Here is a 576716-nt window from a genome sequence, read left to right on the forward strand (position 1 = left end):
TTACGGGTCCCTTCACTGCGTAAGGTCTCTTTTAATTCCTTTTCACAAGTTGGAAGCTCAGCTGGCTGGGGCATTTTGCTGACATCACTGCTCCCGTTGTTAGCATCAGGCCTTTCTTTAAACTTTTTATCTCCTTGAGCACTGGACTCGGCTTCAACACTTCATTTCCTGGTGTTCCTTTTCTCCTCAACCTGGACATTTTTTATTTCTCCTTGCCTCATTTGCTTCTTTTCATTGGTGGTCTGCATAAGAGTGACTCCTAATAACCACACAACATGGTCAATACTACGCAGTCTTGAAATCTCTCTGTCAAAGCTGTTAACTCAAATCTCTTCCATTTAGCCTTAGGCAGGATTTTAGGACAAGGACAGAAAGGAGCCAGTCTTTGTCAAAATATCAAAAGAATGGTCTCTAGGTCACACAGTAATATTCTTCTCTCCTGAAACCTCTTGAGCTGGGCCACATCACCCTCAGCACCACTGTCCTTCATGTTCCTGCGAGGAAGGCCCAGTAAGCTCCTTTTAAAGCGTGCAACTGCTTTTCTAATCCAAAGTCTCAAACTTTTTCATAGTCTTTCAAACAACAGCATGGCCAGGCCTATCAAAACAGACATCCAGTGTCTTAGTTAGGGTTTCTATTGTTGGGAAAAGATGCCACGAGCACAGCAACTCTTATCAAATAAACCATTTCATTGGGGTGGCTCCCTGACAGTTTCAGGGGTTCAGTCCATTATCATCAGGGTGGGGAACATGGTGGCATGCAGGCAGACATGGTGCTGGAGCTGAGAGTGCTACATCTTGCAGGCAACAGGAAGTCAACTGACTTGCTGGGCAGTATCCTGAGCATAGGAAACCTCAGAGGCCACCCCAATAGTGACATATTTCCTCTAACAAGGCCATATCCACTCCAACAAAGTCATACCTCCTAACAGTGCCACTCCTTATGAGATTACATGGGCTAATTACATCCAAACTACCACACCTAGTGAAGTTGAACATTTTCCTGTAGTTATTGTTCATGTATATTTTGTCTTTAAAAAAAAAAAAGATTTATTTATTATGTATACAATGTTCTGCCAGCATGTATGCCTGTATGACAGAAGAGGGTGCCAGATCTCATCGTAGATGGTTGTGAGTCACCTTGTTGTTGCTGGGAATTGAACTTAGGACCTCTGGAAGAGCAGCCAGTGCTCTTAATCTCTGAGCCATCTCTCCAGGCCTCTGTATTTCATCTTTTGAGGACTCTATTAATTTCATTAGCCTATTTATTGATTTGGATGTTTGGTTTTTGCTTGTTTGTTTTTTTTTGTTTTTGGAGACAGGGTTTCTCTGTGTATCCCTGGCTGTCTTGGCACTTGCTCTGTAGATCAGTCTGGCCTTGAATTCAGAGATGCACCTGCCTCTGCCACCCAAGTGCTGGGATTAAGGGAGTGTGCCACCACCTCAGTGGCAGCTGTTTGAGTCTTGTTTTGTTTTAATTTCAAAAGTACATTTAGCCAGGCAGTGGTGGCATAGACCTTTAATCTCAGCACACTGGAGGCAGAGGCAGGTGGATCTCTGAGTTAGAGGCCAGCCTGGTCTACAAAGTGAGTTCCAGGACAGCTTCAACTACATGGAGAAACTCTGTCTCAAAAAACCAAACCAAGAAAAACAAAAACAAACAAACAAACAAAAAAAGCTGTCTTTTCTCCAATACATATGTTTGGCATCTTTTTTTTTTTCTCTCCAGCAGTAAATACTACTTAAATTTACTCTCAGAAAAGCCAACCTGCAAAGAAGGCTCTAAGACCAGACCAGCTGCCTGGGAGAAGCAGAAACCAGCCATGCTGCCTGGAAGAGATTTAACACCAGAGTTACTTGGAAAGGGCACAGTCCAACACACTGAGCTGCCTCTGGCTGTGCAGTGGACTCCCGGTTTCTCAGCTTCTGAGAGCTGTTGTCCATGCTGGGATGGTCCTTGATGATGCAGCTACTTTTCAGTTATTTCTACCTGTAAGTTACCCCTCCCCCATGTTCCTGTAAGTAACCCCAATAAGACTCATTGGTTCACCAAGTTGGACTTTGCTGGTATCAGCACTCTGGTCTGTCATGGGTTCTCTATCTGGGGTGAATGTGTGTATGTGTGGCTTCTCCTCAGGAAAAGTTTTGTCACACAATAGTTCCCCCAGAACTGGATTACAGACAGTTATGAGCAGACATGTGGATGTAAGAAACTGAACTTAGGTCCTCTGCCAAAACATCAAGGGCTCTTGATCTCACCAGCCCTAAGTTATGGACTAGTGGCACAAAATGCATGAAACCTAATGATGAATAGGGACCTATAGATGCCAGAATTAATTCAAAGCCCTTTCAAAACAACCAATAAGAAACAAAATAACAAATAACAGTATGCAGACTGAATCATCAATCTCCGAGTCCAGGCACACAGATCTGGTCTCACCAGTCTTGGATGGGGTCTTCTAATTCATGCACAATGTTGATCTGACCAGTGTTGATAGGGTCTGTTTACTCCTTAGTTTGTGGTTTCTGGTTAGTAGGATTTTCCAGTAATTAAAGGATGACTAAATCTCTTTAGTTGGAAAAATAATTCTAAGCATCAACATCCTAGAATTTTCTAGAGTATATATTAATGTTTAAAGTAACTGGCATGGGTCTTTTCTGTGACAGTTATAGACCATTTATTTTGGAAATCTCTTCTTTGATATGAGAAACATCAGAACATTATCAGAATAGAAGACAATATAATTTTCTTTTTTTAAATTTATTTTTAGATTTATTTACTTTACTTGAATGAGTGTTTTGTCTGCATGCACCATGTGTGTGCATACATGCACCATTTGTGTGCCTGGTGCCATCCTCTGAAACTATAGTAACATTACAGATGGTTGTAAGCACCACGTGGATGCTGGGAAACAAACTCGGGTTCTCTGCAAGAACAACAAGTGCTCTTAACCACTGAGCCATCTCTCTAGCCCTGGAATTTTCTTGAAGTTAAAAATAAATAGGTGTGAAGCCAGGTGGTGGTGGTGCACTCCTTTAATCCCAGCACTCACTCCTGAATCAGAGACAGGTGGATCTCTATGAGTTTGAGGCCAGCCTGGTTTACAGAGTGAATTCCAAGACAGCCAGAGCTGTTACACAGAGAAATCATGTCTCAAAAACAAACAAACAAACAAACAAGCAAGCAAGCAAACACACAGAACAAACAAACAAACCAAAAAAAAACCCACCAAAACCAAAACAAAAAAAGCAAAAAAAATTGGTATGTAAGTTTATACTCAGTAATTATTCTGGGAGTGCATATGAACAGAGAGAAGCCTCTGAGACTTTAATGATTGTACTAGGTGTATTACAATGGTGCTGTGGGATGTTCTGTATGTCAAATGTGTTGCTCTGATTGGTTAAAATAAATAAAGTGCTGATTGGCCAGTAGCCAGGCAGGAAGGAAGTATAGGCGGGACAAACAGAAAAGAGAATTTGGGGAACAGGAAGGCTGAGGCGGAGAGACTGCCGGCCACCGCCATGACAAGAGAGATGCAAGGTACCTGTAAGCTACGAGCCAAATGGCAAAGTATAGATTAATAGAAATGGGTTAATTTAAGATAGAAGAAGTAGATAACAAGAAGCCTCCCATGGCCATACAGTTTATAAGTAATATAAGTGTGCTTACTTGGTTGGGTCTGAGTGACTGTGGGACTGGCAGGTGAGAGAGATTTGTCCTGACTGTGGGCCAGGCAGGAAAACTGTAGCAACACAATGGTCCTTGATTGACAAAGACATGGCAACTTAACCTAGAAATAGAATCCTTTTAAAGAAAGCTTTGTACTCAGTTGTTTGTATGTAAACAAAAGTATAGTTCTACACCATGTCATTGAGAGATCACTCAGGGGGAAAAAGAATCTTTATTTTAATTTATTCTTTTTTTTTTTCCAGACAAGGTCTCACTATGCTGTTCAGGATAACTTTCAACTAACTCCTAGACTCAAGCAAATCCCTTGCCTAAGCTTCCAGAAGCAGCTAGGCCTATATGAAGAGCACTGGGCCTGTATATATCTCCCTCCCTCACCTTTTTTGAGACAGGTTCTCACTATGTAGCTCTGGTTGGCCAAGAACTTATTACATAGACTAGGCTGGCCTCAAACTCACAAGAGATCCACTACCTCTTTCTCGCTCAAGTGCAGGGATTAAAGGTGTACACACTATCACAGGCATACATTCATTTTAAAATAGAGAAAATTGAATATGAAGGATTATTAATTAAGTAGGAGGTAGATAAATACTTATAGAGGTAAATGGGGATCCTGAATGATGCAAAAGTAGCAGGTGTGGAAGTATAATTTCTTCCTCTAGGGTCAGAACGATACTTCCGAGGGAATTCAGGAAGAAGAATGAGCTGCTAACCCCCCATAACTGAGCCTGAGAGTCCTGGAAAGGGAACATGTCTACTACATACACAGCCACACACCTGACAAGTGGTGAAGAAATGTGATAGAGGTGACTGTAGAAGTGGGCCACCACTGCTGGAGAGAAAGAACAAGCGACATTAATCTGTAGAAATGGCCATCCAATGTGGATAGACTGGATCTGGCAGAAAGCAGCCTCAAAGAGAGGGAGGTTAGCTGGAAGGCACACTTGGGCTCCCCAGGCAGTCTCCTGCGCTGAAGAACTGAAGTAGAGCTAGGAGTAGTGGTGCAGGCCTTTAAACCCATACTTGAGAGCCACAGGGAGGCAGATCTCTGTGAGTTCAAGACCAGCTTGGTCTACATGGTGAGTTCCAGGACAGCCAGAGCTACATAGTGAGACCCTGTTTTGGGAGGAAAAAAAAATAGAGGAATGTGGCTGGAGAGATAGCTCAGGAGTTGAGAACACACATTACTCTTCCATAAGGTGCCTTACGACTGCCTATAACTCCAGCTCTAGGGGTTCTGATCCCTTTGGTCTCCATGGGTACCTGTACATCCATCCATCTCTCTCTCCCTCTCTCTCTCTCTCTCTCACACACACACACACACACACACTTAACAATAAAATAAATCTTTGAGCTGGAGCCCAAACTGTCCTCTTGCTGTTTGTTGTATCATGAAGTGTCACTCCAGTGCCCTCTGCTGATGAGCACTAACATTTCATGGTGGATGTGGGGGTGGGGTGTCCTAAAGGCCAGCTCTAGGCTTGCAAACCAAGGCAAAAGGATAGATTTACAACAATAATATTAAATTAATTATTTGCACAGAAATTCACAATTACCCAAAGATAGCTGTAATTTTATTTTTCCCCTAAAATTACTAGTTCCCACCACAGTTTTTAAAAAATAATTTATTTTTATTTTATGTGCATTGGCGTTTTGTGCATGTATGTCTGTGTGAGGGTGTCAGATGCCCTGCAACCAGAGTTACAGACAGTGTGAGCTGCCAGGTGGGTGCTGGGACTTTAGAGCAGCCACGGCTCTTAATTGCTGAGCCATCTCTCCAGCCATGCCTGCCCTACCCACCCAAGTTTTAAGTTAATGAAAAACTGGAGAGTGTTAGAAAGGCCTCATCAAGTCTGGCTGACCTTGTGGCTATCCCAGTAAATTCAAAGAAAGTTTTGATTTGTAAGAAATAGTAACCTAATGTGGTTATTAGTTTGGGACAGATAATTGAGAAGAGTTGTCTGTAGGCTATTTTGTTCAAAGGCAAGAGATACTTATCAAAGAGTCTGGGGTATATCCCAGATAGAATATGGGCTTAGCATGTGTGGCTTAATCTCCAGTTCTCAAACAAACATTAATAATTATAAATAGTAAGTATCAACTATAACAGTTAATGGTAACAATTGTTAGTATCTCAACTCTTTAAAAAAAAATCTTGCCAAATGATTTAAAAATATGCCAAAAGTCTAGAGAGAGTTACTCATTTGTTTGCAGGAAAAGTTCTCATTTTTAAAATAGCAAATTAGGGGCGTTAGAGGTGACACAGTGGTTAGAAACATTGGCTACTGTTCCAGAGGACCTGGATTCAATTTCCAGCGCCCACATGGGAGGCTCACAAACATTTCTAACTCCAGTCCCAGGGATTCCTTCTTCTGGCCTCTGTGGGCACTGCATGAACATGGTGCACAGACATACACATAGGTAAAATACCTTTACAGATAAAATGAAAACAAGGGGGGAAAAAGTAAATTATGTATAAGCCTTTAAATTTTGTTTTTACTTTTTTTGAATTTACACCACTCTATATATGCATTGAGGTAGCCACAAATACGAAACTATGGCAACATATGATTAAACTAAGGCTTTAAAATATATTTAACTTTATTAGTTTCTGAAATTGGACAGAATATGTGTGTCTATATAAATATACATATATATTGTAGGCAGAGATTTTTGTCAGGACCACTGGCCTCCAAATAACCACACAGAGACTTATTAATTATAAATGCTCAGCCAATAGCTTAGACTTGTTTTTAACTAGCTCTTATAACTTAAATTAGCCCACATTTTTATTAATCTATGTCCTATCTTATGGCTTTTAACCTTTATCCCATTTTGTGTGTCCGACTTGTCCTGTATGTGGCTGGCTTCTCCTGCCAACTCCACCCTTCTTCTTTACAGCATTCCCTCTGCCCTGAAAACCCTGCCTAAACATCGGCCAGTCAGTTCTTTATTAATGAATGAGAGTAATACATATTTACAGGGAACAGGAGGATTATTTCATAGCATATATGGCCATTTAATTTAATATCTTTATAAACCTCAACAATAACCTTACAAGGCAAACAGATATACCATATTTATTTAATTGTGTTTCATCTTATTTCTTTTCTTTTTTGTTGGGAGGCTTGAGACAGGGTTTTTCTATGTTGCCCTGGTTGTCCTAGAACTTGCTGTGTAGACCAGGGTGGCCTCTGCCTCCCTAGTGCTGGGATTAAAGTTGGTGTCGCCCAGCATCCTATTTCTATTTAATAAGCCTTATTAATATAAACTTTGGCCAAAGTGATTGATTTTGAGAAATTGAAAGGTAGATAATCAAGAACTATTTTGCTAAATTTTTGATTAGGCATATATATGTATCACCTTAATTATGTTTTAAGGTACTTGAATGATAAATATGAACATATAGACTCAGGTTCATTTTCATATATAATCATTACATTGTTTGGTTTATTTATTTATTTATTTATTGATTGATTGATTGATTGATTGATTGGAGCTGAGGACCAAATCCAGGGCCTTGTGCTTGCTAGGCAAGCGCTGTACCACTGAGCTAAATCCTCAACCCCTGCATATTTTCTTGCTCTACATTTTGCTATAGTTATTCATTATATAAAAATGAAGCCCAAGAGTAACTTTAAACTATGTTTAGTAATTAATGCTTATTTAGGTTTGGTTTTTGTGCTGGTAACTGAATCTTTTAGCCTTGCACATGCTAGACAAGTGCTCTACCACTGAGGCATATCCACAGCCCCATTTTTCTTCCAATTTTTATTTGAGTAACCACAGTAAACCTGTTAATTAACTCACTTTAATATTACTTTAAAGTCTTAAAGTTGACTGAACATAAGGAGCTTACAATTTAAATCAGTGCATTGAGTCTTTCTTATTTGTAGGATTATAGCACTCCATGATACTAAATTATTTTAAAAAGTGTTTCTGCATATGGGTGTATGCACAGGTAGGTGTATGCCGTGTTACATACGTGACGATCAGAGGAATACTGGGAGTTGGTTTTCTTCGTCCATCATATATGTTGGGGATTGAACTCAGGTTACCAGGCTTGGAGGCCAGAATCTTTTCTTACTGAGCCATTTCATGGGCTGGGAACCTTTCAAGGCACTGTCATTCATGCCAGCATCTCTGAGGATAGCTCTTGCTTATGATTTTTTTAATCTTTGTGTGTTCATATGTATGAACATGAGTATAAGCTACACATGTGTGGAGGTCCTCACCTTCTGCCTTGTGACAGTCTCTTGTCCACTGCTGCAAGCACCCGGCTCTCTATCTCACATGCTTCCAGAGATTCTCCTCTTTCTGGCTCCCACCTGGCTCCTACTGCTATTACATATGCTCACTAAGGCATCTGACTTAACGTGGGGCCTGGGGATCTGAACTTTGGTCCTTATCCTTGTTGAGTAAATACTTTACCCATTGGCTTAGTCACTATTCAATAGCTGTGAAGAGACACCATGACAAAGGCAACTCTATGAAAGAAAGCATTTAACTGGGGTTGGCTTATAGTTTCAGAGGTTGAGTCCATTATCATCATGGTGGAGAACATGGCAACATGCAGGTAAGTGCTGGAGCAGTAGCTGAGAGCTACATCCTGATCAACAGGCAGAGTCGGAGAGGTGAGAGAGAGAGAGAGAGACAGAGACAGAGACAGAGACACAGAGACAGAGACAGAGAGATAAGAGAAATACAGAGAGAGAGAGCAAGACAGAGTCATAGAGAGAGACAGAAAGATAGTTGGACAAACAGACAGAGACAGAGACAGAGACAGACTGAACCTGGCATGGGCTTTTGAAACCTCAAAGCCCACCCCCAGTGACACACCTTCTCCAACAAGGCCACACCTACTCTTAAAGGCTGTACTTCCTAATCCTTGTAATCCTTTTAAAGAGTTTCACTCGGAAGCATTCAAACATATGCACCTCTGGGGACCATCCTTATTGAAACCACCACACCCACGGAGCCATCTCCTCAGCACAGCTTTCCTTCTTCTTAACAAAGCTACTATCTAAACTCACTTCAATTAGCGTCTCACAATGAGTAGGCTAGGGAAAGGGCTCTCATGGGGTGATCTTTAAGATAAGTTCTGTTAGCAAGGGATTTGTGAGGACAGTTGATTGTTGGGTACAATCTAAGTTGCCTTGTGTTTGAGACAAGGTCTCACTATATAGCTCTGGCATTCCTGGAACTCACTATGTAGACTAGACTAGCCTCAAACTCACTGAGATCCACTTGCCTCTGCCTCTTGAGTGTTAGGATTAAAGTTGTGGCTTCAAGGCAAGTCGTTTTTTTGTGGTTGTTGATTTTGAGACAGGTTTTCTCTGTGTAGCCTTAGCTGTCCTGTAGCTCAATCTGTAGACCAGGCTGGCCTTGAACTCAGAGATTTTCCTGCCTCTGCTTCCTGAGTGATGAGATTAAAGGGGTGTGAAACAACTTCTCAAGGCCAGTCTTAAAGACTGTTAGGGTTAGGGATGCAGCTGAATTGGTAGAGTGTTTACCTAACGCTGCATAAATAGGTCATGATAGCATGCCTGTAACCATAGCTCTGGTCATCTCAGCTACACAGAACATTCAAGGTCAGCCTTGGCCACACGAGACACTGTCTCAAAGAAAAAAAAATTAAAAGGTGTTATTGCTTAATAAATGAGTCGCTTAGTCAGTTTACAGTCTCACCTCCAACAGATATTTCCTGGAGCAAATAGACTATCTGATTTTGGTTGGTATCAATATCTTTTAGCATAAGGATAAGAAAGCATGGTTGGGGCTGTAGAGATGGCTCAGTGGTTAAGAGCACTGACTGCTCTTCCAGGGGACCAGAGTTCAATTCCAAGCACCCACATGGTGGCTCACAACTGTCTGTAACTCCAGTTCCAGGGGACCCCACAATCATTGTAAAACACCAATGCATATTAAAAAAATAAATAAAATAAAGCATGGTTGGTCTCAGAACTGAGTAATGCAGGATAGGGGATGTGTTGGTTTCAGTTCTTACCCAAGTCCCTTCACTAAAATGCATGCTCCATGAAAGCAAGGTTGTGTGTATTGTTTTTTTCTATATTTTCTTTTTATATTTTTCACTTCTAAAATCTAGCAAGTAATAGGTGTTCAGTAAACTTTTTTTAAAATCTTTTTTTCTCAAGACAGGGTCTTACTATGTAGACCAGACTGGCCTCGAACTCACAGAGATAACCTTCCTTTGCCTCCCAAGTGCTAGGATTAAAGTCATGAGCAAGAACATCCTGATCAGTAAATACTTTATGAATGAATCTGAATAAATATCAGAGACAAGAAAAGTTTGAAGTGAGGAGACATTAGCAGTAAAGAATACTATATTCTATATAATAATAATACTATATTCACTCTATGAAAGTGCTCTTAACCATTGAGCCATCTTTGCAGCCCCTACAGTGTGTGTGTGTGTGTGTGTGTGTGTGTGTGTGTGTGTGTATACACTGTGTATGTGTACACATGAGTGCATGTGCCTGAGGTCAACATCAGCATTAATTTCTCAGGAGTCTTCCAAGTTGTTTTCTTGAGGCAAGGTCTCTGTGATCTGTGGCTTGCCAACTAGATTAGTCAGGGATTTTGACTCTGCTTCCCCAGGGCTGAGACTGCACATGTGCCACCTACTACACCTAGATGTTAGACATTGAATCAGGTCCTCACGTTTATATGGCATGGCATGCACTTTATTGACTGAGCATCTTCCAAGCTTCCTCCTCAACATTTACTTTTTATTTTTGCTGTCAATTTGTGCTTTCTATAGGACCACAAAGAATAATAATAATAAATAGGTTTAACAATTAACAATATGTTTACTTAAAGGACATTTCCTTACCAAGATAGGATTGGCTAGGAGAGCACTGTATTATAATTATTCTTTCTTTCTTGGTTTTTTTTTTTTTTTTTTTTGAGGCAGTATCTCTTTATATAGTCCTGGCTGGCTGTCCTGGAACTCACTATGTAGACCAGGGTGGCCACTTATAAAGATCCACTTACCTCTGCCTCCCAAGTTCTAAGATTAAAGGCATGTACACGATGCCTGGCTATAATTATTTTTAAGGTTAGAAATTAAGTTCTCAGGCACAGTAAGGTTTCTAATTTTTCCTAGTAATAGTGATGACTCATACTTCCAGTTATATAAATGTGACATTTTTAGATGCATTCAGCTCCATTAATTGTCACATAAATGTAAATTAAAAGAAAATTATAAAATGATATATATCACTTTCTGTCTCTCAAATTGTAATTTTTAATACCATAAAACATCTAGTGCTGGCTAAAGTGACAGGAAATAGACACTCTCAAACGATTCCATACCAGTGCCCTCCTCCTGGAAGGCAATCTGGTGTGGGTACGTAATTACAATATGCCGTTAAAGACTTCTCAGAATCTCATCGCAGAAATGGTTGATCAAGCACATTTAAGTGTCTTATTTTTGCTGCAATAACAAAGCCTATCAACTTCACTGTCTCAAAATGGAGAATTAGAGTCATGGATTCCTACAGTTTTAGAGCTAGAAGGTGAGTAATACTAGGGAAGGCCCTAAGAGTCAGAGAAATACCTGGGACTAGGCTCCGAGCAGGAAATACCAGCAGCGGATTTGTAATCACAGTAAGGCAGTTTCCTGTAGGGTAAGTTTCTTCCATATCTCTTTCTCTCTTTCTTTGAAATATGCTCTTAGCATGTAGCCAAGGCTAGATCGAAACTCATTTTGTAGCCCAGGCTGACCTTCAACTTGCCATCTCTCTACTGCAACCTCTGGAGTGCTGGGGGGACAGGCCCACACCTTGCTCTTCCCTTTCTTTTTATTTGAATACCATCAGTACATCTAGCCATTCACCTAGTGAACAGTATATTACTTGCTTCCAAGTTTTAGCAATTTTGAAGGAAGCTGCTAGAAACATTCGTGTACTGGAGTCTGTGTGAATATGTTTTCCAAAGCACATGATTGCTGGATTATATAATAAGTGTATGTTTAGTTTTAAAAACAAACAAAATAAAATAAAATGGATAAACTGTCTTTCAAAGTGGCTGGACCATCCTGTTTCCTACCAGGAGTGACACTTTATTTCTTTCTGTTCTTTTTTTTTTTTTTTTTTTTTTTTTTGAGACAGGGTCTTACTATGTATCCTTGGCTGTCTTGGAATTTGCTATGTAGACCAGGCTGGCCTCGAACTCATAGAGATCCACTTGCCTGTCCCTCCCAAGCACTGGGTTGGTAGTGCTCTGGACTTTTGTCATCCTGACAGGTGTGTGGTGATTTCTTTCTCATCTGACACATGATGTATAATATCTTTTTATATAATTATTTCTGTATATCTTAAGTGAGGTCCCATTAAAACCTTTGTTACAAAACATATTTTTATATATTTGTCACACTTTTAGATATTTATATCACATGTCTGTGGAGGCCAGAAGAGGGTGTCACATTCTTTGGATCTGGAGTTGCAGATGTTTTTGAGCCATCATTTGAAAGCTAGAAACTGAATCCCAGGTCCTCTGCGAGAGCACTGTGATCTTATCCACTGAGCACTATCTCTGGCCCACTTTGCTCCATTTTAAAATCTTTTTCTTCAGACTTTCTTATTATTGAGTTTTAAGATTTCTTTGTATATTTGGGGATATTAGAGAGATTTGGTTTTCTGTAATTATTCCCATTTTAAAAACCACTAGCTATTATCAAAGCAAATAATAAAGATATTTGCACTTGTAGCTACTTCTCCATTGCTGTGATAAAATACATGACTAAAGGAAACTTATGGAAGGAGTTTGGTGTATGTTTCCAGAGGGATGAAAGTCCATCATGGGTTGGGAAGCATGGTAACAAGTGGTAGGCATGGTGGAAGGAGCCGGAAGCTGAGAGTTCATGACCTTAACTGTAAGCACAAAGCAGAGAGCAGACTGGGAGCAATTGAGGTTGGAGTACTTCCTTCAAGGCCTCACTATTGTTGGTTGTTTTTGCTCTTTTGGGGGCCTCCCAAATAAATCATACTCTGAGTCTTATTATTACTTATAAATGCCTGACCTTAGCTTGGCTTGTTTCTTGTCAGCTTTTCTTAAGTTAAGCTATCCTGTCTACCTTTTGCTTCTGGGCTTTTTCCTTTTGTGTATCTTACTTTCATTCTTGCTCCATGGCTGGCTGTGTGGCTAGGTGGCTGTCCCCTAACATCCTTCTCTCTTTGTTCTCTTGTTCTTCCTTCTTCCCCCAGATTTCTCCTTCTGTTTATTCTCTCTGCCTGCCAACCCTGCCTATCCTTTCTTCTGCCTTGCTATTGGCCAGTTCTTTATTAGACCACCAGGTGTTTTAGACAGGCACAGTAACACACAGCTTCACAGAGTTAAACAAATGCAACATAAAAGAATGCAACACATCCTTGCATCATTAAACAAATGTTCCACAGCATAAACAAATGTAACAGTTCTTAAAAATAATATTCTACAACACCTCACCTCCTAAGAATCCCTAAACAGTGCCATCGACTGGGAACCAGGTGTTCAAATATGGAAGCCTATAGGGGACATTTCTCATTTAAGCCACCACAGTGCTGTTGAAAAATTGGAATATGCTGGGCATGGTGACACAATTCTTTAACATAATACTCAGGAGGCAAAGGCAGGTGGTGGATCTCTGTAAGTTCCAGGAGAGCCAGAGCTATGTAGACAGATCTTGTCTTTAAAATAAAAAAGAAGAAAGAAAGAAAGAAAGAAAGAAAGAAAGAAAGAAAGAAAGAAAGAAAGGAAATTGGAATAAAAGTGAAGCTACTTAGAATAGAACTTGGCACCTAATATATGCTTTATAATGTTACCTGCATTTAAAACTTGTAATAAACCATGTAGTTTAAGACTTCTTATAAGCTTATGCATACATTTTTTTCACAGTTATTGCCAGTTGTATGTTTTCTGTTCCAGTAAGAACGAGAAAGATTTGTTGTGTTCCAGAGGAAGCAGTCCTGGAGAGGCAGCAGGAAGCTGCTCAATGTCTTTTGACTGATACCAGAGAAGTTTGAGTTTTATCCTGTAAGCAATGTGGTGACACCGGAATTAATCAAGAAGACAACACAGTCAGAGCCGTGTATGCTTCAGAAAGGGTTCTGTTACAGCATATGGAGGGAACAAAGGGCCAGAGCCACTGAGAGCAACAATTAACCAAGGCTTTTCAGTTCTACGACTTGATACCAAACACCGCAATAATGAAGCACCTGGTGCTTGAGCCTTGGGAGCGGGAGAGGTTATGGAGGGGTCAAGGGGAGGCAAACCAGCCATAGCTCACCCCGGGGCTCACACAGGTACAGCCTGCTGTAATGCTCCCCTGTGCCACACAAACACACATGTGCCTCTAGGCTTCCTTTTGATTGTTCTTTGATCCTTTCCTCTTATAGCTGTCAATTTAAAAATGCCTTCCATGTTAATTGCTAAGTACACAGGAGAAGGGAATGGGTAACTGTTTACAAGGGTCTGGGTGGGAAGACACAGGGACCAGACACAAGTAAGTGTTCAGTAGCAGGCACAGGAAGAAAGAGAAGGCAGAGAGAGAAGGCAGAATTCTTGGGTGTAGGAATTGAGATCTTGAAGGCAAAGGAAAAAAAAAAAAAACCCAAAACAAGATATATATGCTTTTTGCCTGAGAATTTAAACTTTATGAACAGGCAGAAGAATAGTTTGGGCCACTCCTGATAAACCAGGAAAGTTAAATTTTAGATATTTTGATGTCAATGCTGTCAACCAAGACTGGTATCATGGCACAAGTTAGTAATTACAACAGTTGGGAGACTAAGATGGGATGTCATTCGGCCATCATGGGCTGTGCAGTGAGGCCCTGCCTACAAAAGAAACAAACCTAAGGACCACCTAAACTGGACAATAAGCAGAACTGCTGAACAGGAATTAAAAATTCAAACTCAGATATAAATAATCAAACTCCAGCACCTAGGGGTCACTTCTGCAGGGCTGAATATGCTTACCAGGTACAAGTGAAGGCCGAGGGCAGACTTTATCAGCAGTAAAATGGTGAGAGATGAGAGATGAGTATATATATCTTCACATAAGGTGGAGAGAAATCTGAGGAAGCTTAGTAAAGCCAAGGGGTCTGGGATTTGGTAATGAGGTCATTACTGAGGTGGTAAGCTGCTCAAGAGAGTCCTGGGAGTGACTCTAATTGTCTCTCAAAAGGGTTGGCAGAGAAGAGAAGGGGATGCAGTGTCAGGCGGAGACAGCAGGGAAGTGGGTTGGAGAGCATCTCATTATAGACAGCCTTTAACCAAACAAGCGACCACAGAAAACGGACCTGTAACTCCCAGAGAAAAACAGGAACTCTCTAAGGAATCTGAGGTGATCAGATTCATTATGTAATTACTATAATTTTCATTAGCTTGTTACTAATATGACCCAAAAGGCTCTCTAAGATCTGAATTGAGGATATTTCTCTAGCAGATCTTTTGTTCTTTCTCCCCTGCACACAAAGCATCTACCTTTTCAAATGCCTCCTGCTTTTTCTCTGTTCAGATTTGCTGTTGCTTTGGTCAACTTTTTAACCTTCCTACCCTAGACTTTAAATTCTCCATAAATTGCTCCCACGTGCTCAAGGTTGATTTTCACAGTCCCTTCTCTGATTCCCATTGCTCTTGTACGTTATACCACGTGTTTCTGTCACCTAGCTCTGTGTTGGGTACATGCCCTCTATTCTATAAATGCTAAAAACCAAGTAAATTAAGTTTGTAAGGCTTCATGCCACCCAATTTTTCTTAAAAAAGTGTACCGTGTAACACATTTAACATTTATTCTTGCAATGTAATACTCCCTTCTGTGATGTTACTAAGACACGACGAACTGATGTATGGCCCACACTTTGTAACCCCAGTGCTCTGGAGGATGAGGCAGGGGATCCAGAATTTGGGGCCTGATTGGGCTACATAGGGAATTCAAACACCTCAAACCAAACCAAGAAGACAGGACAGTACAAAAAAACAAAAAACAAACAAACAAAAAACCACCTCCCCCAACAAAAACCGTTCAAAGAATAACACTAAATCACTCTAATATTATTTATCAGAATTCTTCATTTGACTACTAAGTAGACTGGGCTACTTTTGTTTGTTTCCTTCAGCTCTTTTTTGAAGTAGTTATTTCTTCTGGCTAAAGTATTAAGAAGCAAGGAAGACTTTCTAAAAACTAAATGATTGACCTCAAACCAATTAAAGTTTCTCAGCAGCGCAGAGAATCATTTAATCTATTAGCTCTTCGGACGGTTGGCTTTTCAGAGAGCAGGCCAGGACGACCCCAACACCTGGTTCAGGCTGATTACAACCAACCCCGGACAAGTTTAGCATAAAAGGTTCATTTTGTATGAACACTTGTGGAAGAAGGTAGTGGTGGTAAGGATAAAAACCTTTCATCAAAATCCCGCCAATTTGCATTGTTCTTTGGGGAATAGGCTTTCAAAAAGCCAAGGAACAAAAGAGGATTTGCTTTTCCAATCCCCTGAAGCGGCTACAGAGAGAACCAAAGCTCTTTATAAATTGTGGGAGAGGAGGGGGAGGGGCTGATATCTAGCAGAGATGGAGCCGAGGCTCCAAGGCCTTACTTGCCAATGAACCCGGCTCTGTAGTATTTATAATCAAAGACGCTCAACAGCATCAGACCTACATTCTTCCCACTCAAGCCGAGGTCAAAGAGGATGGGAGGGAAAGACAGATTTCGTGCAAGCCGAGGGCACTGGGGAGGGCCCGCCCCCTGTGCTGAAGCCTGGGCAGACTCTCCCTGAGAACCCTGGCATCCCTCGCGGTCCCAGGGGGTCCCCAGGCCCTGAAAGCCAGCTCGGTAGCCATTTTACAGAGCAGGATCGAGTTGTTACCCTTTGGTAGGCAGGGAAAAGGGGGTTAGAAGCTGGAAATTTGCACGTTTGCAGGTTCTGGGAGTTTTGAGACACGGAGAAGGAACAGAACACTCGGGGCAGGAGCGCGCACTGGGCGAAACGCGCACCCGAGCCACTTGTGTGGTCTGCGCACGCGTACCCCACCCCTGGCGCATGCGCAGCCTCGTCCGGCAAGCGCGGGAGCGCGCGCGCGCGCGCGACTTCGCGGGCCGGGCCCCTCCTGCGCGAGCCCGCGTTCTCTTGAGCGCGTATCCTGGAGCCGCCGCTCGGGCGGCGGGACGCTGGGGGACGCGGAGACGAGGGGCGGGCCTGCCGGGGCGGGGCCTGGGAGGCGGGGAAAGTCGCGGCCGCCCGCAGCCCAGTCGCGTGTTCCCAGCCCCCGGAAGTGGCCGTTGTAAACTTCACCTCGCCGACTTTCTCCATCCTGGTCCTAGAGTCCATCGGCTTTCCTCAGTTGTCACTCCTCCTCCCGAGGGCTGCCTGGCCTTCCACCCTAGACCTGAAGCTGCCCCCGGGGTCGTGGGTGTGCAGGCTGGACCACTCGAGCCCGAGGTAACCGCGGGCTGTGGGTGCATGGAGAGGAGCGCCCGGGGGCCGGGAGGTGCCGGAGGAGACGGGGCTTGCAGTGAGGACCTGGCTTGGGGCTGCTCGCCGGTGCGGACACGCCTCCAGTGCCGTGGCCGACGCTCTCCGCCCACCTCCCGAGGCAGATGGGCGTCCTCCGCGCTCCCTGGAGGACCGATGGGGGCCAGAGTCCTCGGAGCTCCTTGGGATCAGTACCTGAGGATCACAACTTTTTTTGTGTTTTACCTCCATTTCATTTACATGCTAGCCACACTTTGAGTCACTCTACAAACTTTTGATAAGCAATACAATGAGTTGGGTCAGATTGCTTTCTGCAACTTCTGCCTACCCACCGGGACGCTAAGAAAAGTCAGCTGTGAGTTTTTAAAGTTGAAGTTTGTGTAGCAGTGCCTGTTTTGAATGTTTAATCCTTTACGATAGTCATCTCAGGCAAATACATAACTTATGAGAGTCGATATCAAACACTCGCTAAGGCTTTACACATCGATGTTTATACTTCTAAAATAGTGGAAAAGAGAAGTTACCGTTTTGTTATCTGCATTGAACAGTGCTTAGTAACGACCAAACAGTGGTAGAGCCGGGAATGAACATGCTCTCCATTGAAAGGCAGAAGAATGAAGCCAGTGCAGCCTGATACTAGGAAAAGTGGAGACTGGAGCTTTCTGTATTAATCCTGGCTCAGCCGTTTGTTCACTGTGTTAAATCCCCTAACCTCTTGCACCTTAGGTTCTTTATGTCGGATAAGCAGAAGGGCTTAGTCTCGAAGGTTCGATTACATTTTTGTTTCAGTCCTTTTGTCTTGGTCTTGTTTTATGGAAAGACTCACATATCTCCTTTAGTTCTCTACTTTTTACAGGTGTGGGGTGGAAGGTGCTTGAGACTGAACAAGAATTATAGGCATGAAATGTTCTGATACTGAGCTGCACTCCACTGGTCTGTTTCACCTTGCTTCTAATAATGTTAGGACCTCCTGCACCACCAACAGACAGTGTGCACACTCTGGAGTATTTTCTGTACTCTGTGCCCAATATTATTGCCACTGCACTCGGTGGCACCAGCTTTGGCCACTATAGCATAATTTTTATTTCAGATTTCCTCAAAGCTGGGGGGTTAGCAAGGATGATTAATTTCCCTTTGCACTGTCATTGTCCATCCACTTGTTCCCTAGCATGTTACTTTCCACTTTTCTTTCTTTTTTTTTGAGACAGGGTTTCTCTCTGTAGCCTTGGCTGTCCTGGAACTGACTTTCTAGATTAGGTTGATCTCGAACTCACAGAGATTTGCCTGTCTCTGACTTCTGAGTGTTGGAATTAAAGGTGTGCACCACCATGCCTGGTGCTTTCCACTCTTCATAACAACTTGGAGTCTAGACTTGATGGATTCCAGAGACTTTTTTTTTTAATCTTCATTGAAGCACCATCTTCCTGCCTTAGTTTCGGGCCAGTTCCCAACCAAGAGCAGCCACCAAGATGGCTGGGTGTGTGTGGGGTGGGGTGGGGGGGTGGGGTGTGTGTGTGGGGGGTGTGTGTGTGTGGGGGGGGGGGAAGGCTGGGTTGATAGTCCCCCCCCCACAGGGTTTCTCCGTGTAACAGACTGCATTGATATTATTAAGTACCACTGTGCTTTTGCAAAATGTAGAATTTTTTTCTTTCTCTTTCCAGTTTTATTGAGACAGGGTTTCTCTGTATGACAATAGTCTTGGCTGTCTCAGAACTCACTTTGTAGACCACGCTGGCCTGGAACTCACAGAGGTCCACCTGACTCTGCCTCCTGAGTTCTGGGATTAAAGACATGTGCCACCACGCCTGGCTAAGTTTTTTATTCTTTAAGGAAAGTTTTCTTAAAGTACAGTTCCTTTTGTTGTTACCTTGTCTTTCTTTTTTTGTGGTACTGGTAATTGAATTTAGATTTTGTTGTTGCTGGATTTGCGTTATTCCCAGATGATTGATCTATCTATCTACCTGCCTACCTACCTGCCTACCTTTTTTTTCCCCTCTGTAACCCTGGTTGTCTTGGAACTCACACTGTAGATCAGGCTGGCCTCAAACTTGGAGTTCCACCTGCCTCTACCTCCTGACTGCTGGGGTTAAAGGCATGTGCCACCACTGCCCAGTCCCTGTCTGTCTGTCTGTCTATGATCTCTCTCTCTGTTTCTTTCCTTCTTTCATGTTACTCCTAACTGACCTTCCTCCCTTCCTTCTTTCGTTTCAGATTTATTTTTATTCTGTGTATATGGGTATTTTGCCTGCATGTATGTCCTACACTATGTGCATGCAATGCAGTACCCTCAGAGGACAGAAGAGGGCTTTGATTTTCTGTACTGGATAGTTGTAAACTGCCTTGTGGGTGCTAGGAATTGAACTGTGTTCTCTGGAAGTAGCCAGTACTTCTTAATGGCTGAACCATCTCTCTAGCCTCCTCTTTAAAAATTATAACTTCATTTTTTAGTATTATTGTGTGTTAGTGTATATATATATATATACACACACACACACACATTTTAAAATTTAACACTTTTTCTCAAGATATACATTTATTATTTTAAATAATGTGATGCATGTGTATTTGTGTATGAGTACATGTATGTGAGTGCATGTTCCTTCAAGGGTAGGTCAGAGGCGTTGGAGCTGGAGTGACAGGTAGTTGTGAGCTGCCTACCTGCGTCCTCTGCACGAGCAATGTGTGCTCTAACCACTGAGCCATCTCTCCCGGCACTGTTGCTCCTGGTTTTCTTTCTCTTTCGGGGCTTTTTTGTCCTATTAGCTTTCTGTTCCCTCCAGTTTAATCTTCATGACTTAAGTGAGTTTTTCTTTTATTTCTAATTCTTTCTGATTTTTAAAAAAGATTTATTTACTTATTATGTATACAGTGCTCTGTCTGCATGTGTCCCTGCAGGCCAGAAGAGGGCGCCAGATCTCATTACAGATGGTTGTGAACCAAGTGTGGTTGCTGCGAAATGAACTCAGGACCTCTGGAAGAGCAGTCCGTGCTCTTAAGCTCTGAGCCATCTCTCCAGCCCCTCTTTCTGATTCTTGTCACTGCACCATTTATATGTAGCCCTGTGTGGCCTAAAACTTACTCTGTAGACCAGGTTGTCCTAAAATTCATAGAGATCCACTTGTCTCTACCTTTCAGGTGCTGGGCGTAAGCAGATGCCACCATGCTCAGCCTTACCTCGTTTTTGAGTGAGTCTTTATTTCTATCCCTCCCCTCCCCTCCCCCCGTCCCTTCTTTCTTCCCTTCTTTCATTCTTTCCTTTTTTGTCTTTCTTGACAGGGTCTCACTGTGTATCCCTGCCTAGCCAGGAACTTGCTGGATAGAGTGGGATGGCCTAGAACTCACGGAGATCCCCAGAAACCCACCTGTCTCTGTCTCCACATCTGGCACTTTTGAGAGTTTCTCTCTCTCTGTCTCCCACTCCTCTCCCAAGACAAGATTTCTCTGTGTATCCTAGCTGTCCTGGATGCTCTCTGAAGACTGTCCTCAGAGATCCGCTTGCTTCTGCCTGCCTGTCTCCTGAGTGCTGGGATTAAAGGTGTGCTCTGCCACATTCCTGCCTCTTTCTTGGCTGTCTTTCCTGATGTTTTTGAGTTATTTTGGAGTAGTTATATTTTCACTAGTCTTGGTATATCTTTCATACTTTTCATTTATATAGGTATTGTTTTTTTCTTCACTCAGTGACCACATCCCCTTTCTTTTGCTTACAACTTGAGAGTGAGGCAAGGCTCAGGTAAGCTCTAACTTCATGAAGTTGTCTCTCTGTATATTAATGCTATGGGGGCTTGCTTTTGGAGATCTTGCTGCCTTTGTTTCCTCTTCCAGTTTTGTTGGGCTATGTGTCATCCCCTGCCCCTTCTCTCTCTTAGATTCCACCCATAGAAGTTTCTCGTCGGTCCAGGAAGGACCATCACAGGACCGATGGGAGAGTTCCTCAGCTGAAGCAGCTCATTCATGACTGTTTTACCACGTGTGTTTCTAAGTGCCCACTGCTAGAGTGGGCAGAGCTCCTCTTCTTCGTTCTGCTCTTCTCCAGTTGACCTGTAATAAGTGTCCGCTTTCTCCCCAGGGTTCTGCCCGATGTTTTCCCTCTGTGTTCATTAAAGACTCCCACTGCTTCTCTGTGGGTTTCTTGGCTGATGGTGTCTTGCTAAGTGTTGTCCATGATTGATTCGATTCTCTAGCTAGTTGCTTTTATTTTAGACTCCCTTATTAAATTAATAGGGAAATTATGCTATAGAAAAACGAAGAAGCCATGCATGATGACTCACACCTGTAGCCCTAGCACTTGGGAGGTGGAGGCAGGAAGATCAGGAGTTGAAGGCCAGTCTCCACTGTCTAGCAAACTCAAGGCCAACCTGAGCTTAATGAGACTTTGTCTCAAAACAAACAAACAAGCAAGCAACAACAAAGAAAACTCAACCAACCAGCCAGGAGTGGTGGTTTTTCTTAATCCTGATACTCGGGAGGCAGATTTCTGAATTTGAGGCCAGCATGGTCTACAAACTGAGTTCTAGACCAGCTAGGGCTACACAGTGAGATCCTGTCTCAAAAAACAAAATCAATCAACCACCTAAACTGAATACAAAAACAACAAACCCAATGAAAAACAAACCAAGAGCCTTAATTCAAGATGCTTGTAGCCGGGTGGTTTGAGAATCCACTTTTCTGTTATACTCTTGTCTTTTGCTGTTCAGCTTTAAAACTTTTACTTTTCTATGAGCATTTTCAAACTACCAATATTAGTTTTATATTGTTGTATAACAAGTTACTACAAAGTCAATGTTTTAAAACTATGCACACTTTGAACATTGCTTTATTAATTTCTTGGCTTCTTTTGAGACCACATTTTGTTAGGTAGCTCATGCTGGCCTAGAATTTGAGAACATCCTACCTTAGCCTGCAAGTGAGGATTACAGGTGTCTCCCACCACAGCTGGCCAGCAGCACTCCTTGTTATCACAGTCTGTATGGTATACTAGTCCTGGTGCAGTGGAGCTGGGCCCTCTGCTTGGGGACTACAAGGTGCTTACTGGGCTGTATTTTTACCTCTAGGCAGACTGGGTGGAACCTGCCCCCTTACTCAGGTACCCGACAATTTATTTTCTTGTGAACCGTATGCTGGAGGGATCTAGTTGTGTACTAGCTGTTGAGTGGAGGCTATGAGGCTGCTTGCACTTTCCTGTGGCCCTGCCTTTAGGTAGTTCATAGCATGGCAATTTGCTTTTCTAAAGGTGGTAAGCTTGCAGGGCTGGAGAGATGGCTCAGCAGTTAAGAGTACTGGCTGGTCTTCCAGAGGTCTTGGGTTCAATTCCCAGCACCCAGATGGCAGCTCATAGCTGTCTGTAACTCCAGTTCCAAAGCATGTGACACCATCCCACCAGTGCACATGAAATAAAATAAAGAGGTGGTAAGCTTTTTTTTTTTTTTTTTTTTTTCTGGAGTGCTGGGATTTGAAGGAGGGTTCTGCTGTTCTGTGCCAGTGCTGTACCAGTGAGCTCTGCTGCCACCCTAGCAATCTTACAGCAGTGTCATCCTGCCACCTTTGCCACAGAAGCAGGTCCTAGGCTGTTCCCTGTCAGGTGCAGGATATTCCATAAGAAAGTAGCATTGGAGTTGAAGATGCAGGGACCGTATGTTTACCACATCATCTGTCTGAATCATCTGATCTGCGATTGAAGGAACTCTGTGGGGGCTCTTTACAAGCCCAGGTCTAGAAGACTTTAGATTTGAAGATGTTAGGTGCCTAAATACACAAATAAAAATGATTTTTTCTATTTGTTTTTACTGAAACAAACTCAACAAATTTGATCAATTATTTCTTTTCCATTTTTCTTCCCAAGACTAAGAAAAATAAAACAAAACTAAACATTTTTTTATAGTTGTTACTATCTAAAACCTTTCTGGGGGCTGGAGAGATGGCTCAGAGGTTAAAAGCATTTGATGCTCTTCTGGAGGACCTGAGTCCAATTCCTAACACCCAAATGGTGGCTCACAGCCACATTAAACTCTGGTTCCAGGGGATTTGATTCCCTCTACTGGCCTCTGAGGAGACTAGGCACACATATGGTACACAGACATACAATGCAAGCAAAACATTCATACACATAAAAGTGAAAAAATAAAAGTTTAAAAATTAAAGTTTGTGTGTGTGTGTTGGTGAGGATCAAATTCATGATCCCTCTGCTTGTTAAGCTGGTGCCCTACCACTGTCTTGCATCTCTAGTCCATCTAAAATTCTTTCCCCAAGGGGTAAAGTAGAGATATTTTCATGCTTTTGGACTATATATGTATACATGCATGTGTGTGGAGATTGTGTATGGATGTATTGACCCCCCAGCCCCACCCCTGAAATGAAAACCTTTGCTGGATTGGAGAGGTGGCGTAGTCGTTAAGAGCACTTGTTGCTCTTGCAGAGAACCCAGGTTCGAGTCCCAGCATCCACTTGATGCTCACAACTGTCTGTAACTCCAGTCCCAAGGAATCTCATACCCTCTTCTGACCTCCACTTGCACCAGCCAGGCATGTGGGGCACACACCATACACTCAGGCAAAAATGCTCATATGCATAAAATAATAAAATTAAAACAAAAGAAAACAAAATCCTTGGTTATGTGTGTCAGTGATCTCTGGGCACTACTTGGAGTACAGAGTAGTCTGTTTCTGCTAGACTCCAACTCTTCCAAATGTTCTGAAAGGAGGCTTGTTTGGAGCCTAATCTTTGGGAACGTCTTGGTAGTATGAAAAAAATTTGGGACCCACACTCCAAAAACAAACAACAATACACACAAGAAGATGTGGCGGAGTGCAATGTCATCTTCCCACGTCCCCGTAGTGGGTGACTGATTGGTCTTGCGCAAGTCATTTAGCTTCTCTGTCCCAGTGAACTTTCTATAATGGAAACAAGAGTAAGGAAGCAGGATAAGATCATAAACAGCCCCACATTCTGAGTCATTGGTGACCTTGCAGGAAGAACTTAGGCCTTGGGATCTTAGTTACGATTGGGGATTTGGCCCTTTAACTCTGTTACTTTCTTCAAGATGTTTCTACCCTGTCTTCTTTTTGTCCTTTGAAAAACTGGACAGTCTTTTCACTGAAGTGTTGTGGGAAGTAGAGTTCTAGACATTCAGACTGTAGTTCTGGAATCTTCGGTGGGTGCCCAACAGGCGAGTGATAGTAGTGTTTGCTACCACCCTTCTTAAGTTTAGTTATTTAGGCCACTGGAGAAATCAGATTTTTCTTTTCTGGACTTGGCTAAAGTTCCATCCTGTTTTCCCTGGACCAAATGATTCTCTCAGCCGTGTGAGTCACTGTCTGTCCGAATCATTATTTCTCATCACCTCTTCTAGTTGAATAGCTAGCTTTCATGGTTTCTTCTGGGGGTTGGTTAATGGGGCAGAGGCAGAACATTTCGACACTTTCTCTCCTCTTGTTTTCGTCTCTTGGGTACCTTTGTACAGTCACAGTATCATTAAATAATTATTTTATTACATATTTTTCCCCAGACCAAATTACTCAGCTATTCCCTTTTATTGGGAATCATTAAGCTTTTCCAAGTTCTGTGACCCAGCAATAAAAACTGATAGCGCCTGGGTCCTGGGTGTGCTGTGTGTAGGATTTAGAAGGAAGGAGCTTGCCATGGCTAACTCTCTTTTGGGCAGAGGGAAGATGTTCACAAACTCTTAAGTGTCTTGCCTAAGGCCATGTACTTGTGCTGGTTGGCTCCTGCTTCAGGTCTCTGAAGGTTAAAGTTTAGTCTTTCTGAGGACATTGGATTTTAGGGACTGTAGAGGCATCTGTGGGATACTGCTATTTGCATTAGCGTTATCTCTGTTTGGAGTGTTTGCCCAGTTACCTTAGCACTCTGGTAAAGTGACTTGATTTACACGCTGGCTCTGTGTAATTTGGAATATCTCCTGTAGAAGAGGGTTCCAGGAGGTCAGCAGGATGAGCAACAAACCCTTTCTTTTTTCCTGCTTCCTCTTTGGAGGAAATGGTAAATTATGACGCTAATTTATGAAGGAAGACTGCCCGTACAGATGGGTAAGAAATGTTTTCACAGTGATGTGATATGGTTTGATCAGCAGGATTAGTCTTCTGTTTTGCGTACTAGTGCCACAGACTTGCTAATAGTAACTTATTTCTCTGGTTGAAGACAGTGGTGTAGTTTTCTTTCCTAGAGCTATTTTTGTTTGTTTTTCAGGTTGGGTTTCTCTGTGTAGCCCTGGTTGTCCTGGAACTTGATGTGTAGACAGGCTGGCCTTGAACTCAGAGATCCGCCTGCTTCTGTCTCCTGAGTGCTGGGATTACAGGTGTGCACCACCACTACCTACATCTTCCTAGGACTTATTAAAACACCACAAGACATTTCTGAATTGTATGTTTGATTGGATTATTAGCTATTGCATTTTATTTCTTTTGAATCTTTGAATATGAAGTATGAAATTAAGCAGATTATTATGAGATCTTTTGTTTGGGAGTATTTTGCCATCTCCATTGACAACATTGTGTTAAAATATCCCATTTGTTTAAACTGAATTCTGTGTCCCAAAGGTTGGTACTACATATATTTCTTTCCAAGTGCAAGAATAATTTGTCACTCTTATTTTATTTAAGAAATTAAAGCAGATTAAAAATTAACATTACTGTGTTCTTAAAACACTTTTTTTTTTTTAACGTTTTTTTAGTTTTTTTGAGACAGAGTTTCTTTGTGTAGCTTTGTGCCTTTCCTGGAACTCACTTGGTAGCCCAGGCTGTCCTGGAACTCACAAAGATCCGCCTGCATCTGCCTCCCGAGTGCTGGGATTAAAGGCATGTGCCACCACCGACGGCTGCCTTTTTCTTTCTTTCTTTTCTTTTTTTACTTCTAATGTTTTTCAAACAAAAAGCCCTATAGCATTATTATCATTGTTTTCTTTTGAGACTGAGTGTCATTTATCCCAGGCTAGCCTCCATCTTATTAAGATAAAGATGACATTGAGTTGATCCCCCTGCCTCCATCAGGTGCTGGGTTTACAGTTGTGTGTACCACACCCAGCTGAACAATATAGGTTTCCAGAATTACCTGTGTTAAACTCTATACAATAATTTAGAAATAAAAAAATAGGCTATAGATAAAAATAAAGCTCACCTCAGGATTCAAATATAAAATTGCTATTTTATTTATTATGTTAACAGACTTTAGTCCATCTAAACCTGTAAGTCACAGACATCACAATAAAGAAGTATATCATTAAGAAACAGTGGGCTATTGTGAAAAATTGGAAGACTTACCATGAGTTTAAACACTTCAAGTAATGCCACTACTGGGGATACCCAAAGGTAAGCCTCTGGTCTATTTCTTTAGTTGGAAAATGCTTTTGATTGCAAGAACCAGGGAGAATTCAGTGGGCGATGAAGCTAATTGCAAAGATTCTTCTGGGATGGTGAAGGAAGTAGGTTTCTCGGGACTAAAGAGCAGCAGCACCTTCTTAGTATTGGCCCTCAGGTCCCTGTGTTCCTTTGTTAACTTGGATCATAAAGGTCTATGTGCCTGAACTATCTCCTCTTACTAGAGATCTGCTTATTCTCCATAACTGCAGTTTTCTCCCCATGTTTCTGTCTGCTTACGTTCATCTGGCCATTACCTGCTTGCCGTGCCTCCGTGGCTTACATTCATCTGGCTATTACCTGCTTGCTGTGCCTCCGTGGCTCTGCCCCGCCTCCTTGCTGCGTCTCTGACCCGGCTGCCTGAGTGCTCCATTAGTTTAGCGCCCCCCCCCCCCCCACCTTGCTGACTGCTTTTCCTCCGTGTCTTTGAGTGCATCCAACAAGATGTGTCTCACTGATGTTCCGCCTTTTTTGTGCCATGTCTTCCTTTCTGTCCTTAGTAAGATGCTTAATTTATTTCATTGCCTTTGAGGGATGGGGTCTACAATAAAAAATGGACAATTTTAGGGTGTGATTTTTTTTTTTCCTAAGTGCATTTTTCAAGAAAATAAGTTCAAGCTGGGCGGTGGTAGCACACACCTTTAATCCCAGCACTCAGAAAGGCAGAGCCAGGCAGATCTCTGTGAGTTCTAGGCCAGCCTGGTCTACAGAGCGAGGATCCAGGACAGGCACCAAAACTACACAGAGAAACACTGTCTCAAAAAACCAAAGGGAAAAAGAAAAGAAAAGAATTTCATTAATCAAAATTATCCTGGCCTGATGTGTGTGTTGCCTTTATTCTTAGCACTCAGGACACAGAGGTAGGTAGGTTTTTGTGAGTTCAGGCAGTCTAGTATATAGAGCAATTTTCAGATTTCCAGGACCGCATGGTGGGACCCTGTCTCAAATAAAAATCAAAATTTAGAACTTTTATAGTCAAGGAACAGAGTCTCTACAGAATCTAAAAATAGAACATTTGGAGCTGTAGTCTGTCAGTTTCCTGAAGTAACCGATTTTGTAACAGCATCAAAAAGGTTAGCTGTGGGTAGTTATTCTTCCTTTGTGTCTCAAGACAGCGCTTCTCTGTGTGGCTCTGCCCGTCCTGGAGCTCACTCTGTAGTAGCCCAGGCTGGCCTCAAACTCAGAGATCCCCCTGCCTCTGCCTCTCAAGTACTGGGATTAAAGGTGTGCGCCACCACTGCACAGCTAAAGCTGTGGATAATTCTTTATACTGAATTTGAGAAGGATTGATAGAGACTATGTATATATGCATATGTAATCTTACCTCTTAGAGTTGACCATGGACAATTCAGTAAATATTTGCCTAGAACTTTTCTTATGAAGTAGCAATATATTATATAAATACATATTGTGGTGGTATTGTATTCCCCAAAATATTGTGCACCCTAATAAACTTATCTGGGGTCAGAAAACAGAACAGTCACAATATTAAACATAGAGGTTAGACAGTGGTAGCAGACATCTTTAATCCTATCACTTGGGAGGCAGAGATCCATCCGGATCTCTGTGAGTTTTAAACCACACTGGAAACAGCCAAGCATGGTGACTCATGCCTTTAATCCCTGAAAGTGAGCCTTTAATCCCAGGGAGTGATGGCAGAAAGCAGAAGTATATAAGGCATGAGGACCAGAAACTAGAAGCTTTTGGCTGGTTAAGCTTTTAGGCTTTGAGCAACAGTTCAGCTGAGACCCATTCAGATGAGGGACACAGAGGCTTCCAGTCTGAGGAAAACAGGATCAGGCGAGGTGAGGAAGCTGTGGCTTGTTCTGTTTCTCTGATCTTCCAGCATTCACCCCAATAACTGGCACCAGGTTTGATTTTATTAATAAGACTCTTTAAGATTCAGGCTACAACATATTTTAGAATTATAATAATATTTTACATTATTTATCATTCTTTTTCAATTTAGGAAGGAAACATCAGTAGCTATCCATAATACATATGTTTTAAAATTTTATCGTGTGTGTGTGTGTGTGTGTGTGTGTGTGTGTGTGTGTGTGGTGTGTGTGTGTGGTGTGTGTGTGTGTGTATATGTGTGTGTGTGGTGTGTGTGTGTGTATGTGTGTGTATGTGTGTGTGTGTGTTTGTATGTGTGTGTCTTTGTGTGTGTGTGTGTGTGTGTGGTGTGTGTGTGTGTGTGTGTGTGTGTGTGTGTGAGTGTTTGTGTGTGTGTGTGTGTGTGTGTGTGTGTGTGTGAGTGAACGTGCATGTGAGAGTGACTAGGGAGGCTGGAGGAGATTGTCACCCCATTTGGGTTGGTCATGTAGACCTTTGTATGGATTTACTACCTTTAGTTACCGTTCACCAGACGGTAGGTAGGAGTTAAGGTTGTTTCTCCTTTAGGCTGTTCCGAGAAATGCTGCTGTAAACATTGCATGTATGCATTTGTGCTGACATACACTTCTGTTTATCTTTTTGAGCAGGTTCACAGGAGCAGCATTGCTGCAAATTTATGCTAAATTTTTTAAGAAACCACCAAATTCAGTGATTGGATAATTTTACATTCATGACAGCAGTATTTGAAGGCTTTAATTTCTTTATATCCTTGTCAGCACTTGAAAAATTACTCAATTTTTTTTCAAGACAGGGTTCAGGGTTTCTAGATATAACAGTTCAGGCTGTCCTGGAACTTGCTTTGTAGACCAGGCTTGCCTTGAACTCATAGAGATCCACCTGTCTCTGCCTCCCTAGTGCTGGGCTTAAAGGCATGTGCCGCCACTGCTCAGATGTCTTTTCTTCTCTTTACCCATTTAAAATTATTTTTTTATTATTGAACTTTAAGAATTCTTTTTATATGTTGAATCCAAGTCCTTTATCAAATGAAATAAGCATTTTATCCTGTTAAATGCTTGACTTTTCATTTTGCTTGCTGGTTTCTTCTATGATGTGAGGGTGCTGGTTATGCTGGGAATGAATCCAGGGCCTTGCCTGTGCTAGGCTAGTGCACTGCTCCTGAGGCATGCCCCCCCTCATTCTCTTTGAGTGTACTGTGACGTGCAAATATTCTTAACCTCTAAGTTCTTTTTTTTTTTTTTTGAGCTGAGGATCTAACCCAGAGACTTGCACTTGCTAAATCCCCAACCCTAATTTTCTTTTTTAAACAGGTGTCTGTTCCTAATTAAATACTACCTCATCTTGATTATTGAAATGTGTCAATTTCTTATTGCTGACAAATATTCGAGAGAGAAGTTTAAGAAAGAGAAGGTTTATTTGGACTTGGTGGTTTGGGGAGTGGAAGTCCCTGGTTAGCTGCCTCCACTTAGCATCACCACGGCAAGAGTGTGTGCTGCAGGGCTGCTCACCTTGTGGAGGCTGGAATCTGAAAGGGGAAGAGAGCAGGGACAGGGAGTAAGCAGGGACAGTGTGTTCTTCAAAGACATTCCCCAGGTGCCCCACCTCCTCTGGTGGGCCCCACCATGTAAGGCTCCTGCCACTTCCCCATAGAGTGCCACCCGTTGAGCATCAAGCTTTTATTCCACACAGTGGGCTATGGGAGACCTTTCCATTCAGTCCATAATACATGCCTTTGTAGTAAGTTTGGAAAACAGGGAGTGAGGTTCTCTCTTGTTCATCAACACCGTGTTGTCTGTTTTGAATCCTTTGCCTTTCCACATGCATTTTAGGATCACTGTGTCAATTTTTACAGAAGGGTCTTCTGGGATTTGTTAAAAGATTGTGTTGCATCTGTAGATAGAATTACCATTTTAATAATATTGAGATTTCTAAATATAAATATGATTGTGGGATTCTTTTCATTGATTTATGTCTTTAACTTCAGTAACTTAAAAAAATTTTTTTTTATTTTTATTATTATTTTTTAAGATGTATTTATTTATTATGTATACAGTGTTCTGTCTGCATGTATCCCTGCAGGCCAGAAGAAGGTGCCAGATCTCATTATAGGTGGTTGTGAGCCACCATGTGGTTGCTGGGAATTGAACTCAGGACCTCTGGAAGAGCAGTTGGTGCTCTTAACCACTGAGCCATCTCTCCAGCCCCTTATTTTTTCATTTTTTAGGGTAAAGATGTGGGGCACCTGGGGAATGTCTTTGAAGACATACTGCCCCTGCTCAAAATAAAAAGTGAAAAGAAGGCTTGGCTATAGCTTAGTGGTACAGTGCTTGCCTACCAAGCGCAAGGCCCTGGGTTTGATCCTCAGCTCCCCCCAAAAAAAGAAAAAAAAAAGAAAGAAGTTCAAGTTGTATATACATATGTTGAATCCATGTGCCCCTCTTCCCCCAGGACTGCTGCTATTGGAGAAACGGTGCTGATTTCTTTCTTTCTTTCTTTTTTTTTTTGAGACAGGGTTTCTCTATAGCTTTGGAGCCTATCCTGGATTAGCTCTGTAGACCAGGCTGGTCTTGAACTCACAGAGATCCGCCTGCCCCTGCCTCCCGAGTGCTGGGATTACAGCCGTGCGCCACCACCGCCTGGCTATGGTGCTGATTTCTTTGAGACAGATCTCTTTCTTGATTCCTAGAGATCATCATATTTAGTTCTTTGAGATAGTTTTCTTTTTCATCGGAAGGATTTGACATTTTTTTATGCTACTATTTGATTTTTCAGTTTTAATCTTTGTCTGTTGACTTCCCACCACAGATAATCATAATTCAGTTTCCAGTCATGTCAGCTCCTTTCCTCTTTCTCCACATGTGCTAATATAGTCTTGGTTAAATGTGTTATTCATGTTTATATTGGTAGAATCATGACAGCTTTCAGGTGAGTTAGCAATATGGGGTATAATCTACCGTGAGGCCAAGCAGCAGCAGTGACCTGCAGTTCATGCTCTCTACCAAGTTGAACATGAAGAGTGTCTTAGTTACTTTTCTATTGCAGTGATGAAACACCATGATCAAGGCATCTTTGGGTGGAAGGGTGTAGTTTAGCTTACAGTTCTCAAGCCCCACTCCATCATCATACAGTGAGGGTATGAACGGAAGGCAGCATCTTGAGGCAGGAACTGAAGCAGAAGCCATGGAGGACTGGCACTCACTGGCTTACTCCTCCCGGCTTGCCCAACCTGCTTTCTTAGACAATTCAGGACCACCTGCCTAGGGGTGGCACTACCCACAGTGGGCTGGACCCTCCCACAGCAATCATGAGTCAAGAAAATGTCCTCCAGATTTGCTTACAGGCCTGATGGAGACATTTTCCTTAGCTGGGTTCCCCAAAGGGTCCCAGAGAACTCTGACTTGTCAGGTTGCTAAGAAGTCACCAAGCACAAAGTGAACAGCAGTACCCTGTAGAGCCCTGTGCTTTAAGCCGTGATGTTTGGCATGTTATTGCTTTGCTCACTGCTTGCTCTGAGTTGTTAAGTAAGTCAGTTCTCTACCTGCTTGTCTGTTGCGGGACTTCCTTTCTTCTGTGCTCTCCACCTGGGGCTCTTTCCTGTGGTTGTAATTATCACTGTTGTTTTTCAGGAGAGTATAGTTTGCCATTTTAAAACGTGAATGTGTATTCTGTTATTTATACTTTTTCTTTTTAAAGATTTATTTATTATGTATACAGTGCTCTGCCCCCATGTGTCCCAGCAGGCCAGAAGAGGGCACCAGATCTCATTACAGGTAGTTGTGAGCCACCATGTGGTTGCTGGGAATTGAACTCAGGACCTCTGGAAGAGCAGTCGGTGCTCTTAACTGCTGAGCCATCTCTCCAGCCCTCTATACTTTTTCTTTTTCTAATGTGTGTTACGTTTACAGTGATTGAAATATATTAAAAAAGAAAGAGGTCTCTCTCTTCCCAAAGTAAGCATTGGATGTGATGGGCTGGTTTAGATACAAAGCTTGACAAACGTAGTGTATGTTCAGTAGACAGTAGTTTGTTATTAGTAAATACCACTTTGCAGTTTTACCCAAGTGTTGTTGTGGACACATTTTACTAGGTTGTGAATTTATATCCTAGGATCTTATCATATGCTGTTATTGTAATATTCTGTTTTTAAAATAAGCTATGAGAAATGCTGTTAGAATATTTTTATTGCATGAAAATTATATTTTATTATGACCTTGTTTTGTAGGTTGAAAAATGTCTCATTGGATGTAAAGCAAATGCTTAAAAATGAAACAGAGTCAGATATCACTGCCGATCTCAGAAAGAAGCTCCATCGGGCTAAGAAGGAGAAACTGGAAATGACGACTAAGCACAATGCAGAGGTACAGTTTCTTTTCCTTCCGAGTCGTGTTAAAAGTGGAATTTCAGCCAGGTGTGGTGGCATATGCCTTTAGGCCCAGCATTTGGGAGGCAGAGGCAGGTGAATTTCTGAGTTCGAGGCTACCCTGGTCTACAGAGCAAGATCCAGAACAGCCAGGGCTACACAGAGCAACCCTGTCATGAACCCTCCTGCAATGCCTCCCCTCAAAGTTGGGTTTCAGTTATTGGTTTCATTTCTTATTAGAAGCTGCATTTAACCTTTCTTACTATGTCATTCTAGGGCTTCAAAGGAAATTGCACTAAAGAAAATACTTTGATACAGCAGAATTGTATAGAGATAGTCAGGTTATGTCAGCTTGACACAAGCTAGAGTTACCTGAAAGTGAGAAAATGCCTTCATAAGATGATGCAACTGTAGGGTATTTTCTTAATTGGTGATTGATGTGGGGAGGGGAGAAGAGGGAGGGCCCAGCCCAGTGTGGGTGGTGCTATCCCTGGCCTGGAGGTCCAGGGTTCTGTAAGAAAGCAGGCTGAACAAAGGAGCAAGCCAGTAAGCAGCACCCCTCCATGGCCTCTGCATCAGCTCCTGCCTCCAGGTTCCTGCCCTGTTTGAGTTCCTGTCCTGACTTCTTCAGTGATGACCTGTGATGTGGCATGGTGTTTCATCACAGCAATAGTAACCCTAATTAGAGACATCTGTGGTACCAGGGACTATATTGAGGTGACTCAGGTCTGGCAGCAGGCACCTTGACCGGTTGAGCCATCCTGTTAGTGGCCAGGCTTTACATGGCCAAATGTGTAATTTGATGATGTGATTGATGACTGCAGAGTTTATAAAGTAGAAAGACTGTTTTCAGAGAGCTCTTGTTCTGTAACAGAGCTTCCTCAGAATCAGTCTCCTGCCGCAGCTGCCCAAAGGCTGCGATCTGTGTGTGTATTAGTGTGCAAGGCTAAAGCCATACACATTCTTGAAATCATAATGTAGATTCCTATATGGTATGAATCATGGAACGGTCTTCTTCCTTTCCTTTTTTAAAAAAGATTTATTTATTTATTATGTATACAGTGTTCTGTCTGCATGTATGCCTGCACACCAGAAGAGGGCACCAGATCTCATTACAGATGGTTGTGAGCCACCATGTGGTTGCTGGGAATTGAACTCAGGACCTCTGGAGGAGCAGCCAGTGCTCTTAACCTCTGAGCCATCTCTCCAGCCCCAGTCTGCTTTCTTAAATAAGGACATTGTGTATAGAATTTTAATACTATAATTCAGGAATCATATTTATTTTATTATGACATCTTTTTAGTGTATATTTCATAGGTACATATATTTATTTAGAGTAGTTTCCTTTCCCTTATAAGAGAATTCATAAATTATATGTATGTGTGTATGCCTTTTCTAGTTTTACTCTTCTTCATTGCTGTATTAAATCTTGTTCTCTTTTTGTGTGTGTATGTGGTATGGGAATGCATCCTAGCTAATGCTAGGCAATTGCTCTGCTAGTGAGCTACATTGTCAGTTTTTTAAAAAATTTTTATTTTTTTTTAAAGCACAGACCTTTACTTAGTTTTTGGGATGAGATATTTAGCATTTTATTAGTTTTTTAATAGAAAGTTTTTTATACAATATATTCTGATCACTTTCCCCTCCCTGAACTCCTCCAGACCTTTCTTGCCTCCCTCTTCACCTAACCCCACTCCTTCTTTTTTTCTCTCTTTAAAAACCAAATACATATTACTTTTACTTTCCTTCAAACTATCATAAAACTTTGTTTTTATTTACTTTACAAAATTTAGCTGGGTGGTGGGGGTGCAACCTTCAGTACAGCACTTGGGAAGCAGAGGCAGATGGATCTCTGAGTTTGAGGCCAGCCTGGTCCAGTAAGTTCCAGGAGAGCCAGTGCTGTACAGAGAAACCCTTTTAAACAAACAAACAAAACCCCCCCCCCCCCCCCCCCCCATCCCCAGACCCAAGTTTAGTCTCTCTGCTTTTCTGCAGCACTTAGGCCCTTGAACTTAGGGCTCTATGACGTTTGCTCTTTTTTATTTTTATTTTGCTCACCACATAGCAACTATTAAATGTTATTTAATACATAATTATTTACAAATGATGAGTTATATAACCATTGACTATATCACAATTTTAGAGTGAGACAGGACTTTATGGATCGTCACAGTCTACCTTTCTGAGCCACTTCTGTCACAGTATTTAATGGAATGTCACAATGAGATAGCCCTTTGTTAGAATCTCCGTAATATTGCTCTTTTTTTTTATTTTATGCTGCCACTGGTATTTTAACTAAGGAAAATAACACAGTGTTCCCACATTGTACTTTGTTGCCATTTGCTTCTTCTAGCCCCCCCCCCTTTTCTGTTTTGTATGTGTGTATGGGTGTCTGTCATGTGTGTGGGGTACCCGCACAGGCTAGAAGAGAGGTGGGTTCCTGGAACTGGAGTCACAGGTGGTGGTGAGCTGCCCCTGGTGATGCTACAACACTGATGAGCCCCCTCCCGGGCCCATTTTCTTCTGGGGCACATTGAGGAGAAAAAGTAGAGGACTACATGAATGTTTAAGTGTTCATTATGCGCCATGCTTTTTTTTTTTTTTCTAGGCGTGGCTTTGTGATTGAAATGTGCTTTTTTGTTGTTGTTTCTTAAAAAAGGCTTTTTCTCTAAAGGAGTCTATAAGGCAGTTAGGATTGTTTTCCGGTAAGGCAGCGATTCCTTCCTAGTGTTTGAGAAAATGCCAGTTATGAATGCTGGTAAACACGAGCGAGGTTTTGTTAAGGAATGTGAATGCTTGAGTTTGCAGTCTCATCGTCTTGGAGACATGTTTTCATACTAGTTCATGAGCTCAGGAATCTGTTTCAGCTGTCAAGCTACGAGAGCCAGATTGCCAGGCTGCGATCCGAGGTGGAGAACCGAGAAGCCCTGCGGCAGCGTCTGGAGTATGACCTGGCTGTGGCCAGGAAGGAGGCGGGTCTGGGAAGACGGGCAGCTGAGGAGAGACTGGCCGAGGCACAGAGGGCTCAGGACAAGCTCTGCGGTAAGGCCTCCCCTTCCAGTTAGGGCTAAGCTTTGCTCTGCGTCCCGCTTGCGGTTGCATATCCATAGTGGATCTCGTGGGGGTTGTCACTCGGGGGACTAGTCTGTGTGTTTGTAAAATGTTTCAATTCTTCTGTTTCCACATTGGGGATTTAACCCAGGGCTCCCTCCGTGCATAGCAGGCAAACACTCAGCCACTGAACTCGGTCCTACTTTAATTGTTTTGAGGCATTTTTTGGGGTGGGGAAGGGTGTCATGTCAAGGATGGCTCAAACTTGCTGTGTGGCTGAAGATGACCTTGACCTGGGTTCCTTCTTTCTTCACCACCTAAGTGCTGAGGCTTCAGACATGTTCCACTGCTCCTGATTTATGCAGTGCTAGGGACTGACTGGACACACGGCTCTGTGTGTCCTGCTCATGTACTCTACCAGATAAACTATTTAATCAGTTAATGTTTTTATGTTGATGCATGTATGAAAATCAAGAGTACAGAATTCTGCTAATCAGGGTTTTAGAGTACTTGTTCTTCAGGCAACATGCAAAATCACAAAGGAGGTGTGTGTGTTCTATAAACACTCTAGGCCCCTCCATAACATATAATTTGAGCCAGAATTTCTGACTGTATGTTCCAGACACACTGCAGGTGATTTGTTGATGACTTACTTAGGTTAATGTGTCCCTGCATTAGATTATGTGCCTCAAAAAGAAAAAGGCACTGAATTTAACACCCCAAATCCTCTGTTGTGCATGATTGAGTTATAAAGTATTATTTAAGTATAAATAAATGTATATAAATTCACTTAGATTACCATGTAAGTCAAAGCAAGCATCCAGATCATGTAATAGAAAAGTACCGAAAGTCCTTTCTTTTATCTTGTTAATTACTATCCTACTTTTTGATAGTGTGAATTATGTTTTCCTTCTTTTAAAAGTTAAAATATTTTTATATGTTTGGGGATTTTGCTTGTGTATATGTCTGAGTAGCACATGTGCCTAGTGCTTGTGGAGGCCAGAAGAGGGAGGGCATCAGATCCCCTGGAACTGGAGTTGTGAGCTGCCCTTTGGGTGATGGGAATCAAACCCACCAGGTCCTTTGTAAGAGCAGCCTCCAGTGCTCTTAACAGCTGGCCATCTCTCCACCCAGTTTTCCTCTTTCCTCTCCCTTTCTTTCTTCCTTTCTTGGTTAAGTAGGTAACCAAGAATCATCAGATATTTGAGAAAGACCTTTAAATGGAGAGAGAAAAAAATCAACTTGGAAGAGATATATTTCTGTAGGGAAGTGAAAATTTACAACAGTGTTGTTGTCCTTAGAGTAGAAAGAGAATATATTTCATAAAGGAGCTACAAAAAAAGGGAAAAAGATAAGAAATTAAAAAAAGTAAAAATGAAAAATATTAATAGAATTATTATATATGAAAATGAAAGAACTTTCCAGCAGTTAATGTGCAGAAGACAGAGTGGAAAAAAGAGAAGAGCTGAGAAAATTTGAGGACAATCCAAATAATAGATCATAGAGCTGGTGGAGGAAGAGAAAGCAGGTTGATGTTTCTGAAGGTCACACCTGCTGACTAAGGAACATGAACTGAATACAGCGGTGAATTCCACCGAGGAAAGCCCAGGAAGTCGGGTAAAGTTTCAAAAAGATAAGGAGATTCTAAAGCTTTCTTTTTTTAAAGATGTAAGAGCAGAGTAGGCTGACTGCAGAGGGCCAGCATCAAACTCTTTGCCTAGAACATTGCCACATCCAGGGAGGCTGTCAGGGAATGCGTCTAGGTAACTTATTTTACAGTTTTGAATTTTGCATCTTTTGTATGATCCATGCAAAACAGAAAGAAATAGAAATTTAAAATTAGTGCTACTGATATAATCAACATTTTGTTTAACACGTATGTTTATGTGTACTTCATTTGTGTCTCCACTAAAACTTAACGAAGAGGTGTTTTCATTCCTACTGTGGTCAGGGAATCAGAGCGATTTGATCAGGAGTTAGTTGGTAAAGCCAGACCTGGAAACCATTCCCTGCTTTCCTAGATGCTTAAACAGCAGTGGTAATATGAGGTGTTGCTCACTGCTAACATAATAGTTGGGCCTGAGGTGAGTAGTGCCTCTGTGGTGGGGGCGGGGTTAGTATGGCTCTGAGGCTGCAGCATTATTACAGCCTCAGTTTCCTGACTTTGTTATTGCTAAGGTGTGTTCAAATTAGCATATTTTTCTGATAATGAAACATCAAAAACTATAATCTTGAGTCTTAAAAAAAGTAGCTCCAGGGGGCTGAAGAGATGGCTCGGGGTTCAGAGCACTTGTTGCTCTTATAGAGGACCCAGATTTGGTTGCCAGGCATATGTAAATCCAGTTAGAGGGAATCTGACACCCTCTTCTAATCTCTGAGAGTTTCAGACACACGTGTTGTATGTAGCTGGAGAGCTTTTCTCTAGGTCCCCCTAAGCCCCAGCAGTCCGGTAGCCCACTTATAAAATGAACACACAGACGCTTATATTATTTAAACTGCTTGGCCATTAGCTCAGGCCTACCATTGTCTAGCTCTTACTCTTATATTCAGCCCATTTCTATTAATCTAAACTTCGCCATGTGGCTCCTGGCTTACCGGTACCTTACATCTCGCTTGTCATGGTGGTGGCTGGCAGCATCTCTCCGCCTCAGCCTTCCTGTTCCCAGAATTCTCATCTCTGCTTGTCCTGCCTATACTTCCTGCCTGGCTACTGGCCAATCAGCATTTTATTTACACAGAGCGATCCACAGAGTTGTACATATGTACATGCTGGCAAAAGACACATAAATAAAAAAACTTAGAAAAAAATAAAGTAGCCATAGGTGTTATGGTTTAAAAGATAAATGGAGTGATGGCTCAGTAAGAGCGTTTTCTCCTAACTGTGAGGAGTTCAAATACCCAGCACTGACATAAAAAGCCAGCCATGGCCACACATACACATGTAACTCCAAATATTTTGTCCTGAGGATCATGCTGTAAATACAGTCAGCTCCAGTGCAGTTGGGGACAGAGATAGGAGGGCCATCTGGGTTTACTGGCTGCCAGCCTAGCTCGAGGTTGTGAGACCCTGTTTCAGAGAAATATGGTAGAGAGCGACAGAGCAGGACCACTGACAACTTGCTGTGGCTTTTACACATACGTTCCATACACCACACACTCACATGTTGTAGAATATTAAGGTGTGTTATTTTGTTGAACTCTGTGAAGCTGTGTTACTGTGCCTGTGTAAAACACCTGATGGTCTACTAAAGAGCTGAAGGACCAATAGCAAGGCAGGAGAGAGGAACAGTCGGGGCTGGCAGGCAGAGTATCTATAGAAGGAGAAATCTGGAAAAAGAGAAAGAAAAAGTTAGCCAGAAAAGGAGGAGGACTCCAGGGACCAGCCACCCAGCTACACAGCCAGCCATGGAGTAAGAGTAAAATTTACAGAAGTAAGAGAATAAAAACTCTGAGAGGCAAAATGTAGACAGGTTAAGTTAAGGAAAGCTGGCAAGCAACAAGCCAACATAAGGCCTGGCTTTCATAAGTAAGTATAAGCCTCTGTGTGTGATTTATTTGGGAGCTGGGTGGTGGGCCCCCTAAAAGAATAAAAGAGAAAAAACAAACAACATTTGTACACAAGCACACACATATACAGAACAGAAAATAATCCTAGTTAAGACTGTATTCAAAAGGAGAGAAAAACACACATTTAGTTTGTTTTCTTAAAAAAAAAAAAACCATTATTATATAGATGTGTGTGTATGTATATGTGTGTATATCTATATCTATCTATCTATCTATCTATATCTGTCTGTCTTGTTTTCAATTTTTTCTTTCTTTCTTTTTCTCTTTCTTTCTTTCTTTCTTTCTTTCTTTCTTTCTTTTTTTTTTTTTGAGGCAGGGTCTCTTTACATAGCCCTGACTGTCCTGGGACTCACTCTGTAGACCAGGCTGGCCTCCAACTGAAGAGATCTGCCTTCCTCTGCCTCCAGAGTGCTAGGATTAAAGTCGTGCACAATGACACCCAGCCAGATTTGTTTTCTTGAAAAAGAGGAAAAGTTAGCACTAGGTGCAGCTCGTGCTAGAGCTGTGTCTGACATGGGCATGCCTTCAAGAATATGCCATTTTGGCCCATAGCAAAATCACCCCGTCTGAGGGAAGAAAGAGTGAAGAATCAGTGGAGTACAGGGATGGCGGGTTTTCTAGAGTTTGCTGAAGGGAGACAGTTAAATATTTTGTCCCAAAAATCATGTAGTAAACAAAGTCAGCTCCATTGGTTAGGTTCTTAGACTCTTAATTAATTAATTTGTGGTTATAAATATATTCTATCATATTTTTAATAGCTCAGAATTCAGAACTTCAAGAAAAGGCAAATGAAATTGAGAAAACATTTCAGACTTCCCAAGAGAAATGGAAAGAAGAATGCAGGAGATTTGAGCATGATTTGGAGGAAAGAGATAATATAATTCAAAATTGCAATCAAGAATATGAGTTACTTATGCAGGAAAAAAGCAGGCTACAAAAAACTCTACAGGTAAAATACTTAACCTAAGTGAAAGTTTCTACCCTCAGGTTCCCTCCCCGCTCCCTCCCTCCTCCCTCCCTCCTCCCTCCCTCCTCCCTGCCTCCCTCTTAGAGGCATTTTCACATATCTCCTGTGTTGTGCTTCTGCATTGGATTAAGATGTATACTGTTTATTTTGTGGAAAGCATTTGAGATCTCTGATCTCAGTGGTAAGTCCTTGCCTCAACTGCCTGAGGCCTTGGGTTTGATCCACATCACCACAAATAAATAGAAGAAATATAACAAAAAAACGAAACAAACAAAAGGTAAAAAGGATAACCAAAAGGAAAGCAACAACTACTTTTTTGGAATACTGTAAAAGTGAAGACACATATCCCTTTTCTTCTAGTAACATTAAAATGTGGATTTTAAAAATGTGTGTTCTGGTTGGGCAGTGGTGGCACATGCCTTTAATCCCAGCACTTGGGAGGCAGAGGCAGGTGATCTCTGTGAGTTTGAGGCCAGCCTGGACTATAGAGAGAGTTCCAGGACAGCCTGGGCTACACAGAAACCCTGTCTCCAGAAACCAAAAAAAAAAAAAAAAGAAGTATGTGGGTTCTGGATTTCAGTTTGAATATGAAATAAGTACAGGAAATTATGTGTTTTATAATACCTTATGTAGAGCACATTCTACAATAAATGTAAAATCATTGATTTTTACTAAGGCTGTTATGAGGTGTATATTTCCATAGTTTGGGTCCTTTTTTACTCCCTACAATACAATTGGGGCTAGGGTTGAAGCTGACAAGCAACTTAGACAGTATATATTGAATTGAGTGTATATGACATGATTTTGAAGTAACTGTTTAATTTTTTCTTCTTCTCCAAGATAGGGCTGTCCTGGAACTCACTCTATAGCAGGTTGGTCTCAAACTCATAGAGATCCGCTTTCTTCTGCCTCCCGAATGCTGGGATTAAAGGCATGCACTGCCACTGCCTACTATAATAGTTTAAACTTTTTAAAAAAGAAAAGAAAAATGTAAAAATGCTCCATATTTACCTTAAGTATGCATGATTTTTATGCATTGCTGCATCCTTGCATGGTCTCAGGTACTTGACCTGACTGGAGAGTAAGAGAATGAAGAAAAGACAGACAGAGGGACACAGAAAAGCTGGTATTGGGTGTTCTGGGTGCTCTGATGGAGAAACCCCAGCTTCCTGGAAGCTCAGCGTGTTTATTATTACAGCTGAACAGGAGGTGAGGTTGCTGCGGGCAGATAAACAAGGAGGCAGGCTTAGCTCGTTTTCCCAGGAGGAGCAGTCTTCAGGTGGTAAACATCTGGGGAGAACGCTATGGTGGAGGTTTTCTGTACACACCATCAACATTTGCACTTGGACCCCAGGAAGCTTTGCTGTCCTTCAGAGCCTCACCTGGAATAGGCTTTGCCGCAGCCATGGGGCGGAGACAGTGGTCCTTGACATGACTGTGCCCGAATGTCAAACAGCACACACCACTCAGGACTTTCCTTGTTCCCGATATTGCACTTTCACCAAAAAATTATTTCACCACATTTAGTAGATGTAAAAGTTCCATCACTGGTATCCCCAGACAGGGTCAGCTGATCTATTTTTATTTTCTCCCTGCCAGTAATCCTGGCTTGTCTCTTGGTTACTGCATCGCTCTACCCTGGTGTCTGAATGGTGGATGTGTAGGTGTGTAAGCCCTTGGGTGGACACGTGTTACTTAGGCTGAGTAAAGTGTGACACGAGGAAGAAAGAAGGGTGAAGGTGGCAGCATTCCTTCATCAATTAGCTTGCAGCCTAAGGTCTGAAATCTTGATGTGTTCTTTTCAACTACTTAGAATTTATCTGCTTTGCATTTAGATATTATCTTTGAGCTCCCCTCACTGAGATGCATAGAGGAGTTTGGGGTGAACAGGAGTCACTTTCTGGTCCTGAGGGTGGGGGAAGCCCCAGACTCTTGAGGATTTCTGCTAGAGAAAGTTAAGAAGGTAACATTTATAAACAGATCCATGTGGGCAGATCCCTTTTTTGCTCACATAAACCATAGACCTTTTCTCCTCATGTTGATGAAGACTTAGTTTTAAACCTGTAGGCTAGAAAATTGATTTTCACAGGAAACCCGTATTTTATATTAAGAATTTGGACCTAATTAGATCGCATAAATGTGGTATACTTAGGAAAATTTAAAAGGAAAAGCCTTTGAAACTATCTGTAGAACTAGAAATTAGTTATAGTCTGAACTGAGTATTTGTATTTTCAAAGTTTTAACATTTAAGAATATTCTTTTCTTTTCTTCCTTCTTTCCTTTCTTCCTTCCTTCCTTCCTTCCTTCCTTCCTTCCTTCATTCCTTTCGTTCTTTCTTTCTTTCTTTTTCTTTTTTTGTTTTGAGACAAGGTTTTTCTGTTAAGTATTTTGGTTGTCCTGGATCTCACTCTGTAGACCAGGCTGGCCTTGAACTCTTAAGAGATTCACCTGCCTCTGCCTCTCGAGTGGTGAGATTTAAGGTATGCAGCAGCACCACCAGTTGGCATCATTTAGGAGTATTCTTATTCTGACTTGTTGAACAACTCTCTTTTTCCTCTTTTAGAAATACCCTTGGGGCTGGAGAGATGGCTCAGTGGTTAAGAGCACTGGATACTCTTCCAGAGGTTCTGAGTTCAATTCCCAGCACCCACATGGTGGCTCACAACCACCCATTATGAGATCTGGTGCCCTCTTCTGGGGGGCAGGCAGACATACAGGCAGAATGCGGTATACATAATAAATCCTTAAAAGAATATAAATACCCTTTTTCTTTACCAGGTTTGCATATAAATTTTAGGGATAATACAGTTTATTCACAGGTAAAGATGTTTATACTAACATTTTTGTTAGTATTTTTGTTTCTTTTATTTTGTCCCAACCTTTGATGTTGAATTTATTTTGATAAAATGATAGTTTTATTAAGATTTTAAACATGAATTATTAATTTTTTTGAGACAGAGTCTCATGTGTCCTTGGCTGGCCTTGAACTCTCAGTATAGACAAGGATTACCATGAACTTCTGATTCTTCTGCCTCTACCTCCCAGATCCTGAGATGTAGGTATATACCACCATGCCTGGTGTTCTGAACAGCTGGGGATTGAATCCAGGGCTTGAAGCATGCTAAGCAACTACTAGTAGCTGCCATCCCCAGCCCCAAGATTTTAACATGGATTAAGAGTTTTTAACAGTCTATTGGAAGGGAGTGCCCCTTTGTACATTTAAACTAGGTTGAAAAGCTAAAAGATAATCTTTATTGATGTCATAGTAAAGCCAGATTTTGTTCATGTAAAGGAAGCACTGGAGAAGCATCAGCAAGAGAAGAATGAGATGGAGTCTCACGTCAGGGAGACTGCATTGGAGGAGTTTAGATTACAAGCAGAGCAATGGGAAGCAGAGCGAGGAGAGTTACAGCTCATAGTACAGGTATTTCAAAATAACTTGGGTTCTAGAATATGTTCTTAATGCTTATGGTATGAAATTTTGTTAGTAGGATAATTTACTAGCTCACTCAGGTGGAAATCAATTCCAAATCCTTGATTTCTGGAAGGCCATCTCTGACTTGTAGTGATGAGACAGTAGGGAAGCTGTTACAGATAGATACCATGAAGATTATGGCTGGACGGCTTCATTGCATAATATGAATGAGACAGGTTCTCACGTAGACGAGGCTGGACTTACATTTGCTGCATATCTCTTGCTCTTCCTAAACTCCTCCTAATTCTCCTGCTTCCACCTCCTGAGTGCTGAGATTTTCAGCATGAGCTACCATGCTTACCTAAAATAGGTGATTTTTTAAAAAAACTTTTATTAGGGTATATTAATTATACAAATAATTTTGGGGGGGGTTCAAGACAGAGTTTCTCATGGTCTACCAGTTCTTTCCCTCTTCATGTTCCAGGAACCTTGGAGTGGGTGATATGTCCCACCGAGTGCTGAGCAGTTGACAGTCACTTCTTCTTTTGAAGGATTTATTTATTTATTTATTTATTTATTTATTTATTTATTTATATGTGTATGAGTATTTTGCCTGCTTATATGTATATGGACTGTGGAGGCCAGAAGAGGGTGCTGGATCCCAGGAACTGGAGTTACTAACAGTTGTAAGCCACTAGCTGGATGCTAGGAACTGAACCTGGGTTCTCTGGAAGAGTAGCCAGTGCTCTTAATCTGGGCCCATCCCTCTAGCCCTTACAGTCACTTATTTGTAATACTTTGGAGTTATGATCTAGCAGGGTGACACTGCTCAACACCACCTGCGAACAAATAAAAGCCCAGGGCCAGATGGAGTTGTGGGCCGGTGATGCTCCGTGAGCCCTCATAGACCCTCGAACATTACTGGCAATTGCTGTTGCTGTTGTTTACCCTCCAGAACTTGACAGACCGTGTTGCTGAAGACAGCGCATATTTGAGCCATAGGACATGGAGAAGTCAGGCTGGTACTTACATGGAAACTTCATCCCTCCTGGCTTACTTTCATAGTGCTGGAAGGTACTGTGCATGCTACCAGAGAAAAACCATCATCAGTCCTACCCAGCTGGGGACCCTGTGAGCCACATTATCCCAGCATCAGGGGGTAGAGGCTGGTGGATCTCTGTGAGTTCGATGTTAGCTTGGCCTACATAGCTAGTTCCAGGACAGCCAGAGCTACACAAAGAAACGCTGTCTCAAGAAACCAAGAGAGAGAGAGACAGAAAAAAAAAGGGACTTGGCCAGGCAAGACATGCCCCTTGGTATTAGTAGTGGCTGCAGACACTGTGAGAGGAACCAACCCCTTCGATTGAATTTAAGTCTCGATATACAAAATGAAACCCAGACCTTTTCTAAGAGAACTTACACTTTTATGTTGCTAAATAGACATAGTATTAACTGAGTCCCAATGATTTATTGTTTTACCTATAGATTAATACACCCACTAACCCTCATCATAGAAACATTTGTATGTAGTAGATGGTGGTTAACATAGAGACCCACAGCTGGTCTAGGTGTAGAGAAAAAGACTTGAGATGATCATCTTTAAATAGTGTATGGATTTATGCTAGTTATGATACAATGTACGGTTTATTTATCAATTTGTTGATTTATTTTTCTTTAATTTTTTTTCTGTCCAAATGACCCCTTATGACTGTACGATTATGAATCTTACTTTTTAAATATATTTTTAGTTATGGGGGGAGGGCAGGCATCTGCAGACGCCAGAGGGGTGAGATTCTCTGGAGCTGGAGTTACAGGTGGTTGTGAGCCTCCTGATGTGGGTGCTGGGAATCTGACTGGGATCTGGAAGAGCAAAACGTGCTCTTCATGGCTGAGCCATTTCTTCAGTCTCCACAGTGACAGTTTCCAATACAGGAGCAAACTGGTTTTTGTTCTGGCCCTTTCAGGAGAAGCCTCAAACCAGATTAGTGTTATACATAGCCACACCGATGTGTCCCTAAGCTAGAAAGAGCACGCTTGCTCTGATTCTTTTCTAAATATACTTCTCCCAGTGTAATTAAAATTCCTCAGGATTGGAGCTATAGTTTGGATTCTGAGAAGTGTTGTTTACATGAGTACATATAAAGAATCATAGTTTTTGATATGTGTTTGTAGAAGATGTGGAAAGAAAACAAGTTTATTTTCTCACAGCACAGTGTGGTTTCCTGTGATGTTAAATGTCAGTTCAAAAACAAGCCATTTTAAAAAACATTTGAAGTTCAACATTTCCCTCTAGTGGACAGACGAAAGAACACCCCAAATCTCTCAAGTCTGAGTTACTGTTCCATCCCACAGTAGTTTTCTATTGCAAGAACTGAGGTCTCTTTTTGTTGATTAGAAGATAAATTCTGAGACAAGAATTAAAATTAAATATGTTTTGATGGAGGCAAATTAGTCTGTATCTTATGCTACATACCAGACTTGAATTATGTTAATAAAGCCATACATTTAAATGTTCTAACACTTAAAAGCTAATACCTAATATAAGCTGTATAAGTAACTAGCACCTATCATATACTTCATCTTAGTGTTTGCTATTCTCAATTTAGATGTAGAAACAAAATAGAGTTTTGTATCATTGGAGACCATTTTGAATGCTTCTCCAACTCATCACTGTCCCATACCACTGCAGACCCCCATTGTGAACTTGACATTGGATATTGTCTATATACTTTGATATGCTTTTACTCAGTTTTGTGTAGAATTTTTTGTCTTTTACATATATAAGATATCATGTGATATGTATATTTGTCCAGTTCATCTTTTTGTTGTTTGCTTTTTGAGATTTAGATAAGCTAATGTAACAGCTCTAATTTACCCAGTTTGACTGCCGTATAGTTTTCTTTTCCAAATTTAAATTATTACAGGGATTCCACGTATGAAACATTGAGGGCATGTGTCTAGCATATACAAAATTGTTGATGTTTTTGTGTAACTGTTTCCTCTGAATGAGGAAGGAATGGGGTCTAAAGCTCAGGAAGCACAGGAGATGCTGGGGCTCACAAGGACCCTCCTAGGGTCTCAGGGATGGGGCAGTTGCTGAGGAGGAGAAACTGCCTTTGGAGCAGCTGCCTGCAAGCTGGGCAGGGAGTTCGAGATGCTCCTGAGAGCTGTTTCCTGTGCTGCTGCCCGGAAATCCCCCAGGCTGGTAAGTAGCCCTGGTACTTGGTTTGTCAAGCTGTGTGGAATCGCCTCTTTGGTCTATTCCGTGTGCCCTGTTGACATAGTTACATCTCTGGGAGTATCCCACAGCAGACGTGGGAAGTGATTATAGGTTCAGTGAAGTATGTAGATGGAGCCTGGTGGAGTTAGTTAGTGCTGTGTGGCTGTAATCCCAGTGTACCTCCTCTTCATGGAGGGCCAGGAATTCAAGGCCCTGTCTCAAAAACCAAACTAAACCAAATAAAGAACAGTCATGACAATCTTCACAGAACTTAAAACGACAACAACAAAAGACCCTTAACATTTTATGGAACCACTATAAAATCCTTTGTAGTCAAAGCAATCTCATAGCAAAGCAGGAAGGAGCATTGTGTTACTTGACTTTAAAATTAGCTATTAAGTTGTACTTGTCAAGCCAGGATGAACTTGCTTAAAAACAGACAGACCAATGGAAGAGAGTGCTTAAAAGTAAACCCTGCATCTACACCCTGCTCATTTTGACAGAGGTGCCAGGACATGTTTGGAAAAATGACAGGTTTTTTTTGTTGTTGTTATTTTGAGGCAGGGTTTCTCTGTGTAGCCCTGGCTGTCTTAGAGCTTGCTTTATAGACCAGGCTGGCCTCGAACTCAGAGATCTGCCTGCCTCTGCCTCCTGAGTGCAGGGATTAAAGGTGTGTGCTTCCACACCATCAATAGATGGGATATTGGATACCCTCCTCTTGCAGAGGAGTGAGATCAGAGCATTTTATACCAGCTATATCTCAAAATGGAATGAAGACTTAGAGTTGTCAGACTACTAGAACAGGGGAAATGCTTAAGGATGATAAAACAAGCAAAGATATTTTTTAAAAACATCATGCCCTAAAAGCATATGAAAACAAAGATAATCAAGTGGTATTGCATTTGTTTAGAAATTTCTGTGAGAAGTGTTTGTCTATTACTTAGAAAAGCCATGTTAATATAGAGATGACATTGTGGTGGTTTGAAAGAAAATGGCCCCCAAAGGGAGTGGCACTGTTAGGAGGTGTGGCTTTGTTGGAGTATGTGTGGCATTGTTGGAGGAGGTGTGTCACTATGGAGGTGGACTTTGAGGTCTCTTATGCTCAAGCTACTCCCAGTGAGACAGACCATTTCCTATTTGCCTGTAAGATGTAGGACTCATTCTCCAGGACCATGCCTGCCTGCACACCACCTTGTTGCACCATGATGATACTGGGCTAAATCTCTGAAAATGTAAGCCACCTCAGCTAAATGCTTTTTCCTCTGTGAGAGCTGCTGTGCTCATGGTCTTTCTTCACAGCAGTAGAAACCCTAAGACAGAAAAGTTGGTACCAGGGACTGGGGTATTGTTGTAGAATATAATTTTTTGGTGTGTTACTTTTGTTTATGTTGCATTTGTTTAACTCTGTGAAGCTGTGTTACTGTGCCTGTCTAAAACACCTGATGGTTTAATTAAAAAGCTGAATGGCCAATAGTGGGGCAGGAGGAAGGATAGGTGGGGCTGGCAGGCAGAGAGAATATAAATAGGAGAAATCTGGAGGAAGAAGGAAAAGGAGCGAGAGAGGAAGGAGGAGGACATCAGGGGCCAGCCTTATAGCTAACAGCCAGCCACAGAGTAAGAATAAGATATACAGAAGTAAGAGTACAGGAAAAGCCCAGAGGCAAAGGGTAGACGGGATAAGTTAAGGAAAGCTGACAAGAAACAAGCCAAGCTAAGGTTAAGCATTCATTCATAAGTGAGAAAAAGCCTCTGTGTATTTATTTGGGAGCTAGGTGGTAGGCCCTCAAAAGAGCAAAAATAAACAACAATTGTGATAGGCCTAACCATGGTTTTGTTTGGAGGAATTTGGACCTCGGTACTTTGGGTTAGGAAAGCAGTGGAATGCTTTAAGTGTTGCTGCTTAATGGGCCAAACGAGTAGGAGCATGGAAGACAGTGGTGTTGAATGTGATTTGAACTGTGAAGGGCTGGTTCAAGATGTTTCAGAGCAGAAGAATTTTAGTATGCTGCCTAGAAATAGTTCTTGTGATTTTTTTGGTGAAGAGTGTGGCTGCTTTTTGCCTTTGTCCAAAGAGTCTGCCTGAGGTTAAAGTGAAGAGTTTTGGGTTAATTCCATTTGCAGAGGAAATCTCAAAACAGCCCAGTCTAGACTCTGTCCAGCAGTTATTAGTGGTAACTCTAAGGAAGATTTATAATGAAAAGGAGCAAGCTGAGCAAATAAAAATACAAAAAGTACAGATTTAATTCCACTTGGTAGAGATAATGGTCTCCCAAGGAAGCTTTAGTGAAGCCAACTTGCAGCTTTAGGCATAGGCCACGTGGAGATGGTACTTTTGCAAAGGGAAATGGATATTTGAGAAACTCAATTCCTAAATGGCTGGTGGGAACCAAGCCCATTTTAAGGTGGATGGAGCTTACCTAGGCACCATTGTGTTGATGCAGATGGCGGATGGTCTGTCTATAGTTCTCTATATGAATGCAGTGAGTGTCATAAGATTCGAAAGACACATAGTTCTTCCTTTCCCATTCTCCTAGGATTCTCTCCTATGTTGGATTTTCTTTTAATTTTTTCTGTGTCTTTCTCTTAGTTTGGTGGACTTTATCTTCTGGTAGTTTCATAGTAAGTTGTAAAGTAAATTATATCCATCCATGAACAACTACTAAGCCTTTATCAGTTCTCATACCTCATTGAAGTTTTTTTTTCTAGTTATGTGCTATGGTTTGTCTCCCTTGTCTTAGATAAGTTTCTATTGCTGTGATACAACACTGTGACCAAGGCAACTCACAGAAGGAAGTGTTTATTGTGAGCTTATGGTTCCAGAGGAGTAAGTTCATGAACATCGTGGCTCAGAAGTATGGCAGCAGGCAGGCATAGCAGCAGGACAGCTGAACGCTCACATCTTAAACTATAAGCAGGAGACAGAGAAACCACCTTGGAAACAGCACATGCTGTGGTAGTCTGAATGAGAATGCCCCCATAGGCCCATGTTTGCATACTCGGTCCCCAGTTGGAACTGTTTGAGAAGGATTAGGAGGTGTGGTCTTGTGGGATGAGGTACGTCACTAGAGGTATGTTTCGAGCTTTTGAAAGACACGTGCCGTTTCCAGTCTCTTTTCTACCTCCTACTTGAGGATCTGGATGTAAGCCCTCAGCTCTTCTGCCTTTGCTCTGCCATCCTGGACGCTAACCTCCGAAACTGTAAGCCCAACTAAATGCTTTTCTTTATAAGTTGCCCTAGCTGTGGTGTTTTGTCACAGCGATAGAAGAGTAACTAATACACATAACTTTTGAAACCTCAAAATCACCTTCCAGTGCCATACTTCCTCCTCCAAGCCCATACTTCCTAAATCTACTCAGTGTCACCAGCTGGGGACCAAGTGTTCTGATGCTTGAGAATATGGGGAACATCTCATTCAAACCACCACATTCTGTTCCCTGCTCCCATTTGAGCTTGCCTTTGTGGTCCACGTTGCTGTCAGTGCTGCCTTGTAAGCCCCTGCTAGACAGCCCATTAAGTCTTCCTTACACTGTTTCACTGCTTTCTAGTCCACAGTCCCGAAGTTTTCCACATCCTTCCACCACGTGGTCAGGTTCTTTATGGTAGCACTGCACTCCTGGTACCAACCGCTGTCTTAATTTGGTTTCTGTTGCTGTGATAAAACACCATGACCAAGGCTACTAGCTTACAGAAGGAAGAATTTATTTTGAGCTGTGGTTCTAGAGAGACAGGAGTTCATCTTTGTGGCTGGGAAGTGAGGTAGTAGGAAGCAGGGTAGCAGGAATATTTGAGAGCTCACGTCTTGAACTGCTAGCAGGATGCAGGGAGAACACAATGAAACAGCATGTAGCTTTTGAAACCTCAGCGACAAAATTCCTCTAGTGAGGCCATCTTCCTACCCAAACAGTACCACCAATGGGGACCAGGTGTTCAAACACCTGAGCCTGTGAGGGACATTCTTCTTCAAACTATCACCCCTCCTGAAAACGGAATCCCAGGCATGTTTGTGGTATAACACGTGTATAGAGGTCAGATGACAACTGTCAGGAGTTGTCCTTTCCTCCACCTTGATTAGGATCTCTGTTCTATCTGCTGTGCTTTGTACTCCAGCCGACCTGGCTCATAAGCTTCTGATGATTGTCTGGCCTCCCTCCTCACCTTAGGAGTGGGGATTACAGATGTGCACCAACATCCAGCTTTTTTCTTGTTTTAAACCTGTGTTCCCAGGGATGGTGCCTACGTCGTCAAGTTTTCAGAGGGTTATGACATGTTGACTCATCTCACTGGCCCCACCTTTAGCTGTAGAAGTCTTTAAACTTGTCATTTATCCTGTTTATGTCCCAGCTTCTTTGTTTTCTGTCCTGATCAAAGAAGCAAGGAGAGTACCTAATTGCTTTTTCCTGCATTTTAGTACCTGGCTTACATATTGTTTTGTTCCTGCTATCAGTTTTCTTTGAAGTGAAAATTAGTGAGTGAGGATTATAAGTTAAAGAGAAGACCATGACCTAAAAAGATGCCCATAAAACAAAACAAAAGCCACGAGGAAAAATTCCATCCCAACTGATGGGAAAAAACAAAACCAAAAAACCCATAATGTAGAACGCACACATGCATGCACTCACGCACACACATGTGCACAAACACACAGATACTTGTGGGCATGCCAAGCCATATGACCCCTCTGAAGCTCATGATTCCTCGGTAACAGAAAAACAAACAAAACCCAACTGAAAACCATAACGAAATTGTTGAGGTACTGAAGAAAGAACTCAAATCCCGCTTTAACAAATGCTCGTCTCTGGGCTGTTCATGGCGCTGTACTCTTTCAGTCCCGACACCTGAGAGGCAGAGGCAGGTGGCTCTCTGAAATCAAAGCCAGAGTGAATTCCAGAGCAGCCAGAGCTGCATCGGGAAACCTTGTCTTAAAAAGCAAAAGACAAAAAACAAACAAAAGTGACTTCAATGAGGATTCAAGAAGCAGAAGACTGTGGTAAGAAAGTCAGTTTGGGACCTTGATAAGAAAGCAACATGGATGAGAAGTTTTGACACCATGGGAGAGGAATTTAGGGGAAAAAAAAGATGAAAGACTGAATAAATCAAGTAACAACATGCTTAAAGGATTATTTTTATTATTCATTAAAGTCTTCAATTTCTAATATTTCTGCTTTTTTTCCCTCTCTAAAATCTTATTTTTTCAGATAAAGGTAAAGTTCATTTGGTACAGTGCTTATCATGCATGCACAAAGCCCTAGGTTTGACACCCCATCCCCAGCATCACATAGAAGGGAGCGTGGTGATGAAGTTCCATAATCCCAGCGCTCAAGATTAGATTAGATTAAGTAAAAGATAAACTATCAGGGGCTGAACACAAATTCTAGGGGATCCAACTCCCTTTTCTGGCCTCCACAGGTACTGCACGCAGGTGATGCATAGGCGTACTTGCAGACGAAACACCTACACACATATGATACAAATAAAGGTTAGAAGGTTAAGAAAAATACATGTCTATTGTATGGAACTATAAAGGGGTCTTATCTGGGAGTGGGAGAGAGAACCACTGGGAGGAGAATGGAGGACAGGAGAGGTAGTGGAGGTTGAATATGGTCAAAGTCCATGATCTACTTGCAAGAAACTGTGACAATGAAACTCATCATTTGGCACAACAAATATATGCTAATGAAAAGCGCACACGTGACTTTGAGTTAATGTTCGTGTCAGTAACTGCTTGAAGGAGAGGGACTGATACAGAGTCTTACACTTGTATAGTGCTTAATGTTCTTAAAACTGTTTTTACATGTGAAATGTACTTTCCAAATAGGTTTTGGTAGCAAATTATGTACCCGGATTCCGATAATGTTTTTTGAGTGGTCAGGAACTCTTGGAAGTGTGTGTATATTTATATGGAAAGTGAAGTTACTGGGAGTAGCTTTGGAGGCCGTTGCATGGATCCCTTCCCTTATGGTCACCTCAGTTTGTTTCCCTGGTAACCCTAGAAAGGCAAACATCAGCTCCGATTTCCAGGATTTAAATAAGAAGGTGGAGCTAGCACCTTTGTTGAGGCTTTTTAAGGGAAAATAATTCCTCCTGTTCAAAAGAACAGATCCTACTTTTGGCCCTGGATGAGCACATGCTGTTTTGATCTGTTCTAAAGATCAGAACATTAGACACCATTTCCTGCTTCCTTAAGAGGTGATATAGGCGGTCCTCCTCCTCATCTGACTGGAGACCTCCCCACAGAACAGAGGATTCTCCTGAAGACACACTGATGGGATGGGAAGAAGAATTTGAGTTCTAACTTACAAAAGCATAGGTTTTCCTTCTTTCCATCTCCCTTTCTTTGGGATAATGGCCAAAAGCCTAAGCATGCTTCCTCATCCTCTGGGTTCTCTCACTGTTTCTTTGAAGCTCCTCTTCCCTTCCACCATGCACCCACATGCCAATCTGCATTGCTGGAAATGCTGGCTTGCTGGACCCTCACTCAAAAAGGAATAGCTTTCTTTCTTCTATGTCTCTGTTTTCCCAGTGGCTGCTGAGATTTATAGCCTCCCCCCCCCCCCCCCCCCCCCCCCCCGCTGTTGTTTCCCCAAACTCTAATAAAATGTCCTTGAGCTTCTGAGTCTCTTTTTAAATGCTTTTATTAAGAAGAATTAAAAAAAAAAACCCAAAAAAAGGAATCTGGATTTGCCTGGTAACTGTGGTCCTTAGAAACAACAGTCTTTGATAGAGAATTGTAATTGAAAGTTATGTACCTAGATTCTGTTTCAAGTGCCTAGGGAGTCTTGGAAGCCCCTCTGCTCTGTGTTTGTATCCATGCATGTTGGTAGAGGAAAGATGGAGCTTTTAAAGCAGTGGTTCTCAATCTCCCTAATGCTGTGACCCTTTAATACAATTCCCTATGGTGACTTCAACCATGAAGTTATTTCATTGCTACGTCATAACTGTAATTTTGCTTCTGTTCTGAATTGTAATATAAATATCTCTGTTTTTTGATAGTATGAGGTGACTCCTGAGAAAGGGTTGCTTCTTCCAAATGGGTTGTGACCCACAGGTTGAGAATCACTGCCTTAAAGGCTTGAGGTGAGAATAAGAATCCTAGATTATTTTAGATTGGTTATTTTGGAAAATTCCTATGGTATACATGTATCTAGCCATGATTTTTGAGTTTAATTGGAAAAAGACAGCTACTTAAATAGAGAACTTTTAGTTATTTTCTTTGAGAACATTTTGAAAATTGAAGAGGAAATGAAACACAGCCATCTAGTGGTTATGATGTTAAGAGCACTAAGCAATAGTTAAGTACTATGAGCTCACATTAATGTCTCTCAAGGGTCATTATTAAGTGTTTAAGCTAATCAGCACTTATCACACAAAGGGACATACCCATTTGTCTTCCTAAATACTTTATACATATTAATGACAGGAGAAAGTCTATATGACAGTTGAGCTACAACATTGTTGCAGATACCCCAGAGGTCATTTGAACTAGTATAACATTCTAATGCTCTCTATATAATTTTAGCTGTACTATTTATTAATCACACATATTTTAAAAGTCACACGTACACTCTGAAACACTGTGAAAGAGATCGAAGTGTCTCCCGCCCATACAGGTTAACCTGCTGCCATAACTGAAACAGTTTCCTCAGAGCTGTCTATACAGTAACGTTTAGTTATGACTGGCTTACAGACTGTTGAATTAAAGGGAGTTATTTTCCAGGAGCAAGACAGTGCTGTGAAGAATATGCAGGAAAAAGTGGAACGGTTGGAAGCTGAGCACATGGACTGCTCTGACCTTCTGCGTCGACAAACTAGTGAACTTGAGTATAGCACTCAGAGGGAAGAACGCCTGAGAAAAGAATTTGAGGTATGGCTTATCAGTTTTCACAATAGCTATATGGTCTTCATGCGGTGACTTCAGGGTTAGAGGGCTTTGTAAGTCAGGAGAAATGGGGACCACTTCTATTGTATATTTGGCTTCTTTGAAAATTTTTATATCCTAATAAAATATATTTTACTTCATCCTAATTAAAAGAATCTAGTCTTTAAATTTTTGTTTATTTGTTTACTTATTATTATTTTTGTGTGTGTGTGATTGTGTGCATGCCATGACACTTGGCTGGCAGTCAGAGGACAACTTGTAGGGAGTTAGCTCTCTTCTCCTTCCATCATCTGGGCTCTGGGGGATTGGACTCAGTTGTCAGGGTTGGCAGCAAGAATGCTGGCCCAAACCTGCTCATTGTTAGCAATAAGTCTCATCAACTATTGGAAAGTTTACAAGTGACTTTTTTACATTTTGAGGTTCAGGAAGCAACTGGAGAAGGTTTGGTATGTACAGGTCTTAAGTGATCAAAGCAACATACACTTTGAATTTTATGATTATGTTTTACTTTATTGTATTCATTTTTGCAATACTGAGGATCAAACATAGGGTCTGGTACATGCTAGGCAAGTGCTTTTTCACCGAGCTATTTCCTCAGTTCCATTTTAGATTAAGTTGTAGAGGAAATGGTTATGTTTGAGAGAATCAGCTGGATTTGTTGACTTACTGGGTTGTGAGAGATAATGTCGAAGGTATTTTTTAATGTTAATCACTAGTAGTTTATAATTAATAATGTGTGTGTGTGTGTATGTGTGTGTGTGTGTGTGTGTGTGTGTGTGTTTACACATGTGCGCATGACTTCCACAGCATGTTTGGGCAAAGACCAGCTTGCAGGAATTGTTTTTTCTGCTGTGTGGGTCTTCAAACTCAGGTCATCAGTCTTGGCAGCAAGCACCTTTACCTACTCAACTCTCTCACACCTGTTTTGTTTGTTTGTTTACTTTATATTTTAGATATAGGATTTCATACTCCAAATCAGGCTGGCTTAGAACTTACTGTGTAGCCAGGCTGGTCTTGAACTCATGACGGTCCTCTTACCTCAGTCACCTGTTTTTGACATTACAAGTGTGTGCAATAGACCCTGTCATCAATGCTAAATAAAGATAGGTGACTGGCATTTCCATTTACTGAATGGGAGAGGTTAAGCTTGACATGCCTGTTAAATATCTTGTGGAGATATCAGGCAGACAATTGACTAGGAGGCCTGGGGCTTTTGGAAGCTTTACTGTATGGGGTATTTGGAGATTTTCAAATGTTGCAATCCAGGACTTTGCATTTCTATAATGTCTCCTAAGAACCATCTCTTAATTTCTAGATTGGTTGTTATAAAATGCAAGAAGAAATACAGCATGGTGTCATACTTTATGCAGTCTTGCCTCTGACTTGTCTGCATTTTTTTTCTCCTTTTTTCCTGTGTATTTCTTTGTCTAGCCTCTGGTTGAGGTTTCTTCTCCAGCATGTGTGTGATAGTTAGGAAGGAGCAGTTGTTTGTGGTAGTGGTAGGTAAAGCTCTAACTTTTCATATTGTAGATTAAAAATATGAGATTTAAAAAAAAAGAAAGGGAAAAAAATTAGGGGTTGGGGACTTAGCTCAGTGGTAGAGCACTTGCCTGGCAAGTACAAGGCTCCGGGTTTGAACCTCAGCTCCAAAAAAAAAAAAGAAAGGAAAAAAAATTTGAGATTTAATTTGCATATGATAAATTTACCCATTTGAAGTGTATACAAATTATTGGTCTCTGGTGTATTCACAACATTGTACAATTATCACAATCAATTGTGTAATGTTTTCACCACCCTGGTGAGGAACTTCATCTTCGTTAGACACCTTTGCCTATTTCTCCATCCCTTGGGGCCAGAAGCAACCATTAATCTGCTTCCTTTTCTTATAGACTTATCTTCTCTGATATTTCATACATGTGCAGTTACAATATTTGGTCTTTTGTGGTTGACTTTTTTTAGTTAGCATAATATGTGCAGTGTTTAGACATACTATAGCATGTATCATTTTTCTGTTCCTTCTTATCACTGATATTTTTTCATACATTTCATCTTATAAATGCATATATTAGTTGATGGACATTTGTGTTATCTCCGTATTTTGGCTAATAGTGACAATATTGTAATAAACATTTATGTCCAAGTTTATGAGGGTATATTGTCAATGGTCTTGGATGTATACCTAAGGATAGAGTTACTGGGCATGATAGTTGGCTTTAGCTATTGATTTGACTGGCTTAAGGGATACCTAGGACTGTGACTTGCACCTGTGTGTTTGTGGGAGCATTTCGAGGGAGGATTGGCACTGGGTAGGGACTGGGGAAAGGACTTGCTTTGAATTGGGTGGCACCTTAAAAATGGCAGGCTGCTTAGATGAGGAAGGCACATCAGAGAAACAGCACCTGAGGCTTCAGGCCCCCTTTCTGAGTGTCTGTGTCTGTGGCACACTGACCTCACACTCCACTTTCTTTGCCCTTTAAACAGGATTCAAAAAGGCCTCTAGGGAGCTGGTTGGCTTCCAGCACCGGACTGGGAGTGCTGAGGCGCCTTTTCTTGGCCTTCCTAGTTTGTAGATGGCCATTATAACCCAGCTCCTATTGTTTAAACCAACCAATAAATCTTTTTATGATATACATGTATTCTGTTGGTTCTGTTCCTCTGGAGAGTCCTGGCGAATGCACCAGATCACATGATAATTTCCTGGCTTTGAGGAGCTGTCAGATGCTGTGCACTATTTCATATTCCCAACAACAGTGCATTGGCTGTTCGGCTTTCTCCATGTTCACCAGCCTAATTAGTGCCAGTCTTTAAAATGACAGATACCACAGCTGTAAAGTACTGTTACATTTATCAAGAGGCTAAGTGTCATGCCATGTACTTATTGGTCATTTGTGTATCTTTTTTGGAGAAATAGCTGTGCAGTCCCATTTTTCAGTTCTAGAGTGGGTTATTTATACTACAATAATAAAAGGTTTGTACAGTGATCAGTCAGTGGTGGGCATGCCTTTAATCCCAGCACTTGGGAGGCAGAGGCAGGTGTAGCTGGAGTTTTCTCTCAGGGTCCTGCCAAGCCCTGGCGACATCCCACTTATAAAATAAACACACAGACACTTATATTATTTATAAGCTGTATGGCCGTGGCAGACTTCTTGCTAACTGTTCTTATATCTTAAATCAACCCATTTTTATTAATCTATAAGTTGCCACATAGCTTGTGGCTTAACAGTATCTTAACATCTTTTCATGGTGGTGGCTGGCAGCATCTCTCTGCCTCAGCCTTCCACTTCCTAGAATTCTCCTCTCTCCTTGTCCCACCTATACTTCCTGCCTGGCTATTGGCCAATCAGTGTTTTATTTATTAACCAATCAGAGCAATACATTTAACATACAGAACATCCCACAGCAGGCAGGTGGATCTCTGTGAGTTCGAGGCCAGGCTGGTCTACAGAGTGAGTTCCAGGACAGCCAGAGCTACACAGAGAAACCCTGTCTCAAAAAACAAAACAAAAAACAAAACAAAACAAAAAATGTGTACAGTGAGGGAGCTGGGTGTATAATGTGTAGGAATTTTCTTTGGTAATATGAAATATGAACTTTGCAAAGATACAGTTACATGCTCACTAGAAATAAAGTGATTTTATATGGTTAAAATCAGATTATAGTCTAAGTAACACTTTGAATTTATTTTTCACGTGTGGTGAATATCTTTTCTGGCTAATAAAGGCTGTATGACGATTTTTTAAAAGTTTTTCGAGACAAAGTTTCTCTGTGTAACCCTGGCTGCCCTACAACACTCTCTGTAGACCAGGCTGGCCTTGAACTTACAAAGATCTGCCTGCCTCTGCCTCCTGAGTGCTGGGGTTAAAGGCGTGAGCCACCTGGTGATATTTCATATAATTTAAAAATACTATGTATTTTTATATGGCTTGTTAAAAAGGTTGGTGTGATATTAGAATAAAACAATGTAGATGCCAATTAGGAGTCTATCAAACCCTGTGCTCACTTTTAAAAACATTTTGATTACTTTATAGTTGTAAAACAGCATTAGGTAGTAGTGGGTTTCTTTTTGTTGCTCATTTAATCAATCAATTTAATACTTAAAATTATTTTTATTTTATGTGTATGACTGTTGTGTACATGTATGCACACCACATGCATGTTTGGTCCTCTTGGAGGTCAAAAGTGGGCACTGGAACCCTTGGATCTAGAATGATTGATGTTTGTGAGCCACACATGGGTGCTGGTTACTAAACCAGGGTCTTCTGCAGGTGCTTTAACTATGGAGCTGTCTCTCCAGCCCTACACTGTTTGTTTTCCTTAATTGTATGTATGTATGTATGTATGTATGTATGTATGTATGTATGTATGTAGTGTATATATGTATGTGTGGTTGTGGGTGTGCATGTGCCATAGCACATGTATAGAGGTCAGATGCCAAGTTGTAGGAGTTGGTTCTCTCTTTCTTCCATGTGTATCCTGGGGCTATGCACAGGTTATTATTCTTGGCAGCAAGAACCTTTTTACCTGCTGAGCTCTCTTACCAGTCCTGCTGCTAATTTTAAGTAAGCCAGTTTTGACTTATTGGAGAAAGAGTTTAATGTCTAAACTTTAACATGTGTCTGTGGGTAATTCTATATTGATTCCCCCCTCCATGTAAAGTATTTAATTGTTGTGATATTGATTGACTTCTGCTAGAGCTAAAGTTATTTTAGGTTAATTTTGATTTTTTAATTTGTTCAAAATTTAAATTAATTTTATGTATGTCTGTATGTATTTCATATATGTATGTGTGTTTTGCTCTCATGGGTGTCCATGTACCACATGTGTGCCTGATACCTGGAGAAACCACAAGAGGGCCTTGGGTTCCCTGGAACTAAAGTTACCAGACTGTTGTGAGCTGCCACATAGATATTAGGAACTGAACCCAGATCCTGTAGAGGAACAGCCAGTGCTCTTAACCAGTCCTAACCAGCTAATTTTAGACTGATACATGGCCGTTCTTAGTTATGTGGTATAGATTTTTGTTCCTATAGGAAATACATGAAGGAAGCAACTCTAAGGAGGAGGTACATATTTGGGCTTAGCGTTTGCCTATGTAGTTCATCACGGCAGGGGAGCACCGGAGCAGTTCCTAGCTGACCTGGAGTCTGAGATAGCTTGTTGCATATCAGCAGTCAGGAAGGAGAGGGGACTTGGCAGAAAGGGCTGTGTTATGCTGCACAAAGCTTCCCCAGAAACCCACTTCCATTAGCAAGATCTTGCCTCTTATAGCTCCCACAGAGCAGTGTGTGCAGCCAGGAACAATGGTTTTCTTTCTTTCCTTCTTCCTTTAAAATAAATAACATTTATACACTTCTGTGGTGTGTGTATGTGTGTACCTGCACCTGCCACTATGTGCATGTGGGGGGCGTGTCAGAGAGCAACTTATAAGAGTCAGTTCTTTCTTCCAGCTTGTGGGTTCCAGGGATTGAACTCAGGCTGTATGATTGGTAGTGAGCACTTTTGCCTTGGAGCCATCTCACTTGCTCTGCAGTTTTTATTTTTAGTCTATTTATAAAACCTGGACCCAGTGTCATTTACTCATCTGTTAGTTTTGTATTTAGATGCCTTTAAATTTTGCTTTACTTTGAAATGAATATATTTAGCTGTTTGCCTCAATGGCAACATAAAGAACAAGAAGTTAAATTTCTAGATATAATTTTTACTAGTGTTATATTCAGTTTCATAGACCATTATTCTAGTTATTTAAATAATTATAAGTGGTATTTTAAAAGAATTACAGAAAAATCTATAATGATAAAGAAGAACATTTCTAATAATTTAATAAAAACATTTTAAATATCAGTAATATCAAGCTAAAGTGACTAATATAGTGGATAGCCTAGTACATGGTTTACATTTTGGTGAATCTTTTAAGTTAAATTAACTAATTAATTATTTTTTGGTAAAAATTTTCTAACAGTTACGTTGTATGAGGTAGTTTCTTATGTGCCTGGGCAAAAAAGTGTTTATGTAGACATCTGTATACATAACATAATATACTTATAAAATGTGATACCATTACATGGCTTTGCCATTATAACATGGATCAATGGTTTCTTAGATTAAAAAAACAAACTCCCTGTCCAATTTTACAAATGCAGTGCTAGATACTGTGGGACTAGGGAAAAAGTGAACTGGAAAAAGGAATATCTGTGGCTTTTGTAAAACTCTTTTTAATAAGGAGAGTTTATTATCATGGGAAATAAGTCTTAACACAATAAAAAAGAGACAAGAGAAGATGCAAACCTAATTCTGAGAGAACGGAAGAGTCTGTTGAAGGTTGCAGTGGAGAGTGACTGTCTAGAAATAAATATGCATTGCTTCTGTCAGCCCTGGTTAGCAGCAGAGGCAGGGGAAGCAAGCAGCCCTGGGCACTAAAGGCCTGCTCCTCTTGAGGGAAAAGGGAAGGGCGATGCACATCAGTTTCCTAAGGCCCATGGAGCAGCCTCTAAGCCCACCTTTTTAAAGCCTCATGCATTTATAGGGCATTTCTATATAGTTGTGCCAATTGCCAACTATAAAGTAGGTAAATGACAAAGTATTGGGATTGTTTGGTCATACTTACAAGTATTAAACATTTAAATACAATATGTTATGTTCCTAATGGATTTTGAACTTGGAAATACATAAAATTTGTAAAATACTGGTGTTTTTTTTTTGTTTGTTTGTTTTTTTTGTTTGTTTTTTGTTTTTGTTTTTTGTTTTTTTTGAGACAGGGTTTCTCTGTGTAACAGCACTGGCTGTCCTGGAACTCGCTTTGTAGACCAGGCTGGCTTTGAACTCACAGAGATTCACTTGTCTCTGCCTCCCAAGTGCTGGGATTAAAGGCGTGCGCCACCACTCACTGCCTGGCAATACTGTTTGTTTTTGAAGAAAAGGTAAAGACAATTAAAGATTTTCGTTGCATTTATTTACTTGTTCATTATTTATTTATGTGTGTGTCCTCACATGTGCATGTGCCATGATACACGTGTGGGGCAGAGGACAGCTGACAGGAATTTATTCTCTCCTTGTGCATTAGGGTCCCAGGATCAAACTTAGCTTCTCAGACTTGGCAGCAAGTGTAAAGGCAGTTTTAAAAGAAGTTAATTTAGTAGTACCACACTGAGCAGAAGTTGTGATCCATGAATTTTATTCTAATATTTCCATTTTTGTTATCTGATTTTTTATTATCAATACCGAAAAGTACCAGAGGACTTTTTTAAAGAGTTGGTTCTTGGGCTGGAGAGATGGCTCAGTGGTTAGAGCACCGACTGCTTTTCCAGAGGTCCTGAGTTCAATTCCCAGCAACCACATGGTGGCTCACAACCACTTGAAATGAGATCTGGTGCCCTCTTCTGGCCCGCAGGCAGAGTACTGTATACATAATTAAATAAATCTTAAAAAAAAAAAAAAAAGAGTTGGTTCTTTCCTTCTACCACATGGGTTCAAATTTAGGTTATCAGGCTTAGAGGCAAGTCCCTTTACCTGCTAACCATCTCCCCAGAGACACAGCAAAGTGAGTGCTGACAGCCCCAGTGGTTGGGGATGTAGTCTGAGGACCTGAGTTTGATCCCCGGGCCTATGGGAGCATGTACTTGTACCCTTAGCACTAGAGAAGTAGAAAGAGAGCCAGATACCTTGGCTCAGTGTCTATGGGGTCTCTGCAAACAGCAGGGCTGGCAGAATAACAATCTATGTGAGGCCAGAAGGAAGTCCCTTTCAGTAGGACTCAGTAGCTGGTGTTGGCTCAAACTTCTAGAGTGTGACAACAGGCAGTTTATTTTAGTCATATTTAAACACAGTACAACTTTGGAAAAAAAGTTTCCTGGTGACAGTTACCACAATAAAGTTCAAGGTGTGGCTATATTGAAACTCCTTTGCAAAATATGTCTGACCTCCTCCTTATTAAGAATGGGTTCTATTAGCCGAAGGGTCTAGGGGAGGATCCAGTGTGCTCTGGGTCATCATAGAGGTCACCACGCTATAACATACATGTGGCATCTCCACCAAGGATGGGTTGGTCCTAATGACTGAGAAACAATGCTCAAGATGAAGGTCTAGGGAGGAAGAGTTTGGGATAAGCATAACAGTCTGGGGATTCAGGCTGTTAGCTATCCACTCCCAGTTTTCTGAGTGAAAACAGGCATACATCTCGTCCCTGCATGCTTAACAGTCCTGGTTTCCCTTGTGCTTATCTGTGAGCACAAGGACTTCATGCCTTTACTGTCCAGACAGCCTAGCCTAATTGTCAGCTTACAGGCCAGTAAGAGATCCTATTTTAAAAAAGAAAGGGACAGATGTAGCTGGAAGTTTTCCCATGTTCCACCTGGTCCTGCAGCCACTCAGACCCAAATAAACACACAGAGTCTTATATTATTTTCAAACTATATGACCTAATGGCTCAGGCTTCTCTCTAGCTAGCTCTTAAATCTTAAATTAACCAATTTTGGTGTTGGGGATTTAGCTCAGTGGTAGAGTGCTTGCCTAACAAGCACAAAGCCCTGGGTTCGGTCCTCAGCTCAAAAAAAAAAAAAAAAAAACCAAACAAAACCAAAAAACACAACAAACAAACAAACAACCCCCCCACACACACACACAAAAAAAAACATTTCTGTAAATCTATACTTTGCCACATGGCTCGTGGCTTACCGGTACTTTTACATCTTGCTTCTTCTGGTGGTGGTTAGCAGCATCTCCTCAGCTCTGTCTTTCTCCTTCCTCTCTCTCTGTAGTTGGAATGTTCTGCCTAACCTTATTCTGCCTCACCATTGGCCAAATAGCTTTACTCATCAACCAATCAGAGCAACATATATTCACAATATACAGAATGACATCCTACAGCAGATAGACCTGAAGAATGATGGTCAGAGTTGACCTGGCCTCCACATGCATGCCTATACACATATATGTGGACATGTACATGCATGTATATATATCTCCCATGAACACACACACACACCCCTACCTCTAAGTGCTAAAGAGATATAGTTCAGTCCATGAAATACTTGTTGTGCAAACATGAGAAACTTAGTTTCAGTCCCAGAACCCACATAAAAAAGCCAGGTGTGACTGGTTGCATACTTGTTATCCAAGAATTGGGGAAATGGAGACAGGAGATCTTGAGACTTGTTGGCCATCCAGCCTAATTAAATTGGAAAGCCACAGGTCCCAGTGAGAGATTCTGTTTGAAAAGACAAGGTGGAGGCTCCCATGGAATAGCACCAAAGATTATCCTCTGGCCTCTACATACATGTTCATACACCTGCACACACATGCACGTGTACCCTCACATACCCCCACATATGCACTCTCCTACACAAATATGCATGTACATGTACATACATGCACATAAACATGTATATAAAAGAGTCCACATTAATGGTCAGAATAATTCAATGATACTACCTTGAAGATAATTGACAGTAAAGTAATTGAACAAGGATAATAAGTAGTAAAGGACTCAGATTATTCTTAGTTGTGACCCCTCAATATATGACTCTGGTTAAATGGTGTGATACGGTGCTTCTATTTTTTAAATAACTGGAAATGTTGACTCTTGGGAGGTTTTTTTTTTTGATAGTAAAATAACTTGGAGGTCTTTGGTTGTTTGCTTTTATAAGCTCTTGCATTTATAAGTAATTTTTGTGTGTGCAAGTGTGTGTGTGTACTGTAGCACACATAGGGAGGTCAGAGAACAACTTTGGAGTCAGTTCTCTGCTTCCATCATGTGGTTGGAAACCTTCAGTTCAGAGACTCCATGTTTGGCTGGCTGTGGTATTGCATGATTCTAATTCCAGCACCCAGGAGGCAGAGGCAGAGGGAGAGGCAGAGGCAGAGGCAGAGGAGAGGCAGAGGAGAGGCAGAGGCAGAGGAGAGGCAGAGGAGAGGCAGAGGCAGAGGAGAGGCAGAGGCAGAGGCAGAGGAGAGGCAGAGGAGAGGCAGAGGCAGAGGCAGAGGAGAGGCAGAGGAGAGGCAGAGGCAGAGGCAGAGGAGAGGCAGAGGCAGAGGCAGAGGAGAGGCAGAGGCAGAGGCAGAGGAGAGGCAGAGGAGAGGCAGAGGCAGAGGAGAGGCAGAGGCAGAGGCAGAGGAGAGGCAGAGGAGAGGCAGAGGCAGAGGAGAGGCAGAGGAGAGGCAGAGGAGAGGCAGAGGAGAGGCAGAGGAGAGGCAGAGGAGAGGCAGAGAGGCAGAGGAGAGGCAGAGAGAGAGGCAGAGAGGCAGAGGCAGAGGCAGAGGCAGGCAGATAGATCTGTGTTAGTTCAAGGGTAGCCTGGTGTACATAGTGAGTTGAAGGGCAATCAGGGATACACAGGGAGACCTTGTCTCCAACACAAAACAAAAGCTCGAAGTTTAGTGACTGATTTTTCTCCTCCAGGCAGTTGAGGAATAATATTGTGATTAAATGTTAACAAATGTATAATAAATTATTCTTAGCCTTTAAAAATATAACAAAATAAAATGGATTATTGAAGAGTCATTATAGAATTAATCAGTTTGTGATAATTCAGTTCCTCAGAATCACCTTTAGAAGATGGATTATTACCATATTGGTTATAAAGTTGTCCAAGAATAGGAGTTACTAGATGATAAAATCTGGAAAAATAATTATCACTTTCCACTTATGTGAGTTGTTGATATTTTGCAGCAAATTGCAAATGTCTAGGATACAGTCCTATATAGACCACTTGGGAGCAGTGGCTAAGTACTAGGTACTTGGGTGAGATTTCCTCTGTTTTCTTGCTGTTTATTTTGTGATGTTTATGTTTATATTAGTGCACAGAAAGTTTTACTTCACTAATTCTTTTTAGTCCATATACAGCCTCCTAAGCTAAATACATTGTTTTTGAGGAGAAAAGAGCATAATAGTCTTCATTGTCTTGTTCATGCTTTGGGCCCATTCACTGACACATATTTTCATAACTATCATGAAACTTCAGGCCCATGCAAGCTGTAGAGCAGATGTGGTATAGAGAACATCTGGGTATGTTTGCTTAGTTCTGCTGCTGAATTGAATTGGCAGCTCATGCCTGGTTTGTGATAAGTAATGTGCTCCCAAGCCTGGGTAGACAGCAGCCTTCTAAACATTGTTTTATTTGAAGATTGAAAACTCACTTTCTTAAGGGTAATAGATTATCTGAATGTGTTTAATAAGACTTAGTGAGATACAAAACAGATAAAAAGAGCTATATTTATCCATAGTACTTACTAAACAAAATCTCTCAGCAAGATTATTGTCATAAAGGACATGCCAATCATCAAATAAATAGCAGGATATGTATTATATAAGAACTGCATGCTTGGGTTGGCAAGATGGCTCAGCAAGTAAAGGCAATACTACTAAGCCTGGGTCCCAGAGTCCACATGGTGGGAGGAAAGAACCAGTTCCTGCTGGTTGTCTTCTGTCCTCTGCATGTGCATGCACCCTGATAAATAACTGTAAAAAAATTGAAAAAGAATATGTTTAGTTCAGTGTGCTATCTAGAAGCCTGTTGCTCTCAGTGTTGGTAAACATAAGTGTATTATAATATTTTATTACTGGCCAAGTTATATATTGATAACTAACTTGTATATAGTTCAGTTTAAGTATTTGGATTGAATTTTAACTTTAATCACAATTATGTTATACATTCTGCCAGGTATTTTGTGATTATGTTAGAATAAAATGTCAGTGACACATTTCATGACTTGTTCTAGCATTCTTTGGGTATTACAGGATATGTGTGTGTGTGTGTGTGAATGAAGTGTGTGTGAATGAAGTGTGTGTGTGTGTGTGTAAATGTGTGAGAGAATTGCAGGTTGATGTTACTGTAGCACCCTCTGCTGGATTTAAGAGTTAATTCACCAGAGCGGAAGATTTAAAAAGAAGTTATGAGGGAGGACATTTATTTTATTATGCCTATCAAAAAATCCCATTCTTGGGATTTGTTTGTTTAAAGACTTGATGATTTTTATTGCCTTGCTGATTTGTTGATAGCTGTAGCAATAATAAACAGCGTGTTAATTTTTTTTTTTTTGAATTTCATTCCAAAAAGGAAGGTGTGAAAACAAAGGTGTATCTCCAGCTTATTACTTTAACCCATGTCATTTGTTCTGCCCTAGGGACTTGAACTTCGTCCTGATGCTTTGAGCAGGAAAAGGTCATTAATTAGTTACTAAATTATACATATAAGAAATAAAAATATTTTGTTGATTCTTTTATCAGAATTATGGAATATTCTGTATTTTAATAAAATACAAGACTGAGGAAATGGCTCAGTTGGTTAAAGTACTTACCTTGCACTTGATCCCAGCCCTGGGAAGAACAGTCAGGTCCCTGGTGCTCCCTGGATACCCAGGTTAGCTTTCTTGGTGAGTTCCAGGCTCACAGAAAGCCCTGTCTCCAACCTCCCTCCAAAAACCCAAGCCCAAATCAAACCAAAAAAACATGGAATGTGCTTGAGAATTAGCACCCATGGTTGTTTTGTTCTCCTCACACATGTGTATACATATATTTATGCAAGCACTGCTCTCTTGGGAAAAAAAAAACAAGACCAACATTTAGATAAATAAACTTACTTATATGCATTTTGACAATTGAGAAAAATACTTAGACACTGTTAGACTGATTTAATTTATTTGTCCTTTATTGGTTTTTAAAATCTTCTTCTCAGTGCCCATGGACTGTTTCTTTGTGACTGGCTGGCTTTCTGATCCACATAATCTAAAATGAACATACTATGTACTGACAGTCAACTTTGTCTTGTAGAGTTTACATAATTTTGAAGATTTATTTATGTATTTTATGTGTATGGATGTTTTGTCTGCATGTCATTTGTAAGTCAGAAGAGGACATCAGATCACATGGGACTACTGATATATACTGATATGAACTGCCATGAGGGTGCTGGGCATTGAACTCAGGACCTCTAAAAAAGCAGCCAGTGCTCTTAACTGCTGAGCCTCTACATCAATTTATTAGTATAGATCTTCCTAGGTTATTGTTTATTATGGTCTGTGCTATGCATAAGAATTTCTGTGCTATACTATGCACCGTGACTTACACCCATAACTTCTGGAGTCCGTTGTTCTGAGACCGTAAAGTCAAAAGTTAAAAGGAACTGTTTTTTAGCACTGGGAAACAGAAGTTGGGTCATTGTTGTCTTTTCATTATTTTAGTTCTATTTAGGTGTGCGTGCGTGTGTGTGTGTGTGTGTGTGTGTGTGTGTGTATGTGCGCGCGCGTGCATGTGCGTGCGTGTGCCTCTGTGTGTGTGTGTGTGTATGTGCGCGCGCGTGCGTGTGCGTGCGTGTGCCTCTGTGTGTGTGTGTGTGTGTATGTGCGCGCGCGTGCATGTGCGTGCGTGTGCCTCTGTGTGTGTGTGTGTGTGTGTGTGTGTATGTGCGCGCGCGTGCGTGTGTGTGTGTGTATGTGCGCACGCATGTGTGTGTGTGTGTGTGTGTGTGTGTGTGTGTGCTCACGCACGTGCGTGTGTATGTGTTTGATAAAGAATGGCTCCAACAGGCTCATATATTTGTCATATATTTGAATGTTTGGTTCCCAGTTGGTAGGCTGTTTAGGAAAGATTAGGAGGATTAGGAGGTAAGGCCTTATTGGAGAAGGCGCATCACTGCGGGTGGGCTTTGAGGTTTCAAAAGTGCATGCCAGGCCCAGTCTCTCTCTGCCTTGTGGATCAGAAGTAAGTTCTTAGCTACTGTTCCAGTGCCATGCCTGTCTGCCTGCTGCCATGATCCCTGCCATGATGATCATGGACTAATGCTCTGAATCTGGAAGCAAGCCCCCAACTAAATGCTTCCAGAGTACCTGGGTTCAATTCCCAGCATTAACATGGTGGTTCACAACTGTCTGTAACTCCAGTTCCAGGGGATCCCATACCCTTTTCTTGACCTTCTCAGGCACACAAATGGTACACATATTTATGGGAAGGCAAAACAGTTGTACACATAAAATAAAAATATCTGGCTAGATATGGTAGCAAATGCTTTTAATCCTAGCACTTGGGAGACAGACGTAGGTGGATCTCTGAGTTTGAGGCCAATCTGGTTTACATGGTGAGCTCCAGGACAGCCAGGGCTACATAGAGAGACCCTGTCTCAAAATAAAACAAAAACCACGATAACAATATCAAGAAACAATACAAAGCCCTGAAAATTAATAATTAACTGTCATCATGGGACTGGAGAGTTAACTCAGCAGTTAAGAGCACTTGTTCTTGCCGAGGACCAGCCACCTATAACTCCATTTCCAGGGGATCTGGTGCCCTCTTTTGACCTCTGTGGGCACCAGGCACACATGCATGCAAAACACTCAGACACATAAAAATAAAGTCCAAAAATCTATATAAAGTACTAAATGGAAAATTTTAGGCATACACGAAAGCAGAGAGAATACTGTAATGACCACCCCTGTGTGCCTGTCTCTTTTCATTAGTTACCAGCAATAGTCAATATTCATGGCAGCTTGAATATATTTAAATCCAATCCAAATATAATTTCATTCATGAATACTCTAGCTTACATTAAAAAAGATAGAAGGTTTAAACTATCACTATTAACTATATTTGTAAAAGTAATAAGAAGGGCTGGGGAGATGGCACTGTTGCTCTTGAACAGGAGCTAGGTTCAATTCCTAGGACCCACACAGTGGCTCATAACGATCCATAACTCCAGTTCCAAGGGACCCAATGCCCTCTTCTGACATCTGAGGGCACCAGGCAATACTTGGTGCACTTACAGACATGCAGGCAAAACATTCATACATAGAAGATAAATCTTAAAAATATAATTATTCTTTAGTATTATCAAGTATTCAAATTTCATCACTCCCAATTTTTAGAGTTTTGTTTGAATCTTCACATTAGACTATTAAAATTTGCTAGTTTCATTTTTGAGTGGAATACTTGTTTTTCAAAATAATATAGTAGTAGAGGATATAAATGTCAAAATTTTATCTTTAAGAAGACCATGTTAGCTGGGTGGTGGTGGCACACGACTTTAATCCCAGCACTTGAGAGGCAGAGTTGAGAGTGCTACATCTTGATCCACAGGCAGCAGGAAGAGACTGAGACACACTGGCCAGGCTTGTGCATCTGAGACCTCAAAGCCCACCCTCAGTGACATACTTCCTCCACACTTAACTCCAACAAGGTCACACCTCCCAATATTGACACTGCCTGTGAGCCTATGAGGCCAGTTTCATTCAAACTACCACAGTTATACAAAGTATTATTTTGTCCTTTTGAATTTCAATCACCTTAAGTTTTCAAATTTGGAATTACTGCTGTCAGCTCCTGGGAACTATTTCCTAATGTAATAAATTGTTAAGAAATATTGATGGGGGTTAGAGAGGTGGCTCAGCAGTTAAGAACATTTACTGCCCTTGTAGAAGACCTGAGTTTGATTCCCTGCACCAATGTCGGTGACTCACAATTGCCTAAAACTCAAGCTCTAAGGGGATCCAGGACCTTTGTCCACCACAGGCACTGCATTCACATGCACCTAGGTCCCCTCCTACACATAATTTAAAGTAATAAAAATAGATCTTAAATAAATATTGAAAGGACTGGGCATGCTAGACATGCATTTAATCTCAGCACATGGGAGGCTGGGACAGACACATAGCTGTGAGTTCCAGTCCAGCTGTGGATACACTATGAGACTGTGTCAAGAAAAAAAATACTGATAAGGTTGTAAAATCTAAATAAGTGCACAGTGTACAAAAGTGCCTTGTGAGTTGTGTGCTTGTGAAACGCAGAATGATGAAATCCCTAAGCGGAGTGACTTCTTGGTATGAAGGCAGCGAGAGTGTGTCTAGGAAGGACCATGGGACGTAGGGGACATGTAAGTCTGTGCTCTGTACTGTTATAACAGCTGCCATGGACATGTGCGCCACAAGTCTGTTACTTCCTAATTAATTACATGTAAACTGTACCTCAATACGATTGAAAAAGAAAACCAAGTCTTTGGAACATTCTTTTTTGGGTATTGTTTTCACAGTCCCCACCTGCAAAGTATGAGAATGGGGCTAGACAGGTATGGTGGGATACCCCTGTAATAGGGCTTGGGATGCTGAGGCAGGAGGATCATGGGTTCTAGGCCATCCTGGCTACATCTAAAGTCACAATTCCATGATTAGTGTTTTCTATGTACTTCTAATGCCAATGTTCATGTGTTTAAACTTGACTTGTTTTTAGGCAACTACTCTAAGAGTGAGGAAGTTAGAAGAGAACATTGAAGCAGAAAGAGCAGCACATTTGGAATCAAAATTTAATTCTGAAATTATTCAGGTAAGGTGCAAACGTATTTTTTGACATGAGTTTTCTCAGGTTGTGACTGCTAGGAAACTAAGGTGCGTGTTGAGAATGATGACACAGTGCTAGGACACTCATTGTATTTAGAGGGTAAGGGTACAATTCCAGATGCCCTATCAGGGGAGATGTTGGCACTCTGTGGCCTCAGACCAGAATATCACCACTGTCTGCTCTTAAGTCTTGTCTCATCTGTGGGTACATTTGTAGTGTTTGTGACAGAGACCCAATGGCTTGTGTCACTGTTAGTTGGCTTTCTGTGACTATAATGGAATAATAAGACAACCTAACCTAAGAACCTTAACTCTAAAGAGATAAGGTTTTATTTGGCTCATGCTTCTTAAGTCCATGATTGAGTGGCCCCATTTCTTTGGTTGTCTGGTGAAGCACCTCATCATAGTGGGAGTACTCTCCTCTCACTTCATGAGCCAGGAAGGAAAGCAAGAGAGAGGATGGAGCAGGGTCCCACAGTCTACTTTGAGGCCACATTCTTGTCCATGCAAGGGCCTACCACATGGTCCCACCTCCTGAGGGTCTGTTGTATTACCTGATAGTGCTGTTCTGGGCACTAGGCTTTTGACGCTTGGATTCAAGAGCCAAATTGCAGCATCTTGAAAAAGATGAAGTATTAACATTTGACACTTTGCAGAGTATTTTGTCCCCCTTGTCTGCTTATTCTCGCTCTTTTCACTGTTTTTTCAGGTTCAGCATCCTGTACAGACTGGTCTAGACTTTGCTTTCTTCAGGATGTATGAGCAATACATATTCTGTAACATCCCACAGAGAATGTTACAGGCTCTCTTTGAAGTGGTATATAGCTATTGAAGAGCTATATATCATTGTTTTGAAAGAATGCACTTTGTGTGTTTATTCTCTTGTTGGTAGACACAAGGCATCTAATTTGAAGATGTTGATTATGCAAAATTTCAAATATACTCAGAAGTTGACAGATTATTAAAATCCACTCCCTGTACACCCGTTACCCAGCTTTAAACCTACCTCAAGCCAGTTGTGTTTTGTAGTTATTTCCCACACTGTCCCACTTCCAGATTATACTAAGGAAATCCAAGCTATCAAGTCATCACCATGAATATTTCAGTCAGATAGTGTTGTTTGATGATAAAGATTCTTCTACAGTAAAAAAAAAAAAAATCTCCAGGGTGTATTCCTGTGTATAACCTATTGAGTCCAAATAATGGTTCTTTCTTTCTCTTCTTTTTTTTTTTTTTTTTTTTGGTTTTCGAGACAGGGTTTCTCTATGTAGCTTTGCGCCTTTCCTGGAACTCGCTTTGGAGACCAGGCTGGCCTCAAACTCACAGAGCTCTGTCTACCTCTTCCTCCCGAGTGCTGGGATTAAAGACATGTGCCACCACTGCCTGGACAAATGATCTTTCTTGTATGTATGTTGGTACAAGCTGATAGGATTTGCTGAATGAGGCAGAGGCAGGAGGATCTGGGGTTTGAGGCCAGCTTGTTTATTTTCTTTTTAAACCAAAACAGAAAGAAAGAAATATTTAGACAAATGCTAATCTGTTGCTGATAAAACAATTTATTCAATTTAAGATGGATACACATTTCTTAGCTTTTTAAAATTACTTCTCTGTCATCTGGTAGTTACGGATTCGAGACCTTGAAGGAGCTTTACAAGTAGAGAAAGCCAGCCAAGCAGAGGCTGTTGCTGATCTGGAAATGATTAAGAATGAATTTAAAGAAGTTGAAAGTGCATATGAACGAGAAAAACATAATGCACAAGAAAGTGTAACAAAACTGAATTTGTAAGTATCTTAATGTAAAATTGTAAATTTGTGTGAAGGTTTTATGATTGCTGAGTTTGAATATGTGGTACTTTATATACTAATATAAAGCTGCTATTAATGTCTGTGGCAGACAGGAGAAAAAAGGTCTTCATAAGACATATGCAGATGCCCTTGTAGGCAAATATGGGATGCTCTCTTGCTATGAAGTGTTCTAAGCAGTTCCAGAAACATATTTATACACTAGAAAATAGACATATCAATGCTCCTGTCTTTTTAAAATTAATATAGTTATGTCTTGAACACCTTAATTTATAAGCTACATGGGGAGATAATGCTTAGGATTTCTTTGAACTGCAGAAATAATAGTAGTATTAGTAATTACAACTAGTGGGAAATGTGCATTTTGGTTCACCATGTACAAGGCTACCAAATAATTTAATTTAACTAATCTAACACCCTATGAGGTAGCTACCTTTTATTTATCCTGTTTTTTTCCTATGTGTGTGATAATGAGTATGCATATGTTTGTGTGTGTGCACCTGTGCATGTGCATTTGGAAGCTGGAGGCTGATGTGGAGTGTCTTCCTCAGGTGCTCTCCATATTATTATCACTATTATTACTGTTTGAGGCCGAGTCTCCCATTGAACCTGGAGCTCTCCAATTCAGCTAGACTGCTTGGTCAGTGAGTTCCAGAGATCCACCTGTCTCTATTCCCTAAGAGCTGGAGTTACAGATCTCAACTCAAGCCTTCATGTTTATATGGCATGTACATTATTGACTGAACTTTATTCTTGTCTTAGTTAGGGTTTCTGTTGCTGTGGAAAGACACCATGATCAAGGCAATTCTTATAAAGGAAACATTTAATTGGGGTTGGCTTACATTTTCAGAGCTTTAGTCCATTATGGTGAGAAGCATGGCAGCATGCAGGCAGACATGGTGCTGGAGAAGGAGCTGAGAGTTCCACATCTTGATCTGCAGGCAGCAGGAGAAGCTGTCACATTGTGCCTAGCATGTGAGACCTCAAAGCCCAGCCCCACAGTGACACACTTCCTCCAACACGGCCACACCTACTCCAACAAGTCCATACCTACTAATAGTGCCACTCCCTATGGTCCAAGTATTCAAACACATGAGTCTATGGGGCCATTCCTGTTGAAACCACCACACTCCCCAACCTTATTTTTTTTGGGAGAGATGCTATTTGAGACTGGGTTTCTCTGTGTATACCTGTCTGTCCTGGAACTCACTTTTTGTAGACCAGTCTGGCCTCGAACTCAGAAATCTGCCTGTCTCTGCCTTCCAAGTACAGAGATTAAAGGCATGTGCTACCACTGCCTGGCTTTCCTCTAACTTTTAATACCAGTTTTTCAGATATGAAAAGAGAGTCTTAATGAGGTAAGGACTCATAGTTCACAAGAGGCATCAGCATCTGACTCCTGCTGATTTCAACCTTTCCTAGTTCAAAAGCCTTTAATTTTGAAGAGTCTATGAAATACTGTAAAAAAATGGAAGATTTTAGTGTTTTAAAAAATTCCTCAGTGGTAGATATTTCAAACCATTGTCTCCAAAGTAAGAGTCAAACTATCATTAGTAGCTTTATTCTTTGTGTGCGTGTTTGTGTGTTTGTGTCTGTGTGTTTATTTATTTTGGTAGGGTATATCTTATGTATCCTTGGCTGGCTTAGAATTACTATATAGACCAGGCTGGCCTCGAATTTACAGAAATCTGCCTGTCTATGCCTCCCACTTGCTAGGACTAAAGGTTTGTGCTATCACACCTAACTCCCTATTCTATTTTTGTATTGAGATAGAGTCCAGAGGCAGGCAGATCTCTGAGTTCGAGGCCAGCCTGGTCTACAAAACGAGATAGAATTCCACATAGTTGCCCAGGCTGGTCATGAACTTTTTATGTAGTCTAGTTAGCCCTCAAACTTGGGATGCTTCTGCTTCAGCCTTCCTAGTCAGCTGAAATTACAGCCATGTTCCATTATGTTTTGATATGGAAATATAGGAAATAGAAATGATAGAATAGAGGGTAGATTATTGAATCTACTCTGAAAAGTAAAGAGAGGATATAGGTATGATATAGATAAAAAGGTAGATTATTGAATCTACTTTTAATCACATTTCAGCACAAATAAAATATCGCCATAATGTTTAGCTTAAGAAGTACTTCTTAAACAAGATTTCTTTTTTTTTTGTTTTTTTGTTTTTTCGAGACAGGGTTTCTCTGTAGCTTTGGAGACCAGGCTGGCCTCAAACTCACAGAGATCCACCTGCCTCTGCCTCCTGAGTGCTGGGATTACAGGCATGCACCACCACTGCCTGTTTTTTTTTTTTTTTTTTTTTTTCCTTTTAAAAAAGCCCATTCATTACTATTTGTGGGAACATGTTTGCAGAGGTCAAAAGAAAACTTTGGGGAGTCAGTATTCTCTCACCTCTATGTGGCTTCAGGGTTTCAAACTCAGGTCACTGGCTTTGTGTGGCAAGTACTTTACTTGTTGAACTGTCTTGTTGAATAGTCTCACTGGCTCTTAACTGAATTTCTTGCCTTCTCTAGGATCACACTCTGTGTATGTTAGTCTCAGGATAGAATTTTCACTTATTTTCCTTTAATCATTGCTTGAGGCTGCACATTTACTATGTTTGAATCCTTTCAACTATTCAAATGTGTGTTCAAATATTAAGCAGCATAGAGATATATATGAAGAGCTCCTATGAAAAGTCTGGTGTGTTTCTTTAGGGTTGCTTTGATGTAAGAAGTAAACCTGCAAGAAGGCAGATTGGACTCTCAGTGGTTAAACGATTGTGAACACTGAGATCATAAGCATGTTTGGTGAACTAGTAAGTTCTCTGCCCTGGCAAAATCAAAGCAGAAGGTAGATGCCTCTCTTTCATGTATCTGGAGTCCCTCCAGAGGTGGACTGGGGGGCTTTTAGATACCTGCTGTAGGAATCTCTCATCTGTGTAAGTTTGTAGTTGTACTCCCAAGGAAATTCTTTCCTGAAGTTTTGTTTTGCTGTTATTTCTGTTTTGGAGCTTGAAAGTTTTGCTCAAAAATTTGTAATTCTAGTAAGTACCAGCTGATCATTCTAAGTACTCATGACCTATCCCCGGTCCTTTACTTCTTTTCTATAATGACTCTGTTATGGTGTGGGTAGGAAATACTTCCAAAAGGGCTAATGTGCTGAAGGCTTAGTCCCTGACTGGTTCACGAGGGCTCTGACCTGATCAAAGGGTTATTAGAGGTGGCGGAGGTAGGTGGCTAAGGGTGTGCCTTTGAAGGGTGTCAGGTGTCTCCAGTACTTCTCTGTTCACTCTGCTTCCTGGCTGCCATGATGTTTGTGGCTTTGTTCCACTACATCCTCTTTGCCGTGACATTCCACCTTACTCTGGGCCCTTCAGCAAAGAAGCCAGCATACTATGGTCTGAAACTTACAAAAACCATGGACTAGCTGGGCAGTGGTGGCACACACCTTTAATCCCAGCACTTGGGAGGCAGAGGCAGGAGGATCTCTGTGAGTTTGAGGCCAGCCTGGTCTACAGAATGAGATCCAGGAAAGGCGCAAAGCTACACAGAGAAACCCTGTCTTGAAAAACCAAAAAGAAAGAAAACAAAACAAAACCATGGACTATACATCTTTTTAGCATTTTTATTTAGTGAATGCATATGAATGTGTGTGTGTATGTGTGGATTCATGTGCATGCACATGCACATGCCATGGCACGCTTGTGGAGGTCATAAAACAACATATAGGAGTTGGTTTTCTCTTCCATGTGGATCCCAGGAATTGAACTCAGACTTGGAAGCAGGTGGTTTTACCTGCTGAGTCATCTTGTTGACTCCTTTTCTGCCTTTTTTTTTTTTTTTTTTTTTAAAGTTTTATTTACTTATTATTGTATACAGTGTTCTGCCTGTATGCCAGAAGAGGGCGCCAGATCTCATTACAGATGGTTGTGAGCCACCATGTGGTTGCAGGGAATTGAACTCAGGACCTTTAGAAAAGCTGCCTGTGCTCTTAACCTCTGAGCCATCTCTCCAACCTCCTTTTCTGCTTTTAAAATTATTTCATCATCTTTTTGTTACAGTGGAAACAAGTGACCAATACAGCCCCTTAGCTATTTTTTATTTTCCATGTGACTGTATTATAACAATACAAGTTAATAACAGTAGTACTGATAACAAATAAAGCCCTTGTATTCATTGATAATTCCTGCAGATCTTTTCTCCTATCCCCTTGTTTCTCTCCTTGTGTGTAATGTGAAAGCTGTTTCTCTTTATGTGTGGTATGAGAATGATGTTACTTGAGGGATGAGAGTGTTTGAGTTAATAAGTACTGACTGTATACCTGACAAAAACATCTTAAGTGGGGGGACAGATTTTTATTATTATTATTATTATTATTATTGCTATTATATTTTTGGTTTCCATTTTTAAGACAGGGTCTTTCTAAAGTGCCCTGGCTGTCCCAGAACTCACTTTGCATACGAGGCTGTCCTTAAACCCACAGAGAATCACCTGCTTCTGCCTCCTGAGTACTGGGATTGAAGTTGTGTACTACCACACCAGGCAAGCATGGATTTATTCTAGCTCACAGCTCAGGCTGGAAAAGGTGGCAGGAGTCTGAGGTTGCTTGGTCACATCTTAGTGAACATTGGAGTACTCAGTTTGGAAATGGGGCTGGGCTATACCCTTCAAAGCTCACCTCTCAGTGACCTACTTCCCTCAGATGGGTCTTGGCTCTCAAAGTTTCTACAGCCTTTGAGAACAGTGCCATCAACTGGGGACCCAGTGTTCAAAAGCATGAATCTTTGGAGAGCATTTCATATTGAAAGCATAACAATAAGTTACTTCATTTTCTACTTGTGGCTCTTTTTCAGAATCTTTCAAAATTAATTTTAATTTTAGTTAGGCTACAAAACATTGATTCTTTTGTTTTTACATTGGAATAATATTTACTTTTTGCTAGGCAAAAATGATGAGCTACATTTTATGAAGTTTATTCATACACATATGCAATGTATGTTGGTAATATTATACCTTCACCTTTCTCTTCTGCTCTCCATAGGCTCTCCCTCCCAACTTCTTGTTGTCCCTTTGTAGTTATTTACTTATTTTTTAAACCAAGGAGTCCAGTAGGTACTGCTCTTATGTGTATGGTTGTGCAGTCATCTACTAGGGCATGGACCACCTTCTAGTGGCCACACTCCTAAAGAAAAGTGATTCTCCCTTCCTGAGTAACCATCACCTGCCATAGCTCCTCAGGTAGGGTGGGGCCTGGGCCCTGCATCTCCATGCTGGAAGTGTTTACTGGCTTGATCCTGTGGAGGTGGGGTCATGTGTGCAACAGCCATGCCATGTCTAGAAGACAAGAGTTTGCGACATTCCTCTCTATCCTCCAGCTATTACATTCTTTCTGCCTCCTCTTCCTTAGTGCATTGAACTAAATATTCACAATTACTTATTCTTAGCACTGTAAACAGTAATGTGTACATGTATTAACTACTACTCACTGCAATAAGAAGCCTTTCTGGGGCTGGAGAGATGGCTCAGTAATTAAGAGCACTTGCTGATTTTGCAGAAGACCTGGGTTCAGTTCCCAGAACATACATGTCAGCTCACAACCATCTTCAATCCCAGTTCTTCTGGCTTCAAGGACACTGCACATACACAGTGTACAAACATACATGGAAGAACTTACTCATAAAATATAAATAAATAAATCTTAGAAAATGAAGCTTTTCTGACCAAGGTTGGAAGCATCACAGATCTATAGATATAAGCATAAATATTTAGAAGGCAGTTTGACACCGTGACCATTTAGAAAAACATAAATAGTTTTTTTCCCCTAGGGCCAATGGCTTCTGCAGCCATGAGTTTCGACCACGTTTACAGCACCAGGCATGAATTTCCTCTTGTGGGGCAGGCCTAAGTTCCAATCAAGAGACTGGATTATTATGTTATGATACTTCCATAAATGGCACTGCCACTATCGTACCAGCTGGCACACCTTGAGTGGCAGGTCAATATTGTAGCCTACAGGGACCAGGACTGAGTAAAACCACTGATGTCTTTTCTCCCCCAGCAGCCTCTCTTGTGCCTTCTCGCACTAGGAAATCTAGCCATCAAGGAGAGTTACCCGGTCATTTCAATGTGGATTTCTCTGTGTTCTGCAACCAGAGAGTGTGATATCTTCACATCTAGTTCTATTTGGAGCTGTAGCAATGACACTAGCTGGGTGCCTCTGGAGCTTCTTGGACTAGTAATTTGTTGGGTGGTTTCTTATTTGCTTTCTATTGTTGTGATAAACATTGAAAACAGCTGGGAAAGGAAGAGTTTATTTGGTTTATATGCCCAGATCACAGTCCAGGACTGAGGGAAGCCAAGGCAGGAACTCAAGCTGAGTGGGAACCTCGAGGCAGGAACTGAAGTAGAAAGTATAGAGGAATGCTGCTGGCTGGCTTGCTCTCCATTGCTATCTCTCACGTCAATCATTAATCAAGAAAATGCCTCACAGATTTTTGCCTATAGGCCAGTCTAACAGAAGCATTTTCTCAATTCTGAGGTTCTTCTTTGACCCCAGTTTGTGAAGGTGACAAAAAACTAACCAGTGTAGTATCTGTGTCCAGCACTGGAATTTTTGTTTAATAACTCTTGTCTTCTGGAAGTAGCATTGCTCATTATGTGGGAGTACCCTTGGTCATCAAACTTCCTTTTAAGAAATGTTTTTAAAATTAGTTTATAAACCAGTGGGGTCTCATAAGGATTCTTTGTGTATTCTTAGCTCTGGCTAGTCTACTCCATATCCTTTTCTCCATTCCTGTCCTCATCACTGTTTGGAGCTTTACCTTCTATATTCTCCTCTGTTCTTTCATATAACATATGTTCTATCATCCACCTTCTGTTACATAATATATTTTTATTTGGATTGCAAGATCACAGGGTCCCCAGTAGATTCTTCATGTACACTTTATTTTAGTTAAGTCTTCTTTGGCCCCTCATTCCCTGGCCCTGGCATCCCATTATCTGCTTGAACTCTTGTTGCTAGTACCCCTCACTACTTTAATGTCCATACATTTTACTGCATCCCCATGCTGCCCCCCCCCCCAACCCAGTGGCTCATTTCTAGTTTCCTAGTTTCTGTATATGCTTCCTGTTAAACAAACAAAGCAGAAAATTTGGCCAGGTAGTAGTGGTGCATGCCTTTAATCCCAGCATTTGGGAAGTAGAAGGAGGCGGATCTATGTGAGTTCAAGGCCAGCCTGGTCTACAGAGTGAGTTCCAGGACAGCCAGGGCTACAGAGAGAAACCCTGTTTCAACCAAAAATTTTTTTGAAGCTAGTACTCTCATATGAGAGAGGGTATACAGAGCCTAGGAGACCTCACTCTGTATTGTTTTTTTCTGGTTCCATTCATTTACCTGCAAATTTCATGATCTAAATTTTCTTTACAGCTGTCTTAGTTAGGGTTTCTATTGCTGTGAAGAGACACCATGACCATGGCAACTCTTTTTTTTTGTTTGTTTTTTTTGTTTTTTTTTTTGAGACAGGGTTTCTCTGTGTAGCTTTGCGTCTTTCCTGGAACTCTCTTGGTAGCCTAGGCTGGCCTCGAACTCACAGAGATCCACCTGCCTCTGCCTCCCAAGTGCTGGGATTAAAGGCGTGTGCCATCACTGCCCAGTAATGACAACTCTTATAAAAGAAAATATGTAATTGAGGTGGCAGCTTACAGTTTCAGAGGTTTTTCTATTATTATCATGGTGGAGAGTATTGTGATGTATAGGGAGCATGGTGATGTGCAGGCAGACATGTTGCTGGCTACATCTTGATCAGAAGGCAACAGGAAGTAGTGTGTCTCACTGGGTGGTATTGAACATATATGAGACCTGAAAGCCCACCCCAACAGTGACATACTTCCTCCAACATGGTCATACCTACTCCAACAAAGCCATATCTCCTAATAGTACCACTCCCTATGAGTTTATGGGGGGCCAATTATATTCAAAGTACCACATTCCACTCACTGGCCACCATAAGCTTGTGGCAATATCATAATGAAAAATGCTTTTAGTCCAACTTCAAAAGTCCCCATAGTCTATCACAATCTCAACAATGTTGACAAGTCCAAAGTTCAAAGTCTCTTCTGAGATTCATGCAATCTCTTAACTGTAATTTCATATAAAATCAAAATAAAAAAATCAGATCACAGGATAATGGCACAGGATATATATTACCATTCCAAAACCTAGGGAAGGGATCAAAGTGAGGAAATACTGGACCAAAGCAAGATGAAAACCAGCTGGGCAAACTCCAAACTCTGCATCTCCATGTCTGATGTCAAAGTGCTCTTCAAATCTTCAATTCCTTCCAGCTTTGTTAACTGCAACACACTTCTTTCTCTTGGACTGGTTCCACTCCCTGTTAGCAGCTTTTCTTGGCAAGTATCCCACAGCTCTGGCATCTCTAACATTTGGGGTCTCCAAGGCAATCCAGGCTTCAACTTCACAGCTTTGCACAATGGCCTCTACTGGGCCTCCATTCAGGGACAACCCTGAATGACACATGCCTGACCTTGGTGACTTTCCTTAGGTGTGGAGGCAAATTCCATAACCCGTTTTTCTATCCTGAACTTAGAGTTGGCCAGAACTATGTGGCCAAAGCTGCCAAGTTCTGCTGCTTGCTGGGATTGGAACATGGTCCCCTCATTTTTTAATTCCATCTTTACCAGCTTTCTGTTTTTGCTTGTTACCATCACTGCCAAAGCTTGGCTGTCCTTGAACTTGCTCTGTAGACCAGGCTGGCCTCAAACTCAGACATCTGCCGGCCTCCACCTTCCCTGTGTTGGGATTACAGTCGTGTACCACCACACAGTTTTTCTTTAATTCCTTTTCACAAGTTGGAGACTTACCTGGGTGAGATCTGCCTGCCTCTGCCTCCCACGCGCTGAGATTAAAAGCACACCCCACCACACCTGGCTTTCAGCTTTTCTCCAATTCTTTTCAGAAGTTGTAAATTTAGCTGAATGGGATCTTGCCCTGAACTCACCACTCCTTTTATTCCATTTTTCTTAGTCTGTTTATCTTCTTGAACATAGGACTTAGCTCTATTCTTTTTGGTGTTCCTTTTCTCCTTAAATTTTACATTTTGTAATTTACCCTGCTCAGCTTGCTCTTTTTCATGATAAATCTTCATTAGAGTTACCACTAATAACCACACAACAGAGTCTATGTGCTGTTTTGAGATTTCCTTTGCTGATGGAATTAATCCACAACTCTTCACTTTAGCTTCAGGCAGACTCTTTGGACAAGGGCTAAAAGCAGCCACATTCATCACCAAAATATCACAAGAATTATCTCTAGGCCATGTATTAATATTGTTCTTCTCTGAAGCCTCTTGATCCAGGCACCCACAGTTCAACAAATCACATTCAGTACTACTGTCTTCCATGCTTCTACTAGTACGGCCCATTAAGCAGTGCTTAAAGCATTCCACTACTTTCCTAATCCAAAGTACCAAGGAACAAATTCCTCCAAACAAAAACATGATCAGGCCTATCACAGTAATACCCCAGCCCCTGGTACCAACTTCTGTCTTAGCTAGAGTTTCTATTGCTATGAAGAGACACCATGACCACAGCAACTCTTGTAAAGGAAAACATGTAATTGAGATGGTGGCTTACAGTTTCAGAGGTTTAGTCCATTATCATCATGATGGAGAGCATGGTGGTGTGCAGGCAGACATGTTGCTGGCTACATCTTGATTAGAAGGCAACAGGAAGTTGTATGACTCACTGGGCAATATCTTGAGCATATATGAGACCTCAAAGCCCACCCTCACAGCAACATATTTCTTCCAACATGCCCATACCTACTCCAACAAAGCCACACCTCCTAATAGTACTACTCCTTATGAACTTACAGGGGCCAGTTGCACTCAAACTACCACAACAGCTAAGGAATGTTCCGTTGTGCAGATGTATCATTATTTCGTTATCCATGTGGCAGTTGATGGTCATTTAGGTTGAATCCTTCCCAGCTGTGGTGAATAGGGCAGCAATGAACATGGATTTGTAAGTATCTCTGTAGTAACAGATAAGGTCTTTTGGGCATATTCCCAGGAGTAGTTTAGCTGGATTGTATGGTCAATAGGGTAGAAGTTCAAGAAAATGTTTGGTTGAGAAACTACAAAGGAAAACTAGTAAAATTCTGATTGCTAGAACAAACAAACCACAACAAAGCTATCAGAAATGAAAACAGCCCCCACTTTGGATCTCTGCACAGAGATTCCTACTAATTCCTAAACCATGGGCAGACTCTGCTGTTCCCACTAATGCAGGAAAGTCTTCCATAGCTGGAAAAATAAAGATGGAAAGAACAAACAAGGACACTGAAGGTGGAAGCTGGTACAAATCTGCATTTTGGGAGAGAGTTGCCATTAGGTTCAGAGCCTAGCATAGTTCCATGGGGCTCTGAGGACTAAGAGCCTCCTGACAAAAAGATTTTCATCCAGTGTAGACCAATTGTAGCAGTGGATGTGAAAAGCATTAGGTAAAACAAACACTTGTGTCTGATTTTCCCTGGCTAATCTGGGGTTGGACCCCAACAGTCTGAGAGCCTTTCTTCCAGAAATCGCTGAGCTCTGATACAGAGTAGCAGGAATCCCTGTTCTGTGCCTACAGTGATGATGTGTTTGTAGAAGCTCACTGACTTGACTGCAGTGCCTCATTCCTGGAACAGACAGACTTGATGTTGTCTGACAGCTGCCATGTATTGAAAGGAGACATGAGCTTGAGAAGCCACTATTTACCCTGACCATTTACTACCATGGGCCAGACACACATTGTTATGGCAGTGATAGACAGGAGCTTAGATTTTTTTAGCCTTCCAGAGATCTAAGTGTCCATTCAGAGGTACTGTTACCAAGTCCTTTTTCTTGTTGTTAAAGGCCAGAGCCAGAGTTTGCAGTTGTCAAGGTTTGTGGCTTCCTGGGGAATGCCCTTTTAAGTCCTTATGAGAGATGTGAACATATACACATTTCACATCCATGTGAAATGTGCTGTCTGTCACTTTTGGTCAACTTACCATATTTCACTTCCTAGAGTCCCAGTGAAATACCCATGATCCAGAATTTGCCATAGTATCACTGATCCTTGATCTTTGCAATAGGGAAGAGTCTTGTGGCCATTATTGACCACACCCCCAGGATTAGAAATAGAAACTTTTAGGGTTGTCGTCTCCAGTGCCTGGGAGTGTTCTAGAGGAACTTAGCTTGACTGTATGACTATCCCAGTTTTTCTAGGCCACACCTCTGATCTTTGAGAATGTGACCTGGATTTGGATATTGTCTACAAAAAGCATCCCACATTTTGTGCTACATGTCACTTGCTAAATCTAGTCATTGACAAGCAACACCTTAATAAGTGTCCATAGGTGAAATTATCTTCATAAGGAAATGGGAAATTTGTTCTTAATAACTGTTCTATTGCCTGACTTCCTGTTTCTTTAGGTAGTACACTAAGAATTAAGAATCACTGTCTAGAAGGTGGGAATGAGGTAGTATAAAAGTGGGGTTGGGGTTGGGGATTTAGCTCAATGGTAGAGTGCTTGCCTAGCAAGCGCAAGGCCTTGGGTTTGGTCCTCAGCTCCATAAATAAATAAATAAATAAATAAATAAATAAATAAATAAATAAATAAATGGGGGGTGTTTTCTTCAATTTGGGACCTAAATGATCCCAGACAAACTAAGTGTGAGCCTCACTTTCAACTCCTGGCAAGATAGCTGCTTTCCTCTTTGGTTAAATGCTTTTTTGTCCACAGTAGGCTATGCCAGCAGGGCCCCACAGTCACATGAGACAGGGAAGTGGAGGGTTGTAGGCCACTCAGTCATTTACTGGGCCTTGGGATTGCATGCTTTAGTAGTACTGCCCTAAAAATTAGCCTGGACCCTGGGTTGCAGTAAGAAATTGTTATGTTGTTAGTCTCAGAGCCCTGGCACTCCTAACAAGCTAGGTCTAGTCACTCATTCACAGAGGTCCATTTAAAGAGACAAGTAATGATAATAAAGGTCAGAGAATGGAGTTATTTAATATGGCGTCACTGGGCAGGGGAGGGTCCATTAATCCCTAGCCCATCTTTGGGGTCCTGAGAGTTAGGTTTAAATAGAGGGAGTATTTATAACTAAGTAGTCCTGGTCAACACGTGGTCCTGCCTATCACCATTGCCGTGACTCCAGTCTTTCCTGTCAGATAGTCTGACAAGTTGTCAACGCTATATGAAATTGTTTTCTAAGAGATTGGTTTCTGCTTTGGCTAGCATCAGGCTTCAGCCTTTTCCTTCTAGGATTAGAGTCTTGGAGAAATTCTGATTCCTTGAGGTTTATTGTCTCAATAGTCTGTAGTCAAAGGAAGGATCATAACTGAACTATGTCTTTAAACAATTTTTAAGGTTTATTTATTCTATTTTATATTGTATGAGTATTTTGCATATGTATGTACAACCCATGAAATCCTGGTATCCACAGAAGTCAGAAGAGGACATTGGATTTCCAGGAACTAAAGTTACTGGTGCTGAGGACTGAACCTGGTCCTGTGCAAGAGCAATGAGTGATCTTAACTACTGAGCTGTGGACAGATTTTTCTTTGGGCTGCCAGCTCACAAAAAAATGATACCGAAACTTATTAATTATGTAAGCTTGGCTTATAGCTTAGGCTTGTGCCACTAGCTCGTATAACTTAAATTAACACATTTCTATTTACGTGTTACCACATGACTTGTGGTTTTTATGTCTCCTTCTGCATGTCTTGCTTCCTCTGCATCTAGCTGGCAACTCCTCCTTCCTTCTTCCCAGAGCTCTCTGTCCCCAGAAGTCCCACCTAACCTCATCCTGCCTAGTTAATGGCCATTCAGCTTTTTATTAAACCAATCACACTGACACATCTTTACACAGTGTAGAGGAGTATTCCACAACATTTCCTCTTTTTTTGTCTAAATAAAAAGGGAAGGTTTTAACTCTAACATAATAAAACTATAAACAATAAGGATAATTATCAGGTAAGAATTACATTTACAATGTCCAGTCCATTTATATTTGGCGTATTTGGAGAAGATACTCTATTTTCTATCTTATCTTGATGAATTCAAAGTTTTATATCTAAATACTTTTTCATTATAACTTGTATTACCATCCTAAAACTATCTTTTTAAATCTCAAAACATTTTCTTAAACAATTTAAACTTTTATGTCTCCCAACCTTATACATTTTATACTTTTTTTTTGCGAGTTTCTTTTTTGAGTTTGGTAACAAAGAAAACTATAACTATCTCATCTTCAACTCCATCAGAGACCACAGAAGGATATAATATTACCTGAGTAAACAGGAAGAGCAGAATAAGTAACTTCCAAAACTAAGAAATGACAGAGGCATTTAGCTGCCTTGATCAAGGTTCCTCTGTAACATTAGGGCATCCATCTTTGGCCTATGGGCCCAGAATATCTGGCAGATGTTTTTGTAAAGCAGGAATTTTTGAAGAGCTGGCCTACCTTGTCTTGGCAAAGTTCAGCAATCTCTTTCTTTTATGTCCTGATTGTCCAGTTTGGACAGCAAACTGTTAGCGGTTGAGGCAAGGGCAGTTTCTTGTCCAAACGGCTAGCTTTGCTACATTGAAAGCAAACTTCATATGGAGGTCCTTCAAGTCCATCATCCTTTTTTGAGGTAAATTGGTACTGTCTGGAGCAGACGTGTCTTACTGTCAATGAAAAGCCTTATGTTATTAAAAAATTTTAAATGTTATATTCTGTAGGTCTTCGAAGTGTTTGAAGATCACCTGTCTATCTAAAATGTATCTGTTTGACCTTGAAAACATACCTAACATGACTCTAAGTTTGATTGTTATAGATGACTATTAACCTATATTTCTTTATTATCCTAAATAGCTTTCAAGGTCTAAAATTTTACATTATATTTTTAAATGAGCTGCATAGGTACAATACCTTAAACAAGAGTAGAAACATATATACAGTATAACAAAAATAACCTTAAATTTGTAACAATGTACAAAAAATCCATACTAATATAAAATATTTGAGACTAGTGGTTGTTCAAAAGTAGACTCAACAATCCACCCTTTTATCCCAACATTTCTATACTGTAGCCCCCTTTTTCCCTCCAGAAAGAGATCCCAGAGTCTAGCCTGCTTTGTTTAGCTTTCTCCATAACTTTTACCAGTAACAATTTGTAACCAACCCCCTAAATGATGACAAACATTCATAACCCATAGAACAACCAAAAACCATCCAATCCACTTCTTTTGTAAATATTTTTACAGGTATTTAAATTTTGTATTTATTATTAGAACTTTCTCACAAGGCAGTTTATAATAATTCTTTTGTTGCCGTGAATGGCTAAGCTAGTATTTTAATCTAATCCTGTTATCTGCTTTCCTTTTCATGTGTATGTGATAGGAAGTTTATGATCATGAGTTGTTTCTACAAGATTTCTTTCTTTTTTTAATTTTTTTTTTTTTGTTTCACATACCAACCTCAGTTCCCCTTTCCTCCCCTTCTCCTGCTCCTGCCTCCCCCTCACTCCCATACCATTTGTTGTTCTGTCTGTGCAATGGGAAAGCACAAGACTTATTTGTGGTCCTAGGTAGGACAGTCTATGAGGCTGCACCATCTCAGCCAACAGCCTTGAAGTTGTTCTGCTTGTAGAACTCTGAAGAATCTTCAACAGAGGCACCCTGAGAGGCTGTATCACCTGGGCCACCTGTTTTATTGGTGTCTGGTCCCCTCGTTCTGAAAACACACAAATTTTCAAAGGTAACATACATATCTGTATTAATACAACTATGGAATTTTCAGTGTGCACAAGTCAGTTAAAGATGATTTTTTTTGTTCTGTTTGAGCAGGTAAAAGGCATCTGTCAATTTTGTAAGTCCATTTGGACTGCATAACCAAACTGTAATGTAAATCTCTCTCCATGTCATAATGGCATGTAATAATAAGTCATGAGGACTCTGTAGCCAACAAGATTTATCATATCTCATCTTGTCTCCAAGCTGTTCCCATGTAGATAGATTAGATTACGTGTCACCTGTCCTATAGTCTTTGTTGGCTTTTTCTCCCTTGTCTGTAACCAAAATCCTCAGAAGGCCTCCCCTGGTCAAGTGTGATCTCCATTAACCTAGAAGGAAACAAAAGCACAGCCTCTTCTCCAAGGCAACACATTTTCCATTCTGAAGCTAAGACATCTCCAAAGTATATAGGCTGCTTTAATTCAGTAGTCCCTTTCATAATCCAGTGTCTCTTAGCAGGTGTTGTCTGTTCATAGCATTCAAAAACCACAAAATTAACAAAGCACCATATAAGGTCCAAACTCCCTGTGTTACAGTATTTCCCATCCTCATATGGCTTTTTTAAAAAAATTACTCCTCTCTTTAAAGATTTTATTATTTTAAACTATTTATTGTTATGATTGTCTGTATCCTTTTTTTCATAAGCCTATGCATATTGTTAAACATGTTTAATATGTTTAGAGGTTTTTTTTCCCCCTCAGAACCTGCTTTACCATGTCACGTATCTGTAACCTTTTTTTTTTTTTTTTCATGAGCAAAACCTTCAGTAGCCACAAAGCTTAGCTCATGATGTGCTGACTACTCACATCTGCAGGCAGTGGCCAGGAATCTGTACCGAGGCCCGCAGGAGGGACTGAAGGACTAGGTAGCTAAGTTTGTGTATGTTTTTGTGTGTTTTGAACCTTTTAAAAAGCTTTTTCAGGTCTTATATGGAAATACATGCCCCCACGTAGGACACCATGTGTAGACAGATTTTTCTTTGGGCCACTAGCTCACAAAAAATGACACAGAGACTTATTAATTATGAAAACTCAGCCTATAGCTTAGGCTTGTTCCTCTAGCTTTTATAGATTAACCCATTTCTATTTATCTTCATGTTGCCACATGACTCATGGCTTTTACATCTCCTCCTGCATGTCTTCTCCCTCTGCACCTGACTGGCAACCCCCTCCTTCCTTCTTCCCATTCAGCTCTTTATTAAACCAACCGTAGTGACACATCTTCACTCAGTGTAATATTGGAATAGTGGAATAGTCCACAACACTGAGCCATCTTCCCAGCCTCTGAACTGTGTACTGAGAATATCTTATTTCTGCCGAGAGGTAATACAGAGCAGGAGAGAGTAGGATTTGATAAAGGGGGTGGGAAAACAAAGGGGGAGGAACAAGAAACTTTCTGATGGACCCAGAATAGTGAGTTCTTTTGATGATGTTTCCATGCATGTGTATCATTGTACTTTCCTCATATCGATCTCCTTCTATAACTCTCCTCTGTCTTCTTTCATAATGGCCCCTTCCTCCTCTTGATAGTTTCTTGTTTTCATGTTGTGTGGGTATTCAAGTGTGTGTATGTATGTACCACACATGTGTATTTATGTATATATTTAAATCTCTGTCCCACAGGTAAGTATAAATGTGGTACTTGACTTTCTTGTTCCTACTATTCTTTCTTGTGAATGAAATATTTTATGAGTGTTTTTGCCTGCATATTTGTATATACCTGCCTGGTGTTCTCAGAGGCTGGAAGAGGGTATGGACTGGAGCATTTTCAAATATAGTTTGATCTTAACTAGTTATATAATTGATTGTTTGGCAGTAGTAGGGAAAAGATTGTGGTAAGCCTCAAATCCAGTCTACATTGAAATATAATTTAAAATGGCTTTAAAGATAGGACATTGAATGGACTAACAGGTTAAATTTTATTTCTGGTGTTGCTGAATAATTAGGAGCTTTTTTATTTTTCTAAATATATGTCTGAAAAAAACAGTGTTATGATTTAGTGGCACCATTATTTACATTCTTGCTAAAATATAGCTGGAAGAGATATTACTTGTTTTCAAAAACACATGCTATGCTATTGACAAACTGTTAGCTGAACTTCAAACAATCAGACTCCAGTAAGGAAGCATCCTGGCTCTAAGCTTCCTGCTCTTCTCTCCTTTCCCAGCTGTCTGCTCTGTAAGTCTTGCCTCTCTGAGCATCAACCCAGGAGCTCCCTGACCTGTCTTTTCTTACACATTCCTCTTGCTTGTGGCCATTAGAGGTGCAGGAGCCAGCTGCTTTATATCACATTGCTAACAGTAGGGCATCGCTCCTTGTGTAAGTGATCTTAGGCTTTTCAATTTTTAAAAGGTTACTTTTATTTTATGTGTGCGGGTGTTTTGCCTGCATGTATATCTCTGCACCATGTGTACATAGTGTCTATGGAGGCTAGAAGAGACGTCAGGCCTTCTGGAACTAGAGTTATAGGTGGTTTACAGCTAGTGTGGGGCTGGCAACTGAACCTGGGTCCTCTACAAGAGCAGCAGTGCTCTTCACTGTGGAGCCGTCTCTCCAGCACCAACCGTAGGTTCTGAATTTTTAAAATGACACAAATAACACATACATTTAATTTGTATTATTGGATAATAGTTATTTTTGACTAAAATACTGATTTTTATCAAGTTAACACCTATACATAGTTTAATGAGTAAAACAGTGCTGCCAAGATCATGAGGAACAGCCATTGATGCCTTTGCCTTTGCCTCCCAGCGGCCTTTTATGGATGGCAAATGCTTAATTTTACTGCTATTGCTTTGATGTTAATTTATGTTTTAGGTTTAAAAAGATTGTATTTTATTGTAAAAAGGTTATATTTTTAAGTGTGTGTGTGTATGAGAGAGAGAGAGAGAGAGAGAAAACAGGTGAGGAATGTGGATGGAGGCCAGAAGTTGATGTTGGATCCCAGGGAGCTGCACTTCTGGGCAGTTCGGAGTCACCCAGTGTGGGTGCTGGGAAGGGAACTTGTTTTCTTGCAAGTACTCTTCACTCTGAGCCATCTCTCCAGGCCTCAGCCTCAGATTATGAAATCACATGCATGTTCTGCCATGCTCTTGCCCCTACCTTTAGTATTATGAAGTAGCCTCTACTGACTGATCTCTGCTGTCTGCTTCCCCCACACAGTGACTCCTTGTTCCTTCCTGCTGCTTTTGCCCCCACAGTGATACTCTGAGTTCAGCATCCTTTTTTCCCTACTCCACTTGTTGATCGCATGTCCTTATTTTTCTTTATAGCAATCTTACTGTATGTTTAGTTTTTTGTTGGTGCCATATGCTTTGCCCATGTTCTCTCCAGATGCCTAGAATAATATTTGCGTTATAAAGCAGCACTAGAGAGCTGCTGAGTCGACAAAGGAGAAAGCAGCTCCTTCTTACCTCTCCAGTGGGATTAGCTTGTGATGGATCAGCTCTTTCTTTTTTTTCCTTTTGAGACAGGATTTCTTGGTCCTGGAACTCAATCTGTAGACCAGACTGGCCTTGAACTCAGAGACCTGCCTGCCTCTGACTCCTAAGTGCTGGGATTAAAGGTGTGTGCTACCACGCCTGGCTGCCTGGCTATTTTTAATTTAACTTAATTTTTGTAGTTTTTATTGGTGTGAGTCTGGGTCTGTGTGAGTGGATACCATGTGTATGTGGATGCCTGTGGAGGCCAGAAGAGGGTGTCAGAGAGGTACAGATGGTTATGAGCCTCCTGATGTCAGGACCTCTGGGACCAGACTGAAGAGCAGTAAGCGCTCTCCACATTGAGCCATCTCTCCAACCTTTAGGTATTCTTAAAAGTCTAGTAGACTTGAAATTCTGTTGTATTGTGTTTTTTTTTTTTTTCCCCTAAGATATCCCACTGGGGCCTTTCTGTTTCCATCTGGCTTTTTAGATTTCCTGTGAGTACTTATGTTAGGACCTGTCTTTAACAGCCTGCTTGAAATTCCTCTGACTTCTTCCATTGTGAGCCCCTTGACTTCGTGTCTCTTGCCCCTTGTCATTTCGTTTGCTGCATCAAAAAGTAGCTTCTTGGAGAACTTACAGACCAGGGAGAATTTGCAGGCACATTCTGAAAATGACTTTTGGTCTTCACCTCTTCTCATAGGTCAGCTGGCTATTCAGTCAGTGCAAGTGTTGGGCAGATGTGAAGTCATTTGATTCTTCTGTTTGTGGTCTATGGTTTCCTCTGGAAACTCAGTGTTTACATCTGAAATCAGAGGCAAATGGTCTTTTACTTTATGGGTTTATAGAGACTCACTTTGTAATACATGATGAAATAATAATGAGGATGACTTTTGTACTCTGTGGACACTTCTCTTGATCCAGCATTCAGAACTTTCAAGTTGTGAGTTGTTTCAGCCTGGAACTTTAACCATTTATATGTTGGGACTCTTGGATTGACTTTCTGATTTACATACCTTTTTTTTTTTTTTAACTTTGATCCTCTTTCATCGTTTTGTTCTACTTTCCAAGAGATTTACATGGTATAAATGTAGTATCTAATTCTTCTATACATCTTTATTAGTTTTAAATAATTTATTTTGGAATATCTTTGGTTCAAAAGACAATGTATGAGACTTGTTTGTGTTGCACCCTGAGGAGGAAAATGTCTATTCAGAGTATGGGCAAGTGTCATTAGAAAATTAGCTTCCTATTTTTCTTTTAGCCTGAGTGCTGTGCTGCCCTGTCACAGAGTCACTCTAGTCCCCTGTGTTAAAGCTGAAGACAGAAGAAATGGGGCTGCTGCAGCTGCTAGGAAGTTCTCACACCAAAATAGTGACATTAACTGAATTGCTTTCATTCATATGCATGGGAATTTTTTAGGTACAGTACTTATGAGCTGCCTTTCATCACATGTCCACATGAGAATATACACAGCTATGTGTGATGGCTCTTTCACATAATCTCAGCACTGGGGAGGCTAACGAGGAGGACCACTGAGTTTAAGCCAGCATAGTAGATTACAAAAGGAGTTCCAGGCCAATATGAGCTACATGGTGAAACTCTATCCAAAAATCAAAACCAAACCAAACCAAAACCAATGTAAACACAGTTTAATACCAGCCCAAACTACATTGAAATAATAAAGCACATTTTTTTTTGTTTTGTTTTTTTGTTTTTTTGTAAAGAAATTTATGTGTCCTTATTGGAACACAGTCCAAGAATGGAATCATGTGATAATTCTGAGTGTTTGTGAGAAAACTCCAAGGAAACAAGACAAGAGTCTTGTGACCTCTGTTTCTTCAAAACACAGAATTGTTCTCAGATTGTGTTTGTGTGCTCCACCGAGGTGTGGGGTAGGAGTGAGTTTCCTTCAGCTGTTGTTATGCATGTGCCTCTATGGAAACCTGTTTTTGTCATGTGCAGCTTGTCCTGGTGTTGTATACTTTATTTGGGTGATTCTTCTTAACTCTCAGAACATAAACTGCTTGATGCTCTGAATAAAGTTGGCTATTGCACGAGACTTTTGCCTGCCTCATTTTTAGGCCCTACTCTCCCAGGTTCACAGCTCCAACTAGAGCAGTAAACATGTCTTCTGTAGTTGGAGTTTTCCTGCCTGGCCCACAGTCAGGACAAATCTCTCTCACCTGCTAGGCCCATAGACGCTCAGAACCAACCAAGTAAACACACAGAAACTTACATTGTTTAGAAACTGTATGGCTGTGGCAGGCTTCTTGTTATCTACTTTTTCTATCTTAAATTAATCCATTTCTATTTATCTAATTTTGCCACATGGCTCGTGGCTTACCAGTACCTTACATCTTGTCATGGCGGTGGCTGGCGGTGTCTTTCTCCACCCAGCCTTCCACCTCCCAGAATTCTCTTCTCTCTTGTCCCACCTATACTTCCTGCCTGGCCACTGGCCAATCAGAACTTTATTTACACAGAGCAATATCCACAGCAGTCTTCAAAATAAAAGAACATTGAGTTTTTTCCTTTTAGAATTTCCCATATGCCAAATCAGTTCTACTTGTAGGGATAAAAACATTTGTTTCATTTTTGTTGTATGTTAATAACCTTATCACTAACTTTAAAATAATTTTCTTGGGGGCTAAGGACATGGCTAAGTCAGTAAGATCACATGCTCAGTAATTATGAGAGGTTAAGTTTGAGTCCTCATCACCCATGTGGGAAGGCAGGCATGGCCAGCCAGCCAAAAACAGTGAGCTTTGGTCAGTAAGGAGTCCACTTGATATCCTGCTGTTGCCTCTGTGGTTGTGTGTGTGTGTGTGTGTGTGTGTGTGTGTGTGTGTGTGTGTGCATGCATAGGTGTGTTCACTTGCACACTCACGAGCATGCAACATGCATACTTACTCACAGCCCCCCAGACTTTTATCAGTCTTGAGGCAGTTTCTGAACTGACTGAATTAGACGGGTAGATTTTATTCATCAAAAATAATGGTGAGACCTCAATCAATACTATTCCAGTCTTTTTGTGTATTAACTTGGACACACTACAGATACCTACTGTCAAAGGAGAAGTGTTATTCCCTTAAAATCTTTCATTCAAGAATGTACCATAACCTTTTAATTTAAAAAAAGGAAAAATGGACATTAAAAAGGCTGTTGGCATGTAAACATGATATATAGAACATCACCTACTTGTGAGAAGGAGAAGTACATTTGAAAAACCTGCTCTGACATTTTCAACTTTTCAGATTAGAAAGAGAGTATTTCTCCAAAAACAAGAAACTAAATGAAGAGATCGACGAACAGAAGAAAGTAATTATAGATCTTTCAAAGAGACTCCAATATAATGAAAAAAGTTACAGTGAGTTACAAGAGGAACTTGTAATGGTAAGGATAAAGATAAAAACCCTATGGCAATGACTTTATTGGGCCATATTTGATGTGTAGCAAGTTTTCCCCTACCATGTATCATGAGATAATAGTATGAAAGTAATTTTAGTGACATTGTTAAAAGTTTCAAACTGGAAGTACCAATTACATGAAATATATACATAACTCTCTAACTTGGAACAGTTGGGAAAACCCAAATGAATTAATGATTCTCAATTATAGAATATTTTAAAATGTATTTAAGGCTTATTATGTTTCTTTTTTTACTTTAAGTACATAGAATGATTTTACCTAGGTGGAAGATAATCAGGAATTATAAGCAATAGATCTAATAATTTTAGTGACATCATTTTCTAGTCATTTTATTTTATTTTTAAGAATTTTTTAAATTTTTTAATTTTTTTGGCTGGAGCTAAGGACCGAACCCACGGCCTTGCGCTATGCTAGGCAAGCGCTCTACCACTGAGCTAAATCCCCAACCCCTCTAGTCATTTTATACATAAACATTAATTACATGAATATCTAACCAAATTGACTATTGTGAGTAACCTAGCTATCACACAATTTTTCCTAAAATATTGATACGTTCTTATGAACCACCCTTTGTTTGAAAAGTACCAGCATCTCCCTGTTGCATTAGAATACGCCCAGCTTCTTGTCATGTAATCTAGGACTCTTCATTTTGAGTTTGTGTTAACTGTTCTGGCTGCCCTTCCCTTCATCTGTCAGAATTCTGGCTCTTTAACACATCTTTTCATAATTTTTACTTTTATGATTATGTTTTTATGCTCATGGTGACTAAAATGCTCTTTGTTCTTGCTGTATGCCTATCCATCCTGTAAGTTCTGTGGGAACCACATCAGGGAGGAATACATGGTTTGTAGTAACACCGTACTTCCTCAAGCCTTGTGTCATCATGCACACTTCCTCAGAGACGTGCCTGCTTCCCTTTCAGTTATGTCCCAGAGCTCTTAGAGATTTCATCCTGAGGAGAAGGAATATTTTTCTTTCCCAAAAAGGTAATACAAGGGTTATATTAAGAATCAGTGGCCAGCTGGGTGGTGGTGGTGCACGTCTTTAATTCCAGCATTCAGGAGGCAGAGCCAGGTGGATCTCTGTGAGTTCAGGCCAGCCTGGGCTACGGAGTAAGTTCCAGGACAGGCTCCAAAGCTACACAGAGAAACCCTGTATCGAAAAACAAAAACAAAACAAAACAAAAACCAACAAAACAAAACAAAAAAAGAACCAGTGGCCAAATCAGTGCTTCCAAGAAGAAAGGTAATTATAGAATTAAATTTAAACTCTTCAGTATTTAAAATTTTATTTTGAGATTTAAAAAAACTTACTTGCGTGTATGAGTTTTGGTCTGAATGTATGCTTTTGTACCACATGCATGTAGTGTCTAAGGAGGACAGAAGAGGGTGTTGGGTCCTCTGGAACTGAACTACACACAGTTGTAAGCCATCACATGGGTACTGGGAATTGAACCCAGGATCTCTAGAAGAGCAGTCAGTGCTCTCAACTGCTGACCCATTTTTCTAGGTCCTCTTCAGTATTTTCATATGTTACTGCATTATATCTAGTCCCTATTCTTCATAAGATGGTCAGTGTGCTCCGATTCAGGGGCCAGTCCTGTTTGCTGTGTGGATCATTTGTCGTCTGAATGTGCATTTGCAAAGTAAAGACCTTCCTACTTAGTATACTTCCTTAGTACATTCACTGATATGTGTAACACAGATGCCATAGACTGGTCTAAGTTTCTCCCACAGTTTATATTGAAACTTCTGCATTCTAGGCAAGCACTCAAACACTGAGCAGTGTTGTGCGTGTCCTGCTTCTTAACTCTTAGTTCAAAGGGATGAATCGGTGGAGAAAAATACCCCAGGGTACTGAGCTGATTGCTGGATTTGGTCTGCTTGCTTACTAAACATTGTTCTCAGTAGTTTGGAAAGTGGGTCAGAGTGTGAGAGTGCAGAGTTCAGACGTTATCACTGCTGTAAGTTGCACAGTTTCTCTTAGTCCTAGCCTAGAGCTCTAATAAGTAGATTAAAAAGCAAGACTAACTTAATTCACCACAGAGTTTATGGGTGTTTTGTGATCAGAAGCCTTACTTGGTTGCAATAGATTTTTTTTTTTTTTTATTTTGACTTTTACATGTCGATGGATAGTCTAAACTAAGGCAAGTTGCAGTTCACCAGAAACTTTTGTTTGTTTGACATTCTTTCTATTGAACATGATTGTTTTGGTAAGGGTGCTAAAAATTGTCAACTAATTATTTCTTTAAAGCTTGATAGGTCACCAAAAGCAGTTTTAGAACTAATCAGATGTTTAAAAAATTATTGGGTTGCAACCTAAGTGATCTGCAGTTTATATGTCAAACTAATAGTGTTTTCTATTTCTTTTATCTCTCAAATTCCTTGTATCTTATATTTTAAGATTCAAGGAGATTGTTATTTAAGCTAGCACAGTGACAGAGTTCCTAAGTTATGTTTTATGTTGCTGTAATGAAATACTCTAACAGATGTGACTTCAGGGAGAAAGGGTTTATTTTGACTCACAGTGGAAGGCTAAAGTCCTTGATGATGAGGGAATTGTGGCAGAGGGTCAGGAGGGAGTTGGTCACATTTCATCTGTAGTCCAGAAGCAGAGTGATGATTATCTGGGCAAGCTCGCTTCCTCTGTTTTACGCAGTGTAGGATCCCAGCCCAGGGAATGGAGTACCATAGTGGGTGGGTTGTTGGCTGACTCTAATCTCTGGTAGTTGTGTCCAGAGGCTCTTTTTATCAAGGTGATAATTGAGATTACCACCATCATTTCATTTTAACATTTTTATACACATATATCATTTTGTCTTTCACTTCTCTGTTTTTTTTCCTTTCCTATTACCTTTCTTTTTCACTTTTTTTTTTTTTTTCCTGAGACAGGGTTTCTCTGTGTAGCTTTGTGCCTTTTTCCTGGAACTCACTTGGTAGCCCAGGCTGGCCTCGAACTCACAGAGATCTGCCTTGCTCTGCCTCCCGAGTGCTGGGATTAAAGGTGTGCACCACCACCACCTGGCTTCTTTTTCACTTTTGTTTCAAGTCCTGAGGCTTGAAACCTGAGTCTCTTGCATGGTAGGAAAGAGCTGTATCACTGAGTTTATATCCCAGCCCCAAGGCCTTTTCTGTTTTCTGTTTTTTTGTTTTTGTTTTTTAAGTTTCTTTTTATTTATTATTATTGTTATGTGTGCAGGATGTGTATGTGGGTGTGTGTGGAGGTCAGAGGCCAGCTTTTGGAAGTTGGTTCTCTCTTCTGGGGAACTGCAGCAGCGGGGCTGTTACCTGCTGAGTCATTGTGCTGACCCTGTTTGAAATTACTGTTATTTCCTTACCTGACTGTATTAGGAAATTTAAATATCATTTAGTGAAAAAGTATTGAAAGAAAATAGTATTGCTAGTGAAATATACTTTTCTTTCTATAAAGTTATTAACTTATTGCTTTTCCTAAATTTTATTGTCATATTTCTTTGATTTTTCTTATATCTCTCTCATTACCTTTAGTAAATCTTGATACTTTGATAATAAGGAAAAAGACAGGAGGCTGAAAACTAATGGGTTAATGAATTTTCTTTATATCATTTATTTTATTTTTAAAGATTTATTTATTACGTATACAGTGTTCTGCCTGCATGTATGACTGCACACCAGAAGAGGGCACCAGATCTCATTATAGATAGTTGTGAACCACCATGTGGTTGCTGGGAATTGAACTCAGGACCTTTGGGAGAGCAGCCTGTGCACTTATCCTCTGAGCCGTCTCTCCAGCCCCCTTATTTGTTTTTCTTAATACAATTTATTTTCACAGTTTAATGCACACAAATATGTATACAGTAATTCCGATTGCTCTCCCTCCCACACTTGCATGTTTTCCTCCTATTGTCATCGACCCCATTCTCCCCCAAAAAGTCCTTTCCGAAGTCCTTTCCATGTCTCTTGTTTAGTTGTGTGACCCACTCAGCTTAGCCGGGGCTGTCCACATGAGTGTGAGTGTGGACCATCCTTTGGAATAGTGGGCTCAGCAGTGACTACACATGAGCATGAGTGTGGACCCATCCTTTGGAACAGTGGGCTCAGCAGTGACTACACACGAGCATGAGTGTGGACCATCCTTTGGAACAGTGGGCTCAGCAGTGACTACACATGAGCATGAGTGTGGACCCATCCTTTGGAACAGTGGGCTCAGCAGTGACTACACACGAGCATGAGTGTGGACCATCCTTTGGAACAGTGGGCTCAGCAGTGACTACACACGAGCATGAGTGTGGACCATCCTTTGGAACAGTGGGCTCAGCAGTGACTACACATGAGCATGAGTGTGGACCATCCTTTGGAACAGTGGGCTCAGCAGTGACTATACATGAGCATGAGTGTGGACCCATCCTTTGGAACAGTGGGCTCAGCAGTGACTACACATGAGCATGAGTGTGGACCATCCTTTGGAACAGTGGGCTCAGCAGTGACTAAACATGAGCATGAGTGTGGACCATCCTTTGGAACAGTGGGCTCAGCAGTGACTACACAACTTGAAAGGCAGTTACTCTCTCAGTTGCAGCATTTCTAAGTAGCCAGTAGTTCCTTGGGGGAGGAATAGGGCTCCAGGAACCCCTCCTCCATCTGTGTGACTGATGGTTGACAGCTCTAGCAGTCCATGTGCAGGTAACTGCACTTGCTCTGCATCCATGATTGGAAGGGCCATGGCATGCCTACCAGATAGCATTTCATAGCTCTTCTGTCCACCATCCAACTGTCCGCCACCCAGCTCTCATTTCCTTCTGCTCCCTTTTCTCTACCATTCTCTGAGCCATAGAGTGGGTGAGGTGAATGTCCTGTTGAGAGTTGGACACTCAGCAGTCCCTTGATCTTAGCATTTTGACCAGACTTTGTGTTTACTTACATCCATTGCAATAGGAGACTCCCTGACCACAGCCAAGAACAAAGCACAGGTATTTAGAAGATTGTTTGACACCCTATCAACTTACTAAAAGCAGTAAGTTTTCCTAAGGAACTAGGCTTTCCCAGAAATGAATTTTTGACCAGGTTTATGGAAGCAGGCATGAATTCTCTCCTCTGAATTGGACCTCAAACCCAATCAGAAGACAGTTGGTCACCTCTTATCCCAGTAAATCTTAACTATCAGCTTGACACAATCTAGATGTCCACAAGAAGGGAGTGTATCAGTAGAAGGATTGCCCTGATTAGACTGACCTGTGGGCCTATCTGTGGGGTTGTCTTGGTTGTTAATTGATGTAGGAAGTCCCAGTTTGTTGTGGACTACACTGTTCCCTGGGAAGGAGTTCTTGGGCTGTATAAGAAAGATACCTTGGGATGAGTAAGCTACCAGCAAGCAGCACCCCTCCTGGTTTCTGCTTAAGTTACTGTCCCAACTTCCCTCAATGATGGACAGTAACCAGTAATCTGAAGTAAACCCTTTCCTCTTCTATATTGCTTTGGCTCAGAGTATTTCATGACAGCTCTAGAAATGAATCTAGAACACTCCCACAAGCCAAGCACTATTGTACCAGTGGGCACATCTTCCCTGACAGGCTGATACTGTAGCACTCAAGATCCGTAGCTGGGTAAAACTGCTGACGAGCAGTCTCCTCTATAGCCTGCATTGCACCTTCTGGAACTATGTCTAAAAGCCAGCAGGGAGGGGGCTTCCAGTGTAGTTCTGTATTGATTTTTCTGTGTACTGCAACCAATGCATGTGGTGTCTTCAGCATTAGGGTATTCCCGTCTAGTTCTGTGGATAAACCAGAGCAATTGCAATAGCCTGTACTGTTTTGGGGGCCTCTGGGGCCTTCCTGACCAACAACTAATAGGGAGGGATCCCACACCTGCCACTGGGATTTTCATTTCATCACTCATGGCTTGTGGGATTGCATTGTCCATCCATGTAGGGCACATATGTTTTTGTTTTCTCTGTTTCTTGTTATGTTAAAATATATGAATATAAAATTTACCATTTTAGCCTTTTGTAATGCAAAGTTAACTAAATAGTTTTACATACTCATTTATTGATTTTGTTCTCAACAAACCAAGGCAAGGTGTTTAGTAACACAGGCCATATTGGCAAATTCTGACATCAGCCTCAGGCCTCTACATGTCCAGGGGCCCACACCTACACAGGTGTGCACATACACATGTAGAAATGCACACACATGCAAAGCACCCCCAAATAGGAAAAGAAAAAAGAAATAAAAATATCAAAGTAAAAGTTTAAAGCCACAACATAGAAATTTTGTAGTGTTATGTCTTAAAACTCTGGTTTATGCTTTGAATTAATATTTTTTCATATGAAGAGAATTTGACTCATGAAGAAACTTTTACCTCTTCCTTTTCTGGTTTATTCATTTTGGGAACAAAATTGTTTTTATGGTCCTATGGAACCATTATTTCTTACATTTGTTTTAAGCATAGGCATTTTGGTATTTGAGAGGAGACAGAGGGGCAACATAGAGCACTCATGGCTAGTTCTCTCTACATGCTAACAGCACGTTTCTAGTTTAGGTCCTGTTCAGGACCTTTATTCAAGCCCTGGTCTTAATTTTCTCTGCTGCATTGGAAGAGAAAGATTAAAGCCACTTTCCTCGTTAGTTTTCTTTTCTTTTCTTTTCTTTTTTTTTGGTTTTTTGAGACAGGGTTTCTCTATAGCTTTGGAGCCTGTCCTGGACTAGCTCTGCAGACCAGGCTGGCTTCGAACTCACAGAGATCCACCTGCCTCTGCCTCCGGAGTGCTGGAATTATAGGCGTGCGTCACCACCGCCCGGCTCCTCGTTAGTTTTCTAGTGAAGCCATGATGATATTAATAAGACACCAGGGCTTCATGCAGTCTTGAGACAGAAGTAACACTGTGTAACCCGGCACAGTGTACACTAAGGCTCAGGTCTAAAAGAGAATTAAGATGACCTAGTATAGGATATACAAAGTGCTAACAAACACCCGCAAAATGATTACTCCTGTCTTTCAAGACATATAATATAAATATAGAACATCATTTTGGAAAAGTCCATCTGGGTAAATGCCTTTTTTTTTGAGTCAGGGCCTCACTATGTAGTTCTGGCTGGCCTGGAGTCACTATATAGACAAGGATGGCCTCAAAGTTGCAGAGATCCACTTGCCTCTCAAGTGCTGGGGTTAATGGTGTGCACCCCTTGTCTAGCCTTTTTTTTTTTTTTTTTGAGTTTTTAAAACTTTATTTAACAGATATAAACCCAGGTGAGTTTAATTACAGTGAAATTCTTTTTTTTTAAGTTTAATTTTTTTCTTTCTTCCTTTTTTTTTTTTAAATTTAAAAGTTCTTTTTTGTTTTACATACCAACCACAGTTCCCTCTCTCTCCCATCCTCCTGCCCCCTACCTCTTCCTTCACTCCATTCCTCCTATGGGGAGTCAGCAAAGCCTGGCATAACAAGTTGAGGCAGGGCCAAGCCCCTCCCCCTGCATCAAGGCTGAGCAAGGCATCCCACTATAGGGAATGGACTCCACAAAGCCAACTGCTGCACTAGGGATAAACCCTGGTCCCTTTGCTAGGGGCCCACGAACTGCCCAAGCCACAGTGAAATTCTTATTCATTGTCTGCTTAGTAAATCATTAGCATATGGTGATTTTTAATATCATAGACTTGAGTTTCAACATAAGACTTAAAAGTGAAGAAAATTAGTTTCATGTTCACGTGAACATAGGACATGATTCTTGAAAGAATTTGCCTAGAAAATCTTCTGGTTAAGACCTCCATTGGGTGGCTCTCAACCCCCTGTTACTCCAGTTCCAGGGGTTCCTACACCCTCTCCTGGACTCATATGTGCATCATACCTGCTTTTCACATATGCATACTAAACGAACAACCAAACAACCAAACAAACTTAGATTTTTAAATGAAAAATTATAGCTTTCAATTTTAAAACCTTCAAATCGAACAATGATCTAATCAGCTACTGAATAAAACTGTGTTTCTAGTATAAGCTGCGTAGTAATTATGCTTATTAAACCAGCCTGAAGTTCAGTAGCTGCAGCAGCCTGCCAGGCAAAGCTGAGTTTTGATATTCTCTTCTTTCGAAACAGGGGAGCCTTCACTTTCAAATTGCTATTATTATGACTTGCCTGGTGCCTTCTTCAATGAAATTTCCTTAGGTCCATCATTTCCTGAGATTTGTTTTCCTGCCACTCAGTAATATTTAGCTAGGGCTCTAGGAGAGCCCATATATTGAAAAGGGAATTCTAGTTCTCATGAGGTATTGCGGAAAAGAATGTTTTATTCTCTGAAGAACTTATGATTGAAAAGTCATGTGAACATCTTCTATGCTTTGGAGACTTAACTTATTGCATAATAATAATGACTGTTCTCATTAGATGGAATTTTGGAGGTGTTCTTTGATTGTTATGTTTTGTGGTAAAGTTAATGTTCTTTGATATTTTTACTTCAAATGTCCTGTTGGATTTTGTAGAGAGCATTCTCCTGATTTTGTTGAACATGTTCAAAACTTATGGATTAGTGGATATTTTATTCTAAAAAATCTAATAAAAATGTTGTTTGCTATTTTTCACAAAGGAAAATAGTGTTACTACCATGAGCACTGTTTTAGCTCATGTAAATATCACTGTCTCTCTTAGTGACCTCAATATTTAACATTGTTAAGTAGTGTCTACCGTGTGTCTTTGTATATTTAGGCAATATTATATGGATCTGGATTGATTCCTAAATTTATAAGTCAGTTAAATTTGAAAATATTACTCTTAGTTTTAGACTTGGAAAAATAAAATAATAATAATATGTAGGGAAGGGGGGGGAGAAAGAGAGAGAGAGAGAGAGAGAGAGAGAGAGAGAGAGAGAGAGAGAAAGGGAGAGGGACAGAGACAGAGAGACTGATTGATTTTGATTTATATGAAGGCTCTGTAATGAATTGTAGGTGAAGTATCCCTTAAAAGCCTTGAAATATTAAACTATTGGTCCCCAGGTAGTGGATCCAATCATTGGGAGGTAATAGAACCCTGAGAGCTCTGACTTAATTAGCAGACCAATCTGTTGATAGACTTATAATTTGATGGCATTATTGGGAACTGGTAGAAACTTTTGAAGTGAAGCCCTGTTAGAGGAAGTACGTCACTAGGGTATGTCCTTTGGGGGGCAGGATTGTGTCCTGTCCTAGACCCCTCTCTATATTCTGTGCTCGTCTATGGTGAAGAGGTGAGCATTCTCCTCTGACATGTGCTGGAGACCAAGTGTTCAAATACATGAGTCTGTGGAGTCGTTCTCATTCCAACCTCCACATCACATGGGAGGACATGCGGTGTGTGTGTGTGTGTGTGTGTGTGTGTGTGTGTGTGTGTGTGTGTTCATAGAGGCAACAGATCCCTGTGGAACTGTGGAACTGGAAGTATAGGCAGTTGTGAGCAGAGTGTGCACAGAGCCTGAACTCAGGACCTCTGGAAGAATAGTATGTGCTCTAAACCATTGTGCCATCTCCCCAACCTCCTAATTTCATTTTTCTCCACAGCTGAGCGAAGTCCCTTTGTGTATGTATCTTGTTTTCAGTAACCATTCACCTGCAGGTGGAGATCTAGGCTGCTCCTATTTCTTTGCTGTTGTGAAGAGTGCAGCACTAAACATGGCTGTGCAAATCTCTCTGTGGTAGGTTGTAGTCCTTTGGGTGTGTGCATAGGAGAGATAGGATGGGATCATTTGATATTTCTAGCTCTGTCTTTTCCAGGAACCTTCATACTTACTTTGGTAATGCAGCTCACAGCAATCAGCAGTAGATAAGGTTTCCTTCTGTGGTAGAGTTTTTGTCAGCCTTGCCAGTTTTCTTGATGATAGTCATTCTGACAGGGTGAGATGGAACCTCAAAATAGTTTCAAAAAAATTATTTAAAGGGTTGGGGATTTAGCTCAGTGGTAGAGTGCTTGCCTAGCAAGCACAAGGCCCTGGGTTCCATCTTCAGCCCCCCCCCAAAATTATTTATTCATTGACCCTGCGACCTTTGGTGGGCGAGGCAGCTGAATCTCCCCTCACCAACTGCAGCACTCAGCAAAGTGAGCCTTGCACCTGGCCTTGGCAGCACAGCAGAGCTGACCTATTGACAGGGTATGGGTGAACTGTTCCCTGAACATGAGTGTGGGAGGTCTGCCCCTTCCATCTGCCTCATGGTGGGTGGTATTGGGGGGCAGATTCACCACCCTTCCCCTTGTTGCTTGTGGTGGGTGGGGGAACTGACCCTGATGAAATAGATGTGGGAGAATTGACCCAAAGGATGTGAAAGCAGGAGAACTGGCTTTTGCTGCAAGGGGTGAACTAGCCAGGGAAATGCGGGAGAGCTCACCCTGATGGTGAGGATGGGGAGAGCTGGTGGGCTGACCAACCCTGCAACTACCAGGGTTATGAATTGGCCCATCCCTGTATCCACCCCATCTGTGCTCTGCTGGAGCATGTAAAGGGGCCAGTCCTACAGACCTAAAGCTGCACGATCTCCATGACACAGGGCAATAACAGGATAACCAAGAGGAGTCCCAGTGAGGGCCCAGAATTGATAGTGTAGCAGAAACAGGGGCCTCGAACCAGACCAATGACTTTTTGCAATGAATACTTGTAAGTAAAGATATGTGGACAAAAAGATTTACTGTGTGACTCACTGTGTCACAATACAGCTTCCATGACAAGATTTTTTTCTTTTTTTCCTTTGTCTTAAAGTTTATTTCATTTTGAGGGGGGGCATCGCAAGGGTAGAGGGGGATACAAAGGGACAGGAAATGAATGGGATTGAGATGCATGATGTGAATGACATAAAGAATAAATAAAAAGAAAGTTAAAAAATATTTATTTACCTTTTTTTTTTTTGAGCTGAGGATTGAACCCAGGGCCTTGTGCTTGCTAGGCGAGCGCTCTACCACTGAGATAAATCCCCAGCCCTATTTACCTATTTTTATAAGTTTTGTCTGCATGTATGTCTGTGTAACACTTAATTACATGCCTGGTGCCCATGGAGGCCAGAAGAGGGCATCTAATCCCCTGGGACTGGAGTCTGCAGGTGTTAAACATTTGTGTTTCTTCTTTTGAGAACTGTCTGTTCATGAGCCCATTTATTTTGAACTCACAGAGATCCACCTGCCACTATCTCCAGAGTGCTGGGATTAAAGGCTTGCTCCACTTGTTATTTAATTTTTTGTGCAGGAAAGAACATATTTTGGAGATAGATTGAACTAAGTTTTAATGCCATCTCCATGTCAAAGCAGCTGTGTGACCTATAGTGATTATTCCTGTGATCTGTTTGCTCATTTGTAAAATAGCACTAACAGTTTTTTTTAATCACACAGAGGTTTTGATGAGTATTAAATGCAATATATGTATTGATATAATGGAGGATAAAAATACAGTGCACACAACAATCATGTGGGGCCAGAGTGATACCAACCAAAATAGACTTCGGAATAAAAATGTTGCTATAGGTAAACAGGCATATCTTACAATGATAGAGTCAAGGTATCATGGAAAGCTAACACACACATACACACAGAATGACATGGGCACACACACACACACACACACACACACACACACACACACACACACACACACACACACACAGAGCTCCAAAATATGTGGAGCAAAGTCTGACCTGATTATATGTGGAAACAGCCTTGTACTTTCAGTCCCCAGTACACTACTTTCAGTAGTGAGTAGCCCAAGTAGGAATAATACCAACAAACAAAAGATTCAACAATACTGTAAAAAAACTTGACCTTATAAAAATCTGTGTAACCACATCCACCAGTGGTACAGCACACTCTTCAAGTACAAATGAAACTTTTGTGCACAGGCTGTAGTCTAGGCTATGTGAAAAGTCAATACATTTAAAAGGATTAAAATTATATAGAGTGGTCTGAGGTTATAGGTAGTGATAGAAAGCTTACCTAGCATGTACAAGTCCTAGGTTCAATTCCTAATACAACATAAAGAAAAAAATAAAGGAAAAATTATATTAAGCCTCTGAGTATAATAGAATTAAAATAGAAATCAATAATAGAAGATAGTATGGAGAAAATTAGCAAATATGAGAATATTGGTGAACACACTCCAAGTAGCGAGTAGGTTAAAAAGAAATCACAAAGGAATTAGAAAATACTTTGAAAACATACCAAACTTTATAGGATGGTAGTGTGCTTAAGAGGGATGTTCAAGAAGAAATACTCTCAAATCAGGAACCTAACATCCATCCTACTCTAGAGACTTGAACCAAACCTCAGTCCAGTAGAGAAAAAAACAAAACAAAAAAAACCCCAAACAACAACAACAACAACAACAAAAAACAAAGAGAAAAGGAAAGAAAAGAAAGGGATTAAAAGTAGAGGAAATCCATGCCTTTAATCCAGCACTTGAGAAGCAGAGGCAGGCAGACCTCTTAGTTCAAGGCCGGCCTGGTCCACAGAGTGAGTTCCAGGACAGCCAGGGCTACACTGAGCACTGAGAAATATTGTCTCAAAAGACCCCCCCCCCCAAAAAAAAAAGAAAAAAAAGAAAAAGAGGAACTCAACCAAAAGTTGGTTATTTGAAAATAAAGCTAAATTAACAATGGTTGGATAGAGTCATCAAGGAAATAAAGAGATCAAATTATTAAACCACAGAGAAAATATAAATAAATAAAAATAATTATAAGATAATACCCCGAGCATCTGTTTGCTAATGATTTAGACAATTTGGTTAAAATAGGCAATTTTCTGGGAAGATAGAAATTACCAAAATAACTTTAAAAAGTGGTAGGAAATCAAGTAAGTTGTTTAAACTTTTAAGTAGGAAAAAATCCTAAAAGGAAAAACACAGGCTAGATTGCTTTATTGGTAAATCCTAACCATTTAAGAAGAATTCATACAAATTTGTTAAGAAAGCATGGAGAAAACACTTTACACATTTCATCCTGTGGTCAGTGATACCTGTCTGTAACAAAGCCAGCACAGATTCAGGAAAACTGCATACAGTGTCCTTGTGTATATAGCTGGCAAAATTCTCAGCATAATACTAGCAAATAGAAGTTTTAGCAGGACAAATTTTTTTTTTTTTTTTTACTATATCCAGTGGATTTATCCTTGAAATATAAGTCTAACAAAACAGTGTAACTTAGGGTTCTTCTTGTGCCATGCAAAAGAAAGCAATTAATTGATCACATCATTTATTTATTTTAGATACTAGGTACCATCTTGGTGCTAAGTATATACTGGTGAGGACAAAAAATAATACTCTCTTAATGAGGCTTTTTTTGCGCTATTCACATTGAAAATAGAACCACTCAAATGAAAACAGAGTGTTATTGTGATAGGTGCTGTGAAGACTGTGGTCAAGGAAGTTGACATAGTCAGGGATTTGAAGACCACTTTTTTGAAGTGGTCATTGAGAAAATCCCTGAATATGGAATCATTACTTGTCATATACAATAGCCTCTGACCCAGTTATTATGATGTTGTGGATTGAACCCAGGACCTTGAGCACACTAGGCAAACACTATACATCCCTAACCCTCAGTAGTTCCCTATTAGCTATGGTTAGTGGTTTTAGTTATCTGAGACTGACTATAAAATGGGAAATTCTAGAAATGAAGAATTCCCAAGTTTGAATAAAGTCATCTGAATGGTGTGATGATTTCTCACACTGTCCTATCCAGGGCACAACAGGACAACCATGCTACCTATACTAGCTGCCTGTTAATCATTAGTAGCATTCCCAGTGACTAGGTGACTCATCCTAATATCACACTCTTGTGCTCAAGTAACCCTTAGTTCATGTAATAGTTTCCCAAAGCACAAGAGTAGTGATACTGACAATTCAGAGAGGCTACAAAAAGCTCAAACTACTACAACCCTTTAAGTAAAAAATGAAGGCAGAGTGAGATATTTGAGAGAAAGAGGGCCCTATTGGTATGATTTTTGTAACAGTACTTATTATTATAACTGTTCTATTTTAGTTATTATTATAAACCTCTTGCTGTGCCTGATTTACAAGTAAACCATCTCATGGGTGTGCATGTGCAGAAAAATACAGTACACATTTGGTCAGTGCCGTCAGCTCTCAGGCAGCCCTAGAGCCTTGGAACAGTTCCTTGTGGAGCAGAGGCTTTCTGTGTTGTGAGGCTGTGATTCTGTCTGTCCCTCTATCCTGCTTGCTCCGCATTCGGAAGCATTCTTTCTCTAGTAGTGATCTCATGAGCTTTTAAATAAGAACCCCAACTCCTCTTTGATCCCTCTCCTTTCCAACTGTTTTCCTTTTTCTCTCCCTCTCTTCTTACCACGAAAGGGATTTCCCAAGTTTCTGTTTCCATTTAGTCATCTTAGACTTGACCAGGAAAAAGAAATCCAGCTTGCCCCTTCTGCAGCCTGTTTCAGTCTGGTTACAGCTGTACTGGAGCTAAAGATGTTTCTTTAAAGTTGGTAATGACCTCCGTGCCCAGTGGACACTGCTTAGTCCTCATTTTGCTTGGCCTTTTTGTGGCACTGAACATAATTGACAGTTCTCCTTGAAACATTCTTTTCATGATGTTGTGCTCTTCAGTTTCCCCTTTTCTCTTGTTCTTTTTAGTTGGTGGAGAGGCTGGAGCTCCTGAAGGCTGTTTTGGGCACGTTTCCTTTTCCATCGAACACTCTAACGGCGAATTTCAGACAGTGCCTGTAAATGATTCCCAGACTTAGCCTGGCTTGGTAGTAGTGTGTTGGGCTGCCTCTCCCATTTGCCTCCATTACTTCTCTCTGCTCATTTTCACGTATTCATGTAAGGCCTGTTACTTTCCAGGCACCATGCTGGTGTTAGGGATGACTCCTGTCTCCCTTGTGGAATTTGAACAAGTGGTGAATTCCTCACTCTCTCTGCTAACAGTGAGCACATATGCAAGCAAACAAGCAAGACAGTCATAGAACAGCAGCAGTCTAAATGGCCTTGACCTCCATTATTCCCACCGAGCACTGAAATCCACCCAGTTCTGTTAGTTTGAATCCTTAGGCTTAATCTTGACTCCTCCTTTTATTGGAGGAGTCTAGTGAGTACCGTGTAACTGTGTGTCCTAAGGCCTGGCTGTTCTACTTACTAAGGATCTTTCCTACATTGTATGTAGCATTCCCCTTTAATGCCATCCCTTGACTTCTGCGTTAGGTTTATTGGTCTTGACTGCATTTACTCTTGACTTTTCTGACAGTTTGCCATGTGACTGCAAGCAGGGTTAAAAAATACTCTTTTAATTTCCTGCCTCAGTTTAAAAATAGTATTTATTTATTCATTTTCTCTGTGTGGGGTATGTGTATGTGTGCGCGCACATGCACGTGTGTACACACTCACCCATGCTCATGCAGGTGGAGGTCAAAGGTCAACATTGGGTGAAATCCTTTATTGCTCTCCATCTTATCTTTCGAGATGGTCTCTTACTAGACCCAAAGCTTGCGGGTTTGTCTAGACTAGCCGACTGTGAGTTCCTAGGATCTCCCTGTCTCTGCTTCTCCAGTGCTGAGGTCACAGGTGTATGCCGTCATACCTGGCTTTTGTGGGGGTTCTAGGGATTTTAGTCAGGCTCTCATGCTTGTGTGGTGATGCTTTCCCCGGGAAACCATCTTTATAGCCTGTTGCTTCAGTTTTATTGTCATGAAATTCTCATCTTTTGCCATAGCATTATTTTAAGGATCAAAAGGCTTGTTCTATACAAAGTATTTAGAGTTTTTCTTTTTCTTCCTGAGATAGCATTTCTCTGTGTTAACAGCCTTGGATATTCTGGAACTTGGTTTGTTGTCCAAGTTGGCCTCAAACTCACAGAGATTCACCTGCCTCTGCCTCTGGAGTGCTGTGATTAAAGGTGTGTGCCACCACAGCCCAGCTTACAAAGTACTTAAGAAGTGTGAGGCACTAAGTCTTCAGTGAATTACTATTCTAGACTTTGTACAGTTGCACATTTGGCGGAGAAGAAATATGAAAAGACAGAGTTTATTAGTAATGGATTTGAACTGGGCAATTAATACCTTGTTGAGACTTAATGACGCTATATAAATTTACAATAAAATCTGCAGCTACTACACGATGTAACCTTATTATGTATGCTTTTCCCCTTCATTAAAAGGCTAAGAAGCACCAGGCCTTCCTAGTAGAGACATGTGAAAATAACGTGAAAGAATTGGAATCGGTCTTGGACAGCTTTACTGTGTCAGCCCAGTGGCCATCAGGTTAGTTGAAGGTATAAGATGACAGATGCATCTGTCAATGTTCCAAAGTCACTGCAGTTTGGGAATTCTGCAGATGCCTCTTCTGGTCCCTCATCTCAACATGCTTTGATTGGATGACATGACAAGAGCGGTTCTCACAGCAGTCAGTTGGCCTAGCTGGCTGGGAGAGGGTGACGGAGTGTGGGCCTGCTGTTGTCCTCTCAGAGCTTGATTTACAAGTGTTGAAGTCTGTGTGGTTGGACAGACAAGGGCTCACGTGCTGTGTTCTGAATCCAACTGAGAGAAGAGTCCTTACAGTTTACCTGCAAGGGGAACAGATGTTTCCATCAAACTGAGCCAAGTTCTGAGCAACCTTCAGCAACTTAAAGGTCATGCATTCAAAAGGTTATGTAGGACACAGGCTGTAGCAGTGTGTGCTCTATACTGTTGATTTCTGAGCCAGTTCTCACATGTACATATATGTGCTTTGGAGAGAACAGTGCTCAGCTAAAATATTCTTGGTTTAGTATTAATCCACTTTAACATAATTAAGAACTAATAATATTAGGTAGAAATACTTTTGGAACTAGCTAATACACTCTGCTTACAATGTCTACTTTCTTAATTTTTTGTGGTTTTGCATCATGAGTGCTTACAGTAGCTTTAACTTGAAACGTTTACTCCCTTCCCTGCCTGTTTTCTTTTGTCTCAGTTTATCTAGTTATTTTTATGATGTGATTATGTTCTTTAAAAGAGGACATAACATTAAGCTCCCATACATACGTATGTTTAAGGCAATCAGAAGTGATTTGGGAAGGGAGTTCTTTAGGAAATGGGATTTTAGGGAAGTCTGTTGTCCTTGGCCTGTGCTTTAACTTGTGACCTGTGGGCCCCTCAGCTGGTGAACTATTAGACATTTAGTATGTGCTGTTGCTACTTTTTCAGTCTGCTTTTATATTTCATGCTTTTAGCTGTGATTTTATTAAGTTCACATATAACTTTTCATTCTTATATTTTTAGTAGTTTTTTTTTTTTTTTTTTTTTTTTTTTTGAGACAGGGTTTCTCTGTGTAGCTTTGCACCTTTCCTGGAACTCATTCTGTAGCCCAGGCTAGCCTCGAACTCACAGAGATCCGCCTGCCTCTGCCTCCCATGGTCTGGGATTAAAGGTGTGCGCCACCACTGCCTGGCAACAATTTATTTTTATTTTTGTGTATTGGCGTTTTGCCTGTCTTTATGTCTATGTGAGGGTCTTGGATCTTGGAGTTACAGACAATTGTGAGATGTCACGTGGGTGCTGGGAATTGAACCCGGGTCCTGGAAGAGCAGCCAGTGCTCTTAACCCCTGAGCCATTTCTCCAGCCCTTAGTAGTGATTTAAAATAAAACAATTATGGGGGTTAGAGAGTTGGCCCAGAGACTAAGAGCCCTGGCTACTTTTCCAGAGGACCTAGATTCGTTTCCCAGCACCCACAGGGTGACTATCAACTGTCCATAACTCCACTTCCACAGAAATACATTTACACAAATAAAGTAAATCAATCCTAGAAGAATTAAAGTTGGTATACATTGTATGGGTGCAGCATATGCACACACACCACAGTGTGTCAGTGCAAGTCGAGGACAACTTGGGAGATTTTACTTCTCTCTCTGCCATGTGGATCCTGGGATAGAACTCAGACCCTTAGGTTTGGTGGCAGGTGCTTTTACTTGCTTAGCTATCTTGCTGGTCCCAGTAACTACGTTCTTAAACTTGAAATTTCTATGTACATGAATACACTACATGTTTAGTAGATGTGCTGCCAGAAGAGGACTGTGCACTCGATTGATGAGCTGGTATAGAGGCATTGCTGTTTGGATAGGTTGTGGTGATGAGTTGCTCTTTTGTCTTTGTGGATCCATTCTCCTCTGGTGCATGTTTTGCCTTGTGCTGTGTGAGGCTGACTTCCATCATTTGGGCACCTTTGCTGTCTGGCTTCTTACGAAGTTTGGACAGTAGGTACATTAGGGAATTTAAGAGGGTGGCGGAAGAAGTCAGGGTAGTAGTTCTTCTCACCTTCTGCTCTGGAGCACCCAGGAAGTAGCGGCTCCTTTCAGTGGCTGTACTTGTACCAGACAGCCCCTGTGTCATAGGTGGGGCTCTTGATAGGCAGTGGTGACAGTACACCTCCCACTTGACCCTTTAGGCTTAGATGTAGTGTTGGTTTTTAAGGTCTGTCATGGTAAATGTCATGCTTGCCTCCATTTCTATTAATAATCTCTTTGATAGATTACCTTATGGTGAACTGTTGTGAGGGTGTATTTCCCACTGACACACATACCTATTTGGAATTTGTTTCATCCCTGTATCATTATTGTTATTATTATTATTATTATTATTATGGATTCTGTTTCTGCTTATACTAGCCCAGGTTGGATTGCTGTTATTTGTTTTTTAGTTAGTCTGCTTTTTTTGTTTGTTTTCTCTGTGTAGTCTTGGCTGTCCTGGATCTCTCTCTGTAGACCAGACTGGCCTCAAATTCACAGAGATCCACCTACTTTTGTCTCCCAAGTGCTGGGATTAAAGGTGTGTGCCACCACTGCCTGGCAGTTTTTTAAATTTAAATGTCTAACATTAAAATGAAGTAGTTGTTTATTAGATATTGAGCTGTTCTCAATATTGCTTTCAAATATTAAGTAATTCTATTGTTTAATGTTTTACAGAGAATATGACCCATTAAATATATCCTGTACTATTTAGAGGACATATATGTTACATCCCTAAAAACTGTATATATATCTATATATCTATATCTTTATCTATATATCTATCTATGTATATGAATCTTTGAGAGAAAGTCTATTCAAATCAAAGCATATTCTCTTACCTTGTGATGGTGGCACATTCTTAGAGTGTATAACAGATTGTAACCAGTTAGCCTGGGAAGAGTTTCCAGAGTCCCCTGGTTGTTACTGTAATTAGGCATTGGCTCTGCCTACTTTCTCACCTCTAGGTACCTTTAAACTCAATACATGCCCTGCTTCTACCTGGATTTCAGGAAAAGTAATCCATAGTTGGATGTAGAGGTGAGGTTACATGATTTGTTTAAAACTTGCTCTTTCAAGTGAAATGATTGGGTTGGTGAGATGGCTCAGCAGGTGAGAAATGCTTGCTTCAGAAGCCTGAGACCTGAGTTCAGTCCCTGAAATCCACACTGGAGGAAGATGCTCCCAGCCACCCTGTGACCTCCACACATTTGCTGTGGCCTGTGCTTGTCCCCCCACAAGAATAACAAATAAGAAAATGAAAATGAAGCGATTGAAAAGTATTTTCATGACTTGATCTCAGTGGAGAACTGACAGCAGTTGCCCTGTGTTTCTGATTTGTGGTTGTAAATATTAGGGAATGTTCTGAAGTGAGTGTAACCCTGAGTTTGTCTTCAGGTAGCAAACGATCATGGTTGAGCTAGTCCAGGGATGCTCAGGAGTTTCTGTACACAAAGGATGACCTTTATCTTCTCATCACTGTGGCGTTCCAGCTCACCCCAAGGTCTCTAACACCTCTCTGACCAGGCACTAATCCTCGTGCTTCCATCTGTCCTTTCCAATCTGCTTTTTTGACTGACAGGGAGATGAGTGAGAGACCCAAGCCCTAAACTTTCCCTTAAATGACCAGACCATTTGGGGCTCTTAATCTAAAGCATCATAAGTCTGGTCAGTAATAACCCATTGTATGTTTGAAATTTGTGAAGAGATTCAATCTTGTGTCCTCACTGCCCTCCCCTGTCCACAAAATAGTCATTATATGTAGTGATGGGTGTGTTAATTAACTTGATTGTGAGAGTCACTTGACAGCGAGAACACACAACCAATCATTGTATAACCTGAACTCACAGTCGATTATTCCTCAGTAAGGCCAGAACATAACAGCAAAAACTTGTTAGAGCATGGATTTCCTTTGCTCTAAACTGCCCAGGCTTTTCAATTCACACAGAAGTACTAGCAATGATCAGCTCAATCCTTCTTACCCACTGACCTCTCTTGCTACTAATTTGTCTGCCTGGGTTCGGGTCATCCAGCTTCGCACTAGCTCGTGAACACCCCAAGCATTCTCTTGCCTTAGCAGTCTTTATGGTGGAGATTCCTTTAGATGGAGAGTTTTGTTATTACTTTTGTTTTGGTGGCGTGTATCTTCATAGCTCCTTCCTACTGTTCTTAAGCCCATGTTCAAGTTAAGCTCCCCCTCTGCATAGTCCCGTGTTCTGCCTCACCACCACTCCGCCTTTACTGCTGACCTTTTTTGTGCCAGAGCTCCTATTATTGCCACACATCTCTGACACACTATTTAGTGCATTTCTCACTATATCTAAGTTGTCTCTTATTCACTAACGTATAGGGCAGTGTGTGACACAAAGTAGTCACTCAAAAACTAATGACTATGAGTAAAAACCTAAATGATTAAGAGGATGTTGAAGTCTGTTTTACTTTTGTTGTTGTTTTGAGGCAAGGTCTCACTGTGTAGCCCTGGATGGCTTGGAACTTGCTATGTAGACCAGGCTGGCCTTGAATCTCCCAGAGACCTGCCTGCCTTCCAAGTGCTGGCTGGCTCTGATTATCACTTTCATTCCTGTAGTTATCAGTGTAGTTATGAAGTCTTTCTAAATGATCGTCTCTAGGAGCCTTTGGCAAATAGTCTCTGGGAAGATTTCCTCTTGAATGGAGTTGCACAGTTCTTGAGGCATCATAGAAATTTCTTCATGATTGCTTACTTTGTTAGACAAGGAAGCCTCCCTCTGCTTAATCAGGGACATTTGTTCTACTTCCTAGCTGCTATTGATACTGAAGTAGTACTGCTTAAATCTTGCTTGTTTCCCCTGGTGAGGATGAAGGGTTGGGGGAGGGCCATTTCTGCCTTGAGCCCAGGCAGTCTTCTGCCTCAAATACAATGTTTCTTCTAATACAGTGTGTGCTGTGCTCTAAAGCTGGCAGACGTTGGGATGTGACTGTTTCTTCCCTAGAGTTTCCTTGTGGTTCAGCCTTCAATCCTCAGTGTGGTAGACTTTTCCTGAAGGCTTTCTTTAAGATTTTCCTTCCTTGAGGAAATACTTTGTAATACTGTAGAAATGCTACTTTTTCTTCTACTTGGAGAGACTAAAGAACCCATGAAAATAATAGACATGGGTGGGAGGAACTGGAGACATGGCTTTATAGTTAAGAGCATTGGCTGCTCTTCCAGAAGACTTGGGTTTGATTCCTACACCCACATGACAGTGTACAGCAGTTTGGAGAGCCAGGTCTGGGGGATCTGATGCCCTCTTGTGGCCTCTGCTGGCACTGCAGCCATGTGATACACACAGACACACAAACCACATTCAAATAAATAGCCACAGAGTTGGATGCTTTTAGGCATATGAATGCCACCTAGGAATTGATTGGGCAGTCTGAGGGAGTGCTTTTAGGAAAATCAAGAAAACAAACTGGACTTTTAATTTCTTTTTTCTTCCTTGACTTCTTTCATATAACAATATTTCCCAGACTTAGTGTCATTTTAGAATTTTGGTTATTTTGTAAACACTGTTAGATGTGCTGTAGCCAGAAATTCTTGGGTTGCAGAGACTGAGGGTGGCTACAGGAGCAGCACTCTGGTTCCCATTCATGCTGTTCGCTGGTGATTTCTCTCTTGCATTCTCCCACTTTCCTTGAGGATTACAAATTCTCAGTCATTCATAGTCTCATAGATTTAATTCATGAAGTCCTATGGAATGACTTTCCTAAGAGTACTCAACATTCTGTAATATATCAAATCTGCATAAATACATGAATTGCATTATAGAAATATATGACAACATATGTTATTAACTTTTCCAAATGTGAAGAATGCCTATAAATGTCAGAATATTTTGTTTCAGACACTTGTACCTTGGTTAAAGGTCAAATATAGAAGCCATTATTCTGGCCCCATCTCTTCACAGTATGTTAGAGGTAGTGACTGGTCACAGTAAAATAAGTGTAGGGTATTGGACTCTAATAATTGCTCTTTGTTCCCAGCAGTCTCCTACACTCTTGTCTTCTTCTCTTTGGATTTCGGTGACTTCTTTTTTATTTACCACTTCTCACCATTTGTACTTCACAGTTGTAGTGATTTTAATAGAAATGTCCCCAGAGGCTCATGCATTTCAGAACTTGGTGGTTCTGTTTGGAGAGGTCACGTTACCTGTAGGTGGTAGAGCTTTGCTGGAGGAAGTGCATCATCAGGCAGGCTTTGAGGCTTTAAAGTCTAGCCCCACTTCTTGTTCTCTGTTTCCTGGTTGGGTGAAAACATGATCAGCCAGCTTCCTGCTTACACTCCATACTGTCATACTGCCATGCTTTCCTAGACAACTGCCGTTCCTTCTCAGGTGCGATGCTGCCTCTACCTTCAGCCAGAGTAAACCCTTTCTTCCTTACACTGCTTTGGTGACAACAGAGGACTAAGTAGTACAGCACTTATACCTAGGCTTCATAGGCTTTCACAGAAATGAATCTTGATTCTTGTTCATTGTAGTTTTAAAATATACTAATGTTCTCCTTTTTGTTCCTTTTCTGTAGATGTAGATTATATTCAGTTACAGTGAGTCATTTTTTTATTCCATCTTGATTTTTGTTAAATTTGGTTCTTTTAATTTTTAAATTATAGAGCTTATAGTACTGAGAGTATGTATAATTATAGTATATATACTTATATATACTAATAGAATATACTTATGTACTATATACTTATAATATATAAAAATTCCATAAAGGAATTATTTCCATAATTAAAAATTCTAAATATTAAGCATGACTCTGCTTATTTATGTTTTCTAAAACAATCATGTGGTTCTTTATGATTTTTAAAGCAGTAGTATTTAAAGTAACACTTGTCAATAAATGACCCTAGTTTTTTCCCCTTTTTTATTATTAAGAAATTTTCGATTCACTTTACATACCAACCACAGATGCCCCCCTCTTCCCTCTTCCCACCCCCATCCTTTCCCCCCAACCCACCCCCTATTCCCACATTTCCCAAGTCAAGGTCTGGGGAGTCAGCAGAGCCTGGCACACTCAGCTTCACCCTGTGTGACACACAGTCCACTTTCTTTGCCTTCTGATCATGATATGGCCAGTATCATGTCTGCTTATACACCATGCTCCCTGCCACATTGTTAATGGATGAAACCTCTGAAACTGTAAGCTGCCACCTCAATTAAATGTTTTCCTTTATAAGAGTTGCCATGGTCATGGTGTCTCTTCATAGCAATTAAAATCCTGATTAAAACAGAAGTTGGTACCAGGGACTGGGGTATTGCTGTGATAGGCCTGACCATGTATTTGTTTGGAGGAATGTGGACTTTGGTACTGAGTTAGGAAAGCAGTGGGATGTGATTTAAGCACTGCTTAATGGGCCATAGTAACAGGAGCATAGACAATAGTACTGAGTTATTTGAACTGTGGAGAGCTTACTCAAGATGTTTCTGTTAATATTCTGACTCACCCCTTGAAATCCTGCCCCTTGGCACCACCCGCATTCTGATGGAAAAGCCTCATTTTAAGGAAACTCCTCCCTCCCTCTCCCGCTCTTTCCCTCCCTCCCTTCCCACTTTCCCCACCAGGGGCTGTGTGCACCTCTGCTTTTTTTCTCTTCTCTTTTCTTCCTCTCTCTCCTTTCCCTCCCTCCCTCCCTCCCTCCCTCCCTCCCTTCCTTCCTCCCTCTCCCCCCCCCTCTCTATCTTTATAATTAATCTAATTTTACATATCAGCCATGGATTCCGCTGTCCTTCCTCTTCTCCCCGCCCCCACCCTCCCCCTAACCCATCCCCCATTCCCATCTCCTCCAGGGCAAGGATTCCCCTGGGGATTCAGTCGAGGCAGGTCCAGTCCCCTCCTCCCTTCACCCAGGCTGAGCAAAGTGTCCCTGCATAGGCCCCAGGCTCCAAACAGCCAGCTCATGCACTAAGGACAGGTACAGGTCCCACTGCCTGGGTGCCTCCCGAACAGTTCAAGCTATTCAATTGTCTCACTTATCCAGAGGGCCTGATCCAGTTGGGGGCTCCTCAGCTATTGGTTCATAGATCATGTGTTTCCACTAGTTTGGCTATTTGTCCCTGTGCTTTTTCCAATCTTGGATTCAACAATTCATGCCCTTACAGTCCCTCCTCTTTCTTGACAATTGGACACCTGGAGCTCTACCTGGGGCCTGGCCATGGATCTCTGCATCTGCTTTCATCAGTCATTGGATGAGAGTTCCAGCTCGACAGTTAGGGTGTTTGGCCATCTGATCACCAGAGTAGGTCAGTTCAGGCTTTTTCTTGACCATTGCCAGTAGTCTATTATGGATGTATCTTTGTGGATTTCTGGGGACCTCTCTAGCACTTTGCTTCTTCCTATTCCCATGGGGTCTTCATTTATCATGGTCTCTTTTTCCTTGTTCTCTCTCTCTCTGTTCTTGATCCAGCTGGGATCTCCCACTCCCTTAAGCTCTCTTTCCCTGGACCCTTGCCCTTCATTACCCTCACTCACATCCAGTTTGCTCATGTAGAGCTCATCCATTTCTTTGTCATTGGGTGATCCCTGTGTCTTTCTTAGGGTCTTCTTTACTAGGTAGCCTCCCTGGAGTTGTGAGTAGCAGTCTAGTCATCCTTTGTTTTACATCTAGTATCCACTTATGAGTGAGTACATACCATGTTTGTCCTTCTGAGTCTGGGTTACCTCACTCATCTGTCCATTTGCCTGCAAACCTCATGATGTCATTGTTTTTCTCTGCTGAGTAGTATTCCATTGTGTATATGTACCACATTTTATTTATTCATTCTTCAGTTGAAGGACATCTAGGTTGTTTCCAGGTTCTGGCTATTACAAATAATGCTGATATGAACATAGCTGAGCAAGTGCCCTTGTGGTATGATTGAGCATTCCTTGGGTATATGCCCAAGAGTGGTATAACTGGGTCTTGAGGGAGATGGATTCCCAATTTTCTAAGAAAGCACCATATTGATTTCCAAAGTGGCTGTACAAGCTTGCATTCCCACCAACAGTGGAGGAGAATTCCCCTTGCTCAGTTGTAATATTTTCTCCACTTTTTCTTACTCTAGTCCCATCTACTGTATCTTATTTTCCTCCCCCATTGATCAACTCTTTGTTTGTGTTTTGAGCTTTAGTCTCAATGTTTGGTTCTGGCTGGCCTGAGACTCATTGTAGACCAATTTGGCCTTCTACTAACAGAGATCTGCTTACTTCTCCCAAGTGATGGAATTAAAGGCATGTGCTACCAAGCCTGGCTGCATTACCATTTATAACACATGAATGTAGTAGTAGGTTTTCTGTGTATTAGATATACTCCTTCTTACTACTGATTTCCCCTTGATAAGAAATACCAGCTTCCCTGGTACAGAAAGAAATCTCTGTTCTTTGTTTTTCTAGACTTCATGGAGACTAGGTGGCAGTATGATTAGCAATGTTATTGGAACCATTGCTGTATTTCATTCTGTAAGCATTCTTTCTTGAGAATTAAGAATTAAAGCAGCCAAGCCTGCAGTCTGGGAAGGGACACAGATTTTTCACTCTTGTTTTTTTGTTTTGTTTTGTTTTGTTTTTTTTCTAGACAGGTTTTCTGTGTAGCCCTGGCTGTCCTGGAACTTGATCTGTAGACCAGGCTGGCCTCAGAGATCTGCCTGCCTCTGCCTCCTGAGTGCTGGTATTAAAGGCGTGTGTCACTACTACACAGTTGGATCCCTCACTCTTGATTATGAAGGGTAATAGTGAGGTGAGCCGCTGTCGTTTCTAATGTTTGATCTCAGGACCCATGGATCCTGACAGGAGGAGAAGCAACACCATATACTGATTGCTGGTTCTGAGTGTACTGCTTCCTGGAAGATATTAACACCATACAGAAACTGCTGCCATCTACCTACCACCATGAATTTTCAAAACACCTTTTGACTGATTTGTGTGTGTGTGCCAGAGACTTCAGAGTTATAGCAAACACTGAGAACAGTGAATTCCACGAAAACCAACCATTTCTCCATTTCTTACATAATAAAGTGAGTTCTCTGGTTTTGAAGTAATGCTGTTTGGAATACATTGTAGTGAATAAGGTGTTTTGTAATTTATATCTATCTATCTATCTATCTATCTATCTATCTATCTATCTATCTATCTTACATACTAACCACAGGTTCCTCTCCCTCCTCTCTCCCATTCCCTCCCCCTCTACCTCCTTTCTACCCCCCCATTCACATTTTGTAAATTTATATATAGTGATTGTAGTGGTTTGGAAGAAAATAGCCCCCAAAGGAATGGCACTAATGAGAGGTGTGGCCTTGTTGGAGGAAGTGTGTCACTGTGGAGGCAGTCTTTGAGGTCTCTTATTTTCAAGCTACACTCAGTAAGACAGACCATTTTTTGTTGCCTGCATAAGATGTAGGGCTCTCAGCTATCTCCAGCACCATATCTGCCTGCATGTCCTACAATGATGATAATGGACTGAACCTCTAAACTATAAGCTGCCCCCATTAAATGTTTTTCTTTATATGAGTTGCCATGGTCATAGTGTCTCTTCATAGCAATAGAAACCCTAAAACAGAAACATTGTAGTCAGGGAAGGAAAAATCATCATATGTGTCTTAGTAAGAAGAAAGCACTGTCAATTTCATGGTGGAAATACTTGAACATGATTATGTTGCCACCTGGTAGTTGGGTGATTTACCCAATGAATGATGTCCTGTATAGACCCACTGTCTGTCTTTGCTGTTGACACCTTGGCACTCAGTAGGGGTTGTAATCCAGTGAGCCTAGGTGAATTGAAGTACATATTGCTGAGGTAGGTGATGACCTCCATTCTTGCTGCCATGACTTCTTTGTTCAATTGAATATGGACATGGGTGTCAGGGGAAAGATGAAAGCTTATATCCCTAGAATGCTTCATTTTTTTTCTTTGTGATTATTCAAGATTATTTGCTACTGAAGTTGAACTGGTACATGGCCTATTTGGAGAAGGCTGTCCACATTCTCTTTCTTTGCAACCCTATTAATTTTTATTTATGTTCTTTTCTAGTCTCTGACTATTCAGATAAATTTTTAGATACTAATCATAAATGGACATGTTTTTTATATCTCTGGCCTCTTACTATAGGAAAAACAATAGTCAAGCCTTTAGCAGACGCTCTCCCCATAGTGAAGACTTCTTTCATTATTATCTTTCAGAGCCATTCTTGAGTGGGGTTCTAGTGCCCTTGTAGCTGTCTATTTTTGAGTGGTGTCAGCATAACATACCAAAAACACATTTGAAGTTCATTTTACCACCATTAGCCATCTGGAAAGGGGTATGGTTATGTTTAGGAAAGAGTAGAAATAATAACAACAACAACAACAACAATAATAATAAATAATACAATATATAGGGTTTGTATACTTGCTCATGAAACTATCTTAAGCTTTCAGGATGCTTTCAGCCAAGTCTTGTATGTACCACTTTCACTTGATGACCAAGTGAAATTTATAGGTTGATGAAGCAGTCACCAATTGTTTCAGTATGGTCCATGCCAGCTCACATGGCACTTTGATGACCATGCCTTTTTTATCTGCCCCCACAGTGACACACTTCCTCCAACAAGGCCACACCTCCTAATTGGGCCACTCCCATTGGGGGCCACTTTCTTCCAAATCACCACACTCTGACTCTAACACTAAAACCAGTCACTTGTGTTTGTGCTCATACCAGTTCAGATATGCCAGTTGAATGCTGCTGTGTCACAAGCCGCTCCTTTATTTTCCAGGTTTTCTGTAGGCACTGATGTTGACTTTACCCCCACCCTCGAAACATAGCATCATTTTTCATTTATATTTTAGTAGGTAAAAGTTCTAGTAACTCCCACCTGACTTTTTCCACTTGGCTGTCATCTATTAAAACCATCTGAAGTCCAGGATGGACATTACCCTGTTGCTCCATTTGTCTTCTCCAGCTCTGTATTCCAAAGGAAGGAGATAACTATGAGGTGGGTTCAGGTACTACAGATCCTAGAAACCTTATCCAAAGCTGGACTCAGTTGACTTCTGTATGCTCCTGCTCTGTTGACTAACAAACTGGTGTCCACTTCTTCTAGATAATGAAATGTCCCAAAGTGGCTCCATCTTCCTTGTTTCAGTTAACTCCATCTGATGCTTCATCAGGCTGCTCCCCAGCCCCCAAGCACATCTTAGTGAGCAGCACATTCTCATGTAGCCACATCCACAACTTAGGGACATTCACCAGTTTACACCATAGAACAGAACACAAAAGCCTAGGTTAGCTTCTGTGTGCAGAGACATGCACTGGGAAAGGCAGGGAGAAAGCCAGGTTACTTTGAATTGAAATAGAAAGTATTACTGATGTAGCCATTTATTTGTTTATTTTTTTAAGTGCATGTTTGTTGTTTGTTACTATAAAATCTGGTATTAAGTTATTCACAGTGATCTTAAACTCATTTTTCTTATTTACAAAACTAATCATGAATATCAAGTCAGTATGGACAAATAACTTATTTGTAAGAAGTACTTAATTTTTCTTTGTTTATATGTATGTATAAAATTTACTCAGTAATTTTACTTGATGAAGCTATTTTTTTATTTTGAATTTAACTTCTGAAAAAGCCAATTATTGGTTGGGGATTTAGCTTAGTGGTAGAGTGCTTGCCTAGCAAGCTCAAGGCCCTGGGTTCGGTCCTCAGCTCCGGGGGGGGGGGGGGGGGGGGGGGGAGAGAAAAAGCCAATTATTACCACTGTTTTAATTTTTTTTTTAATTGCTCCTTGTGGGTTTTTTTTAACCTCTGATTGAACAGTTTTACTTGTATATTAAGTTTTGGGCCATGGTGCAGTGATTAGAATACTTGGTTAGATCAATTCAGTCAGTAAGAACCTTGTTCCTGGGGACCTCCCTGATCCTCCCTGTGGTGATATATTGTGTCCCCCAATATATTGTGCATCCTAATAAACTTATCTAGGGTCAGAGGACAGAACAGCCACTAGATAGACATAGAGGCCAGAAAATGGTGGCACACATGCCTTTAATAATATCACTTGGGAGGCAGAGATCCATCCAGATCTCTGAGTTCAAAGCCACACTGGAAATAGCTAGGCATGGTGACTCATGTCTTTAATCCCAGGAAGTAATGGCAGAAAGCAGAAAGGTATATAAGGTGTGAATACCAGGAACTAGAGCTGGTTAAGCTTTTCGGCTTTTGAGCAGTGGTTCAGCTGAGACCCATTCGGGTGAGGACACAGAGGCTTCTAGTTTGAAGAAACAGAATCAGCTGAGGAATCAGCGAGGTGAGGAAGCTGTGGCTTGTTCTGCTTCTCTGATCTTCCACCATTCACCCCAATACCTGGCTCCAGGTTTGTTTTTATTAATAAGACCTTTTAAGATTTGTGTTACATCTCCCTCCCATCCCTTCCTCTTCCCACCCCTCCCCTCCTCTCTTCTCCTCCACCTTCCATTCCACTTCATCTTCCTTTCTTATAAGTGTTTTGTCATGTTAAGGCTAGTCATTTGCTTTGTAATAGATATTGGTAGGAAAATAGAATAATTTATACTTCAAGGAAACTTTATTGTATGAATTTTTTTTAGGAAAGAAAATTGAATTTTATGTAATATATTAATGTGGGCATAAGTCAGTAAGGAAAGGGCATATTGACCTGTAAATGTTCATATTCTGATGATTTATTCTTCTGAATTTCTGAGAGTAAATTCTCTCACTAAAAACTAGCAGATTTTCTGGCTGGTTTTGAATGACTTATTTACAGCTTTCATTGTACAGTGGCAAAATCATGCAATTTTTAATCTTGTTTAAGAGGGCAGTTTTAAAAAGTATATATTCAGTAAGATGGTCAGTTAGGGCTGCTGCTGGAGGCCATGTATGAAGATGTCCATGATCCTTGCTGCCGCCAGAGGCCATATTTGTGTCTGTGGTCCATGTTGCTGCTAGCTGCTACGATCAGGGAGACATCTTTTAGAGTGGCTTGCATGACTGCAGACTCCTAACTGAGAACGAGAGATACTGAAGGCTGCTGGGACAATCTCTTCCCCACTCTGTGAAAAAAAGAGAAGTCCCGATGTAAAGCTATTGCAGAGAGTCTTAAAGACTGTGATAAAGCTCTTCACAGTTGAGGGCTTCTGGCAGGGGCCGTGTGGGAAGGACTCAGCTTTCTTCAACAGGCTGGCCACTAGGAGTTAGACCATGCTCCAGGGAGTATATGGACAACTCACATTGGACCTGGTGTATTTTTCTTTTTCTTTTTTTGGGGGTGGTGGTGGTATGCAAGGGTGGGAGGGTAGACCTGGGAGGAGTGGGAATCGAGTGTGATTGGAGTGCATTGTACGAAATTCCCAAATAATTAACAAAAAGTATGATGTTGGGGAAATTGTAATGAATCATCTTTCCAACTCAGAGTGGTTCCTAGCGGAGTCATTTCCTCTATTATTGGGGTTCAGAGCTTGTGTTTTTTCTGTTTAAAATAAGAATTGCTTTCATACTGCTTTTGGATTTTGGTTGAATGTTTTAGTTTTACTTAAGAAAATCTAACTTGTGTCTATATTTAAGATAGTATTTAAATATACTTTGATAAATGTCTTAACTTTCTCAATATTTTCTCTCAATTAAGCCATAAATATCAGCAGTATTCTGAGATGAATGAAGTTGACTTACTATTGATTGAGAACTTTCTCCTCGTCTTCCTTTTACTCCTGTCTCTGTCCTGTCCCCTGAGTCCCAGCCTTTGAATACTTGAAGAATGCATGAATAAGTCATATAGTGTTTATTCACTACCTCTTCCTTACTACACTGCACATAGTGTATGAGCAGACGCTATACTGACCTCACCCCTTCATGTCTAGTGCTCAAAATTTATACACAGTGGTCATTCAGTTAGTTGGTTGTGTGAACTAATGAACCATAAAACATCCATTTCAAATGCTTATTTATTTTTGGTTTTTAGAGACAAGGCTTCACTATTTAGTACTGGCTAGCCTAGAACTTACTTTGTAGACTGGGCTGGCCTCCAACTCACAGAAATCTGTCTACCTGTCTCCTGAGTGCTGGGATTAAAGGCATGTGCTACCATGCCCAGCTCACAAATGCTTCTTTAAAAATTTTTCTTTATTGAAAATGTTTTTTATATAGTAAAGTGTTTGGATTATAAAATATAATGGAGAGAAATTATAAGAGGACATGAAAAATACTTTTTGCATACATATTTTCAAACTAAATTTGATATTTGTTTTTTAAAATTAAAGAAAATAAAAATCACCTTAATATGCAGTATTTGAAACTCAACTTTTCATTCTTTTGGCATAGTATTTGGAATTACACTTGACCATGTAACCCTCATTAGCCCCATTAATTTGACTTATGTCACAACTGCATTAAAGTAGTTTGATGGAATATTATGGAAATATTCATATTTTTATAATGAATATCAGCCATCAGGATTTTATTCAAAATATGATGTGGGCTATGTGGCCAGTAGCATTTTTATTGTTTATTTCAAATTTCAATTTGAAAATTGTAGGTACTAAAGAGTATTTGTAAGCATAATATAAAATGATATATTCTTGGTTCAGAAGTTACTGTTTAAGCAAAATATCTTATTATAAAATGCCTGACTGATCAGAAACACAGAAAGTAAGTATATATAATTCTTCTAAACAATACTAGGATAGAAGGTTTAATTGTTGGGTAGTAGGTACATATAAACCCTGATGTTGCTTAGGAGATATGGGAGAAGATAAGTGTCTTTATAAGGTAGAAATAAATTTGAACTTAATATATTGTGAGCTTTAATTTGGCCATTTATTCAGAAACAGTATCAGTACTTGGCTGTATAGCCATGCACGTGGAGAATAAATTTCTGTTTAATGTTTCATGTCTTTTCGGCTTTCTTACTAATTGTAACATCTCTGTTACTGTTTGCTTAGCTTTTGTGCCTATGTGACTTTAAGGGTGTGTTTTCATCCCATGTTTTTCTCCAGGCATCCACAAGGACAAAGATAAGCCTCCCAGCTTCTCTGTTGTCCTTGAGACTTTGAGGCGGACCTTGACAGATTACCAGAACAAGCTGGAAGATGCTTCTAATGAGGTAACACGTGGACTGTTTGGCTCCGCACACGGCCTTCGGGCAGTACCAGTATGCAGCCTTTGCTTGTTACAAAGGTCAGAAAGATTGGGGATGTTGAATCAACAGCTTCCCAGATACAGAAATAATAAACCACTTGTCACTGTTCTCTCTTCAAGTGTGGCCTAAAGTGGTATCTCACTCCCATTTTGTAATTCCTCAGACACACAGTGAAAGGGCCCTGTCACTTCTTGGCCTGTGTAACATGTCTGTGCAAATAATTTAAGTGAAATGTGTTCTATTTCAATGTCAATGTGGTTCAGATCTGTGTGTAGCTAGTAGAAATTTAGGTTTCATCAAGAGTTTAAGAGTTTGTAAACCATGGAAATCTTAATAAAGAAGGGAAATTAATCTCTGTGCTCTAAAGGGAGTTAAGTGCTGTTAGAAGTTTTCAAAAACAAGTGTCTGTTTGATGTAGACTGGAATCTTTTAATTTGCAGATTAAAAAGGCCCATGCTTATGTTTGTCATCTCATTTGTATTGTTTAATATGTGAGTTAATCATTTTCTTGGGTATTAAGATATTTTATGAATTCATGCTTTAAAAATTGAAGAGTTTGTCTAGTCATATCTTGTCAAATTAGCATATGTAGTAATTACATTAGTTAGCAAAGCAACAGATTTTTGTACAGCCATAGATAAGTCACATGGCTGAGAGTTTATCTCTTTGTTTTATATAATTCAAAGCCTGAAAATTCACTTTGTGTACTATATTGGTAGAGGCTTATTTTAGGTATGCAGGGTAGACAAAGAAGGATAAGTCTGTTCCTTAAACACTTTCAGAAGGAAAAGTGACATTAAAAATAATTAAATTCTTTGAAGAACAGACATTGCTAAATCTTTCCTAGAGGGACAAGACAACCTGGATTGTTAGTAGTTTTGAAGTTCTTCTGAGGCCTAGGCCTGGAAGCTGCCGAGTAACTAGGAACATATTACCCACAGCGAATTGTTATTTGGGAGGATGGATGTCACATGATCCTCAGCACAGTTGAAAAGTCGACTCAGCAGGCTTTGGCTTAGTAATGTGCTTTGTTGTGAACCAGTGCCAGAGACAGCAGTGGGGAGACCAAGGGGGTGGCTGCAAAGAAAGCAAGAAGAGCAGCCTGACAGAAAGAAGAATGAACTGTCAAAGACAATAAATCACAGGCAGTGCAGGACCAACTGATGACCTGCCACCGCCTTCCCAGTAGGACTGTGTGACGGCCCGAAGCTGTCATACGGAGTGAGTGACCAGCGAATGCCCTCTCGATGCAAAGCAAACCAGTCTCCTGCTTGCTCCCCCTTCTTTCCACTGCTCCTGGCATTCGGTCCAGCGGGGTTTGGAGAATAAAGTTATGTTTACAGTAAGAACGAAATGCTTTCTCTAGATTGCGAGCACAATAAGACCATCCCTGGCGTTCTCAGGCTGAGTGCTTTCTTTTCAGCCAGGTGAGCTGGGGACAGAAACTGCCTAGCCTTTGGCCAAAGTAAGTGTTGCACCTGAGACTCAATCACTGTTGAAATATTTATGCCTAAGTAATTGCAGAGCAAGATTTGAAAGTTAGCTCTTGTCACCCCTTCTTGAAGAATCTCAGAAAGCTCTTTTTCTTTTGTCAGCTGAGCAGCGTAAATGATGCCAAGGAAAAGACGTCCAGTGAACTCGAGTCTACCAAACAGAAGATCGAGTCTCACACTAAAAATATAAAGGTATTGCAACTTAAGTTACCTTTTCCCTTTGTTAAGAGACAGATAGTGGACAAAGGGATTATTTTAGAGATACCTGAAAATAAAGCTTCAGTTTTTAAAGTAGTTTTGAATGCACATTACAATTTTTGTTGATCCTACTGTTTTGGTTAGAGGAACAACTCATTTCTCTGATATAATTCTAGTGTTACAGACTGAAGTGCTCTGAGACTTACTGTCCCGCTTTGGCTAAGCAGCAAACACATTCGGCATAAGCATGTCTGTCTGGAGTCAGTTCTGTCTTTCTGGGTGGAGCCATTGCTTCCAGTCCATCATGTCTGGCTAGACCACAGTTGGTTAAGGTTCAAGCAAATAGCTGATTTCATTTTCTGCATTAGTTTTAGCTACAATGCTGCAAAATGTGAGTGTCTCAGTATTCATTGGGATTTTATAGTGTTGCTGAAGCTGAATTTGTAATGGAGACTGTTCCATAGCATAGTTTAGTAGACTTTTACATCTCCTTCTTGAGAATTCTATTAGTATTTGGAATGTCATTGGAGAGTAAATGTCCTTCTATTAAATGTAAAGAGATTAATGGTTTCCCATGTTACTTAAGTGTTATGAAAGTTGTTTTTTAAATTACCTTTTAAAAATAATGTGTTAGAAGGAAAACTCCTTTTAAATAACTTTTTGGAATAAACAGTTTTAATAAAATATATGTGCTTGAACATTACAAATTTTCTAATTTTTGAATGAAAACATTCTACTTAGAAAATACATTCAGTAAAATATGCTGTTTAGCATCATAAGCAAATGGTGATTGTTTTATACTGACGTTTTGAAGGTTTTCATCATGTATTTGCCGTTTGTGCGCTGCTCCTCAGCTCTCCATTCCTAGAGTCTCTTTACTTGGTGTTTCTGACAGGACCTTCAGGACAAACTGACCGAGGGCCATAAGGAGCTGAGTCATCTCCGCACTAAGTGTGCAGACCGCGAGGCCCTCATAAGCACGCTGAAGGTGGAGCTGCAGAATGTCCTGCATTGCTGGGAGAAGGAGAAGGCGCGGGCAGCCCAGTGTGAGAGCGAGCTGCAGAAAGTGTCCCAGGCCTTTCAGAAGGACACTGAGGTATCACCCCAGATGCACAGGGACAGGAAAGGCCTTCCATTGACCTCAGCTGTGTGTATTACATGCACCAGTGACCGGGGTTCCTCATATTTGATTTAATTTAAAGAGTGTTCTGAGTGTCACACTTTGACATGCTCCTCACAGCTGCAAACTCACCTCCTTTGTCCTGCCTCCTTGTCCTAATTTGTGAAAGGTAACCTTGTCTGACCCCTATGCCACTTGGGCCATCGACTTCTTCCCCTGCTTGGATCTATCATACCTCACTCTGCCATGGTCCTTACTGTCTTGTCAAGGTTGGCCTATTTGCCAGTATAAACATCATTTTTTATTAGAGTAATTCTACAGCGTGGCTTGACGGGAAGAATGTTTTTTTGTAACTAGATAGGTTTGGACTTGGCTCCTATTTTTCTTTTTATACAGAGCCTGTCCGTGGACAAGCCATGTAGGTGTGTCACCCCACATCTTAATCTCCTTCATTACAAACAGGAATATCAACTCCAGGCAGTCGCTTCCTTCTTTATAATTATAATATACTAATGAAAACCGAGAAAAAGAAAAGTTTCACAAAATGAAAACTGCAAGTTGGATACTCTGGAGAGTTGTCTACCCATTTGTATTTATTAGTAACATATTAAAATTATTTTGAGATTTATTTGTTTTTATTTTATGCCTATGGATGCCTTGCCTGCATGTATGTCTGTCTACCACAGGGATGCCTGGTAACCATAGAGATCAGAACTGGAGCTACAGACAGTTGTGAGCCACCATGTGCATGCCGGGACTTGGACACTGGTCCTCTGCAAGAGCAGTCAGTGCTCTTAACTGCTGAATGGTCTCTCAAGTCCTATTAATGATTAGTTCTTAAAATATCATGACGAAAATTTCATATTCTGTATGAGCCTGTTTGGTCCCTAATTTTCTTTTACTTCTGGCGTATAGAGCTCCTGCAGTTGATGGATTTGTTTATCTAAATTCCTGCATATTGGATTCATTATTTCAACAAATATAAACTCCAATGCCAAGAGAGTAGAAAAGAACATTCTTTCCAGTCTTGGAGTCTGGGATTTCAATTGTGTCCACATGAAGGGGTTGGAATTGTTCTGCACAGCAGACAAAGGTTGAAGTGAAGGAACCAGAAGCCTGACTGCATTGTGAAGTCAGTGTTTAGAGTGCTGTGGCGGGGTTGACGTGTGTGAACTGGTTTTGGATCTAGTGATAATCTTTTCACACCAATGGGTGACTTCCATCTCTGGTTTGTCACGGCCTGAGCAAAAAGGACGCCATGGCGACAGCTTCTTCCGCAGAGCTGTGATCTCAGTGAAGATGCAGAGGATGATGGTTTTAGTGCCTGAATTTACACTTGTATGGTGGTGGACTTAATCAGAGTTTTGTACATATCACAGCACTTGATGGTGTAGAAGTCATTCTGAACTTCTTTTAAAGGAACAATGCACAGTATATGTGTAGCAGCAGTTTTTACCTTTTCTTTTCTTTTTTCTTTTCTCTTTCTTCCTCCCTCCCCCTTCTCCTCCTTCCTTCCTTCCTTCCTTCCTTCCTTCCTTCCTTCCTTCCTTCCTTCCTTTTTTTTTTTTTGAGACAGATTCTCTCTCTCTACAGAGCCCTGGCTGTCCTGGAATTCACTCTGTAGACCAGGCTGGCCGCAAAGTCACAGAGATCCTCCTGCCTCTGCCTCCCAAGTGCTGGGATAAAAGGTGTATACCACCCCACCCAGCAGTTTTTTATTTCTTGATCCAATTTTTTTGGGTGTAACTATATTTACTTATTTGCTTAACTTTATTTTTAAATTACTGTATTTGAAAAAGTGAGACAGTATACAGGTGAATTACTGTCATTTATTTTGAAATGTTCAGGAAAACAGTTGCTACAATTTACAATAGCAAAACAAAGTCTTTAATATATTTAATTTTTTTAAAAAAATCTATAATTTCCATTTTTTCTCCCAATTTTTCTTCTTTCAAGTTTTTTCCCTCCTCCTGATATATTAAGACATTTTGAGGGAACTGATTTTATCCACATAAAATGTTCATTTTGTAGCTTCACAATTACTTCGTCTTTTGAGTTTCATGTTTTGAGATGAAATATCTATAAAGAGGGCAATTTGTCATTTTAGGAACTAAGTCCTCCAAGTGTGCTCAAGATGAGTCTATGTCACACTAGATTCTAGAGCAGAGTAAATATCCTTAGGCCATTCAGCAGGGGATAGCTAATGATTGTAATGACAATATGCTTTTAAAGGGCTTTTCAGACGAGTTTCTAATTGGACAGTTTTGAAAATGTGTCTTGGGCAGCCTGTCCACTTTAAATTGTTCTGCTACTTTGTGATACTTAACCCCCAGATGCCCGGTGTGCCAAATACAATATGAACCTCTAAGTGGGGAGAACAAATGAGCCCTACCCCATATCTTTCATGTCACTGTGTGCTTCGCCTAGGGGTCGGGGTAGATTTCCTATAAGTGGTGAGTAGAGGCGGATGTCCGGGGGAAGAGGAACACTGTGTGATTGTGGACGTGTAAAGTACAGACACTGAGACAGTGTGCCTTTCATTAGAGTGGAGGAACACTCTTATCTTAATGCCATTTTATGACTTAGCATCTGTTTTTTAAAATACAAGTAGGAAATTATAGATTTACTATCTTGACTTTAGATGAAAGGTTCTTACAGGAAATTAAACCCAAATACCTTGTGTTATAGATTTTAAAAGTTAACCTAAACAGGTGCTCACATCCCAGCAGTAGCAAGCTGGATCACAGACCCTGTCTTCTGGATCTAATTGCAGTTGTGTTTTGAGTACCGGTCTAAGGAGTCTAAGCAATTTAAAGTGGACATTAGTATTTTATCGAATGCTCAGTTCTGAATGTGAGAAAAAGGCCATCAAAATGATAAAAGCTGAAACTTGAGTGTTTTCCCTCTGGAGTAAAGAAAATGCTTCCCTTCCTACTTATCCTGTGTATTTCCCTTCCTACGGTGTTTGCTTTCAGGAGTTAATGGGTCCTTTTTTCTTGCAGGAGAAGCTAACCTTCCTTCACACCTTGTATCAGCACTTGGTAGCAGGCTGTGTGCTCATAAAACAACCAGAAGGCATGCTGGATAAATTCTCTTGGTCTGAGCTTTGTGCAGTCTTGCAGGAGAATGTTGATGCCCTCATTGCAGACCTCAACAGGGCTAATGAGAAGGTAACTGTCCTCAGGCACCAGATACCTCTATTAAATTCAGTGACATTTGTCCACATCACAGTATCATTAAGAGAGGCTGACATTCATCTTATTTCAAAAAGAATTTGGATGTTAATAATTCAGTACCATTAATTATGGCTTGTCTACAACTCAGTTTGATGCCATTGCTGTGGGCATGTAAATGTGACTGAAGTCTGTATGAAGTCTCTAAGCTCCACTTTCTGTGCAGGACATGCTAATACTACTAGCCAGTATTAGCCACAGGGACCTAATTAAGAGAAAATAAATTAATCTTACTGATGAAGCAATTCAAAGAACTTAGTCATTTACATTAATAAACCAACTCTTTATGTTAGTATAAAATAGAAACAGGGTGTAGTTATTCAAAAACATAATCTTAAAAGTCTTTGCTTAGGAAATATGAAGTATTGTTTTAAAAGTACTTAGAAAAATTTAAATGACATTTTTGACTTGTTTCTTCAAATGGCACAAACTATGAGAAAACACAACCCATATTTTAGATTGGGAAATGTATATTTTATAATTAAAATAGTATACTTTATGGTCACTTTACTATTCCATTAAACCTAGGCATTCAGTCTTTTCCAGACAGAGAAAGAGCCCTGCTCTTGCTATAGAAAGTTCAGAGGTGAGCAGGTCACGTATGCTATCAGTTAAGGCACCATTACTTACCCTGGGCCTGTTGAACTTATCAGGAATGTATTTGTGACAAATAAACTGTGGTATAATGTCTAGATCTAAGTTACAGTGACATTATAGGACCAGAAGAGAAAAACAGTTCTGTGAGTTTAAAAAGATATATGTTGTATTAACAAAATGGCCCAATTTCAGGGTGAGCTCTTGTATTATTGAGCATTTTATCTTTAGTGTAGTAATGGTGCAACCAAAGACATTGTGAAGCAGGGCTAAGAACTGTGGGAATAAACTGAGAAGCAGATGCTCTCTGTGACTGTGAGTTAGTACCATGGGTAAAACAGACTGATAATTAAATATGTGCATTGCCTCCCTGAGATGATGTTTTTAATATCTGTTCATAGCTTCAGAATATTAATCAACATGCATGTTAGAAGATACGTGTTTTCTTTTTAGTGTTTGTTAAAATGAAACCTGGGTGTAATTTTTCTGTGTTATTATATGTTTAATGTTTGCTCATTTGTAAATCTTATTTAAGTATTTCCTTTCTCACTGAGACACCTCAAATAGCCTGAGCTTCGGTTCTAGAAATAAGAATAATTTCCCAGATTATCTCTGTAAAATTGATGATAGAAAAGCCTACTTTATTAGAAAGAGGAAAAATAAAAATTCATTGTTTAAGTATGAAAATGATACCATTTTTTTGCTAAACTAACTTACTCCCCTCCCCATAATTTATGGTTCTTACTTTATTTACATTTTAACTTAAGATATTTATATGATCTTAGGGATAAAATGTAGTGGAGAATATAGGGGTTTTATTGAGCCACAGATGTGATGTCATGTCTCAATCTGGACTTCATTTCCATTTATAGATAAGTCACCTGGAGTATATCTGTAAAAACAAGTCTGATACAATGAGAGAGCTTCAGCAGACCCAGGAAGACACCTTCAGCAAAGTGGCAGAACAGATCAAGGCCCAAGAGAGCTGTTGGCACAAGCAAAAGAAGGAGCTGGAATTCCAGTATTCTGAGCTTCTCCTGGAGGTGCAGAGGAGGGCACAGGTATGCTGCTCTGCAGAGAACTGGCCATAGCTGGGGGGAGCCAGGGGGATCTGAGCGAAACACTTCACCATTTGCAAAGGATTAATAAAAGTATTTTGAAAAATAACTGCTTTGTTTAACTATTTTCCCCCTCTTTTTGGGCAGAACCTCATTATGTAGCCCTGGCTAGCCTGCAGAGAATCACTTACCTCTGCCTCCATAGTGCTGGGATTTTTTTTTTTTTTTTGTATTAACTCTAAGTCAGTTTAAACCTTTTTGAAGACCTCATAGAACTTGTTTATGTTATGATCATGCAAATACACAGTAATCAGATAGTTAACAATATATAAATGGCAATAATTTATATAGAGAAAATATGTTTAACTACCTAAATCTTCTGTTCCCAATCAAAACTAGCATAGAAGATAAAATACATCTCACAGTCATTTTACAATAGGACCTGCAATTTTAATTCTAGTTTTGTGTAACGTTAGAAGATACATTACCTATTTCATTGATGTGACAAAATACCTGTGTCTATTTCTGTGTGTGTCTGTTTTAAGGACTGTCTTTTACTTGAGTTTGAAGATAATTTTGTTGTTGTTGTTAAAACCCTAATCTTTTTGGCTAAATGATGAAAATTTTTATTTGTTTTTACAATAAAGCATTAGGATATGTGGTAAAATATTGACAGTGTAAATATCCTTTTATGCAGCTTATTCCATTTTGGGGGCTTCAGTTGAACTATCACTTAAGCTCCTTTATGGTTAAAATGTGTTATACTGACTTAGGGGTTGAATATGAAATTTTTTTCATGAGCTCATGAGTTGGGAGTTTACTTGCTAGTTGACAGGCTTTGAGGGAGATGATGGAGCCCCTTGCATCCCGACCTAACAGATTAAACCTGTGTTAGATATGATGGCATTATTGGGAGGTGGCAAAAAGTAGGAGGTGGAGCCTGGCTGTAGGAAATAGCTTACTGGGAGTATCAATAGAAAGATATGTCCTGGCCCCGCACCTCCTCCCTTCCTGCTTCCTATCTACCATGAGGTGAACTGCTTAGCTTTCCCATCTTTCTGCCGTACGTCATTGTGTTGTTCATTAGTGACAGAGCCTAAGGACAGAGTACATCCTTTGTGCATTACTTCCTCAGAGATTTTTGTCATAATGATGAAAATTTCATATATCAACTAATATGAGAGGTAAGAGTTATAATTGTAAAAATAATTCTGAGGTGTAAGCTTTATTAACAATAGAAATTATAGGCCCTATGTGAACTTAGGCATTTCTATGTGGATTTGAATTAATCAGTAAACATATTTCCTGAAAATAGCCATTTGTTCATTGTATTCAGGTACAAATATGATGTACTTTATATTTTCAAACTAAGTAAAAGACCCAGTGTAACATGAATTCCTAAATGGTCTTATAATAAAAAATCCAGTACCAGATATTGGGGTAAATGCTGAGAGATCAGAGAAACAAAAGAACAAGGCACCTCTTACTTCTAGGACTCCTCAGCCTGAAAAGCTTTTCTCAGCTGAAAATCTGTCTCCTCATGCCTTATATACCTTTCTCTTCCCACCCATATCATTTCCTGTCTCAATTTTCCTAGTGCTGGGATTAAAAGCATGTGACTTCCAATTATTGGGGTTAAAGGTGTGTGCCACCACTACCTGGCTCTGTTTCTCTCCTAGACTGAGTCAGTCTCATGTAGTCCAGGGTGGCTTTGAACTCACAGAGATCCAGACTGATTTCTACCTCCCAAGTGCTAAGATTAAAGGTGTGTGCCACCACTGCCTGGCTTCTATGTTTAATTTAGTGGCTTGTTCTGTCCTCTGATCTTCAGGCAAATTTATTGGGGTATACAATATATCACCACATTTCCACTTTTTTTTGTCTAAAATAATAAAATAAGGTTATAACTAATATAAGAAAAAGTATATAAAATAAATACAATAAATATATACAATAAATACAGTCAAGAATTAAATTAACAATGTCCAGTCCATAAACATTTGACACATTCAGAGAAAATATTCCATTATTTATCCTATTTCGGTTAGTCCAAAATGTTGTAACTAATTCACTTTCTATTTAACTTGTATTACTGACTACTATCTTTTGATGTCTTTCAAACTTATACACTTTACACCTCTTCAGTGAGTTTCTTTTCTGAATTTGGTAACAAGGAAAACTATAGCTGGGTGGTGGTGACGCATGCCTTTAATCCCAGCACTCGGGAGGCAGAGCCAGGTGGATCTCTGTGAGTTCGAGGCCAGACTGAGCTACCAAGTGAGTTCCAGGAAAGGCGCAAAGCTACACAGAGAAACCCTGTCTCGAACCCCCCCCCCAAAAAAAAAAAAAAAAAAAAAACAAGGAAAACTATAACTATAACTATCTAGTCTTCAATTCCCTCAGATACCCAAGAAGGAAATAATATTAACTAAGTAAGCAGGAAGTACAGGCAAGCAACTTCCAAAAATGTGAGAAATGACAGAAATAGCTGGCTGCCTGGATAGTCACTCAAGGTTCCTCTGCAACATTGGGGCATCCATCTTTGGCCTATAGGCTTAACATATCTGAAAGACTCATCTGTGGAGCAGGATTTTCTGCAGGGCTGTCCTACTTTTTCTTGGCAAGGTTCAGCAGTCCTTTCTTTTGTGTCCTGCTTGTCCATGTGGACAGCATACTGTCAGTAGTCGAGCCAAGGGTACTTTCTTGCCCAGTGGCTACTTTTGCCACAAAGAAAGTAAATTATGTTAGTTATTTATGGCACTCTTACCCGCGAGGAACATGTCCTGAACACGACAAATCCACAGAAGAGCTGTTTATTAATATAGGATAGGAAGAGACGTGATAGGCCTGTGTGAAGCACACAGGTGAGTGAGGAGAGGAGAGAGGAGGAGAGGAGAGAGGAGAGGAGAGAGGAGAGAGAGAGAGAGAAGAGGAGAGAAGAGAAGAGAGGAGAGAGACCTGTGCAAAATGGCACCGGCTTTTTAAAGAGTGGGCCGCGCATGCGTACATGACTGCATGTGGCTACTCCACACATGCGCATAGATTACATGGCCACGCGCTTTACGCAACCATGTAAAGCCACGGAGTCCTAGTCACGCGAGATGTTCTGACCTGGAAATGGCTATTTTGAACCGGAAATAACTAAGCGGTCCGCCGGGAAAGCCCAACTGTGTGGACGTGTTGTGATTTCCTATCAAATTCCATATGAGTTTCTTTGATGCCCATCCTCTCTGAAGTAGACTGGTGCTGCCAGGAGCAGACGTGTTTCATTGTCATTAAAAAAAAAAAAAAGAACTTTGTTATTAAAATATCTTAAATGCCATATTTTGTAGATCTCTGAAGTGTTTGAAGACCACTTGTCTATCTGTCTGGATCTCTGCCTCCCAAGTGCTAGTATTAAAGGTGTGTGCCACAACTGCCTGGCTTCTATGTTTAATCTAGGGGCTTGTTCTGTTCTCTGATCTTCAGGCAAATTTATTAGGGTGTACTATCTATCATCACAATCTAGTTCAGAGGAAGGAGCTCAGAAGTGTACAGTTTTGATTTTTTTCCCCCTGGAGACAGAATGTCTTTATGTATCACAGATTCACAATCCTCCTGCATCAGCCTTTCTAGTGCTGGTATTATAAGGGTGTGCCTCCAAGCATGGCCAATTTGGTGTTTTGGCTAATGTAAGCACTCATAATCTTACTCTGTCAAGGCTTCACACATTTCCGTTGTCAGAACGTTGTGTGGCCTCTACAGTCATTTTTCACCTCACGGGCAGCTGTCATTCTCCTGTTCCTCATTACTGATCAATTGCACAAGTTCTGGATTTTGTACAAATGGAATCATTCAGTATTTGTTCATTGGGAGTTGGCTTATTTCACTTGATGTTGATGTCGAACATAATATTACTTACATTGTTATGTGTCAGTAGTTTATCATTTTTTATGATTTAATAGTATTCCATTTCATAGTCACATCACAATTTGATTGAAAATGGGTGGGTGTATATTTAGTTTATTTCCAGTTTGGGACAATTATAAATAGACTTTATGCAAACACTGTTGGACAAGTGTTTTGTCAACATGGTTTCACTTTTCTTGGCTGCCTCCAAAGAGTGCAGTTGCCAGTTTGTCCTTAGTTATGTGTTGTAAGAAACCGCAGGAAGGATTTTCTGAAATGGTAATACCACTTTATGTTCTCACAGAAATCAAACTTTTTTTCTGTTTTGGTGTTTTATTTTTGTTATAATGATCTTTCATTACCCCAAGGCAGTGAAGATAATAAGCCCTTATTATTATTTTCTAGATGTTTTGTGGTTTTAGTTTTCATGGTCAGTCATAATTAAAACCTGTGTGATGCCCAGTAGGGGCTCAGGTTCATTTTCTTCCTACATTTGTTGTTCCCATGTAATTTGCTTCACTGTTCCCTTGCTTCACTGTGTAGCCTTGGGAGTTGGTCATACTTAGGACACACAGGAGGCACAGATGTGGTGGCCATCTGTGTAGTCACGCCCTTGCTGTAGTGCCATGCAGCAGTGAAGTGTGCAGCCATCCATCCAGCTCAAACCTTTCACTTAGAAAGACACATCTCTGTCTTCCATCTTTTATGCACATCAACAGTTAATTGCTTTTCATTCTGGGGTACCGTTCCATTTTGTGACTATATCATTGTTTTCTTATTTCTGGACACTTGTTAATGGGCCTTTGGGTTCCTTATTTTGTAGCAGTTGTGGTTAAATATTTATGGAAATATTTTTATGTGATCATAAGGTTTCATTTCTCTTGTATAAATACCTGGGAGTCTGATGTCTGGGTTATATGCTAAGTGTATATTTAAGAAAACATTAAATTGTTTTCCAAAGCAACTTTATAATCTCTTTTTAAATTCTTCTTAGCAATTTAACAGGGTTGTATTTGATCTGCCTCTGTACATGGCCTTTCATTCTTGTTTCTTTCAAACTTTAGTCATCCTAATTGGTATGTAGTTATATGACATTTAGTTATAAATTAAAATTAAATCAAGTTTAGTGTTCCCTAGTGAGTAATAAAGCTGAGTACTTCTTTAAGTGCTCATTTGTCATTCATATATTTTCTTTGGTGAAATGTCTGTTCATATTTTTTGTCATTGTTTGTTCATGTGGTACAGGTCTTGCTGTGTAGCTGGGGCTGGCTTTGAACTCATGGCAGTTTTCTCAGGATTGCAGGCAGGTGCTGCCACACTAGGCTGATAGAACAGTGAAACTGCTCAAATAAGAACAAACAATTCCACCTGAATCCCTCTCCTCCCTCCCCTCTCTCTTTTCTCCTCCTCTTCCTAACCCTTTGCATCCCCTCCCCCTTTTCCTTCACTCCCTACTTCCCTCTTTGGTTCTGTCTGTCTGTCTGTCTATCTCTGTCTCTGTTTCTCTTCTCCTGTGTGTGTGTGTGTGTGTGTGTGTGTGTGTTTTACTGAATCCAGGAACTTGTACATGGTAGGAAGCACTTTTACTACTAAGCTGTATCCCCAGCTTTGTTCACATCCCTATCCCTGTGACATCCCCAGTCCTGTGACATCTCCAGCCCTGTGACATCCCCATTCCTATTTACATCTCCAGCCCTGTTCACATCCCCATCCCTGTTTACATCTCCAGCCCTGTTCACATCCCCATTCCTATTTACATCTCCATCCCTGTGACATCACCATCCCTGTGCACATCTTTTGTCTAGTATGTATGTATGTATTTACACAGGTCTCATTATGTAACTCTGGCTATCCTGGAACTCATTCTGTAGACCAGACTGTCCTCCAACTCACAGAGATCCTCTGCTGCTGCCTCCCAAGTGCTAAGATGTTGAGTCATACTTGACTTGGGTTCTTTTCTTAGTCTTAGTCTGGATTTTCGAGACTTTGCACACATTTTAAATTTGTCATTTGTTAGCTACACTGTTTACAGATGTTTTCTCCTGTCCCCTTAGCAGCACCTAATTTACAGAAGAAGCATTTTAGTTTTTCTCATAGTGTTAGGTCTGGAACGCAGGTCTTACACATTCCAGCCAGTCTAGTCTACCATTTGAGCTGTACCCTAGAAACATTTGTATTTGATAAAGTTCCTGTTTTCAGTTTTTGTCTCATAGATTGTTTTTGGTGTTATGAATAAAAATTCTTGAAGTGCATAATCAGGAGTTTCTCTTAGGTTTTCCTTTCAGTCATTTTACCTTCTAAGTTTTGTAAGTAGATCTATGTAAAATTTGAGCTAATTTTTGTAGAAATGTGAGGTATGGTTTGAGGTTAGCTTTTTTGCAACAATACTTCCTTTTTCTTCCTCTATCTCTCTCCCTCCCCCTCCCCCTCCTCCTCTTGACAGTTCTCCCACTGAGCCACTGGAATTCTCTGTGAAGACCAGGCTGGCTCAAACTCGCAGAAATCCTCTTGCCCCTGCCTCTCAAGCCAGGCTACCTTATGTGGCCAATAAAGAATGCACTTTCTGTATGGAATTGCTTTTGTACTTTTGCAAGGTCCAGATTACTATATTCATATATTCTGTACTTTATTTCACTCACTTCCAGTTTTCAATGCTACACTAATGTAATTCCAATAGCTAGCAGTTTCTTAAACACACTTATTTTATTCCGTATGTGTAGGATGTCATAGAAAATCACAAACATTTATTTATTTGATGTGTGTGTGTGTGTGTGTGTGTGTGTGTGTGTGTGTGTGTTCCACAATGCAAACATTGAAGTCAGAGGACAAATTGCAAGAGTTGGTTCTCCCTTTCCACTGTGTGAGTCCCAGGGGTTACACTTGAGGTGTCAGGCTTGGTGACAGGAGCCCCCACACATTGGGCCATCTCACAGGCTTGCAGTTTACTTTTGGAAGTGAGGGCTTATGTCATCATAAATGCTGATAGCCAACAATTTTTAGGAGAAGTCTTGAATACTTTTTTCTAAAGAGTTGGTTACACTTAGGTTTAGTGCATGTGTATGCAAATTAAAAAGTAATTTAATTTAATATTTATATATTGCATGTAGCCTGTATTAAGTTTATGTTTGCATCTTCATCAAGTATCAAGTATAATTGAGTATGCATGGATAATTCATTTTGTCTTCATATTGAGTTCAGAACTCAGAACTCAGAATATACATTACCTAATCTGTGAATTTTATTTTAGAAAATTTTGCTAGAATCAATTCTATGAAGTTGGTTATCATAAAAGCTAAATGCAAATAAGATATTTTTATTTGATATTACTTAATGAGTTTTCCAAGATTATGCTCATAAGAACATGGATAGGGCATAGTCATTGCCTAGGATTGTGGGTGGTAGGCAATTGGTGATGTCAGATGGAAATGATCATAGAGGGGATTTGTAGGAATCAAAATACTTAGTATGGACTTGTTGAGTGTTTGCTTTTTATAACTGAGTGGTTAGTAAATAAACAATATTGTAATTTCGATTGCTTTTATTTGAAAGAAATGATAGTGATGGATAAATACTGTTAGACAAATGAAGCCTGTAGAGCTGGTCTCAAAAATAAAACGAGTTTTGATATCCCAGCATAGCTTTAGTTTTAGGTGATTTATGCTAGCTGAGTGGTAGGCAACTTCTCGAGTTGAAATACATTTAAAGCATCCCACAGTATATCTTAAGTGTCTATTCAGCTAAGCAATCTGGGTAAAGTGCATGCTCTATTCCATGGATTAATTTTACTTTGTAATCTTAGTTTTTATGGTCTTTTTTCCTTTTTATCTGAAACTAATTAAATTAGTGGGCCAAGAATGTCCATTCTGGAAGTAAAGATTTTTCATTCTCAGTTGAGTCCAGGTAACACTCGATGCAATGTTTATGTCAGAGCTGAGCTCTGACATTTCTGTACACTCATGTGGCTTTAAAGAGGAGAAGGAAGTCAGGTGGGTGAGATGGCTCAGTGGGTAAAAATGCAGGTCTGCTGCCAAGCCCAAAAACTGGAGTTGGATCCACATCTCCCTCTCTCCCTCCCTCCCTCCCTCCCTCCCTCCCTCTCTCTCCCTCCCTCTCTCTCTCCCTCCCTCCCTCCCTCCCTCTCCCCCTCCCTCCCTCCCTCTCTCTCTCTCCCTCCCTCCCTCCCTCTCTCTCTCTCTCCCTCTCTCTCTCTCTCTCTCCCTCTCTCTCTCTCCCTCCCTCCCTCTCTCTCTCTCTCTCTCTCCCTCCCTCCCTCCCTCCCTCCCTCTCCCTCTCTCTCTCTCTCTGTCTCTCTGGCATGTGTGCACTCCACCCCCACCCAAATATGCAAAATAAATAAATAAAATGTTAAAAATAAAATGGAGTAAATAATGAAAGAAATTGGGGATTGTGATTCTACATTGCATTTTAAATTTATGTATATATTTATGTATGTTTTTTATGTGTGAGCACTGTGTGTGTATGCCTTATGCCAGAAGAAGGCATCAGATCCCATTATAGATGATTGTGAGCTGCTGTGTGGTAGCTGGGAATTGAACTCAGGATCTCAGGAAGAGCAGCCAGTACTCTTAACCTCTGAGTCACCTCTCCAGCTCCTCTACATTGCATTTACCCCCCCTCTTTTGCTAATGAATTCATTTGAGAAACTTAGAATAAAAGGATTGTTAGATATTAAAACATTTTTTTCTATAATTCTAAAAAATATTTAGAGATGAAGTGAACTTGCTGGTATTGTTGGAGGTATGATCCTGAAGGTATATGTGATTGATGGCATGATGCACTGTGTTCATGCTTGTCTAGGGACTGAGTCATGAGTGGGTACCTCTGATGGATGCTTGAAAGTCTTTTCAACATAATCATTTTCTTTAATGATAATGCTGTTGAATTGATATAACACTTGCTAGACTTGTTTTCAATACTTTTGCATGCCTTCGCAAGCTTCCTCCCTCAGAGAACCCCAACCTTATGAGACAGGTAGGCCATGTAAGCATCATTTCTGTCTCACAAATGAGGAAAATAGTTTGGACAGCTGTTAGTGCTTCATTGGTGTAGGAAGGAGGTTCTGGGAGCGGGATCCAATTGGAGGTGACCAGTGTAAATCACTGAGGACACTGACATTTATAAGTGAGGTATAAGGTGAAGCATCCAGACTGGCTTAATGTGTTGTCGTTGTCCTTAGCGTCCAGTCCTTTTTACAGTGTGCTGTAACGCTGGTCCTTTTAGAAATACATGCGATTTTTATATGTAAAACAATGTCTGAAAAAAATCTCTCCACATGATTTTTGGTAACTAATAAGCATGATAATATATGAAGAAGCTAAAATAACCCACATATCTCTACATGATTTTTGGTAACTAATAATCAATCATGATAAGATATGAAGAAACTAAAATACTCCACATTGTTACCTACCCACACAAGTGGTAGTTCTCCTAATTCATATTTCTCTTAGTTTGTTTACCCGAGAAATAGAAGATTTTTTTTGTGACCCCAAAAGTAGATTTTATTCACTTTTTCATAATCCCATCTTTTAGGATGTTTATTTAGCATGGCTGACCATGAATGTCACTGGAAAGCAGAGTATGCAGCTCACACAAGCACACTGTCACAGGGCATGAGGTACTGTTCTCCAGGAGTGCCACAAATAAGTACTTCTTGGTGTATACACCAATACATGGTTTGTTTCTCTTCTCAGAGACAGGAGCCATCTTGAGGCCATACACACAGTCCTTTTGCATATCCCACTCCCACCTCTCATCAGGTCAACCAGAAGTCAAAACTAAAGTATTTGAAGCCAGGCACATAGAAAACGCAGATATGAAGTGAAGAGGCGGAGGCAGTGACCATGGCCTTACTGTCTCCATGGTTCTGGAGCTTCACTGTCCAGTTCTCTCTTTCCAAACATTAGCCCCACCAGAGACCTGAGGCGCGTCCATTCATTAGCCGCTTTGTCTGCCCCCACTGCCCGAGATCGAAATAGAAGATTTAGTATAATACACTATATTTTAAAATTACTGTTGTAGGTAAAAAAATCAAGATAATTTTATATAATTTAATTAAAATTATTAAAAACACTTTCTGCACTGTATGCTGTATGTATGTGACACTGTGTTTGCTGTGGAGTCACTAAACAGAAAGGTGTAATGCATAGCTCATTTTTTAACCAATAGAACATTTATTTGGAGAGCCACATGAACAATTGTACAGTATAAGGTTTGTTACAAGGTAATATACATTTATTAATTACCCAAGGAATGCTGTAAATTTGTAAGAGGAGGCCAGAGTTTGAGAAGGAGAGGAGCCTCCTCTTCACAGAGGAGAGAGAACCCGACCATTCCTGTCTTCAGTCTGAAAGTGGAGGAATGGAACAGGTTAGAACTGGGAGTGGGGCGGGAGATACTGCTAACTTTATGAGCACTGTTTATCTTTGAACAAAACGTCAACAAACCAAACATCTTTTTTATCAATACCTTTACTCTCTCTAATGAAAAGCAGTATGTCTGTCACACACACCCCATCTCCCCCACCCCAGGAGGATCTGGTTAAGCCAAAGGGACTTTTACGATTTGCATTTCATTAGAAATAAAAGCCTAAACTTAAGCATATTTCATTTTTTGGCACATGTATTTGACGCGCTAAATTTATGTGATAATATTTTAAGTAATTAATCCTTACAGAGTTTGAGGGTTCGTGTATGTACATGCACACATACAGTATGTATCTGACACAGATAATTCAATTGCTAGATCAAACAGTGACTCTGCTTAGCTTGTTGAATAACGACCGAACTGTCATTGAAAGTGACTACCATTTTATCCCCATCATTGTTGTATGAGAGATCAGTCTACACAAAATACACTTTGTTTTAAAAGAGATATATTTCTATTGTATGTTTGTGTTTGTCATTTTTCTTTCAATATTGTCATTGCGTGAAAGGCAAGGTAAGTAACTTACACAAGATGTTCTGACTGAAGTCCTTAGTGTCTGAGACTCGTTTGTGGTTTACACTATCATAAGGAGCAGCATAACGTGATTAAGACCAGTCTGCTTCCAGGGCTTCTGGGCCAGCATTTCAAAGCTTGCCAGGTTCCTCAAGCTGAGCAGGCAGCCCCCAAAGCCCATGCCTGAGGAAGCACATTCCCACAGGGAAGAAGGTGTCCTTTTCCCTGATTTTGGACAGACTTGAATTATCAGTGAGAAAAGGAAAAGTATTCCAGTTACATAATAGTTTTGTTATGCTAAAGATGTTTGGGTAAAGATATGCATCCTGTATTTTGAATTATTAGAAGTTCAAGATAAGAATGATTTTCTGGAAGAATTTGAGATTATTATTGTTATTATTATTTTTTTAGACTAAGCACCCTAAGGTAGGGCAGGTTATTTCAGTATGAGGAATGCTTTTGCCCCATATGAAATTGATGTGTGTTATGTTTGTTTTTAAAGCATTGGCCTTTAATATCCTTGGGTGGAGAACAGTGGATTTTTTTAGGGCAGATTTGCTATACAGCTGATTCTAGCCTTATGACCATCAAACAGCCTTTGTTCTTCAAGAGAACTTCATAGTAAATAATGTATATCTCTGAGAGTCCCCGTGGAAAGTCAGAATCGATTTAAAACAGAATTTCAACTTGTAACTTCTAAAATATATGTGGAAATTACCTTGTTTTTACTAGATTTTCCTTCCCTGTTCTTTACATTTAAAGCTTTTTTTCATCAATTAGGCGTTTATTCAGTTGCTGTTCTGGACAAAACTCTGTGCTAAGCCCAGGGATGTTTTTTATAAAGAGTTGCTTAATTCACTCACTCAGTATTTGTTAGATAGCTGCAGGGTATAGCGCACTGTGACAGACTGCATGGTAAGTAATTCGTGTCCTCTAGGAACAGTCAGTCCCAAGTAGTCAGGACTAGGAGATATGAACACATGGAATTGGTAGGTAAGAGTGTGGCGATTGAATGCCTCAGTGCTCTGTAAGTTCAGAGAAAGTCTGGATCACTGTGAATGGGAATGATAGTAACACATGTCAGGACAGACAGTTGCAGCGGGCTGTGAAGATGTTCTGATGGCGTGAGGGGAGATGGAAGGGAGTTAGAGAACATTTGAAACTGTGGCAAGACGCAGTCAGGTTAATGTAAAGGAACAGACCAAGCTCCCCATTTTCATCAGCTGGAGGACAGCTTCACAGGGCAAGCCTTGTGACTTGAGGGGAGTCTAGGAATACTTCAGATGGGAAGCGTATATAGTAAGATAGGTGAACCCAGTCAAAGGGCTGTAGTTTCATTATTTATGAAATGAACCTATCTCATATGTGCAGTTTTATGCTATGCAGGAGTTTGGGATTTGTCCTGTGCTAAGAGGAACTTTTTTTTTTTTTTTTTTTTTTTTTTTTTTACTTTTTAGCTATTTTGTTGGCATACAAAGTTTCATAATGGCCCTTTCTTTCTCTCTTTCTTCCTTTCCTTCCTTTTTTTCTTTTCTTTTCTTTTTTTTAAAGACATGGTTTCTCAGTGTAGTCCTAGCTGTCCTAGAACTCACTCTGTAGACCAGGCTGGCCTTGAACTCAAGAGATCCACCTGCCTCTTCCTCCTGAGTGTTGGGATTAAGGCGTGTGTCACCACTAATGTAGCATTTTCATATACATATATACATATACATATATGTATGTGTGTATATATGTCATTATATTTTGTTCTTGTTCATTCCCTGAATCTTTCTTTTTTTTAATGAGTCTGCCTGACTTTTAGCTCTTCAACAATCCAGTTGATTTATGCCAGCGGCAATGTTTTATATATTTGAAATAAATAATAAAATTAGTAAATGATGTCTTTTCTCAGATTTTCTTTTTCATTGGAGATGCATTAAAAACCTGAGATACAGGGCTCACTTGGCTTCTCCTTGTGTGGCTGTTGCTGGGTAGCCTCTTTATCCTCATACACAGTCTCAGTGTTTTCCTCCTTTTGCTTTGCCTTGAACAGGTGGGCCTTACTGGTGGTGAGGGTCTAGAGTTAGCCTTCAGGACTTGCTTTTCTGACCACGTGCCATTCCATCCTACTGTGACTTAGCAGCTTTTGCCAATGTTTCTCATTCTCATGTTCGTTTACGCGGTGGAGTGATATTCTGGGATTTTATGTCCTCTTGCAGCTTTCCTGGTGGAGTTAGATTCCTAAACTCACCACACAAGTCTCTCACCCTGTTCTCTAACTGCTCGGATCCCACCATTTCCTTTTTTCTAGGTATTTTGAATTATTCATGCTCTCATAGAGCCTGGTGTCTTATTTTTCCGAATACTTACTTTTCTGATTCATCTAGCTGTCCTCAGAGTGCCACTCTCTCTTCTTAGAGGTTGTGTCCCATATGAAGATATGTACCCGGAAGCAGTCCCTGTGGGCATTGCTGCTCAGATGTTCTTGTATGTTTTAAGTAGTCACCCCTCCTGGGGCACTACCTACCTTGCTAATGGTTTTGTGTGGAGCCTTGAGGCATAGTTCTGTTACACTGGTAGAATAATGCTGCCACAGATTGACCCTCAGTGGAGATGAAGGTGGGGGCAGGACGCAACATCTTTATTTCCTCATCCCTTCATTGCTTACCATTTCTACCACAGGCATGACTGGACCAGGCCTTAGCAAAGGAAGATTGGAATAAATAAAAATAGTTGGCATGTGCTACAGGAGAGAAAACTGTTTCTTCCCTCACTTCTAGTGCTAGTACATGTTTATGTGCTTATTTCTTTATTTTATTATTTGACAATTTCATACTTTCTCCAACATGTTTGGTCATTTCTCTCTCCCCATTGCCCTATTCCATTTCCCTCCCTCTCTCGCTAAACTGCCTGCCTCTCTCTATCCTCCCTCCCTCCCTCCCTCCCTCCCTCCCTTCCATCCCTCTTTCCCTCCTTCTTCCTTTCTTTTTTTCTTGTGACTTAATCACTGTAAATGGAGGCTGCTTGTTATTTACTGGGGCAACAATACTAGAGGGAAACAACTCCCCTCCACTAGCACCCATTAACTGCCAATAGCTTCTCAGGTGGCAGTGGGGCCTCCTGAGTGACTCCCCTACTGCTGATGGAATTTTAATCTTGTGTAGTTCTTGTGCTGGTAACCAAAGCTCCTGGGAGTCCATGAGTGCAGTAGCCATGCCATGTTAAGAAGATTGTGTTTCATACTGTTCTTCCACATCCTCTGGCTCTTCTATTTTTTTCTGCTCCCCTTTCTGTAATATTCCTCGAGCTTTGGAGGGGGGCATTATAGAAACAATGTCTTGTTTAATGATAAACACTCAATAGTCAATCTCAGCACTTTTATCAGTTATGAGTCTGTGCATTAATTAACTGTTGTCCACAGCAAACAGAATATTCCTAACTAAGACTGACAGTAGGAATCCATGTCCACTTAGCAAAGCAGCAAGTATAGCTGCTCCCTACCCCCCAAGGGCCCATGGCCTCCCAGCCATGGGCTTTTGACCATATTTGCAGTATTGGGCATGAATTCCCTTCAACAGACTGAGGTATCAAATCTAAGAAAGCGGTTGGTTGGTCACCCCTACAACAGTCTTGTAACTATTGCACCTGGAGCTATATCTTGCCTGGCAGTTCACTCTTACAGCTTGCAAGGTTCACTGCTGGGTGCTGTGGGATGTTCTGCATGTCAAATGTGTTGCTCTGATTGGTTAAAATAAATGAAGTGCTGATTGGCCAGTAGCCAGGCAGAAAGGATAGGGTAGGCGGGACAAGGAGGAGGAGGAGGAGGCTGGAAACAGGAAGGCTGGGGGAGACACTGCCAGCTGCCGCCATGAGAAGCAACATGTAAAGACACTGGTAAGCCACAAGCCATGTGGCAAAGTATAGACTAACAGAAATGGGTTAATTTAAGATAGAAAAGGTAGATAACAAGCAGCCTGCCACGGCCATACAGTTTGTAAGCAATATAAGTCTCTGTGTGCTTTCTTGGTTGGGTCTGAGCGACTGTGGGACTGGCGTGTAAGAGAGATTTGTCCTGACTATGGGCCAGGCAAAAAAACTCCAACTACAGCTGGGTGTTACTATTGATGTCTTTTCTCTCCCAGCAGCCTGCATAGCACCTTCTGATACCATGAAAGCTAGTCAGTAGGGGGAACCTTCCATTTCAGTTCCAGAAGACACCACAGTCTTCAATGATAGGGTCACTACTTGTGGTAGGCAATGAAGAACAAAGGTAATAGCTTGTGTTCCTGTAGACACCCTTGGAGTCTCCTTCACTAACAACTCATCAGGAAGCAGCCCACATCTGGCACCATGAGCTCTGGAAGCAGCATTGTCCATCTGTACAGGGTGCTTCCTTTTAAACTTTTTAGACTTTAGCTTGTAACGTTTTCACATGGCCTTTTCATGCATCCTTAGTTTTTTGCTAACGATCCCTCTATACCCTCTGCTCTCCTGTCCCTTAAACCCTATCCCTGCTCAAATTATTCTGCCTCCAATATTGCCTACCTCTCCTGTCCTACCACATGCTTTCTACTGTCTCCTTCCACTTCTTTCTGCTCCCTGGCCTCTACTGTCACTCCCAACATTCAAATCTAAAAATCCTAGAGTAAGATCTGCCTATGAGAGAGACTACATGGTATTGGTCTTCCTGGGCTTCGGTTACCTCACTTGATAGACAATTTCCAGTTCCATTCAATAGAAAATCCATTTCTAAAATTTGATTTTTCCTTTCCTGAAGGGAAGGCACACGATAAATCAAATCCTTCAACCAGTGACTTCTTTTATGCCTTCCTTTCCCTTTCACTCGCTTGCCTGTGCCTCTGAGTGTCTCCTTCTACTCCCTGTCTTTGGGAAATGATCTCCTAGGATTTATTTTCCTCGGTTGTCATGTCTGCTAGCTTGAAATTATTTTTCTGTTGCCTACCAGCACTGCCCGTGATAGCCTTTGACACCACATCTTGCACTGTGGCCGAGCGTTTGCATGACTTGCCTTAGATGTTGATGTCTTTTGAGGCTCTCCTGCCAACGTGAATTTTACAAGTGCCCTTTGTTCTTCTGGGTGTTCACTGGGCAACTCTTGAATAAGACATCATATACCTCTCCCAAAGATCAACTTTAAATTTTTCACATAGTACAGTTTAAACCAGTAGTACAAAGAGAAATAGTTCCTTTAATGTCCCGAAGGAGTCTCATTATGAAGACAGAACTTGACTTTGCCATGCTGATGCTGAGGATAATATTTCTCTGTTTCTAAATGACATTGTACTAGAATTGAACTCCCTTAGTTTTCTATTTGAGAGAAAGAGGTTCATGGCTATGTCATGATGGTTCACTTTGAAAATAAAATCTAACTGCAGCTGTTAAATCATTTTGTTGTTTGCAAGGTTAGATTAAATTAAAGGGTTGCTATTGTCTAGCCAACTTATTAATGGTGTAGGTTTAATTTTTTTCTTTTGCATAACTCATTCCCCCATTTCCTTTAATTGTCGTATCCCCCCCCTTAAAGCTTGTCAACATCATTTCATCAAGTGCCCTTTGGTGCTTTGACAACCTGGCATGTATCTACTATAGCACTGTACCATAGATTGACCTCCCTGATTTCTTAGCATATTGAAATCTGTGAATAGTTTATAATATTTACTGAAAGATAAGTGAATAGTGAAGCAGAATCTATCAGTTGAAAACCATTTCTCATTTACCTCCACAAACCATAATGACTGCATATAAGATCTCGTAGATAGACGTTTATTTCTAGTTACTAAAATGTGGTTATTCCAGCTTATGTTCAGTTTTGGTTTCAAGTTGAAATTTGAATTCTAAGAATGTTAATTAGGGGAAGAGGATTAGAGAGCTGCTGAAGACCAGCTCACTACCTTCCTCTCCTCCTGCTCTGGAGCTGCTGTGTGCTGCTCTGCTTGGGAAGATGGGAGCTGAAACAAGAGGTTGTAGTCGGCATCGGTCTCTTGGAGGCAGACACGGTGGACTGCTGATGACTGCTGCTTCTCCCATCACTAACTGAACTCTTCGCCTGTTCTGGCAACAGTAGAATCTTTTACTATTACCCCCCACCCCCCAAGTTTCCAGTGTAGTTTCTATTTAAGAGGAAATAATAATTATTGAGGAATGGGAAGGAGAAATTAGGCTTAGAAAGCATATTTCCCTTTCTACATATGTGTATTCATATGCAAGTACACAGGAATTCATGAAATACTAGCAAATTTATGTGTAAGAGATTTTCAGAGTCAATGTGCACATTCAGATCTAAGCTGTCTGGCCCACTGCTGCCCATTTGGATATTTTATAACAGATTTTTTGAAGGGAACTAGTAGTTTTAACCAAAGTATATTTCTTTGTATTAACAAAAATTAGTAAAATGCTTCTTTGTTCCAAGATTATATTATTTGACTTCTTTTATAGAAATTTCAAGAAATTGCTGAGAAAAACATGGAAAAATTGAACCGTATTGAGAACTCACATGAACAACTGGTTCTTGAGAATTCACATTTCAAAAATGCATTGGCCAGGACTCAGAGGGAGCAGACGTGCTTGCTGGCGGCATGCGCATTGATGGCTGGAGCTTTGTATCCCCTCTATAGCAGGTCATGTGCCTTATCCACACAGAGAGACTTTCTCCAGGAGCAAGTCAACAGCTTGGAATTGTTCAAACTGGAAATTAGAACTCTAGCTCAGGCATTGGCAGCAGTAGATGAAAAGAAACAAGAAGAAGCCAAACCAAAGAAAAAATCGTTCAAAGGACTGATTCGTGTGTTCCGGAAAGGTGCAATTGCCATTTTGGCAGCAAACAGGCTCAAGATCTTGGGCCAATCCTGTGCCTCTCTTTTTACCTGGATGGAAAGCTGTAAAGAAGGCATAGGCGTGCTAGTGTATACGGGAGAGCCCAAAGACAAGCGCAAATTTCCAAGTAAGATAAATTGTGCTTTAAAAAAATCTTAAGTTATATGTAAGTGAAGTACAGTGTGTGTATGGTTGGCTATTATACCAAACCTTCAAAGAATTATGTAATATGTCAAATCATGTAACAAAGTCCAGTTTATCTTCAGATATATATGTGTATAAATGCTTATTTTATAAAAATTAACCTTGATTTTTTTGTAAATTGATATTAAGAAGCAAATATATATAATTTCAGTATTGTGTAGCTTTATTATGTTTGAATCATCTTTTTTAACAGTATAGTGGAGAGTTTATACATCAGTTTTTCAAATTGTGACAATCCACAGCAGACACTCCAAACTATCAGAATAAGTTATCCATGCTTTCAGTATAAAGTCAGAATAAAATGACGAGAGTTAAAACTACCTTGAAGAGTTGTTTAAAAATGAGGCAAATATAAATTTCCATCTGACATTTCTTTTGTATGTTTTACTATTTTTGAGGAAATGGTAGATTTAGATGTTAACTTTTTAAAATTCGTGCCTGGGGATCAAGCCTAAGGCTAACTTGCAGGAAACACGCGCTCTGCCATTGTGCTCTCAACCCTGATGCAACTGCTAAGAATCAGGCTGTTGTCAGACAACCAAAACGAAAGCATCCTTTCTGATGCTTGTTAGTTAGTGTTAGGTCAGTCAGACGCAACTGGATTCTCTGTACAAGGGAGCCGTAGGCATGCAGTCTGATTTCCTTAAGCACCGGAACACTGCTAGGAAATTTCAATGTGGATTTTAATAACTGACAGCAGCATTTCATAATGGGTACTTACGTTTCTGCAGAGCATCAAAGGGAGCAGTTGCGTTGTTTACAAGCACTCACTTGGTTCACCAGTTCTGACCTTCTTGCTGGGATTGTCAGCTCTATGGTCGAGCTACAAGACGTCATTAGTAAAACAGGTATGATCCCTTTTTATATCTGTGCAAAGTACACTTAAAAACAAATGCCTAGAAATTCCTTATGGCACAAATTTTAATCAGTTGTCTTGGAGGAAAATACATCTGTTTTTTATTTAGCCCTAGAGAGATTGTTAAATTTGTATTTAATGACACAGTAAATGAAAGTAAATTTTGATGACAAACTTTGTCTTTATTTATAAAGGAAATTTTTGGCAAAAGTATCTACTCCATTCTTCCCCCTTTGTGATTTGTTTTTCCTATGAAAAGCAAACCATTAGTTTTCCATTTATTTATTTATTTACTTACTTATAATTTTAAATTTCTAAATGTGTATGGTGTGTGGATGTTTTGCCTCCGTGTATATATCTATGCACCATGTGTGTTCCTGGTGCCAGGAGAGCCCAGAACCGGGTGTTGGATCCTCTGGAGTACAGTTGTGAGCTACCTACCATGTGAATGCTGGGAATCGATCCAGGGACCTTGGAAAGAGCAGCCAGTGCTCTTAGTCATCTTGTCAGCCCAGAGTTTCCTCTTTTTTTTTTTTTTTTTGAGGATCGAACCCAGGGCCTTGTGCTTGCCAGTCAAGCGCTCTACCACTGAGCTAAATCCCCAACCCTGAGTTTGCTCTTTTTAATGTCATGGAGATGCTGTTACTTGGTTTTGGTTTTCTGGCCATAAGTTTCAGGAGCTTGAGCAATAATCGCTGAGCCTGTGGGAGATGCCACATCTCATTTGGTAATATACGCATTTTTAAAATTTCTTTGTTTTCCCTGACTCAGGTTGTGTCTATTTATGTGCATGTGTGTGTTAGGAAGGTGTAATGATGAGTGCTTTTTTTCTGAGCCTTAAGAAATGTTGCCATGCTCTGGGTGAGCTGTACGTAGACCAGTCATAGTCATTATGATGCATTAGTAGTAACATTAGTGTGACCTGACCTAGTAACACTTCCCTGCTTAGGGAAGTATAAGCACAGAGGGATGATAATATGAGATATAATTTAAAATTTAAAGGTAAGTCATTTCATTAAATGAGAATCATATCATTAAAATTTCAGATATCTAAACCTAGGCTCCTCTCTCAGGAAGCTTATGATTCTCAGATTATTCTTAAGTGTGGCCACTGATGTTGGTAGTCCATGATCATATTTAATATATTAGCAGAACATTAAGATGCTAGGTTTGAAGTAGAAATAAAATTAAAATTTTAATTATTTAAAAAGATTAAGACATAAATATCACACACATATATAATTTTAGATAAATATAAAATAATATGATTCCTTCAGGCTGTTTCAAACAAAATTAAATTAAGTATTTTGGTTTTATAGATTCAAAGCCAAAACATAGGTTTTTGAAAGAACATAATAATAGTGCTTGGATTTAGTGTAATAAATAGATGTGATAGCCATATTATTTTAAAATTAATTTTTAAAAGTTATTCATTGAGTTTCACTATGGCAAATTCATGCATATATAGAGTTATACTTTGTTATTATTCCCCTCTCTCACTGTCTTTCCTAGCCTTTCCCACACCCTGCTTTGTTGGCCCCCCTCCTCTCAGATATATAAGAGAAAAACATTTGTCCATTTCCTCTAACTATCGTGATTTCATTTTTTTTGCAGTTAAAAATAATTCCATTTTGTGTGTGTTCCACATTTTCTTTTTCTAGTCATCTGTCGATGGCTATCCAAGCTTGTTTAAATTCTTATCTATAGTGAACAGTAGCAGGGACATGGATGTGTAAGTACCTCTGTGGTATAGCTCTGCCACTCAGAAGTCCTATTTTTAGTTTGCTGAGAACCTCCACACCGAATTCCATAGTGACTGAATCAATTTCTAGTCCCAACAACATGTGAGGCTCCTCTTTCCCCATGTCCTTTCTAGGATTTGTGCTCATTGCTTTCTTAAAGAGAGCCCCTATGCTCTGGCTGAGATGAACTCTCAAATTGGTTTTAATTCACATTCCCTTGATGACTAAAGACAATGAATACATTTTCTAGTACTTACATTTGTATTTCTACGTCAGAGAACTGTCTATTCAGATCATCAGTGCATTTATTGACTAGATACTTTTTTTGGTGGTGAATGTTACAGTTCTTCATAATTCTAGATATTAACTCACTGTCTCTTTATAATTGACAAACACAATTCTATGAGCTGTCTACTCTGCTGATTGTTTCCTTTGCTGAACAGTAGCTTTTTATTTGTAAGTAATCCAATCATTCAATTCTTAAAATGATTTCTTTTGCCACTGGAACACTTTTCAGAAAACCCTTCCTTTTGTTTAGATCTTGGAGTGTTTTTGCCAATATTTCCCTCTACTAGTTTCTAAGCTTCAGGTCTTACATTAAAATTTTTGATACATATTTTTGTGCAAGGTAAAAGATGTGAATCTAGCTTTATTTTTCCACATGTAGAAATTTACTTTCTCCAGCACCATTTATTAAAGAGGCTGTGTTCTCTCCAATATATGTTTTTGAAATATTGTAAAAAGTCAGGGGGCTAGGCCTATGTGGGTTTATATCTGGGTCTTCTGTTCCCTTGATCTATATGTCTGTTTTTTTGTCTGTAGACAAATCTTAAAAGGTCTTATTAATAAAAAACCCTGCTGGGTGGTGGTGGCGCATGCCTTTAATCCCAGCACTCGGGAGGCAGAGGCAGGCGGATCTTTGTGAGTTCGAGGCCAGCCTGGGCTACAGAGTGAGATCCAGGAAAGGCAAAAAGCTACACAGAGATACCTTGTCTCAACTCCCCCCCCCAAAAAAAAAAAAAAACCAAAAATAAAACAAAAACAACCCCAGAGCCAGATATCAGGGTTAAAATCTGAGAGATCAGAGGAATAGAAAAAGCCACAGCTAACCTTATGTCACCAATTCCACAGCTTCCAAAGAGACCTACTTCCTGTATTCCCATGCTTATATGCCTTCTGTTCTGCCAACTCATTTCCTCTCTTCACCCAGCTACATCACTTCCTCTTCCATCCCTGCGCTGTCACTTCCTGTCTGTCTGTACAGACCTCCAGACCTTTATGGTTAACTAGTGTTGGAATTTAAGACATGTGCTACCATGCCTGGCTCTGTTCCCAGGGTGGCTTTGAACTCAGAGAGATCCAGATGGATCTGTGCCTCACCGAGTGATAGGATTAAAGGTGTATGCTACCACTGCCTGACCTCTATGTTTACTATAGTGGCTGACTTTTCCCTCTGATCCTCAGATAAACTTTACTGGGGGACACAGATAAAATAGCACCATACTGTATCAGCACCATGCTGCTTTGTTACTGGATCTCTGTAGTGTAGGAAGGATTAGGTATTATGTTGTCTCCAGTATTGTTGCCTTTTCTGTTTTGGTTATTCTTGGTCTTCTGTGTTTCCATATAAAATTTAAAATTGTGGGAGTTGGGGATTTAGCTCAGTGGTAGAAAAAAAAATTAAAATTGTGTATTATAGTTTAGTAAAGACTATAATTGGACATTTGGTGCAGTTGCTTCCTGGCTTGCATGGCATAAACTACTTTGCTCCACCAGGCCCTCCTTGCTTCTGAAATGGAGAGAAGCAAACTTTTCTTCACTCTAGTTGTTTATGTCCTGTGCTTTTGTTGTAGAGTCAGGAAAACTAGTGCAGGATCATAGAGGGATTTCTCCAAACATAATGAGGGATCAATACATTTTTTTATGCATTTTCAAGTGTGTTAAAATAGAAACATCAGATATTTCACTAGAAAAAAGGAAACATTTTTCAGACAGCTAAAGGTAAATGGTTTTCATGGAATAATGAGTGTAATAAGTGCAATTAAAGTGTTGAAAGCTAATATAGCCATGTTTATAATGAAATGCATATATTTAAGTTTTTTCAGTTTCATTTTATTTTATGTGTATGGGTATCTGCCTGTGTGTATGTGTATCATGTGTGTGCAGTGCCTGTGAAAGCCATAAGAGGGCGCTGGACCCCCTAAGTCTGGAGTTACAGACAGTTGTGATCCCATTAAGGACTTTGGGAATCAAACTTGGGACGTCTGGAAGAGCAGCCAGTGTTTAGTTCTCAGCATCCATGTTGGGCAGCTCATAGCTCCAGTTCTGGGGGATCCAATGCTGGCTATTTCTGGTCTCTATAGGCACCCACACTCATTTGCATACACTCACATGCAGAAATACTTAGTTAAAAAGAAAATAAATAAATCTTTTTTTAGGGGGGAGGGTTCGAGACAGGATTTCTCTGTGTAGTTTTGGTGCCTGTCCTGGATCTTGCTCTGTAGACCAGGCTGGCCTTGAACTCACAGAGATCCTCCTGGCTCTGCCTCACGAGTGCTGGGATTAAAGGCGTGTGCCACCACCACCCGGCAAAAATAAATAAATCTTAAACAAAGAATTTACTGAGATAATACCATGGAACATCTTATTTAACACTCACCCTATAAGTGAGATTAGATTGTGGTTTCCCTTACTACCACCTTTACCATGAAAATAGTATAAGCATTAATAAAAATATACTCGCATATCTTTATACACTTAAGGTACAGATTATCAATTTTATAGTCTAAAATTGGTGGAGTTTACTGTAACAGAGGGAGTGTTTTAGATGTAAGTAAGACTTCTGATACCAGCCAAATGGTGCGGAGAAATTATTTAAAGTTCTGTGCTGTGTGCCTGGTGCTGCAGGCCTATATTCTCAGTTTCAGAGGAGGTTAAAACAGGATGATCACAAATTCAAAGCTAGTCTTGACTACAGAGTGAGTTCGAGGCCATCCTGGTCTACTTAGTGAGACTTTGAAAATTAAAAAGTTAAAAAATTCTGTATTTATACTCAGTGGCTTCTACCATACATGGGGCCTTAGGTTCAATCCCCAGTATGACAAAAGACACACCCAGAAAAGAAAAGGAAATTGTGTCAGCTTCTTTATGTGTAAAGTAGGGATGGTTGTATCACCTTGCTCATAGAATACTTTAGCAGACTAAGGACATTTCTGAAGTACTTGAAATAGTCTTTATCTTCTTCTTTTGGCTTTGCTTAGGAAAATATTTTATTCATTATTATTAGTGCATTAATAAATAATTGAGAAATGTATAACAACTTATAGTAAGAATTTATTGGTTTAAAACTTCAAGGCAATTTGCAGGTTACATAGAGTTTTAACTCTAATTTTTAAAGATTTATTTATTTTATTTTATGTTATAAATGTTTTGTCCACATGTATGTAGGTATAACACATGTATGCTGGTGCCTCAGAAGTTAGAGGAGGGCTTCTTGGTTCCCTGGAGTTTGAGTTATTGTGAGCCACAGAGTGTGCTAGGAACAGAACCCAGGTCCTCTGCAGGAGCATCAAGTACTGTTCACTGCTGAGTCATCTCTGCAGTTTTAGCACTTTCAAAGGTAGTTTTGGGGCTGGGGAGAGAGAGGTCCAGTGGGTAAAGCACTTGCCCATGCAAACATAGGGACTGGCGTTTGGATCCCCAACACCCATGGAAGGCCTGCAGCACCAGTGCCTCTCAAGGAAACTTTGCTAGCTAGAGTAGCCAAGCCCGACATCAGCCTCTGACTGCAGCCTGTGTGCATGCAGATACATGCTTATCAATATGCAACCGTGTACACATGCCATGTATGTGCGCACACGCAAGTAGAAAGGAGAGGTGGTTTTATTTTATTTACTATCAAGAGGAAATTTCTTTTTCTAATAAACAAACTATATATTTGGGGCTGCCACCGTTCTGCTTTCTGTGTAGTTTATGGAAGACCCACTTAAAGCATTGTGATCAAATTGGTTATTTTCTCTCTTCTAAGTAGTAGGAAGTCTAGAGATCTATAAAAATTCAGTGCGTTTCTGCTCTGCCATCCTTATCATCTTCACATTGGTGCTTGCCTGCTCAACAGGACTGTGTTTGCTCAGGAAGGGAGAAGAGAAAGGTAACAATATATGAAATATATGAAAGCAGTCATATATTGTTGGAAGGAATAACAATGATGAACTGCTTTGGAACAGAGTTTTGTGGTTTTTTAAAAGGTTAGCATTGAGCTATATTATCAGCTAGTAATTCCATTTCTATTTATATATTTAAGAGAAATGAAGACATGTATCCACATAAAAAGGTGAGCATAAGTGCTCACAGCACTAATAATAGTGAAAAAAATGTGAACACACACTGAACTATCCCCAGCCCACGAGTGGATGGACACACACATTAGGCCACAAGAAAGGACGCACTTGTATGTGCTGCGACAGGAAGAACCCTGACACCATAGTCGAGAAGCCATCACTGTAAGTCACACGTCGTATCATCTGTTCATCTGAAGTGTGCAGAGTAGCAAAGTTGAAAGACAGAAATGAGATTACTAAAAGCACTCAGGAATATTTATTTTAATGCTTATATATTTTCTTATGTGTTCTTCCAGACTCTCCATACTCTCTCTCTCTTCTTTCTCCTCCTTTTTTTTTCAGTGCTGGGATCAAACCCAGGGTCTTGTGCATGTGAGGTAAGCACTCCCCCACTGAGCTACTTCCCCAGCTGCTCCTCCCCTTTCAAGACCTTGCTGGAAATTTAAACTCCTGTAAACATCAGGGTTGTGTATTGACAGCATCACTGTGACCTCTTCCTGTGCAGACTCAGGAAGTCTGGTCATGTATGCCGGCATCAAGCAGTACTTCTTAGCACTTTATAAATAACTGTACTGCTTATGTTTATTCTTAGGTTAAAGACAGTTCAATTAGTGATTCTTTTTAAAAGTTAGGCATTTAGAGTGAATTCTGAATTATATATAAGCTATCTTCTAGGAGAGAGAATGTGCTCTTGACCGTGTTTAAACATTGACTAAGAATTTAGCATCTGAGTGTGTGCTATTGTGCGCTTTTTGTGTGACTCTGCCCCTTTTCAGCCTTACATTCTCATGTGTAAATTCTGGCTGTGCTGGATAGTTTTACGTGAACTTGACACAAGCTAAAGTCATATGAGAGGAGAGAGACTCAATTAAGAAAGTATCTCTTTAAGATCAGGCTACAGGCAAGCCTGTAGGTAGGGCATTTTCTTAATTAGTGATTGATGGTGGAGGGCCCAGCCCATTGTAGGTGGTACCACTCCTGGCCTGGTGTTCCTGGGTTCTATAGAAAGCAGGCTGAGCAAGCCATGTGAGCAAGCCAGTAAGCAGCACCACTCCATGGCCTCTGCATCAGCTCCTGCTTCCAGGGTCCTGCCCTATGTGAGCTCCAGTCCTCACTGTTTTTGATGATAGACTGTTCTATGGAACTGTGAGTGAAATAAATCCTTTCCTCCCCAAGTTGCTTTTGGTCATGGTGTTCATTACAGCAGTAGATAGATACCCTAACTAAGGCATTGGCTAATAGGGGCTCCTAGCTAATATGTTTGTTAGAGAAAAAAGTAACTTGCTTAGACATATCTTCTGAATATGTAAATGTCCTCTAAATGTCCATTGCTTTATCTCTTTCTTGTATACTGATGTCTTAATGGAGCTAACATTACTTTTTATTTTTTCACAAAACTGGAAGTTTAATAATGAGAATGTGAAGTCACATTTTAGAAAGTACTTACAGTGTTTGACTGCGACTTTCATAAACTTTGATGATGTATTCATAAGGCAGTGGGCAGAGACCCCACTTTTCATGTTGCCTCAATAAATACTGGACAGGTGGCAACCTTTTTGCTTTTGTGATAGTGTTTGCCCACTTGAGATAAATTACCTCTTCTAGCTATCCAAATGGCATGCCTGCAAGAGATCATTTACCTCAAACAGGGGAGGATGCTACTTTCATTGAAGGGCTGAAATATCAACCATTATGGGAATAGAATGTAGCTGAATGTTTTGGTATGACTGGTCTAAAATAAAAATTTAAAAATGTATTTGATTTGATTTCTGAATATATCTCTGAATATATCCAAGGGTAAATGGACACCAGTAGAATGTCAATATATTTTATTATACATCTTCTCTGTAATTAAAATTTAGTTGTTTTGAAGATAGATGACTCAAAAACACCCTTGCTAGTAAGCTGCTACTGAACTTACTTCCTGTTGCATGCTGCATAGGAGACTTTGTAGAAGTCATAGCTAAAGGCCCAGCTCAGAAGTCTAATTATGTTCATGTCAAGACCCAATTTTCATATTTGGACAGTCAAAACATTGAGAAATTTATTTCTGTTAATAAGAAGTTACTGCTGTATATTAAGAAACTGAGACTTTAGCCAGGCCTAGTTGTACATGAATGACTGTGGTACCAGCAAATGTGAAGCAAAAGGAAGAGGATGATTCCAGGGCAAGCCTCGCCTACATAGTGAGTTCTAGTTCAGCCTGGGCTACATTGTGAGACCTTATTTAGGAGAAATGTTAAGTTAGCAGTGTTACTGGCATTACTCATAGTTGATGCTTTTGTGTACTTTATTATTAATCCATTCTTACTTTTGCTTAAAGGTTTCACATGCTTTCTGAGCAGAAAAGCTCCATTTTAATTAGAAAACACAGTGTAGACTTCTAGTTTTCTTATAGAGTGCTTGTATTTTTGGTAGCAATAGATGTCAGTAATACTTTCTAAAGACTTCTAGTTTTGTTACACGCAGCATCATGGACATGTCATTCATGCCTGTATTTTGTTATGACAAATAAAGGTCAAGCTGCTGCATTTGCTGCAGCTAAAGGACAGGAATCCTGCAGGAGCCCCTGCCCCTCCGGAGTCCTGCAACCTTCAGGGTTAGAATTGCTAGGCCAATTGGCTGGTTAGGAATTTGTTTTGAAGATTTGTTTGTGGATGTGAAAGTGTGCCTGTTTTATTGGGGAAAGTAATTGTGTAACCTGTGATCTGTTTCTTATAAAGGTCACATTCTTTAAGTTGGGAAAATGACTAGCAAATTCTTTTAACATAAAGAAAATCTATTTTTAACAGGTATAAATTTTGAAGTAGTTGAGATAAGTAAACAGGAGGATTTATAGTGACTTTTGTTCTCTGTCGTGCAAATAAATATGTAATTCTGGCGCTACAGTATCTTTTCCTTCTTTATTATAAAATTGTATTCTGTATGATAAAATGTTGCTTCTTAGAGCATCAATTATTTAGTGTTCTGACTGTAATTCATGATGGTCAGCACTCAGGGACTTGGAATGTGTCTTTTTCTAACTTCTTAAAAATTCAGAAGAATGCCTTGTGGAATTGTATTGTCATCTAATTTTCTCTTTCCTGGGGTTGGTGTCTACCAAATACATTTCAGTGATACAGTAAAAACAAACAAACAAACCACTATGTATTATAATTTAAATGTAGTTGGATTTTTATTTTAAAGCTCTTTTTATTGAAAGTGTCATTACTTTTGTATTACTTAAAAATTTAAGATCAGATTTTATATTTGCTTAAAAAGTAATTTTTGATTAACATGAAAATTAATATTAGTTTTTCTTGGTATTTTTGGATGCATTGTTGAGTTCAGTATTGTTGCAGCTGCTATGGAAGTAAAATGGAATGTGATTAATCCAACAAATATATGAAAATATCCATATGTGCTGGCATGGCGTAGTGAAGATGGGGCAGTTGGAAATGAAAATACAGTGCAACTGCAGACACAGAGAATATGTATATTTGATGATGAAATGATGTATTATATTGAATATTAGGAGAAAATTAATTTTCCTGTTCATTCATTGTGCAGTGAATTATTTAATATATTTTCTTTTTAGTTATTTACTTAACTGTTCTACTTTATGTGTTGAATGCCATCTAATTGTGCTAATAAATTTTTTGTCATTCAGTACTTACTAAATGACTCATTATTAACAAAAGAATTATGTATTTTAATTAAACTTTCTGTGACTTTGTCCATGACATTCTTTGAGAGTATGTATAATAAGTATCATATAGAATGAAAGTATATAATATTATATTATCAAAAGTCAATGCACTAACAATTGATAGAATAACATTTACGTGCACAATAATATACACAATAATTTATGTATGGCTCTGAAGCAGTGTGATTTTCAAATTTTGACTGTTATGTGGCATATAAAATTTGTCCTTCCATTTATACATTGAGGAATAGAAGAAATAGAATGCAGTTCAAGTTTTAGAGTACAGAGTATCTGTAAGGTAGAATGCAGAGTATTGGTGAGGCAGTCCTTTTTTATTTTTTTTTTTGGTTTTTTGAGACAGGGTTTCTTGGTGTAGTTTTGCGCCTTTTCTGGAACTCACTTTGTAGCCCAGGCTGGCCTTGAACTCTCTGCCTCCCGTGTGCTGGCATTAAAGGCGTGTGCTAATACCGCCCAGCTGGGTGAGGCATTTCTTAATGCTGTAGGAAACCTTGATTGCCCTTGGTCATTGTTGCTCTTTCATTTTGAACTGTATATAACCCCACAATTAACACAATACAATCTGATTTGGTAACATTGCCCTTCTGATAGAAAGGCAAAATTTAAATTAACTCCAGTGTAGAGACTCTTGAAATGTAGACTGTACATGGTTTGGATTTGAAGACTCTGTCAGTGCTGGTCGTTTCACATGGATAGCATCATAAGATAAGTAAGGACAGATTAAGCCCTGGTTAGAATAGGGAAAATGAAGTTACATACCCTTCATGAAGGCATAAAGAGGCCTATTAACCATATCTGGACTATCAGTTAGTAGGAAGAGTAGTGACAGTTTTGTTTATCAACATTAAGCAGAGTTATTAATTACAGACCTAATGATCTGGTAGTATAGGTTGTGTAGCATATACAAGGACCCTCAAGTCCATTAGACACAGGATGGTTAATGAAATCCCATGGGGGGAAATAAGTAATTATAGTTGTAGAATTTTAACTCTTCTGAACAAAGAAAATTGTGTTTTCTATTCTGAGAATTTAAGTATTATGGCCCCACTTGATAAGTGGTCATAATTATGACTAGAAACCAAATTTATGTGCAGTTTTAGAGAAGGAAAGGGAAGGTGACTTTCTGAGGGATGTTCCATGTGAAGGTCAGATTGTAAGTTGAGGAGGTTTTCTGTAGAAGTACTGTTCAATAGTGAGTCAAGCTTGTGTTCAGCTTTTTATAGGAAAGCTTGATGGGGATGGGACTGTAAAGGCATGAGGACTATATAACTGAAAAATTCTGTTGTGATCAGTAACATTATAAAATTAACACGAGGCAACTCATATCTTGTGCTTTTTTTTTCCTTTGAAGATCCAAATTCCAGAATTTGTGGACATTTACTCATAGGTGCAGCCAAGAGTTCTTTTGCAAAACTAATGGATAAAATTAGTTTGGCAATGGAAAGCATACCTCTGCGTAGCAGCCGGAGCATAACATATGTAGAAAAAGATTCCCTGGTTCAGAGGCTGGCCCGTGGACTTCACAAAGTGAACACACTGGCCCTGAAATATGGTTTGCGCAGCCATATGCCCATTATGGTATGTGCTATTTCATTTAGTAGTGACTTTAGGATTTGTGGGTTAGAATGTATATCAGACTTATTTATAGTTAAAATCAATTGTATATGAATCATTTAGTTTCACATAAACTTTTAATAAAGTAATTAAAACTCCTTAAATAAGTTTACTTGGTTTAGAATTAGCTAGTATTATTGTTTTGTGTAATGTTTGAGTTAAATTTAATTTAGTAAAATGCTCATTGCTGCTGATTTATTAGTAAATCTGTAGCTGATGCTTGGAAATGTACTCTCTTTAACAACAGAAAAGTACTGCATCATTACAAAAGCAGATATTTGGATTTACACAAAGGCTGCACTCAGCTGAGGTAGAGCGCCGCTCACTGCGTCTGGAGGTCACAGAGTACAAACGGTCCCTGAATGAAATGAAGAAGGAGCTGGACAAATCACAGAACCTGCAGATGCAATTAAATGAGTTTAAGCACTCTGTAAGTAGATCTGGCTTAGTAAACTGTATCTTTTTCTTAACTGTAAGTGTTTGGTCAATAGAAATAATTCAAAGTCCCTTCAATAGGATTGTTTTGTTTAAAAATTTTCTGGTATTTATTTTTTCTAATTTTATTTTTTATTGAAAATAGGTTTTTTCATGCAATATATGCTGTTTAGTTTCCCTCCCCACAGCTCCACTTAGATCCTTCCTGTCTCCCCTTCCACCCAATTCTACCCCCTTCTTTCTCTCTTTCATTAGAAAACAGGCCATCTAAAAATTAACAGTAAAAACCAACAAACCAGGATAGGACAAAACAAACAAACATGCAGAAAAATACCAGCCAAAGAAAAAGTACAAGAAACACATATAGACCCAGAGAGACACATGTTTGCACACACAGGAATCCTATAAAACACAACACCAGAAACTATAATATACATGCAAAGGACCTGTAAGGTTAAAAACAAAACAAAAAAACTCCCAAAATGCCATTGAGTTTGTTTTGTTTTGGCCATTTACTGCCGGCCATGGAGTCTGCCCTTAAGAGTGGATTATATACCCCGAATTTTTTTTCATTTTATGTATGTATGTATGTATGTATGTATGTATGTATGTATGTATGTATGATCGATCACTGTGGGTGTATATGGATGTGTGTGTGTGTGTGTGTGTGTGTGTGTGCTTGTACCCCAGCATGAGTGTGGAAGTTAGAGGAAAGCTTTTAGAAGTTGGTTCTCTCTTCTGCCACGGGTCCTTGGAAGCAGTCTCACATGGTCAGGCTTGCATGGCAACCGCCACTTTTACCTGCCAACCTGTCTTGCTTTTCCCAGATTGCCGTTTTAAAGCATGTATTTTTATTTTAATTAAAACTTCTTTTTGTCCAACTGATACAGGCATGTGATTAACAAACCTAACAGTCCTAAAAGGTGTATGAGGAAATGTGGTAGTTAAGTAGACTTGCTTTTGCCTCAGAAAACATCTCTCTTAAAAAATGCCTTCTATTGAGAAGCCTGCTGTTTGTGGAGGAGAGAAAAATCTGCTCTCATATTTTGAATAATTTTTATTATTATGCTTTATACACTATTATAATTTGAATACTAGTATTAGATTATTTAGTAATATTTAGTATTAGATATGCTCATGCTATAAATTTATTCTCAAATTTAATTCAAGCAAAGCATTCTCTTTCTGTGAGTTGTATAATTTCTAGGCCCTGGAAAAACTATTTTTGTGTTGTCAGAAAATTGATTAAATTTTAAAAAATTTAAAAATTGATTAAAGAGCTTCATTAAAATGGCAAAATAGTCTATGATTTCTAGATAATACAGTGAAGTAAGAGTTTAGTCTACCATTCCTAGATTTTTTTTAAAGAATTCAAATCAGGTTGCATTATGTTTGTGGTGAATTACATGAGTCTACTTCAAATCCTCCTTCACAGTGGGGCTCTGACTCTTAAGTAACTGCATGTAGAGCTAGAATGATCAAGAGATCTGTATGTCTCCCAGTCTCCATGTGTCCTTCATGGAATGTACCTTTTGTGAATCATCTTTCTCTTTGCACTTCAGGACGACAATGTCAGGTTTCTTGTAACTGTGTCTTACTCACTCAAATGCCTTGAAGAAGGGATAGTCACATGGTTTGACCTAGATCCCACATGCCTTTAAGGCATGGTGGCTGTGTAGAGCTCTTTCTTATTGTTTTCCAGAGCAGTGTTCTGCCCTCTAAGCAGTCACAGTATTGGAAGTCATCTTTTATATCACAGTGTAGAGTTTCATTAGCGGGTGTTCTCGTAGGAATATCTTGAATTCTTCTCTGTGTTGGGTGAGAAAGCTAAATAAGTCCTCAGTTCAGTGCTGCTGTCTCCACGCAATGTGTGTGTAGGTAAGAAAATAAGTAAGGCAAATTTTGGTACTACGATGGCTGTGGGAAAATGAAATAAGACAGCATGAGAGTGTGAGCCTGGGTAGGAACTGCTAGAGAGAGGACATGAGGCCAGAGAGAGCTGAGTAACGGCACAGTGAACACAGACTCAGGCAATCATTTCAGTCCTTAAGGTTGTTTGAATATTTTTTCAGAATCATAATCTTTACAAAAATTTTTTTATTTGGAAGCCGGGCATGGTAACACACGCCTTTAATCCCAGCACTAGGGAGGCAGAGGCAGGCAGATCTCTGTGAGTTCAAGGCCAGCCTGGTCTACAGAGCAAGTTCTTGGACAGCCAGGGCTACACAGGGAGATCCTGGCCTGAAAAACCAAACCAAACCAAACCAAAAAGATAATTTTGAAAGTATGATTATTTTACTTTAAAAACAAAAGTAATAGTTTATTTTGACTTTTATTTTGAGTAAAACAAATTTTATGTTTTGTTTTATAATAATTTCTTAGAAATGTTTGCCATTATATTATTTTGCAATATTCTCTTTATGTATAGGTATCTGTGTGAGTGTATGACATGTGTGTCCAGGTATCTGTGGAGGCCACAGGAGGGCATCAGGTCCCCTGGAGCTGGAGTCCTAAGTGGTTGTGAGCCGTCCCTCTTGTGGGTGCTTGGAACTGAACTCTGATCTAGAGCACTCAGTGCTGTTAAGCACAGAGCCATCTCTCCAGCCTCTTGCTGCGATCTTTATGTTACCAAATACAGCTCTGATGAATAAATAGCACGGCAATACAATTGGCTCGCAACCGAGATTTTTTTTTCTTCTTCTTAAAGAAACTGATCACCCACGAGAAGTTTGAAAGTGCATGTGAAGAACTAAATAATGCATTACTTCGGGAACAGCAGGCACAAATGCTGTTGAATGAACAGGCCCAGCAACTACAGGAGCTGAATTACAGACTTGAGTTGCACTCCAGCGAGGAAGCTGACAAAAACCAGACTCTTGGAGAAGCTGTTAAGGTAGAGCATCTTTTGTATAATGAGTTATTTGTTGCTTGTGTGGATCCTGGTGTGCTTGTGTATGTCATGCATAGCTCCTGAACAGGGCATAGAGCCAAAGGTGTGAAGTCTTTCTCTGTAAATGATTTGTAAGGATGGTGTGAGCTGTCATTCTGTCCTCACTTACAAGCCTTCATAGATACATCGAGAAAATGTAAAAGTGGGCTTTATCAACAGGTTGAAAACAAAGCACAGATTTTATTTTATTTATTTTATTTTTTAAGTAATTTATTTTTATTTTATGTGCATTGATGTTCTGCCTACATGTATGTCTGTGTGAGGGTATCAGATCTTGGAGTTATCGACCTTTGTTGGCTGTCATGTGGGTGTTGGGAATTGAACCTGGGTCCTCTGGAAGAGCAGTCTGTGCTCTTAACTGCTCAGCCATCTCTCTAGCCTACAAAGTAGGTATTTTAACAGTAATAATTTTTTAAAATATACTTTTATTGAAAATAACTTTTTCATATAATATATTCTAATCATTGTTTTCCTTCTGCCAACTCCTCCCTAATCCTTCCCATCTGTCTACCTCTCTCTCTCTCTCTCTCTCTCTCTAGTTAGGGCTTTGATTCCACCATTATTTGGTGACATCATTTAGGTTTCTTTTATAGATGTGTATAATTTGAGAAGTTTCTACAGTAGTGGGTTTTCATATGACCCCTCAAATGGCCTTCCCCATGCTCCATCTCTTACCCTTCTCTCCCTCTCCCCATTTAATTCTCCCTCTCCTGTCTCCCCACTCTCTCCATAACTACAGATTCTATTTCTCCTTCCCGGGGAGGTCCCCCTAGTCCTTTACTCTATACCTAACCTCCGTGGTCCATATGGATTGTAGCATGCCTATCAAAAGCTTAAGAGCTAACATCCACATATAAGAGAATACATAACATATTTGTCTTTTTGGGTCTAGGTTACCTCACTCAGGATGACTATTTCCTTTGATTTGGGATTCTTTCATCTATTTCTGTTTTCTTAGATTTGGTCTTTTCATAATGTCCCAGATTTCATGGATATTTTGTACCTGGATTATTTTATATTTAACATTTTCTTTGACTAAGGTATTCATTTCTTCTACCTTGTCTTCAATCCTGAGATTCTCCCATGTTTTGTAATCTGTTGGTGAGGCTTACCTCTGAAGTATTTGTTTGACTTTCTAAGTTTTTCATTCCCAGTTTTATTTTTGTTTGGGTTTCTTTAGTGACTCTTATTTCTTTGTTACATTCTTCTTTCATGTCATTAATTGGTTTTACTATTTTATTCTACTGTTTGTGTTTTCACACACTTCATTAAGGGATTTATTCTATCTTCTTCAAGGTCTTTTTCTTTCCCACCAACCAGTTCCCAAATAACTGATACAGGAACTTAATTATAAATGCTTGGCTGATAGCTTAGGCTTGTTACTAACTAGCGCTTACAACCTAAATTAACCCATATTTCTCATCTAAGTTCTACCACATGGCTAATGGCTTGTTACCTGATTTTATACACTTCCTGTTACCTCTCTTCTGACTGGCGACTCCCGAGATTCTGCCCCTTTTCTTTCCTGGTCTCACTCTCCCTCCCAATCTCTTCCTGCCCAGCTATAGGACAGTCATCTTTGTTAACAATGAGAGCAATACATATTTATAGTGTACAAAGATTGTTCCACAGCAATCCTCAAGGTTGTTTTGAAGTCCTCATTTCGTGCTTCAGCTGTTATTACACTTCTCAGGACCTACTACTATATTAGTAGGGTTACTGGTTTCTGGTGGAGGCATATTGTCTTGGCTGTTAATTTTTGTGTATTTTGAGCTGCTGTCTGTCTAGTCATCTGGAGTTAGGATGACTAAGGTGATTCTAGGAGTTGATGTCTGGTCTTGTCTTTGGTGAGTGGGTATTATGTTCCTTAGTTTCTGTTGCCCTCCACGGATCTTAGGAAAATGTGGTAGTTGTGAGTTGCCTGGTAGAGAATGCTTCTTCAGGTTGGTGAATGGCAGAGAGGGATAGAGATGGGCTAGGAAAAAAGGCTGAGAGGGCCTTCAGGAAAGCACTTTGGGGATCCTGTCTACACCAAGAGCTGGAGTCCTCAGGGGATTCTAGGTCTGTACCAAGAGTAAGAGTTGGGAGTCTCCAGTGAATGTAGTTGAGGTGGGAGAAGGGGTCTGTAAGTGGGTTGATACAGGGTTGAGAGAGAATGGAGATACTGTAATGGAGGACAGGAAGGAGAGTGTGATTCACCTACCTGAGTCCCAGCCTGTTGTGGCCACTGGGGGTCCAGGTAGATAGTGTTTCTAGGCATCAGGGGTGGCACAGAGAAATAGGAATGGCCTAGAAGGGAGGGCTGAGAGCGTCCACAGGAAGGAGGGAAGCTGTGTCCACACCAAGGTTTGGAGGAGTCTCCGGGGTATGGAGGTAGGGTGGGAGGAGCGGTTCCTGGAAGTAGGCTGCTGCAGGGTTGCTGGTGAGACTGCAGATGTAACGGTGGACAAGAAGGAGAGTGAAAATTACCCACCTGAGTCTCAGCTTGCTGTAGCCTCTTGGGGGTCTCAAGTAGAGGTTGTCTCTAGCTATTAACAGCTGACACAGCGGAATGGGAAAGGGCTCTCAGGGAGGGCTGAGAGGGTCCACAGGAAGGAGCAAAACTGGTCCACACCAACGCCTGGCAGAGTCCCCAGTGATGGCTTTCTGAATTGGATTCCTTTGGATATATGTAACATTTCCCTTTTCTCCTTCCTGATTGTCAACATTTATATATTTAGGGTTGGAAAGGTTGGGTTATGTGGCAAAACTTTCCCTAGGAGGATGCAACACAGAGGTCTACTCACCCCAGATATAGAAGCCTTGATAGACCAAAGTATGTATACTACCTACCGTCCAACTTGGTAAGCCAGTGAGTTTTTTAAGGGTTATTTTCAGTAATATGGGTAGGGGTTACTTAAATAGGAGCAGAAACAAGTCAAAGACAGCTGCATCACCAAGGCCCTCCTTCAGAGTCCATGTAAATTCTGGTAGCATCTGTTCTTAACATTACATACAATAGCTAGGGTAGCTTTTCTAAGATTCAATTATGCTAAGTAATTTTCAGGTAATATCTCATTTAATCCTCTGTGATTTCTTTTTTATGTGTGATTTCTTAATTAGGATTAAATCCTTGATGAGGAATTACTTGGTCAAAAGCCACAAACTATTTTATTTTTGAGATAGAGTCTTGCCATATAGTCCAAACTGACCTTGGAGTCATAATCCCCGTGTGTTAGTGTGACAGCCTTCCAAGTGCTGAGATCACAGGCAATGCCACCACACCCAGCTTCCCATAGACATTTTAAAGTGCGCATATCAGTTGGCTCACAGCAAGTTCTTTGTTTTTTGTTTGATTTTTTTTTTGAGACAGGGTTTCTCTGTGTAGTTTTGGTGCCTGTCCTGGATCTCGCTTTGTAGACCAGGCTGGCCTCGAACTCACAGAGATCTGCCTGGCTCTGCCTCCTGAGTGCTGGGATTATAGGCGTGTGCCACCACTGCCTGGCTCACAGCAAATTCTTAAGGAATTTATTAGCTCCTAGATGTTTGAGAACTGTATGTTTGCCCAACCTGGCAGTTTCTATTTACAGAATTTTTGCTAATGTAATACATGTTTGTTATTTTAATTTGTATTTCTTTGATTATTAATCAAGAGCAGCATTTTTACAAATATACTGATTACTAAATATGTTTGTGCTTCATGTCCTATAAATAGGTAATATAGTTAGCAGAGTCATATGGGAGTATTTCTGCAAATGCTGGTACTTGTGTTTAGATACCATATCTTCCAGATGATAGAGTTGCTTGTGTTAGTTTCTTTAAAATATGAGTAGCTTAAATATTGTTGTCAGGAGAGGAAAATTGTTTAATTACTCTCTCTTAATTAGAACTAGCAGGTGGTAATGTAAAAATGTTCTCTTGTGGGAGGTAGCATGGTTCAGTGGAAAAAAAAGCTGGCCTTGGCACAAGGCTTCTCTATTCAAATCCCAGTTCTGTCGCTTGAGCAAACGACTTAACCTTCTCAGCCTTACTTCCTGTGCAGAGATAGGGCTAATGAAACCCACGGCTCAGGGTTTTCATGAGACTAAATGAAGACACTATTCGAAAGCAATTATATACTTGATAAATATTCTTCTGTGGCTTTCATAAGACTTTAAAACAATAAGATTTATAGGTTCGTGTTTATAAAATAAAACACATTCATGAATAGAAGATACAGAAAATAGAGAAGAGTAAAAATGTTACCCATGATTTTTTATCTGAAACAGCCACACTTAGTGATTTCTTTACATTTACTTATTTATTGATTGTGTGTGTGTGTGTATGTGTGTGTGTGTGTGTGTGTGTGTGTGTGTGTGTGTGTGTGTCTGTCTGTCTGTCTGTCACATGGCAGAAGGAAAGAATGACTCCAACAAGTTGTCCTATATCCTGCACATTCATGATGTGGCATGTGTGTACCTTCACACATATATGTATGCACACACACAATAAATAAATGTAAAAGAAGAAGGAAATTTGCCTTTCATTTTTAGTTTATAATCTTTATCAAGTTAAGGGAGTTTTAGTCCTAGATTACACTTATTTAAGAAAAATAAATTGATATTGGATATTGAAAAATGCATTCTAAATACCCATTGAGATAATTATATTGTTTTCTTTCCTACTATATTAGGCTATGTTAGATTATATCAGGTATTGGCAAACTTTGTTAACAAGCTAAGGATTTTTTGATATATATGACAAATTGCAAACAAGTAAACATAAAACAAATGAAAAAGTAATGACGCCTGTACATGGCACAGTCACACATGGAGTGGTATCTCAGTCTTTTTCTTTGGCTGCTGTAACAGAACCACAGACTTGGTAATTCATACAAACAGAAATTTATTTCTCCCTGTTCTGGAGGGTGCAAGAATACCATCAAGGTCCTGGCATCTACTGAAGGCCTTTCTGCATCATCCTGCTGCAGACAGCTGAGTGCAAGACAATGTGGGTGCCTGAGAAAGGGAAGGTAGCTAAACTTATCCTTTTATAAGGAGCCCACTTCTGTAACAACTAACCTGTTCCCTCAATAATGACATTAATCCATCCGTGAGGGTTGTGTCTTCATGACCCCATACCTTTGAAGAGTTTCAGTGTTTCAACATGGGTACATTGGAAATCAATTTTCTAACATACTTAAATCATGATAACTGGAAGCTATATACTATATAACATGTGAACTTTGTGGTAAACAACCAAGCTTACAGAGAGCAGATATTTCAGTACTAGAAATAAAGATGAAGGAATGGAAGTCTAAGTAGCTCATTGTAGACCAGTTGGAGGCTAGAGTTGATAATCAGAACAGGAAAATTTGGGCCTTGTAGCTCATAACCTCGAGAGCATCTGCTTGCTTGAAGCTGGGAGTCAGGCAGGGCTACTGTGAAATGGATACTAGAGAATACGTCTACTAGACACATGGCAACATGGGAGCTGTTCTGGAGAGTAGATAGGAAAATGTTACTAAAAACAGAAACCTCAAGCTCACACATGAATATAGAATCTTAGTGTATACTCCTGTTATGATTCAGTTTAGCTGAGAAATTATCTTGAAAATGGTCTAGTTTTTGTAGAACCAGTATTCTTATAGAAGATCTTACAAATCATTCAGCAAGGATGTTACTGTAGGGTAGAGGACACATGGAAGGCTTTGGGGGAGTTCAGCATTACAGTTCATATGATTGCACATCAACTAAGAAAATTTATACCTTAGGTGGTACAAATATAAAATGTGCTGAAGTCAAGTCTTTAAATGTTTAAAATGTAACAATAATCTTCTTACGTTAATTAATTATCAGGTATTGAAAAACCTAGGAAAATAAAGACCATTGACTTCTGCCAATACTTTTGGTTTCTGTGCCTGGTGCCATTCTTGGACTTGGTTCATCTGGATATCCATTTCCCTGTCCCCAAATGAGTTGATTTTCCTGTGTTACTTTGTTATAATTTTATAGTATACTTCTTTGGTTTAGTATATATATATATATATATATATATATATGATGTTGTATAATATGTTAAAAATAAATGGACTATAAATAATATGCTGATAGGATTGGGAAATAAGAGTAAATGAGGCTATAAAGGGCAACTCATGAAATGGCAATAATTTTAGCAGAAGTGGGAACAGTGCAGAAGACTGAGCATCATCATAGCATTTTCCTGAAATGGCACTGTTTATATGAAATGCAGGTTTCCATTTTTCTCTCTAATAAGTTTGAGGTTAAGAATGACTGGATAATCTGAATATAGTGGCACATGCCTATCATCTTAGCATTCAGGAAGCAGAAGAATAAGTTTTTTTTTTTTTATAAAAGGATTTATTTATTTATTTATTATGTATACAGTGTTCCAACATGTATGCCTCCATGCCAGAAGAGGGCATCAAATCTCATCCTAGATGGTTGTGAGCCACCATGTGGTTGCTGGGAATTGAACTCAGGACCTCTGGAATAGTAGCTGGTGCTCTTAACCTCTGAGCCATCTCTCTAGTCCCCAAAGCATCATTCTGAGTTTTTTGGTTTTTTGTTTTTGTTTGTTTGTTTTTTGAGACAGGGTTTCTCTGTGTAGCTTTGCGCCTTTCCTGGATCTTGCTCTGTAGACCAGGCTGGCTTTGAACTCACAGAGATCCTTCTGCCTCTGTCTCCCAAGTGCTGGGGCACCACCACCGCCTGAATAAGGTTTTAAAGATAGCCTGAGTTACACAGTGAAGCCCTGTTCCCACCACCCTTCTCCCTAAGACTGGATAATTTAGGTTTAGAATAGCTGTATTTGTATAGATTTATTTCTTCCTGAAAATTTAGGTATTTATTAAATTCTTACAATTTTCAATTGTATCTGTAACATAGTAAATGCTTATTATTTATGGAAGATATAAAATACTTTGTATTCATAGGATCACCTAAAAAGAGTCTTCCAATTTATCTTCTTCAAAAATAAGAGCTGACCATCTAATTTATCAATACATGTATTGTTGGAATCTTCAATGTTGGGAAAGTACAGTACTTATCTTTGTGGAGAATATATACTGAATTTAGTTATAAGAATACTAATGACTGTTGAGAATTTAGTAATGGCAGCTGAAATTATATTATGAAACCTTATATTCTCTATCATGGTTTTATAATTTTGTTAATGAAAAATCCTGAAATGGTGAGATAGAATGGTTTGGGGCAAGGTTAACAATAGAGATTTATTCATAGTAAGTGATTCTATACATAAGAGACCCCAGGTGCTTCTCTTCCCAGCAACCATACATCCCTTTAGGACTTGGCCTCTTGGTGTGGACTCAGGGTACCCCTAGTTCTTTTCAGTATCCCTTTTAGCCTTTCTAGCCTGTCACCATCCTTTGGGACTCCCTATCAACTGACAGAACCTCTCTTTACCAGGGACCCACAGCCATCGCACTAAGCTGACATTCAGGTACACTACCTTTATCCTTCCTCTCTTCCTTTCTAGTCTCTTTAGACTTATCTTAGACCTGCTGCAGCTTGGCTGCTGAGTACCCCATCTCAGTCCACTTCTATCCCTTTGAAATTCAGCCTCTTGGTGTGGACCAAAGGTCTTCCCTGATACTCCTTTCAGCTTTTCCTTATAGCCTGTCTGTGGTCTTTTATGACTCCCCTAGGACCTTCAGAACCTTCAGATTTCTACTGAGCTTTCTACTATCCATACTTGACTAGGATTTCAGGACCCATAGCTGCCACACTTGGGTAGGACCCATACTGGGGAAACAGCAACCAAAGAATGGAACACCCACCCATTAAAGGTGAGAACACATATTTGTATCAAGAAACACCTCAAATATTGTAACTCCAGATGCCTAGATCTTAGTGCAAAAATACAAATGTGGGCAATCAATTCAATATGCTTCCAGAAACCAGCAACTGTATAATAATAAGCCTAGAAAAACAATTTAGCTGAAGTACAATACAAGGACTTCAAAATAGCAATTATGAATATGTTCAAGGACCTTAAAGAGGACATGGATAAATGATAATGAAAACATATGCAGTTGAAATAAATAATGAAAACAATTTACAACATGAGAATAGAATTTAACAAAGAAAGGGAATCACTAAAGGAATTGAAAGTGAAATAAAACTAAATGAAAAGTTGAGGAAGTCCAACAAACCTCAGAGATAAGCCTCACCAACAGAGGACAGGACATAGAAGAGTGGATTTTGAAGACAAGATACAAAGAAAAGGTTAAATCTAAAAAAAAAAAAAAAAATCCAGGCACATCCATTAGATCTGGGACACTATGAAAAGACCAAATATACAAGTAATAGGAATAGAAAAAAGGAGTAGAAAACATAGATCTAAGACATAGAAAATATTTTCAACAGATCATACAAGAAAATTTCCCTAATCTAACCAAAGAGTTGCCTATCAAGGAACAGCCTTTCTTTATTTTGTACATTTAGTGTTATGATTATTATGTGTCATGGGGTTTCTTTTCTAGTTCTATTTGGCATTCAATTAAATAGAAACAAAACAAACAATAAAAAATAGTACAAAGAATCAATGAAACAGAGCTGGCTCTTTGAGAAAATCAGCAAGATTGGCAAATCTTTAGCAAGTAAACCAAAAGACACAATAAAACTGGGGGTGAAAAGGGAAACTTTAAAACAGATATTGGTGAAATCCAAAGAATCACAAGGACAAACTTTAAAAATCTGTACTCTATCAAGTTGCTAACCCTAAAAGAAATGGACAATGAAGAAATATGACCTACCACGTCTGAATCAAGATGGAACAAACAGTTTAAACTTAGACCCAATTTAGACCCATAACTCTATTGAAATAGAGCTGTAATTGAAAATCTCCCCTCCCACCCAAAAAGTTCAGGGTCAGATAGAGTCAGTGTAGGATTCTATCAGACCTTCAAAGAATCAATGCCAACACTCCTCAGATTATCCTAAAAAATAGAAACAGAAGGAACATTGCCCAGTTTATTTTATGAGATCATGGTTACCCTGATACCTAACTCACATAAAAACCCAACAAAGAAAGAGAATTACAGACTAATTTCCCTTGTGAATGTAGATGAAAGAATTCTCAATAAAATACTTGCAAACTGAATCCAAGAACACATAAAAAAGAAAGTCCACCCTGATCAAGTAGCCCTTCTCCCAGAGATGTAGGGATGGTTCAGGATACGTAAATTGATAAATGTATTCCACCATATAAACAAACCGCATGATCATCTCATTAGGTTCAGAAAAGACGTTTGAAAAAAATCTAACATCCCTTCATGATACAAGTTCTGTGGATACTAGGGATATAAGTGACATACCTCAAATAATAAAAATTTACAGCTCACAGCCAGCATCAACTTAAACAGAAACTTGAGAAACTCAAAAAATGTCTTCAAAAGTTAGGCCTGAGGCAAGGTTGTCCATTCTCTCCTTATCTGTTCCGTATAGTACTTACAATCTTAGAAGAAGCAACAAGACAATTGAAGGGGATGCACACAGGAAAGGAAGAAGTCAAAGTACCTTTATTTGCAGATGATATGATCGTATACACAAATGACACTACAAGTTCCACCAGGATACTTCCAAAGCTGATAAATATTTTCAGCCAAGTAGCACGATACAAAATTAACTCAGATCAGTAGCCTTCCCATATACAAATGACAAATGGACTGAGAAAGAAATCAGGAAAACAGTGCCTTTCACAATAGCCTCAAATAATATCTTAGGACTATCCTACCTAATGAGGTGAAAAACCAACACATGACGTATGGGCAACACTAGCTGGACTCAGTATGTGTTATGTACACACATTTGTATATATACATGTAACAATAATAACTATAGAAGAAGAAGACAAATTCAGAGTAGGTGGTGGGTGGGATATGGGAAAGAGTTGGAGAAAGGAGAGGGAAAGGTAGAAATGATGTTAATATAGTGTATCATATATTAAATTCTCAAACAATTAAGAAAACATGGTACGTATCTACATTGAAGTTTATATCAGCTATAAAGAACAAAGTTATGTTGTTTGCAGGGCAATGGATGCACCTCAAGATAATCATTAAGTGAATTAAGTCAGTCTCACAAAACAAATATCACATATTTTTCCTACTTGTGGTTCCTAGATTTCATACATACATAAGACACACACACACACACACACACACACACACACACACACACACACACACACACACACACACACACACGAAATTAGAAATGAAACTGCATGTAGAAACAAAGGGGAAATAGTAGGGAGGAGAAAAAAGAAGGTAAGAGAGTAGTGATTTATATACTTCTGTGAAAATATCCTATGTAACCCAGTACTGTGTACTATGAATATATGCTAGACAAGAAAAGAAATGAAGCAATTTCAGCATTTTTGAATGGACACACCCCAGTATAATAAAAATAACATGTCATATAATTCATTTTCTTAGAGTAGGATTAGTAACACCATTACTTAATTTGAAAGTTTTACCATTTTTACTTTAATCCAATATGTTTTTATCTTCCTAATGGGTTACACTATTGAGACCTCCAGGGTAGTCAATTATATATGAAGGTCAAGGAAAAGAATAAAAAAGCAACAGTGTTCATATCCCGTTATAAATAATAGCTTAGCAGAAAATTCAATTTAGAAGCTAAAAGATTAATAAACCGTCATTCTCATTTTTCTTGGCCTGAGCAATGGAGAAGCACACACTAAACTATAATACCTACCTTTTAGTTTAAGCTTCGGACATGTGTTGTTTCCAAAGTGCACATTTTCATAGGTAAATAAAGTCTTTTTATGCTTAAGCTTGTTCTCAGTCAGTTGTTATTTGAAGTTAAAACTTCTTTCTTTTTTTCTTTATTTTTGTTTTTCAAGAAAGGGTTTCTCTATGTATTCCTGACTATCATGGAACTCACTCTGTAGACCAGACTGGCCTTGAACTCAGAGATCTGCTTACCTCTGCCTCCAGATTCCTGGGATTAAAGGCAGGTGCCACTAGGCTAAACTATCACTTCTTAATTGAGAACTTTGATTAGATTACATTTTAAAAGTTATTTAATGTATTTGATATTTTGTATTTCAATTTATTTTGCATAATTATTTTATAGGCATCTAAAATTGTCTTTTGTAACCAAGCGTGCTTATTATAAACTTAAGAAACAAAACTTTTATGCAATCCCATTAATGTTTTGTGTATAACCATTATTAAAAATTTCACAAAACTACCTAGAAGTATGCTATATTTTGTATTCTGCTGTTTTAGGTAGAGGAAGTATTGTTTTCAGTTTGCACTGTCAAAGCCTTATTCCAGTACACATTAGAATATCGAAAGGAAGTATGCAAGAGCAGAAACAGAAGGAAATTGGCTTCCAGTAGAATCCTGATGGAATATTGCTTAGACCAGAATAGTAGGAGTAAGGATGCTGAGGTTTTGGTTTGTATTTGGAAGTTAAAACTTAGAGATTTTTCATAATGTAGACATGAGGGAGATAAGTTAAGGCTTATTATTTTGCAGCTGGATTTATGGGTTTGCCAGTTAGGAAAAGTTATTAGGATTACTTAAAACATTTTTTTTTAGAACAAATAAAAACATAAGTATAATCTGCTCAGTCCATATAGTGTTACTTGTATGTATGTTTGTATGTATCTTTTTAGGGCTGACCATTTGATATTGGATACTCAAAAAGTGTACTCTTATGTTTTGATAGTAAAAAAAAGCTACAACTTGAATGTTCACCAACAGGAAAATGATTAAATATATTGTAGCACATTTATGAGACAAAATATTGCATGAATGTATTTTTGAAGGGACCTTTTTTTTTGGCCCAGTCTATTGGTGTTCTGTAAGCTTCTTGTACTTTCATTGGCATGTCCTTTAGGTTTGGAAAGTTTTCTTCTATGATTTTGTTGAATATATTTTCTATGCCTTGGAGCTGGAATTCTCCTTTTTCTATCCCTATTATTCTTAGGTTTGGTCTTTTCATGGTGTTCTAGATTTCCTGGATGTTTTGTGTTTAAAATGTGCTGGATTTAACATTTCTTTGATGGATGAATCTATTTCCTGTTTCCTATCCTCAACGCCCGAGGTTCTTTCTTCCATCTCTTGTATTCTGTTGGTTATTCTTGCCACTGTAGTTCCTGTTTGTTTACTTAGATTTTCTTTTTTCAGAATTCCTTTGGTTTGTGTTTTCTTTATTGCCTGTATTTCAATTTTCAAGTCTGGAACTGTTTCCTTCACCTGTTTGATTTCCCCCCCCCCTTGGCTTTCTTTAAGGGATTTATTGATTTCTTCCAATTTTTTGTTTGTCTTTTTCTCCACTTCTTTAAGGGAATTTTTCTTTTCCTCTTTAAGGGCCTTTATCATCTTCATAAAGTTATTTTTAAGGTCATTTTCTTCTGCTTCTTTTACATTGGAGAGTTCGGGTCTTGCTGTTGTAGAACTACTAGTTTCTGGCGGTGCCATATTGATCTTTATGTTGTTGAATGTATTCTTACACTGTCTACCCATCTCTTCCTCCAGGTGCAGGTGGACTTGTGGCTTAGGGGGTACTTCTTTCTCCAGGTGCAGGTGGGGCCTGTGCCTTGGGGGGGGGGTCCTTCTTCCTCCAGGTGCAGTTGGGGCCTCTGTGGCTCCCGTGATTGGTGATCACTGATTCATTGGGGAATGTTTGGGGGTGTGGGGAGGCTGCTGCTAGGTGGGTGGTAGTGAAGCAAAGGATGTGCCCTTGGAGACTAGGGTCTAGAGGGCAGGGCTGTCCAGTTGGGAGCCCAGTCCCTCATGCCCTCCTCCTTACTCATATATTTTTATGTAGTTTGTTATTTTCGTTTTTTTTTTTTAAGAAAAGCAAACTAATGCCATTGAGCATGTATACTCATATCAATACAATACAAAGAGTTTTCATTATTTTAGTTGGCAGTCACAACACAGATGAGTATTATAGCTGCATAAGTGAAAAAAAAATTTCAGAGAATAGGATGGTGTACATGATGAAGTTGCCCTATACAGAAGTTAAAACACTTTGGCTGTGTTGCTTGACAAGCTTGATTCTCTTTTAGCTCTCTATATCTTTAAGGATTTTTATGCTGAAAATTATAATTCTGATTTATTATTTCAAGAGACCTTCATATTTTATATTTGAAAATAATACTTTACAATTATTTAAAAGGAAACTTGATAAACATAATATATTAATTTTAAAGTTCTTTTAATTAACTTTTTTTCATTATTTTACATATGTACCACAGTTTCCCCTCCCATTTCCCCACTCCCACCCACAACTCCCACCAACCCCCCTTCCCATCCACTCCTCCTCTGGCTTCATTCAGAAAGGGGCAGGCCTCCCATGGGCTTGAACAAAGCATGGCACATCAAGTAGAGGTAGGACCAAGTTCCTCCTCCTGCATCAAGGCTGAATGAGGTAATCCAGCATGGGGTACAGGTTCCCGAAAGCCAGCTATGTGCCAGGGATATGTCCTGATCTCACTGCTAGGAACCTTACAAACAGACCAATATGCACAACTGTCACACATATGCAGAGGGCCTAGGTTGGTTCCATGCAGGCTACCTAGCTGTTGGTCCAGAGTCCATGTGCTCCCATGTGCTTCCAGGAGCTCAGGTCAGCTGTCTCTATGGGTTCCTCTGTCATGACCTTGACGCCCCTGGCTAGTACAGTTCCTCCTCCTTTCTTCAGGAGGCCTCCTGGAGTTTGGCCCAGTGCTTGGAGCTCTGCATCTGCCTCCATCAGTTACTGGAGAGAGTATCTCTGATGACAGGGTAGTCACCAATCTGATTACAGTAGAGGTCTAGTTCAGGCACCCTCTCCACTATTGCTAGGAGTATTAGATGGGGTCATCCTTGTGGATTTCTGGTGGTTTCCCTGGCACCAGGTTTCTCCCTAACCCTGAAATGCCTCTCCCGCAATCACATAATGTATTCTTGCATGTCACAGGGATAATTGCTTGACAGAATAAAGAAAATATCTGTAACTGGAGTTACGGATGATGGTGAGCCACCATGTGGATTCCGTGAACTGAACTCGGGTGTGCTCAAGAGCACAAAGTGCTTTTAACTTGAACTTGTTTCTCCAGCTTGTTTGTCCGGTTTTCTATTGGTCACTCCTATCCGTTAGTGGTGTGCTGCCCCCAGGGGGTGGCAGGTATTTTTGTTTTTTAAATTCTTCTCTCATATATTACATCCTGACCCAGTTTCCCCTCCCTCCTCTCCTCCCAGACCCTCTCCACCACATTCCTTCTCCCCTAATCTGCTCCTTGTTTCCCTTCAGAAAAGAGCAGGCCTCCCAGGGATATCAGCAAACATGGTGTATCAAGTTACAATAAGATTAAGCACATACCCTCATATTAAGGCTGGATAAGGCAACCCACTAGGAGGAAAAGGGTCCCAAAAGCAGGCAAAAGAGCCCCCATTCCCACTGTTAGGAGTACCACAAGAAGACCAAGCTACACAACCATAACATATATGCAGAGGACCTAGGTCAGTCCCATGCAGGCTCCCTGGTTGTTGGTTCAGTGTCTGTGAGCCCCTATGAGCCCAGGTTACTTGATTCTGTGGGCTGTTTTCTTGTGGTCTCCTTGACCCTTCTGGTTCTTGCAAACCTTCTTTCTCCTCTTCCCAGGGAGTCCCTGAGCTCTGCCTGATGTTTGACTGTGGGATTCTGCCTCTGCTACCCTTAGTTGCTGGATGAAGGCTCTCTGATGGTGGTTATGCTAGACTCTGGTCTACAAGTGTAGCAGAATATCATTAGGAATCATTTCATTGACTTTTTTTTTTTTTGCCAATCATGTTTGGTTCTCTTTTAGGTCTGTGGGCTGTCCAGCCTCTGGGTCCTGACCCTCCAGGCAGTGTCAGGTGTGGGCTCCCTCTCTTGGCATGGGTTTCAAGTTGGACCAGTCTTTGGCCACTCCAAGTTCATGGCCTCACCTGGATTTTCAGAGCCTGTTTAGTTGAGGTTTAGATAAAAATTGTGACTATTACAGAATTTTTCTTTCTCTGTAATTAAGATATATCTTTTATTACACAACAAAGCAAATTTTATGCATGAAACGGATTGATTTCTTATAACAGTCCTACAAAAACAACTTGACAGTGTATATGTGTAGCTTGGTACTTTTTATGAGTCATTTATTGTTCTCTGTAGTAGACTAATCTTAGTATTTTAATTAGAGTAATTATTTCTATAGTCTTCCTGCTCTCCCTCTTCCATGATGTTCACTGAGCCATTGGTGGAGGAGTTCTGTTGTAGATGTATCTGTTGGTGTTGATCTCCACACAACCCATTGAGTTATGCATTATGACCTACTATGGTTTTCTGTAGTAGTTTCTATTTACTGTAAAGAGATACTTCTTTGATGAGAAGTATCAATGCATTCATTTCTGGATATAAGGATGCTTTTAGAATGTAGCTAGGAATTATGCTGGTCTTGTGAAATGATTGTGGTAGATTATCTTCTGAGATCCATGACCTCACTCACCCTGGGTAGTTGGCTATGTTTCTAGTACCAGAGATGATTTGCCTCCTACTGAGTGTGTCAATAAGATAGGTATCTGTTGATTATCACAAGGATGTGAGTACCACTGCTGCACCTTTAGGGAGACTTTGCCGTGCTGGTCATTGTAGTAATTCATTGGCAGCATAGCTTGTTAGGACTATTGGTTGCTTCCCTTCCTTAAAACTTACTTAGTACTTTCTGGAACTCTGAAAGCTATACTGTAGGAAGGAGGCTTTCAGGTTAGATCCAGCTTGAATGTTCAGAGTCCTGTGTCCAAAGTGTGTGGTGTTTTCAGCAATAGGGGATGACCTTCAACCTCTGAAAGGCAAGCAAGGGCAACAACAAAATTCTGTACTGTTTTTGGAGTCATCTGGACTAAACAACTCGGGTTGAGGTTTCCCCTGTTGGGTACCAGGGGAGGTGAGGAGCGTTTCAGCTCAAGTGGAATAATTTCATTAAAAATATATATATACACACATATATTATGTGTAATTTACAAAATAATAAAATAACACGATCCCTTGGGGCTTTATTAAATGTCCTTGGAATTATTTCTCTCCCTTTGCCCGTTTCCTTCGGTATTGACCTTCTCCTTCCTCTGCAGTTAGAGCCCCTTCTGTTTTGTCTCACTTCACGCATTTTCTCACTGGATCCCACTACTCCTCTCTTTAGTATCCCCTCAGAGTCACTTTTTACTTTCCTGTTTTCCTTTCTGACCAGCACAGGACAGGTTTGAAGAAGGTCAGGGACATGAGAGGTGCTGGAGGAGGACAGTGAAGGGGGAATTGATGTAATTATGTTTTAATTAAAAAATTCAATAAAAGAACAATTCCTTTTAATGTACTTTTTCTCTGATGTTATTTCCTCTGAGTGGTCAAATCGTTGCTAGGATTCCAGCATGGCTCGGAATACTGTTCAGAGAGCAGCATCATTATGTACGTGGCTTTGAGACTTCAGGCTAGCTGGATGTTAAATTTTTTCTAGGATACTCAGACTTGAATGATAGTGATCTGTTTATTATTATTAGAGAAGTAATATTAGGAGCTGAGGATTTAGCTCCATGGTAGAGCGCTTGCTAGCAAGCGCAAGGCCCTGGGTTTGGTCCTCAGCTCTGGAAAAAAAAAAAAGAGAAGTAATATTAATTGAATAAATTGAATACATTTGATTTTTTTCTCTGTTCCACTTAACTCTCTCAAAATTACTCTTTTGGTATGAATTAAATTGAGTGTTTCTTCCCCTTCTATGCCTGAATTTCAGAGAATACTTTTCTAGCTTATGATGTTAGAAATACGACTTCCAGTGTGCCATGTTAGAATTCAGATTGCTAAAGCTTTTTCCCTTAAAAATACCAATGATATGATTGACAGCTTAAAAACACAGAGTGTAGAGATCTGGCAGTAGGCCGGTCAGTCAACCTACCATGAATTCAGAGACTATTTGATGATGCACAGGTAAGGTGGCCGTCATCCCTGTGGATAATTACCTCACATGTAATAAATATAAATATAAATAGTATCGTGGTATGAGTATGAAATATTCCCTAAAGGCGCACATGTTTGAAAACTTGGTCTTCTGTGGGTCTTTGTGCCTGATGTTTTCATATTCAGTTCTTTTGTTTCAGATCTGTAAAATCTGAGTTTCTCTTTATAATCTCTACTGAGATGTTTCATTGCCATCTTTTACCTTTTTGTTGCTTTATAAAACATTTAAAAAATGATTGGTTTCTCTTCAGTTGTAGTCTGCCACTCTGTGTGTCAAACAACAGACAAATCCATTCTCCTCAGTTCCCTGAACACTCTTCTTTTTTGAGATCCCTTTATCTACGTCATCTTTCCCATTTGTTTCTGTTGATCTTTTTCTTTCATGTTGGATGGTATAGAGATTATATTCCAAAAAACCAACCATAGCAGTATTTGTGGTCCCACAAGAGCTTCCAGAACTTTGCAACTTCCTTTCATTATTTCCCTTTCTTTGAATTTTTGTGTGTTTTAATAAAATAACCCATGACTTTTGAGAATTTATCGAAAAAGCTTAATTCATATTCTCACTATTTGACCCCCTTCCCCTTTTCCATTTCTCTCCTTCCATCTTTCTCTTCTCTGTTGGGATACAGCTATAATTCTCAGAGAGTGCCTGGGTCACACACACAGTGCACTATGAATGCATGTGTTCCGCTAATAGCTGAGCTAAGGTCTAGTGCAACAAACTACCAACAACATCCAGATGTGTGAGTACACCTTCAGATGACTGTGCACTCTGGCCTTCAGCCAAGCTGCAAGTACCAGGGAGCAGAGTATAGCAGTCTCTGTATGCTGTGCCCTGTGTTCTGATGGATAGAATGTACATGACCCCAACAAACACTAGTTTGGCACCATTATATTTTGGAATAATTTGTTACAAACAAAGGTTTTCATCAAATTTATTGAAAGTTTTGTTTGGGCCTTCATACCTAAGAATGAAGGGAAAGGAAAACTAATTAAGGTCCTTTGTATGGAGGCAAGTCTTGGTGACTGGTTTGCTTTAGAGTGAATGGGCTGGCTGGGAGTTTGCTTGTAAGCTGGGAGTGACCCCTAATGAGTGTGCAAGACTCCCCCTTTGCACTAGCATTCAGCGCTAGTTACTTTTTTTTAATCCCTGGGAGAATTCTTCCTTCTTTTTCTTGGTTCTGGTTTGTTTTGTGGTATAAAGCCACCCTCAACCCCCACAAGTTCATGTGTTTGCAGGGAGTTCTCAGTGATTGGTGAAATGACAAATAGGAGGCTAACTATTCTTTCAATTCATCTTTGTTTCCCGTACCTTCATTTACTCCTGTCTTATGCTGCATCCTTGTTTTCAAACTCAGACAGAAAGTTTTCTCTTTCTGTATAAATCTTCAGCATATACTCCAGTTTGAAGATAATTTCCCTGCTTCTGACATAGAGTTTCGTACAAAGAGGCAGTGTCCATTGCCCACTTGAACTGGACTTTAGATCTTCTTAAATTAGTTTCTGAATTACAAATGTTTGTTTATTTAAAATTTTATTATTATTTATGTGTGTGTGTGTGTGTGTGTGTGTGTGTGTGTGTATGTATGTATGTATGTATGTATGTATGTATGTATGTATGCCATGTTATGTGTGTCCACGGAAGCCAGAAGAGGGCATCAGATCTGAGTGAAAGATTATGATTTGAGTTTTCATTTGAATTTGGGGTGATCATAAATTTGAATTTGAGATATATGGTTGGTGATTGTAGTAAAATGTGAAAAAGGTAATAAATGTCCTGAGGGCATGAAGGAAGGATCAGATATATTTGGGAAGCCTGAGGATGAGGAAGAAGTGAAGAAAACAGAACTGAGGGAAATCTTATAGATGCTAAGAATTCATGGAGACTGCTCAGGAATGTCTCATAACCAGAGATTGTAAATAACAGATTTGAATTTATTGGAATGTTGTTAAAATGTTTCTGTTTATTATATAGTCTTATGTTATGTGTAGAAACTCTAAAAGAATATTAGTTTTCAAAAGAAAGACTTTAAGAACAGGGCTGTTCCTGAATTGGGAGAAACAAGCATTTGCATATGTAAGTAGGATGCAGAAGAAAGGTCTTAGGAGTGAGGAGAGCTGCAGAAGCCCAAATAATATTTGTAAAACACTATAGGTTGCTGCTGGTTAAATTTTAATACACAGTTTCTTTTAAAATCACTAAGCAGGTAAGAGAATTAGTCTCTTTGGCTACACATGGATCCTTAGTTTAAGGTGGACTTTCTTCTCTCGATTGGCATGCAGAAGAAACTGGGAACTGCAGCTGTTCAGAGCATTGGCTCTACAAGGAGAGTCATGGGACTAAAGGTCAGATTCCATGTGACAAATAAGGGGAAGCATTTTTGTTTCCATGTCCGCTTTCTGATGGATGGATACCTCCAATATATTATTGTCTACAGTATTCACAGGAACAGACCGTTCAGGTAGAAGCATTTTATTTTCTAGGCTAGGAAGATAAGTGAGGCAGGGATTTTAGTAATTTGACCAAGATCTTTCTGCTCGTAAATATTAGAATAGGGACATGTATTCAGATGTGTGCACTTTAAGTTGCCTACTCTGTGTATTACATTCATTTAACCATTCATGTGTGAATGGAAAGGGAAAGTAGTAGATTTGCATTTTTTCTCTTGAGAAATTAGCCAGAAAAAGGATTCATGATCACCTGAAGGAGCACCATGGTCAAGTGCAGTTTGAGAGATGACAAGAAACGGTCGATGATTTGGGCTTGGATGTGGGGATATGAAAGTTACCTAATATATATAGTAAGGTCTAAAACATTGAAATATAAGGTGCTATAAGTCTGTCTATAATATGTTTTTTTTTCTGGTGAATATCTAAGCATTCACTTCAAAACTCTCTATAAAAGAGATTTGTGTGATGCATGCCAAAATGGAGCTCTGTGTCATGATAACAGCAAATATGAAAAAGGAGCAGCATACCCCATGAGTGAGACTGCAGTCCCGAGATCACTAAGGGTCGCGCTTGCAGCCTGCTTTCCTGGGCTGAGGCTGCTACCCTGGTACCCTCCACACTTTATCACACCAGTGCCTCTCAAGCAGCGTCACGACACCCACCCTCCCCCACAGTGAGACCGCCTCTCTGGAAGGCTGGTAGACAGTTGGTGCATTTTGTAAGTTACCAAGACATCAGGAGAAGGTCTAGTTTAAGCTAAAATTCTTACAAGAAAGTGTCTTTGTTGCTTTAAGGGGCAAGACATGAAAGACTCAGTAGCTCTAGGGTTACCTGTTGAGATTTACCTTAGCCTTAAACATGCCAGATATGCAGTAACTAACAAAGATTTGTGAACAGTCTCAGCAGTATTTTATTATTATTATTATTATTATTATTATTATTATTATTATTTTTAGGTTTTTAAGACAGGGTTTCTCTGTGTAGTTTTGGTGCCTGTCCTGGATCTCACTCTGTAGACCAGGCTGGCCTCGAACTCACAGTTCTGCCTCCTGAGTGCTGGGATTAAAGGCATGTGCTACCACTGAGCATCTCAACAGTATTATAACTGTTATTTCAGTGAGAAAAGTGAACAGGTGTCTTTTTTCTGAGTTCTCTGTTACTGTTTACTGCTTATTAAAAGAAAAGCATACTGAAAAATAGACTTTCCCCAAACAAACAAAAACGGCACACAGCTGTCTGGACCAGGCCATTTGGTTCTGGTGGTTGTAAAGATCTCACTGAAATTAAGTTCAGGTGCCAGGAGTTAGACATTCTCATCCAATGTCATTATCTTTCTCAGGGACACAGTACACCCAGGCTTTGACCACAGTTGTAGTTTTTTCTTTGAAGTTTGGATTCTCTTTTCATTTCTCGGGATTAACACATGAAGCTAATGTGGACGGGAAGCCAGTCAAGCCTGTTGCTGTTGTAAATGTTTACAGTTTGTACAAGGCAGATGTCAAACACTGTTTAAGAATCGTATGGAATCTTGAGTACTTAGAAATTGAACAGAGATCCTGTTGAGGAAATCCTTTAACATTTAGGATTCATTATAGTCTAAGTGAGTTCTTTCCCATTGTTTTACAGTTCGTTGTTTTCTACCTCTGCCTTAGGCTGTTTCTTAATATTTTTAATTTAAAATCATTTAAAATATACTTTATGTATAGCAATACAGTTTACGTATTAAATGATACTATAATGGAGTCATTTAGTATAGTTTTACACAGAAGGAAAAAGGGAAATACCGTATTTTTTTTAGATTACAAACTGTATTTGGTAAGTATTTTTAGCAACATTGAAGAGTAAATGTAAACAAAATTGGAAAATCCTGTAGAAGGAGAGAGCCCCTCTAGGACTTCTGTAGTGTCTGAGAATTAAATGCTACTTGGCATTTTCCTTAATCTTCTATTCTATTAACTTAGGAAAGCTGGAACTGGAGGCTTAATGGTATTATTTCTACATTGTAATTATACTAATAAACATCTTTGGCCATGACCTTGGAATCTATAGTTCAGAAGAAAAGATTTATTGACTTATGTTTTGGAAGAAAAATGGGACTCTTGTATAAATAGTTGCACGTTACACACACATACCTGAGTACAGTGTATTCCAGTTAGGTTTCAACCTTATCTTCTGATTTTCTCTCAGAAATTGAGAAGGTTCTTATAAAATCATGATTCCTGAGAGATCTTTGTTATATTATTGAGTCAACTACAAAGTAACCACTTTACCTTGAAACGTGCAAAAGCAATCAATAGGCCTACAAAACTGCCTTTAAAGATGTTCGAAATCATATTTTCCTGGTAGTCTGAATATCAGTGTATAGGACTTCTCTGACTAGCTTGTCTATGCTTCCTCCCTCCCTCCTTCCTCCTTGGTTATTTTTTTCACTATAAAAGTCCTTTAGAGTTAGAGGTGTTAGAGTATTTGGGCTTTGATTTCTTCTTTGTCCCTGGCCTGGGCCTCTCATGTTTGCCCTGCTTTCTGTAAAGAAGTTCCATGTTCCTTAGGAAATCTCTAGTCAGCTTTCCCTGGGATCTAGAAGTATTTTCATTTTTAAACTTTTGATTGTGAAATGTAGTAAGCCCAATGGGTCTATGCTGGGCTTCCATGTGTTTTTGGCAACTTCTCAGTTCCTTTCTTCAATTTGACTGACTTAGCTATGGCTGGCATTTGACCTCTGAGTGCCAGCCATCTTTTAATGAAGTTATATTCTAATTGGAATTATACATTTCTGTCTGAACATCAGAGTTTTCAAGTTTCAGCAAATGTTATGGTTTTACCTTATCGTCACAAATAATCTATAAGATTGAATTTCATTTTTTAATTTTTATTTTCTTTAAATAATTTTTTGTGACTAATAGAATTAATGGTATGCTAAAATGTTTTATTTTATTATGAGTATGTATTTTTTTTTCGAGACAGGGTTTCTCTGTGTAGTTTTGGTTCCTGTCCTGGATCTCACTCTGTGGACCAGGCTGGCCTTCAACTGACAGAGATCTGCCTGGCTCTGCTTCCTGAGTGCTGGGATTAAAGGCGTGTGCCACCACCACCTGCCATGAATATTCAATAATAACTTCCATTATCTTACATTTGCTTAGTGGTTTGTTTTATCTTCAACCATAGTAGAGTCTCTTTGTAAACTTAAAACTTTGAGGTCAAAGCTTCAGAGACCATGTAAATTCTGTTAGCATCTGTTCTTAACATTCCATACAATAACTAAGATAGATTTTCTAAGATTTAATTATGCTAAGTAATTTTCAGGTAATATCTCATTTAATCCTTAAAATAATTTTGGGACAAATAGTATCACTTGTAGTTTTAGGTTGAAAAACCAAAACACACACTATGCAACCTCAGGTTGCAGAGCTAGGAACTGACCAAAGAGATGTTTATTGAGGAAGATAGCATTTTTCTTAGTTATAAAATTATTTCTTTCAAACAAACTGAGAAGTGACTCAAATAATATGGTTTAATTTAAATAGTCCACTGTTTATTATGAAGGTGTTTTCATGTTTTAAAATTTTATTTACTTATTTTATATGTGTAGGTATTTTGTTTTCATGCATGTCTGTGTACCACATGTGTTCTGGTACCCAGAGGCCAGAAGAGGGTGTTGGAGCCCCTGGGACTAGAGTTACAGACATTTGGCTGTGAGCCACCATGTGCATGCTGGGACTCAAACCTGGGTTCTCTGTAGGAGTAGTGTTCTTAATCCCTGAACCATCTTTCCAGCCCCTAATTTTAAATTAGACACCACTACATTGCAAGTTAATGGGTTAATGAAAGTTTAGTCACTATCTAAATATAATTGTCTTAGTTCTCATTAATTAATTAATTAATTAAGAAAGACTCAGCAATTATTGTTTTATCTATTTATTTATTTAGTTTTGAGATAGTCTCACTCTGAAGACCACACTGGTCTGGAATTTGCTGTATAGTGAGTGCTGGCCTTGAATTTGAGGGGATTTTGTCCTAGCCTCTTGAGTGCTAGAATTACAAATCTTAACCACCAATGCCCAGCCTCAGTGATAGTTTTGTCTCAGAAATACTTCATTTAATTGTAGTCCATTATTGTAACTTTAGAACATTGCATTTCTAAATGGAATGGGTATAAATTTAAGTATCTCAGACTCTTGGGTAATTATCCTATTATATGTTCATAATTCTAACATGATTAAATGACAATGTTTAATTCATCTTAGAGGTAATTTTACCCCTATGTGGAGCTACATATTCTAAGTAATTATACTTCTCTGTTTCTAGGAAAAACTTAATTAACATCCTCATGTTTTGTTTGGAAGTTTAGGCACACTGCACCATGGTCTCACTCCTTGAGGAGCTACTGACTAATCTTAGCAAACGGAGATTGCAACATTTTAAACATTAAGTAGTTATACAGTGAATATGACTTCAATACTTTGAGCCTTGAACACTGGAAAGAATTATTATCTCTTTTATTTCCAGAAAATACCATGCAAATATAGAGAATTTTCCCAAAATACTTATACTAAAAAATACAGGATAGGGGCTGTAATAAAAGCTATGTAATTATTTACTAAACTTCTGTGTGGTTGAAGACTTTAAAAAATTATTTATTTTATGTATATGAGTGACCTGTCTTCATGTACACCGAAGAGGGAATCAGATCCCATAACAGATGGTTGTGAGCCACAATGTGGATGCTGGGAATTGAACTCAGGACCTCTGGAAGAGCAGCCAATGCTCTTAACCACTGAGCCATTTTTCAAGCCCCTAGTTGAAGACTCTTAAATGAGTTTTCATTACCATTATTATGATGTCCTATATAGGAATGTAAAATTTTGTGATAAAAGTTGAGGTTGGCAAAATTGTGTTTAATATACTTTCAGTTACACAAAGTTTACACATGCTGTATTGAAATTACTAGGAATAAATGTGTGCCTCTATGATGATTTTGGTATATACATCTAATTTTAAGTGCATGCATTTAATGTACATAGTGCAATGTGTGTATCATCCATGTGTTTAAAATACAGTTATGCTTTATACTCATGCTATAATTTTAAGAAGGCAAAGAAAAACTTCCTATATATGCTTTCTATTTATATCTTTATGGATAAACATTACTTGAAAATATTGGCCGGGTGGTGATGGCACACACCTTTAATCCTAGCACTTGGGAAGCAGAGCCAGGCAGATCTGTGTGAGTTTGAAGCCAGCCTGGTCAATAGAGCGAGATCTAGGACAGGCACCAAAGCTACACAGTGAAACCCCATCTCGAAAAACCAAAAAAATTATTGCATGTATTAAATATAAGTTAAGAGAGATTTGGAAAGCATGCTCTTTATGCATTATAGCTGGACACATAAATTTATTTTGACTATTAGTGTACATAGTCAATGTTTTTGTATAAAATAGCAGTAAGATCATATATATGTCTTTATACTACCTTGTCTCAAGTGAGTTACAATTTTTTGTTTGTTTTTCAAGACAGGGTTTCTCTGTGTAGTCCTGGCTGTCTTGGAACTCACTCTGTAGACCAGGCTGGCCTCAGACTCAGAGATCTGCCTGCCTCTGCCTCATGAATGCTGAGATTAAAGGTGTGCCCTACAACCACACAGCAGACTTACTACAATTTTTAATATTTAATTAAAACTCATTTCTTTCCTTGATGATCCATTATTAAATCAGCCTAGAAACTGATTTTCTAAATTATCTAGATTTTTTTTTGGAGACATGTAAGCTTCAGAATTGCCAAGTGTGGACATTTGTCAGGGTATTTGTATTCTGTTGAGGTTACTGATCACTTGGAAGTTTCAGTGGTCTTACAGTGATGACCGTTCCTTTGCACACCATAGTCAGCTGCGTTCTCCACTCTCTAGGCTGATAAGGCATTCTGTAACTGGGGCAAGTTGGTTTTGTGGTAGACATTTCTGGGTAGTCACATTGCTGTTTTGTGTCTTCTTGGAATCGACATTTTCCTTATAAACAAAGTGAGTACCACACACACTTCTGATTTTAGCAGGACAAGCAATATACAGGTTTTTTTTTTTTTTTTCAGGCAAGGCATTGCCATCTTAAGTAGGTTAAGCTTGAAATCAGTAGGACAAAAGGGTGTATATTCCTCTCAGGGGCTGAGCAAATAATTTGACTAACTACATAGTCTATTGAAATAACCATTTTATTCTTTGTAATGCATACAAAAATGAACATATTTTCTGTTCAGCCATACTGACCAAATTTTCATATCTGGGTTCTCTACTTTTTGTATAGGGTTGCAAGCAGTTATATTAGGAATCCATATGTCTAGTGATAGTTTTCTATAAAGTCTCTTAGTGTTAAAAATGATTCGATGTTGTGTTATTTACAAGTAAATTTGAGTATGTGTGCTCAAGGTTAGACACATCTCATTATGCATCTTCTGGATTCCAGAAGCCATGTTGTTGACATTTCAAGAAACCACCGCTAGGTGGTGACCTCGCTTATTTAGAAGGCTAGAACTGTGTTTTCTTCAGGTGAATGGGTTGATTGCAGAGGGATCAGAAATATAAAACATGCTAATTTTATTGTGAGTTTTTTATGATTCAAATGATACTGTTTACTGAGTATGTAAATACACATGTATGCAAACACACAAATCCAATCTGAAGCAATCCTGTATATTTTGTTATACTATTGCAGTCCTTCCTTAGAATAAATGAAACACACAGGCATATACACACACACCTGCACACCTGCACACACATGCACATATGCTCCTACTCATGTACACATGAACACACATGCATACACTCATATGCACACACATGTACATACGTATCCACACTCCCACACGGACTTGCACAAATGTACACACCAAGTGTACATTCGTATGTGTGCGTGCACGCGCGCGCATACACACACACACACACACACACACACACACACTTTATTTTTCAAGTATTACTCTCTGAACAAATGCAGGGGTGTTTTCCCAAGCACTGTTTCTACAGATACTGCAACAAGACTTAGATCTCTCTCTAGTACGTTGCTTTCTTGGGGCGGTGTGTGAATTTGCTCAGTGTTGTTGAAACAAGGATGGTTGTAGGTGTGAACCTTTGCTCTCTCTCCATCCCTCCCTTCTTTGTTTTGGTGCTGAGGGTTGAACCAGGGGCTTAACACATGCTAGGCACGCACTGTCCTACTGATTGTTCCTCCAGCTCTTTCTCTAATTAGTGGCAGTAAAGAGGGAAAGTGAAATTCTGCATTTCACTCAGGACTGTTCAAACAACTTTAATGATTTCCTTCACACAGTAGGAAACAGTATAGAGCCATCCAGGTAGTTCCTCTCAGAAGATAGAGTTAGTGTCTGCCTGCAGTTTGGGTTTCTAAAGTAATATATTCTTCTCATTGTGTATTTGTGCTTTGACTTAGGTCTTAAGGCCTCCATATAATTTAAATAATCTTCAGGATTTTGCATTATTAGTAGAAACAAAATATATAGCTGTTATGCTACATTTGTGCAAAGTGAATATTAAGCACAGTCCGTGTGGATCATAAAAGTAAGTTTTGATGAAATACTCTTTAGCTTATTAAAGAAATTGTTTATTTCAAAATATGGATTTAAAAGAATCCTTCAAAATTTATTACATCTATGAATCTTTTCCCCAAAGGAGAAGTCATATTAAATGTTGCTTAGAGTTCTAGCAGATAGTCAAAGACCTGCTGTAGTGGGTCCAGCGTGGTCTCCAGTGCTTGCTGTCACTGGCAGTTAGAGTTTGCATGAGTGTGCCTAAGACTGCGCTGGAATTCTGCTTCACAGCCTGGAGTCCTCCTGCAACAACAGTTGGCCCACGTGGACGTTGACCAGACTCTCACACAAAGCTCACAAAAAATGTTAAAACAATCTGACCGAAAGGACAAGGGGTAGGAGCCTACGACGTCAGCATCCCCATCAAAGCACCCTGCCCAGTCTCCGTATGCAGTCCCTCAAAGTGCTGTGTACAAATCATGTGCAAGGAAACATCCCGTTTCCCATCACGTCTCATCTTTGTACCGATTCCACCCATTCTTCTGACATTCTTAGCAGTGCCCCGTCTTCCCCTTGGCTTTCACTGGATGTGCCACTTGTATCTGCTGAGGACTTACCTCAGCACTTCACATCCCTGAGCACTTACCTCTAATGCCACCTGCTTTTTAAACCTCTTCATTTTTTCCTGATAGTCATTTCTACTTAGAATTTATTATTAGTAAATTTTCATTTATACAATAGATGGCCTGGTTTCAGACTCTGTACTATGCAGTCATTTGAACTCAGTGGCTTAGTTTCCCCCTTTGTAAAGTGAGATAGTAGTAGTCTTCTCATGGAGTTACTGTGAGAACTAACTCCACTAATGTCTGGAACAAAATAGGAATTCAGGAAACAGTTCTGGTATTATTGTTCTCTATGACTTTGTCAGGTAGAGAAATACCACATATATGTTAGATGAATAAAACTATATTATAATAATATTCAGCATTTAAGTTAGGTTTTCAGATAAGTATATAGAATAAAACCCACACAGGCAAAATTATCTTTGATAATCGCTTATGGAAATTTTATAGAGAGTAACATGAGGCTGTTAATGGAAAAATGATAAAGTTATTTCATTTTGGGGAATATCCCTTTCAGTATACCCAAGTCAGCAAACTGTTTATATTGCTTTTAATCTTCTTAAAATGTCTCCTGTTTAGAGGCTTAAAACTAAAATGTAAAACATCCACAATTTCTTCAGTGTTGCATATGTGGACATCTCTGTCCTTCAGTGTTATAGTATGTGGACATCTTTAGCTGGACATCAAGTGAAGAGGTTAGTTTATGTTCAGTGGTCATGTTGATAATGTATGTTTTCTGTATGGGAGAACCACAGTCTCTTTGACTTCCTTTTCAGAGTGTGTGCAGCATCAGAATTATACGATACATGGGCAGTCAGATAAAACAGTAGGTCATCTTGTTGCTCTTCGCCTATGTCACCTCATTTAGCCCTGCTGCAGGGGAATGTTTATGGCATGGAACGAACACCCTAGAGTTTCTTATTCAATTGTTGATCTCACATTCCCTTCCCTTCCCCCATTTTCTCTTCTTTATCTGTGTAGGGGCAAGGATAATGACATCCTTTTAAATCTAATACAATTCTGTTCTTATATAGTGATGAATACATTTTGGTATGAATTCCTTTATTGTTCCTGTTACTGTAACTTTGCAAGCTAGTCTAGGTGACATAAGTTACTTGAAGGTGACATTTTGAATTAATTTAGGCAACGAGTGTCTTTCAATAGCAGCTAAGATTTCCTTTCCAGGGAGAGGGAGCTACAGGTACTGAGTTACACAAATTGATGTATTTATTTATTGTTTCTAGTACCCTAGAAACAGGCATGGTTTCCCTCTTGATGAGTGGATTGTAAGTCCAATTAGAAACCTGTTGGTTACCACTAAGGAATGTATGCCACTAATCATTGTTGGAGTTCAGTCAGAGCTAGGTAGGATTATTGGTTGCTTCCCTCCTTTGGAAGTTTCCATGGTATCTTCTGGTACCATGAAAGCCAGCCCTCAGGTAGGAGGCATTCAGGTCAGTTCTAGCTCAGGGCCCTCTGTGCCCTGTGCTTGAAGTGCACATGTCTGCAGTAATTGGAACTTTCCTTCTACCTCTGAGGAGCAGGGCATGGGGTGCAATAGCAGTACCCTATAATGTTTAAGAAGTCTCTTGGACAGGAAGTTTGCTGTGAAATTCTTGTAGGAATGTTGAAGCTCCACCCATAAAATCTCACCAACATGACTGCCTAAACTTAAATTGAATGAGGAGAACACCAATAGACATGCTGTTGTGTATGGGGGAGAGCTCATAAGACTTTAGTCCCACATGAGGAGCTACAGGCAACTAAAGAGTTCTGAGAGCAGGAGAAAGTCTTCCTCAGGGACCTGTGCACCAAATTGTTATCCAGTACCAAATGGTCAGCCCTGAACCCATGTATACAAGGAACATTCTACAGCTGAGCAGGTTGTATTTATGTATTTAGGAGAACACACACACACACACACACACACACACACACACACACACACACACACAAAGGAGGGCTGTATGGAAGGCTTTATAGGGAGGAAAAGGAAAGGGGAAATGATGTAATTATATTATAATCTCAAAAATAAGTGAATTAAAAATGTATGCCACAATAGAGTGCTGTATTAACCAGTTTTCTGTTACCATGACAAAACACTTGAGCTTAGAGGAGGAAAGCTAATTCAAATAGATTCCAAAACTTCTGTCTATGGTCCTGGCCCTGTTGCTTGGGTCTGTGGCAGCATAGTACACCATGACAGGAACTTGTAGCAAAGGAACCCTTTTCCCCTGATGGTGGCTGAGAAGTAAAGAATGAAAAGCAGGAACTGGGTGGGCTTTCTGGTGTCCCCTTGGATGCATTCCTCCAGGAATCTTACTGGTCTATTATGTCTTATTTCCTAATGGTTCCCCCAACTACCACTTGTGCCACAACCTAGTAACCAAGGCTTTTAGCACATGGGCCTCTCAGGAGCACTGATCCACATTATAGGCAGAGTTAGATTTATTTGTTTTGTTGTATTTGTTTTTTATTTGCAAATATTTATTTTTTATCCTTAGGTTTTTTTTTTTTTTTTTTTTTTTTTTTTTTTTTTACTATATAATGATAGTGATTTTTTTTTCACACAGAAATCTGTTGTTCAATTTTAGAGAGTTCATTATAAATTTATGTGTAGGAGCGTAACAGAAAAGAGAGCTATGCCGTTTGACTGAGACAGAGCGATCAGCCATATGGTGAACAAGCAGTCACGTGATGGGGAAGAGCTTTAGGAAAGAGTGAAAGAGCCCGAAGTTGTCAACTTGACACAAGCCAGAATCATTTAGGAAGAGGAACCTTAACTGAGACAACGCCTTCATCAGATTGCCTGTAGGCAACTCTGTAGGACATCTTCTTAAGGACTAATGTGAGAGGGCCCAGACCATTGCAGGGGGTGCCAATACTGGATAGGTGGTCCTAGGGTGTATAAGAAAGCAGGCTGAGCCAGCCGTGAGGAGCAAGCCAGTAGAAAACGTTCATCCATGGCTTCTGCTTCAGTTCCTGCCTCAGGTTTCTGCTTTGAGTTTCTGTCTTAACTTCTTTCAGTGGACTGTGACTTGGGATAAGTAAGTCAGACAAACTCTTTTCTCCCCAGGTTGCTTTTGGCCATGTTCTTTATCACAGCTACAGAAACTGAACTAAGATAGCACCTGTAAAAGCATTTGAAGTCCCTGCCCAACATCTAGGGGAAAAGGGGAAGAAAAAGATGAGTTATACCTTTTCCTTTAGCATGGCTTAAAGTGAACCTGCCTCCTGGGGGTGTTCCCTTGGCCAAGTGACTGGCCATCCTGATTGGATTAATTCTTAAGGGTCACAGAGGATTCTTAGGTTATGTATTCTTTGACTTTTGATGTCGAAAGGATATAATTAAATCACGTTGGACCTCTTACTAGACTTCTTTTCAACATGATAGAAAGTAGCCTTCTAGGTGCTGGAGAGATAGATGGCTTTGTGGTTAAGAACACTGGCTGCTCTTCCAGAGGATCTGGCTTCAATTCCCAGCACCCACGTGATAGCTCACCACAGTCTGGAGTTCCAACATCTTCACACAGATACATATGCAGGCAAAACACCAATGTACATGAAATAAAATTAAGTTAAAAAAAGAAAGTAGCCTTCTAAACAGATTGAAAGGCTTTACTGATTTTGTGGAATTTGATAAAAAAAGCAAAATACTGGTTTTTCATTAAAATTTTTCCCATTTTATTATATTTTATTTTTAAAAAAATATATATTTTATTTATATTTTATGGAAAGTGTGGAGATGGTTACTAATATCATTGTGGTACCGGAGGAAAAGAGGTTTAGTTGGAAAGGGCTCACATTTGACATAAAACTATATGACTAAGTTGAGTATTTGACTTCTTTGATTCTTAGATTCCCCTGGTTTAAAGTAGAAATGAGTATGTTTTCTACTTTTTACTAGTTTTTGCTTTACTAGTTTGTGAGTAATCAAATGAATTGATGTCATCAGAGTATCTGGATGATGACGACGACGATGTTTGTGACTTTTTTTTCTCATTGAAGCCATGTTTTCTCCCAGGAGTGTGTGTGTGTGTGTGTGTGTGTGTGTGTGGTATTAACAGTAATCATAATGGCAAGAATTTATTGAACCCTTGTTTCCAGCATTCTGTAAGAGCAGACCTAATAGCTTCATGTCAAAGCAGAGTGCTCAGTGTAGTGAGAGCAGATTCCTAAACTAAGGGGTTGTCTAAAATTAAGAAATCAACAGTTAATACACTGAAATTTATTCTCAGATTTTTAAAGTAATGAACATTACTCAACTATTACTTATTTTATTTAATGAACCAGTTGGAATTTATTAAAACATACTCGAATCAGATTGGTTTAAGCATGAAGGCTGAAATAGAGAGGAATTTAGGAAAGAAAGTAAGACATACTTGAGTTTGGCTTCTCCAAAGACACTTGCTTATAATGATTTTCTTTCCCCCTCCTCCCCCTTCTCCTCCTCCTCCTCCTCCTCCTTTTAAAGAAAGGTCTTTCTCTGTGACTTGGGGTGACATAAGTTGATGTCCAAGTGCTGTTAGTATAGTCATGACCATTATGCCTTTGATTTACTTTTATTAAAATTACCTATTATACAGCATATTTGAATTAAATTATAATCATTTAAATTCTACACTGTAATGAAAATATGAATGTAAGGATATTTAAATGATTAAAGGCATATTTACTGTATTTAGTTATATCACCAACAATTCTTGAAATTGATTCTTTCAACAATAATTTCTTTTAATTTAAGTGTTTAGAACTCAACTACATGAGACCTTTAAAAATTACTCATATTTTAAAAATTCTTGGACTGGAGAGATGGTTCAGTGGCTATAGTGTGTCTTGCAGAAGAAGGTGATGAGATTCCCAGCCACATTTAACTCCAGCTCCATGGGTTCCAGTGCCCTCTTCTTATTCTAGGAGCACCTCACACACATGTCCAAAACCTGTTCTCCCACTTTATGTAATTATGTGAACACATAAATAAAAGTAAAGTCTTTAAAGATTACTCTTAGACTGTTATTTTAGCTAATTCTCAATTTTAAATCAGCGCTTACATTCTGAATGACAGTCTCTTTCAGCTTAATTCACAGCTGACCCGTTCACAGTATCACAGTACACAAGGAATTGAGTATTTCTGCATGTCTTGACTCCCTCCCCAGTTTGCTTTTTGAGGCAGGGTCTCTCTGTGGCCCACACTGGCCTTGAGTTTGTGATCCTGCAGCTTTCCCCTTCCCAAATGTGGGGAGCAGGTGTAAGTGCTAGCCAGGCTCTACTGTCTTCAGTTGTGTAAACAGCCTGCTGGAAGTCTGGAGTTGCTAAAGTCCAACAGAAGAACTATGTATATTTTATCCCCTTGCATTTCTTAGGAGTTAAAAACAAGCAGAGGTCGTATAAGAGCTGATTTTGGTGTAGCAACAGTGTGATGGTTGTCACATGCAGGTAGTTTCCAAGTGTGATTTGAAATAACATGTATTGGAGATGGGAAGACATGCCATGTGGCATGGTAGATGTAGTTAGCTACCTTTTATCTGTTTTGTTCCTTTTTGAGTGAATTTTCCAGTTGAGAGGGCTTATGAGTCTCTTTAATATACTCCTTTTTTTGACATATAAACTATGTTTTAACCACTTCCCTCCCAGCTTTCACTATTATCCACCTCTTCAGCCGGTCACAAAGGGTTCTGAGGTTTGCATGTGAAGCCCAGGACAGACAGCAGCCAGTGCATTTGAACTCTCTTGTGAGGCTTTTCATTTTACTGTCAGCAACTTTCATGTTTACTGTGAATGATTGGTTTTTTTCTTTATATAGGAACAGAATTGAAAAGGTGATTTTCAAAGAATGATACGAGAATATAGCAATCACCATAAGATATCTTACAACAGAATCTTAGAGCATACTTTGAAATGTGAAGGGGGAATTTTCATTGCTCATTTGTTCTGTTTTCTGTTGTTCATCTAACACATGGACTATTTATAAGAATGCTTCTATAAGGCATTGTTTTCAATACTTTTCAACTGTGTTAATAAAGTAGCTATTTTAAAAATTAAGTCTTGAGGGGGACTCGAGAGATGGTTGGTGGTTAAGAGTACTGGCTGCTCTTGCAGAGGACCTGAATTTAGTTCCTAGCACCCACATTTGGGATGCTTACAACTGCCTGACTCCAGCTCCAGGGGGATCTCGTACCCTCTTCTGGCCTCTGTGGGCACTGCACTTATGCGTAAGCCCACATACAGACGTGTGTGTGTGTATATATATGCACATTATTTGAGTTTATATATATCTGAATATACTTATGTAAATAATGAAGTAGAAATAACCTAGAAACTGAGTTGTTGCATGCAGATTTAGATTGATTTATTTTTAAAAAATTATTTATTTTTTATTTTAAATTTAATTAACATTTTTTTCATTTATTTTACACACTTTCCCCTCCCTCCTCTCCTCTCCTCCCATTCCATACCCCCTACTCCTATCAACCCCACTCCCCATCCATGCCTCCTCCATCTCCATTCAGAAAGGGGCAGGGCTCCCATGGACTTGAACACAGCATGGCACATCAAGTTGAGGCAGGACTTAGCTCCTCCCCCTGTATAAAGGCTGGGCGAGGTAATCCATCATGGGGAACAGATTCCCAAAAGTCAGCTCAAGCTCCAGGGACAGGTCCTGATCTCACTGCTAGGAGCATTACAAACAGACCAAGCTATACAACTGTCACATAAGTGCAGAAGGCTTAGGTTGGTTTCATGCAGGCTCCCTAAATGTTGGTCCAGAGTCCATGAGTTCCCATGAGCTCTGGTCAGCTGTCTCTGTGGGTTCCTCTGCCATGACCTGTAGTGGATAGCCAACCCAGCATTGGCCTGGAAGTTCCAACCCCCATTGAGGCTTCAGTAATGATCACGCCCACAAGGCGGGGCAGAGGAGGGAGCCGAAGACCTAGGAGCAGGAGGAGGTCGCTCTCTCTTGGTTCGGGGGCTCTGGACGCTGGAGGTAGACCAAGCAGAGTTCTCCAGAGAACACCGCCAGACTGCGCTATACCTTTGCCAGACCCTGCAACCTACCCCTTCATTTGTAAGTTAGCCCACAAAATAAACCTCCCTTTTAACTACGTGGAGTGGCCTTAATAATTTCACCAATAATGACCTTGACCCACCTTCCTCATATAATCCCTCCTCTCTTCCTTCAGGAGGACTCCCAGAGCTTGGCCCAGTGCTTGGCTGTGGATTTCTGCATCTGCTTCCATCAGTTACTGGATGAAGGCTCTCTGATGACAGTTAGGGTAGTCGCCAATCTGATTACAGTAGATCATCAGTTCAGGCACCCTCTTCACTATATATAATGGTTTATCTGGTCTTGACTTAACTTTAGGTATGTGGTACCTATCCAGAAAATTATCCATTTCTTTTAGATTTTTCAGTTTTGTGGAGTAGAGGGATTTTTTTCTCCTTTTTAAAAATTTATTATATTTGTGTTTTAATTTTACACATCAGCCATGGGTTTCCCTGTCCTCTCCCCTCCCGCACCCACCCCCATCTTCCTCCCAGCCCATCCCCTCCATTCCCATCTCCTCCAGGTCCAAGACTCCCCTGGGGATTCATTTAAACCTGGTAGATTCAGTACAGGCAGGTCTAGTCCCCTCCTTCCAGGCTGAGCAAAGTGTCCCTGTGTAAGCCCAAGGTTCCAAACAGCCAGCTCATGCACTAAGGACAGGTCCGGGTCCCACTACCTGGTGCCTCCCAAACAGTTCAAGCTATTCAGTTGTCTCACTTATCCAGAGGGCCTGATCCAGCTGGGAGCTCCACAGCTTTTGGTTCATAATTCATGTACTTCCATTCGTTTGGCTATTTATCCCTTTGCTTTTCCAATCTTGGTCTCAACAATTCACACTCTTACAGTCCCTCCTCTTTCTCTACAATTGGACACCTGGAGCTCCACATCGGGCCTGGCTGAGGATCTCTGCATCCACTTCCATCAGTTATTGGATGAGAGTTCCAGCACGACCTTAGGGTGTTTGGCCATCTGATCACCAGACTAGGTCAGATCAGGCTTTCTCTCGACCATTGCCAGCAGTCTACAGAGGATGTATCATTGTGGATTTCTGGGGACCTCTCCAGCACTTTGCCTCTTCCTGTTCTTATGTGGTCATAGTAGGATACTAGATGTAAAACAAAGATGATTAGACTGCTACACAACTCCAGGGAGGCTACTATTGGTGAAATTATTTAGGCTACTCCACGTAGTTAAAAGGGAGGTTTATTTTGTGGAGTAACTTACAAATGAAGGGATAGGTTGTAGGGTCTGACAAAGGTATGGCGCAGTCTGGCAGTGTTCTCTGGAGAACTCTGCTCAGTCTACCTCCAGCGTCCAGGGTCCCAGAACCAAGAGAGACCTCTCCTCTTGATCCTGGGTCTTCAGCTTCCTCCCTCAGCTCTGCCTTGTGGGCATGACCATTACCAAAGCCTCAATGGGGGTTGGAACTTCCAGGCCAAGGCTTTGATGGCTACCCACTACAGGCTACCTAGAAAATGGGACCCTAGGAAAGACACAGGGATCGCCCAATGACAGAGAAATGGATGAGATCTACATGAACAACCTGGACGACAGTGGGAGTAATGAAAGGCAAGGTTTGAGGGAAAGAAAGCTTAGGTGAGCAGGAGATCCCAGCTGGATCAAGAACAGAAAGGGAGAACAAGGAATAACAGACCATGATAAATGAGTCGAGGTTTTTGAAGTATGACCTGATGATTTTCTGGATTTCCTCATTGTCTGTTGTTAATGTCCCCCTTTTCATTTCTGATTTTGTTAATTTGGATGTTCTCTCTCTGTCTTTTGGTTAGTTTGGATAAGGGCTTGTCTATCTTGTTGATTTTCTCAAAGAACCAACTCTTTGTTTCATTAATTTTTTGTATTGTTCTCTTTGTTTCTATTTTATTGATTTCAGCTCTCAATTTGATAATTTCCTGGCATCTATTCTTCCTGGGAGACTTTGCTTCTTCTTGTTCTAGAGCTTTCATGTGTGTTGTTAAGTTACTAGTGTGAGATTTCTCCAACTTCTTTATATGAGCATTTAGTGCTATGAATTTCCCTATTAGCACTGCTTTCATAGTGTCCCATAAGTTTGGGTATGTGGTGTATTCATTTTCATTGATCTCTAGGAAGTCTTTAATTTCTTTCTTTATTTCTTCCTTAACCCATTGGTGATTCAGTTGAGCATTATTCAGTTTCCATGAGATTGTAGGTTTTCTGTAGTTTTTGTTGTTGTTGAAATCTAACTTTAAACCATGTTGGTCTGATAGAACACAGGAGGTTATTCAATTGTTTTGCATCTGTTGAGATTTTCTTTGTGGCCAAGTATGTGGTCAATTTTAGAGAAGGTTCCATGGGATGCTGAGAAGAAGGTATATTCTTTTTTATTTGGGTGGAATGTTCTGTAGATATCGATTAAGTCCATTTGAGTCATAACATCAGTTAAGTCCTTTATTTCTCTGTTAAGTTTCAATTTGGCAGATCTGTCCAGAGGTGAAAGTGGGGTGTTGAAGTCTCCCACTATTAATGTGTGGGGTTTTATATGTGATTTAAGCTTTAGTAATGTTTCTTTTACATATGTGGGTGCCCTTGTGTTTGGGGCATAAATGCTCAGAATTGAAACTTCATCTTGGTGCATCTTTCCTGCAATGAGTATGTAATGTCCTTCATGATCTCTTTTGATTGATTTTAGTTTGAAGTCTATTTTGCTGGATATTAGGATGGCTACACCAGCTTGCTTCTTAAGACCATTTGATTGGAAAGTCTTTTCCCAGCCTTTTATTCCTAGGTAGCGTCTATCTTTGAATTTGAGGTGTGTTTCTTGTATGCGGCAGAAAGATGGGTCCTGCTTTCATATCCATTCTGTTGGTCTGTGTCTTTTTATAGGTGAATTAAGTCCATTGATATTAAGGGATATTAATGACCAGTGATTGTTCATTCCTGTCATTATTATTGTTATTATTATTATTATTATTATTATTATTATTATTATTATTATTTTGGTGGTAGTGTGTGTGTACTTCTCTTCTTTGGGGTTTACTGCTATGGTGTTATCTACTGCCTGTGTTTTCAAGGGTGTATCTGACTTCCTTAGGTTGGAATTTTCCTTCTAGTGCTTTTCTGTAGGGCTGGGTTTGTGGATAAGTATTGTTTAAGTCTGGTTTTGTCTTGGAATGTCTTGTTCACTCCATCTATGATGATTGAAAATTTTGCTGGGTATATTAGTCTAGGCTGGCATCCATGGTCTCTTAGTGTCCTCATTATATCTGTCCAGGTCCTTCTGGCTTTCAAAGACTCCACTGAGAAATCGGGTGTTATTCTGATGGGTTTGCCTTTATAAGTCACTTGGCCTTTTTCCTTTGCTGCTCTTAATATTCTTTCTTTATTCTGTACGTTTAGTTGTTTAATTATTATGTGGCGAGGGGACTTTTTTTTAGGGGTCTAGTCTGTTTGGTGTTCTATAGGCTTCTTGTATCTTCATAGGCATTTGGTTCTTTAAGTTGGGAAAGTTTTCTTCTATGATCTTGTTAAATATATTTTCTGTGCCTTTGAGTTGGTATTCTTCTCCTTCCTCTATCCCTATTATTCGTAGGTTTGGTCTTTTCATGGTGTCCCATATTTCTTGGACATTTTGGGTCATGACTTTGTTGGCTTTAGTGTTTTCTTTGACTGATGAATCTATTTCTTCTACCGTATCTTCAACACCAGAGATCCTCTCTTCCATCTCTTGCATTCTGTTGGTTATACTTGCCTCTGAAGTTCCTGTTTGTTTACTCAGATTTTCTATTTCCAGCATTCCTTCTGCTAGTTCTTCATTTTTTCTATTTCCCTCTTCAGGTCTTGGACTGTTTCCCTCATCTGTTTCATTGCTTTTTCATGATTTTCTTTCAGAGACTTATTGTTTTCTTCTGCTTTATTAGTCCGTTCCTCTAGTTTTTTTTTTTTTTTTGTAGTGTTCTTCCCATTTTTTGTTTGTCTGTTCCTCTGCTTCATTTTTGATTTCTTCTATATAAGGCTCTAACCTCTTCATGATGTTATTTATTAGGTTGCTTTCTTCTGCTTCTTCCATTCTGTGATGTTCAGGTCTAGCTGTTGGAGGAGGGCTAAGTTCTGGTGATGCTGTGTTGCTCTTTATTTTGTTGTATGTACTTCTGCCTTGATGTCTGTCCATCTCCTTGAGGGTTTGTTCTTGATCTTATCAGCGCACTTGGTCCAGACAGAGCTGACAGATTTAGGGAGCCTCTCTCTGGTCCAGATGGAAGCTCTGGGCTGGATAGGAGTTCTGTTCCAGATGGGAGTGCTGGCCGGATGGGAGCTGGGGGCTGGTCTCTGAGTCTCAGGAAGTCACTGGGGTCTCAGGCAGTTGGGTGTGGGGGCATGGTGTGGAGTTTGCAGGGTCTTCCTGCAGTTTTAGAAAAGGGGAACCTTCCCGCAGGGCCTACCAAATGGCCAGAAACTGGGGACAAGTTGGGAAGGTCTTCCCAGGATGATTGGTGCCCAGGGGTGGGACCTAGAGGTGAGGCCTCTCTAGCTATGACCCCAGGCACTCACCTCTGGTCCAGATGGGAGTTTGGGGGGCAGGATAGAAGCTGGGGGCTGGTTTCTAAGTCTCAGGAAGTGGCTGGGGTCTCCTGCCAATGGGGGTGGGGGCAGGGCATGGAGATTGTAGGGTCTGCCAGGGGTCTTGGAGAAGGGGAACCTTCTTGGTGGGGTTGGGGGGGTCCTGCCCTATGGCCAGAACCTGGGGCCATGTTGGGCAGATCTTCCCTGGAATGGCTGGTGCCCAGGGCTGGGACCTAGGTGCGGGCCTTGCTGGGTGTAACCCCAGCCACTCACCTCTGGTCCAGATGGGAGTTCCGGGTCCATGTGTCTGTTTTTTATACCAATACCAAGCTGTGTTTATTACTATAGCTCTGTATTAGAGCTTGAAGTCAGGGATGGTGATACCTCCAGAAGCTCCTTTATTGTACAGGCTTGTTTTAGCTATCCTGGAATTTTGTTTTTCCATATGAAGTTGAGTATTGTTCTTTTGAGGTCTGAATAATTGTATTGGTACTTTGATGGGGATTGCATTGAATCTATAGATTGCTTTTGGTAAGATTGCCATTTTTGCTATGCTAGTCATACCTATCCATGAGCATAGGAGATCTTTCCATTTTCTGTTATCTTCTTCAGTTTCTTTCTTCAAAGACTTAAAGTTTTTGTCATACAGGTCCTTCACTTGTTTGGTTAGAGTTACCCCAGGATATTTTATATTATTTGTATCTATTGTAAAGGGTGATGTTTCTCTGATTTCTTTCTCAGCCTGTTTATCATTTGTAGATTTGCTGATTTTTTTGAGTTAATCTTGTATCCCACCACATCACTGAAGGTGTTTATCAGCTCTAAGAGTTCCCTGGTAGGATGTTTTTGGTCATATCATCTGCAAATAGTCAAAGTTTGACTTCTTCCTTTCCAATTTGTATCCCATTGATTTCCATTTGTTGTCTTATTGCTCTAGCTAGAACTTCAAGTACTATATTGAATCAATATGGGGAGAGTGGGCAGCATTATCTTGTTCCTGATTTTAGTGGAATCACTTTGAGTTTCTCTCCATTTAATTTGATGTTGGCTGTTGGCTTGCTGTATATTGCTTTTACTATGTTTAGGTATGTTCTTTGTATCCCTGATCTCTCTAAGACTTTTATCATGAAGGAGTGTTAGATTTTTGTAGATGTAATACTAAACGGTCTTATTAAATGAGAAACACAGAGCTAAATGCAGAGTTAAAAGCCCAGAGGTCGAGCAACACCAAGAGCTAAGACCACCTTCTTACCCCTCACTGTTGCTGTCATCCTTCCCCTGAGAAAGAGACCTTCTTCCTGTGTCCCTGCCTTTTTTTTATTGCCTTTCTGTTCTGCCTTCTCATTGGCTGTAAACCCAACCACATGGCTTCCTCATCACTGCCTGTCTATACAGACCTCTAGGTCTCTATGGTTGGTAGTAAGATTAAAGGCATGTGTCACCAAGCTGGCTGTGTCCTTGAACACACAGACTCTGCCTGCCATGTGATCAAAATAAAGGCATTTGCTACCATTGCCAGACTTCTGGTTAATGCCTTGCTCTTAGTTCTGATCCCCAGGAAACTTTATTAACATACAAATGAAATCACATTTCAGCACAAATAAAAAATCACCATAGATTTTGTCAATGGCTTTTTTTAGCATCTAATGAGATGATCATGTGGTTTTCTTTCTTTTAATTTGTTTATATGGTGGATTACAATGACAGATTTTCATATGTTGAACCATCCCTGCATCTCTGGGATGAAGCTTACTTGTTGATGGTGGATGATTTTTTTTTTTATTTGTTCTTGTATTTGGTTTGCCAGTATTGTATTGAATATTTTTGCATAAATGTTCATGAAGGAGACTGGTCTGTAATTCTTTTCTTTGTTGCATCTTTGTGTGGTATGGGTGTTACGGTGACTGTAGCCTCATAAAAAGCATTTGGCAATATTCCTTCTGTTTCCATTTTGTGGATCAAGTTGAGGAGTATTGGTATTAACTCATCTTTGAAATTATGGTAGAATTCTGTGCTGAAACCACGTGTCCCTGGGCTTTTTTTGGTTAGAAGACTTTTCATGACTCCTTCTATTTCCTTAGGGGTTATAGGTCTATTTAAATTGTTTTCTGTAACATAAGCTATCTTCATTGTTTCTGATCTTAGCCATTCTGACAGGTGTAAGGTAGTATCTCAGAGTTGTTTTGATTTGCATTTCCATGATAACTAAGGATGTTGAGCAGTTCCTTAAATGTCTTTCAGCCCTTTGAGCTTCTTCTGTTGAAAATTCTCTGTTTAGTTCTATAGCCCATTTTTAAATCAGACTGTTGGGTATTTTGATGTCTAATTTCTTGAGTTCTTTATATGTTCTGGATATCAGACCTCTGTCAGATGTGGGGTTGGTGAAGATCTTTTCCCATTCTGTAGGCTGTTGTTTTTGTCTTGTTGACCATGTCTTTTGCTCTACAAAAGCTTCTCAGTTTCAATAGGTCCCATTTATTAATTGTTTCTCTCAGTGTCTGTGCTACTGGTGTTGTATTTAGAAAGTGATCTCTGGTGCGAATGCATTCAAGACTACTGCCACTTTGGAAATCAATATGGCACTTTCTTAGAAAATTGGAAATCAACCTCCCTCAAGACTGAGCTGTACCACTCTTGGGCATATACCCAAGGAAAGCTCAATCATACCACAAGGACACATGCTCAACTATGTTCATAGCAGCCATATTTGTAATAGCCAGAACCTGGAAACAACCTATATGCCCTTCAACTGGAGAATGGATAAATAAAATATGATGCATATACACAATGGAGTATTACTCAGCAGGGAAAAATCAGTGACATCATGAGGTTTGCAGGCAAATGAATGGAACTAGAAAAAATCATCCTGAGTGAGGTAACCCAGACTCATAAAGACAAACATGATATGTACTCACTCATAAGTGGATACTAGATGTAAAGCAAAGGATAACCAGACTGCAACTCATAATTCCAGGGAGGCTACCTAGTAAAGAGGACCCTAAGAAAGACACAAGGATCACCCAGTGACAAAGAAATGGATGAGATCTACATGAGCAAACTGGGGGTGGGGGTGGGGTAATGGAGGCCAAGGGTCTGGAGGAAAGAGAGCTTAGGGGAGCGGGAGGTCCCAGCTGGATCAGGAGTGGAGTGGGAGAATGAAGAGGGAGATACCATATGAGTGAAGACCCCAGGGAAATAGGAAGAAGCAGAGTGCTAGAGAGGGCCCAGAAATCCACAAAGATACCTCCATTGTAGACTACTGGCAATGGTTGAGAGAGTGCCTGAGCTGACCTGCTCTGGTGATCAGATGGCCGAACACACTGGCTGTCATGATAGAACTCTCATCCAGTGACTGATGGAAGTAAATGCAGAGATCCATGGCTGAGCCCCAGGTGGAGCTCCGGGAGTCCAATTGTCAAGAGAGAGGAGGGATTGTATGAGCAAGAGATATTGAGACCATGATTGGAAAAGGCACAGGGACAAATAGCCAAACTAGTGGAAATGCATGAACTGTGAACCAATGGCTGAGGAACCCCCATGGAACTGGACCAGGCCATCTGGATAAGTGAGACAGTTGATTAGCTTGAACTGTTTGTGAGGCCCTCAGGCAGTGGAGCCAGGACCTGTCCTTGGTGCATGGGCTGGCTTTTTGGAGCCTGGGGCCTATGTTGGAACACTTTGCTCAGCTGTGGTGTAGAGAGGAGAAGACTGGACCTGCCTTGGCTGAATCTCCCAGGCTGGACTGACTCCCTAGGGGAGACCTTGCTTTGGAGGAGGTGGGAATGGGGGGATAGGGAGGAGGGCTGGAGGCTGGGAGATGGGAGGATGGGGGAATCTGTGGCTGATATGTGAAATTAAGTTAATTATAAAATAAAAATATTAAATTTTTTTTATCTGGTTTTAATTTAATTTTGGTATGTGGTACCTATCATGAAAATTGTTGATTTCTTTTAGATTTTCCAATTTTGTGGAGTACAGGCTTTTGAAGCATGACCTAATGATTGTCTGGATTTCCATGGTGTCTGTTATGTCCCCCCTTTCATTTCTGATTTTGCTAATTTGGATGCTCTCTCTCTGCCTTTTTGGTTAGTTTGGATAAGGGCTTGTTTATTTTGTTGATTTTCTCAAAGAACCAACTCTTTGTTTCATTGATTCTTTGTATTGTTCTCTTTGTTTCTATTTTGTTGATTTCAGACCTGAGATTGATTATTTCCTGCTGTCTACTCCTCCTGGGTGAGTTTGCTCTTTTTGTTCTAGAGATTTCAGATGTGCTGATAAGTTGCTAGTGTGAGGTTTCTCCAAATTCTTTATGTAGGCAGTTAGTGCCATGAACATTCCTCTTAGCACTGCTATTGTAGTGTCTCATAAGTTTGGGTATGTTGTTCATTCATTTTCATTGAAACCTAGGAGGTCTTTAATTTCTTTCTTATTTCTTTCTTGATCCAGTGGTAATTCAGTTGAGAGTTGTTCAGTTTCCATGAGTTTGTAGGCTTTCTGTAGTTTGTGTTGTTGTTCAATTCTAATTTTAACCCATGGTTACCTGATAAGATACAGGGAGCTATTCCAATTTTTGTGTATCTGTTGAGGTTTGCTTTGTGACCCAGTATGTGGTCAGTTTTAGAGAAGGTTCCATGAGGTGCTGAGAAGGTATATTCTTTTGTGTTTGGGTGAAATGTTCTGCAGATGTCTGTTAAGTCCATTCGAGTCATAACATTTGTTAATTCCCTTATATCTCTGTTAAGTTTCTGTCTGGTAGACCTGTCCATTGGTGAAAGTAGGGTGTTGAAGTCTTCCATGTGTGGTGTTTGATGTGTGATTTAAGCTTTAGTAATGCTTCTTTTACAGATGTGAGTACTCTTGTATTTGGGGCATAGATGTTCAGAATTGAGACTTTATCTTGATGGATTTTTTTTTCTGTGATAAATATGAAAAGCCCTTCTCCATCTCTTTTGATTCATTTTAATTTGAATTCTATTTTGTTAGATATTAGAATAGCTACGCCAGCTTGCTTTTTAGGACCATTTGATTGGAAAATATTTCCCTAACCCTTTGCTCTGAGGTAATTCATGTCTTTGAAAATGATGTGTGAAACAAACAAACAAACAAACAAACAAACAAACAAACTCTAGACCTATAGGCTGAAGATGGATGCCCTAACATTGCAGAGGAACTTTGGGTGACTGTCCAGGCAGACAGCTGTCTCTGTCATTCTAGATTTTTGGAAGTTGCTTTACAATGCACTTCCTATGTACTTAGGTAATATTATAACCTTCTGTGGTCTTTGATGTAGTTGAAAACTAGATAGTTATAATTTTCCTTGATTATGATAAAATATAAATTATATATGAAACTTTAGACTCACAAATATAGGATAGATGGTAGACTATTTTCTTTATTTTTGAAAAATACAAATAGACTAGATATTGTAACTGTAATTCTTGCTTGATAACTGTTCTATTATATGTAATTTTACTTTGTGAAAGTTAAAAACCTTCCTTTTTGACCTGAAAGAAAAAGGGGAATTGCTGTGGGAAGTTTCTCTTTATGCTGTGAATATGTGTTGCTCTGATTCGTTGATAAAGTTGCATTGGCCTATGGCAAAGCAGCTTAGAGACAGGAGGAAATTCAAGCAGATAGACAGGAAGAAGAAGGCAGAGGCAGAGGAGATGCCAGCCTGCCGCCCAATAGGCCAGCGGACTGATAAGCCACAGAACAAAAGGCAAAACATAGCAAGAAGCCTTCCATATGCCATGCAACTGGTAATTAAAAAAAAAAGTGATGTGTGTTTTTTGTATGCAGCAGAAGGATTGATCCTGTTTTCATATCCATTCTGTTAGCCTGTGTCTTTTGAGTCCATTGATACTAAGGGATATTAATGACCAGTGATGGTTAATTCCTGTTATTTTTTTATTTTGTTGTTATTGTTGATAGTGTGTTTCTCTTTTTTGGGTTTTGCTGATATGAGCGATTATCTATTGCCTGTGTTTTTGTGGATGCAGCTAACTTCCTTGGGTTGGAGTTTTCCTTCTAGTACTTTCTGTAGGGCTGGATTTGTAGATAGATATTACTTACATTTGGTTTTGTCATGGAATATCTTGTTTTCTCCATCTATGGTGTTTGAAAGTTTTGCTGGGTATAGTAATCTGGACTGGCATCCATGGTCTCCTAGTGTCTGCAAAACGTCTGTCCAGGACCTTCTGGCTTTCAGAATCTCCATTGAGAAGTTAGGTGTAATTCTGATAGGTCTTCCTTTATATGTTTCTTGGCCTTTCCCCTTTGCAGCTCTTAATATTCTTTCTTTATTCTGTATGTTTAATGTTTTGATCATTATGTGGTGAGGGGACTTTTTTTGTTATACAGTCTATTTGGTGTTCTGTAAGTTTCTTGTACATTAATAGCTATGTTCTTCTTAAGGTTCGGAAAGTTTTCTTCTATGATTTTGTTGAATATATTTTCTGTGCCTTTGAGCTGGAATTCTTCTCCATCTTCTATTCCTATTATTCTTAGGCTTGATCTTTTCACAGTGTTCCAGATTTCCTGGATGTTTTGTGTTAAAAACCTTTTGGATTTAACATTTTATTTGACTGCTGAATCTGTTTCCTCTATCGTATCTTCAACACCTGAGATTATCTCTTCCATCTCTTGTATTCTACTTGAGATGCTTGCATCTGTAGTTCCTGCTCTCTTACCCAGATTTTCCATTTCCAGAATTCCCTTAGTTTGTGTTTTCTTGATTGCCTCTATATCAATTTTCAAGTCTTGAACTGTTTCCTTCACCTGTTTGATTGTTTTTATTTCTTGGTTTTCTTTAAGGGATTTGTTGATTTCTTCCAATTTTTCCTCAATTTCTTTAAGGGAATTTTTCATTTCTTCTTTAAGGACATCTGTCATCTTTTTAAAGTCATTTTTAAGATTGTTTTCTTCTGTTTCATCTGCGTTGGATGTTCAGGTCTTGCTGTTGTAGGACCACTGGGTTTTGGTGGTGCCATATTGCTCTTTATGTTATTGAATGTATTCTTCCAACTGGTATAGGTGGTACTTATGCCTATAGGGAAGGTCTGCTAATATTCCTGGAGAGGGCTGTCCATGGGGAGGATGCTAGGGTAGGTGTGGTTGGGTGGCAGAGTGGGTTTGTTTTCCCAGCCAGTGTAGGCGGTGCTTGTGCCTATAGGGGTTGCTGCTGGCTGGCTGCTGGAACCTGTTCTTCCACTGGCATGGTGGTGCTGGTGCCTATGGGGTCTGATGATATTGCGTGAGAGGGCTGTCCACAGAGAAGATGCTGGGGTAGGTGAGTCTTGTGGGAACAGACTCCAATGGTTGGCAGCTGTGGTGGTGCACAGGTCTCCCATCTGCTGGCCAGCTGCTGAGGTCTGCTTAGATTTATTTAAAGAAGACTATAATGACATAAGACCTAGAAACATAATTATTTTAAGATATATTTAGTCCTCAGGTTATAGGATACTTTCACATCTGTTGTCTTACTGGACACATGAGTTCTAATAGGCATTCCCATCCACTCAACACTGAAAATGGAGAAGTTGTTCATTTCATAAGTGTGTTGTCTACCTTCCATGTGAAGATAATAGTAGAAAATGATAAAAGATAATATAAAGCAGTAAATTCACAGAGTCTGCTTAAAGGGCAAGACATTTATTAGGGATAAAACTCACTTTAACATGGGAGATTTATCATAGGCTCCTGGAAAGCCAAGCTATGATCCATGCTGTTCTTCCTTCCACCTGGTCTGTCTCAGCATCCAAAAACCACCAGTGAAGAGAGAGTACCCGTGTACGTGCATCTCAGTTCTTAAGGGTCCGCACAAGGCCACGCCCCGGGGGATGTACATCAAGGTTATAGGCAGGTAGAGCAGTTACCTGCTTCCTCTCTAGGGGCGATGCTTCAAGGTCAAAGCGAGAACAATAGTGCCCTCTGGAAAGCTGCCTTAAAATTGCATAACATGTTAATTCTATAAAATAAAGATATAAAGAAGGAAAAGCATATAAATTAATGTACCACATAGTGCCATCTCTTTCCATTGTGTATTTGTTATAAGTTACCTAATTGCTCAGCTCACAGACCGTTGACTTAATTGTAGACTATACTGAGTGTTAGCTTTACTCCTGTTTGCCCAGCAGTGAACTTGATGGTTACATCATGTACACATGGACCCTTCTGTGAGCTTGCAGTAGCCACTCAAATTAATTCTTGATTAATACAATTTTTTAGTTGTTATGTTCTAAATGGCTGAAGATGGCATTATTTCCCTTTCTGGTTTTGAAAGGTTTTTGCCTAGTTTGCTGCTAGCCAGGGGTGTTTGTTCAGAAGTCACAGTTGGTAGCAGGAAGTGTATTATTGTAATTGCTCTTACCATTACTGTTTGCATTGCTGGGGATCCAACCATAACCCTGTGCAGGAAGGGCTACTGAGCCGAGTCTCAGTATTGCAAACTTAATTTTAAAAATTGTTACATTTCCTCGTGACCTCAGAAACATAGTTTAAAGGGTTTTTTCTTGTTTTTACTTTGAATGACTAACTTTTTCTACCATATTGAATAGCCATTAGCTTTTAGTCTGGAGGAATGTGGATCCAAAGATAGTCCCCATTAGATGAAAGAAAATCTATAAGAGCTGTATCTCCTGGGGCTTAGTTTTCCTAGTGGCCTAATGATCTAAAGCACAGGACTGTACCCCCATGAGAAAAAACTGTAGGCGTTGCATGCAGAAATATTATTTAGAGAAATGTGTACACCATACAGATAACTTAAACTTTTGTTCTGTACAACTATTAATCAAATACTCTGATTCAGGGAATTAATTTTATGAAATCTTTTGTTGTTGTTGTTTTGAGACAAGGTTTCTTTGTGTAATCCTGGCTGTCCTGGAACTCACTCTGTAGACCAGGCTGGCCTTGAAAAAGATCTTGTCTGCCTGTGCCTCCTGAGTGCTGGGATTAAAGGCGTGTGCCATCACTGCCCTACTGAATTTTTAAGTTTTAAAATCACTTACCAAAATTATAAACCTTATATATTTTGTGTGTCTTTAAATAAGAGTTTGCTGAAAAATCAGACATACTATATTTAAAGCACTGTTTTAAAAAGATTTTCTTCAAAGAAAGAGTATAAAAATGACTTACATTGGTGATGGCTGCAAGACTCTGAACATACCAAACCCTCATAAATGACACAAAAATTAATTGAGTGACATATGAATTATATCTCAATATATCTGTTTTCACTACACAAATTGTGTTATTAGGGCAAAACTATATAATTTCAATTTTGTAGTAATAATTAGAGAAATTATTAGCATTAATAAACATTTAAAGATTTAGAAATACAAAATTATGAATGACTTAAAATAATTTGTGTTCTTATTCAGTAGTAATATGTTTATTACAGAAACTTCAGAAACCATAAGTAAAATGATTTAAAAATACGTGAGGTGTTTAATATCCCAGCCATGTATTTATCCCCAAGTCTTCTGTAGTATCGGGTTTCTTTGTGTCCATCCTGTGCTTTGCTAGCTCTTATTACTAATAGATAATTTTTCGTGACCAATTTAGGGAACTAGTCAGGTGTAAATACCTTTTTGCAATATTAGTTTACTGGAAGCATTTGCTCCCGTCCTGAATCCTGAGAGGTGTACATGAAGGTGAGTGGTAACTGAAAAGAAACACCATAAAGATAGTGGTAGATGGGATATAATTTTAAAAATTTGCTTTCAAGCATTTTTGGATTTAAAATGAAAAGTAAAATCTTTGAAAGTATTGACACATGAGTTCTCAGGTCAGCGGAATATTTTTACCTTTTAAAAGACTCTTATTATAATATGTAGCATTAACTTTCTAACAGCTCAAATTGTTCACAACACCATTTAAAGATAAGTTCAGTATCAGGCTTTGAGTTTTCTTTTCTTTCTTTCCTTCTCTTTTTTTGTAAATATTAAGACCTGAGTACAAAATGAGGGCTGTATCGTGGATTAAGTGAAGTATCTCAAGGCTGTGCGGTTCTGATAACTGAACCCGGAGTGACCTTTCTCAGACACAATTACAGAGCTGTATGTTTTTCCTTTAATTTCATCAGGGGTTTAATTAGTATACAAATAAAACTTCCCTTATCTTCCTTTCTACCTAATTGGCTTGTCTTCGCTTATATATGAAGTATGTGAAAGTGGGCTGTAATTAGGGTGACCGTGTTAACCTTTTTTTCCTCCAGTGCACTGTTGCCTAAAGGCCTCAAGGCCTGAAAACAGCGCTTTGGATTATTGCTTTGCAATCACTCTGGCTGTCCCATAGGTTTTCTCATGAGCAGAAGGGCTTTGGGTGCTGCAGGTTCCCACTGCTTAACAGGATCTTCATTCTTTTCCCCACTAAATGTTTATTGATTATCTTGCTGTTCCAGGCTCAGCCTCCAACAACTTAATATCAGGTGACAGTCAGGAGAGTTCTCCAAGTAATTAGAGTTGAGCATTGGGGGAACAATTAGGAGCAGAGTTATTAAACTTGATTTATCCTATTCTCTCCTGAACAGTTTCTTGGATATCAGAACATCACACTTTCACAATCTACCCTGGTTGAGAAATTAGTGGCTAACCTGCTGCTTATCACTGTTGCCTTGCTGCCCAGAGGCACACCCTCTTGGTTTCAGTCATTCAGCTGGAAATATTAGAGTCCATAAAATTTATTGTGGGTTTTAATTAGGAAATCTGAACAAGAGAAAAGCACAACTTAAAAATTCACAAGTAGGGTGTCTATTTTACATGTGAGATAGATTTATATGCAAGTATGTGGTATATATAAAATTAGTTTTCTTTAACTGAATCTCAGATTTTTTTAAAAGGACCACAATTTTTGATCAGAAAGGTTAATGTTAAGAAGACATATTTTTGATCCACTTTTTATAATTTTGTGTTTTACACACATTTGCATGAACTTTAGGGCCCATTGATATTTATAGATTCCTTGGTTAGGTCCCCCAGCTCTTCAAAACAAGAATTCTATGCCTAAAAGTAAAACAAGTGTTCTATTAAAAATAATTTTGTGTTTTTATTTTCACATTCAAGGATCTATGTAACCCCTGTGATGGTATAAGCTTTAGAGGGGTCTGATGGCCTATCATAGCTCTTAAGAGATGAACTGGAAAGCACAGCCAGGAGACAGTTGGTGAATGAAAGCACTGATGCTGGGTTCTGTCTTCTGTCACTGTATAACATAGATTGCTAAACAGACCATTGTGTTTGAAAATGAAGCAAACGGATGAGCTCAGATTGGATAAGCCACGCTGGAAACAGTATGGTAAAGCCTGGACAGCCCCTTCACAAGTGGGCACTCCAGTCTTAAGACTTACTGAGCAAGGCAGATTAGCACACATTTATCATTTCCTTTGGAAGAAGAGTTAAAGCTTTATGTTAACTGGCAGTAGAAAAGTGGCCTTTTTTTATTGCTTGGGATAGATCAGAAATACTAAGTTTAAACCAAATGGCTTTTGTTTTTTAAACAAAGAATATCTTGATAGTTCAATGCCTTTAAGTATCTTAACAAAATTACTAGAATTGGAATGGTTTTTAAAAAATCTGTTTTTTGTTGTCTTTAAACATTGTTTGAATATTTCCTTGGCAAAATATTCTTTTTCAAATTTTTAAGATAAATTAATTTTTAACATCAAAAATAAAGACACAGCTTCTATAGTAATATATAATGTTTCAATACATATATACATTATGTAATGCTTAAATCATAAATCAAATGCATCTGTCTTCCATGTACTTATCATTTCTTTGTAGGGAAAAATATTCACCTCATTTTTTAGCTTTTAAAAATGTATGTTATGTTGCTTTTACTGTGGTCACCTTCCTGCACAATAGCCCACTGGGACTTCTGTGTGACTATCATGCAGTTCCCATTGGTCAACTTTGGCGTGTTCTTAAAGGTCCATTAATATGAAAGTTTGAAAATAAATTTAAGTATCTAATACGTAACCATTGTTGCTTTTTACTTAAGTTTCCATGCTTGTTGTATGTGTAGTTATTAATTGACTGAAAGTGAATTACTGAATTTAAAGCTTGCAGCATTTTTAAACACCTGATTTGACTGGATTGTTTTAAATTTCTTGCCATTTGGGGTGAATTGCTTTAGCTCACATAAGTGACTTAGATTTATAATATCTTTGTGAGTACTTTAAGAAGAGAGTTTCAGACATGACACTGAATGTATCGCTTCTTCATGGGGGTTGTGAAACACAGTTGTGGATATTCATGTGTGGCTAAACTAGCAAAAGGAATAAAGCAGGAGTGTGTGCACTCAGTTGTTTGGCTGACTGGTCAACAAATTTAATTGTAAAATCTGTTCAATAAGCTTATTTTAGAAAATTTACCCACGGAATTTGAACATATTAGGGAAAGTGGCTGGCTTTTTAACTCAGGATAAGCTTCATCTATATTATTGCAGAAAACAATAGCTCATTCAATGTACAGAGTTATGTTATATGGATAAAACATCATTTTTTTCCACATTGATTTGCAGGGTTTCCAGGTGTTAGAAATGAGTGTTGTACTCTATGCTCATTCACATACAGCTCTTTATGAACATATACCTTCCCTGCTTCTGTATTAAATATGTAGGAATGGAAGGAGCACTTCAATTTTTTCTTAAGAGACCCTAACAGTCAACATTTCCATTGTTAATCACTAAATGACATTCCTTTCTACCATCCATACCTACAGAATACTTGTAACTTAAACACAAAGTTTAAAACTACTTTTTTAAAATAATTTTTTTGTTTGTTTTCTCGAAACAGGGTTTCTTTTTTTTTTTAAACTTTATTTTTATTTTATGTGCATTGGTGTTTTGTCCACATTTATGTTTGCATGAGGATGTGGGATCCCCTAGAACCATAGCTAGAAGGAAGTTATGAGCTGCCATGTGGGTGCTGGGAATTGAACTCAGGGCCTCTGGAGGAGCAGTCAGTGTTTTTAACTGCTGAGCCATTTCTCCAGCCCCTAAAACTACTTTTAAAATTGGCATCCTTAGTCAATTTCCAAAGGACCAGAAAGATAGTTTCAGTTTTGTGCCGTCTTTATTTTATATAGTTGTAGCATGAATCTTAATGGTACTTATTAATAAAATCAAACCTGAGGCCAGTTATTGGGGTGAATGCTGGAAGATCAGAGACACAGAACAAGCTGGTTTCCTCACCTCACCAGTTCCTCAGCTGATCCTGTTTCCTCAGGCTGGAAGCTTCTGAGTCCTCCTCCACATGAATCTCAGCTGAACTGTGCTGTTCCAAAGCCTGAATGCTAAACCAGCCAAATGCTTTAACTAACTAAATGCTTAACTAACTCTGGTGCCTAGTTTTCATGTCTTATATATCTTTCTACTTTCTGCATCACTCCCTGCGATTAAACGCTGGGTTTCTGGGATTAAAGGCGTGGGTCACCATGTTTAGCTGTTTCTAAAGTGGCCTTGAACACAGAGAGATCCACCTGGCTCTGCCTCCCAAGTGCTGGGATTAAAGGCGTGCACAACCACCGCCCAACTTCTGCTATGGCTTACTCTTCCCATTTTCTAGCCACCATTTGTGGCTCTGTCTCTAGTGGCTGTCTGTTCTCTGACCCCAGATAAGTTTATTTCGGGGAATATACAATATTTTGGGGGAACACAATACCATATTTCCCCTTTTTTGTCTAAAATTAAAAAAGGTTATAATGAATACAAGAAAAACCATATCCAATAAGTACATACAATATATACAGTCAAGATTACATTAATGATGTCTAGTCCATTAACATTTAACAGATTCAGGCGAAAAACTCCATTAATATATAACAATGTCCAGTCCAGTAACATTTGCTAAACTCAGGCAAAAAAATTTTCAGTACTTATCCTATTTAAAACAAGTAGTTCCTTTTTTAAAAAGTAGATTCCATAATCTCCCTTTTTATCTTATCATATCCATATTCTCTCTTTTCTTTTCATAATAACTTCAGTAATCTACCTTTTGTCATTTTTATATTTTTCCCTTTTTCTTTTTAGTGTAGATTCAATGATCTACCCATTTATCCTATTATTTCTTTATCTTTTTTTCTCAGAGTAGATTAAGTGATCTACCTCCTATCTATATTCTCCTTTTTCTTTTTTAAACAAAAACTCTATTTTTGGGTTAATTGTCAAGTCTTGTATCATTTGTCCAGCCGCTGCATAATGGGAAAATGCAGGGCTTGTTTCAAGTCCTTGTTCAAGTAGTCTGTTAGGCTGGATCATCTCAGCTAGCCATCTCAAATTGTCCTGAGTAGTTTGTAGTCCAAAGCCAATCTTTCCGTGGTGTTAATCAGCTTAACGGCTTTATCATAGTCCATGTGGAATCATCATTGTGGGAACCCATCACCTTTTTGAAGATTTCAAAGTCACTGTTAGGCGTGGTCATGGTTCTCTGTAGACTTTTTTTTTTTTTTTTTTTTTGTGCCTCCTCTGATAAATGTCTGTCTCTCGGGGACCATGAATGTTTTTCCCTTAGAAGAGAAAATCTTCCCAGCAATTTCTCCCCACCATTTGTCTTGCCAAACATTTCCAAACTGACCTTTGCCGATGTTTCTTGTAATACAATGGTCTTGGCAATTCTTCTCCGAACAAGCAACGGTAAACCCTTTGTCCCTGGTAGCAGCATAGAGTCTGTGAAACAGATTAGTGTTTCATCTCTAAAAATGTGGTTGAACAGATATTTAATTACATCATGAGATACAGATTTCTAAACTAGTATTGTCTATTAATTTTAATAAAATAACATTGATATATTTAAAAAAAGAAATTTTAGAAGGCAAAGGATGAACAGATTTTTGGTGATCAGGGGATCATTTGATTCCTATAACCATTTTACAACCTAGAATTTTAAATGTGGTCTAGAAAATACTCCTTAAAATTGTTTCTGATTCTAATACTTTCTCCCTCAACCCTTTAAAAAGCTGTGCAATAGCTGGAATTCCTGTGCTAAATTGATGTTTAAAGAACCGCGAAGCCACAGTTTGTAATTTCTGGAAACATTTGTAAACCCTACATCATTATGAACACCACTATTAAGTGTCTCGTTAGTTAGACCATGCTGATCATACTTACGTAGTTGTCCTTGATGTGTAAGTTATTTTTTAGGAAGCAAATAAAAATTACTTCTGAGTCCCATTTGTCTACTGAAATGTATAGAACAATCTGTCACAGACAGAATTATAAAAACACGAGCCCACCTTTTATAAAAAAAATGAACCCACCATTTCCTCTGGTTCCATTCCTTCACCCATACACTCCTGAGGGGCATCTGAAAGCTCTTAGTTAAGTCAAGAATTAAATAGAATCTCACCATCATATGCTTTGTCCCATCAATTCTTTATTTTTCATCATTAAAAGCAAGCATTTATGGCTTCAGGTTTCTGTAATATGAAAATTTTAGTAATAATATGGTTTGTTTGTTTTACTTTGCACAATGAAATAGAGTTGCATTTTGTAGCCAAATATTTCTCAAAACGGTGTAGTTCTCATTTCTAATTAGCAGGTATGTAAAAATTTTGCAGAAAATTTGTTAAACCTTGCTGTGTAATGACCCAGCTCTCCTTCTCAGTCAGGCAGTGTTCTTCTCTGTCTAATAGCCTATGGCATAAATTGAAGTTAATTATCAGGACTGACAAGTAGTTCTGTTTTCTGTCTGCTCGCAGAGTCTCTCCGAGGCAAAGATGGAGCTGAGAAGGAAAGATCAATCTCTACGTCAGCTCAATAGACATCTTACCCAGCTGGAGCAGGACAAGCGTCGACTAGAGGAGAACATCCATGATGCCGAGAGTGCCCTCCGCATGGCAGCCAAGTGAGCGTCTGGACCGTGGGGAGATCACTTAAAACAGACAAAAGATCAATTCTTACTTTCATGCTCTGGGTTTTAGCCCTGGATAATACAGTGCTAGAAAACAAAAGTGCAGCTGTCTGTCTTTGAAATTCTCTGATATACCCTCAAAAAGAAAACTCTTAACACACTAAGTGTATATTTTATAGGGAAGCCTCAGAAAGCATAAACTTCTGTTATATAGCCTCAAATTATGCATATCTGGTGCTTAGTGCTGGTATTACATGTTTGAAACCACATTTCCATTAACGTGGAATATAAGATGGTTTATTTAAAAGTTTCACATAGTTATGTTATTTCTATTATTTATTCTTTATCACCTTCTGCTCCACTGACTCCACCCCTGATATTATTTTGTAGAGTCTACTGATACTACAAGTAATATTTCCACGAGGAGATGTTGATATACAATCAACACATGTATTGTAGCCTTAAAATGCAGCTAAAACAGGTTGATCATGGGAATCCATTTAAGCTTATATATGTATATGCTATAGTATATTTAATAGAAAAATACCATTTCAATATGGACAGCTGTGTAAATGTAGAGAATGTTTTATCCCATTACCATGTAACAAGTGGACATACATACACTTTGAAGTTCAACAGTTCTCTTAAGCTTTTCATTGTTCCCTATAACAAGGTTTATGGACTAATTTAAGACAGGCTATTGTTCACAGCGTAATGAAAAGAATTAAAGAAACATGCAATTGTAGTTGATTCACTGTTGTGTTTGAAGTTTTTAATTCATGAAAATGCAAAAACATTAATTAAAAGTTTTTGAGACAGACTTCTGTTAGATACAAGCTGTGAATTGTGACTTTATAAATTGCAGGGATCAGCCTGTAAATCATGGAGTCGGCATCTGCAGTCTTAGAAGAGCAGTCACTATTGCTCTGGGTTGATGACATCATTTATGCAAGATGAGACAATGAATTCCAAAGTACAAATATTGGCTTGCTTGAATAACCCCCAATAGTTTTTTTTAATTGTGCAGTTATATAACATTGCAGCTCCATATGAAATGCACATAACCTTTATTTCTAAAAATATGCTTGACAACTCAGATTTTTTGCCATCTTCTCAATGCCTCGCATTGAGTGAAGAAAGACTAGGCAGTTAACCCTGAGTCTCACAGTTCACTGCGGTTCTTAGGTGTGTGCAAACAGGGTTGTAAAACCTCTGGATTTCTGCTGTGTTTTTACAGTGCTGCGCTTAACTCAGGATTCAGGTGTCCATGGCTTGTTTCCATGGGCTCGGGATCTTGTACAACTAAAGGAGACTGATTAAAAACTGGGATGTCACTATATCATTTACATTTCCCATTCATACATTTCTATTAAAATCTAGTCTTTAGCATTTTCACACAGAGTTTTGACTTCATGCTGAAAGCTGAATTAAATGCACAGGCTAAGAAGTGAACTTGTGATTGCACAAGTGTTGTTGTGTCATAGAGGGTTGAATTTCATTGTGGCTGCAAGAAGGGACTGGGAAGATAGGCGATATCATCATTATTATTACTGTTTTTTTGAGACAGGGTTTCTCTGTGTTGTCCTGGATCTCGCTCTATAGACCAGGCTAGTCTTGAACTCATAGAGATCCGCCTGGCTCTGCCTCCCGAGTGCTGGGATTAGAGGTGTGTGCCACTGCCGCCCGGCTAGGCGGTAGTATTTTACAGCATCACCACTTACAGTATTTTGCTACCTATATTTTTTAAAGAATGTCTTATTTTTTCAGATAATTTTAAATTGTGAATAATGAATAATGTAATCATGGTTTCTTTATCCTTTCCATTCTTTATGGTTTCTCTCCCCCAGTTTAGGACAATTGACCATAAGAATTAAGTGTAAATGTATTAGTGGCTATGGTTATTTTATACACTTTTTTCACATGTGTTTGGTGTGTGTGTGTGTGTGTGTGTGTGTGTGTTGCATATGATAGCCATAAGTTGACATTGAATCTCTTTTGTGATTTGTCTTGACTCTATTTGTTGAAACAAGGTCTCTTATAGAGCTTGGAGCTCACCGGTTTCCTCTAGTCATGCTAGCCAGTTTGCTCTGGGAGACTGTGTCTGCCTTCTGAAGACTGGGATTATAGCCTGGCTGCCATGGCTTCCCATTGTGTGCTGGGGATCTGGACCCTGTCACGTTTGCCAGCTAGCACTTCATTCACCAGGCCACCTGCCGAGCATCAAGTGTTACGCTTTCAAAGGGAGATCAAAGACAGCTAGGAATAGTGACTAAAATGGAAACAACTGTAAGAAGACTGGGTTATACTCACACTTCATATTTTCTTTCTTTTTCCCAGAGACAAAGAATGTGTTGCTAATCACATGAGAACAGTAGAAAACATGCTTCATAAGGTATTACAAATTTTTAAAATCATTCAATTTCTGCTCTGATTATTCTGGTCATTATTTTATTAAGTGCAAAGTAGTTTAATTATTTTTGACCGTCTTTTAAAATAAATTAGCAAAAACATATTTTGGAAATGACTATGCACTATATTGTCATTTGTTTTCTAGAACTCATTTTAGGTACTTGGTAAAACTATGAAAATTAGGTTTTCTCCAAACTGGTCTAAGTGCACTGCAGTTATTTGTGGTCTTCATTAAGTGGTCCATAGGCCACCACCATTCTCACCTGACAAAATAGTGGACTGCTGTCAAACAACTGTCCATGTGTGTGCAACACATGGAGAGAGAGGATATATTGTCAATAGTTGTGTACCTTGGCTAGGTAATAAGTTATTCAAATGGAAATTTCTTACTTATATGAATGTATTCTTAAAATGAAAAATCCATTTAACAACCTATTATTATTTTCAAAACGGATTGCTTTTATATTATAAACTATGACTTAATATGTAGTAATTAGCAGCACAAATGTGTTACATTAGTAAAAAGTTGTTAGCTATTCATTGTGTAAGCACTTTGAGTAAAAGATATGTTCATTATTTCACGAAGAATTGTTTACACTTATTTGTTTATTCATGTACTGTGTGTGTGTGTGTGCGTGTGCGTGCGTGTGCGTGCGTGCGTGCGTGTGTGTGTGTGTGTGTGTAAGTTATTTCTTTCTTTCCACTATGTGGGTTCTGAGGATTAAACTTGGATCATCAGGCTTGGTGACAAGTGCTTTTGTCCACCAAGTCGTCTTGGCAGCCCCTCATTATTTAAAAGTAATATTATTTACATATTTGTGTTATTGTTTAAATGACAATATTTTGGCAGTGCAGATATCTAATACTTTTAAGATATATGGAAATAATGAATGACTAACAAGAATTTTAAAACCCTAAAATTAATACTTTTTAAAAATTCTTCTCTCATATATTACCTCCCAACCTCCTTCTATTTCCCTTAAAAACCACCACCACCAAAACAACAAAACAAGGAAGGCCTTCCAGGGATATCCAAACATAGCCTAACAAGATACAGTAGGATTAGGCACAAACCCTCAGATCATGGCTGGACATGGCAACCTACTAGGAGGAAAAGGTTCCCAAGAGTAGGCAAAAGAGTCAGAGATACTCCCCATTCCCATTGTTGGGAGTCCCACAAGAACACCAAGCTACTCAGCCATAACATATGCAGCAGGCATAGCTCAGACCCATACAGGCTCCGTATTTGTCCCTTCATATAACTAATACTTTTAAAGAAATGAAATCATAGCGAACCAGCCAGGGGTGGTGATGCACGCCTTTAATTCTAGCACTCAAGAGGTAGAGGCAGGTTGATTTCTGTAAGTTTCAGGCCAGCCTGGTCTACAAGCGAGAGTTCTAGGACAGCCAGGGCTACACAGAGAAACCCTGCCTCAAAAAACAAGGTCAATGACAAAAAACGAAAACAACAACAAAAAAAAGGAAAACATAATGAGCTAATATTTTAATACATTTTAACACTTAAAAAACACTAATCCACTGTATTCTTTGAATACATTTGAAAATGACATTTTTAAATCACTAAAAGTATTCTGGAAAAATCTAGTAGTCTGAGTTCTATTTTCATGTAGGATTCTTTAAACCATGGTCTCTTTCCTTCCCCAGAGAGTTTAGCCAGTAGTATAGTTTAATACTCACACCAAGTAGGTGTGTGCTTCAGATCTGAAATTTAGATTTTCAGCAAAGTGTGTCTTAGATGTTATTTGTATCTTCTGTGTCTTAGGATGGAAATGTCATATGTATATCATGCCCCTTATGTAGTTAGCATTGACTTTGAAATCCAATTGTTCGGCTCTCCAGATGGAAGAGAAATGTTAGGTAGAGGCTAACTTGTCCAATTGATGTGGATTCCAGGGAAAGCCATTGTCAATGTAAAGTGCAAATATTAAACCCTGTCCTTATGAAAATGGAAAGCATCTATTTGAATATAACAAGACCAAAGGAAACAGGACAACTATAGTCACACAGTTCTTCAGTTTTGTTTTTTCTTTTCATCACACAAAAGAATAATGTCTGCAGCATGGTCTGATGCCTCCTACTTCAGATGCCATAGATAACTATTTTGATTTATGGCTTTGGCAATTAATGCAGTGGTGTTTAACTTGTCAGCTACTTTTCAAGCTTGAAGTAAAAATTTATGAAAGGCTGTTGATAACTAGTGATAGTTATCTTTTTTGTGAAGTTCTGGATGAGAATAATTGGGTGGCAAGAGGGTCTTGAAGCTCTCAGAGAGGTAACCATACTTGTCCTTAGGCCACAGTGTGCCACACAGGTATTTTTCTTGTGTTTTTGGAGATTGTGTGGTATAGCTTTATTTACTGCCTTTAACACACGGCTTAAGAGTATCAGTTATTATACAGTAAAACTAACTGTAAGTTGATGAAATGAATTTAAATATTACTTCAAATATAGTAAATAATTTGTTTCCATGAACATATTTCTGCATTTTAAAATATTTTAATGATATTTGCTAATTCCTAAACTTGACACACTCTATTAAACTTTTCAGAATCTAAAACCATATTGTATAAAGCAATTGTCTATCTACTATTTTTTAATCCCACTTGGGACTAATGCTGGTATTAAATAAGAAAAATAATCACTTTCATTTAAAAGCACATGCAGGGCCAACGAGTTGGCACTTGCTGCTCAAGCCTGATGACCTGAGCTTATCTCCAAAACTTGGATGGAAGGAGAGAACTGAGTCCCAGAAGTTGTCCTCTGACCATCACTACTGCTCCTCTCACCAGGCAAACACACACGTGTGTACATGTGCACATGCACTAATAACAATTTTTAATTTAAAAGAAAAGAGAGAGAAGCATGTACACAGTTGGTTCTTGATACTTAGCAGTTTTGCACCTGTAGTTTTTTTGTTTTTTGTTTTTTTTTTGAGACAGTTTCTCTGTGCAGCTTTGCGCCTTTCCTGGAACTCGCTTTGGAGACCAGGCTGGCCTTGAACTCACAAAGATCCACCTGCCTCTGCCTCCCAAGTACTGGGATTAAAGGCGTGCGCCACCAATGTCCGGTTTTGCACCCATAGTTTTAACTACGTACAGATATTCTCTCTCTCTCTCTCTCTCTCTCTCTCTCTCTCTCTCTCTCTCACTCTCACTCACTCTCTCTGTACATGTGTCATGTGGACATGTGTGTATGCATGTTTGTGGAGGCTAGAGGTTGGTGTCAGGTGTCTTCCTCAGTCTCTGTCCACCTTATTCTTTGAAACAGGGTCTCTCACTCAGCCTGGAGCCCATTGATTCAGCCAGCCTGCCTGGCCAGTGAACTCCAGGGAACTGGCTGACCTATCATCCCCATTGTTATTTTGTATGTCAACCACCAATCCTAGCTTGTATGTGTGGCTGGTGATCTGGAATCAGGCCCTTGTACTTGTAGAACAGACACTTTACTAATCGCACATTTCCCTAGCTACCCCTTCTCAGATCTTGGAAAAGAAATATGCCTGTGCTAATTAAACATATGGAGACTCGCTTTCTTCTCAACCAGCACATATAATAACTATAGTGCAATTCTATAGCATTTTCGTTGCTTTAGGTAGATATAATCTAGAGATGATTAAAAAAAAGTGGGAGGAAGTGAGATGGCCACTCTTTGGTAGACTGTGCAATTAGCATGCATGAAGATTGAGTTCAGTACCTAGCAGCAACAAGAGAAATAATATAAAACACATGGGAAGGTAATCTAAGTTCTATACAAACACTGCATCACTCTGATAGGGAATTGGTATCCTTGAAGTTTATGTCTTGAGTAGGCCAGTGTCTCATCCTGGAGCCAGTCTTTGACAGGAACAACTATTTTTTTTTCCAAAGAATAATTTTGATTATTTTAAAACATATATTTATTGGGTTGGAGAGATGGCTCAGCCATTAACAGTGCTCTTCCAGAAAACCTGAGTTTGATTCCCAGCACCTATATCAGGTGGTTCACAACTGCCTTTACCTCCAGCTCCAGGAGTCTCTGATGCCTCTGGCCCCTGCAAGCATGCACACTCATGTACACATACCCACAAGCAAACATATAATTAAAAATGATAAAATTTAAAACCATGTATTTATTGAGGCCTCTTTTTTGAAATAGGGTCTTGATTTGTAGTATAGATTAGACTCAAGTTCACCATCCTCCTGCCTCAATCTCCCAATTGCTGAGATTGTAGACCTGTGTTCCTATGCTGGGTGATGTGAATTTATGATGGAGGTCAGAAGTTAATTTTTTATTGATATTCTTAAGGGATCAATTTCAGGGTTGGTGTTAAGAAAAAGAAAAACAAGAAGGAGTCATTACAATGTTTCATGATGTACATTTTAAGATACATTCATTTCTCTATTGAGTTGAATTCCTAGCTGGTTTTATATTTTGGAAAATCTATATCTACTGAGCTTTTTCTTCTGCAAAAAAGTTAATCATTTTAACTATTTAAAATGCATAATGTATAATTCAGGTGCTAGAGAGATGGCTCAGTGTTTAAGATCCCTTGCTGCTCTTGCAGAAAGGCCATGAGCTTACAACCACCCATAACTTCAGCTCTATGGAATCCAACACAGACACACAGTCATAATACATAAACCTTACAGTGTAGTCTGTTGATTTGAATACATTAACACTATTGTACAGTGCTAATATTAGCTAATTGTATGACATTTAAATCACTTTCAAATAAATGCCTTGTTCACGAAGCAATTATTTCTTGCATATCATTCATCTACTTTGACAAACGTTCGTCTATTTTCTGTCTCTTTGATGTTTCTATTCTGTATAGTTGAAATAAATACAACCATACAATATATGACCCTTGTTTGGCTTTTTTAATTTGGCATATTTTTGTCAAATTTCAGCTATTTGGAGAGTGTATTAATGGTTCATTTCTTTTTGTGGGAGAACATTATTCCATTGTATTGGTATATCACATTTCAATAGTGTCTGGACTAACTTACATTCTTACCAACAATGTAAATGGTTCCTCCCTTTCACTCCCCCGTTCTTTTTGGTGTGTAATATTTGTCTTGATAATAGGCATTCTAACTGGCATCAATTTAATTTTTATTTCTGTTTCCTTTACTGCCAAAGATATTGAACATTTTTTCCATGTATTTATTGGCCTTTTGTATTTCTGGTGAGAATTATAAGTTCAACTCACTTGCCTGTTTACTGATTAGATTATTTGTTCTTTTGCTATTTAATTTTCTGAGTTGAGTTCCTTGTATATTCTGCATATTAAACTGTTGCCAGATGTATAGCTGGCAGAGATTTTATCCCATTCTGTCGTCTATCTTTTCACTCAGTTATTTCTGTTGCTGTGCATAAGGTTTAGCAATTTTTTTAAGTTTTAAAAATTTCATACAATATATTTTGATCATATTCTCTTCCCTCTTTTAACTCCTCCCCGATATTCCCCATGTCTACCATCCAACTTCATGTTGTTTTCCTCTCTCAAACAACAATAACTACAAGCAAAAAGAAATAAACTCCAAACCAAATCAAATCCAACCAACCAACCAATCACACAAAAAAGCATGTAAAAAAACATGGAGCCAAGTTTGTGTAGGTCAACTACTCCTGAGGCTGAAGACTGCCTTGCAGTGTACCTGTGTTACTCCATTGGTGAAAACTGATTTTTCCCTCTTTTAGGGATATAAACTGCAGATAGCATCTTGGCTATGGGTGGAACTTTGTGCCCACTTTATTTCTTCATGCTGGGATTTTGTATGGCTTAATATTGTGCAGGTCCTGGGCATGCTGTCATAGTCTCTGTGAGTTCATGTGTGCATCTGTAGCAGGCTTTCTTTTACTGTCAGCTCCCAAATCATGACATGGAGACATGCTCAGCCTTAGCTTAGGCTTGTTTCTAGCTAGCTTTTTTTTAAAACTTAAATAACTCATTTCTATTAATCTATGTGCTGCCCTGAGGCTTGTTTATCTCATCTACATATTGTCCATCCTGCTTTCCTGCTTCTTCTGTGTCTGTCTGTCTGGCTCCCCTTTTTTCTCTGCCCACCAGTCCAACCAACCCTTCTCTCCTTAGCTATTGGCTGTTCAGCTTTTCTTAGACCAATCAGGTGCTTTAGGCATGCAAGGTGAAACAGCAGCACATCTTTACATAGTTTAACAAATATTCTGTTCCACAACATGCATCAGCCCTGTTGTATTTGGAAAAAACAGTGTCTTTGGAGTCATCCACTACTTCTGGCTCTTACGATCTTTCTGCCTCCTCTTCTGCATAGATCCTGAGACTTGATGGGGGAGAGGTTTGATAAAGGCAGCCCATTTAGAGCCTAACATTCTGGTGTTTCTTACTCTCTGGTCTCTGTGTTAATTACCATCTACTACAAGAAAAAGCCTCTCTAATGAAGGCTGAACAATGCACATGGGTGTAGGAATAGTTCATTAGGATTTATTTTATTGCAATGTTCCTTTATCAGAGTAATAGTAGTAGGTTTTCCCCTATGGACAATGGTCTATCTAGTTGAAGGTCTTGGCCTCATTAATATGTCAGGTATGGGTTCTATCTCATGGAATGTGCCTTATATCCAATTAAAAAGTGATTGTTTATTACCATAACTTTTGTGCTACTGTTGCAATACTCTGTCTTGCAGGAACCTTACCTGCATTCTCATATCTCATAGGGTTTGTGGCTGTGTGAGATTGATGATGTCTTATCTGGTAATGTATGTAGTAACATCACTATGAATGTTAGTTAGTAGGAGTAAAGCTTTTTGTTGGATATCACTCGATTTCTCCGATTACATAAGTATGTGGTCTCTTCAGCAATAGAATTGTGCCATCAGATTTTGGTAACCAGTAGCATTGGCATATAATGTTCTGGGGTGGCAGCTCTGGAAACCCTTTGACCAATAACTAAAGAATATGTAACCCATCCTAGTACTGGAGGCTTTACTTAGTGTATGATGCCTAGTTGGGACATTGTCTTCCTCATTATATTGTAACTCCACTTAGATTCCATATATATGGAAGCTTCATAAGTTTTCATGTGACTTTTCAAAAGGCCTACGTTTGTTAGTTGTCCCTTCTCATAGCCCCCCTTACCCAGCCCTTCCTTGCCCCTCATTTAATACTCCTGTTAAAGCTTCCACACTATCTCTTTCTAACATTCTGTCCCCCCTTTTTCAAAAATCCCCTCCTTTCCGCTAGTCTTTCACCACATACCTAGCCTGTGTAGATGTTCTAAATGAAGCACATGTATCGAAAGCTTACATGTGTAAGAGAAAACATGCAGTGTTTTGTTTTTCTGGGTTTGGGTTAACTTACACAGGATGATTGTTTCTAGCTTCATTCATGTACCTGAAAATTTCATTTTTCTTAACAGCTCTATTGTGTAAATGTACTATGTTTCCATTATCCATTCATCAGCTGATGGATGTCTAGGCTGGTTTCAATTTCTGGCTATTATGAATAGAGCAGCAGTGAACATGGACGAGCAAGTGTCTCTATAGTAAGACAGAGAATCTTTTACCCAGGAGCGATATAGCTGGATCTTGTAGTAGACCTGTTTTTACCTTTTTGAGAACCTCTATATTAGTTTTCTATAGAGGCTGTATGAGTTTATACTCCCACCAGCAGTGAGTAAGTGTTCTCCTTTCTTTGTATCTTTGCTAGCATATGCTGCCATTTGTTTATTAATCTTAGTCATTCTGAGTGTGGGAAAGATGAAATATCCAGGTAGTTGTTTTCTTTTTCTTTTTAATTTTTTAATTTTTCTTTATTAAGAAATTTTCTACTCATTCTACATGCTATCCACAGATCCCCCTTCCTCCCATCTCCCACCCTCCCCAGCCCTTTTTCCCAAGCTATCCCCACATCCCCCAAATTGAGGTCTCCCATGGGGAGTCAGCAGAGCCCAGCACATTGAGCCTAGGCAGGTCCAAGCCCCTTCCCACTGCACCAAGGCTGTGCAAGGTGTCACACCACAGGCACCAGATTCCAGAAACCTGCCCATAGACCAGGGACAGATCCCGATCCCCCTGCCAGGGTGCCTCCCAAACAGTTCGAGCCAAACAACCGTCTTCCATATCCAGAGGGCCTAGTCCAGTCCCATGGGGGCTCCACAGCCACCAGTCCACAGTTCATGGGCTTCCACTAGTGTGGCCGGTCATCTCTGTATGTCCTCCCATCATGATCTCGACGTCCTCACCTGCAGTATCTCTCCTCTCTCTCGTCAATTGGATTCCCAGAGCTCAGCCTGGTGCCTGGCCATGGATATCTGTATCTGCCTCCATGTGCCACTGGACAAAGGCTCAATGATGACAGGTTATTTGCTAGGCTGGTCACCAGAGTAGACCAGCTCAGGCACCCCCTGGACCACTGCCAGCAGAACCAAAGTCTCCAGGTAGTTTTAATTTGCATTTTCTTGATGGCTGAGGATGTTGAACAGTTTTTAAAAGTTTTTCTTGGCCATTTGTGGTTTGCCTCTTGAGAACTCTGTGTTTACTTATATACCCCATTTTTTTTGAATTGGGTTATTTGTTTTCTTGATGTTCAGTATAATAATATATATATATATATATATATATATATATATATATAAAATTTTTTTTCAAGATAGGGTTTCTCTGTATATCCCTGGCTGTCCTAGAACTTGCTCTGTAGACCAAGCTACCTTGAACTCAAGAGATCTGCCTGCTTTTGCCTCCTGAGTGCTGGGATTAGAGGCATGCACCACTACTGCCTGGCTTCAGTTAAGTTCTTTGATACTCTTTTTTATTTTTTTTTTTTTTTTGATTTTTCAAGACAGGGTTTCTCTGTGTAGCTTTGTGCCTTTCCTGGAACTCACTTTGTAGATCCGGCTGGCCTCGAACTCACAGAGATCCACCTGCCTCTGCCTCCCGAGTGCTGGGATTAAAGGCGTGCGCCACCAACGCCCAGCTCTTTGATACTCTTGGTACTAATTCTCTGTTATATATAATTGGTAAATATTTCCCCTCATTTTTAGGCTGCTGCTTTGCTCAAATGAAGTCCTTTGATGTACAGAAGCTTTTCAGCTTCATGAGGTCCCATTTATTAATTGTTGGTCTTAGTGCCTGTGCTATTGGTGTCCTGTTCTGAAAGACCTTTCCTGTGCAAATGAGTTCAATACTGTTTCCTACTTTCTCTTCCATCAGATTCAGGGTGTCTGGTTTTATGCTGAGGGTCTTGATCCATTTGCAGTTGAGTTTTGTGTGGAGTGATCGCTGCAGATCTACTTTTGTTCTTCTAAATGCACGCAAGCTTTTAACTGTCATGACGTCGTCTTTACCAGCCCTTGCTCTTGTTTTCCAAGCTGTGGTGTGGTTTTTATTGTCTATGCCTACATCTTGAAGTATTTTCTGGATGTTTTTCTCTACTAGTTTTAGATCTTAAGTTTTTGGCTGACTTTGAATTAATTTTGTACAAGGCGAGAGACAGGGATTAGTTTCTTCTTTTCCACGTAGTTTTTTCTAGCACCAATTTTTAAAAGACTCTTTTGTGAAAGTATGTTTTGGCATGATTGTTGAGAATCAGATGGTTGTAATTGTATGAGTTATTTCAGTTCTTCTATTCGATCCCATTGATCTATGGGTCTCTGTTTGTCCCAATAACACGCTGTTTTTGTTACTGTGGCCCTGTGGTATATTTAGAAATTAGTTTCATGATGCCTCAATGTTTAGCCTTTGGGCTTCAGATTGTGTTGACTGTTGTAGGTCATTTTTTGTTTCAATATTAATTTTAGACTTGTTTTTTTATGTATCTATAAATGTTGTCCTTGTAATTTTGGTGGAGATGATGTTGAATCTGTGGATCTCTTTTGATAATAGGGCAGTGTTCACACTATTAGTTCTTCTCCATGAGTGTGGGGTATTGGGCTGGTAGTCTTAGGTCAACTTGACATAGGATAAAGTCACCAGAGAGGAGGAAACCTCAATTATGAAAATGTAGAGCACTTTCTATATTAGTGATTGATGGAGGAGGGCCCAGCCTGTTGTGGGTGGTGCTATCCTTGGGTTGGTGGTCCTGTGTTCTATAAGGAAGCAGGCTGAGCAATTCATGTGGAACAAGCCAGTAAGCAGCACCCTCCATAGTGTCTTCTTCAGCTCCTGCCTTCAGGTTCCTACCATGTTTGAGTTCCTGTGCTAACTTCCTTCGATGATAAACAGCAATATGGAAGTGTGAGCCAAAGAAACCTTTTTCTCCCCAACTTGCTTTTGGTCAGGTTATCTTTCTTCTTCTCCTCCTCCTCCTCCTCCTCCTCCTCCTCCTCCTCCTTCTTCTTCTTCTTCTTCTTTGTTTGTTTTTTGAGACAGGGTTTCTTTGTGTAGTTTTGGTGCCTGACCTGGATCTAACTCTGTAGACCAGGCTGGTTTTGAACTCACAAAGATCTGCCTGGCTCTGCCTCCCGAGTGCTGGGATTAAAGGTGTGCACCACCACTGCCTGGCTTGGTCAGGTTTTCATCACAGTAATAGCAACCCTAACCAAGACAGATGTCTTCTTCAGTTTTTTCCTTATAGGGTTTTAAAGTTGTCATTGAAGAATTATTTCACCATCTTGGTTAGGTTCATTTCCAGTAACCCTTTTGAACACTCCTTGCAAGGCCACTGTGAATGGAGCCATTTTTTTTTTGTTGTTTGTTTATAGAAAAACCACTTTAAAAAACTGCTGAGTTTATTCTAGTTTGCTGAATGTGTTTATCAAGTCTAAGTTTTCTGGTGTAGTCTTTAGGGTCTTTTAAGTATAGGATCATATTGTCAGCAAATAGGCTTCCTATTCTCATATCCTTTTCTTTCTTCTCTTGCCTAGCTGCTCTCACTAAGACTTCAAACAGTATCACACTAGAGTAAAACTTCCAGGGGATGACTCACTCAGCCAGTGGAAGGAGAGAGGCCCTGAGAAACTAAAAGGCAGGTCTTTCGCTCTCCTTAGGTATGAGGTGAGGTTTGGTTGTAAAAATTCCTAAGCTAGTTTCTCACCACTGCTCAGTGAGTAGCTGTGAAGTGCAGCAGTCCTTTCTCTGGCATCCCTCCAGCATACATATCCCCATCTTAAGCTTCAGGTTTTCATAGTCCTAGCTGGTGCACCTGTGGGTCTTCCTAGGACTTTGTTTTTCATGGGGAAAAGCCAGTAAGCAATGTTCCTCCATGGCCTCTGCTTCAGTTCCTACCTTCAGGTTCCTCCTTTGAGTTCCTGCCCTGACTTCCTTCATAACAGACTGACCAAATGTGTAAGCCACACCCTGTTCCCCCTCAAATTGTTGTTGGTCAGTTGTGTTTTATTAAGGCAGTAGAAACCTAACTTTGAAAGATGGGTAGTGAGGAAAAGAAGGAAAGGAAAATAGTAGACAGCAGATAGAAGCCTGGTAAAACCCAGAAACTGAATTTTAGAGTAATAAAAGAAACAACACAGCATAATACAGAGCCATAAATAAATAGCTGGCCCATAAGAAAAAGGAAAACAAAGCTTTCTGGAGCTAGACTTTTGGAAGTTTGTTTTACTCATTCATTCCCCTCTAAGATCTATTTAAAATTTGTGGTTTTTTTTGTGAATTCATTTTGATAATCTATTTTATTCAAGTTGTCTACGTTGTCAACATGTAAATATTCTTTTAGAGTTGCTTTTACTTCTGTAACACTGGTAGTAATGTTTCCATCTTTGTTTCTGACTTTAGTAATTGAACAGTATTTTTTTCTTGGTCAGTTTGTGACTACTGACTTTCTTCTGGGAGCCAGCTTCTGCTTTTTTACTTTTCTATGTTGTCTTCATGTTCTCCTTTTCATCTGTCTTTGCTCCAAGCCCATGTTTCTGTTGTTGTTTCCTTTCTTTTTCTACTTCTTTAGCATGGAAAGTTAGAGTCCTCATTTAAAAATTTTCTTCTTCAGAGGAAAAAAAGTTGTGGATTGGGGTGGATAGGATGGTGGCAAGAATCTGGGGCAGAGGGTTGGGAGATCAAAATATACTGTATGAAAACATCTATCTTAATTAAAAACATAACTTTTAAAAATGTAGTTGATGACAGCCATAAATTCTAATAAATAGTGCATAAGTTTTGATTGTTTTGTGTACGCATTTATGTCAAAATATTTTAAATGTTGCTATCATTTAGTCTTTAAGCTATTTGTATTTTTCCAACTTGACACAAAACTGGAGTCCTCTGAGAAGGAGGAAATAAGAAACTCTTTTGAGAAAATGGCCTCCATTTCCTATAGGTAAGGCAATGTAGCTTCTTCTTGGTTAATGACCTAATAGCTAATATCCACATGTAAGTGATAACATACCATGTTTGTCTTCCTGGATCTGGGTCACATCACTCAGGATGAGCTTTTCTAGTTCCAACTATTTACCTGTGAATTTCTTTCTTTCTTTTTTAAATTTTAATTTATTTTTTTTTTAGTTTTTATTCTTATACTTTTCTCTCCCTCCACTCCCCCCAGTTCTTCCCTACCTCCCCTCCCTATCCAATTACTTTCTGTCTTTCATTAGAAAAGGCTTCTAAGAGATTACAACCAAGCATGACAAAATAAAATGTAATATGATAACAAAAACCATCACATTGAGTCTGGACAAGGCAAGCCGAAAGAGGAAAAAGAGCCCTAAGATCAGGCACAAGAATCAAAAGAACCCACTCATTCACATGCTCAGGGGTTCCATACAAATACTAAGCCGAATGCTATAATATATACACAGAGGACCTGGTGCAGACCCATGTAGGCTCTGTGTTTGCTGCTCCAGTCTCTGTGAGCTCATATGTGGCCTATTTAATTGATTCAGGGGGCCATGTTCTCTTTGTGTCCCCTCTCCCCTCTCTTTCCTCTTCTTCGGGGCTGCCTGAGCTCTGAGGGGAGAAATTTGATGGAGACATCCCTCTCCACCTAATGTCTGTCTGCCTGTGGGTCTCTTTATCTGTTCTCATCTGCTGCTGAAGAAGCTTCTCTGCTGATGACTGAATAAGGTACTGATCTTTGAGTATAGCAGAATACCATTAGGAGTCATTTTATTGATACTTTTTATTTTTTTTAGACCAGTAGTATTTGGTTTTATCCTAGATTTCCAGGATATCTAGTCTCTGGTTCTTGATTACCTAGACAGTGTTGGGCATGGTTTTCATCTCATGGAGTGGACCTTAAGTCAAATCAGACATTGGTTGGCTACTCCCACAAGTTCTGTGCCACCATTGCCCTATCATATCTCGCAGGCAGGACAGATTGTGGGAAAAAGGTTTTGTGGCTGGGTTGGTATTAAAGTTTCTCCTTGGTAGCCTGCACAGTACCTTCCCACACTAAAGACACTAGACTATATGGGCAAAGACTCAGTGTAGGCTCTAGCTTGACCTCTCAGTGTTCAATGAGCCCCCCCAACTCGTGTCAGTTTGTGGAGAGCAATCCATTGTCTTAAGCAACAGCCTGGGTTGTTTGGGGATTTTCATGGAACCCCTATAGCCAACAACTTAATTGAATGCAAGTCACTCACACCACTGGAATCCTTGTTTGGTGACATAAGATGACCAGTTGAGACTCTACCCCCATTATTAGGAGACTTCATTAGGATCATGTTCATGTATTTTAAGAAGTTTCCACTACACCAGGTTTATGTATCATCCCTCAAATGGTCCTCAATTCCAACTGTCTCTCCTTGCATTCTCTCCCTTAACCCTGCCCCCCTTCCCCCATCCACCTGATCCTCCTTTTCCTGTCCCACCTATAAAATCTATTCTACTTCTGTCTCACAGAGTGATCCATGTGTCCCTGCTAGACCATCCATCTATATCTAACCTCTCTGGGTCTACGGTTTGTAGTGGTTACCATTTACTTGATGTCCACATATAAGCAGATACATACCATATTGATTTTTCTGGGCATGGGTTACCTCATTCAGGATGATTTTTTTCTAGTTCCAGCCATTTGCCTGAATGTTTAATGATGTTGTTTTTTTTTAACAGCTGAGTAATACTCCATTGTATAAATATACCACATTTTCTTTATCCATTCTTAGGTGTTTCCAGTTTCTGGATATTGTGAATAGAGCAGTAATGAACATGGTTGAGCAAGTGTCATTATAGTAGGATGGAGTGTCCTTTGGGTGTATACACAAGAGTGCCATAGCTAGATTTTGAGGTAGATTGATTCTCAACTTTCTGAGGAACTGCCTTATTGCCTTCCATATGGCCGTACAAGTTTGTATTTCTACCAGCAATGGATGAGTGTCCCCTTATCCCACATCTTTGCCAGCATGACCTGTCACTTGTATTAATGATTTTAGTGACTCTGACAGGTGGCTGAGTACTATTCCATTGTGTAAATGTACCACATTTTGTTTATCCATTTTGTTGAGGGACGTTTTGGTTGTTTCCAATTTCTGGCTATTATGAATAGAGCAGCAATTGACATAGTTAAGCAAGTGTTTCTGTGGTGGGATGGTGTCCTTTGGGTCTAAGCACAAGAGCAGTATAGCTGGATCTTGAAGTAGATCAATTCCCAGCTTCCTGAGGAACTGTCACACTGATTTCCATAGTGGCTGTACAAATTTGCAATCCCACCGGCAATGGATAAGTGTTCCTCTTACTTCACATCCTTACCAGCATAACTGTCTTTTGTTTTATTGACCTTAGCCGTTCTGATAGGTGTAAGATTAAATCTCAAAGTAGCTTTTATTTGTGTTTTCCTGATGGCTAAAGATGAAGAACATTTCTTTAACTGTTTCTCAGTCATTTGAGTTTCCTCTTTTGAGAATTTTCTGTTTAGATCTGTACCCCATTTTTTAATTGAGTTATTTGTTTTCTTGATATTTAGTTTTTTCATTTCTTTACATATTTTGGATACTAGTCTTCTATTGAATGGGCAGTTGGTAAAATCTTTTCCCATTCTGGAGGCAGCTGCTTTGTCCAAATGACAATGTCCTTTGCCTTACAGAAGCTTTTTAGTTTCATGAGGTCCCATTTATTAATTGTTGATCTTAGTGCCTGTGCCTCAGTGTTCTATTTAGACAGTCTTTTCCTTTGCCATTGAGGTCAGGACTGTTCTACACTTTCTCTTTTATCAAGTGTAGTGTATCTAGTTTTATGTTGAGGTCTTTGATCCACTTGGACTTGAGTTTTGTGTAGAGTGATAAATATGGATCTGTTTGTATTCTTCTACATTCAACCATCCAATTTGACCAGTACCATTTGTTGAAGATGCTGCCTTTTTATCCAGTGTGTATTTCAGGGCTCTTTATCAAAAAATCAGGTGTCCGTAGGTGTGTGGATTTATGCCTGGGTCTTCAGTTTGATTATTGGTCATGTCTTCTTTGTGCCAACACCACACTGTTTTTATTATTATAGTTCTGTAATACAGTTCAAGGCTGGAGATGGTGATACCTCCAGCAGTTCTTTTATTATTCAGGATTATTTCAGCTATCCTAGGGTTTTTGTGTTTCTGTATAAAGCTGAGAGTTGTCCCTTCAAGATCTGTGAAGAATTGTGTTAGAATTTTGAGGGGGATTGTATTGAATCTGTATATTGGTTTTGGTAGGATAGCCATTTTTACTATATTAATCCTATTGATCCATGAGCATGGGGGGAATCTTCCCATCTTCTAATACCATCTTCAATTTCTTTATTCAAAGATTTGAAGTTTTTATCATAGAAGTCTTTCACTTCCTTGGTTAAAGTTACCCCAAGATGTTATATATTTTTGAGGCTATTATAAAAGATGTTGTTTCCCTGATTTATTTCTCAGTCTACTTGTCATTTGTAAATAGGAAGGTTACTGATTTTTGTGTGTTAATTTGTATCCTGCTACTTTGCTAAAAGTGTTTATTAGCTGTAGGAGTTTCCTGGTGCAGTTTTTGGGGTTGTTTATGTATACTATACTATCATATGCAAATAATGATACCTTGATTTCTTCCTTTCCAATTTGTATCCCCCGATCTCCTTCAGCTGTCTTATTGCCCTAGCTAGAACTTCATTGCCTTTATTATCTTTAGGTATGTCCCTTTTATCCCTAATCTCTCTAAGACTTTTATCATGAAGGGGTGTTGGATTTTGTCAAAGCTTTTCCAGTATCTAATGAGATGATAATTTTTTTTCTTTCAGTTTTTGGTAGAATTCTCTGCTAAAAAACATCATTAGGCTCTGGGCTTCTTTTGTTTGGGAGACTTAATTAGTGTTTCTGTTTCACTAGGGTTATTGGTCTGTTTAAATTGCTTATTTTATCTTAATTTTGGTAGGTGGCATCTATTGAGAAAACTCTCCACGTCTGTTATGTCTCTCCTTTTTATCTCTAGTTTTGTTACTTTGGATCTTTTCTCTCCACCTTTTAGTTAACTTGGATAACAGTTTGTCAGTCTTACTAATTTTCTCAAAGAACCAACTCTTTTTCATTAATTCTTTGTATTTGTTTGTTTCTATTTTATTGATTTCAGCCTTGAGTTTATTTCTTGTTGTCTACCCCTTTTGGGTGTTATTTTTTCTTTTTGTTATGGAACTTTCAGGTGTGCTGTTATGTTACCATTATGAGATCACTCCATATTTTTTATATATAGGTGCTTAGTGCTATGAAATTGCCTCTTAGAACTGCCTTCACTGTGTTCCATAAGTTTGAGTACATTGTGTTTTTATTTTCATTCAGCCATGCAAAGTCTTTTATTTATTTATTTTGTATTCTGTGGATTTTCCTTACTGTTCAGAGTCCTTTCATCTGAGCTGGGAAGATTGCCTTGTCATTGTTGACTGTACAGATCTAGTGGCAATATACTCTCAACTTGTTTTTCTTGGAATTTAAAAGATTATCCATCATTAAAATAATTACATTTTGTTGTGATAAGAATGCTAACTAGCTGGTTGTTAGGGAACATGCCTTTGATCCCAGCACTCAGGAGGCAGAGGCAGGTGGATCTCTGTGAGTTCGAGGCCAGCCTGGTCTACAGAGCAAGCTCCAGGACAGTCATGGCTACATAGAAAAAAACTCTGTCTTGCCCCCACGAAGGAATGCTAAAATCTCAACTCTCCAGATGGATATAATGTACAGTACTATTTTGTTAATTATAGGAACAATGAACAAAAGACTTCCCGACTTCAGATGCATCTTAATAAACTGATGCCTGGTCCCATTGAATAGCAGCTCCCCATTTCTCACTCCTTCAGCTATGTCTTAATTAGGGTTTATATTGCCTTGATAAATATCATGACCAAAAGCAGTGTGGGGAGGAGAGGCCTCATATTAGGTTATACATCTTGATCACAGTTCATCATAAAAGGAAGTCAGGGCAGGAACTGGAGGCAGGAACTGAAACAGAATCCATGGAGGAGTGTTGTTTACTGGCTGGCTCCTCATTCCTTTCTCAGTTTGCTTTTTCAGGATAACTCAGGACCACCTGCTCTGGGTTGGGACTGCTCACATCAATCGTTAGTCAAGGAAAAGCCCCACAGGCTTGCACACAGCCCAACCCAATGGAACTTTCTTAATTGACGCTCATGATCCTCTGGGCTTCAGTGGGCTCATTGCTCCAACTCTGCTGTTGGCAGCACACCACTGCTACCTCAGTCTCAGGCTGGCTCCACTATACAGCTGCTCTTGTCCTTGGTGGCCATCACATTGTTATCTCCAGAATTCTGGGCTCTCAGCTGCATCTAGCCTGTATCCTCACCAGTAACTTCTCCTGGGCTCTCAGCTGCATCTAGCCTGTATCCTCACCAGTAACTTCTCCTGGGCTCTCTCAGGGATTCTGGTCCTACTATTTGGTGCCAAGCCTCAGCTTCTCCCCATGACCACTTCAATCCTGGGGCTTCTACTGCAGCCAAGGCTATACCTTTTCTAAAGGCCTCTTATGCCCTCTCACATTCCAAACCTTGGCTGCTCTCTATGACCCCTTCATGCCTTCAAAACCAGCCACCTGTGACACTATTACACATTACAAAATTCAGCTGCCAGGACATGGTACAACCTTGGCCCCTTCTGAACCCTTCTGTGTGCTGACCCTCAGGGAAGGAGCACAGCCTCTGGGTGCTGACCCTTGTGTGCTGACCCTCAGAGAGCACACCTAGATTTCACCTCAGAGTTAGTGGTCTCATGTTAACCACCACTAATATCTCCAGTTACTTAGCATTGATTGTCCCAGCAAAGCAATGATTTTACTTCAGTGGCTCTTGTAGGGAGAAGTTTCTCAGGTCCTGCACAGCCCTGTGATCTGGACGAATCTCTCCCACCCATGGTCCCACAGCCATTTATAAAATAATTACTCAGAGGCTTAATATTAATTACACATTGTATGGCCTAATGTGTAATTAGGCTTCTTGCTAGCTAGCTCTTACAATTAAACTCGACCCATTCCTATTAATAAATGTATGGCCATGTGTTGTATTCCATCTTGCTTCCCTGGGGCAGTTCGCAGTGTCTTCTCCCGACTCTGCCCTTCTCTCTGAATCTTTGACTGGATTTCCTGCCTGCCTCTAAGCTGCCTTGCCATCGGCCAAAGTAGCTTATTTATTAGTCAGTGAGAGCAACCTATACTCGCAGCATACAGAAAGACATCCACAGCACTTCCCCTTTTCTGTCTAATCAAAAAGGAAGGTTTCAACTTTAACATAGTGAAATTATATATAACAAAATAGTTATCAGGCAAGAATTACAGTTATAATTACAGTTATAATATCTAGTCTATTTGTGTTTGGCAAAATTAAGGAAAATACCATCTGTCTTATTTTTGTGAGTCTAAAGTTTCATATCTAATTTACCTTTTATCATAACCAAGGGAAACTATAATTATGACTATATAGTCTTCAACTCCATCAAAGACCACAGAAGGATATTATATTACCTAAGTAAACAGGAAGTGCACTGTAAACAACTTCCAAAACTCTAGAAATGACCAGAGACATCTGATTGTCTGGACAGTCACCCAAGGTTCCCCCGCAATGTTGGGGCATCCATCTTCAACCTATAGTTCTAGAATCTCTCAGTTGCTTCTCCCTGTGCCTTGTAGAATGTTTGGCAGTCACCTCTGCGAAGCAGGAACCTGAAGGACCATCTTGCCTTGCAGAGTTCAGTGGTCACCTTCCTATCGGTCCCGCATGTCCTGTTTATATATCATCCTGTCAAGCAGTCGGAGCAATGACATTTTTGCTAACTTTTGCCACAAAGAAAGCAAACTCCATAATGAGTTTCTTCAGTGCCTGTCATCTTCTTTGAAGTAATTGGTGCTTCCAGGAGCAGATATGTCTCATTGTCCAGAAAAGTTTAAATTCTTAAAACATTTTAAATACCATATTATGTAGGTCTTTGAAGTGTTTAAAGATTATCTACCTAATTGAAATCTATTTATACTTAGAAAATCTAACTAACATGATTATAAGTTTGATTATCATAGGTGACTAATTATTCTGTATTTTTAATTATATATTACAATTTTAAATGAGTTGCATAAACATAAAACCTTAAACAGAGTATAAGTATATATACAGTATAACAAAATTAACATTAAATTTGTATCAATAAACCAAAATACATATTAATGTAAAATATGTAAGATTAATAGTTGTTTTTGGACTAAAATAGATTCAAAAGTCTACCCTTTTATCCTATCATTTCTATATCATACATTTCTATATTATATATTCCTTTCTTCTTATAGAAAGAGATTGACTATAACCAATAACAATTTGTAATCAACCCTCTACAAAACATCAATAATCCATTTTTTGGAATGTGGGCATAGTGTTTTAGGCCACTTCCTGCTGATTTGGGACACTGTTAATCTTATGGGGACCCTGAGAAAATTTAGGACTATGGTCAAGTCCTGACTGGAGTAGTCTGTGAGGCTGGATCATCTCAGCCAGCAGCCTTGAAGCCTTTCTGGATGTAGAACTCAAAGGAAACTACAAGAGAGTCGTTCTGAAACATTGGATCATCTGGACCTTCTCTTTTCATTGGTGTCTGGTCCCCTCATCCTGAAAATACATACATTTTTAAAGGTAACATATATCTGCATTAATACAAGTACAGATTGTGCATTGTGCTCAAGTCAGCCAAAGATAATTTCTTGTTATGTGTTTGAGCAGGTAAAATATACATCACATGTCTTGAAGTTCTGGGTTTATGTTTTTATGTCTGAAGTCAGGATTTCAAGGAGGCTTGCTCAAGCAAATCTGATCATCTTTAATTTTGAATGAATCCATAGCCTTGCATTTTTTGTGGAAACAAAAACATAACCTCTCCCCCAAAGTGGCATACCTTTTGACCTAAGTTTTAGAGTCAAGATATTTTTAAAATATGTAGGTTGGTTTAATCCAGCAGCTTTTATAATCCAATGTCTCATAGCAGTCAAAAAATTTAAAGACAACATAATAATATACATGATCCAGACTTTCTGTGCATTTTCCATCCCCACATGGCTCATTTTCTTTATATTACTTCACTCCCCTTTCTAAGGACTTTATTTTACTATTTTAAAACTATATATTTCTTTTTTATGACTGTCTATACCTTCTCTTTACTCTCCCAAACCTCTGTATATTTTTACACTTATTGCAAACCATTTAGAGCTTTTTTTTCCATCTGAATCTGTCCTATTATGTATCTGTAATCATTTTTTGACCAGGAGAGATTTTTAAACTGCTAAGCTGTATGGCTAAGACAAAAGCAGCAGCCTCAGCTGCTGGCTCTGCTTCTCTTGGCTTTGTAATGTGGTGGAGGTATGCTTACCGTCATGAAAGCTGTGTGGTGTATGTCATCGTGGGGTAGCTTACTGCAGTGACTGGAATGCCTTCAAAGCATATCTCCATCACTGCATACTGCATGGTAAGCTTCTTTTTAAAGCCTGGATGATATTCTGTTGTGCGTATATGACATTTTCTCTTTCATTAATCTGTTGATAGAATTTTTGGTTGCTTGCACAGCTTGACTATTGTAAATTGTGCTGAAATGAACATGGGAGTGTAAATATTCTCACTCCCATTGTTTTGATAAACTCTCTGAAGTAGGATTGTTGAATCATGTTGTAGTTCTGTTTTTAATTTTTGAGAAAAATTGTTGCTGTTTTTCTGCAGTGGCATGCAGAGATATGGTCTATCGCTGTATCCTTGAAAGATTTCCCTCGTCAGTGATACTGAGCACCTCTTCAGAAGCCTGTTGGTCATGTTTGTGCCTATTCAAATTGTTGGCTTACTTTTAAATTAGGTTATTAAGTTAGATTTTTTCCTCTGTAATCAAATTGTTTGTATTTAAGAAATTAACTCCTTGCCAGATTTCAAGTTTGTAAGTATTTCCCACAAGCCATAGATTGCTTTTTTATCTTGTTGCTCATTCCTTTAGTTTTGTGCAGGTTTGTACTTGATGCAATCCAACTTCTCTGTTTTCTTGCCTTTGTTCCTTCCTTCCTCTTTCTTTTCTTTCTTCTTTCTGGGGGCAGTTTACTGAGGCAGGGTTTTTCTGTGTAGTCCTGGAACTCGCTCTGTAGCCCAGGCTGGCCTCAAACTCACAGAGACCCTCCTGCCTCTGCCTCCCGAGTGCTGGGATGAAAGGCGTGCCCACCACTGCCATCGCTACCACTACCCGGCTCTGTTTTCCTCTTTAATCCCTGTCTTCTGGTATTAGCTCAACGAAGTTATGGCTAACATTGAGGCCATTCAGCTCTCTGAGGTTTCTTCTAAGAGAAAACCTTTGGTGTGATTTAATATTCTCAAATTTCTTAATGTTGGTTTGTGACTTGATGTGATATAGTTTAAAAATTATATATTATATGTGATTATATATGTGATTCTATAAATTATATATATATATATATATATGAGAAAAATGTGTATCTGTTGCTGTTTGGGAATGTTCTCCTTGTGTCTGTCGGGTGAGTTTGTTTATGCTGCTGCTCTTATTTGCTGTTACTTTGTTAACCGTCTGTCTGTCTGTAAGTGAGATGTTGATTGCAGTCTCATATTGTATTGGTATTTTCCCTTTAGCTTTGTCAATGTTTGTTTTATAAGTACTTTCATACTAAAGATATATATGTGTGTGTGTGTGTGTGTGTGTGTGTATAAGGTATATATATGAGATACATATGTAATGTATATATATATATCTTGGATGACTAGACTCATATTATGTGCTGTGTTATTTCTTTTGAACATTTGAGTTAGTCTATTTTATACAGTGTAGTTATTCATATTATTTTGTTTCCCATTTGTATAGTTTTTCCTATTTCTCCCCATTCAGCCTGTGTATGAGCGTAAATCTAAAGTGAGTATCTTGTAAATAGTGTATGTTGTATAATTTAGGAGCTTTGATTGGCAAGTTAAATTTATTTGCACTTTAAGTAATTACTGATGAGAAAGGATTTCTTATTATATTGTTAATTCTTGTTTCTTGTGCCATTCATTTCTGTTTTGCTCTCTTCCTTTGCCTTTGTTGTTCATTTTTATATGTTTTGATTATTTTTATCTTCTCATGGGTAATTTGTGGGTATTGCATTAGCTGCTTTCCTATTGCTGTGATAAAACCCCATGACCCCCACAGCTTATAAGAGAATGTGTTGAATTGGGCTTATGGTTCTGGAGTTTTGGGTCCATGATGGCGGAGCAAAGGCATGGTGGCAGGAACATCTGAGAGCTCACACCTTTTTTTTGGCTTTTCCAAGACAGGGTTTCTCTGTGTTGCTTTGAAGCCTGTCTTGGAATTTGCTTTGTAGACCAGGCTGGCCTTGAACTCACCAAGATCTGCCTCCCAAGTGCTGGAATAAAGGCATGCACCACCAACGCCTGGCCGAGAGCTCACATCTTGAACCACAAGCAGGAGGCAGAGATGGCTGATTCAAATGACTCAATTCTTTTGAAACCTCAAAGCCCATCCTCAGAGACACACCTCCTCCAATGAGGCCACACCTCCTAACCCTGCCCAAACTGTTCCACCAACTGGGGATCAAATATTCAGACACAATCTACGAGGGCCATTCTCAACCAAACCAACACAGTTTGTGATTCCTATTGAACTTATATATAACTGTAAGCCAATGATAACTTTATTTGTATATAAAAATTCTACACATCTTTTTCTCTCTCCATTTTATATTATTACTGTTACAATTAACTCCTATTTATAGGAGTTAAGTAACATTTCTTTGTTATAGTTATTTTAAAGAATTTTTCTTTAATCTTTTACATTCAATTTAAAAATTATTTAATAACACTAGAATGAAGTATGGTGCTTTCTATTTGATTTTATATTTTCCTTTGCCTATGACTTATATTTTCCTTAGCTATTATAATGTTCTTAAAAAAATAACTAAAATTTTTTTTTAGATTTACTTATTTTATGTGCACGAATATTTTGCCTGCATGTATGTATGTGTACCATGTGCATGCCTACTAATATTTGTGAGCCACCATGTGAGTGCTGGGAACCAAATCCACATTCTCTGTAGAAGCAGCAAGTGATTTTAACTGCTGAGCCATCTTTCTAGCCTGTATCCTCTTGTTTCTATTGAAGAACTTTAAAAAGCACTTGTTGTAAAGGAAGTCTAGTGGTGATGAACTTCCTGAGTTTTTGTTTATCAGAGGGGTCTTTGTGTATTTATGATTTTCAAAGGACATTTTTGCCAAGGCTAATATTCTGGGTTAGCATTGTGAAGATATTATTCTGCTCCCTCATGGCCTGCAAGATTCTGAAGGAAAGATGTGTTGCTAGTTTAATAGATATTACCTTGTCTATGATAAGTCATTTTTCTCTTGATGCTTTTGACATGCTCTCTGATTATGGATGGTTAGTTATAGTGTGCTTTGTTGTGGATTTATTTTTGTCAGGTGTTTGCCTCCCTTAGTTAGGATGTCTTTTTCCTCCTCCAGACTTGCAAAGTTGTCTACCTTTAAAATATTTCTCCTTTGTTTTTGATAATTTTATACTGGTATACAGTGAAATGTGACCATCACTACCCCCAACTATTATATCTTTGAGTGGAATTTCAAACTTTTCTGGCACCTTTTCTCCCCAGTCTTTTTGTTGACCCCACATCTCCCTCAGTTTCTTTTTGTCTGTCTGTCTTTGCCTCTGTCTCTGTTTCTGTCTCTCAAACACACACACACACACACACACACACACACACACACACACACACACGATAGTGCTTTGTAAGTACTGTATATTATCTTCATTCTTTTTCATATTATTTTCTTCTGAGCTTCTCTTGAGTCCATCTACTGGATTTAATTCAGCCATATATAAATCATAGCCTCTCCCTCAACAATGAATCACAGATAATTCCAACATCCATTGATAAATACACATCCACAAGATGTGGTCTTGCATATCCATATAGTAATTCTAATGTGGGGCATACTTAGAAAACCCAGGGGTTACTTGAAGGTTTGTTAGGAGATTAATATGTGAGTTGGCTGCTGGGTCCTTGAGGTATGAAGAATATGAAAAAGACACACTAACGTTAGTAAGTTCATAGAAGCACAAACCGCCAGATATTTTCAGTGCAATATCATATGCAAGGACAGTGTAAGAGATGGGCCTTAATGGAGTTGTTCTAAGAGCTGTGCCTCTGTGAAGAGAGTCCTATTAGAAGGCTGTACCATTAGGCTAGAAAGTGCTGTAAAGACATGGATCAGGCTATTGACGGTAGGTGGTGTCAGAGCAAAAGATATAAAACTTAGCAAAGTGGCACATTGGAATGAAAAAGTCTTAGAATGATGGTCTGTGTGATGGGAGGTGCCATTTAATGAAAGTGTCCACATTTATGGGGGAAAATGAGTTTCACTTTGGAAGTACCTAGTTTAAGGTAATGTGGAATAACCAGCAGGATATGTGTTTTTTATCCTTAGGGGAAAGCAGTGCTAGATAAAGGTTTAGGATTGATTAGCATAATATTCTGGCAGAGAAGGAAGGTGGGAGAGCAGCTGACAGGGGAACACACCATTGTGGATAAATGAGAGGCTAGAAAACACACTCTGAGAGATTAATTATGCCACTGGAGCTGGAAGTCATTGAGGGATGGAATTCTGTCTCCTGGTTTCTGTATCCTCAGCATCCATCACTATCCTGGCACTTAACAGATGCTTGCTGAATGAGTCAAACTTTACCATCCTCTAGTCTCTAAATAGAACAAAAGCTATTTCCACATTCCACTGTAAGTCCTGATGGTACTGCTATCTATTTTGTTTATTTGATTGCTAAAACAGCATCTGCATTTACTTTGCCTAATCAATAGTTAATGGAGAAAGTCAGTGTACCTCTAGGAGAGAGGTGTGCTAACATACAAGTGATGACCAGTTTGACTCTGCTGAAGTAGAAAGACACTCATTTCTATTTAGAGTATACTGGAGATAAAAGGGAGCCAGTCCAGACAGACTGAAGAAGCCATCACATAGCTAGACCTTTAAATGTGACAGCATAATCTTCCCATTCAAGTGTTGACCTGGGATATGTTATGATGCATGCTTATCTTTTAGATGTGTCTACCAATGAATTAAAAGGAGTGAAAGACCATGAGATCATTAGTTCCTTATGGAACAGATTGTATTTTAAATTTGCCTCTAAAAAGCCAGTAGTGGCTCAACAATGATTGTCTGCATGTTACTTGTGATCTTTGAACTCTGTAGCCTCATTTTTTATCCTGTTTCCTGAAGATCAGCTGTGAAAGACATGTAGGTGTAACGCAGCCAGCTTGACATTGGCAGCCCTGTCCATATAGTCTTCTTGTGTGTTGTCACTCATGTGGTTCAGTGTCATTCTAGCCGAACTGGAAATGGTCCACCAGCACAGGAGGGACTTAGAACCTCGACTGCTAGGGCTAAGACAGCACAGAGTGTCATGCACATGTGCTTAGTGGCTTTCAGATGATAGAAAGCTAATTGCATGAATCTCATCGAAACAATTTATTTTAACAAAGAAAGTATTTTGCCGGGCAGATTTTTTTTCCTCTTCCTCCTCCTCCTCCTCTTCCTCCTCCTCCTCCTCCTCCTCCTCCTCCTCCTCCTCCTCCTCCTCCTCTTCTTCTTCTTCTTTTTGTTTATTTAAGACAGGGTTTCTCTGTGTAGGTTTTGGTGGCCTGTCCTGGATCTCACACTGTAGACCAGGCTGGCCTCAAACTCAAGAGATCTGCCTATCTCTGCCTCTCTAGTGCTGGGATTAAAGGCATGAAACACCACACCCCCCAACCCCCCCCCCCCCCACCCTGGCGAAAGAAAGTATTTTAAGAAAGGACTTTAACACTTTGTAAACATATTTGTCTGTTCTCAAGTTTGGGTTTTCATGTTTGTTTAAATTGTTCAAGGCCATGGTAATCTGTTTGTGAGAGCATTGTGTGGCATCCTAAAGATTTTCTTGCTGTCTAGTACCCATATAAAATATAAATGATTAAATCTCCTGACTTTCCATCTTGATCATTTGATCTGAATGTTCAGTTTTTCAAATCTTTAATTGGGATGTAGCCAGCTAGCTGGTTTGATTCAAGAGATCAGTTGTTGCTATGTGTAGCTGGGACATAGCTGTACAGTGTGGTGGTTGAGCTGGGATGTAGCTGTAAAGTGTGGTGATTGTACTGGGATGTAGCTGTACAGTATGGTGGTTGATCTGGGATGTAGCTGTACAGTGTGGTGGTTGATCTGGGATGTAGCTGTACAGTGTGGTGGTTGATCTGGGATGTAGCTGTACAGTGTGGTGGTTGGGCTGGGATGTAGTTATACAGTGTGATGGTTGTGCTGGGAAGTAGCTGTACAGTGTGGTGGTTGAGCTGGGATGTAGCTGTTCTGTAGGATGGTTGAGCTGGGATGTAGCTGTATAGTGTGGTGGTTGATCTGGGATGTAAAGTGTGATGGTTGTGCTGGGATGTAGCTGTACTGTAGGATGGTTGAGCTGGGATGTAGCTTTACAGTGTGGTGGTTGATCTGGGATGTAGCTGTACAATGTGATGGTTGATCTGGGATGAGGCTGTACAGTGTGGTGGTTGATCTGGGATGAGGCAGTACAGTGTGCTGGTTGATCTGGGATGTAGCTGTACAGTATGGTGGTTGTACTGGGATGTAGCTGTACAGTGTGGTGGTTGTGCTGGAATGTAGCTGCTGTACAGTGTGGTGGTTGATCTGGGATGTAGCTGTACAGTGTGGTGGTTGTACTGGGATGTAGCTGTACAGTATGTTGGTTTATCTGGGATGTAACTGTACAGTATGGTGGTTGTACTGGGATGTAGCTGTACAGTGTGGTGGTTGTGCTGGGAAGTAGCTGTACAGTGTGGTGGTTGATCTGGGATGTAGCTGTACAGTGTGGTGGTTGATCTGGGATGTAGCTGTACAGTGTGCTGGTTGATCTGGGATGTAGCTGTACAGTGTGGTGGTTGATCTGGGATGTAGCTATACAGTGTGCTGGTTGATCTGGGATGTAGCTGTACAGTGTGGTGGTTGATCTGGGATGTAGCTGTACAGTATGGTGGTTGAGCTGGGATGTAGCTGTACAGTGTGGTGGTTGAGCTGGGATGTAGCTGTACAGTGTGGTGGTTGAGCTGGGATGTAGCTGTACTGTAGGATGGTTGAGCTGGGATGTAGCTGTATAGTGTGGTTGTTGATCTGGGATGTAAAGTGTGATGGTTGTGCTGGGATGTAGCTGTACTGTAGGATGGTTGAGCTGGGATGTAGCTGTACAGTGTGGTGGTTGATCTGGGATGTAGCTGTACAGTGTGCTGGTTGATCTGGGATGTAGCTGTACAGTGTGGTGGTTGATCTGGGATGTAGCTGTACAGTGTGGTGGTTGAGCTGGGATGTAGCTGTACAGTGTGGTGGTTGAGCTGGGAAGTAGCTGTTCTGTAGGATGGTTGAGCTGGGATGTAGCTGTATAGTGTGGTTGTTGATCTGGGATGTAAAGTGTGATGGTTGTGCTGGGATGTAGCTGTACTGTAGGATGGTTGAGCTGGGATGTAGCTTTACAGTGTGGTGGTTGATCTGGGATGTAGCTGTACAATGTGATGGTTGAGCTAGGATGTAGCTGTACAGTGTGGTGGTTGATCTGGGATGAGGCTGTACAGTATGGTGGTTGTACTTTAGGATGGTTGAGCTGGGATGTAGCTGTACAGTATGATGGTTGATCTGGGATGAGGCTGTACAGTGTGGTGGTTGTACTTTAGGATGGTTGAGCTGGGATGTAGCTGTACAATGTGATGGTTGAGCTGGGATGTAGCTGTACAGTGTGGTGGTTGTGGTGCTGAATTTGCCTCTTTTTGGTGACAGCAGCTGGCTTTGGAAATTGCAGGTCAAGACTAGTTTCTCACCCCCTATGCTGCCAGTTATGAAAGCCTGTGCCTGGTAGAGTGCCAACAGAGTGCCTACCTTTGCTGAGAGACTTCCAGGGTCTCTTAAATAAATGTGGGTCAGGGGACTGTTTACTTTCTGGGACATCATAGTTTGGGGATTATGCAAAGGTTCTCAAATAGATACCTTTTCTTTCAGAATAATTACTGTGTGTGTCTGTGCACACACACAGCCACCAGGGAGAATGGAGAACAAAAGAGGATGAATGAGAAAGAGTGTGGGCCACTGAGAACACAAGGATTCTCCATTTCTGTTTCTTATCACCAAACTAGTTTTAAAAATTAATGTAGTTTTTATTTAAAATTTTTATACAGTATATTTAGTTCATATTATTTCTCCTTCCCAACTCTTCCCAGACCATCCTACCTCCCTCCCTATCTATCAAACTTCATGTTCTTTCTAATCTTTATGAAAAAGAAGCCCTCACAAAACAAGCAAAAAACCAAATTTGAAAATAAATACAAATAAACTAAAAAATCCAAGAAGACAAAACAAAACAAAATAAAAAGCATGCAAAAGCCCATGGGATCCACTTGGTGTTGGCCAGCTACTCCATGGGGCCTGCCCTTCAGGGCAGCTGATGGACCCGGTGACACCACATTGGAAAAAGTGATTTCCCTTTCCCAGCAAGCATCAGCTTTTTATAATAGCTTCTTGGTAATGGGAGGGGTTTGTATCCATATCTCCTTCTCCATACTGGGATTTTGTCTGGTTTGAGCTTTTACAGGTCCTGTGTATGCTTTCAGTCTCTGTGAGTTCATGTGTGCGTCAGTCCTATTGTATCTGGAGGACATGTTTTCCTTGGAGACATCCACCCTCTCTGGCTCTTATAATCTTCTGCCTCCTCTTCCATATAGATGCCTGAACTCTGATTGGAGGAGTTTGATAAAATGTGTATTACAGACTGAGTGCCCCAAAGTCTGTTACTCTCTACACACTGTTCAGTTGTGGGTCTCTGTGTTAGTTCCATATACTGTAAGAAGAAGCTTCTCTGATGAGGATTGAGCAATACTCTGATTTAAGGATATAACAATATGTCATTTGAAGTCATTTTGTCCCTATTTTTCTTTAGCAGAATAATAGCAGTCCGTTTTCCCTTAGGTCCATGACCTATCTAGTCTCTGGTCCTTGGCCACTTTAGCAGTATCAGGTATGGAGTCCATCTCATAGAGTGGGTCTTATTTTTATGACACACAAGAATTATGTTTTATGAAACATAAACAAGAGAAGTGCTGAAAATCTAAGCAAGAGTATCAGCTGTCTATGTGTAGCAAAAAGAGACTTTTTGGAGGAAACGAAAGCACTGGCGTCATTCTTTTCCTATTATGGCCATAAGACACACAGTCAGTAAGGAAGGGCACTTTAAAAGTATAAAGTACTTCTACAAGTTCCAAATAGGTATTGTCATAAATAGATATAATACTGCAATATTATATATGATATAATTGCTGAAACTCACTTCCATTATATTGACATACTTTGGTTCTTCCTTCTGTTAGTGATCAGGTATCAGAACCTCCAAACAATCTAAATATCTTTAATCTTTTCCTCTTTTACATTGTAGAATACATGGATTTAGATTGATGGTCTTGTCACATATTATGCAGAACCTCTGGTTTTGTAGTGCATTTCTTGCTATTCATGTTACTGGCAAGTAAATAGCAAACTCTGGCTGACTCCCTCCCTTTATGCATGAAAAACTCTCCATGATACCTGTTTACCTTGTTTTAACCACATTTTCTGTTGTTTAGATACTAGAACGTATGGTCAGTGGTTGTCCCAGAAAACTAAGACCCAGTCAAAGATGTGGTAGACCTTGGGAAGCTTGAAAACAATTAGCAATAGTACACTTGTTTTATACAATTCATTATTCAAAAGGAACCCTAAAATATTTTTGAGATGGCACTCTGTGTTGGTGACATAAGGCTGACTCAATAGATATCATTTGTAGATCTCTGGTAAAATAATTTTGAAAGATTTTATAGCTATAGGAGGTAATGATAGTCCATGGTGAGGTTGTGCTCCGATAAAACCTTGTGTACAGTAAAGGATGCATTTGGTACCTGGGCTAGGACATGCTCAGATGTACTGCTCTCTAGCATTAGTTGTAAAAGTAGTATGTAAAGCACTGCTGTTTGTAAGATGACAAGTGAAGAGAGAAAACTGTGCGTCAGCAGAAGTGGAAGGATGTTCAAGGAAGGAAGAGGATAAAGGGAGGCTGGAGGACAGAGTGCATCATGGTCATGGGATGCTAAGATTAACGCATCTCTATTGGAATGCCTGTAGTAAGAGGTTTATTTTAAAACAATGTTGACCATAATATATTGGAATAAGTAAAGTTTTAGGCAGATTTTAAGTGTGATTTAAAGTCCTAATATTAGTTGCTTTTACCAGGCATTCAGGGTGCAGGGTGTCTGTATACATCTTTTTATATGTGGACTTAAGTCAATTTAAGTTCTTATTTATAATTTCTGTTTTTCTGTCTTGTTTTGACTTTCTATGACTGTGATAAGACATGAACAAAAGCAACTTGGGGAGGAAAGGGTTTGTTTGACTTACATAACTAGGTCACAGTCCATAAGGAAACCCAAGTCAGGAACTGAAGCAGAGGCCATGGAGGAACACTCCTTACTGGCTTGCTCCTTCCGACTTGCTCAGTTTGTTTTCTTACATACCCCAGGAGCACCTGCCTTGGGACTAGCACCACCCACAATTGACTGGGTCCTCCCACATCAACCACTGATCAAGAAAATATCCCACAGGCTTGCCTATAGTTTGATTTTACGAAGGCATTTTTTTTCATTTGAGGTACCTTCCTCTCATGACTCCAGCCTGAGTCAAGTTGACATAAAACTAGCCAGCATGAGTCCAGAAGGATTTATAATTGTGCATGATAAATAATGAGTTAAGTAATTTTCTAGAAATGACCAACCTTATACTTGATAATACCTGGCAGAAATGACTTTTTTTTTGTAGTAAGGCAGAAGTGAAGGAAGTTAGAAAACACATTGGCAGTTTGCATTTAACATTTAATCAGAGAAGTGGAAATGGATTAGATGAATCCCATGAGGCTTCTAATCTCACAAACAGAAGCAAATTATTACAATAGTTTAAAAGACATAGTTACATATAGTCAGTTTTTCATGGCGATCTTGAGTTTTAGAATACTGTTTCTTTCTCTCTAGCTCTTGTGCCTTATGACTAATCTATTGGAAATACTTGCTTTTTAAGATCAACAGTAAGAGAGAAAGTAAATTTTTCTTACTAAAAATTAAAATTCCAGAGCAGAAGTAATGCAGCTACTTTATTCTTTTTTGACATTCTGAGAAACTTGGGCCTGGAGAGATGGCTCAGCAGGTGAGAGCTTGTACAGCTCTTGCAGAGGACCTTGTGGGACACCTTCTTACGGACTCTGTGGTACCTATACTCACACTTGCCCAGACACACAAAATACATATAATTAAAAAGAAAAGAAAACCAATCTTCAAAAAAATTAGGTATTGCACCATTTAAAAAGTGTTATGGAATATATAAAATACAAAAATTCACTCAGCATTAAACATGAATCATTAAGCAGTTTGAAGTAGAAAACATCTTATATGCTTTTATCACTGATATCTGTAAAAGTGAAAAGGATATAGTTGTGATCATAGCACAATCAATAAGGTAAACAGATGCAAGATTGACTTGAAATTTTGTGTATCTATCTATCTATCTATCTATCTACCTATCTATCTATCTATCTACCTATCCATCCATCCATCCATCCATCCATCCATCCATGCATCCATCCATGCATCCATGCATGCATCCATGCATGCATCCATCCATGCATCCACGCATCCATCCATCCACCCTCCCACCCACCCACCCACCCATCCATCCATCCATCCATCCATCCATCCATCCATCCATCCATCCATCCATCCATCTACCTACCTATCTGGTTTTTCAAGACAGCGTTTCTCTGAGTAGCCCTGGCTGTCCTGGAACTCTCTCTGTAGACCAGACTGGCCTTGAACTCACTGCCTCTGCCTCCCAAGTGCTGAGATTAAAGGCATGTGCCACTACTGCCTGGCTTGAAATTAGAATTTAATATGTGGACACGTGACTGATTTTTAAATCTCCATTTATGTTAAAATAGAAACTTTAAAAAGTGAAATCCTTTTAGAAAAATAGGTTTATTTTTCTAATTTTCTTTAAAAAATTTTAGTAGTTAGGAATTTGCTTTAGACTCTCTTTCTGGAAAAGAGGAATTTTGTGTCCAGTGGGCAGTGTTCCTAAGGAAATGCCACATTCTTTCCTTTGAAAACATCTCTTGTTACTTGGTGCTAAGCCTTTTGTTGGCTCAGGAGCAGATCCTGTGGCAGGTGAGAGTCCTCTCGTGCTGTTCTGTGAATCAGTTCCTGGGTATCCAGAAGTTCACATGGCCTCTGCACTTTTCTCCACAGTCTCCTTCACACCCCTGTGTCTTCTCTCCCTTTCTGGCCTCCCGGCAGCTCCTTTTCAGCAGTTCTTTTGCCTGTCCGTGTTCAGTTATTCATACCCTCTCAGCTTGATGGTTTTACTCTCTTTATCCATTAAGATAAAAGAAATTCTACACGATCTTTTCCCAAGATTTTTCTAAAAACTTTTCTTACAGCTATTTGAAGAACATTTTTAGACACCTTTCAAAGTTTCAGTATAATTTAAAAGTGGGGGAAAATCTTTCAGAATTCTACTTGTGATAAGGTATCTATGATTTGTCCTAGGTTACTGTCTCTCATTGGCACTGCCAACTTTCAACCGAGTATTGTTTTAACTGATTAGAAGTATTTCACATGAAAATTAGGCCAGGCATGATAGCACAGTGGTTGTGGGCCCTCAGGATTGGTGAAGTCTAAGCATTAAAGACCAAACTAGGGAACAGAAATTATCCACATTATAAATGCCAAGAGCATCAGCTTCTGCTCATAGGCTTTATTAGTGAATGTAGGATATGACTGTCTACTCATTGTAGCCAAACCTCCATAGGTGCAGGCTGGTGTCCGATGCCACCCAGGTTAAAGACACCCCCATTTTTGCTCTGTAGTGAGTTGTACCTGCATTGCATGGTTCCCCCTCCTTGCCCATATTAGCAATCTGCTTTTGTACTTTGACATCTAGGAATTCCCTAGTGAATTTTGTCACAGAAAAAAGAGAATCATCAATATCGCAGTTAAACTTGACTTTCAAAGCTAATAGTATCTCATTTGGGGGCTTAAATTTAATAAATTTTCTTTGATTCTGGGTGAGTTTTTAAACATCAAACAATGAATTGGCCAGGGTGCAGTAAAATATTTAGATCTATTGACTATGGTTCAGAAGGGTAGAAGGCAAAACACTAGTGGTTTGATGTTGATAAATTCTCAGTACCTTAATCCACATTAATGTTTTCTTTTATCTGAGTGATCACTGGTGACAAAAAAGGAAAAGAGAAAGTGTACATACCAAAGAAGTGTACAACCTGAAGCAATTATATCTGTAAAATATAGTTTATTTTGTCATGCTAAGTAAGTTCAGTAGCCTTTTCATCCTGACACATTGTGAATTAGAACTCCAGGGAGCAGGTAATACCCACACTTTTGTGAGATGTACCCCGCCATGTTTGCAGCATACCCTCTGACATTCTCTTATTTATAGAAAATCTTGGGACTATCTTGGGATTCTTAGTTTTACCTATATATTAGCATGGACAATTAAAAATGTCTTTGAGGGGCTGGAGAGATGGCTCAGAGGTTAAGAGCACCAACTGCTCTTCCAGAGGTCCTGAGTTCAATTCCCAGCAACCACATGGTGGCTCACAACCATCTGTAATGAGATCTGGCACCCTCTTCTTTATACATAATCAATCAATCAATAAATAAATCTTTTAAAAAATGTCTTTGCCTATTTATGGGTGTTTTCTGGTTTAAGAAAAAAACCTATAGAATATGGCAATTTGGGAGATGTTTATATTTCTCATCTAACTGATTTATATGATAATAAATCATTCTAACAGTTTTACAAGTTGCCCAAGTAGAATAGAAAAATGGAGAGTTTATTTCATTTATTTATTTATTTATTTATTGATTGATTGATTGATTGATTGAATCAGGGTATCTTTGTACAGTTCAGGCTGACCTTCACCGTGATATGTAGCCCAGGCTGGCTTGGAACTTGTGATTCTTTTGCCTCAGCCTCCGTGTGCTGAGATTACAGGCATGAACTACAATGTTATAGCCAACGTTGTTCAAATACAATAAGATATATAAATGTATTCATTTTGGCAGATAATCTATTTTTTTTTTTACTTAACACCATTCTTGATGTCTGCTGTTTCATAAAAAACTTTGCCATATGGCTGTTAGATTGTGTGTGTGTGTGCGTGCGTGTGTGTGTGTGTGTGTGTGTGTGTGTGTGTGTGTGAGAGAGAGAGAGAGAGAGAGAGAGAGAGAGATCTTTGTGTGTTTGTGTGTGCACATGTATGTGCAGATGATCACATGTATGCACAGGTGCCTGGAAGACAGAGACTGACATCAATGTCTTCCTCTGTTACTTTTCCACATTTTGGGGGACAGGATCTCTCACTGAATCTGGAGCTCTGGATTGTTTGAACTAGATGGTCAGAGAACCCCAGAACCCCCCCCCCCCCCGTCCCTACGTCCACCATATACCTTGTTTTTCCATGGACACTGGAGATCCAAACTCAAGTCCTTATGCTTGTGTGATAAGCTGTTTAACCACTGAGCCATAGAAGGTGGTTTTATAGTATTTAAGTATATGATAGCAAATAAAAACAAAGCATTTAAAGACCTACCCAAGTGTACGGAAAGTTAGAAAATATGTCTGTATAGTGAAAACTCGTCTTATTCAACTGACTGACTAAAAGTGAGAACTTTATCGTAAATGCAAACTGGATTGTAGGATTCATAAGGCTAAATCCTGGGGTCTCTTTGTAGTTGTTGTGTGTGTGCTGATTTGTCCAGAAGGTGGCAGTGTGATACCAACTGCCTTCAGTGTCTCTGCATCAGAGCTGCATCTGGATGTGCTTGTGTCCTTACCTTTCAGAGCACTTAAAACTACAGCACAAACACTGCTGATTGTATTTCCGTTATCTTATTTAGAGTTTTGTGACCAAGCAGTTTCTATGTATTTATTGTTAAGACACAAGTCTAAATTCTACAATTTTAGAAGTATAAGAGGGCTAAACAAACTCTTACTTGTATATTTTTAAGTTTCCTTTTGTGTTGAGTGTATTTGTTCTTATTCCAGAGTCTGTATAGTGAAGTTTTCCTTTTAAAACCCAGTACCTGGTAACTGTTGTGTACAGCACACATGATCTAATATCAGTTAAACACACTTTTAAGAAAGTGATAATAGAGGATTGCTGCTTGCTTTTGATTTTGTTATCTACCCCCTTTCTTTTCTGAGTGGGATGGAGGAAGAATAATTCAAAGCGGCTTGATCAGAAGGCTCCTGCGCCTCCTCTCCCTCTTCATTTCAAGCAGAAGGATGCTTTTTCTTCTTAACATTCTCCCCCAGCACTCTGAATTAGAGATTTATTTGCAACGAAAAATCAATTAGTCCTAAATTTATTCATGGATTTCAGGTCCAGCGATCAATGCAAGTCCACTCAGTGGGCTCAAGGGGACCCAGTTCATCCCAGTTAATGTGTCTGAAGGGGAATTACCATTGATGCTGTTTTTTTCCCTCTAGGTCAGAGATCAGATCTCGCTGTCACGGACTGCAGCAAGTAGGAATGACTTCACCCTGCAGCTACCCAAACTGCACCTGGAGACCTTTGCAGTGGAGGGGCTCAAGGGTGGGCCAGAGGTTGTAGCATGCCAGGTTAGCATCTAAATAACATTGTTTGCTACTGAAATGTATAGAAAACTAAATTGTACTAACTAGAAGAGAATGCAAACCTCCAAGTATTGTGAATAATTTAGATGAGATGCAAATAAATGTTTTCTAGCATGTAGCATAAAACATGTTTCTTTCAAGCCAGAAATAGCCTATTAAAATCATGCAGAAAAGCATTTCACAAAGAAAAGTATGTGTTTATGTCAAAGTGCAATATTAAAAGAATCACTTTCCTATCAGTGGGAGATGGTAAGACATTAGGCTGTTATCTTTCCAAGCTATTCTCTATTTGTCACTTTTGTTGTTAAAACAACTTCTTTCACAACAAATTTTCAGGAGAGATATCTGAAAAATTTCCATGTTAATTCTAAAATATATCCACATTTTAATTTCGGAAAAACTTAGAACCTAGCTGCATTTTGCATTAAAGAGTCCTTTACTTCTTAATAGTTGGTTTTATTAAGCATTGCACTACAGTGTGCAAACTGGGCCATTTCATTTTAAAGCTCAAAATACCAAGGCATGAAACCTTGGATAGCTTTAAACTTAATTCAGGAACTTATTTCAGAATCATTCATTCTCAAATGTTGTAGCTAGCCTGTTCTAGCATGATTGTGTTTTTGTGATCATTTTCCTTAAAGTTCAGGTTACATTGTAAGTTGGAAAAGATAAAATTCAGCACATGCTTTGTTTTTCCTTTAGTGCCTTCATTTGAAAATATTCATCAGTATTATGTAAATTATAGGAAGCATGATATTACAAAGGAGATTGTCCTTACTTAACAGTTCTCTATGTTGCCCAATATATTTAAAAGCAAAATGTCTTTTTTTAAAACTCACTATTAACATTTAGAAGTTTAATTTTAATTTTGGACAAATGTTAGTTCATATAATCTGTATTAACTTTTGCATGCTCTACACAGTAATATAACCTGTTATTAGAGCCTGGATCATCCTCTGCAAACAAAATATTCATTGCTTCTTTATCTAAAAATATAATTATATAACTAGACATAAAACATTTTTACTTTTTTATAGGCTTTACCATTATTTAGGACAAGATTAAATGTGTGTTTTAAATTTGATTATCAATATTTATAAATTTATTATAGACCTGAATACAATATGATTTGAGATTTTTTTTTCTTTTTTAAGTAAGTGTAAAGTAATCCTGTATTTGGCTATCTTGGTTCGCTCTCACAAGGCTTAGTTTTTGTCAAAATTCACAAATAAAGATCTTTTTCCCTGAGCTAGATCTTATTGATTTAAAGGAAACTTATTCTAGGAATGCTGTTTTGGGGGTAAAAGCATTAATTTTCAATGGTTCTGATATATTGAAATAGCAAGAAAGAAATGCAAGGGATTTATACTTTAATTCTTCTAATGGTTGTACATGTTACCACATACCTAAATGCTCAGGTAAGTTTTCTGATGCTATGCACAGGACACATTGTAGTTTAGTAATATATGGGTAGTTAGAAAGTTGGGGAGACAGTAAAATTGATGGTGCTGATGCCGGTGTGGTGAGGATGATGGCAGCTCCCGTTTCAGTGAACTTTCCATGTCCCAAACCTTGTCAACCCATTCAGTTCTCCAATGTGACTGCCAGACAAGTGGCAATCTCTCCATTTTAAAATTGGAAAACAACCACCACAGCAGGTAATTCTCCTGAGATCGAAGTCTGGTAAAAGGTGGAACAAATTTAAGTCTCCAGTAGCTGACTGTGAAGCTGAAGGCCTCAGTGTGATGCTGAGGAGTTAAACACCCTGTGAAATGATGGCAGGAAAGCCTTGGAGACTTGTCTATTCCAGTTAGTGGAAGACATTAATCAATTTATATATATATATATATATATATATATATATACACACACACATACATATATATATATATATATATATATATATATATATATATACACACATATATATATATACACACACACACACATGCGCGCGCCATAGTTATGGTATAATGTAGACAAATTTACAGATACATTTTCCATTCAATAGCCAAATGAAATAAAAAATATGCTTTTCAATTTTTTACAGGATAGTGTGTGTGTTCACTCTAACTACATCATTTTAGGAATTCAGTATTTTAAAACTTTTTAATTGGCACATAGTAATTGTGAGTACAGTATTTTCATGCATATATGCAATATGTAGCAGTAGGAAACAATCAAATAAAGATAATTAGGGTCATGTCATCACCTCAGACATTACTGTTTGTGTTGGGAACGTTCAGAATCCTTTCTTCTAGTAATTTGGAAACAACAAACTGCATGAAACTACATCTACCACACTGTGCTGCAGAATTCTGGCACCCACCCCTCTTAACTTCTCAGGTTCAGCAATCAGTATTCTCTCTCCACAGAAAGCATCTCATTTAACTTCCACACATGAATGAGAACATGGAGCTTTGGTTGTCTGTGCCCAACTTACTTCACTGAACGCAATGTCCTTCAAGTTCATCCATGTTGTCAGGACGTTAATCCTTTCCATTTATGGATATTATTATTGACAAGATATTACTTCTTACTGATTAATAATATTCCAACATGTGTATGTGCTACACTGTTAATCCATTTATATGTTATAGAACCCTGGGTTGATTCCATATCTTTACTTTTGTGAGCAGTGCTAGAAAAAATGAAAATACAAGTATGTTTTTAATGTACTAATGTAGAAATGCTAGCTTTTTGTCTCAGTGTCTCTTTACGGAGTGCGTTGTACCAGTTTTCCAGGCTTGTGATAGCAGTGAATGGGCAGTGAATATAGAGTGGTCAGAGGTCCCAGGCAGGGCCTGGTGACTCATCCCGTTCCCCTGAAGCCTCCTGAGGGTGAGGAATGACAGGGCCCATTTCCCTACTGAAAGGTGTTTGTCCGTTCTGTTTCAAGGGATGGTTATTTATGATCCTTTCTTCATAGATTCTTCAAAAGCTGAAGTCCTTTTTCAAGTGCAGCCTACCTTAATTTCCTGTTTACTTTTTATGCCAGGTGATTTTCCAGGGAGGCCATGCCCTCTGTGAAACCTCTCGTTTGTCTAAGTGCTTACGGCAAATTAAAAACTGCATTTTTACATTCCAATTAATAGTCTTGCAAGCTTTCACTGTAATGCCAAGAAAAATTAAACCACCCAGACCAAAGCTTTAACTAAAATGGCCAGTGTGAATGTAGAGGGCTTTGTAATAAAAACATTGTGTTCGTACTATGTAAAGATAATACCTGTTTTTTATCTTATCATCCAAAGTATGTTTTTAAAGTAATTTTAACCTGTAATTGCTGTTAATATCTAGCAGATATTGACAAGTAACCAATAAATATTTGTTTTCCTTACCGTTCAGTGATAAGAAGCAGCTGGACAGTAAGCACTCCAGGAGCTCCTGTGTGGTGTGTATCTGTCTGTGCAGCACAACTTCTTTGGAGTCTGTGACTGGCCACTACTCTGATTCTGCTCCCAGTTCACTGCTCCCTGACCTAGCCTGATGCCCAGGAGCAATTGGTTCTGTTTTACAAAGGACTAAACTGGAGGTCACTGAGATGACGTAAGATATTAGCAGGCCAGACACCTAATGATAGAGTGGTAACCAGGCCATTCTGCTCTTACTCATGCCCATTACTTTCTGCAAAGCATGGTTTACTGGCTTGTGTTTATATTTTAAGATCACAAAGAGAGAAAAATAATGAGAATAGGATTTTTCTATAAAGTACAATTTTGTTTGTGTAGAATCTATGGGAAAATAGAAAACCAGAAGAGGGCTAAGTAAGTAAGTTTCATAATTTGTCTATTTTAGTCTCTTCATTTCTAAAAAGAGTAGAAGCTTCCCGCTCAGCACTGGTGTGAGGATTCATGGAATGGACTCATCCACTCCAACTAGTGTGGAGTAACAGATACATTGTAAATACTGAATTTTTGTCAGTGCTCCCCAAGCATGTAAGCTTCAAGAATCAGGAACTCAGCCTTGTTGATGGCTGCAGCCTCAGAGCTCTGAGCAGAAGAGGCTCATAGTACACACGGGTGTGTACTATGACTTTCATATGCTTGGCAAGGTCACCCAGGACTAGGTTTTTGTCACAGTTGTGCGTGCTCCTAAGGGACTCAGTGCATAATAACTATACCTCTGGAAATGTGGTATATTTCATAAATATGTATTCATAAGAAAGTCTTCATTTGCAACCACTTATTTATAAAGATTTTTAAACAACACAGCCTTCCCTGTGAATGCAGTAATCCCTTGATCACGCCTAAACCATAATGTCGTAGCAGGCCTTGCTCACATGGGTTTTGTTCTAAACGCTACTCATGACTTTCAGGGTGCCATCATTTTTACATTTCTGTTTGTTACTAGGTCTATCAATTTCTTTGAGCTATTTTTGTATTGCTATTGATGAGTCATAAAGAACGTTCTGAAGGAAATATTTTAATGTTTTATTTGAAGAAGGATGAGATAAATACTGAGAATAAAAATACCAGCCATCAGCTACAGTAGGTTTTTCCATGCATTGTCTTGGTATTCTCAGTGTGGCAACCGTCTAATTGCTCTGCAAGAAACTTCTTCATTCTTGGCATTTTTAGAAATGAAGAGCTGTTAGACAATTTCATTTATAAGACTGTATCATCTTGATATTTTCCTCTTATGTCATCCCATCTGCATACATGAATTTTCAGAGAACTATTACCTTTTTAAACATAAAAATGAGCCACTTTGAGTGAAAATCTTGTTAAACATTTTTAAAAATAAAAAACCATATCTGATTAAAAATGTTATTACTCTGGTTCATTAGTTTTATAACATATATTATAATATTATGACAGTATCATATACCTTGGTGTACAGTGACATTTGTTTCAAATAATGTTACTTGCCATAAAACTTGCTAACATTTAAAATTGGATTTTTTAAAAAATTATGAAATGTGTACATGAAAGACAAAAAAAAAATCATACCCCCAGTGAGTCTAAAAGAAAATTAAGATCTCCTAAAATTTGGCATCCAGACAGCCAGAGCTAACTTTTATATATCTTTCTTGTTCTTTTTAGCCATAAGTACAAGCTAATAAGAAAGTATCATTTATTTATAATGTATTTACATATGTGAATAGTAACCAGACCACACATACTATTCTGCAAGTATTCTTTGTAACCCAGTAACACATGGTTATCTTTTTGTTTGGGTATGTCAGTTTTACAAGACAACATGCTGCCCTTCCTCCATTAGTTTCTGTGTTTTATTTCAAATGATTTGTCATGAGAAGGTGTTTGTCTTTAACTCAGTTGATGAGATGAAGTCTTGGACACTGCTAGCCAGAAATTGTCTGGTGAAAGCTGCTAAGTTTGTGCTTTAAGAACTATTTCATGCATGTGATAGTTCACATCTCACTGTATGTGTTGTTCTGGTCAGAAGTTTGAGCCCTTCCCCCCATTGGGACTTTTCGTGTCTCCTTGCCTTTGAAAGGAAAAGAAAATGAGACGTGAGGGCAAATAATGGAATCACAGAAGCTTCTGCTGCAGTTCTGCAGACTTCATAGTCCCATGCTTGCCACACATGCACATGCTGAACTGTATCATCTGTGGGGACAGTCTGGTACCAGTGACCTAAACTAACACTATGTAAAATCTGCTAGGAATGCTTTAAAATGGGTATAACTTATGAAATAATCTTTCTAATTTTGTAATTTCATTTTTTTAAGGAAAACATACTCTAGGAGAAAGCTTACTTACCTTAGCAGAGTCCGTGTTACAGGAGATTTGAAGAGGCTGTGTGCCTCTGATGTGGAGTTTACTCAAGCCTTCCTTCTGAGCACAGGTTGCATGTAGCAGGGATTTTCTTGACCTTGTACAACACTGTCCTTCTCATGGGATATGCCTTTATCCTTATTTGGGAAGAAGAAATGTGGAGTATCATTCTCTGGGTGCCAATGGTGCAGCTGGGCTTTGGTCCCACAGTCACCGTTTCCCAGAGCTCTTAGCGCTTCCTTCTTCCAGCACATCAGTTTTTTCTTCCGTGAAATGGATCCCCTTCTGGGGCACTTTGGGGTGACTGTGAGGAACATATGGCATGTCTGAAATGGTTTTCATGTTCCTGGGTCAGAGATAAGATGCTTTGGTGTCCAGCCACGGTTCAGGTGCTCTCTCAGACAGAAGCACACAAACCAGACACTTGCAGGTGTTGGAAATTTTGAGAGTTCGGGTTTCTGTTTGTCACCAAATGTGCTAAAACAACATGTGGATTAGGATGGTAGCTTCTCAACAGATGACATTTGGAAAGGATGAAGTCATTCCATTTTCTAAGGAGCAAGGCATCATGGTATTAGAAAGAATGCATGGAGAGTCAGAACAATCATGACTGAAGTCCTAGCTTTAACTTCACCACCTTGGCAACTCCATCAGCATCACTAAGCTTCCACTCCCACCTCTGGAAGGGTGAGGATGCCTGTCTTGCTTTGGCTCACAGGACTGTGGGAAGATCAATGAGACGATGTGTGTGTGTGAAGGTGCTTTCCACATCAGGAAGTGCTGTATGAACAAAGGCTTTGTTGGACTGGGCTGTGAGAGGTCTGGGGTCAGGAACAGTGACCTACGTACATTGAGGAATAGTTTAGTGATTTGACTCGGCAGTTTTTGATTGAGGATGTGTTCACATGTGCTTTCAAAAGAATAAACGATTAACAACTGCAGTGTTCCATTCCAGCGTAGTCTAAAGTCATTGCCAAGATGTGGGTGGGGGATACCCACCATACACTTCTAGCTAAATGATGAGTTTTTCAGCCATAATTATTCTTTTTGTACTTTCCTTTAAACCCCTTTTGTTGCTGTTATGTACATTATTTACATTTTTTTGTTTGGACTTCACATTCCAACTTGGTGGAATGGTGGCAATATTTGCCTCTGTGTAAAATATTTGATATGCACTTAGCAAAAAAGAAAAATGACAAAACAAAAAGCCCAGAGTTTTTTTAAATGTTACACTTTTCAGTTGTAGGTGGCCTTAATAGAAAAAAGTGATGTATGATGCAATTATTGCCATTAATGTAAAAAGGTAAAAACTAAATCCTAAACTTGATCTTTTCTATTTTTTTCTCATCTTTGAAGCCAATTTTAAGCACAAGTGTAACCTTGCTAGCTAACACCTTTTGTGGCTTATTATTAAGAGACTAGAGTCTGTGAGCACTTGAAAGTTCAAGTGCTACAACCAGAATTGCTATTCATTTTATCTTCCTGTTTGATGGACTGCCTAGGTGAAGACCTGGAACGGGAAGGGTTATCTGCAAATTGAGTGAGTTTATTATGGCTTAGTGATTTGCTGATTGATTTCATTTGCTGTCAGTTAAGGCTCTCTTAATGTCAGTTTTCTTTGCATAATGCCTTGAAATAAAGACTGATGAAGTTCTTCAGATTGATGGCGCTTATATAAACTGACCCTGATTTGCCCTATTCTCCATGACAATTTAAGTGACAGCAGTTAGAGGAAAATACAGCAATGAATATGCAACTTAAGGATTAAGGGATGTGCAGTAAATCAGTCTAAAACTCCATACAAAAGTCATTTCTTTCCGTGGTCCCACAGATGCCTTAAGTTTTCTGAAGTAGGTTATCATTCTTCAATATATGTTATCATATATCTATATCTATATCTATATCTATGTATATATATATATGTATTTGAATTGAAGAAGAAAACTAAATGTGATCCTGAATCTTCTCACAGTGGTAAACCTTCTTCTCTTCACTTGTTAAATTTTGAGTTACCAGAATCATAGCTTAAATATTTATTTTGAATACATACATGCAAGAAAATAAAGTTGGAGCTGAGAGCTCAGTCAAGAAAGTGCTTGCAAGAGGACCCCAAGTTTGATCATCATCACACACATAAAATAGCTGGCCTAGGGGATATATACTTTTTTTTATTAATTATTTTTTTCATTTATTTTACATACGACCATAGTTTTGCTTCCCCTTCCCTCCCCCTCCCTACTATGTCCCTCCCCATCCACTCCTCCTCTGTCTCCATTCAGAAAGGGGCAGACCTCCCATGGGTATCAACAAAGCATGGCACATCAAGTTGAGGCAGGACCAAGCTCCTCCCCCTGCACCAAGGCTGAGCAAAGGCAATCCAGCAACTTGTAATTGTAGCACTGAGGAGACAGAAGCAAATGGATCCCCGAACCTCCACATGCTTAAGCACCCACAAATGCACACACATAAAAAGAACAAAGAATAAAAGGGACCTTTATCTTATGCTGCAAACAAAACCAACTCAAAACTGTTTTAGACATTAAACTTTAAAACCCCAAGAAGAAAAGTTTTAGAAAAAAAACGAGAAAATCTCCTTGACGTTAGTCCAGCTAGTTATGGTTTGAGAATGTACCAAACTCAGAGACAACAACAGTAAAAATGAATCTGTGGGACTTGATTGGAGAACAAGGCTTCCTAGGGCCTGGAGAGATGCTCAATGGTTAAGAGCATTTACTGCTCTTAAAGAGGACCCGGGTTCAGTTCCCAGCTCCAACATGGCAGCTCATAGCTGCCTGTAATCCAGTTAGAGGGGATCTGATTCCTTTTTTTGACCTTCAAAGGCACACACCTGGTACACATACATACATACATGTATACATATGTGCATCTAAGCACACACACACACACACACACACACACACACACACACAATACAACTTTTAAAGAATTTACTCTTTGACAGTTTTATACAAATACATGATGTATTTTAATCGTATCTACCCTCATTTTTTCTTCCCTCCACCCTCTCTGCACATTCTTGTTATAAAACTAACAGCTGACTCCTGAGACCATAGTTTCTTCTACAACCTTCTTGGGTCGATCTCTTTGCTGTGATGAACACTTGATACGATTTGAAATGAGAACAGATGTGTTTTGGGTAGCTGTTGGTAGACTGCTTGGCTAGCAAGTACTTCAAGTTCTCTATCTAGTACCATATAAACCAGGTGTGGTAGCACAGGGACCCAGGAGTTGGACACAGGAGAATTAGCAGTTGGAGGCCATCTTTGGCTACTTATTGTGTTGAAGACCAGCTAGAGATACATGAGACCATTTCTCAAAAATTTTGTTTTTGAGTATTGGTATTTATGAAGAAATACTTTGCATGGTGATGCCACGTACTTCCTGTCATGTCACTTCAGAAGGTACACTGTCTGCATGTCTCTCTTTTAGTGTTCAGATTCTTCATTATGTCTAGGTATTGTAACCCTGATTCATCCATCCTAAAGCATCCCATGAGGTATTTTACCTAAATGTGTTTAGAAGCCATAGGCCATAGTTATTTTGAACTGGCTTTCACTAGAGGTTGTAACATTCTGACTGTAAAATTCTAGCATTTCCTGTATTTATTAGCTAGACTTCTAGAGAGGACTGTGTCTTCTCACCTTTCTTGTTACCCTGAGATGACACAGATGTTGAATTATAAAATAAAGAAATCTTTAACAAATTTCTGTAAGGAAAGCCAATCAGCAAAATGAAAAGTCAACCTATGCAATGGGATATAAAAGTTATCAAACAAACCTGCATACAATAAGACATTAATGTTCAAAATATACAAGAACTTCAGAACTGTGTAGCACCCAAACCTGGTAACCCAATTTTAAAATGTCCAAAAACCCAAATGGACATTTTCCCAGAGAACACATACTGTGGCTAGTAGATGTGTGAAAAATTGTTTGGTATCCCTAATCACCAGGGGAATAAACATCAAACCACAGTGCCCCATTCCTCACAACTTTCAAGATGACTTATCAAAAAGTCGAAAGTTGATTAGGAATAGAAGGAACACAACTCAAAGGAATAAAGGCTCAGGAGCCATCATTAAGCAAAATGGGGGAAAAAGACCTCAAAGTATTTCCATTAAATCAGGAATAAGACAAAGATGTCTAGTTTTTCCATTAATACTCAGTGTTCTCTGGAAGTCTGAGATATAGCGATAGGACAGAGACAGAAACAGGGATGCAGATAGGAAAGGAAGAAATCAAAGTATCTTTATATGTAGATGAAAAGATTCCGGATCACAAGAGACCCTAAAGGCTTCACCAGAAAACACTTCTCACTGATAAACAATTTCAGCAAAGTGACACAATAAAAAGTTAACATAAAAAAATCAAATAACAACAAAAAAATTAAATAACCTTCCTGAATAAACACTAACATGCATGCCAAGGAAGAAATTAGGGAAAAATCTTGTTCACAATTGCCTCAGCAATTCCTTGGAATAAATTTAACCAAGGCAGTGAAAGAGCTCACAAGGAGAGATCTAGAATGCTGAAGAGCTGAAGGCCTGAGAAGATGGAAAGGCCTCCATGTTCATGGACCTGAAGCATTGTGGGAATGTTTGCCTTACAAAGGCAATCTCCACAGTCAGTGCAGTCTCCATTAAAATTCCAGTGTCCTGGGTGTGGTGGTTTGGGAGGCAGAGGCAGGTGGATCTCTGTGATTTCAAGGGTGATCTGGTTTACATAGTGAGTTCTAGGCTGGCAAGGGGCTACATAGTGAGTCCCTGTGTCAAAAAGAAAAAAAAAAGTTAAGAAAAAATGCTGGAGCGATTAATCAGTGGTTAAGAGCCCCTGCTGCTTGACCAAAGGACCTGATTCAGTTCCCCAAGTACCCATGTTGGGTGACTTATCACCATCTGTAATTCTAACTCCAGGGGATTTGAGATCTCTGGCTTCATGTACTCACACCCATGTGTACACACGTGTGTGCGCACACACATACTTCCATAGAGTTAAAAATAATAAAAATAAGTCTTAAAAATGTCAATGTTTTCTTTTTAAAGAAATAGGAAAAAAGCCTTTAAAATTCATATGGAAGCACAAGAGACCCTGGATAGCCAAAGCAATCCTAAGGAAAAAAGAGTCATGCTGGATATCTGACTTCAAGTTATACTACAGAACAAGACATAAGAACAAAACCAGCATGATATTGCCACAAAAATAGTCATGTATGTCATTGAATTGAGTAAAGGAACTGCCTCTAAGTCCGTACAACTATAGCCACCAGATTTTTAACCAAGGTGCCCAACCCACACATTGGAGAAAAGATAGCCTCTTCAATAAATGGCTCTGGGAAAACTGGATATCCATGTGCAAATGAATGACAGTACATCCTTATCTGTCACTCTCTACAAAAACCAGCTCCAAAGGATCAACAATGTGATATGAGTGCTTGAGCTGTGAGCAAAAATCCTTATTAAGACATTCTGCATAATACTATGATTGCTCAGGAAATAATGACTGACAAATGGAACCTCATGAAATTAAAAAGCTTCTACACAGCAAAGGAAAGAGTTAACTGAAGGAAGAGATACCCTGCATAATGAAAGAAAATATTTTCTAGTTGCATACCAACCAGAAGATTAACATCTAGAAAATACAAAGAACTCAGAAAACTAAACAAAAACTCCCCAAACAACTCAATACACTGACCAACGAAGTAGACAGTGCTCAAAGAGATGAAATATGAGTGGCCAATGAATGTTTGTTCTACTTCATTAGCAATCAGAAAAATGCAAATTAAAACCGAGGTGAGATTTCACCTTACAAGAGTCAGCGTTGCAGTCATGAGGAAAACAGCTAACAGTCTGGGGAGATGAGTTGTGAAATGTAAGCAGAGTTTATGGTCCGAGCCAGGCATGGTGGCACATCCTTGTAATCCCAGTGGTAGAGAGAAAAGAGCATCCCTGGGCCTAATTGGTCAGCAGGCCTAGCCAGTTGCTGAGCTCTAGGCCAATAGAGCTGCTGTCTCAAAACTGCCCCTTTGAAGTGGCACCCAAGGCTGGCCTCTGGCTTCCACATGCATGTGGACACAAATGAGCATATCCACAGGCACACACATAATTCATTTAATTAAAAAATAAACATAAAAATATTTTTAATAAATTATTTTCTTAATAACCTCCTTAAAAAAAAGCAACACTTAACACACACACACACAAACTTGAACTCAACAATGCAAGACAGTGAATCCTTTCAGTTTTAGAAAACAGGAATTGGATATGGACAAATCTGGGCTGTAGTTGAGACGACTCGGTGCCCTTGGCCTGTTTTCCACCTTTCCTAGTCCCTGGTCCCACTCCCAGGGTCTGAGCTGGAGTACAGGTCAGGATAACACACTGCTCAGCTCCAAAGTGAGATAGATGAGGTGACCATGGATCCTCTAGAATGTGCTCCTTGCTGCACCTCGTGCCTTTCTGGGGACTCACTTGAACTTGCCCCTTCTTATCACAGAGGAAAGAAAGGCCCTTGTGTGGCAAGCAGGTGCTGTGTGGCTCAGGCTGTTCCTTAACTAGTGATCATTCTGTCTTAGTCTCCAAAATTCTGGGATTTCAGGCATGCACCCCAGGCTATTTTAAAGAGTACTCCTTCACTTAACTTGTTTGGTTGTATTAATTAGCACATTAATTGGCAGTTAGGCATATTTCTTTATATATATTTGCTGTGTACTTTGAGTACCATTAAAATAGTTTTTTGAATTTTCTTCAGTTTAATACAATGTATCTTGATTATACTCCTTCCCTTTGCAAGCCCTCCCACATCCTCCCTCATCTCCCTACCACCCAACATCATTCTCATTCTCTCTCTCTTTGTCACTCTCATTTTTTGTTAGAAAAACAAAACAAAAACATAACATATCAAGTCCAGTTTGTGTTGGCCAACTACTACTGGGCACTAAGTCTGCCCTGGAGTATGGTTGATATACCAGGGGTCATTCTACTGACTTTCCCACTCCCATCAGCTATCAAATATCAACAGTTCCTCAGCTAGGGGTGGGGCTTTATGTCATGCTTCTCTCCTCTCTTCCATGTAGGGATTTTGTCTGGCTTGAGCTTGGCCTTGTGCATGCTGTCACGGCCACTACATGCATCTACCCTGTTGTGCCTGGAAGGCACTGTTCCCTTGAAGTCATCCACTACCTCTGGCTCTAAACAACCTTTCTGCCCCCTCTTCCATTTAGATCCCCAAACCTTGAGGGGAGAGATGTCTATTTATGACTGAGTATTCTGATATTTCTTATTTTGGGCATAATGACCAATGTGAGATTCTGTGTTAATTACAATCTATGGCAAGAAGAGGCTTCTTCTGATGAGGACTGAGTGATAACCCTAATCTATAGGTGTAGCAACATGCCATTAAGAGTCATTATTGTGTCCATTTAACAGAATAACAGTAGTAAGTTTTCCCCTTAGGGCCTTTCTTTGACTTATCTAGCCAACAGGCCCTTGGGCATATTGAAGGTGTTAGGTTTCATCTCATACAGCAGGCCTTAAATCCAGTTAAACAAGTGATTGGTCACACCCACATATTCATGCCACTAATGCACTAGTGGCTGTATCTTGCCAGGCAGAATTCATAGCTGAGTGAGACTGATGATTGCTTTTCTCCTTTGGTAGTGTTCACAACACCTTCTAGGACAATAAAAGCTAGTCAATAGAGATGAAACTTCCAGTTCAGTACATGCTAGATTTATCCATGTTCTGTAACTCACATGTAAGTAGAGGAGAGTTCATAGAAAGGGATAAGTAACACTAAGGCTTTATGGAAACTACTGTAGAAGGTGTGTGTGTGTGTGTGTGTGTGTGTGTGTAGTTTCAGTGGACTTACCCTTTACAGAGGAGGGGCAATACCACAACCAGATGCCTTATGCTACCAGAAAACCCTCAGTACCAGAAATGGGTTATCTTTTTTGAGTTGTTGACCAATGGGGTTCCACAGACCTCCCAAACATTATAAGCTTTTGGCAGTATTATTGGTTAACAACCAGAACTTGATGCTAACACTATATTTGTTGATATATAGCACATTTAAAACTAGATAAAGAACATGCTAGATATTTAATCATGAATTGTGAAATGATTTATTACAATCCTTTAATAATAATAATAATATGTGGATTTGCATATACTCCACTGAAACACACTCCTGTATAATGATTATGTATATCAAGTCCAAATGATGCATTTTGTTTTAAGAATTATTTCATCACTCAGGCCTATAACCTCACATCAAAAATTGTAAATGTCAGACACTCTCAAAACTATATAGATGAAATATCTGAATAATTACACTACATAAAATGTAATGATAAAGATCCTTGGATTAGTCATTTTCAGATTTTCCATCAAAACTAATCCTGGCCAGGTTTCCCAGTTTTTATTGAGAATGCTGCCCTATCTCCTAATGATGATGTTATTCACTATGCGGTGTATTCTCATGTTCCCAAACTCTGAGCAGTCTTGAATGACTGAGTATACTGACTGTAAGCACTTTGGGTAAGGCATCATAAGAAGGGAACTTGGTTACAAAACAGACTCCACACAGTGACACATATTACTGTTTCACCATCCACTGAGCTGCAGTGTTCTTGTTCTTCTGCTCAAACCCGTCCACCCCATGCATCACGACACAGCCAGCATGGCGACACACGCCTTTAATCTCAATACCAACCATAGAAGACCTGGAGGTCTGTACAGACAGGCAGTGACGAGGAGGTCATGTGGCTGGGTTTACAACCAATGAGAAGGCAGAACAGAAAGTCGATATAAAAGACAGGACACAGGAAGTAAGCCTCTTGTGGAGAGGAAAGACAGAGCAGCAGTGAAGGTTTTCAGCTCTCAGCTATTGCTCTGACCTCTTGGCTTTTAACTCTGCAATTGGCTGTGTTTCTTATTTAACAAGATGGTTCTGTCTACACCTGACTGCCAGTCCTTGCCTTCTACTGTAGTGAGGCAGGCACGAGTTTACATGGGATTTCATAGCAGTCTTACTATGTTTTTCTTTCATAGTGTACAGAAAGTAAATGTGTTGCTTTAGTTGGAGATCAGCGATACCCTAGAACCACTAACTCTTATACCAAAATGGTCATGCATTAAATTTATTTCTAAATAGCTAGAAGAAAGAATTTTGAAGTTTATAGAATCCAGGTAAGGGGTTTCTTTCAGATGACTCAAAGGTAGCTGCACAGTGAAAAGCCCACTCCAACATGAATGGCAAATCACACAAGCTGCATCCTTGGAGGCAACTTTATTGTTTGGAGAGTCCTCCATCCCCAGCAACTGTCTCTGCTTAAATAACCATGAGGACAGGCCTTGTAAGCCTTGTAAGTTTCGGGAACATCGTGAGCATTATAAGTTTCATTTACTTCTTGACTCTTTGCAGTCTCCCTTCTTGAGCTAAAGGAATAGTGTCTATGCTTGCTGATTTCTTTATTTTGTATGTCTGCCTTCACCCCAAATCTTCCGTTAATGTCTTGTTTCATGATTAATTTAAGAAACCTTCTCTCATTACTGAGTGAAACAACCTTACTTTTTCTTTTACAATGTGTTGTCAGACAGCCTTCCTTCTCTTTTTACATTGTGTTGCTCTTACCCTGATTTACTTTCTACAGAGCAATGATCTATTTGCTTATTAGTTCAGCAGGGCTTTGGCTGAGTTAAAGCACTGTATTAGCACCTAGAACATAATGGGTACTCAGGGTTGTGTACAGATAGAGATTATACATGCTGTCACAAAACAGGCTATGATCGGGCTTGTATGTACTTTATTTAATGTACTCAGGGAATGTACTTGTGAGTGAGTAGTGTAATTCATCACACACAGGTGTATGTTACTTACTAAAAGTTGGAGAACAAAGTATATGATCTCCAAGGAGTGGACTTTTAGTTGTCAAAAGTTTGTGTTGCATTTCCATCATATCACCACAGTGTGTTATGATTTTGACATTTGAACAAGATTTAATTACTTGAATTCCAGATCACACCATTACAATGGAATAAAACTTAAATACTTTTACACAGTGTGTCTTATCCACATGTCAGTGGAATCCCACACAACTTTAATAATCTCCATTGTAAAATGTCTAATGCTGTCAAAGTGTGGTGGGTGCTTAAAAATGGTGACTATGATCATTTGAGAGCTAAAGTGATAAAGTTAGGTTTCTTCATTACCATCACAATTCTGTGTCATCTGCTAGGTGCACCATTCTCAGCTTATCACGTTCTATTTGCAACATACTAGTAAGCCCACTGGCAACCAATACCTTACCTAGATAATAAGCATTTTGTAGATACCTAAAGTTTGAGTTTCCCAAAGCAAGGTAATTTATTATGACTGTTGTGTTGCAGCTGAGGCTGCTATTGATCTGGCAGTATCTTTCGAGCAGCACACTACTCTGAATTTTTCCACAATTATTGATGCTTTTCATGGTTTCTTGTCTCTGTGCAATGGTGTCCAATAGGAACTTTCCCCCAGCCCTCAATTATTTTTCAGTCCCTCTTCTGTACTCATGTAGGAATCCAACGTGTGATTTCTTCTCTATATGTCATTATCCCTTTAGTACTCCGTTATGTTAACCTCCAATACAGTAAGAGCAGTAATCACCATCAACCTAGCATCTTCACTTAGCCTTAAAATTGGCTTTGATTCAATTCTGATTGAAAATAACATATTTGAAAAAGAGTTGGTTTTATTTTTGGCACATTTAAGTTGTATATGCCACGGTTGAGTGGAAGCCAAAAAAAAGTTTAGAGTCTGAACAAGATAAAAAGAAAACATCGTTCTAAAAAAGTCTGCTGCAAAAGTATTCTGCAACTCTGCTGAACGTGGTTTCCCACGAGGCCCTTCTCATACCTGAAAAGCTACTATATTTACATCCTTCAAAGAGAGTGCCAGGAAAAAATCTTGAGTGATGAGCTAAGTCAAGTCTGGGGCCATTTCAAATGCCAAAAGAGGAAAATGAATTTGGATTCACTATTCACTTTCGTGTGTGTGTGTGTGTGTGTGTGTGTGTGTGTGTGTGTGTGTAGAAATTAACCAAAACACAGCTGAAATGATACAAGTTCTGTGACTTGTTTGCATGGAGAAGCAATATATTAATTGTTACAAATGTTTGTTGAATGCCTTTCACAGAATAAATGGCATTATCAGGAAAACACCATCTTAAGTTATTTTTTTAAAATGAAAACTTTATTGTAAAGAACTTGAAAATAAACACCACAAAATGAAATTAACCAGACCCAAAGTCTATGTCTCTCAGTGAACTTTCATATGGCTACAATAGCCAGTCTGAAGCTGTGACTCTTCATATTGAATTTATGCTTCTTATGCGCTTAGTTTACCACCCAAAACAGAAAACCCATACGGTCAATTATCTTTATTAATATTAGAATATTGTAGATTGCTTTTTAGTTTTGAGATAATTATGGATTCACAGGAAGTTGCCACGGTAGTAATAGACATTCCCGTGTCCCCTCTATCCATTTCTTCAGTGATGTATCTCATGAAGCTTTAGGACAATCATCAAATGAGAAAACTGACATGTGTGGGATAGTTTGTATGTATATTTCTCAACCACATTATCAGATGACTGTGTATGTGTTAGGGATATGACTTTTTGATACTGGCTTGTTTTAAATCAGTTTAATGCTCTTAAAATCCATCCACAATTTGACATGTCTTAGTAGATTGCTTGTCCACCATTACTCCATTGAAGGATATTTTTGTTGTGTCCAGTTCGTGACTACCACATATAAACCTGCTATGAACACTTGTGCACTGATTGTGTGGTCCTAGGTTTTTCTCTGTGGTAAATGCTCAGGAATGTGGTTGTTGGGCCATATGTAAGAGTATGACTATTTTTCCAGAATGAGGGTACTGCTTTTCATTCTCACCATCAATGTGTGAGAATTGTTGTTTTGTTTCCTCATCAGCTTTGAGGTCATAACCGTATTTCTTTCTAGCTACACTCATAGATGTCAGTTTCTAAATATATGTAGATATATAGATACCTTATTGTGTGAGTCTGCTTTGCATGTCTCTAATGGTTAATGATTTTGATAAGTATGGGATCTTATCTGGGTCCTCAATTATATTCTGTTGAATATAATTGTTTTTATGTGTCTGTTTTTATGCCAGTATTGTGCAATTTTTATTACTGTAGCTGTTATATAACTTAAAATAGACATGGTATAATCCTGGCCATTCTTTTATTTTTCAGGATTGTTTTGGAAATCCTGGTTTTCTTGTGTTTATCTGTGAAATTTAAAGTTATTTTCTCAATTTCTGTGAATAATTGCATTGGAATTTTTATGGACATTGCATTGAATCTATAGATTGCTTTTTGTAGGATGGCCATTTTTACAATATTAGTCATACCAATCATGAGCATGGGAAGTACTTCCACCTTCTAGTATCAGCCTTAATTTCTTTTTAATCTTGTATCTAGCTACTTCACTGAAGGTTTTATCAGCTGTAGGAGTTCCCTGGTAGAATTTTTGGGGTTGCTTATATATACTATTATATCATATGCAAAGAAAGAAAGTTTGACATCTTCCTTTCCGATTTATATCCCCTTGATCTCTTTTACTTGTCTTATAGCTCTGGCTAGAACTTCAAGTACTATATTGAATAGATATGGAGAGAGTGGACATCCTTGTCTTGTTCCTGATTTTAGTGGAATCACTTTGTGTTTCCATTTAATTTGACATGAGCTGTAACTTTCTGTATGGTGCTTTTATTATGTTTAGGTATCTTCCTTGTCTCCCTGATCTCTATAAGACTTTTATCATGAAGAGGTGTTGGATTTTGTCAAAGGCTTTTTTTATAAATTTTTTTTATTTTTTTAGCATCTAATGAGATGAGCAAGTGGTTTTTCTCTTTCAGTATGTTTTATATTGTGGATTACATTGACAGATTTTTGTATGTTGAACCATCCCTGCATCTCTGGGATGGAGTCTACCTACTTGATCATGGTGGACGATGCTTTTGATATGTTCTTGGATTCGATTTGTATTTTATTGAGTATTTTTGCATCAATGCCCATTGGTCTGTAATTCTCTTTCTTTGTTGAATCTTTGTGTGATTTGGGTTGTCAGAATGACTGTAGCCTCATAAAATGAACTTGGCAATATTTCTTCTATTTCTGTTTTTTGGAACAATGTGAGGAGTATTGGTATTAACTATTCCTCAAAAGTCTGGTAGAATTCTCAGCTAAAACCATCTGGTTCTGGCTGATTTTGGTTGGGAGACTTTCTTCTTTTTTTACTTTGTCTTTATTTATTCTTTGTGTCTTTTACATCATGCATCTCAATCCCATTCATTTCCCCTTTCCTTTGTATACACCCTCTGCCATTGCACCTTCTCCCTAAATAAAATAAAATTTAAGAAAAAAAAAAAAAGAAAAAATCAGTCTCATCATGGAAGCTGTAGTTTGACACAGTGAATCAGTCCCGCAGTAAACCATTTTGTTCATATGTCTACTTGCACGTGTTCATTACAAAGAGTCATTGGTCTGGTTCAGGCCTCTGGTTTCTGCTACACTATTGATGCTGGGCCCTCACTGGGATTCCTCTTGGATATCTTGTTGTTGCCCTGTGTCATGAAGATCCTGCCGCTTTGGACCCGTAGGATGGGTCCCTTCTCATGTTCCAGCAGATCGTGAATGGGACGGACCAATTCATAACCCTGGTTCTTGGCCTGGGTAGTTGCAGGGTTGGTCAGCTCACCAGCTCTCCCTTGTTCTCACCACCAGGGTGAGCTCTCCAGCATTACCCTGGCTAGTTTACCCCTTGTAGCAATGAGCAAGGAGCATGGTCAGGTCTGTTGCTTTTATGCCACAGTGTGGGCTCTGCTACAACTACACCATCAGGGCTAGCTCTACTATATGGCCCAGGCGAGGTGCATGGGCCACCCTCCCTGAGTGCTGTAGGAAATTAACTGTCTACCACCTTGAGTGTAACTTGAGCAAAAGAGACCCAAAGCCCACTCCAACAGTGACACACTTCCCCCTTCAAGGCCGCACCTATTCCAATAGTGTCACTCCCTTTGGGGGACATTTTCTTTCAAACCACACAGGCCAACTAACATCTTCATAAAGTTGGTTTTAATGTCATTTTCTTATGCTTCAGCTGTGTTGGAATATTCACGGCTTGATGTATTGGGATGGCTGGGCTCTGGTGATGATATATGGCTGTTGCTGATTGTGTTCTTACACTGACATTTAGGTATCTGGATTTCGAGTGATTATATGTCTAAGTGACCATTTCTGGGTTTGTCTTTGTTGGATGAGTGTTTCCTTCCTTGGTCTGTTTCCTCTCTGGTCTTCTGGCTGGAGTGGCCTTGAGTTCAGGATGCTGGCCTGGCCTCTGGTAAGGTAGGAGGCTTCTACCAGAGGTGTTCTTAATTTCTCGCTTTTTTTCTTTTCCCAGTCTCTTAAAGTTTTTATTATACACATCTTTCTCTTTAGACTTGTTACTTTTTTGAGGCATTGTGAATGGGATTGCTTCCCTGATTTCTTTCTCAGTATGTTTGTTCTTTGTATATAGGAAAGCTACTGATTTTTGTATGCTAATTTTGTATCCTGCTATTTGCTGAATGTGTTTATAAAGGGTAGGGCTTTCTGATAGACTCTTTAGAACCTTTCAGGTATAGAATCTGATCACCTGCTAATGAGGATCCCTTGGCTTCTTTCTTTTCTATTTTAAGTCATTTCATCCCTTCACTTGCCTTATTGCTCTAGCTAAATCTTCAAGTACTATATTGGATAAGAATGGAAAGATTGGACATCCTTGTCTCATTCCTGATTGTAGTGGAAATGCTTTGAGATTTTTCTCTATTTAGCATGATTTTGGCTGTGGCTTATTGTTTATTGCTTTTTATTCTGTTGAGTTATATGCCTCATATCCCTGGATACCCCAGGACTGTTATCATGAAAGAATATTGTATTTTGTCAAAGGCCTTTCTGCATCGAATGAGATAATCATGTGGTTTCTGTCCCAGATCTATTTATGTGGTGGATTATATTTATTTTATATTTATTGGTTTACATTTGTGGAACCATCCATGCATCTCTGGGATGAAGCCAACCTTATCATGGTGGGTAATTTTCTGATGTTTCTTGATTTCAATTTGAAAATGTTTTATTGAAAAATTTTACATCTATGTTTATTAGAGAGACTGGCATATAATTGCTTCATTTTGTTGGATGATTGTCTTGCTTCACAGAAGAATTTGCAGTTATTACTTGGCAAATGAATTTGAGGAGTATTGGTGTTAGGGTCTCTTGGAATCCTGTGCTGTATTGATCCATTCACCTACCACTTCCCCTTTTAAGCTGGGAGATTTTAAATTACTGATTATATATCTCATTGGTGGTTATGGTCTACTTAAAGTATTTTCATCTTGATTTAATTTTGGTCGATCATTGTTCTGGCTAGGTTTATGTCAACTTGACACAAGCTAGAGTCGTTGGAAAGGAGGGAGCCTCAATTGAGAAATGCTTCTATAAGATCGAGCTGCAGGCAATTTTCTTAATTAGTGGTTGATGGGGAAAGGCCTAGCTTATTGTGGGTGGTGTCTCCGGTTTCTGTAAGAAAGCAGTTTGAGCCGGGCGGTGGTGGCGCATGCCTTTAATCCCAGGACTTGGGAGGCAGAGACAGGCAGATCTTTGTGAGTTTGAGGCCAGCCTGGTCTACAGAGCGAGATCCAGGAAAGGCGCAAAGCAACACACAGAGAAACCCTGTCTCGAAAAACAAAAAAAAAACAAAAAACAAAAAACAAAACAAAAAAAAAAAAAGGAAGAAAGAAAGCAGTTTGAGCAAAGCATGGGGAGCAGATCAGTAAGCAGCAACCCTCCATGACCTCTGTGTCAGCTCCTGCCTGTAGGTTCCTGCTCTGTTTGAGTTCCTGTCCTGACTTCCTTTAATGATGAATAGTGATGTGGAAGCATAAGCCACATAACCAACCTATCCTCCCCAGTGCTTTGGTAGTGTTTCAGCACAGCAATGGTATCCCTAAAATAGCCCTGTACATTTAGAAATTCATCCATTGCTTTTAGACTTTCCAGTTTATAAAGTATGTTCTTATGAGTCTCCGAGTTTCCTCAGTATCTGTTGTAATGTTCCCCTTCTCACTCCTGATTTTATTAATTTGGGTCTTCTCTCTTACTTTTGTTTAGTTTGGCTAAAGGTTTGTCAATCTTACTAATCTTTTCAGTGTAGCAACCCTTCATTTCATTGAGTCTTTATATTGTTGTTTTCATTTGTATTTCTATTTTTGGATTCATTCCAGGTGTCAACAAATTTGATATGAAAAGTTGTAAGTTACCATTGTAAGAATGTCTTCCTTACGTATGGCATCACAAGTACTATCTTATTGTCAGTGAGAAGTCTTGTAGCAAATAACTACTGATTGACTTTAGATGTTTCTGTAGAAAGGACCTATTTTACTATCTATAAAAAATATATTTAAAATATTTTACCTTATGTCTAATACTAACACTTCTCAGAAATATTTAATCTTTCATGATTTACTACACTAATTTTCCTAATTTGATATAGTTATTATCATAGATAACATTTACTTGAGTGTCTTGTATGCATGGTATAGTTAAGATCTTTTAATGTATTAAAAGTCATTTAATTTACGTGAATTCTTAAAACATAAGCATTATTTTTGTGGAAATTAATTATATTTAATACATTTAGTATTTTTGGTGTGTTAGTTTTACCTGGTGTCTTTTAGAACATAGAAATGAAAAATATTTATAAATTTAGGTGAGGTGTCAGAAGTTTTTGTTTTTACTCAGTGTGACGAAAGGGGCACTCTTTTAGTGTTCAGACTTTAGGATATTTTTCACTAATTTCTTCTCTTAGGTCAGGACTCTAGTGATTGCATTTTCTCTGATGTTGGTTTGGAAGTCTGACTGCTACATAATCTGGAGTATGGAAGTAGTAGAGGAAACACTTTTATCCTCAAATGACATTCACCTCTTGTATTACAGAATATTTTGTGTTCTGAAGTACACATATTTTTCCCTTATAATGAATAGATGATGTCCTCTCTAGCTTTTTGTCAAGTTGATCCAAGTTTGAGTTATCTGGGAAAAGAAAAGTTTCTTGATTAATGATTGATGTGCGAGGGCCCTGCCCACTGCTGTGGTACCATCCCTAGGCAAGGGGACCTGGATGGTATAAGAAAGCAGGCTGAGCAAGCCATAAGAAGGAAGACAGTGAGCAGTGAGGAGCCTTCTTCCATGGCTTCCACTTAGTTTCTGCTTCCAAGTTCCTGCCTTCATCCTCTGTCCTGACATACCTCAGTTATAGGTTATGACCTGAGAATCCTGATATAAACTAAGTCCTTTCCTCCCTAAGTTGCTTTTGGTCATGTTGCTTTATCACAGCAGGAGAAAAGTAATGGAGAAGAGGGACATTTGACATGTCTGGCTGCTCTCACCTTGCTAATGTCAGTTGTTAACACTACATTTTATTTATATAACAATTTTTACCGTTTTTTTTTTTTTTTTGGTCCAGAAACTTGCCCCCTGTTTCTTAATACCTATGTGAACCCCTCTGAGGTACAGACTTCATTTCAGCATATAGGCTAAGTCTCATGCTGTTTTTCTGTCTTGTCCTCGTGGAAACTGGATATGGGAATAGGGTGTGTAGTGAGAATGTCGGCTTCAGAGGACTGGTCAGGGGTCATGAGACACTTGTTCCCTGTTCCTCCACCCTTAGTTATTTCAGATCACCTTTTTATATCTTATGCCAACGGGGCACCTTTCTCCTTGTCAAGGAACTGGCTTTTCACTGGCATCCTGTACTTCATTATTTGGTTCATTTTGAGGTATTGGGTCAAACCCAGAACCTTATGCAAGCTGGGAGGGCTGTTTTCTAAGTTCTTAATGTTTTATGTTTTTAAAATGAGTTTTGAAGGATCTCATGTTATCTATTCCTTTTACACCCAAGAATTCAGGAAATACTTTCTACAAATTTAGGAAGCAGGATTGCTTTTAAAATATTGAACTGTTTCACCTCAAAATATTAAAGGATGTGACTTTTGTGACTTAACATTGAAATGATTAAGAACATTTTACTGATTGAAGAATAATTCCCATTTTCATTCCATAAGCAGTTATGAATGTTTGCAGTCATTTGTACATTTTTAGATCCTTATATAGCAAGAATATAATCATATGTACTTGTGTTTACACATGTGTACGCACATGTGTGGATTGCCTATCAGAGCTTACGTCATTAGGATTTCACTGTAGACGTTAAAATAGAACAATAGTATTACAGTGAGATTCAGGAGTTTATCACTTTAGAGGCCTTTCTTGTAAGAGGTACAGTACAATCAGAGGGTTAGGAGAAAAGCTGTACTTCCCATACTCTTTGGTTTGAATCTCACTGCCACATTGCTAGCTTGGTAATGTCCTTCTGCTTTACGCTGTCTGCCCTATGTGATTACTGTAAAGAGATGAAGTAGAGCCTCTACTACAGTCCCTGGCTGTAGGAGACAACTAACAAACATGTTTTAGCTGTATGAGTCTCACAGCAGTTTGGAAGTAGACAAGAAAGATACTTTTTTTTTTTTTTTTGAGCTGAGGATCGAACCCAGGGCCTTGTGCTGGCTAGGCAAACGCTCTACCACTGAGCTAAATCCCCAACCCAAGAAAGATACTTTTATTCCTATTTTATGTAGCAAGAGAGGAGATGAAGGCCCTGGAGATTGTGTAGTATTTCCTGAGAACACAGTGCTGTGTATGTAACAGAGCAAGAACTGGGGGGATGAACTTAGAACAACGAAGAGAGATTGGACATAGGAAGAAGCAGATGCAGTCGCATGCTTTTGCTACCTCAGGGATAAATACACTCGACCACTGAAGTACATCTTCAGCCTCACTTGTGTTTGAGTTTTACATACTTTTGACATCCCAGGAAATACCTTGTTAGTATTAGATATAAACTTATTTTAAAATGACTAAAGGTGGGGTAGGCTAGGACATTGGTTATCTACCCACACCATAGGTTGTATTATGATTTACTGTTGGGCAGAGAATTTACATTTAGGTGTTCTCTTTTATACATATAACTATGCTTTCCCCTGCTCCAACTTGAAAAAAATGTGATTAATAATTTATCCATTAGATTGGATGTTAAGATGGTATTTCCCAAGTATCTTTATTCTTTTTATAAGGTAATTTATACCACTAGGTAGATTGCAGTTTTTCATCTCTTCTAATTTTTAATTAATACATTCTTCCAAAGTTGTTACTTCACTCATTTCCTCAAATACCCACTGTGGACTACTCTCTCAGGGATACAGACATGTGTAGACATAGAGCCTGGCCTCACAGACTGCTTGTCTGGTAAGGAAGAAAAACATGTAACATAATAAATATCTCCAATGAATGCGACAATCAAAGCCAGTGTGAGTGGCCCACAGGGAGCGAGGACAGAAGCTAACTACCATTTGGGGCTTTGTAGATGGTTCTTGAAAGAGCTGCTGTCTCAGAAAGATGTTTGAGGGCGAATAGGAATTTCTTAAGGGAGACCTGAATTTTCTAGTAACTAGCCTGCTTCTGCTTCTCAGACACTTAACACTATTTCTTACTTGTTCACTAAATTATTTTCCACATGCATTTAGAATTGCTAAAATAAATACCTGGTCTCCCAAGGCTGTTTCAGTTCAGACCATCAGACTGAATGTAATTTGCACATTCTTAGACTCTGTCTCTCATTGCATGGCATGTCTATAGTAGGAACATTTCCTTCATAAATACTGTAATACTGTTTTTGGACCTATCTTTGAAATGTTTGATTTAATGTTGATGTACTTGAAGCATTTTGCAAGATTAATTGAAGAGGATATAATAGAATCCCTTTGGGTTAAAGTTCACTGAAGTTTTTTTTTTAAGGAAAAGTCTATAGAATATGGTTCAGCCATGTTACAGAGCTCAGCACACCCTCCCACCCCGGTCTGTACTATTTAGGGAAGATGGTAAGTTAGCCAGCACCTGCTTCTACTATTACTACTATGCAGATTGTGTCTGAGGACACCTCTGTGTTATATGGTGGACATAATGACTCTTTTCTCTCAGTATGGGAATCAGCAGTTAGTCACAGGATTATTTGAGCTCTTTTGTTTCAAAACATTTGTTAGGTAGATTGCAAGTTTTACTAACTCAGCTCATTATGAAATATTAATATGTTATTCATATACCCATGTGTTGTCTCTTACAAGATTGAAATTTAGGTCAAATTACAACCTGAATTTAATTTTAGTACAGAAAATAAGTGTGTCATATTTAAAACCTGTGTTCTAAATTTTAAGCACAATAGATCAAAGTACATCTCATTTAAATAAATCCTCTGGAATAAAGACTCAATTATTTTTTTCCCAAACCTGTTTATCTTTCTTCACATGTGTGTATCCCTGTGTGCAAGTATGTATGCACATGTGGGGGGATATGTGTACATGTACACATGTGGTGGTCAATATTGTTCCTTAGGGGCCATTCATCTTGTCTTTTTGAGACAGAGTATTAAGGTGGCCAGGCTATTAAGGTGGCCAATGATCCTCATGAATCCTCCTGTTTCTCCCACAAACTGGGGTTATACATGTGCACCACTATGTCTAACTTTTTATGTGGGTGCTGGGATTGAACTTGGCCCGTTACACAGCAAGTGCCTTCTCCCAGTGAGCTATCGCCCCATCCCACCCCAGAGCTTTCTCAGTGACTGTTTGTAGTATAGAATGTGAGGTTTATCTTTATTTTCTAGAAACTATAAAAATTGTTTATTTTTTATTTTCATGATTTTGCTTTCAAATTACAGAAATTCTGCTTTGGGGACAGCTTTATTTGAATTGTAAGTGACATTAATTTTATTTCTTAAGGCCATGATTAAAAGTTTCTTGGATGTCTACCAGCTTGCAAGTGCTAGAATCTCTACATTGGAGAAGGAGATGACATCGCACCGAAATCACATTGCAACTCTGAAATCTGAGCTCCACACAGCTTGTCTAAGAGAGAATGAAAGTTTACAGTCAGTAAGTTCAGACCAAAATGTTTCTGTCTTCCTTGGGTCTTGGGTCACATGTGTATTTATGTTTTTATTGCTTGCAGGATCATTTGGCTGTATCTGTGTGTGAGTGTGTGTTTATGTAATTTAGGATAAGTGATCAATCAAATAACATAAAATTAGTATGGAGGAACATTAGAGAGGAAGAAAGCAATTAATTTTTCCACTGTATCATGTATAGAGGTATGCATATTGTTATCACGTTCCTACACTATGTCAGGACTCCTTTGTGTGGCAGTACACTGACATTTGGGTTTGGCAGTATGCATAGTTAAAGCTTATAACTGTCTGAAGATTCAGTGTGTCCCATTAAGACAGAATATTATTAATTATGCGTATAACCAAAATGGTAATTAGAACATGTGATTATTCTCTGTAGAAAACTAGACTTATTCATAATACATGCCTAGCTAAAGATGCATGTTGTGATTCATCTATATGATTAAAATTCTGTTTCAGTACTCATTTTATGTCTTAAAATTTTAGCCATGATGAAATTTGGGCTAATTTAAAACTAAAACTAAAAATATTCTACATTTGGGATATGCATTTGGGGAATTTTATAAAATGAATGTATTTGTGATGTAGTGGAATGTAACAGACATTCAGAGGGCTCTTAGTAATTGGAGTGTATGTTTTCCTTTTTTGAATTGGTTGTGATGCATGGGGGTGACTTCTGAGTGAAAACTACAGTTTCTAGATTCAGCTGTGGACCTGTTTCAGACGAGGACGCTTAGTGGCGCAGGAGCTAACCTGGCCGACCCTAGGTGGGTGACAGCTGTGGGTTGGCTCTGCTTTTTCCTTCCGGTTTCAGCTCCTCTGCCGGCATTTCAGTGACACCTCTGGGACTGTGGTGTTTGGAACAGCAGCCAACCCCTCCCCCGTCCCACTCGTCTCTGCCTCTCGTGCCCTCATTTCTGCCTTTCTTGCTTTCCTACTGTTGCCATAGCTCCTGCCATCCACTGACCCATGAGGTATTTTAAGGGTGTCCATTGTCTGTTTGCTCCCTGCGCTCAGTTGAACCCCAAATACACTCTACATATACAAGCACTTTTGAAGTGTTCTTCACGGCCATAAAGACACCCTGGGCCAAGAGCAGTCTGGCCACAGTCGTTACCTAATATTTAGGAAGATGAATATTAGGAATTTGCCTAATAAATATCAAAAGCCAGTTACTGGGCACCTAGGGTGTCCGTTCAATTGTATATCCTTTACTAGAGTTTTTAATGAGAGCGTAGTGATGCTTTGACCACTAGTAAGAGAGCTTAAATTAAAGAGGGAACATTGCAATTTGAACATTTGAAATTATATATTCACCTTTCCTCATGTTTATTCTCTGTTAGAATTGCATTATACTGTTTAGCTTATGTTAACTGAATTGGGTTGTGCCAATCCTTATTGTTTGGTACCATTAGTCACGGAAAACTAATTGCTTGTATTTTAAGAAAGGCAAAACTTGATGAACAGAAATCGTTTCTCTAATTGTTATTTTTTAACCAATTACTTTTTTTTTTGATGAAATTGTACTTACTGTTATACCCAAACCACCTTTCTGGTGTAAACATACTTGGTCATCACCTCACACGTGAGATGTGTTCATTCTTGCCATGTTCTCATGAAGGGAACACATGCACTGTGGACTCACTGTGTGACGTGATCTATCATCCTGGGGTGCTCATGTGTGTGTGCTTCTTTGTTGATTTCTTTCGTTGAGCATCACTGTGTCTAAAATAGTAACAAATCTTCATGATGATTTTGTTTGTCAAGGCATTTGCATGTGCTCTTTCTAATTTAAACCTCTTAAGAACTTGGAGGGAGGGAGGCAAGCAAGCCTTAGACTTCGTCTGGTATGGACATGAGGCAATAGTGTTTGGTGGGTGAAGAGCACGAGCTTTGAGTGTGTATCCATTTGGACTTCTATGAAGTATACATTACAAAAATTAACATGACTTTTTATAACAGAAAATTATAGTTATAAATTTGTAACCACATAGTAAGTACATTTCTGTTACTTTTAAAAACACAATGTTTTTATTTCATGGGTTCTTATTACAGTAAGAAATCTAGATGTAGGTGGTTATTTTTGCTAGTTTAGTGGTTCATTTTATAAATGCAATTCCTAAACTGCTTCCTTGTTGTCCCTGAATGTAGTAATCAGCTTTAGGATTTTAAGTCACATCTAAGGTAGAAGGACAGGTTGCCTTAGCATCTGGTACATTGATTCTATTTCTGTCCATTGCTAACGGTGGGGTTGGGTCTCCGAATTTTCAACAGCGAAGAGAATGATGATACTACTTCCTAACGCAGATGCTGGGAAGTTGGCTGAGAAATGTTCAGCTGCTTTGGACTTTGCCATGTGCTTAATGAGTAGAGAGGTGGTGTGTGTGTGTGTGTGTGTGTGTGTGTGTGTGTGTGTGTGTGTGTGTGTATGTGTTATGAGTTTAATAACCTTTATTCAGATAGCAAATTGAGTGCATCACCTCAGGAAGGTTATCTGCTAGCCCCACACTTTCATTGACATCATTTTGTTCTGCTTTGTACTGTAGCTTGTGTGTTCTTTTCTGTCTATGGCAGCATCAGTGTACTCCAAAGACTGAGCTCACTGCTCTTTCTGAGGCCCGTCTTCTTCTTTTTCATTGACTAAATTCTTAAAATTCAGTCTAAAAATGCCTGAGGATAAATCTTGGAAAATTCAACTTATCATTCTTGAGTTATAAAGGTCATAAAGGAGGCTGTGAAAGAAAAACAAAACATACACCATGGGGACAAAGTATTGCAAGAAGAATCTGTAGTCAGTAGTGTCAGGGGCTTTGGAAGTACAGTAGAGCAGAGGTTGAAAATGTCCTTTAGACTTGACCTGTGGAGGCCACTGGTTACCATAACAAAACCTCTTCTGGCAAGGTGTTGGTGGGTATGCAGGAAGGAACTGACCCTTTCCAGATCATGGTGATTTTACATTTCCTCAGATAATTAGCAGCTGGATGTGAGACAGAGGCAGTATGTTCTGAGGGTCCAGAGAATTCTCAGATAGGAGTGATTTCTGTGATCTATTGTCTTGAGACTCCCACATATAGGCCCCCAAAGTTATCCAGTACACTCTACTTTTACTATTTTAGTTCACAGCATGTCTTTTTCAATCCTTTTCTTTTAACTTCCTATGCTTTGTATTTACTGTGAGTTTCTTCTAGAAAGGAACGGTTTGGTTTTCCTTTATACATTTTCACAGTCTCTGATTTTTAATTAAGTAATTAGGCCATTTGTAGTATGAATCTTAAAATGTCTTACTAATTAAATCAAACTCAGAGCCAGGTTTTGGGGTGAATGCTGGAAGATCAGAGAAGCAGAACAAGCCACAGCTTCCCCACCTTGCCATTTCCTCAGTCTGGAAGCCTCTGAGTCCTTATCCAGAATGAATCTCAGCTGAACTGTGCTACTCAAAGCCTAAAAGCTTAACCAGCCAAATGCTTCTAGTTTCTGGTCTTCATGCCTTATATACCTTTCTGCTTTCTGCCATCACTCCCTGGGATTAAAGGCTCACTTCTTGGGATTAAAGGCGTGTATCACATGTGTGGCTGTTTCCAGTGTGGCCTTGAACTCACAGAGATCCAGAGGGATTTCTGTCTCTGGAATGCTAGGATTAAAGGTGTGAGTGCCACCATTTTCTAGCCTCTGTATCTAGTGGCTGTCTGTTCTCTGACCCCAGATAAATTTATTAGGGTGCACAATATTTTGAGGAACACAATACCACCACATTTACCCTTTTTGTTCAAAATTTAAAAAAGCTTATAACTAATACAAGAAAAACTATCCAATAAGTATATACAATATATACAGTCAAGAATTATATTAACAAAGTCTAGTCCATTAACATTTGACAAATTCAGATAAAAATTCCATTATTTATTTTTTGACAATGTCCAGTCCAGTAACATTTGATAAACTCAGACAAAAAATTTTCATTACTTATCCTATTTAAAACAAGTAGTTCCTTTTTAAATGTAGATTCAATAATTGACCTTTTTATCTTATCATATCTATATTCTATCTTTTTTCTTTTCATAATCGATTCAGTAGTCTACCTTTTGTCATTTTTACATCTCCCCTTTTTCTTTTTACAGTTGATTCAGTGATCGACCCATTTATCCTATTATTCTTTATCTTTTTTTCTCAGAGTAGATTCATATCTACCTCATATCTATTCTCTTTTTACTTTTTCTTTTTTTTTTTAAACAAAACCTCTGAATATACTCTCCTTGTTCAGCTTTTTTCCTGACCATTAACAATTAACAACTTGTAACCAACCATCATAAACAATAACAATTATCCATAAGCCATTGAACGATCAAAACACACCCACCCCACCTCTTGGGAATATGGGCGTTGTTTTCTTAAAATTACTTCCTGCTTTCTGGGGGTGAAGACATCTTTAAGGGAATCCTGAAAAGAAAGTTTTTTGGGTTAATTGTCAAGTCCTTAGTGAGTTAGCTGTATCATTTGTTCAGTCTCTGCATAATGGGAAAATGCAGGGCTTGTTTCAAGTCCTTGTTCAAGTAGTCTGTCAGGCTGGATCATCTCAGCTAGCCATCCTGAAACTGTCCTGAGCAATTTGTAGTCCAAAGCTGATCTTCCCATGGTGTTAATCAGCTTAATGGCTTTACCATAGTCCATGTGCCTTCATCATTGTGGAGTCCCATCATCCTTTTGAAGATTTCAAAGTCGCTGTTAGGCCTGGTCATGGTTACCTGTAGACTATTTTTTTTTTTTTTTTTTTTTGTGCCTCCTCTGTGGTTTGGAGCAATCACAGTCTGATAAATATCTGTCTCTCGGGACCATGAGTGTTCTTCCCTAGAAGAGAAAATCTTCACAGCAATTTCTCCCCACCATTTGTCTTGCCAAACTTTTCCAAACTGACCTTTGCCGATGCTTTCTGGTAGCACGATGGTCCTGGCAATTCTTCTCTGAACAAGCAGCAGTAAACCCTTTGTCCCAGGTAGCAGCATCATTGCAGTCACCAACATGATGAGAAGCAGCTGGCAACTCGGAGCAGCAGCTGCTGCCTCCATGGTCCCACCACCATTTGTGGCTTGGTCCTGGCCTCAGCTTCTCCTTAGCAAGCCTCCTAGGCTGCCCTCAAAGTTGGGATCCTCCTGCCTCTGCCTCCTTCAGCAAATCCAACCAGTGTGCTTCACTACAACTGGCTGAGAGAAGCTCGGGCCTGAGCTGGGGCCCGCAAGGCCACAGGCAAGCAGCTTTTTCATGAATTCGTACCACGAACATTGGGCGCCAGATGTAGTATGAATCTTAAAATGTCTTACTAATAAAATCAAACTCAGAGCCAGGTATTGGGGTGAATGCTGGAAGATCAGAGAAGCAGAACAAGCCACAGCTTCCTTACCTTGCCATTTCCTCAGCTGGGCGCCAAATGTAAATGAATGGTCTTATTAAATAAGAAACACAGAGCCAAATACAGAGTTAAGAGTCAAGAGGTCAGAGCAATAGCTTAAACCTCCTTACCCTTCCTGCTGCTGCTGTCCTTCCCTCAGCAAGAGACCTACTTCCTGTGTCCTGTCTTTTTTATAGACTTTCTGTTCTGCCTTCTCATTGGTTGTAAACCCAACCACATGACCTCCTCATCACTGCCTGTCTGTACAGACCTCCAGGTCTTCTATGGTTGGTATTGAGATTAAAGGTGTGTGTCTCCATGCTGGCTGTATCCTTGAACTCACAGAGATCTGCCTGTCATGTGATCTAGATTAAAGGTGTGTGCCACCACCGCCTGGCTTCTGCTGTGGCTTGCTATCAGCTCTGACCCACAGGCTACTTTATTTATTAACATACAAATAAAACCACATTTCAGTACAAATAAAATATCACCATAGCCATTTATAATTAATATATTGCTGATAGGCTTGCATTTTTCTATCATTTAAAAAATGTGTTTCTTCTGCTTTTGTTTCTCTGTGTTCCCTTTATTTTTTTTCTTTTTGATTATTTGAATTTATTTGCAGCATTCTGTTTTAATTTGTCTACTGGATATCTATATATATCTATATATATATATATATATATCATTATTTTAGTGATATATAGATATATTTTAATATTGTTATTGACCCCATCAAGAAAACTATAAAATCTTACAAGAAGTTTTCACTCCCATCAAGAATCATTATAGAAAACCACGCCCATCAAAATGCTGGATTGTGAAGCTCTAATGGATACAGCTACAAAACACTTCCTCACCAAAGCTCAGGGAACACTACAGAAGAGGGGGCTGACAGAACCTAATACTAGAGAATCATGGAGTTTGCTGTGAGACTGTGTTCCCTGGTAACGTCATACATTACAGCCCATAGAGTCTCACCAACATGATTGCTCAAGTGTGAGCTGAACAGGGACAAGACATGCCAGAGTGGATGGGGATAGAGAATACAGGCAACTAAGAACCGCGGAGAGCAGGAGAAACAGTCTTCTCCAAGGAAGCATACACCAGTTAGTTATCCAACACCAGTGATCAGACCTGAAAACACACACACACACACACACACACACACACACACACACATATACACATAGATATACATACACATATGTACATTCTCACTCAATTTATGTACATACATTGAAAGAGCCATCAGACATTTTTCTTTCAACAGCTATGCATAATTTAAAATTTATTAAGGCAAATCTTTTATAATTACCTAGACTTTACCTTTTTCAACGTCTTTATCTTGAAGACCTAAATCTCTGTTTACTATAATTTCTTTTTAGTCTAAGGAAAACTCAAGTAGATTCAACATTATAATGGATTTTGTTAGTTCTCTTTCTTCTTATAATGTTTTATTTCACTTTATTTTGGAAAGTATTTTCATTGAAATGGCCTTCTGTATTGACAGTAGTCTCCCCACTGTGAACTGTTTGGCCATCCCCTGACTCCTACAGGATCTCTGGTGTGAACTCTACAGCCCTCACAGGATTGTCTCCTATACCTGTTATCTCATGTTTCTGTCCACCCTCATTCAAGATTTCTCTGTCATTCTTTTCCAGTTTGATTGTAATATGTCGATGCATATTAAATAGTTGTTAGATGTTTGTAGGGTAGTGAGCGGAGTTTGTCCTATTCAGTGAGTTTCTTGAATCTGTGCGTTTACATCTTTCCCTGGATGTGGGAGGTCTTCAGCCATTAGTTTGTAGAATCTCAAGGTTTCTTTCTCGCTCTTTCTCCATTATTTATTTCCTGTTGTTCGATTGGATGGACTCTGTGAATTCGCACAGGCTCACTATATATTTCCTCTGTCATGTCTGCTGTGAACACATCTAATAAAAATTTAATTTCAGTACTGTACATTTTTACTTCTGAAATTTCAATTTGTTCTTTTATAAATATGTCCTGAAAAATTTTATGCTGTCACCCATTTCAAGAATGTCGGTCACTGCTGTGTCTTTGTTTTATAGTTTCACTGTCTGCTTCCTTTGGGGAGTACCATGTGCTTCCTGTCTTCTTTTTTTTCAGTTGTGACCCTTCCTTCAACTGCTGAGCCAACTCTCTAGCCCTATTGTCTTTTCTAAGAATGTGACAAAATTTCTTACTTTTGGTGTGTTGAGAAATTTTAGATTATTTCTTGAACATTTTACACATTGTATGGTTTAAATTATAATTCTTTTTTTAATGTAAATGAACCCATTTTTAGTGATCTACATTTTACCTCATGGCTTTTTACCTCTGTTCCATAGTGTACCTCCTGCTTCTTCTCCTTGTCCTCTGCCTTCTCTCCCACGCCTAGATGCATGTCCTCATCTTCTCTTTCTCTGCCTGGAAGTCTATAATTCTTATTATAGTCCTTAGAATACTGGTATTTTTCCAGTGTATCATGGATTTTCTTGATGTTCGTGCTGAGAATGGTAAGATTGTCATTTCTTTGTTGGTTTTCTCTGGTAGGCATTCTGAAGTTTCCCTTGTCTTTCTAGGCACATGGGTGATTGCACTTCTAGCCTTACAATTTAGGCCTTACTGGGTGAGTTGCTTAACCAAGAAATTATAAATGGAAGTAACATGTGTTATTCCCTTATGCAAATATTTAGTAATTCCTACATGAATCCATGTATGCTCTATTTTAAAAATTATTTCTCTTATTTTTGAGATTATACTATAGCTACCCCATTTATCCCTCCTGCTTTCTTCTTCTAAACCCTCCCATATACTCCTCCTTGCTCTTCTACAACTGATGGTCTCTTTTCATTAATATATGTGTATATATATATATATATATATATATATATATATATTTCTGAATACATTAATATACATAATTTCTAAATACACAAACACAACCTGCTCAGTCTGTGTAATGTTTGTCTGGGTGGGCAGCCAGCTGGTGCTCTTCCCTGGGGAAACCTCTCGCTCTCTCCCTCTATCAGCATTCCTCAGTTGCCATGTTCCCTTTGTGGGGTTGGAGCTGCCTGGCCTTTCCCCTTCCCTGTCAGTGTGTCTGTTGTTGTCCCTGTTCAGCTCATGTTAGGCAGCCATGTTGATGAGACTTTATGGATGAACTTCTGGCATTACTAGGAGACACATCTCAGAAAAGTCCCTGTCCCTCTGGCTCTTAGGATCTTCTCACCCGGATTCCTTGGTGACCCGAGCCTTAGAGGCAGGAGTTTTATTGCAGATGTATCGGTTGGGACTGGGCTTCAGGACTGTAATTTGATTACTGTGGTTTTCTGTAATGGTCTCAATCTGTTACATCAGAGAGAAGTTTCTTTCTTCCTTCCTTCCTTCCTTCCTTCCTTCCTTCCTTCCTTCCTTCCTCCTTCTTTCCTTCCTCCCTCCCTCCCTCCTCCCTCCCTCCCTCCCTCCTCCCTCCTCCTCCTCCTCCTCCTCCTCCTCCTCCTCCTCCTTCTTCTCTCTCTCTCTCTCTCTCTCTCTCTCTCTCTCTCTCTCTCTCTCTCCTCTCTCTTCTTTTCCCACAAAACATGATTTCTCTGTGTAACAGCTCTAGCTGTCTTAGAATTCACTTTGTAGACCAGACTGGCTTGAAACTCACAGTGACCCGCCTGCCTCTGCCTCCTGAGTGCTGGATTAAAGGCTAGAATTTTATTTGTCTACGCTGCCATACAGTTGCTGAGAGCGAGGCTTCCCTTAGAACAAAGCGGGGAAAGAGAGGAATGGGAAAGAAATGGAGATTGTCCTCTACTCCCAGCACTGGCTCTCAGTACCGCTTTTGTTATCTGGCCAGACAGGTCTCAATGTAAGGAAGTAAGAACAAAGGAAAGGGAGCAGGAGACCCACAGTTCTATGGAGCACATGTCACTCTCTCTCTTTTCTAAACTCTGCTCACTTTCCTCTGCTTTTCAGAGCCCTCAGCAGGTCCTTCTTGTATTTCTCCAAGATATTTCAGTTGTAACAAATTCAAGAGATAGCTTTTAGGGGGTTACTTTATTGTAGGGAGTAGCATGGTGCACACTAGGAATGATAGTGACCACAGTGGGCAATCATGGCATCTTAGATTCAAATTTCTTTGTCTTTTTGGGTAAGATTTTTAACCTCAGTGAACTGTATTCCTTATCTAATATTTGGGAATATTAACGCCTGCTGACAAAGGTGTTTCAAACATCAGAGAAGTAGTTAGTACTTTGTACCATTTTGTCCACACAGCACTTATTGTAGGCGTGATCTCCATCAGAATTCATGTACCTCTGTGTCTGTTCTGATAGATCGTTTTATATCTTACTTTCCAAGTGGGCATCATTTGAAGCATGGGGATTAAGATGGATAAGACATGATCTCTGCCTTTGTGGTTTCCTGTTCTTTCCTGGGAATATAACAGACACAAAAATAGGCATAGACAGTCCATGGGAACAGAGGTGAGGGGAGGTCATTCTGCCTAACATTGTCAGAGGTATCAAGAAGGTCAGAAATGTCAGTGAGAGTCTCTGTAATGATTTGATAGCTTGTTAGAATGGAAGAGTGATCCAAATACATTTTTTTTTCTCAATGAGGGATGAGATTTCTGTATAACAGTCTGTTTAATGAATGGGGTTATATTGTGAAATTTGAACACTATAATAATGTGTTCCTCTGTTGGTTACATAGCCTCTCTCTGTTAAAGTCACTGCACTCAAACATCTGTATACAATAGAATCCCAAACTGCTTGCTCTGGTAGTCCAAGCCCACCTTCATGTTTTGCACTCTGTTCTTACACAGTAAGTTCCCCTTTTATTTTATGATCTGGTTTGACTGTTCTCCTAACCACCATGGCCTTGATACCTGTGTTTGGTGTCGCTGGTGTTTATCTTGGTCATTTCAGAATCCTATAAACTAGTCCTGTCTTCAAACACACACCTCACATGTCATCACTATTTTCTCTCAGGCCCCACATATGAAGCTTCCCAATGATGCAAGCATCAGTTTGGATGTTTTTAATATTTAGATGGAAGTGCCTACATTGTAAGATTGTTAAAAGAACCAAATAAAGACAATGTCTGGTGTATTAGTAGGTGCACAATAAATATTGATTCTCTTGCCTATGTACAACCATATTTTTCTGTTAGCTATGCATTTCCCGCAGCTAAGCTTTAAAATATTTTAATTAGGAGAAAATCTTTTTTTGTGTGTAGGCAAGAAAAAATTACAAACAACTGTTAGCCATGAAATCATGTGTTAAGAGAGATCCCACTCTACACTGGTACAGTGTGCAGATTCTGAGTCCCATTCTAGACTTGGGTAGAACTCACCTGGGTCACTCTGGTTCTTTGATGCTTTCCTGAGACTACAGTGTGCCACATGCAGCCTTCACCAGACTACAGGGCAAGAGAGGATGAGGCAGCCGTGACTGGGGACCTGAATTCAGGTATGGGATGAGGAAAAACCTCTTTCAGGAACTGAAATCTTAGTGAGATAATGAAGATTACTTAGGAGCTGATAGAGAAAAGCACTCTATGCTTATAAGCTGAAAGACATCCAGTATGACCTGGAGCTTGTGAAAGCCAACCCTGAAGGATATGGGGAGCTTGTGAGAGCTGACCCTGGAGGATATGGGGAGCTTGTGAAAGCCAACCCTGAAGGATATGGGGAGCTTGTGAGAGCCAGCACTACAGGATGTCCATAAGTAGTGATAGGCTCCACTTTTGAGACTTAGTTCTCTCTGATAACTGTTAAAAAAACAAAACAAAACCACCTCCTTCCTTTGTTTTAGTTCTTATTCCTGCTCTAAATTTATTTATTTTTCCTGTTTCTCCTCCAAATTCACCCATATTTTATGCCAGTCAACACTCACTTTACATTTTGGTGAATACTGATTACTTTCTAAGTGAGTCAGTCAAACCCCTTATATGTTTAGCATAAGCTCCAGCCTTGGCCTTTGGATATTAATAGAACTAAATAAGGGCAACATAATATACCCATGGTGACAGCTCAGCCAATACCAAACTTTATTTTTGATCTTGGTTTTCATTCCCAAATTTTGAGAGAGTTCTGTAGCACAGTAAACAGGGTCGTGGAGGTAACGACTCACATTGCACCAGCCTCATAGTGTCACTTCTTAGAGCTTTGCTTGCTGGTACTTTTAAGGAAGATCCACTTTTGGGTCTGGACAGTTGGCTTAGTAACCAACAGCCCTGGCTGCTATTCCAGAGGACCTGGTTTGATTCCCAGCACCCACACAGTGCCTCACAACCACCTGTAACTCCAGATCCAGGGGATCTGATGCCCTCTCTGGCCTCTACTGGCACCAGGCATGTACATAGTGCACAGCTATACAAACAGGAAAGACACCCATACACATAAAATTCTAACAGTGTTTAAAAAGTAAAAAAACAATGTAAGATCCACTTTCCTGATGTGTTACTGGAAGAGTGACTTTTGAGTATAATATTATAGATTTTATGTTTATATGTATATATTCATATAATATTTAAACATTGCATATTATTTTGCAAATAAATAAAGAAACATGTATATATAATAAATATGGCTTTGTAAAGTTGTGTCCTTCACTAAGGTGTTATAAGGATGGATAAACAAGTATAAGAATAGTATATAGGATGGTATTTTGTAAAGTTGTGTCCTTCACTAAAGTGTTATAAGGGTGGATAAACAAGTATAAGAATGGTATATAAGATTTTTTTTGTTTTTTTATTTTTTTAAAGATTTATTTATTTATTATATATGCAGCATGTATGACTACAGGTCAGAAGAGGGCACCCCAGATCTCATTACAGATGGTAGTGAGCCACCATGTGGTTGCTAGGAATTGAACTCAGGACCTCTGGAAGAGCAGTCAGTGCTCTTAACCTCTAAGCCATCTCTCCAGTCTCAAAAAAATCAGTAGCCCTCCTATATACAATAGACAAACAGGCTGAGAAGGAAATCAGAGATACATCACCCTTTACAATAGCCACAAATGATATAAAATACCTTGGGGTTACTCTAACTAAGCATGTGAAGGACCTATATGACAAGAACTTTAAGTCTCTGAAAAAAGAAATTGAAGATGTCAGAAAATGGAAAGATCTCCCATGCTCATGGATAGGCAGGATTAACATAGTAAAAATGGCGATCTTACCAAAAGCAATCTACAGATTCAACGCAATTCCCATCAAATTACCAACACAATTCTTCACAGATCTGGAAAGAATTATACTCAACTTCATATGGAAAAACAAAAAACTCAGGATAGCCAAAAGAATCCTATACAATAAAACAACCTCTGGAGGCATCATGACCCCCAACTTCAAGCTCTACTATAGAGCTACCATAATAAAAACAGCTTGGTACTGGCATAAAAACCAACATGTGGACCACAATGGAATCGAATTGAAGACTCTGACATTAACCCGCACACCTATGAACATATAATTTTTGACAAAGAAGCCAAAAATGTACAATGGAAAAAAGAAAGCATCTTCAACAAATGGTGCTGGCATAACTGGATGTCAATGTGTAGAAGGCTGCAAATAGATCCATATCTGTCACCATGCACAAAACTTAAGTCCAAGTGGATCAAAGACCTCAACATAAATCCAGTTACTCTGAACCTGATAGAAGAGAAAGTAGGAAGTACTCTTGAACACATTGGCACCGGAGATCACTTTCTAAATATAACACTAGTAGCACAGCCACTGAGAGAAGCAATCAATCAATGGGACCTGTTGAAACTGAGAAGCTTTTGTAGAGCAAAGGACACGGTCAACAAGACAAAGCGACAGCCTACAGAATGGGAAAAGGTCTTCACCAACCCCACATCTGACAGAGGGCTAATATCCAGAATATATAAAGAACTCAAGAAATTAGACATCAGAATACCCAACAGTCCAATTAAGAAATGGGCTATAGAACTAAACAGAGAATTCTCCACAGAGGGAGTTCAAATGCCTGAAAGACATTTAAGGAATTGCTCAACATCCCTAATTATCCGGGAAATGCAAATCAAAATGACTCTGAGATACCACCTTACACCTGTCAGAGTGGCTAAGATCAAAAACACAGAAGACAGCTTATGCTGGAGAGGATGTGGAGCAAGGGGAACTCTCCTCCACTGCTGGTGGGAATGCAAGCTTGTACAGCCACTTTGGAAATCAATATGGTGCTTCCTTAGAAAATTGGGAATCCATCTCCCCCAAGACCCAGCTGTAGCACTCTTGGGCATATACCCAAGGAATGCTCAATAATACCACAAGGGCATTTGATCAGCTATGTTCATATCAGCATTGTTTGTAATAGCCAGAACCTGGAAACAACCTAGATGCCCTTCAACTGAAGAATGGATACAGAAAATATGGTACATATACACAATGGAGTACTTCCTAGCAGAGAAAAACAATGACATCATGAGGTTTGCAGGCAAATGGATGGATCTAGAAAAAAAATCATCCTGAGTGAGGTAACCCAGACTCAGAAGGACAAACATGGTATGTACTCACTCATAGGAGGATACTAGATGTAAAACAAAGATGACTAGACTGATACACAACTCCAGGGAGGATACCTAGAAAACAGGACCCTAGGAAAGACCCAGGGATCACCCAATGACAGAGAAATGGATGAGATCTACATGAACAACCTAGACAACAGTGGGAGTAATGCAGGGCAAGATTTGAGGGAAAGAAAGCTCAGGGGAGCAGGAGATCCCAGCTGGATCAAGAACAGAAAGGGAGAAGGAGGAATAACAGACCATGATAAATGAAGACCACATGAGAACAGGAATAGGCAGAGTGCTCGAGAGGTCCGCAGAAATCCACAATGATATATCCTCTATAGACTGCTGGCAGTGGTCGAGGGAGGGCCTGATCTGACCTAGTCTGGTGATCAGATGACTAAACACCCTAGCAGTCATCTTGGAACTCTCATCCAATAACTGATGGAAGTGGATGCAGAGATCCTCGGCCAGGCCCCAGGTGGAGCTCCAGGTGTCCAACTGTCGAGAAGGAGGAGGGACTGCAAGAGCATGAATTGTTGAATCCAAGATTGCAAAAGCACAGGGACAAATAGCCAAACGAATGAAAGCACATGAATTATGAACCAAAGGCTGTGGAGCCCCCATCTGGATCAAGCCCCCTGGATAAGTGAGACAATTGAATAGCTTGATCTGCTTGGGAGGCTCCCAGGCTGTGGGACTAGGACCTGTCCTTGGTGCATGAGCTGGCTGTTTGGAACCTTGGGCTTACACAGGGACACATGCTCAGCCTGGAAGGAGGGGACTGGACCTGCCTGTACTGAATCCACCAGGTTTATATGAGTCCCTAGGGGTGTCTTGGTCCTGGAGGACATGGGAATGGAGGGGATGGGCTGGGGGGAAGGTGAGGGTGGGGGTGAATTCTGTCTGTTGTTCAAGGAATGGTAACAACTAAATTCGCTTCTAAACATCTCTCTCTCCTATTTTTTCTTCTATTTTTCTTTCTAATTAAGTTATTGAGAGCATCATTTGCTTGATAGATATCTATACTTAGATTTTCTGAAGACACTTCAAATTCATTGTGGTGCTAAAATGAGTATTGTCCAACCTTGGAAGGACCCAAACTCTGCCTTCCAAATTCTGCCTTTACCAACATGCCTTGGCCAGTACATAACCCTGGAAGGACCCAAACTCTGCCTTCCAAATTCTGCCTTTATGAACATGCTTTGACCAGTACATAACCCTGGAAGGACCCAAACTCTACCTTCCCAATTCTGCCTTTATTAATATGCCTTGACCAGTACATAACCCTGGAAGGACCCAAACTCTATCTTCCAAATTCTACCTTTATGAACATGCCTTGACCAGTACATACCATGGCCATTCTGCTTCATGTTTCCTCTAATACCACTTTTACAAATGCTAAGTTTACTCTCTCAACCACCAGATTTACATCCTTCTCCCTATTTTCTACCTATGTGGATATGAGTTTCCCTGTATACAGAATGTACATTCAAATAAAATGACATTTCTTTTCTTCACTATACTTTCTAAAAAAATGGATAAAATTCCAAAACTGTTCATGGCAAAATGAACATTCTTTTGACATAAGTGTTCCTATATCTGGTCTTCACTTTTCCATTTTTCCTGCCATATTAGTGCCAGAGTTACCTTTTGAAACACAGATGCAGCCGGGGTATAGCTCCACTTAAAATATATCTTTGTTCCATTTGTTTTTCCCAGTAATGTGCAAGGTCTTTGTCATGGACATTCAAAGAGACTCTGGCTCTTTCTGGCTTTTTTAACCTGGCTCCAGTTGGCAGAGCCCTTTTATCACTCTGCTTCCTGTCTAGGCACCACATATGTTTGACTACACAATCCATTACTGTGTGTAGTACCATACCGTGAGTCTCTGAGTGGTGCGCTATCTGATTTTATAATGTTTCAACCACCTGACCTTAAGAAATGCTGACCTGTTTGAATTAATATTAATTGGAGGTGCCTTCCTTCTGCAATACTTTTCCAACACCTACTTACTGTTTAGTATGTCCTCTGCACAGAGCCCCTGAACTTGCCTGCACCCCATTTTCCTGATTAATTCCCATCAAATCGTGTGTCATGATCTTCCCTAACAACAGCAAGATTGAGCATGATCATTTGCATATTATTATGTCTATTGTAAAATAAAATAAATTGGGTGCTTTTCTTCTTTATTAGTCTTCATAAAAAGGGACAAAATTCCTAGAATGTTTGTGGCCAAGCAGAGCATTGCTTTGACATACCATTTAAATAATGTAAGCTTTGTTGACTGTTTAAGGCTCTTGCCTCTGCACAGAGAAACTGACTAGCACAGTACTTCTTCCTCACATGCTGGGGCTCAGGAAACGCTTGTTGATGACAATTTAAAACAAATGAGTATGAACTGGGCCCCAGCCTTACAACAGCTAGGAGTGGGAGAGGATAATTTCAGGTGGAAATTAATTACACAAATCAGTAGAAAGTTCTTTCTTAAAAGTGTGTTTTGGGAGCTAGAGAGATGTCTCAACAGTTAAGAGCATGTGTTGCTCTTCAAGAAGACTCAGGTGTAGCTCCTGCCATCCACATCAAGTGGCTCACAGCCATCTTTAACTTCAGTTTGGGGAGATGACCCAGTGTCCTCTTCTGGACTCCATGGCACCAGGCATGCAGGTGGTGTACATGCATACACACAGACACTCACACATTATTTTATCAAGTTTGCGTTTATTCAAAACCTTTATGGAGCCCGATGATTTGCGGTCCTACAATATATGTATGTCAGTAGGCCCTGGGTTAGATTTATGTATAGAAAAATAAAGAACTTTGTCCTTTACCTTACCAGGAAAAATTCCAGACTAGGAGAGAGAGCAGAATAATCTGCAGAGTTATGCACTTAAGGAATCTGAGGAAATTTAAGAAAAGGTATTTTTAGACTTGCCATACATTTTATATAATAACATATTTCACAACCAGGAGCTTCAAATTACTGTGAGATTAATAGTTTATGTTTTATAAAATGGAATAAAGCCACTATATTTTAAATTATACTCTTTTCAAAAGCTGTAGTTAAGAGGTTATTTTTAAATTTTTTTCCTTTTATTGAAAATAGATTTCTTTTTCATATTATATCCTGATTACAGTTCCTCCTTCCTCTACTCCTCCCAGTTCTTCCTCATCTCCCCTCCTACTCAGATCAGCCCCCATCTGTCTCTCATTAGAAAATAAGGCTTCTAAGGAAATATAATATAAAAGATAATAAATATAATAAATAATATAATATAATAATATAATATGATAAGATAAAACAAAAACTAACACATCAGAATAGGACAGAACAACCAGGAGGAAAAGAATCCAAGAGAAGGCACAAGAAACAGACTCCTTCCTACACATACTCAGAAATACCATAAGGCATTAAAAGGAGAGAATAAAAATAGAAATAAAATAAAACTCATATAACAAAGGAAAAACAGTGACATAACATTATGAGATAAAGAACCTCCAAAGATGCCATTGAGTTCATTTGATGTTGGCCATCTACTACTGGGCATGCAGTCTACGTAACAAGAGTAGCTTGTTTTCCCAGTGAGACTACCTTGGAGAAAACTAAAATTTTATCTGCAGATGGTTCAATTGGAGATTGCATCAGGGTTAGAAAGGGGGCATGTGTCTCCTTCTCCTTCAGCTCTAAAATTCCATCTGCTGCAGACTCATGCAGGCCCCGTGCCTGCTGCCTTAATCTCTGTGAGTTCATATTTGCATCAGTCTTGTTGATTTCTTGGTGTCCTTCATCCCCTCTGGCTCTTTCTGCCTCCTTTTCCCTGGGGTTCCCTGATCCCTGAGAAAGAAAGAAATGTTTTAAAATTGTATTTTCTTGGATACTTACTGGTTATCATCCAAAAAATTAACTCAGAATGGATCAAAGCCCTGAGTATAATACTCACAATGAGAAAATCCATAGAATCCACAGGTTTAAATACTCAAGTGCTTAGATTTGGTAATTGATTCATAGATATAACTGTATAAGGGTAAGAGCCGAAAGAAACCCAAATGTACTAGCTTTCTTCAAAATTTAAAACTTTTGTGCATGAAAGACAAAGCCAACATATTGAACACATACATAATCAACAGATGGGGAGAAAATGTTTATAAATATGTATCTATATAAGGTCTAATAAGTAGAGGATATTAAGAGCTCTTTAACATAATAGATAAATGATAACCTAATTTTCAAACTGTACAAAAGATCTTACCAGCCCCTTTTCTAAAGAATGTAAGTATCCATCCAACACTTAGGAGATAACTTGACATCTCTTGATGACTCCTTGGTAAGTTAAATGTGAAGTTTCCATTTGACACAGCAAGGCTCCTCCTAGGAATATATCCAGAGCAATCCAAAGCAGTTCTTCAAACAAAATACCTCTGCATAGCAGCAGGTGAATATTCACTGTAGCCAAGTGGATTTGCTCAATGCAAGTCAGCTGATGAAGGGATAAAAACATACCTTGTATCTAGACAGGAGTATGTCATTTAGCCATAAGTTTCAATACATTTAAAAATATTTTAAAATTTTTATGCATGTGAATATTGGCATGAATGTATATATGTGCACTGTGCATGTGCCCAGTGGCCATGGAGACCAGAAGAAGGTGTTAGATCCTTTAGAACTGGAGTAATAGGCAGTTGTGAGCTGTCATGTGGGTGCTGGGAACTGAACCCAGGTTCTCTGCATGGCATTTTGATTCATGTTGCAGTATGCACAAAAACCCAGACTCACCAAAACAGACAGGCCGCTTAGTCTTCTTAATGAGGTCACACTTGTGTGGTTCCATGTGTATGAAATGTCCCCAACTGGCCATAAAGATCGGAATCAGATTATTGGTTGACAGTTGTGGTTAGAGGCAATAGAGGTGAGTGATGAATGAGTACGGGGTTTCCTTGGGACGAGGAAACTTTCTGGAAGGAGATAGCTATTCAGAGTCGCGGGTGTACTTGACTTAAAATTAAGGAGATGGCAAATTCTATGTTGTATGTGCTTTACTACATTAATTTACTTTTACATTGAGTCTTTGGCTGGTGTGGGATTCTTCTTACAAGGTAACACGACACAGAGAAACAGGGAATTTGGCTACTGGAGAAAATTGGCCTACTGACTCACCTCAAAGCTTTGGGACGTAAACCATACAGTATACATGGGTCTTGGTTTTCCTGGCTATAGGATGAAAGATGTTTTAATTAAACAAAATCTGAATTCCTGCACAACTCTAAAATTGTTTTATTTATTTGAGTTATAAATAGTAATTTAGAATTGTGAATTCTGTGTTTTATGTTGTTCCTGCTTCAACTTATATCAATAAAATGAATACATTTCTAAACTTGGTTATATTCAGCACCAAGAAACCATTCACAAAAGCATACTAGGTATGTAAACCTCAGAATATAACTTACAACTAGGTAGTCAAAAAGTCCCCAAAGTAATTGGAAAGTGGATTAGTATTCTTGTAAGAAATATTTCCTTTTTAATGCACAGTTTTTTTTGATATTTAATATGTCAGGAATGTGAACTTTTAACTTGTCAAACTATTGTAACATATTTGAAAATTATAGTAATTTGATTAAAATGTTGCCTATAAGGCATAAGGTTTAGTTAATGGAATCCATATGTAATTAAAATGCAGAACTAAATGTAATCAGACTCCAGTGACTAGTGCCTTCATATTGATAGTTTTACAATGGCCTCTGGGGTTGAAAGTTTAAATGTTACAGAATACAACAGTGCTGTAGAAAACAAGCTGGCTATTTTGTTGTGTTAACGTTACCAACACAGTTACTTAATGATATGTGGCTCTGCAGTCCTGGATTGTCGTTGTTTTAGTGGCATCTTCTCTTGGCAGGTGGCAGATGCACATGTCTGCTGTGTCACTGGAAGAGCACAGCACCTCAGCATGACAGACCAAGATGAAGGTCCCTGCTGCAAGCGTACCCACACTCCTTTTTAATAACAGAGTTGCTTAATTTGGGTGAATTCACTTGGATCATATGAAAGTAATAGACACAACACTATGCACCAACCCACAAAAAAGCTATTTTTTTCCCTGAACTTAAAAAAAAATATGATTTTCTCTGGACCATTTTAAGAGTCGACATCCTGTGCTAGAGTTCTCTAATCATCACCAGCACAATTTACAATCAGAACACACAGAGAGCCAGTTCAGACCAGCTCATCTGTTGATCTTGGCAGCCGTCCTTAATCTTACTGTGTACAGCTGCCACTTAAGAGTGGGGGGACTCAGCAGAGAGCCAGGGAGGGGGGGGGGGCTGGAAGGCTGGTCAAGGCAGGAGCACACAGACCTGCTTCATCTCAATGGTCTTTCGTATTTTACTGCCCTCCACCCCTTTTTAACCCAAAATTAAGTGTGGACCTCTCCTGAGCCACTGCGCTCCAGGCATAAGAAATTGTAATGTCTGGCTTCCAGAAACTGTCCCGTCAAAATGTGCTTCTGATTAGGTGGCTTAATTACAGCTGTGAAAACAATGTTGATTTAGGCCTCAAGATTCCAGGCCATGTCAGCTGCTATTAGCTAACCTTGGATTGAGTCCACCATTTTAAAACTCTACACCACTAACGTCACCTTGCTTGACAACTTTTTATTTAAGTGGAAAAGTTGCCAAAAGCAGTACATTTTAATCAATGTATTGTTCAACACACAATTTCATTTGTTTCACCATTAATGACTTTATCAAGAGTAAGGAAGCTCTGTTTGTTCAAAACAGTAAGTTTTGAGGAGTATTTTTAAGGGTCAACTGACACAAGAGTTACTTTTAATTCCTTTAATTCAGTTTTATTTTAAATCTAACATGTTGGCTTAGCCACCCAACTTTATTACACCTAAATTTTCCTGACAGTTTCATTTGCTGTTAGGAAATAAAATTGCATTTTTTTCAACATGGGAAATAATGGCTAGTTTTTAAAATGTTATGTTTGAAGCTTCCCTTGCCTGAAGCTTGTTCAAGCCCAAACTTGGTTTACTTTTGGAAGGAAACTAACCTCATTAAATAGTTTTTAATATTTTAATATTGCCCAAGTGTTTTTTCTGTGGGGAGAAGGGTGATCAGACCTGTCTATTTCCACTTGCATGGGAACTGGAAGTAATTATTTGACGGCTCTAATACTTTGGAGTTTTTAATACAGTTGCTACAGATACTGCAAATAGTTATGTATTTTAGGCAGTTATAATTCTGTTCAATATTAGATATGTAAACTTATTTTTTCTTATATGACATGAATGACAATATAACAATTAAAAAAATTGGCCAGTAATTAAAAAGAAAGCAGTAGCCGAAAAAAATGGTAGGAAGTTGAACAACAAATGTAAAAGGAATAATTCTTGTAATAATTTTGTGAAAAACTTTTGCTTAAAAATTCAGTCTGTGCCAAACTGAAAACTTGAGAGAGACCCAAATGATTTCTTTAAAATGAAACCCCTCATTAAATTAATTGATAAGTGTGGTCAAGAGGCATCTTTCCTGCTGATCATACTCATTGAATGTTTAGTGAGCTAACTCAGCATTTGTTCAAGTTGAATTAAGAGTTTGCACATAAGTAGTTCATTGTAGGAACAGACACGTGTATAGATAAGTGGATTTGTGTTTTCAGAGTGTTGGGCTCCTGATTCAAAATAGAGTTGAAACCAGTATTCCTGTAAGATCCAGTAACAATCAATAACATCTTCATATTACCAGATTTTTATGGAGACACACTTTACATCTGTTCTTATTTCAACAATTATTTGAACGAATCTTCACGTCAGACTTATAGAAGAAATACTATTTGTTCATCTCTAGATGAAGGAACTCAGCCCCAGAGAAGGATGAAATATGCTTAAGCTGACAGAGTCTGGGTTGGAGCTACTGACTATTTGCATAAAACCCATACCCTAAAGATGTAAATGGATATTCTTTCTGGGAAAAAAGAATTCCAAGTGATGCACTGGAGGGAAAATATTAAGAATGACCAGGTTCACGTTGGTCATTAAGGGACAAGTACATTTAAGTCTGAATCAAAGTTTTATAGTTGTCTGTGTAAAAGAAAAAATAGCCTAATTTTTTACTTCAGTTTAAAGCAGCTGTGTATAAAGACCGACAGATTCTCAGGTCATTCACCTAGAACAAAAGGACTTCCTCCTTTCCTTTTGAAGCTGCTTTCATGCACAGAGAATTCAAGGTGTGTCCTCTCGGGTTAGGCTGGTTTGAAGTTTCAATATCTTGCGTTTGTTCTTAAGATTCTGTGTTAGCTGAGAAATTGCGAAGAAATAGCGGTCTTGGTTTTGCAGAACTTTGGCTTAGGGCATGCTTTGATAGGCACTGACTTCGGCTTGCTCTTGTGGTTACCCTCTGTTCTCACTGCTTGCCTGACACAAATTGGGATAATACGCTTCAAGAAGGTAAGGGGCCAGTGAAGGTTACAGGACTTTATTTTCCTAGTCTTCATCATTTTATTTCTGTTGAAGTCTAGTTGAAACTAATGAATTTGGTTGAAAATGTGTCATATAGATTGTATGCAGTATAGATTTCACTTTCCCCATAATAAAATGATTATTTTGATACAGCCTTGCTAAATCTTACTGGTGTCTTAGGATTCACTTTGAAAAGGTATCTTATTAAGTAACATTGGCTATGATAGAGTCTTATGATTAAAATTACGTATATCCTAATTGGTTTTCCTTTCTTTGGATAATACAGCATTTTCCTTTAAGGAAGTACAAGAACAAAAGAGTTTTGAAGAATGAATATATTTCTACCAGTGTAGATATTTTTCCTCATCATTTTGTGGTTGTGCAATAATTTGGCTATAAAGTAATCTTTTTTGAAATACGATGGCTTCACATACTTATGTTTTCTGATACATATTTACTATGATTAATCCACTCACTCTGTTACAAATGCTATAGGAGAGCATTCTTTTATGTTAGCATACCTGGTACAGGATGTGAGGAATCATTTACTAAAAGTTAAACTACAAATTCCAATTTGTGTATACAGTTTATAGTTCTCACCCTACTTGGAAATTTAGATGACCAAAGCAAAGTTTCGTGGTTGGACTTGTCCCTCTTTCTCTGTGGGTTCAGAATTTTGTTGCTAGCTGGATCACCTCCTTTGTCAAACTATTACTGAAGGTCCTATGTCAACAGCCTTCCCACGTCCCTTAAGAGGAGAAGACAGGAAAGGAGAGAACTTGCTGATGTGAATGTACTGGCTTGTCCACCTTAGATCAGGGCTTGCTTGAGTCTTTATATTGTATTCAATGTGCACACCCCCACACTATTAATGAATTAAAAAATTAAAATAATATATGAGATACATATGGAGTATATTTATAGAGGAGAGTAAATTGTACATGTCTTCTTTACATAATTGGGAAGGGTATATATGCTTAACAAGACCACCTGATTGACATGAAGTTATTTAACAATGTAATGACAATGAATTAATATTTATTAAATTAATAAATGTTTGCTGACAAGCATCTTATATTTATTTGGGAATCACATAGAAGAACTGAGATGTATTTCTGATAACATTTATATGCATTTGAATATAAAATTCAATGTCTCTGTTATTAGACTATCTGATTTCTAGTCCAAGTTCCAGCCTGGTCCCAGGACCATGACTGGTTATGAGACAATGATATGAGCATTAGTAAGCATTTTCCTGTGGCAATCCAAGTTTCCAGAATCAGCTCACCATCTTCAGTGTGTTCCAGATCTGCTTCTCATTCAGCTTAGACCTCATGTCTAGGACCTGATAAAGACCTTGGTATCCATACCTTGCTTCAGCTTTGTTTCTGCTTAGCACAGGGTCTGGAAGTTAGATATTCTGCACCCATGCTGAGCCTGACTCCCATTACTAAGTGGATTATGGAATCAATGAATTCTGCTTCCTTTTGAAGAGTTCTAAAATCTTTTAGAGCTCTTTCTCTTCCTATCTTTTATGCAAGAAAGATAGTTGTGTCTGCACATGGATAGAATACAAAGATGTAATGAGTTGCTGATTTGATGGAATTTATAATCTAGTTGGTGAGTCAGGACAGACACATAATGCAATAAAGTGATAAATGCTCATGGGGCTTAAATATGATTTATTTGTACTGGAGTGATTAGGTAATATTTTTTGAGCACTTCAGCTTTATTTTGAAGCAAGGATAGGGTTAGAACAAGGAATTTCAGGCAGGGGAAACTGTGTGAGCCAACAGCATATTGACTTATAAAACATTAAAGCCAAATTGTGAGTTCTCTTTCAGTATTGTCGACATTTTAAGATATTTTCGCAATTCTTTATAGTTTTCTAAACACACTCACTGTATACAGTAATTATTTTTTGTGATAAAGGTATTATTTGTGACATTAGGAAAGCAAGATTATTTTTTCCAGCCTCATCCTGTTTAGTAAGCTAAGAGCTGAGACTGTTAGCTCTTTGCAAACTACCATGGCTGCCTTTTTCTTTCTTCTACTAGGTCATTTATAGTTTTCCAATGAAGTTACTTTCTCCCTGCCCAATGATCAAGGGAGATTATTTTCAAAAAGAAAGTATAATCTATGAATATGAAACAAAACAGATCTTGTTGATACATTATGTGTATATATATCATATATTATATATGCATATATATATAAAAAACTATAAATATAGTTTTCAAACCAGAGGCTTGGTGAAGGGCAGAAAGGAAAAGAGGAGGAGAATTAGTTAACCTTTGTCTGGTACTCTCCTTGAATGAGACCCTGTCATGGCTTTATATGTTTTAGTCTATTCAGTACTTACAATATTCCTATACAGACATATAACTCTGAGGTATGGCCACTACCCCAGAATCATAGGTGGTGAAATAAGCATGTGAACACTGCTTGTCCAGTTAAGTCGCTTATTCATGTGGGCTCTACATTATGTGTGATCCTGGTTTGGCCTATTCAGGAATGCTTCAATTTCCTCACTTGTTGAGAATGAAGGTACCAGTAGCACCTCCCTCTGGGCTGTGTGATGGTTAATTGAAAAGGATGCTTGTGATGTCCTTGCTATTACATTAACACCCGTTTCATTCTGCTCTAACCAGCTGAGGATAGAGATACAATTTTACTTGTTCTTAAAGTAGAGGTTACTAATGGCCTTAAATTCCTGTCTTGAAGGAAAGCATTGTTTTTCTTGGATTAGATTGTATGAAGTATACATGCTTTTGTATAATGCTTTTGATTGTACTTTGTCTATCTAAATATTTACTTAGTTAGGCTTTCAAATCTACTGTTAAACGTCTGACTTATTGATAAGTAGTAGTGCTTTAATATATTACTATTTTCCCCTGAATATAGAGATTATTGTTTTATAGGTTGTACAGTTAGCATTATTATCTACTTCAATTTTACTACATCAATACAATCCATCACAATAAAATAAAGTTCATAGAAAATCTGGGAAACATGATCCTAAGAAATCAAACTACTTTGATATCTCATAGAACAGCATATTGCTCTAACATGAATTTGAAAATGGAACAACTCATGGTACAGATTACCATTGTAACAAACCACTCCTACACATGTTCATTGCAACATCTCAGTTGCACATATGTTAGAGACATTCTGAGATGTTACCATTTCATAGGCATTAACCTTCAGAGTATTTTGTAGAATTTTTGGATGAAAGTTTATGTCATTATGCCATTTAGTATACTTTTAAGTTATTCCCATTGATTTCTGGATATCTGCTTTATTGTGAATGTAAGATATTTAGCTATTGGAAATGAAGGGGAAACATATCACTTTATGATATAAGCATACATAAAAAATATTTGATCTATTTGTTTGGTAGTACTTAAATACCAAATGCTTTTCCATATGAAATTGAGTATTGTTCCTTCCAGGTCTGTGAAGAATTGTGTTGGGATGTTGATGGGGATTGCATTGAATCTGTAGATTGCTTTTGGTAAAATTGCCATTTTTACTACGTTATTCCTATCTATCCATGAGAATGGGAGATCTTTCCATTTTCTGACATCTTCTTCAATTTATTTCTTCAGGAACTTAAAGTTATTGTCAAAGAGGTCCTTTGCTTGTTTAGTTAGAGTTACCCCAAGGTATTTTATATCATTTGTGGCTATTGTAAAGGGTGATGTTTTTCTGATTTCTTTCTCAGCCCATTTGTCATTTGTATATAGAAGGGCTACTGATTTTTTTAGTTAATCTTGTATCTTGCTACATTGCTGAAGGTGTTTATAAGCTGTATGAGTTCCTTTGTCGAATTTTTGGGGTCACTTATATATACTATCATGTCATCTGCAAATAGTGAAAACTTGACTTCTTCCTTTCCAATCTGTATCCCCTTGATCTCCTTATGTTGTCTTATAGCTCTGGCTAGAACTTTGAGTTCTATATTGCATAAGTATGGGGAGAGTAGACAGCCTTGTCTTGTTCCTGATTTTCGTGGAATTGCTTTGAGTTTCTCTCCATTTATTTTGATGTTGGCTGTTGGCTTGCTGTAGATTGCCTTTATTATGTTTAGGTAAGTTCCCTGTATTCCTGATCTCTCCAAGACCTTTATCATGAAGGGGTGTTGGATTTTGTCAAATGCCTTTTCAGCGTCCAGTGAGATGATCATGTGGTTTTTTTCTTTCAATTTGTTTATATGGTGTATTACATTGACAGACTTTTGTATGTTGAACTCCCCTTGCATCCCTGTGATGAAGCCTACTTGATCATGGTGAATGAGGTAACCCAGACTCAGAAAGACAAACATGGTATGTACTCACTCATAAGTGGATACTAGATGTAAAGCAAAGGATAACCAGACTGCAACTCACAATTACAGGGAGGCTACCTAGTAAAGAGGACCCTAAGAAAGACACAGGGATCACCCAATGAGAAAGAAATGGATGAGATCTACATGAGCAAACTGGGGGTGGGGATGGGGTAATAGAGGGCAAGGGTCAGGAGAAAGAGAGCTTAGGGGAGCGGGAGGTCCCAGCTGGATCAGGAACAGAGTGGGAGAACAAGGAGGGAGATACCATGATGAATGAAGACCCTCGGGGAATAGGAAGAAGCAGAGTGCTAGAGAGGTCCCCAGAAATCCACAAAGATACCTCTACTGTAGACTACTGGCAATGGTCGAGAGAGTGCCTGAGCTGACCTGCTCTGGTGATCAAATGGCTGAACACCCTGGCTGTCATGATAGAGCTCTCATCCAGTGTCTGTTGGAAGTGGATGCAGAGATCCATGGCCAAGCCCCAGGTGGAGCTCCGGGAGTCCAATTGTCAAGAGAGAGGAGGGATCGTATGAGCGAGAGATATTGAGACCATGATTGGAAAAAGCACAGGGACAAATGGCCAAACTAGTGGAAACACATGAACTGTGAGCCAGTGGCTGAGGAGCCCCCATGGATCAGGCCCTCTGGATGAGTGAGACAGTTGATTAGCTTGAACTGTTTGGGAGTCACCCAGGCAGTGGAGCCAGGACCTGTCCTTGGTGCATGGGCTGGCTGTTTGGAGCCTGGGGCCTATGTAGGGACACGTTGCTCAGCCTTGGTGTAGGGAGGAGGGGACTGGAACTGCCTTGGCTGAGTCTACCAGGCTGGGCTGAATCCCCAGGGGAGACCTTGCCTTGGAGGGGTGGGAATGGGGGGTGGGTTGGGGGGAGGGCTGGGGGGTAGGAGGAGGGAGGATGGGAAAATTCATGGCTGATATGTGAGATTAACTTAATTATAAAATAACAATGGTCTTTCAAAGCGAAGTTAACTTAAAAGTTTGTAAGATTTTGCTAGACTAATCTATATATTGTCATTTAAAATAGTCAAATAAAATTTGAAAGATGCTGTTTTAGTTTATTTTCCTGTTGCTGTGTTCAAAGATATTAACAAAAGCAACTCAAGGGAGAATGTGTTTATTTTAGCTCACAGTTCAAGGGTATCATGGCAGGGAAGTTGGGCCGCTGCAGCTTGAAGCAGCTGGTCACATCACATCCACAACCAGGAAGCAGATGACATGGATACTTGTGTTCAGCTGGCCTTCTCCTTTCTCTACAGTCTCGAACCCTAGCCCAGGCAGTGTTGTTTACTCACCTCAATCATCCTCATCAATATAATCTCTCATAGGCACACCCAGAGGCTAATAATCCTTTTTGGTGTGCCTGGAGGCTTGTCTCTCATGTGTTTCTAGGTCCCGTCAAGTTGATGACACTAACTGTCAGAGAAGTTCTTAGCCCCATTTGATAAGAGCAGTATCAGTTGGGCTAGGAAGATAGGTCAGGTGGTAGACTTTGTCATGCTGAATTCAGTCTCTAGAGTCCACACTAAAAAACAAAACAAAACAAACAAACAAACAAACAAACAAAAACTAGACATGGTGGCACATGTGTGTAACCCCAGTGTGGAGAGGTAGAGAAGTGGGAGTCCCTGGAGCTTATTGTCCAGGCATCCTAGTCTCCTTGGCAAGATCCAGGCTGTGTAGAAACATGAAATGGTAGACAGTGCCAGAGGAACAACATTTGAGACTGACCCCAGGTGTCCACAGACACAGACAGATACATGCACACAGAAAGACACAGACACATGTAAAACACACACACACACACACACACACACACACACACACACACAAACTATAAGTCATTCTTTGCTAAGTTGTCATAGTTCATGTAGTAAATTCAACAGGGTGCTCCAGAAAGTACTTGTTTACCCATGGCCTCAGAATAAGACCTTATTTGAGAATAGAGTGCTTCCAGATGAAATTAGAACTAGGTTGGATTAGGGTGGACTGCTGTCCTTATAAAGACACACACATATTAGGCATGGAGACATCAAGGAAAGATGGGCAAGACAGAGAAAGCCTGGTTCTGCTGACACCTAACTTCAGACACTGGGCCTCTTGAATTGTCAGAATAAAATTTGCTGGGTTTAGCCAGCCAGTTTCTAGTAATATGTTATGAGATCACTAGGAAATTAATTTATCATTTTTGCTTGTTTTGTTATCTGCTGGAAAATCAAACTCCTAAGAAATTTTCAAATTTGTTTTCTCAAGGACATTAATTTACCTGTCAAATAAAAATTGTGTCTATTTAAGGCATACAATTAGATTCTGTGTATGAGTGAGATGAGGCACTGTCTAGGCCTGGTTTTTCTTTCCCTTATCTTTCTGCTTCATCTGTGTTGGGGATAACACTGCCTTCTTTTATTAAGTCTAAAATATATCTATTACATTTTTTTATCCATTCATATGTTGGGAATATTTTAAATTCATTAAAATGGTACATCATAACTCAAGGTTTTCAAGTCATCACTGTTTTTATTTTCCTCTGAAAGGGAATAATATACCAATCCCTCATTACTCCTTTCCTAAGCGCTGTTGAGTTCCTTGTATCTACTACATTCCATGCCAAATGCTAAACACATGACTAATAATGATAAGCAACACTAATACTTATTAATATTAATTTTTATTATTATTTGTTAAACTTGTGAACTAGGGACTTCGATGATGCTCCTTCTATATCATAGACTCATTTAAGCCTCTGTACCCTTACTCAGAAAGAGGCTACCCAGTGCAGTTTAAGATTTGGACTAGGCAGTATGAACTCAAAGATGATAATGTACGCTTTACTAACATTTCTCTCATTCTGTGAGTTGTTGTTTTCTTCTGTTGAAGGGTCTTTTTAAGTTTTTATGGTCTATTAGTTTGTTTTTGCTTTTTATTTTTGGTTTTTGCTTATACCTTTGGAATAACACCCAACAAATCTACTTGCCATAAAACTTTGTCCTAGGCCACCCCCTGAGAGCCTTACAGCTTTTGGTGTTACATATAGTTAGGTCTTCTACATGTTTTTACTTTATTTTCATATATGGTATTTAGTAAGGGTCTAATTCCATTTTTCTGCATGTATTGAGTTTCTCTAGAACTATTGTTAAAAAGATGATATTTCCCTACTGATGGTCTTGGCACAGTGCCAAAATGGTTTCTCACATCATGTAAAAAACAAAATACACATTTATAAACCAAAATTATATCTTTTGGATGTCTTGTATGTGACTCATTTTAGACAGACTTTTTGGGGAGGGGGCACCAGCTCACAAAAAACCTGACATGGAAACTTATTATTAATTATGAAAGTTCACCCTTAGCTTAGGCATGTCCCACTAGCTCTTATAACTTAAATTAACCCATTTATATTAATTTATGTGTTACCATGTGATTTGTGGCTTTTACCTCTCCTCTTGCATGTCTGTTTGCTCTGCCTCCACTGGCGACTCTGCCTTTCTTCTTCTCAGGGCTCTCTCTGTCCAGAAGTCCCTACCTCATGCATAGCTATTGGCCATTTAGCATTTCATTAAATCAATCACAGTGACACGTCTTTACACAGTGTAAAAGAATATTCTACAACATTTCCCCATTTTTGTCTAAATAAAAAGAAGGTTTTAACTCTAACATGGTAAAACTATATACAATATTCATTCTATTTGTATTTAGAAAATTTGGAGAAAGTACTGTATTATCTATTCTACCTTGGTAAGCCAAAAGTTTTGTACCTAATTTACTTTTGAACATAGCTTGTATTACCTAAAAATATCTTTTTAGACCTTAAAACACAACTTAAGCCTTTTGTTTCTTAACCTTATCTTTACTTTACATCTCTTTTGTAAGTTTTTAAAAAATTTGGTAATGAAGAAAACTATAACTTTAACTATCTCATTTTAAACTCCATTGGAGATACAAGAAGAATAAAATATTTCCCGAGTAAACAAGAAGTTCACAGCATGTAACTTCCAAAACCATAGAGATGACAGAGACAGCTGGCTGCCTTTTACAGTCATCCAAGGTTCCTCTGCAGTGTTGAGGTACTCATCTTTGGCCTACAGGTCTAGAATATTTGACAGGCATTTTTGTGAAGCAGGAATTTTGAAGGACTGTCTTACCTTGTCTTGGCAAAGTTCAGCAGTCACTTTCCTTTGTGTCCAGTTTGTTTGTCCAGCATACTGTCAGCAGTTGAAATAAGAACAGTTTTTGCCCAAATAGCTTTTGCCCCAAAGAAAGCAAACTCCATGTGGATGTTCTTTGACGTCCATTATCCTTTTATGAAGTAGATTGGTACTACTAGGAGCGGACATGTCTCATTGTTATGAAAAGCCTTATGTTATTAAAAACAGTTTAAATGCCATATTTTGTAGGTTTTTAAAAGTGTTTGAAGACTATCTATTTAAAATATATTTCTGCTTGACTTTGAAAACATACCTAACATGACTGACTATAAGTTTGATTGTTCTAAATGACTAACTACTAACCTGGATTTCTTTAATATCCTAAATACCTTTCAAAGACTAAAACCTTAAATAACTTTTAAAATGAGCTACATAGGTACAATACCTTAAACAAGAGTAGAAACATATATATATATAATAAAAAATAACCTTAAATTTATATCAATATATAAAAACGCATACCAATGTAAAATATTTGAGACTAGTGGTTGTTTAAAAGTAGACTTAACAATCCACCCTTTTATCCCATCATCTCCATACTGTATCCCCCTTTTTCCCTTTAGAAAGAGATCCCTGAATCTAACTCCTTTGTTTAGTTTTTTCCCTGACCATGACCAGGAAATATTTGTAACCAACCCCCTTAAATGATGACAAACATCTATAACCCACCAAATGACCAAAATCATCCACTCTACCTCTTGGGAATGTGGGTGCCGTGTTCTCTAGACTGCTTCCTGTTGTCTGGGGGTGCTGGGATCTTTAGGAGACCCTGAAAAGATTAAGATAATGGTCAAATCCTGGGGGAGCTAGCTGTTGTCCAGTCTTGGTGTGGTGAGATAATGCAAGGCTTATCTGAAGTTCTGGCTAAAGTAATCTGTGAGTCTGGATCATCTCAGCCAGTAGCCTTGAAGCTGTTCTTGTTATAGAGCTCTGAGGAAACTGCAACAGAGGCATTCTGAGAGGCTGAATCACTTGGGCCACTCATTTTCATTGGTGTCTGGTCCCCTTACTCTGAAAACAAACAAACTTTTAAAGGGTACATACAAATCTGCATTAACCAAGTATGGAATGTGTGGTGTGCACAAGTCAGTTAAAGATGATTTTTTGTTCTATGTTTGAGCAGGTAAAAGGAATCTGTCAACTTTATAAGTCTGTTTAGACTGTATAATCAAACTGTAATATAAATCTCTATCCATGCCATGTGAAAGGATGGCATGTAATAAGCCATGAGGACTCTGTAGCCAACAAGATTTATCATGTCTCATCTCATCTCTGAGCCATTCCCATGCAGAGAGATCAGCTTACACATCACCTGTCCTACAGTCTTTCTTGGCTTCCTCCCCCATGTCTATAGCCAAGATATTCAGGAGGTCTTCCCCAGTCAGATCTGATCTTTATCAACCTTGAATGAATCCCCAGTTTTTTGTTTTCTTTGGTAACAAAAGCATAACCTCTTCCCCAACACAGCGTAGTATTTGACATCCATTTTGAAATTAAGACATTTAAAAAAATTTAAGATTGGTTTAATTTAGCATTTTCCATAATCCAATGTCTCTCAGCAGCTATTGTTTGCTCATTAGCAGTCAAAAAATTTAAAGTCAACAAGATGTCATGTAGGATCTAGACTCTCTGTATATTTTCCATCTTTATGTGGCTTATCTTTTTTATATTATTTTATTCTCTCTTTAAAGACTTTATCATATTATTTATAAACTATTTTTTATGACTATCTATAGGCATATTGTTTTTTTAAGCCTATGCACGTTTTTTAAACACACTGTAACCTGTTTAGAGATTTTTTTTCCCATCTAGATATGTCTTTATTAAGCATTTTCAGCATTTTCTGATCTTGTGAGACAAATGCTAAACTTTTATGCAGCTCAGCTTAGCATGGTGCTGAGAGATGGCTCCAGCCCACAGGCAGCAGCCAGTAGCTCTGTACATTGCCAAGCCTACCATGGTCACCAGGAAGCTGCATTTGACTCTGTGTTCTGAACTTTTTTTTTTAAAGCTTTCTCAGACCTTATGTGGATATATGTGGCCTCAGGTTGGGCACCATGTGTAGGCAGACTTTTCTTTGGGCAACCAACCCTAAAAAATGCAACATGGAGATTTATTCTTAATTATAAAAGATCGGCCTATAGCTTAGGCTGGTACCACCAGCTCTTACTACTTAAATAATTCCATTTTTATTAATTTATATGTTGCCATGTGACTCGTGGCTTTTGCGTCTCTCCTGCATGTCTGTTCCTCTTCTTCCACTGGTGACTTCATCTTTCTTCTTCCCAGAGCTCTCTCTGTCCAGAAGTCCCTGCTATATCTCCCGTCTAGCTATTGGCTGTTTCACTCTGTTGAACCAATCACAGTGACACATCTTTACACAGTGTAAAGGAATATTCCACAACAACTCATCAACTCGTACTGATTTCAAGATTCTGTGTCTTATGATGGTCTTGGGATGAGTGACTCTGAATATATCTGACTTCATATTTGTTGAGCTTTTTATATTTATCAAATTGAGGACATTTGTATTTATCATTTCTTCAGATATTCCCCCTCCCTCACCTCCTCTCAGAACTCCCACAGTGTTAGTTTCTTGATTTAATCCCTCAAGTCTTTTTAAGGTTGTTCACTTTTCTTCCAAACTTTTCTCTTTATGCTCTTCAGGAGCAATGGTTTCCATTGTCCCACCTTCAGGCTTAATGACTCTTCTGCCTGTTGAGATGTCCAGATTTGCCTTTGAATAGCTGTCATGGATTCCTTTTAATGTTTATTACTGTCTTTGTCTTTGTCTTTGTCTTTGTCATTGTCTTCTTCTTCTTCTTCTTCTTCTTCTTCTTCTTCTTCTTCTTCTTCTTCTTCTTCTTCTCCCTCCTCCTCCTCCTCCTCCTCCTCCTCTCCTCCTCCTTGGTTTCTTGTAGGTTTTTCTCTTTATTGATATTTCTGTTTTGTTCAGACATTATTTTCTTTGCTTTCTCATGCCAACCGTTAGTTCTTTGAGCATCATCAGAACAATTGTTTTTGTCTTATACTCCTGCCATCAATTTCCTGTTGCTTTGCTCTTTTCCTTGGAATGGGCTGTTTATTCCTGATTCTTTAAATTCCTTGTGATTTGTGGTGTTGTTTATACTGGTCATTTGCATTGAACAATGTGTGGACTTTGGAACTCAGACCCTACACCCTTCCTGGGATTTTCTGGGCTTTGTTTTGCTTTTGTTGTTGTTGTGGCTATCTCTAATGCAAAATATCACCATGAGATGTAAACTGCAATTTTACCTAATGCTTTCCAACTACCTCTTCCCATGTGTTTGTGTGATCATGTATACGAAGAAGATTTTGAATATTCTAGCCTTATTGTCTGGCTTCTGGAAAGAATAATGATGGAGAGGGAGACATACCACTTGAAGCCCCCTAGTTGTCACTTCCTCTAGGGGGAGAGGTGTGGAAGGTGCATGACAATAAAACCCCTTCCTCTGTACTGCTGTGATGGGTCCTGGTTCTTGGAGGGCAGGGTCTGTGTTTTCCATTCTAGCTGCTGCAAGCTGCCTCTTGAACTTGTACACAAGATTGGTCATGAGGATTGCTGAGGCAAATGGATGGTTCTTGTTGTAATAAATGCTGAGTTGACCAAAATGAAACACAGCTGTCCAAGCCCTCCCCTGGGAGTTGAAAACCTTTAGTAGACTCCAGTGTTCCAAATAGTTATGTTCTGCCAGATCAATAGTTGTTTAGATGGCTCTTGGTGCTTTCTCCATTATCTTTCTAGAATTCGCTAAGTCCTTATTTTTGAACACCATATTGTATTATGCCATTGGCAGGATGAAGTGATATACCTTTACTCACAGATCTGATAGGTTTTTTTTTTGTTTGTGTGTGTGTGTGTGTGTGTGTGTGTGTGTGAGAGAGAGAGAGAGAGAGAGAGAGAGAGAGAGAGAATGAATACACACATATGTACTTCTTTAATTATTATTTAGAATAATTATTTTAGATTTATTTAATTTATGTGCATGACTTTTGCTTGCATATACATACACATATATGCATATATATACACATATATATTTGCACCACATGTGTGCTTGGATTCCATTGAACTGGAGTTACGACGGTTTCCTAATACCTTGTGAATGCTAGAGACCAAGCCCCCAGGTCTTTGGCAGAACAGCAGGGGCTCTTAACCACTGAGCCATTTCTCTGGCACTGCAGAAGTATTTTTTGACAAATTATATAAATGATAATAAATAATTCAGGTTAAAAGTGACAGTTATCTTTGTGAAGATAATAAAAGAAGAGATGGGGATGAAGTAAATTCTAGATTTGGATGGCTCTATGTGATGAACAAAACAGATCCTGGGTAGTTTCTAAGTTACCCTCTAATTCACTTCACATTGCTTCCTATGGTGAGCTTCAGTTAATGTGAGCTGTGTTCAACACATGCTAGTTTTATGCAGAGAAAGACTTCCGTTTGAGGAGATACCATGGGAACATACTACTTAAAGACCTGATGCTAAGAGCTTCAGAAGTCTGCTCACACTCAGACGGGCAAGTTATTGTTGGACTGGGATGGAGTCATCTCCACCGGGATTAGCTCTGCTGGTGGACGCTACAACTCCCTATCCTTTGATTGGATTTTCACCTTTGATTATGGATAGAGTACTTGGAATTGAAATCATAAGTCTGCCTGTATCGCTACCATGATTTGCATGTCAATAAAAAAAGCCTCATCTTAAAGTAACAGCCCTTTGTATTGGCTTCATCGTGAAGCTTTAGGAATGTAGGTTTGCAGAGGTCATAGAGTTTACTGTTACTTTTCTGTATTTTCAATGTAACATTTATTCTTTTCATAAACTTCAGATTCTCAGAACACATAAATGCAAATTGATGATATGCTTAGGTCTAAACATAAGAAGATGAAACAACATCTATGAACAACTCAGATTATTTTTCAAAATTTTACAAAAATTCTACATCTTAGTCAGAAATATTTGAAAGTACAATGGATTTCATTCAAAAATTTGAGTAGTATGACAAAATTTCCAGAAAATTATTGATATTCATTCAGTTTTCATCATAGAGACCAATTTTAGAGCCAAAGTGTCACTGTAATAGTTCCCAGATTCCTGTCCAGTTCCATCCATGAAATGACTAAATTGTATCATCCTCGTTCTGAGCACACCGGCAAGAAGGAAAGTCGTTAAACATTTTGCTGTGTGTGAGCAGTTCGAGGGCAGGCAGACACCACGCACCCTGACCACCTATTATGAAGCTCTTTGCTGCTGTGGCAAGTGAAAGGGAGTTAATTGGGTGAAGCTGCGGAGCATGTTAGGGGCCTGGTAAAGGGTTGCTGCCTGACAGCTGAATGTCAGCCAAAGCCAGTCAAGTGTAGCTGAGAGACAGAGACCTGTCACAAAGTTCCCGCTGACTGGAACACAGTTAGGAAGCTGAAATATGGTTCCATCTCACTTTCCCCCTCATTGAATCCAAGCACCTTCAAAGATCTTACACTGTGGGTGTCAGCTCTTGTTCTCTAAGCTGTTTCCCCCTAACTGTCCTGCATTCAAATGATTGAACAAAAGATGCTAATGTTTAGCAAAGCGAATGTAAATTCCTTTTTTCCCCCTTTCTGCCCAAGCACATACATAGACATTCACCTCAAAGGAAACTTTGAAGGTTTACATCAAACAATTACATCACTTCCAAATTTAGCTCATGACAGAATCGTCCTCAAGAGGAGATAAAATGGCTAATTAAAGCAATGGGAGCGCTGTGCATCTCTGCTGTAGGATGTCCTGATGTGTGACCTGAGAGTGGACGCTCGTCCATGAGTTTTCAATCTTGTCTTTTGTCACAGGTTTCGTTCCCTAGCTCTCTGAGGGGCCGAGGCAAAGTGCCACATAGCTACCAAAGGTCTAAACAATGAACAGACAGGAAATGTAAGGGCCTTGAAACCTTAAGATACTTCCAAAGGAGTGGCTGACGGAAATTGGAATTAAAGAAAATAAAATCAAACTCTAAAATAAAGATGTTTTCAGAAAGTGTTTGATATCAAAGCATGACCTATCCCTGGCTTTCTTGACACTGGAAATTATTTTGTCCATTCATCCCCCCAATGCTAGGCAGGCATGCAGAGGACCCGGTCTGTGTCACACTGCACAGGGCCCTGGAAAACAGAAACAAACAGACCCAAGCGCACCTGTGTCCCGAAGCTTGTCACAAGCCAGTGCTGTGCACTAGGACAAAGTGAGGATGAAAGTGTGGCATTTGAGAGGTCGGGATGAGGCTCCTGTGAGAGGGAAAATGAGCTTCCGTTTTAATGTGAGTTCTAATTAACTGAAAAGCACTGCTGTGACACGTGGCCACTGTATTACATGGTGGAGTCTAAGCAAGCAGAGGATCATCAGGATACAAGGAGAGGCACCTGGCCCTACTACAAGGTAAAGGGTGGCAGGTAAATGTTGCAGGAAAGGGGATACCAGAGCTGAATCTTGAGAACTGGTAGGACTTAGCCCAACAAGGAAGCCTCTTTCTACAGAGAGGGGGGAAAAGGTGCTCCAAGTCACGGGAGGCAGGAGAAGCTTTGGGATCATCACTCTGCTGAGCAAGGTGATGTTCTGTGGGAGGCTTCCTTACTACAGCAGTGTGTGCTGCTGAAAAGCTTCCCCTGAGATGTTAAACTGAAGATTGCACAGACCCCAAGCCGCATGGCTTCTTCAGGGGAATCGAAGCATACCGTGGAGAGCAAACGGGGGTGATAAGGAGCAATCGAGAGGAAAGCTCCCAGCAGCTGACTTTTAGCTAAGTGTTATTCATAAGACCTACCTCGCTCGACTGTAGCAGCTTGCTCCATTCTGAAGGTTGTAAGGACCAGGGATAAAGTTTGGAAAGGAGGAACCTGGAATCGCTCACACAGACATGCTTTCCTAGACTAGAGACTCAGGAGCAAGCTTGCTTGCCACATAGGTGGAGTTCACCACGTAGGCGGCTGGACAGCTCTGGGTCTTAATTGCAGTGCTAGGGTCAGCTTTAGAACCGCTGCCCTATGTTCTTCCGTCACTCTCTACAGAGTAATGTGTCTTATAAGCTACTTATTCTTATCAGATGGATTCTGTCTGTGTCTTGAAAATTACTTGCTGATTTGTTATCTGTGCTTAATACTTCTTAGGAGTTTTCATTTATCGCATTTTTATTGCTCATCTTTAATAGTAAATTTAAGTATTCTCAAGTAATTAGTGGATATACAATAAAGAAGAGATAAGGTGGGAAATAGTCTGAAAAAAGGACTTGTTTAAAAAAAATTGAAAATGCATTTAAGGCACTGGGGATGTAGCTCCATTGGTAGAGTGCCTACCCAGCATGCACAAGGCCCTGGATGCAGTCCCAGGCACCTCTCCAAACAAATGCATTTAGAATTGGGGGAAGCGAAGGGGCACACTGAAGAACTGATGGAAAATTCTAGCTAGAAGTTTTGAGACCCATTTGAAATTATTGTCTAGGGGACACCCTATTCTGACTGACTCCAAACTCCGTTTCAAACAAGTGCAGAGCTTTCTTACAAACGGATGTGCAGTAGTTAATTTGGAAGAAAGCCCTGGGGGTTTATGAGTGACTAGTGGCTTTTTTTTTTTTTTTTTTTTTTTTTTTGCATTCATTTAGCCAGAGAAAGAAATGGGCAGTAGAGAGAGTAGCCTAATGTGGTTCCTCTATGCAGCTCTAGGAACTGGCACTGGACTTTTAGGAAAGGAGCCCACAGCTGGCAGCTGAGGTTTTGAGACAGAATCTGCTAACACCAGGTTCCAGGCAGAGTTATCACAGTTCTCAGCAGACGGAGAAGGGATTGTGAGGTATGGCCCGTCTGTGTGGCCCGGTGAGCCCCCTAGGACTCTTGAGGCAGGGCCTGACGCAGGGGTTGCAGGGCTAAGAGTTGCAGGCAGTGGTGTTGGTGGTGATCGGATGGGGACTGCACAGGGGTGCACAGGTTTGTGTAAGCAGGTCAGAGAACAGGGCAACCTGGCTTGTTCTGGAACCTCCTCTGAATCCACAGAACAGTGCATAGTGCTGGGAATCTTTCAGCTCCATTGTTATTTAAAGCTTGCAAGAGGAAAAGAGCAGTTGCACAGTTACACTGTCAGTTACTTTAGCCAATTGTGACTCAAGGAGAGCTAGTTCAAGGATATGGCTTAATTAAGGTCTAGTAATTAATTCTGAAAATGGGGAAGTGTGTGTGTGTGTGTGTGTGTGTGTGTGTGTGTGTGTGTGTGTGTGTAGGTCACTCCTGCATCTTCATAGCTGAAGATACTATCTGGTACATTGTAGGCACTGAATACCTTCTGCACAGCAAAGGAAACATTTAACAAAGCACAGAAAAAACCCATGGATTGAAACTAAATCATCCAAGGAGGGGCTCATGTCCAAAACATGCTGGGAAGTCAAACCACTGAATAGAAAACAACCCTGGCTGCTGGAGAGACAGCTCAGTTGGCACCAGTGCTTACTTCTCTTGTAAGGGACCCGAGTTCAGTTCCTAGCAGCACCCACTTTAAGGAGCTTATAACTGCCTCTAACTCCAGCTCCAGGGGAAACAACACCTCTGGCTTCCTCTGGCACCTGTACTCCTGTATGCACGCGCGCACGCGCGCGCACACGCACACACACACACACACACACACACACACACACATATTATAAAGATCTTAAAGGAAAACAACCCTATTTAAAACTGGGCAAACAACTTGAATAGCAGTTTCTTAAAGGCGTATACTCAGGCTGCAGGGAGTGTGGCCCTGCAGATTACCGTTCTCCAGAGGATGGCTCCACCCCAGTGCCCATGTGGGCAGTATTAACTGGACTCAGTGGGCTAAAATAAAAGAAGAAAGGGCAAGATGATGAGAGGCAGACATGTTGCTAGTGGTTTGGAAGGAGTTGGAGGGATGAATTGGGGGTTGTAGATACGCTCAAAATATATTGTATTCATCTATGGATTTCTAAAAGAACAAAAATATCCAAAAGGGACACACAGAGGACTGTCTGTCTGTCTGTCTATCTGTACTCAACATCACTACTCATCAGGGAAATGCAAATTAAATCCCTAGGAGAGTTCCCCTTATAGTTGCTGGAATGGCTGTTATCAAAAGGATGGAACACAGAGAGTGTTGGCAAGGATGGGAGGAACATGGGACCCTTGTAATCTGTTAGTGGGGTGCCAATCCGTATATCTGTTTTGGGAAACAGCATGGAGGTTCAAACACAAACAAACAATCAGTGAAACAAACAAAAATCAAACTACTAAAACAGCATTATATGATTCAGCAATCCCATTTTATAGAATTTACTCCAAAGATTTGAATCAGCATGTCAGCAAGGAGGCCTCAAGTTCATTATTGTTTTGTTCACAACAGCGATGGTTTGGGACCACCCAGCTGCCCAGCACCAATGAATGAACTAAAAAATGTGCTAAATCTTATATAATGCACCCATTAAAAATGATTTTTCTGCCATTGTAACCCCCTAGGTGAGTGAATGAGCCAGGCACAGAAAACCAAGGTGACATGTGATTTCAATTTAGACATGGCATCTATAATTTGAACTAATGGAAGTACAGGATAGAATGGGTAGGCTGAGTTATGATGGAGAACGGGGAAATGTAAGCCAAGAGATACAAAGTTACAGTTAGATGCAAGAAATAAATTCTTCTGTTCTGCTGCACAGCAGAGCAGCTATGGTCAATACAAATTTATATTTTAAAATTGTTAAATGTGGATCTAAATGTTATGATCATAGGAAAAATGAGAATGTGCAATATAATAAATGTTAATTAGCCTGGAGCTCATTCCACAGTGTTCAAAATCATTACATTTTATCCCAGAGTGCAGACAATTATTATTTGTCAATAAATAAGGTTCTAAAGAAGAATTCATAAATAAAGGTAACATAAGATACCCAGCATCTATGGGCTTGGTTATATTTTGTACAGAATGTAAGCATGGGGAACTTATTACACGAGGTTGGTAATCCTTAAGTGTAACTGTATGAGTATTATTTTGTAAATTGGTGGTTGTTACATTCTTCTCCAAGTTCTTGTTGGATGTTCTCCTAAGAGATTAATATGGTTTGGAAACTTTTGTCTGCCTGTATCAGAAATAGCATCCCTACATATCACATAAGAGAAATGCCATCATTAGCTAAGCAATTTGTTGTGGAATATATTCTCTATTGCCTGTGATCTGAAGATATCCCACAGATATGGCCCCAGATCCCATGAGTGCTATTTATCTGAAGCATACTGCCCTGATTCACAGCGAGACCACATTCTCTTACATAAAGACAGACCATCCCTCCTGCAAGGCCCTGCCACACGAAAGGGTCCACAACCCTGGGGAACACAGAACTTTGGCTGTAGGTTGTCACCAGGGAAATGAACACTGTGTGCAGCATCCATAAGGAACTTTGGGATTTTAGATGTGAGAAGATGGAATAATGAAGGACTATGGCCTAAAGCAGTGGAAGGGGGGGCATGAAAATCTGGGTTTCAGACTGTAAGATCAGAGCTCATTGCAGAGCTTGTTGTGATGCTTGGCCGACTGACACGTATGTCAGTAGGAAGGTTTAGGAAAGCCACTCCAGGCGACTCTTCACTGTGCTGCCCTTTACCTCAAGAACATGCTACTAAATGTCCACCTTACAGCTCTCCAACTATTACCAAAGTCTGGCATTTAAAAAGGCTTATAACTTCAAGAGGAAATTCTCTAGTGATGAAAAGGTGGTCAGACAGCTTTTCCTAATGGTTCCCAGAGAGGGCATGGCGTGTGTATATTTTGACCACAGAGGCTGCAGTTCGGCATAGGGAAGCACTATGTGGGACCGAATGAACATGTAGGAACTGCACATACCACCCAGTGTGTGGGGAAGAGGTGGAAGCAGTCAGTATGATCATTTGCATATTCCCAGTGTTAGTGAATGCGTGGATGATTGAATGGGTTGAGAATGGCCCTTGGCTAAAAAAATAAAACAAATAACAACTTTTCAGAATCTGTGAAAGGAGTGTCCTTGGAGACCTGTAACTAACAATTTTCCCTCTGACCACACATTTCAGTCATAACTCTTTTAAAAACATTTCAGTACGTATGTATATATAGCTTCAGCATATATAATATTAGTGTTTTTCATAAAAGACTTGTAGATATAAAAGTAATTTATATTGCATGTGCATAATTTGGAACTACAGGAGAACAGAAAAACATCCCAACAACTTCAGTACCTCAAACAAATCCTGTATGTGACTCTGTAAGCCATTATTTCTTCACTTACATTGTCTACAGTAGAGTGCAACTTTTGGGCCAAATCCATCTGCCACTACTTTCTCTGTGATCCAGGATCTTTGTCTTAGTTGGGATTTTATTGCTATGATGAGACACCATGACAATGGCAATTCTTATGAAAGAAAAAATTTAACTGGGGCTGGCTTACCAGTTTGAGGTTCAGTCCATTATCATTATGGCAGGAAACATGGCAGCATGCAGGCAGACATGGTGCTGGAGAGGTAGCTGAGAGTTCTACATCAGCAGGCGGTGGGAAGAGCAAGTGAGCCACTGGGCCTGGCCTGAGCTCCTGAAACCTTAGAGCCCACCTCTTGTGACATACTTCCTCCAACAAAGCCACACCTACTCTAACAAGGCCACACCTCTTAATAGTACCAATCCCTATTATCCTATAGGGGCCGTTTTCATTTAAACCACAATCTTAGAATGGTTCTAATATTTTAAAATGTAAGGAAAATCCAAATAAATAGTTCATGAATCATAAAAATGATTGAAATTCAGATTTAAATGCCCACAAACAAAACTTTATGGAGGTATAATTATGATAATTTATTTACATATTTTCTATGACTGGTTTTTGAATAAAACAACACATTCTAGGTATAGTAGAAACATATATAGCCTACAAATATTATCTGTGAAATATTATCTGGTCCATTGTAGGAAATGTTTGCTGGCCCTTGATCAGGACTAAGCTTTTGCCTATGCAGTCCAAAGGTGTAAGCTGTAAGGTTCATAGCTGCACAGTACCCTCCCAGGTGAGTGTAGCTCTCTAGCCTGTGCCTCTGTGGTTGGGTCATTTCTGGACCTGGCCTGCCATTAGTAGAAGGAACCTAATCACAATGGAATTGTTGAGTCACATGCATCAGTCATTCAGGACAGTTGCCCAGCCATAGCCATCATGGTTTCATCACTGCACAGTCACTGCAGCTCATGGATACCTCTTTGCAGTGATTTCACTAACAGTACCATCAGCTTTAAAGTCCCCTTTTCATGGCATTAAATATCTCATTTATTTCCCATATCCACTGCTAGTAGGCATGTATTATTTCTCCAATGTATTTGTTAATCACCTATGTTTCCAATTTTGTGGTCTCAGTTCACAACCTTGGTTAACGAGAGCAAATAATTTTAAAGATAAGAAATCATGGAGAAATTTAAACATTTAGTGCTTTTTTTGTGACCCACATTCCAAAGTTAATTTTTTAATGTTTTATTTCTAGAAAAAAAGCTATGCATGCATGGATGTATCTTTATGTTTGTTTTTTTTTTTAGTGAAAATACACATTCATATTACTGTATACCATATATGTACACACACACACACACACACACACACACACGCTACTGTATACCATATATGTATATACACACACACACACACACACGCTACTGTATACCATATATGTACACACACACACACACACACACACACGCTACTGTATACCATATATGTACACACACACACACACACACGCTACTGTATACCATATATGTACACACACGCACACACACACACACACGCACACACACGCACACGCACACACACACACGCACACACACACACACACACACGCACACACACACACGCACACACACACACGCACACGCACACGCACATGCTACTGTATACCATATATGTACACACACACACACACATGCTACTGTATACCATATATGTACACACACACACACACACACACACACGCTACTGTATACCATATATGTACACACACACACACACACACACACATGCTACTGTATACCATATATGTACACACACACACACACACACACGCTACTGTATACCATATATGTACACACACACACGCACATGCACACGCACACACGCACACGCACACGCACGTACGCGCAGGCACACACACACATGCACACGCACACGCACACGCGCACGCGCACACGCACACGCACATACGCGCAGGCACAGACAGAACTGAGTCACCGTGGATATACTTAGGGTTTTTCTTTCGCCGTCTTTCCTAACCAGCATTCATCAGTAGGAATTGTACTTCTGTTTGGATTTTGAGCTCCTGGGATAGCCACAGGCCCTAGGATGTTTTCCTGTGATGCTGAGTGGCAGCAATGAGCTGCAGCTCCCAGTCCGCCATGTAGTCACAGGAGCAAGGCTGCACTAAGTGCTGTGTTGTTGAGCTGTGCTTAGTAGATGTATAAAATGCATGGTCCCCTTATGACGGGTGTGGGGTGTGAGCCATTGTAAGTCAAGGAGCTCTGTGCATACGGATGTATGTTTGTCTACACACAAAGTCTTGTTTGAACTTTTTTCACATGAAGATATTCCTATATTAACATTTAAATATTTACCTCAGATTTTAAAATTATTTTATTATTTGAATATGTCATATATCAATTCAATGAACATCTATTGATGGAGACTTTAGTTTCCTTTTTGGAAGTTTTACATGAATTGATCAATGATTAATTGATTTTGAGACATGATCTTTCTATGTAGCTCAGCCTGATCTCAAACTTGCAAGCCTCCTGCCTCAGCCTACCAAGTACTGGGATTACAGGCCTATGCCATGGTGCTTGACTTATTTTTCTTGGTGATTTGTGTGAGGTGCTCATAAAAGAAATGCCTTGTGGCAGAAATGGTTAGTGTACAGAGTGAACACATTTAGAAGTGTGTGCTTTAGAAAGTGCCACCAGCTTCATACCTCCCCCTCCTCCTCCATGGTGCACATTGCCAGTCATCTGTGTGGTTTCCATCTGTTGGGTGAAAGCCATTTCTCCTTGGTGTGTTTGTGTTGCATTTCTTTAATCATAATGAAACTCATTATCTTCCCATATATTCACTGGCCATTATATCCCTCCTACCCCAACCAAATAGGCCATTTGTGCCTGGGATAGAGGCTACCATACCTTCTTCCTATGTGTTTTTCTTCCTTAGTAATAGAGCTTCTTAATATTACCTGTGAAGTTCAAGGGAAAAATAAGCTACATTGCCTAGATACCCTCCCCCCTAAAAAAAACCCCACTAAGTTAGCCGTATTACCTAAGCTCAAGACAATGAGATATAACTAAGAATGCTCGTTTTAAGGGGTTGGGGGGCATGTTCAATTGGTAGTACTTGCCTTTAAAACATGAGAACCTGAGTTGATCCCCCAGAACCCATGTAAAAAATGAGCATGGTATTTGTATGTATAACCTCAGCTCTGGGAAAGCAGATAAAAGTGGATCCCCTAGACCCACTGGCCAGCTAGTCTAGCCTTCTTGGTGAGCTCCATGCTAGTAAGAGACCCTGTCTCAAACAAGATGGCTTCCTAGGAGTGGTACCTGAGGTTGACCTCTGGCCTTCATGTGTACATGTGTACACACACACACACACACACACACACACACACACACACACGAATGCTGTATTCAGTTTTAAGAGCTATCTTCAGATGGAAACAGCTCCTCTCTCTTTGTTTCTTTTCTTTCTTCTTCCCAGAATACAGACACAGTAGCCAGTTCTCCACCAGGATTTGTCATGAGCAAGAGGTATACAGTGCACTGGAGAGCACAACTTCTTAAACTTTTTCCAATCAGGACCACTTTTTACCCAAGCAGCATTTCTGCAATCCTGGTAAATAGGTATATAAACTAAATACTCAAAGCAAACATTTACTGCTATAAATCATAAAGAAATTTCTTTTAAAAGGATTCCTTGGTATACATATCATTTTAGTATCCATTGAAATAAATTTTCATTCTGATAGGATAGATGCTTGTTTATTTTTATGTAAAGAACAAAACAATGGCTAAACATTTCATGTTTCAGGACATAGAGCATCTTCAACATTTTTCAGAGTTGACTGATATTTTGGTTTTATAATGGTTAATACTGAGAATGCCACTCCACCTAAATATATACATGGCAGAAGTATGTTTAGGGCCATTTCAGAAACTTCTGGAAGTTCTCTACTAATCTAAAGCTAATAATGATTTTTTTAAAAAGGAACTCAAGTCAGCAACTTCCTTTTAAAAATATTTTTATGTGTATGGGTGTTTTATCTGCATGTATGTCTGCACCACATGTGTGCAGTGCCAGCAGAGGCCAGAAGAGGGCAGCTGATCTTCTGGGACTAGTGCTGCTGACAGTTGTTAGTTACCATTTTGGTGCTGGGAATAGAACCCAGGTCCTCTGGAAGAACAGCCGGTGTTCTTAACTGTTGAGCCATCTCTCCAGCCCCTCAAATCAGCAAACTTTATTGTCAAATAGTCTAACACAGTATAATTTGAAGATGCACTAACTGCACATTTGATTTTGAAATAAGTTTTGGTGATTTTGTGTTAAGAAATGTCTTTTTTATTATTAAAAAGCTTTTTATTCATTTTACATAACAAATCACAGATCCCCATCTTCTCTCCTCCTGCTCCTCCAGCCTGCCCCCCCAACACCCCACTCCCATTCCCTCCTACAAGAAGGCAAGGTCTCCTATGGGGAGTCAGCAGAGCCTGGAACATTTAGTAGAGGCAGGTCCAAGCCCCTCCCCCTCCATCAAGGCTGTGCGAGGTGTCCCACCATAGACAGTGTGCTCCAAAATGCCAGCTCATGCACCAGGGATGGATCCTCATCCTACTACCAGGGAGACCCTTAAGCAGATCAAGCTACACAACTGTTTGGCTTATGCAGAGGGCCTAATCCAGTCCCATGGAGGCTCTATTGGTGTTGGTCTAAATTTCATAGGAAGAAACCTCTTATTGTTGACATACTTTCATAGCTTCCATGTTCAGTTATGGAGTTACAATTCACAGTTTAAGAAGTGAGCTGTAGACCACCAAGACAGAAATGGCCTGGATTCCACCTCCTGTCCTCAGTCCCACTAGAGAATGATAAGTTCTACCATTCATAAGAAAGCATTTGGGGTTTTCTGTTGTAACTGAATGCTGTTATGGTAAATATACTTCCTTACCTTATTTCCCAATTAGATTTTTCTTTTAACTGCATAAGTCTTGTAAATTAAAAAAATCACTCCCGTGGTTAGCATGTGTGTTACACATTTTTAAAAACCAGTTTACCCAAGGATTTCCTACATTGTATTCTGTATTTATTCAGTTCTTGTTCTTCTTGTATGTTTGATTGTGTGAATATATTTACATTTTGAATTCTCTCTCAGTTGTTTGGAAATACAGGTTTCTAAGAAAGGGAAAAGGTGATTTTTTTTTTCCTGCCCCTTTCTGGATCTCTCCCCTCAGGTGTGTAGGAAATGAGAAATCAGGAACACACAGAGTGTGGGATATAAAGGAAAGTGGAAAAAGAAAAAACAAAATGCTCTCCAGGAAAGTTCATTTCCTTTTCCATCTCTGATCACATCAGGAAATTGAAATATCCAAGAGCAGATAATGGGAGCTGTTATCTTGTCAGGCACCAGACATCTTTAAAATAATTGAAAATTAAGTCAAATGTTCTGGGGTAATTTCAAACTTCAGCTCTGAATTTCACATTGGAGCCTAATGACATCTTACAGTCTTGGTGGAAGGACTAGGACTTTCATCCCGTGTAGTGTTGTCTACCATCTATTTACCGCGCTGTGGTGGACACGCCAACACTAGGTCATGCTACAACAATGCTTCCCCAAACAAAAGCATTTATTCCTGCCTCAGCACTATGTATGCGTTTTTGCTTTCCAGTCACTAGACTGATGAACCTTTACCCTATGAAATGGCTCCAGATGTGAAGTAAGCCAGGGCAGTCTCTGCTGTAGGTGGCAAGAGGGGACAGTGGTCAATGGTGAGCGAGTGAACCAGATCAAGATTCACATCTCGCTCTGTCATACCAAGCAGTAACCTGGGGCAACATAATTTCACCCTTTGAGCCCTATTTTCTGTAACATTAAGATATAGGGACTCATGGGATTTTTCTCTTTGCGTCATGAGAATTCATGTAAGGGCTACCAAGCTGAGCCTACCATGGTGCCTGATACACAAACCCAATACACATTAGCTATAAAAATGAACTTGGAACTTATTATCACTAAGAGCAGAAAGAGAAGTCAAACACATTATTGCACTTTTGTGGATTTTATTTCATTTCCTTTTTGTAACAATCTCAAGGATTCATAGATAAAGATAAAGGATCAAAATAAGTAATCGGTCAAAGGTCACATACTTACTAAATGACAGAATGAAATAGGAGTATGAGAAGGCAATAGCTTCAAAGCTCATAGCTTTCTGCTGTACTGTGGTACTTCTGTGTGAGATATAATCTGTTACACATAATAACCAAATACCAACATGAAACCCAAAGTTGATAATATTGGTGTTTTGTTCACTCACTCATTCATCAATCATGAATCTTCTTTTGTCTTAGCTAAATGACTGTGCTTGAAATACAGTCATGATCTATTTCCTCATATGGTGTGCTCATGACTTTATAGGAAAAGCAAAAATAGACAAATAAATATAAATGCTCACAAGGAAATACAAATTCTGGTTGGACATTTGTCATCAGTGTAGCTGGGAAAAGGTGGGGAGCAGTTCTGTGTAGCAGGAATCTTAAAAGTTCTTATTAATAAAATCAAACTCGAGGCCAGTTATTGGGGTGAATACTGGAAGATCAGAGAGACAGAACAAGCCACAGCTTCCTCACCTCGACAGTTCCTCAGCTGATCTTGTTTCCTTAGACTGGAAGCCTCTATGTCCTTATCCGAATGGGTCTCAGCTGAACTGCTGCTCCTCAAAGCCTAAAATCTTAACCACCCAAATGCTGCTAGTTTCTGGTCTTCACACCTTATATATCTTTCTGCATTCTGCCTTTACTCCCTGGGATTAAAGGCTCTTTCTGGAATTAAAAGTGTGTATCACCATGCTTGGCTGTATCCTTGTGGCCTTGAACTCATAGAGATCCAGACAAATTTCTGCCTCTGGAATGCTAGGATTAAAGGCATGAGTGCCACCAATTTCTTGCCTCTGTATCTAGTGGCTGTCTGTTCTCTGACCTCAGATAAATTTTTTAGGGTGCACAATATTTTGGGGAACACAATACCACCACAGTTCTGGAAAGCCCTTACCAGAGAGGGAAGCCCTGACCAGAGTCTTAAAGGTAGCGAACTCACCTGCAAAGGAAGCTGTAGATAGATCAGGGCTGAGTATGCACTGTGGAGTACATACGTAGTACTAACTGGATTGCACAACATCAGGGGAAGTGTAGATGAGGCTGGACAGGGAAGCAGAAGGCTCAAAAGGTGCACAGCAAAGGGCCTGGCTGTGGGGAAGCATAGAGATGCAGAATCATTAACCCATCAATTTCCCAGGTCAGGCAAACTGTCCAGGCTGAATTCAAACCAGTCAGATAGACCTAAAGTTTGGAATCTGCTTGAGGACGAAATTGTGCAAGAAGTTTGTTGGTCTCTCTACCAGTCTTCTGATTTCCTTTTGATTTCCATGATTGTACCTTCTAAATCTCTAGGTATGTGGGGCCGTTAGGGTGTTTGTTAACCATAGTTCTTCCTAATGCTCCACGGCCTCTGGCTTTCCCTATTCCTTCATCAGGCAGCTTAAGAGTCAGCTGGTCTGTACTAAGGCTTAGTAACTTAGAGGGAGAAGAATGTATAAAACACCCTGCAAGGTTGGGCACTGCATCCGAGGAGTTAGGATTAGTAGCTAAACAAAGTTAAGTATTTTAGTGTAATAACCGATGTATGTGTGAGTGCATATCTAATGGATGCGTGTTTGAAGGTGGATGTATATGTGCATGCTTACATCTCAGGGAGGTGACTATTCCACAGGAGAAAACAGTTTCCCGGGTCGTTTCCAATTCTGGCTGTGTAAACTGCTGTGTCCTGTGACTCCACCTTGCTAGAACTAGAAAGCAGAGAGGCGGAACATGATGCACACATATTTCTGGAGGAAAGAACACTTTGTTATGCTAAGTACTGAGAGTCTGGTGCTGAGAACACAGGAGGAACTGGAGTGGAAACAGTGAGTCTCGACCCGTCGTTCTCTCTTGTGGGTGCTTTGCGTCCCTCATCAGCAGAAACACAGTTGTCGCCCTGTGAAAAAGCTGCCGGCAGCATACGGGCTTGAAATGCCAACGGCAGTAAGGAAAAGTGTGCTGCAGAATCTGACTGAATGAACTTTTAGTTTACACTTGACAGCCATGGACAGCATGCATTCCCCCGCCTAAGAATCAGTCACAGATGGGACACCGCAGCTCAGGGACCGTTGCAACAAAAGGGGGTGGAAAGAATCTAAGAGTCAGAGGCCAGGGAAGAGAAAACCATGTCTTCTGGACCTGACAAGACCACTGCGCTCAGGAACCCACAGCAGCTGTGGTTGTCTTCATAAAAGCCACTCCAGATCAAGCAGTCAGCCGGCTAGCATGGAGTGGGCAGGAGCTCATGAAGAGCCACGGACAGTGGAGGCGTCTGTGGGAGGGAGAGCCCATTGCTGTAAGGTTTCGCTCCTGGTAGGCTGCCCATGCTTTAGTGGATGGGTGTGCTCCATACCCGGAAATATATAGAAAGCACAAGTATGAGCCAATGGGTATTAAATTAAAAATAAGAGTGTGGACAGAAAGTTAGAGGGTTGGTAGGGAGCTGGGAGCAGAGCTGGTAGGGGTTAAGGAGAAGCAAATGACCAAAAATATATTGTATAAAATTCTCAAAGAATCAAAATTTTTTCTTTTAAAAAGAATATATATCTAATCCAAGAAGAGTGTCAGTGAGGGCCCAGTATCCATAGTGTAGCAGAAGCCAGAGGCCTAGAACCAGACCAATGACTCATTGCAATGAACACTTTTCTTTTTTCTTTTCTTTCTTTTCGTTTTTTGGCTCTGTGTTTCTTACTTTTTTTTTAATAAATATTTTTATTTTATAATTAATTTAATTTTACATATCAGCCACGGATTACCCTGTCCTCCTTCCTCCCACCCCCAGCCTTGCCCCCCAACCCACCCCCCATTCCCACCTCCTCCAAGGCAAGGTCTCCCCTGGGGAGTCAGCCCAGCCTGGTAGATTCAGTTGAGCAGGTCCAGTCCCCTCCACCCTGCACCAAGGCTGAGCAAAGTGTCTCAGCATAGGCCCTAGGTTCTAACCAGCCAGCTCATGGGGGCCTCCTAAATAGTTCAAGCTAATCAACTGTCTCACTTATCCAGAGGGCCTGGTCCAGTACCATGGGGATTCCTCAGCTGTTGGTTCACAGTTCATGTGTTTCCACTAGTTTGGCTATTAGTCCCTGTGCTTTTTCCAATCATGGTCTTGATATCTCTTGCTCATATAAACCCTGCTCTCTTGCGCTGATTGGATTCCTGGAGCTCCACCTGGGATTTGGCTGTGGATCTCTGCATCTGCTTGCATCAGTCACTGGATGAGAGTTCTATCGTGACAGTTAGGGTGTTCGGCCTTCCAATCACCAGAGTAGTAAAGGTGAATGGACTAAAGGGTACACTGTGACCACACTACAGCTTCCATGCCGAGATTTTTTTAAAAAATGTGATTGTGGTTGTTGTTTGTTTTTGGTTTTACTTTTAAATTTTGTTTTCGGGGGGGGGGGAGGTCACAAGGGCAGGGAGCAGAAGCGAGAAGATGGGGAGACAAGTGGGATTGAGACACATGGTGTGAAATGCACAAAGGATCAATAAAAAGCTGAATTAGAAAAGAATACATATCTAAAGAAGAATGATCTATCATGTTCTATCTTACCTCTCAAAATCTTAAGTATTAAAATTCTTGAGTATTCTATCTAAAAATTCTGAGTTTTTAAGTTAATGTCACATAGACGTTAGATACTAGTATTTTTTCATATACCATCACACATGGACTGTAACAGACTGACAGTATTACAGAGTTGAAGACCCCAACTCTTATTTTATAGACAAAGAATTCAAGACTTTGGGGAGCTAACTTACCTGCCCCAGTGGCTGACTTCAATCATAGCCGAACTGGGAGAGACGCTGCAGCCACTAACCTCTGCTGGACTGTGTGCTTAGTGTGATCTGCATGTGGGTAAATCATGCTTTCCCTCACTCTTTAACCATACGTCCCAGAAAATAGAACTGGATCATGTATGCTGCACAGGAGACAGACGGGCCTGCTCTAGCTGTTTAGAACCCTTGGCTGGCAAACTGGCTTTGATTTATAGCCAATTATTGTCTGATTATTTTATTATTAGATGAATGCTTTATTTTTGTGTGAAACATTCTTAGAAAGTCATAATTTTAAAAAATGGCTACTGGGTGTATTCAATTACTGCATTTCACAATTTTTTTAAATGGAGAAATTTAGTAGGTACATGCTATATTGTGAGTATGTATTTACCTGATCAACTGTAACAACTCTAATAGAATCATTTACAGCTCATTGAGAAAATAAAAGTGCTTCCATAAAGATTCACATGACACCTAGCTCTTATTTCAGGTAACTAATTTCTTTTTTAAAAATTGCCCAAATTTAGAGTTATATGAGACAGCCAGAACATCTAAGCAGTTTATGAAGAAATTTAAACGGCCATAGGCTTCCCAGACTTAGAGTGTAAGATCAGATAATGACATTAATTCTTACTGATCTCTGCTACAAAGTTATTTTACTATCCTTACCTCTTTGTTACATTAAAAAAGCATTTCCATAGGATTTTTGATATTATTTGCAACAAGAAAAATACTTAATATTTAATTGTTATTTAAACATCAAATTCTCAGATCAAACTTTCACTAGAAATTGTGCTGGCTTTTTTTTTTAAGATAAGTAACTTAAAATCAAATTTTATCCAATTGTATGAATAAAACATAGTTTTTAAGAGTACAGCAAATGATTCTAATAGAAGAAACAGCATTTGTTCTCATTTACACAGATATAAGCCTGACTGCTGGCTGGGGCCTTTGAGGAACAAAACTCTGGAAGGAAATGTGTAATCTCTCTTCCTTCTCACCCCTTCTTTCTCTCCCCTCTCCTTCCTTTCCCCTTTTCTCCTCCCTTCCCTCCATCCCTCTCCTTTTCCCCAAGGCATTTTGATGGTTTTCTGTGTTAAGAACATAAGGTCTGAAGAAAATGTGAAGAAGATGATTTAAAATAGTACAGAAATACTTAACACCACAGTTCAAGGTTATTTAGTCAAAAACATTCTGTTAGAGAGAGGGTGTTTTTACACACTTGGAAAAATAGACACGTAAAAAGAAGGGTAAGAACAGGCAAACCTGAGCCTTGCATAGTGTGCCAAGACCTGCAGAATCTTCAGACTGCAGCACCTCCTGGAGCTCTTCCCTGAAGGGCAGCCTTCTAGCTTGTCAGGTACTGGGCTGGTGGGCTCACGGGAACAAGAGGGGGCTTCAAGTGCAGTGTATTTCAGGAAGCTGTGTGCATCTCTAACACTGGCAGAATGGGCTCTTGATCAGTTTGGTGATTTTGCACTTCTGTAATGCAGAACATCAAGAAGACCCCAGGGGGATGCCGGATCTCTTGGTCTGATTCTGTTTGCCCTCCCTTTCAAATACAGATTTCTTAGACCAGAACTTGAAGCACAAAGATGTAAACTCATTCTAAAATAGACACAGTAACAACAAGAAGAAGAACAAACCCCCACCTAAAGTAGTATTACCATGTGATCTCCCCACCCCCGGTGCTGTGACACTTCTGTATATTTACCCAGAATATTTGAAATTGGTGTGTTGAAGGGAATGTCTGCATGCCATGTTTATTGCAGCATTTTTTACAAGTCAGGTTATGGAATCAACCCAAGTGTCCACCAGCCAGTTAATAGACACATTTTGGAGTATTTGCACAATGGAATACCACCCAGACTTACCAAAGAAAGAAATTCTGTCACCTGTGACAACACTACCGGAAGTGAAGGAAGCTAGCCCAGGACACATGCCTCTTTCCCCTCATGTGTGAGAGGACACAACTGAGGATCTACTGAACTCACAGGAGCAGAGAGGAGAATGGTGGTTACCATTGGGGTGGGGCTCAACGGGAGAGTAATGAAAAGGTTCTGCCTCTTAGAACAGACAGCGGAAGGTTGATAAGTTTTGCTCTCTAGTACATTGGTGACTGGAGCTCACGGTTCTGCTAACAGAATAAGAGAAGTGTTTTCAAAACAAACACTTGATGTAATCACTCTACATTATATTAAAATTACAGTACACAGTACTGTAACTTATCAACTTTATAAAATCCTAAAAGACTTAAAAACAAAACTTGAAGCTTCGCCCAACTGCATTGAAAATCATTGCTATAAGTGAGCTAAAGAAAGCAAGGAAGAAAGAGTCAAGTCCCACAGTCTTCGGCTCCTCCAGCATTCTCCCAAAATCTAGGTCTGCAGAGAAGAAGTTAGGAGGTGGCACACAGCACTCACAGCTGCAAGCTCAGTTGGGTAGCAAAGCCACCACCTCACATGTCCTCCAGAACAAGCTATGGAAGTGGTTCTGGTACCAGAAAGCCTTGGAGGGTAAGGCTGCCTGTGGTACAGTCTCTGTCTGTGGTATACCCTCTGCCTGTGGTATACCCTCTACCTGTGGTATACCCTTATCTGTGGTACACCCTCTGTCTGTGGTACACTCTCATCTGTGCTATACCCTCTGTCTGTGGTACACCCTTGTCTGTGGTACACCCTCTGTCTGTGGTATACCCTCATCTGTGGTACACCCTCATTGGTGGTACACCCTCTGCCTGTGGTACACCCTCTGCCTGTGGTACACCCTCTGTCTGTGGTACACCCTTGTCTGTGGTACACCCTCTGCCTGTGGTACACTCTTTGTCTGTGGTACACCCTCTGCCTGTGGTACACCCTCATCTGTGGTACACTCTCATCTGTGCTGCACCCTCTTCCTGTGGTACACTCTCTGTCTGTGTTACACCCTCATCTGTGGTACACCCTCTTCCTGTGGTACACCCTCTATCTATGGTACACCCTCTGTCTGTGGTACACCCTCATCTGTGGTATACCCTCTGTCTGTGGTACACCCTTGTCTGTGGTACACCCTCTGTCTGTGGTACACCCTTGTCTGTGGTACACCCTCTGTCTGTGGTACACCCTCTGTCTGTGGTACACCCTCATCTGTGGTACACCCTCTGTCTGTGGTACACCCTCTGTCTGTGGTACATCCTCATCTGTGGTACACCCTCTGCCTGTGGTACACCCTCATCTGTTGTACACCCTCTGTCTGTGGTACACCCTCTGCCTGTGGTACACCCTCATCTGTGGTACACCCTCTGCTTGTGGTACACTCTCATCTGTGGTACACCCTCATCTGTGGTACACCCTCTGTCTGTGGTACACCCTCTGTCTGTGGTACATCCTCATCTGTGGTACACCCTCTGCCTGTGGTACACCCTCATCTGTGGTACACCCTCTGTCTGTGGTACACCCTCTGCCTGTGGTACACCCTCTGTCTGTGGTACACCCTCTGCCTGTGGTACACCCTCTGCCTCTGCTCAGGTTCTGAAGTGAGGTACCCAGGACCAGAATGACAAGTCTGAGGGAGCCCTTAGCCACGATAACCAGGACTGACACTTGCCTTTGGGTGTTCCTTCCATGGGACCCAGGAAACCCTGTGGCCACTGTAGGTGATTTTTTTTTAACTTCCAGCATAAAAAGAGACGATTTCCATTAGCTATCTGCTTGCAGTGGAGTATCAAGAAATCAAAAGAACAGAGATCAAAGAAAATTGCTGAACTAGGTGTTAGATGCAGGCATTGATTTTCTCCAGTTGTACTTTAAAAAAATCTACAAAAATGGTAACACATACAGCAGTAGAATTTCTAATATGTTCCTAATGCCAGCAGTGTTTTCCTCCTTGTCTCCACATGTAGGGATAGTTTTGTATAACATGACACAGTGAAGCAGGCCCTTAAACTTCATCTTATTTTATTATCAAAACTTAAAGAGAATCCAAGAAGAAGAGGCGTAACTCTGTTAACTGGAATGTTTTTAGTGGGCGCTCATAACTGGCCTTGTTATCTCACTAACCTTTATTTTCCGAGAATCTGGAAAATTCTGATAAAAAATTGATCATTATTTTCTTATATGTGTAGATGTTTTAAAATAGTATTTGCTTCATGACTAAGAAGACTTCATTCACATTAAATATTAACTACTATTTAATGGTATTTTGTTTCTTAAGCCTTACATCATAGCTTTACCAAATGTTAATCTTGTTTTCAAGTATTTTATGAGTATCGGGCAGTTTTGAAGTTTGATTTTGGATTCTACCAATGTTTTATACATTTAGATATGAGAAATTGATTTTACAGTATAATCTCTATGTTTATAAATGATTCCCAGATGATTAAAATAATCTTCATCAAAATAGGTTCTTGCATTGTTAATGAAAGTACAACCTAAGTTCTCACTAGACTTTATTCATATTGTATCATAATGTATTATTTTCTAGAAATCACTGGAATTTGCTTATTTTTCTTTGTGTTAAACTTGCAAATTAAATCATTAAAAGCAATTTAGAAATGAACACCATAGATCATTTCCTGAACAGTCATTATAACACATTGTAAACTAATGGAACAAATTCAACTAGGGCTTGTTTCTGCATATGGCCAAAGAATTGGAGCTCAACTGGAAAATGCCTAGTTGTGTTGACTTCTTTGTTCCTCTGTCATCCTGAAACACCTATGACATAGGGATATGTGTACATTGTGTGAAGATGAGTCACTGTGATTAGTTTAATAAAGAGCTGAATGGCCAATAGCTAGGCAGGAAGAGGTTAGGTGGGACTTCCAGGGACAGAGAGCTCTGGGAAGAGAGAGGCAGGAGATGCAAGCAAGACTCTGAAGAAGTTGAACATACAGAGCAGAGCAGAAGTAACTGAGCCATATGGCAGAATGTAGATTAATAGAAACAGGTTAATTTGAACTAGTTTGGGATAAGCCTAAGATAGGGCCAAACTTTCATAATTAATAATAACTCTCTGTGTTGTCATTTGGGGCTGGTGATCCAAAGGTAGTCCAACAAGAAAGCTTGCTACATAGAGTAGGATGAGTTGATTGAGTTACAGTTGGAAAATTGCTTCCATAAAGTTTCCTGTAGATTACTTAATTTGGCAAGCTCCATCCTACACCTTAAGCATTACTAACCCACTTCCTCATTTATGTTTGTAGATTCTATTTAAGAGTTTAAAATTCATTGTGCTTCTTTCTTCCCACAGACAGGATCCCGAGACCATTCCAACGTCTCCATCTCTTCAAGACCTGTTCTCCCTGGGAATACAGTTGGGGACTTCCTTCCACTGCAAGCAGAACTTGATACAACTTACACTTTTTTAAAGGAGACATTCATAAATACAGCACCCCATTCTTTGACATCATCCCAGTCCTCTCCAGTGATCCCTGCTAATGCCAAAAGACCATCTCAGATTGGATTATGACCTTACGAAATAAAAAAAAAAATGGAGGACGAGTTAATGATACAATTAAAATTGTTTTCAAGGGGGATTTTCTTGAGTTTTGTTTAATACAAATGAGGGTGGGCTTTTAAAAATTGTGTAATACCTTGATGTGTGCAGGGATCTCTGTTTCCTTAAATAATGAAATAACCCACTTTTCCTCTCTAAGTTTTATTTATTATCACAGTTGCTCATTTTTATGTAACATATTTTTAAATGTTAAAGAATGACACATTTTGGGTAATTTCCCTCAGACTTAAAAAAATCAATAAGCCATTTTAGTCTCTATCTATCAAAGTTGTTTCATACTTGTCTATTTTAAAGCAAGACTGCAATACTTTAATAGGATTGAGAGAGCTATTTGAAATGTATGCCAATGATTCCTGTCATTTCATGGCAGCCCTGCCATGGTTCACTGAGCCCCTCTTCTCTCCTGTCAGCTCAACTGAAGACAAGCATTTAGTTGCAAACTTTAAGCAGGTTGTGCAAAACAGAAATGATGTGAGTGCTTCTCCTCCTGCACAATAATGTCACTCCTGGTCAATGTGAGAAGGTCAGGTTGCTCCTTGTAAAGCTACATGATACCACTTGCCCATTTGAACAAGTTAAGTTAACTGCTGAATCTGGTCCCCGTAGGCATTGAAAACGTTGTCCTTTTATCAAGTCTGTGTTTGATGGGAAGGAAGAGCACCTCTGCTGGGAGGGTTTCCATGGACTGCTCAGGCGCTTTATAAGGACAGTTCCCACGCCAGTGTAGCAGGTGATATATTTAGTATAAGCTGAAAAACTTCAAGGTAACGGCCATTTTGACCTTCAGAATAGACTCCTTTTTTTTGTTTTTGTTGTTGGTAAGACCCAAGAGTGACGACCGTCTTTGATGCTGACAGAATTTAAAACAAGGCCATTGCCCTGCATTTTCTGCCTTGTAGCACACAAAAGTAAAATTGTATGTCAGGCCGAGATGTCGGGGAGCTGACAAGATGCCCCAGTGACATTTCAGCTAGAAAGAGCAAGTGTCTTGCAACCAAGTGGTCAAATATCAAATAATAGGTCAAGCAGGAAGGAGCTGAGTCCTAACCACAAAGAGGTTTCTGGTAACTTACTTGACAAGCTTTTGGGCGCTCTGTGGCTTGACAAAGTGATGTTCTGTTGGGTACCGCTAGACAGACTGTTCTTTATCGCCGTCAGAAGATCAGGCATTGACATTGATTAAACTCTTTAACCCTTAAAGGTTAACTCCTTACAGTTTGCATCATGGTAAGTGAAGAACAAAAGAATACTTGTAATGTGCGTTTGTTTTTGTATTCACCATTTAACTCCCCAGTGACATTAACTTCTAATGAGAACTGTAGTTTTTGACAAAGAATTTTGCTATAAAAATCTGTATTTGATATTATCTTTCATGATAGAATTTTTCATTATGGATACATTAGAAAATACCAGTTTGTATTGTGAAGCCTATATTGTGTTTTGTGACATTTGGCCTTGGGAAATAAAATCTGTGTACTACTGTGGATTGTGCCATCCAGGTCAGCCAGTGATGTGTGCTGTCTGAGGTGACACAGCACCATTGCTGTCACTCTGTGTCATACTATTTCTTAAACTACTGGTCCAGGAAAATTAGCTTTGTATACAACTCTAGAAAGCTTTATATGAGGAGTAAAATTCTATTTTTAACCAAATTGCTCTTAATTCTTTTTATTTCATTTTATTTTGGAGCTCTCAATGTGCTCTGAATAAAGTTACCTGTGAAATTCAGCTTGTATACAGAACGTGCCGTTGTTTTCATGAAGACTGTAGACTAATTTCTTCACATTTCAAGATACTTCCTTAGCCATTCCTGCAGCAATGAAGGTGTTCTGCATAGATGTTGACATACAGGCTTGTAGTTTACATGTTCTCACTAAACTTTCAGTCCTCACACTAGGAGGGCATTGCTACCCTATGTAACCTATCTCTCTCTCTCTCTCTCTCTCTCTCTCTCTCTCTCTCTCTCTCTGTGTGTGTGTGTGTGTAGTCTACTTTCAGATCCTAGCAGATTAAGAGGAATGAGTGCTTTTGTAAAATATGTCCTGTACAGGCCTTAGTCTGCTTACTTTAATTTCATAGTATTAATGGGAAAACCCAAAATTGTGTATCTGTATATGCTCTTACAGACAGATTATGCACAGAGAATTCTGAGCTATAAGCTGAAAAAAGATTATTAAATTAAATCGAAGCATGTCACATTTATAAGCAACTGGATGGTAACACCATAGGAGCCAAAGTATGGGCCTCCTGAGTGATCATTAGTATTCATCACCAAGTGCAGTAATATTTATACCATATGCTTCTCTCCCAGAAGTCAGACGCAGCAGGAGGAGGAGATTTAATGACATGTCCTATGGAGATCTGAGGAACTCCAGACTGCTCTGAGCACCTCAGTGACCAATTGCTGCATATTTGAGATCTGTATCTCCACGGCAAGGACAGTTGCTCTTCAGCTTCTTCAGCTCTTTAGGCGTGATGCATGGACTTGACGTTTCTCAGGAGAATGACTTCAAATGCTTTTGTAGGGAGGGGAATTTTGCTTTACACTTCAGGATGTGGATTCTCTTATTAACTTTCTGTGATCTAGGAAAGTACCAGCCTGGCCCATCACTATCAAGGGGATGCTGAAAGCCATTGTTGCGACACCTAAACCACATGTATTAACAAAGTTTGTCAGCATTTAACATACATGCTTTGGGATGACAACACAATGAAAAAGCAATGAAGTGATACTTTACATGTGTGAGTTACCTGATGTGTACCTCTTAGGAAACCTAGCCAATCTACTTCTCAGTTCACTACTGGTGGATTTTTAATGCTAGCATCCCCATTTTGTGCTACTTTATTTCCAGGTCTGAATCCATTCCAAACAGTAGTGGCTCGATCCTATTTCACTGTACAGGTTTTATAGACAAGTTTCCTAATGTAGCAATTGGAAGGTAATTTTTATTCAGCAGCCCTTTCAGCCATATAGAAAAACTCTAATGCTATCAAAACAACCAACTGAAATCTGCATCACATCTTACTCATTCACAACAGAGTATCTAAAATGATGGCATGTTGCTACTTAGTAACAGGTGTAACAGGAAGTAAATATGCCTGGGACTAAAATTCTAAAGCCCACAATGTTTCCACTTTGTCAGGCCTGCCTTCCAGAAATATTGAATGAATTTTAGAGATAAATTTTTAAAATTGTCTTGTCCAATTAGTAATATTTTAAAGTATGTTATTGTTTGAAATCTAGTGTGTGTGTGTGTGTGTGTGTGTGTGTGTGTGTGTGTGTGTGTGTGTACATGTTGAAGGGCATAGGTAGACAGGAAATAGAAGACAGGCTTCGTGAGCTGGCAGTTATCCAAACAGGTCCAGTAGGGGAAAGTGGAGAACCCAGGGCCTATGAGACACCCAAGCCTACTTCCAACCTTATGGTCCTTCCCATACTGAAGGGATAAAAGTTACTTTTGTTTTCTCATTGGCTCCTTCTTTTATCTTTCTGGGATGTTTAGCTCTGTCCACACCAAGGAAGACGCTCAATGATCCCAATCATCCCATAGGTGAACACTAACTACCCCCCCCCTTCTGCCCCGTTACAGCAGGGTATGGCTATACATGCATGCAAGTGGGTGGGCAGGCTAGAGATCAACCTGAGGTACCATGGCCTCTGTTTTACTCTTAAAATGGGTCTCTCAGTAGGACCCAAGGCATGATAATGAGGCTAGGTTGGTTGGCCAGTAAGCCACAGGAGTCCTCCTTGTCTCCACCTCCTCAGCTGTAGGAGTCCAATCATGTGCCACCATGTCCAATTTCTTACTTGGGTGTTATGGAACCAAGCACAGTTCATCATGCTTCCATGAAAAGCACTTTACCAACTGAGCTATCTCTTTTACCCCCAAGATCTCTTGCCTATTGGTTAGACACAACAACATGCAAAAATACTAATCCATATGCATGTACAGCAAGTAACTGAAAGAATAGTGAGGTTTCAGCTCCAGAGAAACTGGCTAACAAGGAGGACCCTAAGAGGGATGCATGGATCACCCTGGGAAGGGGAAATAGATGAGATCTCCTGAGTAAACTGGGGGTGAGGGAGACAATAGAGGGTAGGAGATGGGGGATGAGAACATAAGGGAATGGGGTGGTCGAGCTGGAACAGGGATGGAGTGGGAGAGCAATAAAGGAGATACCATGATAGAGGGAGACATCATGGGGATAGGGAGAAACTTGGTGCTAGGGAAGTTCCCAGGAATCCACAAGGATGACCCTGTATTAGACTACTAGCAATAGTGGAGAGGGTGCCTGAGCTGGCCTACACTGGTAATCAGATTGGTGAATATACCCTGTCATTATAGAGCCTTCATCCAGTAACTGATGGAAGCAGATGCAGAGATCTACAGTCAAGCACCAGGGTGGGCTCTGGGAGTCCAGACTAAGAGAATGAAGAGAGATTGCATGAGCATGAAGCAGGGGAGGTCAAGATCATGTTGGGGAAACCTTCAGAGACAACCTAACTAAGCTCATGGGAACTCATGAACTTTAGACCAACAGCTGTGGAGCCTGCATGGGACTGGACTAGGCCCTCTGCACATGTGAGACAGTTGTGTAGCTTGGTCTACCTAAGGGGCCCCTAGCAATAGGATCAGGATCTATCCCTGATGCATGAGCTGGCATTTTGGAACCCATTACCTACGGTAGGACACCTTGCACAGCCTTGATGCAGGGGGAGGGGCTTGGACCTGCGTCAGCTGAAAGTACCAGGCTCTGCTGACTCCCCAGGGGAGGCTTTACCTTTTCAGAGGGGGGTGTGAGGGTGGGTTGGGGGGAAGGCTGGGAGGCAGTGGAAGGAAGGATGAGGGGGATCTGTGGTTGGTATGTAAAATGAATAAAAAAATGTCTTAATAAAGAAAAAAATGGTGAGGTTTGTACCTATTTTTGAAAGGAACTCACAACCTTACTATATTGTCCAGTGTGTCTACCTTGGCCTGGGAGACTGCATAGATACTGTGAGCAACAGACCTTTGTAGAAGATAATGATGGGTAAGCATCCTGAGAAAGCTATTCCGTCCATTCAATGTGGCTGATCAAGAAAGAATTTACTGTGTAACTACTAGGGTATACAAATTAATTTTTTTTTTCTGGTAAACAATATTGGCCCCAAAGATAACCATTTTAATCTCTGGAACATGTGAATATTTCCTCATGTGGCAAAAGTGTGTAAGAATGGGTCTGCATTTTCTGCATGGGACACAAACACAGTAAAAAGTGCCTTTTAAGAGAGAGAGGCTGAGATGCATTTGGCTGCAGAGAGTCTTGAGAAGGCAACATGATGATGGATGCAGAGGCTGGATGGAGATGCTTTGAAGATAGAGAAAAGAGCCAGGCTTGAGGAGTCCAGAGTCTAGAAACCGAAAAGTACAAGGAAAAGGATTCTATCAGAGGTTCTGGAATTGTAAGAAAAGAAATATGTTGCTAACCCATGAGTTTGTGACAATGCATTACAGTGTCCTTGGAAAATCAATGCAAACAGTACAATTTCAGATTTTTAAAGATTTATATATTAATTGTTTAATTTTAGCAAAAAAAAAAGAATAATTCCTTCTTTGAAATCATCCTAACTGTGCTCATGACTTGAGTTTCCACTTGTTTATTTTTTCAGGCTTTCATTCCATATGCCTGGATTTTGCAGAGAATGGACAGCAGCTGTCTATATTGGATCATCATTACAGGTACGCTCTAATGCCATCATTTTGGGTAATTCTCCAGTTAGCCTGTGATTCCAATATGCATTCAAATATCTGTCAATTCATAAATGCATCACACTTTGAATGTATTTCACTTAAGGGTCTATAGTAAATGATTTGTTATTTACTGGATCTCATTTTGTTGGCATATTTTATAGTATTCTTAAAAAAGAAGTTCAGCCTTGGAAGAATTTATATTACATGTTGCTTAAAATAAAGGTTTGGGATTTACAAGTCCCCTTGCTGACAGGATGCCCCCCTCTACTATGTACTCCTGAGGGCAACATATCACTTATCAAAGCATTGGTTACAAATGATGTTAATTAGTTTTAATGATTTCCCTCAATTATGAAATTTTCTAAAATTTCCATTGTTGTAATACTTGAAATCCTTTTCTCTTGCTAATCTAGCAAAATCATATATGTATATATTTTTTTCTGTTTAGTTCAGGGAGAGAAAGAAAAACCATTTGAAATAAAAATGTCTGTGCTCAACGTTGTGAAACCTAAAATATTGAAATTGCAAATGTAAGGTGTTAAACAGAGAAAAAACACAAGTTTCTGGTTCTACAAGGAGCATGCCCATCCTCATGGCTGAGATGCACGTGTGTACATTGAACAGTACAATTTCATTCTAAGACTCTCTTCCGCTGTGCTTGACAAACTAGACATCCTATGAATTCACACCATTGGCTGCTTATGTATTTTTTTTAATTTAATTTTTAAATTTACTTTTTGGTTTTTCAAGACAGGGTTTCTCTGTGTAGTTTTGGTGCCTGTCCTGGACCTTACTCTGTAGGCCAGGCTGGCCTTGAACTCCCAGAGATCCACCTGGCTCTTCCTCCCGAGTGAGTGCTGGAATTAAAGGTGTGCACCACCCACCGTCTGGCACTTACGAATTTTTTTAAATACCCCCTGCATGCATGACCTTTTGTAGATGCTTTAAACACATTTGACCCCAGAGGTCGTCTTAAGTGTATCTTATACATAAGTTACATTCCATAGGCACTGCAGTAGGTGGATTTGTTCTTCATCTGGAAAGTACTAATACCTAACTGATTTCACATGCTGGGAGTTGCAGAGTCTCTGGGATACAGTCTAGGAAGGAGATGAAACACAGTTTCTTTCTTTCAATCATCTTGCACAAGGAGATGTTGGATCCTTTGGCACACATGTTCAAAGCACTGGCCTTAAAGTTAGTCATATAGCAGAAGTTGTGAACACTACTGGCTTCCTGTTAGCTGAAGATCATCTTCCTGTGGTTTAACTGGATCTTTTACTACGCATAATACCAGAGAGCTGAATTGTTGACAAAGCCCTCCCACTGAAGCAGCCTGCAAGGTTATGCTGCTATGGGAAACTAGAAACTAGGGCCTCCTTTAGATCAGGATAGGACATTGATGACAGGGAAGAGCTACCCACAAAGGTATCCACAAAGATTCAGCAATGGTAAGATTTTAAGTATTTGGCCATCACCGCAAGAGAAAAATGAGTGACATTTAACTGGATGTCTAGAAAAAGAAACATGAAAGAAAGAAATCAGAGTCTGTACTAGGACATCTCAGTTTTTGACTTTTTTTCTTCAATCAGAAAAATATTTCTGTGTACTTCTCGAAGGCTTCCACAGGAAGACTGGTCAGGAAGGCTTGGGGACATGGGCTGCCCTTGCAAAACCATTTAAGGAGCCAGGGATTAAAGGCAACAAATTCCTTCCAGGAGCCGTGATACATAGATGGCTGTGCAACTGACTGTCCATGTGTCTACAGTTGCAGAAACGCATCTGTGAATGGACGTGCCTCAGTGTATCCTGCACGGGCCCGGAGCACAGGTGTGTTAGGAATGTTCACATTCCCAGCCACGGTGTGTGCTGTTCACACTCACAGCTAAGCAGAGTTAACACTGTGCTTCTGCTGCAGTGTGCAGGAGGGTGTGTTGCTCATCAGAGCCTGGTGGCTGGTGGGGACCACTGCACAACACAGCACAGAGCAGTCCTGGGATATGGACACCATGATCAGCTCCAGAGTTACTTGTCTGCAGGGCTTCTTCCTTTCTTCCTTTCTTTTCGGGGAGACAGAATCTTAGAATCCACATTCTTCCTAAAGAACCCCAGGAAGCCCAGCAGCTGGACCTCCATACAGCTGTTCCTTTATGCCAAGTTTGTAGGTGTAGAAACTGAGTGTGACTTCAGCTTGAATAGATCCTTACTTCTGACAGGCACCCACTGGTTGGGCCCGCCCACTTTGCAACAGTTCAAATAGGAGTTTAGACAGCTATATTAAAGCACGTACATACCCATTTTAAAATTACAGCTATATTGAGATATAATTAATTCACATACAATTTTGTTTTGAAGGGTACAACTTACAGTTTTTAGAATATTCGTAAAATATTTATAAAAATGTGCCATCACAAGCACCAGTTACAGAACATTTTCAATTGCCCTTAAAAGAAACTTCATACCCACGGCTATCGTTTTACGTTTTCTATTACCACATCTCCCGATGATGAGATTTTATCCCTGCTTCTGTATATTGGCTTATTTTGTGTACTTATAACTCCTGCCTTTTATAGTTAGCTTCTCTCATTTTTCCTTTTTTTGGATTTTTGAGGCAGGGTCTTTCTACATATCCCCGACTGACTTGGAACTCACTATGGACAACAGGCTAGCCTCAAATTCACAGCGACTCATCTGCCTCTGCTGTGGGATGTCTTTCTGTTTGCTGTGAATGTGTTGCTCCCATTGGCTATAAATACAGCTGCATTGGCCTATGGCAGGGCAGGATGGAGCCAGGAGGGAAAAATGCAAGAGAGAGAGTGAGAGAAGAAGGAGAGTGTGTGTGGGGGGTGGGGGGTGGGTGGGGAGATGCCAGCCCAACGCCCAAGGAGCAACATGTAATGGGAGGCAGGTAAAGCCACAGAACATGTGGTGACACATAGATTAATAGTTATGGGTTGAGTTAAGTTACAAGAGCTAGCTAGTAAGAAGCCTGAGCCATAAGTATATAATTTGCAATTAATATTAAGCCTCTGAATGATTATTTTATAAGTGGCTCTGTACTGCAGGCAGGGTGGGACCAGAGAAACATGGGACTGGGGTGGGTATAGGGGCAGGGGTAGGGGGATCAGGAGGGACTGGAGAAACTTAAGGCTACATGCCTCTGCCTCTTGAATACTGGGATTAAAGCCAGGTGCCACCATGCAGCTTTTCTTTCATTTTTCAATGTTTCTGGTACTGTAAAGTTTATAAAAAGTTTATTTTGACTTTCTTTTGTGTGTGTGTGTGTGGGGGGGGGGTTGGTTGTGAGCCTAGCCTTTAACGGCTGAGCCATCTCTCCAGCCCTTTTTTGGGTTTTCGAGACAGGGTTTCTCTGTGTAGCTTTGCGCCTTTCCTGGATCTTGCTTGGTAGCCCAGGCTGGCCTCGAACTCACAGAGATCCGCCTGCCTCTGCCTCCCGAGTGCTGGGATTAAAGGCGTGCGCCACCACGGCCCAGCAAAAAAGTTTATTTTTATTGCAGTACATATCAGTGTTTCAACCCCTCGAAAGTGGAGATCATAGTTGAGTGTATGAATGGACTACCTTTTGTTTACCCATTCCTCTGTTGACTGACATTTTGAAGGGGGATTGTGGAGAATACTAATATGCATATTTTCATTTACAAGCTTTTGTGTGAACCTGTTTTCATTTTTCTAAGGTATGAACTGATGGAATTTGCAGTATCATATGCTAATTCAAGGGTTCTGAGGAATTTTGGTGTAATTTTCCCAAATTTTACAGTTCGCCCCATGATGTCTTCTCAGTCTCAGTTTGATTGTCTCGCCTAGCCTTACCCTGTCTCACCATTGGCCAAACAGCTTTACTATCAACCAATGAGAGCAACGCATATTCACAGTGTACGGAAGGACCATCCCGCAGCACACAACCCTCCTACTCTTCACCCAGAGCATCCGTACCTGTATCTATGGCCATGCACTTCTCATAAAAAGTTCCAAGTTTGTGTTTGTCCCAGTTCAGTAGATTTCTGACAGATGGTAGCTGGGAAGGAGAGCTTTGTCTTGACACAGCCCATCACCTAGCAGGCACCACAAAAATCTATTTTTTAAAATCTATTTAATTTTACTTAACATGCATTGGTGTTTTGACTGCATGTGTGTCTGGAAGAGCATCCAGTGCTTTTAACTGCTGAAACATCACTCCAGCTCCACTCCACCCCAGGGTATTTTTTAAGGTATATGTGAGTGCCTTAGTGTATGTATGTGCACTATGTGTGTGCAGTGCCCTTGGGAGACAGAAGAGGGTGCCTGATCCCCTGGAACTGGAGTTGCAGAGGGTTGTGAGCTGCCATGTGGGTGCTAGAAGCTGACTTAGGTCTTTTGCATAAGCAGCAAGTACTTTTTAGAGCTGGGCTTTCTGATTTCTCCAGGTCTTTGTTAGTGCTATGGTTATCTGTTGGATGGTAGCTGTGCTACTAGGTGTGAATGGGTAGCTCGTGATTTTGATCTGAATTGTATTAATAAACAATGATGGTGAACATCTTGTTTATTTTGTTTGAGACAGTCTTGCTCTGTAGCCCAGGCTGGCCTCCAGGTACTACCATTACAGAAGTATAGACCACCACCATGCCAAGGCTGCTGAACATCTGCACGTGATCACTGGGGATTTGCATAATTTTTGTGGATGTATGTCTGCCTTTTCAAGTGCTTTTATCTGTTTGAAAGCAGTATGGCATTTTACTTTGAGCTGTAGGAGTTCTTTACACATTCTAGGCACAATACTGTAACAAAATGTTAAATGGTCTTTTAATAAAAACCTGGAGCCAGATATTGAGGTAAATGCTAAAAGATCAGAGAGACAAAGGAACAAGCCACTGCCACATCTTACCTTTAGGACTCCTCAGCCTGGAAAGGCTTCAGTTCCTGTCTCCTCACGCCTTATACACTTATCTCCACCCAGCCATCACTTCCTTCTTAGTGCTGGGATTAAAGGCATGTGTTTCCCAAGAAAAGGCATGAGATCTCAAGTGCTGGCATTAAAGGCATGTGTGACTCCCAAGTACTGGGATTAAAGGTGTGTGGCCATCACTGCCTGGCTCTGTTTCTCTCCTAGACTGAGTCAATCTCAGGGTGGCTTTGAACTCAGAAAGATCCAGACAGATCTCTGCCTCCTGAGTACTAGGATTAGAAGTGTGTGCCACCAGTGACTGGCATCTATGTTTAATCTAGTGGTTTGTTCTGTCCTCTGATCTTCAAACAAATTTTATTAGGGTACATCATATATATATATGTGTATATATACATATACACACATATATATATATATAATATTTTCATATTCAGCATTAATTATATATTTTGAAGCATCAAGATTAAACATTCTGATGAAGTCTATCTTACAAAAATACTTTTTTCATTTATGTTTTTTGGTGTCCAGAACCAGAAAACATTTCCTAAAACCAAGTCCTAATAACTCTACTGTGTCTTTTAAGGGTTGACAGATTTAACTCTTACATTATGACAATCATTTGGGTTAATTTTTCTATACTGTATGAAGAGGTCTGATTTCATTCTTTATACAATATCTACCTTCCCTGATTACTATCTGTTAGCAGGCCATTTTTTCCTCACTAAATTGTCTTGGCACACTTCTAAAAACCCAATTGACTCAAAGTATAGGGGCTTATTTCTTTACTGTAAGTTGTATTTTACTGTTCTGTATGTTTCCTCTTAGTCAGTACACACAAATTTGATAACTATAGGTCTGAAATATGTTTTAAAATGAGTAGTGTAAGTTCCCTAGTTTTCTCTTTTTGTTCTCAAGATTGTTTTGGTTACCGTGGAGTGCTGGTGGCCATGTCAGAGGAGCAGCAGGTGGCAATTGAAGTTTGGGAGGTTAGCCCACCAGGAAGCAAAGTACTGATGGGCAAACCTCAGCTAGGTGAGGCCCCAGGGGCTTTAGCTACAGAATGTCCCTTGCTACTGCTGTGCCTTTATACATTTGCCGGCGCCATTTTCCTCTGGTATCTGGCATGGTGTGAATGTGTGTGTGGGGATCACCACTGCCTTTAATGTAGTGTGATTATCTCTTGGAAATTTCCTATTATACTGGGCAATGTTATCTGTAGATTATTATGAAGATGATTTTCTCTTAAGCTGTACTGTTTAACCGAAGCAATAATTTTATACAATAATAGTGTTAGTTTAAATAGAATTTTGATGATTGAGGGTTTTTAATAAGCATAGTAAGGGATTATGATAGAGGTTAGTTTAGTGGGAAAATTAATGTAGGTAAAAGCAAGATGTAGTGTTGCCCCTGCCCCCGATAAAGCAGGGGCTGCAGAAGAAAGAAAATAAAAACAGACTGAGACTCATGAGTTCCTCTTGAGGAGCTGTACAGACTGTGGCTTAGGTTAATGATTAAGGAAAACAATTGTGCCCCAGAAGCTAAACTAGCTCAAGCTCTTCTAATCTTAATGCTGAGAGATGTGTTCACAGGGTTTGCTGTGCATAATAGCTAAAACAAAGCTTTAAATATAACTTGAGATTATGTTAAGATGTTTTTTGTTAATGGCTTTGAGGTAGAAAGTCTTGGAAAACAATGTAAAGTTTAAAAAGGCATACTTTTAAGAGCTGAGTGAGGGACTCCTTGAGGTCAGGGAGGAAGAACAGATAGGATGGGTTGGTGACCAAAGGCGATGATTAATTCCTTGTACCCACTCCTGCCCTCACTTCCGAAAGGATTTAATATAAACCGTTGAAGAGTGGGTGTGCACCCTGAGGACTGAAAGTAGAAATGACAGATTCTTTTTCAGATATAAAACTTCAATTTGTGATTCTTTTAAGATTTTTATAAGATTACCTCTTGAGATAAATAATAATATGATAAATAATAAATAAATAATGATTAATCCTTTCTTTGTAACCACAAAATGCAGCCTGCCACCAAAAGAACTGGCTGAGAAAAATACCTTGCTTGCTCACACTCCTTTAATCTACGACAAGTTTCTTGGTTATGTGGGTTCTTGAGAGGGTTTTGTTTAATCATGTAAGGGAAATGAAAAACATGTTGCTTTTTACCTGTATTCATTATAATCATCCACTTGAAAAACAGAATGTAACCACACTGTAATTTTTATAGTGCCGGAAAGATTTTGTTAGGATATATAAGCTGTAAAGGAAAAATGAATGATAGGTGGAAGGGATACATCTGGATAGAAGAAAAGAAATAGAGAGATGAGAGAGAGAGAGAGAGAGAGAGAGAGAGAGAGAGAGAGAGAGAGAGAGAGAGAGCCTAAAGGTATATATGTGTGTTTTCCCCCTTTTTTTGCTCAACCCAGAGAATTATTTCCTCAGATAGAAAAGTCAAGTAGAGTGATTCCCATGAATCCCTGAACTGCTGAAGGCTGGTCCTTATGGCAGCAATTGTGGAGTCCCTGAATTTCTGGATAAGTTTTGGACTAAGCTCATCAGTGTCTTAGAAAGCACCACTGACATTTTTATGTGGATTGTATTGGATCATGGGCTGATTTGGAGAGAATTGTTATTTGTTTAAATTCTTCTCGTATGCATCACACCCCCACCGTAGTTTCCCTGCTCTCCCCCTGGTCTCTTCCCACTACCTCCCCTTTCCTACAGATCCACTCCCCTCTGCCTCCCCTCAGAAAAGAGCAGGCCTCCCAGGGACATCAAGCAAACACAGCATAATAAGTTAAAATAATACTAGGTGCATACTATCACATCAAAGCTGGACGAGGCAACCAGTAGGAGGAAAAGAGTCACATAAGTAGGGAAAAGAGTCAGCAACTGCCCTGGGTCCCACTGTTAGGAATCCCATAAGAACACCAAGCTACTCAGCCATAACATATATGCAGAGGACCTAGGTCAGACCCATACAGGCTCCCTGATCTCTGTGAGGCCCTATGAGTCCAGGTCAACTGATTCTATGGGATGGACCATGTTCTCATGATGTCCCTCATTCCTCTGGTTCCTGCTATCCTTCCTCCCCCTTCTCCACAGGACTCTCCAGGTTCTACTCCACCTAATATTTGGTTGCGGGACTCTGCATCTGCTCCCATCAGTTGTTGGATGAAGTCTCTCTGGTCTCTTTGATGAGGATTCTGCTAGGTTCTGGTCCCAGAATACTTTGCAGGCAGGACAAACTGTAGGTTGAAGGTTTTGTGGCTGGATTGGTGTCCTAATCCCTCCACTTGCCTGGTTACAAAGATGGCTGCTTCAGGCTCCATGTCCCCCATTACTAGGAGTCTTGGCTAGGGTATTCTTGTAGATTCCATGGAGTTTCCACAGCACTAGGTTTTGTAGCAGCTTTTCTCTTTGAACTGCCAACCAGCTCCCAAATCAAGACATGGAGACTTACTATTAGTTATGAATACTTGGCCTTATCTGTTTGTCTCACTAGCTCTTATAACTTAATTTAACCTGTTTCTTTTCAGCTACATTTCCCCTTGGGGCTTTTTACCTTTCTTTCATTCTGTATGTCCTACTCCATGTTTGTCTGTCTGGCCCTGGGCTTCTCCCTCTCCATCTCCCTTGTTCTTTCTCAAGCCTAGGTTCCTCCTCCTACTTATTCTCTCTGCCCACCAGTGCTGTCTATCCCTCTACTGCCTATCTATTGGCCATTCAGCTTTTTATTAGACCAATCAGGTGCCTTAGGCAGGCAAGGTGAAACAGCAACACATCTTTAAAACAAATGCAGCATAAACAAATGTAACACACCTTTACGTAGTTAAAGTGATATTCTATAACAAGGTTTCTTCTATAACCCGCCAATTCTAGTTGTTTCTCCCAGCATCCCCTGCCACATCCCTCCTGGAGAAATGTTGTCTTGACCATATTTTTATATGTTGAACTAGAGTGTGGACTGTCTTCGTCTTTCCTTTTCTTTAGAGCTTATTTCATGTCTTAGTGATTTTTTTTTCTTTTCCATTGTCAAGTCTTATTCTTACTTGTTAAGCTTACTCTAAGGGTTATTTTTGAAGCTACTCTAAATGAATTCAACTTTTTTATTTTGGAGTTGTTTTTAGCATTACAAATAGCCAACTTCATGATTTCTGTGTTTTGTGCTATTTCTTTTAATCTTGCTGAGCCTTTAATAAATTCTGGCAGGGTTTTAAGGCATGAGTTCTCTTGGATTTTTCTGTATGCTGGGTGATACCATCTGGGAGACAGATACTGCTTGACTTATTCCTTTGAGTCCATATACCTGTTATTTCTTCCTGCCACACTTTTCCGACTATAACATCTAGCATAATGTGGAATGGTAGTGACTAGATGGGACATGCCTTTCCTACCCCTGGTCTTAGTTGGTTAGTTGGAAGCATAAACTCTTACACAATTAGTATTATGAAGTATTATGCTAGCAATGGGGTTTCATATATTCCCTTTATGAAGTGGGTGATAATCTGTTCATAGTTAAATGAGTGTTTTTAACATGAAAATGTGTTCATTTTTCCCAAATGCTTTTTCTGTATCTTTTGAGAGATTCTGTAACTTTTGCCCTCTATTCTATTGATATGTGTTACAATGGTTTATTTTCTATTAGCAAACCAACCTTACATTCCTGGGGTAAATCCCACTCAACACTTAGTCACGGTGTAGTATATTGTTATTTTTTTAAATGTTGCTGGTTTCATTTGTTAGGATTTGTTGACTATTTTACATCTTCATTAAGGAGTATTGGTCTGAATTTTATTTTCCTGTGATTACTTAGTATTTGGAGAATGCTTGTACTGGCTGGTTTAGTGTCAACCTGACACAAGCTGGAGAGGAAGGGGCTTCAGTTGAGGAAATGCCTCCATGAGATCCAGCTGTCAGGCATTTTCTCAATCAGTGATCAATGAGGGTGTGTGTGTCTCAATTAGTGATCAGTGGGGGTGGGACCATACTATTGTGGGTGGTTCCATCCTTGGGCAGGTAGACCTGGCTGAGCTTGGTGCAGTGGGGAAGGACTTGGACCTGTCTAGCTCAGTGTGCCAGGCTCTGCTGACTCCCCATGGGAGACCTTGATTTGGGGGATGTGGGGATGTGGGGTGGCTTCGGAGGAAGGGCTGAAGGGTGGGAGGAGGGAGGAAGTGGGATCTGTGGTTGGTATGTAGAGTGAGTAGAAAAAGTCTTAATAAAGAAAAATTTTAAAAAATGAAAGCAAGCTGAGCAAGCCAGGGGAAAGCACCCCTCCATGGCCTCTGCATCATCAGCTCCTGCCTCCAGGTTCCTGCCCTGTTTGAGTTCCTGTCCTGACTTCCTTCCATGATGAACAGCAATGTGAAACTTGCTTTTTGGTCACGGTGTTTTTTCTTAGGAAGAGAAACCCTAACTAGGACAATGCTAAACTGGTAGTATCGGTTAGGGGAATTTTACCTCTTCAAGAACAATTGGGACAGATTGATGTTATATAAATTTAAGATCCACTAATGAAGACTTCTGGGCTGGGCTTTTCTTTATGGGAAATCTTTGGGTGCTTAAAGATTTGTTAAATCCTTGCAATTCATATTCATATATATGTAGCAGTTTACAGCATACAGCTGCTATTTGTGGTTATATAACAATATCATTTGATTCATTCAGTCTCTCAATGAAGACTTCCTGTTCCTCAGGGTCTGATACCATCTCCAGGTACTTTGTCTACAACCTTCTCAAGTAACACAAGGTCTCTGATGCTTGTCAAGGTTTACCATTCTGTTTGCACAGGCTCCTTGTGACAATGCCATGGGTGATATTCATATAGTTATATTGATTTCTAAAATAAATTAGTTCAGAGCATCTGCTTTGGACTTTACTATGCCCCTCAAAACCCAAGTTCTGGTGAGTGGTAACATTACTTGTATTTTGATCACAAGAGACAGCGATATTTAGCGACCTGGAAGGTTGCTTTTATGGTTGTAGAAGGTGCTGTGTAGGCTGTTACAGCAGAAGTCACCAACAGTGTCACCCAGTGGTGACCCCTGTGAACTGCAATAATGACCAGCTTGTCAAGACATGCAATAGTAATATGCCTGATATGGGGATACCAACAGCTTTCTGATAGCATCTCAGGCCTGCTTCTTAGCAGGTACTCATGATTAGGGCTGCATGCAAAGTTGACCAAGAACCCTTAGCTGGTGAAATCAGAGGCCCAAGAGTAGAACCTATTACTATTCCATTGCTAAAGAGACATAGTCTCACACTGCTTCTCAGCATTTGTCCTTGTACCTCAAGATTAACACAGCTCTCAGCCCTCACCAGAGATGCTTGTTTTTGAAGTGGATGGTGATGAATACACAGACTCTGGGGCAAAATGCAGAAAATAAGTGACAGTGAGGTGCTTAACCTCAAATGGGACATCTTTTTTTTTGTTTGTTTTTGTTTTTCGAGACAGGGTTTCTCTGTGCTGCTTTGCACCTTCCCTGGATCTTGATCTGTAGACCAGGCTGGCCTCGAACTCACAAAGATCCACCATCCTCTGCCTCCCAAGTGCTGGGATTAAAGGTGTGTGTCACCACCGACCGGGGAGGGACATCTTTTTTTTTTTTTTTTTTTTAACACACTCCTTTCTTCCTGGCTCAGGGAACTTCAGGGGGCAGAAGGACTGTGAGCAGAAGTCTGGGAGGACTGCTGTGAAAAAGTGTCTCATAGAAATCACAGGATTGTGCACTCTGCACTCTAACTCAGCAGGTGTAGTTGCCTGGACATGATCTGCATGAGATCGAGGCAGCCAACATTCTAGCACAGATTGGGCATGAACTTATGAGGCCTTATCCCAGAAGTGAGGCACTATTAGCAGTTACTAAGGGTGGGAGAGTCAGTGGATGGCCCTACACACATGTGCATATGGGCAGAAACATGGGACTTATTGGGTTATATGTTAAAAAAAAAAAAGAAAAGAAAAGAAAACAAAGTTAGGAAGGGTGTGGAGGGAGATTGGTGAAGAGTTGGAGAGGAATGTGAAAAGTGGATAGGATCTGAATACATTGTACACATGTGTGAAATTCTCTAGGTTGAAATACGAAGCTCTTTAAGGGAGGTAATTAGGGTTAGATGGGTTATAAAGGTGGGGCCTTTGTGGTATGACCAGTAACTTTATATGGAGAGAAGGAAAGTGAAAGAGACTATTATAGCTTTGAGCTGAAATATCCTTAAAGTCCATGTATTCAAGGCGTTGCCCCAGCCTTCTGCTTTTTGGAAGTGGTGGTGTTTAGAGACACGGTCTAGTGGGAGGCCTTTAGGTCATCGGGGCATGTACTTGAAGGGTATTGTGAAACTCCCAGTCCCTCTCTTCTCTTTTTCCTCACTTCACAGGCATACGTTGACAGTTTTGTTTGCCAATGTGTTCTTCCCATGATGTGCTACTGCTGTGGAACAATCCTTTTCTACACTATGAATATGTATTACTCTCATTTGCTAATAAAAAGCTGATTGGCCAATAGCTGGGCAGGAAGAGATTGAGCGCAAGAGCCAGGCTAGAAGAATTCTGGGAAGAGGAATGGAGTTTGATGTCACTGGCAAATACAGAGAAGCAGGATGAGAACGCCATACTGAGTAAAGGTACCAAGCCAGGTGGCTAAACATAGATAAGAATTATGGATTAATTTAAGTGTAAGAGTTAGCCGGTAACAAGCCTGAGTGATTGGTTGAGCATTTATATGTAATATTAAGCCTCCGAGTCAATTATTTGGGAAGCTGCTGCCTAGTATTTGGGAACAGGTAGACAGGAAAGAAACATCTGATTACATGCTACCTTGCTACAGGCCCAGAACATCTGATGGTTTTGAATGGCAATAGCCCCTATAGGCTCATATATTTAAATACTTGGTCCCCAGATGGTGGAACTGTTTGGGAAGGATTAGGAGGAGGCATGGCCTTATTGTAGAAGGTGTCACTGGGGGCTGGCTTTGAGGTGTCAAAAGGCTCACACCATTACCAGTGTTCTGTCTGCCTCCTGCTTGTCAATCAAGATGTGAGCAAGCTCTCAGCTTACTGTTTCAGCGTCTGCCACCATGCTTCACCCCACCATCAAAGACTCTAATCCTCTGGCACCATAGGCCCATCCAAACTAGTTTTTTTAATAAGTTTCCTTGGTCATGGTGTCTTCTCACAGCAATAGAAAAGAAACCAATACACTACTAACTCAGCATAGAACAGCACCTCTGTGAGGCTATGAGGCTTAGGAAGCCTTTCTCTTGAGGGTGCCATCTCAGGCATTTGTTTTAGTAACATTTGTTTCCAGACCAGCAGACCCTCTCTCTGCCATGAAGGGACAGGGGGGAAGGAATCTATTTGAAAGTCAGGAAAAGACCTCCCCAGACCCCCTACCTTGGGAACCATCCTAATGAGGAACGAGGAACTTTCTTCTGCTTCTCCCACCATCTAAACCCTAAACCGACATACACAAAGGTGTGATGCTTAAACTGCCCACTACACAGCATTTTGTCATGAAGCCCAAGCTTTCTGAAATAGTGACTTCCAGTGAGTGGGGATGACAAATAGGTGGGACAGTCCTTCTGGAGTAAAGAAGCAGAAGGCTTTGAAAGCTGAAACCACCTAAACAATGGCAGCCATTCTCTGCAAAGAGAAATGCCTGGCTCATTTGAAAGAAGGCCAGAAACATGGGAGAGTTTCACACTTCAGAAATGTCACACCATTTTCTCTCCCAGTCTCTCCCTTCCCCACCCCCTTCTCTGCTTCTGTCTGTCTCCTTCCCATATACTCTCAGCATGACTTCCTAAAGGTATAGATTAAATGGTTGGGGTTATTTGAAAAAGTGTCTGAAGTTCTGCTTCGAGCCAGAAGGAATTGTACTATAAAGCAGAATAATTTGAAAGGGAGGAGTTTGCCTTTTTAAAAAAATGAACAATAGAAAGCCTCCATTCTTCTAATAACTGAAAAGGCTTATACTTCTGTTACAGACTCTGAGAACTTCTGATGAAGTTCACATTGTAGTTGTAGTTTATCCAGGAACAAGGAGAACGCAGACTTCTAAAGACCCTGGCTCCTCACACATGCTTCCGCTCCTGGAGCACATGAATACCCATGCACGAGTAACACAGATGGGTTATGGTCATAGTTCAACATGGAATAACATAGCCCTTGTGCACTTCTGAGGGCTTATCAACAGGCAGTGAGTAGGTTTATGCTCAGTGTTTATGGCCCTGGGTTAGAGGTATGAGAATTTAGAAGCAAATTTGCTCAGCAGCTGCGTGACCTTCGGCGAGTGATTTAACCTTATGAACCTGCGATTCCTCTCAGGGGAAGGGGGACAATGAGGCCTTCTTTTTGGAGTTCTCAAGATCATCCTGTGAGAGTATTAAGTGCATAGCTAAACAGCACACAGTAGTCACTATCCCAGCGAGGCCCATGTGGTTAGGAGGTGGTAATCCCACTCACAAGTTACTGACACAATAGGGGAGTGCAGAGCACAGCCCAGGTCTGGGTGGAACAAAGGGCCTGTTTCTTGCAATGTGGCTTCCTCCTGTTCCTGGGGCTGTGTGCCTGCTCCTTGCTCCTGTGTTCTGTACTTCTCCATCCCCTCTCTGCTGACTGCCTCTTTCCACTCCAGTCCCACCTGGTCCAGGGCATGGCCACTTTTCAGCTTTAGAACCTAAAGGAACTTAGCTTAAAGACTCTATGATCACTTGTGTCTAGAGAGAGAGGACCCTGCTGGCTGTTTCCTGCTCAGCAGACACAAGAGAAGAAAGAGACTGAGGTGAACCCCTGAGGTGGAAATAGGGCATCTGCATAGGACTCACTCAGGACCCATCAACCCTGCATTTACATGTCACCTGCCCATACTCACTCTTGCCCCTGATTGCAGTCTTTAGCTGGAGACTTACTTCTGCTTCTTGGGACAGTTGGGCTCTTGTGCCAGATGCTGGTGACCCTCCTGTGCCAGATGCTGGTGACCCTCCTGTGCCAGATGCTGTGACCCTCCTGTGCCAGATGCTGGTGACCCTCCTGTGCCAGATGCTAGTGACCCTCCTGTGCCAGATGCTGGTGACCCTCCTGTGCCAGATGCTGGTGACCCTCCCATGCCTGATGCTGGTGACCCTCCTGTGCCAGATGCTGGTGACCCTCCCATGCCTGATGCTGGTGACCCTCCTGTGCCAAATGCTGATGACCCTCCTGTGCCAGATGCTGGTGACCCTCCCATGGCCGATGTTGGTGACCCTCCTGTGCCAGATGCTGGTGACCCTCTTGTGCCAGATGCTGGTGACCCTCCTGTGCCAGATGCTGGTGACCCTCCCATGCCTGATGCTGGTGACCCTTCTGTGCCAGATGCTGGTGACCCTCCCATGGCCGATGTTGGTGACCCTCCTGTGCCAGATGCTGGTGACCCTCCTGTGCCAGATGCTGTGACCCTCCTGTGCCAGATGCTGGTGACCCTCCCGTGCCAGATGCTGGTGACCCTCCTGTGCCAGATGCTGGTGACCCTCCTGTGCCTGATGCTGGTGACCCTCCTGTGCCTGATGCTGGTGGCCCTCCCATGGCCGACGTTGGTGACCCTCCCACTTTGACAGATCCTTGTCCAGATCCTCTTTCATTTTTCCTCCTTCTCTATAATTAAAAACTACCTTTTAAGGTCATACCTTCCTGTTTCCTGGTTCTCCTGTCTCTTGTTAAAATTAACCACAGAGTATGGGAATCCACTTCTCTTTTTCTCTCATAGGTTTAGTTTTCTAGAAACATCTGTCTTTTATTTTGCATAAACATAATATTATTACTATTTTACTTCATTTTCTAGACTCCATTGGATGTTCTGAGACCTGGAAACCTGCAGTGTTCCCTTTATTCTGTGATCCGTTTGTAGGTGTGGATTGACCTTTCCTGAGAGTCTTCTCACGGTATCTTCGCCCATGCACACAGATTTGTTTCTAATAGTGTTCACTATTCTCTTGAGCTCTCTTGAAGTGTTGCCAGAGAACTGGATAAGGTGATGTAACAGCCCATGCTATTGGGTAGCTGTGATTGTCTGTGATGAGAATGGCCTGTAAGAACCATATTGTGTTTATTCACTCCGGGATAGAAAGCAAGGACGTGTGTCTGTGGGAGAGGAGGGCTGTGGCATGTGCACGTGGCTGTTTGACTTTTGAAAAGTAAGTACTCTGGTGTCTTTTGTCTTCAACTGAAAGATATGGAGGACATTTAAAGTTAGGAAGCCAAAACTTCATCTTAGAAGCCATTCTCTCATCCAGAACCACCTTGGGCATACAGAGACTTCTAAAACAATGGTGTGGACCAGGCAGGGACTTTGCAGTTTTCGGTATAGAGAGAGACCAAAGTACAGTTCCACGTCAAACAAAACCAGCCATTTGGTTTGGGAATAGTAGATACCAGGTGGGCAACAAGGCAAGAGAGAAGGCAAAGCCAGATATGGCATGGGTCCCTGGCCAAATGGTATTATTACAGGGAATTTGGAGCCTGTGAACTGACATGGTTAATGAGAGAGAACATACTTCCAGCACTCAGAGAGCATAGCGCATGAAAGATAAAGTGTCGCCTCCTTCCTTCCTGTTTGGACAGGACCTAAGAGAAGTACAGCTTTGTGCAAGTGTTAGTGCCTCCAATATTGCATGAGTATTGTTTCTGGAAAGTGTGTGTGTGTGTGTGTGTGTGTGTGTGTGTGTGTGTGTGTGTATTAGCGGCTCCTCTTCCTCTCCATCTCCCCCCTCCCCATTCTCTCCCTATTCCTGGTTGCCATGAGATTAACAGGCAAAGGGTTAACTGACTGCACCGAAACCTCCGAAGCAACGAGCTAAACTAAACCTTTCTCCCTCTTGTCTCGGGTGCCTTGATACAGGAAGCTGACGGTCACATTCGTACACGAGTAGTTATAAGAATCACGACTGAATTGATAGAATCTTATCATTTGGTATTTGATGGAAAAGAGGCTAAAACAAATCTGCTCTACTTATAAACTCTCCATTCAGATGTTCATTGGTCTGAAGTCAGCCCCACAGCACAAAGGTCCATCTGGTTTAACTACCACCACCACAACAAATTTTCCTAAGTTTAAAGTCACCATAGACATTTAAGCAGAGGGCTTTCTATTCCAGAACCAAGTCTGTTTTCAAGCACTTTTATAAACAGTTTGACTCATTTGAACATTTATATACAATGTAAATACCCATATTTAGAGAGAAATAAAAAAAAAACTGTTATCAATAGTAAAACTATCAAGCATTTGTCTCTGTATTTTCAGGCATTTCTAATTTTCTGAAATGAACATATATGCTCATAAGTTTGGATTAAAATGGGGGCAGGCTGCTTTGTGGATACAGAGAGCACACAGGAAGGGGGGCTCCTTCACTTGCTGCAAAATGAACATGGTTTTGCTTGAAATAATGCAGCATGGTGAATAAAAAGATGATTTTTTTAAATGACTGGTCATACACATTCTCTTCCTTCCTGAGTCCCAACTGGTGCATCCACACATGAATACTGATGACGTCTGTCCACCAGTCAGCTACCTTTCTTTAGTCTTGAGAATGCAATGATGCCAACAATGTTTGCAGTGCTGGGAACCCATCCTTCCTATGGGTTCAAAGCTCTTTCTTTAGCCTGGCAGCAAGGCTCTGTGCAAAATACATTATTCAGGTTTCCTCAAAAGTCCCAGAAGTGGCCTGTCATAATCTCTCTTTACTAATGAAGTTATCACAGAGACCTAGAGAAGACATCACCGAGACCTGAGCTAGGCAGTGAAGAACAAAAGGGTCTCTTGACTCTTCAGCCTTTGATATCATAGAAAACACTGACAATTTAGAAAGAAACAAATTACACTATGCTTGCAGCATGGTAGACAACCCAAAGATAATTCAGTACTTAGATGAGAGAGAAGAGAAAACCTATGAGCCTGCTGCATTGGAAGAGGTGTACAGTGTTATGAAGTGCTCGGATGGCCTGAGTTTTGTGTGGAGTGGTTGAAGTCGCACCAACTGGTTAATTGATACAGAATTCCAGGGCAATCTTTTTCTTCTCCTTATTGTCCAGTTGTGAACTCTGTACTTGGTTGAAAGACACGCCAGGAGCAAGTGATGAGCAAGAAGGGGTAACTTTGTCAAAGAATGAAAGCAGGAACTTAAGAACCTGCTGATGTTTAAGAATTGAAAGGGGCTGATAATAGCAATTAATGATTGTGGAATCTCTGCTTCTTTGCTGTGAGTCTCAAGACCAGTTCTAAAACAGGAAGATTAAAATACATATTGATTTGCTGATGGGCCAAAGGTAAGGTTTAAAAGCAAGGAATTGACCAATATGTATTATGTTAATTAAACCCTTCTCTGGGATGTGAATAAACACGGTTGATAATAGTATCTGTGAGTTCTTGAATTGATTCTGCATTGAGTAAACTTCAAAGATGCAGGGTCATGTCTGTCTGCAGTCACCTTCAGTAAGGCTATCTGGCTGCAGAGGGATGCAGAAGACACAGTTCTCACTACAACTGACTTCCTTGCTGATGTTCTTGATGCTGCTGGTGCAATGGCAACAGGCTTTGAAGGGTAAAGCCCCCTTTCAGTTACTAGTTACATGCTAGTTACAACTGCCATGCTCTTATGAAGTCCAAGAGCTCTGATGGGAAGGATTTTCTGTCAAGAAGAGGGAGCCAACCAGATTGCTTCAGATCCATGCCATCTCATTTTTTTGATGACCACTGGAGGTGTGGACCATATTGCCGATCGCTGGACAGAACACGAACAGTGAAGTGGTCCCCCCAAAGAACATTCCTACTTGACATGGCTGTGTGACTATTTCTATTCTGTTGTTTATTTGTTTTTCACATGTGGCTGATTAATGTGGGGTCTATAGGGATCCTAAGGGATGGCAAATGTGATAATTAAGAGATACTTTGGGAATTTAGTGTATTTCAAATTGGAGGGGAAAGATGTATTGCTTAATACATGACATTAGAATTACTGGCAGCTAGTTTGGAAAGGACAAAACTCCACTGTTTATGTTGAAATAAATTCCTTAAAGTCAAGATTGAAATACTTAAAATGATGAGTGTGCTAGTTTGTTTTGTTGTAATATTGATACAGAAAAGGTCTTTTAAAGCTATTTTAAAATTTTTATTAAGAAATTTTTTTCATTCATATTACACATTAATCAAAGATCCCCCTCTTCCCTCCTCCCATTCCCCCAGCCTTCCCCTCTCAACCCACCCCTCACTCCTCACTCTCCCCCACCACAAGAAAGCAAGGCCTCCCATGAGGAGGTACATCCAGTAGAGGCAAGTCTAAGCCATTCCCCTGCCTCATGACTGCATGAGGTGTCCCATCATAGGTAGTGGGCTCCAAAAAGTCTGCTCATGCACCAGGGATGCTGATTCTACCACCAGCCCCCACCCCCAAGCAGATCCTGCTATACAACTGTCTCACCATGCAGAGGGCCTAGTCCAGTCTCGTGCAGGCTCCACAGCCATTGATCCAACTTTCATGAGTTCCCACTAGTTTGGTTTGGTCATCTCTGTATGTTTCCCATCATGATCCTGATGCACTTGCTCATGGAATCCCTCTTCTTTCTCTTTGACTGGACTCCTGGAGCTCTGCCTGGTGATTGGCTGTGGATCTCTGCATCTGCTCCATCATACTCATGCCAGGCATGTTTGTGCAGGGGCCTGAGCGTCAGAAGACAGCACCAGATTCCCCAGAACTAGAGTTACAGGTAGTTGTGAGTCACCCCAGGTGGGTGTTAGGAATTGAACACTGGTCCTCCGGAAGACCAATAGGTGCTCTTAAATTGCTCAGCCATCTCTCCAGGCCAGACAAGGCCTTTAAAAGAATCTAATCCTAAAATCTGTAACACTGGCAAATATGAGTATTTTATACTGATAAATACTTAAACTTTGTAGAGAAAAAAAAAACCACACCAAAACAATGTCCAAAGATTACCAGTGATGAGAAATATTTGTACCACACATACCAGAAAATGAGAAATTTCTTTAACATCTAAAGATAGACTCATTTTGTTGCCCAGAATGGAGTTCCTGGGTTCAAGTGATCCTGTTTTAGTTTTCCAAATAGTTGGAACTCCAGATGCATGTGACCACACCTAACTAAAGAACTACACAGGACAAGATGAACATTCTAATAAAAAATACACAAAGATCTGGAGGGTCACTGAGCCTTGTTTTAGTAGACAGATCCTGGATATACATGTTCCTCGATGATAAAACCTGTTGACAAAATTATGATAGCAGCTGCTAAAAAGAATGAGGTATATTGATACACAAAGATGTTCCTATGTTCAAAGTAATAGCTTTAAGTTAAAAACACTCCTAAGGTTGTGAAACAATGTTTCCTGACCATCTGTTTGTAAAAACACATGTCACCTCTGGATGGTTATAGAAGCACTATGAATGGTTAACTCTGGGGATTGAAATCAAAATTTTAAATATATAATGTTTAGTTTGTATGGCTTGAATTCTATATGTATTATCTAGAACATTAGTTAATATTAAGGGAAATTCTAATAACCATTCAAGCAAGGCAATGAAAACGAGACGCAAGATAGACATATTATACGTTTAGAAAGAATACTCAGGTGATCCTTGTTTTCCATTGGTAGAGGGTGAGAACTTGCTACTTGCATCTTGACTTACATGTATTTTATTATCTATGCCATCCAGGAAGCAGATGCTGAGACAGGGTCAGAAGAACACAAAGCTGACTGAGGAGAACCTGTGAACGACAAGGAAGAAAATGCCTTCAGGCTGTGGTGCTGATCTCCACCTCACGAGCCAGAAGGGCTGAGTGAAGAAGCTCAGCAGGAACGTTATGAGACACTGCCAATCCAACGTGGAGCTCACAGCAGTGATGATCCATTGGAAGAGACCTCTTTGAAGTAGAAATGGCCAGACTCTGGCACCCTGCCATGCTCTACAGTTGGCTAGGACAGCCCAGAAAAACATGGCCTCAGGTTATGTGTGCAACCAAAGATGCTGTGGCAGTGGTGGTCAGTTGACTGCATCCTTTGCAGAGTTCACTGCATCTTTTGCTAGAGGAAAAGCAACATTTTCTTGGAAGGAGGTGAGCAGCCACCTGCTTGGCTGCTGGAGCCATACAGGCTCAAGAGGTGGTTCTTCTACGGTGCCATTGGACCTTTCCCAGGAGAAATTTAGAAGAGGAAGGAAAGGGCTACAAACTACAGCCCTTACTCCTGCATTTGATCTCAGCACTTATAAATGGTACTCATTTTCTCCTAGTCACTCCCCCTTTTAAAATTCTCGTTCTAGCCCTCTAGATGGCTCAGTAGGTAAAGAGGTCTGGCACCAAGCCTGATTAACTGAGTCTGATCCCCAGGATCTACATGGCAGAAAGTGAGACCTGACTTTTTCAAGTTGTCCTCTGACCTCCAAATGTTGGCTTGGCATGTGCACCCCACCCATACACACACACACACACACACACACAAATGTAGTAGTGGAAAAAATCCCTTTGCTCTCTGTTATTCCCCCTGCTGGTCTCAACCACCTGGAAGCATTACCCAAATCCCCATGCCTGAGACAGCGCAATCTCTGGTAAATAAAACCTTTCAGACCCTTACTATTCACTATCAGAATGGGGAGAAGACATCCCAGGTTGTGCCCAGGTGGATCCTCCCTTGCATCCTTGCCACACCATGAGACAGAGTCCCTTACACCCTCTGCTATCTACATCAACTTCCTCTGACAAACTGGAAACTCCTTCTTCATGCTGTGTCCAGACACATGGATTCTGCATGCTCAGGTCACAGCTGTAGTTTAGAGTTCAGAAAGATCCTTAATCTAGTCCTTGGCAAAAGTGTTTTTCCTTTGGGGTCCATGTCTGACATGACAATGCATTTTGTATTGTGGGAACAGGACACTCAAGCGAGAGTGTTGTCAGAGTGATGGTAATAGAGTCTCCTCTGCTTCCCCCTCTGATCCTAGAGCTGTGTAGTCTCCCTGTAACACACAGCCATATAGAGCTCTCTGATTCTGCATTCCAGAACACAGCACCTCATCTTGGCAGAGCACGTATCTCTCATAGCTTAGTCTTCAGAGGGTTTTTCTATCATTGCCAGGTGGTTGCTTTTGGGTGGTACAGTATGCCGATGAAACAGCAATCCCAGTTTTCCTCTATGGAGACACACTGTAGTGCGTGGCCTTCCACATCTGTATGTCATTAGCCTTCTGAGAGTGATGTTTATTGAGGCACTGGGCAGGAAAGGCAAAGGCATATATGCTCATCAAGTGTCTGCTGTCTATTCATCTGAGACCGACCACTGGTCTCCCTAGCACAGCAGGGAGCCGACACAGTCAGTTCCTCAGCAAATCTCCAATTGTGCCTCATCCTTAGTTTGGTGACAGGTTAGACCTTCAGAGTCAATAATTACTAGGCAGGTAGCAGTTCATTCAGTTGAGTCCAAACAATCTCTGCATCTACTGCTGTGGTTACTCTGTGTGCTAGCATACCAGGTCTGTAGTAGTTGATAAAGAGGAATAACAGCATTTGCCCAGTTATTTCCTTTATTTGGCTATCTGGCACCCTCTCTAAGGCTGGTAGCTCCTAGTGGGCTTTGTCAGGTGGTACAAAATCCCTCACATATCCTACATCCTTCATAATAGTTCATGCCCATGTTTTTGTATCATTGTCTAATCTTTCAAGCCTGTGATAATTCAGCACAAATATTCACCACTGCCCAGGTACATGTATATTTTTTCTTTTTAAATATTTACTTACTTTTATTTTGTATGCACCAGTGTTTTGTCTGCATGTATGTCTGTGTGAGGGTGCCAGATCCTTTGGAACTGGGGTCATAGATAGTTGTGAGCTGCCATGTGGTACTGGGAATTGAACCCGTCTTCTGGAAGAGCAGCCAGTTCTCTCAACTGCTGAGCCATCTCTCCAGCCCTCCATCTATATTCTTATTTAGGGCTTCTCTTCCTTCAGCATAAAGTGGCCATTACCCCTGGGTCTCTGCTTCCACTGGAAAGCTTTCCAGCTCATCATTTTCCCTCTGGTCCACACCTGAATGTGACCACCATGCACTTTTGGCATGCACCCACTACTGATCTGACTTGTACGTGGCAAGCTCTAGGTTATTCCTTCTGCATATGACTCCAGGGGTGAACTAAGAACTCAGGTGCAGCTGTCCCCACTGTCACAAGAACCTGCATATCAGCTCAGTATCCTTGCTCTTGGCCTTTGGCTTTTGGATCAGTCCTGAGTATTCACCTTACTGCTGGGTCTCCTTGTCCTAGGTGAGGCTAATAGAATGGCCATAGTGTTCTCACAATCTATTTAATCTGGCGGGCAGTGCCTGATCACAAGTTACCTGTTGAACAGCAGTGGTAAGACCCTAATCCCTGCATCATTCCCAGTTAGTGCTGGGAGCTAGGAGCTGCCAGAGCAGAGCACAGCATGAGAGTGAACAGTGAACGAAGATACTCCAGTTAAGGCTATCCACTAATGGTCCTTTTTACAGCGAATAGCAAACTCCTCTGGGGAGGTTCGGGCAGCTTTTGTGCATGGATACCACATTTACCCATTTACTTATTGGATGTTTACTGAGGGTCTGCTATTCAAGAGGCGTAGGAGTACAGCTCTAAGGAGATAAAAGGGATACAGCCCCTCTGGAAGATTGCCTTTTGAGAAACACAAGCCGGAACAGAAACAAGTACAGGAAGCAGTAGAAAGGACTGGAGAGAGCTGAAGGTTTCTCAAGACCAGTCCAGCTGTAATCAGGACAGGAAGGTTGAGGAGAACTCACAGCATGGATGGCAGAAGAGGGTACTTGCTCGGAAAGAGGCCCTGGGGGCTGCATGTTCAAGGAACTGTTAGCTTAGAAGGGTGGTGTGTGTGTGTGTGTGTGTGTGTGTGTGTGTGTGTGTGTGTGTGTGTGTGTACACATAACACCTGTGTAGAGAGACCTAGGAACTCACGTAGGACTTGCATCCTTCCCAGGCCACACTGGTTAGATTTGACTTTGATGGAGTTAGGATACATAGGGTTTTCAGCAGGACCAGAAGATCAAGTGAGAGATGGCTATGGCTGTACCCAGGTGTGGTACCTGGGCATCTTCCAATGCGGAGAAATGATTACCTTCATGGTGGTGAGCAGGACAACACTCCATGCTCCTTCTCTTAACTCCAGGTTACCCATCCTATGCTGCCCTCTGTGGTCCTGCCTCCCCCATGTTATAGACACTGCAAATGAAGAATTGCCTAGTGGCCTCCCACTGCGGAGGGGAAGTCCCTGCCCTGGGAATGCCCCCCCCCCCCAGGTAGCTGAGAAGGGTTTTGGGATATTTGATGATAAGGAGGAGGTGAAGTGGAAGAGAATGGAGGAAGATGGGTCAGACTCCCATTTCTCTAGTTAGACGAGTCTTACCATGAGGAGGAACAAGAGAGTTAGAAGAAAGAGGTTAAAAGAAAGGCCTACAAGAGGCTTTCCCTGCCAGCCAGTGTGGCCCCTTCCCCAGCAGTGGAGCCAGGCTCCCTTTCTCCTTTAAGAACTTGATGAGAAAGTGATCCAGGGTCCCCTGGGTGCTGGACACAGCTCTTCCTCTTTTCCCTCTTTTCTTTACAAGAAAGAAAGGAACAGCACAGACAATGGGCCTACACTATAGCACCTTGGACTTCACATTTTCCAGAGCCAAGTCCGCAGAACATTGAGCTGGTTTTCCTACCACAGACCCCTGAGTTGCAAACTCAGTGTCCATCTTCATGGTTCTCTTCCTTCTTATGCTCGCACATAACCTGACAGGGTCTCACATGGTGCCCTTAGTTCAGAGCCAGGCATCTACAGCTCAGCTCATCATGAGACCTCACCAGGGCTTCAGCCCTCAGTTGTAGGTATAGAAGTAATCATCATAAAGATGTTCAACTGTTGTACCCAGAGCCAGAGCCACATGGAAAGTTAGTTGGCCTCCTGACCCATTTTAACGTCTCTCGCTCCCACAGCACTTCCTGCTCCATATACCACCCCACCTCTTCTGATGTTGCACCCTGGATTGAAAACTAGCTCATCTCGGCTTTTAGATTCCACACTTACATATGAGCAGTTAGTCATGTCACCTGGCTCCTGAGGTTTTATCTGGGAGAAAGGCCGTAGGCTTTTTCTCAGGAGGACATTGACAACTAAGATAACCTTTTCTCTTCTAGCTCTTATCCATCAAACCACCATCCACCATCCATCCATCCATCCACCCACCACCATCCATCCATCCATCCACCATCCACCATCCACCATCCATCCATCCATCCACCATCCACCATCCATCCATCCATCCACCATCCACCATCCATCCATCCATCCACCCACCACCATCCATCCATCCATCCACCATCCACCATCCATCCATCCATCCACCACCATCCATCCATCCATCCACCATCTACCATTCATCCATCCATCCACCATCCATCCATCCATCCATCCATCCACCACCATCCACCATCCATCCATCCATCCATCCATCCACCCACCACCATCCATCCACCATCCACCATCCATCCATCCATCCATCCACCATCTACCATTCATCCATCCATCCACCATCCACCATCCATCCCATCCATCCATCCATCCACCACCATCCATCCATCCACCATCCATCCATTCATCCATCCATCCATCCATCCACCATCCACCACCATCCATCCATCCATCCACCATCTACCATTCATCCATCCATCCACCATCCACCATCCATCCATCCATCCATCCATCCACCACCATCCACCATCCATCCATCCATCCACCCACCACCATCCATCCACCATCCACCATCCATCCATCCATCCACCATCCACCATCCATCCATCCATCCACCTACCACCATCCATCCATCCATCCACCATCCACCATCCATCCATCCATCCACCATCCACCATCCATCCATCCATCCACCATCCACCATCCATCCATCCATCCATCCACCACCATCCATCCATCCATCCATCCACCATCTACCATTCATCCATCCATCCACCATCCACCATCCATCCATCCATCCATCCATCCACCCACCACCATCCATCCACCATCCACCATCCATCCATCCATCCATCCATCCATCCATCCATCCATCCACCATCTACCATTCATCCATCCATCCACCATCCACCATCCATCCCATCCATCCATCCATCCATCCATCACCATCCATCCATCCATCCATCCACCATCCATCCATCCATCCATCCATCCACCACCATCCATCCATCCATCCATCCATCCATCCACCACCATCCATCCATCCACCATCCATCCATTCATCCATCCATCCATCCATCCATCCATCCATCCATCCATCCACCATCCATCCATCCATCCATCCATCCATCCATCCATCCATCCTCCACCATCCACCATCCATCCATCCATCCATCATCCATCCATCAACCCAATGAGGATTTTTGAAATAAATGTAATATTTATGGCAGAAGCATAAATCCCTTAAGGAAGAATGTCTTAGATGCCCACATTTGCTTCAGGGCAGGATAATCCCTCCTGGTATGAGAGTCTCATATTGTAGGCCCTATGAGTGTGCATATGTTCATTTCCATATGCCCCTGGCTAAAATCTATGAAACTCTGAAGTGTGTAAACCTGCAAACCCAAAGCCTTTTTATCCAGAGACCTTTTTGCTCACTGTGTTTGGCTACAACTTGAGGCAATCTGTGTCTTCCAGATTGCCGTTTCTATGGCAAAGACAGGCAGGTGGACGGACAGCTGCATTACCTCTGAAGATTTGAGGTAGAAAAATTGTCTTAAAGGTTACTTTAAAGCTTTCCAGTTTTAATCAAGGTGAGGCCACCAGCAATCTAAGAGCAGAGAATTGGAGAGATGTGAGGGGAGGGATAAGGATGTGAACGGCTTTAGAGAGTCGGGGAGGAGCTCGGAGAGGATCCTGTCAGCTTGGCTGGGAGCTTTTTTCCAGCGCATGCTCAGAGGAAGATGTCGGCATTGCTGTACCCATTTTGAAATGGGGTTTGTCTCAGACACAAGGTGTGCCAAGGAGAGATGGGAAGGAGAGAGTGGTATCCATGGAGAGGTGGATACAAGGTCATAGCACTTAGTCTTGACAAAGACTGACGTCCTCTGCTGCCACTGGTCTCGTCTTAGGAAGCCTCAAACCCTCTGGTCTTCAAGTCATCCTTTCCCGACTCCCTCAGGTCACCCCCACCCCGAGCTTTAGTCTATGTCCCACCTTTTCCAACTGGACAGACTTTCTAAGTGTCTATCGGTGGTCTCAATTTCCCCACCCACTCAATTATTTCAAACTGGATTCTGTCTTGTTCAAAACCTGAACAGACTCATAAACATCACCTGAGATGTCACTGTTATTTGGTCCAGAGGATACTAGAGCCCTTGTTAATGTGACCTTGCTATTTGCCAGTTTAGATTATTCACTCTTTTGTGGACCCCTTTTCCTCCTTGGCTCACCAAACAAACACCATCACAGTGTCCCTTCTCCAGTGGCTGCTCTTAGGGTTCTTCACTCTCAGCTTATCCTTTTCTGCCTTATATCTCTAGTTAGGATTTAGTATGGTTGCAATTAATGGAAAACAAAATTTGCAGTAGCTCAAATAAGACAAAGCAGTATTTCCATTAGACACCAAGGTGACCCAAAGGTAGTGTGTCTAGGAATCCAGTTTCTATTCCTCTTCCAGTTTCCCAGCATCCTCAGGGTCACCTCACAGATGACAGCCATCATATGTGTGCCAGGAACTATCAAAACAAAGGAATGGGGGAAGAATGTTGAAGCTACTAACTGAGTCATTAAAGAGGTCATAATCCCAGCAATTCAGAGGCAGATATAGGAGGATTGCAAGCTCAAGGTCAACTTGGCCTTCTTCTCAAACATGTAGGGAGTTTCTAGAAGACCCATTAGACACAATATAACCTCTTGGTTTTCATTCCTTTGGCCTCATAGCTGTAAAAGATGCTGAGAAATAGTGTCTTAAATGAATTAGAACCTCAGTATTAACAAAGAGGTGTTATGGAATACTAGTTGACCATGTGTTATATTCGTTTATGCTGTGGAACATTTGTTTAATGATGCAAAGATGTGTTGCATTCTTTTATGTTGCACTTGTTTAACTCTGTGAAGCTGTGTTGCTTTGCCTGTCTAAAACACCTGATTGGTCTAATAAAGAACTGAACGGCCAATAGCTAGGCAGGAGAGAGAATAGGCAGGGCTGGTGGGCAGAGAGAATAAATAGAGAAGAACAAGAACAGAAGAGGCAAAAAAGGAGGAGAGAGGACCCCAGGAGCCAGCCACACAGCCACACAGCCAGCAATGGAGTAAGAAGTAAAGAAAGACACAGAGCAGAGAAGGATAAAAGCCCAGAGACAAAAGGTAGATAGGATAATTTAAGAAAAGCTGGCTAGAAACAAGCCAAGCTAAGGACAGGCATTCATAAGTAAGAATCAATTTCCGTGTATTTATTTGGGTGGCAGACCCCTAAAGAGCAAAGAGTAAACACACACACACACACACACACACACACACACACACACACACACACACACACACCAACAAAAACAACAATTGTAAAGAGGCCAGATACTGGAAAGCTAATTGGTCTGGTCTGTCTCATGGCCAGACAAATAATATGCTCCTGGGACCCTACCCTGAAACCCCTTTTTCTCATTCTAAAATTTTCAGGCATGCCTCACAGCCGTGACCTTAATGCCATGATATACCACAAACCTTCCTTTCTCCTTTACCCACTGTTTCTTCAGCCAGAGGTGTGTGTGTGTGTGTGTGTGTGTGTGTGTGTGTGTGTGTGTGTGTGTGTGTGTCTTTGGCTTTGGCATCCTGAATGAGTACCTTACAATGATGTACTCTTAGATTTAGACGTACTTGTCATCTCAGAGGTAATTAGGGTTCAGGGGGTAATTCTTATATCAGAGTATTGTCAATACTGAAGAAGCTGAAAGAACATGTAAAGGGGAGTGGCCTTTGCTTAAGTTGTAGCCTCCATGTTGGGGTCTCTGTGAGCACTGAAGGTGAGGGAGAGCTGACTGACTGCTTCTCCTCCAGGGTCTTGGGAGAGACCACAGGCCCTGGCTTCCAGCTTGCTCATCCTCCAGTGACACCTCTACCTACATTTCCACAAAACCCTGGTGGGTTGAAGTACCTTGCAAGCAACCTGGGTATCAAAAGTACTCAGTCTGTGAAAGTTTGGTTGACTACTATAGAGTTATAAAAATACAGTTTGGGTAATGAGAACCACTCACATAAAACCAGCAAGAAGAGGGTAAAGTTTATCTTGCAGAGGAGTTTGGCTGGACACTGTGGGGAAGCAAGCAATAGTATCTCCACAAATCACAGCACGCTGAGTGGAGAGCGTTCACATTTCCCCTCTACTTAATTCAGCAACAGCTTATGTGAGCTCCTCTGTGTTGGGTACTCTGCTAAGCACTTGGGATGTAAAGATGTAAATTACTCAGACTGCAAAATAGGGTTTGTTTTTTTTTTTCCTTCTGAATTTTAACAATGAAGAAATGAGGAGGATCAATTCTTGTTTGGGAATAAAAGCAACATCATTTATTTTTAACAGAGTTGCCAGCATTCAATTTGTCCGTGATGTATTTTGTTCAGAGCCCAGAGATTGCTGCCATTAACTGTCTACTTTCATGATTTATGTTTTCCTCAAATTTATTTTTATTGCAGCTCAAATAAAATATGTGCTGTTAAAAATTAGTTCCCCATCCTTTCTAAATAATATTGAACTAAGTAACTCAGAAGTAGGTCTGGGCTTTAAAAACTGAATTGTGTCACTTACACTCACATCACTCTTGTTCACAGTGTTTGGTAGTCTCAATATTCTGTTACTTTGGCTACTGATATATGTGCTTGTCTCTCTGTTTGGGCTGAACAACATTAGAAGTACTAAGCGATTCTCATTTGCTCCCCAGAAAGAACTGTAGAGAAAACGAGCACAAAGCGTAAAGATAACAAATCCATGTTGCAAACACATTTCCCTAAAGCTCAAATTGGAAATAACAACATTATTTTTTAGAAAAATTACTTTAGTGAGGTATTTACCAACTGCAGAATCAACCGTAGAGCGAACGCGAAGTGATCGCGGTGCACTAGGCTGACTAATGGGGTCCCCAGAACCCACACCCGATATTTGATGTTGAAGTAAGGACAGGAGGGGGGACTTCTGCTTCAAAAGGACCACAGTTTCCTTTCTGGCTGCTGGATTGTCCACTTTAGGACTATTTGGACACTGCTCTTGGGACTTAAGGACACTTTTGTGAGCTTTTTAGTTCTGGGAAAAAGTAGTGAACATAAGAAGGATCTCAACTGCTCTCTTCAGCAACATGAAGAGAACCAGGCGATGGGCAGTTTATATTTTCGTAAGATTGTGCTGATGGTGACTTGGGGAGTGGAAAGGTTTTCTTGTCCATTCGGTGCAAGGACAAGGAAGGTTGGGGTCCTGACCCAGTCAAGGTTGCACAGCGTTGGGGAATGCCCTCCGACACTGGAATTAGGGCCATAGACAGGGCTTAAGGTTGGAGTTATCTAGTTGATACCCTATGGACAGATGTGGTGGAAAGAGTTCAGATGAGCAAAACAACATGCAACTGCGTGTTGTCCCCCACGGTTTCTCCTCTGCTTACCTTGCCCCTTCAAGGGAAACATGTTAAGGCTATGTTTTCAGGAATAAAAATGACCAAGGGATGAGGCAGGAGTCAGTGGCAAATCCATGAGCCAGAGAGAAGGTGCCGCATTTTAGAACAAAGAGACGACTGAACATCTTCCAGGGCTCTGAGAAAGGCTGGGGTAAGCCTGATGGAAAGGAGTCAGTTTGGTATCAGTGAGAGATGAGTGCTCTGGCTAGAGTAGATGAGATCTAAAGAAAGAATGGACCCCACAGTTAGGACTGTGGGGATTTCTGTGCTATAAGCTTGGCATAAAAATCTATTAAGGGTGACAACACCAGTCAGTGGAAAAATAAATAAGTCTTTGCAGGCTTTGGCTCAGTGGCAAAACTCTTATCTGCTTTACATGAGGTCCTAGGTTTAATCCCAACCATGTGAGTGTGTACACACATAGATACACACATTGAATAGTCTTTTTAAAAATTTGTTCTTCCTTCCTTCCTTCCTTCCTTCCTTCCTTCCTTCCTTCCTTCCTCCCTCCCTCCCTCCCTTCCTTCCTTCCTTCCTTCATTCCTTCCTTCTCTGTCTGTCTGTCTGTACATGTTTGCTGTGGTGTGCACGTAGAAGTCGAGGAAAATTTATGAAACTCAATTCCATCATGCGACTTTTAAGTGTCAAACTCAGGTCACCAGGTTGGCAGCAAGCACATTTACTTTCTAAGCCATCTTGTCAGCCCCAGACTAATCTTTTAAAATGAATAATACTGGGGTAAATTGGATAATCACGTAAAATTGTGAAATTTGACCTCTGTCTAATATTGTACCTTATAAAAAATTAGTTCAAAACAGATGGAAGACCAAAGATAACTACTCAAAGTATAAAATCTATAGAAAAACCAGAGGGATAACTCTTTGTGGCCTGCCCATTAGCAGTAGAATATTAAATATGACAACAAAAGCATGATAAAAAATAGATAACTTGGAGGTCATCAAAAATATAAACTTTAAGAATACTATCAAGAATGGAAGAGAATATTTGAAAAATCACACTATCCAGTAAGGCTCTTGGTTCCAGAATGTATAAAGTGTTAAAACTCAATAATGGAAGACAGTTTGATTAAAACACACAGAAGGTGTGAATAGGTATTTACTTAAAGAAGATATACAAATAATAAATAAAAGGTGGTCAATGTTATTAGTCACCAAGGAAATGCAAATCAAAACCAACAAATGTGGGTAAGATTACAGCAGGAAAAAGAACCCTTTCACATAGCTGATGGGAATATAAATTGCTCCCATCATTATGGAACTTAGTATCCAGGTTCCTACAAAACTAAAAATAGACTTTCATGTGCTCTAGTTACAAACTTCTTGGTTTATATCAAGAAGATTCAAATCAGCTTATTACAGATAATACTTGTTTCCCATGTTCATGGCTGCACTATGCACATTAGCTGAGTTATGGTGCTCATCAACAGATGAATGGATAAAGGAAATGTCACACACACACATGTATACACATATACACACACATGATTATACACAAGTAGACACATACACACACACACACACACACACACACACACTCACACTCATACACATAAAATGGTGTTTTATTCAGCTATAAAGAAGGCTGGATGGTGGTGTTGACCTGTAATCCCAGCTATTTGGAAGGCTGAGGGAGAGGATTACAAGTTTCAGGCCTGGAGTGAGTCAAAGCCTTCTTAGGCAACTTAATGAGATCCTGTTTCAAAATAAAAAGAAAAGAAGAGAAAGAAGAAAAATTGTTTTTGCAAGAGATTGTAATATTAAGGGAAACAAGCCAGAGTCACAAAGACAAGAAGACAAGTATTATTTGTTTTATTTCATATGCAGAATCTAGATTTTTTAAAAGCATGAAAGTAAAGAAGTGAGTGTTAGGAATCTTGAAGAAGACTGACAAGATGAGTCTCTCTCTCTCTCTCTCTCTCTCTCTCTCTCTCTCACACACACACACACACACACACACACACACACGCACACACACACACACACACACACTAAATGCTTATAACAGGAATGTGCAAGAGGAGAGGAAAGATGATGAGAGAAGGTAATAAAAGGGTTGAATTATGATCAAAGTACATAATATGCATGTATGGATATTACTTACTGTGTATAATTAACATGCTCTGGTAAAAATAAAACACTATGCACCACCTTACACTTACAAATGTTGGTACTTAGAAGGTCAGATAATATGTGTGTTCTGTAGTGATTTCCTCTCTTTGGAAATATTCCCTCCTGAAGGGAGGAGGGAGATGCATCAAGACATAAGCAGTAAATAAAATTCACAAGTCTCACGAGGCTCCTGAAACTTATAAGATTCATAAGGCCCCCTCACCAGGGTTAATCAAAAATAATTGCTTGTGGGTAGAGCAGACTCTCAAGTCAGCTAACGTGCCTGCACATTGTGAGTCATCACCCATGCTGGAGGGGGCCTTTTGGTGATGCAGCTGACTTTGAGTTACCTGTACCACTGTAAGTAACCCTTTATCTGTTCCTCATTAAGTAACCCCAATAAATTCATTGGTTGGTTAAACTGGACTTTAGTGGACTCATTTTCTTAGCCTGTCATTGAGGCCCTATCTGGGAAGAATAGAACCAAAGATGAGTTGGGGAGAAGGGGTTACATAGTCCTCTTCAAAGGGTGCTGAAGTATTCAGCTGAAGCTGACCTGTGTGAGGGAGGAGTATCTACAGGGTCAGTTCCAATATGGCTATCTTTCCCCAAGTTCTTTGGGATGATGTGCTTCCTTTCTACAGTGGAAGTAGTTGCAGTCTCTGTGATGCATAGTAAGACTTGCAACTAGGTCAAGCCATCCAGAATTGTAGGGCCTTTGTGGAGGCTGTTCTAGGGCCATCATCTTCCTCTATTTGGTATGGGCTGGCATGCTTCCTTGGTACACAAAGTCTATCATGAGAATATGGGGTGTGTCCAAATCACTGATGGGCTTGAGCATATATTACAAGGTTGGAAAATAGAGGATACGTGGTGGGGTGGTAACAGAGCTACAATATAAGTCATGCAACTGAGGCTCATCTATGTACCTAGAGATAATTTGTCCCCCAAAAGGGAAGAATTACAATGTAAAAAAAAAAATGCAGATACTATCCACTGCATTATTCCTGATTTAGGCAAATGGGGGAAAGGATGATGAGAAGGAGGACTAGGCTTGCCATTTCTTACAGCTGGCAGGCCACAATGGGAAGAGAATACAATTTAGATCTGTGTTAAAGAGCCCCGCTTGGAGTCCAGACTCCTGGAAACATGGGAAGCATCAGACAGTGAGGAGGAAGACAGCAAGGCAAGGATGATGTTAGGTCCCTGTAAGTCCAACCTTGAATACAGAGGAAGGGAAAATCCAGGATTTATCATGCAGAATGGGGATTTAATAACAGACATGTGCAAGAGATCGTATCAAGGACTATCCACTTCTTGACTGGCTATGTTGGGAAGGACTTCCAAGCAGAAGTGAAGCAAGTCACAGCTTGACTTCTGGGGCTGTGGTGGTTATTATACTCCACAAATGTGGTGTCACTGCCTTTGTCCCAGTATACTTTCTAACAGAGGAGATGGGACCACATTTGTGGGGTATAACTGCCCACCTAAGTAAAGCTTAATCTTTGTATCTGCATCATTTTATTATTTATGTCTTTTGTGAACTGATGCTCAAACTCAAAGCCTTCCAGAAATGTATTAGATAGAAGGAGATTTGGCAGTAGAATGGCAGGTGCACATGAAGTCCAAGAGTCCAGACTTGATCATAAGGGGGGTGTCCTTTGGTGCTCAAACTTTTGCCCTCTCCTAATTCAAGCTGTCCTTTGCCGAACTGACTACTATGGCAGCAGCTGAGTAAGTGTGGGTGGCGTGGGACCCATTGCACAGCCCGGATGATTTTCAGTGAGCAGCAAATTCTGCCAAGAACTGTAGATTTTTATCTCTCATTGGTATGATGCAGTGACCAGGGAAAGCAGCCCCAGGAATCAATGTAACACCAGTGAATACTGTCATTGGGTACAGAGAGGAGCCAGGGGCACCTTGGAGAGGATGAACCCACAGCCAGCCTGGTTTGTATGATGGCTTGCTGCCTTGCCTGACAATTTCACCTTCAGATACTTCAAGGATCATATGGCTCCCTTTATCTAGAGATCAGCAGCTTTGGTTTCAGTGTTAAATGATGAGGTAATGAAGACCTAACTAGAGCATTCAGTCCTTCTACCTACATGTAGTCCACTTACTTGAAGGCCATCTTTGAGATCATAAACTTCCTCCACTCTACACCTCCAACACCTTAGCTGGTGGGTAAACATCACCAGCTCTGAGCTGAATCAGGAACATGTCTTTCCAGAGGCCTCTTGCCTATGCATCTCCCGATGGCTCCTTTTCCAACTCCCCCAATAAACTTTTGAGCAAATTCTCCATTTTTGTCTGTCCAGAAAAAGTGAGGAGGTCATTGTGTTATGTGATCATGTGTGCTTTGAAGCAGAGGAACTCTGATGTCAGGGAGGCAAGCCTTGAATTGTTGAGCTGGAAAGCTCTGCAACCACTGGTCCTACCTCCCTCAACACAGACAGTATCCAGGGGGTACTGGCAGGTCGAGATATACTAAAATATACCAGAAATCCCAGCTCCTTCCTCCCTCCTTTCTTCCTTCTTTTCATACCTACTGAGATGCAGAAGATTATTCCACAGGTTATTAACATGATGAATGATAAATCTATACAATGCAATGTCAAAATGCAAGCCATCAACTCTTTGAAAACTTTTGGAGCTAAGGTGATTGAATAGAAGGTTACCCTGTTTCCCTGCCACATCCTCAGATATATAGAGAGCCTTCTAAAAATTCATTTAAACCTGTTTCCCTGCCACACCCTCAGATATACAGAAATCCTTCTAAAAATTCATTTAAGCCTGTAATCAGGATGGTAGTGATATGAGAAGAACATAGAAAACATTTAGTTTGGTGGAGTCAGGGAGAGGGCTCTGTATTTATTGAACTGAAATCATTAGACCATTGATCAAATGAAAACAGAGATAATTCACTGGGCTTTTGGGAAACTGGAGAAAATATCACATAAGATTGCTTAATCCCTTATGTTCTTCCATTAATTACCTGGTCCCTACCTTGACTTTCTATACAACTGGATTCTGAAAAGATGAGTCCTTTAAGATACACTTGACCTTTTGAGTCACTACAATGGTTTCCATACTATTATAAATTCGGTTTTATTTGTTTTGGAGACAGGATCTTATGGAGTTCAGGCTGGCCTTGAATTGATCTTTCTGCCTCCACCTCCTCAATGCTGAGATGACAGTGTTCACCACCGTCTAGCTTATGTGCCATCCTTAGTTATCACACTGGGTTAGGACTTGCATATCAATCCTTTAAGTTCAGTTGCTATACAGTAGTCAGTCCTCTTCAGATCATGCAGAACTAAGAACCAGAGACTAGCCCATGAAGCTCCACCCTTTCCACTGGTCTCCTCCTTTCTTTCCCACAAAAATGCTGTAACTCTTGAGGCCCAGTTGGAAACAGCCTCCTTGTCTTATTATAGTTCCTGAAATGATACATAAGAACATTCAGATTTTAGCACATAAATGGAATAGAGAAAGATAACATTTATCGTGACATGGAGTCTCTGCAGTAGTTTTGTGTAAGTAGTAGGAAAAGTGTGGGAGACCTTCTTCTTACTAGTTATTGAGGTGAAATTTCTCGAGTGAGTTGGTGTGGTAGTTTGAATGTAATTGGCCCCCACAATCTCATAGGGAGTGGCACTATTAGGAGGTGTGGCTTTGTTGGAGTGGGTATGGTCTTGTTAGAGGAAGTGGGTCACTGTGGGGGTGGGCTTTGAGGTTCTATGCTTGGGATACTTGCCAACTGTCTCAGTAGATTTCCTGTTGCCTTCTGATCAAGATGTAGTCAGCACCATATCTGCCTGCACATGATCATGCTCCCAGCCATGATGATAATGGATTGAACCTTTGAAACTGTAAGTGAGTTCCCTCAATGACATGTTTTCCTTATGAGTGGCCATGGTCATGGTATCTCTTCATGGCAATAGAAACTCTAGTTAGGACAGATGTTTTAATGTGTTTAAATTTATAAAGACTGTGGGACTTTTAAAATTCTGATTTTAATGTGAGATCTTGGGGAGGAATAAGAAGGAAAGAGTTATGGCTTAATAATGATGGATTTGTGTGTTGACAAGGGGTCAGTTGTACTGTCTGGTTTTGTGTATCAACTTGACACAAGCTAGCATCATCAGAGTAAGGTACCTCATTTGAGGAAATGTCTCAATGAGATCCAGCTGTAAGGCATTCTCTCATTTAGTGATCAATGTGAGAGGGTCCAGCCTGTGGTGGGTGGTGCCATGCCTGGGTTGCTGGTCCTGGGTTCTATAAGAAGGTAGGCTGAGCAAGTCATGGGGAGCAAGCCAGTAAGCAGCACCTCTCCATGGCCTGCTACCAAAGGAGGCAGAGGCAGGAGGATCCCAATTTTGAGGCCAGCCTAGGAGGCTTGCTAAGGAGAAGCTTCAGCCGAGCCACAAACAGAAGCAGTGGGACCATGGAGGCAGCAGCTACTGCTGCTCCGTGTTGCAGGCTGCTTCTCATTGTGTTGGTGACTGCGGTGATGCTGCTACCAGGGACAAAGGGTTTACTACTGCTTGTTCGGAGAAGAATTGGCAAGACCATTGTGTTACAAGAAAGCATCAGCAAAGGTCAGTTTGGAAAAGTTTGGCAAGACAAATGGTGGGGAGAAATTGCTGTGAAGATTTTCTCTTCTAGGGAAGAATGTTCATGATTTCAAGAGACAGACATGTATCAGATTGTGATTACTCCAAACCACAGAGGAGGCGCGCGCGCGCGCACACACACACACACACACACACACACACACACACACACACACATCTAAAGGGAACTATGACCACGTCTAACAGTTACTTTGAAATCTTAAAAAAGATGACAGGATCTCACAATGATGATTACACATGGACTATGGTAGAGCCATTAAGCTGATTAACACCATGGGGAGATCAACTTTGGACTACAAACTGTTTAGGACAATTTTGAGATGGCTAGCTGAGATGATCCAGTTTGACAGACTACTCGAACAAGGACTGGTTACAAGCCCTGAACTTTCCTATTGTGCAGAGACTGGACAAATGATAAAATGATACAGGACTTGACAATTAACCCAAACATTTTCTTTTCAGGATCCCCTAAATATGTCTTCACCCCCCCAGAAAGCAGGAAGTAATTTAAAAACAAAACAAAACAAAACAACAACAACAACAAAACAAAACAAAAACCAAAAAAACCCCAAAAATGACACCCACATTCTCAAGAGGTGGGAATGGGAGGCTTTTGGTCATTTAATTGACTTTTGGATGTTGTCATTGTTTATGATGGTTGGTTACAAGTTGTTAATTGTTAATGGTCAGGAAAAAGCTGAACATGGAGATTAAATTCAGAGGTTTTGTTTAAAAAAATAAGAAAAAGAAAAAAGAGAATATAGATATGAGGTAGATATGAATCTACTCTGAGAAAAAGGATAAAGAATAATAGGATAAATGGGTAGATCACTGAATCTACTGTAAAAAGTAAAAGGGGAAGATATAAAAATGACAAAAGGCAGACTACTGAATCTATTATGAAAAGAAAAAAGATAGAACATGGATATGATAAAGTAGAAAGGTCAATTATTGAATCTACATTTAAAAAGGAACTACTTGTTTCACATAGGATAAGCAATGAAATTTTTTTTGTCTGAGTTTATCAAATGTTACTGGACTGGACATTGTCAGTATATATATATATAAAATGGAGTTTTTAATCAGAATCTGTCAAATGTTAGTGGACTAGACATTGTTAATGCAACTCTTGAATGCATATATTCTATATACATATACTTATTGGATAGTTTTTCTTGTATTAGATATAAGCTTTTTAAATTTTAGACAAAAAAGGGGAAATGTGGTGGTATTGTGTTCCCCAAAATATTGTGTACACTAATAAATTTATCTGGGGTCAGAGAACAGACAGCCACTAGATACAGAGGCCAGAAAATGGTGGCACTCATGCCGTTAATCCTAGCATTTCAGAGACAGAAATCCCTCTGGTTCTCTGTGAGTTCAAGGCCACATTGGAAACAGCCAGGCATGATGACACATGCCCTTAATACCAAGAAGTGAGCCTTTAATCCCAGGGAGTGATGGCAGAAACTGGCCTCAGGTTTGATTTTATTAATAAGACCATCTAAGATTCCTGCTACATCAGCTCCTGCCTCCAGGATCCTGCCCTACTTGAGTTCCTGTCCTGACTTCCTTCGTGATGAACAGCAGTGTGGAAGTATAAGATGAATAAACCCTCCCCTCCCTAACTTGGTTTTTGGTCATGGTGTTTTGTCTCAGCAATAGAAACCCTGACTAGGACAGTTGGTAAATCCAGGAAACAGAGAAGCAAAAGACATGTACAGGGCTGGGGAGTCGGCTCGGTGATTAAAGTACTTGACACTCCAAGTAAGAACCTGAATTATTCATGTAAAAGCCTGATGCAGGAGCCTGTCTCTGCAATCCTGGATCTCCTGTGGTGAGACAGGATAATTCCCAGAATCTTGAGGGCCAGTTAGTCTAGTATATGCTTCATTGATGAGACCCATTTCCAACAAGGTGGAAGATGAGGACCAACTCCCATGTTGGTGCTCTGACTTTCACATGAGCACTGTAGCACATCACATGGTTCATGCACACACACACACACACACACACACACACACACACACACACACACTGTACAGGTGTAAGCTATAAGGCACTTCATTCAGAGTCTGTCTCAATCTCCAGCTCTTTCCTCTGAAGTGCCTGAAGGGAATGTAAACAAAGAAGGTAAATCAAGGCAGTGAGAGTCACTATTGATTCTAGCTTTGTTTTCCAAGTTTATTCTAAAAGTTCAGGATCCACAATGAGCCAGAGGGAGATTCTCTTTGCTTACGCTAGTGACAAAAGAAAGAGGAAGAATTTTCCTCTGAGAGTTATTTAATTCACTTGCACTTACTACTCTGGGGTGTTGGGCCAAATAAATACGAAAGAAAGGAAGTCTCAGGAGACAGGAGTTCTAGTCTGTTCTTAACTTCACAACCTAAGCATCATCAGCATTGAGCACTCCAGGAAGCAGGTTGGAGTACAAATCGGGGATGGTAGCTCAGTGTTGAAGAGTCTATGAATCTGTGGTTAAAAGACAATGGGAGGAGGTAAGACTTAAGCCTTTGTGAGAGGTCAGTAATGTAAGGCACCTAAGTAAAGATTCGCACACACACCCCCCCTTTCCTGCTGAAGTACCCAGGCCTTTCACATATATGGATTCCTTGTAGTGGTTCTCAACCTTCCTAATGCTGCGACCCAGAGAGTTGGAGGTTAGTTGTTGGTATGGAAACAAACTCAAAACGAGAACCCTGCACATTGGTGTCAATATTCTGAAGTGGAACCAGAGTGAGATGAGTGGATGGGCGGCTGGATGCCTGGGAAATATTGGTGGAAGCGAGTTATTCCCAGGCAACATAGACAGAACTTCAAAGCTAGGACGTGGAGCCAGATGTGCTATAAATGTGACAGGCAGAGAAGACAAATTTTCACAGTGACATTGAGGAGCAATTGCCGGAAGACAGCCCTGGGAACAGAAATGAAAGATGCCATCTGAAGGGCAGTAGTGCTATGAACAATTTGTGTTTTAGATTTTTGCAATGTAATTCTCTTAGACATGAAGTTTTGATGATCCATGTGAACTTATATCTCATATATTTTTTTTAAAGAATGACAGGCAAAATGGACCTCTCTGTTAGAAGTGACAACAATGCCCTATTGTGTAGAATTTATGTTAATAATGGAGAAGAATGTACACACTTTACAGAGGCAGGGCTGCGGCCACTGTCACCCCTCCATGAAATAGAGGAGAAAAACCACTCCGTTTCTCTAAGTGTCACGGTGAACCGATGTTTCCTCCTGTTGAGCGCCAGGGCTGGTCAGGTACCAGGGCCAGTGACAAAAAGGCAGTCCCCATTGTCCAGAAGCTGTCAGCTAATTGAGAAGACAGATAAGCTGGGGGAGCCACAGAGATCAGCACAGACAACAAGAAACCCAGTATTGCCCTTCTGAGGGCTGGAGGAGATGCTCGTTTCCCAACTGCAGGAACCGGAAGGTTGTCTCTGTCCTTTTCAAGGGCTGTTCTCCACTACTCACAGAGTGACACCTTCACAACCCAGAGCTGTGTCCTCGATGGGCCAGTGTTTATTCAAACTCTTTTTATCTCAAACTCTTGCAGAATATGATAGTAATAGTTTTGGCTCACTGAATAGTCACCCATTCCTTTGGGTTCATTCACTTCTGTTTCAACATGGTTCTCCTTGCTCACATTCAAGAGTGTCCATTGTGCCTCTGTTGTCTGATTATGGGTGATTGGCAGGACCAGGGTACATTGGTGGAGGGTGAGCGAATCTTGGGGACTCTTATGTCCTTAAAACATGCACGTTTTTAGCCCAGGAATGCAATTATGGCACATGCATGTGCTTGGATTTTCTAAGGATGTAGTTTGACATCTCTGTCTCCAACAGTGTAGGGAATGGCTTCACGAGTCAGACCCAGAAGCACTTCCAGCCTCAGATGCCCCTGCAACATAAGTACTTCCTTCATGACCTAGTTTCCTACCTGGGCTCCCTATTTCTGGCAGTTGTATTATCTTTCCAGGAATAAACCCCACAGCTTATCTTGAATGGGCTGTGTTCTTCTTTAGTCTGTTTCAGAATCCTGGAAGCTAATCCCTGCCTCCACCCACCCTCCTCTTCTAGCTCAGCCTCTTCAGTCAGGCTGTCATTAGTTATTCCTTGGAAAAATTCCAAGTTTCTTTCTAGCTTCCTGCCCCTCAACTTTCCTACACCCAACTGCCAGATCAACATTCCCTAGACACGATTCTCTTAATGCCATCCTGCTGCATGGAATTCTGGCTCCTGCATATATTTGATCATCCTTTCCCCAGTGTGGTGTTCAAACCCCAAAATTCTCCTCCAGCAGGGATGGGTGTGCAGTATGGCCTCTAGGACAGACAACTAGAGTGAGGTTCAGATTCTGACACATCTAGGACAAATTCTTTGCCCTCTTTGAGCTCTAATTCTGAGATAATACATGTTTTACGGCATTTTCCTTTAGTCATAACATGGTGTTATCTTTGAGTGGCAAACACTTTGGCCAGGGAGGCATGGCTACTAATAAACAGAAAGATACAGTCCCAGCCAGTTCTATGGCAATGGTAGTGGAGCTACTGGCATTCCTTGGTGGAGAAAGGAGGAGAGGGTCATAGAATCCTTACCTGGGAGTTCAGCCTTTGCTCCATCTTGGGAAGATGCTAGAGTACATAAAAAGTAGAAGTTTAAATGAAAGCAGGACCCCCATGAATCAGCTTTCAAGGGTCGTCATGGATGATGGGGTGGAGCTCTGCACAGCTGAAGTTGTCTGAGGGGTCACTAGTGCCCTGGTACATAACCCTTCACAATAAACTCATCAGCTTGCCAACTTGCTCTTTTGTGCAATTGTCCTTTGGCCTGTCCTTGGTGCCCCATTGGGCTGAAGAGATGTTCAGTCTCCCCAGAACAGGTTAATATAGCAAGTGCCTAGTTTGGGGATTGTTTGGAAGACATGGATGACATAATATAGAGAGATAGTATAGGGCCTGCTACAGAACAAACACTTTTGAAATTTGTTGGGGAGTGGGTGCTGCCTTTGAGAGCTACCAGAAGCTTCCTGGTGTCAGGTGGACTTTTAACTCAGGAGTTTGGATGCTGGAAGCTCAGGAACACACAAATGAGTTAGTGCCTCTGTGTTCTTATATCATGAATTCAAAGAATGAAATTCACAGGCCACAGAGGGTGAGTTTTAGAAATTTGTTAAAGGATTACAGGTGGAAATTTAAATGCAAAAACAACAACAACAAAACTTCTGAATGGAAGGAACAAGTCCTAGAGAATGAGACATTAGTAGGCTGCTAGTCGAGGAACTTTTTATAGGTCTGATGGCCAGACCTGTGTTGAGGCCTGGGGAAGTGAGCTGGTCAGCCCGGCTGGTCCACCCGCGAGGTTTCCTGATGCCTCTCAGGTTCAATCACGTCTTCCATTCAGCTTCCAGGAAGCTGTGTAGAAGGAAAAGAAAGACAGCAGGAAGCTGAGACCTGTTCTGGCATTTCTGGTCTCTGGCCAGGGCAGAACCAAGGACATTTCTGATGTCTGGAGAAGAGTCAAGGTACCTAAGCTTCCTGACCTGTTTCCCTTTCTTCTTTCCATCATTTTGGATGCTATGTTTATGTCTATTGGTGTTAATTGATGTTCACATTGTGGATCCAATGCCATTCTGCCAAAGTGGTTTCTTCCCCACCTACTACACAAAAGCCCCAGTTTCTTGTTTAGGACTCTGGCTTTGGCCGTTTCTCTGCCTCACGTGCCTTTTCCTCTCTGTACATTGTCAAGTTTTAAATGCTCTTTTCTTTTGGTTATACATGTACAACATAAAACTGATCATTTTGAGTATGTGGTTAGTTGTCGCTAAGTATATTTATGTTGAATAAACATCACTACTATCCCTTTCAAGAAGGGTTCCATCTCTTCTAACTAAAACAATGGGTTTCCCATATGGTCTACTTCCCAATAACTAACTCCTCAACTCCCTGTTACACACTATTCCACTTTACGTGTCTATGGGTTTTACTCTACAAAACTATAAACTACAGATTTTTACTATGGTTGTATTACTTTTCTGTTGCTGAAAAAAAAATCTGACAAAAACATCTTAAGGGAGAGAGGGCTTATTTTGGTGCACAGTTTAAGGGTATAGCCTTCCATGGCAGGGAGGCTGTAGTAGCAGGAACTCAGGGCAGATGACCACCTTATGTCTACAGTCAGGAAGCAGAGAGCAATATGCTTTCATGCTAAGCTGGTGTCTTCCCTTTGACAAGTTCAAGACTGAAGTCCAGAGAATAATGCCACCCGCTTTTAGGTTCTGTTATTCCACCTCAGTTAACTGGACTAAGGTAATCTGTCTGGGATGCCAAGAGGCTTATCACCTAGGTGATTTCAGATCTAGTCAAGTTTATAATCAATATTAACCATTGTATAAATACTTCAAATAAGTGGAATCAGACAGTTTCCCCTCTGTGTCTTGCTTATTTCACTCAGCTAATTTCACTTCCTGAATGTTTGCCCATGTTATGTTGTATGTCAGAATTCCATTTCTTTTTAAGGCTGAATAAATCACACACACACACACACACACACACACACACACACACACGTATATATGTATATGTCCTACATTATAAGAAATCTAGTGACCTTACTGGGTTCTTTCACTTTTGATTATTGTGAATAGTGTTGCTTTGGACATTGATGAACAACTATATCCATTTGTATCCCTTGCCTTTGCTTTTGGGAAGCATATACCAAGAAGTAGGAATATTAGATCATATGGTAATTGTGTGTCTAGCTTTATGAGGATCTGCCATACCATTTTCCACAGCAGTTGTATGCACTGCCAACTGTGAAGTGTCTTTTGAGGTCCAGTGCTGTGGGATATTGTGGTGGTATTGTGTTCCCCAAAATATTGTGCACCCTAATAAACTTATCTGGGATCAGAGACAGAACAGCTACAGTATTAAACATAGAGGATAGGCAGTGGTAGCACACACCTTTAATTCTAGCATTCCAAAGGCAGAAATCCCTCTGTTCAAGGATACGGCCAAGCATGGTGACTCACGCCTTTAATCCCAGGGAGTTATGGCAGGAAGAGAAAGATGTGTAAGGCATGAGGACCAGAAACTAGCAGCATTTGGATGGTTAAGTTTTTAGACTCAGCAGCACAGTTCAGCTGAGAGCCATTGGGATGAGGACACAGAGGCTTCCAGTCTGAGGAAACAGGATCAGCTGAGGAACTGGTGAGGTGAGGTCGCTGCAGCTTGTTCTGTCTCTCTGATCTTCCAGCATTCACCCCAATACCTGGCTCCAGGTTTGATTTTATTGATAAGACTCTTTAAGATTCCTGCTACAGGATATCTTTCTGTGTGCTGTGAATATGTGTTGCTCTGATAAACAAAGCTGCATTGGCCTATGGCAGGGCAGGATAAGGTTAGATGGTAAATTCTAACTGAAGACGAGATGAAGAAGGATGCAGTCGGGAGCGACTCCAACCCGCAGCTCAAGGAGCAACAAGATGCCAGCAGACTGGTAATGCCATGGCCACGCGGCAACATTAATTAGATTAATAGAGTTATATTAAAGAGCCAGCTAAAAAAATGCCTGACCAATAGGCCATACAGTTTGTAAATAATATAAGCCTCTGTGTGTATACTTGGTACCAAGCAGCTGTGGCACACAGGTGGGAGAGATTAGTCTCGACTGTGGGGCCAGGCAGGACCAGAGAAACTTCTGGCTACAGTACAGTTCTGGTGCTACCTCTTCCATGCAGCTTTATATATATATATATATGTATGTATGTATGTATACACACACACACACATATACGTGTATATATATATATATATACACACACACACACTCAGCTTAGATAGCAATTTCTTCCCAGCACTGGGAATGCGTCATAATTGGGCCACCCCAGAGACACAACCCTCTGCCTTGAATCACAGTGTTTTGCATGGCTATCACTTTCTCTCATACTCCTCTACTGGGATCACCTTGGTTTTCCATGCTGTCTTTCTTACAGGTGTGTGTTCAGTAAAGGACAGTGAGTTAAGGAATGAATGGAGGGTACAGCAATATCTAGGCTGGTTCTGAACCACCGGGAGACTGGACACCTTACTAGGCAGAACGCTGAGGAGGAGTACTTAAAGCCCCCCATGGCTGGAGAGGTTAGGTCCCAACATGCTTTGGTCCATGAGAGAAACTGACAGGGCTTTCTCTGCAATCTTCCCATAAAGTGCGTAGCAAACCCTTAGCATTGCTTCTTTGGCTTCCTCACCTCCTTCACATTAAGACACAGCATGTGTCAGTTGGCATCTGTTGGATTTCCCTAATATGGAAAACAGGTTGCCACTTGAGTCTATGGAGACACTTTGGATGCATTGTATTTAAATTTTGTTTTCATTGAAAATTTATAGCCACCACCTTGTACTCTAATGTAATGAATAATTAGATGCAATTACAAGGAAATTTAGCAAATTACTAATCCATCTAGGAGTAAAAATGAGTGTTTATGGTGTTCTTCCTCTGCTGTCTGGCAATCCAAAATGATATATGATGTGCATGCAGACATCGTGCACAAATACCGTTCTATGCACCTAACCATTTTCCAGCAAGATCATAAAAATCAGTGCAAGGCACCAGAGTCCTGTGACACCAAAGGGCCTGCTCCATAAATATTAAGTAACAGGGCAGAAGGGGTAAAAATTTGAGCTGTGGAAACTTAACTACAAACACCTTTTATAAATGTAAGTTAAAGATAACTTTTTTATTTAAGAAAGTTGGGTTTATGTGTTTTTAAAATGTAAATTTAATGAAGGAAATTAGAAAACTAGAAAATGAAAGAAATGAGAAAAAATGCTATCTAGACTCTACCAAGAAAAGGCTATGCATTTGATAATCCATTGTTTTCTGTGCACATATACATGTTTATTTGTTATAGATTTTGTCATACACAAAAATACCTTTTTCATTTTAAAACGTACTTAAAATCGTACAGATACGTTTCAGTGCTACCCTAGTCAAGTCACACTGGTTACAAATATTTCTTATGGTTGTACTCTTACCTTGCTTCTATATTTTAGCAATTAAAAGTAATTCATCAGCAACTGCGATAGTCCACAGAGCCTTTTACTATACTTTAAAACTAGGGTTCTGAGAAAGAAATAAACTTTTCAGAATTCTTGATCTTTATTACCTAATCGGTTTCCAAAAAGTTTGTGTTATTTTTTTCAATCTATAGTGTTGGAAGTACCTGCTTCATTGGCAATTGCATCCATGTAATTTAGGGTTGTTAAAGAATTTTTCTGGCCGGTGTGGCAAACTTCTTTCTTTGTAAGTGAAGCAGAGTAAACTTGGAGTCAGTCAAGGTCGGTACATGAAGGAGACCTGTGGTGATATTGTGTTCCCCAATATATTGTGCACCCTAATAAACTTACCTGGGGTCAGAGAACAGAACAGCCACTAGACAGACATAGAGGCCAGAAAATGGTGGCACAGATACCTTTAATCCTAGCATTCTGGAGGCAGAGATCCACACTGGAAACAGCCAGGCATGGTGACACATACCTTTAATCCCAGGAAGTGATGGCAGGAAGCAAAAAGATATATATGGCGTGAGGACCAGGAACTAGAGCCTTTTTAAGCCTTTAGCTTTTAGCAGTTCAGCTGAGATCCATTTGGATGAGGATTCAGAGGCTACCAGTTTGAGGAAACAGGATTAGCTGAGAAGTTGGTGAGGTGAGGTTGGATGTGGCTTATTCTGTTTCTCTGATCTTTCAGTATTCACCCCAATACCTAGCTCCGGGTTTGTTTTTATTAATAAAACCTTTTAAGATTTGTGGTACAGGAACCCATCTGATCTAGGTGACAGGGATTCAGTTCGCCATAGGTTCTGCCAAAGAAGCAGTCCTCAGCTGAGTTTTGAATAGTGTTACAGGAAGAACTCCTCCTGATGTGTATGCAGCCACCAGAGTTGGGGAGCCACCCTAGGAGAACCAGGAAGCCTAGTGCAGAGCTGCTGCTGCAGGTGACAGGGAAGCACAGAACATGGACAACCTCGCGTCTGTCTTTCTGTGACGATGGCACCTAAAGCCCGCTGTACGGGAAGACAGGAAGTAGTTTCAGTGTTTTCACCTTCTACAGATTCAAAAGGGTGGGCAGCACAGTGCTAATTCTAATCTCTTCTTTCCACCTTAGCACCGGGCAGCTAGATTCCTCAGGGATGAACGGCCACTTTGAAACCCAGTCTAGAATAACACGTGAAAGAAGCTCCTGAGTAAGAAAGGCTTGGCAATGAGGTTTTTGTGTTGAGAGGAAAATCGTTGACCTTGCTATCTAAAGAAATGGCCAGGGGCTGATTCTAGTGCTTTCCATTCTGCAGGAAGTCTAGATGTTGAAGATGGTTTCTTTGTATTTTCAGTTTAAAAATATTTTTTTGTGTGTGTCCATTACACAACAGCATAATATTTTTTATTCCTGATAATATCCAGACCATATTTATTCATTAACTTTTAAGGCAACTTACTTGTTCTTTAAGTAAAGTGTGATAATTTACAAAGTCGGTTGTAGGTCAAAGGACCCTTTATCCCACCTAGCTCACTCCTTGGGCGAATCTGTCATGTACTCTGTCATACAACTTGTATGGATCTTGAAATGAATGACCCAGTGGAACTGTCCTCTCGTGCAGAGGCCTGGTCATTCCTTCAGTCCCTTGAAGAACTGATTTTTTACTTCTTTGAATAGTGTTTAGAAACTTCTAGCCATCCAGGGCAACTACTGAGCATTCTGGGGAGCGGAACTCCTAGGAAAGAAAATGACCTGTTTTCAAAGGTGGTGTGCATTCAGAACCAATCACCCAGAGCCACCAACACTTTTTCCCAAGAACTCTCTTATTACTTTGCCTCTTGTCAGTTGAAGTTGGCATCCAAGATTGATGCATTTTGCCTACAGGTAATACGGCTTTCACCCTCAGGGCTGTTTGGAAGACTGACTAAGGAGGTAATGGATTAATTTAAGAAAATGGGAGCAAATTTGTCACAAAGTCAAAACATCAGAGTTACTCTTCCAAGCCTTTAAGAGCTAACTTCTAAAATTCCGTTTTAAAAAATAGAATTGCACTATCTTGCCCGTATCTCTAGAGAAATGATCTGAGATGCATTTCCTCAGCTGCTCCCAATAAGCGAAGGAAAAATCCTTCAGCTGCTGAGAACCTGGTGTTGTGGGATATTTTGATCACACTCTGATAAAGTTAAACCTTGAATCAGGGGGTGGAGCCAGTAGACTAGCTGACCAGAATCGGTCATAAGAGAAGCTAGCAATTTGGATAGAGAAGACTCATAAGAAGGAAAGGACAAGGACTAGAGTTTGAACTTCCTCTTTGAGTTCTGGGATGAGGGAAGAGACGTGTCTCTCATGGTGTCTCCGACCTAAAAGCAAGCTCAACAATCTCCCTGAGCTAGCAGGTTTTCACTCCGGCCTTTGACTCCTGGGTCTTACCAATAAAATAGAACAATAAAGACCCAATTTAAACCTACCAGGAGCTATGTGAAGCCTGAGTGGCCAGCGGGGCATTGACTGTGGAGCTGTAGGGCATCAAACGATAATTAAAATATCAGTGAATTCATATAGATTCATGTGCAGCAGCTAAGCTGATGGAAAAACATCAACCTGGCTTCATCAAGGTTCCAGAACTGACACTCCTATCAAGCTCTTATTGAAAGGGAAGCTGATGCTCTCTGTGGGAGGATGGATAAGGGACCATTCCAGGTAGAGCTTGATTTCTTGTGGAAAAGACATTGAGTTTTATTGGTATAAAGATAGAGGCTGCCAGATTTCAAGTGTTTTTGACAACCACTGCTTCTGGTTTGCCCAAACACGAGGACAAGAGTCCAGCTGCAAGGAAAATCTGGGCCTCGAGATAGAGAAAGAGACAGAGAAAGAAAGACACATTTGAAGGAATTTCACTTTTGTGTATGTGGGCTGCAGCTCAAACCTAGTGCCTCAGCATGACAGGCAAGCACTCTACTACTGAACACCATCTCCAGCACCCCTCCCTACCCACATGCCATGAGAATGGTTTTGGGGAGCCTATAATCTCTAATTACTGTATATTCTGCATTTTCCAGGATAGTTCACATTTTAAATGTTTGCTTTCATTATCCATATAAAACATCAAAATACTCTGCAAACTCAGATATTTTGACAAGTGGTAACTGAATCAAGCAAGCCATTAAGCATTACAAATTGTGTAAATCCATCCTGTTGGTGATGAGCATGAAATCAAGGGTTGCAAATGCAAAGCTGGATATCATTGACTGGTCTTTTCTAGGCAGCAGAGAAGGGATCGAAGGGGTCTGGAACCATGGACAATTATTCAGAGGCATGCCAAGAGATATTTGGGCGAAAAAAGAAAATAAACAATTACTGAACAAATAAAGTTTTCCCAAGTAGGACAGTATGCTAAAATTTTGCTAGCACTTGAATGCAAGGCTTCCACTAATTGTTATGTGTTTGCTGTATTTTAATTTTAATTAAATTTTCCTTTTCAATAAGACAATTATTTTAAAATACAACTGTAACAGCTATAGTTTTCTAAGATTTCTCGCATAAATAAGCTCAGATAATTAGTCATTTCTCAAGTGGGGAAGGCAAATTAGTTCAAAGCAAGGATTTGGTAGTAACTGGACTAGGAATTAAGCCATTTGCTAGATCCATAATAAATTACTTAATCTTACTGTGACATGACTTTTACCAAAACAGGACAAATAAATTCATCATGAGCTTGATGTGGTGGAGAGTAAATGGGCTGATGTTTATAAAGTTTGATCCACAAAGATATTCAATAATGATAGCTACTGTGAAAAATACTACTAATAAAATAATGTGAACCAAAGTCTTTGAGAATCAGGGCAAGATGGGTTTTGCAATCTCTTTTCTCTACAATGTAACTTAACTGTGTTTCAGATGGAGATGGAAAGCTTAACCTGGGTCTCCAAGGAGGACCAGGTGGAGTTCCCTGCTGATTCTGTTCAGCAAGTATGCAGAATGACTGAGCAAGGCACATTTACCGTCCTAGGCCACTGTGATGTGGGGCTGTTTGTTACTGTAGCCCGATTTTAGCTCCTCCTGCCTGGTGTAGAACAAGACACAGAGCCCTGTAGTGGTGGCTGTTTGAGTCATGCCCTGAAGCCACTTGTAGCTGTTATGCTTGGCAATGACCTTGAGGTACCTGCCCTTGGGGCATGGTTGCCTAGAACCCCTAAGACCGGGGATGCACATATGCCGTTCTCTCTTGGCTACCTCAGTGCTTTGGATGCTGAGATCTTGGACCAAGCAGATCAGCATGGGACATAACCCAGCTTTCCTGAACCCTACAATAAATCTCCCATAGTTGTGAGTTAACCCCCAAATAAATTCCTTTGATCATTAAGCTGACTCATGGATTACTAGCGATTTAATACCAATATTTGACACCCAATGTGAGGCAAATTCCAAAGGCCCAGGTGGCTTCTGCCCTCAGCCTCCATGGCTGCTGTGGTGTATGTCTAGGACATATGGTGCAGGGTGAGGGGTAAGTAGGCAGATGGGCTGAGGGCAGTGTCCAGGCCCAGGGAAAGCAATGGCACTTCAACTGTGACTGGTAGACTATGCATGGAACCCCACATGTTAAATGATGTGGAAACAAGGAAAATAGTGCTCATTTGGAATGACATTGGACTCACTGGCTCAGTTTCAGGAAAGTCTCAAGGGAGGTTAAAGTGGTCTGGAGACCTCCCACATACTTCTGGAGCTGGTGTCTTCTTTCCCTGTCAAGCAGGATAGAAATGCTGCTTTAATGTCTATGGAAAGAGAACCATGGGCTGTGTGCCCAAGGGCTCCTAGGCCTTCTCACAAGGTCTACTGCCCTTGCCCCATATGTTTATGGAGATGTATTGCTGGCGGAAGCTGTACACACCTTAACTAGATCTGGTCTTTAGATTCTCCCAAAGGGGGACTGCTGGTCTGGGGTCTGGGTCTGGACTGTGATAAAAAAGATGTACTTTTAGGCTCTGAAAACAGCTCTTCTGTATTCTCTCTAAGAGGTACCCTATTGCTGAACCCAGGGTTGATTTTTCTTTTTTTCAAACTTTAAGACATGAAATTGGTGGTGAAATTTCCCTCATCCTACATTATTGTGTTTTCCAGGCCACTGTTGTCCCTGTAAAGAAGAAAAAAATGGGTATTTTCCTCCCAATGTTTTGAAGTCTGTCTTAGTCAGCTGAGCTGGCAATCCATTTCAGCCTCATACACCTCTGTAGAGAGAAACCTTGGGATGGGATGGGGAGCGTTTCACCCATGTCCAGGAGACTTCCTGTAAATTACAGGTACCTCATGAAGCCTTAGACATTATTTAGACCATCCAGAGTCTGATTCTTTTCCTAGCTCTGAAAACATAAATTAGGGTTCTGATTAATGTTTACTAAGTTCTAAGGTCAAAGTGTCTTGGGGCATAGTATTTTGTATTCCCCAGATAGCTCTCTGTAGCACATTAAAGACACTGATAGGTTCCCATCTGAATTAAAAACTCTTTGACTCAATACATTTACTTAGGTTGGACCTTAACTCTGCATTTTTGAAAGTGATCTGAATTTGACTGTGAGCTGTGATTAGTATGGTAAATGACTAGCAACCTGGGAAATAATAAACCTTGACACACTGACTTATGAATCACGGCCATAATTTATTCCTATGAGCAGCACTGCTTTTGGCCTGTCCAAAGGAATAAGTTTGAAAGGTTAGAGATGGACTACAATTATTCCACCCAAGATAACTGCCTGAATTCCTTCAAGTAGTTAGCTCCTTTCACCTGGGTGGGGGTGGGGAGCTCAGATATAAGCAGGTGTCTGTGAACTTGGGAGGCCCAGCGGGTGTCACTCACAGCTCATTCAATGTTTTCATTTCTTCAATTACACCAGTAAATGAATGTCTGAAGGTGTGTAAGGAATTCCTATGTCATTGTCACTGCCCCTTTGGCTCAGTAAATTGGTAGTAGTTTGTTACAGCAACAATAAGAAGCGAATACAATGCTTTAATACTATCTGATCTCTAAGCTGCCTGGGCCCATCCATTAAAACATCTCATTCTAATCTAGAAGGAGATTAGAGCTGAGGATGTGGCTCAGATGATAGGGAGCTCATGCACGAAGCCAAGGGGTTGGTCCATAGTATCATGCAAAACTTGTGTGGTGGTTGGATGCCTGTTATCCTAGCACTTGAGACATAGAGGCCGGAGAATCAGACATTCGAGGTTCTCTTCAGCTCTATAGTCAGTCCAAAACCAGCTTGAGATAAGTGAGACCCTGTCTCAACAAAACAAAACAACAAAACAAACAGGGAAGGAAGAGAAAAATTTCAAGTTTGGAAGCCAAAATCTTTCTGCCTACTTCAAGAGTTGGGTTCCCTGTCAGAGCAGTTACCTCATATGGGAATCAGAGCTCCTAGTTGTTACCATTCCTGAAGGCAAAGAAGGATCTAGGCCCACTAGTCCACCACAAACAAGAGTTCTAGAGAGACATGTTGGAATGCAGTTCTAGGGCAGGATCTGGAGACTAGTTTTCCTTAATAGATTTGATTTTACCTTCGGTTGTGTGCCGTGTGGTTATCTGCATGAACTACACCCTGTCTCCTCAGCCAACTATAGAACATGTCAAAAAATGGTCCCATTACAGGGAAGTCCTGAGACCAAGGGAATCTGTGAAACCAATGGAAGTTGTTCCTATGTATCTTAGATGCAACTAACAGAAACACTTTGATAAGAACATACAGAGGGCTGAGGGTGCATGCAACATCAGAGATTTGGAAGCACACCAAGATGTTCCTGGGAGTCCTCGTGTGTTGAGGTGGCTTGCCCTTTAGAATACCACAAATAGCCTGTGGCAAATGCAGTCTTTTAAAATACAGTTTGCCTCCACAAACTCTGAGCTGCCCTTAATTTTCTTTAGTTTACTTTTATGCATGTGGGAGGGTACTCTTTGTCTTGTCTCACCTCTTGGTGAGCACCCATACTTTAGAAGTCGCTTTTTGTTGTTGTCTGGTGGGTGGGTTTTGTTGCTGAGACAGTAGCACCAGCTGGTCTTGAACTCACAGTATTTCTGGCTTACCTTCCTGGATGTTTGTATTTCAGAGCATGCCACCATACTTGGCTGACAAAAGATGCTTTGCAAAGCCTTTTATATTTATGTTTGCCCATCCATCCCCTCCTTCTTACAGATTATGGCCTGACATATTTGCAGCTATACATTCCTGAGTTGATATGACCAATCCACCCTTTTGATTTTCTGAACCATGGTTTGTCAACCAGCATCATCAGGACCATCTAAGAGTTTGTAAGAAATGTAGACACTTGGGCTTCAGCTCAGGCTTCATGAATGGTCATCTAGGTTTTAATAAGACTTTGATCAAACAGGAGCACACAATAAAGTGAGAGACATATTCACATAGAAGGACTGAACCTGGGATGGTGTGCCTCAGTTGGTAAAATGTCTGCCATTGCAGGTATGAGCACCTCTTTGGTCCCCAGAACAAAATAAAAAGTCAAATGTGATGGCATGTGCTTATAATCCCAGAGCTGGGGAGGCAGAGACAGGCAGATCCTTGGGGCTCACTGGCCAGCCAGCCAAACATAATATCCTGTGAGATTTCCTCAGGGACAGTGCATAGAAGGTGGGATTCAGAGGATACTAAGGCAGCCAAACTTAGTAATGTGTAAGAGTTTCCTGTGTGTTACTGGTTTTGAAAGCTTGAAAGATTCACGAGAACAGCCGAGGCTTGGGATTGTATAGCAGGACTGAAGAGAGTCTGGGAGAGGCCATTGGTGAGGATGCAGCTCCAATTGTAGTGGCGACACCATTGCACTTCAGATAACATTGCTGTTGGATGACCACCAAAGATAGCAGTAGCTGTGGAGTTGAGCCAACCAGAGCCCATGAGAAGAGGGAAAAACTGGGAAGTGGAGCTGCCCAGGCCTTTTGGAGCCCAGAAGATCATGAGTCCCAGACATCAGATACTGAGCTGTTTACGTATCTGAGAGGAAGTTGGTTTTGCTTTGATTTGACTGTGGCTGTGTCCTGATTCTTCCTTCTTGGTTTTATAGTGATGTGTTTGTGTATGTGAAGATAACATGGGGGTAATTGTGTTAATTTGTTTTTGTCAATCTGACATAATCCTAGACAGAGCTGGGAAGAAGGAATCTCAGTTGAGGGGCTACCTCCATCAGATCGACCTGGAGGTTGCGCCTTTCCTGGAACTCACTTGGTAGCCCAGGCTGGCCTCGAACTCACAGAGATCCGCCTGGCTCTGCCTCCAGAGTGCTGGGATTAAAGGCGTGCGCCACCACCGCCCGGCTGGACATTTTCTTGATTACTGATTGATGTGGAAGGGCCCAGTTCAATGTAAGTGGTGGCATCCCTGGGCATTTGGTCCTGGGTGGTATAAGAAAACAGGATGAATGAGCCATGGAAAGAGCGCCAGTAAGAAGCCTCTTCCTCCATGACCTGCCTGCCTCTAGGTTCCCGCCCTGAGTTCCTGCAGACACTTCCCTGGATGATGGACGGTGACCTGTGAGTGGAATAAAGCCCTTTCACCAAGGTTGCTGTCTGTCATGGTGTTAGCAACAGAAAACACGCTGGGACAGTTAGAACCCCGTGTAGCTCAGGTAGCCAGCATCACTTGGATAAGGAGAAAAACTGAAAGGATCAGGGACACAAAGCTAAGCTTCATGGATGTTTGGAGAGGATTGGGTAAGAGGAGTGATGTGGTAAGTGCTCTGTGGAAACTAAAGGTTTAGTGTTTCCTTCTTGGGAGACTCCAGAACATCCAAACTCCACCTCACTGGAACCAGGGCTCAGCAGGTGTATGCGGTGTTGGGTAAACATGGAGATGACCGAGTGGAGCAGAGGTAGTTGGGTGTGGTACTATTAATACTTCATTGAACACAAAGTTCCTCTGGTGTCTCTATTCAAGCTCTTTGGCTGGATAGAGCCCAGAACCCCCCACTGTGTTCTCTGGCATGGAGATGGGGCAGTGACCCAAATCTCCCATCAACATCTAGGTTGTAGCCAGTGGGTTTTCAAGCCATGTCAGCAATGGCTCTTGAATTCCCCTGCCTCTTCTCCTGTTGACCTCTTGTCCTCAGACTGGCTTTCCAGTGAACCTCTCAGACCCTGTAACTCGAAGGCTTTGCTCATCATGGCTAAATGGGAAATGCATACATTTCTATCTAATACTAAGTTTTCAAAAAACATGCAGGCGAGTTCCTTGACTCCCAACTGCCAGGGATGGACGACAGAAGATGGGGTGACAATTCCGGAGTTAGTAGTATTAGGGAAATCTTGAAAGGCAACCTAATTGGGTAAAAAGAAAAAAAGATAGCAATGTGGTTTCACTGGGTAAAAAGCAGTAATAATTGATGTGTTCATGAAAGTGTTTATCATCTATATTTAATTGCTCTGTAGCATAAAATGATTATGTATATTGGTAAATATGTGTTATATTAATACATTGTCACATTAGATTTTCCCACTTAACCCTCTATGTGTTTATGCAGGCTTCATAATTCATTGCTTTTGTAGCATGGTCATGTTTTTAACTTAGAAAATCAGTGGGCCTTCCTTGGTCTTACAAGCTAGCGGTTCTGTATCTTGACATTGTGCCTGGAGATTCAGGGCAGGGCAGTCTGGTGGTTTCTCAGCCCAAGGTTGAGTAAACAGATGTCCCAGAGTTGATTTTCCCCAGAATAATTGCATACAATGAGCACAAATGTTTAATTAATCAGGAATCTTGTGCTTATTATCTTTTCACTGGGCTTCCACTGATAATGACCCAGAGGAAAATTCTTTTCCTTTGTGTGAATGATATTTTATTTAAAGGGTTTCATTTCATCATCTGATCCCCTTTTCCTGCCCACCCCTTCCCCCCTAGGAAAGGATAGAGTAATACTGACCGAGGATCCGAGTATTGGAGACTAATAACAAACGGTAGGCGCACCCTGCTCGCCTCGGCACCCTACCACCCCGTCTGGCTTGGAGCTGTGCCGAAGTCAGATTATTATATTCACTCCAAGGAAAATTCCCTGCCCCCCCCCAAATTAAAGTTGGGAGGAAAGAAGGGAGTGAAGGAAGGCTTGATATATAAGAAAACGAAAAGCCAGTTGTGTATGAAATCAGGTATGAGTTTTCAGAACTGAACATAGCGGTCCAGACTGGCTCACTAATGAAAGTCCTGCCCTCCAAACCTGGTGCACGGCACAAAACTTTAATCAGGACATTGTTTGCATTAAAGGGCTGAGTTTTCCAGTGGGTAATCAGCAGGGAAACCCAGCCAAGGGCGAACAAGGACGACAGTCCTGATTAATTAAACATCTGCACGGGGCTAAAAAGGAGACTCATCCTGTTGGTTGTAGAGCCATTGATATTAATGCCGCACGTGGAACTGGGCAAGGCTGTTTGCTAAAACCCACATGTTCCGATGGCATTCAGGACACAGCAAGTTACATTTTCCTGTGTTAGATCAGCTTCCTCCAGTGTCCTTAGATGTCAGGGATTCCAAGCAGGACAACGAAGTGCATAACTTATCTTTCCAAGGAGAAGGCAGCTTGAAAGCTAGTCTTGAAGCTAGGGCAAGTAATGGCCATTGCAGGAAAGGGCTTGGCTGGAGCCCAGGCTGTGGGGAGTTCCTTCCTCGTTTGTTTTCTTGTTTGCTTTTCACAGTGGTGGTGATAGAACCAGCGCCCTGGGCACCCCAGGCCCTTGTTCTGCCACTGAGCTACCCACAGCCTCAGCCTTGTTTTACTGTTTAATGAAAAGAAAAATTGAAGTAGGGTCTTGCTAAGTTGCCTCGGCTGTCCTTACACTCGTGACACTCAGTGCCTGGGATGACAGGCATGTGCCACAATGCCTGGCTGTGGGAGTTAACATGATCACCATGAGTTTTGGTCTGATGGAAGCCAAAGGATTATAGCGTTAAAATAGAGATGCAAAGATAAGCGTGGAGGCTGGGAAATGCAAGTTAAAGGCACTGGCAGATTTAATGGGGTCCATTCCTTGTGTTGGTGCTATCTACGTGTTCTCGGCTAGCTACAGGTTCAGCAAAGCCAGTCCCTGGGACTGTTTGGATACTGCAGCTCTCAGTCACGAGGGTAGAGCCTCCTCTGGCCTCATCCCTGAAATGAGGTTCTCACATATGAATGTGTGAGGTGGTCACACACGCAGACCATGGCAGCCTGGTAACTGGGGTTGCTTTCCATGCACCTAGTGGTGGCCGAAGCGGCAGCTACAGTCATGAGTAGTATGGTTTTTATGACCATTGTACCTGTAGGCCCGTTTTTCTGTGGATGACCTGGGCAGAGAGTCACATTCGATTATAGATAGCCTTCTTTGTTATATGTAGACACGGATATAGTGGCTTCATCTGTTGTGAAGTGCTTCAAGAATTCCAACATGCTCTCTACTCTAGATGTGCTGGTTTCAGTGAGTTTAGATTAAGAATATGAAGCCAGGCGGTGGTGGTGCACACATTTAATCCCAGCACTCGGGAGGTAGAGCCAGGCGGATCTCTGTGAGTTTGAGGCCAGCCTGGACTACCAAGTGAGTTCCAGGAAAAGCGCAAAGCAACACAGAGAAACCCTGTCTCGAAAACAAACAAACAAACAAACAACCAAACAAAGAATACAAACAACACAGAATAGTGTGTGTGTGTGTGTGGGGGGGGGCATGTTAAGGGAAAATGAAGGTCTGTTTGGCCCTGCTTTGCACCAGACACTTCATGTTGGGTCAGGGGTACACCCACAGACAGGGACGAGGGTGACAGGCTGTGGGTTTTTTACCACAGGATTCAGGGGACTTGACTCACTTTCTTTTCTGAAGACTGTGAAGCTTGTGTTAGTGGCTCACCTACTGGTGTAGGTCTGCCCGCCCCTTCCCTGCATGCCCGATGTGATCTCTGCCAAGGTGGCTCCTCTTGCCTTCCTGTTTAGGGTACAGACTGACTTTTGAAGAGGATGGAGGGGAAACAGACATGAAGATTAATGGACTTTGAAAGAAGGAGCATACGGAAATATTGGAATCTCATGCCTCAGATTCTGTTTTCTAGTGCTCGGTGGTACAATGCAGAAGAAGAGCCAAACGCTGTCCTGAGTTTAAGAGGTCACTTCACCTTATGCAACAATCAGTCGCTGAGTTTGTTCTTTCTTGATAGTGGCAATGGGCTTAGTTTTAAAATAAAATTTATGTTGAAGAACATTCATTGAAAAATGGATTCTTTGGCCCACATTTATAAAAATAACCTCGCAAATAGAACACAAACACATGGTCCACATATGTGGGCATCCTACTGGTCAGAGACTCCTTCTGAATTTCCACAGAAAGTAAATTATTAACCTAGTTTTAAGTAACATGGGAAATTTCAAATAAATAGTAAATTTAATATTTCACATCGTAAAAGAATCTTTTAAAACTGTTCGTTGGAACTAACAGAATGGGTTAGGTTGTGCATGTACTGACCAGCAGGCCCAGCTTCCATTGCACATGCTGGAAACATCCCTCTAGCTACACTTGCAGTGTTTATTACAGGCTGCTAAATTGCCTGGATCTCACAGCTTTCTCACTCAAACTCGATTTCTACATTGCCAGAGAGCCATGCTCTCAACTGGATCTGTGCAGGGCTGTAGGGAAATTGGATGGCCAGGGAAGTCAATCACAGGTGTAAATTCCTCACAGGCCTCCGGAGGACAGCCTAGAGAATGTGTTTCCCAGCTGCAAGAAATAGCCCGAATTCTAATCTCAACCACTTCCTGAGGACTGAGTATGACCTCAGGAAGCTTTGATGAGGCTCAGCTAGGAAAACTTGATGAGGTGGAATGGACCATGCTGACACCCTCAGCCCTCAAGCCAGGGCTCTGGGAGAATCTGGTAGTTTGTGGTGCTCTGCTATCTTGGCAGCCCACAGAGCAGGGCAGACCCCAGCTCGCTATTCTCATCTCCTACTGCTTGCTCTCCAGGAGGGGCAGCACAGCCAGTGCCATTCACTTCACAAAATGGCACCAAATGGGCCCCGAGAGAAACATTTTCGAAAGCTTTCTTGTCTAGGAATGCATCTGAGCAAGCCAGGGGAATGTTATGCATGGCATGCATGGAAGGGCTTTCGTCCTATCAATAGTCTAAACCTCATTCTTTCTCCAAGGGAAGGCGGCAGGAGAGAAAGGCAAAGTACAAATGGGAAGGACCTCCCCTGGAGTGACCAGTTGGCAAGGAAAGGGGTGTAAGAATGGGTTTCAGGATTGTGGAGAACAGGACACCATAATTGATTTCAAAATGAAGTATAGTGATATTTTATTTGTATTGAAATGTGATTTTATTTGTATGTTAATAAAGTTGCCTTGAGGTCAGAGCAAGCCAGAGCAGAAGCTGAGCGGTAGTGGTGCACACCTTTAATCCCAGCACTTGGGAGGCAGAGCTAGGTAGATCTCTGTGTGTTCAAGGACACAGCCAGCATGGTAGACACACGCCTTTAATCTCAATACCAACCATAGAAGACCTGGAGGTCTGTACAAACAGGCAGTGTCGAGGAGGTCATGTGGCTGGGTTTACAATCAATGAGAAAACAGAACAGAAAGTCTATAAAAAAGACAGGGCACACAGAAGTAGGTCTCTTACGGAGAGGAAGGACAGCAGAAGCAGTGAAGGATAAGGCTCTCAGCTATTGCTCTGACCTCGTGGTTTTTAACTCTGCAATTGGTTCTGTGTTTCTTATTTAACAAGACGGTTACATCTACAATGAAGGGCTTTTAAAAATAAGCTGGGACCGGAAAATGAGACAAGCCTTGAGGGTTGACTAGATGATGGCTTGCAAACTTGGATGACGAGGATTGTAAGAGAGTATGGAGGACCAGCAGTAGGAAGAGGGCTAGTGACTGTCTCCAGGAGACCAGGAATTCTCAGGGAGAGGAGCCAGGGCTTCCACATTACTTCCCAGACCTGGGGACTGATTTCCTCATCTGTGCAGGGGAAGTCCAATCTCAAGGCAGAGAAATCCTGTTGTCTCCAAGAAGCAAACAAGGGTTTCATCATCAGAGCATGGAGTAGCTCCCAGAACCCAGGAAGAGGCAAGAGTTAGGGCAACAAAGGGGATATGGCACCACGAGGACAATGCCAGGAATTTTAGGGTATAGATAGGTTCCAGGTTTAATCAGCTCTAAATGTTTTCTATGGTAACTCCACTCTTGCCCAAGATCCACAGTTTCTGAAGGGCAATTCCAGTTGGTTTAGCTCGGGTCATGTTCCCAGCTTTTGGCCAGAGGAGGGCTCCCAAACCCTAAGCAATGGGAGAAAGGTTCTTCAGGACAGGATTGAGGTGCTGTTGTCAGAGAAGGCGGGAAATGAAGCTGGGGAAGCAGGAATACCAGGATCTACAGAGTTAGGCCAGAACCTTCAGGCAGGCATTATCTCAGGTCCCCCTGAATTCTGGGAGAAAAGGGTTCTGTGTGCAACTGATACCGCTGCTGTTTACAAGGATCACGTTTACTTTTCAGTTACTGCCCCCCACCTCCCCGAGAGGAAACTGAGGATAGAGAGAGAGACTCAGGAAAGCCTCTGCGTTCTCCTTACAGCCTGGGACCAGGTGTGGTGCTCCTCAGCAAATGTGCCTCTTGGTTGTCTGTGGAGCCCACACAGAGAGCTCAGGGAGGAAGCTTGATGCTACTCCAGAATTATGGATGTCGGACATGAGCACGGTAGAGTTTTTTTCACCTAACTAAGCCTTTTAATATAAATTTGAATTGGCATACTTATCCCTCTCATATTTCAAATATTTTCAGTAATGCTAGAAGAAGGCAAATGTGCAACCCACCTAGTGGCATTCCCAGCAAGATTTACCTGGGCACAGGGCCGCACAATGTATGGTAATGGGTTATTGGCCCTGCCACCCGCTTTGGGGCCCTGCAGGGTGATGTCTCTTTGTTTCTTCAGCGAGGTGGGGCAGGGCTCCAGATGCCAAGTTCCCACTGATAGTGTGTCTTTGAGACCCTCTGATAATGAGATGCGAAGATTTAAGGGGTTAAGGGGGGGAAGCTACCTGATTTGATACACACACATTTGACACATTCCACACATTCTTGTGCTTGAATAATGCCGCCTGTAAGCTGGCAAGCTGGTGCTCTGCATTGTGGTTAGCATCTTCTTTTCAAAACCATATTGTGGGAAAGAGATCTCAGACATTTCTAAATCAAGTCTACTTTTGGTTAGCTGGCCCCTCCTGAGACCTTTCCTGAAGAAAATCTCGACAGTGCTTGAGAAGACTCAACTAGAAGAATTATAAATTAACAATAATAACAGTAATCATAATCATAAACTAGGCAGCATTTTGTAGGATGAGCTGTTTTCTTGGTTCCCATATCATCTTGTCTATGGCTCTCAAGCTAATCAAGTAATTCATAATAGCATTTGGAGATACATCCATTAGCTTGTGTCTTCAGACCAAAACCCATGAAGGGCAGGTTAAAAAAGATTCTATAGGGTGATTTGGAGTCCATGTACTTTAATATATTATTGAATATAACATCCAAGTTCACAGATGGCTCCTTGCCTTTCCAGGACCACAGGCATATCTGGGCCAGGAGTATCTAGGGGTGAAGGTGTCTGTCCTCTGTGACCAGACTCTGATTTCTGAACTGAAGATCATTACCTGCTCTGGTCTACACACACATTCAAAGTTCACTGCAAGTTCTGAGCCTTCACCAGGACTTTCAAGAGCAGTTGCTTTCCGCTAGCATTTTTTGCTGCCTTGTCTGCCTCCTGTTTCTTGTTTCTCTGGGAAAGGTTTCTGTCTTTTGGCATGGCCTTGCAGCTTTCTGTCTCTCTTTGAACACGTTTTGCCTGCTGCCCCTGTGTGCTGCTTTCCCTCTTGTAACAGGCTGGAGCAAATGTTTGATATTTTTTTCAACCAACATTTATTCAATATCTGCTATGCCAGTCACTGGGCTAGGTGGTGTGTGGATGAGCAGTTTCCCAATCTGATCAGAATTGAAAACAAACTCTATCACTGTGCAAAATATGCTCACCCTGATCTTTCTTGTGAAACAACCAGTGTCCCTCTCGGTTACACAAGCTCATTCTGACCTTCAGTAATTTTATGCCCATGCTGGGGGGGTCGGCAATCACTGAAAGCAGGGCTCTGGAGAAGAGCGGCGAAGAGGCATAACCACGGCTGCGGAGCTACCGTGTCCTCTAACGATCTCCCCTTCCTCTAGACCCTCTTGCTCCAGTTCTTTACAGAACAAAGGGAGTTTGTAAAGCACTGAGTCTTTGTCTGCAGATGGCTGTGTGAGACATGGGTTCTTGACCCATGGTGACCCACTGGGTCTGGAAGCGCGAAGACCGTGTGAGTTGTCTAGAGAATTCGATTTGGAAAGGCAAGGGGTTCTGAATAATGAAAGCTACATTTTGTAGTTTCCACGCCAGGCCAGACATGGAAGGAAGGTAGCAGCACAGATCCAAACAAACAAAAATACAACAGGACAAGAGGCACCCCAAACCCCAAATTTATCTTTTTTAATTGGGTTTAAAAAATGCCTCTAAACTCAACTAGAGTCCTCTGCCTTTCTTGGGCCTGGAGTCGGAATGTATGTATGTATGTGATTCCAGACCAAATGTCTACCTGATGTCTAATTTGTTTGTATGGCATTTTATAGGTTATTCCCTCAACCCAAGTAACGCTAGGTCTCTTCAGATAAAGCCCTCCCGAAGACAACCTCATTTTCCAAAATTACCAAGCATGCTCAGAAACAACCTTTTGTATGCATCATCAGGTAGAGGCTGTAGCAGAACTAGATAGAGCCTGAAGAACCCCAGTTAATAGACACATTTCAGAAAGAGGTTTCAATATGCTTAAAATGTTTACAGGCATAAACTAAGGGGTCAGAAATGTAATAAATGACTAAGATGCCTTGTATATCAGTTACTTTTCTGTTGCAGTAAAAAGACAACATGACTAAGGCAACATATAGAGAAAGGGTTTATCTGGCTGGTGGTTCTAGAAGGGTTAAGAGTCCATTATATAGCAGGGGCAGGAAATAGGATGCTCCCATCTCAACTGAGAAAATGAGCAGGAAGCAAACAGAGCAAACTGGGAGTGGCATGAGGCTTTCAAGTGGCCCTCGGTCATTACTTTCTCCATCCAGCAAGGCTGTACTCCCTGAACTTCTCTAGACAGATCCACCAAACAGAGGCCAAGTGCTCAGATACCTTGAGCTTATAGAGGACATCCTCATTTAAAACACTATACCACGTAAAAGGAAAATACAGCTGAGATTAAAGAAATGGAACTTTTGGATATGGCAACTATATAGTTATCAATTTTAATGGAGTAGATATGGTTAAGGAAAAAAATCCAGTGAACTGGGAGATCTAGTTTGAATTCAGATAACACCACAGAAATAAAAACATAAGAAACCAAAAACAGTACAGAGAACAGGAGTGTTTCAGAAGACAGGAAATGAAGAATGAATACTCAGAGAAAAAGTGGTAATTTTATAACTATTAAAATATAAAAGTATTTAGAAATCACAGAAAGCCATGAACTTAAAAAGTATAAATTCAGCCGGCAGCAGTGGCACATGCCTTTAATTTAATCCCAGCACTCGGGAGGCAGAGGCAGGAGGATATCTGTGAGTTTGAGGCCAGCCTGGGCCACAGAATGAGTTCCAGGAAAGGCACAAAGCTACACAGAGAAACCCTGTCTCAAAAAAAAAAAATTAAAAAAGGATAAATTCAGACTTTAAATCCATTATAATAAAATTAGATAACCACAAAGCTAAAAATCTTAAAACAACCATAGAGAAAGCTTCCCCTGGAGGAAATATGATTAGATAGGCAGAAAAGTCCTCAGTAGCACTCACAGAACCCCCAAAGTAATAAGATGATATAGCCAAAATGCTAATAAAAACTATGTCAAATTTTTAATTCTATATCCAGCTAAAATACTACTCAACAACAACAACATCAAGTTTTGTTTTCATAAAGATTTTTAGGAAAAATTCACTAAAGTATTTATTTCAAGTAGAAAAATGTTGAACCAAAAAGATACAAGAAGGGAAATTAAATCTGAACAAGCATTGCCTATAGGAAGTAATAATGTTGATGAATTTTAAGGTTATAAAAAGTGGATGAGATATTGGGTGCCAAATTTATATCAGGGAGATGGGAGGAGACTGGCATTCTGAAGATTTCTAGGTGAAGAGAAGTAATTGATACTTTCAAAGTCAAGAAGTGTGTTAAAAATATGAGAGCAATGTGTATACACAAATATCCAAATGAGGTGTTAATTACCAATTAATAGAACAAGAGAGGATGGAATAAAGAAAGCTTGGTTTGTTTTTTAAAAGTTTGGAAAAAATAAAGCAAAGCTCCTATGGTAAGGTAAACACAAAATAAGACAATACAAATAAATCCTAACACACATGAAATCAGACTCGGTAAACATGCACGAAAAGTTACAATTTATATGGTTTATTAGAGATTCGCCTGCAACAGAAGGACAGAAAAAAGAACAAAAGCAGAAGAATGTAAAAACCCTGTCAGACCAAGACCACAAGAAGGCTGAACACAGGGAAATTTATGCCAGATATAAGGCCAAGTTCATGATTAGGGATAAAGGCTACTTTGAAAAAAATCTAATATATACCATTATGTTGGTACAAAAGGAATTATAGTTTTGGTTCATAATTTTAAGTCATTATAACTAGGCTCAAACATATTTTTATTCATCAAAATAAGAACCATCACAGCCAACACAATTGTTCTCATGAGATATGGGATGTAAGTTTGTTTATTCGTGTAGCATCAAATCCATGCTTCAGGATTCAATGAAGTCTTCTTGAAAGCCTTTTCTGCATCATGTTGCTTATGGAAGCATTTTTTCCTGAAAAAAAAAAAATTGTTCCAATGCTTGGAGAAGGGTTAGCAAGTTAGTGAGAGGTCAGGTGAACGTGTGGTGGATGAAGTGAAATTCATAGCCTAATACGTTCAACATCTGAAGCTCTGGTTGTTGGACATAAGGCTGGGAATTGCCATGGAGAACTGGACCCTTCCCTGCTGGCCACTTCTAGCTACCTGCAGAGCAGTCTTTGGTGCATCTCATGCCTTTGCAGAGCACACTTCTCAGATGTAATGGTTTAGCAGAGATTCAAAAGCTGTAGAGCAGTGGTTCTCACTTCCTAATGCTGAAACCCTTTAATACAGTTCCTCATGTTGTGGTGACCCCCAGCCATAAATTATTTCATTGCTACATCATCACTGTAATTTTCTACTGTTGTGACTCATTATGTAAACATCTGATATGCAGATGGTTTTAGGCAACCCCTTTGACCGCAAAGGGGTGGAGACCCACAGATTTTGAAAACCAGTATTTGGAGGCTCAGACCAGCTACAGACCACCAAACAGTGACTACGGCTAATCCTTTTTGGTGCACATTTGGCTTTGGGAAGTACCTCGTCTTCTTCATCTTACCACAGTGCCAGTCATCACTGATTTTCATGAATTTGTTTATGTCACATCAGTTCAGAAATGTTTCCTAAGAAAGAACAACCGTTTGAGATGGTGGTTTGGGTTTTTTTTGGGGGGGGGGGGGGGGGGGGGGGGGGTGGGGAGGGTCTGCTCATGAGGCACTCACTTATCAAGCTTTTTCATCTTTCCAATTTGCTTCAAATGCTGAATGGCCATTGAAGGTCCATGATGATTTCTTTGGCGATTTCTCCTATAGTTAGAAGAGGTTCAGCTTTGAGACTGCTCTGAGCTATTGCAATTCATGTCTTTAAGACTCTTGTCTCTGGTCAACACTTCTTGAATCATTGCTGGCACTACACGTTCCTCAGGAGTTCCTGGGCCAAATGCCTTGTTGATGTGAATTGTCTGTGCTGTACGACCCATTTTGAACTTGAGTAAGGAAATCACTCAAATTTGTTTTTTGTCTAATGTCATTTCCATAGTAGCAAATAAACACAAAGTAAACAGCAAAGTAATGAGTCATTAGCCAAAGACACAAAGCAAGAAATGTGCATTAAAACTATACATACCATAACCATGTTTATTACAAATCTATTCCAATATCAAATGACAAATTTCAACAACGTGAAAACCACAGTTACCTTTGTACCAACCTAATCATGTCACAGCACAAAGGAAGTGCAAACTCAAGTCCCAGGAGGAAGTGTCAAATTGCAACCATGGGATGTGCTCTACCATCTGTGTCTGTGAGGTAAGGCAAGTTTAAAACATTGTTGAGGAAGGTACTTGGAGTACGTCAGCTTATGAATGACAATGATAATTGCCCACACAGTGTTTCTGGTTGCAGCAGAGGGCTTGTTCTTGGAATTCTCTTGTGAAGGTAGACTTTCTTGAGGACACTCTTCCATGGGGGAGGGAGCCGGACTCTGTGACCTTCACTCTCACCCATGCAGGACTCAGTGAGGGGTGATCTGGGCCGGGGAATACTGCTGACTCTTAAGTAACTCAGCTATGGTTTTTTTCCCCCTTCTGCTTTTTAAATTGATGTGAGCTAGCATGGCTTCAAGATTTGTCGCAGAGCTGAGACAGCAGAAAGTCCCCTGCATTAGTTAGGACACAGGCTAAACTGCTATCACAAAGACACTGAGAAATGCCACAGTTCAGATGGGAGCGGAGGAGTAGCAGGCGGGCGGCACCTGGCAGGTAGGTGGCGCTGCTCCATTAAGCCACCAGCTTCCTTCTGTGTTGCTCTATCTGCCTGGAGTGTTGATCTCCTCTTGTTTTCCACATCTTCATCCAGCCCACTCAAGGGAAGGATAAACACCTTCTTTCTTTTCTTACATCTGACCTAGAATTTGCACACATGCCTCCACTTGGAAACTGGTCACATGGCTACTCTGAGCAGTATGGGAGTTGGGAAATACTGTTTCCCACTGTACACCATTTTCTTGTTTGGTATGCTTGTGCTTCTGAGGGTGGTTTGGGAGAGTTCCACTGTCAGGAGGATCAGACTGTGTGAAAGGGAAATCAGAGCCTCTCAGAACCTCAACATCGCCATCTGGAGGACTGTGTATCAGAGGAATTAGGGATAGCAACAAGATAATAGACAGCAGATACAAGGGGCAGCTGGCTTCTTTGTCAGCCACTTTGTTCTGAGACCCCTCATCTGCACAGCCCAGAGGCCCTGGCCAGGCACACTAGCACTCCCAGGCCATTGGTACTGAGCCAAGGTGGCCAGCAATTGGCCCGATCTGCCTCTGGCTGCGGTTCCCAGGGTTCCCTTTCTTCCTCCTGCACCTTCTTCCTGCACCTCCCTCGTGGAGGAACTCTGCAGATTGATGGCCTGTCACATAGAAGATAGAGGCAGAGCCCAAATCCTGGGTTCTTAAAGGAGAGGATTAATGAGGCCTTGGAGTTGTCTTGGGGCCTGTTTCAGAATGGCCCAGGACAGGCAGAGAGAGAGACAGGCAGCTGTGGGGCTTTGGTCGGTCACGCTGCCCTGAGTGTGACCTGTCAGGGTTTGTTTGAGATCTCTGTGCCCAGTGATGCAGGTCACAGTGATGCGGCTCTCCTCTCAGGAATCTGATTGTTTGCCGTTGTGAAGTGCAGGAGCTTGGATCTGTCCGAGCAGAGGGTTAAATCATGGAGTGTTTTACAAGGGCAGCTATAGGGAATGCCGTGTTTTCTCCTTATATGGCTATTTTTCTCAGTCCAAAATCCCAGGGTGTATTTTACGTGGCTGAAATACACAAATGGAGTCACAGTCTTAGCCAAACATGCTATGTGGCTTTAAAATTAACAAGCTCTCTCTCCTTCTGTACCCTAAACACACTCGTGTGCACAGCTTCTGTTGAGACCGAGGAAAGAAAGACTTTTCAGCAGCTAAAAAATATTTGAGGGATGAATTTCTCTAATCTCATTGCTTTGTGCATGAGGATATTTCTTTTGTGCAAGCATGTGGGGCAAATCTAAGTGTCACAATTTCAATGAGTGGCTTCTGTGGATGTAGCTAGGGGCACAGAACTAGAACAGAGCACAAACTTTAGAACACAAGGGGAGATGTTTAGTCCTTCCTAAGCTGACACCAGTAAGGTCAGGAGACAGCACAAAGTGAGTGAACACTGAGCTTGCCCCGGGTATGAAGAGGAAGGGGCCATCAGTGCATAATGTACTGTTCTGGACAGTTTGTGGGAGACATGTTGAATTTTGTCAAGTAGGTGAGGGAGAACAGGGGAGCATTCTTGGTGCAGGGGAAAAGCCTCAGGAAAAAAAGGCATAGATAAGCAACCTGAGACAATTTAGAAGTCAACAAATAACCCCTGTGTCTAGGAAAAAAAAAAAAAAAAAACGGTGGAAGAAAAGGCAAGTTATATAGTAGACTGGAAATATCAGGGTGACTTCAGTGTATATGACTCAATCCCAGAAAGCTAGGCTGGAGTTAGTTGAATATGATAATGTTCATATTTTAAAATAAAATGACTGCTTCACTTCCTCTTCTTGTTTCTTTTCTTTTCTTTTCTTTTTTTTGTTGTTTCATCGAACCGTGTCTCATGCGGTCCATCTGGATTAGAGCTTGCTACGTAGTTGAGGCTGACTATGAACTAATTCTTCCACTTTTACCATCAAATGCTAGGACTATACAGGTTTGGGCTCCCATGCCCAGACTCAGAGAAGATTTCTTAGTTGAGTTCCAAATCAGTCAGATAGCAAGACTTGTCTTAAATAAAATAAAACAAAATGAAGACTCCTTATTGAAGTTTCCCTATTGGTGGTTTTATGAGTGAGAAATTCAGTTTATCACCGAATATTCTAAAACTCATACTGCAAAGCCAGGTTTTTCTGGGAAAGGTGACAAAACTATACACTTTGTGGACAGGGGGAGAAAAGCAGGGTGACAACTTGGCCTTGGATGGAGATCATTTATAAGCTTGAATAAATATAAAAATGTACATTTTGAGCCATTTTGGAAATTTGTGTCTCCAAATCCTGCTTTCTGGGTCTCACTTAATCCAAGATAGAGCTGAGATTATTGTATCTACTTGGTGAAGGAACAGTTGAAGTGTTAATGACTGTTCCAGATTCACTCAGCTAGTTTGGGGAAAAGTGAGACTTTCTGGAAGCTGGAAGTATCCAGCTAGTGTCTTTGGGATAGTGAGCAAGCAGTAGGCAGACTCTAATGAGCTAGAGACACAGCCTGGGCCAAGCCCACCAGAGCCTGGAAAATATGAAATGGGAGCAAGAGGGCTGGGGATGAGGCAAGAAACAGAAAGACCTGTGCAGGCCTGGAGACAAGGTGCTACCAACTTGAGTGGCAGCTCAGAAGGACACCTAGCAGGGCCAGCTTCTGTGCAGGCCTTCCTGAGTAGTGGTGGTGAAGAGTGCAGGCTGTTGGCCTCCCAGGTTCCCTGAGCAAGTCCGTTCACCTATCTGTGCTGTAATTGCTTCCAGGGAAAAAAGACAAGTGGACTACAGCTCCAGAGAGCAGGGTGAGGAGGTTGATCGAGGGGATCTGGAGAGCATGGAGCTCAGTCCCCGCTCAAATTCGGTATGGATCACGTATGGTTGCCACCAAGAACTGCCACTCAGGTGAGTGAGCAACGGAGACCTGCCCTGTAGTGCCTCTAAGTGAGGCTGCTGGCGTTGGTGAGGATAAAAGGTTCCCATGGACAAAGAGTCCCTTATCATCACCGTGCGTGTACATTGATGCTGTCACACACGCCAGGTAAAACAGAGAGGTTTCTTTTGGCTACAGATGCACTATAGGTGAACAAAGTATGTCAGAGAAAGTGTCTCCTGGCAGGTGTCCCCCTGTGAGCCTGACAAGGACTACTTGAAACTGCTGTGGCTTTTCCCCATTACAAACCTCCTAAGATACACGGGGCTCCCAGGCTCCCAGGTCCTTGCATGGGTGTTGAGTGAGTGTTCTAATTGGGAAGTGTGACCGCCCAGCTCATCTTTGGTGCACAATCAGCTCTGAAGCATTCTGAGGCCACAAAACGATGAAGCTAGAGAGATTGGAGAGAAAAACTGGGATACACGTGGGACTTTAAATTTTTTTCACTATCAAAATACCTAATAAATGCAAATGTGAAAGATAATTCATTCTTGCCTCTGGAGAACAAAACCATTATTCTACATTTCCACACTATTATGAAGGCCATCAATGTGTCCTCTAGTTTTTATACCTTGCATGACTCTATAGTTAATTTATGGTGACTGTCATTGGTACTGTATCACCAACGTTTGTTTAGGGTGTCAAAAAAGCATCAATAAATTATTTTTGTGAAACCAGTCACAGACACGAGTCAGTACTGATGTATGAAGTGTAGCCAGTCCTGACGAACGGCAGCCCCACTCTCGGCCCTATTTGCCAGTGTTCTTCCAGAGTTACATTGGGCTGATTTTTTTTTTTACCCATACATTTTTGAGTCATGCTTATAATAAGTGGGGCATGGGTTCATAAAGTCCCATTTCCCTATTTGTCTTGTATTGTTTTTAAATGCATACAAATTGCGGTCAGTACTGTAAGGGCCACATGAATCTGTTCTTTCTGAGAGGATCTTTCTGAGGACAGATATTGAGCTGGCCATGCTGGAGATGTCTGAATATCAGATGTAGTTCTGTTCCTGGTGTCTCCTTTCTTGGACCCTTTCTCTAAATTTACTCCAAGAACTTCAGCTAGCTACACATCTGTTACGTGAACTTGAGGGCGCTTTCAAGCAACCAAAACAGACTCTTATAATGGAGCCATTAGGAGAGCCAAGGTCTTGCTTGAGGCTTGGAGAACAATGTATTGCTCTGGAATGTACAACTGTCCATTCTACCCATACTAACCCATGTTCCAGGGTCTAGGAAACTTGGTTAACATGGGTACACCTAGTGTGTGTGTGTGTGTGTGTGTGTGTGTGTGTGAGAGAGAGAGAGAGAGAGAGAGAGAGAGAGAGAGAGAGAGAGAGAGAGAGAGAGAACCGTTGCTCCCCAGGGAAAACGGTGCCATTATTCTGAGAATGTACAGAGACAGCAGTGTCTGATTGGGAGGAGGCCTTAGGTCATTTATCTCTCACTTGTAAAATGAGGAGATGGGTGTGCTCCCGAGTGGGCTCTCTTGCTTCTAGTCTACAACAATACACCACTTCTTTTCACTGAGAAATAAGCTTCCAACAGGGGGAAGGAAGGCAGGGCTGGGAAGGAAGGGGATCAAGCGACTTTCATTGAAGGATTCATTTTTGATTTAAATATTTTGTTCTAATCTCCAACTTCCTTTTTAACTTGGCAGAATGACCAAAAGGAAAACAACGTTCCTCCTCCCTACCCAGTTTACAGTTCGCCAGAGCAGAGGATCTGGTTACTGCTTTCAAATTGTATACGTTGGACCCTTCAATATATTAGTTTTTTTTTTCTTTCTTTTTAAAATCTATTGCTTGAATACATAGTGTTTTATTTTAGTGGCATGTCAGAGTGGATATGGTGAAAAAACCCAGGAGAAAAAATATAGACCAAATACAGCGATTTAATACCTTTTCTTTCTTTCCTTTCCCTTTTTGTTTCTCTGAGTCCGTCATGGAAGTGCTCAGGAGTGATACATCCTGTAACTGTAAACAGATGTAATCCCCTGGCTGTGACACCAGCAGAACTCCCCTTTACACCGGACCTATGTGCAGTCATTTTGTTCCGTGGCACCAAGGTGAGGTGGCAGGGAGGAGCTGCCGTGGCATGTAGGCACTCCTGCCATGCTCTGTAATGGTTCTCACTTGTTATTTTGCAACTCCTGTGCTGTCCTGGGAGTGTCTGGTTGGGAGGAAGAAGCCAGGGTGCTGCAGCTGGAGGTTTGCATCTGGGGTGGGGCCTTCTCTGAGAGGCCCTAACTTATCGCTTCCAGCCTGGGGCTCAGGGTCACTTCAGGACCCAGGATGAGGATGACTGTATCCAGATTTGGTCCTTGCTCTTTTCAGTGTTCATTACAATGTGTCCTGTGAGTCGCGGGTGATCATCTCAGCCTCTAGAGAAGCTGAAGCAGAAGGACCACAAGTTCAAGGTCAGTCTGAGCAACATGGATGTCTCAAAATAAAAAGTGAAAAGAGGATGTGGCAGAGAGCTCAGTGATGGGTATCCTGTGAGAGCCCTGTCTGTTTCATATGCATCTGGACTTTCACATTTCGTCTGGAACAATGTAAAAAGTGTATTTAGCTTCATGGTGAGGTTTTCCAGTGTCAACGGGAAATCCCAGACTAGATAATTTCTTGTTCCCATCTTCTGAGAAGCACAGACAGAGATAATGATTTGAGTGCAGTGGTTCACTTCGGGACAGTCCCAGCACAGCAGAAGCCTGGGAATGAGACAAGGAAGGAGAGGAGGCCATGGTGGGCAACTGGATCTCAGTACAGCCAGAAGGATTTCTTGGCCTCAGCACCACTGATGTTTAGACAGAGATAATTCCATATTGAGGGGCTGTCAGGTAAACTGTGAGAGGCTTAGCCAGCTGTTAGTCCTTAAGTGTGGGTGGTGCCCCCTTTCTATGTTATGACAATCAAAAGTGTCTCCAGACAGAATTCTAGGGACGGGCACCATCCTTGATTCAGAACTACAGGAACCAGGGAGACTCTGGCATGGGCTATCTGCTGGGTATATACCACATGGCAAAGGCCACACTGAGGTGTAGTTAGAGTTTTCCTGCCTGGCCCAGTCAGGACAAATCTCTCTTACCCGCCAGTCCCACAGTTGCTCAGACCCAACCAAGAAAGAACACAGAAACTTACATTGTTTAGAAACTGTATGGCCGTGGCAGGCTTCTTGTTATCTGCTTCTTCTATCTTAAATTAACTCATTTCTGTTAGTCTATACTTTGCCACATGGCTTGTGGCTTACCAGTGTCTTTACATGTTGCTTTTCATGGCGGCGGCTGGCGGTGTCTCTCTCCAGCCTTCTCCTTCCCAGAATTCTCTTCTCTCTTGTCCCACCTATACTTCCTGCCTGGCCACTGGCCAATCAGAACTTTATTTACACAGAGCGATATCCACAGCACTTCCCCTTTTCTTTTTTTTTAAAGGAAGGTTTTAACTTTTACATAGTACAATTACATATAACAAAACAATTATCAAGCAAGAATTACAGTTACAATATTAAAGAAGATATCCTATCTATCTTATATTTGTGAGTCTAAGCTTTCATATATAACTTATCTTTTATCATAACTGAGGAAATTGTAACTATCTAGCCTTCAACCACATCAAAGACCTCAGAAGGATATAATATTACCTGAGAACCGGGAGAAGGATGCAAGCATTTTTCAGGAGTCTTGCAGGGTAGACAGAGACAGTTGGCAGCCTGGACAGTCACCTAATGTTCCTTTGTAAAGTTGGGGCATTTGTCTTCAGCCCACAGGGCTAGAGTCTCTCAGTCACTTCTCTCAGTGTCCTGTAGAATGTCTGGCAGTTTCCTCTGTGAAGCAGGAACCTGAAGGACCATTTTGTCAAGCAAAGTTTAGTGGTCACCTTTCTATGGGTCCTGTATGTCCAGTTGATCAAGCAGTCCAGGCAAGAACAGTTTCTTGCCCAAATGGCTATTTTTGCCAAGGTGAAGATAAGATATGAAGTGTCTTCAATGCCCATCCTCCTCTCTGAAGTAAATTGGTGCTGCCAGGAGCAGACATGTCTCACTGTCCAGAAAGTCTAAATTTTAAAAGTATTTTAAATGCCATATTCTATAGGTCTTTGAAGTATTTGAAGATTACCTATCTATCTGAAATATGTCTATGTATACCTAGAAGACTTAACTAACATGGCTACGAGTATGATTATCATAGATGACTAATTATTAATCTATTTTTAATTATCCATTACACTTTAATATGAGCTATATAAACATAATACATTAAACACAAGTAGAAATATATACACAATATAACAAAATTAACTTTAAGTTTGTATCAGTAGACTAAAATCTATACCAATGTAAAACATTTTAAATAAGTTGTTGTTCTTTAGAAGTAAGTTCCTTAATCTTCCCTTTCATCCTATTATATCTATATCATATCCTCTCTTTTTCTTTAGAAAGAGATCACATTTATAATCAACCTGATTTAAATAAAAATATTGGTTTTTTTCTGTCCCACACCAGAGGGCTCTTCTGATTTGGGATACAAAAATCTCTTAACCTTTTCTTTTAGCAATATGTCTGGGTTTAGAGAAGGAGTGAGCCAATTCCATCTCCAAAGTCAGCTTGATAATTTGGGGAATTTGGGCGTAGTTTTTCTTACTACTTCCTGCTGGGAGGGGGCGCTGTATCTTATGGGGACACAAAGAAAATTTTAGGATTATGGAGTAGTCCGTGAGGGTGAACCTCTGAGCCAGTTGCCTTGAAACCATTCTGGATGTTGGATCATCTGGGCCATAGTGTCATCAGAGACCTTTCAGGTGGTCTTGGCTGATCAAACCTGATGTATCTTAATCTGGAACAAATCCACAGCCTCTGGCTTTCTGTGGAAACAAAAGTAGAGACTCTTTTCCAAAGCAACATATCCTTATATCCAAATTTTGAAGTCAAGGTACCTTTAAAATTTACATATTTGTTTAACTCAACAGCTTTTACGATCAGATCTTTTTCTGCAGTTAAAAATCCCAAAGACAAGACAAGCCAGATTCTCTGTGTAATATCCATCTTTGTAAGATTGAAACACCACTGTGGCTGCTGGCTCCACCCACCTCAGCTTCCCAACATGGCGGTGGTACAGTTTACAGCCAGCTCTGGGTCTGGAGCCATGTGTACCATCAACTATCAGAAGCAGTTCTATCAAAGCAGCGCATAACCTAGAAATCTTTTTTTTTAACTGGCAAAGGCTAAATCCACCATACAGCAGAGCAAAGTGCTGCTTGTAGACTCCTCATTCCTGCCATACTGCAGGTCAGATGCACACGCCAGGAACCCGCCAGGAACCCACCATAGTAGCTCAAACCGGCAGGCTGCCGCTAACTTGAGAGAGAAAATTAGGAAGCTGGTTTTAGCTCCCTCATAGAATCTTTTTTCTCAGGTTTTAGGTGGAAACTCTTGCCAACACGTTGAGCGCCATTTGTAGTTCGCTTTTTCCTGCCTGGCCCAGTCAGGACAAATCTCTCTTACCCGCCAGTCCCACAGTTGCTCAGACCCAACCAAGAAAGCACACAGAAACTTACATTGTTTAGAAACTGTATGGCCATGGCAGGCTTCTTGTTATCTGCTTCTTCTATCTTAAATTAACCCATTTCTGTTAGTCAATACTTTGCCACATGCCTTGTGGCTTACCAGTGTCTTTACATGTTGCTTTTCATGGTGGCGGCTGGCGGTGTCTCTCTCCAGCCTTCTCCTTCCCAGAATTTTCTTCTCTCTTGTCCCACCTATACTTCCTGCCTGGCCACTGGCCAATCAGAACTTTATTTACACAGAGCGATATCCACAGCACTGAGGTATGGTGTGTCTGCTACATTCTCTTCTGGAGTTTGGGGAGGCCAAAGAAAGTGTTGGTTGTAGTAGCTGCTAGAATGAGGCAGGCCCCAGTTCAAGCCCAGGGAAATCATGGGTATGCTGTGAGTTGGCATTTGTTGATGAGCCCACCATACACATTTATTGGCCTGGGTAGGGCTTTGGGGCCCAGAAAGGACTAACACATTGCCAGCACCAGCAGGTGGGTTCAGGGAACAGAACCCCAGTTGAACGGAAAGATGAAAGGTGCCCAAGAGGAGAAGGGGTGTAAGGCTGTGCTGTGCCTGGTGATAAGCTCACAGGGAGCCAGACAAAGTATCAATTGATCTGTCAAGATTTGTCATTGGCTGCTGAGCTTGAGTGGCCTTCTGTCCAAAACTCATGGCCCTGGCCTGCAAGCCTCCTTGGGAGCATCGTTACAGGGCTTCTTAAACTTATTCCACTCAACCTTTTTGAAAATCTGATAAAACTCATGTGTGTGTGTGTGTGTGTGTGTGTGTGTGTGTGTGTGTGTGTGTGTGTGTATGCATGTGCATGTGGAGGCCAGAAGTTGAAGTTGGGTGTTTTTTCTGATCACACTACATATTTTCTGAGACAGTATCTCTCATTTGAACTTGGAGCTTGTTGATTCAGGTAGACTGGGTAGCCAGAAATATGCAGGGATCCTTTAGTCTCTTTATCCCCAGTTCTGGGATTACAGTCCCTACTCAACTTAAACAAGAGTGCAGGGGATTTGAACTCAAGTCCTTATGTTTATATGGTAAGCACTTTAACAACTGAGCTGTCTCCTCAGCCCCTTTACCTATGAAATTTTTATATGGTCTTGGACATAAGAACTATATAAAAGGTATATAAATCAATCATTTACTACTATTAATTTATTCTAAAATAATACTTTTATTTTAGATATGTAATTTTATGATTTATTAAAGGTTAAAACAAATTTGCATATTAATGAGATGGATTGTGTGTTGCTTATTTTTTACATAAGAATTGAATCATGGCTGAATATTTAATCCTGTACGATAGGGCATTTTTGCTGTTTTTCCCAGAGTTAACTGATATTTTGATTGTATCTTTCATGCTGAGAATGCTACTTTGTACAAATCCACAGAACAAAGAGAAGATGTAAGTTCAGGATCATCTCAGAAATTGTTGGAAAATTTGTCCTAATCTTCAGTCAAAATTCTTTTAATGATCTTTTTTTATGAAGTTCAAGTCAGCAACTCAAATGGAAATTTTTTAAAAAATCAAGCATTCTAACCCACGGCGACCCAAAGATGAACTAATTTCATGTTTACATGCTGAAGATGATGGGGGAAAATACTGAAGGTTTGTTTTCTATCATTTCTCCATTGTGGTGTTGTGAGATTAGAGGTCTTAGCATGTACAGCCAAAGCTCTTCAGTTCATCACACACAGTCACCTTATATCTGAGGCACGGCGTGCCAGGCTGTGTTCTTTGGCATCACTGCAATGCATAGCACGTGCATGGTCTGGAGGAGCCACGTATGATGCATTGAGCACCAAGGGCAGCCACAGTAAAGCGACATAATGCAGCTCAGGTGAGCACTACTAAAATTGCTCCAGCTTCGTTATGTTTTGATTTGCCAGTTCATGCTTGGTTGTCGCTCTTTCAGAAACTATGGGGAAGTCTTTGGTGACCCCACATTCACTCACCTCCCATGGGGTCGTGCTTCGTAGTTAAAGAAGCTGGGATCTAGTGCTTCCCCAGGACGTGCTGCCTGAGGAATATACTGGAGGGAATGTGCAGAGCTCTTACGTATACAGATAGATAGTGATTTTCACGGCAGCAAGGCTGGGCAGGAAAGATAGGAGAATGGCAAATGATAGCCAGTGAGTTAGTTACCGCAAGCCCTGTGATCTCATGAACAGCTGCCGATCCACTCAGGTTCTTTATGTCCTCCTGAAACAATTAGCCTTTAGAGGCCACAACCATAGGTTTGAGGACAAAGTTCCCAGGATGTAAGCTTCAGTTCTGTCTCTGACTAGCCAGATAAACGGTGTGTGTCTCTGTGCCCCAGGTTCCTCCTCTGTGTTGTGGAAGGATTACAGTACCATCTTCCTTACAGGCTGCTCATCAGGACCATCAGCATGTGAGTGATGTGCACTCAGGCCAAAGGCACCTATGGGTTGCATATATACAATACCATTTCGTTTTCACCTCATGGGGAAGGACTTTTTTCTCCCTGTCAGAAATGAGGCCCATTGAGCTAACCAACTGATATGTGTTCTATATACTGGGGCTTTTCAGATTTTTAAAATGAAATTTGCCTCTCGACTCCACTCTCTGGGTCACAGTATTCTTTTTTCTTTTTTTTTGAAACAGGATCTCACTGTGTAGCCCTGGCTGTCCTGGAACTTACTCTGTAGACCAGGCTGACCTCAAACTCACAGAGATCCATCTGCCTCTGCCTCCCGAGTGCTGGGATTAAAGGTGTGCCCCCACTACGCCTGGCCGCAGTATTCTTGAGCTCAGGTTAGCTCGCAGGAGCAGGCTGCTGTGAGAGCTGCTCTCCGGGGGTGTCCAGCGGCTCTAGAGTCCCATTTTTGTCACTTTCCTTTTCCTTCGCTCTCTGCTCATGTCACAAATCTTCTGTCTTTATCTGTCCCACCCACACCGCCCCGTTACATTTTGAAAAGTCATTAAAATCCAGAGTGAGCAAGCACATCCCATTAAAACCTCCTTTTCAAACAGAGCATGAGCCTTTCCAGACCCACTTCTCTCTCAGCTTGCTGGCCACTCAGCCACATCTAAGTCTACTGTCGACAGACAGGCCCCTGCTCTTCCTTGATACCACTGTCCTGGCCAGGAACATTCTGCACACATGCTGTTTCTGGAACAGCAACGTTTGCAGAGTCTTAACATTCCTCGTCTTGTGTCTGTGGGAATACTTCTCTGCAGAGTCATAACTGGACATATCCTACCCAACGAGTGCAAGTTCCTGAGGTTATAGAATTCAGGTGTAGAGGCCTCTGAGAGGTCTGGGGACAGCTCTGCTCTAGGTAGATGAGAAGCCTGAAGCCAGAGAGTCCAAGGGGAACTGCCCAGACTCTGCGCCATCAGCTTGAGCCTGGACTTGTGTCCAGATCTGCAGAGCCTACACTAGTTGCATCTCTCTCCTCCTCCTCACCTCCACAGCCTGAGAGGTTTTAGGGTGGTGGAGATTTCTGTGAGCCGGGATTGGGTAGGGTGAGGAGGAAGAGCAGAAACTAAGGCCCCTGTGGTGGGGACAGAGGATGGTGGTTCTACCAAGGTGGTGGAATTGGGGGAGGTATCCTCTATGGGATATAACAACTGGCCAGTCTTTAGAAAGAGAGAAGGGCAGGGAGGATCCCAGATCTATCTGCACCTGAGTAAGGCCATTCGCAGACAAAGGGGAACCATGCAAAGCCTGTGATACTGCGCCTGTTCGGATGGGGAGAATGGAGTAAGGTTGCATTTTAGCTTTGAAATGCCTGGAGAAAATGTCCAGGCAAATATACGCCTCCGGCGTTCAGAGAGGTCCCAGGAAGCAGAGAGAATCTGGGGTCTTCAAGGTCATGAAAGTACAAACTTGGTTGGAACAGGTCAGTTGAGGAGGGAGAGTATGGTAGGTGGGAAGGCGGGTCTTGTTGTCACAATAAAGGAAATTAGAGGAACCTACAGCAGAGGAGCGAATGCAGTCAGTTCTGCAGAAGAGGAACCAGTGGGCGGAGGCTTCTGGAAGCGTTCTGGAGGACAGTGCCAGGCTCTGTGTGGGCTCTTTGCTGTGAGTTCTCCCATAAGCTACCCACAGCAGCCTTGCCAGGCTTGGGGAGCACGGTGGGGGTGGTGGTGGGGGAATGAAGGCTCCCAGAGGGCCTAATCCTCCAGTTTTAGCTTTTGGCAAATGAAGCCTGTAATTTCGTGATGATTCTCTCTCTTCTGCAGCGTGTTGCTCTTCTTAGCATCTGCTCTGCACATCCTAAAGCCGCAGGAGATGGGTGTTACGGTGTGTGAGGACACACATGTGGCTTCTTCCAAGTTCAAGAGCTGAGAAAGGGGAGAGCCACCGCCGGGTCAGGTGGGCCCTTCCTGAGCCTGGCACTCCTGGCATGTTCCTGGTAGAAACGTTGATGTGGAACTTCTGTGGGATGTAGCCATTTCAATGCCCCCCGCCCCGCCACCCCCTTTAAGCTGACCAAATGCAACCAAATTACAAATTTTACCTTTAGTTTATTTTTTAAAAATCTCATCTACTCTATGTGACTAACAATAAGATAATCAAACACCCCACATCTCAAAAAGGAGATTTCTGAAATGTATTGCTTGGTGGTGTTCCCCGACCCCTGTGAGTCTTACTCATAGGCTGGGACCCGCTTCAAAGGTAAAGAAGCCGACTGTGTAACACTGAATGTCCGAAAGATCCTAACAAAACAAGACGCATTCAGGGAAAAAAAAAGTGAGAAACACCATGAGCAAGCTGACAAAATCTCAGTATGGCTTCCGCTGGGTCACGTGGGTAACTAAGCATTGTATTTCTTTTACCCAAATGTACATATTTTTCCAATATTTGTAATGGGGGTGGATTTTCTTTTAGAGCATTGTTGCCCAATGGAACTCTCTACAATGACGTTGATATTTCTGTCTACCCCACTACTAGTCGCCACATGTGGATTGACTAAGGAACTGGAATTTTATTTGTTCTGAACTAGCACCTGACGGACTCTTCCCTAGGATCTGTCTGGTTCTCAGTAGCACTGCAGGTCCCGAGGAGGACCCTCTTCTAGCCCCCGTGGGCATCCGTGCATACATGGTACTCTCTCTTTTTCCCCCTCCCTCTCTCGTGCACAAGTGAAAATTAAAAATTTAAATCTGAGTAGCTATTTGGGGCTAGTAACTACTGTATTTGATAAGGTAGTTTAAAAATAATCATAAATGGCAACAATGATTATATGTTAATAGAACTGTTAAAATAATACAAGAAATATGGTAATTAGGACTGGAGAGATGGCTCAGCAGTTACAGCCCTGGCTTGCTCTTCCAGAGGACCCAGGTTCAAGTCCCACCACCTAAATGGTGGCTCACAACTCTGTAATCCCAGTCCTAGGGATCTGATGCCCTCTTCTGGCCTTTTTAAGCACTATACACACATGTGATGTACAAACATAAATCCAGGTAAAAAACATAGACGTAAAATAAAGTGAAAAAGGTTTTCTGAAAAGCACTAATTATTTCAAACTTTGAAATTTTATTGTAATGTGGTAATGTAATAAAATTTGTAATTTTATTACAATTTAAACTTTATAATAGAGAATATAGACACAGCCTAAGCAATCACTGAAGCTTTTCTTTAGCTGATTTTTTTTCCATAATAAAAAGTGGTCCAGCATTGAGCTTGTTCATACCTGAGTTCAGTTGTGTACTATAAAGAATGCTGTCCTTGTATGACACTCTCGCCATTACACATGACAGCATTTTACACATACGTGTTTCGAGTCTGCGGAGGAGTTTAGAGTGGGCAGTATCCCTTGAGGTGGGAACAAAGCATATTGTGGCCATTTTACAGTTGAGAAAAATTAGGTCCGTAGAGGTTCAATTCACACAGTTATAAAACAAGAGGCAGAAAATGAAAACCCTCTTAGTCTTGAAGCCCTAGGGGTATTGTTGACCTTTGTAACATGGGGGGAATAGTTTCTGAGAGGGTTGTATGAAGGGAGCTTTCTGAAGGAGCTAGGAAGATGAAGGCTTTGCTGATTTTGGTTCAGTCCTTTACCTAGTTGATTTTTGTGAGGATTTGCTCATTGATTTGTTTTTGTCTTCTAGAACCATCTTAAGATTGATCCTCAGAAGGCATGATGGATGGGTCTGCCCTTGGTTACTTAGCATCATTAGTTAGCATTTCTATGCTTTCCATGTGAATGCCAGCCAACAGCTTCCTCCATCTTTATATGGGAGCTTGCTCTAGACTCTCTGTCCCACATATCTACCTGGTCCTTTCCTGCATGGGGCCCCTGGCCAGATAGGGAGTCAGCTAATGTGATTCTACACTTGAAAACCACCAGGCTCTCCATGGGCCACGTTCCCTGGTCTCCCGGGATGCGCCGGCCATAGTGTTAGGGAGATGGCCATGGAACAGAGTTGGTGGTCTCCCACTTCATCTCTCAGTGGCTTGTGTGCTCAGAGCAGTGGCATCTGGGTGGCCCTACTGGTATGCTTGGAACAGCAGCAGCTGCCTCTCACACCAGGGAGCCTCTGAGTGTTTTCAAATCTAAACTCTCAATTCTTTCTGATTCAAGTTCTAGGAAGAGGCTCGAGCCAGTTGTGATAAAAAATAAAAAAATAAATAAAAATTTGGTCCACCCGTCTGTCAGTACCACCAAGAAATATTCACACAAGTCAGCCCCTCCTAAAAAGGAGGATGGCTGCTTTCTGAGACAGATCTCTGGATCACTCCCTCCCTTGTTCAGAACCACTTCCTTTCCTCAAATCTCACTTTAAAACCTTCCTGTTTGCTTTAGCCTGTGACTGACTCAGGCCCCATTCATCTTTCTCCCGTCTCTCCCCATGACCACATCCTTCCACCCTCCCTCACTGTCCACGAGAGAGAGCACTTGCCTGCCTCCTTCATCTCTCCATTTCTCAGCCCCTTCGCCTGTCACCCTGCAGCAACAGCCTTGCACATCCTGGTCCCTTGCTGCTTTTCCTGAGCTTCCCTTCTCCCGTCCAGATGGGTTTGAAAGTGTGGGCGCTTTGTCCACAAGGGCGCCTACTCCTCTCCCTCATTTGTAGAGGAGGAGGTAAGATTCCAGTGGTATTCTTGCCTAAAGAGGCGCTTTGCAAGTTGTATTTCACAAGTTTCAGACTCAGAAACTTGAGACATAAAACACAAAAAGACCTTGTAATAGACCCGCCAAGATTCCAATTCCCATCTGTGTTTTCCCCTGGGGATATTGCAGGTAAGGCCCGAAGGAGAGGTGCACATAAAACACAGGTCAAGCTAGAGCTGTTGTTCACCTCCAGAATAGAGTTATAATTGTCTCAACTGAGCCTTTTATTTCCCTGAAGTAATGAGCAAAGTAAATTCCTCAAAAAGTTCTAAGGCTGGATTGACCCTGGGAAAACAATCGCTGCGCAAGCCCACGTCTTTGAATTCTTTGTGTTCAGGGTGTACACTCAGTACTTACTCTCAAAGCCTGTGCTTTCAGCTCCGTCCTCTGGACAGCGGACAAGCTGTGGGTTTCACCACCATGTATCACTGTGCTTCATCCCAAGATGGAACTTTCTCCCACAGATGTGCAGGCAGGTCAGTTTGTTTCTGTCTTCTGTCTCCACAGAGTTTCACTATGAGTTTAAAAAAAAAGAAAAAGAAAATGCTTCCAGAACTAAACAACCCAGATTTTTATCTCATGAAATGCAAACTTGCCTCATTCAAATGCAATCTTTTTACATTTATTTGAATGTGCATGTGTGTGCCTCTTGTGGAGATGAGGACAATTATGAGGAGTTGGTTCTCTCTTTCCATGGAAAATATGGACTTCTTCATGATTTTGTATGTCATTCTTATGCAGGACCGTGAGGATCTCAATGTCATTCCAATTTTAGTCTTGTGCTCCCGAAGGTGGCAAAATCTCAGTGGCTGTGATAATGTGCCATTTCTATACCTAATACTGATATAATATTCATATTGGTGAGGTGAGGCACACCAGACAATTAATTACAACTATAATATTCCCATTTACATACCAAGGATGAAAGTCAAGGCAGCTTTCCTCAAGTCACAGAAGTTATGAGTGGTGGGACTGGAGTTTCCATGAGTCTTCTCTGGGAACCAGGGCCAGCCACAGATATCTGCAGATGAACAGTAGCGTTCAGCACACAGGACTTGCATAGGGTGAGTGTAGCACTTATACTTGCTTTCTAATTGGATTGTGGATTTCTTGTTTGACTTTCAGTAGTAGATTCTATGTATTTCTTTGTTTGCTTGCTTTATCACATCCAACTCATTGAAAAAGTACAAGCCAGGCCTGGGAAACAGCTCAGTAAGTAACAGGGTCGGCTGCATGAACCTGAGGTGAGTTCAGAGCACCTGAACCCAGGTGAAGACTGCATGTGGTGGTGTGGGGGTTCTAATCCTGATACTTCTACAGCAAGAACTGAGCAGAGACAGGGGAATCCCCTAGAAGCTTGTGAGCAGCTAGCTTGGAGTCCACAGTATAGCAGCAAACAATAAGAGAGATGTAGGTTTGGACACCTGAGGTTATCCTCTAATCTCTACATGTGCTGTGGCATGTAGGTGCACGCTCTCTCTCTCTGTCTCTCTCTCTGTCTCTGTCTCTCTCTGTCTCTGTCTCTCTCTGTCTCTGTCTCTCTCTTTCACACACACACACACACACACACACACACACACACACACACGTACATGCCCAGAGACACCCCCAACATGCATATATAAAATTGAAACTAACGGTGAGTCCATGTTTCCCATGCTCACCCAAACAGGTGGCAGTGTGACAGAACTCAGAAATATGCTCATGGCAAAGTCAACTGAGCTTAAGTGAGGTGCAAGAATTCTGCTGTGCATAATACAAATAACAGCAATGTATTTTTAAAAATCGATAATTTTCCCCTTTCCAGAATCTGTGTTCCTCTGGAGTTTAGTGGCTGCTCCTACCCTTGTGTGTTAATGCAGATCCAGCCAATGAGATCTTGGACAGATAAGACAGGTAATTATGATGGGGACAAGAGTTAATTAACACAGTGCCAGGAACTGCCAGAACTGTTTCTGAGTGGAGATGAGGAAGGGTTTCTGTGAGGTGCCTCTGTGCCACACCTGGGGACAGTGACTTTGGGACTGGTCATGTGTTTATTTGGTGTGAGGATGGCTGTAGTTTGGAGGGCAATAACATGATCCCTATAAAGTAGAGGCCCCCATGCTGGGCTCCACCTGCTTGCTTCCTGATCAATGAAACGTTGCTCTCAACTAGAAGGTAAATGGATTCCTTCACCCTCTGGATTGCAGCCTCTATCTCACCCTTCTGTGGGTCCATCGATCGCTTTTTACACCTTCTTGCTTTGGCTGTGTCTCTCCAAAGAAGAGAAAGGAAAACTAGATTTGATTTCTGGGTCCACCCATAAACCACGCCAACAAAGAGTTTCATGGAGAGGGAAGTTGGAGCCATATACAGAAGTTTGGGGGAAAGTTTCTACATGTAGGAACAGCCGAAAAAAGACGTGGACTTCAGAGTGGCCCACAGAAGACTACAAATTAATAATCACAGTTCCCTTTTCAAAAGCCAATTCAAAATGAGGACATGGTTCTTTTTTTTTTTCCTGCCAGCACGGTGGCTCTTGCCACTGGGCTTAAGCCTGTCATTCTTTCATGTGTCCCAGTCAGATCTAGGAAATTCCCTGGGAAGTCCCCTCTATCTCAACACCAGCGGGTTTTTTTTTTTCTTCTTCTTCTTCTTCTTCCCATTTAAGTGTGATTCTGTTCAATCTTGAAAGTTTTTCTGATCTTTTTTGTTATCACAAAATGGATCTTCCTGGAGCGAGGAGACAGCAGGGTGCCCCAACAGAGGAGCAGAGTGGGTCAGAGGGTAGGACTGTGGGCCCTAATTTCGGTTCTAGCAGCAGCAGCCAGGTCATTCCCCTTGCCTCGGTGGCTTTCCCTGTGAAGTGGAAGGCCGTTTGTGAAAGTGAAAGTTAGTCTCTGGGCAGATCTTTGGCTGGCCTGCCTCACTATCGCGTGGCCTGAGAGATCGTGCTAGAACCTTGCAAGTTCTTTCTGCATCAGCAGTGAGTGTGGTGGCTGCACCTAGAAACGGGCAACTCAGTAGTACCTCCATGCTTCTTGCTCTATTAGGCCCCAAGCCAATCAGGATATCATTGTGATTTAGAGTCTTCATTTTCCTTCTTGATGGTCTTTTATTTATGTGTCTATTTGTGTAGATTATTTCTTTATTTTTCCTCATTGTCATAAATTCTTTGGCAAACAAGAAAAAGTCTAGGGGGGTAAAAGAATGTGCTAGCTGAAATGCAAAAAACAACACCACCTCTACTAGAAAGGGGACTGACTAGTTTTGTTCAACAGTTTATGCAAAGAACTGTGCTAAGCACTTTACAAACGTTAATTTTTTTCCCCATAGCAACCTTGTAAAGCCGCACTCTCCACCTCTATCATGTAAATAATGAAGCCCAATTTGAAATAACCAGTAGCTTGTCCAAGGCCACACAACTCATGGGTGACAGAGCTGAACTACGTATTGCTAATTTGTAACACTAATTTCTGTGGTGAGAATACCCTCACCATGACCCATTTCAACTAAAAAAGCCGTTAAAAACAGCTTGAGAGAAAAATCCCGATTATTTAACAATCTGCTCTACAAAGCCAAGAGGAGACAAGCTAGCAGGTCTCAGAGAGAACGTCCATCGTTCATCTCTAGGCTGCACTGCCTCTGAGAGTCCTGTGGCTCAAAGGCAGGGTGAGAGTTAGTAGAAAAGAAACAAGAAAGGAGAGACAGTCATGGACAGGGAAAGTCAGGATATGTCAAATCCACCCATATATTCATTGATTTATGCATCTGTGGTGTGTGTTTGTTCCACATAGCTTGTAGAGTCCCTACTGCTTAGCAGGACTGTGATGTGTGCTTAGGACATAGACTGGAATAGGAGTCACCAAAGTTAAAGAGCTTGAAGTGTGTTGGGGTCACATAGACAAACAACAAGTGCCTGGTGTAACAGTATGGCAATGGGAAACAGTGAGAGCAGAATTAATTCTGGGTGTACCTTTTGCTTCCTCTCTACTTTGTAGGAGGTATTTCCTCGCTAGAGGTGGTACAATCAGCTAGCTGTCTGCATTTTAGAGTAAAAAAGAGAAATCAAAGACATGGGCATGACTTAGATGGTGATGTGGCAATCAGTTCTTCACACTAAGGAATTTATCTGAGTCTCCCCTGTCCTCTCCATACCTATGCTGTGCCCTATAGGCATATGGTCAGTCCTGGTCAGCACGCAGTAAACTGTGTTGACTGGATGAATCACTCCTCAGTAAAGATTTGGGAACCATAAACAAGTTTGTTTGAAGCAAGAGGACCAGTCGGTAGACAGTAAACCATGGAAGTGATATATTAGGGATGACTCAGTAACGGAGAGAGTGGAAGACAGAACCTGGAATGACATCACCTGGTGGGTGAGTAAGATAGAGCCTTGCCATGACAGTCTGTGGACGTGGGAGATCTCTGGCTCTGAGAAATGAGAAGTTGCACTTGTCTTACACCTCCAGGTATGTTGGGTGACTTTAGGAATACCAGGACTTACATAATTTGTTGTTTGCTTTTAAAGTTCCATGCTGAAGGAGCTAAGAAGTAATTGGTACAGTGAAGCTGGAGGCCAATATGGGTTCTATTCACATTTGTTCTCATTTCTTAATTTGGATAGTCTGAGAGAAGGCTACTATTACAGAAAGCCATGGGTAGTTAAAAATTCTTCCTTGGGCCTTAGAACCCACTGTTCCTGTGAGAAGGGGATCTACAGGTACATTTTTAATATATCTGTTCCCATGATGATGCCATATAGCTGTGGGTGCTTCCTGATTCCAGAAGACTTTGTCCATAATGATTGTCTCTACACCATGCTACAGTCCCTTGAGGATGTTGAAGAAGATGCAAATATATTTATTTAACAATGGGAAAAAGCATAATGCACATTCCCCTGCCCCGCCAAATTCCAGTAGAGAAGGGTCTGAGGTAGTTCAGGGGGCGTGTTGATCTCCCCTTTTCTTTGATAATGCCAGCCTCCTTTAGGGAGCAAGACCTAGGTGAGGCCAGAAAGGGTCCTTCTCACCACCTCAAAACTTTGTTTTGTAGTGAAAATCTGGAGCTGCCTGCCCCAGTTTCCCAGCCAGCTCATGACTAGATGAACAACTGCTTTAACTCTGATAGAATTAGGCCACCTCCAACCTAAATGGAGCCCATTTTCTGAGTGAGACCCTGTGTGGAGGCGGCTTGTTCCCTGAAAGGATGACAAAAGCGTGCTTTTGTGTGTATTTCACTTGATGGGAAGAAATCCCCAGTGAGGCCATTTTTTCCCCCTGAATTCTCCCAAGTCCAGGATGTATCCAAGTTTTCAAGATTATCCCGAAGAGCCATTCAGCTATGAAGATGGGCCAATTGTCTTCCAGCTCAGTAGACAGGGTGTGTGCAGGAAAGAGGTGAGGGGGTGTGAGTAGCGATGTGGGCAGAGTGAGGGAGGTGAGATGGCAGAAGTAAGGCACTTGGGGAGAAAATGTGTGCAGACAAATGTTGAGGGGCAAAAGGAGACCCCCAGGGGCTGGCTCTGGCTCTGGGGTCCCACTTGCCAGGGACATTTTCCATTGATTCTCTTTAGAACTTGTCAAAGACTGTCTGGTGAACTGTCACGTCTCATCACTTGGCTGTCACTGAAGATCTTCGTGTGATCACTGTCGTGAAGAGTCCTGGCAACTGGTAAAGAGTTTCCTGGGGTGCTACCTGATCTGTCATTATTTGTCTTTTATTCATCTCATAGCAGAGTGGCTCTGCTCCTGTCAGAGGTAATGGAGACCATGCCATGAAGAAAACTGGCCGTAATTTATTTATCAATTGTTTCTGCATACCACAAAAGCAGCCTTCTACTTTACAGCTTGGTCTAAGGTATCTGAGCAGCCCCGAAGTTCATGGTTTTCCGGTATCCTAAGGTCTACTTATGGCCTTTCCTGTATATGACACACAACACCACCCTTGTGGCTTGCAGTCTGTTCTCTTCTTTACTTTCTTTAGTCACAAATCATCCTGAGGCATCCCTTAAGTGCATTTGTATTGTTAAGTGCACTGGCTTGATTTGGTGTTAATTCAATTTGAGTGCCCTTAATATCTTGTGGGGGCGAGGCAATGCAGGCTGCCTGTACCTTGTAAAATCGGGTCCCAGGTCTGCCTGGGAGCAAAGCACCTTTCCCAAAGCCATTTACCAAAGTTGCTGATAAAATTTTCATAAGGGAACCTTTTTAGTCTGACCCTATTGTGTAATTCCACCATTAAGTCTTGGAGAACTGAACTGGCTTCTAGTGACAGCTTGTCACGTTCTCCATTACTGCTGCTGGCCTGGGGAGCTAACTGGCTGAGCAGGGTGAAAGCTCCCTCCCTCCCAGCCACTTCTGGCCCATTCTGGGAAAAGCCTGCAGGCCAGCACCTAGGGGCCGATGTGAGGTTGTGTCTCTCTGGGTGCCTTTTCTCATAAGCTAGCTGCTTTCACCTCAGAGAGCTGGAGGGGCCCTCAAGGATGTTGTCGAACCTGAGGGAAAAGACCTAAGTGAGAGGTTGGCTGAAGTAGAACAAGGGTTACCAAAGCACTTTACTTAAAATAACACCCAAAGTAGCACTGGCCAGTTGGATACTGCTGCTCCGAGAGGCGGGTGAGAGGCTTGGGCTAGGCAAGCGTCTTTGGAGGGATGATTTTCTGAACCAGGCAACGGCATTCAGTTATCAGGATCTCCAGGTTTGGTGGTCAGGTATGCCTGGATTTGTGTCATAGCCTAGTGGCAAACTCACGTTATGAACCTGATCAAGTTGAGTTCTGAGGTGTCAGTTTTAGCATCTGTGAAGTGGAAATGTTGCCACTGACCTGCTGTACTCAGTGTGGTGCTTAAAGAGGGCAACGTATGTGAAGAGTCCAGAGAGTGGCGGGCACATTCTCGGCATCTCGTTGACTGTCTTAGAAACCAGGAGGTCATGGGAAGACAGTTGGGAAGCCAAGCCATTTTCTGGATACCTCAAGATGAGAAAGTAGAGAAGGATGTGGAATTTTGGTCTCAATCCACGGTTTTTTTTTTCTTTTCTCCACTATCTCTCTAAGGCCATCCATGGCATCGGGAGCTTGGATAGCTTAGAGTGTATGAGGTTACTTTCTTACTTATGAGATTTCTCAGCTGCAGACTAACCTCTTCCAGGTCATCCTTCCTTGGGTGTGGGGCTACGTATAAGGAGTGCTCCAAGCTCATGGGCAGTGTGAACAGCGCCTCTGCCTGTCTACTCTGTGGGTGGGAAGGCATGGCGGTCCTTCTGAGAAAGCCTTCTCATTCCGGTGTCAAACTGCCTGAATGATACAGCCCAAGGGAGGATTGCTTATGTGGCTCACATTTTCAGATAGTTCAGTATGTGTTCCATGCTCTTAGGCATAATATCGTGCCAGTGGGAGTGTGAGGCAGAGGACTCCTCATCTTACCACAGCAGATCAGGAACTAAGAGCAAGACAGGAAGGTGCTGTGAATAAAATACTCCCAAGGATCTGCTTCAAGTGACCTACTTCCTCCAGGTAGACCCCATTTTTAAAGTGTCCAGGACCTCTAAAATAGTGCTACCACCTGGGGACAAAGCCTCCAACATGTAACTATTTGGGAGAGAGGCACTTCATATTCAAACCATTCAGTGGTGTGCAAAACACAAATGAGAGACGCGCTCTCATATGAACATTTTAAGATTGTTTTCAAAGCAATACAGGTTCACTGCAGGCCTTGGAGGATCCAGAGAATACACAGGTACCACAGTAAAGGAGAAAAGGTCATTGAAAACCTGTCATCTGTCACTAGGAAATAAAGGGCTCTGTGTTCTTCCTGGGTACACACAGGGCTCCTTGCTCACCGGCTTTCTCTCTGTAGCATAGTCCATCTGAAAAAGGGCACAGACACTTGTACCCGACTGGGCTCAAATTCCAGCTCCTCTACTGCAGCAAGCTGCTTAACTTTTCTGGCATTGTTTCCTCATCTGTGAATGTGGGCTTCGCAGCAGCTCTTTCCCCAGTGGAGGAATTTCGAGAAGCAAACGAGTTAATCCGTGTAAAACACAGTGCTTGGTGCACAGTGACCACTGTGGAGGTGCTACTTTCAACCTTATCAGTATGTCCAATAGAAACCCGAGTTGTGTGATCTGTCCTGCAGAAAGTGCAGCTTGGTGGAGACAGTTTCATGCCTGTGTATAAACTTCAACACTGTGCCTTCTCAAGCAGGTCGTTCACACAGAGCCTGCAAGTGAGGCTGAGCCCGGCTCATCTCTTGGTTCAACATGCCAGTACTAGGTAGGTGGTGGTAACCATTTCTCCATATTTAGGAAGGTCTGGATGAAATTAATATATGAGTCAATGCAAGCTCGTTCTCACTGGGGGATGTTAGACCCATTTTACAGAAGGGAGAATTAAGACCAAGTAAAGATCAAGGTAGATGCATGAAGTCTCCAGGCAGAGGAAGTGGGCTTTGTGCTGCTGAGGAAATGCACAGTAAGCGCTGTACAGGCAGCTGGACTAGTCTTTGGGCTTAGAATAGGCATCCATTATAATGGAGACTTAGACCTATCCGTAGCCAGAGGCAGGAGAAAAGGCTAGTTCTCAGAAACCAACATCTCATGAGAAAACTTGAGTCTCTCTCTGTGTGTGCCCAGGGGCACATACAAATGTACCCATGCACATGCTGCCACTCTGGGGTTTTCTGATACAATCTTTTGTGGGATTCACACTGAGAGTGAGAAGTGGTCTTTTCAAATCAAGCTGGTCCAGAGAAACTCAGTAATCAGGAAGACCAATTGAAGTCTAGCATTGTGTATGCATGTAGTATATGTGGTGTGTGTGTGTGTGTGTGTGTGTGTGTGTGTGTGTGTGTGTGTGACACAGAGGTGTTGGTATGTAAATGTCACTGGAGGAGCAGATAGGGGCTGCAGAAAGGAGCTGATTTTGATGAGATATTGGATAATGCTTTGGACACTGAAGGAAAGAAGGTTCCAGTCAGAGAGATGTGTCCCACATTAGAGTTTCTAATATATTTATTAGCTTATCTGCTCCTTGATTTCCAGGGTTATTTGGGGAGCTGAGAACAAGGCATTTCTGCCTTGATATTCTCTGTGACAGGTCTGCAACTGTATTCCCAGCCTTCCTTCTGAAGCCCAAGGCAGAGCTGTTACTCTTTACATCCCCAATTGGTTCACTTGGAGGAGGCTGACAGTGCCCAGTAATGCTGACATGCTTCAAAACATCTCACACAAAAGAAGCCATCCGATTCCTAAGGGGAGCCATTGAAGTCCCCTCCAAGCTGGATGTTAACATAGGAGATGACTATCATGGTTTGCCCTCTCACTGCAGGGGCACGCAATCTACATTCTTTCTGTCTGTCTTGCCAGAGTCCCTCCTCCCTGTCCATCTGTCTGGCTCTCCCCTGCCCTTTGAGGGCTATCCCGACGTTCTGATGAGCTGCTGCTGTCTTGATTTAAACTCCCACGAGCTGCAGCGGCTGGGAACGAAAGAGCCGGAGGTGAAGTCTGGTTTGATGTCCTGGTGCACTGCAGGGGTGATTCATCGAACATGAGCCCTTCAGGGTCCTTGGTTAAATCCCAGCCCAGCACCCTGCCTGAAGTGGAACTTGGAAGTCCAGCCAAGGAGCATTACTGGTCCTGTTTCAGCAAACTGGAGAGTCTGAGGAAAGGGCTATGGGAGGAGGGGGTAGTGAGGCTGTCAATGGAAAAATGACCTGCTGCGAAGGAAGGAATCTATGATGTGTACGGCAAGAAAGTCCAGCCAGGAAGGACCTGGCTCTCACGTTACAGGGCTGCTTTCAGCAGCCAGCGTGACATTTTTTATCACCTGAGAGGCCAAAGGCCTCAGTAAAGGAAGCAGGGCTCTTTCCAAAGGCCTGGCGGTGGGTGGTGAGGGGCTGAGAGCCAAGGCTGTGGATACCAGGCTGGGAGGGCCCTTGTCCTGCTTCAGATTCTCTCTTTATGACAGGAGGGACACAGAGCAGAGAGGAGGTGCTGTCCTGTTTCCTTCTAGCATGGTACAATGGGGCCTCCTTTCTTTCTTTCTTTCTTTTTTTTTTCTTTTTTTTTTGTCTTCTGCTCTGCCTTTGTAGGGCATTTAGCACATGGATGGTGTGTCTCTATCCCAGGTTTTTGCTGCATTCTCTTATCTCACTGGCACCACTCCCAGACTCTCTGAGGACATCACATCCTCTCTTTGCTGCAGTACACTCTGGGATCCAGTGAAGCTCCTTTTCCCATTGCTTAATTAGGTAAGCCTGAGCCGGGAAACTTGAGACTTTCATCCAGGCCTGCCCAGAAAGATGAGTTGAAGGATAGGCCTGTGAGCCAAGTTGGCCTAATCAGAGCCAAACTGGAACTTCCAATGGAACTTTCCGGATAAGGAGGTACTTTTTCATCTGGAGCTCATGAGACAATAGCTGGGAGCTTCCAGGCCCTTCCCTGCGAGAAAGCTGAAGACTCTGGAGAGAGAATAAAGGGATGGGTAGAGATGGGTTTCTCTTGGTGGTGTTTGAACACTGGGTTCCCATCCTGAGGTCAGGATCTATGTCTGGACTCTCAACTATGACAGACAAGGAAATTTCCTCTTGTCTTCATCCACTGAATGTTCCCGCCACTGTGACTGACCCCATCACACTCGTGTTAAGTCAATATTTCTGTGTCTGTCTTGCATTCAGTATCTCCCCTCCTTAGTACCGACCTATGTCTTTCCCCCAAAGTTAAGGCTCACACGCCTGACTTTTCTTCCCTGCCATCACTCCCCAGACTTTCTGCTTAATCTGGGTATCAGCTCTGACCTCTCTAGGGTCCCCATGCCCATATTTGCATAGTTCTCCTTACACGTGCACCTGTATATACTACACACATACACCTCTGGATAAAGCCAACTGCTCTGAAGGAGACCACTTCAGCTTCCTCTTCTTCAGCATTGGTATCTGGTGCTCACAGTTCAAAGTCAGAACTACTCGTCTCCCCTACTGAGTCATGAAGCAAATCTTTAACAGTCTCTGACCTCTGTTTATTCCCCATCTACAGCTATCCTCTGGGCTGACCTGTTCTCACCTTCCTCCCTGTCCAACGCCTATTTCAAACTGCCTTTTCCTACTAGAATGCTTCAATGTATTTAACTTCTCCAAACACCCCCTCTATCTCACAGCAGCCTGAAGACGCCGGATTGCCAATTGTCGCCTATATCCATGCCCCACAAACACTGACATTTGCCTGGTGTCAGAAGCCACAGGAGCACATTTTTGGAATATGTGTTGATTGTCAGGCTTCTTGAGGTGTAGGAAGTCAAACATTTTTACTAGAAGATCATTTTAAGCAGTATATTAATTTTAAAACAGACCAATTTTTAAAAATATAAAGTAGGATTTAGAACTCATGAATTCTGAAGATTAAACACAGATTTCCAAGAAGTTCTGAGATTGTTGAGGCTCACTTCTGACCACAGCCTAAGAGTTGTTCCAGATTTCCTTTCCCTCTGCCACAAGGAAGGATGTTTGGACAAAGCCTGGTCTCACCTCTTCAGTTTGGGGTCTGTCTCTTTTGGTCCTGCCTTTCATCCTTTGCCTCTCATTGTATATCTGAGGTAGAGGGCCTGTTTCCCGAAAATCTGCTTCTGGCCTTTCCCACTCTCCCATACAGTGGCCTTAACGATTCACAGCAGCCAATGGATTATACCTTACACATGAATGTCCTGTCCTGGCTCGAGGCTCTTGAGGGCACTCTCTTGTCTGACTGTGGGATCTCCCAGGCTCCATCACATGGTGCAGTAGCTCTTTGAGGATCTGGCCGTGCTGGATGCTTCATCCTCAGCTCTCCTTGACTGTTTCTGTCTAGCCTTTGACTTACAGTTTCCAAAGCCTTGTAACAATGTTCATGTGTATTTTGGTCTTTCCCATCTCTCTCTCCATTTCTCGACTGAGTCTCAGCACAAGCATAATATTCTGCTTGGCCACCTCTTTTGAGATACCGTGTCCTCCAGAAAAGGCCCATGTTAGCATCAATTTGAACAATTTTATTTAGCTCTTTGCCCACCAGATTGTGAGGTCCTTAAATGAAAGACTGGATTATTTTTGTCATTCCTAAACTATTTCTTTTTTTTAATTGAAAACTGTATAATTTTTTATACAATATATTCTGATTATAAGTTCCCCTCCCCCAGGTTCTCCCAAATCCTCCCCTCCTCCCCACCCACCCAAATCCATACCCTTTCTTCCTCTCATTAGAAAACAAATAGGCATCTAAAAAAGAAGAAAAATAATAATAAGAAAAATAATAATAAACAAGATTTTATAATAAAATAAAAAATAATAAAGACATAACAAAAAATAAACAAACCAAAAAAAAAAACAGCCAAAGAAAAAGCACAAGAAGCACATATAGAAACATAGACACACATATTTATATGCACAGAAATCCCATAAAGACGCAAAATTGGAAATCATAATATATAAGCAAAAGACTTGTTGGGAAAAAAATGTTCACACAAAACACTATGAGACAACAACAATAAAATAAACTCTCAAAAACACCATTGAGTTCATTTTGTGTTGGCCATCTATTGCTGGGCACAGACCTACCCTTAAATGTGGTTTGTACATCCCTTGAGACTCCATAGGAGAAAACTAATTTTTCATTTGTGCGTGGTTATCAAGTGGAGACAGCTTCTAGGTTAGGGATGGGTATTTGTGTCCCCTTTCTCTCTCAGTGCTGGGACCGCATTTGGCTTAGACCTGTGCAGGCCCTGTGTGTGCTACAACAGTCTCTATGAGTTCACATGTGTATCAGTCCTGCTGTGTTTAGAAGGCATTGATTCCTTGGTGTCTTTCATCCCTCTGGCTCTTATACTCTTTCTGACTTCTCTTCCTCAGGTTTCCCTGAGCCCTAAGCAGAGGGATTTGATGGAGACACCCAATTTAGGACTGAGTGCTGGTGCCCCACATTGGGTGCCAGTAATGTGAGAAATTCACAATGTCTGGGAAGAAGACTTATTTATTAAGGAATAAAATGGGGATCACACTCACAAATACAGAACAAGTAAACCTCACTGCTGATCCAGCTGCCATTCTGCCCAAGGGTGATGGAGACCAACTGCAAGCTGCTCTCTGCTGCTTGATCCAGCTCTGACCACCCAAGAGAGAGTACAGACTCCTCTTCCTCCACTCTTACAGGGTAGCAGATGCAGACAAGACCACACCTTAGGGTACCAATGGCTGAATGGATCAAATTCCCACAACAGAGTTCTCCAGGTCTCTCACATTCTTCACCTTGTCCAGCTGTGTCTGCATTTGTTCCTATTTGCTACAGGAGGAAGCTTCTCTGATGATGGCTGAACAAGACACTGATCTAAGAATATAGCAGAACATTGTTGAGTCATTTTATTTCTACATTCTTTTAGTAGAACAGTAGTATATGGTTTTCCCCTAGGTCTATGGGCTATCTAGTCTCAGGTTATGTCGGTTTCATTTTTTGTCAATGAGACCAAATCCTTAAAGAGGGAAACTTGGAGGAGGAAACAGTCATTTTGGTTCCTGGTTTCAGAGTCTCAGCCATGGTTGGCTGGGGCCATTGCTTTTAGGTTTTTGACTAGACACAAACATTGTGGTGGAAGGGCATGGTGGAGGGACTCTGCTTATCTCATGGTAGCCAGGAAGAGGAGGTCAGGAGGGAGACAGACAGAGATAGAGGAGAGAGAGAGAGAGAGAGAGAGAGAGAGAGAGAGAGAGAGAGAGGGGGGGGGGGAAGGAGAGGAGAAGTAGGGTGAGAAAGAGATGGGGAAAAAGAGTGAAGTGAAGAGAGAGGAAAGAGGAGAACACAGGGAGAGGGAAAGGAGAGAGAGAACAGAAGAACTGGGGATAAGATAAACCTTTCAAAGGCTGGCTTCCAGTTGTCTACTTCCTTCAATCAGGCCTCACTTTCCGTAGCTCTATCACTCCAGACAGTCTATACAATTATGAATCCACTGATATCTGATGGTAATCATCCCATTGATTTGGTCAGAGGTGTCATGCTGCCATAAGTTCCCTTAAGTCTCAAAAGTTCTAGAAAGGAAGGGTTTATTTTGGCTTGAGGTTTGAGGTTATAGTATATCATGGGGGGAAGACTTGGAGGTAGAAGCATGATGTAGCTGGTCATGTGGCAACTGGTCACGTGGCATTTGTAGCCAGGAAGCAGAGAGAGACAAGTGTGCCGGTGCTCAGTTTGTGTTCTCCCCCTAGTCAGCCTGGCAGCTCAGCCCACAGGATGGTGCCACATTCAGTGAGTCCTTCCTCTTCAGTCCAACCTTTTTGGGCAACATCCCCACAGCTGCACCAGGGTAACGATGCGTCCCCATGGTTTTTCTGTCATCCGAGCTGATTGTCACAATATCTAAATCACAACTATACAATAATGAAGAAATCTGCTGATTGGACAGATTACTTTGCTTCTCTAGGCTGTGTGTTATTTTTTAATCAAATTTGTTTAATGTACACATATCTCTTTCATTAATTTCTATTATTCTGATGGCCCTTGGGAGGCTATCAAACAAGGCATTTTTTTTTTTTTTATTCACTCAGCCATTTGTGCTTTCTGGGATTGAGTGTTGTCTTGTTTCCTATATCCCCCAGATTTATTATCACTATTTTATACATTATGAATTTGTATTTTGAGGTACCATATATACCCCAATAATGGTTATATAGCTCTTGTCCACTATTCCTAGTAGTCTTTTTCTGTTTATGTCTATTCTATTTCATTAAATATTGAAATGGACATTTTGGCCTCTATTTAAAAAAAAATTCCCCTTATATACAACATATTGTTGATATGCAGGCAAAAGCATAGTTAGCAAACATGTCTCTCTAGTACTATATTTATTTATACCATAGACATCTGAGCTCCATCATTCATATGTCTATTCTATCATCTATCTACCATACCATTCATCATTTTAATCCATCCATTATCTTCCCTTGAACAAGGCATATATTATCTCACTTTTATGTCTCCTGTGTTTCTACTACTCTTTTGTTAATATTATTTAAAATATCTGTCTGGTTCATTATTGATACCACTACTTATTTTCAATATATTGGCTTTTGCTTCTTTAGACAATAATAAACTGTACTAGAATATTTGAGTCCCATATTCCTCCCCCCCACCCCCCCAATTTAGATTTACCTCTTTTCTGAGTTTTTAAAGTAGTTCTTAGCAGAGAAAATGCGCTAATGTCTTGCACATTTGCAGTATATCTATGATACCTTCCTATTGAAACCATAATTCTGCTAGATGCAGTATTCTGTATTTGAGTTGTATCTTCCTCATTGCTTTTGTGCTCATTATCATTTTAACATTTTTTGGCTTTTACACTTCATCTTGTATTCACAGCTGTTGTCAATAATTCTAAAGTCAGTAAGGTTATTTGCTCTTTCCCTCTGGAAGTTTCTAGAATTTTTCTTCATTATTGATGTTCTTACATTTCATTTTAATATGTCAAAGTATTGATTTTTCTCATTTGTCTTGTTTGAAACTTTCTAAGCTCTTTTAGTCTTTAATTATGAGAAATTGACTAATCATTGCTTTTCAAATATATCCTTCATGGTGTCTGTTTGCCTCCCCTCCTTAGATTTTGCTATCCAGGTGTTAGCATCTCTTCCAGGTTTTCTCTAATAATTTCTAGGTTTTTACAGATTGGGTCTCCCTGTAACAAAGGCTGACCTGGTACTCCCCATGTAGCTGGCTTTGAGTTGCTGGTGATCCTTCTGCCTCAGCCTCCTGAGTGCTGGGATTACATGAGTGAGCCACCGTACTCAGCTACTCTTTTCCCCTTGTCCCTACTTACTCCTTTCTGGAGAGAGCTGTATCACTTTGCATCATCATTTGACTATATCTTTCCTATTATTTTTCTGTAGTGTTCATTATATCAACTGTTAAACTTTTCATGATTAAAATCACTGCTTTAAAAATATACTTTTTCATTTATTGTTTCTTCCTATGTTGCCAATTTTATCTATTTGAGGATATTTATTATTTTTGTTTAACTCTCTTTATCTGTTTGTTATAATAAAGCTGCTTCTTGTGATACAAATTGTTTAGCCAGTAGTCTTTCCTTCTTACTGGCTGAACAAGTTAGGTACCATGCATATGGTCTGAGAAATCAGCTTCCTCCAGCAACAGCTGCTGGTGCATGGTTATCTGCATTTCAGAAGACACCAGACTGAACTCTGAGAAGGACAGGTTAAGCCACCAACATTAAGCTCCGAGTCCTACAGAATTACAGCCTAGATCCTCAGCTTTTTGTCTTCTCCATCAGCCCACGACAATATCCAGGATCCCTCTTAAATGCTCAGAGAAAAGCAACTTGGGAAGGAAATGGTCTCTATAGATCAGTTCTTAAAACTCTGGGTAGAAAGCCATTAATAGGTCATGAAGTCAACTTAGTGAGTCAGTCAGCACTTTAAGAAATTAAAAAATAAAGAAAACCCAGTGGTAGGGAAAAATAGAACAGAATAGAATAGGTTGAAAACTACAGAGGGCATCTTCCAAGTAAACACATTGTTTTATGAAACACTCTTTCATTCACACACAGCTGTGTATTTGTACTGAGTCACCAGACAAAATGTAGACCTTATTATGAGTCAAGTCCAAATCAGTTTGGAGAATTCGGCTTCTGACTGTAGACTACCAATGCTGACAGTCTGTAGGCGAGGAGACATGGAGGCGGCAGAGGAGAGAATGCCGAGGGCCAGCTGGCCAGGCTGCCATTTCCATCAGCTCTTTGCCCCGCAGGATGTTGGCATGGCTGTTTAACTCACTGAATAACTACCACCTGGCTGACGTAGTCAGCTTCTTTTGCACAAAGAGGCCAACAATTACCCTCCCAAGGTAACGTGGGAAAGAACAGGACAGAGGGCTTCTCAACCTGTCCTCCATCACTATCCCCACACCCTACCACAGGGCAGCCGTTCCACTGTGTATCTAAATCTAGTCTTCTAGTCTCCTGGTGCTTTTCAGACCCATGGTTGATTGTGCTGGAGGGAGCCAGAGGCCCAGACTTGTTTTCGTGTTGGCAGAAGCATAAACCTTGTCTGTAACCTTACCTAGGGCCGCCATGGTGTTGTACCATGTTCTACAGCATGCTATGTCCCTGGCAGCCTTTACCCTGCTCCACTCACTTGCCTTCTCCCGTTACCATCTTCCTGCTGGGGTTCTCGCTCTTCCATCATGAACCATCGAATTGGACATCTGTCTTTACCTGTGATTATTGGAACCTCAAATCCAGCCAACAGGGACATTCAAAGCTAATCGATGACCTGCTGAAGCCTGGCAAGTCCACCAAGGTTAATGGCTCTGAAAAGATGAGAGGGTGTGAACAAATAGCTGCCTTCACGTTGTGGGCCTGGGACTCTGATGGAAAGCTTTCCTTTTCCTTTCCTCTTATTATTGCTTCAAACGCTGGTCACACTCATTGTGAATTCATTGCCTGGAGAATGGCTTGGATATTCAGATAATCATCTTCTAAATAGTTTCTTTTTTCTCTTTCCTATTATGAGTTTTGGAATTTGGCCAATGACTATGCAACAGACAGGCAACTGACTAGGGGGGAGAAAAAAATCAAACAGTGCTGGGTTACATTAGTAAATTACTGGATATTAGATGCAGGTGGGATCCCTCAACTTCCCAGGCCAGTAGAAAGCTTTTAATAAAACAGCATGAGGTGGGAGGGGCTGCTTTTGACATAGTGTCATGGACTTTGGGGGTGGGGAGAAGGCCGGAGAGTTCAGTGGGTACAATTGTAACTGCCACAGACTTCCACCAGAAAGCCAGCTGTGTGGCAGATGAGCCATTTGTGGGCAACTTGCCCCCTGGAGAGATCAAATTTCTGGTCCAGGGTTTTCATCTCCTTATGTGCTGTTATACCTGCATGGCCCTGCCAAGTGGGTGCACTCTCCTCACTTCTTGACTATAGGCTGAACCAAGTGATTCACTTTGACCAATGGGAGATTAGTGGCTATGACATGAACATAGGCTTGAAATAGAGATGGACTGCCTTCTTGTGCTTTGATCCTAGGGAAAACACATCTTAAATAAGTGCTGATCCAGGAAGATGGGAGACATATAGAGGAGAGCTAATCTGCAGGGTGGGGCCAATCTCAGACAAGATCAGTTTACACCAGCAGCCCAAACCATCTTAATGCTTAGATAGATAAGGAGGAAAGGACAGTAAAAGCTATTCATGGATTTTCATTGAAATTATTTTTGTGTATAGATTTTTGTTATGGAGCAAACCTGACTGACACTCACTTACTGGTACTGCTCTTAGATAAATGGAGGAGGAGAAATGTTCTTTTTAAAATGGTTTAGTTTTTAATTATACTATATGTGTGCATATATGTATGTATATATATATACATATATGTGTGTACATATATATGTATAGGGGTATGTGTATGTGTCTCAGTGCCCATGGAGGCCTGAAGAGGGCACCACTTCTCCTGGAGCTGAAGTTTTAGTCAGTTGTGGTGAGTATCTAATATGGGAGTTGGGAACTGAACTCTGGATTGACACCTCAGCTTAAGACATATAGCTGCTAAAGTGATGTTGGTACTCAGGAAATATTGAAGTTATTGTTTTCTGTAGGAATATGGTGACAAAGGGCATCCACGTGCAGTTCACAAGATGGATAAAACCTTAAATATAGCATGATGACTATGACCATCCTAGAATGTGCTGTTTTCTAGAGAGCAGACAGTAAGTGTTCTCACCATACAGATATAGAAAGATGACTGTGTGAGATGTATGCTAATTGGATTGATTATGATGATTATTTAATAATGCATACCAAAGCCATAATATACACCTCGACTATAAATACATTTTGGCAATTGCATCTCAATAAAACTGAAAGAAAAAGACCAGTCCAAATGCAGTGCCAAGCTCTTCTAAGCATGCACCTGGCATGGTCAGTGGGAACCATCTCTAGCAGTGGCTGAGAGGGGCAAGGAGGTTTGAGGGATGGGCTCTAAGGAGCAAGGAAGCAGTACTTCAAAATGTCACAGTAGGAGGTTGAAGTGAAGACTTTGGGTGGTTTGCATCTAACTGTGACTAAAGTGGGAAAAGTCCTAGGCATTTTATGGTCATGAACCTATGCTTCCTGGGCCACTGTGGCTCCTAAATCAGCCCTACAAGTTGAAGTGATTTAGTCTGCGTGATACACAGCTCAAGCTTCAACACTTACCACAGTGCTAAACAAACAGGGATGCTCAGTAAATCGATCTGTAATTGATAGACAATCAGGAAATTTAAAATAACCACAGCACTGCCATTAATTAATGAAGTAACCCCAGAATAAAACAGCCTATTTTACTGGGTGGAAATGAGCCTGAACCAGTTCAACGTCTCCATGCTCCCTCAATGTTCTGCTGACAAGATGGATGCTGGCGGGATGCATCATCAGTGGTCCAGGAATAGGAGGGTGTATCATTTCTCCTCAGGAATTGCTGGATCCTGAGCTTGGTTCTTTTGAAGTAAAAAAAAAAAATAATGAAGCAAGAATGTATACAATCTGGGACACAGCTGAGCTCCAAAGGAGTCACAACTAGCCTTGACAGGGAAGCTACAAGAGAAATAACAGCACACTGTTCTAGGCTTTTCCTGTGTGAATTTCTGAGGCCCAATCCCCCTATTAAAAAAATCAAGCAATTGGTTGTACCCTGAATTATGTGTCAGATTCCTGATATGACAGATAGTAGTGTCAGAAAAAACATATGTTCACCTGGTTGCACTGAAGGACTAGAGCCAACCATACCTCTGGTCAGAGGCCACCTGGCCTATTTTTATTATAGTTTGAATTGTGTTTTCCACAGATGCCTATGTGGATCTAAGTACTAACCATGATACCTCAGAATGTGGCTTTATCTAGTAGCTGAAAGAAGTCCTAATCCAATATGGCTGGTTTCCTTAGAAAGGAGGAGATGTGGAGACCACCATAGGCACAAGGAGGAAGAAGCCACAAAAGGATGAAAGCCAAGATCAGTGTTGCTTCTGTAAGTCGGCAAACAGCATGGACTGCCAGCCAGCAGCCCAGAGGGAGGCCTGGGCAGATTCTCTTCTACCCCCAGGAAGCACCAAACCTGACAATGCCTAGATTCAGATGTCCCATCTCTGGAACTGTGGGACTATTGCTGCAGTTTTCAACCTCCCCCCCATTAGTTCTTTATAACAAGAACTGTAGCATCTGCACACACATGGACTCACTGCCAAGGAAAACCCCACTCTCTTGTTTTAGTACCAGAGACTTCAATATCTGTTATAATTCTGGACCCAGCTCTAAACACTTTACCTCTATAACATTGTGTGTTTTTCATAAGAACACCATGAAAAGGTAGCCTGAAGTGTCTTACTTTGCAGATGAGGAAATGTAGGCACAGAAGGATTCAATAACCCACCCACCCACTGTCAACAGTTACGTGTACCAGAGCCAGCAGGTGAACCCAGGCAGACTGGTTCTGGAGCCTGTGTACTGCTGACATGTATGTCCATATGGAAATACATGTGATACAGGGCATTTCTAATGGAGTGCCTTGCTTTTAGAGAGAGCCAGAACCTGTGGGCTTTTTCTTTCTGTGGAACAGCACAGAGTGACTCTATTTCTAAGCCCATAGGATGACACTTTGTCACACTTAGTTTCTAGAGTTCTGTCTTCCTCCAGTGCTCCCTTATGAATATGCCCTACTTCGTGAAAACCATCACTAACTACCATAGTATTTAAATCAAAGTAGATCCTTGAATGTGGTCTGATTAACTGGAAAATTGAGACGTTATCACATTTGGTGATCTACATATATTGATTTTTTTTATGTTGCATTACACTAATGATCACATATTTTAAAAAAAATGTGGTCAACTAAAAGACCCCATCAAAACATACAGCCATTAAGCAGGTATCCCATTGTCTATGCAGTTGGGTTTTTTTTTTTTTTTTCAGCTGAAGTAATGGACTTTGCATTTGTCCATAATCATCTTGTTTAGCTCCTCCCTCCCCAAAGCATTTTAGATTGTTAGTATTATTTAAATCTTGATTGTATAATCCCTGGCCACTTATCATCAGACAGTGAATTTCCTTATTGGGGTTTACTGTGAACCTCTAAGCTCAGAAGTTACACCATTTCTGCTTAGTTCAACGACTTAAAGCAAACATTTATCTTCACATGTGGACATTTCAGGCAATGGTGTGTGTGTGTGTGTGTGTGTGTGTGTGTGTGTGTGTGTGTGTGTGTGTTTGTGTGTACACTAGAATACAAACTATATTGTAACATTGAAAAACTTTATTTCCTATATTTTTCCTTGATTCTTGTTAAGTTCCTTATTTCCTGCCCCCATTTTCAGAATAGGGTTCTTGAAGCTGCAAAGATCTGGCCAGGCCTCCTTTGAGGCTCAATCCAATGTCACACCCATCTTTGAATCCCCACTATGTAGCCGGTAACCAATTCTAACTTGCCCAACCCGAGGAGTTCTAAAAGATCCTCCTCTATGATAAAACCCCTTCATTCAGTGTGAGAAAGAAGGGTTAAAGGGCTGTTTTTAGTAGTTTACAGGGAACTCGAACCATCCAATTATCTTTACAGGTCTGACCTTGTGCCCTTATCAAAAAGAAATACCGAGTCCCACAGCCGTCCCCAAGCCTCCTCTTCTATAATGGGTGACTTTGGGGAACATCCGGGCTTTTCTGTTGTCCTGTGGGATGTCCCCCTTTGCAGCTTGCTCCCCTGCTTCTGTTGCTGGCATGAGGAACATCTTTGTTTCTCCTGATTATTGCAGTTCATACAGCTGACTGCCATCAGGTTTTATCTGGGTATTTGGATTTCTTTGAGGCCATCTCTTTTGCAGAACTTAAAATCCATGTTTCTTGGACTAGAAGTATGTAGAGCTGTTTAGAAAGATCTCCTTTTCTCTTACAGGAGGCTGTGATACTACTTAAATTCTAAACACACCATCAAAGCCAGAATTATTCTCCCTATTCCTGGGAAGCTCAGTAGGTTCTAATTACATAATGTCAGTTGTTTTTCAGTCCATGATTTCTTATTAGCTCTTCACCCTCCCATCCCCAGTGCAGCCCCAATGACTCAAAGTTTATTGCATCCTTGGTTCCAGGGATTAGTTTGATGAGTCCCAGGTACCTGATTTCCTAGCCAATACCTCTGGAACGAAGAATTAGGGCTATTCATACTTAGTGGATCCCTGTTAACAGTAAGTACAATGAGGACGGGGGACTTATATTGCTCAAAAAGACAGAGGAGAAGAGATTTTACTCCACAAATGGGAAAGAATTTTTTTTCCTTGCTTATTGAGCACGAATAAGGACAGAATGAAGCCTTGGGTGACAGTCAACCCACCATCATGAAGGAGACAGCTTGAAGACAGAGCCAACACAGGCAGAGGGACTAGAGGGAGGGAAAGTTAGAGCAACAGTGTACCCACCACCTCCAGGTGAGGTAATAATCCCCCTACTCTTTGCACCTCCAAGGGTCAAATACATCTGAACCAGCACCGGTCCTCGAGACGACAGGCATCTTGTCAGGTGTGGGGGCCCCTGAGATAGGTTTGCATGGGAAAGCCCAGCTCTTAAACGGTGAAATGTTGGCTCTGTTAGCAGAATACCACTGAAGAGTTTGCCTCTTACTGATTCTTTTTAAAAAGAGGAAACCAGAGATAGTTGTGGAGTCTCAATTCCTCCTTCCCTGCTTGCACAGTGTTCTCCCTTCCTTTTAGCCTGACACTCCATTGATCTTCACTGCAGAGGGAGGCTGCTTGGGTGTTGTGCTTGCCATGTCTCCTCAGCGGGACGAACTTGCTGCTCATCTAGTAGAACCACCTACATTCGGGGGGGGGGGATTTTCTTCTCTTTTCTTTTTGTGTATTTTAGGCATGTATGACTGAAAAAATAAAAGTAAAAGACCTCGGGACCTTTTGTTTGTAGATGACTACTCTTAGCAAGGAAAGTATTCTCCTCAGAAATAGCTGTGTCTTGGAGAACCCGTTGAATTCGGCACTTAATGCAGTATTTCTAATCAGGTACCTTATCAGCAGCAAGATTACATCAGGCTGGACTCGTTCATGTCTTCCTGGTTGATGTGACCAGATTGACATTTGAGACTTTCAGTCTCTTTGCCTTCAGGGTCACCTCATTTTAGTGTCCAGCCCTGGGAATCCTAGCTTCCAAATCTTAATTCTCTGGCTACCATAACCTGTATCTATCAATGTTTTTGACCAAGATAGAGGATGCTTTGCTTGGCACATGTCAGGTGGGTTTGAAGAGAGCAACAGTTCTTGGAAACAATAAACTTCAAAAGGCCAAAGTAGAACTCTCAGGTTTTCTTTTAATAGAACACACACACACACACACACACACACACACACACACACACACACACACAAGAGCATTGTAACGAACAACTCAAGCTGTGGTCACCGAATGGACTGAGCATTCTCTTGCTAAGTGAGAGCTAATAAATCACCCTTCTCAGGTGAAATCTTTTATTTATGCTCTGGGATTCCAGTTTACTGAGAAAGCTTTGGTTTTCCTTTTTGGCTTTGTCTAAGCTGTGCTTTAGTGAGCAATTCAAATCCAGTTGACATTTATTAGTGAAGACGCAGCCCGCTCTGATCTCATGCTATGGTCCAGCTGCTGGCACACCAGGTTGCTGTGGGTGTTCCCATTTGTGATCACCTGTGTGGTGGCACAGGGTGTGGCTGCCCATGTGCTGTCTGTAAGTCCGTGGTGATTGTGAACCCTTCCTATGCCTTAGGAATTAGCTATTGGGAGTCTTATTTTGTCATTTCAAGAAGTTACAACTAAAATCTGAGCAAGCAGAAGGGGCTACCATAGCCAGGAATACAAGACTGTGGTAGTGGGTTCTGTGCTCAGAACATTCACATTTTCCCACTCACAGGAATGCAGGCCCACAGAACACACATGTCTCATTCTTAAAGCAGAGCAATGCAAGACTTCAGGGTTTCCCCAAAGTCACTCAGTTAAAATGTGGTCAGTCCTGCAGCTGAATTCCACCGAGTTCCACTCTTTCCACCATGGAAGATCTGGATTTAAACTCTAAGATCATGTCTTTCACTCTTGACATTGACTTTCATTTTCTTATTTTCACTTTAAAATTTTAATTTAATTTATTTTATTGTGTGTAAGGGCCATCTCACTAGCCTGACACTGACTTTTAAAGATAGATTGTGGAGATTTGCAAAGCTTGTTCTGATAGAAAGTGGTACTAGTTGCTGGGTTTCTTGGGTGGTATGCCTCTTAAATCTTTCTTAGCAGGATGGTGAAGATCGTTCTGGAAAGGACTCCCATTTCTCTCTGCCTTCAGAGGTCCCCAGATTCATATCCTCTTAGGGTGGAGTCTCTTTAGGGTCAGATCTGACAGGAGTTTGCGATGTTACTAGCTGTCATGTGGAGGAGGAGTTTAAATGCTTCAGGGCTCTTTCTGCATCTAAGAAATAGTTTGTCCTGATAACCACATCTCCTGGGATTCTATCTTGGGATTTCTACAAGTCATTCAGTTGACAATCTTTTGCGTATTTATTCTCTGCTGGCAGGGCTCCACCCCAACTTTAGTGGTCTCACCATGTTTTTCTTATTTACAGACTGTGTTTGGGAACAAACAGTCAATTTTGCTGAAAACCGAGAGACGAAAGAGGCTAAGGCTCTGCTTGCCTCCCTGAGTTACGCTGCTCTTACAGACAGTTCCATCGACGCTGGGCACAGGTGGTTCCTTTTAAACTCCAATCAATATGTTGTAGAAGTCATGCTATTAGCATTGGAAATCTGTAAAGCAGAATGCAAAGGACCTAGCCCCAAAGAACAGCAACAACTCCTACCTCACACCCCACGCTGCTGCCAAACAAAACAAACAAACAAACCAAACCAAACCAAACCAAACCAAAAAACAACAGATTGCTCTTTGCTCCACTGGGGAAAGGTCATGTTCTATTCAGTACTGTTTTGTCTCTAACTGAAGATCTCCTCTTGGTGGCTGTGGTGGTTTGAGAGAAAATGGCCCCCAAAGGGAGTGACATTGTTAGGAGGTGTGACTTTGATGGAGGAAGTGTGTCACTGTGGGGTCTTTGGGCTTTGAGGTCTCTTATGCTCAAGCTACTCCCAGTGACACAGGGCAGTTCCTGTTGCCTACAAGATGTAGGACTCTCAGCTCCTTCTCTAGCACCCTGTCTGCCTGCACGCTACCATGTCCCACCATGATAATAATGGATTGAACCTTTGGAACTGTAAGCAAGCCATTCCAATTAAATGTGTTTTCCTTATAAGAGTTGCCGTGGTCATGGTGTCTCTTCACAGCAGTGGGAACCCTAACCAAGACAGTGGCTCCATGCTTACTGACTCTTCTTGGCCACTGGTCCCTTCTTCTATCTTTCTTGTGTTTTGGGGGTACTCTCTAAATTTCTTTAGAGCTGTGGACCTTGCTGCCCTTCCCATTTCCTCTCCCTACTTGGTGTCCTTAGTCCTTTTCCCCAGAGTTTCTCACTGCCTTCTCTGTTCATTTCACATCCATGGTTTGGCTTGAGGACAACCGTACCATCAATTGATGAAGCTACTGTGTTTTTGAGGTTTACATGCTCCAACCTAGCACTACACAGCTAGCAAATGGAGCATTTGCAAACCACATTGATTGTCCTCTTCCTAATTTCCTATGTGGTCCCTCACATTTCTCATTGCCTGGACCATTCATAATAAACTTGTGCATTGTCAAGTTTGCCTTGGACTTCTGCTGGCCCAAGGCAGACTCTTTTCACTGACAAAGTCACAGATGTGGACTAATGTTGAGTACTGACTAACCCAATTCTTTCATTTCATACACAGCAGTGAGAGACTATGGGGCTAGCAAAGTAAGGTCAAATTTCACAGAAGAATGAACAGTGATTCCTAAAAGTTCAGAGCTCATGTTCAAACTGGTAAGGAACTGAAGTCTTTGACCAAATATCTCAACCTCTTTGAACATCAGTTTCATTTGATCTAATATAACAATCAGAACTCCTACAACATTATGCATGTGTAGGGCCTACCTGATGAGGGTTTGTTAATGGATGTCTATTGTCATTATGATTGGTCTAGGCAGTAGACTAGTCATCTTGTGTGGACAGAGAGTGGGCACTATGAAGCTAGAGAGCAGCAGGTTAGATATGCCAGGGAAGGTGCTGGTGTGCTCCCATCCCCCTTAGTGATCTCTCTACCCCAATGGCTTTCATTGTCAGAGCTTGGGCAAGGATACAGAAACAGCTCTGAGTATTAGTCAATGCAGAGAAATGGAGCTGTGTACCATGGAAGGGTTGGGGAGCTAGGCTTAGGAGCTCCCACTGCTAAGCTTGGCTACTCTCAGCGCTGCAGTTCCCCAATTGAAGTGTCACTGTAGATTTTACGATCCCATGGGAAGCCAATACCACAAGCCAACAGTTCCAGGGATGGTGACTCACTGAGACATGCCTGGAAACCCCTGTGGCTGCCCACTGCACAACGATGCTGACACTGGAGAACACTGTCTTCAAATCCTGTGCAAGGGCTCCAAGCCATAGCCAAGCTCCCACCACGCTGAGAGGATTTGTGGGAAATGTGACTCCAAGACCCTCCCTTGTGACACAGAATGTAACAGGAGGTGGCTTTGAGACTTCGCATCAGCTAACAATGAAGAACATGGCCTGTGTGTATCTTTTGAAATATTTGCTCATCTTCCCTACATTCCATATACTATGACAATGAAGAACACATGAGACCAGGTTTCCATGAGAATAGCAATAATTCTGTTGACGTGAGACACAATTGCTCCTGGCAGCACCAATTTGATCCCGAGAGAATGTTGGGCTTCTAAGACATTTCCATTTGGAAGTTTGTCTTCTTGGCACAAAATGGCCTACTGGGCAAAGAACTGCCCTTGCCTCAACTGCTGACAGTACAAATGCTGTCCTTTCTGGACAAGTGGGACACAAGGAAAGCGACCACCATACTTTGCCAAGACAGGGTAAAATGGTCTTTCAGAATTCCTGCTTCTGAAAATGGTCTGTCAGATACTCTAGGCCTGTAGCCAATTTGAATGCACCAACAATACTGAGAAACAGGTGACTGTCCAGGCTGCTAGCTGTCTCTGTCTACTCTTGCAAGACTCCCGAAAGTTGCTTGCGTCCTTCTCCCATTTCTCAGGTATTATTATATTCCTTCTCAGGTCTTTGATGAGGTTGGAGATTAACAGTTATAGTTACAACTTAGTATATATACATATATAATATCTTAGATAGAATATATTAAGTATTAGACTCAGGTTCTTTAGGATAGTACACCTTTTGGAATGATCCTTGTAACATGCCACCTACCTATGCCCTAGACTTCCCTGGATTTTACTATGTGTTTTTTGCTTGATATTGTTTGCACTTATTGTAATTCCAATTTATCTAAGTCATTATCCCTCATTACTCCTGGACAATATTTGATAACCATCTCTTTGTATATAGTCTTGTATTAGGTTAGAACTTTCTTATTTAGACAAAAGGGGGAGATGTAGTGGATAGCCATCCCAGTATTGGATTGGCCTGGAAGTTCCAACCCCCACTGAGGCTTCAGTAATGATCACGCCCACAAGGCGGGGCAGAGGAGGGAGCGGAAGACCGAGGATCAAGAGGAGGTCGCTCTCTTGGTTCGGGGACGCTGGACGCTGGAGGTAGACCAAGCAGAGTTCTCCAGAGAACACCGCCGGACTGCGCTATACCTTTGCCAGACCCTGCAACCTACCCCTTCATTTGTAAGTTACCCCACAAAATAAACCTCCCTTTTAACTACATGGAGTGGCCTTAATAATTCCACCAATAAATAATTGACCATATGACCACCGATTCTAACTGGAAAGTTGCTTGTGTTCATGGTTTTTGAAATATTATTATTTTTGTGGGGGAGCTGGAGAGATGGTTCAGCAGTTAAGAGCACTGGCTGCTCTTTCCAGAAGACTGGGATTGGATCCCAGCACCCATATGGAGGCTCACAACTGTGTGTTAACTCCATTTCCAGGAGATTCAACATCCTCTTCTGGCCTCTGAGGGCACAAGGCAGAACATAGTATGTACACACACACACACACACACACACACACACACACACACATACACACACACACACACACACATGCATGTGGGGGGTGCAAAACACACATAGGTAAAATAAAACAAAAAAATTAAATTAATCTTTTGTAAAAAAAAATAAAGAGAGAGAAAGAGATATTTAAAAGGAGAGCAGTAAAGATGAAGATAGCCACTCTTCTCTTTTTGGTCCCTACTTTCGAGGGAACAAGTCTTAAAATTCCAGTCAAGTGGTCCTGAGACAGGTAGGTTGAAAGCTCTATTCCTAAACCAACCAACAGTTCCCAGATACTTAGGGCAGTAAATTACTTCTAGTAGACTGAGGCAATGGAGGAAAAAATACCTTTTTTTTTTTTTAAAGTAAAAAAGGGGATGGTCAGGACAATAGAAAAATAGCTCTTAAAGTAGTTTTATCTGGATCCTCATCCTTAACTTTCTTTTTTTAACCCTAATTTTCTTTTTATCATTTTCTCAATATCTAGCCCCCCTTCTATTCTCACAATTGTGCAATTTCTCTCCCCTTTCCTTGTCCCCCACCCATGGGAGATTGGCCACAGCTGGTGGTGACCCTCTCCTTTATTGTCTGTTTGCATGTAAATCATGAACAGATAGTGTGAGTAGTTTGGGGAATTCCCCCTCCTCCCAGCATCCTCCTCCACCACATACATCTTCATCACTGGGATTTAAAATTCAGATAATGTACAGGAAGAGATAAGAACCAATCTTTCCCCAGCATCCTTCCTCCCATTGAAGCCTCACCATTCCACCCAACGGGAAAGGAACGAGATGGTTAGGATTTCTTCCCCCTTACAAAGTGTGCATATGGAGGCCCAAGGGGTAGAGCATGCCAGATGTTGTAAGAGCGTGACTGCTCAGTCCCTTTGGCCACACATGCTGAAGTCAGGAAGTTGGGAAACCTGACTCAGGAGTCACCATCCAGTGTGGCTGCTGACAAAGCAGTGACCGTCCTGGGTCAATGAGCAACCCAGCCAATCCCTCACTCAAGTCTGGCTGACCATGTTCTTGAGTAGGGGTCAGTTAGAGGGGACTAGAGAGTTAGGACTGTTTCCAGCTAGTCTAGAAAACACTGAGAAGCTAAGGGTTCACAGCAGTGGGGGCCTTGTCTGCGGATGCAGAGGAAGGCCTGGTGAGATGCTGTTGTTCCCTGAGCATCTGACATCGATCCAGCGTGAATGGTGGTACCTGGGATGCACATTTCTGAAATGAATAAGGAGAAGCTTAAAATGAGAGGAAACAAGGAAGGGTATGGTTCTGTTTTCTGTGACATCTTTATGGACATTACAATGTGAATTAGTCACTGCTTTCTATAAAAATGAACTGAGACATAAGAGGGAACAAGATTTTTAAAGAGAGTCTCCAGGCTCAGCTTGTTCCTCGCTGAGGCCAGTTATAATCAGTTCCCGCTCTGCCCTAGGCTCTGGTTCCCGGCCCAAGTGGTGCATTTTTACATTTACACCAAGTATTAACAAAATAAGACTCAGAAGACTGAGTTCTATGCTCCTTGCCTTTGCTCTTGACACATCTTTGCAAAGCGACAGCATCCTCTCTCCCGACTCTACTGACAGTCCTGGAACAGTGCAGTGCTGCCCTTCATCCCCTAGAGAGAGGAATACCCATCCTCTTGGGCGCTGGTAGAGTGCCAGTGCCAGGGACCTTGACTACTAAAACTGACTTCTCCCTGATAGTGTAGTCCTCAAGCAGGTTTGGCTGCAATCACCCAGGAACCTTGTTGTCAATGCAGACTCCGAGCTCCAAGCTCCTCGAACCCAGGTGAGACCCCACTGTACTTTCAGCAAGCTTCCAGGTGAGGCAGCCAGTGGCTAAATCACCAGGCTGCCCGAAACAGCTGTGTGGGAATGCCTTCTTCAGTCTGCTTCTGCATGGCTTCCTCTCTGCTTCCCCTACTCAGCAGGTGCAGACATTTGCTAACAGAAGTCCTTTGCCGCATGTCAGAGTGTTTTTACAACTAGCTTTCTGCAGAACCGTAAAAAACAAAAGAGATGAACTTAAATATAGCCAAACAATTTTTACCAGAGCCGTAAAGTCATTTCCTTATGGAGCTCTGCTCTGGGGCAGATCTGAGAGGCTCTGTTCATTCTGGACTATTAGGCAAGTTCAGCCTCCACCTAATTCTTCTTCCAAGATTTACCCTGCAAGAGACCTGAGCCACCAGGTGAGAGCTAGTGTCCCTGGCATTTTTCAGGCCTGAGTCCCCAGGGTTGGGAGGCGACTGGCTGATAGCCTAGTGCCCAGTTGCTGTTATGATGTGTTGCCTGGTGGCTTCCCCAGCTCTACAACATGGGTGGTCTGCATGCTGGCAAAGCCCAAGGCTGCGGGAGTTCACGGTCCCCTCTGGGGAACATGAGGAATGGCCTCGCTGACAAAAACATGGTCTGCTTTCCATCTCAGAGCCTTGAAGGGTTTCGTTTTCAAAGCAGGAAAACAAACCACAGGAACCAGACACAACACACACAGGCCACAAACGATACAGCCATTTTCTCATCTCAAACAAGGGACCCGCAAAGGTGAAAGAAAAAACGGCTTTGTTAGAATTCTTTGATGAAAATCAAATATGCAGAACCCGCCGTGTTGTAATGAGACCCGGTTTGCCTTCCATCGTGGTCCTTCCCCTGACCCCACAGACTCAGTCTCTGGTGCAATGGCCTACCTGATGTTTGTCTTTTCCAAGACTTGGAATTGTACTTCCTGCCTGGAGTCTTCCAGGGAGCCCAGGCAGTTGAGTGGGGTAGAGACTGAAGGACAATGCTCTCAGCTCCCTGCATCCATCTGCCCTGTTCTAGCCAACACATTTATGCAGTTCCACTGAAATCTCTTTAAAATTTTGACGGCTAAAGAACATTCTAGATACTCCAGTCTACTCTAATCTCACATGCATCCTATTGGGTGGTTCCAGGGAAGAAAGGAAGGGGAAACAGTATTTATCAGGAAGTATTGATTTCCTCACTTTTCCTCTCTCTGGTGTGTGGTGGGTATTGTGTTCCCTGAAATATTGTGTGTTCCCCGAAATAAACATCTGGGGTCGGAGAACAGACAGCCACTAGAACAAAGCCAAAAATGGTGGCTAGAAAATGGGAAGAGTAAGCTATAACAAAAGTTGGGCGGTGGTGGTGCACGCCTTTAATCCCAGCACTTGGGAGGCAGAGCTAGCCAGATCTCTGAGTTCAAGGCCACTTTAGAAACAGCTAAACATGGTGATCCATGCCTTTAATCCCAGAAACCTAACCTTTAATCCCAGGGAGTTGGGGCAGAAAGAGAAAGGTATATAAGGTGTGAGGACCAGGAACTAAAGGAGTAAAGCATGTAGTTAGTTAAGCATTTGGTTAAGCATTTGGTTGGTTAAGCGTTCAGGCTTTGGAGCAACACAGTTCAGCTGAGATTCATGTGGAGGAGGACTGAGAAGCTTCCAGCCTGAGGAGACAGGATCACCTGAGGAACTAGCAAGGTGAGATAGCTGTGGCTTGTTCTGCATCTCTGATCTTCCAGCGTTCCCCCAATAACTGGCCTCAGGTTTGTTTTTATTAATAAGAACTTTTAAGTTTCCTGCTTCACTGGTGTTACCCACTATTTCTCTCTGTAGCCACGTGGTCCTTCCTTTAAGGGTGTGCCTGGTATCTTGATCTCAACTTAGAAAGAACTTGCAAAGATTTATATTTCTCTGTGTCGTCAATGGCAAGACAAGCCTGTCAGGATCTATAGCAATGAGTGCACCACCTGCCTCTTCCAGTTGGCCAGCAAGTCTTTAGGATGTCTGGTTTCTATACTGAGTTCTTATAATAGTATAGGAAATGGAGCAGATAACTTGCAAGGAGGTATGTGAAGCTTCCTGACTAATAATGGTGCAATGTTCTGTGCCCCTAACTGCATGCTCCCTGATAGTTGTGTCTATTAGAAGCAATGCTGTATCCCTTGCCATGGTTGAGTCAAGCCGGGCTCTTAACACTGGTGAGGAGCTTAGAATCAGGAAGACAAGAAATTACAGTGAGAGGCAGGCAGCCAGCACTGTGGACAGAGAGGACTCCATGAGCAAACAGGGGAGGGCATTCATAGATGTAGAAGGCATGGTGGGCTGGAGGGACACCTGGAAACAGGGGGCACCTGTTGTCTGAGGCTAAGATGTTTGCATCATTCTTTTAACATTTGAAATCCATTAGAGGAGCCATCGAGGAGGCAGACGGTAGATCTAGGGTTTATAATGTGAATTCTGGGGGCCCAGCAAAGGCAGATGAACAGTAGGGAGACATGTGAGTCTCCCTCAAAATGGGTCATTAGAAAAACATATGTAAAATGGTATTCACTGTGTGTCAGGGGTAAGGGCTCAAACTATGGCAGTCACTGTAAGAAAGGAAGGGGCCTCCCACGTGGACCTCCTGAGTCTGAAGGCTGTCTTGATGTTAATGTGAGGTCAGTTTCAGGAGGTGGGGATTAGTTAGTGCACAGAGGACCTGGAGAAGCATTGTTCTCAAGATGTGTCCTAGGGAGAGAAGCTTCATGGTGTATGTGGGGATGTGTGTGGACTTGAGTTTTCTCCTTAAGTAATGGGGCAATTCTAACATTCACGGGAATTTGGGGAGGCTGAACAGAACCATATCCTCTACATAACTACTGTTTGGGGGGGGGGCTGGGAATGTGGCTCAATTGGTAGAATGTTTGTTTAGGATACAGAGGGCTCTGGATTTGATCCTCAGCATAGCATAAACTGAGTATGGTGGTGTACATGATGAGCCCAGAACTCAAGTAAAAGCAGGGGAGCAGAAGGTTAAGGATATGTCTGGCTTTACAGTGAGTTCAAAGCTGGCCTGAGCTAGAGACTGTTTAAAAAAATGAACTTGTAACCTGAATTGCTAAATGGTATTATTAATAAAAAAAAGAAAGAAAGAAAGAAAGAAAAGAAAAACAAAACCCAGAGCCAGATACTGGGGTGAAAGCTGAAAGATCAGAGAAACAGAACAAGTCAGCCACTTTCTTACCTCTATGAAATCCTTAGCCTCAAGAGAGAGACTTCCTGTTTAGTCACACCTTATATACCTTTCTGTGCCTGCCATCTTCCTTCCTTCCTGGTGTTGGGATTAAAGGCATGTGCCACTATGCCTGGCTCTGTTCCCAGTGTGGCCTTGAACTCACAGAGATGGATCTCTGCCCCCTGAATGCTAGGACTAAAGGCATGTGCTACCACTACCTGACCTTTATGTTTAATATAGTGGCTGGCTTTGTCCTCTGATCCCCAGGCAAACTTTATGGGGTGCATAATATATCACCACATGAACTAATTAAGTAAATAAATACATAAGTAACTAAAAAAAATCCCTACTGTTCAGGCAGATGGATGACAGGAGCAATTGCGAAGTACTAAGCAGGTTATTGAAGAAACCCACATTTGGGGAGCATGACCACAACACCAATGAGGCAGGTCATACCTCGATGACTCGGAGCAGGACCAGGCAATGGTCTCCCTCAGTGAATACGGGACTCTTTGGAGAACTCAGATAAACACTAAGCCCATTGAAAACTGTAAACCCAGGTGCTGTGGAGAAATATGCTTAGGGCAGAGGATTTTTTCTTTTCTTTCCTTTCTTCTTCTTTCTGTTTTTCCATCCTTCCTCCTTCCTTTCTCCCTTTCTTCTTCCATCCTTCCTTCCTCCCTCCCTCCCTCCCTTCCTTCCTTCCTTCCTTCCTTCCTTCCTTCCTTCCTTCTTTTTACTCTTTTCTCTATTTGTATTCTCTTGGAGCTCACCTTAGGTAGGGGCTTGCACTCAAACTTCTCTCTCTCTCTCTCTCTCTCTCTCTCTCTCTCTCTCTCTCTCTCTGTGTGTGTGTGTGTGTGTGTGTGTGTGTGTTAAAATGTGGAAAATTCTGTGAGCTCCTATGAAAGTCTTTTGCACCACCCATTTTCCCAAAGAGTGACCCAGTGGTGAGAAACTTCCTGAAAACTGTGCAGGGCTATTTGACTGTTGGGAGTGACATATTTAAATATGGAGTGCTCAGTGGGCATTTGATCATTAGTACAGTGAAGTCTGGAGTGTGTGACTGTGCCCCAAAGCTTCCCACTTCATCCTTCATCCTGGTAAACAATGGGCCCAGCACATCCTCCAACAGGTGAAATTCTCTAGAAAGAAAACTTTAGCAAATATCAGAGTGGAATTTATTCATGTTTTATTTAATTACTCGGGGCATTTAATGAAAGAATGAATTATTAAATGAGAACATTGATTGTTCCCTGTGTATAGCAAGATGATCTCCTGTGTATGCTTAAAATAGCTCCATAAAATATAGAGCAGGCCACTGTAAATTAAAGAAAGGAAGGAAAATGGAGTGAGGACTGAAAATACAATTTAGTCTGTAAGTCTGCACGAAATGACAGCCACACCCCCAGGATCCTATGTCCAGGCCTTCCAGCTGTCTAGACCAGTGGTGAGTGCTGATCCAGCAAGGATTAGATGCTGCTGAAGAAGCTGAAGGCAGGTGGTGCTGAATGAGTGGGCCAAAGGAAGGCACACTCTGGTTAGCGGATGCTCTGGGTCTTTGTGCCTGGCTTTCCCCCATGCTAAGCCCCACCCTTGCTCTTTGATACTCACAGAATTTGTCCAGTAGAGATGCTAGAAGGGGATGAAAGGAACAGTGGACAGAGGAATACTGTCATCCTGGGCCTTTCAGCTGAGGCTACTGCCCCTTGACCAGGGAGTCTCTCCATGACCCATTTCTCCCAGCTTCTGAAAACATGTCTTCTTATCCCTTTTAGTCAAGAGCAGTAACACTTCCTATGTCTCCAGCCTAAAAAGCTGCACCATCTTCCTGTGGTTCACCCCACTCTCGATTGACAAATAGGCCTGTAGTGAGTCTTTCTCTGTCCCTCCAGCCAGCTCCCAAATAATGACGAAAGAGACTTCTTATTATTATGAAAGCTTGGCCTACAGCTTAGGCTTGTTTCTAACTAGTTCTTTTTCTTTTATCTTTCTTTTTTTTTTCTTCTTTTTTTTGGTTCTTTCAAGACAGAGTTTCTCTGTGTAGTTTTGGTGCCTGTCCTGGATCTCACTCTGTAGACCAGACTGGCCTCGAACTCACAGAGATCCACCTGGCTCTGCCTCCCAAGTGCTGGGATTAAAGGCATGTACCTAACTAGTTCTTATAACTTAAATTAACCCATTTCTATTAATCTACATCCTGTTATGTGACTCGTGGCTGTTACCTCTCCTCCTACATATTCTGCTTCTCTTTGTCCAGCTTGCAACTCCTCCTTCTTCTTCCCAGCATTCTCCCCCCCCCCCCCCCGCCGCCAAATCCTGCCTACCTATTGGCCATTTGGCTTTTTATTAAGTCAATCTGAGTGACACATCTTCACAGTATACAAAAAGATCATTCTATAACATGGGCCTTTTTTTTTTTTTATTAAATCCTCCTGGAGTTCTAATGTCTGTGTGTGTGTCATCTGTCCCTGTCAGGACCTTCACTGAGATGGTTGGCATTCATGTGAGCAAAATATCTGTTATTAAAGGGTGAGAGCACTGGAGGAAAGGAGACCAAAAGGGAAGATGGAAAACCAAAGAGGAGGGGCTGCAAGGGTTTCTGAGTGGCAGTGTTGGGCAGAGTGGACATGGCCAGATGCACATCACCATGATAAAACCAAAAGAGTGGATAAGTGATGCAGAAGAAGAACCAGACCCAGGCTAAGACGCTGCAGCCCTGGAAGGTTTCGAGTGGCTAGGATGACTGTGGTGTTTAGGGCTAAGGTGAGCTGAGCTCCACTGTATCAGAGAGTTCCTTCTCTTTACTGTATTGATATGGTGGTGTCAGTCTATGTAAGCCAGTATGTAGATGGTAAAGTTATTAATAAGTCATATGCCACACATTCCCAAAAAGAAAGCTCTGCTATAGATCCAGACCTCACTCAGAGTGCTGGGAAATATAATAGTGTAGGTCCATTTTACACAGTGAGCAGTCATGTTCACCCAAATCAAGTAATTTGCCTGAAGCAGTAGCAGTCTGTGTTTGAGGAGCAGAAGCTGAGCCCAGCTTTTCTGACGTCATTGAGCATTCTGGTTCTTGTTGTGTCAACTCAACATAAGCTGGAGTCATTTGGGAAGAAGGAAACTTGGTTGAGAAAGTACTTCTATCGCTGGCCTGTAGGCAAACCTGTAGGGCATTTCCTTGATGAATGACTGATGTAAGAGGGTCCAGCCCACTGTGGGCAGTGCCATCTCAGGGCCAGTAGCCCTGGGTTGTATAAGAGAGTAAAGTGAGTGAGCCATGGGAGCAAGCCAGTAAGCAGTATCCTGCCATGGCCCCTGCTTCAGTTCCTGCTTCAGGTTCCTGCCTTGAGTTCCTGCCCTGTCTTCTCTCAGTGATGGAGTGGGACCTGAAAGCTATAACCTGAAATAAACCCTTCCCCCTGCCACATTGCTTTTCTTTGTGGTGCTTTATCACATCAATAAAAAAATAAAAATAAATAAAAAATTTAAAAAAAGACACTGAACAATAATTCTGTTTCTGAAAAAGAATCCTCTTCTGGAATGATTCGTGAGCATGTCCAATAGTTGAAGTATGGTCACATACTTTCGTGTTCTGTTCCTTCTTCTGGGACAAACTTTACCAAACTGCACCTCCCACCAGGAGGCTGACTCTCAGAGGCCCAGATCTGAGTGAGAACCCAGGGGTGGGACAAGGAGCTACAAAGAAATAATAGTCCCCACTGTTCTTACTGCTGTCATCCTCAATGACACGGTAGCCCGATGGAAGAATATTCAAGAAGGTATTCATTCTAAACAGTGTGCCTGAAAAGGAACACAAGGAGTTTGGCTGGGGTCTCCTCCAAGGTCTCAGTAAGCCCCTGGCTTGTCTGAGCTTCTGTCTGGCCACATGTACAGCAGGATTGATACTGCATCCAGTCCTCAGCAAGGCTGGTGAGGAAGCAGAGGAAGAGGAGCCTTGTCCCTTAGACCATGGACATACCAGGTGGCAAGAGTCTCTCTTTTTTTAATTAAAAATTGTTCAGACAATATATTTTGATCCTATTCTTTCTCCCTCCCGAACTCCTCCCAGATCCTCCTCCCTCCTTAGACCCCCAACTTCTTCATGTTCTCTCTCTCTCTCCCCTCTTCCATCACCCCTTCTCTCAAACATACACACACAAAAATGAAAATCAAAACAAACAAACAACCCCTCCCCCCAAAGACAGAAAATACTAAGCCAGAGCAAAACCATGGAGTCTGCTTTGTGTTGGCCGACAAGTTCTGGGCATGGGGCCCTCCCTGGAGCGTAGCTGATATACTCAGTGACACTCAATTGAAGAAAACTAATTTTCCCTTTCCTAGCAGGTACACTTACTGATAGCTTCTTTCACACAACATCCCGTCCCATAGAAGGAGAAGTGGACCTAGAGTCTCCTAACTTTTAGTGCCATTAGTTAGCCTCCTGCCGTCTTGAGGGCTGTCTCAGTGGCCATCTTCCAGAGCCAACACACTAACATTCTCTTTCCATTTCCAAAGGCCATTTCTTCTTCACCCACTTTCCACTGGAGTGCTCATCCCCACCCTGGGAAGAACAGTCACACATGTTAGCCAGAGGCAGTGATAGTGCTGTAGGCTGTTCCTTCCAGCTCCACACTCGGCTTCTGTTCCTGCTTCCAGGTTCCTAACCTGCTTGAGTTCCTGCCTTGGCCTTCCTTGATGATGGACTGTGATGTGGAGCTGTAAACTGACATACCCACCCTCCACCACAAGTTGATTTTGGTCGTGGTGTCCATTCATAGAGAAGTAAAGCAGGGCAGCATGCACAGGGACCCCAGCACCACAAGCGGAAAGAGAATTTGTCTCTTGCTGGCTGTAGATTTGGGGAAACAAAGCTCCATAGGCTGCTGGCATTCCTTAGGTGGCCAGCATTGGCATGCCTCCTAGGAGCAGCTGTCTTGCTGATGGGGGACACCCTGTGCTCATTCTCATCCCTTGGTTTCATTCTTTAGTGTTTCATTTTCATACAAAGAGGGAAGGGGCCAGCAGAGCCTTCAGACAAGATGAGTGGGTAGAAAAGCCCTTTGCATGGACTTCCCAGAAGGCTCTGCTGAGTAGGTAGCTGCAAAGTCAAGACTTGTCTAAAAAATAAAAAGCAAAAGACTGGGTGATGGCACACTTGTTCAAGATTCATGAGGCCCTAGGTTCTGTGCCTAGTAACACACACACACACACACACACACACACACACACACACGATAACAAGCAAAGGATGCAAGTTGGGTTATAGGTCATTAGTGAAGCACTTGCTTAGCATGTGTGAGGCCCCAAGATCCATCCTCAGTAGCACAATGAGAAAGGCACCATGTTTTTAGAGCTCGATGGAGTAGCACATAATTCCAGCACTCAGGAGGTGGGGGTGGTAGGGTCAGTTCAAGGTTACCCTTCGCTACAAAAAGAGTTGGTATCTAGACTGGGCTACATGAAACCTTGTCTCCAAAACGACAAATCAGAGAGAAAGAAAGAGCTAGAGACAGAGAAAAGTTCAGGTAGGCCCTCTTTTGTAAGCAAGTAGGAAACTCAGAACAGACAGGAGACAACTTAGTGTGTGGTGTCTGCCAAATGTGGAGATTATGTGGCCATTATGTGGCCATGGAAAAGGCTAGCCGGTGGCAAGATAGACTGAGGAAGGGTGGGTCTGTGAGAATAGCATTCAGTGTAAAACACAAACCTGACTAAGCCCTGCCTTGCAACATATCCACTAGTGTGTGTAACACCAGCACAAACCCAGCTTTCTGTAAATCAGAAGACAATGGACACATTGTCTGCACCCACCAAATGGCCCTTCGCTCCTGCAGCACAGATCTCTCATCCGTGTGCAGCGAAACTCAGCCCAATCTTATCGAACTAAATTGATTTATGAGAGGAAAAAACCTAAAAAGGGAAGCAGTAAAATAATGATATTAATTCTAATAATGCATTGACTGGTGCTTATATAAATCACTCTCTCCACTCAGATTGATTTCATAAGAGTGAAAAGTCCACGCACAAACCCATCTCCAGCCGCCCAGACAGCCGCCAGGGCCTGCTTGTGCCGCTAGAGCTTAGGGGAAGAGTGGGGGGGTCTGCTGGAAGTTCATCGGAATCTTGCCTGGGAAAAGCCTGTGGGATCAGCCCAGAGGTGCTGTGGAATTGGCCACACACGCAAACGCTGCCGCATCTGAACACTTTTGGCAACTCATGAAAGCCCCTTTCCTAGAGGCCACTCGAGTGTCCAAACAAAAGGGGATTTTTGTTAGTGAAAGCTGGAAAGAATAGCCCATCCCAGGATCAGGCTAATAGGGCCTGGCCTGTTCAAAGGCATCGCTGAGCTGGCCAGGGTTGGAAGTGTTGCTGGCAGGGAGCTGGAGTAGCGCGTAGCGGAGGCGAGCCAAGCATGGCTCACAAGGCTAACCGCCCGCCGGCTGAGGGCTGCTTTCTTCGTCTGAAGAGCCCGTGTGGCCCACCTCGAGGCCAGAGCTTCTGCTGAATCTTCCACACAGGATGGATGGAGAGAGCCAGGGCTTGTTTCTACCCCTCCCGGGCCCCTTTTCTCCTCTCCAGACTCCACGCCCCACCCACAAAGCTAGGGCTGGCCTGGGAACAGCCATCATTCTGGTGAGTTTGCAGGGTGTTGACAAGCCTGGGCCGGGAAGCGGAGAGGGCCATGCCGTGGAAACGAGGCCATGGAGGCCTTCTTTATCGCCCCGGGGCTGCTGCCTGAACAAAGTGCTTCAGCTGTCTGCTTCACAGAAGTGCCTTGTATCCCTGCAGGATCACACCAGTCTGTGCTGGGGCAGAGGACTGCAGACCCTGACCCAGGGCACTAAGATTGCCTACGAGTTTGAATTTCAGATAAACAATGGGTGATAGTTTAATATGTTTGTCTTAACAACTGTATAGAAAGCAATGGTTCTAAAAGATCCATCATTTTTCAGCTAAGATTTGAATTGAACTAAGCAGCCGCTGCTTCTTAGGCTAAGCGTAGTTCTTAGATTTCCCCCCTCTCCCTTCATTACCTCCTTCAGAGAAGGTAAATGGGACCCGTGCCTATGCAGCTACATTATTACCTTACATCACATGATGCTATGGGGAGACTCTGAAGGTCCCCAGCTTGATAGCGCTATATGGAGAGGCTGTGGAAACTTTAGGAGGTGGGGCCTATGTGGAAGAAGTAGGTCACTAGGCATAGGTCCTTAGGGGTGCATTAGTCTTGGCCACTTCCTGTCTTACTCTGATTCCTGGTTTGCTGGGAGATGAACTGAAATGCCCCACCATGCCTGCCCCCGCCATGACAGGCTCCTCCTGAGCCAAAATAAGCTTGTTCTCCTAAATCATCTGGGGTAGGTATTTTCAACACAGTGACAAGTCACGGCTACACAGGGCAAAGAAAGTGGTTTGCAAATGTAATTAAGGCTACCAACTGGCTGCATTTGAGTTCATCAGAAGGAGATTATCTTGGGGCCCTAACCTAACCACATCAGCTTTATAAATCTGCATCCAGAGACCAGAAATAGAACAAGTCAAGGGCTCTAAGAATTCTAAAATTGTTCTGGGGCCTTAGAGTCACAGGCTGCTGTGTTATAGCAAAGCCACAGGGCAGGGACCGGTGATCAGCCTCTACCAGCTGAGAACTACCCCTAATGAACAGTCGGGTACTTAGGTCCCACCTCAAAATGGGGTGGATTATGTCAACAACCTGCAAGAGCCTGAAAGAGGACCCTGAACCCAGAGAAGCAGATTAGATAGATACAGGTCTGGCTTCCACTTTGATTTCATCTTTGGGGGAGCCCAAGCAGAGCACTCATCCAGACCATGCTGGACTCCCACACCTGGAAACAGGTCTAGACAACGTGTGTCTAAGCTGCTAAATCTGTGTTAGCATCTTATACCATAGTAGTAACTACCAAGTTTGCCAAATATGCTCCTCCATCTGTATCCTGTGGGTTTCAAAACACTTTTAGGGGTTCCTGGATCAGGCCACCAGGATGGAAAAGGAAATGGAAGGACATGGGGACCAAGATACAATAGATAAATTCTTGAACCAAAAGCAAGGTTCGGGGCATCATCATATGGTCTGCTGCTTGGCTTGTGCCTTGACACCTTAGATAGATCTATGGGCTGACTACTCTCTCTGTCTCTCTCTCATATTTTCCTTTCTAGGAAACAATGGGAAGGAGAAGCCCATCACACTTCAGAGACAAGTACAATTACTCTTTTAGTAAGTAAACATGATATCAGCCAGAGTCTGACTGATATGAAGCCATGAGAATGTGACTATTCCGTGCAGGATACACATGTGTGTGCAAGCCTGAGTTAGGGGTTGGCATGAATATAAACCCAGATGCTGAGCCTGCCAGCCTGGACCCTCCCTGGGCATAGATTCAGCTTTTGTTCTGGTGATGTAAATAAGCCTTTGGAGTGAAAAGAAGTCTGGCTGTGTTCTGAGAGGGTCAAAGACCTTTCGGTAGTTTTCAGGTCTCCAGATCTCCAGATGTTCTTTCCCTTATCGATTCCCCTCAACTCTCCTCCCAGTGACTTCTTACATCCCTCTGGCCTTGTGCTGCTCTTGAAAGTGGCCAAAGAAAACTCTTAGGTGTCAGCCAGTCAGCGTGGAGAGGTTCTCTTTCATCCCCTGAGTGTCTGGAAATGTGAGTTTAATGAGAGCCATCGACCTTTAAATTATACAAATGGACCTCTTTAGCAATCACCTCCCTCCTCAGTCCCCACCCACCCTCAGCTTTTAATCTTCTCAATTATATTTCCTTTTCATTGATTACTACTTTGCCAACTTTCAGACTGAGCATGCAGTAAAACCTCAGCTGCACAGGTAATGCAATTTCTTTTCAAGCCTGACGCCTGCATATCACCTCCTGAGGGGCCCACAGCCCCCATTCTGACTCTTTTGGGTCTTGGCAGGTCCATTGGCCTTCAATTGATTTTGCAAGATGGCTCCTTCCCCTCAAAGATCTCAAGGTTTAGGAAGACTTGAGCTGCAAGCCTCAAAGCTGAAAGGGATTTGCATGCAGGTGTGGGTGGAGCACTCAGGACCTCTGGCGCTGAGAGGCAGGCCTGGGAGTGGGCAGGTGGTGCTCCTGGGAGCAGGGGGCCCTTGGTTCCTTTCTCAACTCTGCTCTGACATTTCCAGCGACCTTCACTGAACCACTTAACTTTCTGTGCTTTTCTTTGGTGCCATCTGTAAGGGCGAAGACAATGGCACTTGTCTGTGAAAACGCTTTGAGGGATAGTGCATAAAAGACGCAATGTAAAAGCAAGAGATGAGCTCGGCTTCCCATAAATAGCCCCTTGTTTTCGTCTGCAAGAGGCCATACTTGAAGGCTAAGACTAGAAATTGAGAAGTTTCCTTGATATCTGAGGCCAGGCAGAGGACGTAGCTCAGGACCAGTGAGAAATCCTTCCTGTGGCTGGGGGCTCCTGGGAGGCTGCCTGGATGTGAGCTCAGCAAGGGGCATGCTGGGAATTGGCTGGCAGAACAAACAGCTCTGGGGTCTCTGCACCCGGGAGCACCAAGGGCCGTATCTGGACTAGCCAAGCGGCCTGACAAGGAGCAAGGGCGTGTGGGAACGGTTATAGGAGGATGGGGTTGTGGGGGTGCGTGTGGGCGCCTCCCTGTGATTTACCGGCATTGACGTGGGGACTCGGGAGGAGGAGGGAGAGTCAGAGAAGTTTGGGGACATTTTCAAAACTGGAGGTCGTTCAGAGGAAATTACTCAATAAAAACCAGGTTTCTTTAACTGAATAGATCAATTTACAGCTCATAAGGTGGAAAAGTCTGAGACTTCAAGATTCTGGCTGGGTGGGTCTCCTTTGGTTTCCTCCCTTGGCAAAGGCGCTGTGGCTTTGGCTCTCCCACCCTGGGTACCCCTGCAGCAGCCTGCGGGGCCAACATTTTTCTCTCATCTTGTTTCCTTCTCACTCTGCTACTTACTTTTTTTCTGGTTAAGATTCTTCCCCTCCTCTCTTCCTCCTCCAGGCTCGCCCCTCGCAGCTCCCACCTCCCACAGCCCACTCTGAGAGGGCCTATCCTGATGACATGGATTCTTTTGGTTCCCCCTCATCTGCCTCCCTCCCCACTGCTGAGCTCAGCATTCCGCACCCCTCTGGTTTCCCTCCAGGTCCCCAAAGCCTTTCCTCCCCTCTGCCCATGATTGCTTTTCTGCGTACCCCCAGCACCTCCTTCCCCCTCTCTGTGTCTTGCCCTCCGGACTTCCTCCGGGGATCTTGTGGCCTGTCTCATCCATTCTTGCTCTGATTCTTCAGAAGCTTCCCTAACGCAGACACCTAGAGACTGGACTTCTTTAACTTGGATGCTAACTAACCATGCAGATGTCGGGAGGCAAGACCAGGGGAAGATGGGCAGGCCCAAGTGGACCATTCATCCATTCATGTATCCCCCATCTATTCACCCACCCTTCCATCTCTCCTTTTACCTACCCATCCATCCACCTTTCTAGCCAGGTATTCATGAAGCTAGCTGTTCACTGGTGGTGATCAAAACCAGGCCTAGTTTTGATCTCCAGAGCTCAGTGGGAGAGGCAGAACACAAATACTCACACATTAAAATGAAGATCTATGGCAGCAGCTAAGGAGAAGTACATGGTACCCAGACATCACTCCATTTGGGATTTGGCTTACTTAGGACTGGGGAATTAAATGGAGGCCCCGAAGGCTTTGAGGGAATTCTGCCCAGAGACTTCTTAGTAAAGATTGCCCTGAGTACCCCTAACAAATCTTCTCTCAGGGCTATTAGGCCACAGATTATAAAAAAATGATTTATCTTATGAAAAAGTAAGAGTGACTTATAATATTCAGAGTCTGGTATTAGAAGCATCAATTCTTCCTTGGGCACATACCTTTATAGAGCAGTGGTTCTCAACCTTCCTAACGCCGAGACCCTTTAATATAGTTCCTCATGTTGTGGCGACCCTCAACCATAAAATTATTTTGTTGCTACTCTATAACTCTATTTTTGCTACTGTTATGAACCATAGTGTAAATATCTGATATGTACAATATCTGATATATGACTCCTAAAGGGGCCGTGACCCCACAGGTTGAGAACCACTATTGTAGAGGCTAGACTGAAACATTCAGCATCTGGAGGGGAAGGTGTGAGGAAGAGTCTCATGCTTGGGAAGAGCAGCATCTTATATACTACCAGGAGGTCTGTAAGGGCTTGGGAACACAGTGCATACATACCCTGCAGTCCAATGCTTCAGTGTCACCTGATTAGCCAGGAAAGCTGCCCCTTCCCTGGAAGTTCAGTGCCTCCGTAAACTCAGGAGACCAGACAGCTGTGGAAACCTATCGCCTCTCTTTCCCCTCTCCCTTGCATCAGTCACAAATCCAAGGCAGCCCCTGGGTTTCATGGTTTGATGGCCTCGTAATTGTTATTGGAACTTGCCTTGGATGGATTTACGGTAATGAACTCACCTAATAGCAAAGCCACCACATGAGTCTTTGCGGCGGGATCTTTCTTGAGTGAAGATATTAGAAAACCACTCTGTTAAAGGGAAAGCAATACCCACTTGTGACTTTAAGTTTAGGACAAACACTGTTTGGGATTTGCTGTTGGCCTCTAACTTTAAATGCTACATTGGCCTGTTGCTAGCCTACAAGGATTTTGGCCAAGGCTTTGTTTATTTTGGCATCAAATGTATGTATCACAAGCAGTTTGTGTATCTCTGGGCATGTGTGTATGAGCCTGTATATGTTATAAACTCCAGAACTTTTGAACACAAGGTTTCATGCTCTTTTAACAGATTCTTCTGGCCCAGAATACTGGCAACTGGCAGGCAGGGCAGCCATGTGCATTAACGAATTGCTTTCAAGCCACCCCGCCCATTACAGCCACTCTTTGGCTTGGTCAAACTTGGCATTCAGTTCTCTGGCCTCCCTGGATTCCTGTCCTATTGAGTTATGGGTAAGGGAGGTGGCTCCTGCCCAGGAAAGGGGGCTCTAGGGACAGTGGGTGCTTTCTGTGGCACCCCCATCTTTAGGCAAATCCTCAAGAACTTAGGATAGAGAGTTTGCTTCTAGCAGGGCAGGAAGGCTCCATGTTTTTGTGGCTTGGCATTAAGCAAACAACTGCTTTTTTGTTCTCTACCCAAATGATTTGCCCAAACAAAAGGCAGCTGTCATGGGGAGAAAAGCACACTTTTTCCAGAGTTTGTGCCTTTCAGAGCCCCATCACACAGCATGCTTTCTGACTGTGCATTTTCACAACTCAGGGTCGGATTTCCTGCCTAGAAGGCAGGGCTTGCTGCTTTGGGATGTAAAAGTCACCTTTTGTCTCTCTTGAGAGTGTCCTTAACAAGGTGCCATCAGAGCTAAAGGTAAAGTTTACAGGCTAGCACTTGCCCTCTTCCAAATCCTGAGGGATTTCCCACCCTATGAGCCATGTCCAGCAACTGTCCTGGCACTGCCCTGAACTCTGAAGTTGGCTTCTCCCAACCTTCCATCTCTTTAGAAAGTTTAGTAGTCAGATTTTCTGTGTAACAAAGGATTGTTGCTGAATTGAATGTCATCTTTTAAAAAAGACATGGCTTATCAATTTGTATCTTATTAAAATATGGTAAAATATGCTAAACAATAAAATTAAATGATATGGAATTTAATCCTCCTTGGAGGCTTGTCAGGATTATGCCACGTCCTTATCTAAGGAGCACACTCGCCACAATCTGCAGGCTTGGGTCAAATGTCAGCTTCCGGGTTGGGGATGGCCTGCCACCTGGCCTGGGCTGCAGTACCCAGCCCTGCAACACTGGGACTGCCTGTCTGCCCTCTGGCAGTCTCCTCAGGGCTCACACACACCAGGGTTTCATGTTTGCAGTTTGGATTCTGAATGCAGTTCAGAATTTCAGAAAAGTTGCAACAAGGGTACAGTGGTCTCCTCTGTACCAGCGGTACAACACTTCTGGGCATGAAATTTCAACATCAGACATACAGAATACCTGCTATAAATTCTAGGTATAGTTGAACTTCATAGGCAAACTAGGGAAGAATTTTCCATTCCCAGAGCGGTTTTCAATCCCTGGAGTGTGATGGTACTCCTAGAGAATGCTGTGTTTCCTTTATATACAATTACCACAGCTGCTTGATTTTCCTCCCTCAATGTATATGTGTATAGAACTCACACACACATATATGTATATATGTATATATGTACACATTAATGTCAATTCATAAGTATACATATTGTGTATATAACATCCATACATATCTATAATTATTCTGAATCATTTGCTAAGAAAAATACAATGCTTTTTATCCTTTATTCTCTTTACAAAAATATTTTAAATTTCAAATACTAGATGGTTGTAGGTTTCTCAAGATCAGAAAGTTATGTTTTAAGCACCTTTGAAGACTGAGTACCAGAAGAGAATCGAACATATAATATGAGCTACTATTAAGGAATCAAGTGCAAAATAATATTGCATATGTCATGCACTTATTATGTTTTTTCCACATAAGATATATATGTATACATACAGTACACTGTGTATAATAATACAAAATAAGTTGTCATTGGTAAGTTAATGAAAATTTGCAGGTTGGCTACATGTGACTCAATCACAAATGGTTCCCATTTTTCAGTAGATTAAAAAGAATTGGGTAGAAAAATGTGTAGACCTTGGAGATTGCTTCAAAATAGTAAAAAACCAAAACCAAAACCAAGTGACTTCGAACTTGATGCCATTTTTGTGAACAGAAAATATCTTTGCTCATCTTTCAGGTATGTTGGTCACAGTTTGCCTTTCTGGTCTGCCTGTCTATGCTGTTTGCTAAGAGGCAAGAAGCTGTTTTAACGTAAGCATTTTTTTTTTTCTTTTAGGATTTGATCACAAATATTTATTGGCAACCTTCCATTTGACAAGTAAACATTAGAACCTTTGATTTTTTTATTCCTTATTTTCGATGTGCTAAAAACTAAGGTAACTAACCCCATTGTTACTTGGTTTCTTGATTGAAAAATGATTGCCACATTTCCTGAGAAGCTTCACAAGTCTCTAGTTAATATGTATATGTTTGGGATGGATTTTTTTTTGTGGATTTCATAATGACAGATATAAATGAAGATTTCAGGAACTGGAATGACCTAAATTGGACCCCTCCAGGGACTGGAGAGCATTTGTATAAATATGCTCAGTATGAATAAATCCCCATTCCAAAAGACTGGTGATGTGTATGTTTATGTTACAGGTTAATTGACTTTTTGATAAACAATTTTGCTGAAGTAAATTCACCAACAGCAGAATGCCTTTTGATTGTCCTGAACATACAGGAAGGAAAACCGCTGGGTATTCTGAACATTATTTAAACCTTTTCTTGACCTTCTTGTAGATGGTCAGACCCTGTTGTGTCCCTGTTAAGACTGTTTATCTCCCCACTGGCTTTGGAAGCAGCCCCTCACAAGGATATTGGAGGCTTCATGGTCCACGGGAGGCTGCTGGAAGACGGTCGGGAGCGGCTGAGAAGAGGGCTGTGAGAGCTGGTGGGTAGGGTGGAAAAGACTACTGCTAGCAATTACTTTTGTCTAGATCACGGTGTTCACAATTCGTTTCCGTGCTTTGTGCTGACAAGGGACAATTCACGGGAGGGCTGGAGCAAGTGACAGTTACAAGGCCTGGTCCCACTGACTCCAAGGCTGTGAGGGACATCCCGCCTTTGTGCAGATGCTTAAAGGTCCTGGGAAGGAAGGGATAGGTTAAAGTCTCAGAGCAAGTTAGAGGCGCAACTAAGATCCATGCTCAGCTTCTACTTTGAGAAGTAGGATCCTTTTGTGTTTACTGCTTTTACTGGGAAGTTTGAGGATTAATGGGACAAGACTATGTTTTGTTTCTACTTCTTCAAAAGAATCGTTTGCATAAATTTAAATATTTTACATGCCATTATTTGAGATGATCAAAGGGTCCAATTAAGAATCACATTAATCTCGCGAGGCTAAGACACAGAACAGGTGTCTTCCTCCATTTCTCATTTGCACACTTTCCAGACGGGAAACTCGGGGTCTGACTAAAGGTGATGTAGTCACTGCGTGCTCTCTTTGGGGTTCTGCAGAGCTATGGCGAGAACTGATTTCCTAAGTCGGACGCCTGCCCGAGAAGCTTCTGTTAAATCAAACTGCTCCTCAATGGTGGGTGAGGAGGCAGCTTGAGCAGGGAGCTTGATTTTACCTTTCTCTCAGGCTTCCGAGGCCTTCTAATGCTATGCTGTGTTCTGTTTTCCCTTCATTCCCTACAACCCTACAAGAAGGATAACAATGGTGCCCCACCCCCACTCTAGATGTTTTGTATCACTTCCATTGAGAGCCATCTGTCCCTTTGTCCAACTTCATAGTAGTCTCATTCCTCTGCTTTGGCAACCTGGCTTCCCATGGATTCAGTATAAAAGTCTGTACCAATGGGAGAGGTAGGTGACGTGTGTTAATCTCTTAATGCAATGCTATAAGTAACTTACCTAATACACACATGGCTTTAAAACTGACTCCTTCCGTGTGACAAGCTTAAATTTCTTAAATTTAATCAAATATAGAAGATATAGCAAAAAAGGATAAGATCCAAGATAGTCAGATTAATAATAATAATAATAATCAACATAATATTTTTCCATTTGAGGGAAGACACAGCAGTCATTTTTGGGTAGATACAATTATCTAGAGAGAAAACGTCTGAACCGTGTTAGGGCTGAAGTGAGTGGCAACAGCCAGGGGAATGAGAGGCCAAAGCACTAGGCAAAAGCTATGCAACAGTCACATCAAGAGTGATTATGGGGGCTGGAGAGATGGCTCAGAGGTTGAGCACTGGTTGCTCTTTCAGAGGTCCTGAGTTCAATTCCTAGCAACCACAGCCATCTGTAATGAGATCTGGTGTCTTCTTCTGGCCTTCAGGAGATACATGCAGGCAGAACACTGTATATATAATAAATAAATAAATTTTTTTAAAAAAGAGTGATTATGGTTCCTGGCTGGACAATTTCTTAGCACAATAAGGTCTAAACCAGCAGAGTTCTAGGGACGAGAAGCAAATGCTGTAGAAGCAGGGCCCGGATGAAATTCTGGATGAATGTTTGCTTCTCGGCTTTGACCAGCAGTGCAGTAGCTGTTCTCTAGCTGTGTAAGGAGTGATGCTAACTTCGGATACAGTTCCACAGTTGTGCTGCCTCCTGTGGGACTCACGATGGGTAAGCCTCCAGGATCTGCTGGCTTTTTACGTGGTGCTGAGAATCTGAATTCTGACCTTCATGTTTGTACAGCAAGCAGCTTACACCCTGAGCCGTTTATCCAACCTGGAGACCAATGGTTTTGGCTTTTAAAATATATTCTTACTTCGTTGATACTGTAATATCATTACATAATTCTCCCCTTCCATTTCCTCCCTCCAGCCCCTCACATGCACCCCAACTTGCTCTCACTCAAACAGCCTCTTTTTCTTTAATTGTTGTTACATAGATATATATCAAATATATTCCTAAATATACATGAATATACCCCTCATCAATAAATCCATTTTTAAGTGACAAGTTTTAAAATCATTTTAAGATACTCCATCTCATCAGACCCAGAATCTCTGATATAAGTACATTGAGGACAATGGAAAATGATGTCATCTCCTTTAATTGCTCACACACATACTCCCGAAACACAGGTATTTTCCTTAATGTAAATCGGAAAAATGATACTGTGAAGTTTCAGTATAGAAGCCTTCTTCTGGGTTTTTATGTTTGGCCCATTGGGCCAGGCTGAGCTCTGACTCCATTTTGGTTCTGGAGAATATAAGGTTAATAGTGGGGAACAGAGAGAATGGGCCTCTGCTGGAGGGAATTGCCTTGGAAGGGTTTCAAAGGACGGGTCTCAGCAGATGGCAGGTGTTGCTTCTGCTGGGACAAGGAGCTCGGTAGAGCTTTAAATCCTCTCAAAGGGGAACAGTTTTAATGTCCCCACCTTTCCAGATTGATACTCCAGCTTTCAGGTAGGAGATGGGACATGTGGAGAATTAAAGCTGTTTTGTTTTTTAGCAAGATCAGGTCCTGATTCTGACTTTTAGCTACTTCAGCTGAAAAGGATAAGATCTCCCCAAGAGATAAGATGTTCTTTTTAGAGACTCTGGACAGTCTCTCACCTCTGAACATGCCTTGAGCCAGGAATTCTAAGCCCAGAGCGCTTCTTTCTCTTTTAACTCCCCATAAAACTGGGACTTAACTTTGTGACCTTTGGTTTTGAAAAGCAGGGAAGTGAACACCTCCCTGAGCATGCTTGCCAGAGTGGCCCACAGAAACAGAGGAACAGCAGCCAAGCCTCCTGGGCACACATTCACTGGAGGGGCAGAGAGCCCGATGGACCAGGGCTGTAAGGGGGCATTATAGCCCTGACTTCTCACCCAAGGCCCACTTTGAACAGTTGCAATGGGATTGAATGAGCTTATCTGCAGGACACACATAAACGGGAAGTCCTTAAACACCAGAAAAATTCACACAAACTCTGACGTTTGCCCTTTATCAGAAATTCCAATAATTGGAGCTGGCAGCCTAGGTAGCGGTGATCGTAAAGTGTTGTGTGACAATCACCAATATAAGGGGTCCTCTGCTTTCCAATCTGCCTCAGTGCTGGGCCTGCCTATTTGGTTTTCGCCACCTTTTGGCTTTCCACTGTTGGCCTTGAATTCATGACCCCTGCTATAATCCCTTACTGGACCTTTGTCAGTGCTGAAGCCGGGTAGAACATGGGAATGATTGGAGTAACTACCTTTGAAAGAGAGACTCCTATATCCATGGTCCCAACTAGCCAAGTCTTCCTAAAATGAATCTTTCCAAGCTCTACAGCCAGTAGGGAGGCTTACCTGGCTCCAGAATAAGTAAGCAATTCAGTAATTAACAAGAGAGCAAGGCAAAGCCTTTAGGCTTGACTGGGCACCTGCTTTCCCAGAAAATGTCACAGCCTGCAGTAAATCACTTCCGGATCTGGTAACCCCTGTCCTCTAGCCCTACTGTGACTTCTTCTCACCCCAAACTCATCCCTGTTTTACTTTCTTTGGTTTGACCCAGATAAACACTAAAGAAATGGCCTAAATGTTGTCTTCCAAGACAACACATGCATTTTTGTGGTGACCAATTGTTTCAGATGATAGCCTCTAGTTCTTGGGTAGTTCTTCTCAGGAGTATGGGCCCAAGTCATCACCTCCTTTCCGAAACAGAGTGTAGTGGGAGTATTAGTATGGGACCTTCAAGCCCAGGTCATCAGAGGCCCTATGAATTCATCTTTGCTCTTTCTCTGGACTGACCACTTCAATGGAAGTCACACACTGGGTTCTGAGGACACCCAAACCATATACAAAGAAGAACTGATGTCTCCTAGCAACAGCCAGCTCCATGCCAGCAATTCATCTTGGGAAGGGACCGTCTGCTGCCAGCAGAGCCTTGGCTAGTTGCAGCCCTGGCCCACGTGTAATATCAGCTAAAACTCATGGAAGACCCTAAAGAAAGCCTTTCCAAATTCCTGATGCTCACAAATTCTGCAAGATGATACATATTCACTGCTGTTTAACACCCCTGAACCTTGGGCTAATTTATTATACAGCTATATTGCTGGAGTTGTTAGGCTCAAAACCTGGAACCTGAGAGACTCAATAGTATAGACTCAACTACCTGCTCTATTCCACTAAGTAAAGAGACAAATAATACTAAAATGCAGAAAAAAATTTATTTGGTGTGGCTACAATGTAAAAGGAACAATAAAGAGATGTAGTGATCACCAAATCCATCTTCCAGTGCTATGTCAAGTTTGGGTTTAAATCAAGCAAAAGGTATGTATAATTTAGCGGTCCTGGTCAAGGGTGGTCCTGCCCGTCACTGTCTCATTGTCTCACTCCAGTCTCCCCTGCAAGGTGCCCTGACAACTTTTCAGAACTATATGGGGCTCCTCCTCAAGCTGGTGCAAGCCCCTCCTCTGCTTTGTTCAGGACTCAATCCCCACTCCCCACAGCACCCTGAGACTCATTGGAAGATTCCAATCTCATGGGTGCCCTGTTGGCCAAAGGGAAGGTCTCTTAGCTCCTGCCAGGGAAGTTAGGACAACTAGTGCAGTGACCAGGTGACAATACTGCCTTTTACACTGCCCCAGCTACTACTCAAGCCAGTCAAGAGGGTAATGAGACAGAGGAGAGGGAAACCTGACTGAGTGGAGGAGACACTCTGGGAATTTGGTTGGCCCCACTGTATGATCTGGATGTTGGCCTTATTAGCGTTAGAAACATCAGGACTTATAAAGCAATCTCTTTACATTTTCTCCTCAGCACTCTTACAGGACACCCAGAGCAGACATCATTTCCTCCTAATTGGAAGATGAAAAATGCAGGCAATTCCAGCTGTGTATGTGGTAAATCCAGGATTAGAACTGTGTCCCTCTGATCCCACGTCTGCATTATAGCCACATCTCTGTAAAGTGATGCCATTTCTGTTACAGGATTCAGTTCAGTTCCACTCAGCATATCTAGTGGTAAGAGATAGCAGTTACAGGGTACTTGGCATGTGGTAAAGTACACACTAGCAGGGAGCTATTACTGTCACTGTGGTAACATATGCCAAGTCCCTTCCTTCCAGGGACCTCGGGCTGCAGGATGGAGCACATCTAGATAGCTGAGAGATTTGCTTTGATGACTTCCTCAAAAATGCAGCTGCTCTGATGAGAGAGAGAGAAAGACAGAGAGACAGAGAGAGACAGAGACAGAGACAGAGGAGACAGAGACAGAGAGACAGAGACAGAGAGACAGAGAAGAAGGAAGGAAGGAAGGAAGGAAGGAAGGAAGGAAGGAAGGAAGGAAGGGAGGGAGGAAGGGAGGAAGGGAGGAAGGGAGGAAGGGAGGAAGGGAGGAAGGATTCCTGATTGAAGTTTGGGTAGACAGGGAACTAAGGCCAGAGGTGGAATCCAAGGCTGCTTATTGGTTATTTTTGCCTCTTCTCCAGCAGATAGGTGAAGTTTACCTCCTTGGTCAATCATGGCCAAGGATTGCACACAGTGGTTAATTGCTCAAGGGGGAAAACTTATTAGAAACATCCCATCCTTTAGTTTAAGACTCCAGTGGAGCCCTCTTATCTGAGGAAATGTGCTCAATCCATGACCATGACTTTTTTTTGTCAGATATCTGAAATTACAGAGTATCCAATAGAACATGTGTTATGTTTTTTTTACTATATACCTATGTTAAGTCTAACTTTTAAAGTATCCATAGTAAAAGATTAAGAACATAAATAAGAATAAGATAAAATTAAAATAGCAATATGCTTTAGTGAAAGTTATTTAAAACATGAAATGTTCATTTTTGTAAATTTCCATTTAATATCCTCTTTCCTTGGTTGACCACTAGTTGCTGAGACTGCAGAGGAATGCTATGGTTAAGGATGGGGGTGAGAAGGTTCTGCACTATTGTCCTGTTGCCTTGGATTGAATGTGTCTTAGATATGTGAGAATCTTCCAGGACATATTGGGAGAAAAACACTTGGGATGAGATCCTGCTGTGGAAGTGATGTAGGAAAGGGGTCTATTAAACCACTTCCAGGAGTTCATAGGGCAGAGAGAAGGTACCACTGGGTTAGAAGGACTCCTAATGGTGGCCCAGAGAGGGAAGGGAAGGACCTTGCTACTAGCAAATGGCTTTTATGATGCCAGGTGCCCCCTTGAGGGTACCCAGAAATAGCTCCTGGTAAGGTTTGAGAAAGGCTCCTGGCAGGGTGCTGTACATGCACTCATTCAGTCCGATTCCCCTTCTCGTGTGTGTGTGTGTGTGTGTGTGTGTGTGTGTGTGTGTGTGTGTGTGTGTGTTTTAAATCACCAAATTCCTGTCGGTTCTTAGTATGAAACACCCATTAAACCTAGCGAATTCTCCAAGACAAAGAAAACACCATGGTAGGGGACGCTGGCCAAAAAGAAGTCCGTGACCCTGTCTTGCTGGGTGCTGGTATGTGTAAGGCAACAAATACATGCTATCAAGTATCCTGCTACAGCTCCCTAACAGAGCAGATTTCAACAGTCATTTTGGAGAAGAAATAGACTGAGAAATTTCCCCCAAACAATTATGGAATGCCCACAAACACAGATAATCGAATTCCTTTCCCTAATCAGAAAGGAAGGGCTGGGGTAAGGGGTACAGAAGGAAGAAGAGTAAGCTGCTTGGTAAGCAGGGAGCTCACCATTATCTTTTGGGAGGCACAGAGGAGAACTGCCGGACCTTTGGTTTACCCTTGTAAATATACAAGGCAGCAGCATGATTTCTCTCCAAGACCACATCGCCTCCTCCCTCAGGCCTCTCACTTAAGGCAAGGGCACAGATGCTTCGGTCCCCATACAAGCCTTCTGGTGGCTGACATATCCTCCAGCTGTGGGCCCATCTGTGCCACTCCCTGGGCTCAGAAGGTGAATCCGGTGCCCAGCCTTGCAGCTAGGGCCTACACAGATGCTGCAGAGCCTACGCCCTCCATCAGAGCTACATTGCAAAGGCTTCTTCACGGCCAGAGTTTCTTCTGAGTCTTTGTCTTCCAACATCACGTGGAGGCCAAGACTGAGGAAAGGGAAATGCGATCTCTAGTGAACTGCAATATTTTGCTTTCTCTAATCCTATTCAGGTGGCGACTGTAGCAAAAAGGAGAAGCAGGCCAACATGCAGGGTGGATAAAAAAACCCTCATTATTACTCTCACGAATTGAATTTGTGGCCCAGGGAAGCATTATTAATGGGCCTCCTGTTCCACCCAGGCTTGGAGATGGGGCCTATGTGAAATTGGAAGGGTGGTCAGGAGAGGGTCACTCCCTGGAGTCACTGGGTCCAGGGAGCTGCTGTCTCCCAGCCTGGCCCCATCACACCTGGCCTGGAGCTGGGTGGGCCCTCCAGGACTGCCCACTCTGCACCTGTGCTGTGGCTCCTCTGCTCACAGGCCTGTGCTCCTGGTGATTTATTCTCCATCAGAGCCTCCCTAAGGCTGTATGTGGAGAGAGAGTGTGCTGAGAGGGTGTGGGGGGACCACGCTCTACCTTCCCCAGGGAGGAGGTAGAAAACATCGTCTTGCATGAATAATATGTCTTCTCCTTTGCTCTTCTGAGAGCTTGGAGCACCTAGCAAACAGGATGTTCTTCACCCCCAACAAACCCTTGAGGTTGAATCTGGTTTTGATCCCCCCTCCCATTTTTTATTAATAGACAAGGAAATGACAGCCCAGAGCAATGAGTCTGTGAGTGAGCTGGCCGCAGCCAGAGCTGAGATGTCTAGCAGGAAGCAGGCAGAGCAGAGCTGGATTGGAAAGGGTCCTTCATGGAGGCAGGACTCTTGGGCTGCCCCCATGCTCACTGAATGACACAGGCTCAGGAAAGAGGCACCACCAGTTAAAAAATGGTGACATAAACAATATCTTGTCCTGGAGGCTAGAAACTCCTGTGAAATTATGTCTGTTTCAACCAACAAGGGTTCTCTTCTAAGCTGAGGCCACAGGGGCTTGAGGAAATGTCACTGCCAGGCTACCCATGCAGTTCCAAGGCAGAGAATGTTTTCTACTTCCAGACTGCAGTCCTGCCAACCTCCAAAAAACGTCTCAGCAATGATCCCTGACTTCCTGCCAATTGGAGGCAGTGGAAAGAGAGATCTTGGAGTTCTGTGTTTCTGCGTGGTGGGAGGCTTGCCACCCAGTGACAGTTGAGGCCCTAGACCCCTTTTACTTTTATATTTCCAGAGGTTCTTTTTAATCTGTCTCTCATTTCTTCCACCACACAGCAGCATGATCTTTTTTTGTAAAAAGCATGATTTGGGGTTGAGGGTTTAGCTCAATGGTATAGGGCTTGCTTAGCAAATTCAAGGTTCTATGTTTACTATATAAAACCAAAACCAAGACCAAACAAACAAAAAAACCACTACCACTATTGACAGCAACAATAACAACAAAAAAACGTAAGTGAAAACTTACCAACTGACAAGCAGCTACCAGCACTGACGATGCCAGATTGGTGCTGAAAACACACAATGGTTTCTGGCTTTCGAATGGGAGTCAAGGGCTTTAGCCAGCATGGCTGGCCTTCTACTGTTCTGCCAGGCAGAAGGCCCTGCTGGCTTTTCACCTCATGCTCTCAGTTCATCCATTTGTTCAGACAGAAAAACTGACATTTATTGAATACTTATTATTTCCTAGCTATTTTTAAAAACTTTTTAAAATTATAATATACTTTGCTGTGGGATATTAGTTGAAGATGCATTACATTTGTTTATGCTGTGGAACATTTGTTCAGTGATGCCAAGATGTGTTTCATTCTTTTATGTTGCATTTGTTTAACTTTGTGAAGCTGTGTTGCTTTGCCTGTCTGAAACATCCGATTGGTCTAATAAAGAGCTGAATGGCCAATAGCTAGGCAGGAGAGTGGGATAGGTGGAGCTGCCAGGCAGAGAGAATAAATAGAAGGAGAAAAAAAACATTGGGGAGAATGGGTTGGGGATTTAGCTCAGTGGTAGAGCGCTTGCCTAGCAAGTACAAGGCCCTGGGTTCAGTCCTCAGCTCTGGGGAAAAAAAAAGATTGGGGAGAAAAAGAAGGAGGACTCCAGGGGCCAGCCACCCAGCTACACAGCAAGGAATGGAGTAAGAAGTAAAGAAAGACGTACAAAATAGAGAAAGGAAAAAGCTCAGAGGCAAAAGGTAGATGGGATACTTTAAGAAAAGCTGGCTAGAAACAAGCCAAGCTAAGAACAGGAACTCATAAGTAAGAATATATCTCCATGTATTTTTTTGGGAGCTGGATGGCAGGCCCCCCAAAAAAGCAAAGATTAAAAAAACCCTATAATAATTATGTCATTTCCCCTTTCTCTTCCTTCCCTTCAGCCTCCAACCTGCCCCAATAAACCCCCTTTGCTCTCTTCCAAATCTACTGCCCTTTTTTTCACTAATGTTATTGTATGCATATATGTACATGTATATACATATACATTCCTATTATACCTGAGCAGTCTATATAGTGTTACTTATGTGTATGTTTTCAGGGCTGACCATTTAGTATTGGACAGCCAGTTGGTGTGCTCTTCCTCTGGGGAGACTATTTCTCTAGGAATCTCAGCTCTCTTCAGTTGCCTGTAGTTCTTTGTGTAGGGTTGAGGCCTCATGGGCTTTTCCCCGTTCACTTTGGTGTATCCATTGTTGGTGTCTCTGTTTGGCTCCTGTTGGGGGGGTGGGTGGGTGTCATGTTGGTGAGATTGTATGGGTGTAGCTTCTGACATTACTAGGAGACAAAATCTCACAGAAAAATCCCCAGTCTCTGGCTCTGACAATTTCCAGGCCCTTCTTCCACAATATTTCCAGAGCCTTAGGTTCCCAGCTAATTTGACAAGGTCTCAGAAGTTACCATAGCAACAGTGGCCAAAGCAGGAGCTGGACCAGGGCTTACAGAATCTTCTATGCTTAGAATTCTTCTCTCTACCAGTTCTGTCCTTCTCGCCCATGACCAGATCATCTTAGGCCTTCATCTCTCTTCCTCAATGCCATTCTTAAGTGCCCTAAGAGTACACAGTGCCATAGTTGAGCATGAATGTTTCTGGGTGTCAGATGTGCAGTTTTTATGGCAGGGACTGTTGTTCCTGGCACCTAGCATAGGGCTCAGTTATGGTCACAACCACTAAAAGTGTTGTGTTGACTTTGGCCATTGAGGTTTGAGAAAACGTTTGTTTGGGACTTTGAGAAGCAAATCCTCTAGAAGGAGTCATGCCTATCTTTGTTGGGGTGACCTATCTAAAGCAATAACTGGATCTGTAGTCAGCTCTGTGTAAGATGGTGTCGTGAGAGAAGCCAGTAACCAAGCTGCAGGGCAGAGAGAAGGCAGAAACCCCAGGGAGCACCGTCGCTCTGCCCTTGAAGAGATGTGCGGGCGGATTTCTCAGGGTTTCAGACAGCCTGAGTCAAGCTCTTCTCTTTCCTCCCTTTTCTTTCTTCAAATCTTCCTAGTGGATTAGGAACTCAGAACTTTTTTTGTTGGACTGATGCTCTGGGGCCCCGCACCTGGCTCCCATCAGCAGCATCTGGTATTAATTGTCTTATCTGTCGTCATAAAGTATGGGCTTTGTAAGGGTAGGGATTCTGTTTTGTTCAAAATTGTCAGATTGCTCCCCTCTCCCCAGAGAGTCCTTGATCCCTGTTACAAAGCAATGCACCCCACGAATATTTGTCAGACTGAAGTCATCGACTGCTCCGCCCGCTTCTGTTATCCCGACTTGTCACCTCTCTTTGTAGCACCGGTTTTATTCTGTTCTATCCTTCTCACGGTGTTTCCCACTGGAAATCACACTTTGCCTAGTCTGAGTCAGAGCTCCTGCCCACCCCCTCCATCTCTGCAGTCCCACACAGCTCTCAGAATTTTTAGGTCTCATGGGAGTCCTCCAGTAACCTCCCAGTGCACCAGCCTGCTGAAGCCTTGACTAGCACCAGCGCGCCCCTAAGTTCATACACTTACACTTTCTGCTTACGCTGACCACTGTTGCTGGCCCCAGGTCCTGGGGGTAGTTCTGAACTCCCTCCCTGTTCTGTGTTGTGCCAGTTGTATTGACAGATGTAGTGATTAATTGTATGAGAATATGAAGGTATTCTCTCTCTGCAAATCCCAACCCTGCAGATTACTTTGATAAAGTCGAGCCTCTCAAGGGCTATTTTGATGTGGGTGGAACTAACATTTTAAGATTCTTAGGGGGTGGGAGTAGGTTTTAGAAGTGACACCACACACTGACATTGTGCAGCCATGAGGTGTTTTGATGTTATCAATGGGTAGTAATAGAGCGCAGCTTCCTTTCCCGGTCTATCAGACATTACTGTGTTTGAACTTCTGCTATTAGGTGGGCCTGCAAAGAATTGAGAGCACACAGCTGCCATTTGCTGAGAGGGCCCTTGGCATCCTGTGTTCTGTCCTTTAGAAGGACAAAAGGCTCTACTATCTGCTCTTCACTCGGCCGTGGGACTGATACTCAAGCACGTGGCTCAGCCCTTTAAATTATTCACACCAAGTCCAACAAACAGCCAACGGGGGAGAGGTAAATACCAGGCCCATGCAGCCGCCTTTCTTCACGGCCACTTTGAGCAGAACCACTCTTGTCTCGGTGATAGATTTCGACCCTGGTTATCACACAGTGTCTCTGAGAGACGACATTTGAAAGCCTTAAAACCAAGAGAAAGTGGCAGTTGGCTGAGAGCCAACAAATCTGTTTCCAGTGTTTCTTCGCATTTTACATCCCAGGGGCCCAGTGCCTCTGTGGGAACCTGATGATGTTTTCAAAGCAAAGAACCATTGTACACGTGTCACTTGTTCAGGCTCCTGGGTGTCTGAAGCCAGGGCTGTTGAGGGAGTGGTGAGGCAGGTGTGTGCTCCTGTGTCAAGAGCATCTACCACATACAGAAGGTATAGCTTCAGTTTTAGTTTCTCGTTGGTGTACGCAGTGCTCTGTTTCACAAAGGCAGTTTCAAGTGTCCCATGTACTTGGACCATGTTTATGCCCTCTTCCTCTCCTCCATCTTCCCCATTCTTCTCTCCTAGTAGCCTCCTCATTCCCCTTGTCTCCCTTCTGCTTTCATAACATGTGTATATAAATGGTCTTATATAGCTATACAAAACCTTAAACCCACAGATGAGGGAAAACATGCTATATTTGCATGTCTGAATTCTTTCTCTTAATATGATGATTTCCAGCAAACTACACAATTCCATCCATCTTTATAGCTGGATAGAACTCCCTTGTGTAAATGTACCACATTTTCTTTATCCATTCATCTATTGATAGACACCTAGGTTGACACTACAGCTAGGCTATTGTAAACAGTGCTGTGACCGACAGGTATACAGGCTGAGCAGGTGTCTTTGTTGTATTTTGACTTAGTATCCTTAGGGTACATACCCCAAAATGGTATCGCTGTGTCACGTGATAGCTCTATTTAAATCTTGTTTTGTAGGAAGCTTTGTACTGGCTTCCGTAATGGCTGGACTAATTTATATTCCCATCATCAGTGCATAACTGCTCCCTTTCCCTTACATCTTTGCCATCATTTGCTGTTATTTGTTTTCTTGATGGCAGCCATTCTGACTGGGGTGAGATAGAATTTCAATGTTTTAATTTGCATGTCCCTGATGGCTAGTGATGCTGAACACTTTTTCATGTCTCTCTGCCATTTGTACTTCATCTTTTGAGAATTGTTTTATTCTCTCATTTATGATTCAATTAGCAGCTTTCTATTTGGGGTAGTGCTAGGGATTGGACCCGGGGTCTTGTGCATTTGAGGCAAGCATCTTGTCCCGAGTGGTAACGCTACTTACTCTAAATAAACCCTGCAGTTGAGCTGTGCCTCTACCTACTCTAGCTACTACTCCCTTGGCAGATGGACAGTTAGCAAAGATTTCAACACACTCTGTAGCTGCCTCTTCACGTCATTAATTGTTTCTTTTCCTGTGTAAAAGCTTCATGTGATCGCAGTTGTTAATTTCTGATACTAGAGTTCATTTCTGAAAGTGTTTGTCCATATCAAGAATTGTAATATTTCTTTGTGTTTTAGCAGTTTCAGAGTTTTTGCATTTACATTAAGGTCTCTAGTTCATTTTAGATTGATTTTGACCTCCTACATTAGTGCTCTATGACCTATAGACACACCCCGGTGTAGTGGTGTGAAATGGTGTGCTGTCTGACCTGGAGAAAGCTGTGTCTGATACAGTCAGACCCTCCAGGTTCCCACTGGACTAAACAAAAGAGGAGTAAAAAACCCTTTATTTATTTTAAAATAGAACTGTTTTTTAATGTAAAAAAAGCTAGTTCACGGTCATAAAAACATAGTAAAAGAGTAAAAATTTCAATTTCAGATCTTCAATTCCAGAGATCTGCATGACTAAGATTTCTTGTAGACTTTAAGCTAAATATGCATATAGAAACGTTCATTCTTTCATTTGTTGTTGTTGTTGTTGTTGTTTTAAGACAGGGTCTCAATATATCACTCTGGCTGTCCTGGAACTCACGATGTAGTCTAGGCTGGCTCAAACTCACATGCCTCCCAAGTGCTGGATTAAAGGCATGTACTATTACACCTGGCTGAAAAATGCACTTTTGTGTGACAGGATTGTATTAAGCACTAATGTACTCTAACTCATGTCATTATGCACCAATCTGCCATGTTCTGCTCTTTCTTGACTGCATAATACCACACTGTACCTCTCTCTTGAAATGGATCCTGCTGAACGAATATTTCAGCTTTCCAAGGGTTTGTTTCTACTAGAATCGGGGTTGCATAAACATTTTCACTCATTCTTTTTTTTTTTTTTTCCAGAGCTGAGGACCGAACCCAGGGCCTTGTGCTTGCTAGGCAAGCACTCTACCACTGAGCTAAATCCCCAACCCCTCACTCATTCTTTTGTGTACTCCTTGAACCCAATGCTAGTTAGGGAACTCAGAGAAGATTCTGATGTAAAGGTGGACTCATGATAAGCCTTTTGGGGGGACTAGCATGGAAAGCAATAAAGCTCCAAGTGTACCCAGAGTTTTGTCAGAGGGCTCAGGACATGTGTGTAAGCTGTGTGGGCTCATCTTGACTAACTACCTTGAATGAAGGAGTTGAGATCGCAAGAGTTTACATGAGAACATACGACCAAAGTTAGACATTTAACTAGGCAATGATGTCAAGACACCCCCAAGTATGAGTTGTCTTGTTGGTGAAGGTTTATTTTGGTTCAGGGTTTGGGAGATACAGTTCATCTTGGTAGGAGGAATAGGGAGGGCATGGCATGCAGCTTGCAGTGATGGGATTGTACTGATGTATAAAGAAACAGGGAAGCAGTGAAGAGGAAATTCTGTGCTCATCAGCTCCCCTCCCCACACATTAGCCTCCCTCCCCCCCACATCTTATTCAGTGGGACCCATACTGAGAGTGGATCTTTCTTGGTCAAGCCTTTCTGAGAAACACCCTCAGAGATAAACTCAGAAGCATGTCTCCTGGATGACTCAATATTGACAAAGAAGATGAGCCATCATACTGTGTCTGTCTAGGAATGAAAGACCTGGAGAAGGTGGGAACCCCCAAAACATGGAGGGCATCAGACTCTCCAGTAAGCTTGAGGGACACTGGGGACTAAGAAACACATTAAAGAAAGACGACTTCATAGGGCTCTTATCTGACTGATTTGGGAAGGAAGTCAGTGGGGGTCACAGGCACTCAGCCATAAAATAAAGCCTAATGTCACACCCCAGAGTCCTCACAAATATATGCAGTCCCTAACAGCTGACTCTAGTTCTCATTTAGTGTGTGGAGAAACTATGGCTATGGTTTCCTGTCATCCTAACACGGCTTTCTGAACTGCTAGTGTGTGGTGTGAAGAGGGTGGATCACAGTGACCTTTTCACATAGCAACCACAAGGTCACTGAAGGGGATTGGCTGTGTTTTCTTGGTGATTCACTGGAAACTTGGGGATACCGCCAAAGATGTGTTTCGGAACTGAGGACTTCGGGGCACTGTCCTGTATGTGGTTACCCAGTTAGAGTTTCTTTTTTCATCCAAGTCAATTCCTTCACCAAATTACAGAGTCTTGTTTTTGCTTGTAGAGAGGAAAGAAAGGATGGGAAGACACAGTCCAAATATTTAGTTAGTCTCCAAAGCATGTGTTCTCCCAAGTACCTTCAAGTGTGAGGTTTCTTGAAATAAGAAACTGTCATTGTGGTCTGTGTGTTCCCTCTGCCTGAGGCCTCAAACAGGAACCATCCACTTCAACAGCACATGGAGATTTACAGGAAAGAATAAGGGCTGCTTCAGCTTCCCACTTGTCCAAAATGGCTTCCCAGTGAAACAAGAGGTGATGAACATGATGCCCCTAAACTCTTTACTTAAAGACTGCTATTCAAGGCTCTCCATGTGGCTTTTAGGAAACTCATGAGATTTAGCTATGGAAACCCACAGGTGAGGAACTTGGTTAAATTTGTTGATTTTTTCCATATGTGAAACCATGACTGATGTTGGTGACAGGTGACTTTTGAAGGGTTCTAGGTGAACTAGGCTGGGGACATGGAGAAGAATGGGGTAGGGGGTGTCTGATCTTATGTGGATAAACTCCTTCCACCCGTCGGCAGCCCTAGCTCCTGGGAGATCACGGTAGTTCTTCAGTCCATTTCTCCTTCACACTGTTTGTACAGATTCTCCCAACAGCCTTCCCTCTCGTCCCCTAGTCTTTCCCTAAACTGAGTTTGTTTGGTGAGCTCGGGGGTCTTCCTTGGTAACCTTTCCCCTGTAATAACTTGCCACTTCTGGCTTCCCTTACTCCCTTGCCTCTTTCCCCTGAGGGAAACATCTCTCAGGGCTTGGGTTGGAAGCAGCATCTCTGGAACTCACAGAACTCTGCATTTCCCCAATCATGATAGCAATATTACCAGCTCGAATAGTAGATGCCAGTTTACTTAAGTCACAGACAACCAAGTACTAATGTCAGTCTCCAAATGACAATGACAAGATAAACATTGAATTTCTTTCATGTAATCTGAAGTTTGGAGACAGAAGTTCCAGAGCTGGAATGAGTATATTTATGATCAATAGGGACCTTAGTTCTTAGAATCTCCAATCAGCCTTAGGGTTACCTCAAGGCAGCAAAATGGCTGTTGGGGTGTGTAAGCCATCATGTCCATGGAAGAGAGGAATTGTCTCCCAGGTGAGTCAGCTTCCTTTAAGAAGGATTTGTGTAAATTCTATCAAAAGCATCTATTTGATTGTCCTTAGCTGGTAAATGTAGGCTTTTAGCACCCTGAAAGATACTGGCTTCCCTTTATAACGTAGCTGCTGAATCAGCTCTGTCATCTAGTTTCAAGTTCATGTCTGACTGTGAGCAGATAAATGTAGAAATGTATGCTGGGAGAAGGCTCAGTGGCTAGTGTGCTTGCTGAGTGAATATGATCACTGGAGTTTCGATTCCCCAAACCCATTTAAATACAGATAGGTGTGGCTGCTTCCTTGTAATTCTACCCTGGCAAGGCAGAGAGAGACAGGGGATCCCTGAAGTGAGACGACTAGTCAGACTTGCTGTATCAGTGAGCTGGGTTTGATTAGGAGACCCTATCTCAAAGGGATAAGGTGGAGAAGTGAGCCTCCACATGCCCCTGTACACATCTATGTGCCCACACACATGCAGACACACTCACATTCGGGTGTATACACACCATATGGATGAACACATAAAAATAAGGAAAGGAGGGCTGGAGAGATGGCTCAGAGGTTAAGAGCACTGACTGCTCTTCCAGAGGTCCTGAGTTCAATTCCCAGCAACCACATGGTGGCTCACAACCATCTGTAATGAGATCTGGCACCCTCTTCTCTATACACAATAAATAAATAAATCTTTAAAAAATAAGTAAAGGAAAACAAAACAAAACTGTAACTAAAGTTTCAATAGCGCTGCGACACTCGGAGTCATTGACAGGCCACAATGGAGAAATAAAGTGACTGTCTTGGTCATGACTTTGAGGCATCCCTTAGGCCAGGACCTCCCATTTCCCCAGAAGTATGCCAGTGTCCCAAGAGCAGGCCAGCCTGTCATTTTCACAGTCACATGGCACTAACTGAGGCAGCCTCAGTGGCGCTGTCCTGTGGCTGTCATGCCCATCTGCAACGACGCATCCACATTTCCCTCCCTTGTCTCCATCCATGGTCTCCTTTGCTTGTTTTCAGTTTCCCCCTGTTGCTGTCTCTCTGGTGCCTCTTTCTTTCTTGGCCAGTCTTGGAGGTGGGTGAGCTAGAGGCTCCACCCCCACTCAAGGCTGACAGCCACAGATGCTGCTGAGAAAAGATTTAACCGCCATCTGTCCTCATTAGATCCCTAGTGTTGTGAGGAGGAAGGGGCCTGTCTCATCTTACACTTCCAGGTAACACTCCATCGCTGAGGGAAATCAGGGCAGGAACCCAAGCGCGCTAGGAACCTTGAGGTAGGATCTGAAGCAGAAACCACGGCTCCCCGTGATCTGTTCAGTTTGCTTTGTTGTACAGTCCAGGACTACCTGCCCAGGGACAACACTGCCCACCATGAACTGGGACCTTCCACATCAGCAATTAATCAAGAAAGTGCCTCCATAGACTTGCCTATATGCCAGTCTAATGGATGCGTTTCATCATTTGAAGTTCTTCTTCCCAGACAATTCAAGCTCGTGTCAACTTGACAGAGAACAAAACCAAAGAGAAATGGGCAACGAGTCCCTTCAGGGGCATCACACTGAAGTGAATTAAGCAGGAGAGTCACAGGATTTTCATTATCACGTTCTTTCCTCAGAACTTGGTTAAAACCACATGCCCCTGGACAATTCCACATCTCAGCCCTCCACAGTCTGATCCAGGCCAGTGACACTCACTGTGGTAAGCCCGTGAAGGGACCGTCTGCATCCGCCCTGCCCTCTGCTTCTCAGGAGAAGTGTGGACCCCACCTCCCATCCCCCAACTCTTTCCATTGACCCACCCTCAATATCTAGATCTTCTTGGCAATATGTTGAGCCCCTCCAGATTTGTGGAGTCAGCACCCCCGAAGGAAGGCTGGACCCTCATGAGGGGCCCTAGGATGCTGGTTCTGGCTCTGTTTATCAAATTATAGTTCTTATCCATGTTGGAAGGAAGGGCACTGTTTGAAACATTTCCTCTGACTGGATGCCTCTGGAGCACCTGGGTAATTGCTCATTCTTAACAGATATTAGACTGACCCCACTCTGAGCTCACTGTCAGCTAACCAAGACCTCATCAGGTCGCCTCACAACCAGTGGCTCCAGAAGACATTTTTACTACTGAGAGCAGTGCTACCCAGAAGCTGAGTATGTATGTACATCCCGGAGTGAGCTAGCACCCAATTTCCCAGCTCCATTCATTGTCCATCTGCTCTTTGCTTCTCTTTGCCACTGATGCCCTTTCCTTGGAGACCCCTTCCCGGTAGGATCCTGTACCCACCCATGTGTCCTCCATGTGAACATGCCGTCTGCTGTTTTGCCTCCCTCCCACCAAACTCAGAATTCTGTGAGCACCTTGGACACAAGACAGTATTTTCCTTTCAGTCCCCAGCATGCAGCAGGGGACTTGCCTCCTGATATGTACATCTTTGACACTTTCTGTTTCCTTTTCCCACTTCTTTTCCCAGCTTTTCTCTAGTCTCATTCTACTTCCTCAAGAGGAAGACTCCCAAAGGTGGCCTGAGAGAAGAGGAGCTATTATCTGTCACAACCACAGGGACTCTGTCCATCCCAGAACACAAGGCACCCTTCAGAATGTTCTTGCTGGCCCTGTCATCAGCCACAGCTATTCTCTGGCATGCATGTTCAAGCCCAGGGCATCTCAGGAGCATGCTCCTTAGAGAGGCATTGGAAGCGTCATTTGGAGGCAGAGGAACACTGGCCAAAATGGTACTGAGACAGCAAAGAAAATGTGCCCACTGGTGATCCTTCCAGGAGACAGTCCCCATGGGCTACCTCTACTTTTCCTTTCCACCTTAACAACATATTGTAATCTTGTACTGCTTCAAAACAGGACTTTGGGGGTTGTTTGGGGAGTTCTTTCTCATTTCCAACTGTTCTGTTTTCTCTTCCTCTGATATATTAAAGCAAGTGATACTAGCATGGTTAGGGATTTCTTCTGTTGGCTGCACTGTAAAGATGGCTCCTCCTTGGCACAGGTAATTGCCAAGACAGCCTCCCAGGGGTCGAGGGTTCTGTATTGTTGCACAGGGTCATAGTAACCTCTGACCTTCCCCTGGTATGTCACAGTGTGTCTCCGTATAGAATCATTTTTCAGTCCTATCCTGAGGTCATGGTCCTGATAATGGTGCATAAGTAAACTGGGGAGTAGCTCCACAGCCAGGAAGTTCTGTCTGGGTTAACTGGCCTGCTTTTCCCACTGGGCCATGGTGTCTAGATGTGTGAGCTGTGCTTTAGGGTGGCCATAGACACTATCTCCCCCATGAAGATTCCACTGTGGGAACCGTTCACCAATGATGTCTACCCAGCCTAGGACAGAAAGTCTGTTCCTTCTTAAAGGCATGCAAGCAGCTGAGACACCATGCGAAGGCTCCCAAGAAAGTTGCAGAGGTCACTGACAGGACCACCAGAATGCAGCCCTAGCCCTTGCTCTGCTGTCTACTTTCCCTCCTCCAAGCCTCTCTCAGCAACCAGTCCCCTCCCCATCTTGCCCTCTGACTGACCAAAGCCCATTAATATCCGTTGTCTTGGTCAAAAATATTGTGCAGTTACTCTCCTGTCCCAACCTGGACTGAAAAAGAACCTGGTTAATTAACATTGATTACAATCCACCATCCGCAAGTAAAAAAATCGATAGCTGGGGTCCCTAATTTGAATGCTCTGCTCTCTCCTTATCTCTGGTGAGAAAGAAAGACGAGACCGTCGGGGGAAGGGGAAGGGATGAGGGGATGGAGGATATTTTTTAAGCCATGCAATTTTCGGAGTCTCTGGTGAGGGACATTAGTGATGTGCCAGTCCTTAGGTCTTGTGCACGCTCCTTCAGAATGGCCATTTTTCAGAGTGACGTCTAATTGCTGCAAATAGTCATTGTGCACATTTGGGCCTTGTTCTGAGCTCCCTTCTTTATTGAGAGAGGGAGAGCTGGTATTGATTCAGGACGGCCAGGGAGAATGCCGGCGAATATTAGTGAGGAGCGGAGAGAACACAGTACATAAACTTTTATGACACAGTGTCAAGCCAGATTGTGAAGACATAAATGAAGAGGACAACACGGTCTGTAATTACCACAAGCCCCCACCCACCTTCCTTCTGCCGGGCAAGTAGTGGAGCTGGCCAGGGCAAATGGCAGAAGGGGATGAATTGCTCAACTCTCAGGAATGGTGGACTGTGGCTGTTGCTCCTCATTGTTGAAAGAGAAGATATGGGGCATTCAAAAGTCCTGTGTGGTTCTGAGGAGCGTGCACGAATTCCAGTGTCGGTTCTGGTACTTACCGCCAGCCAGCCAGCATCAGGGACAGTCACTTCAGTTACATGAACTGTGACTTCTCCTCCAAGACCCATGACAATGACTACTGAGGGGTTGGTGGTAGCATTAACTAAGATAGTGAGTGCAAACTCTTAGTCCTTTAAAACCACTGGACTCTCAATAATGTTTTTATAATAGTCTTAACAGTGAATGTCATAATCATGTGCTGCTGGTTTTGGGGGTGTTTCCTGTTGTTGTTTGTCGGGTTGACACAAGCTACAGTCATCAGAGAGAGGGAGCCTCAGCTGAGCAAATGCATCTGTAAGGTCAGGCTCCAGGCAAGCCTGTAGGGCATTTTCTTAATTAGTCACCAATGGGGCAAGCCCCAGTCCATTGTAGGTGGTACCCTGAGCTGGTAGTTCTGAGTTTCCGTAAGAAAGCTGGCTGAGAAAGCCGTGAGGAGCAAGCCAGTGAGCAGTACTCCTTGGTGGCCTCTGCGTCAGCTCCTGCCTCCAGGTTCCTGTCTTGTTAGAGTTCCGTCTTGACTTCTTTCAGTGATGAACAGTTATGTGACAGTGGGAGCCAAACAAATCCTTTCCTTCCCAACTTGCTTTGGTCATGGTGTTTCATCACAGCAATAGAAACCCTGATAAGCAGAAGTCATTATTCATCCTCCCATGAACATTAATGAAGTGTTTGCTCTGTGTCAGCATAATTCTAGGGCCGGGGTACTGCAGAGGCCCAGCACTGTGAGTCTTAGAGCTCAGTGGGGGAGCACACTGATGTGGAAAATTGAGCTTCTGGGAAGGGCAGGCAGGATGCTATCTGAGCAACTCATGTTGGGGTTTCTGTTCCTGCTGTTTCAACACTCACCAGGCCTGTGCCTTTTATATAGTGTGGTTTAAATCTGAAATGTCCCACAGAAGCTCATGGTCAGATGTCAGCTGATGGGCTCTGTGGAAACACCTGACTTTTAGGATGTTATAGTCAAGTGGGGTGCAGAAAAAATACAGAGCACTTAATACTTTATACTAATTGGGCCTAGGGACATATACCTGGAACCCAGATCCTGAGGGCTCTGTCTTTGTGAGTAGATGAATCCCTCCATGGATTCAGAATATGATGGCATCATCGGGAGGCCTTAAAAAGTCAGAGGTCAGAAGTAGGTCACTGAGGCGTTTCCTGGCAACACATTCTTGTCTCTAGTGTCTTCTTTCTTCCTGTTTCCTGACTGCCCTGAGGTGAGTGACCTCTGAGGCATGCTTCTGACACCATGTTTGGGGCCTCTTCTCAGGCCCACAGCATCAGATGTGACCAACCACGGGATGAGATCCCTGAAACTAGGAGTCCAACATTACAAGTCACGTTAGCCACGCTTCTCAGGTATTTGTCACAACACACGTCTAATACTGCAGGTTTCCTGAGGCCAGTCCTGCTCTTCTGGGTCACTGTCCTATCTCCAGCACCTAGAATAACGAGTGGCCTATAATAGACGCTCAGTAAATATTTGTTAAATAAACAGTTAAACTAGGGCATTGAAGAGAGATTAGCACCCGGCTTTCAGGAGCTTATCATCAAACAGGGTGCAGAAGAAATACATAAAGCTCATGGACAAGGGACTGTTGAGTTGCTCTGTTTCACAGTGTTAGATGTAGTGTGATAACTGAGTTGCCAGGGCTCAGATCTCAGCAGAGAGGCAGCCAAGGGTTCCTCGCCCATGTGGCATTCAGGGCACAATGTGCAAGGGTACCCACTTTGAAAATTTTGGAGCCAAGTGGCAGGTGATGGAAGGAAGTAAGATCCAGAATATGGGAAAGTATTCTCACTCTTACTGCCCCAGCTGGCCCAGCTTATCCCAGTGGCCCCTGGGTTCACTTGTGTGCTAATGAGCTGGGGACATGCAGTCACCTGGTGTGTCTAAGCAGAGAAGTTTGCAGGGGTGTGACTTGTCTCCATCACAGAGAATTCAGTAAACACTCCTGTAGGTGCCAAACTTCAGGATCCAAGGTAACCAGGGCACAGAGCCCTCCAAGATCATGCCATATAGTGGACAAATGCTCAGTACATAAATAATCATTCTAAGTGTGAAGGGGAACCACAAGCAGGATGGGGCTATGGAGGAAGGAAGAATTCATTCCACACGGACCACAGACATGGACATTGTACCAATGGCACAGTTTCTGCCATAGGAGGAGATGATTGTAACACCTGATTAGGTGAGGATGTTCACGCACTTGGAAGACTGGTACTCCCTTCCCATCCTCTCTCTGGCAGCTGGTATGCAGCTATCAAGCTGACCACTGAACTACTCAGCTTTGCTTGGCTCCAGGTAAGGCTGTGAGTGGTCCCCATCATGAAATGTTGACCGATGGTGGGGTTGGTGGGCAACTTCTGGCCATTCTTCCACTCCTTTGTTCCCATCCATCAGCTGCCTTACTTGGGCATGGCAGAGCTGCCTGTAGCTGGTTCTCTTCATGGCTGTTTGGAATAACCCCTCCCAATACCCAGCAGACACCAAACTACTCTGAACACCGAGAATGGGATGACACTTCAGTTGAGTTTGCGGTATGGTGTATTTTTAGTAATTTGCTTCAGACATTATTATGTTGCTTGGTAAAGATGGCTTGTGAGATAAGAGTCAGCTGACCAGGAGTCTTTGCATGTATGGAAATAGTGAAGGCAGAGACAGGAAAACATAATATGTTCAATCTCCTATGCCGTGAGTGAGTGTCAGATGGCAAGCCCAGTCTGGAAAACAGTCAATTTCTTAGAAAGTTCCACACTTATCCTATGTTCCAGAAAGTCTACTCCCAGGTATTATTTACCTAAGAACAGTAAACATGTGCCAGTATAAATCCTTGTGTTAGATTGTCCACAACAGCATCATTAAAATTACAAAAAGATCATGTATCTAGCAACTACAAACATCATGGCGTATTCACACTATCAAATGCTACTTACCAAAGAAAAAGAATGATGTTCCAATATATGTAAAAACTTGCATAAACACCAAAACATTGTTATATGAAAGGAGAGAGACACCAAAGAATGTTCACTATATGATTCTTTAAATAAACTCAGAGTCAGACAGCTTTTTCCATGGTAATATAAATGAGTCTAGTGGTTCCTTATGGGTAAAGGGAGAAACCACAGGTGGTTGTGGGAACTTTTGAGATATGGAAATATTGAAGAGGTAGTTAGACAGCTATGTATGTGTCAAAACTTACCAGCTTTTATATTCGATACCTAGGCACTTAGATGCATGTAAATTTCCTGTGATTGGAATGTGTGTATATTATTAGTCGGAGTTCTCCAGAGAACATAACTGATAGAGCATACATATGGGGTTTGTTAGAGTGGCTTGCTGGCTGTGGTCCAGCTAGTCCAACAAATAGCTGTCTCCCAGTGGAAAGTTGGAGAATCTAGTTTAGTTCACAAGGCTGTGTGTCTCGTTTGGTGTTCAGTATATGTCAGAACCAATAAGCCAAGAGTGGGGGGAAGATGGGAAGAGCACAAGTTTCTTTTGAGCTTGTCCTTGACATAGGCTGCCATGAGAAGGTTCAGGATGCCCAGATTTAGGGTGAGTCTTTGTGCCTCAAATGATCCAGTTAACTAAAAATCCCTCACAGGCAAGCTTGGTGACTTGAAATTTTAGTTAATTCCAGATGTCGTCAGGTTGACAACTGAGATTAGCTATCACAGTGTGGTACACAGGCACTTGTGCATGCGTGGCTGTGGAAGCCAGATGACAACCTCAGGTATTGCTCCTAGGGAACTACTTTACTTCTTGGGCCTGGTCTCTCACTGGCACAGAGCTCAGCACAGAGATTAGGCTGGCTGGACAGTGAGCTGCCTACCTGTCTCTGTCTCTGCAGTGCTGGGATTGCAAGCACTTGCCACAATGCCTGGCTTTTTCATACAGGTTCTGGGGACTGAACTTAAGTCCTCATGCTTGCATGGTGAGCATCTTACCAACTGAGTCAGGAGTTTAGGTCTTATTACCCAAAGGCACATCCAACCATTAACATTACAACAATCAGAACATTTTCATCTACAAAGTTCATGATCAAGAATAACACAACTGAGATTTAAAAAAATACACAAAAATATCCCTAATGTTTTAAGTAAGTTTACCATTCATTCATAGTTAGCCTGGATGCTCAGACTGCTTAGGACTTGGGCTGGACATGCTTGAATGGTCTTGAGACAAGAAGCAAGTTCAAATGCAGGTTTGGGACAGAATGGTGGCAAGACAGAGGAGGGAAGGGAGTCAGATGGTGAGTGACACAGGGGAGGGGCCCCAGGAGGTGATGCAAAGAGGGCAATTTCCTCGGTCTCCACCTGCACAGGCCAGCCCAGGGACGGCTGGAGATTGGTAGCCGTGCTTGCCAAAGGTCGAGTCATGAAACAAGCAGTTTCTTTCATACAGAGTATTTGAACCCCCCTGACTCTATAGCAGGATGAGAGTCCTGTGTTATTATTGGAAATGATGTCTATTATTAGTTCCCATTCCTCCACTTGGATGGTGGGGTGCCAAGGCTTGGGAGGAGCTGGGCAGGACCCAGAGAGAGAAATGGTCTGTGAAGCCTGTATTTTCCAGAGCTCAACAGACAGGCTCTCAGCCTCGCAGCTACTTATTTTATGTCCATCTACTCACACCTTGGCTGTGCTCTCCAGTCTGTGTCAGAACCTCTGGGAGTCAGGAAGTAGCTGTGAACAGGGGTGACCTACCGGGTGGGTGGTGGGTGGCAAATAGTCTTGCCAAGAGGGCCAGGGGGCAAAGCCAAGGTTCTCCTTCTCTAGAGGGTCAGGGTAAGAAAGACAATGCACAGGATAGAGGCTGGCCACCCAGGTCTATGACTGAGCAGCTAGTCTGTCTCTTGAATGTTCTGGGAAAGACTTCAGAGGGCATTTTCTACTCAGCCCTGACCCAGTGTTCTAGTATGCAGCATAGCCTTGCTCTTTGGTTTTTTTTTTTTTTTTTTTTTTTGTGTGTGTGTGTGTGTGTGTGTGTGTGTGTGTGTGTGTGTGTCTTTCCCTTTTTGATACAGGATTTTTCTATGTAGCCCAGGCTGGTCTCAAACTTACCAATCTCCTGCCTCAGCCTCCTGAGTGCTAGGGATTATAAACATGAGGCACCATTGCCTGGTGGTAAACCTAACCTCATTGGATTCTTTTCCAAAAAAAGCAGTGAGAATTTCTGTAGCAGCTCAGAGAAACCTTGATGGTAAAGCAAGCCACTTCACAGCTACTTCCTGACCTCCATCAGTGCCAGGACAGGTGGCATCTAATGGGACAGGCAGACCCTCCCCTCCTGAGCTTCATTTTATCATCCTGCAGTATTTCCATGGTTGGTGTTTTTCAAGACAGTCCCAAATTCATGTATTTTTTCCCCTTTTCAACATGGATGATTCATTAAATGTCAAACCAAATGTGGCCTTGTTCAAATACTTTCATCAGATAGTTCTTTTAAACATATCCAGAAATCAGAACAACAAATCCTTTGTCAGTCTCTAAGACAGTCTTGTAAGTAGTAGTAACCACAGCTGTATGTCAGCAGCAGGTGCAGAACAAATGCTTGGAAGGCGACTTCTATAATCTCCCTGGGTCCTTCAGGCAGTCAAAGCCAGGCAGCATCTTCCTGGGGTCCCCTCCTGGCTATGCCCCCTGATGGCTTCCATCTAACTAGGGTGATGCTGCTACAGCAAATTGTCACCAACATTGCAGTCCCCTAGCAGTGAGTATTTTGTCACCATAGGGTTCTCACTTAGTGTACCAGCTGCCCTGAATGCATAACCTTTGTCAGGATAAGAGTTCTTCAGGGTGAGAGGACCCCTGCTCTGTCCTCAATAGTGGGGGCTTGTGCACAATGAATCCATCTGCCTGGGAGCTGCAGATGGCCAGGCTTCATCCCAGACTTCCCTGGGAATGTGGCAGATACCACAGAACAGGCCTGCCCTGGCAGAGAGATTGTTTTTCCTTTCTGGGAAGCCTGCAGCCCCCAGAACCCTTGCCACACTGGCCTCTCTCATGGAAAGCCATCAAAGCGTAGAGACGGGCTTTGGAGACGGATGGGACTGGATATAGATTTCAGCTCTTCCACTTACCAGCCGTGGTACCTAATTCATGAACCTGCAAACCTCAACTTCCTTATCTCTACGGCAAATAGTTGTGGTGACTACTTAGATTAGTCAGGGGAAGCAATACTGGCAACCAGAGCCAGCAAACTGAAGTCTCACTGTCTCATGGTGAGGAAAGCGTATCTCCCTTCATACATGGTGGAATGAAGGGAGTTTGAGCAGCAGCTCTCCTGGGGAAGTCCCCCATGAGGAGGGGTGAAGAACACTTCCCATCTTTAGGGACCTGGACTCTGTTTTTTTCTTTCAATGTGTGTGTGGTGGGGAGATGTTGAAAAATAGTCCAGAACAGTAACTGTCAGTCTCTGCTCACAAGATGTAAATACATCAAAGCGACCAAGGAAAAATTGTTCCCAAATATTCAGCAGCTTAAAATTGGCTGTGTCAGAGTATTTACACCACAGACATTGGCAAACATTGCAAGTCAGCCCCCCATCCCCTCCCCCCAAAAAGAACTGGTTGTTTAGCATTTTCAAAACTGTCACTGGGACTCTCTGGCTCTGGGATAGTTGTCCCTGCAGGTGTATTGACTCCTTAGACCCCCTGTGAGAAGAAAGTGGCTTATCTCTGACCCTCTCCACAGAACCTGTCAGTGGAAGCTGCGTGAGTACAGTGACTGCTGGGATTGATATTCAGCTCTGCCAGCCTTGGAGGCTGGCTAAGTTGCACAAAGTCTCCTTGTCCCTGGTGGGAGACAGGGGTCCCACATTCTCGACACCACAGTGACATCTGGGTAGGTCAGAGGCCCTCTCGTCTGGTTTCCCCTAATCTTCATTAAGCTTTCCTACACTATTGATCCCCTTCCCAGCTGTACTTTTGACACAGAATGGAGGGCTTTTGTGGAGTGATGAGAGCTTGCCTCAAAGAGGCTTTCCCTCACAGGAGTCCCATGTAGAAGAGCTGGCGTCTGAAGCCATTAATCCTCACACACAGAGTGCACCCACCCACGTACATGCCCAGTTTCCTAATATTTACACATCTGACTTCTGCCATTTCCTTTTCTAGGGCCTCTGGGAACAGTTAACAGGGTTTTCCTGCAATGTGGAATTTGCAGGGAAAGGCAGATGGGCCCAGGGTGGCCCAGGCCCAAGTGACATTTGGAAGGATGTGACAGAATTTGCTCCTGGAACCTCCGCTTTTCTTACCTGCAGGGAACATTTGCCATCATTCCTAGCAATCTGAGACCCAGAACAAAGGCTCTGCTGCTTAGGCCTTGGCGGGATCCCTGTGCACTAGAGGAGAGGGCCTGCAGCGGGTGGGGTTCACCTCCCTCATCATTCCAGTGGAGGAAAGGCACGGTTCAGTGCATCTTTGTTTTTACAAACTTGTGGGACCACCTCTACACCACCACCACCACCACCACCACCACCACCACCACTACCACCACCACCACCACCACCCAATTTGCAATCAGACCTTCCCCAGACTCTGGAACACAGCCTCACATGGCCACAAGCTCTAAACAGCAGTGCATGAATGGTAAAGTCTGAAATGATGTCAACAGCTTGTGTGGGAGCCAAAGAAAATATGTGGGGGCCCTCGGTGGCTTCATCCCCACGCTTGTAGCAGCACAGCTGTGAGTCTTAAGTTTTCCTTCTGAAGAGACCACAGTGCATCTGGAAAGAGTCAGAACCTTGCTCTGCCTGTCACACCTCTGATGTCCTCCCCTGCCCTCCAGCCTCCTTGAAGAACCAAAGTTTTTAAGCAGGTCCAAGAGAGACAGGGACCACAAAATGTGGCTGGAACCGGAAGTACTTGACAAGTATTTGAGGACAGTGGTAGGCATGGGGAGGGAAGAATAGGCAGACAGAAACATCAGAGGTGTCAGAGAGGGAGTTTCATAGCCACAGCGGCCCTGGAAGCACAGAGAGCTTCCATCACTCAAATCCCAGGCCTGCTGTCTGTCTCCTGACTCACAGAGGTGCTGCCATCCTGCTTTGTGCCTTCAAGAAGCCAGGCTTAAGTTGCCAACAGTCATCCTTCCAAAATTCCACTTGATCCCACCCATGGAAATGCAGATAGAGAGTCTCCCCACAGTTCTGCCTATGGCTACAGAGCTCAGGGATTCCGAGGACCCAGCTCATCCGGCAGGCTTTTTGATGGTGTGGCCACCTCCATGGTCAGTAACTCTGCTTTTGAATCTGAAGTGCACAGATGCCGCCCCAGGGGAAGTCTTAAGTGCCCCTGCAGTACATTTTATGGGTCAAATGACAAGTCAGTGGAAGGAGTATTATTTTTCTGAGTCTAGCAAGGCTGTGGAGTCTAGAAGAGGGAGCAGCTAAGCATAACTCCCTAGCCACTGTTGCTGCCTCTTCCTCCTCCTCCTCCTCCTCCCCCTCCTTTGCACTGCCTTTTCTTCCTTGACCCTTTCTAAATTGCTCCAGCCAAGTGAATCTGGGGGAAGAAGGGTCTGTGCATCCTGACAACATGATGGGACACAGGGCTTCTCCTCCTCCACATTGACCCTTGGGCTGGGCTGGGTGCAACTGGCTGTCACTGACTCTTGGCTTTCATTTTACAATTGTGTTTATACAGAAAACATACTTTAGGAAAAGAACTCTCCCATGGCTGCTGGCCATACCACTTGGTGATTGTAGAAGCCAAGTAGGGCTGGGTCTGTTTGCTAGGAACAGGAGAGCCCACCAAGAGGATGGATGCTCTGAGAAAGTGGGCTGGTGACTTAACATCTTTGCATTTCCTCTCTGAGTCACCTTGTGAGGAGATGGGGCATCAGGTCACCAGAGAAGAGGTAAAGTTGACTCTGAAGTCCACAACAGAGTGTGCATTTGCCCCCCTTCTCCTTCACCAGCCTCCAAGCATGCAGTCAAGGGATGCTCCTCAGACTGTGAGCATCCTTATCACTGTATTTCTAGCTACTGTGTTAATGCTCTGATTTCCTCCCCAATTCTTAGACCAGCCAAGCAAGAAAGGTACTATCATCCTGTCTTACAAATGTTTGGCTCAGAGCAGCAACCAGATGATAAACAGAGGCAATGTCATGACACTTGAGGCTGTCTAACCTCAAAACCTCAAAGTGAAAGCTCTTTGTAAAGAAACCTCCAGTTTCTAGTCCTGGTTCTTTATCCCTATTTTTTTGTTGTTGTTTTGTTTTCAATGGACTATATTGGGATCTAGCACAGTAGTGCTGGTCCTCAGGTTCCCTGGGCCTTTGGCCTCTTTTTAGAGATGTTTCTTCTTGCTTCTTCCTCCCCTTAGCCATTGGCCTCTGTGACTCTGTAGAGAACCCCTCATGTGCAGAACAGTAGTAGTCCTTTGGCAGAGTGTCTTCCAAATGCTCCTTCTGGAATTGTTGAAATATCAGTCAGGGGTGCGGCTGGCTTCCACTACAGAATGTGGCCTCCTGGGAGTGGCCTTCCCACCCAGCTAACTACATCTTCCAGTCTCTCCCACCTACACTGGGTGGTAGGTCCCCAGGACTCAGTAGGCTGAGTTCACACAGCTGTGGCGTTTGGGGAGGTCATGCACTCAGGCCTGAGGAGCAAGGCCAAGAGGGGAGAGGCATGGAAGAAGGATGCCCACCCAGAGAGGAAGGAAAGAAGGAAGAAACAAAATGAGTGTGTGTGTGTGTGTGTGTGTGTGTGTGTGTGTGTGTGTAATAAAATACTATTGAATCTTAGACAAGAAGAAGAAAAATCATGTCATTTGCAATAACACAGATGAACATGAAAGGCATGTTAAATAAAGCCAGGCACAGAAAGACTTTCTGGTTCATCCATGTGATATAATTTATGAAACCATAAACTAAAATTAATCAATTTTTAAAAATGTGAACTGATTATGCCAGGCATTCTATCACAATGACAGAAGATCTGAAACATAATCATTCTACTTTTTGCTTCTAATAGTTAGACTTGAAATTACTCTTTTAAACTTCAGGCTATCATGGCTGGCTCTTGTTGCTGCTGAGGCTTTGATGAGGCAGGAACATGTGGCCGAAGTTGTAGTGTGGGTGAGATGGGGTGAGAACATGATTTAAATACATTGCACTCATCTATGAAATTACTGGAGGATAAACTAAACATCTGTCAAGGGAACAAAGTCTTAGCAAGTTTGTATCAGAAGTGGGGTTACTTGGTATTTTGTATCTACTGTATCAGAGAAGCAGAACCAATGGGGCTTAAGAGGAGTGTGGAGAAAGACAGGGATTAATTCTTGGTTTACAAGATTACAAGAATGGCAAGTCCTAAGTCTGCAGAGCAGGCAGGCAAGGTAAAGACCTATGGAAATGTCTCTGGTGTAGTCTCAAGGCAACGGGAGGCTGGATTCCTTTCTCACTGTGGAACCATGATGTTTTCTCGTAAGGCCTTCACCCGACTAGATGTGGCCAGTTTATAGTATAAAAGGTTATCTGCACTACTCAACTATACGACTCTAAGAATTAATTGTATCTACAGCATACCTTAGAGTATTATCTAAACCGGCGAATAACCAAAAGAGCAAAGAACAACACTCAGCCAAATGGGCACATAAAATCAGCCATCACACATCCTTTGCCCCTTTAATCCTCACAACTTCCCTGGGAAGTAGTGTAATCCTTCTACTGGGGCTATAGGACTGAGAATAAAGAGCATTAACAAGTTGCCAAAAATAACACAGGCAGTTAGCTGGCAGAGCTGAGCCTTGGATTTGAAATTGTTTGACTCTGGAGCCCAACCTCAGCACTGCATCCCTGCCTCCCCGGCTTCATGCTGGAGGCTTGGGAGGGACAGTGTACTAGCAGGTCATCAGCAAACCCTTTGCTCATGGCTCTGTGAGACCCTGGAGAGTCGGTGACAAGCTGTCAATGCTAGTGAAGCAGTGTGACCGAGCCTCTTACAAAAACACTCCTTCCTGGCCCCTGGTACAGGGGTTTCCAGCACTTCCTGTCTGGAGCTCCACCTCTGACTGGTGTTAGTGGGCACACCCTGCATTAGGGGCAGTGCCCCCCACACTGTGGTTTCTTGACTCTTCCTTACTGCACCCCCAAAGCACTTCTCTTCTCAGAGTACTGGCTGGCTGAGGCCCCTTCCCAGAAGCCTACTCACTCAGAAGTCTCCAGGGGGCATCAAATCGAAATGGGGGTTTCTGCTTTTTCCAACAAATCCCCATGGCTGTCTGAGAACCCGTCTCTCAGCCACTGGGAGCTAGGGTGCCTGTCCACTTCTGGGGGACATGCACTTGCTTTCACCATTGTCAGGAGACAGGACTTTCTCGGGGTCCAGCCTGTGCTCAGAAACACACTGTCGAAGGTAAAGAGAGATAAGGAAGAGAAATAGGAATTCTCATTAAGGAATCTGAGGGATGATGAGCTTGAATAGGAAAGTAGATGTTTCCTTAGCCTCAAGCTTCTGAGAGAAAGATGGAGACCCGAGAAACTAATGTAGGGAAGAAAAGCTCATGGGCTCCAGGGACTTGTGGCCTCGGCCCCTCAGGAGGCAAGTCCTCCCCTAGAGCTCTAGACTCCATTCTCCCTCCCCTTTCCCCTTCCCCTCCCTGGACCCCACTTTTGTGAGAAGTCAAGTGAGAAAGGTCAAGAAAATGATCCCTGTCTCTGATTCACCAGCGTAGCTCAGACTACACAACCCAGGGCACTGCAAACTACCACTGTCATGTTTCAGAGCAGAAACTAAGTGTCCCACACTATCTCTGCTGTGGAGGAATGAATTTATTCTCCACTGTGTGAGGCTGAAGGGAAGGACACGTTCTGTGCTGGCCCGTGAAACCCACGTGCTGAGGGTCTGGTGGTTGCATCCTGGCTGAGTCTCTGTGACATGGACATACATGGCTCAGCAGTGGCTCCCTAGCAATGCCACAGCTGGAAGGAAGGGAGGGGGCGCTAATTTTGCTTCTCTGCTTTCAGAGTTCAAAGTATCTTGAGGACCATGAGGTTCAACTATCATAGGTATTGCCTGGAGCCTAGATGGTTAAGTTACATGGGAGACAGAACCTTATTATATCCAAAAGAGAGACCAGAGTTTCTGTGTGGACTTTTCCAAGTTGTCACTTTATTCTGAATAAGTCAGATGACCATCTCATCCTCAGAACAGAAACCTGTAATTATTTCCCATTTTATCAGAGAACTGATTAGCGCACCATTGTACCTCAATTATATTATCTTTCCCTCTGATCTGCTTTCATCTACAGGATAACTTCAATACTCTTAAATATGCTGGTTTGAATTCTTTATGTGTGATTTTAAGAATCAAAATTTAAAGCCAAAGTGATCATGGGTAATTTGTCTAGTCTCCTCCACCCCACCCTACTCTCTCTCTCTCTCTCTCTCTCTCTCTCTCTCTCTCTCTCAACCCACAGCTTTTCACATGCAAGGCAACCACTGTGACCTGAGCTATATTCCCAGCCCTTGGCTTTTTAAAGACAGGGTCTTACTATGTACCCCAGGCCGGCCTGGAACTCATCCTTTTGCCTTTGCCTCTTGAGCACTGGGATCAAAGGCTTGGCTCCCCAAGCCAGACCCAATCTCCCTCTCTTTTAACAAATGAGAAAAACCCAAGTCAGAGAAGTATAGATTGTTTAAAACCATCCTGTAGAGAAGGCAAATCCTAAACTCCGAGTCTGGGAAAGTGGCACCAGCTGTGAATTTGGGATTGGAGAGACTTAATTTTCCTGATAGAGCATAAAAGGCTTGCAGAGGTCAGCACCATGTCCAGGGCCTCCTTTGCTTTCATGATCACTTCCTTTCTTGTCTATACCTTGGTCTTTCTTTCTCGTTCAACCTCTTGCTCTAAAGACAAAGCTCTTAGGACAAGTCCTTAGGACAAGTCTGTACTTGACGGAAGACTTGAGCACATGTCTGTACTGGGAAAATTGTTCTACAAAGTTCTTAGTGGCTGAAGAAAAACTTTCCCTGGGAGAGAGAGAACTCTCACAAAAAAATTTTATCCTTCCTTTGAAAATGGTTTGGCACCAATGCAAACTGCCAAGGAGCCAAAACGTCCGAAGGCTCACCTTTGGTTGGGCTCAAGAATGAAGATGCTGCAAAGGTCCTTTGTCATCGTTTTCTAGAGCATTTAGGATGGAGACACTGGAGAATGACACTGTCATCTTCCACTTCCCTTAGGAGCCCAGAAATTTCTATGTATAATGTATATTCCCAGCTACTTATGGAACCATCTTTGATGCCCTGGTTCTTGGATTTTATTGTGGTGTTCCTGTGGTGAGGTTTTGAAACAAAGGGTGGTCCCATAAAGGCAAGAATCTATGTGAGAACTGAGTGTTCAGGACCCCAGTGATCACTTTTCATTGAGATGAAAGTCTGTCTATTATCTCAAGCATGAAGAATAGAGCTCATATAACCAGGTGTAACTGGCCCTGGGAAGTCACTATGTATCCTAAACTGGTCTTGATTCTCTATCCTAAAGTGAGGACTTGTTTTAAATTTTTGAACAAAATTTTATCCAGAACATATCATCCCCAGGCTCAAAATGTTCCAATGGCTTCCATTCATTTTGAACAAAGTCCTCTCCATGGATGGCATCCAAGACCCTTATGACCTGACCCCTGCCTACCTTCACAGTTTTATCTCCCAACATTCCTCATCCTTTATTTTACTCTAACTGTTTGAGAATTTTTGCTTGTCTAATACTCCGAACAGTCCTTGCCTCATGGCCTTTGACCATTCTGCTTCATCTTTCTAGATTGTTCTCTATATAATTCTCAATTCATCTAGATTTCTCCTCAAAGAGAAATATCTTTATCCTATGTTCCCACCCTTAACCTCCTGTTTTCTTGTGTTACTTCCCTTTAAATTTGTTATTTATTTTCTGTCTTCTACATTTAAATATGGATGCCATGAAGCTGGTGGTTTTATCTGTAGTCTTAGACTAGTTCATAACACATAGTAGGCATTCAATAAATAAAAAAATGCATGAACAGATGCATTCATGTTTAATGTACAAATCTTTCTTCTTTTTTTCATAATACACATATCTACCCCCACTTTATCTCTGTAAACACAAAATACAGCACATCACATATTACAGTGTAACAAAACTTTTAGTATGTTGGGGTTAAATTTATCAAATACAAGTTCATTAAGCATTAACTGAACATCTTTTTCATGCACAACCCTCTTCCAGGCTCAGATGCAAGAGGAGAGTCCTAGAAAAAAAATAATGGTTTGCATTTTCAGCAAGATTCCCCTTTTGTACCAACTTTTAACTAAATCTGTTTTATGTTGGATAATTTCAACAAAAATTGTCAGAAATTATTTGTTTACACCTGTGTATGTTATAAAATCACATGGTGTTTAAGCATACCATTCCTTTAATTTTTTTCCTTTTCCATATCATTATATCTTTGGGATTATAATTATCCTTTTACACTGAATTGCAATTTTGAAATTCTTGATGAGGAATAATCCCAGTACTGAGATCACACAATTAAGTCTTCAAAATAAGATTAAAAACTGTGCATTCTGGAAGAGAGCCCCTGTCTGGTTGTTAGTTGCCTGGAAGAGCTTGTTACAAGCCGAAGAGAAGGAGCTGTCATCCTGTTGATGGTTTCCAGGGACCAAGGCTCCAGGACCTGCAGTAATTTCATTTGTCATCATTGCAAAACCAGATGGTCACGTGAGCTGCCAAAGCCTGCATCCGAGGAGGCTCACTTGCCAACTGTCCTTAGCAATCAGAACACGAGGTAGACAAGGCAGCTGTTAGAAAGGAATTACTACTAGCCATCACATTATCATCATGAAAAATAGAAGCAACGCAATTGGAACTTGTACATAGTTCCAAACGCTAGGCAAAACCTGGGACGATGAGGAAACTTCTAGAAATCGTGACGATAACTATGTCCATGGCTATTGTGAAGGTGTGCCAAAAGAGTTTCGATCAGACAGGGTCTCAACACGGTGCCATGAGGAGGAGAGAGAAGTGTGATTCTGGATCTCACATGTGAGCTGAGGGAAATGTACCCAGCAGGGAGAGGCAGCTATGCAGTTGGACAGTGTCAGAAGAATGTCCAAATACACAACACTAACTCAAGAAAGAACAGTGCCGGAAAATGTAGAACCACAACTTAGGACAAAGGGTTGTTCTTTACTTGGCCCAGTCTATCAGTCCGTCGGCCATAGCAACTTCTCGGCCAATAACTTCTACTAGAGGTACCTGTATATCAGCAAAGAGCCCCATTCTTCCGAGTCACTCAGGAGCACAGATATGACAGTCACCATCTCAAAAATTGCCAGCTACCCTGTCTGAAAAAGAAGAGGACATCCTGGGTCTGACTGCAGCAACTAAATGTTTTATCTAACAAGTGACTTAAATCTAACAAGTGATCCACATCTATTCCATTCACTGCTCATTTCATAGGAGCTAGAAAGGATAATCTTACCAAGTGGGTAGGAAGGAAGGAAGGAAGGAAGGAAGGAAGGAAGGAAGGAAGGAAGGAAGGAAAGAGGCGAGCTGGAGACCCATGGTGACTAGCATTAACAGCAGCAGAAACCATGCCTCTCTGCCCTACAGAAGATTCTTGGCTCTAACAAGAACATTACTGAGAGCTGAGATCAAGGGTATTGAAGGGAATGATCAGGACGATGAGAACTTGGGAGCCAGGGCTAAAACCCCAAATTTGAGGCTCTGTCTATAAAGTAGAGGGGGCAAATATGGTGGGTTTGAGAGGCAGGTTTCAGGTGAGTGTCCTTCCATGGCTACCCTTCAACTGTAAAGACTACTTAATTCCAGATACATCCTCTCCCTGGGGGTCGGTAAGACCACAAACTAGCTGCTCCCGGCCCTCCAGAAGTTTTTCCATCAGCTATGAGAAATTCAGGCTTGGAATGCAGGGGCAAAGGGAGTGGGGTCCCTGACACCTGGCTCTCTTTCCCTCAGTTTTAGATGCATTTGTTTTATTGTTAAGCAATGTTCCAGTGAGTCTCAAATATCCTCAGGAATAGATGGAACGCAGAATGTTGTGTTGAAATTCCTGGACATGTTCCTTAGGGAGGTGAAGGACTTTTGTTTGTTTAAGACTCTGAAGCAGTTTCACAGAGTGTAGTTCAAGGCCACTTGTCTGTGAATCATGGGGGAGCTTGTCAAACATGTAGTTCCTGGGCTTCTCCCCAGGTTTGTTAAATAAGAATGTCTGAGGTTGGAGCTCATAAATTTGCATATTTGACAAGTTTCTCTGATGCAAATTAGTGTTGGAACACCATTGCCTTACAAGGGGTAAGATGGCCCTGGGTGTGACACCATTTGACCCTCCCTAGAAAGAGAAAGGCAAGCCTTTCTGGTTTTGTGGTCTCATACTCCAGGGCAGCAGTTTACAGATTTCAGCGGGTGGCATTAATTGGTCCTGTTTTTCTGATGGTTCGTCACCCCATTCTGCCTCCAACCTCTGAACTTTCCAGTTTTTGCTCATGTTTGCCAGAGTCTGAGCTACCAGTTGCTGAGATGGGAAAGGCAGGTGGCTGGGCCACAGGGTAGCGGGTCTGCTCTCCCCGGGAGACAATTACATGCTCAGAAAAGGACAACCATGGCTTGTCCTAGGCAACAGAGGGGAACTGTTGTCAACATTTTGAAAAGCTGGCGCCATGCTTGAAAGGGGCTGACGGGAACCACTGATGGGTCTGGCTGAAAAACAATTGTTTATGAGGAGGATCAGTGTCAACTTTGAAGTGAGCCATGCTCGGATTAGCACCACTGTGCTAACAAGCAGAATGAGCAGTACTGGGGTGACATATTTAGTCAGGAAGAGGGCCCGTGTTTAAGGGAAGGACTCTCAGGACGCTGTGCAGGGGACTTAGATGAGAAGTCATGGGCTTCTTGTTTGCCTGGCTTATTAAAAACTCACAAAAGCCAATGTTTAGTTGAGTAGCTCACTTTTCTGAGATGTGTGTGTTGTTTCCATATTCCTGTAGCAGGTGGAACACATTCTTTCTGGATTGCTATGTGGCTTGTGTCTTTGACCTGTGTCCTGGGGGATGTGCAGCCTTCATATGCTTCCAAAGGTGCCTTCTCTGTTGAACTACAGTTGCAGAACTTGCAGACCTCTGGGTCATTTTAGCCTCTAGGGATCATTTGCCTCCAACATGTTTGCTGCGGGTAGTGGCATCAGTGTGCCAGTGGGTGGGTGTAGCATGAATCTTAAAAGTTCTTATTAATAAAATCAAACCTGAGGCCAGTTGTTGGGGTGAATGCTGGAAGATCAGAGACACAGAACAAGCCACAGTTTCCTCACCTCGCCAGTTCCTCAGCTGGTCTTGTTTCCTCAGACTGGAAGCTTCTGAGTCCTCATCCCAATGGCTCTCAGCTGAACTGTGCTGCTCCAAAGCCTGAATGCTAAACCAGCCAAATGCTTAACTAACTTAGTTCCTGGTCCTCACGCCTTATATACCTTTCTCTTTCTGTTATCATTCCCTGGGATTAAAGGCTGGATTTCTGGGATTAAAGGCTATGTCACCATGCCTAGCTGTTTCTAAAGTGGCCTTGAACTCAGAGATCTGGCTAGCTCTGCCTTCCAAGTGCTAGGATTAAAGGCGTGCACCACCACCGCCCAGCTTCTGCTATGGCTTGCTCTGACCCATTTTCTAGCCACCATTTTTGGCTCTGTTCTAGTGGCTGTCTGTTCTCTGACCCCAGATAAATTTATTAGGGTGCACAATATTGTTGGGAACACAATACCACCACAGGTGGGTGGTAGGAATGTCAACAGAATGCTGGTGCTATACTCTCCCTGCCCCACACAATTCTGTTTGGTTCTGCCATGAGTCCAAATGATCCTCATTTGTCACATCAGCTGCAAATTTCTGCAGTGTTTATACCTTCCTTGTTCCCAAATGAAGCTTTTGTACTGGGACTCCTCTGGTTGCCTCACTCGGAGTGGGTGATGGAGATGGGATAGGAGGTTGATCATGCTGCTGACCATACCCTCCTAAGCCTGTATTTGCTTGTCTACCTCATGGAGATACTGAGGAATTGATAGCTCCTTTAAGGACAAAATAGCATCTCTAAAACGCCCATCCCAGTGCCTGCCCCTCCCCCCAAATAATCATCATGGAACACCGATGTTTGAAGTTTAATTGGACTATTTTTATTAATATTGAAAGTGATACTACTATGATATTTGCCTCATATTTTGAAGCTACATCGATTCAACTTTTACATCAGTCACATTATAGATGCCACAAAATGCAGCATTTTTATTCTCTGTGGTATACAAAACAAGCAGCTGTATACTTGTCTTAATTTAGGAGAAAAGTGGTTTTGCCTCTTTTCTCTTAAAAGCATCCTTTAACAGAACCCATAGTGTGCAGTTGGAATACACTGTCCAGTCTGTGATTGGAGGTGGGGGCTGCTGCTAGCTTGCCACATGAACGTGCCCCAGAGATATGATCACCTTCGCCTCCCCACTGGTGAGATGGGGACTGTGTTCCTCTTCCTTAGGTTCCTTTTGTGGCTGTGCTATAAAGATGATCAAATGCTTCCAAGTCCTCGAAAGAAAACAGTTGCTCCAGTAATCCGGAGACTTGGAGCAGAAGGAGATGTGATGCTTTGAGTTTGCGTGGAGAGCGGGAATCACTTCCAGAAGGCTATACAGGGCGTGGTTGAGAGGAAAAGCTGAGCGCAGCTTCTCAAAGCTAGACCATCTGCCATCCCTCCTGCCCCACCATCCTTCTGTTGCCCACCTGGTGGAGGGCCTGCCTGTCCGCCATGGTCGGGGGGCGAGGGAGGTTGCCGAGTGCCACACTGGTGCTGCTGCAGCAGCAATCCAGCCAAGAGACACGAGAGCCTATTAATTGGCTAATTTTGCTTCTAATGTTTGGTCACTGCTTGGCAGGACCAGCTGTCTGTCAGGCCACATTTGTTTGGGCTCATCTGAAGATCTGGCCTAGCTTGAAAGGATTCTTTTTGTTGAGTGGCCCCAAAGGTACTTTCTATCTGCTCTGCTCTTAGGACAACTCTCTTGTGTGAATCTGGACGAGCCCGAATAGAAGAGAACATTTTCAAAGCTCAAATTTCCTGCTTCTTCCTGACCTCCGACTCTTCCCTTTTGGGTGGAAAAACATGACTGGAACACTTGTTGTCATAGGATGCCTTGAGAATTTTCTGGGAACCAGACCCTTCAGTCAAGCATGACACTACCTGATGGACATCTCCTGGTCTAAAGTCACCCTAGACCTCCAATGCAAAAGGAAATAAAGTACTCAGAGTTTTCTATAACCGGAACTTCAACATTTCCCCCTGAGCTGTGTGTGTGTTCCTAAATGGTTTGGTTCTCAGTGGATATTTACTAGAAATTGGTGACTTATGCTTATGTATACATTTCTACTCTCCCTCTTTTTTTTTCTCTTTTCTTGTAGCTGGAGACCTTCTCTCCAGCCCCCACCAAGCCCTGTCGGTCCGACAACCCACTTACAAAATAAACACACAGACGCTTATATTATTTAAACTACTTGGCCATTAGCTCAGGCCTGCTATTGTCTAGCTCTTACTCTTATATTCAGCCCATTTCTATTAATCTATACTTTGCCACATGGCTCATGGCTTAACAGTACCTTATATCTCGCTTGTCGTGGCGGTGGCTGGCAGGTCTCTCCACCTCTGCCTTCCATTTCCCCCAATTCTCTTCTCTTTGTCCCACCTATATTTCCTGCCTGGCTACTGGCCAATCAGTGTTTTATTTATTACCCAATCAGAGAAACACACCACATGTAACATACAGAACATCCCACAGCATTTTGTTTTGTTTTTTTGAGACAAGGTTTCTCTGTGTAGCTTTGGAGCCTCTCCTAGAACTCACTCTATAGCCCAGGCTGGCCTGGAACTCACAGAGATCCACCTGATCCACCTGCCTCTGACTCCTGAGTGTTGGAATTAAGAGTGTGTGCCACCACCGCCCAGCTGTACATTTCTACTCTTCATCTATGTTTTTAGTTCAATGACAGTTTTTATTTTGATGTCACCTTTGGAACTTTGCACAGGCCCAGGACATCATTTTTATGGTTCTCCTTTAGACTCAGAGACAGATCAATTTACTATCAACATCATAATCTTTAAGAGCTTTCTATCCTTCTGCTTTCTTGTGTTCCCCCTCAAGAAAATAGTGTTGCCCCCATCCTGTGTCTGAAAGAGCTTTGACTCCCTTAGTTTGCCTACTTATCACCTGTACTTGTCAACCATTTCCCAAACTCCATGGCCTTCCGAGGACACTCTGCCCACCCAAAGAGTGCTGCTTGCTTGGTGTTCGCACAGCGAAGTTCTTTCTTCTTCCTGTGTGCCCAATACTTGGTTGCGGCTTTTTGTGGAATATCATACTCTTGGATCTCCGGGGACTATGCACCTCAACATCAGATGTTTTCTTTACTTAACTTCATTGGATCACGGCTATGGCTGCAGGTACTTGGGGTAATTTAATTTTCCTGCCTGATGATGAGAACTCTGGCTTGCAAAGGGGGAAATGAGCTGCAGATAGATTCCTCAGAACAGATTAGTGGCTTGATTGGACATGGAGTTCATCTTGCTGTGCATGAGCCATTTGGCCACATGCTCTAGAGCCTTATTTCTTTCAGACCCCATGTGTGAACAAGAAGAGAGACCATCCTTCAGTCTATGCTCCATTTCTCCTAGACGTTGAGGATGCTTTGCAAATGATACTTGATAAAAATGAAAAACATTGTGTTACAAAGAGCAACAACCTTTATCTTATTTTTCAATTTCTAATAAAGGCTCCGAATGCGGCTTGTTTTTTTGGGGCAGTAATTTAGTCAACAGTTACAGTTCTTCTCAAGGATGAGATAGAACTGTTGAAACCCAACTCCTGTTGCCTTTAAAAAAAATGAAGTTGTGACTCAGGGGCTGATGTGTGTGTGTGTGTGTGTGTGTGTGTGTGTGTGTGTGTGTGAGAGAGAGAGAGAGAGAGAGAGAGAGAGAGAGAGAGAGAGAGAGAGAGAGGCCTTGGGATTCCGGTAAAGAGAGCAAAGCTGCAAGAATCTTGGAGGAATGTCCACAGTGAAACTTGAAGTTAAGAGCAACTTGCCAGCATCAAGTTTCACTGCACACCCTGAGCCCGGGCCAGATTCAGTAACAGGCTGATTTGCGGTTGTGACCCTTGAGGACTGGCAAATTTGATAGTTCATCTGGATTGGTTTCTTGGGGAACCCAGCTAGTTTGTGGGAGAGAATCTGTGTCCAATTTGGATGTAGTACACAAGGAGGTCTTACTTTTGCACTCAAGAGAAATCTAGAGTTCATCTGAAGGAAGCCATACATGGGGTCATGTGCAGGATAGACCCACACACTCACTTGCCTTATCTGGGCTTTATAAAGGTTGAGTGGAGAGACTCTTCCATCTGCACTGTACTTTAGTTTGATGTCTTCATTGTGCATTGGTTTGTGCTTAACAAAAAGGAGGACATGGTCCCTAGGAAGAAGCTTAAAATCCCCAAACAAGGGAGAGAGTGCTCTGCACCCTCCATAGTGGGCCACAGCCCATCTTAAAACCTTTTCACCAGCAGTGGCCCCTACTTGCCCCCCCCCCCCCCGACCGCCCCCTGCCCAGGGACAAGACTGACCACCAGCCCTCCTTCTGGACCTGAACTTGAAAGGATCGTTTCCTATGCATAATTAATTTGCACACAACCAGTGCTGGAAAGGCTGGGGTAGCTTACTTCCCACTCTCTGAGCCCCATCCAACACTTCCGCTTTCTTCCCCGGGGATCTTTGCACATGAAATAATCATATCTGCCTATGTGTCTTGTCACCAATCAAGCATTGTTCTCTGTTAAAGCAAGACAAAATACAAGCCTATGTTTCTCGTGGAGGGAAACAGCATAAGTGAATTATTTTGAAAATTCGATTGTGAGATATGCCTGTTTTGTGTAGGGGGAGGTGCGCCAAAGGAAAGCCTTGTCCTATGGAATCCCAGCTGCAGTGAAATCAGCTTTTCCTGTTTGCTGATAAAAGAGAATTAGGCAACCACTGCTTAAAAAAAAATGTGTACCATGAAAAAATAACACCCAAACAAAACAAGTCAGTAGGAAAAGAGAGTAAAACTGCTTTAAGGTGGTGCTTAGGGAAGGGATGCAAAGAGCTTCCTCTTTCTCCCTGGTGCCCATTGGGGTTTCCTCTTTGTCTTTGCTGCAACCTTGGTTTCTCTGCCCCTGGCCTGGCAGCTAGGCAAGAGTCCTCCCCAGTGCTGACATCATGTACTCAGCAGGAGTTTGGAGGGCCTTTCTGCTATGTGGGAGGGAGGATAAGGAGGCACAGAGCAAACACTTTGTGTGTTTACTCATCACAAATTTTTATTTAAAAACAAGTCCTGTATGTCTGGAAACAATTGAAACCCCCACCTAGTATTTAAATCGATGAAAGAAAACTGCACAAACAACCCAGAGAGTAACCAAGAAACACATTAATATAAGATAGTGTAATCAGTGACATAGTGGCTTCTGCTTTCTTTCCAGGTAGGGAAGACATGTGTGTGAAGTGTGGTTTCCAGGACCTTCCCTTTATAATGTCTTAAAAAACATTATCTTATCTCGGGCACACTCCAGCCTCTACCCCCTGTCCCATGTCTCCAGGATAAGAACAGTGAATGCGTCTGAGCCCTAGAAGGCAATATGTTAACTGCTGGGTGTTCAGAGCCGCTGCTTGGATGGAGACACGGGTGAGCATGTATTCTACATCAGAGCTGCAGAGCGGCAGGATGGATGGGTGCCTTTATGTTGTCTGATAATGCAGCTCTTTGAAATGTTGCTGGCGGACTCTCTTCACAACCTGTCACACAGGACGAGAAACGGGACAGGCCCTTCTGCTTCTCGATTCATCGACCTGCCATACAATACAACAAACCAGCTTTTTCAAGACCCCTGAATGAAGGCCTGTGCCTGCAAGGGGAATTTAATTGGATTTCTTTATGGGTTGCAACAATCCAATGAAACATTATGTAAGAATGGCATGATTCTGTTTCAGCATGCACTTGAATAATAATATTTTTTATTTATAACAAGAATTCTTTAAAAATAATAGGGTTTTTTTTTTTTTTAAATGAAAACACCCTGTAACAGCACTTTTCGGTTCAACTCGACCAGGAAGCTCAACCTTATCCACAGCAGCTTGTGTTCTATGGACGTTTGTGTCATTGTCCCAGCTTAGAAAATGGTTTTAAATGCATAGATTGCAAAATGTTCAGAAAGAAGCCAGAGGCTTTCAAAAGCACTTGCTTTGCTTTCTGGAAGAATGATGTTGTTTTTAACAATGCCCCCTGCTTTGAAGCAAAGTGCATTTGCACATCCCGGAGAGCAGGAAGATGGCCATCACCCCCTTTGCTCTTTCTACTTCCTTGTCATCAAGAAAGATTAAGTCCTCTGTGGCGTTCTGACACTTCCAACATGGTTGGAACAGCACTGGAAATGGTTTCTTATCATTCTCCAGGAAGTGCACAAGTGGCTAGTATGTGCCTGAAATGTCGGCCCTGATCCGGCTTGCTGAGAGTCTTTCTCTTATTTCCAAGGTTGCCCGTGTTCTCTCTGGCTTCCTGGGCAGCAGATAGAATTAAACATGGCTCAGAACAGCCACCTCTAACCAAGACTATCCATATGCCTGAGACCCAAGGCGGCATATACTTAAGTTATTCCTTCATGACCTCAGCCACCCCTTCACCATTCATTCTCCTTTCATTTTTCTCCTTAAGATCTGAATGTATCTGTTCATCAAGTTCAGTTCAAAAGTCCACATTTATCCATCATGTGTTCAACAACCGTCATCTGCTCTGAAAGCTTCCTGCAACACTGCACCCCATTCAAAGTGAGAAGTGAGGGCTTCTTCCTCTGACATGTATTGCCTCTGACATGTGTGTCTCTCTGTTATTGCTCAGGTGACACTGTGACATTGCCATAGCTGCTCCCTAAATCAGTGGGTAGAAGGATCTCTAAGCCTGCTTATCATTGTGCCCTCAACACCCATGACAGTGCCTGTCACAAATAGAATTTAATTAGAAGTTTGTAAATGTGTGAATAAATTGACAGGTAGGTGAAGACATAGTATAGGCATCTCTCATATACATAGGCCTAACAAATTTTAAGATTTCTCTTTTTTCCAAAGAAGTCATTACGCAGAATTTTGAAGATGTTTTTCAATTGTTTATTTATGGTGTGAGGCATGCACACATGAGTGCAGGTGGCTTCAGAGTCTGGAAGAGGGTATGCGATCCCCTGGAGCTAGAGTTCCAGTTGGTTTCAAGCTATCTGCTGAGGGTTTGGGGAAGTGAACTCAGGTCTCTTGGAAGAGCACCAACTATGAACAACTGAGCCATGCTCCAGCCCCAAATGCAGAATTTTCAATTTCTGGGTCAGGATTCCACGCTGAATTTCCATAGAATTAGACTAAAATCATAAAACCCACTCTTAAGAAACAACATGCCTCCTGCCCTATCTGCACGAAGGAAAGCTTTTAAATGCTTCAATAAACCGATCCAACAGGACAGCCCAGTAACAAAGTCTTTTGGTGTTTACGTGCTATCTTGTATTAGTAACTCATACTAGCAAGTGCTTTGTAGTTTTCAACTTATTTTATGAGTTTTGTTTTGTATTCACCCAGCAAACATCCTAAGTCTAACGTTTTAACCACTCTGCACAAAAGAGTCTGCCTACTGGAGGAGGCGAATTCTAAGCAGATTATCCTGTAGCCGACTATAACCACAAACACAAATGCTGTGCGGGAAAGGAACAGTCAACTAGGGAGGGTTTTAGGCCATTTAATCTCAAAGATTTATAGCTTTGTGAAGGTTGGGGACAAGTGCCCACGGTCACCTGTTTAAGGTAGGATAGACATTTATAATGGCTAGCAGGGATGGAGGGAAGATGGAACCCAGTTCTTCTAAGTGAGAATGTCTCAGTGTTGAATCTTGAACGGTTGGCCTAAATACTACGAGTTTCCTGACATGAGATAGCGAGGGATGACAGGGTCCCACTTTGTGAATGAGAAGGACTTGAAAAGCAGGCTTTTGTTTAAATCAAAGCGTATCATACCTCAGAGACTTGATGGTTCTATCCAGTGCTTGTGTATATGTGAGTGTGTGTAGGCAGGTGGGGAAGCGTGGCGATGGCATGTCCAAGTCACATAATGTCCTCCAGCCACCTGCTCCCGAGGTTACAAGTGCCACTACTGGAGCATCCATAGTTTGCCAAACACAATGTAGTCATCTCTACAGATGGCAGAAGATGCGGAATCTTGACCAACAGTGCTTAGACTGATTAAGGAAGTTGTCCAAGAGCATGGAGCTAGGAGGCAGCCAGGCTTGCATTTGAATACAATTTTGTTTTGTTTGCCTCCAAACTTGGATGTTGGCACCATGTCACCTATTATGCTTTCTGCCACCTGGTCCATAGTTCTCATGGTTTTATGAACTTGCTGCACACCTTCCCCGTTCCCTTCATTCACCCTTGACCATGTGCATTGGAGGGTTCAAAGAGCAATCAGATCGTCTGTGTTTACGCCATGTAGCCTCAAAAGCAGAGTTTAAGCTTTGGTAAGTGCCTTCCACCACCACCACCACCACCACCACCACCACCACCACCACCACCATCACATACAGAGACAAATATGCACAGTGATTCTCAACCCATATATCAGATATTTACATTATGATTCATAACAATAGCAATGAAAATAATTGTATGGTTTTGGGGGGTCACCACAATATGAGGAACTGTATTAAAGGGTCACAGCATCAGGAAGATTGAGAACCACTGTTCCAGAGCTCGACTTAACTCTACTTTCTTGCCACCAAAAGAGCCTCCAAATGTGTCCAAGCCTCTCTGACTTCAGTGGGTCCCACATGTGTACATCTGGAGACAGCATTTGGCTGGTGGAGAAGAAATGAATTGTCATTCTCAGTGACCATAAGAAAAAACTTGATGGAACAACCCCTTTTTACCATGGGAAGTAGCTTCGTTGGTAACAATCCTAATCTCCCTTCGTGGCGGGTGAACAGGATAATGATGCTGTTTGCCAAGGGTCATGGGGAAGGGTGGTGTGTGGGGGAATAACTGAACATCCATGGGAGGAAATACAATCACAGCCTTGTAAAATGGCTGCCGTTCAACCCCGCTCCCGACAGCTCCAAACCCTCACATTTAAGCCACTCATAACTTTACAACACATTCTCCTTTTGGGATAAAACTTTCCAAGTTCAGTGTCTGCTCCCCAGAGGCCAGCTCTTTATGGGAAATTTGTGCTAAATCAGCAAAGCTGTATTCAAGTTGGAGAAATACAAGACACTTTCTCTCTGCCTGCTTGAAAGAGACAGTGAGCAGGGAGTCTCCCCTGAGGTTGCTGTCTCGAGTTGACTCTTGTTTCTCAGTGTTCCAGGCTTGGATGTGATCAGAGTGAAGATGAGAAATGGTTTCAGAGCTGTCTGGATCAATGACAGAGCCAATAAATGGATATTGCCAGTGAATGGAGTCATACGTGAGCAGGCTGAGAGGAAGCAGTGAACAGACAGAGAGAGATTATGACAGGAAAATAATGGCCAAGAACTTCTTTGATTCTGGGGAAAACCAAAATAATTCCCAGATTTAAATAGAAAAGCATTCTTCTAGAATGCAATGCTCTGTACCCAGGGAATCTTGAGGCAATCTCTTAAACCATGTTGCTGACATCTATGGACTGTCCACTGAGAGACAGACATCACACAAAGTCATTGGTGTCTTTTTCTCCTTATTCTCACACAAGATGACTGGCAGAAATAACTGTCCCATTTTACAGATGTGCCAGAGAAGTGTGTCTATTCATTCAGCCAATTGCTTTTTTTCTTCAGAAAGTACTATGTGTTTAAGATGGCGAACACCACCACGATGCCCCTTCCCTAGAAACATCACATCCTTGAGGGGCAGGGAAAGTGCAGGGAGCAAACAGATTGGCAGAAAAGACAATACAACAAGTCTCAGGTAGAGTCCGGTGGCCAGAGAAGATGACATCTAAAGCAAAGCTCTGGGGAGACAAATCCTTTGTGTGTTTGGGGGTGAACAGGAAGAAGAGGAAGGAGATAAAGGATGACAAAACCGAGTTAAAGAGCCAGTCAAGAGCAAGGTCGAGTGGCTTGGGGGCCTTGAACAGGCTACAGAGCTTTTGATCTAATGGCAGAAGAAAGGCATTGGCAGGTCATCACGAGGCACACTTTCAGCTACTAGGACCCTTGAGTGAAAGGGAATTATAGTTCTCTTCCAAGGACCATCCAGAGGTGCAGCAGACAGAGTTGTGAGGGTGGTTCTGCTCCATCCTTCCCTGGGATGTGACGGTGAGCAATGACCCATTAGTGAGGAAGGGAGAAAGACAGTTTCCCCTTCATTCAGTGCAAGATCAGGATACTGTGATATTACTCCTGTTCGTAACCCAAGTGCTCCAAGCCAGTTTTGTCTACACCAACTGTTGTTTGTTTTTGTTCTTTTTGGGAGAGGGCTGTCACCCAACTTCCAAATAAATCATACACAGAGTCTTACTCTTAATTATAAATGCCTGGCCTTAGCTTGGCTTGTTTCTAGCCAGCTTTTCTTAAATTACTCCTTTTATCCTTTAACTCTGGGCTTTTATCTTTCTCTTACTTCTGTAATCTTACTTTTACTCTTACTCCATGTCTGGTTGTGTAGCTGGGTGACTGGACCCTTAAGTTCTTCTCTGGTTCCTTATTCTTCTCTTTTTCTCAGATTTCTCCTTCTGATTATTCTCTCTGCCTGCCAGCCCTACCTATTTCTCCTGCCTCGCTATTGGCTGTTCAGCTCTTTATTAGACCATCATGTGTTTTAAACAGGCACAGTAACACAGCTTCACAGAGTTAAACAAATGCAACATAAAAGAATGCAACACATCTGGGTGACAGATACTAGGTAATAACAAGGTGTCTGCCTCAGAAGCCTTTGAATGGAGGAGCGACACAGCCTGTCCTATGTTTTAAAGCACCAGATAGAGAACACGTCAGGAGGGCCACACATAGAAGATATCAGTGCTTGTAATAATCCCGGTAATGGGAAAGCTTAAGGCGGGAGGAACTGGGATAATCAGTAAACAAACTGAGAGGTGTTTAAAGGCAAAGCTAGAGAGATTTGCTTGTAGATTTAAAAAAAAATGAGAAACAGGAGAAAGAAACAGATATCAGGCATAGCTTTTCAAATAATGAAAAGAATGAACTTGCCATCTGATCAAGATGGGGAAGAGTGTATAAAGGCAGGCTTAGGAATGAATTTCAGAGCCAGTTTTTCATATATGTAAGTATGAGGTGTTGGCCAAACATTCAGTTAGAAAGTTCCAGAAGGAAGCTGGAATTGGACACTTCACTGTAGGATGAGGGTTCCAGAGCTGTAGCAACTGGAAGTTGCTGCTGTTGAGATAACGTTTACAATTACACAGAGGCTTAATGACCTTGGGCCAATCCTGGTGTGGGTAAAATGGCAAAGCCTGCTCACCTGTGACAACGCCCATGCTTTCCCCACCATCTACACAGGCAGTGGCTCTCTCTCGTCAGGAGCTGCTGGTCTGAGCTCGAAGATCCCCGGTAATTAACCTCCTCTTCCTCTCACTGCCGTTTCCACTTTAATTTGTGACTTAATCACTTTAGCAGATGCGGATCAGGGTGCGACCTTCCCTAAGTCACTCCGGATTGTGTTGAACAGCTTTCTGTCAGGCTGTGCCTGCCTCTGAGACACTCCATTTCATTCACAAGTTCCACTTGACTCCATTTTGAGGATGGAGGATGACTCCACACCTTGGTGGAAATGTGCTACACCATCTGTTGGCACCACCCATTAGGCACAGACTGACAAATAACTTATTCCTAAAAATAGAAAGGTAACATCAGAGTAAATATCAAAGTAAATTGGGAACATAGGAGCATGGGATGTATTAATATTGAACCAGGAAAACCAGGCTGAAGAAATCAGACAACCCAGCCTGAGGAAAAAGTACAGCTCTTTCACCTGGGCCCTACAAAGAGGAAGACATAACACTGTTATGTCCTGTCCCTTTTACCACTCAGTGAGGCCATCAAGGGATCAATAGGCAGAGAACTCCCAAGTGCCTCAATCCTGGCTTTGACTTAGTCTACAGGAGTTGCCATCCCTCTGTTGACCTGTTTAACTGTCTAGAGATGACACCCATCCATCTGCCCACTCATTTTTCTGGACCTGGGCATGCCCTTCACCTCTCCAGCCTCCACTGTACCTCTGCAATCTGGTTCAGCATCAGCGTCAGCATCAGCAGCATCTCCATCAGATCTCCAACCTGGCTTCAGTACCCTACTCCTGCAGAGACTCTGTCATTCAGCTTCCTTAGCTCTGTGAACTCTGCTGTGGCCTCTTTAACCTTTTGTATCCATTCTGTAACCTACATGTGTACATTTATAGAGATTTATTTACTGTGTGATGTATAATGTGTGATCTGAGAGTCAATATTGGTGATTAAGATTGGAATAAAAGAACTTATGTTTGCCTCAGCCATGCTATCAAGAAAAGTGGAACTACTTGGCAAATAGCTGCCCATGAAACCACCATACTTTGTGAATTTATTGTTATTCAATAAAGCCTGACATCATAGAAAGAAACAAACATGTTTATCTATGCTTCTAGCACAGCATACTCACGACAGTGGAGAAAGCAAACGAAATAGATTTTAATCTGGGAGAGAGGCTGTGCAAAAAGAATGTCCTGGGGGCCAAGCACCCTAAATGCACCCCTGAGAATGTGAGATGAAAACAGAGTTGAGGCCAAAATCTGATGGGATGAGAAAGGCAGTTGTTGTCACAGAGCAGTGGGGGAAAGGTGGCTGAGGCTGTAGGGAGAAGGAAACCACAATGCTGTTCTAAGACTGAGGATCCCCAGTTTGATCAGGAAGCTCTGGGACCAAGTCTCTGAATGCAGGCGACAGGGAACACAACCTTAGTTTCATGGCTCTGTTTGGCTACATGAAGGGGTTATTTACAGTGCGGCCATTTTAGAACAACTCTTTACAAAGACAGGAGCAGCGTTTGTGGCTTCCACTAAGTCTTTTCAGTGTTAGTATCTGTTTGTTTGTTTGTTTGTTTGTTTTTACCATGTCTGAATTACCAGAAAAAGAGCAGCACTCTAGAGTGAAGAACACTGAGAATGCTCCTACAGGCTACCTTCACTGACTCCCATTCTCAACTGTCTATTCTTGATTGACTCATGGAGACAAGAGATTTTTGTAACCACCACACCAGAAGACTTGAGCTTGAATTATATCTTTCTCAAGGCTCATATGCTGTAGCCCTAGCTCTCTGTACCTCAGATGACCTTATTTGAGTATCAGAGCACTGCAATTGTAATTAGGTAAGATGGAGGCATCAGGGTGGTCCCGAATTCTCTATTCCTAGTATACTATACAAAGGGGAAATCTGGACAGAGATACCCCGAAAAGGAAAGTGAGGTGGAGACACAGGGAGTAGATGACTTCTAAGACATGGAGAGAGAGGCCTGGGACATATCCTTCCCTCACAGCCTGAGAAGGAACCAGCACAGTCGACCCCTAGATTTAAAACCTGGAGCCTCCCAAAGTGTGAGACACTAGATTGCTGTTGTCTGGTTCATCCAGTGTGTGGTACTTTGTTACTGTAGCCTTGACAAACTAGTGGAGGCCTTTACACATGTAACTTCAACAAGTGTGCACAACAGGACACCATACTTAACCTGGGGATCATTGAAGCCAAAAATACTTATTCACCCCAATTTTTTGTGAAGTCCTATGCTTGGTTCCCTGGGTTTCCTTTATGCTGCTCTTCAGAACCCAAGAAACATCTTTCTAACTGCACCAGTTGCCATGGTACTAATGGAAGTCTACCACACACACTCCTTAAATAAGGTCAGTAAAGCCAGTTCAGGGGGGAAAGAATCCTCTGCTTATGCCAGCAGGCAGCCCCCATCCTCTTTCTCATGCTTCAGAATCAGTCTGAGCTGAGAGGCAGGAAACAGTTACTCCTGTTTACTGTGTGTGTGTTCTTTGGGTCTCTGTTCCCTGTGTCTTCAGCTGGAGCATCTTTCCATGGCAAGGGCAATTTCTGTCTATAAAGCTGCATCTGCTGAGTGCAATTTGGAGTGGGATAATCTTTTCTTATAAGACAGCTCTGACTTCCATTCTCATGGAAAGCTGGTGGAGGGCACTTGCGGACAGAGCAGTGGCATTATTGGTGGTGACCTTCACACCGACATCACACTCTGTGGTATGGGTAGGAATGAGGCAAAGCGGAAACCGGAAAGCACAGCAGACTACTTATAAACAGTCTACATCTTTCATTCAAATCAGCTAGGAGACTGCCATGGTTGGAATGAGATGAAAGATCAATTCAGGTTGTTGGTTTTTTTCTTTCTTTCTAAGCAAGCAGACAGTTTTATTCAATGCAAGCAGAAAACAAATGCAGCTCCCTGCAGGCTTGGGGCATCTAGTCAGGTCCCTGGGGGCTGGCAGGTCACTTACTAAGTGGAGTGGGAGAAGTCTGGTCCTGGAACCTAGGGGGAAGAATGGGTCTTGGAAAGAAGAGGCAGCCACTGAATGGCTTCGTGTTTGCAGGGGCAGGCCCCATGTTCCTGTGGCCCTCACATTCCAGTCTGATCCCAGACAGAAACTAGTCAGAAAGGAAAAGAAAATGACACAGGCCAAGAGAAAAGCTTTTCAAAAAAGATCTTTAATACAGAATTCAAGAAGAATATATACAAAGAACTTAACAATAAAACAGCAAACACAAACAAATGAGAAAAAGGCAAAATATCTGAACAGACACCTTGTTAAAGAAGACAATAGGATGAGAGATGTGAACGAGAAGGTGTTGTGGTTTGAATGAGGAATGTCCCCATGGGCATGTGGTCCCCAACTGGTGGCTCTGTTTGAGAAGGTTGTGGAGCCTTTAGGAGCTGGAGCGCTGGTGGAGGAAGTCATCACCAGGACAGGCTCTGAAGTCTTACAGCTTGCTGTTTTATTTTCCTGTGTGTGCATGCGACATGATCAACTTCTTCCTGCCCCCGTATCCATGTTTTTCCTGCCTGTTGCCATGTCTTCCTCATTAAGATGGGTTCTGTCCCTTTGGAACTGTGAAACAAAACAAGCTCTTTCTCTCCAAAGTTGTTCTTTGTCAGAATATTTCATCACAGCAACAGAAAAACGAATCTAAGAGGCTCAACATGATGTAACTCTTGATAACTGCCAATCAAATTTCTGTAGCTAGAAACACCTTGTCCATAGATATTCACAGCAGCTCTAATTACAACTGGCAATACTTGTAGGAGCCAAGATGTCCTCGAGCAGGTGAGTAGATAGATAAAAGTATTATTCAGCAAACACACACACACACACACACACACACACACACACACACACACACGTCATGAAAGACTGGAAGAAACAAATGCTTGTTTCTAAGGAAAAAGTCAATCTGAAAGTGCTCATACTTACTAATTCAACTACACAACATTCTGGAAAAGGCAAAAGTGTGGCTTCTAAGGCTTAGACAGGAGGCAAGAGATGACAGCAGAGCACACAAAGGGTTCATTTAAGACACTAAAACTATTCTGTGTGATATGGCAAGGGCAAGCACACGGTGCTGTTTACAAAACCTAGAAGATGTCCAACAGAATGAACCCTAATGTAAAGTGTGGGCTTCAGTTGTACTAATCCGCTAACATGCGCTCACTGATTATAATAAGACAGCACACCAATGCAAGATGCCAGTGAGAAAGGAAGGCGAAGCAGAGAGGAAGCACTCAGGAAGTCTCTACTGTCTGCTCAGTTCCACTTAGAACCTAAGATAAAACTTTAGATAACTCTAAAGATAAAAATCTAAATTTTGGGGTGGTGTTGGCTATTGAACTCAGGGCCCATGTTTACAAGGCAAGTACCCAACCTTTGAGTTACATCCCCAGCTCTATAAAAATTGACTCTATTAGTTAAAATACCCCACTTTGAAGTTTTAGCTATCTTTTCATTTCAGGAAAATAAAACTACTCTATACACCAACAAAAACCTCTCAGTAGGATGACCATGAGGTACTTGGTTTTTCTTCTGCCCCAGTCCAGGGTGCCTGTAAAGCATTGCTGTGGCCACCAGCCTTAGTGGAATCCATTATGAAGACCACAGCACTGCCTCAGTCTCCCCTTTTGAAAGAGGAGGGACTTGAGGCTCAGAAAGGTGGGGAGACTTACCCCAAGGTGACCTGCTTCAATGGGGACTGAGTGCAGGAGGAGGTTCTGGATCTCAATTCTCTGCTTTGGATTTCCTCCCCAAGATGCTTTCCCACGGCCCCAGGGGCTTGGCTTTGTTTCCCTCCACTTCTTGGTAGAAGAGAAAGGTCTTGCTTTTGTAGGTGCAAACCCTGAATTGCTGGTGAGTAGACTTGAGAAAAGAAGAGGGAGAAAGATGGAGTGATAACCCAGCCAATCAACAAAAGCCACCATGAGAAAACCACCAGGACTCTCCTCAAACCAGCTTATATCGAGACATGCTGTCTCTTAGGAACCCCACGGCCTCCACATTCAGCCGGGACTCAGGTAGGCTACCTGTGCCCTCCTTCTCTCCCATTCTGGTCTCCGTAGGATTCTCCTAGCCCTGTCACTGCTGCCTGACACTCAGTCCTGCTAGCTCACCCCTGTCCCCTTGGGACTCAGCTGCTCCTCCTGGTGTAGAACCAGGGTCCTCTAGGTCTTCCTCTCTCAGCCTCCTCGGCCATCCTTCCTACTCCATCTCCATTCCATTGTGACTCCCCATTGATCCCAGGTCTGCTCTCTTCCAGGGACCCCACAATCACCCAGCTTGGTGTAGACCCAGGCAGGCTACCTATTCTCTCCTCCCCCTATTTTGTCTCTCTAGAGTACCCCTAGCCTCTGCTGCCCTCTGTGGATCCAGACTATGAACCCACCTGAGAGACCCCCAGGATCAGTCCATTACCTAGTCTGATAGCCTATCATCCACCCCACCACTACACTGACCTACTACTATGTGGAGTCTGAACCTAGAGTTCCAGTCAGAACTTCAGGTCTGGGATCAGTTGGAGTCCGAACCCAGAATGATCCCAAGACTGAAAACCAAGCATCATTCTGCTGGTCCACAACTTGTCAGATGAGGTAACAGCCACCAAAGAATAAAACACCCACCCAACAAAGGTGAGACCAGATAGCCACACCAAAAAACGCCACAAATGTTCTCACTCCAGATGCCTGGATCCAAGCATAGAACCATTAACAAGAACAACCAATACAATATGCTTCCCTCAGAAAGCAGTCGTAATATTTCCTGTGAAAATCAATTTAGCTGAAGCACAAGCCAAGGATAGCAATTATGAATATATTCAAGGACCTTAAAGAGGATATGAATAGCTGCTTAATGAAGGAGATGGAAACACAGTTAAATGAAATAATGAAAACAACACAAGATATGAAGAACAGCTTAGCCCTCAGCTCCTGGCCAGACTTACATATAGACAACATCACAGAGGACTACGAGCTCACCTGTGAAAGTCCTGGACTGGTAAGTGGGCCTTCTTCCCTGAAACTTGGCCTGGCTGCCCTATTCCTTTATTTCAAAGATTCAAAAATACTGCCTAAAATACCTCACCCAAAGCCTGGTTCTCATACCAAAAACACTCACCATCACATCTGTAGTAAGGCTTCCATTGTAATTAAAACACTTCTGACTTAGAAAAGCTGCAGGACCCTGGACGCACAGCTCCCTAGATAAACTTCATGGAGGTTAAAAGAAGAAAAGAAAGGGCATCTTCTAGAAAAGTGTTTCAAGGTTCTGTGGTGTGCTGTCTCATTATCCCAGCAAACTTTGACACAAGATAGCGTTGGTCTAGCTTGTAGAGGAATCTGGGGCAGTGATGACATGGGAACACAAAGCCTAGGGCTGATCAGAGAAATCCAAGCAGAACTCATCATGAAGACCACAGCTGTCCTTCTCCAACTCTTCCATGTCCAATCTGGATGGTGTTACCATCCAGCACCAAACAGGCCCTTGAAGGACACTCTGTCCCTAGCCTTTATATGAATTAATTGATGCTGTGTGTTGACTTGGAGAGCAACAGTTAAGGAGTCATCAGCTCATTTTCACTTTTCAATATTGTCCCTTGATGGGGCAAGATAAATTCTCTCAGCAGGGTTCTTCCCACAGACCGTGATGTTGGAGGCTGACATGCTGGAGATACTTGTGGGAACAGGAGATTATTTGATTTAAGGGCTTATGGAGCATCTACCAACAACAGTTGTCATTACGGAGCACTGACACTGTTAGCCACTTGTCCAACACTGTGCTGTAAGCTATTTTAGCTTCATTGTCACCTTACAAGGTAGCCCTAGGCATGTCACCACTTTACTATGAGGCAACTGGAGTATATCTAGCCATATTGTTGGCTCAAGGTAATATAGACAGGAAGGACAAACCTGGGATTTAAGTCAAGGGGGATGCCTGCCAACCCTCTTCCATAATGCCTTCTTGGTGGCTGGCAGAGGTCTGGGTTGGTATTTCCATGCTTTGATGAGCTGTGGAGTCCCCATCCAACCCTATAGGGCAAGCACTATTGGGCATGAACATTTGTAGACCGTTACATGGCTTCATCATATGACAATTTACTGTTTTGGGGCAAGTTTCTTGGCCTCTCAGTGCCTGTCCCCCACTTATAAAGCAGGCTTAGTAACAGTCCTGAGCATATGGGGCTACTGTGAGGGTTAAAAGAAGTAATATGTGTAAAGCATCTAGCACCCCTTCCAATTTGATAAACGAGAAGAGGAGCTTCAGAGAGATTAAGTCACTTGCCAAAGATCACACAGCTGGTGGCTATATTGCCTTCTTGGACAGCAGAGAGAAGGGAGTTGGGGGCTGTTTCTGAAATGAATGTAATTCACTATAAAATGAGTGTAATTTGGACACCAAATACAGTGGAGAGCATCAGCCACTAATAGAGAAAATATGATTTAGTGGTTGGTTTTTAAACTAAACAAATTTACTGTGGTCTCTAAATGAGTCTCATGACAAGACCAAAACATTTCTTCTGCCCCAGATTACCAATATCATATGTTAAGAAGAGAAACCAGATGGCTCTCTAGCTGGTGTCTGTGGAAATATATATAGGTGGACTGTTTCTTTATAGCTGTTGGCATATAAAATAAGTCATTATTCTAAATAGAAAAATATTGATGATGTCATAGAGGCCATCGAAAGACACATCAACCTGATCTGATGAGCTGGAAAATCAATAGACGCTTTCCAAACAAGATGACATGCCCTTTTAATTGGTTGTGTGAGTGTGATATACTGTGCATTGCGAAGGTCCAAAGTTAATTCTCCTTGGTTTGGGGTTTGGATTGTTGTTTCTGCTTACAGTCACTTCTGCATCTACTTAATGTATTATTAATAGCAGTAATAGTACCTGCTGTGTGTGCATTTCAAGAGAGGACACTGGTTATGCGCACCTGCATCCCAAGAAGACTGGTGTTGCCACCTGCCTCCCAGATGGCCAAGGGATTACTGCTGTGGGTCTGGCCCACAGGACATCAGCCAAAGACTATACTTCTCATGAGATGTCAACTCATTTGACAAAACCAATCAATTCTGGTTGTGGAACAATGCCCTTAGGGACAAGAGTCACAAGTCACCTAGAAATGCCCCAGGTTCTGAAACACTAGCTGCTGCTCTATCTCCCAATGAACCCTCTTGGCCTTTTGTAACTATAGATGTGCCCTTGCTGAAACCCCTGGTTGAAAAGCCCTTGAGACATTTGAGAACGCAGAGGTGGCTCCTTGCTATTTCTCTGTGTGACTTGCACTGGGGCCTGAGAGATTCTTTTCTCACATATAGTTTCCCAAAAGGCAGGCGCAGATAAACATTAAAGGGCTTGCTTCCGAAGGACTTGACATCCTTTGTGTATGTCTTGGTTCCTTTCCTTGATTTCACACTTTTTGGCACAAACTTCCCCCTCAGAAACTGACTGCAAGTCTAGAAAGGCCAAATAGACAAACACCCTGGCTAGAACGATGAGTGGAATCTCCCTTCCCGGAAAGGTAGACTTGAAGGGAATTTAAGGCTTATTTAACCATTCCTTTCTTCGGACCAACAGGGACTTACCTGATATTCAGGTTAATAAGAAAGTGACTGTTTTTATTTAGTGCCTTGGATGACAACAAAAGAGGAAATGAAGAACTGAGCCAGCCTTCTTTGACACTCCTTTCTGCAAGAGCCATGTTTTTGGAGGAAATGATGTATAAGGAAAGACACAGCAGAGAGATGATTAGAGTGAAGGAGGGGGCCAAGGAGAGGGGTGAGAGAGAGGAGAGAGTGACAGGGAACACCCACACTACCCTCTTAGCCTCCCAGCAACTGCCTCGCAGATGTTGCACAGCTCTGGTTTGGCCCTGGGAAGTCCCCCATTGCACTAGCAGCTGTGCGGACACCTTTAGCCCAAATAAAGAAACAACTGGAGTTTCAGGCGCCACCATGTATCCTTGGCTTATATGGGTGGTCAGGAAGTTGAAATGATAGCACCCAATCATTATGAAAGGAGAGCCAATGGGTGTCAACAGTGAGGAAGTGGGAAGAAAGCAAAGAGTATGGCTGATGGCTGCGCTAGCGAGCAGGTCTTGATGCTCACACATTTGCTTCAGAAGGTTCTAAGGCAGCTTGTGGCACATGCCATGGTGTCCCGGCATTTGGGAGGCTGAGAGAGGAGGATCAGGAAAGAGCTCCAGACCAGCCAGGATGAAGTGAGGTCCTGCTTCAAAATAAATCAATCAATCAAATGATGAGAGAGGGGGAGAGAGAGGGGGGGGGAGGGAGAGGTGTCCTTTAGCCTTTGCAGAGGGTCCTTGTACATAGCTAACCCCATCTATGCAATAGATGTCTTGCTCTAGAACACTCCTTTGTTTACAGTGACTGTCCTAGTTAGGTCTCCATTGCTATGACAGACACATGACCAAAAGCAACTTGGGGAGGGCAGGGTTAATTTCAGCTAACAGCTTGTAGTCCATCACAAAGGGAAGTCACTGCAGGACCCCAGGCAGCAAGAAACCTGGAGGTAGAAATCAAAGCAGTCCCATTGAGGAATGGTGGCTTCCTGGCTTGCTCAGCTTGCTTTTGTATACAACCCAGAACCATCTGCCCAGAGGCAGCTCCATTCACTGTGGCCAGGCCATCCACATCATTAATTAGGAAGATGCTCTACAAACCTGCCTACAACCAAATGGAGGTATTTTCTCAACTGACTTTCCATCTTCTCAGATCAACTCTAATTTTTATCAAGTTGACAAACAAGCAAAAAACCCCAAGCAAACAACAACAAGAAAAAAACCAAAGACCCCTAACTAGCACAATGACCAATGCCAAATGAGATTTCTTGGCCCACTCCTTGTGAGGAGGCCTCAAGAGCACCCTCTAGTCCCAAACCAGAGTTGGCTCAGTACCTTACACTGCATCATCTTTTTGCCCACAGAATGATGGGTTTGTAGTTGTCTTCCTAACAACTTCCTAACGGTTAAATGGGGCAGCCAGGCAGCTCTTGTTTTAGTTCCTCTGAGCCACAGCTGGGGCGGCAAGCCACACTGTGGGCCACTATGGAGGGGTCTTTTTCTATTTCAACCAACTCCAGTTTTCAACCAGGTGTCTGTTTCTTGCTGAAGGTACCGTCAATGCCGATCCTGGTGGCACCAGCCCACAAGCCCAGATAAAGGATCATGCTATGGAAGAGTATGAAAAGGCAACAGCTTTCAACACCTGGCACTCCTTTCTCTACAGAAGTGTGACCTGGAATTTTCCTGTGACTGGGTTCCCTCATCTCAGATAGCAGTGCACGATAATGCTAACATCTAATGTGTTCTTCCTAAGCCAGGCATTGTTGTCACCCCAGTGCTGTGTGAATCAGTTTATTGTCATCTCTCTAGAACCTGCCTTGTCATTATGGCTGTTTTTGTCCCTCTTCACATTTGAGGAAGCCGAGAGTGGAAGGAACTTGCTAAAGACACCAGCCAGTTTCCTCCACGGGGTTGGGAGGATGCTCACCTGAAAGCCCTCACAGGGTCTGTTGAACAGCTGCATTCTGGAGCCAGTCAGAGTGGCTTTTAGTTGGAGGCCAGTTTTAGAAGGCCAGAAAGCCACTTCAGTGACCTCTCAGCAGATATTTGGGAAAGACAACAGTTATTCCCAGTTTCTTGTCTTTGTTAAAACAAAACAAAACAAAACATTGTTTGATGTGTATCTGGGTATTTTGCCTGCATGTATGTCTGTGCACACACTGCCCAAGGAGGCTGGAAGAGGGCAATGGATCTCTGGGAATGGAAGTTATAGATGGTTGTGAGGCACCATGTGGGTGCTAGGAATTGAACCATGTGGGTTCTCTGGAAGAGCAGCCAGGACCTTTAACCACTGAGCATCCTCCAGCCCTGGGGGATGCCTCTTGACCCCACAGCTGTGAGCCTCTGTGTGGCCACTTGGAGCTAGTGAGCTCTCAGTTTTCTTTTGTCTTTGCTGTCTCCTCTGACTGTAAGGGCCTACCCCTCTTTCTCTATAAGCTGTGGTTAGAACACAGAGATGAGTTCCTTCTCACTGAGCCCAAGTAAACTGTAATCAGCAAAACATTGCTTATATTTCCCAGCTTAAGGACAGACACTTGGTTGGGTTCTTTTTTTAAATCGTTACTCTTTAATAAAGATTTAATATTTACTCAGAATTGCTTCAACTCACAAAGATTAGTTAGGAGACCATGAAGGGATGCCAGATCTCCTTTTGTTCATTACCTCACCACTTATGAGAAATACATATTTATGGAACACGCATTTTATAATTTTGGAATCTACCTTATTAGCTTGCATACTGGGTTTAATTTCATCAGGTTTACCAAAAATCCTGTTACTAAAGCGAACCTAAATCTATTAAATATTGACGTGGGTTTTGCCAGGTAGGAGCCTTGTTAATATCGCAGCTTCATAAGGCGCTCTGACATGGAGGTGACTTAGCTCCTCAGCTTGAGTGGCTCTGTTTACTCTCAGACAGGGTTTTGGACTTGACATTAGCCAGTTTCTTGTACCACGGGGATGCTTGTGGAAGGAAAAATGGGCCAAATTAAAACTAGCCTGTGGGCTTTATTTTTTATTTCCTGTAGCTAAAAGTGTATAAGTTGAACTGCACTAAATAAAACACAATAATTTGTTCTTGAAATTAGCAAGCACACGTTCCACCCATAAAACCGCTGTTCTGTGATGTGAGACTGGATTTCATTTCAGTGGTCTTGATTTATTGTTTGGTTTGTTTTATTTTGAGGGGGTGGGGATAAGACGTCTGCAGGACAGATCTATTAAAATGGCCCACAAGAACAGATTTGCAAAGGTTTATTAATCCTTAAAAAGTCTGAGTCAGTGAGTTGAAAACATTTAAATGTTAGGAAAAAAATTTAGAGATCTTAAAAATGTACATGTATAGCTTGAACCAAAAAGCTTGGTGAGAGCCCAGAAAGGGCTTCTGCCTTTCCTATGTATTTCCTGTATACCGTAAAGTCCAGGTGCTTGCTTTTAGTCCTAAAGCGACAGTTTTTCTGTCTCACAAGATAGGATCATGGTGAATTAGGAAATATGAGCTGGTCTTGGAAGAGCCTAGACACTGATCAACAGCCCTCAGTCATCAGGCTCCTCTATACACAGGTGTTCGAAGCTCGGATAGGAATGGGCACTTGGAAAAAGTGGTGAGTAGTTTGGTTGGAAGTGGGAGCCAGGGACTTTTGGGAGGTTTTAAATTCTTTGGAAAGAGAAATTAAAGACAAAAGCTGTCAGAACAGCTCAAAAGAAACTTGGTGAATATGGAAACAAAGATATCTTACCAGTGGTGATTCCATTCCATTTGAGTAAACACAGAAGAAAGGTTCCTGGGTCATGTGTCAGTACTAAACATACAGCTGAAAAATGAATGACCACTGATGACTGAGGAATCTGTCAGAGAGAGGAGGGAGATAGAGGGAGAAGGAGAGAGAGAGAGAGTGGAGGGGGGAGGGGGAGAGAGGAAGTGGGAGAGAGGGAGAGAGGGGAAGCTGGTGTATTGTAGACACAAGCTTCAAACTGCTTTCAGACCCAGACGCCACTTCATTGCCCTGCCAATCAAATAACTCTGTTCTTTGTTGTAGTGAGGATTTGACAGATGTCAAGAGCATGTGACTGAAAGGCTGAAGAGTAGACCAATTTCAGCTTTCAGATGGTTGCAGGGATCCAGCTGATATCACAGTCACCTTCCCTGGGTTCCACTCTTCATTGGATCCACTCTTCATGACATCAGATGGCCGCCAGCAACTCAGGCCCAGTGGAAAGAATGCTAACTTCTTCCTCCAGCATGCTCAGCAAAAATACCGTTGTATTTTGCTGTCCTTGGCTGCATCACTTTACCATCTTGAACCAATCGGATGGCCCCAGGAAGGAATGCACTGATAGGTCAAGCTTAGGTTCCAAGCTTTCTTTTGAAGTCAGGAGAAGCATAAGATCTCCCCAAGTGTGTGGATTCGGAGAAAAAGATCCCCTGGAGAAGACAATGGAATTGCCTGGAAGAAATAAGAAGCTGGGTGTGCTCTACAAAGCAAGATAGCAAACAGAAGGGCAGAGAGTCACAGGGCCAACTCTAGGAGTCAAAGCTGCTGGCACAGGTTGGGACCCAGAAGTCTAGTCTTTGGAGAACTCCCAGAAGCAACTGAAGAACATTGTGAGGGCTGAGAGATTTAAACTGTTGGCCTTTATGTATAAAAATGGTGTGTTGATTTGCCTTCCAAAACAAGTCCCATGGAGACATTTGACTATGCTTGAAGCTCTCTAGAAGACACATGTCACTTATGACAGTTTTATAAACTTATGCAGTAAGTTCCCCCACATGGCTCTATTTAAACTTACTGTGGTTTTTCTCTTGTGAAGTTGTAAAAGATCTCATTCTGGTGGAATACAAATGCACTCACAGACTTACTCTGAGGATAAAGAAGTCTTTAGGGCAGTCAACTTGCAATTTCCCGAGACTGTAGCAGTAGCTGAGATCTGATTGCATCTGTCTTCCCCAGCAATATCCTCAGCATCTGCCCCTTCTCTTCTTCCCTGTTCCTCCTGAGTGTGGCTGGGTTCCCTCTCTGCTTGCTCCTAAAACTGCCACAGGTTGGCCAGTTCTATCTATATTTTTTAAAACCTATGTTGGTTTTTCAAGTCATTTGTAGTCTTGTTTAAATTTGTAAGATTAGCCAATTCCAGCTTTGCTTTTTATATAATTTCTATTTCAACTTTTTAGTTGATTTTTACACTTATTTTTCTATTTCCTTAAGCTGTTTTTTTGTGTGTGTATGTGCGTGCATGTGTGTGTGTGCGCGCATCTGTGTATGTATTCTATGGCTCACATGTGGAGGTCAGAGTATGACCTACAGGAATGAGTTCTCTCCTTTCACGTGTGGTACCCTGGGGATCAAACTCATGTTCATCAGGCTTGGCAGCAGGCGCCTTTTCATGCTGAGCCATCACACTACCTAGCTCACTTACTTTCTCCCTTAAAAAAATCCTATTTTATTTATTTTGTGTTCATGGAGTATATTGGGGTATAGGGTGTGGAGTGTACATGCCATGGCACACCCAAGTGGAGGTTAGAAGACACCTTGCAGAGGTCTGTTCTCTCCTTCTACCTTGTGGGTCCCCAGGATCAAACTCTGATCTCCAGGCTCGACAGTAGGCACCTTTACCTGGTCAACCATCTCTCAGCCCCTGCGTATTTCCTTCTTTTTTTTTTTTATTATGTGTTTTAATTTTATACATCAGCCATGGGTTCCCCTGTCCTCCCCACTTCCGCCCCCACTCCCGCATTTCCCCCAGCCCCTCCCCTCCATTCCCATGTCCTCCAGGATCAAGGCACCCCTGGGGATTCATTTAAACCTGGTGGATTCAGTACAGGCAGGTCCTGTCACCTCCTTCCAGGATGAGCAAAGTGTCCCTGTGTAAGGCCAAGGTTCCAAACAGCCAGCTCATGCACTAAGGACAGGTCCTGGTCCCACAGCCTGGATGCCTCCCAAACAGATCAAGCTATTCATTTGTCTCACTTATCCAGAGGGCCTGATCCAGCTGGGGGCTCCACAGCTGTTGGTTCATAATTCATGTGCTTCCATTCGATTGGCTATTTGTCGCTGTGCTTTTTGCAATCTTGGATTCAACAATTCACGCTCTTGCAGTCCCTCCTCTTTCTTGACCGTTGGACACCTGGAGTGAACAATAGCTTAGAAATTAGCAGAAAGTGGCTCCTGAAGACAAACTTTTATGGATAATGGCCAGCGCCATATTCGAATGAAAATGTATACGTATTTCCTCCTTAATGAAAGTATACATTTTCATTCAAATATGGCTCTAGCCATTATCCATAAAAGTTTGTCTTCAGGAGCCACTTTCTGCTAATTTCTAGGCTATTGTTCACTCCATTTTATTATTTTCTTTGTTGGAAATAATAGGAAGCGTGTTTGGTGTTTTTCATTGCATTACCAAACAGGAAATGTTGCTCATTATCTTTCTGTTTACAGCCTTCTTTCACTATTCTAACAGACTATAACATACCTGGGTTGACATTTTGCATTTTTTCACTTGTATTTATAAATACGTATTGAAACTAAGAGGAGAATGAATTTTTGTAGCCTCTCTTATGGAAGTGCATATTCTGACACACATGAGGATGTCATACACTGCTTGAAAGAAAGCAATTCTCCCATCGTCCTTCCGTCACAGTCTCTCTCGCCAGAGCTGATCTGGGGACCCTGTGAGCTGAAATCCCTCACTGTGGTTGTTTTGTCTTGTTTTTGTTATCAAACTGTTCTTACATGGATAAGAGTTTTGTATTATGTTATTTTAAAAACTTTAAGTACGTCATTTTACATACATTCATGCTTTGGCCGTGTTTTGTACTACTTTATCTGACATTAATTTTGCTGTTCTAACAACAGCAACATTTATTTGTTGTAGTTAGAGTTTTCCTGCCTGGCCCAGTCAGGACAAATCTCTCTTACCCGCCAGTCCCACAGTCGCTCAGACCCAACCAAGAAAGCACACAGAAACTTATATTGCTTATAAACTGTATGGCCGCGGCAGGCTGCTTGTTATCTACTTCTTTTATCTTAAATTAACCCATTTCTGTTAATCTATACTTTGCCACTTGGCTTGTGGCTTACCAGTGTCTTTACATGTTGCTTCTTATGGCGGCGGCTGGCAGTGTCTCTCTCCAGTCTTCTACTTCCCAGAATTCTCTTTTCTCTTGTCCCGCCTATACTTCCTGCCTGGCCACTGGCCAATCAGAACTTTATTTACACAGAACGATATCCACAGCAATTTGTTCTGTATTTAGCCCACCTAACAACAGCTATCTTTTATTTTAATGTTTTCATTTATCCTGGGTGTGTCTTTTATAAGTAGTACCCAGCATGGTTCTGAGATTTTTGTATGTTAGATTGTTTTTCCAACTTTAACTGGTCTTTGTCTGTTTTTAAATTTTTATTTTTAACACTAAAAGTTTATTTTATCTGCTTTTTTTATTGAAAAAAGTACTTCATACAATATATTCTGATAATAGTTTCCCTCTCCACTAATTTTTGCCAGATCCTCCCTACTAACCCAACTCCATGCCCTTTTCTCTCTTTAAAAAAGAAACACACACACACACACACACACACACACACACACACACACACGCACACACCCCACACACTCGGAAAAAAAGATATACTATACTAGCAAAAGACCAATAAGACAAAAAATGCCCAAACAAAGCAATACGAGACAAAAAGTCTACAGACACACCCTTGAGTTTGTTTTGTGTTGGCCATCCACTGCTGGGGATGGGGGCTACCCTGAATTATGGTTAAGTGTCCACTGGGGAAAACCAATTTTTTCCTTTGCAAGTGGATATTAGTCACAGATAGCTTCTTGGTTAGGGGTGTGAGGCCATGCCCGCTTCTTCCTCTCAATGCTGTCCCCAGCTGGCTTGAACGTGTGTAGATGCTGTGCATGCTTCCACAGTCTCTGTGAGTTCATAAGTACTTCAGTCCTATTGTGTCTGGAGGACAGTGTTTCCTTGGAGTCATCTGTCGCCTCTGGCTCTTATAACATTTCTGCTTCCTTTTCCACATAGGTCCCTGAGTCTTATGGGATGGGGTTTGATGAAGACTCTTCTAGGACTGAGTATTCCAAAGTCTCTTGCTCTCTGCACATTTTCCAGCTGTGGGTTAATTCCCATCTACGCTAAGGAGAAGTTTCTCTGATGACAGCTGATGGAGACATTGATCTATGGGTAAAGCAGAACGCCATCCAGAGTCATTTTATTGTTATGCCTCCTTTAGCAGAGCAACAGTATTTGGTTTTCTCCTAAGCCTGTGACCTATTTAGTCTCAGACTCTTGGCCACCAAAGAGCACTGTCAGGCACGGGTTCCATTTCCTGGAGCGGGCCTTAAATACAATCAGAGAGGTTGGTTACTTCCACAATGTTCGTGCCACTATTGACCCAGCAGGTTTCTCAGACAGGTCACTGTTTTTGGTCACAGGGTTTGTAGCTGAGTTGATGGTTATCTTTCTCCTCTGATAGCATGCAGAGTACCTTCTAGTACCGTGAATGCTATCTAGTCAATAGGGGTGAGCCTCTAGGAAGGCATCAGCTTGACTTTTCTGTGCTCAGTGAGATACCTAAGTGTTGTCTGCTGTGGATATCGCTCTGTGTAAATAAAGTTCTGATTGGCCAGTAGCCAGGCAGGAAGTATAGGCGGGACAAGAGAGAAGAGAATTCTGGGAAGTAGAAGACTGGAGAGAGACACTGCCAGCCGCCGCCATGAGAAGCAACATGTAAAGGCACTGGTAAGCCACAAGCCAAGTGGCAAAGTATAGACTAACAGAAATGGGTTAATTTAAGATAAAAGAAGCAGATAACAAGAAGCCTGCCATGGCCATACAGTTTCTAAACAATGTAAGTTTCTGTGTGCTTTCTTGGTTGGGTCTGAGCGACTGTGGGACTGGCGGGTAAGAGAGATTTGTCCTGACTGGGCCAGGCAGGAAAACTCTAACTACAGTTGTCTTCAGCAATAGGACCTTGCTATTTATTAGTTTGTGGAAAGCACCAATAGCCTCCACAATAGCCTGAGATGTTTGAGGTTTTCCAAGGGGCCCCTTTTGCCAACGACTCAATAAGATGTCTCTCATTGCTAGCACTGGAGGTTTTCTTTGGTGGCATAAGATGTCTAACTGGAGTGTTGTCTACCCCAATATTTGGTGACTTACATTTTTTCATATATATATGTTTCTTCAGTAGCAGGTTTCCATATGGTCCCTCAAATATCCCATAGTGTTAATTGTTCCTGCCATATTCCCTCCTATTCTTCTCTTTATCTATTAATAAGAAAGCCATTCATGCCGGGCAGTGGTGGCACATGCCTTTAATCCCAGCACTCGGGAGGCAGAGGCAGGCAGATCTCTGTGAGTTCAAGGCTAGCCTGGTCTATAAAATGAGTTCCAGGAAAGGCGCAAAGCTACACAGAGAAACCCTGTCTTGAAATATAAAAAAAAAAACAAACCATTCATATTATGATTTCTGGTATGTTTGACATGATGTCTTGTATATTTTTATAAATTCCCCGTTTAAAATTCCTACTGAAAATATTTCCCCAAGTTCAGTATTTTAAATGTTCCTTTCTATTTCTTCTATAGAAAAATTCTGCTGTGTATCATATATCCATATCTATATCTATATCTATATGCTATGGTCACAGGTAATATTCGTGTGAAAATACTTATATATACAGGTACATATGTATGTATGTATGTATGTATGTATGTATGTATGTATGTACACATACATTGGGTATCATTCCTCCTCAAGAGCTGTCCACTTTGATTTTTGAGACAGGATCTCTTACCACACCGTGGAGGTTCAGAGAGTAGACAAGATTAGATGGCCATAGTCCTATGGAGCCTTCCATCACTGCCTTCCAAATGCTAGCCTTGGGATTACAACTGTGCCCTATCACATCTGGCTTTTTTAAGTGGATTCTGGGGATCAGACATGGATCTTCACACTAAATTCTACCTAAGTAAATCATTTTCACTACGAAAAAATTTGATTTCAGAAACTTCAGCCAGGTGTGTTTAGGCATGTGTCAATTCTCTGCTGAAGAGAAAAAAAATCTCTTTATAACCTGTTAGGCACTTAGCCCTTTCAACTTCCCAATGCAAATGATGTTTAAAGCCAGGTATTTCCCTCTGGATTTGTTCTCTCAGCCTGTACCTTTGTTTTCCCAGCCCCCTTTCCCCACTAGGCTTCCTGGATTCACCTTCCACAACACTTACTTTTATTCCCTTTGTCGTCTCTATATACTCTGTGTCTTGGGATACATTTTGTCCATCTCATTTTCCACATCTTTGACTGAGTGCTCATCATGGTCCAGCCTATTGTTCATTTTTTTCTGTTTCATTTCAACATTTAGAAATTCTATTTTTAAATCAAAAACACTATGTCCTTTAATTGTTCCATTTGATCATCATTTTATATCATTTAATTTTTTTCCTTTTAGTTTTCTGGGATCTTAGTCCCCTCCAGGAGTATGTTGTCCCCAAGTCAATGTCTCCTTCATTCTAAGCTGTAACTGTTCTAGGAGGCAGCCAGCACCTGGGGGAGGCTAAGCACAGCAAACAGGCCAGGGTAGTTCCTGGGCCAGGGATGAAGACAGCCTTGGGTTCAGATCCCAGTCTTGCTCAAGGAATCAAGGGAAGGGTGGTCTTTGCCCCAGGATCCTGCAGACCAGCCATCAGAGCCATAGCCTCACTATGGACCTATAATATCAATAAAAGGCATTAGAAAAACCACCCTTGGTTGGCCTTTTATTTGAACCATTTCTTAAGTCTCCATTGTCTATAGATTGCCTCTAGGTGCTAGCAACAGGCCTTTCTCCCTTTCTAGAGGGTCTATACAGAATCCCAAAGCAAGATCCTTTTGTATATAATTGGTTTGAAATCATAGGAACTCCTGAGACACTGTTTAATGCTAAGACACCTCTATTGGGAAGGGAAATTTTTTCTTTCTTTTTTCTTTCTTTTTTTGGTAAAGAAGAGTGTAACAGCATTGCTTTCTGACCTAAGAGTTGGGGTGAGAGAGAATTCAGAGGAGACAGGAGACTAACACTTCCTATCTCGATGTTTTCAAGCTGCATGCAGATGATAGATACTGTTTTCCTCTAGATAACCCCATATGCTCACTCCCCATTAGCCAACTCCAGGAGATGAGTCATGATCAGTCTAAGCTGGGCATGGAAACTCCATTTGCCTCTGCCAGAACACACATTCCAGCCACTCTGTGACTAGGGAGGGTCATAACAAATCTTGGCCAAAAAGATGAAATGTATATGTGTTGGAAGGGTTCTCCCTTGCTGTTTGTTTTTTGGGGGGATGGTTGTATGAGAGATGATGTCTGGAGCTATGGAAGTAATTCCATAATCATGAATCAAAGGAGACCATCACAGAAACCCAATATATTTAAGAAGGTGGATCAGTGTGAGACAGGAAGAATCAGGTTCCTGGTGGTAGAGATGAGACACTTACATATGTTAAGTGACAATGGAGGCTCTGATGGCTTAATTACTGTAGCTGAGCACTCTGCCCCTTGCTTCTGAAGTTATTTCTAACTCACACCAATGTTTCATTTAGTATGCACAGATTATGAAGGGCAAAAGATAAACACTATTTTATTTCAAAATAATAGAAATATAAAGACTTTAAACTCCATGTACATTATAATTTTAAATCAGGGCACCAATGCAAATTCCTATTTGCAGGAATCTCCATAGGCTCAAGCTGATGGACAGTGGCACTCTTATGCCCCTGGGAGTGGGTTGGGAAAGAGTTCCAGAAAGGGGCTGGGAAGGCAAACCAATCCTTACCCGTAATAAGGATCAATAGTCAAGCAGATTATTGCGGCTTCTATGGCTGCTGTCGGGCTATTATTTTTCCACCAGTAACTGCAAAGGAACATGTTGTTGACGAGTGTGAGGCATTTTGCTGCCCAATATGCCATCCCAAGAAACCTCTGTTTTTTACCATTCAGATTCAGGGAAAATTGTAAATATATTTTTCAACTGAATTAAAGTAAAATGAAGCTGTGATTAATAACAGCTAGAGGGTTGTGTTATTTATTGTATTTTGAATTTTACCTCTGAGATATGCTGCTCTTTAAGTGTTTTTTTCCTTCCAAAAGGAAAAATGGGTAAAATAATAACACATGCCGCATGCCTGGTAGTTATCCTGTGCCAGAAATTGTGCTAGGCATACCACAGGCCTTGTCTAGCTAAATCCTTCCAAAAGTTCCAGAGCTGACTTGTCAAAAATCAACATTTTCTATATAGACAAACTAAGACTTAGAGTTCTTATATCACTGATAGAAGAAAGATTTACTTTTCTTTAGATTTCTCTTATGTTGTCTGTGCAAGTGTCTTGTCTGCATGTTGTAGCACATGTGTGCCTGGTGCCTGGAGGTCAGAAGAGGGCAACAGATTGCCTGGAACTGGAGCTACCAATGGATGTGAGCCACCATGTGGGTGCTGGGAACTGATCCAGGCCTTCTGCTGTAGCAGCCAGTGCTCTGAACTACTAAGCCATCTTTCCACCCCAGAAATCAAAGAACTCTAGGAACCAAGGAATGCTCAGAGTGGGAGAGACAGTCTTTTCTGGGAAAGAGCATGCCAACTGGTTATCCAGTATCAAATTCAGCCCTAAAAATATAAACGTACAAGTAACACTATACTGACCGAGCAAGTTGTATTTACATATTTAGGAACACACACACACACACACACACACACACACACACACACACACACACCAAAAATTAAAGAAAAGAGGTCATGAATTTGAATGAGACAGGGTTAGAGGGAGTAAAGGGAATGGGAAAATAATGTAATTATAATCTTAAAAAAATTAAGTTATATAAAATTATATATCGATGTTTTTAGAATTATTAGTTTTAAATAACATTTCTATTAATCTTTGAAATTTTCATAGTATATTTTGATCATATTCACTACAGTTTCCCCATCTCCTCTCAGATCTGCTCTCATTTCCCTAACCCACCCAACTTTATGTCCTTGTACAAAAAGCCATGGAGTCCAATTTGTGTTACTCAAACACTGATGGATATAGGGTCTACCTAAAAGAGTGGTCAAGCTACCAGGAACCACACCCTTGAAGAAAAGTGGTTCTCTGTTTCCCAGCAGCAGCTATTGCCAACAGTCCTCAGTTAATGGTGGCTCTCATGCTCATCTCCCACTGAAGCGCTATGCTATCTTCTAATAAGGTAGCTTTATATCAGTCTTTGCCCATAAATCTACAATTCAACATGATATTCTGGGTCTTTTGGCTGAGGTACCTATTTCATAGTGGCAGCATATTTTGAACTTTAAATTTAATTTTCTAATATTTCCTATGACTTTGAAATGGAATTGGCAGAATTAAACCAATCGATGACCAACAGAATGTGATGTAATTTATTTCTCCGTTATCAACCAATTCAGTGTTTATTACTGGTCACATGTACACTTCAATTCTATTAGATTCTTTAATCAAGTTCAACACAATACTGAAGGTTAAGTGAGGAAAAAAATCAAGGGTGTAGTGGGGCACATCGCAGATAATTTGGACCTAAGACATTACATGTAGTCTCTGGCTCCCACCTCGTATTGACAAAATATAATTCCAATTTTCACACTGTCACAGTACAAATAGAAGTGTGACTTACGTCTCACAATTTGCATAGCTGATTTCCTTTGACCATTCCATCATCTGCCGGACAGTTATAAAATTGCTTTTCTTTGTGACATCATCCTGTATGCTAAGGCTTCCAGGGGTTTCCAAATTAAAGCATGGCCCTATCACCTGACACACAAGGAGCCAATCCTAACTGGTGTGCCAGGCTCAGCAAATCTGTGAATCTGCCTTGCTGACTGGCACACCTGCAGCTACTATCTCAGAAAGTTCTTGTATTGTTCTGGGTCCTGGGTACTCCTGTGGTTGCTCACAACTGTTGAAGATGACTTGGTGTTGCCCAGCCCAGCAGCCTAGTTTGCTGTATTCTACCCTGATATAATAACATGGCTCAATGAAAAGCCAAATTTTGGATAGTTTATAGGTCTTTTTAAGAAAATGATAATGAAGTGAACTTCAATGTCTCTGGCTTGAGGCCACCTGCCTTACCTTGTGTGCTGGCAAGTGTTATGTCAACTTGACACACGCTAGAGTCATCAGAGAGGAGGGGCCTCAGTTGAGAAATGTCTCCATGAGATTGGGCCGTAGGCAAGCCTGTAGGACATTTTCTTAATTAGTGATGGATGAGGGAGGACCCAGCCAAGTGTGGGTGGGGCCGCCTCTGGGCTGGTGATCCAGGATTTTATAAGAAAGCAAGATGAGAAAGCAGCAAGGAACAAGCCAGTAAGCAGCACTCCTCCATGGCCTCTGAATCATCAGCTTCTGCCTCCAGGTTCCTGCCCTCACATCCTTTGTTGATGAACTGTGATTTGGAAGTGTAAGCCAGTTAAACCTATTCCTGCCCAAGTGGCTTTGGTCACAGTGTTTCATCACAGCAAGAGTAACTCTGACTAAGGTATCTTCGTTACATTTAGGCAGCGTTAAGACTACCCAACCTGAGTGGATTCCCCTTCTTGAAGAAGTTTCTTTACCTACCACATCTGCTTGAAAGATAGTCTTAAATAGTATTTTATAAAGTATCATATGATTTGTCCCAGGTTGGCTGGCTGGACCCAGGATGTTCACTGGTCTGAGGAAGCTAGGGTATACAATATGATGTGACCCATAAAATATGAGCTGAGTTAACCTAGATCTCCATGAGCCGAGAAAGGAGAATGAGCTAGCATCAAGTGGGGAGATGACAGACTACCAAAAGGGCATATGGGAACCCAGGGAAATAAATTGTGAGTGAGATGAAGGAGCAGAAGATAAAGGAAGAGAGCAGGAAATGGGGTGCTTGGGGTGACCGGAGGTCATTGGCAAAGAAGATGAAGGAGGTGGGGATGTAGGGAGATAGGGGAAAGATGTGGCACTTAGAGTGAGTGGAGATCATTGGTGTAGAGGAGAGGAGGGGAGGGGAGGGGAGGGGAGAGAAGGGGAGGGGAGGGGACAGGAGAGGAGGGGAGGGGACAGGAAAGGAGGGGACAGGAGGGGAGGGGAGGGGACAGGAGGGGAGGGGAGGGGACAGGAAAGGAGGGGAGGGGAGGGGACAGGAGAGAAGGGGAGGGGAGGGGAGAGGAGAGGAGGGGAGGGGAGAGGAGGGGAGGGGAGGGGAGAGGAGGGGAGGGGAGGGGAGAGGAGGGGAGGGGAGGGGAGGGGAGAGGAGGGGAGGGGAGGGGAGGGGAGAGGAGTGGAGGGGAGGGGAGGGGAGGGGAGGGGAGAGGAGGGGAGAGGGAGAAGGGAAGACTCTAATATGCTAACTATGCTGTTTCTCAGTTCTTGTGATGACCTTGTATATATTTATAATAGATCTCTCTCTCTCTCTCTCTCTCTCTCTCTCTCTCACACACACACACACACACACACACACACACACACACACACACAGAGTGTTACTCTCTTCCCAGAAATCCAAAAGGTCCCAATCACAACATGGAAAATGAGAGAGAAGATGATCCAATCCTGTTGTATCTCGAGCAAAAGCACAAGTGCACACAAACACCAGCTGTCTCTGAGCTGTTCGCTTAGGGTCCAAAGCTTCATGATACATTCTTGCCCTAGAAACTGCCATGCCCCAAATCATCCTTCACAGGGTCTAAGAGGCTATAGTTTTGCAGGGCTCTCTCTGTCTGTGAGCCAGAAGTCTGGAAATTGAAGCTGTCCCTATTGGATCCCATCGTGACTGGCTCTAAAAATGGTTACTACCAGCCATTAACCACGAAGCAGGAAGCCTCCTAAATGAAGAGGCGGATACAGACAGCTGGATGCTTGGGGTATTTAGGCATTTTAGAAAAGACTCATAGCTGACTGAAGGAGGGATCCACAGTATCTAGGAAGAGAAGCCAGAGATGAGCCCCTATTTATACTCGAGGGAAAGAGGCATCCACTTCAACAGAGCATGTCACACTGGTAACTCAAGGCTTTGACAAGTGGGACTATCTAAATGACTTGATCTGTGTGTGTGTGGGGGGGGGGGGATTGCGCTGTGTTTCCTGGAAAGAAACTGTAAGTTAAGAGATTGTTTTAACTTGAACTCGTCCCAACTTCCTGGCAGCCATGATGCTCAAGCCACATTTCAACATTTCTGAGGTTCGCCTGACAAAGCAGTCATGTAGATAGGGGGGTGGGGGCAAGTGGGCGAGGATGCAGTGAGGACAAAATCGAGAAACTGGAAGGACTTTTATCCAGGGAGAGTCTGGAGAGGCAGGATCTTCCTACCTCACATGGGCAATGAGAGGAGGTCTTATAGCCACTCCTCCCTCCGCCTGTCTTTCTTACATCAACAAAAGCCAAGGAGAATCGACCACATCTGTGACCTAGCTGAAGGACTGGCTTCCTTCTTTCCAGTCCCCTTTCTATTGCTATCTAAGATGTCATACGTTGAAAGTCATTTGTTCCAACTACAAAGCTTCAGGAGTTCTTTTCAGATCTGTATAAACTCGTACAAATGACATTCTCTGTGGCTGTAAGAGGTGACTGAGCACATCTGAAATGTTGGGCATCTGTGCGAGATGTGGGCAAAACAAAACCCTGATGTGTTCACAGCCCCACAGATCTATAGCCTGTGAAATTCTCCATCTGTTGTTTTGTTTCATCCTTCTCAGCAACACGAAAGTTTCTTTTCTCCATTAGTTAAGAAAATCAAGGTTTTGAGACAGTCTATGACTTTCTTGAGGTCAGGACGCAGATCAAAGTCCAGATGTGAGCAGATGCCTGGGTTGAGTGACCTCTTCTGCCCTATGCACTGGAAATGGTTACAAACTACTCTAGGTCAACTTAGTAGTCAAGCCATGGGAAATATCAGACAATGCCCATCCCATCCCTCCAGAAGACCAGGCCATCTCTTTGATGGGAGCCTCCAAGAGGGGAGAAGCTAGCCCACTCTACTGAGAGAGGGCATGAGCTCTCTGTCCCCCTAAATATCAAGTTTTACAGGAAAGTACCCAATATCCGTTCTTGTTCCTTGCTTTCTGTCTCTATGCATACTACATAAAAATCTGGCCCAAGATGTCCTGCAGATGTAGCCATTATCTGTACCTAACAAACCACCCCAAAATAGTGGTTCAAGAGAGTAGGCATCAATTGTTTCCATCACAGATGTGCATTCCTGAACAACTGGCCTTTGAGGGACAGCAGTGGGTAGGGCAGGGAGAAATGCCCATGGCTTCTCTGGGCCTAGCCTCAGAGAAAGTGGACTTCATGTCCCACATGGTCTGGCTTGCTTCTTCTGATGCCTGCTGTAGTGTCTACCTCCAGCCTCCTGTCCCACAGACATGTCTAGCTCTCACTCTCAGGCTAAGGAAACTCTGTCCTCTTTACTGGGGATAGAGGGCGCAAATCTTTTAAACAGTAAACCACTTCACTTTTTGAGAGTCTTATACCTGAACATGATGCATTCTGATAAGGTTAACTCCCCATTCTTCTCCCTAACTCCATCCAGAGTCAACTGTCAACCCCCTATCAACCTCATGTCCTCCCCAGGCCCCATAATCTCACAGGTGTTGGGCCATCCTATCAAAGACCATAACCTTAAAAAAATATGACTGTTCCTCCTCCAGAAGTCATCAGCTGTCAATAGCTTATCAGCTGGGGTGGGGGGTTTTGAGGCCCCCCTCCCTCTCCGCTGAAATGTTGACTGGCTTGATTGTGTGTAGGCACCCACAGCTGTTGTAAGTTTATGAGTGCAGTGGCTGTGGCATGTCCAGAAGACCCCATGTCCTCCCTGACCTCTGGCTCTTATGATCTTAAAGGAGGAGAGGTGGCATGGATATTCTGTTTGTGGTTGAGTATTCACAGACACTCTGCACTTCGATCTGCTGTAAAGCACAGATCTTAGCACCAGGGACCATTCTATGTGGAGTCACCTCAGGGCCCCAGCAAATCTCTATTTAGATTGTTGAGATTAAGTAAATTGGTGAGTTGGTGATGGTTCACTGGATATCTTAATTAATTAGCAGTTATTATGGAGGCAATAGATACATTATAGTTTTCAAGTAATTACAATCTAGTAAAGAAGAACTTGGTTCTAGAATAAACGTGTGCTTGTGTCAATGTTTCTGTGAAGACTTGGAACTTTGCAGGTTTCAGCAGTGAGGCAAGACCTTAAGGTTCATAGCAAAAGTAGTTCAAAGGCCTGAGGTTAAGGATGAAAACAAAGGAAAGAATGCTTTTCTTCGGAAATCTCAGACTCATTCTAGGGGTGGATGTGATGTCAACTTGCTAAGTTCTGTGTCTTCAGAGAAGGGCAGGTTTGGTTGGTTCCCAGATTTTGTTTCTGAATATAGTATGCAAATTCAGGGTGGAACAGAATTGTCCAGAGACCAAGGAGAATCCTGGTGCCTTTATTAGCCATCTTCCTCTCCTCCACACCTCTCAAGAATGTCAAGTAGACGGTTTAGAATGTTCCAGTCGGGAAGATCCTGTTGGGTGGCTTCCCCACCAGACTGCCATACATTGGCCTGGCTTCTCTCCTGACGCACTGGTTATTTATAGCTCACTGGCCAGTTGAGCTCACCACACCCTTTGACCTACTTACTTCCATTTCACTTTGGGGTTACCTACCCCAAAAAAAGGATTTTTAAAAAAGGAAGTCAACATTGGTCAAGAGTTTGACCTCTTTTACAATTCTAATTTTTAAAAGAGGGGTAAAAATAAAAAGGCTGAAATTGCTCTTTCAAATGAGAGTAAATGTTGCCTCTATATGACTTTTAAAATAATGTAAACTAAATGAGATCTTGGAGATTGTGTCAGGGCTTTGCAGGTGAGACCTAATGTGCAAGCTGACTTTCAAAGGCCAAGTATCTTATGGGTATGACATCTAGTAAGCCATTGCCAATGTGGCACAGGAAGGGGTCCCTAAAGCCACAAGAGGAGGGACCATGTGCACATCTTATCATCTCTTTTTACCTCCTGAGGGATGGAAGAAGAGGCCCCTAGGGTTGTTGGTGAGAATTACCCAACCAATTTTACTTGACAAATATCACATAGTGGTTATCATGTCAGATACAATTCTGGAAAGGTTCTGAACCACTAACCCACTCTTTATGACTCTAAGGGCTATGAGGCAGAAACCAAACCATTGTCATGGTCATTTTGCAAATGGTGAGATGGAGGCACACTACTAGCACCTGAGTTGAGGCACCCCCAGGCCTGGTTACTTAGAACCCAAGCTGCTGTCCCCCAAGTTTGCCAGACTTCTGTGATGCTCATCTTAAGCTTTCTGAGAAGTTTCTTTTTAATCCCCTGGGATCTGTGCAAACTCCTCAATGTACAGGTGTCCCTGAGAGTGCCAGGGACTTTGGTGGTTGGGAAGCCACAACTGGCTGGGCTCCCAGAGTTGAACAATGAGGTCCCATCCAGATACTCCGGGGATTTCCTATTTCACAAACACCCCAGCTTTGTCTGGACAGAGGAAGAAGACCCATAAGGGTGAGGCTAGGAGCAAGCTGCCACCTATGTGCGGTTGTGTTAAGACATGCTGGCGTTTGTCAGCCTAGCCATGTGGTTCTGGTTGTGTCCCTATGTGTGAAAAGTGTTCGTTCATTTATTTATGCTTCTATGGCCACTGTGTGTGTGTGTGTACTTGCCATAGGCTTTCTAACATAAACACAGGATGCTAGGGTAAACTTCCAACGGGACCTGGTTTCTGCCTGCTGTGTATGTTCAAACCCTCCAATCCAAGAACTTAAAATCAACAATTTTCTTTTTGGGAGAGGGCCATTATTTGTTCAGAAGTGCACAGGCTGACAAACACGCCAGTCGTTTCTGTTCTCTTAATGACACTAAAGCCCAGGCGGAGATCAGAGTTCCCAGGTATGTGAGTCCCCTAAGCCACAGCCTCACGCCTGCAGGTGACCAGGGGGTCCCTAGGTGGGAACCACAAAGTCCCCAAAGCAGGAGACTTCACAGCCCCCAACTTCCACTTCCTCAACTCTTAAAGTGTCAGGACCCATCAACCCCTGCCCCATCATCTCCAGGAAAGCTTTCTTGGGGGCTTTACTTGCATCTTCAAGGGCTCCTGCAGCTGTAGCCGACAGTACATCTATCATCTGTCTTCAGAGGTACCAGTTAAGGCTTCTCCCTGGAAAGTGATGTTTGGAGTGATGTTCTTAAGCAAGCTAAGAGCAGAAGTGTGGAAAGAGGGTTCCCCTAGAATAGCTTGGCATAAGGCTTTTCAGCCATGGGCCTTCAAGGCTGGGAGGATGAACATGGCCAGCAGAGGGCGCCACCGCGCCGGCGCTCACCATGCTGTGCAAGCCAGGCGGGGGATGCTAAAACCCACGGAAGAGGAAGGATACCATACTATGCCTCCACCCGCCTCGACCTCCCCCTTCTTCTCCCTCATCTCCTCCCAGCCCCCTTCTCTCTCCCTCCTTGCCTACCCAGTCTCAGTCTTTCTTTCCATCCATCTCTAATTCCTAACCCCTCCCTAACTTGAGCAGGGCACTCCAGGGAGCTTCAAGTCTAGTAACTGAGTGTTAATTATGTCTGAGTGGATTCTAGAGAAGAAGAAAACCATATACTGTATCAGCAGAGAAATGTTTTCACTATGAGGAAACTAATGATGCTTTTATCAGGAACAATATAAAGATTGCTTTTTTACTAGTGTGCGTCCCGTAGGGTTCAGGGCTATGAGATATTTCTGTATCTGGCTTGAGGTTCCTCTGAGCTTTTACATAATCAAATCAATATAGCCATGATTCACCCTCTGGCAACAACCGCTCGCTCCAAGTTTGCTGTTGCTCCTTTAGTGGCTAAAGGGAAAATAAATAAATATATAGAAGGAACTTATTATGAATCGGTAGCCATTGATTTGTTCAGTCTCCTGACTTCCTTTTTAATTGCACAGCACACACATGTTCTCACACACAGGCAGCCCGATCCTGTAAGTTCACGGTCAGTCAGAAATGAGGTGGTCAGTATTGCCTGAGGGCTTGCCACTGTCCATTTGGAAGACACGCGGCTTCCTTGTTCAAGAGCATAAAGCAGAGGTGAAGATGGGAGCTGGCCTGCTCTCTATCTGTTCTGTACTTTGTCTGCATCCTCTTTCTCATCCCCGTGAATTCCCTACATTCCGGGCATGATTTTGGCTCTTGCCTTTCTCCTTCAGTTATCTTGGTTTTGTATCAGGAATTTCCCTCCCCTCCCCTGGCAGAAACCATCTGCCTAGGACCTAGATCTGTCCCCAGGGCTGTCAACAAGGCCCCCACCTTCTCCTCCCATCCTGAGGACAGCTGGTCTGGATGTAAGAGAGGAAATGCATGGAAGCAAGAAGTTAGGAGAGAAAGCACAGGAGGCATGAGGAGCAAGCCACCTAGCCATGTACTGGGGACGTGTGTCTTCCCTCTGTGTCCTGAGCGAGTCACAGGAGGGAAGCTAGAAGCCTGAAGCCTTCACAACACACCCAGTATGCTGCTTCTTTCACCACTTTCTCCCTTAAAGGAAGTAAACACAGCCCTCGTTCAGACTAACCCAAGTGAGAGAAGCCAGTACCATGCAACTGTGTCATCTGCTTTTCATAGGCAAACTGGGGTGACCACAAAATACAGCTCTTCTAGTGCCTTGTGTGGCTTAGAATCAACAAAATCAACTGATGAAACAAGTGTGTTATTCTGACTGGGGAGAAACCCAGATGGATCCTCCCAGACAATCTGCTGGCCACCAAGCAGGGGAGGAGTGCTGTGTGCTTTCTGCTCTGGTCTCTGTCTTGGAGGTCTTGGTCATAGGTGGGCTTCATTTACCCCACCCCCAACAGAGGAAAAACATGAGAAATGAGAGCAGACACAAGACAGGAAAGAAAGCCCATTCATGTAATCAGGTGCACTAAGCCCCTGGGAAAAGAGTATCACAAAAATGAACAAGTTCCCTAATTATGAGGGAGGCTTGTAACTGAGCACAGTTCCTTGACAATAACACCATACTCCCAAGAGACAGTGGAAGACAAATTCTGAAAAGCTCTCTCTGGCTGGTGAAGTAAAAATTTGCCCCCAAAGAACATCATTTGCAGTTTCTCAGCAATGTTTACAGTTATCAGGACAGACAGGATCCAGCTGCAGTGGGGGGGGGGGGGGAGGGACTTTCAGACAGACTTACATATGGTGATAGCAGCCTGTGGTTTATCAACACACAGAGGTCCCCACTGGTGGCCATTTGTTAAGCATCTACTTTGCACCAAAGACTGCAAGGTGCTTTGTTTATATTATAGTGCAGTATATTAGCTTTAACCCTCAAGATAGTACTGTATTTTTCCAGTAGGTGGTGATTAATAGAGATCTACAACTAACCTGTAGAGAGCAGGAGACCATAGATTTTTTTCAGTCCCTAAATGAGATTTCTATATCACACTCTTCCTCCCGAGGCTAGGGGTTGATCGGAGAAGAGGGATGGAAAGAGTGTAAGAGCCAGAGGCGATGGCTGACTACAGCGCAACTGTGTTGTGAGTGACAGCATGCACAAGACCTGTGCAAGATCAAGTCAGACGAAGTCCCAGCACGGAGCAGGGAGGTGGTCATGAAGCCCCACCCCAGCCCACTACTGTCAATTAACAGCTACTAGGAAAAGAAGAGTTTTTAAGCATGGGGTCCCTGGTAGGCCAACCACATTCCAGTGGATGGCCCCACACCTGGAAGTATTTGGATTTGGGTGGCATAAATTGGCCAAAATTTGTTTTATTTTTGTTTTGTTTTTATAAAGACACAAAGTTAGGTGGGTAGGAAGGTGGATGTGGACCTGGGAGGACACTGGGGGAGGAATCGGAGTGAATATGAATTCTTTAACATTTAAAAAATGATAATAACTTAAAAATGATACTGAAAAGAAAGTCTTAATAGTCCCATTTTATGATATTCAACAAGTTTACATAATTTATCCAAGGACGTGGACCTGGCATAGGATCCAGCAGGGGTCCAGCCAAGGCTCTTTCATCTCCAAATCTTGGTGTTGTTGCCATGCCCATCACACAGCAAGCTTAGAAAACCTGCCAACATGACTGTGAGGGGCTCCTAGACAAACACACGTTATACCATTGTATGCACTTCTCTAGAACAGTCTTCAAAATCTTACTGTTGCCAAAGTTAAAACCTCTTTTTTATGGATACTGCTTTCACAAAAGGGCCAAACCTTAGCTCAAAAGGGAAGGAATTGGTATAAATCAATTACACAAAACAGATTGAGGTGGAGCAGATATGAGATGTGGTAAACGCCACCCAGGATGCAAAGGACATGCTGTGGTCTACTGTGCTGCATTCAAGACCAGGACAGTAAGAATGATTGATATTAAGAGTTGCCTGGGAATTGGGAGTTGAAAGGATTCTGTGGTCCACGTGTTACCCACTAGTGATGTCTGCCATAGAACACTCGGCAGAATTGGAAAGATGGGAGAGGAAGAGCAACTTGTGAAGACACTTTGTTCTTCTTAAGCAAACTCAGCCTGCTCCTTTCTCACAGGAGGAAGACCCTGAGAGATAAACAGCAACTCTAATGCTGGAGTCAGTGACTCTCCGACTACTGCCAAAGCATTTGGTCATGACTCCCCATCAATAGATTTGTCTTTCCGGGGAGAGACTCATGATTATGTAGCCCTTCTCACAGTTTAGACTCTTGCAACAGGGACGAGTCACTGGATTAGAATGCTGCCCTAGTCTGAGCGGTCAGAGGCAATGGACCCTTTCAAACATGGTTTCCTCATCATCTTCACCGCGGTTGTTAAGAACCCAAGGAAACAACTAGTAGAAAGCAGCAATTGGGATGCACATAGATGTCTGCGATGGTGTCTGATGGTCCATTCTGCCCCATTGCTCTCTTTATCCGTACAACAGTGGCCCCTCAAAGCTTAGGAAACAACCACTTTCCACCAGGTTCTCCCTACAACAGCAGGCAAGTCACCGCTCAGTACACACTTGAAGGCTTAGTGGTTCTTCCCAGCCTTTGTGGACATCATGGCTCTGGCACACTGCCCTCCACCCCACCAACACACAATCACACAGACTTTGACCACACACTCTCACACCAGAAGAATCAGAAAATACACGAAGAAAAATCTAATAATACTTACTTGAGGTTTTTTAAACTCCTTGGGGGTAGATAGATACAAGGCAGTAAACCAGCGTAAGGAAAGAAAAACAGTTTAAAAAAAACTAATAAAAAAAAATCCCATAGGAAGGAAATGGAAACCCCCCACTCCCAAAATGGAGCTAAATTGTGCGGTTGCCTTCAGCCGCTTTCTTGGAAGGGGGCAGAAGCTCAGAGCATTCAGCACTTACACTGGAATTGTTTTCTAAACAGATTTTCTTAGCGTGTATTTTTCACATATTTTAACCTTTCTCAAAACACCCTGGCCAAAAGCAGTAAAAATGCTGTTCTATTAAACCTAAATTAGGGGCTTGTGCAGGCTGAGGGACCCAGCTGGGTTTCCTCTGGCAATAGGGAAAAGAAGGGGGGAGGGGAAAGCCACCATGCTGGATTGCCCTCAGGTATTTGCCTGGTGCCCCTTGGGGAAGGCCCAGCTGAACCTGGCCCCTGGCTAATAATGTAGAGGCAGAAGGATGGAAAGCCGTGATGGAAAAATTTTTAAAAAATAGTGAATTGAAAATTGTATTGTTATTTTTAAAAATAAAAATAAAAAAGCACACATGAAGTGGGAAAATCATTACATCTACATGTTTCCAAACTCAGGGACTGACTGCGGAGTCAGTTTCATTCTGTGTTTCCAGTGTCAAAGGGTGGGGTAGGGGGGCTGTCAGGATTTGGCAAAGGGTACTTGGAGGTAGGGCATAGGAGTTTGGAGAGAGGCCCACGCTTTATTCAAAACAGTAGGTTTTTAGTTTAAGCCATGCTGGGAACAACAGACATGTTCACAAGTCATCACCAGTTATGGCCAAAGAAAAGCCATTTGCCATCTCGTGCTTTTTCTTGGTCTTCGGGGACCAAATGACAAGCGTTGCCTTTGTTTCTGGGAGCACTAAGACTGGGTACTCGTGAGGCCTGGGGGACACATGAAATCACCTCCTGTTATGACTGCCCGTACAGCCAGACAAGGCCAGAGGGTACCCCAGGAAAGCTGTTCTGAGTGGAAAGTGCCTGAGTGGGTTTATTGATCTCATTGGAAAATGGGCATTTCAGCCTCTCTCCAAGGAGTCAGCCTGGACGTGTCAGCAAGGCGTCCCTTTGGACCGATCGACCTGGGCTGAAAAATGAACCACAATGTTTCACCTCCGCTGATTTTGCCCCTGCTGCCTCCCTTGTCTGATGGTCTATCCGGGAAGAAAGGAAGGGAGGGTAGCAGCCGCCTGTGAGCTCACTGGGTGCCCGCACACGCTTGTCGGCCCGTCTTCTACTGAGGGAAGCTGAGGAGGGCCATGATCCTTGGAAGAGACGCTGCTGCAGTTGGCAAGGGCCTTTAGCTCCCAGATATTTTTCAGCACTGGGCGGAACATAAAAACAGCCCACTGCAGCCACCCAGCCTTATGGCTCAAATCTGAGCTTAGACTGTGAGGCCATGACCAAAGGGAACAAATGCTTGACCAGACATCTGAGAACATCTGTTTACTTTGCTTGTGTGAATGCAGCCTGCCTGGCCTGAGGTGTCGGCTTTTGGCTGAAATGCAAGATGGAGGCCCCTTATAAACACAGGCCATGCCAAGTCGAGGCGCAGCCTACCTAGGTGCCTGCCCTCTTCCTTGTTGGAATTGCTCAGGGTGATGGGTTTCTCCCTGTCCTCAGCAAATCTAAACTTGTGGTAGATGAAGAGGTGGACTCAAATAGAGCAGAGGTTTGGAACCTTTTATTTTATTTTATTTTTTTTCTTCCTGTTTCTTAGTTCAGGAAACCAAAGGGTCTCAAATAAGTACACAGCTCTTTTCCCTGGCCAGGCTAGAAAAAGGTGATGCTTTGAGAAAGGGTGACTAATGGACCTGTCCTGGAACAGCCTGGAAGCTAAACATATGGAAGGAGGCAAGCTGGGAGGGAGGAGAGGGATGGGGAAGGAGAGGGGAGGGGAGGCTAGGCTGGGGAGGGGACGTGCATGTTTCCACTGGCTTTTTATGAATGTCCAGGCTCTGGCCCAGAAGTGGCTGCTGTCTGTCGGTGGCAAATAATGCCTGGGTTATTCTTAGCAAAGTGCTTAGGGAGTCTGAGCCTGAGGGGCTCTGGAATGGAACAACAACAACAAAACCAAACAAAGCTTGTTCTGTCTGCCGTCCAGAGGTAGTCAAAGCTAGGTGAAGACGCTCGATCAGATGGGGCCGTGAGATTGTTACGTGGTGGATGTCCCAGCCCCCCAAATCATGATTGTTTTATGTGGTTCTTTTCCCCTCGGTGAGGAAAATGGGATGCGGTGTCAATTACTGGGAAAAATATACAAAGTCCTAATGGCTAATCTATTCTTCTAAGTATGAGGAGGACTACTACACCTAAGAGACTTGATCTAATTGTATAATAAAACTCGAGTCCTTTCCAGCCAGCTCGGACATGCTGGTTCTGTTCGAGGATGCTCTGGCTGCCGCTGCCGCCGCCGCTGCCCTAAGGCAGGGAGTAGTGAGCTGCCCCTGGCAATGGCTTGTGGGTAAAATTCAGGAGGATCTGGAGGGAACGGGAACATGGCTGCAGGGAGCAATGAGGACCGGGAAGATGCTGGGTTGTAAACAGTACCTTCTTGTGTTGTGTGTCCCCATGATGGCAATTGTTTTCTCAGCTAAAAACATCTGTGTTGAAGCCCTAACTTTGGGATGCACTCCACCAAGCTGCTCCATGATGTCCCTTCCTTTCTTTCTCCTTTTCCTTGTGTGTAATCAGATGGCCACTTAAAGAACTCAGGATATCAAGCAATTTCATATCGTAGGTTTTAACCTCATATTCCTCACAGCCCTCAGAGGAAAATCCAATGGTCAGTTCATAGATGGTATTCTAAAAGAGGCTAAGTTGTTCAGCGTTCCATGCCTGAGACATGATGGCAGGGTGCAGACTCAGACTGCTTACCCTTGCCGTCTGTGTCTGCTCTCCCATCTGCATTGCTGACTGAGGCATGAGGTCCCCCTGAACAGTGATCCTGGAAGTCGGGGTATGGTGGGGACCTAAGGTGTGGGAGGGGTTCGGGTGCCATGAGAAGTTGGTGGTGGCAACAGGCATCCTAAAATTAGCTCTCTCCTTTCAAGTCTGTCTGATTTGATCCAAAAACATGAAAGCGCTTGAAACCCCCTTGCATGTAAATCCAATGACAGCTTCTAACACCAACACAAAACAGCGAAGCCTCTGTTTATTTAAGCATTGGGAATTTTTTCTTTTTAAAGAAAAATACAACTGGGAGTAGAAGTCACTGGGTTATAAATGAGCTCTCACCCCACCAAAGGAAAAAAATAATAATTATAATAAAAATAATGGCACCGTATTCTCTGATAAACCAGTGCCAGAAAAGCTCTTGGGGATCAAGTTTTGTCAGTCCCCAGCTTTTACCAATTTAAATTCTTGGCAGAGTATTAAAAAAAAAGTATAAGGTATTTGAAACTCCAGTCCCTCAGGTACTAAATCTAGGGTTTCCTGGCAAAAGATGAATGTTGCCAGAGTGTGAGCCTCGCGCCACAGGGCCATATCTCCATGGCTGTTCGTATTTATACTTCATAGACAAATATGTCATTCTTTCAGGATCCCTTTACCGGGCCAATTTTTTCCCCTTCATGTGTTACCCACCCCCTTTGGATAAAAATGAAGGCTGTCAAGCTAAGGACCCAAGCTTTGAGCTAGAAATGCCCTTTGGTATCAGAAGCCTGGCTTCCACAAAGTTGTCCCAATTAAGCCACAAAGAGATGAGGAGATAGAAACAGGACCCCAGTGGGGATGGTCAGCAAGTACAGGGTCCATGTCGCCTGAACCCCTTCACTCCTCGGTCATTTAGTTTTCTTGCTCCTGTGAAGAGCCAACTGTGGACCAGAAAGAATGAGAATGAACAGTCTTTCAGACAATACTGCCAGAGCTTAGTGTGGGAAAGCTTTCATTCTCAGTGAATAGGTAGGGAATGAATCCCTGTTAGTAATGTCTACACTCCATTCGTGAACCATGGGCATGTGCTCCATCCTTGCCCCCTGGAACTTCAGTCCAACGTGGAGATTTTTCCAGTCTCCTTTCTGAATCTCTTTGCAACTCTTCTTTTTCACTTGTATTTATTCTCTCCTCTTTCCTAGCCTGTTAATGGAATTTAACCTAAGCGTGGAAATATCTTAGATGACTCACCCCATCTTCCATGTCTGTAAGCCACATTTTGACCATTATCATATAAGGGAAGATGGCACATATATTCAACATCTAGTATGTTTAGGGTAACATCCTCAGTCCTTGCCCAATTTTAGACTTGGAAGATAAACCTTATGATTGTCTTAGAGGTGGGAAATTATATTAGTATTTAAATATTTTCTTAATCCTGGTAGGCACTGTATAACATATTGCAATTTGACAATCCCATTCTTTGTCCAGTCTAGAGTTTCATACTTTCACAAGTAGAAAACATATTCTTTACCTTTAGAAAAATTAGTTTCCAATTAGTGTTGTGATACCTCAACCTTCTATTTGTCATACAATATTTGTGTCATAACCTGAGGTATACAGGGATGTCACACCAGGGATAGATAATAACTGGGGTAGGGACTTTCTGTGAGTTATCACAGGAACTTTGTACATTTCATGTGAGTACCATGTACAATTTAGCTCACACAGCAGCTTTCCCTTGACCCAGGTTGTTCAGGTGTCACATAACTGGCTAAGGCAACCTGAGAGCCTCAGCATGCTATTGCAAAGGCAGAGCTGTCTTGTTTGTCCTGGTCCAGAAACCAGGCAGCTGCCTAATGAGCATCTTCTCTATCCTTTTCTCTTCCTCTATTTCTGAAGTCTCTGATCTAGTCTCCCAGTCTCAGACACAAGATCTCTGTGCCCCATGCTGGCCTGACCTTAGGACTTCAATCTCATGTGTCCAGTTCTTGCATGTGAGACATTTAAACATAATGATTTCACCCAAAATTCAACATACCTCCAAACAAACCCTTTCTCCATCACCCACATTGCAGTATTAGAGTCATTCTGAAGCTCCCATCTTCCTCAATGCCAACAATAGTAGCCTTGCACTAATCATAATACATCTGTTAGCAAACTCTTCATACATGCCATGTGCTTTGCGTCATTTAGGTTCATTGCCAATGGAGTCCTCATCACAACTTTATGAAGTATATGTAATTATTATCAGTCCCATTTTATAGACAAAAGACAAGCTCAGAAATAATGGGAAGTGACCAGCCCAAGAAGGCCTTCAGAGTATCATGCTGTGAAGAATGGGTCTTACTTCAGAAACTCATCTGTTCTTTTCTGTAGCCCAAACCATGAGCACTCCACTCTATGTGACATTTAGTCCTAAGAAATGCCACTTAAAGTCATCAGCCTGCCTCTCACTATTTCATGTGGACACCAGATCTCTTTTTCTGTAGCACTTTAGACTTATTACAGAAAAGACTGTAATGTCTATGCTAAAGTAAGGATACAGTGAGGACTTCTGACACCAAGAACGGAATTTCTACATGTCTTCCCCATGAGCCTTCTCTGATATCACCCACAAATCAGATTAATAGTCCTTGAATCTCCATGATTCTTGGTATTTTTCTTGGGGATACCACTGACTACTAATCTATCTGGTGATGATATGCTTGAAGATGGTCAAGTGTGTCTTGTCTACCATTGCCTTCTACACAATAGAGTCTAATAAATGTTTGATCAAGGAATATGTGTATAAACAATATGACACTCCTGGGTGAAATTCACATAGAGAAAAATCCCATCTATAATATTAATTAAATTTTTCTTCTGTCTATACATTTACATCTTCTGAGAGGGAAATTACATTACCTTTTCCTTTAAATCCTCTAACCTTTACTGCAGGTCAAAAGTTTAAGGTGCTCTGGAACTAAAGATGACTTGGATATGAATTCTCCACTGATTAGTGTGTGAACTTGGACATTTTATTTAATTTCTCTGGGCTCATTTTCTGTCTACAGAAGGAGGGCTTTCGGGTAATTGAGGAGAATATTCCAATTCACAAAAAGTTGCAGCATAGAGTCTGGCACATAGTAATCCCATAAACAGTGGTGCTGCTGCTGTTGATGTTTTAAAGGAGACATTTTCTTCATTCTCTAAGAGCTTGCAGTCAGTAGGGGAGACAGAGAGTGACTCTGTACTTTCTATCAGATCTCATGTTCAAGTAGAACCCCCCCCCTCCAACCCCCCACCCCCCGCAACATGGACTTACCTCAGACTCTTCCATGGGCATGTCAGTGATCACTCACAGAAAGGAAGTGGTATTATTCCATTCAGAGCCCACTCAGAACTGCAGCTCCAACTTGCAAGTCAGGTGAAGTCACCTCTCTCCTTATAGCTTCCATATGTATGCAATGGTGCAGATGATGCATGTGTCACAGGGGTGCAGTGAAGATGAAATTAAATTAGGTGTCATAAAAAGGCCTTTCCAAAAATGGGCATATGATAAACATCAGCTGCTATACCTTCTCCTCTGGTACCTTCAGCTTACACCTCCTTCAGCTTCCACACACTTAAGGCAGTAGACGTTAGACTCTGAGACAATTCACTCCAGCCTGGAACCCCATTCTTCCCCAATATACACTATCCAAATACCCTTGTCAGTGAATTAGAGAAAGGATATAATAATTCTTCTTGTACAGATTCTCTCATCTTTCTGGGCACCAGTATCAGGGCCATGCTCAACCCTCCTTTTACCTCAAGTCTTGATCCCCTCTCTCTTACCTTGCTAGTCCTGCATGTCAGTCACCCAGAATTATCATAAACCAACCAGCATGGCCCCCTCTCTCTCTTCCTAGATGCACCTCTGCCTCTCAGAGTCAGCGATACCCATCCACTAAGAGTCTTTACTCCACGAGAGACACCCCCACTATCAAACTGGTGCACATTATCCATGCCCTAGGACTTCTAAATCTTGAATCTCAGTTCTACCCCAGAACCCCTCCCTGCCTCCTCCCCCCACAATGCTTCTCACTTAGAGAAAAGGTAGAATTTTTTTCTTTCAGCCTTTCTAGTTCCTGTTTCTGTGGTAGCTTTTTATGTGTCCTAAAGACTATCAAGTACACAAAGGAATAGATGTCTCAGGAGAAGGTGGAGCCAACTAATTGTAATGTAGCTCCCTTCTATTCTCCTAGTCATTTGTCTTGAGGATGGATGCTTGGAGGGCTGTGGAACAGGCAAGGCAGATGGTAACTTGAGGCAATAATAAGAAGAATGTGCTCCAAGTAGAGGACACTTGGGGGAGCAGTGGGGAGAACCTCCAATTTCCCAGGGTGAGATATAAGGAATGAGATGAGAACTATCCAGGCAGAGTCTGAATTAGGTCCCTCACCAAATCTCCAGTGATGTCTACCAGTACACTAAAGAACTGTGTAAATGGGTTCTTTTTCAAGATTTTCTACAGGACATGAATTCTGCAAGCAGGTTGAAACAGGGCAACAATAAAGAGAGCTGGAGACATCACAGAGCCAGAGGACAAGGGGACCACCTGGATTACAATGATGACAATATCTTCAGTAATACAGGGAGAGGCCAAATACGCAGCAATTCCCGTATGAACAGCCTTCCAAGGCCTGTTGTCATAGAGCAGATAATCTCATGATGAAACAATTATGTAGACATCCATCTTGTAAACAGACACAAACCTCAACCCAACACTTTGTGGTATCATCAGCTGTTATCCAGGGAATTAGAGACAGCTTCAGGGACCCTAAGTAACAAAGGAAGGGAAGGCCATTATGAAGATATAAAGAGCACACTAGTGCTTAAGGAAGAGAGCTCAAATAATATCATGAGCTTCATGGGGCCACACCACAGGAAGTCTTGCAAATACAAAGTGTAGTTTGGATTTTATTACCCAGGGTGACACTGAACGTCCTTGAGGACCCCTGTGACATAATCTGACAGCCAATCAAGGATAGTTTTCCGGAGATGCTTTTGAGTTCAGGTGCCAGTTAGGAAGTAGAAAATGCAGTAGAAGAGGAAGAGAATCAAAGTATTGGTGTCTAGTGACTTCTCTTCTGGACATGGCATGATGCTGTCTTGGACTTTGCCTGAGTAGTCATGGCAACTGGAGCAAAATATGGTGGTAGGTCCGTGGTATTGATAATGGTAATGGGGCTGCTAACATTCCCTAGCAATTGGGAATCCATTCCCAAGCTTAGAATCCTTCCCCAGCTTCAAGTGATTTGGGGAGCTATTAGTATCTATAAGAAGATTAATTGAAAGTGGGACTCCATGATGAAGCTTCCATGAGATTGCCATCCATGACAGGATGTGACTTGGTGGTGTTGTAGCTGTTTTGGGGTCACCCATATTCCTGTAAATAATCTCTCACCTATGCTCTATAAGAAAGCCCAGTAAACTTGATTTCACCAAGCTGGACTTTGATAAAATTGTGTTTTGGTCTGTTCTAGGTGTCCATCTTGTGTGACTGGGCATGCAGTTGTACCTCCCAAGGAAAAGATAACACAATAGGCACAGATGAGAGTTCTTCACAAGGCTCCCTCACATGCAGACAGATTGGGAGGAACTGTTCTCTCAGATGTGTGTGGGGAGGAAGTCTTGATTCCAGGTAGTCTATCAGAAGGGCTCAGCTTGTGTATCCAATAATAAATTTGCCTTTGATTGTTCCCCAAACCCTGCTTCCTCCATTCCCAATATACTTATCGAGGAAATGAACCAAGTAAGCTCCAGTAGAGTAGGTGGTTGGTGGATTGAAAAAGATGCTGGAAGAGGGCATGTGGGCCTTCTGGTGGGGGCTGGATGTTGTGGGGGGATGTTGTGACGGCACCTGGGTGATTCTACTGCATATTGATCAAGCCCCATTTGCCTGTGAACCTCATAATCAGCTCCTGCTTAAGCCCTCACTTCCCCAGTAATTGACTCTCGCATATTGATTAAGATGTTGATGTGTCCCAGGATTTCTTGGTGGTGATGCAGGCACGCCTCCCTCCCGGCAGGCTGGGTTGGCAAGGCTCTCACTGTAAGGCTGTCACCGCTTGCTCCTTAATGGATAAAGCTGTCATCTGAGAGCTGGAATGTCTTGCAGGCACAAAGACGAAATTAACTGTTCAATAATGTATGGGACATGGAAAAAACTTTACCCAACAACTCGAATTGATTGCTGTAAGTGTTTTGACTGCATTTGCCTGCTTTGCATAAAGTCAGCGACTTTGGCTAGCCTGATGTTCACATACAGCCATTTCTCAGCCTGTGTTAGAGTAAGAGTCAAGAGACTGGTGGCTGCCAGGAAGCAGCTGTCTGGGGGGAAGGAGGGTGGTGGGGTGAGGAGCAGGTGGGCACTACTGACACCTCTCTGGGGATCCTTGAATGATCCCTGGTCTTTAAAGCAATGGGTTCCTGGCAGTTTGATGGGATCTTGCTAGAATGGCATCTTGGGTGAGTTTGGGGAATCACTGGGTGTGGAATTCCTGGAGCTCTGTGACCACACTTGCTTCTGGTCCTCCTCTCCCCTCCCTCTGAGTTAGGCTGATATCTCACAGAGAGCCTGTCAGTCAGAGCTGTTGGGAGGAGGGGCCCTTGGGTCACACTGTCTACAGTGCTTGGTAAACAGCTCTTCTCATTTCAGCGGAACCCTGTTCATGATTTGGGACTTGGTTCAATGTGTGCTGAGGATCACACAGGTTCCAGAAACTGCTGAATGTTTCTCTCAGTTCTCTCTCTTTCTGACCTGGAAGAAGAACATATCAAGGCAGCCTGCCTATATGCTACATCTTTTCTGCCAAGCTCAGCCTTTTAAAAACATAACAAGATCCTTTGAACATAGCTCTGTTTTATCACAGGCTCTTTATTGAACTTCTAATCAACACAAGCAGCTGACAAAATAGGAGACTGCAGAATCGGCCACGCATTATGTATCCTCCTCCTTGTGAGTCTTAAAAAAAATAATAATAACATTAAAGGAAGCGAAAATAAACAGGCTCCTTTCAAAAACAAACAAATCCCACCAAACCAAGGAAATCCTCTCACACCCAGAGGAAGGCCTGCCGCGTGCCTTGCAGACTGCAGCTTGGTCTTTGGAGCCTCACAGAGGCTGTTTCCATAAAACAAATAATCACCTCATTTTTGTCCCCCACTAGGAGTGAGGTCTAAGCTGCAGGTCCATGTCCAAGAAGTCCTTCTCCATAGGCCCAGCCAACCACAGATATGTCTGGCCTCTTGCCTACAAGGGAAGCGGGACATAGTCTCTGTCCTGACCCTCTCTATCTCAGCCCTGCTCTCGGTCGAATGGTCCTGGGTGCTGTTACATTGTCTTCACTTGAGGCCTTCTCCCCCTTCCTTGCCTCCATCTTCTCATTTACTTCTGTTACTCTTTAGCCAACAATGGAATGTGTATGTGTGAGGTGCTCTACTTAATTCTCCGACTCCACATGAGGAAGGAGGCACACACTTTTCTTCTATCAACCCTGAAATTAAAATCTCTAGAAGCTGTCAAGAATCAGGGCCCTGGGGCAGTGCCCAATGAATAAGACTCTCGCCTATCTGACCAAAGTCACTTCTCTCTTTGTGGAGTTTGAAAGCAGATGCTTGAGTCAGGGGGTGTGACTCTTGGCCACAGGTAGGCCAGGGCAGGTTTGTGACTAAGAATCTGAGTCTCGCCACAGGATGTGGGTCCAATCCTGGTAATGAGCACTGAAAATGCTTCAGCAGGGCAGATGGGATGGATGAAGGTTAAAAGATGGTGAGGCTGTAGTCCAGATGACACAGCCCAGGAAGGAAGGGACACAAAGTTGGAGAAAATCCTTGAAACAATGCTTTAACTGGCCTTGAACTTGCAGATGAATACCTGTGGCCATAAACACAATGGAAGACTGGGTCATACTAAGCAAGATGAGATAAGGCGATGGCCCAAAGGTCTCAAAGTCTGGAAGGTCACATGGGCCACAGGCAAGAGTAGAGAGACTTGAAAGCCCATGCACCCTAGCAGGGAGTGCCTGATACCACAAACCAGAATGGTGGGCTCTGTCCTTTGGGAATGATCATTTGCCATCAATGGAAAGATGGTAAACAGGTCAGGGGAGCCTGGGCGTACAATCACGAAGGCTACCTGGTGAGAGGTAACAAGAGTCAAAATAAAGACAAAGTATTGGAGAATAGGGCAATTGCAGGACCTGGTCTCCACAGGCTTTGCCTGCTTCTGGGGATGCTAGAGATGCAAAGGTGGAAACTGCTGACTCCCTCTTCCTTGGTCTCCAGCCCCTGGAGGCAGAAAATGAGATACAAAGGCATGGCCAAAGACTGAGGAGGAGGATAGGACAAGAGGAGGAACTCAAATGAGCTCAAAAGATAGAGAGACTCTCAAATGTTTGAGTGCAGAGGAACCTGTCATCTCCAGAAACGCAAGAGAGACTTTGAGCCATATTTGTTGTGCAGGGATGAGAGAAAGATTAGGGAAAAGTAGAAGTTTACAAATAATGCAGTCCTTTTAGACTCCAAGCACAAAAAAGCTTAGGCTTTGTAATTTAGAAATAGTAGGAATTTATTTGTTCAGTTCTAGAGGCTGAAAGGTCCAAGTCAATGCATAAATGTTGGTACCAAGTGAGACCTGGCTCTCCTTAGATGATGGTGCCTTTAGTCAGTCATGACCATAGTAGAGGGGAGAGAAGGGATGGGGGTGTGAACTCACTCCCTCAAGCCCTTTGTAAGGGTACTAATTCTAGAAGTGGAAGCCTTATAGCTCATCACCAACATTCTAACCCTTAGTACTCTTGCGTGGAATTAAGTTTTGGAGGCACACAAATATTAGAACCACATCAGCTTTGATCAGCTGTTTGGCTTGGTGGAAAAGCCAGGTATGAGACCAACATCAGCGGCATGTATAAGCATGTGAGTTTTACAGGTGGCAACTTCAGAGTCAAGACTAAGGATGAAGGTGGGGAATTCTGGGAAGACTTCCTAAGTGTGCTAGTAGACCTTACCATGTAGATTCCCATGGGGTGTGGTGGATAGTTGTGCCTCACAGCCTTAGAGAAGAGCCATAAATTAAGTCAGAACTGCAACTTATTCTCATGAGTAACTGGGGGAATTGTCCTAGATCTTAGGTGACCAATAGTCACCTCCCCATATCAGGCTCAGGGCAATTACATTAAGTGACTAGAAATAAGAATAGAAATGATTTCTTCTGAGGACTCCATCAGTTCTGATGTAAAAATCGTTTGTGTCTCATTATGGGACACAAGTGTGCTAGACAGGCCCCAAATGACATTTAATGCTGTTTCTACAACTGGTTATTTCAGGTAACAATTAACAGGAAATGATTGCTAACTGCCTGAGAGGTCACTTTTCTAGGGGATGCTGGGCACTGGTTTCAGTCCCCTGCAATCTCCCATCTGTGGCTGTGGAGGGTAATGAACCACCTTCATACATGTCCCAGCAAATCCTTTCCTTCCTTCTCCTTCCTGCTCTCCATTCTGCCAGTTGAGTTTTAGAAAGTTAATGTAAGAGTTTCCTTTGGAGTCTCATTGACAATAAGCATATAAATGTCCTCTATCATCCAGATTGGGAAGGAGAAAAGCCAAATGACATAGTACAACGTTTGTTGACCTTTTCCTCTTCGTGATTCTCCTCCTCCTCCTCCTAAGGAGGGTGCAAACGCAGTCCCCCACTACCACAAATCACGTAGTCAAGTTTCCCGAATTTGGGGAAATT

The 576716-nt window shown here is 41.5% G+C and overlaps 1 protein-coding gene and 1 non-coding gene across 4 annotated transcripts in view; one reads left to right on the forward strand and one right to left on the reverse strand.

Annotated features, from left to right (window-relative positions):
• Positions 1-16906: 16906 nt before the first annotated feature.
• Positions 16907-347864, forward strand: Ccdc171 (coiled-coil domain containing 171). 3 transcript variants are annotated; one of them, XM_036179739.1, is made up of 26 exons: positions 16907-17128; positions 26335-26478; positions 32603-32738; positions 35608-35782; positions 40117-40307; positions 43618-43749; positions 54676-54822; positions 71045-71137; positions 72773-72933; positions 94447-94585; positions 110705-110807; positions 126782-126888; positions 128520-128609; positions 129511-129711; positions 132738-132905; positions 134435-134623; positions 151904-152408; positions 153217-153333; positions 164481-164707; positions 164991-165173; positions 167886-168071; positions 222995-223140; positions 225484-225538; positions 261573-261704; positions 288412-288564; positions 345948-347864. In XM_036179739.1, exons 2-26 carry the CDS (start codon positions 26432-26434, stop codon positions 346164-346166), a joined length of 4002 nt encoding a protein of 1333 aa, XP_036035632.1. In that variant the 5' UTR covers positions 16907-17128; positions 26335-26431; the 3' UTR covers positions 346167-347864. The 3 variants fall into 3 exon arrangements, with proteins under 3 accessions (XP_036035632.1, XP_036035633.1, XP_036035634.1); XM_036179740.1 differs by lacking the exon at positions 26335-26478 and having other exon boundaries at positions 16925-17128; positions 345948-346368; XM_036179741.1 differs by lacking the exons at positions 16907-17128; positions 26335-26478; positions 32603-32738; ... (7 more) ...; positions 110705-110807; positions 126782-126888 and adding an exon at positions 128138-128266 and having other exon boundaries at positions 345948-346368.
• Positions 347865-576646: 228782 nt separating this feature from the next.
• LOC118579051 overlaps positions 576647-576716 on the reverse strand; it is a 163-nt gene continuing 93 nt past the window's right edge. The window contains exon 1 of the small nuclear RNA XR_004944418.1: positions 576647-576716. This exon is cut by the window's right edge and continues 93 nt beyond it. This is a non-coding gene — a small nuclear RNA (U1 spliceosomal RNA).

Source organism: Onychomys torridus, chromosome 2 (genome assembly GCF_903995425.1).
Source record: "Onychomys torridus chromosome 2, mOncTor1.1, whole genome shotgun sequence".
NCBI classification, from domain to species: domain Eukaryota; kingdom Metazoa; phylum Chordata; class Mammalia; order Rodentia; family Cricetidae; genus Onychomys; species Onychomys torridus.

Bases quoted from the DNA above. Each gene is read 5' to 3' on its own strand.
- Ccdc171 (XM_036179739.1), top strand. From the start codon at position 26,432: ATGAGTTTAAACACTTCAAGTAATGCCACTACTGGGGATACCCAAAG. The intron at 40,308-43,617 runs GTAAAATACTTA...GTTCATGTAAAG, and splicing joins GGCTACAAAAAACTCTACAG to GAAGCACTGGAGAAGCATCA. The intron at 223,141-225,483 runs GTGAGCGTCTGG...TCTTTTTCCCAG, and splicing joins GCCCTCCGCATGGCAGCCAA to AGACAAAGAATGTGTTGCTA.